This window comes from Cryptomeria japonica, chromosome 3 (genome assembly GCF_030272615.1).
Source record: "Cryptomeria japonica chromosome 3, Sugi_1.0, whole genome shotgun sequence".
Taxonomy (NCBI): Eukaryota; Viridiplantae; Streptophyta; class Pinopsida; order Cupressales; family Cupressaceae; genus Cryptomeria; species Cryptomeria japonica.
The window spans coordinates 626,965,328-627,542,043 of record NC_081407.1 but is presented as its reverse complement, the minus strand read 5'-3'; the positions used below and the strand labels follow the sequence as shown (position 1 = coordinate 627,542,043).

Sequence of the window (576,716 nt, the reverse complement as noted above, 5' to 3'; positions counted from 1 at the left end):
TATTGCCATCAATGCCAAAGGGGGAGAATGTTGGCATTGCATGAAAATTGCATTGAAGAAGTATAGTGTTGTCATTAATGTCAATAGCAACCGGTAATGAAGCAGTATAGCAACAAGTAATGAAGCAGTAAAGCAACCGGTAATGAAGCAACAAAGCAACCGGTAATGATGTAGTGAAGATCAACTAGTAACCCTAACCAGTTGAGAAGCAGAACCCTAATTGATGGAGTTTGGAGATCAGTTATGATGATCTATGACTGAATGATGATCAGTTATGAAATGGTTTTGGCACGTAAAGATAACCATTTATCTTGGGAATGATCAAATGCATAGTATGAAGTGAAAAACACATGTTGTGTTACAAGATTGAAAGTGCGACTATCTAGGAGTTGTTGTAGATGCCTAGAAGAATGTAAAGTTGATTCCATTTAATATAACAGTCAAGATTGAACCGATGTGTTTGTAATCTATATGAGATTTAACGGGTTTGTGTTGTGTTACCGACCTAATGTATTTGCTTATAAGGTTGATGATTTGATTCAACGAGTTGTTGGCAATTTGACTGTGTGAAAGAGATTGTTCCCGAACCAGGAGGTGTGTCTGCAGAATGATATGAAGGCAGATAGGAGTAGTAAGGGATCTGATTCAACAATGAAGTGCTATTTCCATATTAGTCAAAGAACTTGTTGTTCTCTAACCATTACAATAGTAAAATCCCTTAACCGGGTAAGTTTTAACAGGCTTGTTATTGAAATCCTCTAACCAAGTGATCCATTAGCTTGGATTTGAAATCCTCCATCGAGGTTACCTTTAACAGGGTATTTGTAGTCAATCCCTTAATCGGGTGGTCCTTAATCAAATCTATTCCTAACAAAACATTATTGTATAAGTTTCTAACCAAGATTGGCTCCTAATAGGGCAAACTTTAGAAGAGGTCAAAATACTTGTGGGTATTCATCCCCACCGTGGTTTTTCCCCTTTGCGTTTCCATGTGAAAAATCATCATGTCAAGTGGTGAATTATTTTGTGGATGTATTTTTGGTATGGTTGATATGAATGATTGGTAAATCTGCATAGATATATCTAAATAATTGGAAATGATCTGAAATGTGTTATTATTGGTATTAGTGAAATGGTTTAAGGTTTTGGTCAAAGGATATATAAGTTTCAGATCTGTTTCTTTATATCATTGAAGTATTAGGTCAACCGGTAAGGTTTAACAGAGTAGCTACAGATTTGTTTTAGTGACTAAATCAGTAAAATTCATTAGTTGTTTTTGAACTTTGGAAAGAAGTTTGGTGAAAGTTAAGTTAATTTTCTATCTACTGATTCACCCTGCCCTCTTAGTAGTTGACCGGATCTTTATAGTTTCATCATATTATCATCGTGATGATCAATGACAACACAACTCAACATAACTCATGTTTCTAATGTTCCACTCCAGTTCAATTGCTGCAATATCCTCATCTTTTTCCACATTCTCAGTTTCATCCATTGTTGCAACTTTTTCTTCACTTTTCTCCTCTATTGTCAACATTTTCAAGCCTTCACAAAGACTTTATTTTGTTGAATCTCTCTTGTTTTCTTAGGTTCAGCTTCAAAGAAGCTGTTGATTCTTGTAATCTCCTCTTTTAAGATGATTTCCCCACCTTCACCATTTTACTCATCAAAACATGGACCTTTAAAGTCCATCATCTCAGCCTCTATTGCAACCATATTGCTCTGGTTTTTTATGTCTTCTAATAGAAATACCTTATCTTTAGACTCATCTGATTCTTCATATTCATCCTTTTCTTGTGTCTCGATATCACATGAATGACACTCTCCTACATCTTATTTTGTTCATTCACTCAAAACATCAATAAAATAATAAAAACTTTTCATCACTTATTTTGTGATGAAGGGTTCTTCTTCTTTCCAACTCTTCTTCTCTTTCTTTCAACTGATTCCTCAAATTTATAAATTCTTCTCTCGTTCAATATCTTACTCTCTCTCTAATTTTCTCAAGTCTAGAAATCCTAAGAATCCATCCAATGACAAAATTCATTTTCCTCTTTCTCTTTTCCATACTCAAGACCTCACAAATCCTCAACACAAATCCTGTTAACTCTTTTAGTAACTGTTGTAAACTATGTCATATTCTATGCTTTCTTTACAAACTCAAGAATCTATGCTAAAAAAACCCTTTAAGTATCTCATCTTACAAGTTGCACATACATATATAGGCAATTACGATCTTTTGAATTAAATATGAAAATATAAACTAATTACAATAACTTAAGACAATTGGCTTGACATTCAGATATGCAAATGTGATTACAAACTCTCTAAAACCTACAAGAAGAGGCTATAATGACAAAATATGCTTCAAATATGATTTATCCTTATTCTTAGTTCCCACACACTTTAGCTACAAACCTATTACTTCATCAAGTGAAATTACCTCATGAAAATGCACAAATGAAATTAGATTTCATTTGGCTAAAATTAACCTCCCAAAAATTCTATGTCTGGCTTGGATTCCCTCTCATTTTTATATTGGAATTGAATCCAACATGTCCATTTATTTCCCTTACAACTTCCCTTGCACTATGCTCAAATTAGTTAACCTGTCATACCACAAACTCCACTAGTTGACTCTTGGAATGTAAAAGTTTGGATCTCCTTCTTGGGTGCCCAACTTTCTTTAAATGCTTTGACATAATTTTGAACTCTTGGATTCTTGTAATTTTACCTTATTTTAATCCACATGAGGTGTAAGTGGGTTCCCTCCAAATCCAACACCCAAGTTGGCCTAATTGAAATATTTTACATTGTAAGTGCCAACAAATGTATCCAAATTTACACAAAGTTTTAACATGAGGTGCTGACCAAAATATTTAATAAAATATTTTTCCTTTATAACAAAATTATTAGTCTACAATATTACTCACCTAAAATATGAAAATTAAAATAAAACATTTTTTTGGTTGATGATGATAGCCCCTACACCATGGATGCTCCTTCATCAGACACCCAGGCTAAGGAATTTTTTATGATATGGATTCACAAAATGGAGTTGACTGATAATATCCCTCTTTAGTATTATAGGTAATATTTAGAAAACTCCATTACTAAAATTGGTTTCTTAGGTCTATTCTTCTTTCTTCTCTTCTAGCACCTAGCTAGATCAAGCTTCCTTCTCCTTTGATAAATCTTCTTTGCACTCTTCTTTCTCATTATGGAATGAGCTCCACTAAATCTCAACCACCTCATCCAATTGAAGCTCTCACTCTCCTCTAATCTTGTGAGATTCAACACACAATATTCTAACTGCCTTCTCCAAGATGTAGTTGTATTGGATTCTGCAATAACATACAAATCCTCCATTTCATACCATTCATCACTAGCAATATCTATCTAAACATATCATTTTAATTCATAGACTCATCCATCTCAACATGAAAATAATCAATTAAAAATATTTTACCTTCTCATCGATTGTTGCAACTCCCCTTTATTCTCCACTTTTATTTCTTCAACGATAGATTTAGTTGTATCACCTTCTTATCCTGCAATTAGTGCATCCCACTTTGCTTCTACTACTACAATATCCTTCTCCATTTCCACATTCTTATCAAAACATTCATAGGAATTATATTTTATCTCATAATTATATAAAAATAATTTAGCTCAATCTCTTTCAATCTATTTTTGTAAATCATCTATCTTCACTAAAGGACTCTCAACAACTGTTGCAATTTCCTCTTTCTTTCCCTCAACCTTTGCAACTTCACCTTTTCTCTCTTCCTTCATGCTATTCTCAAACCATACTTCTATAATATTTTCTCCTTCTCATTCACTTGTATACACAAATATAACAAAATTCTTGCCTTTCCTCTTTGGCATTTCTTCCAACACTTGCCACACACTCTCAATCCACAATTCAATTATCCTCAACATAAACTTTGGAAGATGCTTTCTCTACCCACTCTCTCTCTTGATGAAGGAACTTTATACCTTCTACCCATCCTTATTTTTGATAAATAATAACCACCACAACCTTTTAGTTACAAGAATATTACCACAAACTCATACACACTCCACCCTTAGGTATTGTGCAAACTACCTCATGTTGAATGGTTTGTTTACACTCTTAGGATTTCCAACTCTAATACCATTGATGCAAAGGGTTACTCTTCATTCATCAAATATAATTTTACTATAATAAAATCATACAAATATGATGACAAAATATACAAGAAAATATGATCTTTTGAAATTAAATATGAAAATGTAAACTAATTATAATAACATAAGCCTATTTCCTTAACATTCATATATGCAAATCTGATTACAAACTCTAAAAAATTTGAAAGAAGAGGCTATAATAGAAAATTATGCTTCAAATATTAGTTTTCCTTCTCTTTAGCTCCCACACACTTTACCTGCAAAACTATTACTTCACCAAATGAAAGAACCCCATGAAAATGTAACTCCACAAACAAAATTATATTTCATTTGGCTAAAATTGGCCTCCTAGAAATGCTATGGCTAACTTGTATTCCCCCTCATTTTTTCTTTAAAATTGAATTCAACATGTTCATTTATTTCTCTTACAAATTCCCTTGAAATATGATCAAATTAGCTATCTGGTGATACCATTAACTCCACGGGTTGACTCCTAGAATAGAAAAAGTTTTGATCTCATCCTTGGGTACCCAACTTGCATTAAATTCTTTGTCATAACTTGTAACTCTCAAAATCCTATCATTTTTCCTTATTTGCATCCATGTGAGGTGTAAGTGGGTCACCTCCAAATCCAACACACAAGTTGGCCTATTTGAAATATTTAACATTGTAAATTTCAACAAATGCATCCAAATTTGCACAAAGTTTTAACATGAGGTGCTGACCAAAATATTTAATAGAATATTTGACCTTTATAAAACAAATATTTAGTCTACAACATTTATTGACTTAAGATATGGAAATTAATTTTTTTTTTTTTGGTTGATGAGGATAGCCCCTACACCATAGATAGAAGAATTAAGTGTTTGAGGTTTGATAGAGGAGAAGAATTTATTTATGATGAGTTTAGCAATTTCTACAAGAAACATGGAATTAGAAGAGAATTATCTGCCTCAAGGACACCACATCAAAATGGTGTAGTGGAAAGAATGAATAGAACTATACAAGAGATCAAAGGAGCGGGACTACCAAAATTTTACTCGAGAGAAGCTATACACACAATACTATACACACTTTATAGAATTCTATTTCAAAAAATATATGGGAAGACATCATATGAACTATGGCATGGAAGGATTACAAAAGTATTTCAAGGTATTTCAAGGTATTTGGAAGCAGATGTTGTATCTGGAGAGATGAGGATAATCTTGGAAAATTTGATGATAGAGAAGATGAAGGCATATTCCTAGGATACTCTACAAGGAGAAAGGCATACTAGTGTTACAACAAAAGACTAAACAAAATTGTTGAAAGTGCAAATGCGAAAGTTGATGAAGAGATTTCTAAAGACTTTGATAAATTATCAGGATATGAATCATATGAGTCCTTTGACAGAAGAAGGGAAGAGGAAAATAAAGAAGAATAAAAGAAAAATGAAACTCGGGATGCTTCGACAACTACATAAAAGACATCGATGTATGTACAAAGGAATCACTCTAAGGATCGGGTTATTGGAAACAAGACCAAAGAAATTATTACAAGTAAGGTGGATCAAGAACAAGTTTTGTTATGTTTACTTTCTGAGACTGAACCGAAGTCAGTATAAGAAACTTGCAATGATCAAAATTAGATAAAGGAAATGGGAGAAGAACTAGACCAAATTGAGAAAAATTAGACATGGGAACTTGAACACAGACCGACAGATAAAAATGTAATTAGAACAAAGTGGGTCTTCCACAACAAGCTAGATGAAGATAGAAAGGTTGTAAGAAAAAAATCAAGGTTGGTTTGCAAGGGTTACACTCAAGTTGAAGGCACTGACTTTGAGGAAAAAATTTGTCCAATTGCTCAAATGGAAGCTATTAGGATGTTCTTAGCCTTTGCAACTTTTAAAGATTTCAAACTTTATCAAATGGATGTAAAATCAACATTTTTGAATGGAGAACTGAAAGAAGAAGTTTATATTGAACAATCGAAAGGATTTAAGTTGAGAGATGGCCCAGATATTGTTTGTAGGTTGAAGAAGGCTTTGTATGGATTGATACAAGCTCTTAGAGCTTGGTATGGAAGGTTGGACATGTATTTGATTGGTCAAGGTTTTCAAAAGGGATCTGCTAATAGTAATCTTTATTGCAAAGTTGATTGAGGTAAAATCTTAATTGTTGTAGTGTAAGTTGATGACATAATATTTGGAGGAAATGTTGGTATATGTAAAAGGTTTTCTGGTGAGCTACAAAAGGGATTTAAGATGTCCATGATCAATGAGCTAAATTTCTTTATTGGATTGCAATTGAATCGGGATAGCAAATGAATTTTCATTTCTTAGTCTAAATATGTCAAAGAATTGTCAAAGAAGTTTGGGCTGTAGAATTCTAAACTGGTGTGTACACCTATGACAACTAGATGTAATTTAACAAAAGATGATAAATCTCCTAAGGATGATGCAAGTAAGTATAGATCAATAATTGGAGGACTGCTATATATGACTACAACCAACCTAGATATCATGTATGCTATTTTTTTAGTAGCTAGATTTCAGCAAGAACCAAAAGAATCACATGTTGTTGTAGTAAAAAGTTTTTTCAGATATTTGAAGGAAATATAAGAGTTTGGATTATGGTATCCCAAAGATTTTTATTTCACTTTGACAAATTATACAAATGTAGATTGGGAAAGAAGTGTTGATGACATAAAAAGTACAAGAGGTGGAGCATTTTTCCTTAGCTCCCAATTAGTTGCTTGGTCAAGTAAGAAGCATGATTTTGTGTCTCTATCCACTACTGAAGTTGAATATATTGCATCATCTTTATGTTGCACACAGGCACATTGGATGAAATAGACTTTGAAGAATATCAGTGTATTGTTTGATGAACCCATCTTAATTATGTGTGATAACACTAGTGCAATAAACATTTCTAAGAATTTGGTACAACATTCCAAAAGAAAGCATATATCTATTTGGTATCACTTCATGAGGGAAAAGGTGTTGGATAATGAAGTAAGGCTTGAGTATGTACCTATGAAAGAGAAAATTGTAGATATCTTCACAAAGGTGTTGTGTAAAGATACTTTTGAGTATCTCTATCAAAAGTTAGGGGTATTACTCCTTCCTAGTTTGAATTGATATACATTTGGATGTGCATTGATCTAGTAAATTGCATGAACATTCCTATCTAGACTAATGCATGGGGGCTTTGTTGGACATTGCTCTTACTAGGATATGTTGTTATCATTCATGTCAACATATTCTTGCTCCAGTGATTTCTGATTGGTTTGTTGTATGGAGAATTTCTTGTCTCATTATATTCTTTTGTATTGGTTTTGGTGATCCAAAAAGCTTAATTGATCATATCATATGATCTGGTTTGCAGTTTGTTTTTCTAATTGGTGCCTTGCAGAGTTTAGTATTTCCTCTGATATATTCTAGTGTGATCAGATAATGAGCTGAGATTTTGGGAGATTGTTTGGCCTTTCGAGTTGTTATATTTGAGCAGTGAGCTCTAGGTAGTGTGCCTGAATGCTGGTGCATTCCCCATTGTAATATTTTCACATACTACTGTTGAGTATCATCTTATTGTGGGTAGGTTCCCACTGTTGTTTTTCCCTTAACCAGGTTTTCCATGTCAAAACCTTGGTATTGTGTGTTGTGCTATCAATTTTCTTATCTTTGATGTTATTGCAGTTTATTAGATTTGTATTTGTGGTTAAGTTTGTAGATCCGAAAGAAAGCTGATTCACCCCCCCCCTCAGTTTTCTCTCATTGTTGTTGCCAATAATTGGTATTAGAGCTAGATCCTTTGAAAGAATCTTAACCACTTGAGGAGATCCAGGATGGAAATTGGAGGTGTTATCTTTAAGGAGAGTCTGAGATTTGATGGAAGTAACTATGCTATATGAAAGAACTAGATGGAGGTGTAGTTGAGATGTCTTGGAGAAGATTAGTGGAAGATTACAAATAATGCCTATTCTTTTCCTCCGAATTGACTATGTTACCCCATTATTTATTTTGAACAAAGTAATGTGTATTTAATTTTATTTCCCTCATCCAGTTTGATCTGTCTTTAATCATGCACCTTTTGTTACTTTATGTTTCATCTTTTTTGCTCCAATGAACCCATCGGTTGAACCTATGAAGAGGGACTTCAACCGGTGCCTTTGTGTGAGTCACGGCTTTGTTATGTTATTAAGCAAGCGAGCGTGAATGTGTTAAGTCAATCTTGAACTTGAACTTTAAACCATTTCTAAATCGGTTCAAGGTTCAAGGTTCAAAGTCTTCCTTTATGTTTATTAAGGGTCTTCGCTCATTCCTGGTGTTTTCGAGTTGCAAGTTCAGAGTTCTTTTGTTTTCTCTGGATTGAACTTGAACCATTGAACTCCTTGCGAGATGGTTCAAAGTTCAAAGGTTCATTCCAAGTTTGGCCCCAAGGACATTAACAACACTAAAGGCGGCACAACAAAAGGAATATTCTTGGCATCTTATAATTTAAAATTCTTAATTTGGAAAGAAATCAAGAAAATGTAAACCATTTGTGCAGAGTTGATTTGTAATTAAGAAAGTTGTCAGGTTCTCATCAAATAATTGGTTATCTCACACGTTCAGATAAATCATTATGAGGGGTGTGTAGAGGTTACTCAATATTTCCGCTTCTTAACATGTGAATTCTCAAATTGTGAAAGTAGTAGTTGTTATTGTTGAAGGAGCGAAAGAAGCTGAAGGTAATTTCAACTCCATACTTCTGAGGGTTTCATAGATTTCATGGTGGCAACAAGTAAGTTTTGATAAGTCAGTCAATATAGGAAAATTCTTTATTTTGGAATAGAATATGTCTTGTTTAGGAACTGTCTGATAAATGTAAAAGCAGCCATTATGAGGCTGAATCTTCTAAAGCTTGGTCACACTTCATGCCTAGTTAGTATACTTCTAGAGTTGGGTGACACTTGTTTGGCCCAAGCTGACTTAGGATATTTCTTAGAAATAGCTAAAAACCCTGGGGCAGATTTGATGATGGAAAGAATAGTTAGAAGTGGCCTAATAGAAGTTGTTGCTTTCCCAACCACCGCTTCTTGTCCAAATCTAGTAATATCATGTATGAACACATATGATGCTGATAATAGGTGTATTAGGATCAACAGTGGTGAACTATTAGTGGAAATTAACAAAGAAATGGTGATGGTTGCAATGGGAATCCCTCATAAAGAGTCATGCAAAGACTGGTCAATTAGAACCTCATATGCATTTTTCTCTAAGAAGAAAAGCACATACAAAAGTGTCATTGCAAGGAATTGGCTTCTAAAGGTTCAGAAAGAGAGGTTTCGGTTACCCAAGCCTTTCACCAGAGAGCATTTCATCACAGAGGTGCGATATATTGTAATTTTGCTAAACAGACTCAAAGGGAACTCACATTCTTTCTATTGGGAGGATTGGATGTACTTCTATATTCAGGTGTTGTTACCTGGTGATATATACCTTGACTAGGTGTAGGTTATTACTGAAAGAATCCATGAGGGCTTGAGCAACTTTGTTGGAATGTCTAGTTTTTACATGTCCTCATATTTATTTTATATATTGGCTTGTACCAGAGAATGGTTGGGGTTGCAAAATGAGCCTTCGGTGGATGGCATGAAGGTTTATGATTATTACCCTTACCTACAACAATAGAGACATGGAGAACATTTCACAAGGTGGATATAATGTCTTTATAGGAAAGCTTGCCTTTGAATTATAGGGAGACATAAATAAAAGAATGTCAATCGAGTCCATGGAGCTGATTAGCATATATGGAAGCTACTTTATCCAGTTTCCCAGGTTCTTACATTAGAGTAAGGGGCTTTGAAGGTGAACCATTCAAATTGCACAAGTATTTCTTTGACAATTATGTGCTTATTGAGGTTTGGAGGTGTATATGGTGAAAATGGATAACAATAATAACGATATTGAAAGGCTAAATGAATTCAACCACAAAACCCTATCCTAACAACAACAAAGATCCACCATAACATATGAAGATTACCTAAGACAATGCAAATCAAATGAAATCACAAAGATTATACCATCACATGTCCAATAGGGTTTTGATCTCCATTGATCTTGCTTGATATATTTGCTCTCAGATTTTATGTGCACATGAGCTCAACAAAGAATGGAATGTGGTTGCAAGTAGGATCGTATATGCCAAGTAGTCAAATTGATCAAGTAGTTAGGGTTTGATAATGAAGGAAGCATCTCCTTATATAGAAGACACTATATGAAATGGAGGGATAAGATTGAGAGGTGTAAAAGGAGGTCGGCTATGATTAGAGGGTAAGTAAAAGAAATAATAAAATAATGAAAGGGGTAGGTAGTGTATGAATTAAGAGATGAATGACATGTGTCATAGGTGGAAAAGGTTAATGAATTAATTAAATAGATAAAGATTTATTTAATTAATAGAAGAAGTGGGATCAATTAAATAAATAAGATATTTATTTAATTTAGGAAAAGGATAATTTAAATAAATAAATGTATTTATTTAAATGAGAAATAAGGCTAGAAGAGGATAAATGAATTAATTAAATAAATAAAGATTTATTTAATTAATAGATGAATTAGGCTAAAATAATTAAATAAATAAAAATATTTATTCAATTAGACTGGACAATTTTAGGTGTCTACAGGAGGTAGTTAGCCTACATTGACAAAAGGTTAGGGACAAAGGGTAAATCTGAGGTTGTCTTCCTGATTGAACTTGGTTACTATAGTTGTAAATCTGTATCTGATGCCTTGAACCTAGAATTAGAGTTCAAGAAAATGGATTTGCAACGCTACATTGCCAGACAAAAATTTGATAGCAGGAGATGTGTTGTAGAACATCTAAATGCTGATGACAATTTCTCCCATGAACCTCAATTAGAAGATTACTGAGAAAATTATTGTGATAAGTTTGAAGTAAGGAGGAGATTATGGTCAAGATTTACTCTACAGCAGGTTTCTACAATGGGGTTGTCCATTAATGTGTCTGGAGTACAAGAAGAGGAAGTGGAAGATGTATTGGATCCCGAATTCAATGAAAGGGTTCAAGGGATACATATTCTTGAAATTGACTAAGATAGAAGGGAAGAGGAAAACCCTTCAATGTCATAAGAAGAAGGGAGAATTGGTTAAGAGACCAGAAATTTAGAAAGTAGCTGATTGTCACTCCTCATGAATTAACAATTGGTCCACTTGCTACAACATAAATTACCACTTCCTCCTCTAACAAAATTGTTGATGTTGCAGGTGAAACAAGGTCTATTATTGGAGAGGTTCAATCCACAAGATCAAAGATGTCCCCACTGAGTTCTTCAACAATTTGAGTTACTCACTCAAGGAGCAAAAAGAAGAACAAAGAACCAATGGTGAGACAAATTGTGTTGGAATTGGATCTAGGCAAAGAAACACAAGTGATCATGGATAAACATGTGTTAAACAACCCTTCAGTGCAGGACATGGATTCAGGCAAAGAATCTGAAGAAGAGCCAAATCCAATGAGCACTATGACTGTTGTCAACCCACCTAATGCTAAGACACCTTTGCACTTAAAGAAACATCCAATACTTCTCGATGGCTTGGAGCTTCGATTGGAAAGAAACGTGACATTGTCCCTATTAAAATTCCCATCAAGGATATGGTAAGAAAGTGATGAATAATAAGAGGGGGGGTGAATTAGTATACCAAAAAATATTGTACTAAAACACTTTAATAGTTTAGCAGTAAACTGGTAAAACAGTTTCACAAACAAACCGGTTAACACATGCAAACCAAATAGCACATAAGGCATTCACCCACAGAAGCACAATCACCATAACACAAGAGATTTTGATGTGGAAACCCAAATGGAAAAAACCACGGTGAGATGAAACTCACAAGTAACTATCTGCAGAATAGTAACCAGACCGGTTACGATTAGACCAGTTAAGGTCAAACCGGTTAAGGTCATACAATGTTCTTTACCAGAACAGATCTTGTTAGGAATCTCAATCTCTGTTAGGAGATAAGTCCAATTAAAGACTACCTTGTGAGAGGATTTTAGATCCTCATATGTGAATCACCTTGTAAGAGGATTTACAAAGGATTTTCCAGGCCTACCCGGTTAAGGGTTTCAAACTTACCGAAGATGTGAGTAATCAACATGTGAGTGATCTAAATACTAGCACAATATGCTTGGTTAGATCCATGAAAGCTCATTGCTAATGCATTTCAGCATTACTTCAGTCTTCAGTCACTTCACACTCTGTTACAGCATACAGACTTGATCTTCTCAGTTAAGATCGCACATACAAGAACTCTTCAACCACCATAAACCCTAACATCTATACACATACATACTTACTAAAACCCTAGACATGATGTCCTTAAAAGGAATCTGATTTCATGCCGGTCCAATAGGATTACATTGCAAGTTCCTAGGTTCATTGTATCTAGACACATTTGGTAACACGACACAAAATCACTATCAAAGTGTCAGTGGATGGTAACTTATCACAAAAATATACTGGTTGGTAACTCATCACAAAGTATTACCGGTTTATACAACTTTACCAGTTACCGGTTGGTAACTCAGAGTAATACCAGTTTTACTATTAAACATATTACCGGTTTGACAAAAATGAAGACTAGGAAAATGATAACTGCTACTTCTAGTTCCTTTGTTATGTTTCTCTTGAGATCCTCAAACCACTTGAGGTCTTGATGTCGCTTGGGTCTTCATACCACTTGATATCAGTAAACACTTTTCTACATAACACCGATAGTCTCAAGACTACTACAAAATACCGGTTAGGGACAAATACCAATAGAGCATAGCTCATACATACAAAAAATGATCTCATAGCAAGTGTGTGTCCATCAATGATAATCACAACATAATCATCAAAAATACCAACAATCTCCCCCTTTGGCATTGATGGCAACACTTAGTAAAAATTTTGACATCTAAGTGTTTCACAAAATAAAATGCCATAATCAAAATACTCCCCTAAGCATATACACTATCCCTTTGCAGAAAATACAATGTATACTACTCCCTTACAGAGATAAACATGAAAGTATACATAGCATGCATCAAAATTTTGAATACCAAAATACTACTCCCCCTTTGCTAACAATGACAAAGTACAGCTGAATAACCCATGTTTCTATTAGCTAAATAAATGTTTATGACAATAAAGAGTGAAACTTGTCAAAAACATATTTAAAGTCTTGCATAAATTGCTTCATGGATAAGGACCATGACTCAAGTAATGAGGTAGCAACCTCATTCTCTGTTCGCATCCGATAGACCTATTCTTCCATGGCATCCAAGGTACTCATCTCTTGAGTGACCGTCAGGGCGTCTAGATTGAGATAGCATTTCTAAAGAATTTGCAGTCTTGGCAATAGGACTAGTTGAAGTTCTTGCAAATTTTGTGTCTGGATGCTTATCTCTACCTCTATCCTTGCAAACTGGATTTGAAACTGGTGAACAGTTTTCCCATAAGTGATGAAGGAATCACATGGTGACTTGAAGGTGCTTATGTATGACTGCAAGTCAGATTGTAGCTTTTCTTTCTATGCAAGTACATCATCACAGAAGAGATGGGGTTGGAATATCTTATTGAGTAGTAATTTACCCTCATCCATTGCATCTCTAATGTCCTTTTATGCCTTTTGTAAATCAAACTAGAGCTCAGTCAACTTTTTTACCAAGGTAGTGTCCAGAGCCTTTTGATGCTTCTTTTGGGCACTGGCTTCAACAACTTCTTCCAGGCTTTGCACCTGGTCTTCTACAACTGTGCATAGGAGCTTTAATTGGGCAAGAGAGGAATCGGTATTGGGGAGGTTGGTACCGAGTATCAAATTGGTGAGTGTTTCCATCACAATTTGAATCACATCCTCCTCCTTTTTCCTCCTTAGAGAAACCAATCTCTCTTGAGCAAGCTTAATGCTTTGCAGTAGCTCCGATTCATTTATAGACTAGAGGTCAATGGGACTGGTAATGTCAGCTTATTTGGATTGACTACCAGTTGCCTTTGGGGTCTCCACGTGTGTGCTCTGTGATGCTTCCTCCTTCTCTTCTTCCTTTCTCTTTTCTTCTTCCCGTCGTTTTGCTTCTTCTTTCTTTTCTTCTTCCTTCTTCTTCTTCTTCTTCTTCTCCTCTTCCTATTTCTTCTTCTCCTCTTCCTTTCTCTTCTCCGATTCCTTTTTCTTCTCCTATGCCTGTTTCTTCTTCTCCTCTTCCTTTCTCTTCTACTCTTCCTTTTTCTTTTCTTCCTCTTTTCTCTTCTCTTCTTCTTTTTGCTTCTTTTCCTCTTCTGCATGTTTTCTCTTTTCTTCCTCCTATTTCTCCTAACCTGATGTTTCTGTTGGTGCATCCAGAGTAACATTTTCACTGTTCAAGGCATCAACATCAATAGGGTCCAATTGAGTAGTGATCAGTTCTCCTTCACTGTCATAAACTTCATCCAATTGAGTGATTTCTGGTTCTTGCTCAGCCTTCTTGTTGGCTTCAACCACTTGATGCAACTTTAAAGCGGCTTGGGCATGAGAGTCGGTATCTTTTATCACTTCAGGAACTTTTCCTTCTAGCAACAAGAGTCTCTTTCTTCTCATGAAGAAGAGGCCTTTGTATTTTTCCATAAATTCATACAGTTCTAAATTTGACACATTAAGAAAATATTGTGCAAATATTTCCTCTCTTATTTCTTGTTCATTCTATATGGCAATGCACCATTCATTATCTAAAGAATTATATAAAGAATCTGGTGTCACCGATCTAATTTTTGATGGCGATCAGTCATTAACACATAAATATTGAATGACTTCCTATTCAACTTCCTCTTTCTCATTGTCATTGAAATCATCAAAATATTCTTGCAAATCACTAAGCAATTTTCTTCTAACATTCTTAATAGTTCTTTGACAATGTGTCAAAGGTTTATAAGAAGAGATATCAATATTTACCGGTGCAGATGTTGCTAGTTCATTCTTTGTCTGTCTTCTTCCTCGTTTGCCTAGTCTTCTTAGGCTGTTCATCAAACACAGTGTCCTCTGAGTCTAGTGTGGTGTCTTTTGTCTTTTGCTTTCTCCCAAAAAATTTGGCGGGTGCAACTTCCGGTTTCTTCTTTACTGGTGACCACTTGGTCACTTTGGGACTTGTTGTGGTAACTGGTGTCGATGATGAAGGCACTACCTTTCCCTTCTTTACTGAGGGTTCTTCAACCGGTGTAACCCTTTCTAAATAGGTGCTGGTTGTTTCTTTGATGCTCCATCTTTTGTTTCTTTGAGATCTCACCTACCTCATCTTCAGAGAAAACAAGTCCATGGGTATTCTTTACTGGTTTAGCTGATTCAAGCTTCTGCTCTAGCTTGACAGTGCTCTTATTGAATTTGGAAAGTATTTCCTTTGACTCAGTGAGTTCTTTGGAAATAGTAGCATTTGATTCCTTCAAGGTTGCATTCTCAAAAATAGCCATGTGTAGTTCACTTTGCATTTCTTCCTTTTCCATTTTATTTTCATGAAGATGAGCGGTAAGTGTACTGATCTCTTGCTTCAACTTGGAGATCTCGTGATCTTTGTCTTTTACTAGATCTTCATATTTCCTCCGGTTTTCAAGCTCTTGACACATTTTGATAGTTAGTCCTTCAAGTTCCCTTCTTAGGTTGGCATTGGACTCATTCAATTTTTCAAATTCTTGAACTAGGGCTTCCATGTCCGCTTCATCAGAAGAATTGTTTATAGTTAGCTCCATCAGTTTTTCAGCATGCTCTCTTCTTTTTGCCTGAGAGGCCTTATACTTAACTTTAAGTTCATCATAGGCTTGCTCAGTCTGAGTGAGCCGATGAGTAAGTTCCCTCACAATGTATTCCCCCATATCTCTTTCCAAGTGGTTAGACTTATAGAAAGGTTGGCTCTGATACCAATTGATGAATACTAAAGGGGGGGTGAATTAGTATACCAAAAAATACTGTACTTAAACACTTTAATAATCTAGCAATAAAATGATAAAATAGTTTCATAAACAAACTAGTTAACACACATGCAAACCAAATAGCACATAAGGCATTCACCCACAGAAGCACAATCACCATAACACAAGATATTTTGACATGGAAACCCAAATGGGAAAAACCACGGTGAGATGAAACTCACAAGTAACTATCTGTAGAATAGTAACCAGATCGGTTAAGGTCAAACCGATTAAGGTCATACAATGTTCTTTACCAGAACAGATCCTATTAGGAATCTCAATCTCTGTTAGGACATAAGTTTGATTAAAGAATACCTTGTGAGAGGATTTTAGATCCATGGATGTGAATCATCTTGTTAGAGGATTTACAAAGGCTTTGCCAGGACTACCTAGTTAAGGGTTTCATACTTGTCGAAGATGTGAGTAATCAACAAGTGAGTGATCTAAATACTAGCACAGTATGCTTGGTTAGATCCATGATAAATCATTGCTAATGCATTTCAACATTACTTCAATCTTCAATCACTTCACACTCTATTACAGCATACAGACTTGATCTTCTTAGTTAAGATCACACATACAAGAACTCTTCAACCACCATAAACCCTAACAACTACACACATACATACTTACTAAAACCCTAGACATGATGTCCTTAAAAGGAATCTGATTTCATGTCGGTCCAATAGGATTACATTGCAAGCTCCTAGGTTTGTTGTATCTAAACACATTTGGTAACACGACACAAAATCATCGTCAAAGTGTCGGTGGATGGTAACTCATCACAAAAATATACCGGTTGGTAACTCATCACAGAGTATTACTAGTTTATACAACTTTACCGGTTACCAGTTGGTAACTCAGAGTAATACCAGTTTAACTATTAAACAAATTATCGGTTTGACAAAAATGAAGACTAGGAAAATGATAACTACCACTTCTAGTTCCTTTGTTCTATTCCACTTGATATCCTCGAACCGCTTGAGGTCTTGATGTCGCTTGGGTCTTCATACCGCTTGAGATCGGTAAACACTTTTCTACATAACATCGATAGTCTCAAGACTACTGCAAAATACCGGTTAAGGACAAATACCGGTTGAGCATAGCTCATATATACAAAAAGTGATCTCATAGCAAGTGTGTATCCATCAATGACAATCACAACATAATCATCAAAAAATGCCAACAACAAGTGCCTTGGGAAAATATCTAAACCCAAGAAGCTCAAAACACAGGCAATGATGGAAGTTGATGATGAAATAGGTCACTGGGTAGCGGAAGTAGCTAAGCCCATCTTAGATAGAGATCCAAAAACAGCCACTGAGAATGATTTTACTATGGAGAAGATTGACCTGGGAGTTGCTTCAAGGGTTGTAGATGCCAAACATTTAGAATCCTCTACAAAGAGGATGATATCCATGACTTGGAAATATGAGAAGGACAAACGAGAGTTCAAACAAGTAGTTACCCTGATGACAGAGTATATTAACACCATACATCACTTGAATCCTTAGCCCCTGACACATATGACATTGTCCTTTGACCCCAAAATCACCAATGAATCAAAAACTGTTAGATCAAGTCTAGAGAAGCTGCATGAAGCTGAATTTTTTTATGACAGGCTTGATTCTATAGTGTAGTAGGGCACAAACTATATTGCTAGCTTGATTAAGGTATATGATAATGCCATAACTATGAGTAAAGAGCTAGAATTGGAAGCTACCATATGGGAAAAAGAAAGAACTAAATGGGTAGCAGTCTTGGCGCAAATGAATGATGTGGAAAAATTTGGCGTTATGAAATTTGTAACTAAGAAGTCAGTGGAAAACCTGGATGACAACGTGTTGTATGTTTCAAGAAAGAATGTTGAACAGAGAAATTATATCATTAAATAGGGTCATGAAGAATGTGTCAAGCTACTAAAAGGATTAAAAGAACTAATTGATATGATGCAAAAAGATCTAAAATGCATCAACATACAACTCTTGAAGGAGGATAGATAGACAATTGAACCAATGACGGATATGGTCAAAACTTTTAAAGAAAGGGTGTAGCTTGTTAAGGAGATGAAGTATCTAATTACAAATGACTTTCTAAAAGTGGAAAGGATAGAATCCATGTTAGCAACCTGCTTTGATCACTTGGAAACGCATAAAATGAAAGTTATGCAGGTGAACATGGACAAAGAAGTTTGGAAGTAGTGCATCCTACACATTGGACTTCCGCACTATCAAGTTATCTTGAATTTGTCAACAATGCATCTGGAGTGGTGAAATGTGTGTGGTGCTGCAACAAAAGAAGACAAATCAGCAGCCACTTCTTCCATGATGGAGTCATGACTAGTTTATGGATGAGTTGTCATCTTGTCTGAGGCCATTGTTCATTTAAGTTTTATCAAGTTCAAAGCGAACAGTTTCTTTTTAACTCTAGGGTAGAGTTTAAGAGTTTAGGGTTATTTTCAAATGAACTATTAGTCTGGAGGCTATAAATGTAATTAAGAAAGCTTTGTTTAAGGTCCAAAATACTTTGATTTGAAGGAGTAGACTTAATCTTCTTTGAATTCTAGTGCAAACATTTGATATATGAATGGAATGATATATTTTGTATGATCTTCAAATCTGTGCATTTGAATGATAGAGTAGTCTCTGTTGGGACGTATGCTTGTGTACAAAATATTTTACTTCATTATCATTTCTTCATAAGTCTATGAATTCATTATTTAAGAGAATTAGTGGTACATTGTTATTTAAATGAGTTTAAATGATTATTGTCCCCCTTGTCTGATGAGGCATGAGCGAGTATCAATCAACATTTATGCTACATTGAATATGCTTGATGAAATAGGTTTTACATTTAATTGAAATGCTCAAGGTTTAAATCTATGAGCTTTGCATTATTCTAATTATCTTGTAGAATTCTTATTGTGTTGATAATTGAATGTGAATGTCTTTCTCGCTTTTTGGTGAAAAGTGTGTCACTTTCTGTGTTAATTTCATAAAAATTCATTGAAAATCTTATGAGGAGATGCACTGTTATGCAAAGGGTAAACTGAAACTTGGTACACCCAATTGTTGGTTCATTTTATTTTTCATGAAGGATATGCATGAGTCATTATTTTAAAATATATAAATATTAAAGGAAAGGCAAATCTGTTAACCAACAGATTTTTGGCAACTTTGCTAGGGAGTTGAATAATAAGATTGGTCACATGGTTATAGGATATAAAGAATTGTCTTGTGAACCTTTAAGATTCTATCCATTTCTATCAAAATTTTGCATTGTTAACAGGTTGGAGCCAAGCAGGTATACTAGTTCTCAGAGGTGTGAAGGAGTAGTTGACTCTATCTTTTAGAAATTACAAAGCCTAAACTTTCAGCCATCCTTTTCACTTAAGAGACGAGCAAGAAGTAGACCTCCTTCTCCATCCCCTTCATTTCCTGTATCTCCAGTCTGTCAAGCCTTAACCTTGTATGGTGTTACCTTACCCATTGTAATCAACCCAACACCTCTTAATATCATTCTTCTCATGACAACCAACAATCCTTGGGGGGCCGCAGTAGGTCCATTGAACCTTGGTTTGAATTTGAATGCTTTACCTAAAGGAGCAAGGGATCATTTGCCTAAATTTAGTGGTGATGGGAAGGTCATGGTTGATGAACATTTGAACACATTTAATGTTGCATGTGGTATAATAGTTGTCCAGCATGAAGATGTTGCAATAAGGTTGTTTGTACAAACATTAACTGAAGCCAATGTAGATTGGTTTTATCATTTGCCAAATAGTGTAATAACAAATTGGAAAGACTTGAAAACTAGATTTGAAGCTAGGTTCAAAGTAGCAGAAGATGAGCATTCCCTTTTGGACTAGTTAGCTCATTTAAAAAAATAGATTCCTGAATCTATGAGAGATTTCGTGGCTAGGTTTGACAAAATTGTTCATAAAATTCCTATAAATCAGAAACCTTTAGATGATAATTTGAAATGTTTCTTTATCAACTCTATTCCCTCATAAATAAGTTTCTTGATTCATAGACAAAGAGTTGCAACTTTGAACAATGTTAAAACACTGGTTGAGTTAGAAGATGACTTGATTACTACGGGAAAATGGAAGAGAGAAGTGCAGGTGGCTAATTCTCAACCTTCTACCTCTTAAGACCCTATAATTCAAAGACTAATGAGTGATGTCATAACACTCAAAAGATAGTTACCCAAGGCTAGTACATCTTATTCATAGCCTTATCAAGACATACCAAGGAGGATTACAAATCAATCTATGGGAAGTGGGAATAAATCCTTACAATTGCCTCCGACTCAAAAAAGATTAGCTATTGAAGCTCCACCACATAAGGGGAATATGTGTGTCTTTCATCTCACTGATGATCATGATAGTAATTCTTGTCCAGAGATGGTGTGGTATGCACAAATGATAAATACAAGAGAGGCCATAAGTAAACTTGGTCCAGAAGAAGAAGTCCATAGGAAACCTGGCGACTCTGGAATACACTTCCTGGAGTATGAATCAAATTCAAACAGAGGAGGTGATATATTGGTAACACTTGGAGATCCTTCTTGTGACATCCTCATTAGAGGTCAGCATCAATCTAAAAATATAGGTACCACAACCTTTCCCAAAACTATAGCTAAAGGTAAAGAACCTTTGAACCAGAACTTAGAGAATGGTTCAAGAGTTCAAGAGGTTCAGATGTTGAAGCATGCTGACCCTAATTCTTCTTTTGATATTGTTTAATTTTGTAAGGCATCGAAAATTCATATTTCTACTTCTAAATATCTTAGGTTGAATCCTAAGGAGTTAGAAAAATTGATTAAATGTGTTCAGGGGGAAACTACTCAGTTGCAATACACCAACTCACCATTGATTAACCTTGAGTCTTCACAGGATGAAAAGGATACCAGGTCTATAGAGTTGTCTAGTACTATTTTAAATACATTAGCTAATAAACCAATTTAATCACCATTAGTACCTGACCAAAATCCCGAGCCATTTTATGTGTCCTTGTTTATCAATGGGTTTAAACTTAATAATTGCATTATTGATTTTGGGCCTCTAATAATAATATGCCTTCTATAGTTGCTAAAGCACTATGCCTTTCACTCACTAAAGAAATTGGTAAATGTTATTCAATGGATTCAAAGAAAATTCCTTTACTAGGTCAAATCAAGGATGCATAGGTTGCTCTGGCAGCACATCCTAACAAAAGAGTGAAGTTGACTATTCTAGTTGTTGATATTCTTGCAAGTTATGGAATGTTGTTAAAAAGGACCTTTTGTAAGGATTTGGGAGGAAAAATTAAAATGAATTGGTCTAAGGTAATAATTCCTATTGGTAAACAAAATTTTTATCTCCAACCTAAACCAAAGTCCAAGTACATTGTTTTTCCCTCTGATGACCTAAAATCACAAATATTGTATCATGAATGTGATTTTGGTAATTATTTTCTCTTCTCTGATGATAAAGAAAGTACACCAGATGTTGAAATGGACCTTACTGTAGGCTTGTGGGAGATGGAATCTGATGCTAGTTGTGCATTGGTTGGATATGGTGTTGGAGTGGTACTCATTTCCCCATGAGGTGAAAAGATTCCTTTTTCTTTCAAACTAGAATTTAAGAACACTAATAACACCACAGAATACAAGGCATTGTTGTTAGGAATAGAGAAAGATAAGAAAAGGGGAATCAAATTGTTGTGTTCCAAAGGTGATGTAGAATTGATTGTTAAACAGGTATGAGGTCTCTTCTCGATAAATAATGAAAGGCTCGGGCATTATAGAAACCAAGTTTGGAATGAGATTGAATATTTTGATGCTTTCTCAATTATAGCTATTCCTAGAAATCAAAATTCCTGGGAAGATTCTTTAGCAGTGTCAGCATCTATGTTGCTCCCACATCCTAACTTTGGTGCAGACATTTACAGGATTGAAGTTGGATATTGTCCTAATGTACTTGACAATTCAAATTTCTGGGAAGTGGTTGGAAATGATAAACACATAACCAATTCTTGTAAAATGCTGAAATGTTTGCCTCCTCTTTCTTTCAAGATTCTAAGAACAAGTGTAATGAATTTTGTCCAATTACAGGGGGAAGCCTAAAAAAGGAAGTTTTTCAATTGAAGGGAAATCGAATTCCAAAAGGCCTTGTATCCTTAGAATTCCTCTTTGATCGCAATGATAGGTATGCTAAAGAAGATGTTTCTCAAACTACTAACACATCAGGAGAATATGAAAAGATTAATTTAGGTGATTAAAACAACCCAAAGATGGTCAATTTAGGTAGGTGTTGCAGTCCTAAAGAAAGAAATTAGTTTGTTAAAATTCTATAGAAGTATTTAGATGTTTTTTCCTAGTCTTATGAGGATTTGAAAGACTTTAGAAATGGTCAGTTTCAACATCATATTCCCCTCAAGCCTAGAGTAGCTCCTTTTAGACCAAAATTAAGAAATTGCAATCCCAAGTTTGCAAATGCTATTTTCAAAGAAATAGATAAGATGCTTCAGGCGAAGATCATTTATCCTATTCATCATTCTACATGGGTGGCCAATAATGTTTCGATTCACAAGAAAAATAGATAAATAAGGATTTGTGTGGATTTTAGAACCTGAATCAGGCTAGTTTAAAAGATAATTATCCATTACCAGTGATGGATCATATTCTCCAAACTATTGCTAGATCAGAAATGATGTCAATGCTTGATGGTTTCTCTGGTTATAACCAGATAAGTGTAGCAAAAGAAGATAAACATAAAATGACCTTCACGATCCCTTGGGGAACTTTCACCTACAATCGAATGCCTTTCGACCTAATAAATCCAGGAGAGACTTTTCAAAGGGAAATGAACCTCTCATTCAGTCACCTCATTGGTAAGACTATAGTTATCTATCTTGATGATTTGAATGTTTTCTCTAAACAAAGAAAAAATCACCTACGAGACTTGGAGACTGTGTTACAAAGATGCAGAGACCACAGTATTTCTCTCAACCTGAAGAAGTTAGTTTTTTGTGTTACAGAGGGAAAGTTACTAGGACATATAGTTTCACAAGATGGTATCAAGAAAGATCCAGATCAGGTAAAATCTATTTAGCAGTTAAGTTTGCCATCATACAGAAGTGGTGTCAAGTCATTCTTTGGGCAAGTGAGTTTCCTCAGGAGGTTCGTGCCAGAGTTTGCTGAAATTACCAAACACATTGTAGGGATGATGAGTGAGAGGCAGATTTTGAAGTGGAAGGAAGAAGGAAAAAAAGCCTTTGAAGATGTAAAAGAAGCAATTTCTCATGCTCCGACATTAATAAATCTTGATTTTAAGAAAGATTTTATCACGTATTGTTATTCTTCCGAACACACAATGTCTGGTATTCTTCTACAAAGGAATGAACTGAATGAAGAAGTCCCTATTGTGTTCATGAGTATTCCACTCAAAAAGCATGAACTAAATTACTCATTGGTAGAAAAGCAGGCCTTTGCAGTTGTTAAAGTTGTAAAGCATTTCAGGTGTTATGTTCTGCATTCCCATTCAATTGTCTTTGTACCAAATCCTACTATGAAAAGTATCTTGACTCAGCAAGAGGTAGGAATGAATAATAGAGCATCTTGGGTTTCAAAGGTTCACGAGTTTGATCTAGATATCTTACCAACCAAATTAGTTCGGGGGAAAGGATTATGTCATTTGATAGCCAAAAGCAAGGAAGAGGAAGACAAACTCCCACTAACTTTATTTGTTATCTTGTAAGATGAATGGTTCACTGATTTGGCTCATTACTTGACTTATGGAGAATGTTGTGAGAATTTAACTACAAAAGAAAAGATAAATGTGAGATTGAAGGTGGCTAAATATGTGATTGCTGATGATATCCTATATAAAAAAGGTTTGGATGGGTTGTTCTTAAGGTGTGTTGACAAATAACAATAGGAGAAACTTTTACAAGTTTTTCATAATGAGGCATGCAGAGGACACTATTCATCCATTGTAACAACATTCAAAATCCTCGGGAGTTGTTACTACTGGCTAAAAATGTTTAAAGATTACTATAAATGGGTTGTAGGCTACCATAAATGCAAATTATTCTTAGGAAGACCTTAGTTAGCTACATTTCCATTAAGACCAGTAATCATAGATGAACCCTTCAAGCAATGGGGATTAGGTTTTGTAGGTCCATTGAATCCTTTGTCAAGTGTCAATCATACCCATATCCTCATAGAAATTGTTTGTACCTTATTGAAAGAAAATATCATGACTAGATTTGGAGTACCCTAGAAAATTGTGACTGATAGTGCCCCAAATTTATCTTCCAAAGAACTCAGCTTCTTTTGTTATGACCATGGCATTTACTTATCTCATTCTTCAGATTACTATCCGCAAGGAAATGGCTAGGATGAATCCAACAACAAGAATCTACTTTCTATAATGCTAAAGTTGGTCGCTGAGAATGCAAAGGATTGGCATAAAAGGTTATATGAAGCACTATGGGTAGACATGACCTCACCTAAAAGGGACATAGGTATGACAACATTTGAATTGGTATATGGAGTTGAAGCTCAGATGTCCTTGCCTCTGGAATTATCATCCTCTAGGTTGCAAAAAGTAATAGAAGATGATTTCTTTCAAAATACCATGGAAAAGAGAATTATTTACCTTTCAAAAATTGAAGAGGAGAGGAAAGAATTGGTAGATCACATCACTGCTCATCAAGCAAGGGTTAAGAAAAAATTTGATCATAGAGCCAGACCACGACAATTCATATTGGGAGATCAAGTTTTATTGTGGGACAAACACAGAGAGACGAAATGAGCTCATAAGAAATTTGATTCTCTCTGGAAAAGACCATTCATGATCACGTAGGTATTGGGTCCTAACTCATTCAAACTTGAATATCCTAATGGAGTTTCACTGCCTCTATCCTATAATGGGCAGGATTTGAAGTTGTATCAGTTGTAAGTAAATCTTTTTCTACTATGTACATAAGTTTTTGTTGTGTTGTTTGTTTTTCTTGTTGTGTGTTTTTTGCGTTCGGACCTTTGTCATTTCTTGCTTGCATGCAAATCAGAGGCTCTAAGTTCCATTCCTTGTCCTTTTTAGTCCCGGTCCCCAGTCAAAGCTGATGTTACCCCATTATTTGTTTTGAACAAAATAGTATGTATTTAATTTTGTTTCCCTCATTCGATTTGATCCATCTTTAATCATGCACCTTTTCTTCCTTTATGTTTCATCTTTTCTACTCCAATGAACCAGTCAGATGAACCTGTGGAGAGGTTCAAGGTTCAAGGTTCAACCGGTGCCTTTGTGTGAGTCACGACTTTGTTATGTTGTTATGCAAGCAAGTGTGAATGTGTTAAGTCGGTCTTGAACTTGAAATTTGAACCATTTCTAAATTAGTTCAAGGTTCAAGGTTCAAAGTCTTCCTTTATGTTTGCTAAGGGTCTTCGCTCATTCCCAGTGTTGTTGAGCAGCAAGTTCAGAGTTCTTTTCTTTTCTCTCGATTGAACTTGAACCATTGAACTCCTTGCGAGATGGTTCAAATTTCAAAGGTTCATTCCAAGCTTGGCCTCAAGGACATTAATAACACTAAAAGTGGCACGACAAAAGGAACATTCTTGGCATCTTATAATTTAAAATTTAAAATTTGGAAAGAAATCGTGAAAACGTAAACCATTTGTGTGGAGTTGATGTGTAATTAAGAAATTTGTCAAGTTCCCATCAAATAATTGGTTGTCTCACATGTGTGAATGAATCATTATGAGGCATGTGTAGAGGTTAATCAATTTTTCCACTTCTTAACAAGTGAATTATCAAATTGTGGAAGTAATATCTCTTATTGTTGAAAGAGAGAAAGATGCCAAAGGTAATTTCAAATCCATACTTCTGAGGGTTTCACAGATTTCATGGTGGAAACAGGTGAGTTTTGATAATTTCCCTCCCTTGTGTTACTAGCTCAGAAAGTCAGTCAGTGTAGGAAAATTCTTTATTTTGGAATAGAATTATGTCCTATTTAGGAACTGTTTGATAAATGTAAAAACGACCATTATCAGGCTGACTCTTCCAAATCTTGGTTGCACTTCATGCCTAGTTAGTATACTTCCAGAGCTGGGTGACACTTCTTTGGCCCAGACTAACTTAGGAGATCTATTAGAAATAGCTAAAAACCCTAGGGCAGATTTGATGATGGAAAGAATAGTTAGAAGTGGCTTGATAGAAGCTGTTGCTTTCCCAACTGTCGCTCCTTTTCTAGATCTAGTAACAGCATGTATGAACATATATGATGTTGATAATAGGTATATTAAGAATAGCAGTGGTGAACTATTAGTAGAAATTAATAGAGAAACAGTGATGGTTGCAATGGGAATCCCTCATAAAGAGTTGTACAAATACTAGTCAATTGGAACCTCATATGCACTTTTATTTGAGAAGAAAAGCACATAAAGAAGCGTCATTGCAAGGAATTGGCTTCTAAAGGTTCAAAAAGGGGGGCATCGATTACCCAAGCCTCTTACTAGAGAACATTTCATCACAGAGGTGCGGGATATTGTAATTTTGCTAAAAAAACTCAAAAGGAACTCACATTCTTTCTATTGGGAGGATTGGATGTACTTCTATATTCAAGTGTTGTTAGCTGGTGTGAAATACCTTGATTGGGCATAGGTTATTTCCAAAAGACTCCATGAGGGTTTGAGCAACTTTGTTGGAATGTCTAGTTTTTACATATCCTCATATTTATTTTATATATTGGCTTGTATTAGAGAATGGTCGAGGTTGCATAATGAGCCTTAGGTGGACGACATGAAGGTTTATTATTATTACCCTTACCTGCAACAACATAGACGTGTAGAAAATTTCATAAGGTGGAATGATGACTTTTTAGGAATGCTTGCCTTTGAATTACATGGAGACATAAATAAAAGAATGTCAGTCAAGGCCATGGAGCTGATTAGTATATATGGAAGCTACTTTATCCAGTTTCCCAGGTTTACTTACATTATAGTGGGGGGATTTGAAGGTGAACCATTCAAATTGCCCAGGTATGCCTTTGACAATTATATGCTTATTGAGGTTTACAAGCAATTAGCCTACATTGACAAAAGGTTAGGGTCAAAGGGTAAATTTGGGGCTATCTTCCTGATTGAGCTTGGTTACTACAATTGTAAATTTTTATCTGATGCCTTAAACCTAGAATTAGAGTTCAAGAAAATGAATTTGCAACCCTACATTGCCAGACAAAAATTTGGTAGTAGGGGATATGTTGTAGAACATCTTAATATTGATGACCATTTCTCCCATGAACCTCAATTAGAAGATTACTAGGAAAATTGTTGTGATGAATTTGAAGTAAGGAGGAGATTGTGGTCAAGATTTACTCCGCAACGGGTTGCTACAATGTGGTTTTCCATTAATGTGTCTGGAGTACAAGAAGAGGAAGGGGAAGATGTTTTGGATCCTGAATTCAATGAAAGGGTTCAAGGGAAACTTATTCTTGAAATTGATTGGGATAGAAGGGAAGAGGAAAATATTCAAGCCAAATCCTTCAATGTCATAAGAAGAACAAAGAAGTGGTTAAGAGACAGAAAATTAAGAAAGGAGTCGATTGTCACTCCTCATGAATTAACAGTTGGTCCACTTGCTACAACAAAAATTTCCACTTCCTCCTCTAACAAAATTGTTGATGTTGTAGGTGATACAAGGTTTATTATTGGAGAGGTTCAATCAAGAAGATCAAAGAGGTCCCCATTGAGTTCTTCAACAGTTCGAGTTACTCACTCAAGGAGCAAAATGAAGAATAGAGAACCAGTGGCAAATCAAATTGTTGTGGACTTGGATCTAGGTGAAGAAACCCAAGTGATCATGGATAAACAAGTGTTAAACAACCCTTCAGTGTAGGATACAGATGCAAGTAAAGAATCTGAAGAAGAGACAAATTTGATGAGCACTATGATTGTTGTCAACCCACCTGATACTTAGACACCTCTGCAACTAAAGAAACATCAAGTACTTGTCGATGGCTTGGAGATTCGATTGGAAAGAAATGCAACATTGTCCCTATTAAAATTACCATGGAGGATATAGTAAGCAAGTATCCCTGGAAAATATATAAACCCAAGAAGCTCAAAATGCAGGCAATGATGGAAGTTTATGATGAAACAGGTTACTGGGTAGCGAAAGTAGCTAAGCCCATCTCAAATAGAGATCTAGAAAAAGCCACTGAGAATGATTTTACTATGGAGAAGATTGACCTGGGTGTTTCTTCAAGGCCTTTAGATGCCAAACATTTAGAACCCTCTACAAAGAGGATGATATCCAGGACTTAGAAATATGAGAAGGACAAATGGGAGTTGAAAAAAGTTGTTACCTAGATGGCAAAGTATATTAACGCCATTTATCACCTGATTCCTCAGCCCCTGACACATATGACATTGTCCTTTGAACCCAAATCACCAATGAATGAAAAACTATTAGATCAAGTCCAGAGAAGCCACATGATAGCCAAAGTTTTTGATGGGTGGCTTGATTCTATAGTGCAGCAAGGCACAAACTATATTGCTATCATGATTAAGGTATATGATAATGCCATAACTATAAGTAAAGAGCTGGAATTGGAAGCTACCGCATGGGAAAAAGAAAGAACTAAATGGGTAGTAGTCTTGGTGTAGTTGAATGATATGCAGAAATTTGGCATTATGAAATTTATAACTGAGAAGCCAGTGGAAAACTTGGATGACAACATGCTATATGTTTCAAGAAAGAATTTTGAATGGAGAAATTCTATCATTAAACATGGTCATGAAGAATCTGTCAAGCTACTAAAAGGATTAAAAGAACTAATTGATAAGATGCAAAAAGATCTAAAATGCATCGACATACAACTCTTGAAGAAATATGGACAAACAATTGAACCATTAGAGGATATGGTCAAAAATTTTAAACAAAGAGTGAAACTTATTAAGGAGATGAAGTCTCTAACTACAAAGGACTTTTCCAAAGTGGCAAGGATAGAATCCATGTTAGCATTCCACTTCGATCACTTGGAAGCACATAAAATGAAAGTTATGCATGTGAAAATGGATAGAGAAGTTTGGAAGAAATGAATCCTACACATTAGACTACCACACTATCAAGTTATCTTGAATTTCTCAACAGTGCATCTAGAGTGGCAAAATGTGTGTGGTGCCGTGACAAAATAGTGTTGTCTTGATGATGATTTGGTGTAGGAGCACCTAGGAATTAGATTGTTTAGTCTTTTAAATTTTGGATTGTACTAAACCTAGCCAGGTTAGTGGTGAATAAGGACTCCATGAGGGTCCAAGAGTTATATTTTTGAGTCAATGTAGGCCTAGGTTGTGTTCATACTTCTTAGGTTTGCATTTTTGTGTAAATAGTGAGTTTGAGTAGGTAATTGACCTTTTTGATGGTCAAAAGTGTCAAAAATTGGTACAATAATTAGGGAGGGTTAAATTTGTATTAGGAAAGTTTTAAAATTCATTTGTGATGACTTGGAATAGGTCTTATAGGTTGGAAAGACCAAAAGTGCAAAAATTGCAAAGTTGCAAAAAGTTGTCATGACAACTTTTGTCCTGAAATGGTTAGCGATGGAGTTAGGGATTGTTAAATGCCCTAGGATGACTTAACACATGGGAAATATAAAATAACCCTCTCTTTCATGGTTACCAAGGTTGGTGAATGTGTTTTGCAAGCTTAACAATATGAAACTACTCATTTTTAGACTACTTGGCAACATTTTGGCTTGATTTTACTCATTTTGTATTCAAAGATGGATTAAATCCATAGATCCAAAAATGGATTGAGTTTCTCTTGTGTGTTACTATGTTTTTGGTTCAATTTAGAGCTTTATAGATACTATTCATTAGTGTTTTCTTGCTTTAGTTTGCTAGCAACTGTTTTTGGCTTGTATATAACAGTTTTCTTGTAAATATGGTTGCCCCATGAGTTCCACACATGTTGCCATCACGGCTAGTTGGGAAATGATGGGAAACCATCTTTATAGTTTACATATGTAGGTTAAAGTGCTAGAGAAGAGCTTTGATATGATTGTCACCTTATTCTAGGTGAGTCCTGGAGCAACCCAGCTAGAGGGAATAAGGTGAAAATGGAGTGCCAAGTGCAGGGGTGGATGTTTAATCACTTCCTAAGTTTTTGAAGGGGTCCAAGGAGTTTGGAAAGAGTTTCCAATGCAAGGAGGAGCCTTGAAGAGGTCATTTAATGCACAAACCCCAACTTGACTTGTCACTGCCACCTAGAAGGCCTAGAAACCCTCCAAAACCCTCATTTTGGGGTTAGCACATTGAATGGTGGAGCAAGAAGCTAAAAACAAAAAAATAAATTGAGGTTAGATGAACCATTGAATAAAATCCAATATTTTTTGGGGTTCTTTTGTACCATTTTCACTCAAGCCCTAAAAAACCGGTTTTAGGAGGCCTAATTGGGCTAATTCCTTGTAGCCCTTTTCTAGGCAAGATTTTGGAATCGGTAAGAAACCTATTGATGGAAAACCTAAAATGGACCCTAAATGCATCCAAAACATGAATGAAGACACCTCCACACCTTTGCATCATCTCACAATGGTAGGAGGTCACTTTGACAACCTGAATCCAAGAAGCCATAATTGAGTACATGAGAAGCATTGTGAATTGGTAGGGTTCCTAGAAAAAACACTTGAAGAAAACACCTTAGAGAGATCAAGAAAAAATCCCTAGAAGATATTAAGAAGGACTTGAAGATCTAGAGAGTAACTAGGCTTGGTGAGTTGGTGCAATTGAGCAACACCAGCTAGGTGAAGTGTTGAGCAAACTAGGTAAACCCCATCATGATTGTAATGTATTTCTTCATATGTTGTCATTGATGGAACATGTGTACAAACACATATGTTCACATTTTCTATCGATATTAATTCTAAAGCTACTTGTATTGCAACCGACATTGGAAGTTTAGTTTATGATGGTCTAGAGAGTGTCAAACTAGTACATGTAGACAATCGGTATATGCAGGAATAACTTGACACCAACCTGAAGATTCAATGGAGACCACCAAAAAAGAAAATGGAGGACAATCAGTTTACATGTTAAAATGGTTAACTCTAACCGGTATCAGTGTTCCAACTGGTATTCATTGATTGTGTGATGAGTTATCACCAGTCGTGATGAGTTACCCTAACCAAATTTTTTTTGTGGTAATTTGTGATGAGTTATGTTTGATTGTCTAGATACATTGCACCTAGGAAACTGTGATATAATTTCTAAAGCCAACACATAATCTAAATGTCTATATAATGACATTATGATGAGCTATTTTGAAGATATGATATGAGATGATATGATGCGAGATAGAAGTGTTAAGTTTTTGAAGGCATTGTAGAATATGTTGGTGATGTAGTTTTGAGTGCACAGAAGAGGATCTATTCAACAAAGTTGTGCTACTTCTAGATCACACCACCTGTTCTTCTCTAATCACTACAATAGTCAAATCCCCTAACCGGGCAAGCTATAACAAGATTCATTGTACAAATCCTTTAGCAAGGTGATCCATTAGCTTGGATTCTAAAATCCTGTATCGAGGTTACTCCTGACAGGGTACTACCTTTAATAGGGTATAGCTCCTAATAGAGCTTTGGGATCTTTAATAGGATTTTCTCCTAGCAGAGCACTTTTATAGACCTTAACCAGTCAGATACCTATTACTATACATAGTTAACTTGTGAGTCCCATCTCATCATGGTTTTTCCCATTTGGGTTTTCCATGTATAAACACTTGTGTTATGGTGGATGTTTTACTTATTGTGGATGCTTTAATATCATTTTGGATTGCATGCATAATGTTGAGTAGACTTATTAAGTATATCTTCTAGTCAATGTTTAAAGTAGTATTATTTTTTTTGTCACTAATTCACCTCCCCCTCTCAGTGCTTTATAAGTCTATCAATTGGTATTAGAGCCTAATTTCTTTATAGCTTGATTGCTTGGAAGGAAACCCAAAAACCACCATGGGGGATATGAGCTACTTTGAGATGGCTAGAAAGCTTGAAGCTACTAAGGATGAGCTTGAAACCCTAAGGGTCAGATTTAAAGCTTTACAGATCAAAAGGAGAGAGCTGATTGAACAACTATTGGAAATATCTTATAATAGTTCTTCAAATGAAGCTAATATTGATGCATTAGCTGAAGAAGTTGAAAAACTGAATGGTGAAAAGTTAAATATGAGAAGAGAGTTAGAAGCCCCAACTATCCGCATGAGTCAAGAGCTAGAATATAGGAGGGCAGTTGAAGATCTTGTCAAAGAGAGAGATCATGAGATTGCTAAGATCAAACAAGAGAATGTAACTTTTCATGAGCATTAGCATGCAAAAAAAGAAGAAAAAGAGGCTTTGCAACTAGATCTTGAAATGGCATAATCTCTAAGAGAGACTCTTACAAAACACAATGAAGATATTACCAAAGAGCTCACTGAAGATAATGGAAAGTTGGAAAAGTTCAATAAAAGTTATACCATGCTGGATGATAAGATACAATCACAAAGGATGAAACGTGATACATTTGGAATAGGCTTTAGGACATCTGAGAAAGGAGAGTCTTTCAGTACAAAGAGCAACACTCACAAGGACAAAACTGCTCCTAAGGCTAACAAGCCTACTTGTAAGAAATTTTTTAAACCTATTTTCTTTATCTATCATAAACCTGGACATACAACAAATGTGTGTAGAAACAAACCCAATGGGAATATAGACTGCAATGCAAATACTAGGTATGTATCTAAGAGATTTGAAGGCCATTGTTTTACATGAAAAATGTATGGATATAGATCAATTGAATACAAATATGGAGCAAATAATCCAGTTTCTCACATGAATCCAAAACCTAATGATAACCGGAGGAGAAGCTATGATAAGTGAGGTAACATGAATTGGCAGAGACCCTATGTCAACCGGTTTAGTCCATTTGAGATGGAAAAGGTAACTAATGTCATTTGCACCATTTGTAACAATTATGGTCATGTGGCTATGAATTATAGAAGAACTAGAAGAGGCAATGCAGGACCCTGGAGATCATTAGGAATGGTATGCTATCATTTTCATAAACCGAGACACATGGCAAAGTTATGTAGATCAAGAAAGAACAAACCGGTTAATCATTTTGAAGATCAAAAAGGTAAGCAGAAGGTAAATGTTGAGGAAACCAGAGCAGAAATGAACCAAATTAGGAAAAAGAAGAGTGATGATATACCTGCAGAAGAACCTAATCCTTCACCCAGTGTGGAGAATTCTACACCGGTGAATTGAGCCTTTTAACAGGGATAAGGGGACATAGTGGTAAATCTACTTTCGGACCCCTTGAAAGACGAGTGGTAAGAAAGCTTGCATTTTTGAGTTATTATGTGTGAAATATTGATATCTTTATCAACCCATTTTACACCTATTAATATTGTATGCATCATTAAGTAGCGTATTAGGGTTTATAACCCTAGCGATCTAGCATTTAATGCAGTAGGTAAAAAGGATAAAAGCAAGTTTTCCTATATTATTTTTACCCTAAATGAATCCGAAAGATAATTCTTGAGCACTTGCAGAGAGAAGAGAGTTTTTCTAGCTAGTCTTAGACGAATTTGTGTCGTGAGTTGCGTGATTGAAGCTAATTCAAAATTAGTGAAGGTGGAACTGGTGTGCATTTAATTAATCAACTGATAACTAAGGCGATGCATGAGAATTAAGGTATTTCTTTGTAAATCCCTTTTTGAATCAAGTTTATCTGAATGGCTTCATCATATAAGCAAGTAGAGAGGCTAATGATCACATCAGAACTTATGGAGGTTGTGGAATCAGAACGAATAGTGTCTTACAATGCTTTATCTCAAGTTCTTGATGGTGTAATTGTAAAAGGTGATTTGTCTAGTTGTATTGATTGTAAAATCAAAGATTTAGGATCACTATCAATTTATTCTCAATTGAAATCCCTTTGTGATAAGAGCGGAAAGATCCAACCCAAGTATATCAGGGTTTATGAGAAGGGTTTCCATAATGCAGCTTATTTTCTTGAGGATTTTGAATAGAAACACATAAAATCATTCTTAGTCATGTTCATGGTGAAAACATGTATCTGGAAAGGACACACACTATAATCAAGGAAGCTATCCAAGTTGTGATTATTTTTTGGTCAACCGGTGAAGTTCCCAAGCTGAGGTGAATTTCTAAAGAAACTATAACCACTTTAACCTCATCTACCTCTGATGGGCATGCATTTTATGCTAACAATATTAAGGACCTAATGGTTAAACTGGCTACTATGGTTATAGGCTACATGATATTCTATTCTAGTAGAATGAACAGTGTGCCATCTATAGCAGTGCATACAACCTATAAAATGACTGCCGAAGACGCAAATTATGACCTATGTGAGTCCATAAGGAGTCAATTGATGTTGAATCTACAGTCAATTAAGAAGAACAACAGTCTGAAGTTCAAATTTGGTCATTTATTGATTAGTTTATTCTTTTACTTTCAAAATTTCCTACTGAGAATTGGTGATATTGAATGGTCTAAAGACCTACTGATAACTGCTCAGATCAAGAACAACATTAAGGTTGTTAAGAACACTTTCTCTACTACAATGAACAAGTACTTCAATGAATTTAAGAAGAAAATGAGTATGAGGGTAAGGCTACCTGAGGATGTGGTGAATTTTTTTGCAAAGAACATCATTTTCACAGTCACCACTGATTTCTATCTGATGGAAGCTATTGAACCAAGAGAAGATGAAATGGAAGACATGAACTAAGAATTTAAAAATGACTTATTGATTGGCTATGCCAATAACCTATTGTCATCTCCAGTGGACAAGAAGAAGAAAAGACTGGATACTATTGAGGAGCAAAATGCAAAAGTTGAAACCAGTAGTGCTCAACCCAGTAATGTTAAAGGAAAGAAGAAGAAGGTTGAGAAAACACCATCAACATCTTCTATACTTGCTAATACAAGAGTGACATGAAGTGTCCAAGCCAAAAAGGAATAGGTACCCAAACTAACTGCTACGAAGCAAACTACAACAAAGAAGAGAGGTCGTCAACTGATTCTTCAAGCAGATTCTGATGATACTGACACTGAGGAGGAACCCAAGAAAATGAAAGCAACTAGTAAAGTAGCTAAACCAGTAAAAGAAGTGCCAAAGGCAAGTATTCCTATTAATGTCTTATCTTACAAGCATATGACTGATTTTAAGAAGACATTGAAAACATTAGGGAGGAATAGATTTGGTAATGTCAAGAAATGTTTTGATTCATTTGATGAAGATCAGAAGGAACAAATTGGTCAATAGGTAATCAACTATTTATGTCAATATAATCGATTACCTCCGGACCTTAAAGATGATATTTCTGATTCTTTGTACTCTATTCTTGCAAATAAGTGGAAAATTGTTGTTGACAAAGATCAAGAAATTATTGATAATTTATTTATTCAATATTTTTTGGAATTATCTAGAAATGACTTAGTTTCCTTGATAATTACAAAGGACAGTTTATCTCTAAGGCAAGAAGATTGAAGTTACTAAGTGGGAAAACTCAATATTTTGAAGTTGAGACTCATTAGATAGATCGAAACGTTCAACGGAGGCATAAGCATTCAAAGTCTTATGATGATGAGAAAACAGAGCCTGAAGTACGATTGGAAATGGTTGAGGAAGAAATAGTACAAGATGATATTGTCTATCATACCAAGAAGAAGAATGACACTACTTCCCAACTAGTGATCTTTGTTGATGAATTACAAGATACCATTGATCTATCTAGGAACATTATTGAACCAGTTATGCAGCCACCAGTAAATACTGATTCACAGGTTAATGCAGTGGATATATCGGCAACTCAACCAAATGTGAATATTCCACCCCCATTGGTAAAGGATCAACTAGTGAAATCACAACTCCCACCGGTTTCACAGGCTACCCAGGAGAAACCTACAGAAAGAATTGCTGAGAAGTCCTCTAAATAGGAAAAGGAGAAAGAACAAGATGTAGAGAAATTTGAGAAGGAGAAATTTGCTGAACCAGAAAATGCATTAGTCAAGCAGCAGAATGATGATGATGATGATGACTCATTTGGCATCAAAGGGCCTATAGATGTTAACAACATGAGTGCATCAGAATAATTGGAGTTTTCAACTATGATGCAATCTAGAGCACAAAAGAAGAGGCTTAAGGAACAGAAGAAAGAAGCAGAAACCATCCAAACTGCAGTAGAAATTTTGTCAAGTCTTCTACCGGAAACTGCTATAGGGAATTTGTCCACTCCTATTGGCAAGCTTGGCCAGTTGATTGCAGATGCTTCTGACCAACTCCAATCCCTTGAGGAAGTAGCTCAAACTATTGTTGAGAAAAACTATAGAAAGAAAAGAGGAGAAAAAATAATGAAAGATATTGATATAGGGAATATTTGCTTTATCCCTAAACAAAGATCTTTTGAGAAAAGCTATTGAGTCAGGAGGCAAAATTCTAGCCTACAGATCTAATGTTTCATTTTTTTATGTTGATATAGTTAAGAAGCAAACAAAGACAGAACTGGAACTGGCAAATATATGTAATGCCTACATACCTTTATAGGACTCGGTCTTAGCTTTTGGCAAATCCATGGATGATTTGCAAATCTGGTTAGATGTCTATGAATTTGAACAGGAAAAGAGACTCTGATTGCTGAACGAGTTAAAGAACTTATTGAGACGAAAGGTGGACATCTTGCAAGGAGTATACAAGGATGTAGAAACGGTTTTGGTGACTCCAGAGATGAGTAAAATTGATGGAATAGAAGAATTTTTTGCACAGATTATGACAACCATTGAGATTTCTGACACTTTACTAGAAACATGGGAAAATAATTTTTCTCAAATAAAGATTACTTTCAGTGACATTTTCTTGCAAATTGAAGTGACCACTCCTTAAGATAGATTTTTAAGTTTTGTATATGTAAACATTTGATGCAAATTTTGCTATATATATGTATTTTACTTTTCAATTTGGCATTGTTGTCAAAGGGGGAGTAGAAATATGTATGTGTTGTGAAAAGTTTGTATGTATTGTTAAGGGGGAGTAGGAGTAGAAATATGTTTGTATAAATTTTTGTAAGCACACTTAGTTGTAAAGTTGTAAAATTTTCTAAGTGTTGCCATCAATGCCAAAGGGGGAGATTGTTAGTTTGATGATGATTTTAATGTATGACTTCATATGTTATCATTGATGGAACATGTATACACACACATATATGTTCACATTGTCTATCAATATTACTTCTAAAGTTACTTGTATTGCAACCAGTATTGGAAGTTTAGTTTATGATGGTCTAGAGAGTGTCAAACTAGTACATGTAGACAACTGGTATATGCAGGAATAACTTGACACCAACCTGAAGATTCAACGGAGACCACCAAAAAAGAAAATGGAGGACAATCGGTTTACATATTGAAATGGTTAACTCTAACCGGTATCGGTGTTCCAACCGGTATTCATTGATTGTGTGATGAGTTATCACCGGTCATAATGAGTTACCCTAACCGAAAAATTTTGGTGGTAATTTGAATTGTGATATAATTTCTAAAGCTGACATGTAATCTAAATGTCTATATAATGACATTATGATGACCTATTTTGAAGATATGATATAAGATGATATGATGCGAGATAGAAGTATTAAGTTGTGGAAGGCATTGTAGAATATGTTGGTGATGTAGTTTTGAGTGCATAGAAGAGGATCTATTCAAGCAAGTTGTGCTACTTCTAGATCACACCACTTGTTGGTTTCTAATCACTACAATAGTCAAATCCCCTAACTGGGTAAGCTCTAACAAGCTTCATTGTACAAATCCTTTAACAAGGTGATCCATTAGTTTGGATTCTGAAATCCTCTACTGAGGTTACTCCTAATAAGGTACTACCTTTAACAAGGTATAGCTAGATATAGATTTGGGATCTTTAACAAGATTCACTCCTCGCAGAGCACTTTTGTAGACCTTAACCGGTCAGTTACCTATTACTGCATATAGTTAACTTGTGAGTCCCATCTCACCATGGTTTTTCCCATTTGGGTTTTCCACGTATAAACACTTGTGTTATGGTGGATGTTTTATTTATTGTGGATGCTTTAGTATCATTTTGGATTGCATGCTAGTGTTGAGTAAACTTATTAAGTATATTTACCGGTTAGTGTTTAAAGTAGTATTGTTTTTGTTGTCACTGATTCACCCCCCCCCCCCTCTCAGTGCTTTGTAAGTCTATCAAATAGGACAAATCTGCAACCACTTCTTCCACGATGGAGTCATGACCAGTTTATGGATGAGTTGTCATCCTTTCTATGGTCATTGTTCATTTATGTTTTATCTAGTTCAAAGTGAACAGTTTCTTTTTAACTCTAGGGTAGCGTTTAATAGTTTAGGGTTATTTTCAAACAAACTATTGGCCTGGAGGCTATTAATGTAATTAAGCAAGCTTTTTTTAAGGTCCAAAAAACTTTGATTTGAAGGAGCAAACTTAATCTTCTTTGAATTCTAGTGTAGACATTTGATATATGAATGGAATGATATATTTTGTATGATCTTCAAATCTATGTGTTTGAATGATAGAGCAATCTCTGTTGGGACATATGCTTGTGCACATAATATTTTACTTCATTATCAGTTCTTCATAAATCTGTGAATTCATTGTTTAAGATAATTAGTGGTACATTGTTATTTAAATGAATTTAAATGATTTTGGTCCCCCTTGTCTGGTGAGGCATGAGCGAGTATCAATCAGCATTTATGCTACGTTGAATGTGCTTTATGAAATAGGTTTTACACTGAATTGAAATGATGAAGGTTTGTATATGTGAGCTTTGCATTTATTCTAATTATCTTGTAGCATTCTTATTGTGTTGACAATTGAATATGAATGCCTTTCTCATTTTCTGGTGAAAAGTGTGTCACTTTTTGTGTTATTTGCATAAAATTTCATTCAAAATCTTACGAGGAGTTGCACTCTTATGCAGAGGGTAAACTGAAACATAGTTCACCCAACTGTTGGTTCATTTTATTTTTCATGAAGGGTATGCATGAGTCATTATTTTAAAATATATAAATATTAAAGGAAAGGCAAATCTATTAACCAACAGAACGGTTACTGCAGATGAGATTAAGGAAGCTGAAAATAATATTAGAACAAAGCAAGCATGAAGTAGATAAACAAGTCAAAGTTGCTAAGTTGTAGAGTTTGAAATCTGGGAGAATCTTTAGACTGTTTCAGAGATGACAAATGTAATGGGACTTTAGACTGTACATGAGATCTGGGAGAATCTTGAAACCTTGTATGAAGTAGATAAACAAGTCAAAGTTGCTAAGTTGTAGAGTTTGAAAGGGAAGTATGAGATGCTAAAGATGGGAGATGATGAGAACATAAATTCCTTTATGGATAAAGTAAATGAACTTGTCCTAGGTATCAGATGTGTCGATGGAACCCTTGAAGAAGATGTAATTATTGCTAAGGTGTTGATATCATTGCCTCCTGCTTACAAACATAAGGTAGTTGCTATTGATGAAATACATAGTGTGACTATTGTGACAAGATATATGCTGGTTGGAAAGATTGTTGTGTTTGAACTAAGAAACTTTGGTGGATCACATGGAAAGTTTGAGACAACATTTAGAGAATCCGTATTCAGAAATTAAAAGTATGATCCTAAAGAATGTAGAATATCTAGATATGAAAGAGAGAGAAGAGAGATGAAAGAACAAGATAGAGAATTAGAGGAGCTTGAAGTATTGATTTCCTGGAGATTACCTAAAGGAGACCGTAAGTATGATAGAAAATTGCCCTTGAAATGTTTCTCTTGCAATAAGGTAGGACATTTTTCTTCTAGATGCCCAGAGAGAATGTCTGAGTATGATAGGCATGAAAATTTTGATAAGCATGATAGGAATGATATATATGAGAAGCATGAGAAGTATGACAAGCCTTCCCAGCCTAATCGAAAGTATAAGCATCAAAAGAACTGTTATTATGCTACTGATGAAGGTGTTACAGATGAAGAATCAAAAGGAGATGAAGTTGTGTTTATTGCTATCAAAGAAGATGGATCGGTGCCTGTTGATTCCACAAGCTACACTATTAAGGAGAAAGTTTTAGCTACTAAAGTTGAAGAGAAAGATGAATGGTTGATTGATAGTGGTTGTTCACATCATATGACTGGTGATAAAATAAAATTTGTGAATATGGAAAGGTATTATGGTGGAATAGTAATATTTGGAGATGACAAAGCTTGTGTGATCCATGGTAGAGGTTGTATTTCCTTTGATGATAAACATAACACTGATGATGTCTTGTATGTTGAATTTTTGAAGCATAATCTTTTAAGTGTTGGATAGTTGGTTGACAAAGGTTATGATTTATAGTTCAAGAATGGAAAATGCAAGATCCTAAATGCCCCTAGTATAGAAATTGCATCTGGAAATAAGACTGAAGGCAATATCTTCCATTTGAATGCTAGTGAGAAAAGTTGTTTGATTGGTTAGTTTGATGAAAGTTGGTTGTGGCATAGGAGAATGTGTCATGTTAATTTTGATTCAATGATTAAGATCAGTTCTACATAAGTTGTTAGAGATTTGCCTAAAATTGTTAAGCCTGGTAATCCAGTATGTAAAGAATGTCAAATGGGTAATAAAACAATAATTTATTTCAAGAGCAAGCAGTATATATCTGATGGATTTCTAGATCTTGTGCATACTGACCTATGTGGACCTACAAATTTTAGAAGTCTGCAAGGTGACATATATTATATGCTACTAATTGATGATTATTCTAGGATGATGTGGGTTGTCTTTTTGAAGGAGAAATCAGAAGCATTGGACAAATTCAAGATATTCAAAGCAAAGGTTGAGACTGAGACATGATTGAAGGTGAAATGTCTGAGATTTGACAGAGGAGGATAATTTTGTTCTGGTGAGTTTGATTCATTTTGTGAGAAGCATGGGATTAGAAGACAATTATCTGCTCCTAGAACCCCACAACAAAATGGAGTTGTTGAAAGGAAGAACATGACTATTTTGGATGCTACAAGGACTATGTTCATTGAAGGGAATGTTCTGAGGATCTACTGGAGAGAAGCAATTAGCACTACTATTTACACATCCAATCGAGTTCATATAAAAGGTGATACCAGTAAGACTAATATGAGCTATGTTTTGGTCATGTTCCTACTGTGAGATATTTCAAAAATTTTGGTAGCAAATGTTATATCAAGAGAGATGAGGACATAGGAAAGTTTGATGCAATAAGTGATAAAGGAATTTTCTTGGGATATTCAACAAAGAGCAAATCCTACCAGTGCTACAATAAGAGACTGAGAAAGATAATAGAAAGTGCAAATGTGAAGGTTGATGAGAACTATGGAAAATAAATAAAAGTATATGGATATTATGATGGTCAACATATTGTTCTAACACCTATTTAGACTGAAGAATTGAAGCAGAATGATCTGGTAGAGACTGTTAACTTGGATATTGCTGCTACTGATGGAGAGATGCAGGAACCTGAAAATCAAAATAATCAGAAGACTCTGAGGTATGTAATATTGAATCATTCTGAAAATTAGATTATTGGTGATAAAAATAAAGGTGTGATGACTAGAAGAAGGCTAGTTGTTGAAGAGGTATGTTTGATTTCTAAAATTGAACTTAAGGATGTTGTTGAATCTTGCGAAGATGAAAATTGGATAAGGGCTATGGAAGAAGAATTGAATCAGATTGAAAAGAATAACACATGGGAACTTGTGCCTAGACCTAAAGATAAGAATATGATTGGTACTAAATGGGTATTCATGAACAAATTAAATGAAGTTGGTGAAGTTGTCAAAAATAAAGAAAGATTGGCATACAAAGGTTATTCACAGAAAGAAGGAATTGATTATGATGAGACTTTTGCTCCGGTAGCTAGACTTGAAGTTGTTAGATTGTTGCTTGCATATGATGCCTATAAGGATTTCAAGGTATATCAGATGGGTGTCAAGTTAGCTTTTCTGAATGGTGATCTTGAGGAAGAAGTCTATATTGAGCAACCTAATGGATTTTCATTATTAGATGATGGAGACATGGTATGCAAACTGAAGATAACTCTTTATGGATTGAAACAAGCCCCTAAAGCCTGGTATGCTAGATTGGATAAACATGCTGAAATTGAAATTCAATAAAGGTACTGCTTATAGTAATCTATATTTTAAGATTGAGAATGATAACATCTTGATTGTTGAAGTTTTTTGGAGGAGATGATAACTTGATCATGAAGTTTGTCAGTGATATGCAGAAAGAATTTGAGATGTCTATGATTGGAGAGATGAATTTTTCATAGGATTACAGATTTTACAAATTGGAAAAGGTATTTTTATATCTCAAACTAAATATGTGAAGGAATGATTGAATAAGTTTGGGTTGGATGACTTCAAACCACCTGGAACTCCTATGGTGACTAGTAGCAAATTATCTAAAAAATGATGAATCTCCAAAAGCTAATCAATCTTTGTATAGATCTATGGTTGGTGGATTGCTATATCTTACTTAGACTAGACCGGACATTATGCATGTTGTGTGAATGGCTTCTAGATATCAAGTTGATCCAAAAGAGAGTCATGTCACTGAGGTAAAGAGAATATTCAGATACTTGAAAGGAATTATGGATTATGGTTTGTGGTATCCAAGGAATGATGATTTCATGTTGTTTGCTTACATTGATGCTGATTGGGCTAGTGATGTTGACGACCAAAAGAGTACCTTCGGTGGTACTTTCTTTTTGGGGAAGAAATTGGTTTTATGGGATAGTAAGAAATAAGATTCAGTGTCCTTATCTACTACTAAAGTTGAGTATATTGATGCTACTAGTAACTGCAATCAGGTAGTTTGGATGAAGCAAATGTTGAAAGATATCAGAGTTATATATGATGAGCCTATTGTCATATATTGTGATAATTCCAGTGCTATTAATATGTCAAAGAATCATGTGCAACATTCAAAGACTAAACATGTATCAATCAAGTATCATTTTTTGAGAGAAAAATTCTGGTAAAGAAGAATTAAAGTTGGAATATGTATCTACAAAGGAACAAATTGTTGATATTTTCACTAAGCCTTTTCCTAGAAATACATTTGTCTATTTGAGAGACAAGTTAGGGGTATCTATCCCTCCTGATGAGAACTAGATGCGTTGAGTTACATCAATCTAGTGGACTCCACAGTCTTATCTTCTGTCTGAATTGATGAGTTGGTGTTGCTCCTCTGGTGGAGTAGTCTATTAGATTGTTTATCTATTTTTGAGGGAGAGTAAGTTTGGTTTTCTATTTTGAGAATCTTTGGCATTGTTATCAAAGGGGGACGAGAAGCATGTGAAAAATTTCTTTATCTGTCTAATCTTAGAGGGATTTTATTGGAGATGTTTTATTTCTTTGCATTGATGGTTTTTCACACTCATATGTTGCCATCAATGCCAAAGGGGGAGATTATTGGACATTGTTGCTACTAGGATATGTTGTTGTCATTGATGCCAACATATTCTTGCTCCAGTGATTGCAGATTGGTTTATGGGGATCATGGTTTTTTGTATGGAGTATTTCTAGTATTATTATATTCTTCTATATTGGTTTTGGTGATCGGAAAGCTTAATTGATCATATCATATGATTCGGTTTGTAGTTTGTTTTCCTGATCAATGTTTTGCATAGTTTAGTATTTCCTCCAGTATATTCTAGTGTGATCAGATTATGAGCTAAGATTTTGGGAGATTGTTTGGGATGGTCTTTTGTATCTTCAATTTAGATTGTTCATGATCTGGTACTTTGTAAGTTATCTTTCTCTATGATAGTTGTTGTTGCTTGTTTTTAGATGTTGATCGATGAAGATTTGATAAGTAGTGTTGGTACATCTGTTACTGATGATTCTAATGCACTTGTTGGTGTTTCCTAAGTATGTCTTATTTGTTTTGATGATCCACATTGATCGTTGTGTATGTTCTTGGTAATTTTTTTGAACTGATGATGTTCTCTGTGTTATGCGGTTTTCCTGGTGGTGTAGTGTGTTGCGGTTGATCTTGGAATGATTTTTGGTGGTGATGAGTGTTTGGGAATTTGATTTAGGTCCATGTTATGTCATGTATATCATTATATTGGTTTGGTTGTCGATCTTTGTATCATGTGATGTAATTTTGTAATTGTGAGTTGAGGGTTTATCCGACCTTGTTGTCAAGATTGATGAATTGTATAAATAGGTGATATAGTCATGTAATTTAGGTATTGAGATTGTGTATGCATTATCAGAGAGTGGTGTATGTGTGAAAAAGTGATTTATCCTTCGACATTGTGATTGAGCAGAGATTGGTATTGCAAAGAAAACAATTGTGCTTAATCGGAACTGTCATCAAGCATTTGACTATGCTATTCTTTTAGTTCATTCCTTTCAGATTGTAATCTGAATCTTGTTATAAGTTAGTGAGACTTCCCTAAGGGTTGTAGCCTTGTGGGTTATTATATTTAAGTAGTGAGCTCTCAGAAGTGTGCCTAAATGTTGGTGCATTCCCCATTGTAATATTTTCACATACTACTATAGAGAATCATCTTATTGTGGGTAGGTTCCCACCGTGGTTTTTCCCTTAACCAGGTTTTCCATGTCAAAATCTTAGTGTTGTGTATTGTGCTATCAATTTTATTATCTTTGATGTTGATGTAGTTTATCATATTTGTACTTGTGGTTGAGTTTTTAGATCCTGTAGAAAATTGATTCACCCCCCCCCTCCCCACCTCCCTCACCCCCCTCTTAGTTTTCTCTCATTGTTGTTGCCAACATGCTTCCTCTTAGGGGGAGCAGAGTAATGGTGATGCAAAGAGAGTTGTAGAGTTGTAGAAAGATATTTTTTAAGTTTGTTGTTGATAGATGTTGACATCAATGACAAAGGGGGAGATTGTTGCAAATGTTATGTTGATGGTGTTGTTATGGTTATCATTAATGTCAACATACTGAACTGGTATGGTATTTATTTTTTCTGGTATGGTGATTTGAAATATGTTTCTCAAATTGTTTGGTGCTCTAGAAGTTGTACTTCATATGGTCATTGATAGGGTTATTTGTGATTTGGAAGTTGTGCTCTGGATGGTAATTGATAGAGTTGTTTGTTATCTGGATTTCTTCATTTTCTAGATATGGTGTTGATTACTTCGATTCATGTTTATTGGTTCCATTCTTGTTTTGCTAAGTTGAGAAAGTGTTATTTTAGGTCCGATTTGATCTAAAATTGGAGATTGTGAACATAATTTGTGTAGTGTATGAATCTTGTTTTGGCTAGAGTATTTGTGAGGAATGTGTAACGTATTGATTTGGTCAATGATTTGGCTATAGTATTTGTTGAGAATGTTTAGTGCAGACCTATTTTAAAATTATGTTTTGGTCGACTTGGATGATTATGAAGTCAAGAGGGCACTATAAGTAAAGGATGACCATTAAATCCACGAGTTGACTCCTAGAATAGTAAAAGTTTCAATCTCCTTCTTGGGCGCCCAACTTGCATTAAAGTATTTGTCATAACTTGTAACTCTTAGAATCCTTTCATTTTTCCTTATTTGCATCCACATGAGGTGTAAGTGGGTCGGGTCCAAATCGAACACACAAGTTGGCCTATTTGAAATATTTAACATTGTAAATGTCAACAAATGCGTCCAAATTTTCACAAAGTTTTAACATGAGGTGTTGACCAAAATATTTAATAGAATATTTGACCTTTATAAAACAAATATTTAGTCTACAATATTTATTCACTTAAGCTATGGAAATTAAATTATTATTTTTTGGTTGATGAGGATAGCCCCTACACCATGGATGCTCCTACATCACAAGTAAAGATCACAATATATGTATATAACAACATTTGTAATAAATAACATTGTTGAAGCAACATTTTTTATGGCAATAGCAGTAGTAACTACCCTCCTACTAAGGTCATGAAAATGACAAATAGTTGCAAAATAAAATATTAGCCATTTGTTTTTAAATTTGATAGAAGTAAAGAAAAAATATTAGTTGCCTTGTATTTTATAGAGATTGAGGCAGTCACCTCATGATCAAGGATTTTTTATGTTACAATAGATTCTTAAGCACATAGCACTATAAATTTTTAAATTTATAGTTACATCATTGAGAAGAGGATCAGGCTACTAAGTACAAAAGGCTTGAAGAACTAGTGATATCTCTTGATTCAATAAAAGGGTAGGGGCGTTCTAGCTAGGGGCCTCTTATAAATGTTCTAGAGAAATATAACCTCATGGATATAGAACCAAATTTTGTTTAGATGATGTCAATGCACTCTTGAAAATGAATAAGGAATTTAGCATTAGTGATTGAATTTAGTATTGATTAGGGAAAAACATAAAACATGACATGCCCACAATCATCAAAGATGGACAAAGCATGATTGAATATATGATAAATCATGCATGAGTGGTCAATCCTATGATGATGGAGCTTCTTTTATCAACCATGACAAATATGTGAACATGAGAAAAGGGCTCATGAAGCAAGTGAAGACAAATTATCTTGACAATGCAAATGCTAAGAGACAACCAAAGAACATATGTTGGATGCCAAGGATTTAGGGCAGTGAAAATATAATATTCATCTTAGGGGGAGTTTTTGAGTTTTGCAGTGTATATTCATATTTGGTATTGATTTTGACACTTAGTCATTTTTCACTAAGTGTTGCCATCAATGCCAAAGGGGGAGATTCTTGGTAAGAGACATTGCATAAGTCATTCAATGTTGTCATTAATGGCAACCCAAGTCAGTGTACCCATCCACATTGTTGTATTAGATCATACCGGAAGTCAGATTGAAGATTTGTTCAAGTCTGACAAGCCTAGAATAGAGCATCTGACAATGTTCACTCTTTTGGCTAGTATTTCTTCTCAGATTAACATTTTGTGTTGTGGATCTAAAGGAAGGTTCATGGATGTCTGGAACATGTTATTCCATAGTTTTAGCCTCTGGTGATGAATGGTGTGTGAGTTAGAAGCTTATATGTATCAGTTTTTGGTTTGATAGTGTAGAATGGTCGACTTGCTTGGATAATCATTATGCAGATTATGTGGAATAATTTTGGAGAATTTTTTTGTGGTCCAAGTGTTTTATTTGATAGTTTTGGTAATATGTGAGCAATTTTTTTGGTCTGCATTTGTGTTTGTGCTCAAATTCAGCTGACTAGAGATGGATATGATTTCATGTTGTGGATATATATAATCGATGTTTTTAATCATTTCAAGTATGAAAAAGGTGCTGGTAATCAATTATACACAGTTTCATGTGTGTAGGTTAGAGATTTGTGCTTCAGATCTTAGAAGAGTAGTGAAACAAAGCAACATAAGGTAGAGTATGAAAAGTGTGCTTAATGTGCTTAACCATAACTACAATTAGGCATTTTGTAGATGCTATTATTTAGTTCAATTAATTTAGTAATATTTTGTAACTATTTTTAAGGCAGTGGGCCTCTCTTTTGAGTAGTGAACTCTAGGAAGTGTGCCCAAATGCATGTGCATTCTCATTGTAAAACTTCTAATTGAGTATACTCATATTGTGGGTTCATCCCCATCGTGGTTTTTCCCTTGACTGGGTTTCCACGTATAAAAATTTTAGTGTTATGGTGTTGTGGTTGTTTGTTTTGTGTTCTTGCATCTTTCTTTTGATTAAATGATTTAAGTGGTTGAAAAAAAAGATTAAACTCAAAGTTTGCAAAACACTGATTCACCCCCCCTCTCGGTGTTCCTTGATTCTAACAAAGGATACCAAGAAAAGGCTTACTACCACATACAACAATATGACAATACTCGGCCAAAGGACATAGAAATATAGTCCATTCAATGAAATGTATACATGGGTATAATGAAAAAAGAATAAAGATATAGTCACATTAATATGGAAAAGATATGACAAAATATTGAAGGCAGTTTACAACATCATGATAGTGCTTGTAAACTAGAGGAAAAGGGCCAACAAGTGAAAGGAATAGTGCCATTGATAAGGCTACAAGCCTTCCAATTTGATTATGATTTTGATGACATGATGTGGATAGTAACAATCCACAACAGATTTGTCATAAGAGTGATAGTACCATTGAGAATGGGTGGTAGTCAAAGGCTACGTATAAAGAGAAAATCCTGCATTATTAAAGACAATCACTACAATAGTTCATAGAGGGGACAATTATATCAAATGTACATTTGCATGAATGGTAAGATTGTTGAGATGATTAATGATCTCCATAACTCTATGAACTTGATCATGTAGTCAAAGGACAGTTGTGCAAGTTGCTTGCTAGATCAAACAAGGGTAGTGTATATAAAAATCATCGACTCTTAAAATATTAAATAAAGATAGACTTTCTACAAAGAAAGAACACAAGCAACAATGTATAATGAGGAGTCAAAAAGGAAACATTGATAAGAAGCCATGTATGAATGGACAGGGATCAAAATCTAGGAAACCACAACCAAACATTGTATGACAAACAAACAAAGAGAAACATGCCACGAGGCAAATAGGATAATTTTATCAACTAGTGACAATCCTATATGATTGTTAAATTAGGATATACATAAAAATGCCAAACCTTGTTAAATTTTGGAAGCCATACATAGTAGAATGAAAGGGAAATTTGTGACAAAGATGGACAAGAATCTTTATATTGACAAGTCAATATAGAAGCATGTATGAGACTGTCATACTATGGTCTATGAGCAAAAAAATGAATGAGCTGCCCTATAAAGAGTTTTGAAAGGACATTGGGTAGTAAGAAAGAGGACAACCAAATAGTACTATCATAATGATGATGCATGTGTGAAGAATTATGATAGTGGGATGAAAGAACAAAGACTTATGGTATCTTTCATGATCTAAAAGAGAAAAGCAATGGAAATATTGATAAGTCCAAGAAAACAAAATACCACCCAGTAAAAAATAATGGTTATTAGGTGTCTTTTTAGTTGCATAAAGACCTTTTGAAGATAGGAATTGTTAGAGTTATCATGTATTAGCTAATAATTATTTATTTAATTATTAGTCTATTATACTCTATGCTTAAGCTAAACTTAGGCATTTAATAATATTGTAGGCATTTAATAATTATTTTAATTATTAAATACACATTATCCTTTTAGGGTTTCTTTAGGGTTTCTAATATCCTTTTATAAGGATTCTCTCTTTGTAATTTCATAAAAACTGTAATTATTGAATTGCATTCTTGTTGCACAATTAATATGACTCCTTTTTTTTGGATCTTTGAATTTTGGCCTCCATAGCTTTTTTGTTTCTCTTCTTCTGTGACATGTTTGCATGCACGTGATCCTTGGGAGATGTAGAGTTGATTTTTCCTCAACTCCTATATGGTATCAGAGTTCTAGATTTGCATTCCCCTATTCTCTTCATGAGAGATTTTTGGCCTTGTTCTTCAGATCTATGTATTTGGGGGTCTATGCAAATGCTTTTTTCCACTTCTAGGGGTAGCTGGTTTTTTTGGTACCTTTTTGTACCAAAAGGACCTCACGGTTGGATTCAAGAGGCCAATTCCATGAATTTTGATATATAATTTGATATTTTTTGGTGAAGGTGTATTTAGAGGCAAACAAATTTTTTGTTTACTGGGTTGTACAACCCTCTATAGGGACGTAGGGCGGTATATATATATATATATATATATATATATATATATATATATATATATATATATATATATATATATATATATATATATATATATATATATACAGGCCTTTTTATGGCCTGCCTAGGCTGCTACCACAGAAGCCGCTGCACACAGCGGACCGCCAGCAACCCCGTCGACCTTCACCGCCAACGGCCCCCCTATGCTCCACCTCCACAGCCCTTGCCCCACTCCCACGCAGCCCAGGAGCCGCCAACCAATTTCTGACCCTCCCTTGTCTTTTCCGGCAATAGGATTTGTTTGCATGCACCGAAATTTTTTTCCAACGAGTTTTTTCTTAGCATACAATTTTTTTGCCTATGATGGACATACGACCATCAAATTTATGCTCGCAATCTACTGACGTCAGCACTGTGTAGGTAGTCTTCAGGCCCCTTTTGGACCCATCCGGAGCACCTTCAGTCTTTTGGCCATATCTTGGGCACACGGAGGCATTTTTTGACAAACCTTATATTGTCGAAAAACTCTTTTTGAGCTCTATCCAGATATGGAGGTTTAATTTTTTTCTTTTTCTTTTTTGATGGTTTTTTTCTGTCAAAGCTAGAGGTTCATTTTTGCACTCCGGGAGACATAACTTGAGCATCCGAAGTCTATTTTTCAAAAAATTTATATTGTTGGAAAGCTTGTTCTATGCACTTTCCATTCATATGAGTTTTCTTCCCAGATTCTACTCCAAGTATATTTTATTCATTTTTTTCCTTTTCAGTACTCTGGTAAATATCTTGGATGTTTCAAGTCCTGAGATCTCTTTCTTTGAGTAGGATGTGTCGTCTTTGGCTACTCTTTCTGTATTTCTAGCCTTATGTCTCTTTTGATCATTTTAGACATTTTTTTTGTAAGTATTTTCTTTATGCAAACACGCTGAGATAAAGTGCCACTATGCATTATATACTTGGGATCTTGCACATCTTGTGCCTTATTGTACATGCACTACATTATAAAGTGCCATGGGGGGTTTGATGTTTGAATTTTTTTGCCATCTACCTTTGTCACGTGAGTTTTCATTCCATGACATTAGCCTCATGATGTGTGTCAAGTGACTGTTCCTTCCATGACAATATGTACTTTCTTTACACCTTCGATGTTCTTGGTTCTTCATCATTCGGTTCTTGTTGGCCATCCTGTTCAGTGTAACTGTCCCTCGCCCTTGTCTGCATTATGGGGGGGGTTCTCTTATTGGTTGTTGGTTCTAATGCTTTATTGGTTCGTTGGAGTACACTCTTTCATTCCTATTTTGGAGGCAACCTTCCATCTTCGATTGATCAACTCTTCAGTCTTTGGTGTTTTATGCCATCTGTATCTTCGAGTTCAGTTGTTTGTCTTTGTTTGCCTCCTAATTCGAGTAGTGTCATTTGAGGGCACTCATGCAAATTATAGTCTTCTCTACCTAATCATCTTCTATTTCAGTGAAGATTCTTCATATTGATAGTTATTATTCGACAGTGTTTGCAGGTTCTTCATGCTTCAGTGATTCTTCTGCTCTTCTTTTGTTCCTAACTTTTGGAACATTCTTGTTTGGAGGCTTCTTCAATCCTTCCCTTGTATTCCATCTCTTTTTGGAGTAGAGTTTTTTTCCACGTGGTTTTCTCTATTTCTCCGGTTCATAGAGATTTGGTTGTGCTTGGGTACCTCATCAGGCTTTGTTGCCAGGACCCAAATTTTCCTTCATCATGCAGTTGTATTTTTCTTCATGCATTTAGTTTTTTAGCTACTCCCTAAGTTCATCTTAAGGGGGGGTGTTAGAGTTATCATGTATTAGCTAATAATTATTTAATTAATTATTAGTCTATTATACTCTATGCTTAAGCTAAACTTGGGCATTTAATAATATTGTAGGTATTTAATAATTATTCTAATTATTAAATATACATTATCCCTTTAGGGTTTCACACCTTTGGGGTTTCTAATATCCTTTTATAAGGATCGTCTCTTTGTAATTACATAACAATTGTAATTATTGAATTGCATTCTTGTTGCACAATTAATATGACTCATTTTTTTCTGGATCTTTGAATTGTGGCCTCCATAGCATTTTTGCTTCTCTTCTTCTATGACAGGTTTGCATGTAAGTGATCCTTGGGAGCTGCAGAGTTGATTTTTCCTCAACTCATATACAAATACATGTAAGGAGTTGTAGTTAAAGGGGTCTTTATTGACCTATTTCTTTTTCATCTAACCCTAAGCACTTGCAACCCAAGAAAGACAAAAAAATCATGTCCTATAACTTTGGGTAGTTGCTTGGTTAGATTGTGAAGATGAAACAACAAGTTAAGACGAAGTGAGCAAATATAAGGGGTAGTTTGGTGAATTTTGACCAAGTTTGAAATTTGTCCAAGGATTTCAAAGGTCATTCCAACATAATGCAAGAATCTAGAAACCAAAGTGTCAATTCCTCAAGTGGAAAAGTTCCAGCAAAGACAAGGCATTAAAGAAATCAAAAAGCATTCCTCCTAGGCACCCAAGTAGGTGGACTTAGTCATTTGGCTTTTATTTAATTTCATAGGTGTAGTCATATATTCTCTTAAATGTAAAGTAGAGATATAAGGAAGTTTAGGCTCAAGTTTGAGTTAGTTCTTACATTTTCTTAGCTAAGTATTATAACTTTTGAGATTTCTTTCTGGTAGAATATTGTACTCTAACATAATTTTTGCAGTCTAGAAGACTGAAATAGTATTACAAACCTTTGAAATAGATTCTCATATATCCGTACATGAACACTAGTTTGTTGCACCTTCTATATCAATAAACTCTTCTTTATACCTTCTATAAATGTTGTTTGTTATATTAAATAGTGTGTGAAAATAGTAGTAGTGCATGTCATAATATCATTTGGTGCATCACCATAGTAGTCATAGATTTCATTTCAAGTACTCCTTTCCCTTTTCCTAGCAAGTGGTAGTATAGGTGATAGCTCCATAGGAACCAACCTTTTTTGGAGATTCACTCCAACCTACAAGCAACCCATAGGGTTTGGAATGTTTCCATGTTTCACTAGATAGTTGAGTGGACAACTTTGTAAGGGTTCATATCCATGTGATAACAATACCTTCACATCATTATCTATCACAAATCTTCAAATACAAATATACCAAAAATGTAGATAACCAAAAAAATGATGTAATGCATTTATTACTTAATATAATAGACACTACCCCTTTTTGATAAGTTTGGGCTATTATCCACACAAAAAAGCATTGCTGCAAAGACACAAATCTTCATAACACAATTGTTTTTCCACATAATTTTTGCATTTTTATAGCATCAAGGAGGTGGATTAAGAGGATCAAACCAGTGAAAATCGTGTGAAAATCCATAGTGATATGCAAATTTTGATTTTCGTATGAATGACGTTTTTGTGTGGAGAATAAATATGTCCTTTTTGATAACATCTGATTGATTAAAAAAATAATTTAAATTAAAAAAACTTTAATTTAATTTTTAATTTTTGTATTTTTGTATTTTACATATTCTTATACATTCATTTTTTGTGTTTATATTATTATATGAAATCTATTTATTTAAGTTTGAGACATATATGTATGTATATGTTTGTCCCATATGATAGCAAAATTAATAATTGATTTATTAATATAGTCTCCAAGGTTCGATCAAATAATGTGATGCATTTTCAAAAGATTCTTTGGGTATCCACTTTTGGCATGTTTCCTAGTGTTCATGTACGGATAGATGAGTTTTGATTCTTTTGTTTGTAAATATTGTAAATACCTCTTTGAATTTTAGGAAACCAAATAAACATTTATATTCATAAAATAAAATTATTTTTAATCTTATAATTAAAAAAACATTTTTCCGATAGCTTTAGTTATATTAAAAAAGGTTTTTCGGAAACACTCAATAGCGAGGATTGAAGATTTGCACCAATAATTCTATAAAATGGAATTTTAAAATGATTAAATTTATAATTGAATAGGATACTAGACATACTTCAAAATAATATTATCAGTTGTTTAATTTTACTTAGCTTTCTAAGTTAAGGTATAGTTATGCTTGTCAAAAAGACAAAATTAACATAAAATATTTAGGGTACTATGTAATCTAATAATGGGAATCTAATTTAGATAAATGATTTATGATAGGTCCTTATTTAAGATAAGATAAAGAAAAATAAAAAAATTAACATATTTATTTATAAAAGTGAAGAACATTAATTCAAAGTTATTTTATTGATTTAAAAATTAATTATTTTTTTAAATAGAAGAATTATTTGATTTTATTTCTATTATTTATTTTGTTTTATTCAAAAGGTTATTTCATTTATTTAGTATTTATTTTATAGTTCTTTTTAATTTAAAAATTATTATTATTTATTTATTTAAGAGTTATTTTATAATTTTAATTTAAAAATATTATTTACATTTTAGTTTTTGTGTATACTTTTAGTTTAGAACTTTTTTATTTACTTAAAAACTATTTTATAGTTTTAGTTTTAAAAACAAATGTTCTATTGGTGCCTATTTACACCACCCTACCAATTTTTTTATGAAATTAGGACACCCTCTTTTGTGCCCTAGTGTTTTCATTTTCATAGCCTTGGTTCCATTGGGTGACCATACTTGATATCCAATCTGAGATTTTCTTCAAATGGTCCCCTTGATCAATTTAGTCTCAGTGTCATGCTTTGCTTCCCTCATGCTTTAACCATGTTCCCAAATTGAAAAGTCCTAAAATTATCAAAGTGTTCAATTGTTTGACTCAATTTTTGGCTTGGGGTGCATTTTTAAACTTTCCTTATTGGCATGCCTTCCTTCCATTCATTGAAACCTTATGCTTCCACAATTTATCATGCCAACATGTCTTAAGGTAAGAGGTAGCATGGATTCTTTTCTCTCAAATATTGATCTCAATTTGGGATGTTCTTGGTATATGCTAACATTTAAATTCCTAGCCTCCCACTAGTTAGCTTCTCATCTTTTTGAGTCTGAACCTTTGGGGATGTGTATATCTCTTTATTTTATAAAAATACATTCGCTAATCCTTGATGAAGCTTTACCTTCAAATTATTGATCACAAGATTATAGGATTTTTGGAGCAATTTTTCTTTATTTCCATTTCCAAAATTCCCAATTCTCTATTATTTTTCTTCCGTGTTCTAGTAGGCTTTCAAAGTTCATGGTCCTTCTTTAATTTCCCACCAAAAGATGAATAATTATCAAGTCATAATCACAACCATAGTTCAAGCCTTCAAGCTTTTCATTTCATTCTTGCTAAAACTTTATTGCATTGTAGATCCAAAACCTTCAAAAGGTAGGTTTCTTTCTCCCCATCCTTGGAATCGAGATTTCAATGATTTTGATCTCTCCCTACCTTTTTGATCCCTAGTTATCTCTTTGGTTCAATTTTTCAATACTCGTGATCCTTTCTTTCCTAAAAATCCTATTCTTTCCAAATTTCCATTCTTCCCTCCTAATACTCAATATCTTTCAACCCCGATTCCTACCATCTCAATTCTCCTTCCTTCTTGGTCCTATATAATTTCAGCTAATTTTATACCTTGGCACTAGGTATCAATGATGCTGAATCCTTACCAATGTATTAGACCTAGAAACTACTTTTTCTCCTAGCATAAGTTGATGATGAATTCTTTGGAATTTTGGCCTCTTTTGGAGTAGGATCTCAAGTGTACCTCTAGAATTTTCTATGCATATCACCTTGCTTCCCTTAGTATAATTTAACTATATTTTTAAATCCATACAATGTTTTGGCATTATAATACTTATACATTTTCCATTTTAATAAGACTTTCCACTACCTTTAGGTATATATCAAGATACCATTAATGCACTCATTATAGCTTGTTATGAAGATTAAAGATATTAAATACTTAAAAGTTATACATAACCCACAAATTCATGGATATAAGAGTTTAACATGGGTATTAAAAATGGATAATTTAGACAATCAAACCCCTGTCGGCATGATGTGGAAAACATAGTTGCCTTGTTTGAAAAGTAACCCTTATTGGCCAAGCCCAAAATGGATGAGAATGAAATGTAATGCAAAGAAAGATTAAAAGGAGAGAATAATAATTACATCAACTAGAAGGTGCATAAATTGTAAGAAATGTGATTAGGAAAGAGAAAAGTTTACTCCTGTGTGCATGATATCATGAGGAAGAACTTTTTGCATCTGAATCTCCCTAATTTATAAGCATAAAAATCATGTTAGGGATAGTTTTATTTACGATCATACTCTTTAACTAAATAAATATTTCTTATAAATGTAATGGGTTATTGTCTATGTATCTAATATGGTAATGTTTTCTTTCAATTATGTTCATTTACGAGTATGTTCAAGTGATTTATTTTTCCTTAGAATATTGCACAAGGTACCTGACATGTTGAGGCAAAATTGAAAATGATATACATTTTCAGCATTGTGTTTGTAGTGAATAATCCATGTGAAAATGTTTATTCTCATAGATCATAGACCTCTTCTTTTTCTATTTTTCTTCTTCTTCTCCTTCTTTCTTCCTTTCCTCTTTTCCCTTGATATTTATCTTTTCTTTATGAATTAGTTAGTGACATATCATATTAGATTTCCCATCAATTGAGCTTGACATTCCCATTCCTTTTGAATCCCTATTAGAACCCTTTCTATAGTAGAATATCATTTACCATTAAGTAATCATTAAAAATCCAAGACGTGGTAGTCTTTGTTAGGATTTGATGTTGTACACCATTGTATACTTTGATTTATTATAATGTTGCAATTAAATAATATTTAGTTGTGGTACATCTAGGAGACATGGTTAGCTACACTAGATAATTATTGGGGACCACTTGTTAAGTTGTACTGTAACGTTGGGTTAATTATTTTATGTGTATGAGAGATAGAATAATTAATTGGGGAGATGTATTTAATGCTTATATCAAAATTAAATGAGGGGTCAATTATTTTGTGTTCAAATGTTTTTATCTTAGCACTCAGTTGCATTTTTGTGGGTTTGAGTCTATAAAATCAAGCACATGTTTAGTGAATAAGGTCAATTGGGTGAGTGGGTTGTCATATCATTGAGTCATTTGAGGAGTGTATATATGAAGCATGGCATGAGATGTGTGGATTCATTCTTGTACAACTAGAGAATGTATTGGAGAGGTTTAATGTTTCAAAAGTATTCAATGTATCTCTATAAGCATATGCGTTATTTATTTTCTGAATAATAAATGGAGTATGGATGTTTTTTCAAGGCTATTTTTTTTATTTTTGAGGGTTTTATAGGGTATATCTTATGTTGTCTTGTGATGTTTCTATTTGATCTATGCATTGTGTTTATTATGCAAGATTGTATGCATGCTTTTATCTCATGTGGTTATTTATGTTGGGATTAAGGTGTCTCAACCTTTGAGAGTCCTAGAATTAATATTTGGATTATATTTGATGTATATTTCATGATATCCTAAGTCGGTAACTTAATAGGTTGGCATATCACTTTGTGGGACCCATATAGGAGGATTTTCCTACATGCTTTGTGAGGAGAGCTCAATGGAGATATAAGGGTTTCCATAGATCTCTCAAAGTCTAATCCAAAGTATGTGGGGACAATCGATGTTTGATACAACAAAAATAGTGTCATGATCAACATTAGAACAAATAAATACTATAACATGATCAGTGTGTTACAAATGTGATGTTGATGGTGTTGTTATGGTAGTCATTAATGATTGTAATTGATGTCAACTTACCGAATTGGTATGGTGATCTGGAATATGTTTCCCGAACTGTTTGGTGCTCTAGAAGTTGTGCTATGGATGGTAATGGATAGTGTTGATTGTGATCCGAACTTCTCTAGTTTTCTAGATATGGTGTTGATTGCTTGGATTCATGTTTTGCTAAGTTGAGAAAGTGTTATTTTGGGTCCGATCCAATCCAAAATTGGAGATTGTGCAATGAAATTTGTGTAGTGTTTGAATCTTGTTTTGGCTATAGTATTTGTGAGGGATGTGTAACATGTTGATCTGACCGATGAGGTGTGTTGTGGGGTGGTTCACTTCTCATTCCTTTCCACCACAAGAATGTTTAGTGCACAACCTATTTTAGAATTATGTTTTGGCCGACTTGGATGGTTATGAAGTCAAGAGGATAGTATAAGTAAAGGATGACCAAAATGAATAAGGCATGGAAGATATGCAAGATTGAAAAGATAAATTTGATTGATGATTGATGCGAGAAGTTATGCAAAGGTGTGTAGTGTGCTATTAGGTATCAGAGGCTATTCCAACATTATTATTTGTGGTATTTGTATCACAATGGTGGATTTTATTTTCTTTCATTCTCTTCCGGCAGTGAGCCTTTCTAGGCAGTGAGCCCTCCTGCAGTGAGCCACCTTTGTAAAAATCACCTTAACCGATGTCACCCTAACAAGTGTTATATATTGAGAACTAACATTCTCTGTGGTTTTTCCCTTCTTGGGTTTTCCACGTCATATCAGGTGTTCATTGTGTATGATTTCTTTGTGCATATTTATGCTTTCATGTTTACATTTGTTTTGTTAAGTAATTTATATGTTAGTTATTCTAAATTTGTGAAAGAATTAAAAATTTTAATTAACAACTAATTCACCCCCCCTCTTAGTTGTCTAGACATTCAATAAATTGGTATCAGAGCTTTGGATCCTTGAAAAAGAGCTTAACCACTTGAGGTAGATCTGATGACGCATAAACTAACTATTCCTATCTTTGAGGGATCCAACTATGGCTTCTGGAAAGTGAAGATGACATGTTACCTAATCTCCTTGGGTTACAACACTTGGAAAGAAATGGAGTCTGTATGTATTGCCGACAAATGGTCTTACTAATCCGGATGAGATTCAAGCTTATGAAGAAAATGAAAAAGCAAGGTATGCAATCTTAGTGCTTTATCAAAAACTAAATTAACATAGGTTATTTCAATAAATACTGCTTATGAAGTTTGGGAAAAGCTAAGGGAAATCTATGAAGGAAATGACTGAGTCAAATTATCAAAGAAGTTGTCTACTAAGTGTGGATATGAGAAATTGAGAATGGAAGGAGAGGATATAATAAGTTATTTTTAGAGGGTTGATAGTGCAGTAAACGAAATTAGAGAACTTGGAGGCACCTTAAATGATGAAGACATAATGGGGAAGATTTTGTTGACCCTACTGGAAACCTATAGTGACAAGATCTCTACTATTGAAGAGGTCTATGATCTGAATAAGTTCACTAGGGAAAAACTATAGGACACTTTGAATGCATTTGAGATAAGGAAGTTTCGAAAAGACAAAACTAAATCTAAGACAACCTTTAAAGCTACTAAGGAAGACTCTGATGATGAAAGATCTGATGAGATGGAAGAAAACTTTGTGAGGAAATTGAAGAAAGGCATTGGAAAATATAAAGGTATGTTTGTTACCCCTTAAATGTTTTAGATGTGGAAAGATTGGTCACATAGCTACTAGATGTACGTAAAAAGGAACAAGAAAGAAATTTAGAGAAAATAATGAGAAGTTTCATAAGAAAGCCTATTATGTTAAAGATGATGTTGGTATCTCAGATCATCAATCAGACTATTTGTTTTTGGTAGAAAAGGATGTACCTAAGACTGATGTTTCTGAGACTATTAAAACTATTGCTACTACTTTACATGCTAGAAGAGATAAAAATGAATGGTTGATTGATAGTGGATGTTCAAAAACATGATTGGTAGTAAGAGTGAGTTTGTTAAAATTGAGAAATATGATGGAGGTTCTGTTGGGTTCAGAGATGATCGACAAACACAAATTATGGGAATTGGCTCTATTACCTTTGTTGTAAAACACAATTCTAACAATTTTTACTATGTGAATGGTTTGCATCATAATCTCCTAAGTGTTGGACAAATGTGTGAAAATGGCTACAATGTTGTTTTTCAAGATGGTGGTTGTGAGATCTGGAATTGTTATTGCAGCAGGGAAAAGGATTGGTGGAAACATGTATCTATTAGAAGGAGCTATAAGTCACTGTTTGTTATCTCAGTTCAATGATAGCGAGCTCTAGAATAGGAGGATGTGTCACATCAACTTTGAAAATTTGTTAAAGATTAGTTCAACAAGTGCAATAAGAGATTTACCAAGGTCGACTAAACCAGATAACAATATTTGCAAAGAATGTTAAGAGGGAAAGCAGGCAAAAGGAACATTTAGAGGAAAGAAACAATCTTCTACCAAACTATTGGACTTGTTGCATATAGACTTATGTGGTCCCACTAGAACAACAAGTATACAAGATGAGAGGTATTTCATGCTCTTAATTGATGATCATTCTAGAATGACATGGGTTTCATTTTTAAAGGAGAAATTAGAAGCATTAGAAAAATTCAAAATATTCAAGGCAAGAGTTGAGAATGAGGTTGATAGAAGAATTAAGTGTTTGAGGTTTGATAGAGGAGGATAATTTATTTCTAATGAGTTTAACAATTTCTGTGAGAAACATGGAATTAGAAGAGAATTATCTACCTCAAGGACACCACATCAAAATGGTGTAGTGGAAAGAATGAAGGAATTTGAGATGTCAATGATCAATGACTTAAATTTATTTCTTGGATTGCAAGTGAATCGGGATAGCAAAGGAATTTTCATTTCTCAGTCTAAATATGTCAAAGAATTATTAAAGAAGTTTGGGTTGGAGAATTCTAAACTGGTGTACACACCTATGACAACTGGATGCAAGTTAAGAAAAGATGATAAATCTCCTAAGGATGATGCAAGTGAGTATACATCAATGATTGGAGGACTGTCATATCTGATTGCAACCAACCTAGATATCATGTATGCTATTTGTTTAGTAGCTCGATTTCAACAAGAACCAAAAGAATCACATGTTGTTGTAGTAAAAATGTTTTTCAGATATTTGAAGGACACATAAGAGTTTGGATTATGGTGTCTCGGATATTTTGATTTCGCTTTCACAGCTTATACAGATGCAGATTGGGCATGAAGTATTGATGACATAAAAAGTACAAGAGGTAGAGCATTTTTCCTTAGCTCCTGGTTAGTTGCTTGGTCAAGTAAGAAGCATGATTGTGTGTCTCTATCCACTGCTGAAGCTAAATATATTGCATCATCTTCATGTTGCACACAAGTACTTTGGATGAAATAGACTTTGAAGGATATCAGTGTATTATTTGATGAACCTATCTTAATTATGTGTGATAACACTAGTGCAATAAACATTTCAAATAATTCGATACAACATTCCAGAACAAAGCATATATCTATTTGGTATCACTTCTTGAGGGAAAAGGTGTTGGATAACGAAGTAAGGCTTGAGTATGTACCTATGAAAGAGCATATTGCAGATCTCTTCACAAAGGTGTTGTGTAAAGATACTTTTGAGTATCTCCAACAAAGTTAGGGGTATTACCCCTTCCTAGTTTGAACTGATATGTATTTAGATGTGCATTGATCTAGTGAATTGCATGAATATTCTTGTTTAGACTAATGCATGGGGGCTTCCTCCTAGGGGGAGTAGAGTAAGTATCATAGAGGGAGGTGTGCTCATCTTTTTCCTTGATGTCAAAGGGGGAGAGATGCAGAGAAATGGTGATGCAAAGAGAGTTGTAGAGTTGCAGAAAGAGACTTTTTTATTTTGTTGTTGATGGATGTTGCCATCAATGACAAAAGGGGAGATTGTTTCAAATGTTATGTTGATGCTATTGTTATGGTTGTCTTGAATGATTATCATTAATGTCAACATACTAAACTAGTATGGTACTGGTTTTTCTAGTATGGTGATTTGAAATATATTTCTCAAACTATTTGGTGCTTTGGAAGTTGTACTTCAAATGGTAATTAATAGTGTTGTTTTTGATTTGGAAGTTGTGCTCTGAACCTTAATTGATAGAGTTGTTTGTGATCTAGATTTCTCTATTTTCTAGATATGGTGTTGATTGTTTGGATTCATGTTTATCTTGGTTCTGTTCTTGTTTTGCTAAGTTGAGAAAGTGTTATTTTGGGTCTAATCTGATCCAAAATTGGAGATTGTGAATGTCATTTGTGTAGCGTATGAATCTTGTTTTGGCTATAGTATTTGTGAGGCATGTGTAACATGTTGATTTGATCGATGAAGTGTGTTGTGGCGTTGTCCAATTCTCATTCCTTTCCATCATAGGAATGTTTCTAGTGCAAACCTATTTTAAAATTATGTTTTGTCTAACTTGGATGGTTATGAAGTCAAGAGGGTAGTATAAGTAAAGGATGACCAAAATGAATAAGACATTGAAGATATGCGAGATTGAAAAGCTAAATCCGATTGATGATTGATGTGAGAAGTTGTGCGAAGGTGTGTAGTGTGTTGTTAGGTACTAGAGGCTATTATGGCATTGTTGTTTGTGGTAGTTGTATCACAATGGTGGATTTTCTTTTCTTTCTTTCTCTTTCAGTAGTGACCCTTTCTAGGCAATAAGCCCTCATGCAGTGAGTATTTTGGCAATGAGCCACCTTTGTAAAAATAACCTTAATCAATGTCACCCTAATAGGTGTTATATATTGAGAACTAACATTCTCCATGGTTTTTCCCTTCTTGGGTTTTCCATATCATATCCGGTGTTCATTGTGTATGATTTCTTTGTTTATATGTGTGCTTTCATGTTTACATCTATTCATGTTAAATAATTCATATGTTGTTTTTTTTTGGATTTGTGAAAGAATTAAAAAATTTAATTGACAATTGATTCACCTCCCCTCTCAATTGTCTGGATATTCAACACAATGATGTTACCGAATGCTAATCTTGGTTAAAGTATGAGTCCATAAGGTAAGGAAAAAGATAAAGCCACTTGAGATGTGTCAGGATGTCATTTTGAAAAGATTCATAATTATCCTTTTTCAAGATTACCATAGAAGGATAAATAGATATACTCATGACACCTCCTCAAATTAAAAAATAGAGAACAATAACCTCAATGCATATAAAATTATTCATGAAATAATCTCAATTTGAAAAAATAAATAAATTTAGGTTCTAAAATGTCCAAGAAATTGAATAGAATATGAAATAATAAAATAAATAAATATTACCTTGGGTAGATTCTAAAAAAGTGTCGATATATAGCTCGATGTTTGATATACCTTTCCAATTCTATAAGAGATGAAAATTAGAGAAATAGTCAAAATATTTTGAGCTCAAAAGTAGAAAATGATGATCTTGTAGACATCTAAAATTAATTAAATTACATATTTAATTAATTTAATCCCTTCTACATAATTAATTTGTTTAATTATGTTTATCATTATTTCTCTTAAAATTAATTAAATCAAATTCAATTATTTTTATCACTATAGTCCCATAATTAATTTATCAAATTAATTATTCCCCATAATTCTAAAGTCATCTCAATAATCAATCCTTCTAAATTCCTCTTAGTTAATTAATTAACTTAAGTCATGTGATTCCTACAAAGAACTTCTTCTAATCCCCACTTAGCCTAATTAATTCTTCTAGAAACTTGATTATCATTATTCCTCAATTTTATATTCCTCCACTCGTTCTCTCTCCTCATGTCACATTCTCCTAACTTTCCCACTTTCACTCTAATCACTTATTAAGCCACCTAATCAACCCCCTTAATCATTTGCACATCCCTAATCACCTTGATTAGGGATGGGTCAACTTTGATCCTTTCAGGGAAATTCAAATTCTTTGAATCTTCCCATGCATCCTCTTCCCAAGGAATTTTTAATTATTTTATCCATTTATTCTTCCTACATATCTCTTATTTTAGAATTTTTAATTCCTCTCCCCTTTCTCCAAGGAATTTTCAATTCCCTTTTCTCTTCCCAATGTACTTGGAAGCTCTTCCCCATGTACCTTGAGAGGTGTGGAGATAAGAAATGCCTTTATGGCATATCTCTTGAATCCCACACCTTGTCCTCTCAATCCATGTGCTCCCTCTCAAATCAATCTCAACCCTTCATTCCAAAATCAATCTTGGCCCTTCATTTTGGCCTCCTCCAATCTATAATTGGAGTCTCCTCTCCTCACAAATCATCAACTTTTCATCCAATCTTATGTTGTCCATTTGAGAATCAAAATCCTTCATCATGTCATCATAATGCCCAAATATTCCCTCATTTAAGCCAAATCCCTCTCATCCTTCATCATCATTCAAATTCAATCCAAATCCAATCCAAATTCATCTTGTTGTGTAATGGAGAGAAATCCACAATTCACCATCAAAGGAGAAAATCAAGTAGAGCAACAAGGGCGCCTCTACTTCATCAAGCTCAATCGAGTGAAGAAGTGAAGAACTAAGGTATAATGGTTTATTTGTGTATTTGAATGTATTATTTTATATTTTATTTTGTTTATATTCTAGCCATTAGGCTTTAAATTTTTCCATCTTCATTCTGGCACGCCCGGTGGGACCCACGTCCTTTTTTAAAAATATTTCTTGCAAGTTTCTTATGTTTTAAGCACACAGGTTACATTTTAGCACATCCAACTGTATTTCAACGTGCTCGACCCTCTGCTTTAGTATGTCCACACCGGATCAATGCATGTGATTTAAAATTTGAATTTTTGACCACCTTTTGTGCATATTTTCTGTCGATCAGCGCCTCCGCTTCAGTGTTTTGACACCTCCATTTGAAAAAATATTCCTCCCTAACTTTCTTTTCAAATTTTTCATAAAAAATTGTAAATCAACGTCTGTGCATGCAAATAAACACTTGTGAAGGCATCAAAACGCATGCGCTTAATGAAAAAATCTTCTTGCTTATCTTTTTCTTGATTTTTTCATTAAAAACTGTGAATCAACGCTTGCGCTTGTGCATCAGCATGTGCATTTTGATGCCTAATTTTTTTTCATAAAAATGACATAACTTTTTGCTCGAGTGTTAGAGTATCAAAATTTAAAATGTGTTGCAAAGAGGATTCAGAGATCTAAAATGGGTTGTCACTATATTTTCCATATAATATTTTTAAAATTATTCTAACACGTTCAAAGTCAAGATTTAGTTTTGAACTTTAAATGCACATAACTTTAGCATATGCAATAATTTTTCATTAAACTTTTTTTTGAAATTATCTAGAAAATCATAAGGAATCCTCATATTTGTATCTTTTTACTAATCATCTTGTCTTTGTAGCCTTTTCGTTGGTCCAATACAAAAAATACTCAAACTACTAATCATCTTTGGCAAGACATTTGTTGAAGGCTTTTGGTTTTCCACTAAAGTAGATTTCTTTCATGCATTATATTAGAAAACACATATTTTGGGGTTAAAAAGAACTTGTTTTTTCCATGTCCTATGCACTTGCACATGTGTAGGGTGGACCCACCATTACGTTTAGTATCCTCTCCCCTCGCTTTTGTGGATCTTGCATGTAAGAGAAAAATGATTAACAACACCCGTCTTTTTTTTTTTTGTAGTGAGGGGTATTCTTGATGGGGATTTGATAACCTCACAAGGGTATCTCAAATTGGGACACGTAGGGGATATCAACTCTCCCGATGTGATCTCAAGCAGGCTTTCTCGAGCCGCTATATAAATATGTCGGTCAGACGGCTAAGGTGCTAAGTGAATTCAATGTATGTGGGGGCCTTCCCTGCACCAATAAGCTCAGTTAGAGCCTTAAGTGTCTCTCTTAGAGAATCCATTGTTGGATTAGTGATCCCTCATAATTACACTAAGAACCTTGTTTAATAGCCCAAAATCCCACATTCGTAGTGCAGGGAATGTAGATTGTACCCTGAAGTTGCCTCTCGTGTACCCACTCAAGATGAGATAGAAATTCCCCATGTAATAGATCTCAGATCTCTAGGGTAAGAGAATCTGGTATGCCCGAGAAGTGAGTGTGTTGTAAGGGGGAGCCAGTGCTACTAGAATCTCTATTCATCTTCTTGTTTGAGGTATCGCTTGTGCAAGAGGCCTATTAAATGGTTTCCATCTTCTAACCTAAGTTGTATTTCTGATGCATGTCTTCATTTGTGCAAAAACCAATGAAATTTTGTTTGGGCTAATCTAGGCCCCCTTCACTTTCATGCTTGTCATAGAGCACTGCCTTGGCCAATGTGCTTGTCATTGTTTGATTTCTCTTGCCAAGAGTAGATAACATCCAAAACATTCCCTAATTTGACTAAACATTTGACCAAGCCCTTCAATCTCCACTTTGTCACTATCAAACCTCTATTTCATCTTGGTTTGAGCTAAACCCCCAATAATTTTTCATCCATCCAAATGATCATCAATCCCCAACCAATATCTTTATCTCATCATCAATCAATTCCTGGGTAGCCTTCCCCTTCTTCTTCCTTCCATCAATCCATAATCATTTTCTTCTCACCTTCGAGGACTTAGCACATCAACCTAATCAAATCTCCAAAATCCTAATTAATCAATCAATATTCCTTTAATCCAATCATCAATCATCAATCCTAACCTAAAGTCAACACTTTGTGAAAGTTTGATTTAGACCTTTATCTTTAATCAATCATGAATTGTCTTTTTGTGCTTGGGAAAGAATCTCCCCCAAGTACCTTTGCTTAATCATTTGGGTTGATCAAAACCCTAAATGCTTTGCCCTATTTTGCTTAGGCATGTAAGTCCACCCTAAGTAGAAGAAGGCTTAATCATTTGGATCATTTTGCCCTATTTTTCTTAGGCATGCAAGTCCACCCTAATTAGAAGAAGGCTTCATCATTTGGATCCGTTTGCCCTATTTTTCTTAGGCATGCAAGTCCACCCTAAGTAGAAGAAGGCTTAATCCAAAAGTCTGAATTTTAGCTAGCTTGGTTGTCACCTTGCTTTGTGGTCTGCATCATCAATTTCATGCCTCACTTAAGTCCTAATCCAATGGCTAAGGTTTCATTTTAATCCAAATAAATCTTGTCCTAACCCAAGGACCAATCCAATCTAATCAAATTCAACCTGATCCAAGCAAATCAAATCAATCCATCAATCCAATCTAAAGTTGCTAAGTCCTAGTCCTCATCTTCATCTAACATCATCTCATTAATATTTTTCGATCAAGTCTATCCAATCCAAACTTATCCCCCCATTCTCAATATTTTGAGGTTACATGGCTATCCAAAATCCACATCCAAACTTCAAAGCTTGGTATGAGAAAATGCTCATGGAAGTTAATGGATCACCCTATCAACCATCCACATCTAGCTCATACATGCCTCAAAATTATCCAAATTCCACCTATCCATGTCTCCCATCCCAACCCATTTACCAATTTAATCCCAATTCATCTCGCATCTCTTATCCTTCTTGCTCTATTATAGCATATATACTATCCACAAAACTAGATGCCTAAAACAAGTGTCATGTGTAGTCCCCCCATATTCTTGCACTCTACACTTGGGGGTAAGCTTAATCCATGCTATCCTAGCATCCACATTATCCATATCCATTATCCTATATCCACATCCTATCTAAGTCCATCCTCCTTTCCTATCTTTGGGCTCGACTATCCTACCCATATCCTCCATCTCATATCCCTCATCTTATCTAAATTCATCCCTCATTCCTACCTTTGGTCTTGATCATGCTAGAGAAAAAATATTGTGTACGCATGCTTTGGGAAAATGCAAGCCCAAATTCTTCCTCCATTCATATCCACCACACATTATCCTTCAATCTCACACATCTTTATTCACCATCCTTCTAGCTTTAATTGGGGCATTTACCTCCTTTGCAACATAGTTCTTGGATCCATATTCCACCTATCCTCCATCCTTTAGTCCTCCATATCCTATCACTATCCATCTACTTAATCCCTTCACCCCCTATCCAAGCAATCTCTCCATCCACCCATCCTCTTACCAAGCCTTGGTTCTCCCTTGTCATTGGTCCACCTCCACTTATCCTATATCATATCATATTCCCCATCCCATCCAATCCCATTCAATCATTTATCCCCCTCCCATTTTTTCCATTCCATTTATGACCCCCATCAAACTGATATTTTCTGATCTGTCTAAGCTTATACTGACTCACACGTAATCCAAACACCCATCCACAATATGTTAATCAAATCCAAGAAGAAATCCGCTCACCTAGAGATCCCACACACCATCTTGTGTCTTGCATCTATCAATCTATCCATACCCTGCCCATCGGGATGCATCCTTCACATGTGTTGCAATTTATCTAAATCCATCTTCCTGCCCATCGAGATGTATCCTTCCCGTATCCATAAGCCTAACCAAATCCATGTCCCACTTTTGGCAAGAGATGTCAGTTGGCCATGTGCAATTTTTTCACATGATTGATCTTTTCACTCTGATTTTTTATTTTGTGTCCTAGGACTATACCTATTCAGGGCTGCCCTGATCATCCTATATCTCGATATGTCTTGGTTGTTGTATAATGGGCCATTTTTTGATGGTACCTCTTGTATGATCCTATTTTCTCACATTTATATCATCATCAATGTTTGTGAGCCTGTGTACATAGAGATACCTATTGTTTGAGAGTCTAGTCCATGCCTCACATATTCACAACATCTTGATTCCTATAATCAGTGGTGTGGATAATCTATAGCAATATCAAAACTAGGTTTTCTCTCCACATCTGCACAACAATAAATCGCATCCACTCCATTTCATTCATTCATCCCATTTCATCTATTTATCTTGGAGAGTCCAATTTATTCATTCACTCCCCCTTCATCATCTTCATCTTTTCATTATCTAGTCCTCCTATCCATTTCGTGAGCACACCTGTGTTCTTAGAACCTACATGTCCTCTTGAGGGGGCATACTACTACCTCATCATCATCCTTCCTCATCTCACCTATGATTGGGGCATCATGCTATTAGTCCTTATCCTTTCCATCAACTATGTTTTATTCTTGTTTGATATAACATCACTTTATGATGCTTTATCAACGAGGGGCAAAATGTAGATGTCTAAAATTAATTTAATCCATTCTACATAATTAATTTGTTTAATTATGTTTATCATTATTTCTCTTAAAATTAATTAAATCAAATTCAATTAATTTTATCAATATAGTCCCATAATTAATTTATCAAATTAATTATTCCTCATTCTTCTAAAGTCATCTCAATCATCAATTCTTCTAAATTACTCTTAGTTATTTAATTTTAATTAATTAACTTAAGTGATGTGATTCCTACAAATCACTTCTTCTAATCCTCACTTACCCTAATTAATTCTTCTAGAATCCTAATTATCATTATTCCTTAATTTTATATTCATCCACTCATTTTCTCTCCTCATGTCAAATCCTCCTAACTTTCCCACTTGCACTCTAATCACTCATTAATCCACATAATCAATCCCCTTAATCATTTTCACATCCCCAATCAGCTTGATTAGGGATGGGTCAACTTTTATCCTTTCAAGGAAATTCAAATTCTTTGAATCTCCCCATGCATATTTTTCCCAAGGAATTTTTAATTCCTTTATCCATTTAGTCTTCCCACACATCTCTTATTTTGGAACTTTTAATTCATCTCCCCTTTCTCCAATGAAATTTTAATTCCTTTTTCTCTTCCCAATGTACTTGGGAGATCTTCCCCATGTACCTTGAGAGGTGTGAATATAATAAATACCTTTATGGCATATCTCTTGAATCTCACACCTTGTCCTCTCAATCCATGTGCTCCCTCTCAAATCGATCTCAATCCTTCATTCCAAAATCAATCTTGGCCCTTCATTTTGGCCACCTCCAATCTATAAATTGGAGTCTCCTCTCCTCACAAATCATCGCCTTTTCATCCAATCTTATGATGTCCATTTGAGAATCAAAATCCTTCATCATGTCATCATAATGCCCAAATATTCCCTCATCTAAGCCAAATCGCTCTCATCCTTCATTAGCATTCAAATCAAATCCAAATCCATCTTGTTGTATAGTGGAGAGCAATCCACAATCCACCATCAAAGGAGCAAATCAAGTAGAGCAACAAGGGCACCTCTACTTCATCAAGCTCAATCAAAGGAAGAAGTGACGAACTAAGGTACAATGGTTTTATTTTGTTTTTTATTTGGTTTATACACTAACCATTAGGATTTAGATTTTCCCCTCTTCATATCTAACTCTAATAAGTGATAAAATATGAAAAATATAATTATGATGCATACACCACTAGAAAGTACATGAAATCAAACTTTTGATGTTATCTTGTTCATGGAATCTAACTTTGAATGTTCAATTTTTAGGAAAAAAATCCCCATTTAGACATGCGTGAAGGGGATTTGTTGGCCCTATAATAGCTCAAGGGAGATAGTTTGATGATGATGGGTGGTGACTAGGGCATGAGATGGTGGCAACTAGTCCACTGACATCTAACAAATTTTGAGTTGAGTAGTGACATAGTGGAGGATTGACTATGGATCCTTTATGATTTGTGATAGGGTCGTTTCATACTATTGTTTGAGTAGCACAATTATGGAATGACCAGTCAACAATAGTATATGTGACATGAAATGGTGGCACCACTAATCCTTGAGTGATGTTAGCATTTTGAAAAATAGTGAGGGCTAATGGTTCAAGCCCTCAAACGCTAATAATACCAAGTACTTTAATCCACTCTAATATCAAAAAATAGTTGAAACATGATAATCAAAATGCATTAAAATTCCATAAAACCTACTGAAAAAACCAATGTAATAATATTGATAGATATTTCCACATGTATGGTACATCATTGTACTTTGCATGTTACACAATTTAATAAATTCATCATATTTTTTTAAAATTTTCCTCTTCAAGTGTATGAATCACATATTTTGTGTCCCATCCTATATTTTCATACAAAGAATCAATCTATCAAGTGTTGGTAGGTTGTGTGGATTATATGACAAGGTACAATTGTATGGATTCATATAGCTCTAAAAATATGTTTTAAATTTTTTTTTCCTTTTTTTCAACAACTTAAATTGTGATGATATAGCTCTAAGAAATATGTTTTAAATTTCTTTTTCCTTTTTTTTAAGCATTTTGGATCCAATGATGAAGTCCATTTTACTTTAAGATACACAATTTTAAAATGTCTAAATCTCTAAAGAATGGATAAGAAATCACATATTTCAATGCTCTAATACCATGTTTGAGTTTATTGTTGAACACTACAATTCCCAAAAATCACCTTCAACTAAAACACATATCACATGGAGAGATAAAAGAAAACCAATTTTCTATGTTAGCTTGAGAATTAAATTAAAACTAAAAGAAACATGATTGAATCTCTATATTAAATGAAAAATTAGATTTTGGATGCTTACAATAATTAATAATGAATCATTATATAAAGAAAAAGAAAAAAAAACCATAGATGAAGACTTAAGTGAGGATTAAATTAGATCATGACAAGTGTCCTCATCCTATTCTATAAGATATAAAAAAATATGGTCTAAAAATAGAAAAAACATTCCTAAGTTTAGATTGTAATGAATTTAAAAGGGGAAATAATTAATTAGTTGATGATTAACTAATTGATTAACTAGGTGATTTTCCTATTTAACTCTAATATAAACTACTTATAGTTATACATTAGTTACACTAATAAATCATGCTACCATAACAAAGCCTTACAACTACTCCTAAACTACTAAGGACATACAAATTATTTTAAATAAAATTCATTTGGTACTTCACCTCCTACAACAATGATTGCTTCATTAGAATATAGAGTCAAGATTATAAGGAGAATGGATAAATAACTATAAATTAGAAATGGAACAAAGTAGGAATATACATGCAAACCTAAATAATAAGAAATTTTTCAAGTGAACATTCTTGAAGTTATCATTCCTAGATCAATAGCACCCCACATATAATAAGAAAAGTGTGTGCAAATAATTGCAAGAAAATTGAACAAACTCAAAACAAATAAAAGATTGATCAATCACAATAACCACAAAGACTCAAAGGAGGATTTGAGAAGATTAAAATAACATAAATAACTCATAGGGGCTTCACTTAGTGAACTTGGTTTATATCATGTGCATTCATGGCATACTAAATAATCCCCCCATTTTCAAAAAATATTGCCCTAAACTCCTTTTTTGTCACCCCCTCCCAATACACAACCCAAAATTAAAAGCCCCCCCCTCCGCCCCCCCCCCCTCCCCATTTTCACCAAATATTGTATTTTTCCATAGCTTGGATTAAAAACCCCCTATTTTCACTAATAGGAAATATATTGTACCCTCATTTTTGGGATATTAACCCCCCAATATGAATGCATGTGATATAATATTGCCTAGCCAGTGAAGCCCCCGTGAAATAAGTCCATAAAAATTTATGTTCAACCTTCGAGGTTGTAAAAAAAAAAAGATTTTCTTCTTGATTTGTTGGAATGCTAGTGCTTAAAATGTCAACATTATTTTGCATTCAAATTCATTGACTTAAATGGTTTAGGATGGGTAGATTTTATAGGAGAATGGAATGGTTTTGATGGAGAGACATGTGGAAAATGGGTTTAACAACTTGGCCAACCCTTGAGGTTCCACTTGTCATGCCCATGCCAGACAAGTGATACATTCTTTAGATTTATTCTAATTAAAAATTAATTGGAATTTTACAATGAATTTCAAAGTTTTGAAAATTAGATAAGTTATAATATTTATTTAATATTTTTGAAAAGATGGTAAATATTAGGCAATGAATAATTATTAAATTATTTATTCAAATAGTTTTTAATGATGAACAAAATGAATGGTAATTAGGATTATTACTTAAATTTAATCAAAATATTATTTATTTATTATAGGAATTTAAAATATGGATATTGACAATTGATCAATTTTAGGTGTCTACACAAAGGCCAACACAAAACAATTTGTATGATGCAATATAGATACACATTAATCTAATCTAATTAACCAAAAAAAATAGCAAGTGAAATACAACAATTAAGTTCAAATCTCCTCTTGAGATACTATAGCCTATCATGGAGACATTAACTTGAAGGTAGACCTTATTAGTCTAACCCTTTGAACATAATTTATAAATGTGCTTCATCATTTACACATTTGGACCTTCATTATTGATACCCTAAAAATTTATTGTGATACTATATAGGTAGGAAACTGGAACTTTCTTGTGAAGTTATATAGGTATGAAATTGGAACTTTCTTGTGACACTATGTAGCTAGGAAATTAGTTCAATGACAAAATCTTATTATATATGTAGCGTCGTAAATTGTACGCACTTGCTAGGGTGGTACAATTTCACACCTAGTTTAGCACCTGCCTTAGTGCATTTTACATTTCGCATTGCATTTCTCCTTTAGCACTTAATTACTCAAATTAATTAGGTCTAAGGTCCTATTTCACCATTCTCCACGTCATAAAGTTGGGCCCTTTCGTTAAAGTGTGCCCTTTTCATTTTATTCCTCCAATACATCATTCAATCAAAAACCCTAATTAAGTCCTATTTTGAACTTGGGGTCTTGGTTTTAGGGGTCAAAACATCTCAAAATCACCTGTAACTTCGGGATTCTCTCTAAAATCATCATATCCGACGGCCCTGAAAATTTGGTGAAAAGTTGTCAGGACTGTGGTGCCCGGAGTGCACATGGTCCTGGACATTTTTCCTGAAATTTTAGGAGCACAATCCAATCATAAAATAAAGCTTAACCCCAAGAAATTGGCAAGAAATTCAATCTCTAGGTCGGCCAAAAGACGAAATTACGACCTAGGGTTTCATACATAAGAGCTCTCTTTCTTCATTTGAAGGGATCCGATTTTTGTTTTCAGGAACCTCATATGCAGCGAAAGAGAAGATCTTTGAAGACTTCAACAACATTCAACATCCCTCTATCAAGAATTTATCAATTTCATTCATCCATTTAGGGCTTGGAAGACATTGAAGAACAATAGGAGATTACCAACTGAAGATTGGCTTGTACCTCTCCCTTGGGGGTTGGGTATGATTTCATGTTGTTTTCATGTCTTTGCATAAGCTTCAAGATATCCTTTATTCATGCTTTAGATCACTTTGCATCTTGATTTAGAGCATTTACATTATCATTTACAAGCAATTAGGGTTTACTTTCTAGGTTGCTCTAGTTTGCTTGCTTGCATTTTAGGATCTTGCACACACACAAGGTCTGCACACACAATACATTTTACAATACAACTTGGCTATTCATGGAGGTGGAAATCACCGAAGCATGGGTTTGACTAAGGCAAAACCCTATATAGCTGCCCACACCCTTTTTAGATATAAGTGTAGGTTTCAGGACTCAGACGACGCCGCAAGTTACAGATCCGGGAAAAGCAGGTTGAGACAGCACTCCACACCAAATTGCAGAGCAAAAGACCTGGACAGGGGCATGGGGTGCCCTGGTCCTACCAGGATAGGGGTTCTAGGTGCCCTGTTCCCTGGGATAGAGGCGCCGGGCGCCCTGGTCCTCCTGACAGACAGCATTTCCGACAGTTTTCCAGAGTGCAAGACAGCAGTTTCAGGTGCAGTTTCCGGCACAGTATCAGGACAGTGGCGCCCGCACCCCCATCCTGAACATTTTCAATCAAATTTTGACTCCGGGTACGCATCTGCATTCTTATTTCGTCCTTGTATTTACAGCTGTTCATTCTTTAATCTCAATTCTGCAATCTTGTTATTAGTTTGTACATGCATTTTGGGATTAGGACTTGAACTTGTATCATTTTATCTTTCAATTACAACAAAGGAATAGAAATCCTAATAGGTAGCTCGTGGCTCTCTCTTTCACAAGAAGTAGCCAATTGTGTGATACCTCTAGGCTCTTTCATATTCCATAATGTGTGTCAAAAGGTAGGATTAGGGCATGTTAACCTAGTCTCACTTTTTCCCCTACACATTTTTGGTGAACCCGACGTGAACCTATCATTGCTTCCTCTTCCATTGCATTTGTTAGATCTAGATCTAGATTTAGTGTGTTTTCATTTCATTTTCATTAAAAAAAAGAAAAAAAAAAGAGAGTGTGTTTCTTTGCATTGTGTTTTTAAATTTTATGCAACCTTTATTTCAAAATGTCGGATTTTTATTTGCAAAATGTTCATGCTTATGATGATTATTATGAGTATAGCCAAGATGAATTAGATGAAGCTTTAGATGAGTTTTTGAACCCTAAAGATGCCAAACCTTCATTTTACCAAAAACTCATAAACCTTGTTACTATGCCATTTAGGTGTGATGAGAAAGATAAGTCGAATGGTTCCTCTCAAGGGTACATTCCTATCAGCTCTTCCACTAAATCTAGTAACATGGTTGTTTTCAACAATCCCCTCTATGAAGAGATATCTCCTTTTGAACCAAAAGATAAACCTTTTGATAGCTATGATCATACTTTGTTGGATGATGCTCTTGATGACTTTGTGGCTTTATCAAAATCTTTAAACAAGAACAAGACTTCTAAATTGGTTAACATGATAAACTTGAATGAGCATAATAAGCCTCTCTTTGAAGTCCAAGGTGCTTATCCTTCTCCCACCTTTCAAGTTCCTAAATCACCTCTCCTTACTGTCCAAGGAGGGTACGATAATGATTCCTTTCGTACTCTGAATAAACCAATCATCACTGTGCAAGGAAGAAAACCTATAAGTCCTTATAGTTATGCCAAGCAATTAACTAGAGAGAGTTATCATGCGGTTGCCCATACTTATCACACCAGAAATAATAGGCAGCCTAATCCTCCTCCTGTTATTCCAGTTTCTCTTCCTAATCCTCAACCAATTCTTCCACAAGCTCCCCATATTTTGCAAGTTATGGGTAAGGAATATGATCTCATAGAACAACTTAAAGCTACCCCTACTAAGATATCCCTCTGGGATTTGATTCAAACTTCTTCCGCTCATCATGGAATGTTACAAGATGCCTTGAAAGATTTGAATGTTCCTCCACCGAATACATCTAGTAATATAGCATCTTTGGTTAACTCTGTGATGAATCCTAAAGCTCAAATTGTGTTTACCCAAGATGAGTTGCCTACTAGTGAAATTCAACATCAATATGATCCCTTGATGATTGTGGTTATCATGAAAGACACTGCTATAAGACAAACACTAGTAGATAATGGCTTTGGCCTTAATGTGTGTAGCATTAATCTATTGCATAAAATGAATGTGGATACATCCCTCATTGAGCCTGACTCTCGTCCCATTCGAGGCTTTGACAATGTGGCTAAGACTTCATTAGGTATTATCACCTTACCTCTCACAGTGGGACCTATTACTTTGCCTACTCCTATCCATGTTATGTCGGGAAATTTAACATACAACTTGTTATTAGGGAGACCTTGGATTCATAGTATGCAAGCTGTCCCCTTTACATTGTATAGACAAGTTAAATTTATTTATAACAATAAGACATATACCTTGATAGGTGATACTAATTTCCAAGCTTGTCTACAAACATCTACTTCCAAAGGGGGTTCTCCTAAGCCATCCTCGTCTAGTGATGACTCTTTAAACAAGATACCTGTCGATGAATCCTCGCTCTTTGATGATCAAAATTCTTTGGACGAGTTTGGAGCTCCTGAGGAAGATTCTTCTCGACTTGAATCTACACATAAGAAGGATTTTGATCCTAAGAAGGTTCTCGCAGAAGACGATTGGGGATCTCTTGATTTCAATCCCACCTTTGTAGGTGAATATAAGGTTCCTTCTAGAGAGCTTAAAGTTGAAAAGAAGGAAGAAGCTAAAAATCAGTCAATCTTACCTGAACCTATGAGTAATAATTTTGTGGCCGCTTCTCAAACTTCTTCTCCTCACACCTCTAATTCTGAAGAGTTTGATTCATTGTCTTATGAAAAACCACCTTCTCTTTCTGAAATGGCTGATCATTATGGTCGTGGTTTTCGCATTTTTGCTAAGCATGGGTATCATGGAAATGGTTGTGGTTCTCACGAACAAGGGATAAAGGTTCCTCTAGAGAATAATTTTCACAATTATGCCTTTGGACTTGGCTATAATCCTTGCAAACGCACTAAAGCTTCTAAAAGACCATGCATTAGTGTTAATGCTATTTCTACATCTCTATCAATGCAACACCCCGAGTATATTGATGGGGATCCTTCATGTGCCTATGCTTTGGATGTCTTCCCTACCGATGATGCTTTAGCTGAATTCTTGGGAGCCTATGACACTCTTCCTCGTTATCATCACAATAGGGGACTTCCTTATTGTTTGAACACTGAAGCCTATTTTGGAAAAGAGATCGATAATGATGAGATTGTGAAAGAATTCCCTCAGTTAAAGGATACTCCTCAACAAAGTAATCTTCTTATAAGTGACACCACTGATGTTAAGATGGATCCTTGCAATAAAGAAAAAGTCATTAAAATTGGAAAATGTTTGGATGAAGAGGAACAAAAACAATATGAAGATTTATTGCATGAATTCCCTGAGATCTTTGCTTGGACATACTCTGACATGCCTGGTATAGATCCTAAGATTGTCACTCATAATATTGTCTTAGTTCCCGATGCTAAGCCCGTGAAACAAAAGATTCGAAAAATGAATCCTAAGGTGGCTCTGCTTGTTAAGGCTGAGATTGAAAAGTTATTGGAGGATGGATTTATCTGCCCTATTGACTATTCCCCATGGATTTCAAATATTGTCGCTGTGGCTAAACCAGATAATAAAATAAGAATGTGTACCGATTTTCGAGATTTAAATAGGGCTTCTTTAAAAGATGATTTCCCTCTTCCAAACATTGACATGATAGTTGATTCTACGGCAGGACATGCCTTGTTATCCTTCATGGATGGTTTTTCAGGATACAATCAAATTTTCATTAACCCTCAAGATCAATTCAAAACCGCTTTCACCACTCCTTGGGGTATGTTTTGTTGGATAATGATGCCTTTCGGACTTAAAAATGCCGGTGCAACTTATCAACAAGCCATGACCCTTATCTTTCATGATTATATGCATAAGATTTTAGAGGATTATGTTGATGATATTTTAGCCAAATCCATTCTTCGCATAGATCATATTAAAATCCTTCGTCAAATCTTTGAAAGAATTCGTAAATATCACATGCGCTTGAATCCCTGAAAATGTGTTTTCGGTGTGGATAGTGGAAAACTATTAGGATTCATAGTTTCGCATCGTGGGATTGAGGTGGACACTAAGAAAATAGATGCTATTGTCAACATGCCACCTCCTAGAAATGTGTCTCAACTTAAAAGCTTACAAGGAAAGATTCAAGTTATTCGTAGGTTCGTATCTCAACTTGCGGATCATACCTTTCCTTTTACTCAACTTCTCAAAAAGAATATCACTTTTCAATGGAACGAAGATTGTCAGCAAGCATTTGAAGATTTAAAAGTGTATTTGGCTAGTCCTCCTATTCTTCAACCTGCCGAACCTTCTAAACCCTTCCTTCTGTATATAGCTGCTTCCTCTCATGCTCTCGTAGCATTGTTGGCACAACATGATAAAGATGGTAAGGAATGTCCGGTTTATTACATAAGTCATACCTTACTCGATTATGAGACCCGATATTCTGCGATAGAAAGACAATGCTTGGCCTTGGTGTTTGCGACTCAGAAATTGAGACATTATCTTTTAAATTCAGAAGTCCACGTCATGGTAAAGTTTGATCCTTTGAAGCATCTTTTCTCTAAAACTGATTTATCAGGACGCCTAGCTAAGTGGGTTATGATGTTAACTGAATTTGACCTTAAATTTGTTTCACAAAAATCAATTAAAGGGCAAGCATTGACCGACCACTTAGTTGAGGCCCCTTCACCTTTCTCCTTCCCTAATTTTGAGTCTTTCCCTGATGACTTCATTTTTTCTATAGAAAAAGATGAAACTTGGGAATTATACTTTGATGGTTCTAAGTGTCGTACGGGATCGGGGGCAAGTGTTGTTATGATTTCTCCTACAAGGAAATCTATTCCCTTATCCTATCATCTAAATTTCCTGTGTACCAATAACATTGCTGAGTATGAGGCTCTTATAGCGGGAATAAAAGCAGCCTTAGCTCTAAATATAAAGCACATACATATTTATGGAGATTCTCAATTGATTATAAGACAAGTAACAGGACTGTATCAAGCAAAACAAGACAAATTATCACAATATAAAGATCTTGCTATCTCTTTATTACAAAAATTTGATTCTTATACCATGGAACCTGTTCCTTGAAAAGATAATCGACATGCGGACGCAATGGCATGTGTGGCTTCTCTTGTATCTTTAGAGCACCCTGTGGTTGATCTTAAATTTGTTATTCACAACCTTATCTCTCCAGCTATTGTAAACGATTCTAGCTTGGTAACATGTTGTGACTTTGTAGACTCAGATGAATGGTATTCGCATATCATAAGATATTTGACCGATGGTACCTTTCCTAATTCCGCCAATAGGAACACTAGGGCTAGAATCCGCAAGCTGTCTACTAGATATATTATTCTTTCTAATGTCCTTTACCGAAGGGGTTATGATGGTCTTCTCCTTCGCTGTCTTAACAAATCGAAAATCCCCGTTGCTCTTGAAGAGGCACATTCAGGTGCCTGTGGGGGGCATTTCGGAGGCAAATCCTTGGTTCAAAGATTGCTTCGTATGGGATACTATTGGCAAACTATGCAGAAGGATTCTTTTTCATTTGTTAAAAAATGTCATCAATGTCAACAACACAATAATCTGATTCATGCTCCTGCCCAAGAACTTCGTTCTCAAGTAGCTTCTTGGCCTTTCTCCGCATGGGGTTTGGATCTCATTGGTAAAATCTCTCCTCCTTCATCTCAAGGGCACACCTTCATTATAACTGCAACAGATTACTTTACGAAGTGGGTAGAAGCTATTCCCCTTCGCTCTACTACTGCTGAAGTGATTTGTCAATTTCTTTTAGAAAACATCATTTCTCGATTCGGGATACCTTCCACTATAATCTCAGATAATGGGACATCTTTTAAGAACAAGGACGTGAAGAAATTCCTCGAGAAGTATCATATCAAACATCGATTTTCTACACCATACTATCCTCAATCAAATGGTCAAGTCGAATCATCCAATAAGATAATTGAACAAATTCTTCGCAAAACTGTGAATAAGCATGGTAAGGATTGGAGTAATCAGCTAATCTATGCTCTTTGGGCCTACCAAACGAGTGTACGAATTGCTACAGGAACTACTCCTTATAATCTTGTTTATGGTGCTGACGCTATTATGCCTTTAGAGTTAGAGATTCCATCACTTAGGGTTTCTCTCAAAGGTATAGTAGATGATGACTCTTATAGAGAACAATGACTTCAACAGCTTGAGATGCTTGATGAATAGCGTATAAACGCTCTTGAGCATATTCAAGCGTATCACAAAACTCTACAACGAAGCTATAATGATAAGGTTATTCAACGTTCCTTCTCAGTAGGGGACTTAGTTCTCTATGAGAATCAGCGCAATGTGAATGCCTTACCTGCAGAAAAGGGAAAATTTAGTCCTAATTGGCTTGGACCATACATCGTTATTGAAGATTATGGATCAGGTGCTTACAAAATAGCGGATGTAGATGGTACGCCTCTTAAAGAACCTATCAATGCTATGCACTTGCGTAGATATTATGCTTAATTCTTCATTCCTTATTTATCTTCTTTTCAGTTCTTCAACATTGGGTAATATGTTAGTATCCCCTAATTATAGCAAAATAGAATTAAATGTCATGGTGTTTAATCTATATTGCTTCGTTCTTGACAAGTGTGTTTCTTTACTTTATAGTTTGTCTTGAATTCATTTATGTAAATTGTAAAAGATTTACATTTCCATTATGCTAGCATATTTCGCAATGTCTTATGCGTTAAGTAGAATCGTATCATGTTGTGTTTAAGTTCAAAATTAAATCACATTAGTTATATGGTTCTTAGACTTAATGTATATTTCTTCCCTATCATCAATGTAGTACTTGATTAAATATTTTAATTAAGTCACACATGTATCAATTTAATCATGGAGCATTGAGAAATCAATCACATGGAAATTAAATCCTAAATATACATGTACACCTACCAAATGTATTAGATTTAATCAAAGCAAAATATACATTGTTTTAAGCATTAAAGATAAAACATTTGCGACAAAAGAGAAGCATGTATATATATATATATATATATATGTGGATCGTATACAAATATAGGTCATTGTACATCCAAAATATGACCCATCCTACATCATAAAATCATCTCCTATCCCTAGGGCTGGTGGCTGGAGAGTGACAACTAGATGCTCCCTCCTGATCCGGTCGTGCAGGTGGACCCATAGGTGTGTAGTGCGATATAGACCGTGAGTGACTCCGAGAGGAACTCCTACGATCCGTATCCATAAGGATCGCACGATAGGAGGTAGCCTCGGCCTGAGCTGCTGCTAGATCTCGCTGTGCCCACTGAAGGTTCTCCGATAGAACTCTCTCTCTCTCCCTCCATATGTCTACCTGTACTCGGAATGGGGAAAACAAGTCCTCATGCCGACCCGCATTCCCTTGAGGCCTATAAGCAATCTAGGAGGAACTAGGGATCTGTGCCATCATGGAAATGTCTGTCACTGCTTGCTGAATCAGGGAATGCCACTCTTGCACATTAGCTGTAGTAGTAAAACAGATTTTTTTTGTATTAGTACCATTCTATATCATCAAAACATTAATCAATCAATATAAACCTACTATACCTGGATCTCCCTCACGCCAGTAGGGATCATGATATGGTAGCATCTGTGACTGGGAACTACTAGGCTTCCCTCGCTCGAATAATCTGTGCATGATGGGCGTAGGTTGGATGGTACTAGAAACAAGTCTCCGTATCACCTCATGTTCCCCCTTTTGGGGAATAAGAGGAGGATCCAGGGCTATGGTATCATCTCCTGAATGGTGGGGAGCTGCATCTGACCCCTCCTCATCATCTCTATCCTCCTCCTCCTCCTTGTCCTCCTCCTCCTCGTCATCCTTATCCTCATCCTCATCCTTGTCCGCATCCTCACCTGCTTCCTTGTTCTCCTCATCTCTATCTGTGTCCTCCTCATCCTCCTCCTCCGCGGCACTAGGCTGATCTCCTGTGGGTGGATCAGGATCTCCTGCCTCCTCATGACCCTCTCCCTCCTCTGGCTCCTCTGACCTGGATCCCTGGTCCTCATCTCGGTCTCCATGTCTCCATGGGCCTGGATGGCCTGTCGGGTGATCTGGTGGAAAGATAGGCCCTGGATATGATCTCATAAACCATGAGACATACCTGTGCTGTGCTCCAGGCTCTGCAGAGTAATCAGTGACTACATCCTGATCAGATCCCTCTATATCTGTAGTCTCGATGTCATCTATCGTCGGTCTCGCTACTGCTCTAGGTCTGAGAAGGACTCGTGAGTGTCGAGTATAGATGGGTACATCGGCTGGAACACACTGCTCTACCCCGAACTGCCTCCGTACTCGGTTGAAGTAGAATGGGACTATGATATGTGAATATCATCCCCGTAGTAGGTGGTTCCTCTGTAGGCATGCTAACTGTCTCTCCATCCCATCCCATCTGTGCATCCGCAGATAGGGTCTCCATACGGTCACCTCAGCTGTCAATCTATCAAAAATCACTCTCCAATATAGCAGATCTCCAAATCTCCACTCGCTGGTAAGTGGATAAGCAAACACCCTAGGTCGCTCACTAGCCGTACTCATCGAAAAGCTGATAGGCCTGGTGCATGTGAAGTGCTCAAATATCCACACCTGCAGAAGTGTGCATGTCATCAAGCTGCAGCCCTGTCCAAACACATACTCCTCAAGGTCGTGATAGAGATGTGCAAGCATACTCCGACCCCAAGCATATACTCTCTTGTGTCTCTCCATAGCTCTGATGCACCATGTGAGACCCCCATGCATGTGCGTGCCTCGCCCATTAGGGCAGACAGCTAGTGCTATGATGGCGATCATAAGACGTCTCATAAGGGGCACCTCTCCTGTAGGATGTAAGAGCCAGCTGACCATGATGCGACCTCTCGTCTCACTCGGCATGACTCTCCCTATGCAATATACCTGCTCCCTCTGATGGTCCTCCGCAGACTGATCGATCGCGTATTTCATAGTAGCTCCTCTGATAGAAAGACGAAGTATGCGGTACACAACCTCAAGTGTAACCGTCAGCTCCCCTACTGGAAGATGGAATGTGCATGTGTCAGGATCCCATCGCTCCATCAGTGCCATCAGCATCGCAGGATGGAACCGAATGGCTGGCATGAGGATCTCATACCATAAACCCACGATCGACAATGTGTCTCTCTCTGCCTGAGTCAGCCGCGGAATCTGATCTCGCAAACTGCGAAGAATCTGTCCCGCCGTATGCTCTCTCATGTATGGGAGACCCTGCAACACAAAAACATAACTATAATCAGTACTCAATCATCAAAATCATTCATGCAAATTGTCAAACATCGTATGCTAACCCTGATATCTCTCGCCAAGTCCTGAATGGGACCATGGCGCCTTGTCAAGGACCATGGCGCCCTGATTGGGACCATGGTGCCTTGTCAGAGACCATGGCGCCCTGAAGGGACCATGGCGCCTTGAAGGGACCATGGTGCCCCACAGGGACCATGGTGCCCTGGGTGGGACCCAGGGTCAAATTCCAGGGCCCGCAAACGATCATAGAAAGTCAAATGCAGAAAATCAAAAGTCAATGTTCAGTCAACTCACCTCATCCAGTGGCTCGTCGTCGATCACGGCCTGTCGCAGGATCTCAATCCTCATGGGACGCTCTGGTCGTCATGAAGGCATGATGATGGCTATGTGGGCTCCACTGCAATGAACAGTATTCTGAAATCAACAAAGTGACAAATGCAAGTGTCACTTTCAAGGTATATACTTTCATTCCTTTACCTTTACTTTCAAAACCCTAATTTTCCTCTATCACTCATTTCATCATAACTTGAGTTTGGGAGATGTGATTTTCGAGCCGTTTGTTGCGTATGAATCATATTTTCATTCCCCTACTCTCGGGATGTTCCAAAAAGTGCTCTGATGAAGCCTATTTAGTGAACATCCCTCATCAATACTCTCTTACATAATGTGTTGTAAGTAAGCATGCTACCCTGTTTCACCTCCCTAATAAGCAAGTCGAAACAAGGGGGGGCATATAGCTACTCACAAATTTCATCACTTTCCTTAGTAAGCATTAGGTGATTTTGTGATCTAACGTGTGTTTTGTAGGGTGCGGTTCCTAACTGTGTACTGTAGATACCGCTGGGGGCTTTGTCCGACAACTTATGGATATATCCTTTTTCAAATGATGTTTACTTTTCTGTACTTTAGCTTGCATATGCACATAGTACTCATATGACCGCTAAAGTGGGGGCTAAATTTAGCGTCGTAAATTGTATGCACTTGCTAGGGTGGTACAATTTCACACCTAGTTTAGCACCCGCCTTAGTGCATTTTACATTTTGCATTGCATTTCTCCTTTAGCACTTAATTAATCAAATTAATTAGGTCTAAGGTCCTATTTCACCATTCTCCACATCATAAAGTTGGGCCCTTTCGTTAAAGTGTGCCCTTTTCATTTTATTCCTCCAATACATCATTCAATCAAAAACCCTAATTAAGTCCTATTTTGAACTTGGGGGCTTGGTTTCGGGGGTCAAAACATCTCGAAATCACCTGTAACTTCAGGATTCTCTCTAAAATCATCATATCCAACGGCCCTGAAAATTTGGTGAAAAGTTGTCAGGACCGTGACGCCCGGAGTGCACACGGTCTCGGGCATTTTTCCCAAAATTTTAGGAGCACAATCCAATCATAAAATAAAGCTTAACCCCAAGAAATTGGCGGGAAATTCAATCTCTAGGTCGGTCGAAAAATGAAATTACGACCTAGGGTTTCATACATAAGAGCTCTCTTTCTTCATTTGAAGGGATCCGATTTTTGTTTTCAGGAACCTCATATGCAGTGAAAGAGCAGATCTTTGAAGACTTCAACAACATTCAACATCCCTCTATCAAGAATTTATCAATTTCATTCATCCATTTAGGGCTTGGAAGACATTGAAGAACAATAGGAGATTACCGACTGAAGATTGGGGGTTGGGTATGATTTCATGTTGTTTTCATGTCTTTGCATAAGCTTCAAGATATCCTTTATTCATGCTTTAGATCACTTTGCATCTTGATTTAGAACATTTACATTATCATTTACAAGCAATTAGGGTTTACTTTCTAGGTTGCTCTAGTTTGCTTGCTTGCATTTTAGGATCTTGCACACACACAAGGTCTGCACACACAATACATTTTACAATACAACTTGGCTATTCATGGAGGTGGAAATCACTGAAGTGGGGGTTTGACTAAGGCAAAACCCTATATAGCCGCCCACACCCTTTTCAGATATAAGTGCAGGTTTTGGGACTCGGACGATGCCACAGGTTACAGATCCGGGAAAAGCAGGTTGAGACAGCACTCCACACCAAATTGCAGAGCAAAAGACCTGGACAGGGGCATGGGGCACCCTGGTCCTACCAGGACAAGGGTGCTAGGCACCCTGGTCCCTAGGACAGAGGCGTTGGGCGCCTTGGTTCTCCTGACAGACAGCATTTCCGACAATTTTCCAGAGTGCAAGACAGCAGTTTCAGGTGCAGTTTCCGGCACAGTATCAGGACAGTGGCGCCCGCGCCCCCATCCCGAACATTTTCAATCATATTTTGACTCTGGGTACGCATCTGCATTCTTATTTCATCCTTGTATTTACAGTTGTTCATTGTTTAATCTCAATTCTGCAATCTTGTTATTAGTTTGTACATGCATTTTGGGATTAGGACTTGAACTTGTATCATTTTATCTTTCAATTACAACAAAGGAATAGAAATCCTAATAGGTAGCCCGTGGCTCTCTCTTTCACAAGAAGAAGTAGCCAATTGTGTGATACCTCTAGGCTCTTTCGTATTTCGTAATGTGTGTCAAAAGGTAGGATTAGGGCATGTTAACCTAGTCTCGCTTTTTCCCCTACACAATATATTTCATTCTTGTATTTATAGCTTTAAGTTATAATAAATTGTGTGTGTCTCATCAAGGTTCTCCAGCACTACACTCCTATCAAAGTATTAAATTCATCAACTCTCTCAACATAATAAAATATTCTATGGATATACCCTAGGGTAGAAAATTCATCCTTAGGCTATGCTTACATAATTAGCTCTATAATTTTTCACAAGTTGAGAAACACTAGAGTTTCATTTATGGTTTTTGAGCTATTCATATACATCCTTTCCATCTTCACATTACCTTACAATTGTATTGAACCTTAAAGAGTTAAAATATAATTTTGGTAGGATTTGTGTAGTTGAACAGCTCCTTTAGAATCAAACTGGGCTACTAATGTCTTTTCTAGTCATATGGTTTAAGTGTATGGATATTATTGCTCAAATGATGAGGTTTCACTAAAACTCATGCCAAAGGGAGTATATTGGAAGGAAACATTATGTAGGTTTGATGATATGGATTTAGAGATTTGAATTCTAAGAGGAATGCAAGATCACCAAATGGAATTGGGAATCTAGATTTGGGGCTAGGGGTATGGACAAATAAATTTTTATGTTCCTAGGAAAATGGAATAAAAGAGAAATGTAATATAGGAATTCAATATGCCACATGATTAAGTTTGTAAGAGTATGCTAGCACTAAATTTTTTGAAGGTTGGAAGTTAGGGTTTAGGAAATTGCATGCTAAAGGATGTTTGAGATGAAGAGGGGACCAAAGGATTGGGGGTTAGGGTACCTTGCCAATAATTCTAGAAGAGGTAGGAAGGCATGGAAAACTCTAAAGGTGTAAAAAGGAATGCATGATGAGGGAGTGAGGATTAGGAAAATGGGATATCTACTACCATGGGAGGAAGTACAAAGAGGGAAAGGAAAGTTTGTGGGCCTAAGGAGAAATAATATACATGATACTATGAATAGGGATTTAGGAATACCTAATGTATGAGATAAGGAAATTTAAAGGTTTGGGGAAGATAAGGGGATGTGAAAATTGGTGTTAGAGTTTTCGAATAGATGACACTAGAGTGGAGATAAAGGAAAAGGAATACCCAACACTAGAGGAATTGGAGGAAAGGAAAAATAGAAGTCCCATGGGGTGTTGGGGTTTGAGGTTCTAAGATCCCTTTTAGTGTAGTGGTAGGAAAAAGCATCTAGGATCTCACTATATAATAGAGATTAGGAAATGAGATATTTGATACTATGGGAAGTGGAGCAACCAATTCCTTCAAAAAATGTAAAAGAGGGAAATGGAACTTTAAAATCCCATAGGAAAGAAAGGTGAGGAGGAAAGGAATTAGGATACACACCTTCTAGGGGAAATTAATTGAAGAAAGTCATTTTGGCATGAGAAATTTAAAAAGTTTGGGATCCTCATCAAGGGAAATAGAAGCTTGAGGACTTAAGGGAAAATCATCCCAAGAGGGAAATCACAAAAGGGAAACGAACATTGAGGTTTAGAAATCAGGAAAATAGGGGCCTAAGGACTTGGAAGAAACAAAGATAGGTAACTAGAAATTCTTGGAAGTTTGTCTAGGAAACAAAAAGAGAAAAAACATGGAGGTGTGGGAATTGGGATTTTGAGGGAATATATGCCAACAAGAGTGAACTTAAACTCCAAGAAAAAAGGCAAAGAAAGGGTTCAAATAATGAGGAACAAAGGAAAATAATACTAAGGTAACAAAAAAAGTGAAAACTTGTCGAGGGCTAGAAATTGACTTAAGGACCATCAAAAAATTTTAACATTTTTGAAATTTAGACATATAACAAAGTGTAAGGAGAGACATAAAACACTACCTAAGCATATAATTCAATGAGAGGACCTATTAAAGGAAATGTTTGATTAGTTATTAATGATGAGAAAAGTAAGGACAGAGCAAGGAAGGGGGCACCTATCTTTTTTTTTTTTTTGCATTTTTGTGGAAAGTGTCAAGAGGTCAAAGTCTAATAATTTTGTTTTCACTTTATGAGAAAAATCAATATTGTGCATCATAAAATCTAATTTGTATTCGTAGGACAAATTCAAAGAAATTTTGTTCAATAAAAAATACCAAGCTTTTTAAATTAAAAAAAAACTTGTATAACAATAAAAGATTTAATCATCTATTCATGATTGGATTCCTACTCTACAAGTTTCAAATTTCAAACCCATGTTGTTCATGGTGGACTCTATTGGTGGGGATCTTCCCCCACCGCCTACTTACCCCACTTTGGACTTTGTGATGTTGACAATGTCTGTCACATCCCCTCCTAGTCCCACAATGGATTCTCCTTCCAGTCTGGTTGTGATTCAGCTTGACGGTTCTAATTCGAAGACCTCTCTGGTCATGTTCGTGGTTTCTGATCCTATACTCGACATGCCGGTTGTTCATGATAAGCAAAATATCACTAAACCTCATACTAATAACATGAATCTCAATGATGAAAAAATGTGTTGGTCGGAAACACTGAGACTGTGGACCCCAACATCATTCCCGTTTACTCACAAACTAAGGAGGGAATGTCTTTAGAGATCCCCTCACATTGTTCTTGACCACATTTTTCACAACATGGCTAATAATCTGGTGGGAAAATTATTCTCCTTGCGCCCCACAGTGGAGATGGTTATAAAATGGGTCAAGGACAAATGCAAACTGAAAGGGAGTGTTTCTGTTAGCGCCATGCCTAAAGCCCGATGTGGGGACGAACCTTAAAGCGGCCCGACCATCGTAGAGACTATCGAGATAGAAGGAAGAAGCAAGGGATATTGCCTATGGCAGGCAACAAACCTTGGAGATGTCCATAAAAGGTAAGAAATGAAGCTCCTCTCATGGAATATGAGGGGCCTCAACAACCCCCCAAAGCAATATGCTCTTAAGAATTGTATTTTTGAAAATAAAATTACAGTCCTTGTCCTCCAAGAAGTTATGATGTCTATGTCTTCCTTTTCTATTGTTGCTAGAAAAATTTGTCCTGGTGCTAAGTTCGTTATCAGTGATGCTACTGGAGCCTCTGGTGGCTTGGTTACCATGTGGGACCCTTCCCATTTCTCTGTCAACCTTCTCTCCTCCTCTTCCAACCTTTTGTTCTCTAAACTCTCTTCCCCAATGGACTCTTGCCTTCTCATTAATGTATAAGCCCCCAATGTCATATCAGGTAGACTGAATCTCTAGAATGACATAACTGCTCTAATACAAAATAATGCCAATACCCACTGGTTGATCGTAGGTAATTTTAACTCTCCTCTAATCCCCTCTGAGAAGTTGGGGGGCCTCCCAAAGTACTCTAACAACATGACTAATCTTGTCGACTTCATTGGTAGGAATGGGTTAATGGATGTGTAAATAACGGGGCAAACATTCACTTGGTGCAATCTTAGGAAGGGAAAAGATCTTATTCAAGTCAGACTTGATAGATTTCTCATCTCAAGAAATTGGGGAATTGGTCCCTCCTTGAAGCTCACTGCCCTCCCCAGAACGATCTTTGATCACAACCCCCTGCTCCTTTGGAATACCATGAATGATGTAAGGAAAATCATCCTTTTAGGTATGAAATTATGTGGAACTCTCATCTGGAGTTCAAGGACTACATTAAAAGATGGTGAAGCATCTACATCCCTGGCATACCTATGTTTTGGATTGCCTAGAAGCTTGATTTGGTCAAAAGAAATGTCTAGGGTTGGAATAAATATACCTTCAGGGACATCTTCAGGCAAAAAAAAGGAGCTCAATAGTAAACTAATAGCTATCCAAGAGCTCATTGATCAAGGTGACTCCCTTGAAGCTACCCATATGGAGAAGGCTTCTCTCCGTAGAAAATGGAAGGAGAACTCCCACAAAGAAGAACTCTACTAGAAACAGAAATATCGGGTTTAATGGCTCAAAGAGGGTGATAATAATACAACTTTCTTTCATATATCTTCTATTATCCACAAGCAAAGAAACCACATCTCCTCCATCTTGGATGATAACAATTAAGAGGTCAATGGTTTGTACAGACTGACTACTAACTATTTTGCCACTTTGTTTAGGGAGGATGATGACTATGGGGCCCCTACTGGGGAGGATCTTCTCAACTGCCTCCCGCCACCCCTCTCGTTGGAAGGAAACAACCTCATTTTGGCCCCTATTTTTGAGGAGGAAGTCAAGTCCATTGTTTTTGCTAGGTTCCTTCAAAGCCCAAGGTCTTGATGGATTCACCCTAGCTTTTTTCCAAGATTTTTTGGATGTGGTGGACCCTAATGTTGTTTTGGCCACTAGGGATTTTTTCAAATCTGGAAGGCTTCTCAACAAACTCAATTACACCTTCATTGCCCTTGTCCCTAAAGTTCAGGAGGCGTCCAATCTCAAAGACTTCTGCCCTATCAGTCTCTACAACACTATTTATAAAATCTTCAACAAAGTTCTTGTTAATAGGGTCAAACCTTTCCTAGATTCTCTGATTAGTCCTACCCATAAAGGTTTTGTCTTGACATCTCTAAGGCTTATGATAGAGTCAACTGGAACTTTCTCTTCAAAGTTCTGAAGACCATGGGATTTGGAGATAAACTCATTAAAATTATTGGGGAATTCATATCTATGGTCACCTACTCTGTGCTTCTCAATGGGAGCCCCTTGGAGAAGTTTAAGGCCTCCAGAGGTCCGCAAAAAGGGGATCCTCTCTCCCCTTACCTTTTCATCATCCTTTCTAAAGTGTTGGCTTCTAATTTGAACTCCATGGTTAGCAGGGGAGCTCTCCTGGGCATCAAACCTGCCTTTACGATGCCTCCTAATGTTCTCTATTAGTTTGTTGATGAAACTATTCTCTTTGGTATCTCCTCTGTGTGGGAAGCTAAGGCTTGGAAATCCTTTCTCAACTCTTATGCTCTGGCCTCTGGCCAACACATTAACTATGAGAAGAGAAATATTTACTTCTTTCACACTCATGTCCAACTCCAATATAAAGTCTGTTGAATCCTTGGTTTTCAAAGGGCCTCCCTCCCTGACACCTACCTTGGTCTCCCTTCTGGATCTCTATCCTCGAAAGAATGCATAAGAAGTTGGCTAGTTGGAAAGGTAGATTCCTCAATAGTACTAAGAAATTGCAGCTGCTCTCCTGCTCCCTTCAGAGGATCCCTGTGTACTTCCTCTCCCTTTTTAAGTTTTTTGTGGCTATGGCTGCTAAGCTGGAGAATATCCAAAAGACTTTCCTTTGGATGGGGATGGAAGAAAAGAAGAGGCTCACTTTGGTGGGCTGGGACAATGTTTGTCTCCCAAAGGCCATGGGCGGGTTGTGAACCTGCAAGATCTCTAGGTTCAATAAGGCCCTTATGACCAAAATTGCTTGGAAGATTTTGAATAAGGATGCGGATTGAAGCAGGATCATCAGGGCTAAATACCTAGGTAATGGGGATTTTTACTCTGTTTAGAAAGAGGAGGGCCTCCCCAGAGGTTCCAAAATTTGGAACAACATCTTGAGCTACAGGAACCCTTTATCCCATGGTATGAGGTGGCTTAATGGAAATGGAAGGAATATTCTCTTCTAGGAGGATTGTTGGTTGGGAGAGAAGCCCCTTTCTTCTTCCCCCTCCCTTAGAAGGCTCCAAGATGCTGCCAAAAGTTTCTTTGGAGAAAGGGTCAATGATTATTTCATTAACAACACTTGGAAGGATTTGGAGGAGTGTTGCTTTGATTATCCCTTCCTCCTCCCTACTGCTAGAGAGCTCCAGAAGCTTTTGGCTAGCACCTTGCTCCCCCTTTTTCCTAGGGAAGATAAATTCATTTGGAAGTGGGACCCTTTTGGGGTATTCTCTATTAGAACTACCTACACAAGCTTGCTTAGAGAACCCAATTACACCTCTATCTGGAAAGAGGTCTAGAATCCCCAACTCATCCCCAAGGTCAATTTCTTTTGGTGGACTGCTCTCCTCAACAACATTTTGACCCAAGACAATTTGGTCAAGTGGGGATTCCAATTTCCTAATAGATGCATCCTTTGCAAAAATGATGAGGAAAGTCTTGCTCATCTCTTCCTCCACTATGTCTTTTCTCGGGAGCTCTAGGGGATGGTCTACAACAAGCTCAATATCTATTGGATTATGAATGATAATTTGTTAATTTTGAAACAGGAGTTTCAGGGCCCCTCATCCAACCCCTATTATCCAACAACTGTGGAAAAAGATCCCCCCTCATGTGAGCTGGAGTATCTGAAACGAAAGGAATGACATGATATTCAGGAACAAAGAGGCCTCTATGGAAACTGTGTTTTCTCAAATCCTAAAGTTGATTCTTGAAAATATCTCTATTTCTAAAACTCGTCTGGCCTCCAAACCCCCCTCTATCTAGGACTAGGAAATTCCTAGATGTTGCAACATCCCCCCCTCATTCTCTCTTGTTGACCGCTTTAAGAGACTCCTAAGGCAAAGCACGATCTGGTCCCCTTTGGCTACACATTTCAAACTCAATTTTGATGGGGCTGCTAGGTGTGTCTAGCTCGTGGTGGAGGGGTTATCAGAATCCATTTGAGGGCCCTTGTTGCTACTTATGTGGGCAACCTGAATGGGCATTCCTATAATCAGGCTGAAGCAATGGCCTTAGCCTAGGGAATTTGTCTCGCCCTCACCATGGGAATCAGGATTATGGACATTGAGGGTGACTCCAAGCTCATCATTGATGTTGTCAAAGGGTGGAATAGGCTCAATTGGACCATTGAGGGAACCATTAGGGACACCTTGAGGTGCATCTTTGGGCTTGATTCATTTAAAATTATGCATGTATACAGGGAAGGCAACAGATTGGCGGATGCCCTGGCAGCCCTTGGCCTAAATCTTTCAGGTTTGAGATGTTGGAGGAGCCATAATTCCCTCCTAGACCATGTTAACTTCCTTCTTTAGGAAGATAAATCTAAAATTCCTACCAATGATTGAGTTGTTGCCAATGTTCTCCTTACTCTCCTCTCTTCCCTTGGGGTCATTCGGAGGTGTTGGTTTCATAATTCATATTACGAGACATGGTGGTGATTCGTTCGACCAGGTTGGCGGTGAAGGACGTGCTGCTTTGTTGGCAAATCCTTTGGTCTTACTGCGTTATGATGAGGTACGATTGGATTTGTAACGTGTTGGTTGTCACCGATATTTGTTGGCTCTTCATGCCTCGTAACTAGGAAATCATTTCCAAAAGTGATTTCAATTTTTACCATGTGCCCAACTTCATGTCTCACTTAATGATGTCGGGCTCGCACACTTCCCATTGTCTTTTCTTGGCTTGCTTCTCAAAGGGTCTCTGTAATTTTTTTTTCATGTCTAAAGAACTTCTGTTGGCGGAGGATATGGGGGGTGAAAGAGTTAGATACGAACGAGACAATCTGGATTATTTCAAGAATGACCCCTTGGTCTGGAATTTTTGCATTGAAGGAGGGGTTGCCGATTTTTTGGAATGTCTGCAAGGCCATGATGAGCAGCTCTCGGCTGCTTTTGCCTCCTCCTGGTCTAGGAGGCATGTTTTAGTGGGCGACATGTCTTTTGATGTCTCTGAGGAAACAATTTCCCTAGCCATGAAGTTGGCCCTTGACAAACAACAATGGAAACGCACCAGCCATGTTGCCAACAACGAAGGTCTAAAACGCTTCTTCCACAACCGTGAGGATCCTGTCAAACATCAGGGTGGGTTTTCTCGAGAAGAGCTTAAACACTCGTGGAATATGATTTTCCTTATGATCATGAAGTACTTCACTCTCGAGGGAAGGCACAAGGTATTTTACTACTATCATTTGCCCCTTCTGAATTAGTTTCGTAATAATGATTTGCTCTGTCTGCCCTTTTATTTACTGCATTCCATCGAAAGCTCCATTAAAGACACCATGGACCCCAAGCATGGGGATAAGCCACCCTACCTCCTTCACTAGGGCCTCATTTATAGGTTGTACAAATTTCATGAGGCCCTTTGCGCCCTCGGAACCTCTCGCTCTCTCAGCTCCCCATGCCTACTCCTCAACAACTTGTCGCCCTGTCTTTGGCCTTCCCCAAATTTTTCCAATATCTCCATGAAGGATTTGCTATGACCAACTTCTTTGTGTCTCTACTTGTGTATGCCTCTGTTATTTCTTTATTTTGTGGTCCGTCCCAGCTTGACTCTGTCCACCTCTTCCAACATTTCCCACTCCCTGTGCAAGGGTAAAGGCAAAACCCCTGTTAAACGCAAACGTATTATCTTTGATGAAAATTCATCCTCTGAGGATGTTGAGAATGACAACTCTTCCCCTGATTTTGAGGTTAAAAGGAGATCCTCCAGATTGGCTTCCAAAAGCTTGCACAAAAAGAAGACCCCTATGATAAAAAATATTGACTCGGAGGAGGACCCCATTGAGGACAAGGAGGGAGAGGACCCTAAAACCAATATGGGGGGCCCGTTGAGGATGTTGCAGAAGTGGATATGATTAGGGACCCCATGGATCTGAACACTATTGGTGTCATTGGCTTGGGCAATTCTGAGATGCAAGACCAAGACTCCATTGATGTTAAGGATAGGGCCCCTATGAACATAGGCATTGTGGGTGTCATGGGTGAGGAAAATTCTGATACCAAAGCCCTGGACTCTGGTGACTTGGACTTAGATTTAAAGGTGGTAGAACAAGTGATGAACTCTATTCCCTTGATGGGTCTGGGAAATGATATTGACTATTCCCTTGCTATAGATGTGGCCAAGGTGATGGAAAAGACTATGGATGACATGGCTACTATGAACCCCCAGGGTGTCCCTACTCTGGAGCAAATGGAAAAGTTGTGCATAGATGTGTTCGACATCTCACAGAGGATTGAGAGCTGGGTCTTGTGCTTGAATTATAGGCTATCATGGATGATGTCAATCAACGCAAGAGCAAGATGGGGGCCTGGGATGCCCAAATTGCGGGCCTTAACAAATTTCATCTGCAAATTTTACATAGCTCGTTGCTCACCCTCTCTCTGCTGAGGGAACATACTACGAACACAGAGGAGGATAAGAAGGAGGCTAAGGACCTGTATGAGTACCTATTTAATGAATGAAACAGTGTCATTGATGCCACTGGGGTGCAAAAGGCATCCCTATAGTTTGTTTTTGTGTTTTATGCTGTTGTTTTTTATTTTCTAAGACTTGGTTTCTTTTTGTTGTTAGTTGTTACTGTTAATGTTGTTATAGTGTTGTTTTTGCACTGTGGTCTCGTTAATAGTTTTGCTATGTAAAAGGTTAGTGCCCTCGTTCTCACTGCTTTTTTAATCAAAAACAATAAAAGATTTAATTTTTAAGTCCCACATCGTTCTCTCCTATTCTCTTAATCCATATTTGACAATTCTTGTATATCTTAATAGAAAAAACAACAATATATACCATGACATTCAATTCATCTATTTGATGCATTTTGAAAAGGGTTTTATTTACCGCACCATTCAATTCATCTTTACCCAACATTGAGTTCATCTTATTGATAGATCTTAATTTTTTTTTTTATTAAATTCAAAAAATAAAATATCTATAAAAACACCAAAAAGATTTTGTTTTGACATTCTACACATTCTCTTCTAATCCACCAATTCAAATTCAACAATTTTCTTTATCGAAAACACAATAATATAATCTATAATATCTCATAAGAAAAAAATGATATATTTGTAATTTTTTTTTTCATTCCAGCTTCCTCTCTCCGACTCCATTTGTAGAAAAAAAAGGCAGCTATCAAACAATTAATATTTATGTCAGTTGAAATCAAAGATTTGCAGCCCAATAAATCCATGCAAGCCCCCTCATTCAACGGCCGACAATACTGTATTATATTATATTATATTATATTATATTATATTATATTATATTATATTATATTAATGGCGGATTTCTATCAACCCTCAGATAAGTCAATTTAATGGTAGACAACCTTTGCTTTCAATACTTTAATACTTTGAATTTTGGGATTGCTTTTAAAACGAGCTTGTCTTATTCTTTAATGGCGGGTTGACTTACTTTAGGGTTATCTATCTTTCGTTTTCAGGACGTCGATTCCAAAATTTATTATCTGTATATTTAATACAATATAAAATACTTGAGAGGCGCACGCCTTCATATTTAATACAATACGTCAGAAGTTGACATTAAGGATTTTTGGATTCCTTCTATTATTAGCTGGTACACTAAGATTGATTCTTCTTTTGACAGTAGTTTCGCTATGGACTACAGGATTTTGTTTATTATAATTTATTATTGTTAATTGACTAATAACTGTCGTTTTTTATTTTCAATTGTGTTCTGTAAGTTCGTTATTTCCCATGAGCTGATAACTATCAGACTGTTGTTTTCGTTTTTCACTATATTCTATAAATTTGTCTCTGCCCATCATCTGATCACTGATATTCTCATTTTTAAATTTTATACTTTGTAAGTTTGTTAGTCATGTCTAATTCTCGTTTTCAATCTTTTTTCCATGGAGTCTTATGATTATAGTTAAGGGGGTGATAATTAAAAAAATGCTTGTTTTTCTTTAATAAATCAATTTTCTAGTTGTAAGAGATGGTTGGGAGATTCTAGGGCATGTTGACAAGTCTCATAAGAGTCCAAGTGTGTTTTGGAAATGTTTCTTCTTTAAAGGAAACATCTCCTCGTAAGTGGTGGTGTTGGAACTTGCTAAGAGAATATTTTTTATTTATTTTTATTACTCACCTTGCCTATATGTTTAATGCAATATTTTATCAGTTGACATTAAAGAAGCTTTGGTTTCTTTTTAATATTTTTCCTATGGATTTAAAAATAAGTTCTTTGAATTATTAGGTGTTTTTGATAAAGGTTAAAAACTGGGTTTTTGAAAGGGCCTGTAAATCTATTATGGCTTAATATTCTTTGTTTAAGAATCTCACTTGATCCACAAAGAAATCCTCTAGAATGTCCTCCTCGATAATAATGGTAGAAATTTTTTGAATTAGCATATGTTAAATACAATTTTTTATTCTATTAAAAATAATAAAAAATCTAATAGATAGGATGATGAAGAAGATAGAGTTTTTATTTGGAATTATTTTTATAAGAAATTCTATTGAATATTGTGATGGTAAAAATTTTATATCTATGATATTTCCCATCTAATTTTGTATCTATGAGGAAATGTTTATATATATATATATATAGAAAAATGACACAATTTGTGAGATGTTGGGTGCATTCCCCTAGATTTTTCTCATTCCCACACACTCAAATTCTTAGACACTTATCTTTCACTTTATCTAAGTACACACATTTTTTGATAATTCTACCTTATTTATGCATTTAGCACACTTACATGTACACCTACCTTGATATAATCATTGGCTGTCAAGATCTAATCATTTACTCTCTCAATGTCATTTTCACAATTGTGAACTTGACCATTTCCTTTTTAAAATATTATCATTTGCCTTTATTTATTCAATATAACTTAATGGTAATGGAATTTTCCTTTTAGGTATATTATTATTTAAATTTTAATTTCTTAATAGAACTTACATGGTATTGTATTATCCTTTTATTATTTATTTATTTATTAATTAATATATTTTCTTCTTCTTCTTCTTCTCGTATTTTATGGTAGTGGAATATTGTTCTACTACTTCTAACTTTACTGTTTCTTTATGTACATTATGGATAGCCATAGACATAGCGCAACCATTTTATGTGGTATTTCTCTTTTTTCTTATTTCTTCACATTCTTTTTCTCCTTTTCTTCCTTGTTTCCCAACTCTTTTTTGGTAGTTCCTCATTTAAAGTTTCATCCTCATAGTATTGAACAATATGTAGCTCCCTCTTAGTAATTTTTATTCTTTGTTTATATTTTTTTTTCACTTTCCTTTTTTGACCATTCTTTTTATAGTGTTGGAAATCTATTAATCCTTCTTGTTGTTATCATTTCCTTCTTATTTGGATATTTATTGTAGAGTGGTTTCCTTGATTGATTTGTCTTTATGTCTTGCTCACAAAATTTTAAGATTATGTATAAAAAATTTCTATCATCGCCAAATCTCTTGTTTTTCTATGATCTTTATACTTTAAATAACAAGAAAGAAGAATATTCCATTTCTCATGATGAACTTTAGTATTTTACCTAACTAAGGGTGGGTCCCTTGATTTATGTTTGTGACTATCTCACAAATTTGTAAGATTGTGTAGAAATATTCTTCTATCTTCACAAAATCTCTTAATTTTCTTTGATCTTCTAATTTTAGTTGTGAAGAAAGGGAAATGGGCTATTTCTCATGATGACTCTGAGTAACTTCTCTAATTATTTTCTCAATTATATGTTGTGTGCCACGTCAATGGTTTAAGTACTAAATTTTAAATATTTTCTCATGTCCCTTACTTTTTTTTCTTTTTTTCTTTACAAATTACCTTCTCAAATCCTTTGTTTTATTCTCTTTATAATTTTCCATAAGTGGCACTAGGAATACCATGAGATTAGGGAGGATCATTTCCTCCTGGGGCCTCTTGTTGAGAGGGATCATATCATTTGTGATTTCATTTTCTTTTTCTCTTCTAATCTTAATTGACTCTAGTTTTTACCTCTCTCTCTCTCTCTCTTCATTTTCTCTTTCCACTTTCATACCAAAAACTTATATGTCTAATACATATATTGTGTTTTCTCTTTTTAGGGTTTCTCCTAGGGATAACTTTAAGAAACCCCCCCTAGGTAAAGGTGTAAAATCTTATCGAATCTTTTATTATTTTGGGGGAAAATATAATTTTTTTTGGCGATTTTTTTTTAATAGGGAAAAAATATTAAATTCCGTTGGTGAATTTTTCTCCGTTGCATAAGAATTGTAGAAAAATTAAGACAAAATTTTCATTCTTTTTGGGAAAAAATTTTAATTTTATTGGCAAATCTTTTTCTATTGCATGAGATTTTTGAAAAATTAAGGCGAATATTTCATTATTTTGGGGGGGGAAATAATGATTACATTTGCAATTTTTTTCATATTGCATGAAAAATGTAGAAAAATTAAGGCAAATCATTCATTATTTTTGGGGGACAATAATAATTACATTGGCGAATGTTTTTCAATCACATAAATATTGTAGAATAATTAAGGTGAATCTTCCATTACTAATTGGAGAAAAATAATAATATAGCAAACACATCACATCTTAGCTATAAGTGTTTTGCATATCCATATGAAATCTTTTTGAAAGTTGCTTTTTGGCATGTATGAAATCTTGATCGAGGATTCTTTGTTATCCTTTTGCATAGAAAACACTGCACGTGTCAGAGGAAGAAAAATGTGTAGGATAGCATAGATTTAATATTCAATGAGAAGCAACTAGTATTAATCTGTGTTGAGGTCTATGAGTCATGTATAGGTGTTAGGGCTATTGGAATGAAATCTTTCTTGTGGAATGATAGAAAAGTACATCTCACATAGATTAATACAGTATGTGGAATAATCCAAAGTATAGACCTGTTTGTCAGTTGTCGCCACTTCACAAATCGATAAATAGGGTCATTATTTGCATGCTGCATTTCAGAATGTAGAAGATAGAAGTTATATAATTTGCATGTTGCATTTCAGATTGTAGAAGATAGACATATTTCTAAGATAAGTTTTTAGGAAGTGTTGTTGCCTTGCTTGCACAGGTTTTAAAATGAAGTGCATAAAAGGTGCAGCCGAATTCTGGCATAAGGAGATATGGTTGAAGGTTTGGAGATGCCATGAAGTAAAGTAGATTGATGACTTACCTTGTAGCCAAAGGGTTATTAAAATTGCCAAAGATAACCAAAGGGTTATTAAAAGGCCTGAGTGCAACTATAAGCTTCAGGTGCAGTTGCAAATAATTATAATCTCTTTGCCAACTTCCATTTCCACCTTATAATGGGTGGAATGCAGAGAGAAAGCTGGGTGAAGACACATGAGATGTGGTTTTGGAGTCAAGCATCCTTGCTTGATCAAAACTCTCAAATTTCTCCCCTATCGGGAAATGCAATGAGAATCTTGTATCCTGGTATCCTCTACATCAATAACCACGTGTGATAGTGGCATGGCTCATAAGGTAGTTGGCATTCATGGAAGCTTTCTATGTCTTGGCACCAAAGCTTTCATGTCTACTACCCTGGTGGTTTTATGACATCCTATACATGCAATACATGTTACACATTCTTGCAAATGACCGCTAACTTGTTGCATTCCTTATGATTATAAAAGAAATAGCAAGGTCATAAAGAAGGATTCTAAAATTTTGTTATCTCTGGGGAGAGTAGAAACAAGGATTTGTCTTGTCTATTTGTGTAAGGTGGTTTCATGGTGAAAGAAATTAGAATGTACACTTTCTCTCAGTATTTTTTTCAATTACTTAATGAATAAACTACTATATTGTTGCTAAGATTGTCTCCATTTGTACTTTCAGATGTTACATGAATAATGAATCATAATATTAAGGATATTTTGTTTTGTCTTGGCAATTTCCTTATCATTGTGTGATCCTTGTCAATGTGTTAACGTTAGGAATTAATGCTCGAGTGGTTCACTCATTTGAAATGATTTGCTTCTTGGGTTTACATTCTTGATCTCAAATTTGACTCTGTGCCCTTTACATAAGCACTAGTCTGTTGAAGCTATTCACTATTTTTTTGGAAAATAACCCATATAGAAAACATGCCATGGTCATTGTAACTTATATCAAAAATTTAAAAAATAATAAAAGAAGATACTATTAATATATACCATAGAAGGCAACTTATGGTAAGTGTGCATTTAATGAGATGTTTATGATCATTGATGAAGCCGATCGAATGCCTTTAAATTGGCCATTGGGGTATTACCATATTTCCACATTACATGTTCGAGTTGGAAACACAAAGGTGGGAGTGATGGATATGTCGATTATGCTTAGGGCAACGAAACAACAAATAACGTTTGTAGGTGAAGTCACTGATAAACAGTTAGGAGAGGTCCTGGTGAATGACCACCCGTGCATAATGCATGCAGTCAAGACTGTGTTGGGGTTGTATTTTTTGATGGCATATCATAGGCATAGGGTTAGTTCGGACATTCTGACTTCTTTCTTTCCATGGTGTTATATGTGAGGGTTTCCAAGGAGTGAGTGAAAAAACTCACCCAAATGCTATTTGAGCATGTATATTTTCATGACATTGATGCAGTGATCGATAATATGGATGAGAACCTCCTCATTACCCTCCCACAGAAATATTACATTAGGGGGTTTCTAAATTTCCAATCATGCAAACACAAGATGCCTAGTTGCTACAGGAGCGGAGGAGTGATATACTATGTACTATCAATTTCCTCCAATATGTAGCCAAAATCAAGGAACCTGAGGAGGACAATTTGTATTGGAACTACCTGACCACTGAAGGGTTGCTCGATGAAGCTGAAAATGATGAGGTTGATGCAGCTGAGATTGTAGGGGCACTGCAGCTAGGGAGCAGAGAGGAATGGATTAAGGATGATAGACATTATGTGGAGGAAATTGTAATAGGTGAAGCTCATGCTAACTGTGGATAGGACTGCCCGCTCATCTTACAAGCCAAGAGAGTCAAGAAGGATAGAATGAAGGAGGAACGTGAAGCAGCAAGGCGGGCTTGAAATGTCTCCTAGTCTTGAAGTATGGTGCAATTGCTTCGTTCTATTTTTAATTTTGTATTGTGGGTTACAGGTTGTTCAGTTTTTTTGTTAAGTTCCTGTGCCATATATTATGTCACTACTGGACATTCAATTGGAATATGTTGTCGGCTTCCATTTTACAGTTATCCAGCCCTATTCAACTTTAGTTGTTACAACAGACCAATCCAAAGAGCCCAGCACTGATCTATCTTGAGTGGAAAAAGGAGCAACAGTAGAGGGAGAAACAACCATCATAGGTACAAGACCCCTTCAACAGATAGGGTAGAAGAAGTGACAACACACGAAGGAGCAGCTAGCGAGGTTAGAGACAACAAACCATTTTCAATAGAAGAGACAACAACAACCTGTGTCCTAGCATTTTTAATCACCAAGCCACCTTAGTGGCATCCGAAGAATTTGCCATAACAGAGTTTGAACCAGCCATCGAAACCCCATCATCCAATGACTCAATAGAAGAGTCCAAAGATATCTTGACCATGTAATGTAGGTAAGAGGCCCCCAACCACCATGAAGCCGCAAGATTTTTCTTCTCCAGCCCATAATTTCCAGTCGCATGGTCGGTTTTGAAGTATTTGCGACACCTAAACGGGATACCTTCGTAATCCAAAGTTTGGACCCAACTGCCAAAATAGGAGTTAATGACAATCTCAGGTGGTAGTCCCTTAGACACATCTAGCTCCACTAGAATGCAAGAAAAAGTAGTGTGATAAAGCTCAAAGCATTCATAATCCACCTTAATGAAACTCCCAATAGCCCACAAGTGGATAGGAAGATTGTTGGCATTTGCATGAAGATTGCATTAATGATATGTTATTGTCATTGATGTTAATTGAACTGGTAATGATATTAATGATGTTGCTGGTATTATTGTTATTGTTGATATTGTCTTGTAACTAGTAGGAAGAGCTTTGTGAAGGTTATTGTAAACTGGTATGTAAGTTTGTGAGTTGAACCGGTAATTGGAGTAAAAGGTTAAACCCTTTCTATGTTATGTAATCGGTAAACCCTACGAGTTGTTTTTGTTAAACCCTAACCGATTAAGGTTTTTAAATTGGTTATATTGGTTTATGATTTGATGTTGAGCAGTAATGATGATGACACGTAAGGTCATTGTATGAAGACAAGTTCAAAATGTTTTGGCACGTTTGTTTGTCTAGGGAATGAACAAAATGTATTGCATCTAATGCAAAGTGCATGATGAGTTACTAAGCTCAAGGAAGCGGTAATCAAGGAGTGGTTGAGGCTTTCTTGATTGATGCGATGAGATTGCAATGAAATCCAACGATCATGCTTGTACCGACTTGTTTGTAATCTCGATGATGAGAGGATTAGATTTTTGTTGTGTTATTGACCTAATTGATTTGTATTTAAGGTCAATGAAGTTGTTTTGTTTAAGTGTTGGCAAGAGTTGGCAAAAATCAGTTGAGTGTGTGGTTGCCTAACCGGAGAATGAGTCTACAGTTAGAGTAAAGGCGAATAGAAGCTTAAATGGATCTGATCAAGCAAACGTAGTACTATTCAGACATATCAAGAAATTCCTGTTGTTTTCTAACAATTACAGCAGAATTGAAATCCCCTAACCGGGTAAGCTCTAATAAGATTGGTTACTTATTAAATCCTCTGACAAGGTGGTCCATTAGATTGGATTTTAAAATCCTCTACTGAGGTTACTCCTTACAGGGTATTTTCTTCTAACAAGGCATTTGTAGTCAATCCCTTAATCGGGTGATTCCTAACAGGATCAGTTCTTGACAGGACTTTTGTAAAAGCTTTAACAGGCTAGGATCCTAACAGAGCGAACTTTAGAAGAGTTCAAATATTTTCTTGTGAGTCTCATCTCACCGTGGTTTTTAACTTAATTGGGTTTTCCACATATAAATACTTGTGTCATGTGGTGAATGTTTTGTGGTTATGATTTTATAATTGATTATTTAAATATTTTTGATAAGGCATGATAACTGGATGTATTGAGAAGTGAAGCATTGGCATATAATGAAGCATTTGGATGTTTACAAGTTTGATGTTGTTTACTGTTAAGTTGCTATAACAGTTAACTGGTATTCTTATGAGTATTGATCTTGACAATGGTATTTCATTGATAAGTTTACTTTGTGAGTTTGAGTTTGAGTTTGGGAAGTTTGTATCAGTTTTTCTAGTTACTGATTCACCCCCCCTCTCAGTAATCTACCAGATACTTATTCTTTCATCATACCATCAATTGGTATCAAAGTATCTCAGGTCCTCTAAGACCTAAGCCTAACAACTTGAGGAAAATATCTGCTAGATCATGATGAAGAAGGAAGGTCTGAAGTTCAACAAAGATAACTATAGGATATGGAGCGACAGAATGAAGATCTACATTAAGAGTCTGGGAAGTCAGTATTGGGATCATGTAGAAACTCAGTATATTGCACCTATTGGAACTTTGACTGATGGGCAAAAGAAAGAATAGCAAGAAAATCATCAAGCACTGGAAGCTATTATTTGTTCCCTATCTAATGTTGAATATGTAGATGTTCATGGTCTTGAAACTGCATATGAAGTATAGAAAAAACTTGAAGATATTTATAGTGGTGATGAACATGTTATGATTGCTAAAGAGGAGAGTTTAGGAGGAAAGTTTGATGACATGAGGATGTCTGAAGGTGAAAATATCCAGTAGTATGGTCAAAGGATAAAAGAGATAGTCGATGAAATTAAGAGTGCAGGAGGGAAAGTGGAAGATGCCACAGTAATCAGTAAGGTACTGAGAACCCTGCTACCGGTCTATGCTATTCGAGTTGTAGCTATTCAAGAGCTGAAGTCCATTGACAAAACTAAGGTAACTCTTGACTCCATCATTGGCAAGCTTACTTCTTTTAAATTAAATGGTTATGATGGTAGTGTACATAAATCTGAGTCCGCATTTAGAGCTTTTGCTTCTAACCCATCTATGAGAAAAAGTAGAGATACTAGTCATGGTTATGAAACAAAGATGTTGATGATGAAGACATTTTAGTGGATCTTGAAGCATTGTTGGCAAAGCGGTTGCCCAGAGGCATTGCTAAATATATAGGTAAACTACCTTTAAAATGTTTTCCATGCAACAAGAATGGTCCCATAGCGGCTAATTGTCCTAATGGTGAAAATGAACACAAGAGAGACAAATTCAAGAAGTATAAGGGTAAAGGCAAGAGAGATTGTCTTATTGCTATTGATAATGGTATCACTGATGAAGAATCTGATGATGATGCTAGTGAAGATATTGTGTTTGTAGCTATTAAGGAAGAGATATTAGACCAGAAGGCATTAGCATCCAAGATGGATAACTCTGATGATTGGATCATTGATAGTGGCTATTCACATCATATGACTGGTGATCGGAGCAAATTTCTTTACTTGAAAGAATTTGATGGCGATGTAGTTAGATTTGACAATGACTCACCCTGCATGGTTAAAGGTAAAGGAGTTATTTCTCTTAATGGGAAGAGTAGTGCAGATGATGTCTATTGGGTTGAAGGACTAAAGCATAATCTTTTGAGTGGGGCACAACTTAATGATAAAGGATATCCACTAGAGTTTAAAAATGGTATGTGCAAAATCTTTGACAATGAAGATGAATTGATTGCAACTGGGAAACAAACTAAAGGTAACCTATTTCATCTCAATTTTAAAGTTAGCAACTATTTTAGTGCAAAAATAGATGATAGTTGGCTTTGGCATAGGAGATTTTGTCATATAAACTTTGATAACATTGTTAAAGTGAGTAAGTCCAAGACAGTGAGAGGTTTGCCTCAGTTAGACAAACCGGTTAATGCTATTTGCAAAGAATGTCAGATAGGAAAGATGACTTCTTCAACTTTCAAAAGAAAATCCTTCTCAATAGAGCACTTGTTAGATTTGGTTCATACAGATCTTTGTGGACCAATAAGAACAAAAAGAATTCAAGGTGATAGATATTTCATGATTCTCACTGATGATTTCTCAAGGATGATGTGGGTTACATTCTTGAAAGATAAGTCTGAATCTTTTGACAAGTTCAAGGCATTCAAGGCCTTAGCTGAGAAAGAGAGTGGTAAGAAGATAAAGTGTCTAAGGAAAAATCAAGGTGGTGAATTTACTTCTGAGGAATTTACTTGGTACTATGAAGAGAATGGTATCAAACAACAACTTTGTGCATCAAGGACACCACAACAGAATGGAATCGCAGAAAGAAACAACTGGTCAGTTGTTGAAGCTGCTAGGACAATGTTGATACAAGAAAATGTAGCAAAAACCTTTTGGAGAGAAGCTGTCAACACAACTATCTACACAATAAACCGGGTTCTGGTAAAGAGAGGTAAGGAAAACACTCCTTATGAATATTGGTATGGAAGATCACCTCATGTTAGCTATTTAAAGATATTTGGAAGCAAATGTTTTATTAAGAGAGGTAATTACATTAGTAAATTTGAGGCTAAGAGTGATGAAGGCATATTTCTTGGCTATTCTACCATGAGTAAGTCCTACAAATGTTTTAACAACCGAAAACAGAGAATTGTTGAGAGTGCTGATGTTCGAGTGAATGAATTTCCTGAAGTCTCAAAAGGAACCAGTTCAGAGAAAAAGGATGAAGATCCTTGCATTTTGTTTTTGGAACCAGAAACTATGAAATCTAAAACCGACAAAACAAATTCTGATTCAACAGTCCAACCAAAACAAATAAATTTAGAAGAAGATGAACCTGAAGATAATGATCATGCTATTCCTAGATAGGTGAAACTAAATCACAATCTTGAGAAAATTATTGGAGATAAGGATGTTGGAGTACTAACCAGAATAAAAATCAGAGAAAATTCTTGCATCATTTCCACCATTGAACCAAGAACTACTAAGGAGGCATTTGGTGATGATTATTGGGTTAAAGCTATGGAGGAGGAATTGGATCGAATTGAGAAGAAGAACACTTGGACCCTAGTACCTTGACCAGTAAATAAGAATGTTATGGGTACTAAATGGGTATACAGGAACAAATTGAATGAAGATGGTGTTGTAGTTGGCAACAAGGCAAGATTAGTGTGCAAGGGTTATGCTCAAGAGGAAGGAGAAGATTATGGTGAAACTTTTGTACCAATAGCAAGATTGGAAGGTGTCATAACTTTACTTGCATTTGCATCCCATTAGAAGTTCAAGGTATACCAAATGGATGTTAAGTCTACATTTTTGAATGGGATATTGGAAGAAGAGGTATACATAGAGCAGCGAGATGGTTATGCATTGACTGATGATAAAGACATGGTATGTAGATTGCATAAGGATTTATATGGATTAAAGCTGGCACCCAGAGCATGGTATGAAAGGCTTCATACACATCTAATGAAGATAGGTCTTCTGAGAACTTGTGATGATAGTAATATATATCTCAAGTCTGAAGGAGATGAAATACTGGTCAATGAAGTATTTGTTGATTATAGGTAATGATGTCACGAGCAACAATTTTGCAGATGAAATGAAAAATAAATTTGAAATTTCCTTAGTAGGGGAAATAAATTTTTTCATAGGCTTGCAGATACAACAAATGAAGAATGGTATTTTCATTACATAGTCCAAGTATGTGAAAGAGGTTTTGAAGACATTTGGCATGAGTGACTGTAAACCAGTTGGGACACCAATTGTTATAGGTTGTAAGTTGTCCAAAGAAGATGAATCTAAGTCTATTGATGAGAAGGAATACAGGTCAATGATTGGCAAGTTACACTATATTGTTCACAGCAAACCGAACATTGTCCATGCAGTTGGCATAGTTGCTAGATTCTAGAAGAATCCTAAAGAGACACACTTGATAGCAACCAAGGGAATCTTTAGATATGTGAAAGGTACTGTTGACTATGGATTATGGTATCAATATGGAGGAAACTTTGATTTGAAGGCATACACAGATGCTGATTGGGTAGGAAATGTTGATGACCGGAAAAGCACAACCGGTGGAGCATTTTTCTTAGAGGAAGACTTGTTTCATGGAGTAGTAAAAAGAAGAGTTGCACTTCACAATCTATTGCTGAAGCTGAGTATGTTGCAGCTTATATGAATTGCACACAAGCTATTTGGATGAGGCACATTTTGGAAGGTTTTAAGATGAAGATTTCAGAACCTATAAAGATCTTATGTGATAACACAAGTGCCATAAATATCTCTAAGAATCTTGTTTTGCATGCACGAACCAAGCACATTGAATTGAAGTATCATTTCTTGAGGGAAAAAGTTCAAAGTAAAGATGTTATCTTAGAGCATGTTTCTACCAAGGAACAACTTGCAGATATTTTTAGCAAACCTCTGCCTAAGACTACTTTTGAGTATCTTAGAAGTCAGTTAGGGGTTGTCCCTCTTCATGAAGTCAGTTGAACTTGATCTTGATTGCGTCAGTCCCTGAAACACTTGCAAAATTTTACAAGGGTTGATGTAGAAGTGGATGTATTCCACAGGGGGAGCATCAAGTTGTAGTATGTTGTTGATGCACAGTGAAATTTTGATATTACATGCTTTACTTTCTGTAGACGTATAAAAATGACCACATTCCTAAATGAATATTTCATGTTCATTTTATTCTCATTCATCTATTTAGTTAAATCTAATTTAATTAAATCACTCACATTCTTCTATTTTGATTAAATAAATTATTCAATTTATTTATGTAAATTCACCTAAGCCTTTCACATAATTTAATTGAATAAATCATTTTATTTAATTAAATCCCTTCTCTCTACTTTTAATTAAATTTACATTTAATTAAATTGTTCACTCTAAATAAATAAATCTAATTTATTTAAAATCCTCCCCTTGCAACTACAATTGAAATAAATTAATTTTATTTTAATTAAATTCTATTTTCCCTACCCACTTGTATTTTCCTACATCTCCCACTTGCCTCCTAAACCCCCTTTCTAAATTCTTCTAGAACCTATCTAATCCTAATAAATTAAGCCTAAACCATTCAATTATCCCCTTTCTATAAATTTGAGGATGTCACTTCTCAAATTTGGAGTAAAGTCTTCCAAAAGCATTAAAGCCTTTATGCCTTCAACAAGCTAACTTGTTGAATACCCCCAAATTTGGAAGGACTCTTACAAATTTGTCCCCAAAGTATTCCAAACCATTAATGGTTAACTAACCCTTTGTGGCATGGTTAGAGACTTTTTCCCTAACCCAACCCTCATCCAACCCAAGGGTCTCATCAAGCATTCATTGCTTTGACCATGGTTATCCCTTTAACCCTTGCACAAGAGTTTATCCTTTGGGAAAACCTTTATCTAATGGGTAATCTTAACCTAACCTTAACCCTTACCTCCTAAGGTAACCATGAGGTCTTCTCAAACATTTAATGCTTCTTACATCCCCTCTCAAGCAGTCTTATGTTGACAATTGTCACCATTTCATTGGTGAGAATTTTAAACATGGATTGATAACTTTCAATCCTGACCCTTGATAAGCTCATCCAATCTTGACCATCCATTGCCATATTTTCCCTATAAATAGAGCCCTCATTCCCTCATTCTCAGAATACAAGTCTGTAGCATCTCACTTATACTTATTTTTAACAAAGCATTTAATCTCTCTTTGAAATAGAAATAAATCTAATAGTCATTTTAGAAGCATTTCTATCATCTTAGTTAATCATATAAACTAGTATATCATGTTAGGATAGTATTTCACTAATCTTTTCATCTTATCATCACTGGTTTGGTTCATTTGTTAAAACATGCATAGATAGGATGCATTCATACTAAGATTGATTAAAAGCATCCCTCATTATCATGATTGTCATCCCTAAGTCACTTTGCTTAGTGATCTGAGAGAAAAGGCATTGGCTTGAGGGGTCTTGTGAGATAGAGAATAATGGAACACCCCTTGGGAAGTTGAGCTATTCCACATAGCTCCATAACTTGCACCAAGAGTCCCATTGGTGTGTGGGCAAGTCTTTGAATTTTATAATTTCCATTTCATTGCACTGCTTTTCCCGCATACACTTTCAATTTGGCATTGTTGTCAAAGGGGAAGAAGAATTATGTGATTATGAGAAGGAAGACCAGTAACAGACTAAAGACAGAGAGAGAATGTGAATACTTGGAAATGTAAACCAGGATTCCTATTCACATTCACAGCAGCAAAGCAATGGTATTGATATTTTGTATTGCCATCAATGCCAAAGGGGGAGATTGTTGGCATTTGAATGAAGATTGCATTAATGATATGTTATTGTCATTGATGTCAATTGAACTGGTAATGATATTAATGATGTTGCTGATATTGTTGTTATTGTTGCTATTGTCTTGTAACCGATAGTAAGAGCTTTGTGAAGGTTATTGTAAACCAGTATGTAAGTTTGTGAGTTGAACCGATAATCAGAGAAAAAAGTTAAACCCTTTCTATGTTATGTAATCGATAAACCCTACCAATTATTTTTGTTAAACCCTAACCGATTAAGGTTGTTAATTGTTTATGTTGGTTTGTGATTTGATGTTGAGCAGTAATGATGATGACACGTAAGGTCATTGTATGAAGACAAGTTCAAAATGTTTTGGCACGTTTGTTTGTATAGGGAATGAACAAAATGTATTGCATCTAATGCAAAGTGCGTGATGAGTTACTGAGCTCGAGGAAGCTGTAATCAAGAAGTGGTTGAGGTTTTCTTGATTGATGTGATGAGATTGCTATGAAATCCAATGGTCATGCTTGTACTGACTTGTTTGTAATCTTGATGATGAGAGAATTAGATTTATGTTGTGTTACTGACCTAATTGATTTGTATTTAAGGTTGATGAAGTTGTTTTGTTTAAGTGTTGGCAAGAGTTGGCAGAAATTAGTTAAGTGTGTGGTTACCTAACTAGAGAATGAGTCTGTAGTTATAGTAAAGGTAGATAGAAGCTTAAATGGATTTGATCAAGAAAATGTAGTTTTATTCAGACAGATCAAGAAACTACTATTATTTTCTAACAATTACAGTAGAATTGAAATCCCCTAACCGGGTAACCTCTAACAAGCTTGGTTACTTATTAAATCCTCTAACAAGGTGGTCCATTAGATTGGATTTTCAAATCCTCTACTGAGGTTACTCCTTACAGGGTATTTGCTTCTAACAAGGCATTTGTAGTCAATCCCTTAACCGAGTGATTCCTAACAGGATCAATTCTTGACAGGACTTTTGTGAAAGCTTTAACAAGCTAGGCTCCTAACAGGGCAAACTTCAGAAGAGTTCAAATATTTTTCTTGTGAGTCTCAACTCACTGTGGTTTTTAACCTATTTGGGTTTTCCACGTATAAATACTTATGTCATGTGGTGAATGTTTTGTGGTTATGATTTTATGATTGATTTGATTAATTATTTCTGATAAGGCATGATAACCAGATGTATTGAGAAGTGAAGCATTGGCATATAATGAAGCATTTGGATGTTTACAAGTTTGATGTTCTTTATGTTAAGTTGCTATAACAGTCAACCGGTATTCTTATGAGTATTGATCTTGACAGTGGTATTTCATTGATAAGTTTACTTTGTGAGTTTGAGTTTGAGTTTGGGAAGTTTGTATCAGTTTTTCTAGTTACTAATTCACCCCCCCACCCCTCTCAGTAATCTACCAGATACTTATTCTTTCATCATACCATCAAAGATAAGGAAGCTGAACCCAAACTAGAATTTTGTTGAACTTCTCAGAAAGGGGGTTAAAATTGGAGTGCCAGGGTTGATCTCTTGATAGTTGTATTAGACTTCTTAACTTGATTGATCTATATTTGTTAGCAGATCTTGCCAAAGTTTGTGAGGGGAAAAGGGAGTTACATTTATATGCAAATAACACCTTCTCAAAATAACTATTCGAAACAAGGTCAACAACAAGGTCATGTCCATTAATAGCCTAAGGCTAATATTTAAATCTCAAATCTTGGCAAATTTTTCTCAGGACACTAGCATTGGGTGCTAAAGTCTTAGAAAAACTTGCAGTTCAAAGGGCCAGGCAATATAGGATTTGGCCAAGTTTTCCAAAAAAATGTGATTCACACACACTCACACATAGTCAACCACATGTGCTAAAATGAGTGCTAAACCTAATGTAAAATTTTAAATGACTAAAATTTAAGAGGTTGAAATTGTTTTTCCTAAACTTGACAAATAATTATTATATAGCACATGGGTGCATAATGTAGTAACATGTTACAATGGTTTGGGTAGCTTATTATTATGTTTGAGTCCCAATGGGTAAGGGATGGAATTGAGGTCCCTTTTTAATGCACAAGATTTATTCAATAAAAATAAAATGATATATTTATTTAGGTAGTAAGAAATTTACTTGGGACATATCTTCTTCTTTCATTTTTTTGTTCATGTCTCTTTTTTTTTTTTAAACCCCACATTAATATTAGATATTTGCATTAGTAGAGAAGTTTAAAGGCCTATTTAATAATATCCAATTGGCATTGTTTGTAAATCTTAAAATAAGCTTTGTTCAATCAAAGAAAATATGACAGACTTGTATAGGTGATAAGAGATTTATTTTTGAAATTCCACCTTCATGTCTCCTAACTTGTTGGCTCAAATCTTACAATTTTCATAGCATGTTATTATTAAATTAGTGATGTGCACCATAGTATTTAATTTTCATTGTTGAAAAAAATTAAAGAGAGTTTTGTTTAATAAAAAATGATATCTATTAATGGGTGGTAAGAGATTTGATTTTGGTTTCCTACCATCCTCTCTCCTATTCTATTGGTTCCAAGTGTAAAACAATTGTTTAAAAACACATTAATATTAGGTATATACATTAAATCAAAGATTTGGAGCAGAACATCCAATATGCATTGTAAAATGTGTTTTGTTTATTAATAAGGGAAATACTATATTTGTAGAAGTGGTAAGAGATTTGCTTTTGAAGTGTCACCTTCCTCTCTCCTAATACATTGCTTCACATCTAACAATTTGTTTACATGTCACTAACAAAGTAGATAGTGTACACCATAAAATTCAATTCATGTTGTTGCACCAAATTATCTTAAAGTTTGTTCAATAAAAATATAATGATATATTTATATAATTGATAAGAGATTTGCTTAAATTGACTTCTCACCCTTCTCTCTCCTACTCTAACAAATTTATTCAAAAATGCATTAACATAAGATATCGACTTTAGTGAAAAACTAAATTTTTGGACCATAACATTCAAATCACATTGTTGGTGCATCTTAAAGTGAAAACTTTGTCCAATAAAAATAATAATATGTTTATACAAAAATAAAAGATTTACTTTTAAATTCTCTCCTTTATCTCTCGTACTCAATGATTCAAATCTAACACAACCTTTTACCATTAATATAATATTAAAAATAAAAATAAAAAATAGTTTTCACATTCCATCTTGTTTTGATTTGTGAATTGTAATTTTTATAATAATATATATTATAACATCCAATTCATTTTGCTGGTACATCTAACTTTTATAATTCAAAGAGAAAAAGCTTTACTACCCATATCCCACCTTCCTCTCTCCTACTCCATTGATAGGGAAAAAGACAGCATTCATTAAAAGTGTGAGGGCCCTCATTCATACTATTTTATATTGCATTTGACGCCCTCCACATTGGAACTTGCTTTTGAAAACGATTTGTCTGATTTTTTGCCACTTTCTTATTGGCTTTCTGAAATAAATCACTTTAGGGTTAGACATCTTTCGTTTTCACAAATTTTTGGATTATTTGAAAGTATTTAATAGTATTCTTAAATGTATTGCATGATTTGAATTCATATTCAATGATTTTATTTTTTTATAGAATTATTTTTTCTTATTTTAATGATCTATTATAAAATATATTTTCTATAAGTAATGTAAAAAGTGTATATAATCATATTTTTAATTAGAAAGTTGCTTTCTCTTCATTTCAATAATAGATCATAAAGTGTAATATAAAATATTGACACAAAAATTCTTACATAATCATATTTAAAGGCATTGTCGAATATTATATAAACCATCATATTTAAAGGCATTGTCGAATATTATATAAACCATTAAAATACTATTTATATGATATATTATGTATACAACTTTTTATTGAACAAAATATCTAATGCATTAGATGGTGAGGTAGAAGATAGATCTTTTATTTGGAACAATAATTGTAAGAGAGGTCTTTTGTAATTGAAATGTAACATGATTGATAATAACGACATGAAAATTGCAATTAGAGTGGTAAATATATAATCATACAATTTAAATAGATTTAATATAATATGTTGTTGAATTTTGGGTGGAAAAATAATTTTAAAGATATTGAAAATTAATTGATAATTTTATTAAAATTTTAAGGTTTGGTCAAATAAATGTCTCAAAATTTTAAGGAATTGAACTTGAGTCTTCACAGTGAGAACCTAGTGTTTTAACCAATTAAGCTCAACCAGTTGGACAGCACCAATTTGAACTTATAGAAGAAAATTGATTTTTGTTAAAATCTAATAATAATAATTCATTTGCTTTTATGTCCCTGAGGTAAATTTAGAAAATAGCATTTGCAAACACCTTTGAGAACTTTCTAAGAACAATATGTATATTTCATTTTGTATTTATGTTTTAGATGGCTTATCTGACTTCTATATTTAATGTAATACTTCAAAAATTGACATTAAAGAATATTTAAATTTATTTTAATATTTTTTCTTTTTTCTTTTTACTTTTAAAACTAATTTTTTGAATTAAAATAGATAAAAAATAAAAATGAGAAACACTAAATTAACTTGTATTAAAAAGGAGATTTGTTGGTCTTTGAGTTTCACAACCCTTTTATGATGGTTTGTCATGGGATGTGTTGTAGTCTTTGCTTCCAATTTTCATTGTTGGGACAAATTAAAAAGAGATTTGTTTAATAAAAAATGATATATTTTTATAGGTGGTAAGTGATTTGGTTTTAGTTTTCTACTCTACTTTATCTTATTCCATTGCTTTCAAATCTAACGAGTTTCTTTGAAAACACACATTAACATAAGGTATTTACATTGAATCAAATATTTGTAGTGTAACATCTAATTCACATTGTGAATGCTATAATTGTATGTTGGTAAAAGATTTTATTTTGAAGTGCCACTTTCTTCTCTCATAATACATTAGTCCAAATCTAACAATTTTCTTTGTGGGTCACTAGAAAATCAATTGTGTACATCATAACATCCAATTCATTTTGTTGGGGCAAATTAAAGAAATTTTGTTCAATTGAAATAAAATGATATATTTGTATAGGTAGAAAAAGATTTGCTTTTGACTTTCCACTCTACTCTAAAAATTCATATCCCACTAGTCCAAGTCTACCAGATCTATTTAAAAAATGCATTAACATGAAGTACTCACCTTCATGAAAAAACTAAAGATTTACACCATAACATCCAAATCACATTATTAGTGCCTCTTAAAAGCGAGCTTTGTAAATAATAATATGTACCATTATACTTGATTTACCTTATTAACACATTATGCATGTATGTATGAAAGCTATCCTTTTTTTCTACCATGGAAATAGGAGAGAGGAAGGTAGAATGTCTACAGCAAATCTATTTCTATTGAAATAAAAAACTTCATATGTGCCAACAAGATAAATTGGATGTTACGACATAAATTGTTTAAAAAGAAAAAAAGAAAATAGTTTGCACTAAAAATTTACTTTCCATATTCTATCTACCTTTCCCATCTAAGAATTTTTTTAATAATGTACATCATAACATCCAATTCAATAATGTACATCATACATCCAATTCAACTGGCTAGTACATCTGAATATTTTATTCAAACAGAAAAGGGTACATTTCACATCCTCTCTCCCACTCCATTGATAGGAGAAAAGGCTGCTTTCAGGATGAACGAGTAAACTGTTGCCTAGTCTTGCACTCCCATCAATCTTTTCTCTAGTCGATATGTTGGAATGGAGTTGAGGTTTTGGGCCTACCATACTATATTATATTGCCTGTGACGCCCTCTCTATACGAGTTTCCCATTTGAAAATGATTTGTCTGATTATATAATGCCGATTTTTTATTGACTCTACGAAATCATTGGTTTTAGGGTTAGACATCTTCCGCTATATATTTAATAAAATACGTTAGGAATTGCACTAAAAAAATACGCCCACGAGGTGCACGTCTTCCCCTATATATTTAATAAAATACGTTAGGAATTGCACTAAAAAAATTTCGGATTCTTTCTACTATTGGCTTGTACTGTAATCTTGGTTCTTCTTTTGATCTGTAATAATTATTTACAGTTGTTTGGTTATGGGAATGGAATTACATGAAGTTTTTAAAATTCTTGAATTTCTGAATTTAATTTTAGATTTTGAGCCATGTTCTACTTCTCATTTTAACGATGTATAATAGAACATGATCCCTTGATAGAAAAAATCAACACCCTCAAATCCAAAAATTCATCTGGCAATATTTTGTTTATTATAATTGTTAATAGACTAAAAGGGCCTGTTTTTTAAATTAGTATATGTTGTATATTGTTAATATTATTAGTACTTGTTCCTAGGCTAGTATTATTGCAATAGGGACCGAATTTTCATTAATGTGTTATTATTCAATTGCTTTTCCATCAATTATATCTATGAATTTTTTGTTTTGATTTTTTTTTTTTTAAATTTAATAGTTAAGATACATGATTTTTAAGTTTCTCCGATCCACTTTTTACATGAGTTTTTCTAGGAAAATTCATATATGCATAGTTAAAATATTAGTATTTGTTTGTTGGAGTTAAATTTAGCATTGTAAATTCATATATGCATAGTTAAAATATTAGTATTTGTTTGTTGGAGTTAAATTTAGCATTGTAAATTCTGTTATCAAAAAAGAAACTGAACACTAAATAGATTATGGGGATATGTTATAGTTGTCTTTTATCAAATTTAAATTTATGTAATAGCATTTTAAATGTAGATATATGTTTTTTTATTTAATTTCTATAATAGTTTAAAATTATGTAATAGTATTTTAAATGTAGATATATGTTTTTTTATTTGATTTTTATAATATCTTTATTTTTTTAATTTTTTATTATTATTTATTAAATAGTTATGTTATCTTTAAATTACAAGTGAATAATTAGTCATTTTATTTTTTATTTAAAATATTTTATTGAATAATTATTTTATTTTGTAATAGTAATATAGTAAATATTTTTCTTACATCTAGATTCAACCCAATATTTATTAAGTTAGGATTAATATTTTAATTTAAACCCTATTCATAACTCTATATCAAATCATAACCTTAATATTGAAAAAAAACTCAATTTGAACCATAATCCTAATTGAACATAAAACCAAATTAAACACCAAAATGAATCCTTACCTGACTTTAAAAAAATGTAATTCTAACCCTTAAAACAAATTATTAATTATCCTAAAACTAACACTAAAATAAATTAAATCCTATTCCAAATATTGAATGCTAACCCCAAACTAGATTAAACCCTAATCCTAAACCTAATTGAATATTCTACCAAATTAAATTGTAAAATATCATAATAAGTATAACTTTTTATACCTTAAATTAAACTAAATCAAATTATTAATATACTTTTTATAATAACTTAAATTTAAACAAATCAAATTAATTAAATAATATAATTTAACAACTTAATAAATAAATTAAATAAATTAAATTAAATTAAATTAAACTAAATTAATTAACTTAAATTACATTAATTAAAACATTTTAATACTATAATATTATATAAATAGTAAACTTAATTTAGTATTTTATTCTAAATCAAATTGAATGCTAAACCTTAACCAAATTTAAGACTAAAACAAACTAAACACTAACAAAAATCCAAATTGAGCCATAAACAAACCCATAATAAAAATTTTAACCACAACTCTAACCTTGCACCAAATTGAACCTAACCATTAACCTAATAGTTTATCTTTAATTTTGACAATTTGACTCTAATAATTTATCTTAAATTTTTGACAGTTTGACTCTAAACCAAATTGTACCATAATATTGACACCGTGCCAATTAAATCCTAACCATAAACCAAATTTAAACCTAACCCTAAAAATAACCTTAACCATGATAACAATAAACTCAATTCAATTGTAAAGAAATCCTACCCTAAACCAAACTCAAGCTTCAACCTATACAAAATTGGCCCTAAACCCTAAATCAAATCTAACTATTAACCAAATTAAATCTTAACCCTTATCCTAATTAAACACTAAAGTAGATTGAACCCTAATCTTAAATAAACACTAAACCAGAGCAAACCCTAATCCTATATGAACACTAAACTAGATTGAACTGTAACACTAAATGAAATTGTACCCTAAACTTAATACTAAATCAAATTGAACACTAACCTTGAACCCTCACATCAAAGTTATATTACAATTAGGGTTATAGTTTAACAATAGCTACTATTATATTAGCACTAAAGTTTTGGTAAAATTACGATTAAAATTTAATAATGGCTACATTTCAATTTTTATTTTTATTTAACTTAATTCTTTATATATATTAAGATAATTTTATTAAAGTATTAATATCTCAATTATAAAATAATTTATTTTTAAAAAATTTATTTAAATAATTAATTAGAAATAAATTATTAAAATTATAAATATAAGTTTATTTATTTAAATTCTTTTATTTTATTTTTTTATTAGGGTAAACAGGTTTTGAGGGGACCCGAAACCCCATACAATAGGTTTTGAAGGGACCCGAAACCCTCAGATTTTACCAGAATCTGGAACCTAGAACAGATAGCTGCTAAAAATACATCAAATACAACCAGCAACCTAACACCAGCCAATTAGCAAAGATATGACAATGAAACTTAGTTGAAAGAAGAGAAGGCCTACGTCTTTCACTAACACAAGGGTTTTATCAAGGATCTCTTAACCTTCAATAGAAAACAAGGTTTTTTCTCGGCACCCATAACTAGATTAATAGATTTTACAAGGCTTCCACAACCTGAACTAAAAAGGATCACCCAGGCTTCCATAACCTAAAATAGCTTCTCCAAACCACAACAAAAGCCTGGCCCTAACCAAAAACAAGAATTGGTTAAACTGGGCCCTTGAAAACTTTTAGCATCCAATCCATCCTAAGCAAAAACAAAAGACATGGGGTTTTGGTAGGCTCCCCCAACCTTGATGAGTTTTGAATGGCTCCCACAACCAGAAGTGGGTTTTACACAGGTCCCACAAACAAATAGAACCCGGATCACAACAATACATCCTGAAGGAACAAACTGGGAAACCAGGTTTTGGGAAAGCACCCGAAACCTACTACAAAAGAAGTCAAGAGGGTTTAAATAGGCTCCCTCAACCCACAAGACTAGTAGCATGAACAAAAGCAACCAAAATGATCCCTCACCCAAACTCTCCACCTCAATAGGAGACAGGGCCCCCTCAATAGGCCAAGGAGGGTAGCATAAAAGTCGTGAGCAACACCACCCAGAACACTCCCTCATACCTAGTCTCCACCTCAATAGAAGACAAGTCCACCTCCATATGACAGGAAGGAGAGTCGATAGAGTGCCCCAACAATCCTTTCTCAACCAAAAACATCCTCTCCATCTTCATAAGAGAGAAAACTCTCATCAGGAAAGAACCAAGAGAATAGGGGGATTGAGCAGAAGAAACCCTCACCAAAGATAAAACAGGAAAAGACCAAAGGGTCTTCTCACCTCCAAGATAACAAATCCCCTCCAAAACAGCCACAGTCTACCATGACCAAGCAAAGCCCTGCTTCCTGAAATCCACGAAAACAGAGAGGAATAGGGGATCCCCCCTCACGGGAAAGAAAAGGAAAAGGCAACACGGAACAATTTGCAACCCGCCATGGAAGGTCAAACCCACACCACCAAAAGAAGAGGACCAAGAAAAGAGAGACAGAAAAAAGACACCGCCCTTCCCAGAGAGGACCCCATAGTCTGGCATGACACAGGTCTCCAAACCTAAAAAGATGCCACACGAGCTCTTGAAAACCTAGTGGTCTTCAGCACCTATATGTAACGAGCCGCAAACAACCAGAGACATGACATCCCCTCCACTCAGAAAGACACTAAAAAAATGACATGAAAAAGGGAGGAGATCCAAAGAGATGAATTTTGAAATGAACTAAGGATAATTATTGGAGAATAAAATGAATAAGGAATAGAGGATGAACAAATGGAGTAGAAATAATGAGATATCAAAAACAAATTAGAGGAGGAAAATTAAAAAGGAATGAGGTAGTTAGAAATTTTTTTGGGATATCACTAGTTGGTAGTATCATTGAGGCCATAGTGCAATGACCCATAAAATATAAAGAAATATTTGAGGATTGGCTTAAAGCACATTAAGATGGGTGCAGGAGGAAAAGTTAAAGTGCATTAGAGGGGTTATGGCTAAACGGAAGTAGAGAAAAGGAAAGTTTCTTAGAATTGATGGATCATGAGGAAAGTATGGAGGAACCCTAAAGAGAGGAAACACCTTATATATTAGGAATATGAGTTTTTGGTATGAAAGTGGAAAGAGAAAATGAAATAAGAGTCGGAGAGAGAAAAAATTAAATAAAGGAAAAAGTACAGTAATAGAGTCAATTAAGATTAGAAGAAAAAAGGAAAATAAAATCTCAAAGGATATGATCCCTCTCATCAAGTGACCCCAATAGAAAATAATCCTTCCTAATTGCATGGTATTCCTAGTGCCACTTATGGAAAATTATAAAGAGAAGAAACCAAAGGATTTGAGAAGATAATTTGTAAAGAAAAAAGAAAGATAAAAGGGACATGAGAAAATATTCAAAAATTAGTACTAAAGCTACTGATGTTGCACCACAACATTCAATTGGTCAAAATCATTATAGAAGCTACTAAGATTCATTATGAGAAATGACCTATTCTCCTTTCTTGGTAATTAAAACAAGAAAATCAAACAAATTTAAGATTTGGTGAAGATAGAAGAATATTTATACACAATATTACAACTTTGTGAGATAGTTACAAACATAAATCTATTAAGGGACTCACCCTTAATTAGGAAAGATATTAAGGTTCATCATGAGAAATGACATATTCTTCTTTCTTGTTATTTAAAATAAGAAGATTAAACAAAAACAAGATCTTCAATGAAGATAGAATAATATTTCTATATAATCTTAAAATTTTGTGAGTAGGATAGAGATAAATCAATCAAGGGAACCACTCTCCAATACATATCTCCAAATAAGTAGGAAATAAGAAGAAAAAGAAGGGTTAATAGACTTTCAGAGCTACAAAAGCATGGTAACAAAAAAGGAAAGCAATCAAGGAACTTAAATGAAAAATAAAAAATACCTAAGAGGGAGCTACATATTGTTCAATATTATGCCCGGATCAAGTTCTTCACATGAGGAATTACCAAAAAGAGTTGAAAAATAGGGTAGAAAGGGAGAAAAAGAAAGTGAAGAAAGAAGAAAAAGAGAACAAGCACATGAAATGGTTGCACTAGGCCCATGGCTATCCATAATGTACATAAAGAAATAGTAAAGTCTAAAGCTTGATAGAACAAAATTCCACCACTATAAAAGTAAGAGAGGAGAAAGAAGAAAGGTTATTGATTAAAAAATATATAAATTATAAAAGGATAAAATACCATGTAAGATCTATTAAAAAAATAAAATTAAAGAAGAATATATCTTGAAGGAAAATGTCATTACCATTAAGTTATATTCAATAAATAAACATAAATGAGAATATTCTTATAATGACAAGACCAAGTAAATATAAGAAATCATTAAAGTAAGACAAACATGCCTACAAAGATAATACCACATCAAATAATATTCATAGAGAATATCAAGTTAAAGCTAAAGATACTTCCATTAATTTGGAAGTAGAATAGGTAGTTGAATAAAATGGTTCCATAAAATATACCCACATAATAAAGAATGAGAGATAAACAAAAATAAAATAGAAACATGTCATAAAAACAAAGAAGTGTATTGCAAATTTCCACTTTCATAGATGAACCATGGTAAGAAAGAAAATCATGATTAAATCTTAAAGGTTACAAGTGATTTCACTAGGTTGTTTTGAGGAGAAGATAATTTTTCAAACTTGGAGAGAATATTAAAAATATATAGATAGTTGTGAGTACCACATATAATTTGAATCATTTCTAGACATGTATATCTATTATATATGACTCGTACAATCCTAAATCATCTCTAATATTCCTAAACAAGCTATAAAAGTGTGAAATATCATAAAGGAAAATCTAAATTCATGAGAATAAGATAATTTTAAGTGTTCTTATGAAAGGATATGATGGAAATACTTTATGAAAAGGCATTTATAAGTTATATTAAAAAGTGAAAAGTTGGAGATAAGAGAATGAATTGTACAAATAAAATATATGTGAGAATTCAAAGAAGATGATCTAACGAAGATTAAAGCATTAGGAATTAATTATAAGACATGTATAGGTCATTAAAGTATACTAATATACGATTTTATGGTTGTATATATATGAATGCATATAATTTATTAGAATTTGATTTATACTTATTGCATATATTTCTTCACACCAAGGTTTACTACATATAACCAAATATTAAATCTTGGAATTCAATAAAGGTTTTACTATTAATAATAACCTTTGTCTACTTTTCTCTTTCATGATATCTTAGGGTTACTAGTATCTAAAAATATCTAAAAAGGGTTATCATTATGTTGCAAGGAGATGTGCACTCATAGGTCAACCCCTAGAAATATGTGTAAATATTCAAAGAAAACAAGAAAGGGCCCTAGAATAATGCATGAAAATTTGTTTCTCTATTCAACATACCAAATCTTTATGTTCTTCTATTGATTCATCCTTCAATGCTCTAAAATTAGAGAGGGTGTTTGGATGTGTATGATGATAAAATGAATGTTAGTGAATGTCTTTAAGTAGGAGTACATAACATCAAATTTGGCAAAAAGTATACTTAGTCAACTCAAAGTAAGAAAATAAAGGGAACCAAAAAACAATAAATTACATTATATTTTAGAAAGGAGATGGTTAGATCTAGGTAGCTAATGACTATATCAAGGTAGGTGTACAGTTAGGTGCACATGGTAAATGCATAAATAAGGTGTATGTATCAAAATATGTGTGTGTACTTGGATAAAGTGAGAGATAAGTGTCTTAGAATATGTGTGTGTAGGAATGGGAAAAAGTTAGGGGAATGCACCCAACTTCTCATAATATTGTGTCATTTTTCTATATGTATATGTATCAAATCATTTCTTCAAGTAGATACAAAATTAAATGGGAAATATCATAGATATACAAACTTTACCATTACAATATGCAATGGAATTTCTTCTAAATATTATTAAGAATAATAATCTATCATCTTCCCCATCACCCTACCTATTATATATTTTTGTTATTCTTAATGGAGTAAGAAGTTGTATTTAACATATGCTAATTCAATTTGTTTCTACCATTGTTATTTAGGAGGACACTTTGAAGGTTTTCTTTGTGGACCAAATAAACTTCTTAAACAAAGTAGGGTAAACCACCTTCGACTTGCAAAAAACCCATTATTTATGTCCTCTAAAAGCATCTTGTCTCCAGATGGTTTATGGGGGCATGTCCTCTAAAATCTTCTTGTCTCTACATGGTATACTCTTGATGTGGGGATTCTACGAAAACACCCCCTTGTTATTCCACATCCCTAGGACTCTTGTCAACATCCCTCCAAATGCCCTAGAATCTTCCACCATCTCTTTGCTTCAAACAACTTGAAAATTGACTTATTAAAGAAAATCAAGCATTTTTTAATTGTCATGGCACTAACCGTAATCCATGGAAAATAGGTTGAAAACGAGAATTATGGACATTAACAAAGTTACATAGTATAATAAAAAATGAGAACATCAGTCATCCGACGACAAATTTTATAAAATGTAATTAAAAATGAAAACAACAGTCTATATAATTGAAAATAAAAACATCAGTTAGTAATCTATTAACAATAATAAACAAAATGATGTAGCCAAATCCAAACTACTATAAACAATAATTACAGATAAAAAAACCAAAGAACCAGCCAATAGTAGAAAACATCTGAAAATTCGTTATTGTCAACTTGTGAAGTGGTAATACGTAATGAAATATGGGATCGACGTCTTGAAAGCGAAAGATAGATAACCCAACACTCACTTATTTCAGAAAGTCAATAAACCCACCATTAAAAAATATGACAAAATCGTTTTCAAAACAATCAAAAAACTCAAGTATAGAAGTATTGAAAGCAAAGGTTGTCTACCATTAAATTGAAAGCAAGTATAGAAATCTGCCATTAATAAAATATAGTATTCTCATGGCTCTTGAATGAGGCTGTTTGCATGAATTATAGTTTTTACATTGTGGGTCTTTTGCATGGTTGGGTCGATGGCTTAAATCACATATACTAAGCTTTGACGTTTAGGTTTAAAAGTTTTGGCTTTGACTTAATATGTTGCTTAATGTGTGTGATTTAAGACTGGTCATAAACCTCCAACTCCATTTCAATATGTCAACTATTTAGAAAAGATTGATGATGGGTGTAGACACCTATTTTTGTCCATCTGATTAAATGAATTTTATATTTATTTAATTATCCTCCATCTAGCTATTAATTAATTTTATATTTAATTAATTTATCATCTATTTTTCAATTATTAATTAAATTAATATTTAATTAATTCACCTATTTCTTCTATTAATTAAATAAATTATTCTATTTATTTGATTTAATTCATCTAGCCAAATTCAGACTATTAATTAAATAAATCATATTTATTTGATTAAATTCTCTTTCCACATTTAATTACATCACTCTCTCATTTAAATAAATCAATATTTATTTAAATATCTATCCAAAAGTCAAGTTGCGCCATTATTTTAAATAAATGAATTATTTATTTAAATTCCTACAAAGCCCACTTGCACTTTCTAGAAAATACAAGTTGCAAGTTAATCCTTAAAGTCTTCAAGCCTCTAATGGCTTCCTTCTAGAATCTTCTAAAGCCATTAATGGTTTCCCTCATAGTCTTCAAGCATTTAATGCTTTATCCTCATTTTTCTCATTTAAATAAACTAAGATTTATTTAAATAAAATCCAAAATTCACATTCACATTCACATTTAAATAAATTAATATTTATTTAAATATCTATTCAAATGCAAGTTTCACAATAAATTGAAATAAATTAATTTTATTTCAATGAAATCCTAAAATTCCCTCCCACTTGCGTTTTCCTACAAAACTCACTTGCACACTAACCATCTTCTAGATTCTTCTAATCCCTTCTAATTAGCCTAATCCCCTCCTAAGCATTTGCACATTCCTTAAGAAAAAGGTCACTTCTCAAAAAACCCCAAAGTCTTCAATAACCATTAAAGGCTTTATGTCTTCAAATAGTTAACCTCTAAAGTCTTCCAAACCATTAAAGACTCTTACATAACCATTTATGGTTAACTCAAACTCAACCCTCGGTTAGAGACTTTCTCTCTAACTTAACCATCCTTTAACTCATGGGTTTCTTCAAGCATTCATTGCTTTGACCATGGTTATTCATTTAACCCTTGCACAAGAGTTTATCCTTTGGATAAAAGCTTTATCCACTAACTCAACCCTAACCAAACCCTCCTAAGGTGACCCTCATGCCTTCTCGGGCATTTAATGCCTCTTCCCTCTCCTCTTAAGCCATCTCCTATTGACAATTGTCACCATTTCATTGATGAAAATTGTGAGCATGGATTGAGGATCATTCAATCCTAGCCCTTGTTAAGATAACTGAATCTTAACCATCCAATTGCCCATTTCTTCTATAAATAGGCCTCATTTCTCTCATTATCCATCATCCAAGTTTTTATGCACCCAAATTATAGTCCATTTCATCAAGTGTTTGCCTCTCTTTGTTACAATTCATAATCTTTAACATTGAGATACATTTCATATCATTAGCATTGATAAACTTATAAGGCTTAATGAGAGGGGGGGTGAATCACTGCAAGCAAAAACCTTAAGAATCTGATTACACCTCTTAACAAATTTAAAATCGATAAGCATGAAAGGAAAATAATCACATAAGAAAACACTACATAAAACATGTCAACCATAACACAATGATTTATACGTGGAACCCAAAAGGTAAAAACCACGGTGGGAGTTAGTACCCACAAGATTCACTATCTGCAAAATAGAAATCTCTGACTGGTTATGGTCTTACAAATATGTCATGTTAGGAGAAGACCCTATTAGGAGTCACCCGGTTAAGGGATTGCTATGATTAGCCCTGTTAGGAGCAACCTCGCAAGAGGATTTAAACTCAAATGTTGAGCTACCCTGTTAGGGGATTTACAGATTAAGCAATGTCAGGACCTACCCGGTTAAGGGATTTTGTTGTTGCAAATGTTAGGATAACAACAGTTCAATGATCCTCATATAACACTTATGTGTCTGATAAGATCCACTTCAGTTCCTCCAAAACTTCAACAACACATCAATACAGAGCTTCACTAATCACCACATAATCAAATTTGCGTCCTTCGCTAATGATCTCACTTCACACACATATTTATCTCATAACTCATCACATTTTTTATAGACATCAACTTAGTCGGCTCATAACCTTGGAACAATTTCCTAGGTTCAATGAATCTAGACAAACTTACATTACACGCCTTACTTATGTCGATCATCAACATAACAAACCAAAAATAAAATAAAAATTGTATCGGTTTACCGATCTTAGTGACTTTATCACTACCGGTTAAGTGTTCTTCCAGATAGCCTGCTCTGTACATCAAATCTCAATCATAATGTTGAATCTACTAATGCGGTCATGAATATAGCACCAAATACATGTCTCCATCACTCCTGTAAAACTGCATCATCCAACTCTTCATCAATCACATGTACCATTTGCTTGAATGCAACTTTATTCATGTTTACCAGTTGAAGTTCTATTGTCGGTTCACTGGTAAATTGTCATCTCTACTAGTTATGCTTTATCAGTTAGTTACAAGACATATGTGACTATAAAAGCATAGTTGCCATCAATAACAACATAAAACAAGTTACCAATCAACTTTTTACAACAAAGCATCATCATCAAGCCAACAAGCATAGCATATTCATGTAGTATATCATGTTAGTATAGCTTAATATCCATATCATAGCATAGTTAGTTTCATTATCATAGCATAATCCTCATCTTAATAAGTTTATCATATAGATCATAGTTGCATATTGCATATAGTTCATTTTTATCCATTATCACTCGTTCTTGGAGTTGTCATTCCAAAGGCCAATTGCTCAATTATCTGAGAGCAACCATTCACTTGAGGAATCCTATGAGATAGAGAAAAATGAGACTCTTTTGAAGGATTTTCTTGTTTAAACTAATTTACCAAGTTACTCTTTATGTCTAATATTTCATTGGTATGCTAGTTCCTTGTCTTTCTGATTAATCAATTGACACCACTATTCTAATAGGAAACAACACACTCAACAACAACATCAACAACAAGAATCTGCAAGGCGACAATGACAACATCAAGATCGATAAAACACAATACGATGGATGATCTATTATGAATCATGATTTGATTACTTTAGCATGCAGTTTGAGTGGTTGTATCTAATTTTTTTGTTATCATATCTCTTGAGAAACTCAAGGATGTATCGAACTAGATAAGAAAGGAAAGGGTCTGATATTTTTTGTGTCTGCTATCTGTGAGTGAATCCTTTATACTATGCAAATTTATTGCAAGACGTAATCATTAGCGCATCATCGAGGACATTTCAGATTTGCACAAAATGAAGGTTAACTCTTGCTTATTTTATGCAAGAAATGCTCAGGTCATCTTGGTTCAATTATACCTTGATGCTTGTGTCATCTTGCAATATCAAAATCCATGTAAGTTATACTCAGGTCATCATGGTTCAATTATACCATTGATGTTTGTATTAACTTTCAACATTTTTGAAAATTCAATGATGATAAAAGGGGCATAATAATTTGATCAACAAAATGACTATCTCTGCAACATTGCATTTAGTTGCATATCATTTTAAATCGTCATATATTGGTACATTTAGTTGCATATCATATAGATTGCATTTAATTGCATTTGTCATAATCATTTACATCATCATACGTCTATACATTCCATCCAATCATATAAGCTTTCATCCATGTGTAAATACATCCCATCATATAAGCATTAACCACATACATATAAAACATCTATCCATGGTATCATAGAACATTATCATATACATATCCATATGCATCATCATCATTCATAAATAATCATTCAGCATCATCATGAAATCATTCTTCACTTTAATATCTTCATCATTCATCCAATGATCATCTATCTTTGTCTTATACAAGATGTGTCCTTCTTGAAAATAGACACTGTCATCTATCTTTATCTTATACAGTATGTATCTTTCCTGAAATAAGACGTTTTGATCATCTTTGTCTTATACAAGATGTGTCCTTCCTGAAATCAGAATTTATCTAAATCCCGACAATCAATCAATCTTATCAAATCATCAAAATTGGAGTTTTTGTCATACTCTTATCAATCAGGTGGTCAATCAAACCTAATATTATTATTGATGCAATCATGCACTCAACAAATTTGAAGTTTCTATCATAAACTCTTATCAATCAGAAGGTTAATCTAACCTAACCTATCAGTGGCAAAATCACATGATCAATCAACCTCAAACCTATCTTATCAGTGGTGCAATCATGAAATCATCAAAATTGGAGTTTCTATCATAAAATCTTGTCAATCAAAGGTTCATCAAACCTATCCCATCAGTGGAATAGTCACGAAATCATCAAAATTGGAGTTTCTATCATAAACTCTTATCAATCAGGAGGTCAATCAAACCTAACCTATCAGTGACTCTCATCAATCATGAGGTCATACAATCAATCAAACCTATCAAATTATGAGTTTATATCATTAACACTCATCGATCATGAGGGAAATCAAACTTAAGCAATCATCTAACTAAGCAAACACATCAACGCAATCAATAAATAGACACTTTACTGGGAGATCATATCAAGTTAATCATCAGCATCAAGTATTTAATCGGGAAATGAATCAATCATCCAAAATCTTGAAAATGCATAAATCTATCTGATTCATCTCTCAAGGGGGCATCATTATCACATCATTAGCCAACCATCAGCATCTAGGGCAAATCAAAATTTATATCAGCATTATCAAACAAATTTTCTTTGAATCAACGTGTGGTCACACATCACTTCAAAGAGGGGCAAAATGTAGACACCTATTTTTGTCCACTTGATTAAATGAATTTTATATTTGTTTAATTATCATTTATCCAACTATTAATTAAATTCACATTTAATTAATCATTTCCCTTTTTCCAACTATTAATTAAATTAATATTTAATTAATTCACCACAACTCTCTTCTCCTATTAATTAAATAAATAATTCAATTTATTCGATTTAATTCACTTAACCAAATTTGGACCATTAATTAAATAAATAAATCATATTTGTTTAATTAAATCTTCTTACACATTTAAATAAATTAATATTTATTTAAATCCCCAAAATCTCATCTCTCACATTTAAATAAATTAATATCTATTGAAATCTCTAAAATCTCTCCCTCACATTTAAATAAATTACCATTTATTTAAATCCCTTTTATCCTTCACCCACTTGCATTTTCCTACAAATGCAAGTTGCGCCACTATTTTAAATAAATAAATTATTTATTCAAAATCCTATTTATCCTCACCCACTTGAAACCTTTAATGGCATCCCTTAAAGTCTTCAAGCCTTTAATGGCTTCCTTCTAGAGTCTTCTCAAGTCTTTAATGATTTCTCTTAAAGTTTTTTAAGCCTTTAATAGCTTCCTTCCAGAGTCTTCTTAAGCCTTTAATGGTTTCCCTCAAAGTCTTCAAGAATTTAATTCTTTATCCCTATTTTTCTCATTTAAATTAAAAATCTCAAAATTCCTCCCACTTGCATTCTCCTACAAAATCCACTTGCACACTAATAATTCTTCTAGAATCTCCTAATCCTTCTCAATTAGCCAAATCATATCCTAATCATTGTCACATTCCTAAATAAAAGGAAGTCACTTCTCAAAAACCTTCAAAGTCTTCAATAACCATTAAAGGCTTTATGTCTTCAAATGGTTAACCTCTAAAGTCGTCCAAACCATTAAAGACTCTTACATAACCATTAATGGTTAACTCACTTTTGATTTTTGGTTAGAGACTTTCCTCTATCTTAACCATCCTTTTAACTCATGGGTCTCTTCAAAGCATTTATTGCTTCAACTAAGGTAACCATTTAATCCTTGTAGATTCATTTATCCCTTGGATAAAAGGAATATCCATTAACCTAACCCTAACCCAACCCCTAGGGTAACCATCATGTCCCCTCAAGCATTTAATGATCCTTATCTCTCATCTCAAGCCTCCTCATGGTGACACTTGTCAACATGGGATTGGGTTGAAAGTCTCACATGGATTGATTATCCTTCAATCCTAACCCTTGTTAAGATTATTCAATCTTAACCATCCAATTGTCCATTTCTTCTATAAATAGGCCTCATTTCTTCATTATCATCATCCTAGGTTTTTTGCATCCAGGTTATGTTATTTTCTTGTGTGCAGGTTATCAAGGAGTCTCATTTGCTTCTCTTTGCAAGTTTGATCACTTAGGGGCATTTTAGTGTTGAAAATCATCATGTTACCATAGCATATCATGTTAGCATAATCTTCATTTTAATATCATCATCTTGATCATATCATAGATCTTTGTTGCACTTGCATTTAAATCTTTATTAATTCATCCCTTATTCTTTAGGTAGTCATTCTAAAAGATCAAGTGCTCAAGTAATCTGAGAACAACCTTGATTTGAAGAATCCTTGGAAATAGAGAACAATGGAACAACTTTAGGAGACTAATAATTTAACTTGTTTTGTTCATTTGATCTCTTTCATGTAATGTTTCATTGGTATGCAGGTTTTTTGTGCTCTTGATTGACTAACCCTTCTTTCCCACATACAATGGGTGTGAAGAATAGGGAATAGTTTACTACTCCATCCTGAATTGGATTTATTATGTTGTAGATCTTTGACTGGGAGAGGGGAAGGTTGAATGTGGAAAGCAAAACTTTTATTGCATTTTTACAAAGATATCGTTTTGGATTATTGCATTAATGATGTGACTTAGATATTATAGTGTATATTATTGTTTTTTAATTATTATTATGCAAAGAAAATTGTTAGATTTGGATTGGTGGATTAGAAGAGAACATGGTAGATGGTGGAAAAGAAATTTTTTAGTGTCTTTATAAATATATTATTTTTTTTAGAATTAATAGAACTTTTTTTAAGATGTACTAACAAGATGGATTAAAGAAAAACTATATATATATACACCACATTATATTCATCAATTACTTTACAATAGTAATCGACTTCTTAACATATTAAACCAAAGGGTGTTGAAGTCAATGTGTTGTGACTGTCGAAGTCTAACCCGACAGACATGACTCTTACGAATGCATTGTAACCGTTGTTAGTATATAACTAATGGCAACCCTTACGAAGAGTCTTGTTCACGTAGAGACATGACTCTACGTGGCATAAGCCACGTAGAATTCATGCCTCTACGAGGACATGACTCCTCGCGGTTCTATATATGCCTGACATCGATGCTTGCTGGGGATAGAGATCAATAACAAGGGAAATCTCATGATCCAACAAGCAATCAATAAATTTAATAATAATAGAACAAAATTGATTCATATAAAAGATTAGAGAGTAATACTGTAGAAGACTATTGTTTCTCTATCTGAGATTTATATTCCTTAACATGGTATCAGATCCAGGTCCAGGCTAGGAGCCCCAAGCACATGAGAGGTGTGGCTTAAGGGGGGGTGTTTGTGTTGGAAATAAGCCACACCTGGACTCTACAACAGCATATGGAAGGTCCTAGGTTCATGTCCTAGATGGTCCATGTATCAACATGGTGTTGGTATTGGAAATAAGCCACACCCAGACTCTCCAGCAGTGTATGGAAGGTCCTAGGTTTGTGTCCTAGCTGGTCCATGTCTTAACATGGTATCAGAGCCAAGTTGGTAGAGAAAATAAAAAGATAGTGACAAAAGAAGAACAAACAATCATGGTGAACAATGTTAGAGTGGAGGAGAGACTCGAAGGCGCATCAAACTTTGTCTCAAGGAGAATTCGAATAACAACAATTCTTCAAGAACTCGAATTAGATGCATACATAGAAGAAGACACTAAGATGCCTAAAGATGAGCTAGAGAAAACAACCTAGAAAAGACACAACAACAAGGCTAATAAAATCATAATTCATGTTGTTAAAGATCACATTCTCCCAACCATCTCAAAACTTACTACAACTTATGATATGTTCAAGACCATTCAAAATTCATATGAAATAAATAATGCAAGTAGATTGCTCACCTTAAAAGCAGCAATTAATGCATATCTACATGAACAAAGGAGAATCAATTACATCCTACTTCATGAGGATCTCTGAGTTGAAAGACCAATTATCAACTATTGGAAATAATGTAGATGATATGGAGCTATCTCTAATAGCACTTAAGGGATTGTCATCCAATTGGGAATCCTTTATTCAAGGCATTAGTGCTCGTTTGACACTACTAAAATTTGATCAACTCAAGAATGATTGCACTCAAGAAGAATCTCGACTAATCACAAGAGGGTTGAGTCCAAACAAAGAGGGAGAAATTCAAGCACTGCATACTAACACAAGCAACAAAGGGAAGAAAAGGAAATTCAAACGGAAGAGTGGAAATAACCATAAAAGTAGAGACTTCTCCAAGATTCAATGCTACAAGTGTGATAAATTTGGTTACACTCACAGATTCTGTCCAGAACGGAAGAAAGCTCAAGCAACCATAGCTGAAGTCAAGGAAGTAGAAAATCCTCTATTTTTCTTATCCTTATCAAGTGAACTAAACTCAAACAAACATATGTGGATAATCGACAATGGAGAATCTTGACACAACCAAATTTAGAGATCAATTCAAAACCTTTGAAGGCCACTCAACTGAAGAAGTTACAATAGCAGACAATTCCACTTACCCAGTGAAAGGAATTGGGACCTGTGCAATTCAATTAAGAACAGGAGTCACACTACAATTGAAAGATGTTCTTTGTGTACCAGGCATCAAAAGGAATTTGGTCTCTATTTTAGGACTAGCTAATCAAGGATATCGTGCCACCTTATATGAAGATAAAGTTCTACTCTGGCCTAAAAATTCTAATATAAAGAATGCTATTCCTATAGGATCTAGAGATGGTAGTTTATACAAATTATGTAATATTCAAAAACAAGCTCTAAATCATGAAGTATCAAACTCTAATGAAATTTGGCATAGAAGATTAGGACATCTTCAATTCAGTGCCCTACCTTCTATAGGAAAGATTACCACAGGATTACCCAATCTAAAATTTGATCATGTTGGAACTTGTAAAGGATACGCTCTAGGGAAGAACTCAAAAGGGCCCTTTCCCTCAAGTGAACACAAATCAAAAGTTGTACTATAACTTGTCCACACTGATTTGTGTGGTCCAATGTCATTACCATCACTAGGGGGTTTCTTGTATTATATGATATTTGTGGATGACTACTATAGGAAAATTTGGATCTATTTCATAAAACTCAAGGAATCAAATGAAGTGCTAACAAAATTCAAAGCATTTAAAGCCCTAGTGGAAAATCAAACTGGGAAGAAAATAAAGACTCTAAGATCAGATAATGGGGGTGAATACATCTCTGAAAATTTTAAAGAATTCTGCATTTTTGTTGGGATTAAGAGGGAGTGTACTGTACCTTATAATCCTCAACAGAATGGAGTCGTAGAAAGGAAAAATAGAACCATCATCAAAGCCGCTAAAGCCATGATGCATGATCAAAATCTACATATATTCAAAATAGATGCCCTCATTCAATTCTAGAGAATATAACACCTGAAGAAGCCTTTACAGGAAATAAACCAGACTTAAGACATCTAAGAATCTTTGGTTTCCACGTGTATATTCATGTTCCTAAAAAAAAGAGAACCAAACTAGAACCCTCCGGGAAGAAAGGCATATTTGTTGGCTACAGTGAAACCACTAAAGGATATAGAGTCTACATTCTAGGGCGAAGATCTATTGAAATCAGTAGAGATGTCAAATTTGAAGAAGATGTTGCGTATAAATTCTCCCTAAGTGCAGAAGATGATCAAACCACAAAATCAGATGAAAATATCATAGTTGATAATCAGAGGGACAATAGCATAGAAAATAATGAGCTTCAATCACCTAATTTTGAGAATGCGGAAAATCCTAACAACAACAAAAAGACCACTATGGGAAAGAAAGATGATTGAAGAAAACAATGTGGAACCTGATGAAATCTTCAAAGAGAATAAGAAAACTAGAAGTCAATCATGCTATGTTGCACTCATGACCAAACTTACAAAATCTGAACCATCAAATGTTGAAGAAGCCTTAACATGTCAAGCTTGGAAAGATGCAATGTTTGAGGAATACCAATCTATATTAAAGAATGATGTCTGGGATATTGTATCTAGACCAAAAACCAAATCAGTTGTCTCTTCAAAGTGCTTATTCAAAATCAAATATGCACTAAATGGTAGTATTGAAAAACACAAAGCCAGATTCGTTGCCAGTAGGTTTTCTCAAAATGTTGGAATTGACTACGAATAGACATTTGCTCTAGTTGCCCAATATACTTCCGTAAGAACCATTATTGCCATTGCAGTGCCTAAAGGGTGGAAGGTACATCTAATGCACGTAAACAGGGAAAACTTTAAGAAAACCCTCCCTTGGACAAGGTGTAAAAACCTGGTGAAAGTTGTATAATTTCGAAGAAAATTTTAATTTTATTGGCGAATTTTTGCAGTTTATGGAGAAAAATAATAATCTCCATTGGCGAATTAGCCATGATCGCTCAAAGTTTGTGAAAAATCCTGGTGAATTGTACTGTTTTTAAAACCCAAAAAATAATTGCATGGGCAAATTGTAATGTTTTTAAAACCAGAAAAATATTTGCATTGGTGATTTCAACCTATTTTCAAATCATAAAAATAAAATATTGGCGATTTCAAGCTATTTTCAAACCATAAAAAAAAAATATTGGCAATTTCAAGCTATTTTCAAACCATAAAAAAAAAAATATTGGCAATTTCAAGATATTAACTTTAAGTAATTAAAACACATGGCACACAGTCATCAACTCTCTGCCTGGAGGACTGCCCATTAGAAAATCTCGCGACCTAGTGACAAGCCCTTACGACTCTCTCTATCTCCAACTCACAAGCCGAAAATGGTAAGCCTTCGTAACCTCAAGATCTAGCGACTGAGGGAAACTGAACTGGCACTCGCCAATTCTTGACCACAAATGTTAAGTCCTCATCACCGCAGTGACTTGGAGATAGTGGTAACTTTAACCCTTGTTGTGTACTCGCCAACATAAAATTGTTTATCTCTTAACCGCTAGCACTTCACTCGCAAGCTCGCGGCTTGATCAAGTCTTCAGACATTTAACTTTGTGAGCTGGTGATAACCATTAAACCTAACCACAAACGGTCTAGTCACTAGCTCGTGACCTAAAAGTGCTAACATTAAACAAACATGAGAGCTAGCAAAACTGTATGAAATGAGTTACTCGCTAACTCTTGCGGCTATAATGTATGACATCAGACCAACTCGAGACCTCGCGACCAAAGCAATTTCACTAACAATCTTCAGCTCGGTAACATAAAACGCTAACCCCCAAAAAGCTAGAGACCTCGCGATGTAAACCCAAACCAACTTGTCACCAGCTCGCAGCTTGATCACACGTCTTCAGACATTTTACCTCGCGAGCTAGCGATAACCATAAAACTTAACCACAAACTGTCTGGTCGCTAGCTCGCAACCTAAATTTTTTAAGGCTTGGATGTTGACTCATTCTTGAGGGACTAGTTTGAAGGTTTCTCTTGAGTCGAGGTTGATTAGACAAGCGAGGACGACGGTTTTAGAGGCATAAAAGGATTTGATAACTTCTGAGTTAGAGATGGGAGATCACGGATTTCTCTGAGAAATAAGAGCTCAGGTTGCTTGTTGTCAGGGATTCTGAAGCAGAATTTGTCCAATCAAGGAGGAATAAAATCAGAACAAAATCATTCACAATAGATGAGCCTTAGCAGGATGCAGTTGATTTGATAGGCATGACTTCTAGAGTCTACAATCATGTTGAAAAACACCAAAATAATGATTTTTCACGTGAATGAGCATCACCAAATGAAGTGTGAAAATATTATAAATATAATAGAGTGGTAACTTAATTGGTAGAAGAGAAACTCAGAAAAGAAACCTTGTTCATTTTCTAAGAGTGGTTTTTTCCTCAAAAAAGAAGATGATGTTTGAGCAGGATCGTGCATGGAGTTGTTGTGTGCTTTGTGATACTGGATGGGTGTTTTTTTGTTTTCTTCTGTGTGAGTTTGTTTATTGTCAGAGGGGTTGTGAAAGTGAGAAGGATTGCCAGAGGGGGTGTGAAAGTCTTTTCTTGTCAAGAAGGGCCAAGCATGGCACATCCTCTGCTTTTACTCTACCATAGAATGGCAAGGGTTTTGAAGAAGGAGCCCGCAGAGGAATGAAAGAAGGATTTGTTTGGGTGGGGAGTGGCAGCCAGTCATCTTTGTGATGACATGGAAGCTGCGACCCCTCCCCAACAAATTACATTTACCCTAAAGCTCTCGTTTCCACTTTCCCTGATCGTGGGCATGAAGGCTCAAGTTCCTCTTTCCATTTTCTCTGTTCCTAGGCATGAAGGCTTCCTCCTCAATTTGGAAATGATCTGTTAGACTTGGACAGAACGTAACATCTCACATTCCATCGAAAATGAGGGCATCAGGGTGATAATGGCATGGCTCAAGCAGTTTTGCAAGTTGTATAGTCATTAGGGTTCCTTTTCTGGTTCCAGTAGTGATTCTAGACTCTAGGTGAAGGGAGCAAGTTGTATATTGTATAGTCATTTACAGAGAAAATGAAAAGCATTTAGTGTCAATCTTTGTCTATATATAAATTTATTTTATGTATAATTCTATCTCTTTCAAATGATCAGAATCATGAGATTTAATTTTTTTCATTTGTTGCCTTGTTATGGTGTATGTAATTTTTCATTTAATGCTTCCTAATCCTATTATGCCCAGGAATGAAAAATTTATGTTAGTCTGGAATCATATTAAATAATTAAGGATTCACCTCATTGTAATTGGTGGGCGGATAATAGAGTCATAGACAGTCATAAAACACCTCCATATATATTACATAAACATCAATAGCATATAAAATCATAAGAGTATTAAGAATGAAAGTATTAAACACCACAATAGATTATTAGATAGGAATACAATTATACAACATAATTAGTAAAACATCAAGACAACAAACTAGTGCCTTATCCTAGGGCATAGAGTCACTTACAATTCAAGAAAACCTGATAATAAACTTCAATAAGATTCATTTGCAGATAAATAGGAATGAAATTATGAATAATGCCATTACATACAGTTACACAACCTAGATTCATATGTAAACTGAAAAACCCTTGACCATTCAATTCACAGTGAAAACATTAATTCAACACAAAGACAATTATGTGAAGATCACATTGCTCAAACTGCAAATGATATTGATATTATATTCATAATGATATCAGAAAGTAAATTCACAATGCGATTCAACTATGCACTTATCAAATTCTTGAACAGTTGAGCTATTATAACTATATTAATATAAGAGTTTTCAAGTTCAACATCATTGATCAATAAAAGTGGCAACCTCAACCTAAGGATTCAACAAGCTTAGGATTACTGTGAGGAATCTTGGGTAGCAACCTCAACCTAAGATTTCTTCTTTGGCTTTAGCATGGCTTGCCACCTGTCCACCTCTTTGTCTATTGGCCAGCTGAATGCCTTTACCTCTTCCAACTTTGCAACTGAATCTGCCCATCTGGCATCTATAACTACCCTGGACTCAACAATAAACTTTGCATGGTCAACCTCAACCTTGAACAGTGAATCAAGCAGACCGTTAAGGAAATTAGCATCAACCTGTTCATTTACATGCTTGATTATTTCTTCTTGCTCCAGAATCAAATCAAATTCGTTGGTCCAATCAAAACTGATTTCAAATCTCCATTACTACCATAAATTGAAGGCACCAATTTATTATAGCCTTCCCCAAATGTCTGCAATTTTTCATTTATAAGCACATCCTTCCCTGTGAAAAATGCATAAGCTGCATTCATTACCTCCACCATGTCTTTAGTGTCACTGATCTTGGGAGGGAACTCATCACTATACATCATTGCAGTATCTAGCTTATCCATTAATCTGCTTCTTCCTGACCAAACATTGAACAAAGGTCCAAGAAAAGCAACAGCCTCAGAGGATGTTTTGCTTGCCACTTTCAAAGAAATGTGCATATCATGCACAACCATCAATTTTTCTTTCAATACACTAATCATGTGTTTCAGAATTCCTGACACAACAGAGATAGCCTTGACATTTTGTTCCTTTTCCAGCTTTTCAATTTTCCCTGCGTATTCCTCCATTTTTGTTGTCACATCAACTGGTATTTCTTGTACTTGTTCTATAATTTGTATTGGAGGGGGCTCATTTGCAATTTTTTCTTTCAACTCCACTAACTCTTCCTCCAGAGCACCCTTCTTCATCAGTGTCTCTTCATATTTTTTAGACAATGCAATCAATTTGGTATATGTTTATGTGTATCTTCTTGACAAATCCTCTATTTTTGATAAATTCATGAAAGAAACTTGAGTCAAAAATGAGGCAATCTTTGTGTCACTTGTGTTCTACAAGTTCCAAATCATTCTATCAGCTTTCTTTTCTACTTGGATATTTAGAAGGTGGGCCTTTTGAGTGGAAGGGGCCAAAGACCAAGCAGCAAGTGTCTTTGACTTAGGATTAAATTCGGATCCTCTTATTACATCTCCAATTTCAAATTTAGTTCTAAACATTGGGTCCTCTTGCTTCCTAATCTGATCAATAATAAAAATAGACTGGATAACCCAGTCAGGCATCATAATCATACCAGTACTCTTTATCAATTGTCTTGCCTGTTCCACAGATATTTCCTCCCTATCAGGATCATATTCCTGCAGTGCCTTGATGATCTCCTCTTTCTTTTCTTCATTTGCTTCCTCTATGATCATATTTTGTTTTAATTGATTTTGTTTCAACCTTGTCAAAAAACTTTTAAATTCATTTGACTTAATAAATTCATCATCTTTCATGAAATCATTTGACAACATCACACACTCATCAAATCCTTGAGCAAGGGCTTCATTTGTTTCTCCATGTTCTTCATTCTACCCTGCTTCTCTAAGATGTGTCCTTATTTGATGAAAGTAGTGTCCTTGTTTTATAACAATTGCTCTAGCAGGGTCTCTGCTCACAATTGTGCCAACCTCAGTGGTTTTTTGTTTCTTTGCAGCTGGCACTTAGGTAGATTGAACTTCATCCCCACTCTCTACATCATCAAAAAACACACTAAGTGGCCTCTTACCATGTGAAGAATGTCCATCTTGGGAGTCTTGCTGTTGAGCAGTCACTTTTGGAATTTGAGGCATTTGTTCCTGGTGCAGGAGCACCTGAGCACCTGAATGCTCAAATCCTAGCAGGTATAGCTTTTTGTTGCAAATTAAGCATGTGTGTTTATTTTATGCTTCTAGTAGGTTTAATAGGTTTGTTTTGTGGTGTAATAAGGTTTGGAACTCATTTTGTTTAAGAGTTTCCAGGATTTTTGTTTTTTTGTTCAGTGGGCCAAAAACTGTCAATTTTGGATCCAAATGAGCATTTTTGAATTTTTGATGTTGTAAAGCCTTGAAAGACATTGGAGAATGTTTATTTATTGTTTCTAATGATGTTGAGTCATTTGTTTGAGTGCCAAGTCACCGGGAGTCAAAATGCAACTTTTTGAGCAACAAAAGTTGTCAAAAAGTGCAAAAAAGTGATTGTTGGTGGTTTTGGTTAGTTCCAGCCTGTACCTGTCTATACAAAGGCTTCAATAAGTTGGCACATGTATAAAAACCATGTTCCCATCATTGTATGTGTGGTTCATGTTGGAAAAGTAAAAGAAATACTTGTTTTGCTCTTGTTTTTTGTGAGTTTTAACTAGTTTCTTGCACTTTGGAGAGTACAGTCTGTACCATGGCTTCATGAGTCCGTACTACTCTTGTTTTTAATTGGTGTGATCTCCTTGAATGTTTGAGTAGTGATTTGGAACAATTTTTGTTTGAAGTGCTCTTGAGAAAGGCACTGTTTTGTGGTTCCAATGGAAGGTCTTTCATGGTCCAACTAGTTTCTTCAAAGTCTATTCATCCATGGCTTTGAGGAAATGTGTTGGACCCCTTGTACATACTATATCATACATCTATTTTCCTTTTCTAGCAATTGAAAAGTGTTTGTAAACCCATGGCAAGTATGTGAAGTGATCAACTTGGCTTGGGTATTCTTAAAGTTGTTTGAATGGTACTTTGTTGTTCATAGCACTGTACTTTGAAATGTTGAAGGAGAATTAAGTTGGAAAGAGTTATTATTACATTTTACCATCCTTGTCTCTCTCATGACTTGGTTGGATGCAAGAAGCAAAGGTGTAATCAGACTATAAAACAGTGTGTCACTGTTTCATTGTTAAGACCTCATTGCCAACCTTCCTAATGGACAGTATGGAATGATGGATTCCTCTTTTATGCATCATGGAATGTATTTACAAATGTTTTTAATGCTAAGAAGACAAGATGCACAAGTTGGTTGTAAAGGACCTAAATAAGGATCCTAGAAAAATGTATTCTCTATCACAGTCTTATATGGCTGTCATGCTTTGTGACATCTTTTAAGTGCTCAAACTTACAAGGTTTTTTGAAGAGGCTATATGTATTGTGTTACCTTTCTATTAACACCTTCTTGCAGACCAGGGACAGAGTGAAGAAGCAAATCAAACCAAAGAAAGAAAGTTGTATCAGTTTTAAGACTGTCAAAGTGCAGTGATGGTGGGTGACTGAATAGCAGTTATAAAAATCCTTTCCTTATTTGCTTTGCAGGTTGTTCCAACTCATGTCAAGTCATTGTTGCATCTATATTTGATAGAATTTCATTGTATTTGGTTTATCAATGTTGAAAATGTATGCAAAACCTTAAAAACATTGTTGTCTCAGTCCTCTAGACTGTTATTTCTGTGTAAAAGCAGCAGTATGGCATTTGTTTGACACAATGACAGCATTCTAAGATAGGGTTTGAATCCTTGGAAGTGTTTGGCATGTGTCATAGCAAGGTTTGAAACATTTAAATTGGGTCTAGTATCATGGAGAAGACCTTTAAATTGCAAACCCTCACTAAAACCCTCAAAAACCCTTGAAAAGTGCCTATTTTGTGGGACAGTCCTCAAACAGTCTGTACAGTACTTGCCATAGAAAAAATCCTTGAGCTTTCATCATCAATTGACCACATCTCCAAGGGTTTTCCATGAAGTTTAGCAGATTGAGCAGGGTGAACAATTTTCACTAAAAACTAGGGCTAATCCTAGTAGCCTTTTTGGAGCAAATTTGACAATTTCATGAAATCGGTAAGGAAGGAGAAGTAAATGATTGCTCCAAATCATCAAAATTGATGAGTTGAGACCTGAGACACCCTAATACAAGCTCCACAACATTGCATTAAGTCATTTGATCAAGATGACCTTTTGAACCTAGAAGTTGCCTTGAGTAGAACAACGCTCTTTGCATCCAACTTGGATATTTTCACTCTTGGAAGGTGAGGGACAGTCATCAAACTTTTCAGACCTTTCTAGATTCTCAGTCAACACATTAATGTGATTTAAATCCTTAAATGTGCAAACAAGGTTAGGTAAACCATGGTTCTCCAACAGCTGCCCATTCTTGGAAGAGAGGAGATTCAGCCAGTTGGACAACCAAACTTGTTCATTTTTAGTGACACACAAGAGGACCTCATTTCAGATTTGAATGCCTTAGCATGGAAGGTAAGGAGGAGTGATGTACAATACAATAGGGTGCAAGTAGTGTTGAATAGAGAGGAGGAGATAGGAGAAAGGTTTAGAAGAATCCCATTTGTGCCTAGGGATTGATTTGGGAAGCACATCGAGAACAAAAGCCCACCAACCTCAAAAGAAGACCAACTTCTATTCTACCTCCTCATCAATTCCATCAGAGTTTCATATAAACTCAACATTTTGTTAATCCTCTCTAAGTACGGGCAATTAGGGCAAAAACCTGAGAAACTAGGGTCAGTAGCCAACAATTCTGCTTCAACGCTCATCAAATTTTTCCATTTTCTTCTCCTTTCTTATACTTCATCTTTTCTCAGCAAATTTCTAACCACGTCTTCATCATCCAATGGTTCATGGTCCTTTATTGTGGTCGAAGGTGTCATTTTTGGCATTGCAACTTTAATAAATTATTCTGGATCACAGAATCTAGACACAACATTAACCAGCCTATAATGTTTAAGGAAATTGTTTACTTTATCAAAGGAACTCCTACCAATGGTAAAATCAGACGCAATGCATGTATCTAGGAAGAAAATTACCCTTCCTGTGTTTATCAAGGTATTCTTTTTCAACTAGGGTCAATTGCCAGATAAACTCCATAAAAGCAATCCTAATTGGAACAAATTTTGGTAAAATATAGGGAGGCCGAGGACACCCATAGACTCTCATCATAGTAAAGTTATCAAAAAAATAAAAGTCCCCCCAGTTATGTGAAATAGGCCAGTTTGGAACATACTGGTAAGGTCTCAAAACTCTCCTAACATTAATTGACAATCGTTCCCTATTTATTCCTAGCATTTCCATAATTGGTGAAACAATCCAATTTTCAAAGAAAAGGAAAGAAGAATGGGGAGAACTACTGTCCCAAACCTGGGTCCATCTTTGTATTGGCACTAAGACACCGAATTCTTCTTTGAAAATCTCCAATTCTTTATCCACAAACTCAACATTATAGAACAAGATTAAATGCATCAGCAATGAATAATGCTTGAATGTAGGGCTGGGTGCACCACTCTGAATTTCAACTAGAGCATTATGAATGTGTTCAACCACATAGCCCACATAATCATAATCTTTGTTAACATCTGGGTGTTGAATGTCCATAGCCATCATCAGTAATTCAGTTGACACTGTTGAATCTCCATCAAAACCCAACACTCTGCATAATCCATAGATTGTACAATGCATATAATGGTGGAAAGGTGTGATGTCAAATGGTGGTTCGATACTCTCTGGAATTATAACCGGCTTCCTTTTCACCCTAGGCATGTATCTAGGCATTGCATGCTTCTTGATAACACCTTTGTATTTGTCATAATCCTCTGCAATCCGCTCCAAATCTATATTTGTACATGCAGCACCAGTAATCTGGAAAGCTTCAACAAAGCTAGCTCTGTTAATTGAAACTAGGGCAGACTGGTTCTTTCTTCTGATTACCCTAGATATTGGGCAATAGCATTTTCCCAACTCTTTGATCAAATCCACATCAACATACACATCTGGCACAATTAAATTTGCCATATTTAAATCCCAAGGGTTTGACATTGAGACACCCTTAACACTATGTTTCTAGAAATAATGAAACAGAGCAGAACCAGTTATATTAAGCATGGTAGGGTTTATGCATTGGCTCCATAAATCTCTCCATGCCAAATGATTTGTATTCAAAGCAACGGAAGTCCCTGGCATCAAATCTACAAATTCATCTTTGTATTTCTTAACCATCGTTTCCTCAGTGGCACTAGCATTGGCCTTGGAACCTCAAGGTCCACCTGCTCCACTTGTCGTGGCCTTGGGCTTGGGCTTGGAACCTCCAGCACCACTCATCGCCTGGCTCATTTTAGCTGCAGGAGAAAAACTTAACCAATTACCTGAAATTTTCTCACACCCAACACTCTGAATTCTCCAACGTTGTTGCAGAGCTCAATTCACTAGAATACCTCGAAGATAGAATGCATTAATGCAATTATATAAAACCTCGGCTCGATCATGCAATTTATAGTATTTACGATTTGAATTTTGGGCGTCGTCACTTCTCTCAAGTCTCAAGTCTCATTAATTGCCACACTTGCATGAACTAGCTAGTAGCTACTGTGGCATAATGACATTAATTCAAACTTCAAACTAAAGTACTCGAGCAAAATTTTAATTCATGCCCTTCTATTTGATTGGCGATTGGCATTCAAAACTTTTACAGAATCCGACAAACAAGTCCATGTGTTAGCGAGTTAGCAACAATGCTACTAAATCCTCTTAATCGCAACCTTGCAACCCCTTTTACGAATCCTCAAATAATCTCGCGAGTGAGCAACAGCCGTTGATCTAACAAAACAACTTATTTCATCGCAAGCTCGCAACTAGAAACTTAACTTGACTTAAACCCTTGCTATCCCGCAACAACAAGACACTTAACTGCCTTCGCATGCTCGCAACACTTTTTGACTTAAGACTTACAAACCCACGAGCATGCGATGACCACAAAATCAGACCAAAACTTACCTGTCGCCAGATCACAACTTAAAATGCTAAACAACTTCAAAACCTGCGAGCAAGCGACTTAACCGCATCGCATGATCGCAAATTAAAATGACATAACTGCGAACACCTCGCGACATTGCGATAACATAAAATCACACCCAGTCGCAACCTCGCAACATAAAATGGTATTTGGGCACTGTCACTTCTCTCAAGTGACCAAGTCTCATTAACTGTCACACTTGCATGAACTAGCTAGTGTGGCATTAATTCAATTAAACTGATAGAATGCATTAATGCAATTGTACAAATGTCAAAATCTCAGCTCGATCGTGTCAAAACTTTTATAGAACCCGACAAACAAGTCCACGTGTCAATCCCCATCTTTAATCTCACACTCTCAACCGGTTATAACAATCAGGAAAGGAATCAACGAGTTAGCGAAAATGCTACCAAATCTACTTAATCGCAAGCTCGCAACCCCTTTTACGAATCCTCATAGAATCTCGCGAGTGAGCAACAGCCGTTGATCTAACAAAATAACTTATTTCATCACAAGCTTGCAACTCGAAACTTGACTTAAACCCTTGCGATCCCGCAATAACAAGGCACTTAACCACCATCGCATGCTCGCAACACTTTTTGACTTAAGACTTACAAACCCGCGAGCATGTGATGACCACAAAATCAGACCAAAACTTACCTATCGCCAGTTCGCAACTTAAAATGCTAAACAACTTCAAAACCTACGAGCAAGCGGTGAAACCAACTAAGCTATGATACCAACTACATCGCATGATCGCAAATTAAAATGACTTAACCACAAACACCTCGCAACCGTGCGACAACATAAAATGGTCAAGTGCAAAACATCTTGCGAGCTAGTGACAACTAAAATCTCCCAGTAGTTGCAAGCTCGCGACTTAAACTGACTTGATGATAGAGGACCTGCGAGCTAGCGATAACCATTAAAAATGTCTGACCAACCGTTTGACCACACTTGACGTTGACATGGACAAATAAATAGAGGACAACTTAGATTTTCAACGCGTGACAACTTCGGTTTACTAGCCAACTAAGACAAAAAACAAACACAAAACTATAATCACCATGAACATCATTTTAAGCATTTAATGTAGAACAGTAGAAAGGTAACAAAGGTTCTAGCAATAACAATTATGCAATATGAATAATTTTATGGATCTTGTGACACAAATTTGTTGCATTTCATGTTCAACATGTTACATAATGTGGAACCAAATACCAATTTACTAATAATTCAATTGTTTAGTAATAATTCAAATTCACAATTAAAAATATGAAATAAGTATCCGTTCTACTTCTAATTGACAAATTCAAGGAATACAATGACAACTATAGTATTGCAATTTTGCAAATTGAAATTGTAATATGACTCAAGAATTGTAGTATAATTATAAATACCTATAAACTAACTGCTAATTCACTTCAGTGATTCAGTCCGACTGTCTGAGGCTTCTATATCCCAAATGGACTCAAGATCTGGAAACTGACTAGTACTAATAGGTTTATCTTCATTCTGAGTCGGGTATTCAAAAATGTCTTCGTCTTCATGTTGACTCTGAGTCTACGATCCATCATATTCATTTGTCTCAGCACTAGCACTAGCAGTAGCACCACCAGCTTTTAAAGTGTTGCACACCCCTCCTCTATCATGCATGGAATTCCAGATTGCCAGTGCCCTATCATATGGAAAATCTCTAAAATTATACTGGGTTACAAACAACCTCAAGCAAGTTTCCAAATTCTTGTCTAATTTTTTTCTGATCTTTGATTTCAAAAGCCCTAATGCACTGAAAACTCTCTCATCTTCCACCGACCCCAATATCATTGTTTGACATAAATCAACAAGTTTCAAATATTCTGGTATTGCAATATGCAATGCTTCACTTTGATCTATCCTTTTCCAAAGCCTTGTGATTGATCCAGGTTCAAATGGATTCTCCAAGTTAACCAACTGTTGTTTCATAACCAATGCAATATGTTTACATTGTTTTCTAAGATGATCTGAATTTAAAATTCCTTCTATTGGCTGTCCATTGCAATATGCATCTTTTGAAAATATCAATATCAATTCCTCTAGTTTTTTATGATACATCTTTGCGTTATTTGGATTATCTCCAATTGAATGCCAAAATTGAGGATACACACAACCCATGGCTTCAAGTATTTCTTCTCGAGGGAATCTTTCTTGAATCTCAGTTAAAAGTTCATATGCAATAGACTTCAAATTATCACTAACAGATTTAACAATCCTATCAAAATCTTCCTTTTTAACTAGTAGTGCTCTGCCTTGCTTTCCCATCTTAGATTGGTGCATTGGTATCTGAAATCCTTTTACAAAGACACATAACTCATTTTTTTTATTTAAATGTAAAAAAAATTCAGCATGATTCAGATCTGTAATTATCTGCCACCTAAAAAAATTTGGGCTTCGCCCTGTTAGATCTGAATATAGACCATCCAGGCTCAAGCATGTCATTTTACGTAGAGTGCTATACTAATTGATATACATAGTTTTGTCTTGGTCTTTCTTAACAAGTTTGTTCGTTGAATCCAGCATGGGGAGAAGACTAGCTAAAGTTAACAGAGTCTCTATATCACTTAACTTATGTAAGAGATCAAGAGCTTTGTCTACTGTGAGGCGTTGCTCATACATTAGTCCGATCAAGGATTGGTATTCTGTTAGAACTCATTCCGTTGGTCCATGCAAGGAGATCCATCTAGTCTCAACATCCTTGAGAAGCTTGTTTCCTCCTGTTACTCCCTCAGCAAAAATCTGAAATTCTGCAAAATGTTTAGGACTTCGACAGAAGTATGAGTGGAGCTCGTGGACCAGATCTTCAACTTTTGACACTATAGGGAAATTGCTTACAATTCTATATGCTAAATTCATTCGATGGGCCATGCAGTGAATGCCAACCATGTATGGTGCAATACTAGTTTGTAATCTTGTGCAAAGGCCGGTCCTTTGACCTTGCATTACTGCAGCTCCATCAGCTCCAACACACACCAACTTCTTGGCAATTGTCAAGTCATCCATACCAGCAATTTCATTCAAAGCTTTCTTAACTTCCAAATATAAATTTTTTGTTGTTGAATTGCCCCTCATTTTACGAACACAAAGTAGATGAGCTTGGCGGACGTGTTCTTTTACGGTATACACATGCATACAAACCCAAGCAGTGTCATCTACCGCAATAACTTCATCTATGGATAATGAAATGAAATTTGACTCTTTTACACTCTCTTGTAAATTTTCCTTTTCCACCTCAGCGAGACATTTTTCCATTTCCCATCCAAAGTTTATTGACCAATGTGACATAGGATAGTGAGGAACATTCAAAAAAGATAATAAATTACTAAATTCTAGGAAATCTTTCATAGGACGCCCTCTCGACATAATATGAAAAACAACACTCATCTGAACAGTCTTTGCTAGGTTTGCATCTTTCGCTGCATGTTCAAGCCCAGCCTTGATTGTATTTCCAAATCCACTATTATGAATCAGTATCATTTTGTGGTTATGCTCTTCATATTCTGTGACATACTTAACATGAAGACATTCTTCCTTTGATTTCCATCTTACTACTCGTGTTTCCTTTCCACCTATGATCTATTTTTCATAAACCTTACCAATATGCTTTTCTATGGTGTCAAGCTTTAGCTGCATCTTCTTCTCTCTTTTAGTTTTCCAGCTACAAATCTTACACCTGCATTTTGTTGGTTGTTCATCATTTTTTGGGACCGGTTCAATGAATGGGTACTTTGCTATGCAATCAATCTTAAAACTCCTTGTCATCTCCCACTCTCGCCCTAGTTTTACTTTCCTTTTTCTTTTCTTCCTACCAACATCATCTTCAGTACTAGCATTTGCATTCGCCAATGGTATCTCATTGTGTGTATCCCTTAGAACATCTTCTATCGTGTCGGTATTGTCATCCTCATTTGATGCATTTAACTCAATGGCAATCCCACCTTGTGGTACTGGTGGTGGTGAGCTACTGTGAATGGGTTCTGCAACTACAGAGGTTGATGGACCAGAAAATTTGCCAATTCCAAAAAAAGACTTTATGGTACTATCTTTAAGTTTAAGTTTTGGGCATTTTGATGGCCTCCCAATCCCTTCAGTTTCACTACCCTGAGGAGTCTTACCCTTGTCTGACATCCCAATCCCTTCACCACCCTGAGGAGTCTCACCCATGTCTAACTATGACATCTTGAGTCTTGACCTCTCACTACGAATTAAAAGTTAAAACTAATACTATCAAGTATGAAGAAATGATTACTCACCTTTATGCCTTCTCAATTCTCTAAATCAGGAATCAGGAATGAATGCTTGGGCCTGTGTTGCAGGATTGTAACTCTGGCCCTCTGCCCTACAATGAACTTCGACTTTCCAACTCAATTTGTGGAATGTGAATCGAGACTCGAGACTCCAAGAGCTCCCAATTCACTAATTAGACACGAACAAATTGTAAGAAAGAGTGTAAGAAATAGTGTATTTATAGCAATCCATGATTGCATTTTTGACGAATTGCACGGGGCCCGGGGGTCGCAATTGCCAATAAACATTTAATTTAATTGCATTTTTGGCGAATTGCATGGGCGTGCAATGAACATTCAATTTAAGCGGAGCGAAATGGGTCCTCGAATGCTTATAATGTTTTATTTGATATTGGCGAATTTGGCCGACGCATGCAATGAACATGTAATTTACCATTGGTGAATTAGGTCCTGGGTACATGGTCATTTTACTATTGCTAGCGAATAACGAAGGTGATCTAATACCCACGTCCGAGTGATTCCAAGCGAATATTACGGGCATGCACGTCAATGGTGTGTGGTCAATGGCGAAGCCAGATTCTACAGTGCACCGTTAACCCCAAAATTCTGGGCGATTTGACAACGATTTTGCCCTCGACTATTTATGTGGAATTCGCCAATTAGTTAAGATTCACCACTTAAAAACCATAGCTAAAGTCAAGGAAGTAGAAAATCCTCTATTTTTCTTAGCCTTATCAAGTGAACTAAACTCAAACAAACATATGTGGATAATCAACAGTGGAGAATCTTGACACAACCTATCAAGTGAACTAAACTCAAACAAACATATGTGGATAATCAACAGTGGAGAATCTTGACACAACCAAAGTTAGAGATCAATTCAAAACCTTTGAAGGCCACTCAACTGAAGAAGTTACAATAGGAGACAATTCCACCTATCTAGTGAAAGGAATTGGGACCTGTGTAATTCAATTAAGAGCAGGAGTCACACTACAATTGAAAGATGTTCTTTTTGTACCAGGCATCAAAAGGAATTTGGTCTCTATTTTAGGACTAGCTAATCAAGGATATCGTGTCACCTTCTATGAAGATAAAGTTCTACTCTGGCCTAAAAATTCTAATATAAAGAATGCTATTCCTATAGGATCTAGAGATGGTAGTTTATACAAATTAGGACATAGAAGATTAGGACATCTTCAATTCAGTGCCCTACCTTCTATAGGAAAGATTACCACAGGATTACCCAATCTAAAATCTGATCATGTTGGAACTTGTAAAGGATGCACTCTAGGGAAGAACTCAAAAGGGCCCTTTCCCTCAAGTGAACACAAATCAAAAGTTGTACTATAACTTGTCCACACTGATTTGTGTGGTCCAATGTCATTACCATCACTAGGGGGTTTCTTGTATTATATGATATTTGTTGATGACTACTATAGGAAAATTTGGATCTATTTCATAAAACTCAAGGAATCAAATGAAGTGCTATCAAAATTCAAAGCATTTAAAGCCCTAGTGGAAAATCAAACTGGGAAGAAAATAAAGACTCTAAGATCAGATAATGGGGGTGAATACATCTCTGAAAATTTTAAAGAATTCTGCATTTTTGTTGGGATTAAGAGGGAGTGTACTGTACCTTATAATCCTCAATAGAATGGAGTCGTAGAAAGGAAAAATAGAACCATCATCGAAGCTGCTAAAGCCATGATGCATTATCAAAATCTACATATGATCAAAACAGATGCCCTCATTCAATTCTAGAGAATATAACTGTGTGGGGGAAAAAGCGAGACTAGGTTAATCATACCCTAATCCTACCTTTTGACACACATTACGGAATACGAAAGAGCCTAGAGATATCGCACAATTGGCTACTTCTTTTTGTGAAAGAGAGAGCCACGGGATATCTATTAGGATTTCTATTCCCTTGTTGAAATTGTAAGATCAAGTAATGCAAGTTCAAACCTTAATCCCAAAATGCAAGTATGAACTAATAACAAGATTGCAGAATTGAGATTAAACAATGAATAGTTGTAAATACAAGGATGAAATAAGAATGCAGATGTGTACCCGGAGTCAAAATCAGACTGAAAATTTTCGGGACGGGGGCACGGGCGCCACTGTCCTGAAAATTGCACCTGGAACTGTTGTTCTGCACTCTGGAACACTGTCAGAAAGCTGTCTGCAAGCTATCTGTCCGGAGGACCAGGGCGCCTAGCGCCTCTGTCCCAGGGACCAGGGCGCCCAGCGCCCCTGTCCCAGTCTTCTGCTCTGCAATTTGATACAGAGTGTTGTCTCGACCTTCTCTCTCCGGATCTGTATCCCGCAGCGTCATCTGAATCCCGAAACCTGCAATGATATCTGAAAAAGGGTGTATGGGCGGCTATATAGGGTTTTGCCTTAGTCAAACCCCCGCTTCAGTGATTTCCACCTCCACAAATAGCCAAGTTTTTTTGTAAAATGTATTGTGTGTGCAGACCTAGTGTGTGTACAAGGTCCTAAAATGCAAGAAAGCAAACTAGAGCAACCTAGAAAGTAAACCCTAATTGCATGTAAATGATAATGTAAATGCTCTAAATCAAGATGCAATGTGATCTAAAGCATGAATAAATGATGTATTGAAGCTTATGTAAAGACATGAAAACAACATGAAATCATACCCAACCCTCAAGGGAGGAGTACAAGCCAATCTTCAGTTGGTAATCTCCTATTGTTCTTCAATGTCTTCCAAGCCCTAAGTGGATGAATAAATTTGATAGATGCTTGATAGAAGGATGTTGTAAGATGTTGAAGTCTTCAAAGATCTACTCTTTCGCTGCATATGAAGTTCCTCCAAACAAAATTCGAATCCCTTCAAATGAAGAAAGAGAGCTCTTATGTATGAAACCCTAGGTCGCAATTTCATTTTTTGGCCGACCTAGAGATTGAATATCCCGCCAATTTCTTGGGGTTAAGCTTTATTTTATGATTGGATCGCGCTCCTAAAATTTTGGGAAAAATGTCCGAGACCATGTTGCACTCCGGGCACCATGGTCCCGACAACTTTTCACCAAATTTTCAGGGCCGTTGGATATGATGATTTTAGAGAGAATCCCGAAGTTACAGGTGATTTCGAGATGTTTTGACCCCGAAACCAAGCCCCCAAGTTTGAAATAGGACTTAATTAGGGTTTTTGATTGAGTGATGTATTGGAGGAATAAAATGCTTAGTGAAAGGGCCCAACTTTATGATGTAGAGAATGATGAAATAGGTCCTTAGACCTAATTAATTTGATTAATTAAGTGCTAAAGGAGAAATGTCATGCAGAATGTAAAATGCACTAAGGCGGGTGCTAAACTAGGTGTGAAATTGTACCACCCTAGCGAGTGCGTACAATTTACGACGCTACATTTAGCCCCCACTTTAGTGGTCATATGAGTACTACGTGCATATGCAAGCTAAAGTACAGAAAGTAAACATTATTTGAAAAAGGATATATCCATAAGTTGTCGGACGAAGCCCCCAGCGGCATCTGCAGTACACAGTTAGGAACCGCACCCTACAAAACACACGTTAGATCACAAAAATCACCTAATTCTTACTAAGGAAAGTGATGAAATCTGTGAGTAGCTATATGCCCCCCCCTGTTTCGACTTGCTTATTAGGGAGGTGAAACAGGGTAGCATGTTTACTTGCAACAAATTGTGTAAGGTAGTATTGATGAGGGGTGTTCAATAAATAGGCTTCATCAGAGCACTTTTTGGAACATCCCAAGAGTAGGGGAAGGAAAATACGATTCCAACGCAACAAACGGCTCAAAAATCGCATCACCCAAACCCAAGTTATGATAAAATGAATGGTAGAGGAAAATTAGGGTTTCAAAAAGTAAGAATAAACAAACGAGAGTATATACCTCGAAAGTGACACTTGTATTCATCACTTTGTCAATTTCAGAATACTATTCAGTGCAGCGGAGCCCACATAGCCATCATCATGTCTTCACGACGACCGGAGCGTCCCACGAGGATCGAGATCCTGTGCCAGGTCGTGGTCGACGATGAGCCACTGGATGAGGTGAGTTGACTGAACGTTTGACTTTTGATTTTTTGCATGTTGACTTTTCTGTGATCGTATGCGGCCTTGAAGGCTGACCGGGGCCCACCCAGGGTGCCATGGTCCCTGTGGGGCGCCCTGGTCCCCCCAGGGCGCCATGGTCCCTGACAGGGGCACCATGGTCCCTTCAGGGCGCCATGGTCCCTGACAGGGCGCCATGGTCCCCTCAGGGCGCCATGGTCCCTGACAGGGCACCATGGTCCCTGACAGGACACTATGGTCCCCAATCAGGGCTTGGCGAGAGGTTTTAGGACTAGCACACGATGTTCGACAGTAAGCATTAGCGATTTTGATGATCGAGTACTGATTATGGTTATGTTTTTGTGTTGCAGGGCCTTCCGTACATGAGAGAGCATACAGCGGGACATATTCTTCGCAGTTTGTGAGATCAGATTCTGTGGCTTACTCAGTCAGAGAGAGACACACTGTCGATAGTAGGATTATGGTATGTGATCCTCATGCCGGCCATTCGGTTCCATCCTGCGATGCTGATGGCATTGATGGAGCGATGGGATCCTGACACATGCACTTTTCACCTTCCAGTAGGAGAGCTGACGGTCACACTCGAGGATGTGTACCGTATACTTCACCTTCCTATCAGAGGAGCGACAGTTACATACGCGATCGATCGGTCAGCGGAGGATCATCAGAGAGAGCAGGTGTATTGCATAGGGAGAGTCATGCCGAGTGAGACAAGAGGTCGCATCATGGTCAGCTGGCTCTTACATCCTACAGGGGAGGTACCCCTTCTGAGACGCCTTATGATAGCCATCATAGCACTAGTCGTCTGCCCTAATGGGCGAGGGACACACATGCATGGGGGTCTCACATGGTGTATCAGAGCGATGGAGAGACACAGGAGAGTGTATGCTTGGGGTCGGAGTATGCTTGCACATCTCTATCACGACCTTGAGGAGTATGTATTCGGATAGGGTTGCAGTTTGATGACATGCACACTTCTGCAGGTGTGGATTTTAGAGCACTTCACATGCACCAGGCCTGTCGGCTTTCCGCTGAGTACAGCGAGCGAGCGACCTAGGGTGTTCACTTATCCACTTACCAGCGAGTGGAGATTTGGAGATTTATTATATTGGAGAGTGATTTTTGACAGACTGACAACCGAGGTGACAGTGTGGAGACCTTACCTACGGATGCACAGATGGGATGGGATGGAGAGACAGTTAGCATACCTACAGAGGAACCGCCTACTGCGGGGACGATATGCACACATCATAGTCCCTTTCTACTTCGACCGAGTACGGAGGCAGTTCAGGCTAGAGCAATGTGTTCCAGCCGATGTGCCCATCTATACTCGACACTCGCGGGTCCTTCCCAGACCTAGAGCAGTAGCGAGATCGACAATAGATGACATTGAGACTACAGACTTAGAGGGATCTGATCAGGATGTAGTCACTGATTATTCTGCAGAGCCTGGAGCACAGAGGCGGTACATCTCATGGTTTATGAGATCATATCCAGGTCCTATCTTTCCACTAGATCATCCGACAGGCTATCCAGGCCCATGGAGACATGGAGACCAAGACGAGGACCAGGGATCCAGGTCAGAGGAGCCAGAGGAGGGAGAGGAGGCGGGAGATCCTGATCCACCTACGGGCGATCAGCCCAGTGCCGAGGAGGAGGAGGAGGATACAGATAGAGAGGAGGACGAGGGAGACGTAGGTGATGATGCGGATGAGGACGAGGATGAGGATGATGAGGAGGACGAGGAGGAGGAGGATAGAGATGATGAGGAGGAGTCGGATGCAGCTCCCCACCATTCAGGAGACGATACCATAGCACTAGATCCACCTCGTATTCCCCAACAGGGGGAACATGAGGCGATACGGAGGCCTGTCCCTAGTACCGTCCAGCCTACACCCATCGTGGATAGATTATTCGAGCGAGGGGAGCCTAGCGGTTCCCAGGCATAGATACTACCATATCATGATCCCTACTGGCGCGAGGGAGATCCAGGTATAGTAGTTTTATATTGATTGATTAATGTTTTGATGATATAGAATGGTACTAACAAAAATCTGTTCTACTACCACAGCTAATGTGCAGGAATGGCGTTCCCTGATTCAGCAGGCAATGACAGATATTTCCATGATAGCACAGATCCCCAGTTCCTCACAGATTGCCTATAGGCCTCAGGGGAACGCGGGTCGGCATGAGGATTTGTTTTTCCCATTCCGAGTACAGGTAGATATATGGAGGGAGAGAGAGAGAGAGTTCTATCAGAGGACCTCCAGCAGGCGCGATAGAGAGAGAGAGTCCTATCAGAGGACCTCCAGCAGGCGCGGTGAGATCTAGCAGCGGCTCAGACCGAGGCTACCACCTATCGTGCGATCCTTATGGATAGGGATCGCAGGAGTTCCTCTCAGAGTCACTCACGATCTGTATCGCGCTACACACCCATGGGTCCACCTTCGCGGCCAGATCAGGAGGGAGCGTCCAGTCGACATTCTCTAGCCACTAGCCCTAGGGATAGGAGATGATTTTATGATGTAGGAGAGGTCACATTTTGGATATACAGTGACCTATATTTATATACGATCCACACATATATATATATGTATATATACATGCTTCTCTTTTGTCTCAAATGTGTTATCTTTAATGCTTAAAACAATGTATATTTTGTTTTGATTAAATCTAATACATCTGGTAAATGTACATGTATGTTCAGAATTTAATTTCCATGTGATTGATTTCTCAATGCTCCATGATTAAATTGATACATGCGTGACTTAATTAAATATTTAATCAAGTACAACATTGATGATAAGGAAGAAATATGCATTAAGTCTAAGAATCATATAACTAATGTGATTTAATTTTGAACTTAAACACAACATGATATGATTCTACTTAACACATAACGACACTGTATAATATGCTAGCATAATGGAATGTAAATCTTTCACAATTTACATAAATGAATTCAAGACAAACTATAAAGTAAGAAGACACGCTTGTCAGGTACGCAGCAATATAGATTAAACAACATAACATTTAATTCTATTTTGCTTTAATTAAGAGATACTAACATATTATCCAATGTTGAAGAATTGAAAAGAAGATAGATGAAGAATGAAGAATTAAGCATAATATCTACGCAAGTGCATAGCATTGATAGGTTCTTTAAGAGGCATACCATCTACATCCGCTATTTTGTAAGCACCTGATCCATAATCCTCAATAACGATATATGGTCCAAGCCAATTAGGACTGAATTTTCCCTTTTCTGCAAGTAAGGCATTCACATTGCGCTGATTCTCATAGAGGACTAAGTCACCTATTGAGAAGGAACGTTGAATAACCTTATCATTATAGCTTCGTTGTAGAGTTTTGTGATATGCTTGAATATGCTCAAGAGCGTTTATACGCTGTTCATCAAGCATCTCAAGCTGTTGAAGTCATTGTTCTCTATAAGAGTCATCATCTACTATACCTTTGAGAGAAACCCTAAGTGATGGAATCTCTAATTCTAAGGGCATAATAGCGTCAGCACCATAAACAAGATTATAAGGAGTAGTTCCCGTAGCAATTCGTACACTCGTTCAGTAGGCCCAAAGAGCATAGATTAGCTGGTTACTCCAATCCTTACCATGCTTACTCACGGTTTTGCGAAGAATTTGTTCAATTATCTTATTGGATGATTCGGCTTGACCATTTGACTGAGGATAGTATGGTGTAGAAAATCGATGTTTGATATGATACTTCTCGAGGAATTTCTTCACGTCCTTGTTCTTAAATGATGTCCCATTATCTGAGATAATAGTAGAAGGTATCCCGAATCGAGAAATGATGTTTTCTAGAAGAAATTGACAAATCACTTCAGCAGTGGTAGAGCGAAGGGGAATAGCTTCTACCCACTTCGTAAAGTAATATGTTGTGGTTATAATGAAGGTGTGTCCTTGAGATGAAGGAGGGGAGATTTTTCCAATAAGATCCAAACCCCATGCGGAAAAAGGCCAAGAAGCTACTTGAGAACGAAGTTCTTGGGCAGGAGCATGAATCAAATTATTGTGTTGTTGACATTGATAACATTTTTTAACAAATGAAAAGGAATCCTTCTGCATAGTTTGCCAATAGTATCCCATACGAAGCAATCTATGAACCAAGGATTTGCCCCCAAAATGCCCCCCACAGGCACCTGAATGTGCCTCTTCAAGAGCAATAGGGATTTCCGACTTGTTAAGACAACGAAGGAGAAGACCATCATAACCTCTTCGGTAAAGGACATTAGAAAGAATGATATACCTAGCAGACAGCTTGCGGATTCTAGCCCTAGTGTTTCTATTAGCGGAATCAGGAAAGGTACCATCCGTCAAATATCGTACGATATGCGAGTACCATTCATCTGAGTCTATAAAATCACAACATGTTACCAAGCTAGAATCATCTACAATAGCTGGAGAAATAAGGTTGTGAATAACAAATTTAAGATCAACCACAGGGTCCTCTAAAGATACAAGAGAAGCCACACATGCCATTGCATCCGCATGTCGATTATCTTTTTGAGGAACAGGTTCCATATTATAAGAATCAAAATTTTGTAATAAAGAGATAGCAAGGTCTTTATATTGTGATAATTTGTCTTGTTTTGCTTGATATATTCCTGTTACTTGTCTTATAATCAATTGTGAATCTCCATAGATATGTATGTGTTTTATGTTCAGAGCTAAGGCTGCTTTTATTCCCGCTATAAGAGCCTCATACTCAGCAATGTTATTGGTACACAGGAAGTTTAGACGATAGGATAAGGGAATGGGTTTCTTTGTAGGAGAAACCAGAACAACACCTGCCCCCGATCCCATACGACACTTAGAGCCATCAAAGTATAACTCCCAAGTTTCATCTTTCTCTATAGAAAGAATGAAGTCGTCAGGAAAGGACTCAGGGTTAGGGAAGGAGAAAGGTGAAGGGGCCTCAACTAAGTGATCGATCAACGCTTGTCCTTTAATTGCTCTTTGTGAAACAAATTTAAGGTCAAATTCAGTTAACATCATAACCCACTTAGCTAGACGTCCTGATAAATCAGTTTTAGAGAAAAGATGCTTCAAAGGATCAAACTTTACCATGACATGGACTTCTGAATTTAAAAGATAATGTCTCAATTTCTGAGTCGCAAATACCAAGGCCAAGCATTGTCTTTCTATCGCAGAATATCAGGTCTCATAATCGAGTAAGGTACGACTTATATAATAAACCGGACACTCCTTACCATCTTTATCATGTTGTGCCAACAATGCTGCGAGAGCATGAGAGGAAGCAGCTGTATACAGAAGGAAGGGTTTAGAAGGTTCGGCAGGTTGAAGAATAGGAGGACTAGCCAAATATACTTTTAAATCTTCAAATGCTTGCTGACAATCCTCATTCCATTGAAAAGTGATATCCTTTTTAAGAAGTTGAGTAAAAGGAAAGGTACGGTCCGCAAGCTGAGACACAAACCTACGAATAGCTTGAATCTTTCCTTGTAAGCTTTTAAGTTGAGACACATTTCTAGGAGGTGGCATGTTGACAATAGCATCTATTTTCTTAGTATCCACCTCAATCCCACGATGCGAAACTATGAACCCTAATAGTTTTCCACTATCCACACCAAAAACACATTTGCGGGGATTCAAGCGCATGTGATATTTATGAATTCTTTCAAAGATTTGACGAAGGATTTTAACATGATCTATGCGAAGAAAGGATTTGGCCAAAATATCATCAACATAATCCTCTAAAATCTTATGCATATAATCATGAAAGATAAGGGTCATCGCTCGTTGATAAGTTGCACCGGCGTTTTTAAGTCCAAAAGGCATCATTATCCAACAAAACGTACCCCAAGGAGTGGTGAAAGCAGTTTTGAATTGATCTTGAGGGTTAATAAAAATTTGATTGTAGCCTGAAAAACCATCCATGAAGGATAACAAGGCATGTCCTGCCGTAGAATCAACTATCATGTCAATGTTTGGAAGAGGGAAATCATCTTTTAAAGAAGCCTTATTTAGATCCCGAAAGTCAGTACACATTCTTATTTTGTTGTCTGGTTTAGCCATAGCGACAATATTTGAAATCCATGGGGAATAGTCAATAGGGCGGATAAATCCAGCCTCCAATAATTTTTCAATCTCAGCCTTAACAAGCAGAGCCACCTTAGGATTCATTTTTTGAATCTTTTGTTTCATGGGCTTAGCATCAGGAACTAAGACAATATTATGAGTAACGATCTTAGGATCTATACCAGGCATGTCAGAATATGCCCAAGCAAAGATCTCAGGGAATTCATGCAATAGTTCTTCATATTGTTTCTGTTCCTCTTCATCCAAACATTTCCCAATTTTAATGACTTTTTCTTTATTACAAGGGTCCATCTTAACATCAGTGGTGTCACTTATGAGAAGATTACTTTGTTGAGGAGTATCCTTTAACTGAGGGAATTCTTTCACAATCTCGTCATTATCAATCTCTTTTCCAAAATAGGCTTCAGTGTTCAAACAATAAGGGAGTCCCCTATTGTGATGATAACGAGGAAGAGTGTCATAAGCTCCCAAGAACTCAGCTAAAGCATCGTCGGTAGGGAAGACATCCAAAGCACAGGTAGACGAAGGATCTCCATCAATATACTCAGGATGTTGTATTGATAAAGATGTAGAGATAGCATTAACACTAATGCATGGTCTTTTAGAAGCTTTCATACGTTTGCAGGGATTAAAGCCAAGTCCAAAGGCATAATTGTGAAAATTAGTCTCTAAAGGAACTCTTATCCCTTGTTCATGAGCACCACAACCTTTTCCATGATACCCATGCTTAGCAAAAATGCGAAAACCATGACCATAACGATCAGCCATTTCAGGAACAGAAGGTGGTTTTTCATAAGACAAAGAATCAAACTCTTCATAATTAGAGACGTGAGGAGAAGAAGTTTGAGAGGCGGCCACAAAATTATTACTCATAGATTCAAGTAAGGTTAATTGATTTTTAGTTTCTTCTTTCTTTTCAACTTTATGATTTTCAGCTTCTTCCTTCTTTTCAACTTTAATTTCTCTAGAAGGAACCTTATATTCACCCATAAAGGTAGGATTAAAATCAAGGGATCCCCAATTGTCGTCTTCGAGGATCTTCCCAGGATCAAAATCCTTCTTATGTGTAGTTTCAAGTCGAGAAGAATCTTCTCCAAGAGCTCCAGACTCATCCAAAGAATTTTGATCATCGGAGAGCGAGGATTCACCGATAGGTATCTTATTTAAAGAGTCATCACTAGATGAGGACGGCTTAGAAGAACCCCCCTTAGAAGTGGATGTTTGCAAACAAGCTTGAAAATTAGTATCACCTATCAAGGTATATGTCTTATTGTTATAAATAAATTTAACTTGTCTATGCAATGTAGAAGGGACAGCTTGCATACTGTGAATCCAAGGTCTCCCCAGTAGCAAGTTGTACGTTAGATTTCCCGACATAACATGGATAGGTGTAGGCAAAGTAACAGGCCCCACTGTGATGGGTAAGGTGATAGTACCTAATGAAGTTTTAGCCACATTATCAAAGCCTCGAATAGGATGAGAGTCCGGTTCAATTAAGGATGTATCCACATTCATCTTATGCAAAAGATTAATGCTACACACATTAAGACCAGAGCCATTATCCACTAGTGTTCATCTTATAGTCGTGTCTTTCATGATAACCACAATCATCAAGGGATCATGTTGATGTTGGATTTCACTAGTAGGCAACTCATCTTGGGTAAACACAATTTGAGCTTTAGGATTCATCACAGAGTTAACCAAAGATGCTATATTACTAGATGTATTCAGTGGAGGAACATTCAAATCTTTCAAGGCATCTTGTAACATTCCATGATGAGCGGAAGAAGTTTGAATCAAATCCCAAAGGGATATCTTAGCAGGGGTAGCTTTAAGTTGTTCTATGAGATCATATTCCTTGCTAAGAACTTGCGAAATACGGGGAGCTTGTGGAAGAACCGGTTGAGGATTCGGAAGAGAAACTGGGATAACAGGAGGAGGACTAGGTTGCCTATTATTTCTGGTATGATAAGTATGGGCAACCGCATGATAACTCTCTCTAGTTATTTGCTTGGCATAATTATAAGGACTTACAGGTTTTCTTCCTTGCACAGTGATGATTGGTTTATTCGGAGTACGAAAGGAATCATGATCATACCCTCCTTGGACAGTAAGGAGAGGTGACTTAGAAACTTGAAAGGTGGGAGAAGGATAAGCTCCTTGGACTTCAAAGAGAGGCTTTTTATGCTCATTCAAGTTTATCATGTTAACCAATTTAGAAGTCTTGTTCTTGTTTAAAGATTTCGATAAAGCCACAAAGTCATCAAGAGCATCATCCAACAAAGCATGATCATATCTATTAAAAGGTTTATCTTTTGATTCAAAAGGAGACATCTCCTCATAGAGGGGATTGTTGAAAACAACCATGTTACTAGATTCAGTGGAAGAGTTGATAGGAATGTACCCTTGAGAGGACTCATTCAACTTATCTTTCTCATCACACCTAAATGGCATAGTAACAAGGTTTATGAGTTTTTGGTAAAATGAAGGTTTGGCATCTTTAGGGTTTAAAAACTCATCTAAAGCTTCATCTAATTCGTCTTGGCTATACTCATAATAATCATCGAAAGCATGAACATTTTGCAAATAAAAATCTGACATTTTGAAAAAATTACACAAAACTTAAACACCCAATGCAAAGAAACACACTTTTTTTTTTTCTTCTTTTTCTCTTTAATGAAAATGAAATGAAAACACACTAAATCTAGATCTAGATCTAACAAATGCAATGCAAGAGGAAGCAATGATAGATTCACGTCGGGTTCACCAAAATGTGTGGGGGAAAAAGCGAGACTAGGTTAATCATGCCCTAATCCTACCTTTTGACACACATTACGGAATACGAAAGATCCTAGAGATATCGCACAATTGGCTACTTCTTTTTGTGAAAGAGAGAGCCACGGGATATCTATTAGGATTTCTATTCCCTTGTTGAAATTGTAAGATCAAGTAATGCAAGTTCAAACCCTAATCCCAAAATGCAAGTATGAACTAATAACAAGATTGCAGAATTGAGATTAAACAATGAACAACTATAAATACAAGGATGAAATAAGAATGCAGATGTGTACCCGGAGTCAAAATCAGACTGAAAATGTTCGGGACAGGGGCGCGGGCGCCACTATCCTGAAAACTGCACCAGAAACTGCTGTTCTGCACTCTGGAACACTGTCAGAAAGCTGCCTGCAAGCTGTCTGTCCGGAGGACCAGGGCGCCCAGCGCCTCTGTCCCAGGGACCAGGGCACCCAGCGCCCCTGTCCTGGCAGGACCAGGGCGCCCAGCACCCCTATCCCAGTCTTCTGCTCTGCAATTTGATACAGAGTGCTGTCTCGACCTTCTCTCTCTGGATCTGTATCCCGCAGCATCGTCTGAATCCCGAAACCTGCAATGATATCTGAAAAAGGGTGTATGGGTGGCTATATAGGGTTTTGCCTTAGTCAAACCCCCGCTTCGGTGATTTCCACCTCCACGAATAGCCAAGTTGTTTTGTAAAATGTATTGTGTGTGCAAACCTAGTGTGTGTGCAAGGTCCTAAAATGCAAGAAAGCAAACTAGAGCAACCTAGAAAGTAAACCCTAATTGCTTGTAAATGATAATGTAAATGCTCTAAATCAAGATGAAATGTGATCTAAAGCATGAATAAATGATGTATTGAAGCTTATGTAAAGACATGAAAACAACATGAAATCATACCCAACCCTCAAGGGAGGAGTACAAGCCAATCTTCAATCGGTAATCTCCTATTGTTCTTCAATGTCTTCCAAGCCCTAAGTGGATGAATAAATTTGATAGATGCTTGATAGAAGGATGTTGTAAGATGTTGAAGTCTTCAAAGATCTTCTCTTTCGCTGCATATGAAGTTCCTCCAAACAAAATTCGGATCCCTTCAAATGAAGAAAGAGAGCTCTTATATATGAAACCCTAGGTCGCAATTTCGTCTTTTGGCCGACCTAGAGATTGAATATCCCTCCAATTTCTTGGGGTTAAGCTTTATTTTATGATTGGATCGCGCTCCTAAAATTTCGGGAAAAATGTCCGGGACCATGTTGCACTCCGGGCGCCATGGTCCCGACAACTTTTCACCAAATTTTCAGGGCCGTCGGATATGATGATTTTAGAGAGAATCCTGAAGTTACAGGTGATTTCGAGATGTTTTGACCCCGAAACCAAGCCCCCAAGTTTGAAATAGGACTTAATTAGGGTTTTTGATTGAGTGATGTATTGGAGGAATAAAATGCGAAGGGCGCGCTTTAGTGAAAGGGCCCAACTTTATGATGTAGAGAATGATGAAATAGGTCCTTAGACCTAATTAATTTGATTAATTAAGTGCTAAAGGAGAAATGCCATGCAGAATGTAAAATGCACTAAGGCGGGTGCTAAACTAGGTGTGAAATTGTACCACCCTAGCGAGTGCGTACAATTTATGACGCTACAATAACACCTGAAGAAGCCTTTACAGGAAATAAACCAAACTTAAGACATCTAAGAATCTTTGGTTTCCACATGTATATTCATGTTCCTAAAGAAAAGAGAACCAAACTAGAAACCTCTGGGAAGAAAGGTATATTTGTTGGCTACAGTGAAACCACTAAAGGATATAGAGTCTACATTCTAGGGTGAAGATCTATTGAAATCAGTAGAGATGTCAAATTTGAAGAAGATGTTGCGTATAAATTCTCCCTAAGTGCAGAAGATGATCAAACCACAAAATCAGATGAAAATATCATAGTTGAGAATCAAAGGGAGAATAGCATAGAAAATAATGAGCTTCAATCACCTAATTTCGAGAATGCGGAAAATCCTAACAACAACAAAAAGACCACTATGGGAAAGAAAGATGATTGAAGAAAACAGTGTGGAACATGATGAAATCTTCAAAGAGAATAAGAAAACTAGAAGTCAATCATGCTATGTTGCACTCATGACCAAACTTACAAAATCTGAACCATCAAATGTTGAAGAAGCCTTAACATGTCAAGCTTGGAAAGATGCAATGTTTGAGGAATACCAATCTATATTAAAGAATGATGTCTGGGATATTGTATCTAGACCAAAAAACAAATCAGTTATCTCTTCAAAGTGCTTATTCAAAATCAAATATGCACTAAATGGTAGTATTGAAAAACACAAAGCCAGATTCGTTGCCAGTGGGTTTTCTCAAAATGCTGGAATTGACTACGAATAGACATTTTCTCTAGTTGCCTGATATACTTCCGTAAGAACCATTATTGCCATTGCAGCGCCTAAAGGGTGGAAGGTACATCTAATGCACGTAAAAATCGCATTTTTAAATGGTGTAATTGAGGAAAAGTTTATATAGAACAAACTGAAGGATTTTCTACACACGATAGAAATCTCTATGTGTGCAGACTAAGAAAAGCTCTCTACAGCCTTAAGCAAGCTCCCAGGGTATGGTACAAAAGGATAGATAGTTATCTCTCCAAACTAGGATATTCCAAAAATGAAGCAGATTCTAACATATACTTCAAAATATCGAATGGTGACATGTTAATACTTGTTCTCTATGTTGACAACTTACTGATAACAGGAGAAGATCATCTCATTACAAAATGCAAACAAGATCTTGTGGCTAAATTCGATATGAAGGATCTAGGTCTACTACACTATTTTTTGGGTCTAGAAGTATGGCAAAAGGATAATTATATTTTCCTAAATCAAGGAAAATACACCACTGATATCCTGACCAAATTTGGTATGATAAATTGTAAACCTCTATCTATTCCAATGGAAACCAATCTTCATAAGCTCAAAAGTGAAGTCGTAGATTCAGAGTCCATAGATCCCACATACTACAGACAAATTATTGGATCACTTATGTACCTGGTAAACACTCGCCCTGATATTTGCTATGCTACTAATGTATTAAGTCAATTCATGTGCAAACCTAAGAAGATTCACCTAATGGTTGCTAACAATATTCTGAGATACTTGCGTGGTACTATTGGATTCAGCCTAAAGTATAAAATATTGAGATACAACTCCAAGGATACTCTTATTCCGATTGGGTAGGTAGTTCCATTGATCGAAAAAGTACAACAAGGTGTTGTTTTAGCCTTGGATGAGCTATGATATCCTGGTTTAGTAGAAAATAGTCAGCAATAGCCTAGAGTTCCATTGAAGTTGAATATATGGTTGCCTCCATGGGAGCTCGTGAAGCAGTTTGGTTAAGGAAATTACAAGTTGGACTATTTGGGAAGCCCCTGAACCCCACTGTAATTCACTGTGATAATCAAAGCTGCATCAAACTTTCTATAAATCCAATTTTTCACAATTGATCCAAGCATATAGAAATCCCTTACCATTACATACAAGATATGGTAGAAAGAGATGTCATCAAATTGATCTACATCAGCATTGAAGAGAAAAGTGTCAACATATTTACCAAACCTCTTGCAAAGTTGAAAGTGGAGTACTTTAGAGGTAGACTTCGTATGACTAAATTATAAATTGATTTATAATTATATATAATTTGATATATTCATGAATATCTTGTATGCAATATTGCATGTATGTGTTATGTCATGTAAGGTGATGATCTTTCATGAGATGTATGTGTTAGATCACTATTGTAAGGTGCCAACCTTCACAATGGCTTGATCTATTATCAAGATTGACTACATTAAGTTGTTGTCCCAGAATGTGCCAGAAATCTTGATACTAAATTACTATGTTGAGTTAGTGATTTGTTATCATTAAGTGTTGTTCTGAAATGTGCTAGAAATTATGATAATAGTCATATCATGATTGACTACATTAATTGTTGTCCCGGAATGTGTCGGATATCATGATACAAAAATTATTGCATCTATGATAATGACAATTTTATAGTTGTCACTAGGATCAAGGATGTTATCTGATAAGACTTCATGTAGTTGTTGTCCCAGAGTGTTGGATATCAGATAATTCATATCTCTCTAAGATATGAAGAATTTCACTAGTAAACATTACTGATTAAATGTATATGATCATGCCAAGTGAATATATGTGTGTGTGTGTATGTATATTTACCATATTATATACATTGATTAATTTACAATAGTAATCGACTGCTTAACATATTAAACCAAAGGATGTCGAAGTCTAACCCGACAGACATGACTCTTACGAATGCATTGTAACCACTATTAGTATATAACTAATAGCGACTCTTACAAAGAGTCATGTTCACGTAGAGACGTGACTTTATGTGACATAAGCCACGTAGAGGTCATGCCTCTATGGGGACATGACTCCTCACGGTTCTATATATGGTCGAGATTGATGCTTGCTGGGGATCGAGATCAATAACAAGGGAAATCTCATGATCCAGCAAGCAATCAATATATTTAATAATAACATAACAGAATTGATTCATATAAAAGATTAGACAGTAATACTCTAGAAGACTATTGTTTCTCTATCTGAGATTTATATTCCTTAACAAATAGAACTCTTTTTAAGATGCACCAATAAGATGAATTGGATGTTGTGGTGCATATTGTTGTTATTCCATTACCGTATAGAAAAAAATATTAAATATTGATTAATAGAATAGGAGAGAAGAAGGTGGGACTTAAAAAGATAAATATCTTATGGCCATGCAAATATATTATTTCAATTTTATTTAAAAAAATTATTTTGAGATGCACCAACAATGTGAAGTGGATGTTATGGTGTAAATCTTTGATTGTTTTCCTTTCAATACTACAAATATTTAATATTAGAGTGTTTTCTTAGATAATTTTTTTAAACTTGGACAAATGGAGTAGGAGCAAGGAGGGAACAAAGTCAAAAGAAAATCTCTACCACCTATACAAATATATCATCTAGTTTTTATTGAACAACATTTCTTTTAATTTTTCATAGCAATACAAATTAGCATTATGGTGTAAAATTATATTTAAGATAAATTGAGATAAATTATGGTGCAAAATTAACTGTATTGAGATAAATTAGCATTATGGTGCAAAATTAATTGTATTGAGATAAATTGATTTGTTACAATAGGCTTTCTTATATAGGCAAGTGAGGAGGGAGTAGTTACAACTACCTTGTTTCAAAATTAAATTTAAGATGCTAACTCATCTTTATCTCGAATGAAACCGAAGATACCTAACATGAATGATATTAAATGATTGTATCATGTGACAACTACGCTATCCTAAGTAAACTTAACATGTTTGAATAGGTTCTAACCAATAACTAGTTAGGATATAACCTTATTCACACTAACACCCCCCCTTAATTGCAAATTAAGGAAAAAAATTATTATTAAAGACTAATTATGAAGATCAACATATGGGTCCCAGCAACTAAGCCATGTTAAGTACCTATGCACAACTAATCATGCAACTAATCTCTTATAAAATGAGAAAAGGAAAAAACCTCATGGGACAAAACTCCTCTTCAAAAAAGAGATAATGGAAATCATGTATATGTGATAGATGAAGTGATTGTATGGAGGTCTCAACATCAATACCCACCAAGAACTATATCTATTATGAGAATCCAAATGATAGTCCACCCATAGGAGGGAATATGAGAGACTCTACATAGTCCCTTCATAGTGGCTCCAAAAAATTTGATAATAATATATGCAGTATGAATATCGCAGGGAATTGATGATGTCGGCCCACAAAAAAACTAGAAAAATACTAATGCAATTAACCAAGAGTGAAATATGGGATAGATTGGGTGGTGTCAAATGAAATGGCTGAAATATATATCACCAATCTAAAGACTCTAATGATCTTAACAAGGCTAGTGAAGGATCTCACCTGGGAAGACATACAAATTGAAAGGGTCTAGTACCATGTTGGAGTTTTCAACCTCCAAAGCCTAGGATCACGACTACAAACAACTTTCACATAAAGAGAGAGAAATATTGTTCACCAATAAATAAGTTGTATTTAAATAAATTGATAAGTTACAATGAGCTTGCTTAAATAGGCAAGTGAGGAAAGAGTAGTTACAACTATCATGTGACAAAATTAAATGCAATATTATGACTCATATTTATCTAGAATGATGCCTAAGATAACTAACATGAACAATATTAAATGATTGTGTCATGTGACAACTAAGCTATCCTAATTAAACTTAACATTTGTGAATAGGTGATAACCAATAACTAGCTAGGATATAATCTTACTCACACTAACATTTTCTACTAAAGTGCAAAGAAAATTATTAAATTTGGACCTCCTAACACTTGCCCTAAAAGTTAAAAAAAATATAGGTGCCCCATTCCTTCTTTTGTCCTTACTTTGCTCATCATTGACAATTGATCAAATATTTCCTTCAATAGGTCCTCTTAATGATTGATATGCTTAGGTCTAGTGTGTTATGTCTCTCCTAACACTTTGTTTTATGTCTAAATTTCAAAATTGTCAAAAAAATGTAAAATGAACCTTAAGTCAATTTCTAGCCTTCAACAAGTTTTCAAGTTTTTTTTTACCTTGGTATTATTTCCTTATGTTCCGGACTCAAACCCTTGCTTTGCCTTCTTTCTCAAATTTTTAAGTTCCCTCTTTTTGACATATATTCCCTTAAACCCAAATTCACCACATCTCCATCTTTTTTCCTTTTTTCACTTCCTAAAAGCTTCCAAGAAATTCCTTACCTATCTTTTCTTCCTCCAAGTCCTCATTCCATTATTTGCATAGCTCATGTTACATCCCTCTTCCTTGAATTTGGAAAAAATCTTATTATTCTTTTGTGTTGAGCTAATCAATGATATTTTTTTTGCTTTTACTATGAATGAAAGTTCTTATTGAATGGAAAATGAATGATGAAGTTATTCTATTATCAAATTTAATGAAATTCGTTAATATGGTTATATGTGACTAACTAATTTTTCATATAACCAAGTGGATGTAGGAGGCACAGCAATCTCAGGAGGGAGTGGCAGTATCATCAAGGAGAGGATCACAAACTTTGGAAAGAACAATTGACATTGAGCCTTGAGCTCAGGAAATAGGATGTATTCCTAAGAGTGTCACCTCCTTGGTTGAGTAGTGTCTGTCCCATCCTTCTTATTGATATCAATCAGTGTTTACCTTGTCACCTTGTGTGTCACTTGAGCGGTTAAGTATCTTTGTATTGAGCCATTTTTCCCTATCGTTAAATTTTCCTTATCGTAAGTGTGTGAATATGTATATGATCCACAGGAAATAATAATAAGACACTCAAAGGAAGGAGCTCATATGAACATATGATACACACACACACACACACACACACACACATGTATATATATGTATGTATATACATATATATAAATATATATGTATATATGTATATATATACATAACACCTATATACACACATATATATACATATGTATGTATTTGTATACATATATGTGTATATATATTACATACATACATATATATGTATGTATATATACATATAAATGTGTGTGTATATATGTACACACACATATATATGTTGGCATTTGCATGAAGATTGCATTAATGATATGTTTTTTATATTAAAAGTAGCCAAAAAACAAGGGGGTTGGCCCATTGGAACAACAAGGAAAATAGTGGCAGAACCATTGTTAGCACAATAACAACAGAGTTACAGCCCTTTACCTCTATCAAAAACTATGATCATTCTATGTAAGTTTAGCAGATATAATGTAGTATTAGACAAAGTTTTAGACATATGCCATGTAGGGAAATAAACATAAAAGTTCAAATAAAAACATAGACTAACGCTATCCGCCCGCAGGCTGCTAAGAGTAGACAAAAAACTAGCCTTCCACAACATAGAGACAAATCATTTCTTTTTCTTGTGGCTCCTCTTGGGGAGGAGTTTTCTTGCCCATTCCTTTGTGAGGAATTTGAACATGGCCTTGTAGTCCTCATCGTCCTTGCCTTTACCTTTGGAAGCACTTTCCTACATAAGGCACAGAGTGGTAGTTGAACAATGCATCACATTCAACACAAATTTAGCAACATCATGCATTTTGGTTTCCACATCCTCCAGTCTGTTGGTGATATCCTGCACATTACCAAATAGGACCTCCACTTTTATCCCCAATTCTGCCAGGTTGTTGTTGTCCTCCTCTTTTATTCTACTCACCTCCTCCACAACTATCAATTTTTCAAACCTAAGAGTCGGGGAGGGGGAATTTGTAGGCTCTGGACTCTTAGAAATTATGGGGCTTTTAGAGGAATGGGTGGAATTGATAGAGTGGGGGGTCAGGTTAGGGTGGAACAAAACCACATTATCGGTTGGGCTTGAGTTCCCAATGTCATGCGAGGAGGAGGGGTCTCTCAGAGGTTTTTTCGAGGGTTTAGAGGCCAGTCTGCTTGATCGGTGGGGGGTGTTGGCCTCGTCAGTGATTTCCATGTTTGAATCAATCTCCTGGATTATGACTTTCTTGGGGGTTCTGACCTCTTTAGGTGAGTGCTTTTTATTTTTCTTGCTGCAAGAGCCAATTTCTAGGAGCCGAGGGGGGCTAGCATTATGTTTAGCAGTAGGGTGGGCCGAAGGACTAGTATTAGTCACATTTTGGATGGAGATAGAATGCGGTGGGCAGAGGGTGAGGTTGAAGTTGTAAAGGCGTGGGATGAGGCCTTGGTGAAGGATGGGGAAATCTTTACCCTTTTTCTTGGCCTTGGCAATATCCTTGACATTAGCATCCAGAGAATGTAGCAAGAAAAATGGAATAGAAATATAGTCCTTATTTCTCAGATGGTTAAGGAAAGGGAGATGGTAGTAATAGAAGATTCCATACCTTCCCTCCAACGTGAAGTATTTCATCACAATGTAACAGACCTCATCCCACGGAGAAGGGAGCTCCTCCCGGTTGAAGTCACCTACCCTCTTCATCAGGTTTTTGCCTTCATGGAAGAACTGACTCAGGCTGGTGGTATCCACAATACGAATTTGCTTTTTCCATTTTCTCCCCTCCATAGATAGACCTGTCACCTTGCAATAAATTATTCATTAATTTTGAAAGAGATACCCCCCATGGTAACTCTTCTATCCTCCTAGGAATTCACAAATTGCTTGTAAAGTCTCTCATCATTCCCCTTCATGCTCTCCATGAATTTATCAATTCCACCTTCCGAACAGATGAACCACACCACCAGCTTAGCTTTAAAATCATCAACTTTATTAGGTTCCAGTCTGACCCTATCCCCCCCCCCAATTTTTTTGTTTCTTCCAGTTTAACAGAGTAAATGTGAGACTTGCTAGCAAAATCATAGAGCTGAAACGGGGCCAAAGCAAGGTTGTAATAAAATCTATGCCAAACTTGAGATAAAAGCATGCAATAAACAATGTGATTATTATCTCTTATGTCCAAGTAGATATCAAAATTAGGAAATCTACTAGAAACATGCAGACCTTCAATCTAGCCAGTATGATTTGGCCTATCCCTTATATCGCCTTTATTGCCGCCAGTTGGCTCCGTCTGGGTAATAGTTAGGAAATAATCATTCCCGATATCAGTACTCTCATCATAAACACATCCCTTGTGAGGGTGGTGACAATGTGCATCGTGGCTACGTGGCAACCTGGGCCCATGATGGGAGGGATTTCCTTCCCAATTTAAAATTTGAAAATTGGCTCTCTTCATCTAAAAAAGGTTATACAAATTCCTCATTGGACTTGGGTTTTTTCCCTCTCCAAGATCACCTTGGTGGTTATTGGCAGCAGAATGGGGTCCCTCCAACATCGTAAGTCATTTTGCAACCTTCCCACCACCGCCATGGAGTTTGCAGCCGCATTCCCTTCTCTAAAAAAATGTCAGATGGTGAAGCCATCAAGATTAGCTAGAAGGATCCTGACATCCCTCAAAATGGAATCAACTCTCCGTCCAGCAGTAGATCTCCCCCTCACCATTTCCACAATAATCTACGAGTCTCCTTTAATTTCTAGTTGTTTAATTCCTATGGAATTTGCAAATTTCAGACCCCATAGGAGGGCCATTCCCTTCGCTTGTGTGACAGTATTGTTCTTTAGGTTACCCGCATAGGCTACCACAGTGTTCCCCAAGTGGTCGCGGATGATTCCACCACCCACCTAGCAGGTATTTTGGGCAGATCCATCAAAGTTCAGTTTAAACTAATGGAGTTTTGGGGTTAATCATTTGGTCAATCTCCTTTTGTTTTTGGCACTATTGTTGAATATTTCAAACTCTGGGGGGAGCTTCCAACTTTCAGCATTTTTTTCTCCATCCAACTAGGAGGATTTGGGGGGGTTTCCACTTTGTCACCGATATATTTTCTGAAATCATCTTGAAGAAATTGTGTAAGACACTTTCAGGGGGGGTTTCAGTATCTCTGAAGATTCTATTATTTCTCTCTTTCCATAACGCCCAGCAGATGTGCGGTGGTATTTGCCTCCATAATTGGAGGATGAGGGGGTAGTGGGAGGGGATATTCCATCCATAAACAAACTGCTTAATGTCATTTTGGAAGACCCATTGAAGACCAAATTTCTCAAGGGTTTTATTCCACATATGTTTAGCAAAGGGGCAGAGGACGAACAGGTGATCAATAGTTTCCTCATCAGCTTTACATAGAATGCATCTATTGGGGAGTTGGAAGCCCCTCTTTTTTAGGTTGTCTAGGGTTAGGGTTTTTTCATGTATTAGAGACCAACAAAAGAAGTTGATTTTGGGATTCAGTTGAGAGTTCCATATCTTCTTCTAGCACTTGACATCAGCAGGGGGTATCAGGAGTTGTTTGTAAGCAGATTTGACTGAGAAGGTTCCCGAGTGGGTCTCTTTCCAAATGAATATGTCTTCATGAGGGGCCATGGGGATTCTAATCTCCAGCATAATATTTTGTAGTTATTGAGTCATGGGTAGTAGGTTGGGCCTATTGAGGAAGACCTGGACAATTTTTTTCCATCCTCTCCTTCCTGGTTTCATATAATCAGCAATATAATCCCCTAGGAATTCCTTTAGGTGGTACATAATTTGGTGGAAGCGAGTGTTAGTCAGGGGCCTATCCTCCACCCAAAATTCTTCCTAGAATCTAACCTTCCTACCATTTTCAATTTTCCATTTCAGACCTTCTCTTATTATCAGTCTACTTTTCAAGATGTTATTCCATAGCTTAGATCCCTGGGGTAGGTCTCTTGTACTCAACTTGTAATAGAATTGCTCCCGATCTAGGTACTTTGCCCTGATAAAATTACTCCAGTCCACCCCACCTTTAGCCAAGGTCCAGCCAATTTTTGCCATTAATGCCTTATTTAGGGTATTTATCTTTCTCATACCCAGACCACCCATGGACTTGGGTAAGCACACATTGTCCCAACTGACCAGAGCAAGGCTTTTTTTCTCCTCCAATCTCATCCATAGGAAGGTTCTTTGGATTTTCTCAAGTTTTTCCCCCATGACCCTAGATATTTTGAATATGGACAAGAAGTACATTGGCATTCCCTGGAGGGAAGCCGCAAGGAGTTGGAACTTGCCCGCTCTACTAAGGAAATTTCTTTTCCAACCAGCAAGTTTCTTTTGCATCCGCTCAAGGATAGTGTTCCAGAAAGTGGGTGTGACCTCTTTGACCGTGAGGGCGAGACCAAGGTAAGTCCTCTTAAGAGTAGCAGTCTTGCATCTTAGAATCGAAAGAATTCTGAGTTGTAGGTCATTAGGGGTGTTGAAAAAGAAGAGAGTACTCTTCTCATAATTGATACATTGCCCTGAAGCCTTGGCATAATCAGCCAATAAGTTTTGCCATTTTTTAGCCTCCTTGATGGATGACTTACCAAATAGAAAGGTGTCATTGACAAATTGTTGGATATTAGAGGGGGGGAGCATGGAAGCATCTTTAAATCCTTGAAGTATGTCATTGGTTACTAGATCAACCACATTTCTACTCAAGACTTCAACAATCATGATGAAAAGATAAGGTGACAGAGGGTCACCTTGCCGGATACCTTTTTCAGCTTTAAAACATCCCCTAGGAGTCCCATTGATCAAGACCAAGAATTGAACCGTGGCAACACACTCTTGTATCATATCCACAACCTTCTGGTTGAAGCCAAGTTTTAAGAGAGTTTTGAATTAAAAACACCAGTTAACTTTGTCATATGCTTTTGAAATATCCAATTTGAAAGCCATACCTGGGATTCTGCTCCTATCCATGGAGTGAATTATTTCATGAGTGACAATGGCAGCATCCAAAATTTGACAACCCGGGACAAAACCTTTCTGGGAAGGGCTGATAAACTTCACTAAGAGGGGTTTTATTCTATTCATGAGGACCTTGGAAATTATCTTGTATATGGTATTGCATAGACTTATCGGTCGGAAATCCTTCAGAGCTTTTGTAACATAATATTTAACAATGTCCCAATACTCCTGAAAGAACGTCGAGGAGAATCCATCCAAGCCCAGGGTCTTATAAGCACCCATAGCAAATACAACCAAATGGACTTCTTCTGAGGAGATAGGAGCAACCAGCTAATAGTTATCTTCCTCCTCAATGGCATTCGGAAGCTTGCTCAAAAGGCTATCTTGAAGAGACACATCATTCCTCTCGAACTCCGTGTATAATCCTATAAAAAAGTCAGTGGCACTTTGTCTGATTAAGGAGTCACCAGTGATGTCCTGATCAGAGTCATCCCTTAGACTCTTGATGAAGTTCCTTCTCTTGTGGATGCAGGTCGATCAGTGGAAGAAGGCAAAAATTTTGTCCCCTTCCTTCAGCCACTGAATTCTGGATCTTTGCTTCTAGTAAATTTCCTCCATAGAGAATATATCATTCCAACTCTTGCAACACTCCTCTTCCTCCATCAAAATAGGATCAGGGGGTTACCAATATCCATAATGCTCTGGATTTGTTCCATTCTGGAGCCAAGAACCTTCTTTTTCTTGAAGATGTCTCCAAAAGTAGTCTTATTCCAACCTTTGACTTCCCTGTTGATGAGTTTTAATTTCTCCACAATTATGAACATAGCAGTCCCTTGAACCAGAGTAGCCCACCAGTTCCTATCGAGGTCTCTTAAATCTAGGTGAGAAGCCCACATAATCTCATAGCAAAAAGGGGGGGACCCTAGTAGGGTCTATCCTTCCAATGGAGTAGAATGGGATTATGATCAGAAGCAGTCCTTGGGAGCATTTTAAGGAAGGAGTTATGGCTAATGTCCCAGTTGGTGGAGACAAGGAATCTATCCACTCTAACTTGAATTAGGTGCTTGCCTTTCCTATTATTCAACTAGGTGTAGGGGGCACCGTGGAGGTCAATATCAACAAGGCTAGAAAAATTAATGAGGTTGGCAAGATCTCCCATACAATTAGTAAAATAGACAAGACCTCCATACTTCTTAGAGGGGTAGAGGGGAGAATTAAAATCTTCCACCAGCATGTACTGAGCCTTCTAGTTTGCCAAGATGAGTTCAAAAATTTCCTCTCACACCAGTCGTCTTCCCACCTTGGAGTTGGGGGCATATATGTTAAACAACTGCCAGCAATGCTCACCTTGCTCAAAAGTAGCCGCTAAGAAGTTATGGGTGCTATCATAGAGCTTGCCTTGAATATTGATGGGGTCCCAGAGGGTAGCAATACCCCCATAAGCCAGAAAAGAATCCACATACAGAAAAGCCGCCCCTGGTCAGAGTGTACCAATAGTAGTAGCAAAAGTTTGGTAGGACATTTTGACTTCCTAAAGAATACAAATATCAATTTTTATTTTTAAAATGTATTGTTTTATAGAACATTGCTTCTAGGGACTGTTAAGACCCCTTCTATTTTAGGAGAGGAACTTCATTTCTTATTTTTGTTGATTCAATCAAGGGTTAGTTGTCTACCCCTTTCAATGTCCCTAGCCATAACTTTATGTCTCAGCACCCTTTCCGAGGGTCTTTTGACTTTATTTTCGGTACCCCCCACATCTGCTTTCTTGGCCTTGGGTTTCTTCTTCTGGGTTATCCATTCTTCATTATTCACCCGAGGAGATCCAGGAGGTGATAGCTTCAAAAGAGGGGACGTTGTCAGGGAGTTTCCTGTTAGAACAGACCTTTCCTCCATACTAGGGTAAAAAGGGGGGGTTGTGATTAACAAATTATTCTTAGTAGTGGGAGACATAGCTTCATCTGAGATGGAAGCTTGATGAGTTGGGTGGATAGGAATAGTAGAGGACATGGGGGATTTGTTCTCTGAAGGCAAGCCAAGGGGTGGCGAGGGCTTTGGGGAAAGGCGTAGATTCATCAATGGTGGGATCGCACCTTCTTCTAGGGGAATAGTTGGGTTAACAATCTTTTCAGTAACCATCAGGGATTTTAAGATTTCAAGGATCTTGTCTGTGTGGGGGTAGTCATCAGGGATTTCATTTACATTGGGCAGCCCCATGGGAGTAGATGATGAGGGTGCACTTGAGCTGATGGGTTCAACCAAGATGGCCTTTTCTTTAAGCTTGGGTTCTACAGACACTGGGGTCTTACACTTAGTGTAAGTATGGCCTTGTTTATTACATTTCTAACAAAAGAGGGTAGCATTTTCATAAACAATAGCCTGGGACCATTTTCCCCACTTTGACTTTAGAGAAACAAAGTTGGGGAGAGCCTTATTAATTGCAACATTGACACAAAAGCTTACATAAACCAACCTAGATTTATTGAGAGTGACCGAATCCGCTGCAACATAGTTGTCGAATGAGTTCCTGATCCAGTGGAAAATTTGTTCATCCCAGAATTCCAGTGGAAGGTCAGGTAGTCTAACCCAGACATGGGCCATGCAGTTGAGTTCAGCTGAGGGGTCAAAGCCAGGCTTTCATTTAGCTAGAGTTAGGAAATGGTTCCCATAAGCCCACGACCCTGATAGGATAAAGATTAGGTCTTCCTCAACATTGAACTTAAACAGGAAGAGACCCCCAAGCATTGTCGAGATGTCAACACTACCTTTTAGTTTCCATCAAGATTTTGCCCATTTCTTGATCATGTCAATAGATAGTCGGAAGGAGAATAAATGACCAACAATCGCCAGGTGAAGGGATGAGAGAATTTTCTCCATGAGATTGTCCAAGAGCTTGATCTTCATTCCCTCTTTCATTTGGGTAAATTTGGCCAAAGCCACTTCTAAGGTCATATTAGTGGACCCAAGGAGGGTGTTCTTCCAGCTAGACTTGGAATCCTTCTTACCATTCTCCATATTCCCATGTCCGGTAGTAGTTTCAGGTCCGAGATGGGGTATATTCTTCCCTTCATCACCAAGGCCAGAGTCAGTTAGAACTGGCATGGAGGAAGGAGTGTCAAACTTGGCAGTTTCTTTTGTATGACCCATAGACCGTGGCGTCCCAATAGCAGAAACAACAACATGTGAACTGTAGGTGGTATCTGGTTGGGGGTCCAGTTGCAGGGAGGGAGGGACCTCCCCAAAGGGGGCAGTCATTCAGTGAGATCAGATTCAAATAGTAGAAAGGTGGGAGAGTTGCAGAGCGAAAGGTTGCCCTTTCATTAATGATATGTTATGTTGTCATTGATGTCAATTAACCGGTAATGATATTGTTGATATTGTTATAATATTGTTACTGTAACCGGTAGGAAGAATTTATGGAGTGAACCGGCAATCAATGTAAAACTTATCTATTTATGTAACCGGTAAACCCTACCTATTATTTTTGATAAACCCTAACCGATTAAGTTTGGTGGATTGGTTATATTGGTTTATGATTTGATGATGAGCGGTAATGATTATGACACGTATGATTATTGTATGAAGACAATTTCAAGAGATTTTGGCAAGTTATTGTAATAGGGAATGAGCAAATGTATTGCATCTAATGCAAAGTGTGTGATGAGTTACTAAGTTCAACGAAGCGGTGATCAAGGAGCGATCAAGGTTTTCTTGATTGATGTGCAGAGATTGCTATGTCATCCAATGGTCATACTTGAACCGATTTGTTTGTAATCTCTATAAGAACTAGGTTTTTGTTGTGTTACCGACCTGATTGATTTGTTTATAAGGTCGATGAAAATGTTTACTTTAATATGTTGGCAAAGAGTTGGCACAGATCAATTGAGTGTGTGGTTACCGAACCGGATGATGTATCTGCAGTTTGAGTAAAGGCAGATAGGAGCATTAAATGGAACTGATCAAGCAAGTGTAGTGCTATTCAGACAGATCATCAAACTCTTGTTGTTTTCCAACAATTATAGCATAATTGAAATCCCCTAACCGAGTAAGCTCTAACAAGCTTGGTGTTATTCAAATCCTCTAACAAGGTGATCCATGAGATTGGATTTTCAAATCCTCTACCGATGTTACTCCTTATAGGGTATTACTTCTAACAAGGCATTTGTAGTCAATCCCTTAACTGAGTGATTCCTAATAGGATCAGCTCTTAACAGGACTTTTTGTAAAGCTTTAAAAGGCTAGGCTCCTAATAGGGCGAACTTCAGAAGAGTTCAGATAGTTCAGGTTTTTACCTATTTTGGTTTCCACGTCAAAAATATTTGTGTCAAGTGGTGAATGTTTTTGTGGTTATGTTTTCATGGTTGATTTACTTAACTACTTAGCTATTTTGATAAGTCATGATAACCGGAAGCATTGATAAATGAAGAAGTTGTTTACTGTTAATTTGTTGTAACAGTCAACCGATTTATCCTATGAGTTTTTATCTTGACAGAGGTATTACATTGTTAGTTCAAAGTTTACTTTGAGAGATTAATTTTTGAGATTGGTGAAGTTTGTATTAGTTTTTCTATCTACTGATTCACCCCCCCTCTCAGTATTTGATAGGATACTTATTCTTTCATCATACAATCAATTGGTATCAAAGCAAATTAGGTCCTCTAAGGTCTAAGCCTAACAGCTTGAGGTAAAGATCTTGCAGATCATGATGAAGAAGGAAGTTTCGAAGTTTAATAGAGAAAACTATAGGATATGAAGTGACAGAATTAAAATTTATATCAAGAGTTTGGGAAGCCAGTATTGGGAACATGCCGATACTAACTATGTTGCACCTACTCGGATGTTGACTGATAATCAAAAGAAAGATCAACAAGAAAATCATCAAGCATTGGAGGCTATTAACAATTATTTGTCTGATGCAGAGTATGTAGATGTTCATGGTCTTGAAACTGCATATGAGGTATGGAAAAAACTTGAAGAGATTTATAGCGGTGATGAACATTTTAAGATTGCTAAAGAAGAGAGTCTAAGAGGAAAGTTTGATGACATGTGGATGGCTGAAGGTGAGAATATCTAGCTGTATGGTCAATGGATAAAAGAGATAGTCAATGAAATTAAGAGTGCGGGAGGTAAAGTGGAAGATTCCACAATGATCAGTAAGGTACTGAGAATGCTGCTACAAGTTTACGCTATCCAAGTTACAGTTATTCAGGAGCTGAAGTCCATTGACAAAACTAAGGTAACTCTTGACTCCATGATTGGCAAGCTTACTACTTTTGAATTAAATGGTTATAATGGTAGTGTACAGAAATATGAGTCTGCATTTAGAGCTTTTGTTTCTAACCCATCTGTGAGGAAAAGTGGAGATGCCAGACACAGTTATGAATCCAGATCCAGCAGAGAAGTTGATGATGGAGATAGTTTAGTTGAGCTTGAAGTATTGTTGGCCAAGCGGTTGCCTAGAGGTATAGGTAAATATAGAGGCAAATTACCTTTGAAATGTTTTGCATGCAACAAGATTGGACACATTGCTACTAACTGTCCTAATAGTGATAATGAGCACAAATGAGAGAAATTTAAGAAGTACAAGGGTAAAGGCAAAAGAGATTGTCTTATTGTTGTTGATGGTGGTATCACTGATGAGGAATCTGATGGTGATGCTAATGAAGACATTGTGTTTTTAGCCATTAAAGAAGAGATGTTAGACTAAAAGGCATCAGTATCCAGGATGGATAACTTTGATGATTGGATCATTGATAGTGGTTGTTCACATCACATGATCGGTAATCGGAGCAAATTTCTTTCTCTGAAGGAATTTGATGGCGAACTTGTAAGATTTGGTAATGACTCACCCTGCATGGTTAAAGGTAAGGAAACTATTTATCTTAATGGAAAGAGTAGTGCATATGATGTCTACTAGGTTGAAGGTTTAAAGCACAATATTTTGAGTGTGGCACAACTCAATGACAGAGGATACCTATTGGAGTTTAAAAATGGTATGTGCAAAATCTATGATAGCAAAGGTGAACTGATTGCAACTGGGAAGAAAACTAAAGTTAACTTGTTTCACCTTAATCCTAAAGTCAGCAACTATTTAATTGTAAAGATAGATGATAGTTGGCTTTGGCATAGGACATTTTGTCATATAAACTTTGATAACATTGTTAAAGTGAGTAAGTCCAAGACAGTGAGAGGTTTGCTTAGTTAGACAAACCGGTTAATGTTATGTGAAATGAATGTCAGTTGGGAAAGATGGCATCCTCAACTTTCAAGAGAAAATCCTTTCCAGCGGAACATTTGTTAGATTTGGTTCACACGGATCTTTGTGAACCAATAAGAACAAAAAGTATTCAAGGTGACATATATTTTATGATCTTCACTGATGATTGCTCGAGGATGATGTGGGTCACATTCTTGAAGGATAAGATTGAAGCTTTTGGTAAGTTCAAGGCATTCAAGGCCTTAGCTGAGAAGGAGAGTTGTAAGAAGATAAAGTGTCTGAGGACAGATCAAGGTGGTGAATTTACTTATGAGGAATTCACTAGGTATTGTGAAGAAAATGGTATCAAATGACAACTTTCTGCACCAAGGAAACCACAACAAAATGGTAGCGTAGAGAGAAATAATCGGTCATTTGTTGAAGCTGCTAGGACGATGTTAATACAAGGAGGTGTAGCGAAAATTTTTTGGAGAGAAGTTGTCAACACGGCTATCTACACTATGAACCGGATTCTGATAAAGAAAGGTAAGGACAAGACTCCTTATGAATATTGGTATGGTAGATCACCTGATGATAGTTATTTCAGAATATTTGAAAGCAAATGTTTTATTAAGAGAGGTGATTATATTAGCAAATTTAAGGCTAAAAGTGATGAAGGTATATTTCTTGGCTATTCCACCAAGAGTAAGGCCTACAAGTGTTTTAACAACTGGACACAAAGAATTATTGAGAGTGTTGATGTTCGAGTGGATGAAAATCCTGAAGTCTCAGAGGAAACCAGTTCAGAGAAAAAGGATGAAGATCCTTGCATTTTATTTTTAGAACCAGAAACTATGAAATCTGAAACTAGCAAAGCTTATATTGGTGTACTAGTTCAACCAGAATAGATAAATTCAGAAGAAGATGATGATAATGAAGAAGCTAAACCTAAAGATTATGATCATGTTATTCCAAGATATGTGAGACCGAATCACAATCCTGGACATATTATTGGGGATAAGGATGCTAGAGTACTAACCAAAAGAAGAATTAGAGAGAATTCTTGCATGATCTCCACTATTGAACCAAGAACTGCTAAGGAAGAATTTGATGATGATCATTGGGTTAAAGCTATAGAGGAGGAATTAGATCAAATTGAGAAGAACAACACATGGACCCTAGTACCCTGACCAGTAAATAAAAATGTGATAGGTACTAAGTGGGTATTCAAGAACAAGTTGAACGAAGATGGTGTTGTAGTTCACAACAAAGCTAGGTTGGGTTGCAAAGGTTATGCACAAGAGGAAGGAGAAGACTATGGTGAGAATTTTGCACCAGTGGCAAGACTGGAAGGTGTCGTAACTTTACTTGCATTTGCAACACACAAGAAATTCAAGGTATACCACATGGATGTTAAGTCAACATTTTTGAATGGGATATTAGAAGAAGAAGTATACATTGATCAACCAGATAGTTATGCTCTGACTAATAAGAAAGACATGGTATGCAGATTGCATAAAGCTTTATATGAATTAAAGAAGGCACCAAGAGAATGATATGAAAGGCTTCACACATATCTGATGAAGATAGGTTTTCTTAGAACTAGTGATGATAGTAACATTTATCTCAAATCCGAAGGAGATAAAATACTAGTCAGCAAAGTATTTGTTGATGATATCATATTTGGAGGTAACGATGACATGGGCAAGAGTTTTGTAGATGAAATAAAAAATGAGTTTGAAATTGTTACCCCTATATTTTTTCTCGTGCCTAAAGCCTCATAATCGGCTAAAAACCAGCTATTGCTAATGTTTTGATGTTGAAAGTGTTGGTCACCTTTGTTCAAAATTTCAAGGACCCTTATGGACATCCCCTACTTGCCAGTCACAAAGAAATCATTATTTTTCAAATTATGTGAAAGATGACACAAAATCCTTTTGTAGAGATAATTTTAACATCCTTTTCTCCAAAATGACCAGTTTTTATGGTCAAACTCCATGTCAGCTAGGAGATTTTAATTCTTTTATTTTTGGGTTACCCATATGCCTAAACAATTAAATCTTAATTCTTATGTGTCTTATGCCAAAATGATTTATGGGCTATGCTCTACTTAGCTTATTTATTTTACAGTTAAAATTTCACAAGAAACAGAGCCCTCTGTAAAAAGTTATGCAGATTTTTCTATGGCAACCCAAAGGAACAATTGTCATTAAACTTGAACTATAGAACCTTTTCAAAAAGTTCAAAGTTTGGGTTCAAGTTCAAAGTTTGAGTTCAACCGGAGTAGGCTGTATCGTAGCTTTAGTTTTAATGAGTGTAAAGTATTTGTAATTTTTGGTCATTGAACTTAAACTTTGAACCTTCTTTGGTTCAAGTTTCAAGGTTCAAAGGTTCAACACACAGCCAAATATGAAGACAAGGTGATAAATGAAGCATATTGTGGGCAAAGTCTGTAATTTTGAGCCTCCTGATTGAACCTCGCAGGTTCAAGGTTCAAGGTTCAAGGTTCAAAGTACAGGTTCAAGTTTCAAAGTTCAAAGTTCAGGTTCGTGGGTTCAATTTCAGAGGTTCGAATTTAGAGTTCAGAGATTCAGCAGATGAAGGTTTAGAGTCTGTGGGTTCAAAATTTAGAAAGTTCAATAATCCAATAACATTGGCATGTATATTGTTTATAGTTTTTCAATGCAACTTGTAACCACAAATTTTCTGAGTCTTTATTCTGAGACAAAAAAATCAGTCTCGGTGCGGGGGGCATAACTATTAATTAAACTGTTGGATCGCACTTAATTATTAATATGTTTTAGAAAACCTAGTTTTCTAAATCCTCAGTAGAGAGATTTGAAAAATGTTCAAAATTTATTAATCTCTGAGTATGGGTCTATAAACAATTCTGAGATAAAAGATTTGAAGCTAAAAAAAAAAGTTGTCGAGAAGAAGATAAAAGATAAAAGAAAAGATTAATTAATAATCTTTTCAAGAATCAGTTATTGATAACTAAAAATCTCTTTAGAAAAAAGAGGTTATATATGTAATGAAGGAAAAGAGCAAGGGTTCTTTCTTTCTTCTTTTGGCAATAAAAAAAGAAGGGGCAGCATTGTTTTCTGGACTACACAGTTTTATTTTTCAGAAAAATTGAGTCTGTGAGCTCACATTTTGGCATTGATAGAATGAAGAAGATTTTGTTGATTTATGGATTTGTCAATATTTTCTTTTGATTACAATGAACTTTGTTTCTCTTGTGATTACCTTTCATTTCATTTTCTGTTACATTAAACTGTTTATGCATTTAATTCTAAAACTTTGATTTCATAAATAATTTGTATGTTGGAAAGAAATGTGTTGTTAGTTCTTTGTCTGGGTATTCTGATCCCCCTTGTCCTTTGAGGCATGAGAGAGACTCGATCAGAGTCCAAAGAATTTTGATCTATTGGAAAGGGCATTTTCTTGGGTGTGGGTAATTAAACTATTTTTTACTTATCTTCATTCACTTCATTGTAAATTTGTTATTCATATCTATGTCATGGCTATGAGCAGACGTCTGTTGCCTTTATTGCTTTCTAGTTAAAAGCATATTCAGAAAATATATATTTTTATCCAACGAAGGGATATGTACCTTCATATCAAAATTCAGAGAGCACTTGCACTCACCATTGCAAGTGACTCAACTATTGGTTCTTGTTTTTGTCTTTCAATTTGGACATTTGGGAGTCATTTTTAAAAGGTATTTAAGAAGGACAAATCTGTTAACCAACATAAATGTCTTTAGTGGGAGAAATAAAAAATTTCATAGGCTTGCAAATATAGCAAATGAAGAATGGTATTTTCATCACACAATATAAGTATGTGAAAGAAGTCTTGAAGACATTTGGCATGAGTGACTATAAACCAGTTGGGACACCTATGGTTACAGGTTGTAAGTTGTCTAAGGAAGATGAGTCCAAATCTGTTGATGAGAAGGAATACAGGTCAATGATTAGGAAATTGCACTATGTTGTTCACGGCAGACTGGACATAGCTCATGCAGTTGGCATAGTTGCTAGATTCAAGAAGAATCCTAAGGAAACACATCTAATAGCAACCAAAAAAAAAATTAGATACTTGAAAGGTACTATTGATTATGGATTATGGTATCCATAGGAGCAAACTTTGACTTGAAGGTGTACATAGATGCAGATTGGGCAGGAAATGTTGATGACTAGAAAAGCACAACCGGTGGAGCATTTTTTCTTGGAGGAAGACTTGTTTCATGGAGTAGTAAGAAGCAGAGTTGTACTTCACAATCTACTATTGAAGCTAAGTAGGTTGCAACTTACATGAATTGTACATAGGCTATATGGATGAGGCACATTTTGGAAGGTTTTAAGATGAATATTTCAGAACCTATAAAGATTTTATGTGATAATACAAGTGCCATAAATATTTCCAAGAACCCTATTTTTTACGCATGAACCAAGCATATTGAATTGAAGTATCATTTCTGAGGGAAAAAGTACAGAGTAAAGATGTGATCTTGGAGCATGTTTCTACCAAGGAGAATCTTGTAGATATTTTTACTAAACCTTTGCCTAAGAGTACTTTTGAGTATCTTAGAAGTCAGTTAGGGGTTGTCCCTCTTCATGAAGTCAGTTGAGTATGATGTAGATTACATCAGTCCTGAAGCTACTTGCAAAATTTTACAGAAGGATTGGTGTAGAAGTGGATTTATTCCACAGGGGGAGCATCAAGTTGCAGATTATTGATGATGCACAATGAAATTTGACATTACATGTTTTACTTTCAATTTGGCATTGTTGTCAAAGGGGGAGAAAAATTATGTGATTATGGGAAGGAGAACTAGCGACAAGCTGAAGACATGGAGAGCATGGTGAATACTTGGTAATGTAAACCAAGATTCCTATTCACAATCACGCAACAATCAATGGTATTGATATTTGTATTGCCATCAATGCCAAAGGGGGAGATTGTTGGCATTTGCATGAAGATTGCATTAATGATATGTTATGTTGTCATTGATGTCAATTAACCAGTAATGATATTGTTGATATTGTTGTGATATTGTTACTGTAACCGGTAGGAAAAATTTGTGGAGTGAACCGGTAACTGGTGTAAACCTTATTTATTGATGTAATCGGTAAACCCTGCCTATTTTTTTGATAAACCCTAACTGATTAAGTTTGGTGAATTGATTATATTGGTTTATGATCTAATGATGAGTGGTAATGATTATGACGCATATGATTATTGTATGATTATTGGTGAGTTGTTGTAACAGTTTTTGTCTAGGGAATCAGCAAATGTATTACATCTAATGAAAAGCGCATGATGAGTTACTAAGTTCAATGAAGCGGTGAGAAAGGAGCAATCAAAGTTTTCTTGATTGATGTGAAGAGATTCCTATCTAATCCAACGGTCATACTTGAACCGATTTGTTTGTAATCTCTATTAGAATCCGGTTTTTGTTGGGTTACCGACCTGATTGATTTGTTTATAAGGTCGATGAAGTTGTTTAGTTTAATGAGTTGGCAAAGAGTTGGCATAGATCAGTTGAGTGTGTGGTTGCCCATCTGGATGATGTATCTGCAGTTTGAGTAAAGGTAGATAGGAGCATGAAATGGATCTAATCAAGCAAGTGTAGTGTTATTCAGACAAATTAGCAAACTCCTATTGTTTTCTAACAATTACAGCAGAATTGAAATCCCCTAACCGGGTAAGCTCTAACAAGCTTGGTGTTTTTCAAATCCTCTAACAAGGTGATCCATTAGATTGGATTTTCAAATCCTCTACCAAAGTTACTCCTTATAGGGTATTTCTTCTAACAAGGCATTTGTAGTCAATCCCTTAACCGGGTGATTCCTAACAGGATCAGTTCTTAACGGGACTTTTTGTAAAGCTTTAACAGGCTAGGCTCCTAACAGGGTGAACTTCAGAAGAGTTCAGATAGTTATCTTGTGAGTCTCATCTCACCATGGTTTTTACTTATTTTGGTTTCCACGTCAAAAATATTTGTGTCAAGTGGTGAATTTTTTTGTGGTTATGTTTTCATGGTTGATTTACTTAACTACTTAACTATTTTGATAAGTCATGATAACCGGAAGCATTGAGAAATGAAGAAGTTGTTTACTGTTAATTTGTTGTAACAGTCAACCAATTTATCCTATGAGTTTTTATCTTGACAGAGGTATTACAATTTTAGTTCTAAGTTTACTTTGAGAGATTGATTTTTGAGATTGGTGAAGTTTGTATCAGTTTTTCTATCTGCTGATTCACCCCCTCCCCCCCTCTTAGTAGTTGACCAGATACTTATTCTTTCATCATACCATCAATACATACATATATATGTGTATATATGTATGTATATACATACATATATATGTGTGTATATATGTATGTATATACATGCATACATACATACATACATACATATATGTGTGTGTATGTATGTATGTATATATATACATACATATACATATGCATATGCATACACACACACACACACACATATATATATACATATATATACATATATATATATACATAGACATACATATACACATAAATATACATATACGGATATATATACATATATATTTACATACATACATACATACACATATGTATGTATGTATGTATACATCTTTATATATGTATACACACACACACATATGTATGTATATATATTCATATGAGCATATACATATTCACACACGTACAAAGATGGGTGTACATCTATGAATATATATATATATATGCTCCATTTTTCATATTATTATTGCATATGATTGTGCAGGCAATGCCTTGGTGGCAGATTCCATTTTAATCATCACCAACAAATCATGTCGAGAGAGGTCATATTCTTTGTGGCTTATGTTTTCTTGGTAATGTTGGATATTACCACCTTGCACTTGCATCAATTTTATTTGGCTTGTGTTTCCCTTGAGCGAGTCACCCCTTGCATGGATTATTTAATTGCCAACCCTTGGCCAAATGCGGGGTTGATGTTTTTATTTTGGAAAAAAGCCTTCTCTATTTTATCTTCCCAAGTACTTATTTGAGTGTTTGTGGTTATTGTTGTTGATTTTAATGCCCGCCAAAATACCCTAGATAAATGACCTAAAAACTACTAACAATTTTTTTTTTTAAAACGTCCATTACATTATTCCAAAATTAACATATATCGAAACAACATTATTCAATTGCAATAACACATGAACATTGAATAGAAACATCATAAATTCATTCTACACAAGCGGATTAAACCTTCTTACATAATCATATTTCAAATAAACTCTTGTAACACAATTATTCCCTAGGGTATCTTTACGTCACTACCTAGCAACATTCTATCATAACATCCATTTATCAAGAAGATCAAATTCCTAAATACTCAAGTAAAGCTTTAATGCAATTTTTCTATTCTTTCCATCTATCATTCTAAGGCATAACATAACTCAAACCCCAAGCATGAATATAAATACAACCCAAAATCATATGTCTATTCCATTTCACAAACACGTAGATTCCATAGGAACTTTTACATATTCATCATTCTATACATTAAGGAGACATCAAAGCATTCTTCCTAACCTCTACTGCATTTATATATAGAAACCTAACACCAAGAATGCATAATCTCTTACCTAATCAAATCATAATTATTATCTTATACAAAGTCCCAAACACATAATATGATATATTAGAGAATTATACAAATCATTTAACCTTAAGGGTCCATGATCATCTAGTTACTCAAATAAAGATCAATGCTAACCATTTCACTTATCTAACAATCATTCCATAGTTTATTATAATATCATCCACCACATGAATGTAATACAACTCAACTAAAATAAACTAATCCATTCCCATAATTATTTAAACTCATAATAATCACCCTTTTACATCATGAAATAACCATAGGTCTTTACCTAAATCTAACATCAAGTCCTCATATAATTTTCTTCTCAAATACATGATAGTAAAACATAATATTACATCATTTCTTCACATACAAATTACATCATGATACAATGTCTTCTTTTCACAAACATAGGAATCCAATAGCGCAATCTCATGAAGAATCCAATCCACACACACATCACCAAGGAGAGTATCCCAATGGAAGAAGGCAATAAACCACCTGACCATGTCAAACCAATGAAGGAAACACCCCTGTACTAGGAGATGAAAAGGTTCCAACTCACACTCAAGACCTAAGCTGACACCTATCAATCAAAGGATACAACATGACTCCATGAGATCCAAACACAAGGATACAATACCAAAGTACAACAAGTGGCTAAATCAATGCAATCATCCTCTAGAGAAAAATTAATAAAATAAGGCATATGGAAAATGGATACATGTGGGGTAGAGTGTCATCACATTTTAACCTCATGTGGCATCCATCTCCACCTTGGAGTAACTCAAGGGAGATCTGGTATACCGCTCCAACGGTCTTCCCCATCTAGGATCCAAAAACATCTCCTTGGGTTTGTCTAATTTGGGAATACAAAATCATATTATTTATCTTGATTAGATTTATTTCTAATACCCAACCCTCTAATCAATTATTATTATGTTATTACTTGCAATTATATCACCAACTCTTCATGTGGTGTCCTAGGTTTAGACCCCCCCCCTCCTAGAGGTCTAGTACTCACAACCTAGAACCGACACATGCAAGAGCTCATTCCCCCATCCATGAACCAAGGTCATAGGGTAAAGATACAAATCAAATGAATAAATAACACCATCATGAAATCTCAAGAAGGTACAATAGCCACAATAGGAACTAAATACAAACTGAGCAACAAGGACTCAAGGGTCAACTCAAAGGAGGAGACCTTCACAAATGCAACATCAACATAAGCCAATTATGGATGCAAAACATAAAAGAGGTCCAACTAACATCAAATCCTCAACAGTGAGACATAGAACATCTCACTGGATTCATAAAAGCAATCCCTCAACAATGAGGCATTCTCCCTCTCGTCAGAGCGTCAAATTGCATAGGAATCACCTTATTGGTAAGGCATGAACCTTCTTACCGGAGAACATGAAACAACATAAGGGATCAAAAAACATTATAATCAACTCTGAAAAAATCAATACATACTGCACAAGCCTCTAGAGTACTCACACAGACCAAAGATGCACTCAAACAAGCTAAAAATGGACTTGCCTAACAACAAACATTTTGGACATACTAGGTGGTACGATGGTAGATAGGTACAGTACTAGATGGTAGGATAGTGTGGTAATAGTAAGGTTGACTAGTATGGTACTAGTACAGTAGACTAGTACGATACTAGTACGGTAGACTAGTATGGTACTACTACAGTACCAGATGGTGGTAAACGAAAAAACTTGTGACAAGGCTAGAAAATCACAGAGACCACTAGTGATGTTGGAAACACCACGATTAGATATGCAACAACAACTCGAAGCAAAAGGGCTAGAAAATAATGAGAGTAAACTCTTCGCAATGGGTCATATCCAAATAACACAAAGAGTTGGAAAAGGCTCCCGACAAGCTCCAAGAAGCCCAAAACTCACAATAGGCATACTAAGACAAAGGAGATACAAAGGGCTCAATAAAAGGAAGCCATAAAACTCCAAAACATAAATATCATCATCTCTATTCACAGGAAAAATAAAACAGACATTCACAAGGATGAACAACAAAACATATCTGGCAGATTATCATTCCAAAACTTGCAAATAGTGATCTGCATTTCCCCTTTTCCCAAATTCATTATCAAACCAATTAAAAATATACCAACACAATTAAAATTAATCATTTCAATCCCAAAACATCATCCAGGAATCCAAATTGCACAGTTACAGGGAAGATAATCTTTCTGAAAAATAAAACTTCAAAGAGAGAAATCCACCAACCTACAATCGCAATCCAAAATGGTGTAGAAATCTGAAGTAGAATAATCTTCAAACAATCCAAAATTCTCAAGACAAATCTTCAATTGAATTCCTTGAAAACTACTTCTAGAACCTGTCAGATGATTAACCCAACAACAGTCCAGGAAGCCTAATAAATACAAAAAAAAATTAAACTCATAAACTATGGTTCAACTAACCAATAGAAAAATTCCAAAAAACATATATCTTACTTACCTTTACAAAGTTCGAAGAAGGCATAACATAAATATATATTTCTTAAATACTTAGTCATGCCAACCAATCAAAAATAAAGGTAGGTAGAAATAAATCAAATTCAATTACTTTAGCACAAATATGACAATTAATTGGGAAATACAAATATTTCCTCAAAATTGGACGGTAGGTAAAAAAATAATATTATTTGTAAATAATATTCCATATTTTAATTAAATAATTTCCCACATTATGATTTATAATTAATTATCATTATTAATATCAAAACCAATAAATAAATAAATAAAATAAAACAAATAGATCTCAAATAAATAATTAAATTAAAAACAAATGAAAGTCATCTTCAACAATAAATAAAACAAATTAAATAACTAAACAATAAATAAAGCTCAATTAAATCTCAATAAATTAAATTAAATAGATTAATTACTTAATTAGATACTTAATTAAAATAAATAATCCAATCATGCAATAAAGCCAATAATCAAGCCACGACTGATCAAAATAAGAAGCCAGAGATATTTGACCTCAAGACCTATGAAACAAGGTGGAAAAGACTTAACCAATATACCACATCTCTTAGTTGACCCTAAAAGAAGATCAACCAAGAAATAACATCAAGATAAGCTAACAAGGTATACATCTTAGACCAAGAGTGTGTGAGAGAAACTATGTCATCTCCGACAACTTGTCATTGGTATAGAGACATACTCAGACCTGTGGAGCCAGGTGGAGTCAATGTCTGGTACTTGCAAACCTACATCAAAAGCCAACACAACATATACAATGCATATACCTTAAAATAAACAGACAAGTGATAGAGAACCACGATGACATATCCCACTTGCAATGAGTGATATGACATCGTCTCTACTCACGAAGACAATCATGCAATATAATATCAAAACAACGCATAGAATCATCACCATGAAGTAGGGTTAGTATCATCATCGATATCATAATCCTTATAAGCAATAACCATATGTAAATCCATGAGTCATAAATCCATCCATCTAGGAGATACCAAATCAACATCCCTAAGAATCAAATATCATATAATATGTCTCGCATCATCAATCATAAAAGTATCCAATCAGAAACAGTCATAGCAAATACCATGAATCCACATAAGATCCTAGTATCACAGATACCGGCTCTAAATAACAGAAGAATCATAAACAACCATCCAAATAACCATCATAAGTCTATCAGTATGCAAATCAAAATGCAATTCTATGAGGGACACTACATTGATCAAGCTTTTTTTTTTTTAAAATAAATGCCCTGTAAACTTTTTAACATGACTGGTGATGCTGGCCTGACACGCCCTCCACCTCCACATGAAACACTTTTGACCCAGAGCTATGAACTGGTGAGGCCACAATTGGGGGACCTCATCCCCACACTTTACTTGTTCAAACCTGCGAGCACAATGGCCCAGTAGGGGTTTGAACCATGGTGGTCGCTTTGAAGTGTTTTAACCGCGACACTACATGTCTAAAGACTACATTGATCAATCTTTTATTTGTTTTAATTTTTTTCAATTTTTTTCGCAATTACTTGCACACAATTTTCTTATTACTTGTGGGTGTTATTGACCCAAGATTGATAACTTTAACACCGTTCAATTAAAAAAATTCTTATTCTTAAGGTTTCCACGTGTATTCCCGCTTTGTTCCATTTCTAATTTATAGGTATTTATCCATTCTCCTTATAATTCTAACTCTATTTCCTAATAGAGAAAGCATTGGTGTAGGAGGTAAAGTACCAAATGTATTTTTTTAAATCATTTCTATGTCCTTGGTATTTTAGCAGTAGTTGTAACGTTTTGTCATGGTAGCATGATTGAGTAGTGTAACTAGTGTCTAATCACAAATAGTTTATATTAGATTTAAATGGGAAAATAAAATAATTAATTAATTAATCATCAATTGATTAATTATTTTCCCTTTTTTAATTCATTACAAGCTAAGCTTATGAATGTTTTTTCTCTATTTTTAGACCATTTTTTTATGTCTCATAGTATAGGATAAGGACACTTGTCATGATCTAATTTAATCCTCGCCTAAGCCTTCATCTAGGGTTTCTTTTTTCCTTTTTATTTTTATAAGGATTCATTATTTATTATTGTATTTATCCAAGATCTAATTGTCCATACAATATAGAAGCCCAATCATGTTTCTTTTTGTGTTTAATTTAATTCTCAAGCTCACATAGTAAATTGGTTGCTTTCATTCCTCCATTTGATAAGTTTTTTGGTTGAAGGTGATTTTTGGGAGTTGTGGGCTTCAACAATTAACTCCAACATGGTATTAGAGCACTAAATATGTGATTTCCTATCTATTTTTTAAAGATTTAGCCTTGAAAAAATGGTGTATCTTTGAGTAAAATAGACTTCACCTTTGGATCTAAAATATCCAAAAAATCTAAGATTTATCAAATCATCACTATTTGTGTAGTTGAAAAAAAAGGCAAAACAAATTTAAGGCATTTTTTTTATAGCTATATGGATCCATACAATTGAACCATGTCATAGGATCCATACAGCCTACCTACATAATAGATCAATTCTTTGCATGTAAATCTAGGATGTGGCATAAAAATATAGCGAGTCATACACTTGTAGAGGAATTTTTTTTTAAATTTCATTTCATTAAATTTGGTAACATACAAAGGAAAAAATTGTACCATACATTTGCAAATAATAATGATTTCATTGGTATTTTCACTAGGTTTTATGGAATTTTGATACATTTTGATTATCATGTATGTGTAGCAACTACTTATTGGAATTAGAATGCACAAGAAGTATGAAATGTAGAAAAGCATATGGGAGGGGCATTACATCCTCCCCCTAGGGCTAGGATTACTACTGGAAGCCTACAAATCAAGATAAAAGCACCATTAGTACACAATCTGACAAACACATCAAGCATACAAGAACAACCATTTAACTCACTCACGAGTCTAGGTCACAACACAAAAATTTCTCTTATCAAACACACTAACATGGAGAACTAGATCTACTATGAGGTCAAAAGAGCATGAACACTCACAAAAAACCACAACCATCCATAATCGGGTGCTAGGAAATCCTTCCAGCCACCAACTCTAATATAAACAACACAACCTATAGCATATTTACCCCATCATGAGGTAACAAAGCACAAAACAAAGCCTTCCATGATCTCTCCTTAGGCCAAGGTATGAAATTTTTAGGGCTACTACCCATATTAAGAGAAAAAAGATCATCCAACGAGATTCAAAGCTTCAATACAAGGGTACTCAAGGGCATGAACACTAGTGAATCACCTCTCATGACTAGGAGCACCCACAAAATGGAGGTTCAACAACCCCCAAAAATTTACATGAAGGGTTATACAATCATCATTAAATATAGGGTCTAAGAGCAAGAAGGATTTTCCCGTTGTCGATCGTTCAACTATAGTTGCAAAAGGGATTACTCAACCCATCCTGATCATGATTTCAGAATCAACAAGGTGACAATGTGTCCTTCACTAGAGTCACCACCTTGCACTCATAACCACAACCATCATCAGGATAGCCAATTCTACTCAATAAAATTGCATCCTCCTCCAGCCATATGCTATGAACAATATGATCCACTAAGGACAACTCCTCAACTCACGCCAACTACCGATAAGGAGTCTCACAAAAAGGACTAATACATATAAATATAATAAGTATATATATAATCATTAGGTGCCAAGGCACTAGCTAAGGGTACTTTCTATCCCTACACTATGTTAGCCATAATGACATGATGAGTACCCACAATCAATAAAATAGAAAGGTCAATGGTGCATGAAGCACCTCTACAAACACACCATGAGCACCAAGCACTAGATATAACACGATCTCAATCATTAAAAAAAGAATAAGCATCAAGGTGAACTACAAACATTCAATACACACCTCATCCAAAATATGACATAGGCATCCATACTTAACCATATTACACAAGGCAAGCATAAACATTCATTGAAGACAATGAATCTACAATTTACCATAATCTAATTGTTTATGCATTAAACAATTTGCATATGATCGGGTGCATATCTCTTCGCAATTTCATATAATTTATGAAGTTACATTCACATGTTATAATGGAAAACATCTTTTAATTTTTCTATTTAACCACAATTCTAACTAATCAACAATCATGTATAGTACATTCTTTGTGGTGTCCTCCCTTGTACATACTATCAGAGGTTCATAATGACCATGATACAAACAACACGTAACATGTGATAGGGCCAACAATATTAAAAATTTGGAATAGCCATCGTAAGATTTAGAAAGAGAAAACCCAAGTGGGGGAATTATCAAGTTCAACATTAAATCACAAAACATCGACAATTTCAGCAATAAACCAAGTGTGACAAGAATCACAAAATAGATAGAGAGAGAAGTTTGGTGACCAATCCAAGCATAAGAAAGTTCAAAAATTAATTGCTATCTCATACAACATGTGGAAAAATTCATCAATAAACACAATAAATCATCAACCAAGAAACAAATTTGCATAATGGAGTGACTATTATCAGCCACATATAAGGGAGTAACCACTACCCAACACCCAAGGATATGATATCCAAGATGCTTTAGAGAATGTACTCAAATACAATAGACAATTGAATCATTGTACACTTTATTCTTAAGAAAAAAAAATTATGCAACAAGTTGTGCAATCATAATTTCTACTTACTTGCAATCATTTGTTGTTTTAATGCAATCCTTTCCTTAAGCAAGAAGGCTTATGTACTTATTTATTTATGCAAGTATACATATGCAAGGCAAAAAATATGGTGCCTCACACACAAGGAATACACTTAATGCATGACCAAGTTTCACTTGAGATGTCACATTCACGACATAATCAAATTTACAAGGGTCTAAAATAGAATCCATCTTAATAACATATTCACAACAAGGTCCATCATGATCTTCCACACAAGGTATTTACACCAAGAAATACACAATGGTGACTCACATAGGTCTTATAGGATTTTCATAAAAAGATCATGGATATCATGGCAAATGGTACCAATTTCTCAATATAAACTCTTTATGGTACACTGCACAAGGTAAGCACAACATAATACCATGGTTCACAATGCATGATAAACAAGATGCAAATGATTTTCATGATGCCCTAGGGAAATTAAGTCACTTATACACTCATACACATGCAACAGACATGCAAATTGGGGACATAGGTCCTTAACCCAATTGATATACTATGATGATTCACAATCTTTCCCTTATATTCATTGATCTCACATATGAAATGATGCATTCCAATGCAAACATAATAATCCCAACTTTTCATAAACGTGATTAATCAACACTCTTATGCAAGCAGTAAGAAATGCTCAATTACTTGAACCAAGCATTAATATCCAAATCTAATCTACAAGTAACCAATCATGCCATCCCTTTAGGGGAAAAATCAATAGGGGCACTCAAGGGCCACCATACACCCAAGAAAAATAAGAATTAATCATCGAGGAGACCATCAGTCTATAGGAAGTCCTCGGCACACAAGATGGTCATATAAAACCTAAACAACACAACCATTGTCACCATGAGCATCAACGCACACAAACCACACAATGACCAAACAAGAGCTCACTCTCACGAAGCTACACTCCTACAACCAATCCTTACCCCACTCAAGGACTTTCACACAAGGGTATCTATCCCTCCTAGAGAGATACAAAAGGTCCAAGATCTACTCTTCCTCCACCAGAAGCTACTTGGTTTGTCGCATCCTGAACTCTAAAAAATTCTACTCAAGGCACCCAAACAACAAGCTAATGATTAGCTCACAATGGAACACTCACGCATCTATGCACCAACATCATAAACTTCATGGTCAACAATATAACCAAAGATCCATGTACTGCAAAATGGCCTCTAATACTAGATGTAACAACTCACCAAGGAACCCTAGAGGATAAGAATAAATATATAATAAATGCATGCAAATATATATTTATAAAGTAATTAAGTGTCAACATGCACTAAATATATCAAGAATAGAGAAGCATAAGAGATCATACTTTATGTCTAACCCAACACTAGTGTGTGTAAAGAAATGCCAATGTACATATTAAATAACAACTATCACATCAATATCCAATAGGAGTGTTCAATACATACATTATCGATGATATATTACATATTCCTATATACAAATGATTACATTTTACAAGAGAGAGAAAATGGGAAGAATCTGATGTTGAGGAAGGAGGTAAAATTCATCGAGCCAGTCATGAACCAAGTCCTTCAATCCTCGACAGTGGTTTGCAATCCCACCAACCATGTGTTACTCTCAGGTCCACCCCACTGTGCTTGTGGAGATAGTCACACAATTAAAATAGTCATACAAGTATACAAGGGAGAGAAATGAGCCACATAAGAGCTAAACATGGAGCAATTTCTCAATATAAACATAACACCCAACAAGAATCATAAAGCTACATCAAGATGATACAGATGTATGCATCACTCACATTAAAGAGAAACAATCAAGTAAGAGAACATGCATGACCAACAACAAGTAAAATACCAAAATAATGAGGAAGTGTCCTTAATCGGAAACAATAATGTCAAGAAGTCACCTAGAAGAGCAACACCAAATTACCATACAAAATATATCACATTGAGCTAACCAAAATATAAAGCAAAAGTAAATCCGTAGGGTACTACTCAAATTTCAGGACCTAGATATTAGACTGTTAAGTGCATGGATGTTGAACACAACCGGATGTTGAGAAGGGGGTGTGAATCAGCTTTTACTTAAAACTTGATCAGATTTATCTCCTTTTCTTAGAATTCCTTCCATCTACCATATGCAAATTATTAAATTATTGATATCTCAAAAGAAAACACACATAACACCAAGATTTTTATGTAGAGAGCCCAAAAAGGGAAAAACTATAGTGAGAATTACAATTACAATATTTAATAAATTGTTTACAATGTTTAGGCTCACTGACAAGGAGATCACTACTCCAAAGATGACTTGTAAGACTAAGCCACAAAACCTTAGGGCAAGATACAAGGACTTGCATAGCTAAAGATCACTTCTTTAGGGAAAGTTAAATAAAATTATTTAGATATAATAATGTAAAATAATTGAATTGCCAGAATACGACATCTTCCAATATGTGGATCACAATTCATAGTTAATAGTCATATGAAACATCCTTCATCACCATTCTATAATACTTTTGAACCTTTAAATTACTTCACATTATCATTGCATATCATACACATCTTTTTCATATATCTACACATTGAGTCAGTCATATATATATATATATATATATATATATATATATCAACCGCAACACCTAGAATATCCATTAGGTCAACCAAAATAAATGTAGCATGTGTAAGCATAATTGTCAGGCTCAAAAAATATCCAATGCAAATACAAAAGGCAAATAAAACATGTGAAGATTCGAACCCTATTGGCACTCCTTCCTTATATCTCCAAAATAGTTCTACACCATCCACACATAACTGCTTGGACCAAAAAATACATAGGTCATCTCCAATGGATAAAATAGTTAACTCATTCTGAAATACTTAAATTTAATCTTTAATCCACATCAAAACCAAAACTTATGAACAACCACAGAAGCATCTTAAACCACTAGGTAACTAAAAATGACCATTTACTCTAATATTTTGCCTACTAACAATCTAAGGAATGCAACACATTCCTCCATACTACTTCTCAAGATTGTACTAACTAGAACATAGATAGAAATATCTTCAACTATAGATCACTTAGTATTCTAAGAGAATTAAATATAATGAGAATTTACATCCAAGAATACTATTCCAAAACCGCATAGCCATCTGATGTATATCTTCCATGTACTATACCAAAATATATGACAGATTGTTCAACAAAATAGTCAGACATAATTGAAACACTATGCAACATCAATTAGAGCTCTGAAAAACATCATAAAAATTCATCCATTGTAATAAAAAACATCTATAAATATCTCCCATGTAATCCCACACATATTTGTACTAAAAACAATGACATTATTAATCTGATATATACCTTCCATGGTCTAAACCTAGACACCAAACAGAGATACCATAACATATCATATTTTTGTTGGAACATTGTTAGATGTAGAGAGGGGATTGAATCAACATATACTAAAACTTGATTGAATCAAAATTGATAAAACCATGATATCTATTCAAACCAAAGTGCATGAAGGAAAAAAATTGTCATAGCAAAAGCATTCACACAAGGACACCAAGATTTTTACATGAAAAACTCAAACTAGGGAAAACCATGGTGAGAATCATACTCATAATATATATTAATTGTTTACAATATTTGAGGCCACTGGCCAAAGAACATGCTACTCTGGACTTGTAGACTAAAGTTAACAACCTTAGGAAAGATACAAAATAGATACTTGCTCAACTAAAGATCACTTCTCTAAGGAAAGATACATACAACCATCTAGATAAAATATGAGAAATAGATTGAACTATATAAGAAATAGCATCTAATAGAATGAGGATAATAGTTCATAGCTTCATATTCATTCATTTGCACTACAATACTTTTGAACCTTTAATTTAGTTCAACGTTGCATCACATTCACACTTTCATATCCATGTTATTCATGCACACTCTGTTTAGCCTCAAATGCAATTGATCTACCCACTATATATCAATTGGATCAATAATATTATCTACTAGGTCTTGTAGAAACAGAATGTAACATGTACATAATAACAACCCAAAATATATCATCTGAAAGGTAAAATAGGAATGTGATTATTCACACCAAGTTAGCACACCTTCCAAATATCACCAAGAGACTTTACACACAATTGATTAGACCAAAATGCATAAACTGATAATAACATATCTACAAACTCCAAGGCATCTTAACCCAAACCCAAAAACAAAATAAGCAGTCCACCACAAATGAAGCACAACATCTTAGGAATAATAATGATTGACCTATAACATTCTTGAAACAATATCAGGATGAGGAAAGCAACATATTCCTCCACACTCCTACAATCAACACCAGAGTTGATAGACAACGGTGTTTCTCATGAACCAACCAACCAAACAACTGAAAAATTGAATTCAAGCTGAAAGATCATTTTTCAATAGTAAACATGACCATCGAAGACATATACAGTGTAGAAACATATTCTAGACAATAGTATTGTTCATCAAAATAGTCATGAGAGAAAACATCAGATCTTCTAGACCAAACGAAGAACATTAAACTTCTAGAACCACTTCAAAACCACTTTATATCATCATCCTAAATCAGAAGACACGCCATCAATCTGCCAATATGTTTGTAGTATATAGTTAATCAAATAGGCATCTAGACCAACAATCAAATGCAATCAAGAACATGCACTAGCACAACAATATGTTGGCATGATTGGCATAATTGATGCAGATGAAGAATGATGACTGAATCGGTAAAGGACTATTTGTGATGACATTGTGATGAAGAGATTGAGATTGCATGATTGGATGAATTTGATCAGTTATTTGTGTTGTCATTGATGGCAACTAATGTTTACTATGTTGTATTTTTTCATCTAAGTCTTTTTGGTCTACCAGAAATGCCTTACCGGTATTGAGGACAATGAACTAGGAATTAGGACCTTAACCGGTATACGAGGAAATATTTTGATTAGATCTGGTGATTGGTGATGATTGAAGTGTTGCAGTTTGGAATGTGATTTTGTATCATTGTAATGTGTATATGACTAGAACCACATCATGGTTTGATGAACGGAAGTCATGTTTATGATTTTCTGCTATATTTTTGCTAGGGTTTAAGAAGGGTTTAAGGACCAGGAAAGAATTCTCTTAACCGGTAATGATTTCTGGTTTGGCGGTGATCTACATCAAGTCTAAATGGTTGTGATGACGTAGCTAGAGCCACATGAAGTGTGTGAATGATGTTTTGGCATGATCAAAGAGATAATTTCTTGGGAATGTGCAAGTGCTTAGCAGAATGAGCTAAGGGTTTGAAAGACTATCAGATCGAGGTGCGGTGATTATTCAACGGTTGTAATTGATTGTAATGATATGTAATAAGTCGTAAAGATCTATGATGATCTATGTTGTAAGTCTTAGATTTTTGTAACCGACTAAGTTGTAAAGGTTATTTAGGTTAGTACAGTTGATGTTTATTGTGTTGGTGGTTTTGAGAAGAGCATGAAGCCAAACCAAAGTGTGAGAGATCTACAAGAGTATTAGTGTTGGCAATTGACACTCAATTGGTTGGTTTCACTATGTTATCATTGATGGCAACCTAGTATTGTGTTTCAGCTTCATGTTTTTGGTTCAGTTGTGTATCGGTAGGCACTTCACAGACACTACACTAACACTGGCACCAACACTAGCAGGATAGAAGGATTTCTTTGGTTACCATCAATGCAAGACGACATGGTTTAGAATATGGTTATCGATATTGGAGGTCGACATCTCTTGGATCTGACATCGATAAGTATTCTTCATGTTTATGCATTCTAGCCGACATGTAATTTGATATTGTATATATCTTTGTAAGCCGACATAAGGCATGATAAGTTGTATAGGGTATATAGGTCAATTGGATTATATCATTTTTGTGATAATAGATTATGGATATGTGAATGTAATACAATGTGAAATATATCAGAGAGATTATGTATGTGAGGATATTTATGTAAGGGTTTAGGGTTTTAGACCGGAACAGGCAAAGCTTAAACCGAAACTGTATTCTGGCATAAAACATGTTATCTTAGTAGTTCAACACTTCTCCGGATTGTAGTTTGGATTTATATGTAGTTAGTGAGGCTCTTTTTTGTGATTCCGAAATCCATGGATATGGGTTTGGAGAAGCAAATTGAGATGGCACTTGAAGATTATGATGTTGAAATATTGAAAAACATAAAGCTTCAAGATTAATTGAATTCTGCTAAGGAATTCATTATTGTCCTACAAGAGAGGCTATCATCTGTTCAAACTAGGAGGAAGGAACTTTTGCAAAGTCAGGATGATGAAGAGAAAGATGCACTTAAGGAAAAATGTCAGAAATTGAGTCAGGAGAACATGGTTATGAAAAATTAAGAGCAAGTTATCACTATGAGAATGTCTAAAGAGATTGAGGATCAAAAGAAAAAGCAAGAAAATCTTGTTGTATCCCTCAAGAACAAACTTGAAGAATGTGGTAGGTTGTTTCATGAGAATGATATGTTGAGAACTGATTTAGTACAATCCCAGAGTAATGAACAAGATCTTGAGAGGCAAATAATAATTCTAAGAGAAGATCTAACTACTACAAGTGAGTATAAAGAAAAATTCAAGATTATCTCAACACAGCTAGATGAGTTATTGAAGAGACAAGGGCAGATTGGAGATTCCAGTGAACTTGGATTTGAGCAAGGACAGAGTTACGGTACCGCTAATGAAGATCAAAACCACAAGGCACTAGTAAGGCAATTTAATGCTTATAAATTTAGTGGTAGATGTTTTGTTTGCAATAGATTTGGTCACATGGCTAAATAATGTAGAAACAGAGAAAATAAGAACCCTAATTCTACTCCCGGTAAATGTTCTAAATGCAATAAGTATGGTCATAAGATAGAAGATTGCAGAATGAATATTAAATGCTATGCATGTGGAAAGTTTGGACATATGGCTAATCAGTGCAAGTCAAGCAATTTCGTCAGTTTTAGCAAAGCAATTCAAAGGAACCATGTTACATGTTATGCATGTAATGAGGTTGAACATATTGCTTAATTCTATAGAAGCAAAAATCCACCAGTTGTAATGGAGGATCAAATGAGAAAGGGAAAGAGAAAGTGAGTGAAATCTGGCAAGATCATAGTCAGAGATGGGTTAGGAAGACTGAAGAACAATCATCAGATGGAAATGCACTGGTTACGTATCCTACAAAGGAGATTACTCCGGTACCGGCAGGCAACTCATCTGGTAACTAAGGCAGATGCCTTAGGGGTAGGCAAAATTCATGAAGATGTTGCTTATTCCCCGGGAAGAGGCTCTGGAAGATGTTCCAGACATTGGAGATGCTGCTCCGACATGGATATGTTATGTTTGAGATCTGATATCTTTCACGGGTAGTCATTTAAGTCAATGAAAGATTAGGGTTTTTCTCAGAGGTTAAAAGGTCGAATTCACTTCATTATTGATCACCTTGCATTCAAAGCAATTTCAAAGTGATTAAGAGTGACTAAGAGAGATAAAAGGCATTTTAAAGAAATCAGATTTCTTCTTGAGCGATTTCACCGGCATCTGGAGGAATTTGTTGAGGGTTTTCACCGAAAGCGATCAACAGGCATTTATCTTTAAACATGGAAGCGAGATCATCATCTATTCCTATTTTTGTTGCAAACCTGACTATAGTAGAGGTCAAGGACCACCCCAAGCCAATTTTAAAGCGGTATTCGCATGTGGCTACCCTAGAAGATTTGGTTGGAAAGTTTTCTCGTGTTCTCGAAGGAGTTGTTTATGTTGAAGATGTTAGGGCATACATACACTGTCACATAGAGGACTTGGGAACATCTGAAATAAAGGGCATGTATATGAGCGAGTTGGTGGGAGAATCTGGAAAGATCAAACTGACATATAAGCACATTGAAGACTTAGGGTTTACCGGCATTCTGGACATTCCAGAATTTGAAGATGAGATAATTAGGTATGTTTTGAGCAGAGTACATGGGGAATTTATATGGTTAGATAAACCTTACAAGATCACCAAGGAAGTCATTCAGGCAACCACTGGTTTACCATCGGTTGGGCAACATCCAAATAAGAAGGTTTTGAATGATTTCATGAACAAAATCACTAGTGCGACATTTGATAGGAGATCTATGAGACTAAGCACTATTACCAACATGGACATCAGATTCGGTAGCATGATCATCAGGTATAAGGTAACTCAGTCAAACTGACTGAATTCTGTTTCCAGTTCCTGCATTCTAGATGCATACAAAATGATGAGAGAAAATGTGAAATTGGATTTATGCGGTTGGATGTTAGATGAGTTGTTAATAAACCTAGGAAAGATTAAGGGAGAAAAGAAGGGAACCTTCCACTATGGCAACTTGATAGTCTGCTTGATGTTATTTTTCATGAATGATACACCCGGTTTTGGTAAGAGGCAATGGGCATTTGACATCCCGGTAAGGAGACAATTGAAACAGTCAATTGCTTCTTTAGGAAGTCAGAGAGATGATAAAGTATGGGGTTATTTTAAGGGATTCCAAAAATCTATGAAGTCTAGGGTAAGGGTGCCTAAGCATATTGTAGAAAAATATTCAACTGACATATGCTTCATGATGAAGAAGGATGAAACACTTATGGAAGCGATTAAGCCCCAAAAGATTTGGATTGAGGAAATGGGCTATGAGGTGGATGCACAGATTCTTGATGCTTATGCAAAAATGTTGATTGTTGCACCTATTGATGAGGCAAAGAAGCCCTATGGTACTGCACAACAGAAACACATGAGGTTGAAATAGAGTTAAACCGGAAGAAGAGAGAGAAGCAAGAAGGAAAAGCAAGCAAATTTTTTGAGAAGGTCTCACGGGACATTACACCATTAATTGATGTTGTCTCAGAGAAAGGTAGGAAGAGGAAGAATCTAGAAGTACACATTGAGCCTGTTATAGCGGAGTCTGAATATGAGGATGACACACCGTTGGCATTCAAGAGGGTTGTAAGAAAGAAAACAGAGGAAGCAAAAGTAGAAGCTAAAAAGCAACCGGTTAGGAAGGTTACATTCAAAATACCGGCATAGAAGCAAGCACCAAAAGTAACCACTTCAGCTACATCCGATATTGCCAAGAGGAAGAAGAAGAATGACACTGATACATCTATTCAATCTGGTAAGGTTCCACCTAAAACTTGTGCATAATTAGTAGATGAAATCACTAAGGATGGCATGCTAAAGAATGTACAGTTTTATTATGATCATTTAGAGGATGATGAACAAAGAGAGGTAGAGGAAGTAGTCTTATTATACTTGGATATTTATAAAAAATTCATAATAGAAATTGAAAAATCAAATACCAGCTAAATTGTATAATATGTTAGATGTTAGAAGATTGTCAGCTATGCAAGAAGATAAGCATATTTAAATTCAAGATTTATTATATGTTTGTGTTACTATTGCCCCAGAAGAAATGGAAAGGACACTTGAGGTGGCAAATAGAAAATTTTTTAATAGCAAACATAGAATAACCAGTCTGATGCTAGGAATGGTAAATGAAATAATAAAGGAGACTCAAAAAGCATGGGTTAAGTTCTTTGGAGAGAATAGATGATTCTTTACTTCACCGGAATCTAAGGCAAACATTGTAGATACTCCAGTTCAAGGAAACGGAAAAGGGATTATGGGTACTTCACCCTCAATTTTGAAAAATATTAAGATAGTGGAAATCAAGCCCCTGGTTGATACAAATGTACAGACAAATATTGAGAAATTGATTAATACAGAGAGTGAAAAAGTTAATGATGTACATGATACTAATATTGAGGATAACAATCCTCTAGATACAAATGTACAGGTTGAGGTTACAGTTCCTAGAGAGGAATCGACAATTACAGAGACTGCACCAAGTGGCAAAGCTATCGGTGCAAGTGAGGAAGCTATAAAGGATAAATCATCAGAAAAGAAGAAAGGGGAAACTAGCAGAGAACCGGTAGTTGGTCCATCATTGTTGTCAATTGACACCTCACAAGTTGAAAAGAAAAACATAATAGAGATGAGTCCTACTGAACTCATGATGATGGCAATACAAAAACTAATAAAGGAGGGATCTACAGATAAAGGGATTATTGATCAATCAATCACTGTTTTACACAGACTAGTCTCGGAGTACAAGATTGACAATGAAGTGAGCCCATCTAACAAGATTAAGACAATTAATAAGCATATTTCAATCCTTACAGTAGATTTCAAATCGGAAAGCATTGGAGAGGTTCACTCAAGCTAAGAGAGTTGCATTTGATCAGGTGATTGAATCTGAGAAGAAGAAGATTGAAGAAAAGATGAAACTGAAAGAAAATTATTTGAAGCAGTGTACAAATATTTATAGGGTATGTTGTAACACTGATATACTTAAAATTAATGTGGATAAAAAGATAAAAGAATTTCAGGAGAAAATTGCAAATATAGCTAACTCTTTTGACAAATCAACTTCATTGACTACATCCATTGATGTTCAAATTTTTCTTTTGGAAAACCAATTTTTTGTTCTTGAGAAGGAAAGAGGAAAAATTATAAGAAGGGCCAGAAGTCTGAGAGGCTTGGTGAGTCCCCATTTGGATTCACTCAGAGTACATAAGAAATAATGTATGGATATGGTGGGAAAGCCCACACCAACAGACGTAAATGAGAAAGAGTCATTTGCACATATATTAACTGGACTTGTAACTATTTCTGGCACATTCAAAACTGGTTGGGATACCTATCTTGAGCTACTGGAGAAGACTTATCCAAAAATTTTGAAATTGCTTAAGCTCCAGTAAGATATTTTTGGGATATTCATTGTACAGATTTTTGGATCTTTAACATTCTTATTAGGATTTTTGATGGCATTGATGTCAAAGGGGGAGTGATATAGATGTGAAAAAAAATAGGAGTTGTAGACATTAGGGGGAGTTATAGTTATGGAGATATGGAGATGTGGAGTATTTTGTATTAATGAATATTTAGCTCAGGGGGAGTAGTTAGGATGAAACTAGCAGATGAAACCTTGACCATGTTTCACATGAGTGTTGCTATCAATGCCAAAGGGGGAGATTGTTGGCAATTGACACTCAATTGGTTGGTTTCACTATGTTTTCATTGATGGCAACATGGTATTGGGTTTCGGCTTCATGTTTTTGGTTCAATTATGTACCAGCAGAGACTTCACAGACACTACATAGACACCGGCATCAGCACCAGCACGACATAAGGATTTCTTTGGTTACCGGTAATGCAGGCCGACATGGTTTAGAATATGGTTATCGGTATTGGAGGTCGACATCTCTTGGATCTGGCATCAACAATTGTTCTTCATGTTTATGCATTCTAGCCGACATGTAATTTGATATTGTATATATCTTTGTAAGCTGACATAAGGCATGATATGTTGTATAGGGTATATAGGTCAGTTGGATTGGATCATTTTTGAGATAAGAGATTATGGATATGCAAATATGATACAATGCGAAATATATCAGAGAGATTATGTATGTCAGGATATTTATGTAAGGGTTATTCTGGTAAAGGGTTTAGGGTTTCAAACTAGAATAGATATAGCTTAAACTAGAACTATATTCTAGCATAAAATATGCTATCTTAGCAGTTCAACACTTCTCTGGATTGTAGTTTGGATTTATATGTAGTCAGTGAGGCTCTTTTTTTGTGATTGAGCAGTGTGCTCTAGGTTGTAAGCTTTCCTACAAGTGCAAGCCTCTCATATTTTGTAATATCTCTTCATATGGCCAGTGGATTGATATTGTGGGTCATAAATCCCACCGTGGTTTTTCCTCTTTGAGGCTTTCCATGTATAATTTTTTGTGTTATGATTCTCATTTATGTGATTGGCTTATTGGTTGCTTTACTTCTTTCAATTCTATATGTATCGGTATACCAGTTGGTATATGCATGTTTTAATAAGGTTAAAATTGATCATTTTGATATAACATTGATTCACCCCCCCTCTCAGTGTTATTGGATTCCAACAGTTAGTAGATTTGGAGAAGAATTGGATCTAATCAAGCAAGCAATTAAGTGCTATACCCAGATCATTCGTTATTGTTCCTTAATAGTTGCAGCAGTCAAAATCCCTTAACCGAGTAGGTCCTAATAGACATGAGATTGTAAATCCCTTAATCGGGTGACTCCTAACAAGGCATCTTTGTAAGCTCCTAATCGGGCTAGGCTCCTAACAGGACGCATTCCGAAAGAGTGCACTATTTTTGTGGGTACCAATTCCCACCGTGGTTTTTCCCTATTTGGGTTTCCATGTGAAAAACATGGTGTTCATATGGTGAATGTTTTTATGTGTTGTTATGTTTTATTTTTTAGTTAATGCATGGTTAATGAACACTTAATGGGAAGTTCTGATAAATCAAATTACCAGATGATTATCAGTAGATACTAGTACTAGTAAATGGCTTTGTTGATGGTTATTGTTTGATTTGGTGAAAGTTTTATAAGATTGAGTTTCAGATTTAAATTTATTGTTAATACTGATTCACCCCCCCCCCCCTCTTAGTATTAATTGGATCCTCTAAGATTAAAAATTGGTATCAGAGAATTGGTCCTATGTGTGTAGAAAGCTTAATAGCTTGAGGGAAAGATCCTAAAGAAAGATGATGAAGAAGGAGGGTCCCAAGTTTACCAAGGACAACTACCGGATATGGAAATACCAAATGAAGATATACATTAAAGGATTCGGTGCTCAGTATTGGAATCATGTGGTAAACAAGTATGGTGTTCCTACTACCAACCCCTTGACACCGGATGAGCTTAAAGAAAAACAAGAAAACATTCAAGCCTTGGAAGCAATTGTAAGTACTTTATCTGATTTTGAGTATATAGATGTTCATGGATTAGAAACTGTATTTGAGGTATGCGAGAAATTAGACTTGATTTATGGAGGAGATGAACATGTACAAAGAGAAAAAGAAGAATGTTTAAGAGGCAAATTTGATGACATGAAAATGGTTGATGGTGAGAACATTACACAATGTGGTCAAAGGATTAAAGAAGTTGTAGGTGGTATTAAGAGTGTTGGAGGTAAGATTGATGATGATGTTGTTGTTAGTAAAATGTTGAGAACTCTCCTACCACAATATTCTATTAGAGTTTCTACAATTCAAGAATTGAGATCTATTTCTAAAGATAAAGTCACTGTTGATTCTCTTATTGGAAAGTTGATTGCATTTGAGTTAAACAACTTTGATAATAGTGTTTCAAAATCATCTAAATCTTCTTTTAAAGCTTCTATAACTGGTACATCTGTGAGGAAAGGAAAGGATATTTATCATAATAATGACTACAGGTCTACTCATGGCAGTAGCATAAATGAGAATGATAATGAAGATCATTTGATGGAACTTGAGGCACTATTGGCTAAAATATTTCCTAGAGGCATTGGTAAGTATAAAGATAAATGACCCTTGAAGTGTTCCTCCTGCAATAAGATTGGACACATTGCGGAAAATCATCCTAATTGTGATAAAAAGGAAAAGGACAGAAACATTGCTATGTTGCAGTGGATGAAGGTATGACAGATGAAGAATCAAAAGAAGATGACAATGAGGAGATAGTGTTTGTTGTTGTGAAGGAAGATCTACCTGGTGAAAAGGCATTGGTGTCTCACATGGATAGCAGTGATGAATGGATAATAGATAGTGGTTGCTCACACCACATGACCGGTGATAGAAACAAGTTCTTATCTCTTGAAGAATTTGATGGCGGTGTGGTTAGGTTTGGTAACAACTCACCCTGCATGGTTAAAGGTTAAGGATCTATTTCACTAAATGGAAAAAGAAATACAGATGATGTCTTTTGGGTTGGATTAAAACATAAACTTTTGAGTGTTGGTCAGTTAAATGATAAGCGATATCTTCTAAAAATTAAAATTGGAGTGTGCAGATTCTTGGAAGTAATGGAGAATTGATTGCTACTGGAAAGAAGACAAGAGGTAATCTTTATCATCTGAATACTAATGTGAATAGTTATTTGGTGGCAAAGATTGAAGACAACTGGTTATGGCACAAGAGGTTTTATCATGTGAATTTTGACAATTTGATAAAGGTTAGTAAATCAAGTATTGTGAGAGGTTTGCCCCAGCTTGTTAAACTAGATAATGTATTATGCAAGGATCGTCAGATGGGTAAGATGACTTCTATATCTTTTAAGAGTAAGTATTTCTCTTCAAAAAATATTATAGATTTGGTTCATACTGATCTTTGTGGTCCTATGAAGACTAAGAGCTATTATGGTGATAGATATTTCATGATTTTTATTGATGATTTTTCCACGATGATGTGGGCAACTTTTCTAAGAGAAAGGTACGAGGCATTCAGTAAATTCAAAGCATTCAAAGCTTTAGTTGAGAAAGAAACCAGGAAGAATTTGAAATGTTTGAGATCTGATCAGGGAGGAGAATTTACTTCTGATGAGTTTGTGAAGTTTTGTGATGAACATGGAATCAAGAGGCTGATGCTAGCTCCTAGAACTCCACAATAGAATGCAATAGTAGAGAGAATGAATAGAACAATTGTTGAAGCTGCTAGAGCCATGTTGATTCGTGAAGTACTAATTTTTTTTTGGAGAGAAGCAGTTAGCATTGTTGTTTACACTTTGAACCGGGTACTTGTCAAGAGAGGTAACAACAAAACACCTTATGAATTATGGCATGTCAAAACTCCTATTGTAAGTTACTTTAAAATTATTGGGAGTAAATGTTTCATTAAACGTGATGATTTCACTGGAAAGTTTGATGCAAAGTGTGATGAAGGTATTTTTCTTGGTTACTCTACAAAGAGTAAAGCATTCAAGTGTTACAACAAGAGAACTATGAAGATAGTTGAAAGTGTAAATGTTAAGGTTGATGAATTCTCTGAGAAACCTTATGAGACCAACAGATTTGAGCCTAAAAATGAAGGAGAAAACCTTGTGTTTATTGAATCAAAAGTACAATTTAGAATGATGAGCAGGAAGATGCAGAAATAGGTGCTTAACCAGTAAATGAAGAAAGAGAAGAAGAACATGAAGCAGAAGGCACAACACTAGAACCGATAATACCAGGATATGTCAGACTCAATCATTCAGAAAACCAAATTATTAGAGAAAAAAATGATGGTGTACAAACAAGAAGGAAAATCAAAGACAACTCCTATCTAATTTCAACTATTGAGCCTAAAAAAGTAAGAGAGGCATTGAAGGATGATGATTGGATTAATGATATGAATGAGGAATTGGATCAAATAGAGAAGAACAAGACATGGAAACTTATTCCAAGACCAAAAGACAAGAATGTGATTGGCACTAAATGGGTTTTTAGAAAAAAGTTAAATGAAGATGGCAAGGTTGTAAGGAATAAAGCAAGACTTGTATGAAAAGGCTATGCACAAGAAGGAGAAGACTATGGTGAAACTTTTGCACCGGTGGCAAGATTGGAAGGAGTAAGAATTTTACTTTCTTATGTTGCATTTAAAGGCTTTAAGGTCTACTAGATTGATGTTAAAACTGCTTTTCTTAATGGCATCCTTGAGGAAGAAGTGGACATAGAACAACCAGATGGATTTTCTTTGTCTGAGGATAAAGATATGGTTTGCAAGTTACATAAGTCATTGTATGGATTGAAGAAAGCACTGAGAGCATGGTATGAAAGATTGCATGCACACTTGATCAAGAGAGGATTCCAATGTACCAGTTAGGACAGTAACATATATCTTAAGACTGATGGAGATGAAATGCTAATAAACAAAGTTTTTGTTGATGATATAATTTTTGGAGGTGATAATGATTTATATATGGCTTTTCCTGAGGAGATGAATAAAAAAATTGAGATTTCTCTTATTGGTGAGATTAAGTTTTTCATTGGGTTGCAGGTCCAACAATTGGATGGTGGAATATTTATCTATCAGAGTAAGTATGTAAGGAAGTGTTGAAAACATTTGGCATGGAGGATTGTAAACCAGCTGGTACTCCGATGGTGACAGGTTGTATATTATCTAAACAGGATGATTCACCCTCTGTTGATGAAAAAGAATACAGGTCCATGATTAGTAAGTTGCATTATGTTGTTCATAGTAGACCTGATATTGTACATGTTGTTGGTTTGGTTTCTAGATTTCAGAAGGATCCCAAGGAGACTCACTTGGTAGTGGTGATAAGGATATTTTGGTACTTGAAAGGCACAATAGATTATGGTTTATGGTATCTGTATAAAGGTGATTTTTCTTTGAATGTGTTTACTGATGTAGATTGGGCAGGCAATATTGGTGACCAGAAAAGCACTACCGGTGGAGATTTTCTTCTTGGAGGTAGATTGGTTGCTTGGACAAGTAAGAAGAAAACTTGAGTTTCATAGTCAACAACAGGGGCAGAGTATGTTGCAACATCTATGAATTTCACACATGCAATCTAGATGAGACATGTGTTGGAAGGTTTTAAGCAAGATATGTCTGAACCGGTGATTATTTATTGTGACAATATTAGTGCTATTAATATTTCAAAAAATCCTATGTTACAGGCAAGGACAAAGCACGTAGAATTGAAATATCACTTTCTGAGGGAGATATTACAGGAAAAACAAGTCAGAATGGAGTATGTGACAAGCAAAGAGCAGTTAGCAGACATCTTTACTAAACCTTTGCCGAAGACAACCTTTGAGTACCTCAGAAATAAATTAGGGGTCAAACTCCTACATAAGACCAACTAGGATGCAGGAGATGCATCAATCCAGTGGGCTTCATGAATATTTTTCACCACGGATTAATGAAATGTTGGCTACTTTGCAGGGGGAGCAACTTAGATGAAGTTTGTAGAGATGTTGAAGACAACAACAGCAGATTTGATTATCAGCGATGCATATGCACCTTTGGCATTGTTGTCAAAGGGGAGGAATAAATATATTAGCCTAAGGAGGAGAAGATGTGTAACAAAAAGGTGGAGAAGAGAAGAACCGACAGAAGAGTGAAGTGAAACAAAGAAGTTCCAGAACTAAGAAACATGATTTTAGTTGAATATGTTGGTGTTTATGTTGATGTTTCCATCAATGCCAAAGGGTGAGAATGTTGGCATGATTGGCATAACTGATGTAGATGAAGAATGATGACTGAACCGGTAAAGGACTGTTTGTGATGACATTGTGATGAAGAGATTGAGATTGCATGATTGGATGACTTTGATCGGTTATTTATGTTGTCATTGATGGCAACTAATGTTTACTATGTTGTATTTTGTCATCTAAGTCTTTTTGGTCTACTAGAAATGTCTTAGGTTGGTATTGAGGACAGTGAACTGGGAATTAGGACCTTAACCGGTATACGAGGAAATGCTTTGATTAGATTTGGCGATTGGTGATGATTGAAGTGTTGCGGTTTGGATTGTGAGTTTGTATCATTGTAATATGTATCTGACCATAACTGCATCGTGCTTTGATGACCGAAAGTCATGTTTATGATTTCTGTTGTATTTTTGCTAGGGTTTAAAAAGGGTTTAAGGATCGATAAAGAATTCTCTTAACCGATAATGATTTTTGGTTTGGCGGTGATCTACATCAAGTTCAAATGTTGGTGATGTTGTGGCTAGAACCATGTGAAGTGTTTGAATGATGTTTTGGCATGATCAAAGAGTGAATTTCTTAGGAAAATTGCAAGTGTTTAGCGGAATGAGCTAAGGGTTTGAAAGTGTATTAGATCGAGATGTGGTGATCTTTCAACGGGTGTAATTGATTTATAATTGATTGTAGTGATCCATCTGATGGTTTGTAATGAGTTGTAAAGATCTGTGATGATCTATGTTGTAAGTCTTAGGGTTTTGTAACCGACTAAGTTGTAAAGGTTATTTAGGTTGATACAGTTGATGTTTGTTGTGTCGGTGGTTTTGAGAAGACTGTGAAGCCGAACCAGAGTGTGAGAGATCTATAAGAGTGTTTGCAGATTTGGAGCAGAATTGGATAAGATCAAGTAAGCAATTAAGTGCTATACCTAGATCATTTGTTGTTATTCCCTAACAGTTGTAGCAGTCAAAATCCCTTAACCGGGTAGGTCCTAACATACCTTACATTATAAATCCCTTAACTAAGTGACTCCTAACAGGGTCTGCTCCTAACAGGACATCTTTGTAAGCTCCTAACCGGGCTAGGCTCCTAACAGGGCGCATTCCAAAAGAGTGCACTTTTGTGGGTACCAATTCCCACCATGGTTTTTCCCTATTTGGGTTTCCACGTGAAAAACATGTTGTTCATATGGTGAATGTTTTTATGTGTTGTTATGTTTTATTTTCAGTTAATGCAAGGTTAATGAACACTTAATGGGCAGTTCTGATAAATCAAATTAGAATATGATTATCAATAGATACTGGTACTAGTAAATGGCTTTTTTTATGATTATTGTTTGATTTGGTGAAATTTTTATGAGGTTGAGTTTCAGATTTGAATTTGTTGTTAATATTGATTCACCCCCCCTCTCTATATTAACCAGATCCTCTAAGATTAACACAATATATTGGGACCAACAACAACTTTGGCATCAATGAAAACAAAGACTGATAAACGTGCAACAATCTCCACCTTTGTCATTGATGGAAAAAATAAAACTTTCTCTTCAAAACAACAAAATCTCTCCCCCTTTAACATCAAAGACAAAGGATAACTTTACTTGCCAAAATAAAATGATCAAAAACTGCATTTACCCTATCAAAAAATCTTCAAAACAAAAATGTATGTATGTATACATATATATATATATATGGTGTGTGTGAGATCATGGGGGTCAAATCTAGGCCCTTAAGTGGTAATCAAAATTCAAAAAAATCAAGGTTAGGTGCAGCTTGACATAAAAATTTGAATAGGTTATTAATGTAATTTAAAAAATATGTAAGAACAATTTTTTTAGCAAATTGAAACTAGTTTCTAAGCTACTACTTGTTTTTTGGAAAAATTTAAATCTATTTGGTGAAAAGTTGAAATTTCAATGTAGTAGTACTAAAATTTTAGGGAAAAATAAAAAGCAGGTGTATATCTACGGAACCTAAGTACAAACAAAACATAATATTTTTTTGTGAAAATTTTAATATAAGTAGAGGACACATGTCTAGACGTACCACATTTTTTTTATAATTTTTTGAAAAGTAAATAATTAATTATGATTTTTTTATTAGAACTTTTTAAAAATAAATTAAGCATGTATGTTTATAGGCCATAACTTGGTAAAAAATCCATGAAATTCAATTTATTTTTTTAATCCTATAGTAGACAAAGCATAGAATGTGCAACATTTTTTTCGTATTTGAATTTTTTTTAACCATGTTAAAGTTATAGATGTTTTTCAATCAGCACTTTAGACATAATGTATGTAAAAAATCAGTAATAATTATTTATTAAATTCAAAATAAGACAAAATTTATACTGGTGGAAAGCTGACAATTTCTTTGAAAAATCTTTTTGAGTTAAAAAAAATGTCATCAACCACATGGGCAAAATCTAGAAAACCAAGGAAAACTTCTAAACATATTTTTTGTGTTGACTTTCCAAGTTTGGCACATCCAAGCCAAATCCCAAAGCAATCCCTATGGAAGTCCCAAGGCTGCAGTTTTTTGTAGAAAAATGGATATCTGTTTAGTGTACTTCTTATTAAATTTTCTTTTTAATAACTAATTTGTTATGTCAACTAAATATTTTGATAATTATTTTGTTAGTCTATAATATAATAGAGTATAATATCATGTATAATAAATGATAATAATATATAATATATATTAAATATCATGTATATGCTTGATATAACATTCTATTTTATAAATATCTCCTTATCTCTAAACTTCTCTCCCTCAAGCAGTCTCTTTCTTTGGTCTTTCTATCCCTCCCCCTGTCTCTATTAGGTCTTTATCTCTCTTTATTCTCTCCCTCTCTCTATCCCTCCCATCCTAGACCTCTCTCTCTCTGGCTCCTCCTCCCTCCCTCTAGGTCTCTCTATTGAACACTACTAGATGTTGAGAAGGGGGTGAAACAACATATACCAAAACTTGAATAGATTAAACACTTAAACCATAATCTCCATTCAACAAATGTGCTTGAAATTAAATAACCAAATGTAATGTGGTGAAAAAGGGTGATGGAGAAGTCAAGAGGAAAGCTTTTCTCTTCTCAAGAAAAGGAGTGAAATTTTTGCAAAATATTCTCTTCAACCTCTCACACACATTACATTTAAAAGAGGGGGGATAATTTACTAGATCCAATCTCAAGAGATTGAATGCTAAGTGAATTGATAATGAATTTAGAAAGTGAAAGTAAACCCTCTTTTAGAATGCAATAAGTTGAATTATGTGATTTAAGACTAAGTGTAAAAGCAACAAAGAAATGATTATAAGTTGAGATAGAAATGCAGGATGAAGTTGTGCACCTGGAATTAACAGTAAAATGTCGAGACGAAGCTCCCTTGCAAATTTGGACAAAAATTGTCGAGACCGTGTTGAAAGTGCACGCAGTCCTCTGAAAAATCTGCACGCCGAAAAGGGTTCCCCCCCTCTGAGAATGGAATCCAAATCTACAAATACAGCTGCGAACCTACAACCTGCACACAAAAAAGAGAGGAAATGTTGTTGGGATTGGGGGTTTTCCTTCAGGTCAAACCTCGGTTTTGGAATCAACCAAATGATGAAAAGTACTTGCAAGTAATGCAAATAAATGACTGAAATAGAATTAACCTCAAGAGAGGATACAATTGAAATATTGATAGAGTTGTTTGAAGGATATGTAGAATTGAATGTCAAAAGGGATCTCCACTTCAATGGTTGAATCCTTGACTTGAATGCAACACCTAGCCTTGAAAGGACACTTGAGAATGTTCAATGCTTGAAAGGAATGCTTGAATTCTTGAATGCTTGAATGCTTGATTTCACTTAGGATCGCAATTTCTATTTCATGTACATATGTTCTCTTATTATCACTTATGCAAATAGGAGGGAGAATGTGTCTTATATATTCGTCAATTAGGGTTAATTGACTGATTTTCGTTATAGGCCACCATAGGGAAACTTTTCCCGCTTTCCAAATGCAAAGCCCAATACAAAGTTTGAGTGGAGGGGGCCCAAAATAGGGCAAGGAAAGGGGCACCACACCCCTATCCTACCTTAATTCAGGATAGGAAGCAGCAAAGGAGAGTGCAGGGTGAGAGAAAATGCAAGCTTTGGGCTATTGGTAAATAGATTTGTCTCTCATAATTTATTTAATCTTTATACTATATAGCTCAAGAAATGAAAGACAAGCTTTCACCAAATAGTTGGAAAATCACTATATTGATTAACCTATGAATTAAGGTACAGCTCCCTTTAATAGATATTCAATTGGCTCCAAATTACACACAACCAATATTATACTTTTCACCAGAAAGCACAAAAAGGTAATTGCATTCACCAGTCAACACCAAATGAACGCAAGCATTGTTTCATATATAACTCTTTATATAAAGCCGACAGACTTCACATGTACACTAAAACAAAATGAAAAGCTTAAAAGATGAATTTCACTGGTAATTTTCTGTGTACATAGAAAGTTATAACAGATCTTTTCTTGAAATAGATTCTCACAGAAACCAAATTTCAAACATCAAACACACAGATTTGAAGTCAAAGATAACTGTCATTTAGATTTTCATTCATAGATGATCATCCACCTTCTACATACACAAAGTCATTCAGCAAAATTAAAGAGATAGTTTTTCAAAAACTTAGTGAACCCAAATAAAGTCATTACAAAACATATAAATAGGTCGCCAGATCAATAGTTTGAACCAAAGGTAAAATTAACTCCAAGGAGTTAATGAGAAACTACCCTAACTGCATAACTAAAACTAAAAAAAAATGACTAGACTTGTTGGCAAACAACTGCCAACAATGCTAGTCATGTTGTCAATCTCGTCTCAATCAGATTGCCCGGGTTATTATTTTGGACAGACACCATAACTGCCTTTGCCGCACTCCACTCTCGATGCACCTTCGAGAACTCTTGAATTACTGTTACATGTGGTAGGCTGATGTGTATTACCCTTTGCTTCCAGAGTTCTTTCTTCCTCTTCACCATCTGTACTTTGTCCCTGTGTGAATCCAAGTGATCCAGACAAACTGTGGGCATTGATTCCACTTTGGAAATCCTCATAAAATCTTCCACAGCCAAGGATTTCTCCACTTTAATTTGTTTAATGTTGCTGCTGAATTGATTGATCATCTCTGTAGTATCTTCCAAAGTCTGGTTATCTTCCTTAAGCAATTGGACATCTACACAGCGCAAATCCTTTTGTATGGTCATCCTCAAGGTTGTTAGTTCGCCTCATAGACTGGCTGATTCACTATGACCCTATTCAATGATTTGGTTGTGCCACTCTATGCTTTCTTTGCATATAAATATTATATCCTCGTTTAACCCTAGCACTTGTCTTTTGGCAAGAAAATTCATCAAGCCATAATGTTGAATGTCGCGCATTTGCTTTGAAATCACTGCCCATTTAGTCTTTTCTTTTTGCCATGAAATTAAGTCAGAATCCAACTCCTTGGTAACTTCATTATCATCTTTGAAAAGTTGGACTAAGTCTGATATGTAATTGGTTCCTTGATGCACGATCGAGGTGAGCCATTCAGAGAAAATCTCTGCAATCATCTTGTTTCGTTGAACCTCATCAAAGAACTTCTGCTTACCTGGGGATTTTGAACTAAAGGGCACCGAGCTTTGAGACAATGGCAATGGACTGTTCTACAGAGCATGAATATATTGGGCCATTTGCATTAAATTCTACTTCAACTCATCCTTGGCCTTCTAATCCTTCCAAGTGCAGGAGATAATCCATTTGGTCGAAGTTTCCAAATGTTTCACATCAACTGCTCTAGTTTCGACCCCCAAATCAACTCACTCAATGGTATAATCTGCCTCTGAAGTAGTGGCAGCATCCTTATCAGATGTAGGTTTGGCAATGTCTACAGTTCAATGCTTTGTGTCTTCATCAAAACCAATCATAGTCTCCATTTTTAGCCGCTTAGGCTTCATGGATCTTCCCAAGCATTTACTCACAGCATTCTCCATCAACACCAAAATAGGCATCACATTTCTTTTCCTGGTAACTGAGTCATTTAGGACCCAGAGTGAGTTCGTTAGATTGCATAGGGGAAGGCCCTCCTGAAGGCGGCAGTGTGGCATTGTCTACATTAGACTAGATATCAAGCACTTGTGAATCCTGGGAAGTAGCATCTGAATTAGTTAATACCTTGTCAACATCAGAAACAAGGGGTTGCCATATCACATTGTCCCTCCTCGGCATCCAAATAAAGAATGAGATGAGTGACGAGTGGTTGAAAGTTCTTCTTGTACCTTGACCTGGTAACCCAACCACCAATGGAATATGCAGCTTCAGTGTCAAGTTTTTCTTCTTTAATCTTTGTCTGCCTTTTTCCTACAATAGAAACAAGGATGTTAGTTAAAACAAAAGTTTTGCTTGTGATCTTCCTCTTTCCATTTTTGTTTCTTGAGCTGGTTGCTCTATCCGATTGAAATCGGCAACTCCTAAGCCAATTTTTTGTTCTGTGAATTATGCTGAAAGTGCATGCCTGTATGCTATCTTCCATCTTTTTACTCCAGTCAACTTCTGGGAGAGGTTCATTATGTACCCATTTCATAAACTCTGGATCTAGTACATCTTCATTATCGGTAGTGACACCTGAGGTATCCATTGGAAATTTCATGTCATGAATCTATTGCAGAGTTAACCTAGACCAACTCCTCTTTCTCACTTCAAACTCATCTAGGCAATCCTCCCAATAATCCTCCAACTGGGGCACATGTTGATCAGGCACTATCTTTTTCACATATTGGGCAATAAAACCTTTACTATAAAAGTTATCCCTTTTCACAAAGGTTTTCAAATGAAATCTCTTGAACTCTAACTCAAGATTTAGTACATCAGAGACAGACCTACAACTGTAATGGTCTAAATTGATAGGAAAAAATCCACTTGTGCCAGAGTCTTCACCATAATCCTTTGCAACATAGGCTAGTTGCCTGGAAACTTCAATCAAAATACAAGAGTTTGAAACATATCTAGGTAGCCTAAAGGGTTCACCTTTAAAACCTCCAACCCGTATGTAAGTGAAATGATTAAATTGTGTAAAGAAACTACCATAGATATTTACTAGTTCAATCACTTCTGTAGACATTCTCCTATGCAAGTTATCTTGTAATTCAAAGGTTAATCTCCCAGCAAAAATGTCATTCCAGCGAAGGTAATTATCAACATGTCCTTTTAAAGTCAAATGGGGGTGATACTCATAAATTTTAATACCTTGAACCCATTTAGCATGGAATAATCCAGGCCGCTCCCTCACACAAGCTAGCATATATAACAGGTATGAAGACATATAGAAATTCGGCATCCCAAGATAATTGCTCAAGCCCTCATGCAATCTTTCTGCAATAACAGTTCACCAATCAATGAACTAATTTTTGTCTAAAGTGACCTGGATAAAGAAATACATCCAGTCTTCCCAATAGAAGGAGTGTGAATTTCCCTTAACTCTGCTCAACAATATTACCAAATCTCTGATTCCAGGAATCAAATGCTCTCGAGTTAAGGGTCTTGGCAACCTTGAGCCCCCTTTTTGAAACCTCAAAAGCTAATTTCACGCAATAACAGTTCTGTAATACTGCTTTTTCTCAGAATAAATTCCATAAGATTTTCCAATAGTCCAATCTTCATAGGGTTCCCAATGTGGGATACCCATGACAACCATTACTGTCTGTCTATCAATGGACAACAAAACCACACCATTATTTTTCCTTATGCATATGTTATCTTTTTCATAGTGGTTCATACATTCTAAAACCAATTCAAGACAAGGGGCAGCTATGGGAAATGCAATTGCTTCCAATAAAAAGCTTTGTGCAATATCTCTCATCATAGAATCTGTCGTTGGGTTCCGTATTCTTTCTAAGAAATCATCTAAATCTAATTGAACTAAAGTTGTAGCACCCAGCTCTGGTAAGGAACTTACAAGGGAAGAAGAGTTCATTAATTTAGGCAGAGTGGGCCTCATGCTTAACGCGTGATTTTTCCCCAATCTACTCAAACAAAGAAGAAAAGGCAAAACGGAAACAAACCGCTAAACAAAATACCCAGATCTTTTCTAAAAACTACAACAATTAGAAAAGTTGTTGAACATACCTTCCTCTGTCATCTGCAAAACCCTTGTCACAGTCTATTTCTTCCCACTCCAAAAACTCTTCTTAAAACTAAATTCACAAAATGACAATCTCGACAAGATAACTACTCAATCTAAAAAGCCGAGAAAATCTTACCCATGATTACCATAAATTGTCATCATTACACTTCATTCATGTGACACCACTCTAAAATGATCACAATTGAGCATGCATTTAATAACAAGTCACTTCATATCTAAAAATATAGATCTCCATGCCATACTTGCCATAAATGACAAATTTCAAATCGTTAAACAAAGAATATATCTCTTCTATGTCGTCATTAATCATATCTTAAAATCTGCGCCGCCACCTCATGAAAATTCACATGATCTCCAAGAAGTCAAAACATCGAACTTTGAATCTTGAGGAACAATCGCGACACAAAAACATAAACATGACAAAGCTTGAACTTTGAACCTTGAACCCAAAAGGTTCAAGTTCAAAGTTCAAACAATGCTAAATGCCAACGAGAACTAAAGAAGACTCAAAGCCGTGCGGGAGAAAAACTTTTAATACGACGCCCACTGAACTTTGAACCTTGAACCAAAAAAGTTCAAGTTCAAGGTTCAAGTTCAACACAGTGAAACTTAAAGGAAACAACAAAGACTGGATTACATGGGATATTCAAAGCACATGACTTGACCAAAGGACCAGATGGGGACATGACTCAATTAGGTGACATATAGAATGGAAATTTTTATATGTGCCACCAACACAGGTAGTGTGAGCATATCTTGAGTCTCTAATCAGGGTTAGGGAATCATTTCGCCAATGTGAAGACCCAAATGTGGTTGAAAATTCCAAGGTCGCAATTTTATGACGCTACATTTAGCCCCCATTTTAGCGGGAGTATAAGCATACACCAATACTACTAGTAAATTAGAAGGAAACAAGATTGAAAGACTTTCACCATGTCAATGAGGCAAGATACACTAAGCCCCCAATGGACTAAGGATCTTATGACATCGATTGGAAAAGTAAAAGGGAATATCAAGAGGGAAGGACCACGACTACATGTAGCAAGGTTTCCCTCACTATGAGTCATGAAAAGCAAGGATACCAAAAATTATAAAGTGAAGCCAAGTTCACTAAGTAACTTTGAGTATCAAGAAGGAAAATATGAGCGGAGTGTATGCCCCCACATTAAAGTGATCGTGCATGCCTTATCGGGAGCAATTTCTTTAAAGTAGGATACACCCAAGAGAGAAAGAGAGAGAGAGTACGTTATCGCAAGGATTTAGCCCCCAATTGAGGAATAAACCCAAGGATAATGAACACAAACACAAATCATGAGGTAGTTTCGCTTTCCTTGGGGTCAATATGTTGTATGATAACTCATGTATATCATATATATATGTGCATAGAATAGTCATCATTCCCCAAAGAAGGGAAACTACCTTAGAAAAAAGGGAATAGAAGGTGTCTTTTGAGTCAACATAAAAGAGACCAAAAGAGATCTCAATGCTTTACATCATCCTCAAGTAGACATTACTAGGGAACATAGAATAACAAGGATACACATAGAGGAATGGTCATAAAAGAGCAAGAAAAGAGAGAGAGGTAGAGGATCTATGGTGCTAATGAAGCTAATCTAGCATGTCATCCACCTCCCAATCTTGTTGATCACTATTTCAGGAAGGCGGGCCAGAGGAGCAACATTGAGCACAATAGATGGAGCTATCACAATATCCAAACAAGGACTATGCTCACATGCTAAGTCACTTTGTTCATTTCTAGGAGCTAGGATTAAGGCTTTTGAAAACTCTACAAATAAACGTTTGTCCACATTAACATATTTATAGTCACTATCAGAAGTATTAGGATTTGTATTTCCATCATGAATAATATTTTCACCTATTTTCATCAAGATTTATAGAAAGAAGAGCGCGAACACGAATGAGAGTAAAATCATCATAAGTTTTTTGCAAATTATGATTTGGAGATGTAGGTTCAAATCTTGTTTAGGAGAAAATGGAATCATGTCAATTGTTGGTTTTTGGGGAGATTGAATATTTTGAGGCACAACTTTACAAGCTCGAGCACGACGCTTTTGTCGGTGGTCTCTTGCACAACAATTCTGTCAAGTCTTAGCGGAAGACTGAGGAGGAGGAATATTTGTTGAAGGAAGAATATTCTCATCTCTGATAGTTGAAGGTTTAGGTTGAGGTGTTTTAGGTTGAACAAGAGGAGAGGTAGGTCTCTTCTCTCTATAAGAGCAAGGAGGTGGAACTGCACCATATAAAGGAGGAATGTTTGGTGTAGGAAGGAGACCAAGTCCATCATGAGGAGGAGGTACATGTCTAACCTTAGGAGGAATATTATAATTCTTCTTAGGAGAATGCATCGTTTCATCCATTGGAATAGGTTGGGAATATTCCTTAGGAGGAAGGTTAGTTCTATCTGTCAAGGGAAGAACTTCATCTTCAATAAGGATGGGAATATCAAGCTTTGGAGTTATAGGTTGGCTTAAGGATAGGATCAAATCTTTCTTCCACTTTTGATAAGATTGAAAGAGAGCATCGCTTCTCGATGGAAGAGATTGAAATTGTTTAGGCCAAAACACATCAATAGGAACACCTAGGCTTCTTTCAGCTAGTTGAAATAAGCTATGGTTAATAGTTGTAATTTCTCCATTATGGGGAAATTTCAAACATTAATGGATTGGAGAAGAAATAGCCTTCATGGAAGATACACAAGGATAGCCCAACTTCACACGGAATTTCTCAAAGGAAGGAATGATAAAAAAGTTGACATCCATAGATTTAGTGTGAACCTCAATAAAGAGTGTGATAGAACCAATGGTAGGACAAGAGAATCCATCAAATAACTTAAAGACCACATTAGTGTCATCATATATTTGTTTATGCAAATGTAAAGTGAAAATATACTCCTCAGTGATGACATTAACCATGTAAGAGGGATCAATAAGCACACCACAACAAGGCATTTCTTGAATCTTTGTAACTTTGTATAAAGGCCCATCAGGTGCTCTAATGGTCTCACTAGGATCAAATGTGATACATAAGTCCTTAGGTTTTCCTTTTTTCTCTACTATATTCACCAAATTTTGAATTGTAGTAGTCACATTAGAAGGAGAGAAAGAGGTATGTTCAATCTCAATCACGTTTGAGGTATGAGAAGGTAAAGGATCGGTAAAAATCTTAAGATTTTGATTAGTTGATTTGTTTCCCTTATCACTCACACCTGCCACATATATAGTATTATTATCAATCAAATCTTGAATCTTACTTTTTAATGCAAAACACTTCTCAGTGTCATGACCAGGTTGACGATGAAATTGACAAAAAGAATTATTATCAAAGTAAGGTGAGGCTACCTTAGAAGGGTCAACTGGTTTTATTGGAGGAAGTTTGATAACATTTCTTTGTAACAACTGATACATAATTCTATGCAAAGATTCATTCAAAGGAGTAAATTGTCTTTCTCTTTTGAAAAATTTAGAAATAGGAGGCACACCTATTGTAGCATTCACATTGTTGTTGTTGTTGTTGTTGTTGTTGTTGTTGTTGTTGTCATTGAATTTGATGAATCCTTTGCTTGGTTTGAACTTAACAAACAGTTGTTGTGCATTGTCACCCTTATCACTTGAAGCCATAGGAGTGGACTACTCTAGTTGACTCACAATCAATTGATAATTGTGAAGTGTTGCGCACAACTGCGAAAAGGAAGTAAACTCGGAAAGGAGAAGTTTTTCTCTAACATCTTTTTGCAAATTAGAAATGAAAATTCTTTGAATATCATTATTAGACACTTGAAAAGAAATTTGAGAACACAAATGCTTATATCTACCAATAAAATCAGTCACTTTTTCTTTAACACCTTGTTTACGATGCATTAAATCAGTCAAAGTGATCTTACAACCTATGTTGTTTTGAAATTGTTGAATAAAAGCATTTGCTAATTGTTGAAAAGAAATAATAGAATAAGAAGGCAAAGAGAAATACCATTGTAAAGCCTTATCTCTTAATGTTCTAGTAAACAATTTTGCAAGCAATCTTTGATCATAAGCAAAGTCAGTTCACAAAGTTTGGAATGTCTTGACATGTGTTAAAGGATCACCTTTTTCATTATAGAGTTCCAATTGAGGGACTTCAACATGTTTAAGAGGTACAACTCTAACAATATCAAGAGAAAGTGGGCTCGCAACATCAAATGTGGGAACACTAAACTTGGATTGACTCATGGAAGCGATTTTTTGTTACAATGATGACACGGTTTGAGCAAGATTATTAATGGTTGCTTCAATTGAAGAATTCATGTTAGACATCTTTTATTGAGAAGGTGGTGTGATGATGTTGAAAGAAGGCATTGATTGAGAATAAGGTGGAGGAACACTATGGTAAGTAGGCATAGGAGATGATTGAGTAGGAAATGGGACACTAAAAGGAGGAATAGAATGATTGGATGAATTTCCCCTTTGCATCACATTGATTGGGTGAGAGACAAGGGGAATACTTATTGAAGGCATGGGTAAGGATGGAGGGCTTATTTAAGAAGAGGGGTTGCCCCCATGACTAATGGTTGTAGGTATGACATGTTGAGTTGATGTAGCCATGATGTTTGAAGTGAAAGTAGGAATACTAGTCATCAGAGTGGTCAGAGGAATAGAATGATTGATTTGTGTAGAAGGTTGTGAATAACCTAAGTTCTCAGCACAACTCTTTATAGGCATGAAATTAGAATCAACAATATGAGTAAAGCCACACAATATATCAATTCCATTCTTATCACTTTGAATCATGTGCTTTAGGCCTTTAATTAATGGAAGAGCTTCACTATTAGGGTATTCTTGGGACATCCATTGTTGAAAGTTGTCAAATTGATTATCCAATTTTGAAAGTTGATCTATGGAAACTCTATTCAAATTTTCTTCTTCATCAGTAGAATCATCAATTGGGTAAATAGAGATGTTATTGAGATGAGAAGAGTTAGCATTGTCCTCATTGAAAAAGTCACCCAAATTAGGCTCCATCTCCTTGGTAATTAAACCTTGGGAAGCCTTAATTCTAATGCTTTGTCTAATGGGGATAGTGTAGGTAGGACTAATAGTGGTAAAACTCATGCACTAGAGGGAAAATTTGAATTTGGAATTTGAATTTTAAATTTTAGGAACAAAGTTTGCAAAATTGAATAATGCAAAATTCAAGGAAATTATGATTACACAATTTGAACTTTGTTGAAAGGAGAAATGACACAATTTCTAAAATAATTTAATAAATTGAGATTTAAAATTAAGGCCAATTGAATACCACAATTTTAAAATTAATTTTTTTAAAATTTAAATTTTTAAAATCAGGGCAGATTATAATTAACCACTTAATTTCAATTTTTTCCTTGAAAGATGTGATATTGAAATTGGGAAGTATTTTTTATTTTAGAGAGAGCAAAATTCAAGAAAATTAGCCAATTTTCTAGATTTAAGCAATTAAATACAGTCATGACAGTCTCCCAAAATTTTGGGAAAAAAGCCAGGGACCGTATTGAAAGTGCACACGGTCCTCCCAACTTTTTCGGAAATTTTTAGGGATGAAAGTTACGATTATTTTAAAGCTAACCCCAAAATATTGGTTGATTTTATGAAGTTTAGATAGGAAAAATTGAGGTTTGAATGTGAAAATGGGACTTTATTAGGGTTTTGAAAAATATAAGAAATTGAATTGTAAATTTGAAAAAGGTCAAACCTAGGCCACCTTGAAGAATGTTTACAAAATTGAAATTGACTGAAATTGATTGAAATTTGTACAAAATCTAATTAATTTTAAAAATTGGGGTTTTAGGACCTAACCACTGAATTTTAAAATTTTAAATTTTGAAAAAGGGAGGGAAATTGAAAATTTGAATTTTAAACAAGAAGACAAATCTGAAAATAGTCCTAAATCGGAAAATTAAATGTGAATTCAATTTTTGCACAAGTTCAAGTTGATTTTTTAAAATTAGGGTTTTGACAATTAACCACTTAATTTTGCAAATTTGATTTGCAATTTGAAAAAGACACTGATGAAATTGAATTTTACAGGCAAAGGAATTTTCAGCTCTAAAATAATAGATAGCAATTTTTACACGACACAAGTTCAATTCCAATTTTTGAAACTTAGGGTTTTGATTGAATTAACCACTAAGTTTTATAATTTTGAAAGAAAATTAAACATGTAAATGAAAAATATGCAATTATTTGAAATGTCAAGCATGTAAGAGGCTGGGTTCACCAAAATGTAATGTGGTGAAAAAGGGTGATGGAGAAGTCAAGAGGAAAGCTTTTCTCTCCTCAAGGAAAGGAGTGAAAGTTTCACAAAAAATTCTCTTCAACTTCTCACACACATTACATTTAAAAGATGGGGGAGAATTCACTAGATCCAATCTCAAGAGATTGAATGCTAAGTGAATTGATAATGAATTTAGAAAGTGAAAGTAACACCTCTTTTAGAATGCAATAAGTTGAATTATGCGATTTTAGACTAAGTGTAAAAATAACAAAGAAATGATTATAAGTTGAGATAGAAATGTAGGATGAAGTTGTGCACCTAAAATTAGTAGTAAAATGTCAAGATGAAGCTCCCCTACAAATTTGGGCAAAATTTGTTGGGACCATGTTGAAAGTGCACATGGTCCTCCAAAAAATCCGTGCGTCGAAAAGGGTTTTTTTGCCTCTGAGAATGGAATCCAAATCTGCAAATGCAGCTACGCACTTGCAACCTACACAAAAATAAATAGAGGAAATGTTGTTGGGATTGGGGGTTTGCCTTCAAGTCAAACCCCGGTTATGGAATTAACTAAATGATGAAAAGTACTTGCAAGTAATGAAAGTAAATGATTGAAATAGAATTCACCTCAAGAGAGGATGCAATTGAAATTTTGATAGAATTGTTTGAAGGATATGTAGAATTGAATGTCAAAAGGGATCTCCACTTCAATGGTTGAATCCTTGACTTGAATGCAACACCTAGCCTTGAAAGGAGACTTGAGAATGCTCAATGCTTGAAAGGAACTCTTGAATGATTGAATGCTTAATTTCGCTTAGGATCACAATTTCCACTTCATGTGCGTATGTTCTCTTATTATCACTTATGAAAATAGGAGGGAGAATGCATCTTATATATTTGTCAATTAGGGTTAATTGACTAATTTTTCGTTATAGGCCAACATAGGGAAACTTTTCCCGCTTTCCAAATACAAATCCCAATGAAAAGTTTGAGTGGAGGGGGCCCAAAATAGGGCAATGACAGGGGCGCCACGCCCCTGTCCTTTCCTAATTCAGGACAGGAAGCAGTAGAGGAGAGTGTGGGGTGCGAGGAAATGCAAGCTTTGAGTAGTGTGAGCATGTCTCAGATCTCCAATCATGCTTATGGATTTGTTTCGCCAATGTGAAGACCTAAATGTGGTTGAAAATTGCAAGGTCACAATTTTATGATGCTACACCAAAACAACAAATGCATCCACATAAAAATACTAGGAGTTTTACATGGAAAACCCAAACTAGGAAAAACCACGGTGAGATTCTAACTCACAATATATATAACAATTGTTTAAAATGATTTAGGCCACAAGAGAAGGAGCTCATTTCTCAAGACTTATAGATTAAGGTACACAAATTTAGGCAAGATACAAAAGAGGGACTTGCACAACTGAAGAGCACTTCTTCAAGGCAAGATACAAAACAACTATCTAGATATAATAGGAATAAGAAATTTGAACTATAGAAGGAATAAAATCTACCGACATGCAGATAATAGTTCACAATTTAATACTCATCTAATACATCTCTGCTGTGGAATACATCCAGACCACACATCACATTCACATCATATATCTTACTACTTCATCTCCATACTTGTGATCATCATATATCCATACCATTTTTCTTTTTCACATATCTTAACATAATTGATTTTTCCTTTATATACCAATCATAACATCAATAACTTCTATCAGGTCAGCTTAAAAGATGTAATGTGTATATGCATTATCAACCCAAAACATTACATGTTGAAGGAAAAGAAGACATGTGAAGATTCACACCAAGTCGACACACCTTCCAATTATCCTCATAAAGGTTCTACACACAACCGCATGGACCAAAATTCATAAACCTATTCATACCAAAAATATCTTAATCTAGACCCAAAAACAAAATATGTGATCCACTACAAAAGAAGAATGACACATTAGGTACAATATCAAATGATCCACAATAACCTCAAGGAAATAGAAAGATGAGGAAATAAATGTGTTCCTCTGCACACTCCTAAAATTGTGTCAATATTGATCCAAGACATTAAGTCACTCATCGATAAACACCCACTCAATTGCAAAAATAAGACCAAACTGCCATAATCACTCTACTTCAATCCACATGGCCATCTAATACATTTCTAATGCAAACATATATTTTGGATAAAGATATTGTTCACCAGAACAATCAACGGAGATAGAAACACATTTTTCAGACCAAATAAAAGACATTAATCTTTTGAAAATACATATTATCACCAATGTTAGCCATCCAAAAATCTTATAGATATTTAGCATAGAATATTCACCTATTCTTGAAAATGCCACATCAATCTTCATATAATTTTATATCATGTTACCAATAGATAGACATTCAAACCATAGCCAGACCAACAACTAGATACAACCAATCATTAGGGACTTATCCTTAACCAGAGTAAACTTCTAAAATACACACTTCACCATATACTTCTGCATTACATCACTTCCAAACCAACAACACTAACATCCCAAGCCACAACAATAGATTTTACATCAATGACAACAAAGACTCATATGTCCAATAATCTCCCCCTTTGTCAATGATGGGAAAGAAAAAATATATTTCTTCTAATACTTCTACCCATTGAACACTTCTCCCCCTTTGACATCAATGAAAAAGGGAAACTATACTTGCCAAAAACAAATTGAACCAATCATAACAATAACTCCCCCTATCAAAAATCTTCAAAAATAGAAAAGGAACAAATTGAGCACAAATACCTTCTGTCATACATTCCCAAGACAAATATCCTTGAACCGTTTCTTCAAACCCACAATATAAGAGTTCCATGCACAAATAGTAGTAAAAATAATTTTATTTTGACTCTCACATTCAATATACAAAGTTATTGCAATATCAAAAATATCTGCATCTATCACACTTTCTTCTACTTTTTTAGCATTTGTTGGCAATGTTCATTAGGTTCATTATGCTTATGTAGAGATCTACATTTGTGTGGATTATTAAGCTTAAGAAGATTCTATTAAATTGCATTTTTTTTGGTTAAGAAACTTAGTTTTTGTCATGGCTTCAGAATGCGGGGGTTAGGAAAATCATGGCAAAATTTAATTCAACTACTAAATCAAAGAAGTGAGGTCGTTCTTTTGGTTGGAGACTCTAAGGAATGGAAGGTACAATGCATTATTAATAATAAAATCTTAATGGTTCATTAGGGGTTTTCCTAGGTTCATTAGTAAGTCCCTATTTTTATTTCAAAGAATGATCATAAAACTATGTTGTTCACATTGCTTATGCAGGTCTTGATTTATATGTAGGCATTTCTCTAGACACAAGCTTGGAGTAGGACACGAGGATATTAGAGCCACATGTATTAGTTTCATATCTAGGATAGTTTCATTGATACATACTTGTACTTGATGATATTGATGTAGTTGTATTGATGATATACGATGTATTTGTACATGAGTACAGTGATGTAGTTGTATTGATGATATATACAATGTATTTGCACGTGAGTACACTTATGTAGTTGTATTGATGATATATACAATGTATTTGCACGTGAGTACAATGATGTAGTTGTAGTGATGATATACACAATGTATTTGTACATGAGTACAATGATGTAGTTGTATTGATCATATACACAATGTATTTTTACATGAGTACATTGATGTAGTTGTATTGATAATATTATGGCTTAATATGGGCTTGTTAGTCTATATTTATCATTTGCATCCTCACTAACATTTTGTTACATACTTTCCCTATGTTCATTAGGGTTGTCTTAGGTTTATCAGGGTTTTTGTAGGTTCATTAGAACTGATGGTTAGGTTCCACAATGAATAGAACAAAAACTAGGATACCTTGCAATTTTGCATTGCATGCATCTGACGATTTTTAGATCAACAAAAAAATTGTTCTCCTAGGAAAATAGTTTCAAGTCTTTAAAGATAGGTTATTTTAGAGGATCCTCATGTGACCCTATAGGTTCAAACAGTTTGTTTGTATGCACCCCGGATTTTGAGAAATAGCCCATCAAAGTTTGACAATTTTTTGAACTTAGGGAGCACCGCTATAGTATGGTCTTGAATGTTCAAGCAAGTTTGAAAGAAAAATAGGAGCATGCCTAGCATAAACCCACCTACCTAGACTTGTTTGTGCTGATGCTTCATGCCCACAACAAAAAAACTAAAAATTAGGCTACCTTGAAACTTTGCATTGCATGCATCTAATGATTTCTACATCAACGAAAAAATTGCTGCCCTAGAAAAAATGGTTTCAAGTATTAAAAATTTGAGATAGGTTATTGTAGAGGGTCCTCACGTGACCCTATAGGTTCAAACAGATCATTTGTATGTGCCCTATATTCTAAAAAACAACCTGTCAAAGTTTGACAAGTTTTTGAACTTACAATGCTACTACAGTATGACTGTAAACGTTCAAGCGAGTTTGGAAGAAAAATAAGAGAATGCAAGCATAAACCCACCTACCTATACTTATTCGCACTGATAGTTCATGTCCATGATGAACAAAAAAAATTAGGCTACCTTGCAACTTTGCATTGCATGCATTTTGCATCAACAAAAAAGTTGTTGCCCTATAAAAATGGTTTCAAATATTGAAAATATGATATAGATTATTAAAGAGGTTCCTTATATGACCCCATAGTTTTAAATAAATCATTTGTATGTGCCTCAGATTTCGAGAAACAATTCATCAAATTTTTATAATTTTTTAACATAAAGCACTTAAGAGATAGTGTTGCTATAGTATGGCTCTGAATGTTTGAGTGAGTTCAAAAGAAAATTAGGAGCATTCCTAGCATAAGCCCGCCTACCTGAACTTGTTCATGGTGATAGTTCATGCCCATGACAAACAAAACAAAAACTAGGCTACCTTGCAACTTTGTATCACATGTATCTAACAATTTTTGCATCCCTAGGAGAATGGTTTCAAGTCTTGAAAATATGAGATAGGTTATTGTAGAGGGTCTTCACATGACCTTGTAGATTCAAATTGATCATTTGTATGTGTCTTAGATTTCAAGAAACAACCTGTCAATGTTTAACATTTTTTGAACTTAAGGAACTTAAGAGATGGCGCTACTACAACATGGCTCTCAATGTTCGAGCATGTTGGGAAGAAAAATAGGAGCCCGCCTAGCATGAACCTGCCTACCCGAACATGTTCATGCTGATGGTTCATTTCCACAACACTTTTTACAACTTTTTGTGCACTCTCTATGCATCACTATTTGGCAAATTTTGGTGAACCCTCCATGAATATTCTCAATATGTTCTTTTCATTCAACTTTTTTGATGCATGGCACAATTTCATGATGTTATGGGCTCATAATTTCCAGGTATTACAATCCTATTGGCTAAGGTATCACTTGTCTCCATGGTGCCACCTATGTGTAAAGGTAAAACCATAAGTTGTTTATGTCTTATCACACCCATGCATGTTCAATAGTTAGGTGATCATAGACATCAGAGGCAACATCATGAAAATTTAGAAAGAGTAAAGGAATTAGAACATGAAATTGAATCCAATTTTGATTAATTATTATCCTTCATTACTAATGATTGATAACATTAGAAATATAGTCATAAAATTTGATGAAGTTTCTCAAGGCAACCAAATTTAACACTTAGAATACTTAGATGGATTACCAATTGTAATTCATAAGTTGTATTGAAACAAAATATCATTAAAATTTTATACAATGTTATTGTTCATAACTAAGCCATTCTAAACTGATTATACATTCAAAATATAAGTTTCAAAGTAGGAAGATTTGCACACGAGGAAAAAATTAGATCGAATATCAACTTTTGTATATCAAAATGTATAATAATTGAGCATGTACACATACAAAAATGGCATATATATTCCAACTCAATAAAAATACAAAATGTGGCATATTCCATGTAGATATCTAAATACAAAATGTGGCATATGCCATATAGATCAAAAAGTCATACCATACATCTGTAGAAAATCCTAAATTGTTGGTGGATCATGAGCCTCTTTAAAGTACTTCATGCTTCTAGAGATGATTGTGCAATAATAATGAAAACCACACATTAGATTAATTATGCACTAGTTAATTTATAATTGAGCCAAATTAACATCAAAATCAATATGTATGCCAACTTATAATTTCTCTAAAATTGAATTTTGATTGCCTCATATGTCAGTCTTTTCCTGAAAGATTATCCACATATGGTGCTCCCCTATGACGATCAAGAATCTGAATATATACTATTAGCAGATGCTCCACGACACTGTCAACTCAGGTAAAAGACTATAATATGAAAAAAAAAAAATTGATAAAAATTAGTATATAATTTAACTAACAATGAATCTTTTAAACTAGACATATATATATACTTCTATATAAACATATCAAGAATGTAAAATAAACGCATACCTTTTGCATTGTAAAGTCAATTGTGTCAAGAGAATTCACTATTGATGTGTTGTATGAAAATGACAAGAATGTGAGACAAGCAATCTATGCACATGTATAATCATTTAACACAATTGGAAAGTTAACATATAAATTGGATTCTATAATAATGATGTAAATTATATGTGAGCTCTTGAAACTAATAATTCAACAAAAGTTGTGTTCAATTACCTTTCTTTGGTTAGTAGTTGTGGTGTCAGAGGCTAAGAAACATGGCACCTCACCCACACTAGGTGTGTCATAACCCTCTTTTTTGGACTTTGATATGACTTGCTATTACTACTACTACTACTACTATAATATTATTTTTATGAGTAATGTTAGAAAGAAAATATAAATTGAAATGAGGTTGAAGTTTTTAAATAAAAAAGAATTTAATTGATGACACACACATGAGGTCATAATTTATTTGAAAATTGCTTATTTTCTCAATATCCTAATTGAGCACATGGTGTAGGAGAAATAAGAAGATTCTAGAAAAGAAATTTAAAATTTAAAATATTAAAGAATAAATATTATATTTAGCAATAATATGACATGGGAGTTACAAAATTATTCTATGACAAAAATAATTCTATTCATGGCATTTTTATAACAAAGGAGTTACAAAATACATTTTTGGAGGAGAATTCAAATTTGAATTTTGAATGCATGGTCAAATGTAACCCCCACTATGACAACAATCATTTTTGCATGAAACTAATTTAGAAATTGTTTATTTTCTCAATATGCTATTTAACACATGTTGTAGGAGGAAATGAGAAGGTTCTAGAAGAGAATTTTAAAATCAATTTTTGCATATAACCCCCACTATGACAATTAATCATTTTGCATAAAATTATTTTGGGAAAAGAATATGGAAATCAATTAATTTCTTTTCTAGTGGGAAAATGACTCTCTTTTCTATATATTGAGTTCTAAATTTTCAAAGTAAGGGGAGTTCATTGTTTTTGGATGATAAAGAAGTCTTGAAATTCTTATGAATTTATTTTCAATACCATGTTAGTTGTAGGAGAAATTTTGTAGATGTGTTGCCAAATTTTGGAGAAGATCATTACCAAGCTTCAAGGAGGAATTGAAAGAGGTCAACAAGGTTCTTCATTCAAATCCAGGTTCCCCTCTTGCACATTCATTGCTTGCTTTTTCTTTTCAAAGAAAATCTACTTCTCGTCTCTTTCAGAATTTTGCACATAAGAAAGTTTATATTTTTTTTTTATTTTTTTTAAAGAAATCTCTTTTATCCATTTCAGATTTTTGCAAGGAAATCTTTTTCAGTTTTTGTTAATTGATTTAATCAAATACATGTAATAAATTGCTTTTATATCCAAAAAAAAAGAAAAGAAAAATCTTCTTTTTATTCTGCATGTAGGAAATAGATTGGTTAATAGATCTCTTTCAAAATATGCATATACAAATTCGAATATTGTTTAATCTGAAATCTTTTCCTCAATCAACTTTCTTTATTTTACAAAAAATTAGATTTTTTTAGAATGGAATATATATATATATATATATATATATATATATATATATATATATATATATATATATATATATATATTAGAATAACTTGAACAAAAATAAATCTATTGCCAAAGTAATATAAAATCAGAACAAAGAAAACAAAAATAGAAATATATTCATCTCTGTGTATGTTAGATAAACACCCATCTCTGTGGATTTTAGGAAAACATTCATCTTTGTGGGAAAAAAAATAAAAATCATCTATGTACTTTTAGAAACATATTCATCTCTTTGGATTTTTTAGGAAAAAAAAAATATTATTCCCTGTGCATGTATGGAATTTTTTTTTTTTTTAAAGTAAATCTTGCCTTGATTAATAAATTAGTAAATTTCCCTTCAAATATTTATTATATAAACATATATATCAAATTTATTTAAAATCATATTAAATTTATGTTCTAAATTTGTTAATAGATTTAAGCTAATTTTTTAAAAATTTTAGTTTATTTATTTAAGATTAAATAAATATAATTATTATATTAATAAAATATTTTGAGTTAATTACCAATCATGTAATATATATATATATATATATAGGAATCGTTTTATTAAAATTGAATTATACTTTAGAGTTGTAATTAAATTTTATGAAAAATTTATATCCTAATTTGTTTAAATAATTGAAATTTATTTGTATCATTAAAATTGGTAGTTCAAATTTATTTTTATTTTATTCTTTTATTTTAATTTAAAATTAAAAATGTTTTTGAATATTGAAAGTTATTTTGAATGATTAAAATTAATAAGTTCTTTGAAATTTAATTATGCACTTGGTGATTAAAAAAAACATTTAGGATTAGTTTATAATTATAAATTTTAATAGTTGAAAATTAATCGAATTTAGTGAGAAACTGATTTATTTATTGAGGTCTAATTAATGAAAAATAGTTTTATTGATTGATATCTATTTAAAAAGGATTAATGAGACCTATTTATAATCTAACCTTATTAAAATTAATGGAAATGTGTTTAAAATATCATCTCTAGTTTTAGGAATTAGATTATTAAAGGAAAATTTAAGCGAAAAGGGTCTAACCCATATTAATGGATACCTTATTGGAGTTTTAATTATGAAAAAATTAAGTTGCAAATTTGAACTCTTTTTAAATTCTAAAGAGTTAGTATCTCCTCAATGATGGGAAAAGAGTCCCTTGGGTTTTGAAAAGATAAATATTGCATAAGGCAAAAGGGTCAATTAACACTTGAGAATTTCAATAGATAATCGAGCATGAAGAGATCTATCATCTTGAATTAATCCTTCTTATGATGTAGATATAATAGTAAAATATCCTTATTAAATAAATTAGTTTGACTTAGGAAAAACAAAGCAAAGGAAAATGTTATTGCGCCAATGATACACTTATTCCATAGTTTTGGATCTTTTCATCAAATAAATAAAACCTAATAGTAAGTAGGTTCCCTCAAGACATTCAATACATTTCAAATATTTAAGTTCTTTAATTATTGGATTTCAAAACTAACTTTTGTATATTTCAATTAGTACAAGTATCAAATATTAAAGGAATTTACCTAACAAGTAGATGTGTTTAGATTCATAGTAACCCTTTTAGGTATTTCAGCAATATGAGTTAATGTTAGACAAAGTTTTGCCTCAATTTGAAAGGTTGATTATTTGATTTGTTTCTTTATTAGATTCCAAGATATGAGTATATAAGGCATTGCAAATAGTCACTTCTTTTAATAGTTAAAATCATTTACCTTCTAGCTAAAAGAAACATAAGACTAGTAAAAAGGAAAAAGTTACACTTAATAATACAAGTAATTAGTAAGGATAAATTTAATTAGCCTTAAAATTAGAGGTAAATTGCATAGTTAAATATTCATATGGTAATAGTATTAATTAGGATGCAAAGAGAGTTTATTCAAAACCGAAATTGTTTTAGCAAATGAGTTTCAAGAAACATATTTTGTGATCACTTAGAAAATTAAATAACAATTCTAATTGAGGGCAATTTAAGGAGCAAACATTAGCTCCCTTTGAAGTATTTGAAATTGATAAAGATATTATTTGTAGAATGTATCCAACAATAAAGTTAACGTTACTTCAAGTGGAAGGAGTAATTAGTCATCACTTTATAATCTTGCAAAGGTATTAGTTCAAAAGCAACTAGAAGTTTATTGATTAGAATTGTTTATTAGGAGACTTAGTATTATTTACTTGGTTAACTAGCAAGTGTTTATACTCTTGTCTAATCTCTTTTTCAAACAATTAGTAACTAAGAATAATGTGGTTAGTTTGAAGCTTATTGTTGAATAGTTGTTTCCTTTTCCCTTCAACAAGTGAGTATTAAATTCATTTCCAAAGTATAATTATTTCATAATTTAAATTCTATTTCAACCAATTTAGTACCTTTCAAGTATTAGGATTCACATTTAAAGTAGTGTTATCATTTGTAGATGAAATTTGTATTACTTCATATGGAAGAATTAGTTAGGATTATTATTAAGTACTTTTCACTTCAAACAAGTAGGTGTTAAAATTCATTTCCAAATTCTTGCTATTCAATCATTTAATTTTCTTTCAAGCAAATCAGTACTAGGATTCATACTTATTATGTAATGGTTTGTCCCAAAACAATTATATCTTGCAAGTAATTCAAATCATTTTCATAAGTTATCTTTGGAAGTATCATGGTTTACAAGCAATTAGTAATTTCATGTATTTAGTTCAAGTTTTTGAATTTTTAATTATCATAACTTTCCTTAGGAGAAAATACTATTCCAAGTAGTTGATTTGTTTATGTTCCTTTCAATTACGTGAAATTCATACTATAGTTTTTAAATTCAAATGATAATTCCTTGTATATAATAGTTTCTTTTTCATAATTGTATTGGTATATTGCTTCATTTAAGATTCATGAGTTCAAAGTTAAATTCCTAGTTAGATAACTAAACAAGAGGAGTTGAAACCAAAAATTAGCGGCATTCGGTATCTATGATGCCTCTAGGTCACACTTACGGGTAATGTTGTCGTGTTGAACTACTGCACTTAACGCCTAATAAAGTTGCAATAAAGGCATCTATGGCATTGTCCCTCTAAATCGTCGGGGAGAAATAAGGGTCATTTGAAAGTTAAAATCCAAGGGGCAGGTAATCCCCCTTGGATCGATAATCTAAAAAGATTAATTTTTAAATGAATTTACATCCGATCAGTTAAACTTTAGATAACCCCATTAGGGTTTGGATGTGTGTGAAGATCTTGGAAATTTATTTTATCTTGATACAATTCAACAGATGATAACGGATTAAGGGTGACGTATTTAATAGAATATAGGACTTAGTTGTTTTAGGACACAAGCAGAAGGCCACCTTAAGCCTTTTTACTATAGAGCTACCATCGTGGGTAGCAACTATAGAGAAACTGTCTAGGACATTGACCCTAGAAAGGGTTGCATACCCACCAAACAGTATACATTAAACCATAGTTAGAAACTAGAACTACATACTTTACGCCTTGGTCTCGTGCCGAAACGGGTATGTAGGTAGTCTAGGGATGAAGTTGTCCCTTGTACTCAGGCGTTCAGGGATGGGGATTAGGATTTGGTTATGGGTGAGTAGTTCGTTCTTGAAGCTCCTTGGTCTTTTAATCAAATGATGAAAATAATAATTGAAAGGTTAAAATTAATTCAATGCATACTCAGAAGGAATCTTGTATGGATTCGCTTGACTTCCCGAGGCTTTAGATCGAATTTTGAGGTGGAACTCAATCTTGTTTATGTAAATATTCTTATACTCTTAAGGACGATGACCTCAGTGCACTCCTAGTAGGGGAGTGTAGTCTTTAGAGAGTGGCTCAGGACCCGGATGGTCCCGATGAGTCTAAAGTCTATGGCCAGAGCATATCCTATTCTTATGAATAGATGCCTACCTGGTTTGGGTAAATGCCTATCCCAGATTGGATAGATGAAACCTCTTGTCCCATATGGATAGATGCCTAACTCGTATGGTTAGATGCTTAACCCGTAAGGTTAGATGCCTAGTCCCGTATGGATAGATGCCCATCCCGGTTGGATGGATGCCTATCTCGTTTGGATAGATGTACCTGAGTATGTGATTGAATCAAAAATAAATAAGAATAAGTAAGAATAAGAAATCAATATTTTTATATATTATAAAAAAAAATAAAAAAATAAAAATAAAAAATTAGTTGAGTTTTTGGATTAATAGTAAGTGGGTTATTACAAGGTGTTTCCTTCAAGAGTAAAATGAGATCAAGACCGATATAAATTAATATATAGTTTATTTAATGACAATTTAGATGAAATATGCATATACAATCTAAAATATATAAACATGTATGTGCAAAAAAAATACCATATAACTCTCTAGGCCAAATGAAATGGACGATATGGTGCCCTGATGGACCTATCTCAAATCATCCTCAAACATCAACTGTTAAATCCCACATAAATATGCATGTTAGTACTAATATCTCTTATAAATATTAATGTTTAATATAATTTAATATACTATGAAATTACAAATCTTACCACTGCTTCATCTCTAGCGCTCGATGACTCTCCAATATATGCTCTCACCCCTATCGTCTCATCTCCTACATGTGACATGTGATGGACCTCTTACTTGTTTGTGTCGATGGGAGGCTCAATAGGATTTCCAAGTGGGCCCAAACATGTGTGCTTGTGCATACTGCAAGTATGTGGCACATGAATATGTGGAGATGATGAGGGTACAACTCCATCAACTGATCCACCTAGTGTATCAAGGTCAACTAGCTAAGCTAATTGAGAGCACTGGGTGATCAAATTGTGGGTCGAAGAGTGTATGGTCATGATGTTCTCTAAAGTTGCATCGCCAATAATGCACATATGTTGTATAGGAGGCAGGGGAGGAATAAAAAGGGGAACATATGAACCTTGTACAACTCAAATTGTCCTAGGTCTATTATGAGGCATAACTCCACCCACACCTTGGAAACTCCTCGTGTCAAAGTAGTTGACATGCTTACCCAAGATAAATCTAGCATATAGTTTCTTTAGAAAATATTGGGGGATGTCAAGATTGTTGTTGGGTGGTTTATCAAAAGTCATCCACCAATGATCCCAAAAATTATCTTTCGATATGTACACCATTTAATTGAATATTTGGGCTTTTGCACATCACATGGTTGTCCAATTTGGGGATTCCTAAAAAGTGCAGCTAATTCAGCTTTTGAAATTTTCCAGTCCTTAACTTGGTCATATGATAAGCCATTAGCATATAATTTCCTCATGGTATCTCGCTACTGTAGAAATGCACCATGTTGGGATGTGAGGGTTTCTACAATAGAAATGATGGCATCTAAGACATTTATCATTGGAGAAAAATGAGGGTTCCTACGGTAAATCTAAGAAATATCTCTCAATTTTTAGTCAATTTTTCATTAATAAGGTCTTGAATTGAAGAAGGATGTGTTTTGGTGGTGCAAGAGGATTTGGTGGGGCAAGTTTTTGTTTATCATCTATTGGTAAACCTAATTGAAGTAGAAAATTGAAAAAAAAGAAGAAAATTTCAATTAAAAACTATAATATATATAAAAAACCCAATTTAAAAGCCAAAAACCAAAAAACGAAGCAAAAACCCAAAAAAGCTATTAAAGGTATGATTTCAACATACGTTTGTTGAATTTGGCAATGAAATTGGGTTTCCAAGAATGGATATTCGAAATGATTTGCACTCTCCTCCGCCCATTTCACAGCTCATTTTGGTGAAATGAAGGCTCACGCATCTGTTTTTTTTGGTCATAGGTAATGGATATCCATTTATAACAAATATCCGTTTAGAACAAATATCCATTCCAAACAGATATCTGTTATTTGATGATTTTTGTTTTCTATTATATGATTCATATTATAATTTATATAACATATAACATATAATATAATATATTATATTATATTATATTATATATCACAATAAATAATATATATTATATATTATATATTGTATATTATGATATATTATATATCATAATATATATTATATATAAATCACCCAGAGAACAACTACTATGGACAATCAATACGAATTATCTTATCGAGATATCAATAGATGAATAAATCTAAAACTCATATTTACATTTAACCCCGATAAGTTTTTGAATACTGGAAAGGTTTTATGGGTTATAACCTTCCCATTTCATTGTTACTCACTTCATGAAATATACTACTAATAAAAAATGGAATACTATCTCATTGTTTAGTAGGATCAGTATAAAAAGGAAGAGAGATCTCTCAATTTATTATCATAGTTCTTTCAAATTATTGAGAAGCTTGGTCATGAAGTCTCAAAAACAGGCATAAACCATAGCTCATATTTTCTTGAATATATTATATACCACATGCTTCAGATATTATAATATTATTTTTTAAATATAATTTAATAATTTTAATATATTATAATTTTTTATTTTTTAAAAAATGATCTACAAAATGGATATTGTTACCCATTTAGCCTTGGGTTTTACCATGACAACATGTACATTTTTCCAACTCAAGTAAAAAGTCAAAGTGGATTTTTGCTTTTTTGGATAAAAGAAAAATACATTTTTTTCACATGCACATACCCTATACTTATAACATAAATGTTATTGAATATCTTTATAAAGGTCAATTGTCTCAAAAGATTATAATATTGAATCTATAATCTTTTGAAACATGATATGAACAAAATTCTCTATAATAATAATACAATACCCTCATATGACAAAAACTTCCCTGTACACTAATATAAGAAAATAACTTCTTCTCCTAGAAATATCTAAATATAGCATCCCTAATATAAGAAAATAACTTCTTTTCCTATAAATATCTAAATATAGCATCCCTGGAAAAGCTATCTTTTAATTAACTTGCAAAATTATTTATAACCTTTTTAAAGAATTTTAAATTAATTATACTAGTTGCAAAAAAGACTAATATTTTATTTTCACTTATTAGAATTAGTTGTGTACATGGGAGATATAAATTAAAATATTATTTCTATTATCACTAAATTACTTTCTTTCACTTTTGTTTATCTCTAGTTTGTAAAAATAATAATAACTCAATTAACTTAGTGACGTTACTTTACTAATCTAGTTATTTACCTCTTTTCTTTACTTAACAATAATTCTTGTTCTCAGAGTAAGATGCAGTGATGAATAAATATATTACCTAAAATTAATAAGTTTTAAATCTCTTAGTGAATGCTCATTTATTTAGTTAAGTAAATTCACAAATAAGATATAATGGTAAATGTAAATTTAAATCTTAGTTTATTATTTCCTACATTCCATGTAAATTAAATATCCATTAGTTTAATTTTAGTTAAATTATTATTGTTAGAAGGCTTTCCTAGTTTTTTATTATGGGAAAAGCAAGTTTTGAAGGGATCCTGAAACCCTTTACAAAAGATCCTTAAAAGATAATAGCATTAAGCAACATGAAAAGACAAACTGCCATAAAACCAACACAGTTATGGGCAAAAATCAGCAAAAAAGCCCAACAAAACCAACCACAACCAACCATAACATAAAGAGGATAGAAAACAAATTACTTAATGTTTTTAGGGCATTAGCCAAATTTCCACTAATCCCTTGCAAATCTTTAATATTGTCCCTAAGCTTAGGGATATACTCGGAAGAGGCCACAACAACTTTTTGTTAGGCCCAATATGGAAAGCTAATGTACTGAGAGGGGAGGGGTGAATCAATACTCCAAAACTTTTCTTGAATAATAACCTTACTATTATGCATAAACAAAATAGTGCAGTAACATAAAATAAAGTTAAAACAAATAGATAACAATCATACATGATTCACTCCATAACACATATATTTTGGTTACACAGAAACTCTTGGTTAGAGAGAAAAACTACGGTGGGGATGGCACCCACAACTTCACTACTGCAATAATTAAGAATGCTCGATTAGAGCTACATTTAGCTATTTCTGATAGCTTACCCTGTTAGGAGTAACAAGATCTGTTAGATCTACCTTGCTAAAGGATTTTACAACATTTATTCTGAATGTTGCACCTGGTTAGAGGCTTTACAATTTATAGAGTTGATTAGAGTCTTTTACCCTGTTAAAGGTTTCTCTTTCAACTTCACAATATTACAATAAAATCATTACAAATATCTGCAACTTTACATCTGAAATGTTATAGTAGATTCTATGTGCTCAGAATAGATTACCTTGCTTATAGCATACCTCAATAACCCATATAGTAACTCAGTAAACCTTTCTGTTTACTCTGTTCTTCGACTGTTCTCTGAGAACCTTCTCGGTGACCTTTGTGTCTCTATAACAGTCTTCTTTCATGCATACATACACTTCACTCATGATTTATAAATAGATCTCTTAAAACGGTGATCCAATTCATTGCTTCAATCTTACAAACAAGATTCCTCGAATGAATAACTAAACAAAATATTTCATTGGTTAGATTGTCCTTGTAATCATACACAATCTTCTGGTGCAATTTCCAATGTAATAATGGTTAGATGTGCCTCGATCTTGTAACACGTTTTCATATGCATGTCCAGGTTCAATGTATCTGGTAACACATTTCACTCGGTGTATGTCAACTCGATGTGTTATCTTTGCTGCTCGGTAGTCTCAAAAAGATACTTGGTAGACAGCTCGGTGTATATTGCGTTCTGTGACTGCTTTCCTCTATAACCAACTAGACTGTGCATATCGACTTGACTATGTGTACCGACTACATGATTCGGTAGTGTTAACCAACTAGAATATATAGTATGACTTTGAATACAAAAACTAATGGCAATTTGATAAGTAGTAACACTTTTTTCATGCTTGCCCTTGTTCTTTTTGCCGCACCACCAGGAGCACTTTCCACTATCCCTGCCTCGATAGCATCCTCATCAATATATAGATCCACGACATGTTTGGAGGTGCTGGAACCATCAAGGAACTTGGCAATTTCCTCTAAATTCTTAGTCACAGAGGTAAGGTTATCATTTATTAGTTAGATTTTGGAACTTAACCTTAGTCAAAATGTACTTTCTTTGAGTAGACCTACTCTTTCATTTTGGGGTTGGCATCATGAACTTATACCAATAAATCACTTCAATTATTTATTTAGCCTATTTAATAAGTGTTGTGAAGTTTTCTTTTTTTGATATTTGTATTTTTATTTTATTAGTTGGGTTAGGGGTGTTACATCATTTCCATCCAGGAATCATTGAAACTAGACTTTTGCATTACTGCTCTTTGGAAAAGCTTAGTCCACCCTATCATATACCTTGTTGACATCTAATTTTATCGACATACATTTTAATCTCTCTAGAGCCATGGTATGAACGATCCCATTGGTTACAATTTTATACTTGATTATCTCCTTGCCTGGTGTGAACCCATTTTGTTCCTTTGAGATTATCTAGCATAGGGTTTTCTTTGAATGATTAGCCATCAACTTGGCTATTATTTTGTATATCAATTTGTAAAGCGATATTGGTATGTATTCATCAAAGAAATTACAAACAATTTTCTTTGGTATGAGTGTTATTGTCGTATTATTGATGTCCTTCACATGCCTCTTCTTAACCTTGATGTCCCCTACCACCTTCTAAACATCTAACACAATGTTCAGTGCCAATATTTTTAATAAAAAAAGTGCAGAGAATCCATTCAAGCCTGGTAATTTATCTGGGTGGAGTTTGAAGGTCGCCTTCTAAACTTCTTCTAAGGTGACTAGTACATTGAGAATTTTGTTATCTACCTCCATAATACATTTAGGGATGCATGGAAGGAAAGGATTACTTACATTAAAATCTTATGGAGGTTTTTCCCTGAGTAGCAAAAAAGTCAATTGCTTCCTTTTCAATCTCTTCTCTATCCTTGACCACTAATCCATCTGTCTTCACTATCTCCTCAATTCTATTTTGAGCCCTCCTCACCTTCATGGATGCATGAATTGTTTTTTCATATTAGAGTCACCTGATTTAAGCTATATATTCCCCTTGCCTTGTCATACTAGTATATATATTTATGTGAAAGCATTTACTTATGCTCTTGCTTTAATTGTTGTTCCTTTTCAAACTCTTCCCTAAACATTCCAAACTTGATGACTCTTTCATTTAGATTTTTCAATTCACTTTTAATTCTTTCCTTTTCTTGAAAGGTATTCCAAACTTTCAATTTAAATGTGTATCTAAATGTACCCTATACAAATTCATTCCATCACTCCTTGTAATAACCCACTATACTTAACCTAACAAAATTTTGACCCTATTTATTTTATTTAATCATTTGTTGTAGATTTAATCGCATACTCTGGGCATCTATCCATTTGGATTAGGAATTCATCCATCCAGGATGAGCATCTAACCATACGGGTTAGGCATCTGTCCATACGGGACAAGAGGTTTCATCTATCCAATACAAGATAGGCATCTACCCATATGGGGTAGGCATCTATCAAACTTGGGATAGGAGGTGCTCTGGCCAGATACTTAGACTCATCGGGACCATTCGGGTCCTGAGTCACTCACTAAGAACTACACTCCTTTAATAGGTGTGCACCGAGGTCATTGTCCTTAGGAGCAAGTAAAATAATATATTGCAAGCTTGAATTCTGCCTCAGAATTTGGCCTAAAGCCTCGAGAAGTCAAGCAAATCCATACGGGATTCCTTCTGAGTATACGTTGAATTACTTTTTCTTTTATTACACTTATCTTTCAAATTAGGATTCTTCGCAATCCTTCTTCTTACCAAATCCTAGACCCCATCCATGAACGCCTGAGTACTAGGGACAACTTTGTCCCTAGACTACCTACAGACCCGTTTCGGCACGAGATCAAGGCGTAAAGTATGTAGTTTTATTTTCTAATCTATGGTTTAATGTAACTGTTTGGTGGGCACGCAACCCTTTCTAGGGTCAATGTCCCAGACAGTTTCTCTGTGATTGCTACCCACGATGGTAGCATTTAAGCAAAGGCTCAAGGTGGCCTATTGCTTGTGGCCTAAAACCACTAGGTCCTAATACCTATCATAAGCGTCACCCTTGACCCAATTGTCAATCGTCAACAACTCTTTGAGATTAAGCCAAGTTTATAAAAGCATTTCACTCAATCAAACCCTAAAGGGGTTTACTATGGTTTAACTAGTGGATGTAAAATCATTTAAAGATTATCTTATTAGATTATCGATCCAAGGAGGATTACCCGCCCCTTGGATTTTAACTTCCAAGTGCCCCTTATTACTCCCTGATGATTTATAGGGACGATTCCATAGACATCGTTGATGCAACTTTATTAAACGTTAGGTGCAGTAGTTCAACACAATGACATTACCCGTAAGCGTGACCCAAAGACACCATATATACCGAACACTGCTAAGTTTTTTTGTTTCCAACTCCTCTTGTTTAGATTTTTAAAAAAAAAAGAGGTCCAACTATTATACTCTGGAATATTAAAATAAACATTACTATAGAGTAATTTAAAGTTGAGACTATTTTGCAAGAATTAAATAATTAAAAGAAAATAACTCATGAATTTAATTCTACATATAAAGGAAAGAGATTTACTTAAAACGTAACAACTTAATGCTACTAGGTGGTTAATATTCAAAAGAGAGAGTTATCATCGAGTTCTCGTAAATTGTAATAACACAACTAGTGAAGTAATAATGGCTATAATGTGTAATTGTATGAAGCGATTAAATGTATAAAAGGTGTACATTGTCTAGCAACCAACTAAAGGTGTACATTGTCTAGCAACCAACAAAAAAATTGCCTCCATCAAGAATTACACTTCGTGTTAGCATATCGAATATTATAATAATCAATACAATTTATATTCAAGTTCAACTACCTATATAAATCAAAGTTTTTTTAAAAAAAAATGTTAAAATTACAATCAATTAATTCCAATTAACTTTGATAATTTAGTAATGCATTAAAACAATTACCATATAATTAGCTTGTAAAGGTAATTTACTACTGATAATTCCAACTAAAAATAAATAACATGTAAAACTAATTTATTAATGTTAATTCCAATTAAGATTGATAATTTACTAGTACATAAAAATAAATACCATAATTAACATGTAAAAATAACCCACTTAGTTTATGTATTACTAATTAAATTTATTATTATTATTGTTCTTTGTAAAAAGTTATGGTACCACTTATAACCATAACTTATTGTTTACTTTAACTTTCTAATTAGTTAGGCAAAACAAATTTCATAGCAAACACCAAAATAGGCAGTTACTTTATTAAACCGCATGGTGATGTAATTAGAAAATGAGTGGGGAGTGGGCCCATGGCCCCCCTAACTTCCTGCATAAAAAGGCTTTCCAATGTAAAAGGATTCTTTTAAAATGGAAACAACATGCCTTTTCTTTCTTTCTTTGTTTTGTAGAAAAAAAAGGAAAAAAAGAAACATTTATATCAACAAATAACTCCCAATTAAAATTTATAATGTATTTCAATATGCATGATATTATTAACATATTCCTAAAATATATATATATATATATATATATATATATATATATATATATATATATATATATATATATATATATATATATATATATATATATATATATATATAATCTTATTTTTATTAATATTCATTGATAGACTTTAATAAATAAACAATATGGATAACAAATTTAATTTTTCCTAGATTGTAGATAAATAAATAATCAAAGATGTCAATTTAGTTTTCACATGGAGATTTAAATGAATAAAAATAATCATAGATAACAAATAGTCAAGAGACTTAAATAAATAAATAAACATTGATGTCAATTAAGTTTTACAGAGAGATTTTAATGAACAAATAATCACAGGTAACAATTATTTAGTCACAGGAGACCTAAGATTCAGAAAACCAAAACAGATAGTGAAAGTAAAATTACATAAAGATTTATCCAATTCACAGAGAAGAACAAGTGTTTATCATAGATGCATTTTTTTATTTTTTTATTTTTATGAACAATTTCATACTCTCAAAGGAAGGGTATTGTTCGTAGGGAAAAAATATGGTAAAATTATTCCCAAGTTGAACAATGAGAAAAGTATTATTCACAGAGAAGTAATATGGTAATTTTTTATTTTTTTTTTACAGAGAAATAAACTGATGAGTTTGTTCCCAGAAGAAGAAAATAAAATAAATAGAACAGAGAAATAATCTGATGAGTTTGTTCCCAGAAAAAAGAAAAGAAAATAAATAGAACAGAGAATGAGTTTGTTCCCAAAAAAGAAAATAAATAAATAGAATGGTTATATTTGCAAGAGATATGAAAATGTATTCACAAAAAAAACAATTCATTGACATTGAAAGGAAATTATGTTCACAAATGTACTCTTCTCAGATAATCTTCACAGGGGCAGAAAACACTCAGAGAAATCACACAAAAAGATTTTCAGCAAGAAGATTTGAACAATAATAAATTTTGCTCTGAGTACAACAAGCCATAAAATCAATAGTCAAGGGAGAAATTTTCTTTGACAAGATTTTTATCTAGATTTACAAGAAAGCAAAAGCAAGGATCTAATTTTTTTTGTTTTCTTTCTTCTTCTTTTTTTTCTAACTCAAAAAAACTGATTATTCCTCCTAACAATTTAAGCTGAGTAAATTTCTTTTATAAATGAAGAATCAATAGATGGATAAAAACTATATATTTTTTGAAAAATACAAATTTTTACTCATATAAGAAAATGTAGAGAGAGGAGAACCTGGATCGTTGAAGCTTGACGTTGAATCCTCTCCAACCATCTAGCTATCCTTTCTAAATCTTCCTTGCAACTTGATGAAAATCCTCAAGAACCAACTTAACAATCCTACCAAAAGATTGAAACTACAAAAGAAATCCTACATCTATCAAATGAAAAACTTAAGAACAATTTCTTCACAATAAAAATCATGAACTCCTTTTTCGAAGGGTTGCATACATTATATAGAAAAGATCCCTCAATTCCACTATCAAGAAAATTAATTGAAAGAAATGATTCTTTTCCAATATTGGATCCATGCAAAATTGATTAATATCTTAGTGGGGGGAGTTACATGCAAGTAAATTAAAGAATGAAGATTCCTCTAGAAGCTTTTAATTTCTCCTACAACATGTGCCTATTTGAAAATGGGAAATTAAATAATGCCTATTTAAATTATATTCTCTAAGTGTGTATATGGGTCCATTTTTTAACCTTTTATGATAATTATTCAACCATATTCAATAGCTCAACCACAAAAAGATATAATAGTAATTGTAATGCCCCGCCAGGAAACCCCAAAGGGATAAGCCAAAAAACAAGATTAGAGTGCAATATTTTTTTTAAAAAAAGTTACACCACATTAAGATACAACAAGATATCAAAGATTCAGATTACATAGCGGAAGACGTCAACTAACACCTAAAGAGTTTCCCAACGAGATTACTTAAATTTCGCAATTCACTTAACTCACACAATTAATCCAATAAGCTAATTATCTTAATAACGAGATAATTCTTAATCAGGATAATTTCTTTCAGAAGATGGAAATATAAATCACAACCAAAGATTCATCCATTAAGATCTATTCATAATCTTCATTCAAGTTTTTTATTAAAAATAGAAGCCAAACATCTACTACTCTAACACACTAGAATTTCATCATAAACATATGAGATCTTTTCAAGCATACTTAATTTCCTTAACAACAACTGAATATATTCCATTACTCTAAGTTACATTCTTTCATATTCCAATTTAATACATTTTAAAAGATGATTGCATACATGCATCTACAATAAATCTCATCTAAACCACTTATGCATTCGATCAAAATGGCATTCAAGAAAGAACCGCATATAAACATTTAAAGTTAATTCCATCTTATCCACTTATACATTCTAACGTAAGCAAATCATACATGATAAAGCTGAATAAAGGAACATAAGAGAATAACATCACATAACACCATAATGATCTCAGAGTTCACCCCTAAAGGCTACATCTCCGAGTCTGCTCAACTGCAAGACCCCTCTGATAAATAATAAAGTTAAGAATACAAGAGGTTACACCATTTACAATCCTGCCATCAAGGCGAAATATAAACAATATACAAATGACCACATCGGTCAATTAATACATAAACGATCCCTGAAAAGAACAGGATCCAGCTGAACATAATCAAAGCTAAAACAAAGGTCCAGGAGAGCGTCCACAAAACTGAGTCATCACCACCCAAGGTCTAACATGAAACCAAGTACTCACAAGGCCATAGACAAAAGGACGACCCACAAAGGTACTCCTAACAGGACAAACGACAACACACTAGCGAACATAGGGACAAGTGTCATCACACAACTTGGTACGGTTACCATGGCAGGTCTTCATAGGTTCCGGCCCCATGCACTGGGTTACCCTGGCAACCTAATCCGAGCCTCCGGCCCATCCAAGCCTCATATGCACCCACACATCCTCTCGTGAAGACAAGGATGATGGTTTGCCATTTCAGGCCTTCTCACAACATGTCGGGTTTGTGTTAGCACTCGTCCCATGTGTGAGGCACATTATCTTACTTAGAGATTACATTCTAATCTACTGAAAGGTTATCACTTATTAGACTCACTTTCGACGGGTTACCCAGCAGCCACTTTGGGCGCGGCCCCCAATCGAAAGCCACTTTCCCATACGACACTAGACTAAACTCAGACAATCTCAAAAACCAAGGAATAGACATGGTCAGACGAACGGAGTTCAAGGAGGAAACATCCCTCATTTGGTCAAACATGAATCAACATTCGACACCTACACAAAGGATAAGACCAAATACGACACCACCACAAAACAACAGTCAACTCGGGACCGAGGACTGATACAGGTACCCCAAATCATTCCATACGACAGGGATCTAGCAAACAAAGCACGACTTGCCATTTCATAATCAAAAGCGAATACAGAAAATAAACTCGCATAGGCAATAATCGGAAAAGACAATATTTTCTCAAATTGATTTAAGCATTAACAGTTGATCCAATTCTCTGATTGATCTAAGTTTTCAAAATGCACTAATGGAAAATCACCGTTACCAAGTGAGTACAATACCACAATGAGCCATAGTACCATTGTCTATTTCCCAAACAGAGGAAAAATATAAATTAACCATTCATTTTACTAAATGAGAATATCAGTAACTAACAATTTTCCCAAATGGTACTTAATTAAATTTCCAAAAGCACATCGTTTAAATGATCAAAATATCCTACGATAAAAATATTTCACTTACTTCTCAATTACTCAAATGATATGTTCTTGAATAATATTTAACATTATCAATTAGTAAATATGTCATATTTCAACAATTTTCCAACAACATAATATTCTATTTTATTTTTAAACAATACTTCCTCAATCAGACAAATACCCAAATGAGCTATTAATTAACGTATGTATCTATTACTCCAAGATTAATCAAAATATAACCTAATAGTATATAATTGCGAAAATTGGCAACTCTAGAATTTAATTTGAAACAGTACATTAATCATACAATGAAATCGAATATTAATTTAACGTAAATATTCCCTCATACCATTGCTTAATATCCAATTAATCATTATTTATAAACTCATGCCACATGAATCGTAATTAAAACTCAATAAAATTTAACATTTGATAATATTAAAATATTATATTTTTTTTTTTGAACAATAAAAAAAAATACATTAAAAAAAAACATTTTAAAAAAAAACTAATTAAAAACAAGCGTTTTATATGGGGCGGCGACGGTCGGGCCCACCTCCCAACTCGGGGGTTGGGCGTCCAAAACCCTAACCGCAGGGATGTCCCACGCGGGCGGCGCCACTGTGGTGCCCGCAGGTTCCGCGGCGCCCTGCGGCCACCGCAGTGCGCCTGCGATCGCCGTGGGCAGCATACAAGCACGTGGGGGGGGGGGGGGGAACAAGGAAAAGGGGGAGGAGGAGGCGGGAGGAGCTCCGCTCCCCGCCCTCCAAACCCCAAACCAACGTTTCTTTCACACGCACAGCGAAATAAATAAAAAAATGCCACTCCCAAAATTTATTTAAAAATTTCGATTCAATAAGATCAGGTTACAATGAGGTATGTTTTGGTATCAAATTTTCTTTGATGGTATTCATTCTCTCCAAATACAAATGGTTTTCAAACACCCAAAAAGAATTGAGGGATAACAAAACCTCAAATTAAATTTATTTTTATTTAACAAAAAACCAGACATGGCAAAAAGACCCATATTAACACAATGATTCAACCATGTAATTTTCTTGAAGAACACAAGCTAAAAGCATGGATCTAAACCCACAAATCCAAATTTAAATCTGATAACAATTTAAAAAGATTGGATTTTTTAACACAAGCATTTTCATTCAACCAATAGACCATTTCCATGGCCACAAGGGAGACAAAGCAAGTAATTCCTACCTCCATACGCATTCCTGGAAGAACTTGAAGGAAAGCCCAATCCTGCCAAATCCAGAAGAATTTTTTTTCCAAAACCCCCAAATCCCCTCCCAAAATCTTCCTTCTCCTTCCAAAACCCCCAAATCTCCTCCCAAAATCTTCCTTCTCCTTCCAAAACCCCCCCAAACTTCATCCCCAAAAATATTTTCCAACAACCATTTTTCCCAAAAACCTCCATCCTCTAAATTTTCCCAAAAATATAGGTTATAAGGAAGAGTTGACCAAAATTCCATATTTGGAATTAAAATTTTTATTTAAAAATAATTCTCAAAAATAATTCTTTTCTAACTATATCAACAAATTAAATTGTTTTTCAATTCCAAATTGATTTTCTCACTCAACTGAAATTTAACCTTTCTATTTCAATTAAATTCAAATCTTTCTTTTTCAACAGCATATACAAAATGCATTTAATATTCAAAATCAACCATTTAATTGAACTTACTCCCAATTTAGGACGAACAATCCAATATCAACGAAAATCGCATAACGAAAACCTGATTAATCTAGTCCATTAATCTTCAATGCACAAACACATATATAATCAAAATAGTTACTAAGGACTAATTAATCAATTTAACCATACACACCAAGCACGCAAATCGAGAAGGTCAACCAAACAGACGACTCGCAAACCCGAACAAAAAGGGATTACTGACGACGACTGACGATGCTCACCTGAGCATGACTAAGGTCAACTAGGGTCTTACGACCACCTAATCCAACTCTAAGGATTAAAGAGGTACACTCAAACCTGCAAATTCAGGTGAAGACGAACCTCGCACTCATGCGGCGTTGTACCTGAAATCCCCTGCAACCAAGAGTCATACATGCATACATATATAAACTTAATGAAAGCGTTATCCCGATATTAATACCACGAAATAGGAACACTGAAAACTTGCATACAACTAGCGTGAAAACCACATCAACAGCTGTGCATTAAATCAAACATCTGACTATAACATAATATAAGATAAACTAACCAAGATTAAACCGAGATTAGAGATTGATTAGGGCAGGGGTATTACAGTAATTGTATCAAATCAAAAGTGATAAAGGAGGGTTATGACATCCTTCCCCCCTTAAATTATGCATCATCTTGATGGACTTATTCAATGTATCCATAAAAGAGTCTATAGTTCATGATCAGTCTAAAACAAAAAAGGAAACAATTGTTGCATTTCCCTAGTATCTTCCCATGTGGCATTCTTTTCATCATACTGATTCCGTTGTACTTTGCATTGATCAACCTCTTTGTTGTGCAATTGGTACTGGCGCCTCTCCAACATTCTAAATGGCTCTATCATTATTCCCCCCATTTCTTGGACCTGTAAAGCATCCCAATTCAAGATATGTTTCTCATCAGGTACATACTTTTTAAGAAGAGATACATGGAAGACATCATGGATTCAACTCGACTGGGGAGGTAAGGCCAACTGGTATGCAACTGGATTAATCCTTTCCAATATCTCAAAAGGCCCAACATAACGAGGTGCCAGCTTAGTCTTTTTCCCAAACCTTATGGAACTCTTGTGTGGCCTAACCCTTAGGAAGACTTTCTCTCCCACCTCAAACTCCCTTGGTGTCCTGTTCTTGTCTGCATAACTTTTCTGCCTATCTGAGGCTTCCTTCAATGTTTGCCTAATCTCCTTAGTTTTCCTTTCCATTTCCTTCAACATATCTAGTCCAATAATTACTCTATCTTCAAGACTATCCCAAATCAAAGGTGTTCGACATGGCCTACCATACAATGCTTCAAAAGGTGCCATTCCCAAAGATGTTTGATATGTATTATTATAAGCAAACTCTACCAGAGATAGGTAATCTTCCCATTTCTTTTGTTGATTCATGCAGTACATGCGAAGTAGGTCTTCTAAAATCTGATTTGTCCTTTCTATTTGACCGTCAGTTTCAGGATGGTATGCAGTACTAAAATTTAGTTGAGTTCCCAGAGTCGATTGAAGAGTTGTCCAAAACCTTGAAGTGAATCTAGCATCTCCATCTGATATGATTTTCTCTGGCATTCCATGCAACCTAAATATTTCCTTAACAAAGCGCCTTGCCAAGGTAGGTGCATCATCTGTCGGATTCCCTAGTATAAAGTGTGCCACCTTAGTGAGTTTTTCGATTACCACCATTATTGTATCATGCCTATAAGGTGATATGGGCAACCCTTGCACAAAATCCATGCTAATAACTTACCACTTGTGTTGAGGTACATCATGTAATTGTAATAATCTAGCTGGAAGTCTATGCTCTGCCTTTACCCTTTGACACTCCAAACATTTAGCCACATACTTAACTATGTCATTCTTCATCCCTTGCCAAAAGTATAGCTTCTTTAGATCTGCATAAAGTTTATTAACCCCCGGGTGCCCTAAGTAAGGGGTATTATGAACCTCCGATAAGACTACCTTCCTTAAGTCTCCTGAACTAGGAATATAGATTCTATTATTGCAACCCATCTTCATCTAATGTATACCCTTCAACCTTAGGATCTGTTGGATCATATCCTAAAGTCAATTTGACTTTCTCATACCATGGGTCATGTCCTTGCTCATCTATTACTTGCCTTTTGAAAGTAGTTTTGAATGTTGCTATAGTCATCAAGTGCCTCCTCCTACTTAAAGCATCTGCCACCCTATTTTCCTTCCCCTTAATATATTCAATTTCAAAATCATATTCACTTAAAAATTCTAACCACCTTCTTTTTCTAGCATTTAAGTGGGTTTGAGTGAAAATGTACTTTAGTCCTTGATTATCATATTTTAACTCAAAGGGCTTCCCCAGTAAGAAGTGTCTCCATTTTTGTAGGGCATGCACAATTACTGCTAACTCTAAGTCATGGGGTGCATAATTAACTTCATGAGTCTTCAGCTTCCTGGATTCGTAAGCTACTACCCCTTCATCTTGGATAAGTACTCCTCCTAAACCTTCCATAGAAGTGTCAGTTGTGACTGTGAAGTGTCCATTCAGATCTGGTACCTTTAAAATGGGTGCTAAAGTTAGTTTTCCCTTCAAAATTTGAAATGCCTTATCACTTTGCTTTGTCCACACAAACTTTTTACCCTTCCTCTGCAATGAGGTGATGGGGTTTGCTATGTTAGAGAATCCTTCCACAAACCTCCTATAGTACCCTGCTAGCCCCATAAAGCTTCTTACCTCTGAAACATTTTTAGGGATCGACCATTCTACTATTGCCTTTATCTTATCTAGATCAACTACTATTCCTTCCTTTGATATTATATGCCCAAGGTAGTGAATCTCTTCCTCGAAGAAGGCACATTTTGACAGTTTCCCATATAACTTATGTTCCCTCAACCTTTGCAAGACCATTTGTAGGTGTACTAAATGTTCCTCCTCATTCCTGGAGTAAACCAAGATGTCATCTAGAAATACCAAAACAAATTTGTCCAAGTAGTCATGGAGTACACTATTCATTAGGTTCATAAATGCAGTTGGGGCATTGGTTACACCAAAAGGTACTACTGTGAATTCATAATGCCCATATCTAGTCCTGAAAGTTGTCTTTGGAATATCCTCCTCTTTAATTCTGAGTTGATGATATCTTGATCGGAGGTCTATCTTCGAGAAAAATGCTGCTCCTTTCATTTGGTCAAAAAGATCCTCTATTCGACGTAAGGGATACCTATTCTTTATTGTGACCTTGTTCAACATCCTATAGGTGATACATAGTCTTAAGGTTCCATCCTTCTTCTTAACGAATAAGATTGGTGCTCCCCATGGTGATACACTTGGCCTTATTAATCCCTTAGCTAAGAGTTCCTCTAATTGCATTTTGAGTTCTTGTAATTCAGTTGTGTTCATTTGGTAAGGTGCCCTTGATATTGGTTCAGCTCTCGGTAGTAAGTCGATAGAAAAGTCAAACTTCCTTTTAGGAGGTAAGCCTGGTAATTCTTCTAGAAATACATCCTTGAATTCTCTTAAGAAAGGGGTATTTTCAAAGGTTGGGGTATTTTCAAAGGCTGGGGTATTTTCCTCTTCTCCTTCATCAATTCCAACCATATAGATTAGGCCTCCTCTACTTCTTTCCTTCTTTAATTGCATGGTTGATATGGTTTCTATGTTAATGGGGTTAAACTTTCCTTGGATTTTGACCATTTTTCCCCCATCATCCAAACATTCAACAACTTTTTTATAGCAATCTACATTAGCTTCATGATCTGTTAACCAACTCATTCCAATAATTACATCATATAATCCTAGGGGTGCCACATAGAGATCTACCCTTGTTTCAAACTCAGGAAATTGTACCCTTGCCCTTGACAAACACTTAGTTACTCCCTTAGTTGCCTTATCCCCATATTGAACCGTCCATGATGACTCCATTTGATTAACTTTTAATGCATATTTGCTTACTAATTCAGGTGAGATGAAACATTCGGATGACCCAGTGTCAATTAAAATTGAAATTGGTTGTTCAAATAGTGTACCTATAGTTTCCACGGGAACATTCTGGAATCTTGTTCTTCCTTTGTTGAGGCCCTTGTTGTGGTTGATTGGCCCTAATCTGACCTTGCATCCTGGGAATTCTCTAGCAAAATGGTTTCCCCCACACATAAAACATCCACCTAGAGGTCCCCTCCTGCCTTGATTCCTAGGGGGATCGTTCCTTGTTTCATTGGCCCTGGGTGGATAAGTTATCCTGTTGTGCTAGTCATTTCTATTATAATTGCCCCCGTTATTATTATTATTATCATTATTTCCATTTCTCTGATATTGATTAGGGGGTGGCCTTCTTTCGGAAGAATTATTCCTTTGACTTTTGTTGAAGTTAGTGTTCCCCTTGAATTCCTACTTCCTTTTAAATGAGTGGTTCCCATTATAGTTCTGCCTTGCTATTTTTAGGGCTTGAATCTTTCTCTTTTGCCTTAGGGACTTTTCAAGTACTTCGTTCATGTTTTTGGGTCCATGCATGTCAACCTCTGCCCCTATGTTGGTATTCAATCCCAAAATGAACTTCCTCGCTTGACCTTCTTCATCTTTGGTACATAGGTACGTACTTAAGCAATTTGGCAAACTTATCCCAATATTGTTGGACTGAGAGGGGCCCTTATCGTAGATTATGGAACTTTGTCACCTTCTCATCAAAGAACAATTGTGCTAGCCACCTTTTACGGAAATGGTGAACAAATTGATCCCATGTGACCGTATCCCTGCTATACCCATTTTGCTCCTTTGTGTTGGTCCACCAACTACCTGCCTCCCCTGTGAGTTGATAGGAACCCCATAAGGCCTTGGTTGTTTCGCTAAAATCCCTTAGTTCAAAATACTTTTCCATTTCATTTAACCAATTTGCTTCCCATCGAACTTATCGGGGTGATTTTCTTCAAATCCTTAGAGAGTTCCAACATGTTATTTTCTCTTCTATTGTCCATCACATTCCCTTGATTTCTACCAGGGTTCCCATTTTCAATTCCACTTCGATTTTCAATGTCATTCTACCTTGCCCTAAGGTCCTACATTGATTGCTCCAAGAAGTTGATCTTATCCCTTTGTTCGGTTAGCAGGTTGATTATAGCCTCAACCCCATCTTCGTTATTCCCTTGGTTTTGTTGATTCCCTTCATGGTTTTCCTCATGGTTTTCTTCATGATTTTCCTCATGGTTAGCTTCCCTTTGTCTCCTAGTGGTAGCACGTCTTCCATTTCCCCTTCCTCTTCCTCTTCCTCTTCCCCTTCTTCTAGCCATCTAGGGTTTTACTTGAAAATTAAATTATATAGTTAGTTCTTGATTTAAGATTTTATAATTTAATCTCTACCATTGCAAGACACTCCCTTATTTGTGTAAGTTGAAGTGAGCACAAGGCCTAGATTTGAACCTTTTCTCTGATACCACATGTAGTAACCCACTATACTTAACCCAACAAAATTTTGACCTTTTTTATTTTATTTAATCATTTGTGTTAGATTCATCCATCTGGGATGAGCATCTAACCATACGGGTTAGGCATCTATCCATACGAGACAAGAGGTTTCATCTATCCAATATGGGATAGGCATCTACCCATACGGGGTAGGCATCTATCCAACTTGGGATAGGAGGTGCTATGGCTAGATACTTAGACTCATTGGGACCATTCAAGTCCTGAGTCACTCACTAAGAACTACAGTCCTTTAATAGGTATGCACCGAGGTCGATGTCCTTAGGAGCAAGTAAAATAATATATTGCAAGCTTGAATTCCACCTTGGAATTTGGCCTAAAGCCTCGGGAAGTCAAGCAAATCCATACGGGATTCCTTCCGAGTATGTGTTGAATTACTTTTTCTTTTATTACACTTATCTTTCAAATTAGGATTCTTCGCAATCCATCTTCTTACCAAATCATAGACCCCATCCACAAACGCCTAAGTACTAGGGACAACTTTGTCCCTAGACTACCTACATATCCATTTTGGCACGAGATCAAGGCATAAAGTATGTAGTTCTATTTTCTAATCTATGGTTTAATGTAACTGTTTGGTGGGTACACAACCCTTTCTAGGGTCAATGTCCCAGACAATTTCTCTGCACTTGCTACCCACAATGGTAGCATTTAAGCAAAGGCTCAAGGTGGCCTATTGCTTGTGGCCTAAAACAACTAGGTCCTAATACCTATCATAAGCGTCACCCTTGACCCAATTGTCAATCGTCAACAACTCTTTGAGATTAAGCCAAGTTTATAAAAGCATTTCACTCAATCAACCCTAAAGGGGTTTACTATGGTTTAACTAGCGGATGTAAAATCATTTAAAGATTATCTTATTAGATTATCGATCCAAGGAGGATTACTCGTCCCTTGGACTTTAACTTCCAAGTGCTCCTTATTACTCCTCGACGATTTATAGGGACGATGCCACAGACGTCGTTGATGCAACTTTATTAGGCGTTAGGTGTAGTAGTTCAACACGACGATATTACCCGTAAGCGTGACCCAGAGACACCATATATACCGAACACTGCTAAGTTTTTTTGTTTCCAACTCCTCTTGTTTAGATTTTTTTTTTTAAAAGAGGTCCAACTATTATACTCTGGAAGATTAAAATAAACATCACTCTAGAGTAATTTAAAGTTGAGACTATTTTGCAAGAATTAAATAATTAAAAGAAAATAACTCGTGAATTTAATTCTACATATAAAGAAAAGAGATTTACTTAAAACGTAACAACTTAATACTACTAGGTGGTTAATATTCAAAAGAGAGAGTTATCATTGAGTTCTCGTAAATTTTAATAACACAACTAGTGAAGTAATAATGGCTATAATGTGTAATTGTATGAAGCGATTAAATGTATAAAAGGTGTACATTGTCTAGCAACCAACTAAAGGTGTACATTGTCTAGCAACCAACAAAAAAATTGCCTGCATCAAGAATTACACTTCGTGTTAGCATATCGACTATTATAATAATCAATACAATTTATATTCAAGTTCAACTACCTATACAAATCAAAGTTTTAAAAAAAAAAATGTTAAAACTACAATCAATTAATTCCAATTAACTTTGATAATTTACTAATGCATTAAAACAATTACCGTATAATTAGCTTGTAAAGGTAATTTACTACTGATAATTCCAACTAAAAATAAATAACATGTAAAACTAATTTATTAATGTTTTTTTTTTTGATAAAAGTGGACAAACCACTAAACTATATTTTATTAATTTTGAAATTTGAAAATACAAACGGGTTCAAAGGGCATACCGGTAGGAAAGAACCTGCAAGAAAACCTCCGGTTGTGGTCCAAAAAGTAAATTTAAAACCCCATAAACCCAATTACATATCTGATTATGATCCCTCTCCCATTACATAGCTTTCTAAAGATATACATATCAATATCCAAAAGAAACCCCCATATACCCAATTACATGTTTGAAATTGATCACCCACCCATTACATGGCTTATCGAAGATATACATATCATTATCCAAAAAATTATGAGTAATCTGTAGAGTAAGCTTGCCATGAAGATATATCAACCGATCAGAACCCTGCATCAAAAAAAGACAACAACATATCTGCACACAAAATTAGTTTTGAAACCAAGAGCTTGAGCTCTCAACAGGGGGCTCTCTATCCATGACCAAAGGAGTAATGCTCTGCAAGGGAGATTCGAACCGCGGAGGGGCTAAAGCCAAAAAAACAAAAGAGAGCAGAGAATGCAAACCCGTGAGCACCACTAAGGCTTTATCCAAAAGTTGTGAGGGAACCGATCCTAGCAAGGATTCAAAAGCATGTAGTGTGTCCCCCAATCTATCACATAATAACCCCATTCTCAACTCGAACAATAAAACTCCACAGTTCCCATTGTCCAGCAGATCAGAGCAAGGAAGAAAACCCCCATAATAAAAAGAGCCCAGCTCAAAATGATAATTGTCTAATGCAGAATTAACAAGCTCCCAAGAGCAAATGGAGGGAGAGATAAATGTATGAACCAAGAGGTGGATTAAATCCTTATCAAGTAAAATATCATAGCAAACAGTAAGAAATTGAGACAAAATCTCAGAGCCAGAAAAGGAAAGACTAGATTGCAACCAGAGAGATCCTAGCAACCTATGAACCTCAAAATCCACCTAAGGAGTAGGCAAACATAACACTTCCCCAAGCAATTCAGAATTATTATCGGGAACCTCATTTTCCCTCTTAATCGGGCATTCAACAATGACCCTATATCTTGCAAGAGAAAAAATGCTCGACATATGAAACAGAGCTCGAGAGAGAAAAATCCAAGCATTCACTGTTGAATTGAGAATGAAATCAACTTTTAAAGACCAGTCGCCCCCAAAAACTTGAACCGAGATAATATGGTACTTCAAAAATATAAATAAAGCATTGAAGCCAGATTAAAGCTCATACAAGATAAGCCATAAATAATGGACTTCGCATGAGGGTGGCGGCTAAAACAAGTACTCTATATCCCAACCGATGCTACATAACAAGCAACACACTCCTTACCATAATAGCTTCATAAAAGCCGTTGATGATTACCAAAACACATTCCCTTCGTACATCATGAAACAATAAAGTTTTTAAAAAAAACACACGAGTGAGGATAAAGCAGATCCAAAAATACCAAAACATGACCATGAAACCAACCTGCTAACAGGGCGTCATCTTAATACCATAACAGGCACCACCCTTGCTGCTTATGACAGATCATAAGCATACTCAATAGCCACCTAGGAAATGCCTACTAAGCATGCTTACCACCTGCGCATAAACCCCAAACATGCTACCTACTTAAGGCATAAGGGCACTAAAGGACAATATATGAGAACATACTTTAAGAAAAACCAATAAAATTTAATGCAAATGTTTCAGAAGGGAAGGTGGGAGCTCATACATACTTATATCCTACAAGTTTGCATTAGTGTCAATAGCTAAATCTGCCAAAAAATCTGCTATTATATTAATTTCTTTGAAGCAATGGGTGATCAAAAAGGAATCAAAGAAAGCCAACTGTTATAAAATTAACTCCAGAACATATTGTATTTCCCAACAATTAGATTTCTTCTTCATAACACTTTGGATGGTTACCATCGAGTCCCCTTCAATTACCAAATCCTTGATACCCAAGGATATAGCCATGTCCAAACCCAATGACAGGGCCTTAAATTCTGCGAAATTATTGGACTTATACCCAATAGCATGGCATCTAGCCTGGACAATATTCACATGATGATAAAAAATCACCATACCTACCCCTGCCAAACTAGGATTTCCACGAGAAACACCGTCAAAATTTAATTTAAAATGCGTATTAGGAGGAGGTTTCCAAATAGATAAATGTCTTTTGGTTAGAGCATTGCTCTTTCTCAAAATGGAATCATGAGAAGGCAAGATAAATAATAGCTTCCAAACCCTAGTCACCCTGTTATCCCAGTGTGAAAAAGAAGAGAGATTTTCGAGGTTCTTAAAGATATAAGACAAGACAACTTCTGAAATAGAAGATTCAATTTTGAGTAAAACCTCCTCAAGAGAAGAGCTATGCTTTTTAAAGATCCTATTATTCCTTTCTAGCCAAATGTTCCATATTAATATGGAAGGGGAAGCAATCCAAAGACAAGCATAGAAAGATGAAGCAAACAAGAGAGGCCAAGCTTTGAAATGTGAAATAAGCTCTTTCCCTATTACAAAAGATAGGTTTAATTTGCCAAAAAGCCACTGCCAACATTGAAATGCAAAATCACAGTGAAGGAAGAGATGAGAGGAGGTTTCTAGATTTTTTTTGCATAACACACAAGAAAAACATTAGTGATACCAAGTCTATCCAAGCGCATGCCTGTAAGAATTCTATCCTGGACTGCTAACCAGGCGAAAGCACCCACTTTCGGAAGACAGGCCGAATGCCAAAAAAGCTTGTGTGGCCAAGAGGAAGAGTTATTGGCCGACACAAGAGAGTTATATCCATCCTTAACCGTGTATTTGCCCGAGATGTTCCTAGTCCATATCAGTTCATCATCAGAGTCAGTTAGGATAATCATTCTTTCTTCCAAAACCTTTGCAAAGTGCAGCTTGAGATCATTCTCAACATCCAAGAATTCAATGGATTTCCATTTTGCCAATTTCAGATCACCATTATGAATTACCTTGAAGTAATCTACCACAAAAACCCCCCAAAGGGAAGAAAGGATAGATATCAAAGGGGACCAGTCCCTTATATTCTGCAAGGGAGTATGACCATTCCACATTTCATCCCAAAATCTAACCTTTTTCCCATTATGAACAATCCAAGAAAGATGTGGCAAGATAACATTCCGACATTTGCAAATAAAATTCCACATAGCCAAACCTAAAGGTAGATTAGATATCTGAAAGACATACTCCCTAGGTCCATTATTCAAATATTTTGCAAACATTATTTGTGCCCAAAAAGAATCAGGTTTCTCATATAACTTCCAGACCAATTTAGCCCCTAGAGCCAGATTCTGTTTATTCAAATTTCTAATACCTGTACCTCCTTGTTCCTTGGGCAAACAGACTCTATCCCAAGCTACTAAGGGCAGTTTATGCTTCCCATCTTTATTGTTGTTCCAAAGAAAAGACCTAAGAGTGTCCTGCAGACTTACTAACACCAATTTTGGGGTGCTTACTACTGACATAAGATAAATAGGGACCGAATTCAACACAAATTTAATCAATACAAGTTTTCCTGCAAGGCTTAACCATTTATGGCTCTAGGATAAAATCCTCTTTGAGATACCCAAATGAGCTTTTCCCAAAAGGATAGATTATTATTTTTAATGAAAAAAGGTATACCTAGATACTTACAAGGAAGAATACTAGGATCAAAACCCCAAAAGGTCTGCAATCTCTGCTGGACTAATTGAGAAGTGTTAAGGAAGAATATTTTTGACTTCTCAATGTTGACTTTTTGGCCTGAAAAAGTCGCATATTGTTGGATAACCCCAATTATAGTATTAGCCTCCTTTAAGGGAGCTTGACCAAAAAGCAGAGTGTCATCGACAAATAAACAATGTGAACTATGAAAAGGAACCCCATGAATCGCAATCCCCCTCCAAAGACCTTTTGATTTTGCAGCCTTAATTGCCCAGCTAAAAGACTGTGCTAAAAGGATAAATAGGAAAGGGGACAAAGGATCCCCTTGCCTCAAACCTCTTGAGGAGGAGAAAAAACCACAAGGAGACCCATTAATTAAAACTGAGAATCTGGCAGTGGAAATAGCAACCTTAATCCATTTGACCCAAGCCTTAGAGAAACCTAATTTGAGAAGAACACAAACTAAAGCCTCCCACTCAACCCTATCATAGGCCTTCATCATATCTAGTTTGAGAATCATAGATGGGACCTTCTGAGAGTGGATAGAATGTAGCACTTTGTGAGCCACAATGGCTCCCTCTGGAGTTTCCCTACCAGGAACAAAACCACCCTGCTCTAAGGAGATGATTTTGGTAAGAAGTCTTGCCAATCGAAGGGAAATTGCCTTAGTAAATATTTTATACAGAGTATTGCATAAATTAATTGAACGAAAGTCAGCAAAGGTCTTAGTTACATCTTTGTTTGGGATAAGGGCAATCAAAGTAGAATTAAGTTCTTTTAACATTGACCTATTTCTCCTAGCCTCTTCAAGAGCCAAAAGGACATCTTTACCCACAAAGTCCCAACACTTTTGGAAGAATAAAGTGGTAAACCCATCAGGCCCTAGAGCCTTGTCAGGATTCATATCAAAAATCACACATTTAACCTCTTCCAAAGAGAAAGGAGACATCAACATCTTATTATCATCCAAGGACACTAAATGGGGAATATCTGAAAGAAAACTATTCAATCCACAACCATCCTCCGAAGTCAATAATGATTTAAAGAAATTAATCACTTCTGAAGCAATGCCTTCTGATTCAGTAAGTAGCTTCCCATTAGGATCCTCTATACAATAAATCCTATTTCTACTCCTTTTTAGCTTGGTGGAAGAGTGAAAAAACTTTGTGTTTTTGTCCCCATCAGAAAACCACACTTCCCTGGATTTTTGTCTCCAATAGGATTCTTCCCTAGCTAATACTTCCTCTAATTCTGATTTTAAGGTTTTTAATTCATCAAACACATGAGAAGCCATACCATGAGAAAGCACATGCGTATTTAAACATTCAATCATATCTTGAATTCTTTGCTTTTCATGAAAAATATTCTTAAAATGTGAAGAATTCCATTCTCTGATATTTTTCTTCAAAAAACTAAGTTTTTTAGCAATCTAAAACATAAGAGACCCTAGACAAAAGGGGGTAGAATCCCACCATACCCTCAAAAGGGGTAAAAATGAGGGGTCCCTGAACCACATAGGTTCAAATTTAAAAGAAGATTTAAAATTAGGAGTATCCTCCAAAATAGTTAATGAGATCGGAAAATGATCAGAACCTAACAAAGGCAAAATAGAGGGAAAAAACTCAAAATCTGATTGTAACCATGATACTGATAGCAAGAAATGGTCTAACCTCTCTGCTATTTGAGAAAAGTCTCTCCTCATATTTGTCCAATTGAAAACCCCATTTTGAAACTTACAATCAAAGAGGTCCATGTCAAAAATAAAATTCCCAAAATCAACCATTGTTTTCTTAGCCGAAAGAATGCCTCCTTTCTTTTCACTAGAATCTATGATTGCATTAAAATTTCCTCCAAATATGACTAAAGATCCCTACCCTAATGGAGAAGCAATCCTTTTTAAATCACCCCATAGCTTACATTTTGCCTGGACTGTAGAAGGAGCATAAACATTAAATAACCAAACCTTAACCTTAGAAACCTTGCTAAGAATCAAAAACAGCATCCAGTTTGCAGCCGAAGTTACTAACTGGACATCTATATTAAAGTCATTCCACAATATTGCTAGGCCTTCAGAAGCCCCAGTAGCTGGGTGAGAAACAAAATTCCACCTTTTCCAAGATGAAAAAAGCACATTAGCAGAATCCTGAGATAATTTACTCTCTCGCAACATAATTAAATCACACTTAATTAAATCCATCTGGGATTTAATCAAGCGGTTCTTGTTAGGGGCATTTAAGCCCCTAACATTCCAGGAAATAATCGTCATTGTCCTCGAGGGGAGGCCGAAGCTCCCCTCTTCTCAAAAACCAGAGCTTTGGTGTTATTACCAAAACAACTCTGCAAATTTCTTTTAATAGCCCCTGATCTAGTCACAGGAGGACTAGTCAGCAAAAGATTCCCCTTTTTCTTTTTCCCCTTTAAGGGAGTCAAGGTAGATATTGTAGGTCTTCCTAAGGAAAGTGCCTTACTCCCCTGACCCATGCCAGGAGAGAGGGACAAAGTTTTTTGTACCCCAACATCAATCTCTATTTGAGTCTGAGCTTTCTTAGGGGGTCTACCTCTTCTAGGCGAACCAATTGGTGGAGTTAAAAGTAAAGAGATTTGAACAATTGGTAAAGGCTTACCTGATTTTGGAGAAGCTAAGACATCTGCCATAACAGACCCCGAATCCTTAGAAGTCAGGAGCTCAAAAGGATTAGGTGTTAAATTAATAGGAAGGGAAGAATGAATCCTACCTAAATCAGTGTCAATTGAATCAATAACTTTATCAGCAACATCCCCTCCAGATTGAGGGGCATACTTAATAAACAAATCATTCACCTGTTCAACCAATTCTGTATTAGGCACAACCACTTCCGACATCATAGGACAATCCAAATTTGCTTCCTTACTACCAACATTGTGCCCCTGATGGGCAGGAGAGGAAACCATATTCTGAATTTCAGATATTAGGATCGAATCCTGAGGAGTTACAACATTTGGAACCTTAGGACTGAGTGGAACACCTATATCCTTCCTGGGAGGATCCAAAGGCCTGGCTTTTGAAGGTAAAATATTATCCTAATTTAGATTTAGGTGCAAGCCTAATTCATTAACAAATTTTTGAGGATGGAACAAAATCTCAGGATCCCCTATGGTGGGGCTATGTGAGATTTTTAACTGATCAGGAACCCTAGGGAAAGCTCTAACATCAAGATTATTCTAAGGTATATTCAATGCATCCACACCCAAATGATCTGAATGCAATGAAGAAAAAGTATTGGAAATAGAATCAGCTGGGGAACAATGTTTCTTAAAATCCATAAACAATGGTGCATCTAGAAAAAGAGGGGATGAAAGAAGTTCATTATCCAACCGTTCAATATTCTGACGCCAGATACCTTCCTGAGATTTGATATTACATGTACGGGGATACACACAACCAATTTTAACCAAAACACATATTTTTACCAGAACCTCCCCCTCCAAAAGGTCCATTTGAGAGGTTATAAAAGAGCCAAACAAATTCCCAATTTGTTGCAAAACATCAGGATCCATAAATTCAAAGGGGATCTTTGGTAATCCAAACCAGAATGGAATAAACTTTTTTTTCGAGCAAGTAGGCACAAAGAAAGGCTTCCATTTTGACATAGACACAAGGTGATTTCCAAACCAATGATGCCCTAATCCCAAAACCTCAGCGCAAATTGATGGTGAATCAAAGATAATAACAAAAGACGCTGAAATTAACTGAAAATAATGCAAATTTTTCCACCGTTTTTGCAATTTCAAATAAAGCTTAGACAATCCCAGTTGATCCCCCCAAACTTCCCCCAACACAACATTTGAATGTAGGCAATGCACTTTTTTGTCAACAAGGGTGCCTACTAAATCAATGCAAGGTATCGACATCCAAACAGAAGGAGATTTAATGGGTTCGAGAGGGATGCTTACTGATTCCACAACTTTAGGGTTAGAGATTACCGAATTCTTCAAATGTGCAGAATGTAAAGGACCCGAATGTAAAGAACCCGACATGGAAACCCTATTTCCTGAATTCACAATCATTTCCTTCCCTGGAGAAACAATTTTAGGGTTTAAATTTACCGTATTCTTTGCAGAATGTGAAGTTCCTGAATGCACAACCTAAACAGAAGAACCACCATGAAGTCGAGATCTTTTAGTTTTCGAGATAAATTGTTGTCGAGGTTGTAATCCTTGAGTGTACAAACGACGGGAAGACGATGAAGGAAACTGACGTCGAGAGGAAAAACCCTGTCTGTGAAAAAAGCTCTAAAAGTAATGCGAAACCGAACGATACAGACCCTTCTGCCCTGCCTTGGTAATGTGCCAAGCTTTGTCCTCCCAACGTCCATTAGTGAAAACCCACTGCGGGGTGTGTGGAGGATCCTCCCAATTGACATCTGCCCACGAACCCAAGCGACGACTGTCCTCCATACCCGCGAAAAATTGGTCTTTCAATTTTATTATTTGTGCATTGATAATTCCAATTAAGATTGATAATTTATTAATGTTAATTCCAATTAAGATTGATAATTTACTAGTACATAAAAATAAATACCATAATTAACATGTAAAAATAACCCACTTAGTTTATGTATTACTAATTAAATTTATTATTGTTATTATTCTTTGTAAAAACTTATGGTACCACTTATAACCATAACTTATATTGTTTACTTTAACTTTCTAATCAGTTAGGCAAAATGAATTTCATAGCAAACACCAAATAGGCAGTTACTTTATTAAACGACATGGTGATGTAATTATAAAATGAGTGGGGAGTGGGCCCATGGCCCCCCTAACTTCCCACATAAAAAGGTTTTCCAATATAAAATGATTCTTTTAAAATAGAAACAACATGCCCCTTCTTTCTTTTGTAGAAAAAAAAAAGAAACATTTATATCAATAACTCCCAATTAAAATTTATAATGTATTTCAATATGCATGATATTATTAACATATTCCTAAAATCTCTCTCTCTCTCTCTCTCTCTCTCTCTCTCTCTCTCTATTAATAAATAAACAATATGGATAACAAATCTAATTTTTCTAAGATTGTAGATAAATAAATAATCAAAGATGTCAATTTAGTTTTCAAAGGGATATTTAAATGAATAAAAATAATCATAGATAACAAATAGTCAAGAGACTTAAATAAATAAATAAATATTGATGTCAATTAATTTTTATAGAGAGATTTTAATGAACAAATAATCATAGGTAATGAACAAATAATCACAGGTAACAATTATTTAGTCACAGGAGACCTAAGATTCAGAAAACCAAAATAGATAGTGAAAGTAAAATTACATAAAGATTTATTCAATTCACAGAGAAGAACAAGTGTTTATCATAGATGCATTTTTTTTTAATTTTTTTTAATTTTTATGAAGAATTTCATACTCTCAAATGAAGGGTATTGTTTGCAGGGAAAAAATATGGTAAAATTATTCCCCAATTGAACAATGAGAAATGTATTATTCACAGAGAAGTAATATGGTAATATTTGTTTTTTTTTAGAGAGAAATAGTACAGAGAAATAATCTGATGAGTTTGTTTCGAGAAAAAGAAAAGAAAGTAAATAGAACAGAGAAATAATCTGATGAGTTTGTTCCTAGAAAAAGAAAAGAAAATAAATAGAACGGTTATATTTGCAAGAGATATGAAAATGTATTCACAAAAAAATAATTCATTGACATGGAAAGGAAATTATGTTCACAAATGTACTCTTCTTAGATAATCTTCACAGGGGCAGAAAACACTCAGAGAAATCACACAGAAAGATTTTCAGCAAGAAGATTTGAACAATAATAAATTTTGCTCTAAGTACAAGAAGTCATAAAATCAATATTCAAGGGAGAAATTTTCTTTGAAAAGATTTTTATCTAGATTTACAAGAAAGCAAAAGCAAGGATCTGATTTTTTTTGTTTTCTTTCTTCTTCTCCTTCTTCTTCTTTTTTTTTAACTCAAAAAAACTAATTATTCCTCCTGACAATTTAAGTTGAGTAAATTTCTTTTATAAATGAAGAATCAATAGATGGATAAAAACTATATATTTTTTTGAAAAAATACAAATTTTTACTCATATAAGAAAATTTAGAGAGAGGAGATCCTGGATCGTTGAAGCTTGATGCTAAATCCTCTCCAACCTTCTAGCTATCCTTTCTAAATCTTCCTTTCAACTTGATGAAAATCCTCAAGAACCAACTTAGCAATCCTACCAAAAGATTGAAACTACAAAAGAAATCCTACATCTATCAAATGAAAAACTTAAGAACAATTTCTTCACAATAAAAACTATGAACTCCTTTTTCGAAGGCTTGCATACATTATATAGAAAAGATCCCTCAATTCCACTATCAAGAGAATTAATTGAAAGAAATGATTCTTTTCCAATATTGGATCCATGCAAAATTGATTAATATCTTAGTGGGGGGAGTTACATGCAAGGAAATTAAAGAATGATGATTCCTCTAGAAGCTTCTAATTTCTCCTACAACATGTGCCTATTTGAAGATGGGAAATTAAATAATGCCTATTTAAATTATATTCTCTAAGTGTGTGTGTGGGTCCATTTTTTAACCTTTTATAATAATTATTCAACCATATTCAATAGCTCAACCACAAAAAGATATTATAGTAATTTTATCAAATCAAAAGTGATAAAGGAGGGTTATGACACTCCTCTAGTGACATCACCAAACTACCCTCCCTCCAACACATGCTTTCAAATTTGAAGGAGCATGTAGCAATTTTTTCTCCCATTTTAATCTCCAAGTTAATCAGAAAGTAATTGAAAAATAGAGATTGGAAGTATCTTTGCCTCGATTATAATTGCTCCATCATGCCAATCTAGGGATAATAGGAATTTATCGAGTCTTTTTGATATATTTGTGAACCTAATCTATCTATTGGTCCATGTGTAAATTCCATTACTCATAGCATAGTTGATAACCTCAAGAATTTTGAATTGTCCTATTCACCTTATTAAGCCCTCTACTTTTTTCACTCAGATCAAGGATCACATTGAAGTCACTTCCCATTATAAAGTGTCAACAAATCGAAGCCTTTATCTTTGTGCTTATTGTTGTCCAAGTTTCTTGATTTTTTTTTGATTTGATTGGTCCACATATAATAAACAATTTAAATTCCAATTTAGAATGTTGACTTCGCATGTAACTGACCATCCAATTTGGATGTGACTCCACCAATCCTATTACAACACTATTTTTTTTTCACAATACACCGATTCCTCCTACCAAACCATTCACATTATGAAACAAAATTGACTATATCTTACAATACTAAGGTAAAATTATCTACTTCCCTAGAGAAAACCTTAGTTTCTTGCAACATTACTATGTTTACTGTCAACTTTTCTAGATGAAACAATCAAACGTTGCTTGTCAAGGCCATTTAAGCCCCTGACGTTCCATGATATGATATTTATTGCCCTTCAAGGGAGGGGTTTCCTCTTTTGGGTCTTGTCATGTATTTATTGATGCTTGTTAATCCCTTCTCTATTGCTTCCTCCTTCCTCTTGTTTTCTTGATTTCCTACCTCTACCTTTGCCCTTTTTTGTTTTACCAAGATCCTGGGAGGTAGATTGGCTTATGCACCTTTGGTCAACTATTCTCAGATTATTAGGACTAGAATCACCATCTAAGTCCGAATCATTCAAGTCGATGTCACCTTCGGTAGATCAACCATCCACATCGTCCACTTATGTGTCTACTTCTTCCAACTCTTTCCTTATTTCTTCTCAATCGTTTTGTCCTATGTAAACTTGTGTTATTTCCATTCCCAATCCCACCAAACTTTCTTTGTCTTTTTTCCAAGGATCTCCACAACCTGTTCTGGTTGATGCATTTTTGTCCTTTGTTTCCAAAGACACTTGTAGCCTTACTCCACTATCTTGATTTCTGGAAGTGTGAATCCAATCAATTGTAGGATCCAATATTACCTTTTTGGATCTTTCCTTTTAGACACATTTTTAGTTGGTGGCTTAGGGAAATTAGCTTCTATATGGTGCTTATACAAGAGATCTCAAACAATAAAAAAAATTCTTCTATTTCGACTGCTTGTTCCCATATCCTAGTTGAGGCAATCAATCTAATAGTTTTGGGGATAGGGTGAATAAAGATTAGTTTGACCCTAACATATAAAGCAAAAACGTCATTGCCCATATCAACTCCAAGCACTTGCCCTAGATTTGATCCTATCATCCTTATGTACATTACCCAAATCAGTACTCAAATGGTAAATTATATATTTTGATCCAATATGCTCTTTCATTTGGAGCCATTGATCTAGTGTTAAAGTTTTTAATCCATTTTTGTGTATATACTAGGGATTCACCACACCACCATGGGGTCACATCCAAAACATCATCTCTCTCCTTATCTATTTTAAAATTGATCATGAAAAATTGTTTGGGAAGGAAATGGATAGTGGCTTTAATCATCTTTGCATCCAACCATTCTTAAAATTCCTCTTGGCTCAAGAATTGTCTAATGATCATTGCAATAATGACATCCTCTCAAAGGCACCAACCACCTTATCAACAATGGAAGACACATCAATTTCACACGAGGGAGCACTGAGTGTAGAATTCTTAAATATGTCTGCAATTGATTCATATCTAGAGTTGCACAAATCCCAGTTGTCCTTTATTTTTAGCCCTTCCGTTCTCTTTGCTTTACGCCATAATATATAGTTTGTCTACACCATAGACATATTAAAAATTGAATAATTGACAAAATTATATATATATATATATATATATGAGTTGACTTTTTTTCTAAAATATATAGATCTTTTATTTATTTGTATCATATTAAATTAATTAACATTTAACTTGTCTATATCATAGATTTATAAAAAATCAAATACTTAAAAAAAGATTGTAATTGTTTCCTATAATATATGAATTGACTCTTTTTTTCTAAAAATATATGATTTTTTAATTATTATATTAATTTGAATGAAATTTAATATGTCTACATCATAGACTTAAAAAAATATTTTTTAAAAATATATAAATGAAGTTTTAAAGTTTAGTGTATTAAATTGGATAAAAATTAACTTGTCTACATCATGCACTTCAAAATATATGGCTTTCTCTTCCTAAAATATGTGTTTTGTTAAATTTTTATCGTATTAAATTGGATGAGTCTAAAACTGCCAACTTTTATTTATTTATTTATTATTTATTTACAAAACTGCCACCTTGTTTCTCATTACTGAGGTATAAGAGCTGCCTCTTCGCATGGGTGGGGTGATTAGTCAACCAATCACAAAAGCAACAAGCAAATGTTCCACAAAACACTCTTCAAATTCGAAACGAGGAAACCTAAACCTGAGCAAAATTAAAGGAGTAAAAAATTAAAGGTAGAGAGGGTTTGTAAAGTGATCTCAAGGGATTGCAAAGAGGCGGTCCATGGAGAGTGGCGTAACAGTGTAAGTTTTCCTTCCCATGGGCTGCGGACAGAGTTTGTTACAATTCTTTGGACGTGACTCGAACGTTCCAAGATCGAATCACTTGATGGCCAAGCCGAAAGTACACACTGTGAGCAAAAGGCTGAAGCTGGGTGTTGGCTATGAAGATCCAGCCATTCTTGCTGCCCAGACCACCTGTAAGCTTCCGTGCATCTACCTTGCCTTAATTTCTGTAGCACCTCCCGTTACCTTGTCTAAATTGCCAAATTTTTTAAAAAATTGTAGAATTCCCAGCACTTTTTACGTATTTAATCCCGCTGCTTTGTTATCGAAGCTTAAATGCTTAATTAATCGAGTTATTTTTTTTTCGGAACTTTGGGCTTAGGTGTCACAACCGAGGAGCATCTCCATGGTCAAAGTTTCCTTTGCACTTCATATTATACACCAGCCAGGCTGCGTTTTGCCACTTGAATGTAGTGTTTTTAATTTTGTACAATTTACAATACTTTTTAACATCTTTAATGCCATTGCGTTGTTATCAAATCTTGAATGCTTTATTAATTGAGCCAATTCTCTTTTTATGTTTGGAACCCTGAGCTTAGATGTCACAACCTTGAGGCATCTCTATGGTCAAAGTTTACCTTGTTTTGTGCATCGGTTTGGCTGGATTTAGTCACTTGAATGTAGTATTTTTGATTTTATATAATTCACAGCACATTTTTACATCTTTAGTGCCACTGCTTCGTTATCAAAGCTTGAATGCTTTAATAGTCGAGCCGATTCCCTTTGAATGTTGTAAACTCAAAGTTTACCCTAGATACCATCAAAGTCATCTGACCGAAACCTGGCCTATGTTAAATGTGAAATTTAGCCAATTTCTATAACTCAAATTCTAGCAGTTTATGGTGTCTCATGGAATCTGAACCTGGGGCTCAGTCATGCAAGCTCCAGTGCTTTACTGCTTGAGCTCTTCCACTTTGATGTCACATGGTCAAGCTTTGCAGCAGATTCTGTCATATTTAGGCTATGCTATGACCAGCAAGTATGTCTTTTGTCAAAGTAGGACTTATACATCAAGATTGAACATTGCTTTAGCAATATGCTTTTTGCATACAAATTTAAATCTTTTAAACTCTTAGTTACTCTGCAACCAACAATCTGCTCACAGTCCCCATCCATCCCAATCTGTTCCTGCTTATATCCATGAACATATCCTGCATTTGCAACCATATAGAAACCAGTTTTAAATTCCCAACAAATCATGTCACAATCAGTTTCACATTCAAATTATGTATATTGTGTGAATAAGAGATGTTGATCTTTTTTTTTTTTTTAGATCGGTAAGAGGCCGAGGCCAAGAATTTTATTAATTATTTTGAAGTTTACATTACTCCACTCGTGCGGGCGCCGGTAGAAAAGAGTGGAGGCGAGAAAACCTCCGGCCTTGCCCGGGACCATAGTCTAGCTAGTCCTGACTTAATATACAATAATTCCAGATTTTAATACATCAACACCCCGGGCCAGGGTGATCAGGAGGGGGTGTTTCTATTTTACCCCTCCCTTACAAGCCCTAATTTACAAGTTTCAAAAATCATTTGTTCCTTAACTTCCACCTGCATGGCTTTGAAGTTGTTCTTTGGTAGTATATAGTATCCCTTAATTGCTCGGGGTATACTTGTTTGGCCTGCATGGTTAGTTGCTCAAACACTAGGCAAATTTGTTAGTATCGATTAGTCCATTATCATAAATGAAATTTTATCTGTAAAGCTAGAGAGATACCTTAATAAACTATCTTGTGAAACTTGTCCTCACAAATTGTAAATAAGAGATAAAACTTAAAACTGAGTCGGGTTTCCAAATTCGTTTATCTTAGGCCCAATCATGATCAACCCAAAACCCAACTAGATAAGGAATCTCCAACTTACCAACTCTTGTTAATGCTCCTGGATGCGATCCTTGAGAAGGATGAGATCCAGGCTACAATAACAAGAGTATGTAAATGGGATTCGGTTAGTCCTACCTCCCTTTCCTTATAAATTTATAGCAGAGAGGATGATAGAGTATGATTATGCCTGATTGGATATAAATTTCTGTCCAGACCTTGAATTTTGTATGTTAGCCATCTTTAAACCATAGTCTTAAGATATGACAGGCGGATAGCAAAATATAGAACTTCAACAAGTGGCACTAGAGTTACTATCATTGATTCGTATTCTAAAATATATATCATCCGTGTAAGTAAATACCAGTTAATGCATGCGTTTAGATGCTTGCTAATATCTAAAGTAAAATTCGAATTATTGGGTATCCAGAGCAGAATGCTAAAATATGTCTACATAAACATTTGTTTTTAGGATTCGATACACATTACTATTTAACCCCAATCACTGTTAACTATAGATAAAACCCTTTTTACTAGATTTAGTAATCTACTTTGAATTACCAATATGATTAAACAATTAGTGGCGAGAATATCTCCTGCAAAAAAGACCCTGTTTTGCTATCAAGAGTTATACCCTATTAAAATTGAAGGTAAGAAAATAAGATTGCGAGGTGGGAGAGGAATGAAGTAAGCATCGGGGACTGAATATTTAGAAGAAGGCAGGAGCAAGAAAAAATGAACAATTTTACCTTACTTTATGTAAATATAGTTATATAGGTTAATGCTTATAAATATTCTTGAAAGATAACAGAGAATATATATATGTATATATATATGTATATATGAATATATATATGTATATATATGTATATATGAATATATATATCTATATATATATGTATGTATATATATATCTATATATATATATATGTATGTATATGTATATATGTATTTATAAATATCTGTAGAACAAAATTGTACTCATGAAGGGCTTGGGATGACTACTGGTGATTGAGACTACCAATAAAAGGAGATGTATTAGAGCGAAAACCCTTATAATCGAAGCCTCAAAGCTTAATTAACACTTCCCCCCATATTTATGCCTAAAACATGAGAAAGACCCAGGAAAGCAGATTTCTTCAAGGAAAACAGAGATTGAAAGATCCACACTATACCTTTATATAATCATAATCACATATCTATATATTACTTATGGAAATATAGCTTCATGTCTTCATGAATCAAAAAACAACAAAGAGGCAAAACCATCTCAAGTCCATTGGGAAAGTATTGAAAGATCATCTATGCGACATTCCTATTCAAAAGATTAAAAGGCTGTAAAGCATCTTGCTTCTGAGTATTCTATAACTGCTAAAACAAAAAGGATTATTTCTAATAATGTAACCTCGGCCTCGAAGAATGCCATTCCACAGGGCCTTCATCCTTTCTTGCTCAGCTTGTGGGGGTAGCGAGGCCTGGAGCTCTTTGTGCATCTGCTGAAAGGACAACAGGGGAATGAGGGAGAGGCACATGACCGGGGATGATCGTGATATTCTCCGCCTCCAGATAATTCTGCAGCCACTTCTCACGTGGGGGTTTCTTAACTTGGAGAATTCAAGAGAGAAATAGGATATTCCTGCTTCTGATAGAGCGCAGAGCTTCGAAAGCCACTGGGTCTTCAATCACCAGAATAGGGGAGCGAGGAACTGGGATATTATTTCTGATAAGGATATCATAGTCTCGCGGTTTGGGAGCTGTGAGTTCTTCATCTATATTGACTATAACCCGTTCTAATTCACCGAGAATGTCTTTAATGAAGACCTTGCATAATTTCGCCACTGTGTCCCTCTCAAAATGCATTGCCAGGGCTAAAAACATGGCTGCAATATCCGAGTTTGCTCTGGTTCAGTCCTCGTTCATAATGAAATCCTTCCCTAGAAATTTCATTACCGCTCCAGTGATCAAAGGGTTCTGTTGGACAAGAATACCTCTCAGCCACTCATCCTTAATCTCACCAACGAAGGCCATCTGACGTTTTAGCCCCAAAAGCCTGAGCGTCGTATCCATTGTAGCTTAACAGAAAGAAAACTTAGCATTCTAAAATAGGACTCGCACTCTTAAAGCTGCATAATGAGCAACTACTAAAGAGTAAATACAAAGCATGGAGTGCAAATTTCAAGGCGCAAGATCATTATTCCTAACACCTACAGCCATCAAGCGAAGGGTACCTCAACTGTCCCATCACTGCAGGGACATAAACTCGACTCTGCAAAGAGCCGCCAAAAGGCCTTGATCGAGAAAGGAAGCTGACGTATGATGTCTGGCAATAATATTTCATACGGCAACTGAAGCTCTCCAGCTATAGGGGTTCGGGAGATGAAAATTATTGAGGTAGATAACTAGGTAGGCTTAAGTCTTAGAGGAAGGCCACCTTTACATCAATAATATTAGCTTTATATCCATGCCGCATACTTAGATAAAATATGAAATCATGTTTCTAAACCTAAACTTATTGATGTATGGTTTAGTCTCCTACTAGTCCTCAAGCTTATCTAGACAGGGCAGCGGGACAATATAAGGCTACATTTAGGTGTAGCCAAGTATGAAGGGGAAAATGAGGTCAGATAAATCACAAAGTATCTGTATGAATCTTTAAAACCTATCTGAATGAAGGTGAGAGGTAAGAGGGGATATTCCTAGAAGGTTAAATAAATAATTGAATATTTAAACAAAGGCTCTGAGAATATATGGATAAGCAGCTTACAGGATTTGAGCAAATAGAAATGACTCTCAATCTAAAGATAAGCCTACAAGGATCCGAACCTGCCCATATATATATATGCTTGAAAATATATGTATATATATATATAAATCTATATCTAAATATATATATATATATATATATATATATGTGGATATATATATATATATATAAATATATCTATCTCAAGGATATATATATATATATATATATATATGTCTGAAGAGATATATATGTGAATATATGTATATACATGCGTTCATACATACATACATCCATACATACCTACATATGATTGTATATATATATGTGTATGTCTGTATATGTGTATGTATGTGTTTGTGTATGTGTATATATACACACACACATATATATCCATCCAAATATATTTACACCCATATATATACATACACCCATATATATATATTAGAGGAAGTTTGAGATCGCACCAAATCTCCTTATAGATATATATATATGGATATGTAAACTATATAGATATATATATATAAGATTAATGATTATCTGATAGGAGACTGATAATATGAGCATCTGTGGAGGGGGAGCTATTCTGTCCCAGATAGTTCTACAAAGGCTCTAGGTTGCAGGAGTGGGAGATTTGTTTGTGTATGTAGATATAAATATATGCCTATAGCATGATTGGATGGAAGGCTAGCTCGAGGAGGATCTAGATGACAGTAACCAAATACGGGTATAGGGGTGTTTAAAAGAGGGGTCTCTTCGCGATCTTTAAGGTGGGATACTAATTGGATGGAAAGGAAAGATTAAGATGAAATAAGGGGGTTAAGCCTCGCTGCCTAAGCTGAAGTGTGGGATAGCACGAATTTGAAAATACTTCTATGAGTATATGATTGAATGAACTGCAGGGTTCAAGGGAAGGTTAAAATAGGGAGCTAATCCGAGGTAGCTAAGATCCAGGCAAGTGAGATGTGAGGGGAGGGAAGGCATGAGGACGGATATTGGGGCAATGAAGAGGACTTGGTCTTAGGTTGGCATAGAAAGGAGCTTGATGCCATCAGCTCCCAAGTTGGCTAGCTCATCCACCCTTTTATTGCCTTCCCTATAGATATGATTAACTATAAACCTATCAAAACCTTTGCATAAGTCTATAGCCTTTGACAGCAAGGTATTAAGTTTCCAATTAGGCATGCTCCCTTCCCTTAGAGCATTGACAATTATAACCAAATCTCCCTCAATATCTAAGAATTTAACTTCAAGTTTCTTGCAAAAGAGCAAGCCTTCCACCAGGGCCATCAGTTCCGCCCAGTTGTTTGTGTTGATGCCAACCAGAGAGGCGAGTGATGCTATTTCTTTGCCTTCCCAGTTATGAACAACGCATCCAATCCCGGCTTGCCCTGGGTTGCCTCGGGCAGCCCCATCAAAGTTGAGCTTCAACCACCCTTCACCAGGGGGCTGCCATCTGCATGTCGCCCTTGATCGGAGGCTGGCCATAGGGCCTTCTCCTACAAAGGGAGGAAAGGACAAGCCCTTCCATCATTTTTTCATCTTTTCATCCCAATAAGATATAGAGGCATTTTTAAGTGAGCCTGAGGTAAGTCTATTGTTCACAAGCTCAGTGACAACTGACTCTATCTTATTGATGATTCTTAGGACATCTAGTTTTTCATTCTTAAAGAGACGCCTATTTCTCTCTTTCCAAAGTTCCCACATTATGGATGATGGAAGAGCTCTTCATAAACCTTCAAAGAGACAACCACGCCTAAGGAGAGGCCAGGCCAAGAGCATCCCTAAGATAGTGTTGGGAAAGGCTGCAGACCATTCAAGTTTATTGGTGAACCAAATCCAACATTGATGAGAAAAGGGACAGTTAAGGAGTATATGATTGGTGTCCTCCTCATCTGCTTCGCAAAGAGGACATCTACTAGGACCCTCATATCCCATACACCTGAATTTGTCTGCAGTGAGGAGTTTGCTTTGGATCGCCAGCCAGGAGAAAATACCTGCCTTAGGCAGACAATTTCTATCCCAGCAAAGATTCAATGGAAGCTCTGACTTAGGTCTTAAAAATGCTTTGGATATGTGAGAATACCCATCCCTAGTATTGTATTCCCTTCTTAAGGAGCCCTCCCATACGAGCTTGTCCTCGTCATGACTTAAGACAAAGTTCCTAGAATTGAGAATTGACATAAGTTTATGCTTATCCCTCTCCGGGATGGCTTCATCATCCCTTTCAATCCACTGCCAACCAGCCCTTTCTTTTGAAGGGGAGATATAACTATTTAGCAAGGGTCCTCTATGTGATTCAAGAAGGGCTCGGGTGACCCTGAAGTCATGGATGTTTTCAATGGCTTTATACCCGCCCCACGAATCTGACCAGAAGAGGGCTTTGTCCCGGACCCCAGGTTCCAGGTTAGCCTATCAGAGATAATCTTCCTGCAGTTGAGCATAAAATTCCAAAGGCAGGAACCTCTGGGAGGGTTGGACTCCCTGAAGATTTGGATTGGATCATCTCCATTAAGGTATTTGAGGTTTAGTAATCTCGCCCATTTGAGGTGAGGAGATCTGATCAATCTCCAAACCAGCTTGGCCCCCAAGGCTCTACCTTGATCCCGTAGGTTTTTGATGCCAACATCACCATCCTCTTTGGGTGTACATATCTTATCCCAAGAAATGAGTGAGATTTTGTGGTTGCTATTAGCACCTTGCCAAAAGAAAGTTCTGAGATGCTTGTTGATCTCAGCAAGTTTGGAAGAAGACAGCCGTTGGGGGGAGAGTTGGAAAATGGGCATAGCTGATAAGACTGATCTAACCAAAGTAGCCTTGCCGGCCGAAGAGAGCCATTTCCCCTTCCAAGTACTAATCCTAGACTTGATCTTGTCCACCAAGTTGTCCCATAAATTTGAGGATTTCCTGCCCCTGTCAAGGGGAATGCCTAGATATGTGCAAGGAAGGGATCCTTGACTAATTTCCAAGACATTGCAGATTTCCTTTCCTAAAAAGGGGTCTGTGTTGAACAAAAAAATTGCAGATTTAGCTAGATTAACCTCTTGACCCGAGGCCATTATGTAGGAATTAAGGATGTCTTTGAAGGCACGAGCCTCCCTTGTGCAGCCTTGCCCTAAAAGCATTGTGTCGTCAACAAATTGCTGGTGGGTGAAGGGGGGGAGGCCACTGGTGATGGGAATACCTTGGATCCTCCCCTTCTCTTTGGTCACAGAAATGGATCTACCTAGGGCTTCAGCCATGATGATGAAAAGGAAGGGGGACATAGGATCACCTTGCCTGAGCCCTCTCGAGCTACTAAAGAAACCTTCTGGGGAGCCATTAACCAGAACCGAGAATCTAGGGGTGGATATGCATTCGAAGATAAGGTTGATCCAAGTTTTGGAAAAGCCAAAGGCCTCCAAGCATTTGCATAGGAAGCGCCAATCAACTTTGTCATAAGCTTTACTTATGTCCAATTTAATTAGCATGCTCAAAGATTTGTTGAGTTGAACCGAATGAATGGCCTCCTGGGCAATAATAACCCCGTCATAGATTGATCTGTCCATAACGAAGCTGGTTTGTTCTTCGCTAATGATTAAGGGGAGGAGATTTTGGAGTCTAGCTGCTAAGGTTTTAGTTAAGAGTTTATACAAAGTGTTGCAGAGAGCAATTGGTCTGAAGTCATTAAAGTTATCCGGGTCTTCATTTTTTGGAATGAGGGCAAGGAAGGTATTGTTGACTTCCTTAAGAATCTTACCCGAATTCCTTACCCCCTCTAAGGCATCCGTGATTTCTGTTCCCATAAAACCCCAGCATTTTTGGAAAAAGCTGGTGGGGAAGCCATCCGGGCCCGGAGCCTTATCCAGATTCATCTTGAAGAGGGCAGATTTAACCTCTTCCACTGAGAATTTCTTTAATAGGGCTTGGTTGTGGTCATCGGTAATGAGTTTTGGGAGATTCTCAATAATATTGAGTTGGCCCCTAAGGTTGGAGCCTTCAAGATTGTTTAAGATATTCTCATAGAACTTAACTGCCTTAGAGGCAACCTTATCCGGTTCAGATAGGATGGATCCTTGGCCGGTCGTGATCCTAGAGATTCGATTGACCCCTCTCCTTTGCTTGGTACTATTGTGGAAGAACTTGGTGTTCCGGTCCCCATCACTTAGCCAAGTCTCCCTAGATTTTTGTTTCCAGAAGATCTCTTCGAAAGATAATATCTTTTCATACTTAGAGAGTAGGTCCTTTTCCTTAAGGAAGAGATGTTCATCCATCCCCTTCTCAAGTACCTCGATGTTAACCTTATTGAGATCATTTTCTATTAGGGTTTTTTTGTCAAAGATGTTACCAAAATTGGTCCTATTCCACTCTAAGAGCTTCCTTTTTATAAGCTTTAACTTACTAGCAACAATAAACATCTTCGAGCCTGAGAAAATGGAGCTACTCCACCACTTCTCAAGTAAGTTTAGAAAGTTGTCATCTCTAAACCACATATTCTCAAATTTGAAGGGGCATTTTTTAGGGGCATGGCCAGATAATAAGTTTAATTGGAGTGGGAAATGGTCCGATCCTGATAAAGGGAGAGGCTCTGCCTTCAGGGAGTAATTTAGCTTTGAGAGCCCACCGTAGATAAAGAACCTATCAAGTTTCTCTGCAATATTACAAAAACCAGATCTTCTATTGTTCCAGGTGAAGGCATTCACTGCCGTCTGGATTTCCAGCAGGGAATTCCTATTGATCCAAAAATTGAAAACTACAGTTGAAGGAGGAAGCTTGCTGCTTCCTCCTCTCTTGTCTGATACCTTGGTGATGGCATTGAAATCTCCGCCAATGATACTTAGGTCGTTCGGGAAACTTCTTAGAAAGGACTCAAGTTCCTTCCATACCTTCACCTTATCCTTATTCTGGATGGGGCCATACACGTTAATTAGTTTGAATCTAAGGTTATATTTATAACTTCCTACATCTCCTCCTATCCAATTTTGCTTAATCTCTAAAGGTGTGAACGAAAGGGTTCTAGAATCCCAAATGATGGCTAAACCCCCTGAGGTGCCTGTGGCCGGGGAGTGTTTTAGTTGTCTAGCCCCTAATTTTTGCTCAAAAAGGGAAATCTCAGATGCGTTCATTTTTGTTTCTTGAATTAACATTAAGTCAGGTTTAGAATCAGAAATACAACGCTTTAAGATGCGTTGTTTGTTAGGGGCATTCAGACCCCTAACATTCCATGTTATGATTTTCATGGCTCTGTGGGGAGGAACTTCCCCTCCCCTACATTAAAAAGAGTAGATATTTTGGACTGACCTTTAGCTTCTCCATCCTTTAATCTCAGTTCAGCGAGGGATCTCCTGCCCCTTCTTTTATTGAATCTAGCACAGTCCGGAGATTCTTTGCTTTTATCAGAGCAGAGAATGCCTAGGGTGTTAGGTTGCTGATTTTCCAAGTTCTCTGATGCTATAAAGAGTTCATCTGTTTCTAAGTTAACTCTAGTAATATTTACTAGATTATTAACAAGGAGATCCCTTTGTCTTTCCAATTCCTCATCATCACAGATTTCATCAACCAATTGATCCATAAGGTCGTTTACTACTTCTTCCCCTATAAAATTGGCAATGATGTTAACTTCCTTAGACACATGATCACTCTTAGATACTACAGTTGTAACAGGGTCAACCCTTAGCGAAGAAGGGCGAGCTCCTTCCCCCAGAGGGGCCTTCAAACTTGAGACTGGGCAGAATGGTTGATTTTGTCGGGAAGCCCTTGCTGGGTCCTGAGGAGGATTATCTTTCTCTATTGATAGCGTTGGGATGGTGAGATTTCGTAGAGGGGAGGGTCTTGAGGAGCTCTCTCTCTCTAGTGGGGTAAGAGAGCAAGATGATAACATATTTGTCATACCAGGCTATTCTTTTTGAAGGAGCCACTCACTAATTTCCCCCTCTTCCAAGTCACGGTCCCTAACAGAAGGGTCACCTATAGGGGGTTTGACAGAAGACAGTGGTTGGGGAGGAGAACATAAGGTCTTAACGGGGGATCTCTGATGACACAGATCCGTGGTAGGGTGATTAGTGCTAATATTATTAAAACCCTCAATGGAGAAACCCCCTCCTTCCACAAATTTGATTGGAACGATTCTCGATTTGGAAATTGATTTAGGAAAAGCATTTTTAAAGGGGGTCTTCCTTGGCATATTAACTTCGAAAGTACCATTATAGAAGGGTAATTCAAGGGTTAGACATAGATTATCACATTTTAGTATTACGGGTTCTATAGTTTTAATGTTAATATCCATGTTAACAATCAGAAGATGGTTAAAGAAGCTTAGGGCTGATTTTTTAACTTCTACAAATTTACCTATTTTGTTCCCTAAAATTCTTAAAAAATCATTGTTTCATAATTCTACAGGAAATTTTTCGAGTGAAATAGCTCTATTGACCATGCATGAATTTAATTGAGAAGGATGAAAGAGGGTTTGCCATCCCCAGCAGTCAAACCCTAAGCCCATGAACTTTGATAAGCCCTCGTTTAGCAAGGAATTTCTCAAATTTTGATTACCGCATTCAATAGCTAAGAAATGATCAGGAAGGATGTCAATTTTTACCTGGTTATTGAGAGAAGACTTTACCCAGTTAGCGATTTGTTCAGTCGGGATCCCCCAACCTTTCCATCGTGCAAAAAACATTCTGTCGTTGCAGTGCATTTGATACTTATCCAGTGTTTGGGTATCAATATCAATGATCATCCCGCTGGGACTAGCTTTTGGTGGTTTGCCCAAGGACTTTCGGGGAAAGAGAACGGAAGCCGGGGGCCTGTTTGACTGGTTAGGTTTTACAAAACCTTCCTTTCAACCATGGATGGGATTTCGCATGAGACAATTTGATTGCCCTACTGCCTTATTATTTCTGCGCCTTACCAACTGCTAGTTTCGATCCCAGCCTTTGAGCGAAGGAAGGGGAGCCCTAGTTGAATCAACTAGAGAATGCTTTGTTTTTGCAAAGAAAGCTTCTTGCTCGATGGTTCGAGATTTTACCCTGCTAAGTTCATTTGACCCAGTGTGACTAGCCAGAACAGCGAACCGATTTCCATAGCCTTGGTGAATACCACATAGTGAATAAGGATGCTCGCAAAGAAATGGTGATGTCTTGTATCTGCTTTTCGCATGCAGAGCCATGTTTTTACTTTTTTCGGCTTTGATGTATGATAAGAGATGTTGATCTTAGTATCTACAAATCATCTCTGATGTTTTCATGTTCAATAGCATTATACCCTAATTTGATTTTAATTTTAGATTTTGATCTAACTTCCAGTCTTCATTTATTCAGAGGTTTGGTTCAATAATCAGATTGCTCTTATAGTCTATTAAGGGATTACACAAGCATCCTAGTATTTTAAAGCATGTTTCAATTTCAAAGCATTAGAGCAATTCACAGTGTTTTCAAGATGCTTTCCAAAATTCATTGTCTTATTAAAATTTACGTAGAGCTCAAAAATGGAGTCATTATCATAGTATATAAATTTGTTGAGTGCTTGACAAGTTATCGAGTACTTGTGGTTTTTTTCTCTAGGTGAGTACTCTTAATGTTGACTTGTAGTCTATGGAGGCTGAGTTTTCGGCGAGCCAAAGGGTAGAAAAGTGGCAAGTACTCGGAGAAACTTGATGAGGTTGTGCTGACTACTTGGCCACATGCAATAGACATGGAAACACACTTGGGATACTGAAAAAAATGGAGAAAAAATGCAATTTTCACACCCAAAAAACACAGTTTTTTTGCCTTGTAAAAATTTATGAAAATGGGAGCACCGACCACCAAACCCAAATGAAGGTCTATGTGGTCTCAAAAGCCTTCATTTGTGCTTGGTGGGAGGGCTCCTATTTTCATTATTTTTAAAGACAAAGATAGTGTGAAAATCACTTCTTCTTCTTTTTTTTTTGTGTCGCAAGCATGCTTTGATGTCTGTTGTGTGTGGCCGAGTTGTTAGTAGTATTACGGACTCGTCAAGTTTCTACAAGTACTATCATTTTTCTACCCCATGACTTGTCGAAAATTCAGCCTCCAGAGGTTGTGATTTAACATCAAGAGTGCTCACCCAGGGAAAATTCTGCGAGTAGTCGGTGAATTTGTGTACTATGCCTCAGATAATCAAATATTGTACTGAATTAATAATGAATGAAAATGAGGGATTACATTAGCACTTTACACGTCTCATGGAGTTTTGAACTTATGAAAGCTCTAACGTTTTATCTCTTAAAATCATCCCATTCAACTTTATATAGTGCAAACTTGCTATTAATACTATCATCTTTTAACTAGAAGTAAAATATTGGCCTTGTACCTGGCCTTGTTAGTTGTGATATGTTGCATCAAGTGAGTCCTTTTGGTGTGTTACCTAATTTCAGTGCTTGATCATTTGCCATGATTGTTTGCATGTTGTGTTGCATTATGAAACCCTCATGTATCACTACTTGAGCTCATCCCATTTGGTTTCAATGGCCAAAAATTTCTGTAAATGTTAAATTTTTACTATATTTTAAGCAATGGCTTTGCACCTAGCCTTGCATATTGGCAGACATTGGACTCAATGAATAGGATTTAGTATTTTTATCCATTTTCAACACTTTATCACATTTTTCATTAATTTAAATCTAATTTACTGATTCAGGTATGGGTACGGGTATGGGCGCGAGTACGGATTCATGGTTATGACAAATTTTTTCCTTGGGTATCTGTACGTCCATACATATTTATACATATACATAAATTATATATATGTTCAAACATCAAAATTGTAAAATTTAAACTGTCACTCCCATTATTACAATCTATACAATGTAACTTTCCCATACATAAATCCATAACTGCCAATAATATTCATAATATTGTAATATCATATTCATAATTTGCAAAAATTATAATATTGAACTTTCAAGTCTCAAATTGTCATGACACAATGCAAATTCAAATTACAAGCCATATGGGATTTATTCTCCATATTCATTTTAATCAAAAGCATCAAGCCCAAGGTCATCATTTGGTTCAAATTCAACATCATTTGAACCACAATCCATCGGATTGCCACTTCCACTAGCTATATCTCTGTCAAGTTCCAGAGCTGCCTCATCTATAGAGACTTGGGCAAGCTGTGCAATTGTAGCATCTAAATCAGCACACTCAGGGGCTAGATCCCAATTCCTTGTCGCACCCGCTTTATATTCAGATTTCTTATGTGACAATATATGAAGGTTGGAGTGTACGTAGACCAAATCTTTTTCTTTTTTTGCACCCAAACAATTGTGCTTGACCGAGTGGATGAAGGGGTATGTACTCAAATTCCGCTCAACTGAAGAAGAACTTGCAACCTGTTTAGTTTGCATACATTTAGTTAAAAACTTAAAAGTTACAACATAATTATAAATTATAAAATAAAAATATTTAATATGATAGCATTGAATGGAAAATGATTAAAAAAAAAGATACATACTTGGGAGAGAATTTTAATTGCAAGAGGTTGCAAGAAAATGGAGCCTTGACCATGTACATACCACCACTCATCAACATCCATCCCATATCTGGCTTGAAGAGCTACAATATCATTATATTTTGTAGATACGAATTAACCAAACTCCCTCAAGATAATATTTTTAGTTTTCTCATCTGAATATATGTTTTTAAATGCAGCCCTATAGCTAGTAGCAACCTCTGCATCTCTATATGGTGGCACCCTCCTTGGCAATGCAAGCATATCTGCGCTATAAAACTTTGGTGTCAAAGCAAATGCTAAGAGATGTAAGGGAATGGTCATCTCATTCCAATAGTCAACAACAATTTGTTGCACAATTTTGAAAAATGTTTTGTTGGGTCATGTTCCTTGGCCTCTATTATTGCTCTTGTTTTCTCCACCATGCAATCCATGCCATCATAAATTTTAACCAAACATGGGCGATCAGTCTCAACATACCTAATCATGCTCATGATCGGATCGGTGAAACTCAAAACATATTCCACACAATCCCACCAATCATCATCAAGGATCAATACTCTTACTTTTTGGGCTCTTTCTATGTTTGGCTACTTTCATACACTCCACAAGGTGTTGATGACCATAGCACTCGAGGCCTCTCGCACCTTCGCAAGTTGTCTTAAGACAAGTGTGTGAGATGCAAATTGTGTTTCAGAAACCTAACATGGCATAAATATACACGTCATATATCAACTATAAAAAATAAAAATTAAAAAATTAAAAAATAAAAGCTAAATTACCTTCAACAACTCCAACTTGGAGAAGGTCTTGAATATGGCTTGTGACATGTGATGATTAGTCGCAAACATTTGAATTTCCTTGCCCTTCGTGTAAACTTGTTTGACCCAATCAGTTTGTGTGCCAATCTTTTGCATGATTAAATTGAGTGAGGGGACTACACATGGTGTCCAAAAAATGTGACCATATTTAACTTACATTAAAGACCCAATTGCCCTAAAATTTTTAGCATTATCCATTATGACTTGAACAACATTTTGAGGCCTCACCATGTCAATGGATTCTATGAGGCTATTGGAACAATGAAACTTGCATCTTTCACTTGGCCCTCACAATCCACTGCTTTCAAAAACATTGGCCCTTTAGGGGACACTGCTATAACATTGATCAATGACCTATTTTTGCAATCTTTCCATCCATTAGAAATGATGGACACACCTATTTTTGGCCATGCATCTTTGATGACTCTCAATTGTGTCTCTACAGAAGCTTTCTCCTTTGCCAAGAAGGTGGTTTACACCCTTTCATACCTGGGAGTCTGGGACAAACATAATCAAGAGGTGTATTGCAAAGGGTGTGCACCATGTCCCCAAAATAAGGTGATCTAACAATGTTGAAAGGAATCCCATTGCCATAAATGCAACGAGCAATGCTCTGATCTACAACCTCTTTGATTTCATTTTTGAAGGCACTATTTGTTGATGTGTTTTTTAGGACACCTTAAACAAAGAATAAAATACTAAACATTCTCTCGTCTTGAACAAAGAAACCTCATATGCTAAATAATATGATCAAATGAGATAACTCCAAGGTTTACAATGCGAACAATCGACTTAATGTTCAAGATAGACTCAGTGAATATAATGTGACATTTGCTGGTATCACAAGGGGACTTACGTTTATGAAAACTGTTGGAACGTGAAATCTTACTCTACTCGCTTGAAAAATAAAGACAAAAGGGACAAAGGGTTTAGGGATCTAATCTAATTCTAAGAACAATGATGATAAAGGATGATGCTTTGATAGACGGATTCCATAATCAAGCCTCGCTTCGCCATGCCAAAACAATTACACAAAACTGATGCAATCTCCAAAGGATGATGAAGAATTTTCATATTATAAATATTCATTCAAATACCCAATACTGGCACAATTCAAGTGACTATCCACAATAAAACTAGTTCTTAATAAGGTTTAGGCTAACCATGCACTTCAACTTACAATCAACAAACCACAAAAAGTATGAATTGGAATTCCATCACATATCATTACACTTCTCCATTATAATCAATGAACTTTATCTAAAGTAGAGAAGTAACAAGAAACCATGCAACATGTAGACATTACACATAGAAGTCCACCATGCTTCAATGAAAATCATGTATTAACTCCAAGAAGTCTTAGCAACAACTTATGGCTTCCTCCTCCTGCTCTTGCCACTTCTTTTGCTAACTATTCACTATTAACTATTAACATTTACAAATGAGAGAGTTGAGCCTTATGTAGAGGTCTCATTACAATTCAAAGGCTTTGATTGATTACAAATCAATGGCTGAGATTTAACAATAAAAACCTGATTAGGGTTAGTTATAACTAACTCCCTCTTGGCCAATGAGACAATTACAATGAATTGGACACATGTTATTCTTTGATTTCTAACCAATAGGAAGTGAGGTTAGGTATGCTGAACAATTTCCAATGCAATGCCATGTATCACTTGCTCCCTCCATGAATGAGTATGATACATTGAACCTAGACGTGTTGACTTGGAAGAATCTAATTGGGTTGATGATGACTAGACGTCACCCCTACTTATATCAAGTAGATCATCACAAAAGTGTTCATGATTGAACAATATCTCTTGATACTCAACATTATCCAAGCCCGATGTGATAAAGATGGGGCATATTCCCAAATTGTATCATCTTTGTATGATCAAGTATCTAACTTTGTTGAACTCTTTTGGAACTATCTCTGCTTGATCACGTTTGCATTTTCATCTTCAAACTTGGGAATTCGCCTCCATCATTGACGATGTTTGATCCTGATATGTGGAACATGTCCTTAAAGTAATACATGCTTGATGATGTTTATGCTTGATCCTTGCCTTGGACTTGGAACACTTCCTTAGACATTCCTTATGATGCTTGGAATTCCTTATAATACCTTGCCTTTCATCCTTATGTCAGAGAATTCTCCTTGCGTTGCCCCTATTTCTCCCTCGTGTTCATCATGTCATGAACTTATCGTCCTTTGGTGTAGTTCTTGAATGTGGAATGTTCCCTTGATGTGATTGATTTCCTTAAAGTTGTAGTGCATGTTGCCCAATTTCACGGACCTTGATTCCTGGATTTCCGAAGGAAATTCAAGATTGTTGCATCTTCCACCTGCAATGTTCTTCTTTATTCGCATAGTTGAGATGTCCCACTTTGGAATTATCTTGCATCCTTCTTCTTGAACTTGAAAATCTTTTCTCGAAGCATGGATAATGATGTGCAAGTCCATCACAATGTTGATTCACCCTCTTGATATGCCTTCTGGTTGAAATGTGAACATTGCCTTGATTTAATGTCCTTGAGATTCCTTGTCTTTTCTTTGAGTGTGCTGATGTCGAATTCCTTCATCCGGTTCCTTGGATAACTTGATCTTCCTTCATTTCTCGTCATTTTGTCCCTTTGAAATGTGAGTGCCTTTTTTGATCATGAACTAGTTCTCCTACACGTTCACCATCATTCCATGCCTCTTCCCTCCCGTTAATCCTGAAAAAAGAAAACCAAACTGAATCGTAATGATTTAATAATAACAAAATTAACTCAAACATCAATTCATCATTAATCAAATATTCAAAACCCCCATAAATCTGGAAATGAATTTTGAGCCTAGAAATGATGATATCGACTATGAAAATGATGGAGATTTCCTCCAATCAGGTCTGATCTGAAAATCAGATCCTGGTCCGATCAATTTGCACTAGGGCTTGAACAACTTCGCCCCCAATCAGGTCTGGTCCATTCTCTAGGTCTGGCCTCAAATCTGCCTTAAAGACAGGTGCAAATTCCCCTAAACTCACCCAATATCTGATGAAATTTGCCTAAAAGCCCGCCCTTCTTATTATCTGCTGTGAATTAGACTTGAATTTATTGTTTGAATGGATGGATTTGACCTAGTTTTATATGGTTCCATACCCCTTAATTCATTTTAAACCCATTAGGTTGGCTGGCATGCTTAAAAATTATTTGAAATTAATCTACTTGTTCATTTAGGTAGGTTGGCACAGGAATATCTAATTTTGCCCTTTGAATTTGTTTCCCAAGGTGGCCAACTTAGGCATTACCTACCTCAAGCCGGGTTTTAGAATGGTGTAAGGACATGTTTGAGCGCAGCACTGATTGCATGTTCATTAGGACAAAGGGGCTAGTTGGCTAGAATTAATTCATTTATTTCTTCTTTTTGCAAATTAAGCTGGCTAGGGTTTGATTCACTCTTGAAAGGGTAGAAATAGGAGGTCCAGCACTGATACTTCAGAACACAACTCATCCTTCTCCTTCAAATTAAATTAGGTTTGCTCTGCACAAGCAAATCAGGTCTTATTTTGATTTTTTTTCCTGATCTGCAGGTCTGATCTTAGGATCCCATGGCTGAGCGCATATGAAGGGCATCCAAGGACAAAGAAGGTGGGTTTTAGTAGTATGTGTGGGATTTTGCCAAGATCAAGGGCACAATGAAAAGTATAAAATAGAGACAAAAGAATGACAAGAACAAACTGTATTCTCATCAATATGCAAATGATCAACTGGATTCACCAATACAATGAATTTAGGCCTGCTTATATAGGCAAGGCCATATGGATGTACGAGCACACAATCATGACATGTGGCTCAATGAGAAACAAGGATAGGTAAGAAATACTAGGGGTAGGTAGGACAAATAATATAATATTCCACAAGAGGTGGATGACCCACCGAATGTGGAGTGTAACAGTAAAATAAGACCACAAAAGGTGGAATTTCTCCTACAAGCTCTATCCCTATGTGCACACTTCCCTAAGTGTCTCAAATCTAAACTACGAAGAGATGCATTATCCTAAGTTAACTTAAGAAAAGTGTAATAATATCCATAATGAATAATTTCTCCTACAAGCTCTATCCCTATGTGCACACTTCCCTAAGTGTCTCAAATCTAAACTACGAAGAGATGCATTATCCTAAGTTAACTTAAGAAAAGTGTAATAATATCCATAATGAATATTTATTTACACCAACACCCCCCCTTAAGTGCAACTTAGGGGAATGAAGACTCAAGTCAACAATGCAAGATGGGTCCCGGCTACTAGGCCATGGTAGGTACCCATGTACAAAGTGCAAATGCAAGCAAAACTATGCAATGCAATCTCTCACAAACGGAGAAAGGGAGAAAACCCAATGGGAAAAAACTCCCCCCCAAAAGAGAGATGAATGTACAAAAGACTCTCAAAGAAGAAGGCCAAAACCTCAAAGAGGAAAAAGCCCCCCCTATAAGAGAGGAAGGAGAAGTCAGCTGACCCCCCCTAATGACACATCCCGCATCCCCAAGAGAGATCGCAATTGCTGGAACTTACTCTCGGTGAAAGGTTTGGTGAATATGTCTGCAACCTGCTTTGCTGTAGGACAATACCGCAAATCAATGACCTGCTCCTGAATGAACTCTCGAATATAGTGCATATGAATCTCGATGTGTTTGGTCCTCTGGTGCTGGACTGGGTTCTTCGAGATAGCAATAACACTCTGACTGTCGCAATGTAGAATTGTCTACCGTGGAGTGGTGAACCCAAACTCTGTGAGAATCTGTTGAAGCCAAATGGTCTCAGTCACTGCATTAACAGCGCCTCGATACTCAGCCTTAGTCGAAGAGAGAGCAATAGCATGTTGCTTCTTGCTCTGCCAACAAATGGGGCCTGAACCAAGGTGAAAACTGTAACCTGAAGTAGACTTACGATCATCAAGATCTCCAGCCCAATCGGAGTCTGTGTAACCAACCAAGCGAAGTCCTGTGCCTGCTGCATAGTGAATCCCATAGTGATGTGTACCCTGGATGTAATGAAGGATGCGTTTGGCGGCTTTCCAATGAAGCTCATGTGGTTCCTGCATGAAGCAGGAAACCATGTCAACTGCAAATGAAATATCAGAGCGTGTATGGGTCAAGTAGATGAGACTACCCACAAGCTGACGATACAAAGTGGCATCAACTGGTGGAGAAGAACAATGAGCCTCAAGCTTGACTCCTGAAAGAAAGGGAGTTGGTGCAGGCTTACAATCAACCATATGAAAGCGTGCAAGTAGATCAAGAGCATACTTGGGCTGTGATAGTATAATCCCGGAAGGTGATTGTGAAATCTCTATCTCGAGAAAGTAGTGCAAAAGACCCAAGTCAGTCATAGCAAATCTGTCATGCAAAGCAGATTTGACCCTGCTAATGATGGATGCGGTACTCCCTGTAATGATCAAATCATCAACATAGAGCACAAGTATCAAGTGAGAGTCATCCTATCGCAAAATGTAGACATTCGGATCGGAATGACACTTGGTGAACCCTGCTGAGAGAAGAAAGGAATCCATCTTGGCATACCAAGCCCTTGGGGCCTGCTTAAGGCCATAGAGAGATTTCCTTAGTTTGCAAACCAAGGAAGTATCCTGGATGAAACCCTGTGGCTGCTCCATATAAATCTCCTCATCAAGATCACCATGAAGAAAAGCACTCTTCACATCCATCTGATGTACAACCCAACCATGAGTTGCAGCAATAGCAAGTGTCAAGCGATTGGAGTTCATCTTGGCTATGGGCGCAAAGGTCTCAGTATAGTCAACACCTGCAACCTGAGAGAAACCTTTTGCAACAAGCCGAGCCTTATACTTATCCACACTACCATCCGCAACATACTTGGTCCAATAGATCCACTTACATCGAACCATCTTTCTCCCCTTAGGGATATGGACTAAATCCCATGTGTTGTTCCTCATCAAGGAACTATACTCTTCCTCCATAGCTTGGTCCCACTCAGGAACCCCTGATGCTTCCCTAAATGTCTGTGGATCGGAAGCGGTAGCAATGAATGAATGTGGAAGATCCTGATGTTGTGATCGAGTTCTCCGTGTATCTGAAGGATCCCCAACAAGAGAACTCGTGGACTCAGGTGCTGTCGAGCCCAACAAGGTCTAGGGGGAGGTGGAGAACGAGGCTCCTCAACTACAAGTGGACCCTGCAAGTCGGAGTTGGAGGAGTCTCATCATCTGGATCACTAGCATCACTATCCACAATGGAGAGAGGTGGAGGAGGTAGAGAGGCTAAGCTAGGAGAGCTTTCCTCAAAGTGAACACTCCTCTCAATGAACACCTCATGTGTCTCAGGATCCATCAATCTGTATGCCTTAACACCCTTAGGATATCCAACAAATATACAAGGCCGACTTTGTGGTTCCAATGCCTTGCATTTTTGCGGAGGTATGCGAGCCCATGCTGGACACCCAAAGACTCTGAAATGTCTCACAATCGGTTTCCTACCAGCCCAAGCTTCAAAAGGAGTAATACCTTGCAAAGCTTTGTGAGGAACCCGATTCTGGATGTGTGTGACACAACTGATAGCCTCTGCCCAAAAGGCAAGATCAAGAGATCGTGCATGAATCATATAGCTAGCCATTTCTTTGAGAGTTCTATTCTTGCATTCTGCAACTCCGTTCTGTTGTGAAGTGTATGCAACAAAATGCTGAAGATCAATCCCCTCAAATGTACAAAAATCCTCAAGTCTTTTGTTCACATATTCCCTTCCATTATCTGTACGAAGAATCTTGACCACTTTTCCGGATTGCTTCTCCACACGAGTCTTGAAGTTTTGAAATCTGTCAAATACTTCACTCTTATGAATGAGAAAGTAGACCCAAGTGAAGCGGGAGTAGTCATCAATGAAGGTGAGGACATAGTAGGCCTTGCTAAATGAAGGTGCTAGAAATGGACCTGCTACATCGCTGTGAACAAGTTGAAGAACTTCCAAAGCTCTCCAAGCTTTCCCCTTATCAAACTTCTCCTCAGGATGCTTGCCCATGGAACAACCTAAACATACACCCTCTGAAAAACTGATTCGAGTTAGACTTGTGACCATGCCTTTAGTGCCGAGCTACTGAAGATAGCAGTAGTTGAGGTGACCAAACCGCTCATGCCATAGCTTACTTTCGGAATTTGAATGAGTAAGCAAGGCCCTAGAAGGTGAACATGGCACAAAGTGGGAGAATGAATAAAAGCCTTGAGTTGTCATTGACTTGTCCCACTGCTACCAAGGCATCATCATCAAGTTCCTTTATCACAATTGAATCTGGTGTAAACTCAACCTTTTTCCCATTCCCATAGTGAGTGATTTGGTAGATAGGGAGAAGGTTAGTAGACAAGTTAGGAACATAGAGAACATTTTCAAAAGTTCCATCATCCATGTCAACTGAACATTTCCCTTCAACTTCTACTTGTGTATCATCACCTATGTAAATGTGAGGTACCGTAGATGGCTCCAATGAAGAAAATTGCTCTTTTGTAGAACCCATTTGATATGAGGCACCCGAGTCAAGTATCCATTGCTGTGAAGAACCTATTGTAGCCACAAATGCTTGCCCTTTTCCCTTAGATTGTGAGGAAGAGGGAGGAGATGAATCCTTCTTTGTGCAGGCGGATGGCAAGTTGATGTTGTTTTTCTTAAGAAGATTAGTTAACTCATCAACTTGCTTTGTGTGGCATCGATGCTCATCATGACCATACTTCTTGCAATATGCACAAGTTGGTTTATCCTTCTTAGGTGGTGTCCCCTTCTTGGAAGAGGATGAAAAATCGCCTTGTGATGGAGAGGATGATTGTCCTTTTTCCTGTTGTGGCTTTGACTTAGATTGCTTCTTCTTCTTGTTGGAATCTTTGCCTTGACTTCCTTGATTCCCTTGATTAGCCACCAAAGCCCGGGACTTTGAAGACTTGAGAAGCCCCATGTTCAACAACTTAGATTGTTCCAATATCAACATTTCTGTGAAAGCATCAAATGAAGGCATAACATAGGAACTCCCCACTGTCAAACGATGAGTTTGGAAGCTAGACACAAATGCTACATATTCTGGTGCAAGCTTGTCCAACAAGTTGAATATCAACTGAGCATCCTTTTTGTCAATTCCACAATCCTTAAGCTTTGCTCTTAGCTCATTTGCTTTGGTGACATAATCTTGGATTGTATCAAAACTCTTGGGATCCAAGTTGGTGAGCTCATTGTCAATCTTATAACCTCTGATTTCATCAACTTGACCATACAATTTCTGAAACATATCCCAAGCATCTTTGATTGTAGTACACTTCTCAATATGAAAGATGAGGTCATTTGATACATACTTGTGCAAAGTTCCAAGAGCCATGCAATTCTTAGTGAGCCATTCTAACTGAGCATTAGGATCAGCCTTAGGATCAGGTGGTGTTGCTATTGTTCCATCTATGTAATGCGTGAGACCTTTTTCCATTAATTTGCTCCATACTTTAATTTTCCATGATGCATAATTATGTGGAGTTAAAGGTGGAAATTTATGAGGACTCATTGCAACAAAAATGAAAGAGCACAAGGAAAGAGAGGCACAATCACACAAGACACCCCCCCAAATTCACTCAATCAAAGAACCCCCCCCCAAAAAAGTGATGATTTGACACTTTATACTTAGTGTGTGTACGATGGGCCACTTGCAAAAAATGACAAAGTGGACTTTTGATTTCAATTTTACAATTGCCTCAATAAGGCCAAAAGAGACTCGAACTAATAGTGCAAGAGATCTAAACTAAGATTCAAGCAATTTACAAGTACCAAATAGGCCAAATAAGACCAATATCTGAAAGTACAATTTCCACTTAAAATCTCTGAAATCTGATCATAGATTATGAAAGTAGATGAAAAAACATGCATTTTAAAAAAAAACGGCACCTAAAAAGGAGGTCGTATGAGCTCAAACGAGGCTTTTGAAGTTGCAGAATTGAGGATTGGACAGGTACAGCTGAGAGAATCTGAAAATTCCGAAAGACCTGTGCACCAAAACCAGAAAATAACCACACCACTGCAAAGAGTACAAAAAATTAGCCTAAATAAAAAAAAATTGCACCCAAAAAGGAGCAAAATTGAGCAAGTTATGGGCCTCCAAAGTTGACCCAAAAATCCAAACTGCTCAGTGGAGAGGGGTCTAAAAATTTCCAAAGAAAATGTTGACTGGGCAGAAGGTATGGATCCCAAAAACAATTTTCAATTTTTTTTTTTTTTTTTCAACAAAAATCTTTTCAAATTGGAAAATAATTTTTAGAAAAAATAAATTTTTTTTTGAAAAAAAATCCGAAAATTCCGTACCATACTGCTTGAATTGGGCAGAAAATTTCCTCCACACCTAAAAATCATTTTTCGCCAAAATAGGTCGAATTTATACTCGATTTTTATGGAAACGGCCTCTCGGACGCAATGGTGAGGTCGAAAACGCTCTTAAGATGCCTCCAAAAAACTTAGTTCCTTAGATCCGAAAATAGAAGCCTTCCACGATGTCTCCAAAAACCAATCAATGAAGCCCCAATGGCTTTGATACCATGTGAGATTTTGCCAAGATCAAGGGCACAATGAAAAGTATAAAATAGAGACAAAAGAATGACAAGAACAAACTGTATTCTCATCAATATGCAAATGATCAACTGGATTCACCAATACAATGAATATAGGCCTGTTTATATAGGCAAGGCCATATGGATGTACGAGCACACAATCATGACATGTGGCTCAATGAAAAACAAGGGTAGGTAAGAAGTACTAGGGGTAGGTAGAAGAAATAATATAATATTCCGCAAGAGGTGGATGACCTACCGAATGTGGAGTGTAACAGTAAAATAAGACCACAAAAGGTGGAATTTCTCCTACAAGCTCTATCCCTATGTGCACACTTCCCTAAGTGTCTCAAATCCAAACTACGAATAGATGCATTATCCTAGTTAACTTAAGTAAAGTGTAATAATATCCATAATGAATATTTATTTACACCAACAGTATGCAGGGACAAAGTCTTGATGTGTTGAGCAGGGTTTCATGGGGTGAAAGACGAATTTCCTTGGTGATCAAAGGCAAATTTAGGGTGTGCATTCCCATGATGTTCAAGGACAAGTGCAAAGCGGGATTAGCATGCTTGGAGGGATAGAATCCTAGGCACATTTGGTAGTGAGGGACAAATCAGATGCTGAGCACATCTGGAAACCCCTTAGGGATGGATTTTGGGTTAATGCTAAGGACTAAATCCTAAGGTGGGATTAAGGTTTTCTCAAGGACAAAAACAAGAAGTTGGGTGCAAATCCTTGTGTCCTGAGGACAATCATCAAGTGCAAGGTGTGAAAGGATTAATGCTGGGTGTCAAATGAGGTGTCCTAGGGAATGTAGAGTGTCGATTCATGTACTCCAAGGATTCAAGGGTGCAAATGAGACACCCTTAAGGACAAAATTTGATGCATGTTCAAGTTGCCTAAGGATAATGTGGCGTCAATGTAAGATATACAAGGACAAATCAAGGTGGCCTTCTAGACAATGCAAGGAGGAGAATTCCCCATCTCAAGGACAAGCATAGACATAGCAAAAGCTAGTTAAGGACAAAACATCCTCCATACTTCAACCTAGGATTGAATTCCAACTTTAGAAGTTCCTATACATAGACAAAGATTTTCATCGTTTTCTTCTCACTTAATCCTGTCAAGGTTGGAAAATCTGACCTTGACAAGGAATTTTCCTCGTCAAGATGTTGAATCCTCAAATATTCATCGTTGCCCAATACCTAGCAATCTCAGATCCACTTGACAATTTTGCAACATTGACATCATTTTGCAATATTTACAATTTTTGACAAGTTTTTTGCACATTCTCACAATTCCACCATTAACCCTCTGTTTTGAGGCCTATACATGAATCTCAAACCCAAATCATGACTTACCCCAATGACAAGACAAACATCCCTCTCATAAACAAAGGTTAAAGACCACGATCATTGCCAAGCTAGGACAAACCTAAAACACCTAAGACTGAAAGCAAAAAGTGGGGGTCCCCATTTGCAATGGGGCGATGTGTGAAAATGTCACAACACTAATCCAATGGGCCTCTTTTTTGTGTAACCACAACAATCTCTGGTTCAAAAGGTGGTGGCATTGGCATGAAAGGATGTGGTCCAGCCAATCTTGTGGACCACTAGGAGGCCTCTTCGAGCTTGCCTTGGCAAGAGGATGGTCAGTCTTTGTTTTCTTGCTTTTCCTGTTGTCTTCCTCTTCTTCTCTAATATATACTAGAATTAGAGCTTTTGGAAGCCCTTTGCCATCTGACCTCTAACAAAATTTTTTTGCATCTAGGGATAGTGCAAAAGTGACTTTTCACTCGATAGTATGAGATGGTATAATCTATATGCCACAATTGTTACACCGCTAAAGAAAACTCTCACCACCACACATTTACTTGATCATTGTTGTATAATTCCAAAGTGGCAAATTGACATCAATTTTAAAAGCGCTCTCTTGAATTCGGGATTGGCTAATTGAACTCGAGCTTCCACTTGCACTTTCAGCCATTATGTATGAATAATGAACCTAAAATAAAAAATGGAAAACTCAACATTATTGAAAAAAATTGAATTTTTTTGACATTATAACCCCCTATGATGCATACAAAGTGTAAAAAAAATTCAAAACTTATTAAATTTTTAAAAAAAAAACTTTAATTTTTTTTTTTAAAACTTGAAAAATCTTGAAAACTTAAAAAAAAAGAAGATTCACTCACCTTTGATGGCTAAATATTCTTTCTCCAATGATTGCTATGCCTTTGATGCATGTCTCACACCTTTGTAGCTTTCACCTTCGAAGAAAAATGCAATCACCTTCAGAACAAGCTTGGAGAGAATTTTTTTTGAAAAATGCAAGTATAATGATGAAGAATGAGTGAAAAGAGCAGAAAGAGGCATCTTTAGAGCAAAATTAGGGTTTTACAAATTTTAAAATGTTAAAAAATGTGTTTTTTAAACTCGTGGGCTCCATTTTTGGGCACCCACAGGTGTGGGTTCTCTCGGGTACATCTAGGTTTGCCCTTGGGTTCATCTCGGGTGCACGTTGGGTGCTTGAGATGCACTCGGGACAAGCGTAGGGGGGAACCCGACTCGTACCCATCTCGTAGCCGACTTTGATTTTGGGCCTAACTTATAGAACCCGCTAATTGAGATTTAAATCTAAAAGCTTGATGCTTTTTTGGTTGAGTTCATTCCATTGAGCCTTGCATGATCAAAATTTGATGCAGTTTCTATCATACTATTGCTAGAGCAAAAACAATGGCTTATTTTAGGTTACATATTCCTTGCAAAAGTCATTGTTATCCTTTTGCTTATGTTAAATATAAGAAGTGAACTTTTGTTTGTCATTCTAGACATCCTTGTTTTATTTAATTAGTTAAAGTCAAGTAGGTTATTGAAATTTAAATTCATCGTGGAACAATTTAATGAAAAGTCCATCGTTTCATTAAAGATTCATCCTCTCTTGAAAAATAGGAAATTAATCAAGTGGAGTGGCTAGCAAGCACCATTTTAGTAGTGTACTTGGACATCATTTCGTAATAAGCTCTAGAACCCTATATAGGGGATAAGTTGATTATTTACGTGGATTATAATATTGCCTAATTCTTGATCAAATTTTAGTAGGTTAAGCCTACAAACATAAAAGTGGCCTTGTTAAGCATACAATGGTAGCCATGGATGCTTTGGGGCCTTATCATTGGTGATCTAGAGAAGTTGACTAGGAGTTCTTTAGGAAGAGTGGCTAGTTAGAAAAGCTCTTTGAGAAGGGGATAACTTACATGGAATTCATCAAGGTATGCTTTCTTGGTTGCCTCACACTTAGAATTGAGCTCAAGTACATGGAAATCAAGATTTTAATGACTCACAAATTGTTGGAAATTTATTGTCAAGGTTTTAAATTTTTTATGCACCATTTTTATGACAATTTTTGTGCTTAACAATGTTCTTGGTCTAGATAGCTATAAAAAGTTGTCTAAGAGCTATAAAAAAGAAAAGAAAAATAAAACATATTTAAAGGGGTGTGGGGTCCCACAAGCTGTCCGACATCCGCTATGTAAATGGAAAAAGCATTGTAGGTTCTTTTGAAAATACAAGTGGTCTAACAAACACTTTTGCAAGCCCATCAACCATTCTCAATAAATACTCAAAAGGTTTATTCAGACCCATGAAACATTTTCTTGCAATATGTCTCCATTTCAGACGATAATAAGTCAAAAAAGGAGGGAGGTAAACATTGGCCATGTCACATATGTAAATTGATTTTCATGGGAATTATAATAGGGTTTGGCACCATTCATTAGGTGTGATTGGATATGCACTTAAGGTGTGTGATCTTCACAAGAATCCTCTGAGTGTTTGTGTTCTTTTATGGATGCTAACTGACCAAGAGCAAATTTCTCACTTGTGCATTTAACAAGTGATGTGTAAAATTCCCTTATGGATTTTACTCCAACTTCCACTATATCTAATTGGAATATTTGTCAAACAGTTTGCATCCTCATATTTTATCAAATATTCTATGAATTTATTAGGTGCATTCTACTTCATGATTGATACAAAGACATTGACAATACCATTTTGAAGACAAAAATATTATTAACATTACTATCTTTAATGAACTGGTCATAATTCTGGAATCTACAAGATAGATAATTACATTCATCTATTTCTGACCAGAATCAATATTATTCCCTAAATCAAAACCTCTTTTTTTCGGACAGTAATATAAATTCAACAAGTGGCATCTAAATAAGCATTATGAATGACCTCTCATTCTAGAAAAGCATGTTGTAGCACATAGCAAGAGCACAACAATAAATATGATAGTATCATTCTTCAGCTTCATGTTTAGTCCAGCGTACATAGCACCAAGATGTGGATAGCACTAATTGAATTGCTTGAGGAACATAACTCCTGTCTATTACTTAATTCCTTTGTTTTCTTTCTGGCACAAATGTATCGGCTTCTCACAGTTACCAAAAGGTTTCACCAATATCCAGCAAGATAACCAAGTCTATTCCTTGCAACCAACAATAGATGCGATTTCTTCACCAAACTTAAAATGATCTTCGTAGAACAACTCCGTTGTACAGGAGAACAATGGATATCAAATGAAGATTCACATTTATATGAAGCAATGATAATGCAAATAACTCCCGTGATTGACTATAGCCGTTACCTCTCTGAGCACATCGATTTGCAATGTTCTGTGACTCTTCTTGTTAATCTATGGTGTTCTTATGCCTCGCACAGATTGAATATACCTTGCTGTAATAGTTTGAATATAAACCTTCTGTAGATTGATAGATCAGGCACCAATTGGAAATAATTTAAGGATGAACCCATATAACGTTTATTGCCAATTATATTTCACTCTAATTCAATTAATGAATTATGTTCTTCCTTTTAATTCCGTCAATAATATATATGATTAAATCAATATCCTTTGGAGTGTTAAAATCCATCAAACGTGGAACTTATAAATTAATCGCACAATTTACTTGGCATATGGTCACACCAAATAAGAGTATGCATAATTTTATCAACTGCTTTCTCTGTTATAGTTGAGCTCCACTTAGCAATAATATATACCATCGATTCTCCAAATAAATATTGACATCTCACGCCAAAGGATTTATAAAATATTATATGTTTCCATTAAAATATATTATTTCTGTCTTATTCATTTTGTGAAACAATTTACTCGCCAATCATCTATTTAATTTTGAAAACTGCACAAGGACTTGTATTTCCTCTCTGCAAATATCGTTGAAGCCCACATGTGAATTCCGTCATGAACTCATCCATTCATGGAGATTGGGTTTTCTTCCAATCTGCCAGACTTGAGGGTTTCCGTCCTCAGACCCGTGAAAGCAAAACTGCTCTCCAATAATTTTTCAAAAGATATCCTCTCCTCTCAAAAGCCTTCCTTTTATAAAATCATTTGAGCAACCACTCACTGGTAGTTGAAAAACTTCCAATAATAATTATCAAATTATATAGTGACTTTATTGATATATTAATTATTAACTCCAAAAATCACTTTCTAATAATTAATTAAATATTAATTGTCTTAACATAACTTTAGACAAAATAATAATCTAGTTAATTTTATGTTGGTAAAAATGGGACATTACAAGTCCTCCCACCCCGAGATTGCTTTCCCTCAAGCAATTGGCACCTGTTTCTGAAGCTGTCATCTGCACTTGTTTATCAAACCAACTACCATCTTCATCTATATGTAATGTCCCTACTTTGAAATATAATTTAATAACAAATAATAAAAAAATTAAAATACAAAAGAATAAATATAAAAATTAAAATGAAAATATAAAAGAATATAATTAAATATAATTAAAATTTGATTAAAGCTAATGAAAGGTCAAAAGGCATGAAATGATAAGATGTGACTACCTCAAATGTGAGATATAAAAGGGAGAAGAGAAACTCATTTGAGGGGGGAGGAATTTGGAAATAAGAAGTGCACATCTGATTCAAATAAGAAGTGCAGACCTGATTATGAAAGGTTATGTCCCTTTCAAAGGGTAGAAATAATTAAGAGTTGCACTCTTTCAAAAGGTGCTAATGGTGAAAGGGTGTGTCTTTTTCCAAAGGGCATGCATGTAGAAGAGGTGTGACCTCTCCCTCACATTGAGAGATATAAAGGAAAGGAATCAAAGCATCCAGCAACATCACCATGTATTGGATCAGATCAGAACTAGTATTAAGTTACAGGCAGTAGCATCTTTGTTCTTGGTGGTATGCATGGGGATGTGTTGAATATGTATGCTTAATATACGAAGCCTGATAATGTTGCTATGCAGAATTTAATAGTAATACTAATATAGACTGTAATATGTACGACAGTCATACTTAATTTCATATATATTTTATTATACATGAGAAGTTAGTATACTTATAGTTTCATTCATGTTATTACTGCCAGTATTTAAGAAGATGGGGATGAGATGTTCCAAAGAGGGGCAGTCTAAATCCAAGCAATAGGTTAAGTCCCAAGATAGGGTGGGGATCAGCGACCCATAAGCCTTGAGGGTATAGACCCAAGATAGGTAAGGGCTTGGATCTGTAAACTTTGAGGGAACCTATTGTATTTGGTCTCTAAGCGCTTTGGTAACATAGATAGACCCTTCTCCCTTAAAACTGAAGTAGTAGCAGGATCCAATATCTATATTAAGAACCATGAATAATGAAATTAATCATTTAATGAGGAAAATGAATAAGAACTTGTTAATAACTAATTGAAGAATATCAATCAATTTTAGTATATTGAAATAGATCAAGTAGGGGACATTACACTATATGTCAAAACAATACCAGGATCCCAAACCAATCGTGGGGGTTGGCATGAATACCTGCTAAAAGCTCTATGCTGCACCATGACTGCAAGTACTACCTCCTTAACTCTCTTGGATGCAAGCTGAAAAATCCTCTGAATGAAATCAGCAAACTTACCAATACACTCCGCTGTGCTACTCTAATATAAACATCACTATGGCTAGAGTTGTGAAGCAACTCATCATGATCCCACTGAAGTAATGCACCAAACATGCCAATGCCAGGATCCCAAATCATTCCGCTCTCACATCCATCAAATATGAGGAGATAGAAGTATTTTAAAAAGATATTAACATCAAACAACTCTCCAATTCTGGATGATCTCACATTATGTGCAAAATGAACATCCCAAATGCATAATTAGTCATGCACCAAATAAAGTCTCTTATATCCTGAGCTTCATAAACCAATGTCAACTGAAATGGCTTGAAGTTGACCTTATACTTATCTATCCAATCTTGAGTGTCCTCAATGCAAGGTTCAGATTTAGGTTCATGTGATGACAACAAACTACTGATCAAACTCAGAAAAACACATTATGTTCATACCTCTTCAAAGTGTCTTCGTTGTTCTCTATTGCATCTTCTTCCAAGGTAAGTTGCTCCTCCATAAGTGTTGGTCTATAAAGTATGTTCAGCTGAAAATCGCATGTTCTCCTAGCTACCTTAGCTGTCATAAAACTGATCCATACCTTTACCTCTTTAGCTGTTATGTTCTTTGCTTCCAATCAGCTCAATGGTGTCTTCTCCTTGACAAACCAAATATTATCAAGTTGTAGGATCTTCTTGCTAGGCAATCCCTTAGTCTCTAGTGACTCTTTACAATCAACTCTCCAATACAATGTGTCTCATACGATCTTAACAAGCGTTCCTCCAATGTAGTCATGTGTATGAAACAAGGAATATCAATCTCACTACGGGTTGTCATACCTTGCATGTGGCTAGAGACTATGAACTCACTTTCATGTACCTTCTCAGTGGCTGATCCAAAACATGCAGGCTCAATCTTATCTTGTTCCACCATGGTTTGAGTCTTCATTAGACTTTTCAAATGACATGTCTCATCAATGTTATGCCCAAAATCATTATCACAATTTCATGTCTACACAATTCTGATTGCTCTCTATGTGTGGCTGTCATAAGAGACTTATTCATTGTATGTTCAGCCTCTATAGTATCTTCCCTTTGGTGTCTTGCACGATCCATGTGGTTGACTTGTTCTTTGATTTTTTGAAGGTGCTGTCTTGCATGGCAGCCAACAACATAGCCTCCTTAGCTCTTTTCATCCACCCATTACATATATCTTGTGTCTTCTTAACATCCTCCATGGTATGATGTACAAAACAGAACCTTTGTGGCTTGAATCCACAATACATTCCTCATGCTTAATGCACCAAACTTGAGCTGCATTAAGTCTTTCATTCTTGTTTTGTGATGTAAAAGTGGATTGTCTTGATAGAGAGTTATTATACTGATGCAAGCTATGAGCTATCCATTGTTGTTGATACGTAAGAACTCTTTCCATCTGTTTGTGTTTCCGGTCAAGGTCTTCCATAATCTTTTCCACACTACACATCTTTGCACTAATCAATTGATTTTCTGCCCAAACAAGTGATACACAATAGTAATCTTCTTTAACACTTGTTCAACACCCTCAGGCTGGCAGGTTCACCAGCTCTGATACCACTATAAAATTCACCTATAGATTTTACTCCAACTTCCACTATATCCAATTGGAATATTTGTCAAACAGTTTGCATCCTCATATTTTTTCAAATATTTTCTGATTTTATTAGGTGCGTTGTACTTCATGATTGATACAAAGACATTGACAATACCAATTGAACAATTGAAGACAAAAATATTTATAACATTAGTGTCTTTAACAAACTGATCATTAATTCTGGAATCCACAAGATAGATAATTACATTCATCTATTTCTGACCAAAATCAATATTATTCCCTGAATCAAAACTTATCTCTTCTGACAGTAATATAAATTCAACAATTGACGTCTATATAAGCATTATGACTGACCTCTCATTCTAGAAAAGCATGATGCACCACACAGCAAGAGCACAACAATAAATATGATAATATCATTCTTCAGCTTCAGGTTTAGTCCCGTGTACATAGCACCTGTTTTCCCCGTAGGGTGTCAGGTTAAGACATTGCATAAATGACAGAAGTACACAGAATATATGGAACTCACAAGTGTTCTATTGATTCATGGTAAGCCAGTACATACAATGATAGCCATATGTTCGACTACAATAGCCTGTCCAAAGACTGGGAACAGATACAATATGAAGGAGTTTGTTCAGTTACTCGGTACCAACTGCCGACAACCGACGGGTTAATTGTCGACGCTAACACAATTTACCTTAATGCTTAATTATCCGACAACATTATCCCCCCCCAAAAAGAAACATTGTCTCCGGACGACAGACAACCAAAATGGGAATGATGTAGAAGCAAAACTGAAACCCCAAAACAACAAATTACTGGGATTGGGGTAGAGATGGCGTCCCTGATAGTCCCGTGGATTAGGAAGAGGCCAACTGCTCCGGGAGCTGCAACACCTGCTCTGTGCGGTGGCGAAGATACCTCTCAGCCACCAGCTGGCGCTCCCGAGACCGTTGCACTCTGAATACGACCTCCATCAGTTCGGTATGCTTCTTATCCAACTCTACCCTCATACTACTCAGACTGGCCTCCAACAAAGCTCTATCTGCCACCCGTGCGGCTGAGGCTGCTGCTAACTTGGCGCGGACACGAGCCAACTCCTCCTCCATACTCCTTGTCCAGGCTCTCTGCTGAGCCAACTCCAACTCCAGTGTCTCCCTAGTGATATCTGCCTCCTGCTGAGCACGACGATGCACCAAATGACTATCTCGTATGGCCTGCTCGATCCTCCTGAGTAGGTTTTGCACCTAACTCTCTCCAGTCTGTCCAGGGTGCTGCCATTCCTCCAACATCACAGGAAGATCCACTTGAGGCCATCCTTTGTCAACAAAGCACCGCTGAAACGCCTCAGCAACTCCTCCGGTAGCAAATGCCAGGAGACCCTCCAACGCTGGCTGCCCTAGGGTCCCTTCCTCCGTCAAGGCCAAAAGTCTGCGTGCCTCACTCTCTACTGCTGCCAAAAACTGAGTCAAGGCAGTGGGCTGGTTCTCTGTAGAACCAGGCATTGGAATGTCTACCTGTGGCACCGTATCCTCCGTACCACCCATGTACTGGAGTAGGTCCGTAGGTTCCCACTGTGCACGCATCTCATGAGGAGAGTCACTGCCATCTAAATCAACCACCTCCTGACGGTGAGGTGTGGCAGGCGGGGGTCCTACTGCGGCTTTCAGTTGCGCTGAGTATTGCTCCAACCATGAGTCTGTATCATCTCCTTCAACGTCACCCCTGTCTAACCTGATCTCTCCACCTCCATCCACTGGCTCTGTCCCTCGGTTGAACTACACTGCTGCTAGGGACCTGTGAAATCTGCCCGAGGGAGTGACGAGGATGCAGTTGGCCAAACCCCGGCACAGGGATTGCTGATATGGCTCCCACTGTCACTCCTGCTACTGGTAATGGTGTCACGGTCCCATCTGTAGTCAACACAGCGGGTGCATATACTAGCTTCCCTGTCTGAACACCTGTAGGTCGGACCACTCTTCCTCCTGGCAGTCCCCACGTCCCCTTCGGTATCTGGCCGAGGGCAACCGTACCACCTGCGCCTTCTTTCGTACCCAACTCTGGATACGGTACCTCTGTGTGTGAGAGGCGAAATCTGGTATCACCACCTGAACATCGAGAAGATGTCTCCTTCAACTCTACCCTTGAACTACTCTCGGTGGCCGTATCCGACTCGCTAGTAGAGACTACCTGAATCTGGGGCTTCCGCTTCCTGCTGGGTGGTGCATCCCCTGTGTGTGTATCCAAATGAGTCCAGTAAAAAATGGAGGGCGCGGTAGGGTCAATGCTGTCCCGCGGCTGCCACCCTCGCCTTTCTTCCGACACCTGTATATGGACTGCGTCCAAGAATAACCCAATGGCGTGGTGGGGCATATAGAATGCCTTGTGCTTTAGTGTGAGGAACTCATGAATGCGGTCTGACAACACAGTAGCCCAGTTGTACACCATCCCATTCCGGAGCCCGTTCATCAATGCAATCATCGGCACGGTTGTGTCGGAGGCCCTACTGGCTCCTGTGAGACAGCTCTTCATCAATTCGAGCAAGCACTGCCATGCACCAGGTACTATGTAAGATTTTTTCAGTCCTCGCCCGTTGGGTGTCGTAATTCTGTCCCACTCTGCTCTGGTCAGGTTATCCCGACATATTTGTTGTAGTAGCTGATTTTTCCTCTCGGTGGACATCTTCATCGCATGCTTGTCCACCTTCTTCCCTTCATCAGGAATGCCAAAAACCCTGGCAAAGTCATCCGGAGCAAAAGACACGGTAACGTCTGTGTGCTGGTACTTGAACGAGGAGGTGCGCAACTCATCATTGTACGATTTTATCATCATGCGCAGGCAAGGCTCAAAATCCCGAATGGCGAATATCGGCATCTGAATGGCCCAATGCACCCGTGCCTTTCCTAACTATGTTTTCACCAAAATGTCATCTGGGGACTGCGCCTCCAACCACCATTGCCTGCACACATTGCCCTTCAACCCCTCGAAAGTGATTGTGTCCGCTGTGTGACTTTCGGCTGCCTTTCTTTCTTGCCTGTATCCGGTACAACAACCTTCCCTTTATCCATGGGACAGTCTGTAGACGGTTTCCTAGTTGTCTTCTTTGAACCTATAGTCTCCTCCTCCAGTCCAGTTTTTTCAACTGCCTGGCGCTAGACGCCATCAAATGATTTTTTTTTTCAAACTTATATCTTTCCTCTCTTGGGCACCTTCACATGTTCTTTCTTCTGATTGCGATCTCTTAATTCCCTTGTCTTAATGGTACTTTTAGTTTGCTTCCGTGGTCCGTACGACCAGTATTTTACTTCTCGGAAAATTGTTTTCCTCTGGCACCCCTGAATCCGTACAGACTTTTTCTTGACTCTGGCAGCCCCTTGGTTCATACGGAATTTGTAAGCCAAATCCGGTTACTGGTGAAGGTCGTACAGACTTTGCGTCTGAATTCCGTACGGAATTTCGGTTCTCCACTTTTCGTACAGAAATCTTTGGCATTGTCGCCAAAAAATTCCGTACGGTTTTGTTCCTCTCCTTGCCACTTTAATTTCGTGCGGACTTTTCCCTTCATTGTTTTTTATTTCCATACGGAAGGTTTGTCTCCCTGGCGTACCAAATTCCGTACGGAAGGTTTGTCTTCCTGGCGTACCAAATTCCGTACGGAATTCGCTTTTCCTTGATACGTATGGGCCTCTGCCTATAAAACGTACGAATTCTTTCCTTTGTTGGCACTCCTTCCCGTACTCTAATTTCCGTACGGATTTTTCTTTTGAGATCCGTGGAGTGTTATTTATTGGCCGTATGATATTTCCTTTACTTGTGGATGTCTTTCAGTTTTGTACGGACTTACTATGAACGAGTCCCCCAGGACCCCACGAGGGGCGCTGCCCCTCGACCTCGCAAGGGGCGCTTCCCCTTGACCCCGCTGGGGTGTTGGCATCAAACCTCCGTTTGATTTGTTAGGTACACTGCAAGTTGGCCGGCTTTTTTTTTTATTTTTTTATTTTTTAAAATTTATTGTTTCTTACTTGTGTCGCTGGCTGGGTCCTTCTCGCTCATGGTACACCTTCAATTTAGAGCCATTCACTGTGTCCTGCACCTCTTGCCCGTCGACTGTCCATAGCTTGATCGCCCTGTTCGCGTCGACCTCGCAAACTTTGAAAGGGCCCAACCACTTTACCTTGAATTTTCCGGGCTTGATCTCGTTGCGCCCATTAAACTTTAATACAAGTTGCCTTGGGGTAAACCGCATTCTTCGCAAATGCTTGTCGTGCCAACTCTTCCGCCTTTGTTGTGTTGTCTCTGTCGCCTACTGAGCCATCATCCGTCGCTCATCCAATTTGTTCAAAGCATACAGTCTCTCTTAGGCTTTCCATGTCGCCAAGTCGATTATCGATGGCTATTCAGAGACTCGGCACCATGAATTCAACTGGCACCACGGCTTCTTGTCCATACATTAGTTGGAAGGGAGTCTGTCCTGTAGTTACCTTATAAGTTGTTCGGTATGCCCAAAGTACCGACGGTAGGCACTCCTCCCAATCATCCTTCTCCACTCCGCAAGACTTATAAATCACCGACACGATTATTTTATTGGTCGCCTCGGCTTGCCCGTTCGCCTGTGGATAGTAGGGGCTTGATAAGGAGTGAAAGATTTTGAACTCCGTTGTTAGCAACCGGATTATATGATTTACAAAATGTCCTCCTTTGTCACTTGTCAGTTGGATTGGAATCCCATACCGCGTAATGATTTGTTCATAGATAAATTTTGTTGTATTGATCGTCAAGTTGTCCGGCAAAGCTCGTGCCTCGACCCACTTGGTCAAGTATTCTGTTGCCACTACAATGTATCTGCACCGTCGGGCTCTACTTGGTTTTAATGGTCCGATGAAATCCAATCCCCATCTCTCAAACAGTTCCTGGGCATTGGATGGGTTGAGGGGCATAAAATCCCTCTTCAATGGCCGTCCGACCTGTTGGCATGTATCACAGCTCGTCACCCACTCTCTGGCGTCATTATGTAGTGTCGGCCACCACAATCCTACCAACAGAACTTTCCTGGCCGTGGTGTCGGGTCCCATGTGTCCAGTTGCGGGCCCTTCATGTGCTTCCGTTATGACACCCTGAATTTACTCTTCCAGGACGCATCGTCGTGGGACCTGGTTGGGTCCCATTTTGTACAAGAGGCCATTAATGAGTTGGAATGTCCAGCTCCTCAGTACCAGTTTCCTTCTTTCTCCTGGTGGCATCTCCCTTGGAAACTGTGATGTCGACAAGTATTCGCCCATGCTTGTGTACCAGGCAGGGAGAACGACAATGCAAAATAAGTGAGCGTATGGAAAATCTTCATTCACTCTTTCGGCTGGTTCTCCTAATTGGATTCTCGATAGCTGGTCAGCTATAACATGGTTCTTCCTGGGTCTTACAATAATGTTGAATGTAAACTTCTGAAGCAGTAGCAGCCATCGGCTGATTTGTCCTTGGATAATTGGCTTGTTTACCAGGTACATCAACATCTGGTGGTCCACATAAAATGTGAACGGGGTGGCCAGTAAGTAATGTCGAAATTTTTGGACGGAGTACACCATCCCAAGAGCTTCCCCCTCTGTGGTGCTATAATTTTTCTCTGCCTTCGACAGGAGTTTGCTTGCAAAGTAGGCCGGGTGATCTAGCCCGTGATCGCCAACCTATGCCAGTGTGGCCCCTATGGTGAAATTGGATGCGTCAACGTGTACGTGGAACTCTTTGTCCCAATCAGGATATGTCAGGATTGGCGCACCCACCAACCGTGACTTCAATTCTTGGAAGGCCTCTTCTTGAGCTGTCCCCCATGCGTACCGTTCACCTCTCCTCGTCAGCTTGTCCAGAGGGCAAAATACTTGAGCAAAATTTTTGATAAACCGCCTGTAATACCCTATGTGTCCTAGGAAGGATTTGACTCCCGTGACATTTGCCAGTGCCTCCATTTCCACTATCACCCGAATCTTGTCTGGGTCAGTCTTGAGTCCAGCCTTACACACTATGTGTCCTAACAACTTCCCTTGAGGCACCATGAATCTGCATTTTTTGGGATTGAGTGCTAGGCGGGCTCGCCTGCATCTCTCCATGCATTCGCCAAGTGCGGCCAGATGTGCATCCCGGTTACTGTAGATGGACCAGTCGTCAAGGAACGCCCTAAAGTTCCCTACCGACATCTTGTCAAATATGTGAAGGATTATCTGTTGGAATGTCGCTGGCACGTTGCATAAACCGAATGACATTCGGTTACACGCGTACACGCCATCTTCCACTATGAAGGTCGTTTTTAATTTGTCCTCTTCGGCAATGGATATCTGGTTATACCCAGAAAATCCATCCATAAATGAATAAATTTCATGACCGGCCACTTCCTCCAAGATGCTATCCATAAATGGTATTGGAAACGGGGCCTTTATGGTGACCGCGTTAAGGCATCTGAAATCCACGTAGATTCGGATCTAGTTTTCCTCCTTTTTATGGGATATCACTATGGGCGATACCCACTCGCTGGTCTGCACTTTCAAAATAATCCCGGCTTCGAGCATACGCTCGATTTCATCATTCACTCTCGTAGCATAGTTTTTATTCATTTTGTAAGGCCTCTTCCGTACAGGTACGGCCCCAGATACGAGTGAAATTTGATGTACGCACAGTTCTGGCGGCACCCCTTTGAGGTTCTTGTACGTCTAGGCGAATACATCCTTGTATTCCATGAATATTTTAAACACGGCGGCTTTTAGGACTGGATTCCAGTCGTCGCCAACCAGGATGTTCCTTGGCTTTGCTTCCATGCCGAGGTTTGTAGGTTTTACGGACTCTTCGTACCAGATTGGTTTCGTCATGTCAAACCTATGTGCTTGTGTCTCATTGACAGGAGCATCCCCTTCCGTGTATTCCCCGTACGCTGGCGGAAATTCATTTTCGTCTGGCTCCTCGTCAACCTCCAACATGTTGCACCCATATAGCAGCTCGTAGTCTTCCATTTACCAGTGGAAGAGCCCATTAAGGGAATCGGTCTCATCTTCCGAACATCCTTGGATTCCCAGGATGCCTTCCTCATTCGGTTCCCTTCCGTACTTTCCTTCGTCAACTCCGCCCTCACCGTCCGATTCCGATTCTGACCCAAGTTCTTCACTCATGAGTTGTGTTTTCAGGTCGATAATAAATTTTCGCCCGACTTTCTCCATGGACAGCGTGTTACGCTTCCAGTTGTGATTCGCTCTGGCCGCTATCAACCACCCTCTACCAAGAATGGTGTCGTATCCTTTCTTGGCGAGCGGAATCAGCACGAAGTCAAGGACAAATGGTTGTGTCTCGATGTCACTTGTTGCACCATGAGCGTTCCAAGAGGTTTGATACCTTGTTGATCCGCTCCCAGTAAGTTGAAGGTTGACAGCCATAGTGTCGGCTTGCCAAGCTTCTTCCAGGTTTCTTCCGGAAGCACATTCACTCCCCACCCGCCGTCGACAATGGTGTCAGTCAAAATGGTGCCAAGTATTCCCATTTCTACCACCGCTGGGTGCCGACCACTGTATAGTGTCAGCACCAATGGGTCTGTTGGTGTTTCGCCAGGAACATCCGTATTCCGGGTCACCCGACTCTGTGGGGTTACTTGCACCGTACGTAGGAGTGTCGTACGTAATTGCGGCATCGTTTCCAGGAGGTCCTTCATCTTCACAGGTACTTCAATCTGCAGCATTTGATTCAGGATATTTTCCTCAGCGTTAGAGCGGGAAGTACTTGTCGCTTCCTGAGTGTTCCCTTGTGCCAACATTTCCTTCGCCACTTCAGCCTTCGCCTCGAGCACCCGCTGCTTCTCTGTGCGGGGTCCGGGTATGTGGCCTTCTTTGCTTGTGACCGTGTGATTGCCAATACCCGTTCCTCCGTCCTGTCAATGTTGAGTAGGTTCACTCTCGACTTTGGGCAAGTTCCATCATCGTGGTCTCTAGGCCCACACCATTTGCATAGTTTTTGTGGGGTTTCTTCTGAGGTGCATTCTTTGGGAAAGTGGCCCCATTGATTGTAGGCTCGGCACTGGATCATTGGTCGTCCCTTCGCATCATATTGGATTCGGCCCCTATTATTATTGTTATTATTGGTCTTCCCCCCTCGCTGGTTGTTCTGGTATCCGCCAGATGATGCATTATTGTTGGCGGTTTGCGAAGTTCCAGCGGCTGGCTGCTCTTGCGTGAAGAGAACTTGTTGGCTCCTGCTTTTCATATTGTAGGGACATTCCTTTGTCAAATGTTCGGCAATCTGACAAATGTCGCAAAAAGCCTTCTTGGGGCAGAACCCCTTGGTGTGTCGGTCACTCCTACAGTTCGTACACCACACGTCGTTTTCTTCAATCTTACTTGTACTCCCCTTCATGGCTTTGAATTCTTTCAACATTCGTTCCATGTCCTTTTGGAGCGTGTGCACCTTTTTGCTCGATTCGCCACTGTTGTTGCTTTCCCTGTCAGAGTCTTCATCATCGTCGGATGAGTATTTATTACTTTTCTTCTTCTTTGACGTTTTGTGTTCCCTCTCGAGGTCCATTGCCCTATTATAGGCATCGTCATATGACGTCGGGGGTACGATTTTCATCTTCTTCCGTAGGGAGGATTTCAACCCTTCAACGAACCATCTTTTCTTCAACCCATCTGCGGGTTGGCTTTCCATTTTACCCAGTAGTTCTTTCAGCCTCCGGTTGTATGCCCGTACTGTCTCCTTGGAACCTTGTTTGGTACTGTATATCTCGGCTACGATTTCATTGTCATCATGGAGCAACTGAAACTCTTCCTTGAATTCCTTCTGTAGATTGGCTCATGTGGCCACTTTTTGCTTGTCAACATTGGAGTACCAATCTATGGCAACTCCGTGTAATGTGGCTGGGAACTCCTGTACCCACTCATCTTGGTCCGTCATTCCGTTGGCGGACCAAATAGTTTCACATGTACGGCAGTGCCGTACGGGGTCATCGTTGCCACATCCGTTGAATTTGGGCAACTTTTGTTTGCCCGCCATCGATGGGGGGTCGTCTCCCCGAAGGTGGCTGTGGTTGTGTCTGTGCCCCTGCGCTGCTCCCTCCGGCGCCGGTGGTGTGTCGTGCGTGGGTGACTGGGGGTACGGTGTTTTGCCTGTCGTGTGTCGCACCTACAGCCGTACGGTTGTCCTCCCCTTCATTCTCACCCGCGCCCACTCCTGACTCCCTTTGGTGATCCTCACTTCGTGGCGTAAGGGATAAGTTTCTGAACTGATCCCGGGTCTCTTCGACTAGATTCCTCCGTAACCTTGTTTCCTTCAGAAACTCTTCGTGGCTTCTCACCCTACGGTGTTTTGGCGACGCGTAGAAATCTCCCTCGGCTTCTGCACCCTTCGTGACACCTCCTTGGTTCCCTTCGAGCAACCCCTCGGCAGGTCGTCCTTCGGCAAGTCGCCTCAGCCTCCGTCTACGTTCTACTCGTTGTTCCAGAATCAAGGCCCTCTGTGCGGCCTCCCACTTGTCCGTTTCTACTTTCTTATTTCTATCTTTGTTTAATAGGTTGGGCATTAATTCCCGTACATTTCCATAAATAACAACACATAAAACTAGAACACTCCTTTATTAATTCATTTCATCAGATACAACTTGTGTCAATATTATGACACCTTTATTTGAATATAGAATGTTCCTTTATCTCTATGGGATTCAGGGTTCAATTCCTTCTTGGCCTCGTGCCATCTTGCTCCGCTTTCCGACGGCTGCTTTCTTCGTACTGTTGGAGGATTTGTTGGCATCGCTCTTCCCGGGCAATCTCCTCCGGGCGAGTTTGTTGTGCCAGTGATGCCTGTGCAAGCAACCGGGGGAGGTGGTTCATCAACCGATTTATTGCTGGGCTAACTTCCAGTGCTGTCCACATGACACTTGGTGGGATTTCAGCCTCCGTGGCCTCTCTTCGGACGTAGGTCTCGATGGCTACCTAGAGCAGGATTGAAAATTCCCTCGTCGCAGTGTCTTCTCCGTTGTAGAGCTCTGTTTGTGCGTCGTCGGCCTCTGGGTTTATCTCACCAATGGGTAGGCCCATCGTGTCGGTGTGCCATCCGCTCCTTCCTTTCCCGAGTACGTCTAGGCAACGACGCCAAATGTTTTCCCCGTAGGGTGTCAGGTTAAGACATTGCATAAATGACAGAAGTACACAGAATATATGGAACTCACAAGTGTTCTATTGATTCATGGTAAGCCAGTACATACAATGATAGCCATATGCTCGACTACAATAGCCTGTCCAAAGACTGGGAACAGATACAATATAAAGGAGTCTGGTCAGTTACCCGGTGCCAACTGCCGACAACCGACGGGTTAACTGTCGACGCTAACCCAATTTACCTTAATGCTTAATTACCCGACAACATCACCAAGATGTGTATAGCACTAACCAAATTGCTTGAGGAATATAACTCTCGTCAATTACTTAATTCCTTTGTTTTCTTTTTGGCACAAATGTATAGGCTTCTGGTTTCACCAATACCCAGCAAGATAACCAAATCTATATTAAAATATTGTAAGGTTTCTTTAACGGTCATCTTAGTTCCCTTTAGGAAGTTTCCTTTTTTGTCTTCAATTCATGATTGTTTCATTTAAAAACATTGTCTTTGTAAATCTATTTAAGGAGCCTTCGTCTAAATCTATTTAAGGAGCCTTCGTCTCCTTTGTTTAATACATCGATTTACGATAACATGGTATCGGAGCGGGTTGATGGGGTTTCATAAAATTTGGCGAATTTTTTAATACAAAACTTTGTAGCCTCTTCTTATTTGGATTTTTTCTAGAAATTTGTTTTTTGATTTTTTAGGAAAATAAAAATCGTTGGAGGTTTTGTTGAAATCATTGGAGAATTCATTGGTTTCTGTGAGTAAATTCTCAGGTGTCTTCTTTTTTTCCATCAAGGGTTTTACAGACCCATTGATGTTTTCTATTCACATTTTTGAGAGTTCATGGGTTTTTTGTGATCGGGGAGCTCGTGGGTTTTCTGTGTGAATCTTGTAGAGTTTGTGGTTCTCAAAATCACGACGTCTTTTCTTTGTGCCCGTGCATGATATCTTTTTCGCATTTGTTGTCCTCTACATGTGATCTACGTTCTTGCCTATTTTTTCGAGGTTCTCTCAACACGTGGTTAGCCCTAGTTCTTTCGTCCAGCTTGCACGGCCTCTGTGTTCATGTCTCTATTGACGATGACTAATAGGTTTTTGTTACACGTTTTCGTTAAGTAGAGCTGCAACCTCGACTTCCATGGTCATGTTTTTTTGTTCTCTTGAGACAATATTTTCAGAATTTGCGCAATCCTTTGCTTGAGCGATTTTGCAGTTCGTGGCCATTTTGTGATCTAGCATCAAGGGTTTTCTGAATTTTTTTGCTAGGAAAAATCATGGGAGGGTTTTTTTAATTTTTGTCCTAAAAAAATTATTTTGGGTTTTGTACGATTTTTTCCACAAAAATCATTTTGTACAAGGGTTTTACCATTTTTCCTTAAAAACGAGGTTATGCATCATGATCCATGTCTCAGATTTTGTGCCAGCTACTCGCTGATGTTTCACTATTTGGGTTTTCACGATTTTTTCCCCACAAATTGTTTGTGGGTTTTGATATATTTTTTTCCTCAAAAATCGTGTTTGGTTTTGATTAATTTTCTCCTAAAAAATCGTGTTTGGTTTCTTGCAGCCATTTGGGATCACACCTAGAGTTGCTAGGGCAACGGTTTGCACAAGGGTTTGCCGATTCAGGTTTGGCAATTTTCTCTTCAAAATCGTGGTTTCAGTTTGAGAAGTTGTTCTCTATATCTCTAGCTATAGGGAGGGACAATTTTGTTGGACAAATCTCAGTTTGTTTTGGTTTTCTCATTTCTTGAATTTTTTGTAGAATCAAGGAGGGTCTCAGTAACAAGCTCATTTTGCAGAATGTTCTGAAGAGAATGGGGCAGCTTTCTCTATGCATTCGTGACCAGAAGGGGCAACCTTCTATGCCTTTGTGACCAAAAGACCTGCAAATTATGTCTTTTGTAGGGTAGTTAGAATGATGACCATTAAGGGAGGGTATTAAAATATTGTAGTGTTTCTTTAATGGTCATCTTAGTTGCTTTAGGAAGTTTCCTTTTCTATCTTCAATTCACGATTGTTTCATTTAGAAACATCGTCTTTGTAAATCTATTTAAGGAGCCTCATTTGTTTAATACATAAATTTACCATAACAGTCTATTCCTCACAACCAACAATAGATATGATTTCTTCACTAAACTTACATTGATCTTCATAGAACTACTCCTCGGTATAGGAGAACGATGGATATCAAATGAAGATATGCATTTATATGAAGTGATAATGCGAATAACTCCCACAATTGGCTATAGCCATTACCTCTGTGAGCACATCAATTTGCAATGTTCTGTGACTCTTCCTGTTAATGTAATGTCCCCATTTTAGCAGACATGGTTTTTTGGTGATTAGCCTATCATTCTGATCCTCTTAGGCTAATGAGTATGGATAGAGGGTCTCCCGAGGCTGTATCAGCTCCAGAGTTCAATGTGTTTCGATCTGGCTTTCGTTTGGTATCATTTGGACTTCATTTGCTATACTTACTATTTATAGTAAGTTTGAGATGTTAGAGATGGACCCCTTCTATTTTTAGTAAAGGGGTATGGTCATATGCAGCTTGATCATGTCAGCTTCCAGCTCAGACGGTGTTTAAAAATGTTGAGCATTAATGGAGGTATTAATGTTTATTTAGTTTAAATAAACATTAATGTTTTGAGCTTATATTATTAAGTTATAATATAATTTTATATTATAACTTAAAGAAGGGTCCAAGTATCATTAAAGGGGACCATTTAATTAATTAATTGTGGCTCTTTTACCAAGGTGAAATATTAAATGACAAAGTGAAAATATTATATCATTAAATGTCATTTAATATCATTAATTGATTTAATGCCTTATTGGAGAAAATCGAACCTTCATGGGAAATATATATAAGGCTTTTGAAAAGAAGAGAAGGGGGATTGATCATTGTTATTTTTGATGAGAAGACTTGTCTCTTGGCTTTGGAGAAGAAGCTGGGGTTTCTACAGCTTGTCCAGAGTATCGACATTGGAGAACGTGAAGACTTCATTGCATCAGCAATCTGAGGGTGTGAGATATTCATCTGAAGTTGCTCCTAGGGTTGGCTTCATCTAGAAGTTGACATTGTGCTGATTGGGGATTTATTTTCAGATTTATTGGCATAGCTGAGGGCATATGTATATGGCAGATTGAGAACATCATATAGAGGGTTTATTTGCTGCTACAGTGTCATGAACAGTGCGCGTGAATAGTGTGCATGAACAGTGCGCTACAGTACCTGTGAATAGTAAACACTACAGTACCGCGTTACAGTAATCGCTACAGTATATTGCATCTTAGTTGAGTCTATTCAAGGGTTCTTCAAGGGTTTTAATTGCTGCTCATTTCCAGATTAGTTGCTGCTGTCATGACATTGAAATTTGGGCAGAATTTATAATTGTTGGAGGCCGTACTATAGCAGCAGCAGCCACACATGTTGCTTCACAATTTACATGGTATTTGAGTTGCTACATTACCCACAACGTAGGCACTTCATTGGATCAAGTTCTCTTGCATTTAATTTCAATATTTAATAGACATTCGAAGTTGGTTGTATGCTGCCATTGTACTCAGACCTGGGTATTTGTTTCATATCATATTCAGCTGTAAGCCAAGAGTCTTGGCCCTTTCATATCTGTGGTAATTGGGACATCAATAAAAAGGAGTTGCATATGATATATTTGTAGTATTTATTTCAGTTTGCAAGATAACTGTTTGTCTTAATGTCCCTAGCTAAAAGTCAACATTTCATAATAGGAATTGCATGGCAAATGTTCGATAAAATGCTTATGGCTGTAGCTCTCATTTCCATACTCTAGTTTGCATGCCAATTGTATGACGAAATGTCACTTGGTTGTAGGTGATTAGTTTGCATATAGAAGTTATATATGTGCATTGTAAAAGTTCAAGATGAGTCATTCTTGCATTTAGATTATAGTTTAGTCATTGTAGCATTGATTTATAAGTCTTTGGAACATTTTATCATAATCTTCAAGCCAATATATCAGACTGAAACCACAGATCAGTAATTTAAAAGTTTACATCAGAATTTTTTGACAATATTCCTGAAGTCCTTAATCAACAATTTGAGGGCAGAACTAGGAAGGTTCCCTACAGTTAATCTATGGTGTTCTTACACATTGTGTAGATTGAATATGCATTGTCATGATAATTTGAATATAAACCTTCTACAGATTGATAGTTTGAAACCCAATATTGGGCAGACCAATTGCAAATAATTTGAGGATGAACCTGTATAATGTTTATTGCCATTTATATTTCACTCCAACTCAATTAATGAATTCAGTTCTTCCTTTTAATCCCATCAATAATATATGATTATATCAATATCCTTTGTAGTGTAGAAAATCATCAAACACGAAACTTATAAATTAATCGCACAATTTACTTAGCATACAGTCACACCAAATAAGAGTATGCATATTTTAATCAATTACTTTCTCTGTTATAGTCAGGCTCCACTTAGCAATAACATATACCATCGAGTCTCCGAATAAATATCGACATCTCACGCTAAAGGATTTATGAAATATTATATGTTTCCATTAAAATATATTATTTCTGTATTATTCATTCTGGGAAACAATTTACTCGCCAATCATCTATTTAATTCTGAAAACTACACAAGTACTTGTATTTCCTCTTTGCAAATATCGTTGAAGCCCACATGTGAATTCTGGGAAACAATTTACTCGCCAATCATCTATTTAATTCTGAAAACTACACAAGTACCTGTATTTCCTCTTTGCAAATATCATTGAAGCCCACATGTGAATTCCATCACGAACTCCCCCATTCATGGAGATTGGGTTTTCATTCAATCTGTCGGAATTGACGATTTCCATCCTCAGTCTTGTGAAAGAAAAACTGCTCTCCAATAATTTTCCAAAAGATATCCTTTCCTCTCAAAAGCCTTCCATTTGTAAAATCATTTGAGCAACCACTCGCTGGTAGTTGAAAAACTTCCAATAATAATTATCATTTGAATCATAAAGTGACTTTATTGATATATTAATTGTCAACTCCAAAAATCACTTTCTAATAATTGATTAAATATTAATTGTGTTGTCCTCATTTTTGTTTTAAAAAATGAAGGACCATTACATGAAATTTTTGTCAAAAATTGAATTTTTTTCTCTATGGCATGCTTCCCGAGGCATAATTTTGCCTAATCCTTGAACTGGCTTAATTCTCTATCCATCCTCAAACCACGTTTTGAATTTCATCGCATTCTGGGTTCGTTTGCTATGTCTTTCCTTCAATTTCGGGGTTTTTCTCCCTGAATGCAGGTGGGAAATTTTCCTTGTATTGCAAGTTTTTTATGTTTTCCTTTGTTTTAGTCTTTGTAGGGAAATTTTTGGCTAATTACAAGTGCATTTTATTGAAAAAAGAACTTGTAACTTACCTTTTATTTCCCCCTTGATGCCTTTTGGCTTTTTAAGTTATAATAGGGATTTTTTGGATAAGTTACAAGTTAATTTTAAATTGCATATTTATTTATAACTTGTAATTCTTTTCTAAAACCCCTATTTTAATGTCTTTTGCTTGTAATAGAGATTTTAAACCCCTATTACATGTGTTAAGTTCTGATTAATTAAGAACAACAGGTTTTCAGGACCCAAAACCTTTAACATAGGTAATTAAGATAAGTCATCAAAAAGTCCAGAGCATAAAAACCGCTTACAAAACTAGCAATAAAGCCAGCAAACCAAAAAGACAACAAAGGAAAGAAACAACAGAGAAACTAGGAAGGCACTATACAGTTATAGTCTTCAGAAGGTCCTCCGCCTTTTTCACCAACTGGTCGTAGGTGGCCGCAACAGCTTTGAGATCATCTAGATCCTTATTAGGCTTCTTTTCTTTCTTTTTACCTCTGGTTCTAGTTCTGGGTCCTTGAGCATCTCCTGTGCCTTCAGTGTTAGGGTCAATATCCTGGGTATCCTTCTCCTCGTCCAGTTTGCTGATGAGAGTTTTAGTATTGCCAGCAGGAACCTTCAGGATGTCTAAACTTTGCTCTGCAATATGCTTGAGGCAATCCTCAATTTTGCTGACTTTATTGACATTATCCGATATAGTTTGATTCATAGCGTCAGCAAGAGTTTTCCTCTCCAGCAGGTCTTTCTCTATTTTCAGCTTTTGCAATAGTATTTTTCAGGTCTTCAATATAATCAACCATAGTCTTCCCTTCCCCAGTGTTGATAGTTTCCAAAATCTGAATTCTGTGGCTAAGCTTTTTGTTGTCATCCACAACTTTCTTGCAACTAGTTATTAACCACTCCATGGTGTCCATAAAGCCTTTCATACCCTCAAGAAGAGGGTTCGGGGGAAGATCAATCTTACTGGAGTTGTCCTGTTCCTTTTTTGGAATGTCACCAATAGTAGCTGTGTTGTCGACCCTATGCACCTCTCCAATGATCACCTTCTCTAGATTCTGTTCAGCTTCCAACATGTTTTCCTGCTTATGAGCCTCTAGCTCCTTCACATTCTCCTCCTTTCTCTTATGCTTGTTTCTAGTTTGAGTTTGGACTTTAGTTTTCTTTTTCAGAGAACCCTGGGGTTTCTCCTTCTCTGAGTCTTCAAAGACCTCCTCCTCCTCCGAGGAGCTAATCTGGAGGATTTTGCCTTTAGGTTTTTTTCCCTTTGAGGAAGAAGGTCTGGTTTTCATATATTTCCTCTTCTTACCATTTTCAAATTCCGAGTCATCCAAGCTCTCCTCAGAGTCACTCGTTGGGTTACTGTCGGAACCCTCATCCACAAAAAAAACAGAGTCCGTCCCATCCTCCTCAGACTCAATAGAGGGTTGCGGGCGGGCAATCCGATTAGCCTTGAGATGGTCATAAATAAGGACCATTAAGCCTTGATGCATGGCAGTGCCCCCCATTGGGTTCTCTTTATAGGCCTTAATGGTGGCGTTCACAGAGCATAACAGAAAATAAGAAAAGTTAACCTTCTCATCATGCCTAAAATGATTCAACAAAACAAAATGGTAGCCGTATACTTTAGTAAATCTACCATCCAATGTAATATAGCGCATTATAACAAAGAGGACCTCCCGCCAAGGTTTAACAAAAGCCCTAGGGGGATAGTAAGTTTTACTTAGCTTCACCAAGCGTTTTTCTCTTTGTCGGTTTCAGGATATCTGTCAATGGACTCCTTACTCACTTTTCTGTCTCTATAGAAGTTGCTGCCTTCCCTTTGGAGACCTGTGGCTTGGGCGATAAGATCTTCATCTATGACAACAGATTGGTCTCCCATTTTCAAAGTGCCCTTTTTTCAGTTTTTGCAGAAGAAACTGGTAACCGTGCCATCTTGTCCATGGAGTCTCTCCATAAATTTAGAAAACCCGCACTTCTGCAAAATATTCCAAACCTCCTCCTTCTGCTTCCATTCCTTGTAGCTGCTAGGTTCGTATCGACGTCTTTTTCCGCCCATGTTTTCGTTGTTCAGAGCAAAAAAATGAAACTTGTAGAGAGTTTTAGACAGAAAGTTTCTCGGAGCTACCAAATTTACCCAGAAAGCATGGGAAGTGATAGAATGAGTGTTATAATAAATGGTGCTGACAATATTATAATAACTCGGAGTACTCCAATTAGTACGTTTCATTATTGTCTTGTCCATCAAAGATCTTTGGAGTGCTACTATATCTGTCATTAAAAATGATTAGTCTGACATCCTCAAGGAGTCCTTGTTCTCCCGTCCACGTAATCATTTCTTCTTTATTGACCGCCGTGTTGGCTACCCAGTCAGCAGACCCGTTGGCTTCTCGATAGATATGAGATATATAACTTTTTTCTAAAATGCTATTAAGGTCTCTAGCGGCTTTTATAATATTATTGATAGACCATGAGGGCTTAGAGGTCCCCTTGAGACATTTAATGATGTTGTTTGAATCCCCTTCAATCTATATGAAGGGGCAATTCCATCTTTTAGCAAGGAGAATTCCTTGGAGAGCTGCCATTGCTTCTGCTTTGTGATTTGTTTGACTCCCTATTGGGACAACAATCATTTCCTTGCATATTCCTTTATTATCTCTAAGAATAGCTCCACAACCCGTAGGGCCCGGATTACCTTTTGCAGCACCATCAAAGTTAACTTTGAACCAACCATGAGGGGGAGTTTGCCATCTTGCTTCAAGTCTTTTGTTTTGCTTGGGGTTAGAGCTTCCAGCATTCTTCAAATTCCAGGAACTTAAGATGTTAGATTCTAGGGGGTTGGTCGAAAAACATAGACCCCCAATGATCCCAATATTTTCCACAATCGCCCATTGTATTTTCTGGAACACAATATCTTGATTGAGGGAGGTGTCCTTGAAGATACGATTGTTTCTTTCTTTCCATAATCCCCACAGAATGTGAGGAAGTGATAGCTGCCACAAAGATCTCAAAAAGGAGTTAGACCAATGGATATTCTAGGAGTAGAACAAATCACTGATAGTTACATGTGTTAAGTTATTAAAATTTGTTGTAGGGATTTTATTTTCCCTTTACAAGTAATTTGTAACTTGCACATCTCTCTCCAAAACCCGATTTTGCCTAGAAATGAAATAAAGTGACATTTTAAACTTGCTATTTTGCCCAAAAAACCCGATTTTCTCCATAAAGTGCAAATTGGGGAATTTTAAACTTGTAATTGCATTTCCAAAACCCGATTTTGCCTTGTTGAGAGAAAAGTAACATTTTAAATTTGCTATATGGGAAATAAAACCCGATTTTCTCTATTGCATGAAAAATAAAACTTGCATTCCTTTACCAAAAACTCGACCAACTTAAGGAAGGCGATTTTGTTGGAAATTTGAAGCATTTTTTGTGGAGATTTTTTGGGAGATAGAAGGCGTTTGGGATTCTTCCCTATTCTCATGCATTTGCAAACATCTTTCACGCCATTTGGGGTTCTTGTTTGCTGATTTTCTGCTAAAACACCTTCCACATGATTCCTAAGACCCATGTTTTGGTGAATCTAAACTCCACAAAGCAGCAATCTCCTAAATCATTTTGCCTTCGTTCACCTAGGCATTGAAGTCGGAGGAAGATTTGACCACTTTTTGTGGCATTGGATTTGCATTTGGTGCCACGTTTTTCTGCCCAAGGCGTTTTTGTAAAACATGGCAAGGGTTTAGAATACGGTTTATTCTCTATTTAAGAGTTCTTCTTCCTTCTTTCAAAGATTGATCATCTTTTGAAGAGGCATTTTCAGTTTGAAGCAAGGTATGATTTCTCTTCTTTTCAGGTTTCATTTTCTTGGTTTCTTGTTTTCTTGTTTTTCCTTTCTAGTTGTAAATTTGTGTATATATTTATTTTTCCCCAAAAATCGGTTTTGTGAGAGAGATTTTCCCCTTTGTAAAGCAATTTATGAATTGCATTGTTCTTCCCCATTTTTCCTCTTTACTTTTATTCGGGATTTTAAATCCCTATTGCAAGTTGGATGAAAATCATTGTTCTTCCCTTATGGTTAAAAGAATTTAACCATCTTTTATTGAAATTCCAAGTTGCAAAGATGAAAAATACCCATCTTTCCAAAATCGGGTCTTTAGAACTAGATTGCATGTCTAAAGTTCTTCCCATTTTCTTGGAAGTGACATTCCCAAAATCTTCCCATATTTATCCATCCATATCGCCTATATCCGTACTTTCTGTTCACGTCATTTCCCGCAAGTCTAATTCTCTTTTTTCACTCATTTTTCCATTTTCCGTTTTACAAGTATACTTGCATTCGGGTTTTAAAAATCCGATTGCATGTGCACTCTTCCCAACTTGTATACTTGTAAAATTTTCCCCAAGATCCGAAATTGGTCAAAGTCAAGATTTCCACCATTCCCATTTATTTCCCATCTTTCTCTCACAAAATCGTGAAGTGCAAAGGTTGGAGTTCTTCCCATCTGAAGAAGGAAAAGTGTTAGTTGCAGCAGATTATGATGTTGCCTTAACACTTTTAATTCTTCATCGCAGTATACCAGGTTGTCCTTCAATGTCAGATTTACCATCCTCTCCAATTCCAAAGAAAAAGAAGTATAAATATGACAAGTACCAGAATGAAGTTTCACCTTCACTAGTTTCCTCTCCTTCAGATCGCATAAAAGATATGGAGATAGGGCATGTGGACATGTCAGAATTTGTCAAGAGAGTGGAGGATCCACATGATAGTAATATGCAATGGTTGTTGGATAGCCACATCCATCACGCATCTTCTTTTCCAATGGCTGCCCTAGAACCTGAATTTGTTCTGGCTTGTGCCCATCGCTTTGACAAAGAGACGAGAACCATTAAAAATGATGATGGTGAAGCAATAATCCACCTTGATGCAGATTCAATTGAGAAAGTCTTTAGAATACCACTAGCAGTTGTGTATATGGAAATTTCAAAGGATAGTGCAGCCGAGTACTATGTCAAGAGGGAAAAGGATTGCAAACGTCATATTAACAGGGGGATCATGAGCCACGAGCTGCCTTCTCAAGGTGGGCTAAGTTGTACCGTTGTGACTTTAAGTGGGAAATTGGAGACATCATAACTCTCCTCAGCAGGATGATGGGTCTTGAACACTCCAATGTTTTTGAACCCTGGATGTATCTGTTTACCATGTTCATAAGGCAATCCCATCATATATCATGGGGAGAGATTATCAACGATGCTTTGTGCGAGCAACTTGTAGCAGTCCCTACCACCATGACTTTGAACATGAATTCATACTTAGTGTATTTAGCAGCGTCACTTAGACATTTCCCTAGTCTTTCTACCAAGGGTGACTGCTCTCTTATACCTATATAGGAATATTATGATCAGCTGCTTTTGAGACCCAGGAGATTGCATTTCAGAAGAGTTCAAGATGCATTCTTTGGCTACTTCATGTGCTAGTTTGACAAGACTCTAAAGAACAGAAAGGTGTCAGATGAGGCATGGGAAAGAATGAATGAGTATGGGTGCTTGTTTCTTCAATTCCTGACCTTTACCTATACGATAGTCAGATGCTATAGTGGGCAACCATACATGCTCCCTAGATACCTGACTGATAAGATCATACTTATGTAGTTGGGAAGACAAATCATGGCTATGCACGCTCATTGGTCTGTCAGACATAAGGTCAGAATGGGGATTTCTACAACAAACCCATTGAAAATTGGTCGGTATTCTCTTGTCACATCCGTCAAAGCCAAAGCTATGGAGATTGAGATGCAAGAGATTAAACTCAAAAGGTTTAAGTCTAGGGCAGATTTTGATTACCGGGGTATGAAGGAAAAAATCAAGAAATCCTTCATACACGTGCATCGTATTGAGGATATCTGGGTAGATCTCCATACAGAAGTGGAGGTTCTCAATATGGATTACTGCAGGCTTACTGTTGAGCAGGTTATTGATTTGAACTTGGTGGATATTCCACAAGGGATGATTGATGATGGGCATGTACTTGATCCTTAATATATTTCACGAAGGGTTGAGGAAGCTCCATTTCCTTTAATCCAATGGTCGCATAAAGAATGCACGTCCATTCTTGAAAGATTTCAACCTATCTTGTCTAACACCAATACTTGGCTCAAAGGTAATGGTGTTAGACTCATCAAGATCAAGGTTGGGAAAGAAGATGACTCTACGGGGCCTTTTGGACGTAAGTCTGAGATTCAAATTGACAACAAGGAAGGTGCATCATCTTCTGACACCAGGATCAAATTGTGGGTTAGTTGGGCAGTAGTGCTTCCTCCAGAGGAGGCGACAGTTTGTGTAAAGGAAAAGTCTCGGTTTCATGTTCATGTGATCGATTATGATAATCCAGAAGAAGGACAAAAATCTGATGATGCTCCTAAGTCTCTAACTTCGGATTCACCTCATGCGATTCCTTCCTCAGTTTCCATTGAGACGCCTCTTTCTCCTCCTGACATAATGGTGGAAGAGTCTCCTCAGAATGTCGTTCCTATTTCAACATTTGAGCCGCCTCCTGATCATCAACAAGAGGGTGTGCTGGAAATTCCTGAGGATACTCTTACATGTATCCAGTTGTCAGAGATTGATACCTCCACTTCTGGCTTTGAAGAATTTATGAGACAATCTTCATGCCCATTGGTTACTAAGAAAACCATGGTCGCCATCCAAACAGATACTCCTCCCAGGGTGACCGCAGCTATTCAAACAGAAAGTGCTTCTCCTTCGCTTTCAACAGCTACTCAAGGAGAACTAGTTGCTTTACCTCCATGGCTTAGTTCTTTTACCCCAAAGAGGAAGAAGCAGGAAATCTCTCTTGATGTCTTTGACTATCAACAACTCAAATAGCCTAGGCCCAAGGTTGCTAAAAAGGCCAAGATAATCTCAAGAGTGACTGTTGATAGCAATAAGATGAAAGTGGCAGAAATTGTTGAGCCCCTTGCAGATAAGCCACGTGAGGAAATGCAAGCTGCTGATTACAAGGTTACAAGGATAGAATTGGGCAAACAAATGCATGAAGTGGTCAAACACGATGCCCAACAATCTATAGCCTCACTAATGCAGTGATATGACAAACTTCTGGCAAAGAAAGACAAGCTAGAAGAGGAGAACCGACAACTTGTTGTAGCTGTTCATAAAATTACAAAACTTGCTGGTGAAGGGAGTAATCCTACAAGATCTTCCGGTTCCCAAGAACCGATTCGGGGAGTTGAAAGAGCTGCTCAAAAAGTACAAGCATTGGATTCTTGGGTGGATCAACTTCATGATCTATGTGCACAAGTACTGAAAGACATTTTCCAAATGATGTCTAAGTTGGAGGCCATTGAAGAGAAATTGAATCATACCTCCGACACTTTCAAACAAAATCTGGAAAGGGTTGAAGATAGTTTGACAATTTGGCGGACCATGCCCCAACAACAGTCGAGCGTTCTTCAGGAGCATGCCATTATTTCTTCCAGGGTCATGTACTTGGACTTTGAAGAACTTCTGGAGAATAAAGCCCTTGTTCTCAAATCCCTCATTGAGGAGATTGATGATGCAATAAGATTGCAGGGTGAAGTATTTCAAGGTATTGTTTCCCATTGTGAGAAGGTTTCTTGCAACATAATGAGTCAGAATGGAGAGCTGGCACCAGAAGAAATTTCTTGCAGATCTACAGATGAGGATTCATAATGAATGGAGGAGCGAACAATTCTCATTTGCTTCAATTTAGGCTCTGATGAAACATTAAACCTTTTTGCACGAAATCCAGTCCATCTTGGAGAAGAACAACTCCATGCTTCTTTGATGTCATGATACCATTGTGAAGACCATGGTTGTTGCCAAGAACACCCACAAAGCGAATCCCATCGAGCTACGAATGATCATCCAGAAGTTTGAAGGATTCATGTGTTGACATGCTGCAACTTAAGTGTTTTTCAACACTTAGTTGCGTTTTTCTAGAATTGTAATCTCTTAGTTGTAGTTTTTCTTTTGACAAGTTACATGTAAAAACTTTTTTGTAAATTGCAAGATAAGTCATTACTTGCACTTTTGTAATTACATGTAAGGCAACTACAGGTTGTTTTCAGTTAGGATTGTAGTTGGAATAAGTCATAGTTAGTTATTGAATAAGTCTTGGTGGTTGAGAGAATTTCCCAAGTTAGTTGGGATCCTCCCACCTTTTTCTCATGACTCCTCTTCTATAAATACTTGAGGGGTCTATTGTAATCTTTATCTTTTTGAAAGCAAGCAAAAACTCTGCCAAATTTGCAGCAAATAAGTCGTTGAGCTTTTATGTGTAAATTGAAGAATTGAAAGGAATAAAAGAAAATTGCTGAAGCTTTAAGTCTTTGTGCTACATTCTTGAGTTTGTGTTCCATATTACCTTTCTTGCAAGTGTTTCTTTGCGAACTTAATCAAATCTGATTTGCAGACTTTGAGTTGCAAGTATTGGAGATTAATTTAGTTAAAGTAGAAGTTCTATTGGGAAAAAGCTGTAAGACTTTGTGCTTACACTTGTTCTTATCAGAGTTAAGAAGTAAGTAGATTTTATGAGAAATAGCTGTGAGTCTTTGAGCTCACACTTGTTCTTGCTGTCTTGCGTAGAAAGAATAAGATATTTCAGTCTTTGTGCTGTTATAATTTGTTCTTATTAAAATTAGTATAGAAAAGGGTAGATAGGACTTCACATAATCAAAACTTTGAGCTTGATATTTTTGTCCCGTCTCGAAAGAAGTGACGGAAGTCTTTGAGCTTTTAGGAAACTTCATTTCCTTTCTCTCATTTTATTTCGAAATTTGTTACTGCTTTTTCATATCAAATCGCTATCACTTTTCTGTGAAGAGAAAAGGATATTGCCTTTCTTGAAAGAAGAAGAAAGACTGTTGTTCCATCCTATTTTATTTTCAAAGTTGTAGTTAGATAGGGGGAGCCTTCCCTTAATTAGGAGAGTTTTACTCACACGCTGTGGTTGAAATCACAATTTTGTATATTTCCCCAAGTGTACAAAATTTTTAACCAACAAATTGTCTTAACATAACTTAAGAAAAAATAATAATTTAATTTTATGTTGGCTCTGTAAAAGTATTGTAATTTCCAATTTACTGGACAAGTTATATGCAGGATGGTGTCTTTTTTTTATATTATTATGACTATGACGCTAATATTGTTATCTTTCTTTTACTGCAGGTAAGGAGGATGAACATGTATCGATTTCAATGTCATCTCCTTTAATTTGAATGATGTATAAATAGTAAGATGGCCACGATCAAGTGGCACCTTGATTGGACATGTCTTTTAGACATGTCCGATCAAGATGTCACTTGGTCGTGACTCTTACAACCATCAACCGATCCATAACTAATTGATGTTATAAACATACCCGATAATGAATCGGTATCATTGTTAATGCTAACAGTGCTTATAAACATACCCGATAATGAATCGGTGTCATTGTTAATTGTAACAGATCTAAAACATACTCGATAATGAATTGGTATCAAAGCATATGATAATGGATTAATATAAAGTAAACAATAACAATAACTGTTAGCATTATATGCTATCGGGTTAATACCCCGATAGCATATTAATGCCGATATGAATCAACATTAATATGCTATCGAGTTAATAGCCCGATAGCATTTAGATTGACGCTTAACATAGTTAAGTAGGTCGTCAATCTAATCCATCATTATCCAATATCAATATCATAATTATGATCAATGTTATAGTCTGATAAACATAAAGCATGAATGAGTAAACTAATAACAAAATAGAGGAGATTAATGAGTTAGGAGAGTCTTATCTTGCAGAAGCTACTAATGCATTAACACTCCCTCTTAGCTTTTGAAAGATAAAGTAACCTGCATCACATTTCTTTTCCAAAATGTCAGTCTCCAAGAATATATATCATCTATACATATGATATGAAGTACCATCAGGACATAGGATACAAATATAAAACATTACTCTAAGTATGTGACATAGAGTATCACCCAACCATGTGATATAAAAGATTCATCATTTTATTATGACAAGATATCACCTAAACACGTGATATCAATATTGCCTAAACATGCAATACTGAGGATAAACATATGAGGATGGTTAAATTCTCATCTTATCTAGATTGTGATATATGCACAAACATTTTATTCAAATGTTTTATCACAACAACATCATGGCACATCCATGACATACCAGAGATCCAACATGATAACTGGTTTGAGAATCATAAAATCGTCACCTTATGATGTCTACATACAAGTGTTCATAATCTGAGAGATCGTCACCTCTTAGATATGAACACAGGGGGTAAAAACCCAAAATGTCTCAACATGACAAAAGAAGTTTACATTTTCAACATCTTATTTACAAAGCAGATTACCTTTCTATCATACCTAAACCCTTTTTGAAGTGATCAACCTTCACTCTGGAAAGTGGTTTGGTCAGAATATCTGCAGTCTGATCTCCCGTACTAACATATTCTAATTTGATCACATTTTTGTCTACCATGTGTCGTACATAATGGTATGGGATCTCAATATGTTTGGATCTATCATGGAACACTGGATTCATTGAAAGTTTTATGCAACTTTGATTGTCGCAATGGATGATAGTAGGTTTCATCGGATTACCAAACAATCCCACAAGCAACTTTCTAAGCCACATCGCTTCTCGGGCAGCCATGGAGGCTGCAATGTATTCGGCCTCAATGGAACTTTGTGCTACAAAAGACTGCTTTCTGCTGATCCAGGATATCATGGCTGATCCTAAACTGAAGCATCACCCAGAGGTGCTTTTCTGGTCAGTCACACTTCTAGCCCAATCTGAATCTGTGAATCCGTGTAGATTAAGATCAATTTTCTCATACTTGATACCAAGATTTAAGGTGCCTTGTAAATATCTCATAATGTGTTTTACTGCTACCAGGTGTATCTCCTTTGGCTCACACATAAACTGACTCAAGGCATTTACTGCATAGCAGATATCTGGTCTTGTATTTACCAGATACATAAGAGACCCAATCATTTGCCTGCATAGAGTGGGGTCAGTAGAAGGTGATTTTGCTGCTGCTTCTTTAAGTTTATGAAGATTGGTTTCCATTGGAGCGATCATAGGTCTGCAGTTTAGCATTCCAAATCTCTTCAGGATGTCAAATGTATACTTGCCTTGGTTTAGAACAATGTTATCAAAATTCTGCCATACTTCCAACCCTAGGAAATAATGCAGGAATCCCAAGTCCATGTCAAATTCTTTTGATAGCTCTTTCTTGCATTGATCTATAAGGTGATCTTCTCCTATGATTAATAAGTCATCAACATATAAAATCATTATTAGCATATCACCTTTATTCTGTTTGTAGTAGAGATTAGGATCTGCATCATTTTTAGAGAAGCCTAGTTTTGATAGATATGTGTCAATTCTTTCATACTAGGCCCTGGGAGCCTGTTTGAGCCTATATAGAGCTTTTTTAAGTTTGCACACATGAGATTCTGCATGATGGATCTCAAACCGTTCAGCTTGCTCTAGGTATACTTCTTCAGATATCTCTCCATTAAGAAAAGCTGTCTTTATATCCATTTGATGTACCTTCCATCCCTTTGCTGCTGCAATGGCTAGTGTAGTCCTTACTGAGGTATATTTGGCTACAGGAGCAAATGTTTCTTCATAGTCTATTCCTTCCTTTTGAGAAAATCCTCTGGCCACAAATCTTGCCTTATATTTTTCAATGCTGCCATCTGCTGCATGTTTGATCTTGAAAAGCCATTTAGAAGAAACAACAGATTTCTTAGTTGGCCTAGGAACGATTTTCCATACATCATTTTTCATTATGGATTGATACTCTTCAGACATAGCATCCTTCCATACTTGATGTTTAAGGGCATCTGTTACATTGTCAGGTTCGTTTTTAGATAGATCATTCATAAGAGCAACATAGCTAGTAAATTATTAGGTCTTTTGCTTTCTCTGAAGGTTCCAGAAGGAGCAGCAAACCTCTGAGCTTCTTCTACTGTTTTGGTGGCCCATAGTGGTCTTTTCTTGAGATTTCTAGGTGAGTGTTCATTTTCATTTTCATTTTCATCTAGATTCTCCCTCTGAAACTCAGGGGCAGGATTTTCATCTAAGTTAAAGGTAGGTACATAGATTTCAGGTTCTATGAAGTTTTGAGCTCTTTTGAAAGCTAGGTCTTCTTCAAAGATTACATCCCTACTTAGTTCAATATTTCTTTGACCAGGTACATAGATTCTGTAGGCTTTGGAGGTTTCACTATATCCTACAAGCAATCCTCTTTTTCCAAAAGGCTCTAGTTTTAATCTCTTTTCTTTAGGTATATGGATATAGACAGGACATCCAAATATCCTAAGGTGGCTAATATCAGGATTAGTCTTAGTGAATACTTCCTCAGGAGTTTTGTCCTCAAGATGGGAGTGAGGGCATCTGTTTTGTATATATACAACGGTGCTGGATGCTTTAGCCCAGAGATTTGCGTTAAGGTTTTGTTCTAGGATCATGGCCTTGGCAGCTTCAACTATAGTCCTATTTTTCCTTTCCGCTACCCTATTTTGTTGGGGGTTATAAGGTATAGTGAGCTCCCTCTTAATCCCATTATCTCTACAAAATTCTTTAAATGAATCTGATGTGTATTCACCCCCATTGTCAGTTCTTAGGGTTTTAACTTTGTTTCCTGAGTGGTTTTCAGTTAGTGATTTAAATTCTTTAAACCTAGAGAGGATCTCTTTTGATTCTTTACTTTTCAGAAAGTAGATCCAAGTCTTCCTAGAGTAGTCATCAACAACTATTACATAATACAAGAATCCCCCTAGAGAGGATACAGTCATAGGTCCGCATACATCAGAATGAACTAATTCTAGAATTTTACTAGTTTTCCTAGTACTATTTTGGAATGCACCTTTGGTATTTTTACCTAGGGCACATCCTTTGCATGCTCCTAAATGATTTTGCTTTAACTTGGGTAGACCTGTGACAAGGTTTCCCATTGAATATAAAGCCCTCAAATTCAGATGGCCTAATCTTCTATGCCAAACTTTATTTGCATTAGTGGCTTCATGGATTAGGGCTAGATTGGGTTCCGTGCATAGCTCATACAAATAGCCCCGTCTCTGTCCAATGGTCTTTGCCTTCTTGATGGAGGAGTTCCTTGGCCAAGCCAATACTCTGTTGTCCATGAATGTCACTCTATATCCGTTATCTTCTAGTGCCGATATAGAGACTAGATTTCTTTTGATGCCGGGGACATATAGTACTCCTTCAAGCCGCAAGGTTATGCCTGTCTTCAATTTGATGGTGCAAGTTCCTACTCTTCTGACTGGATGTGTGGAGTCATCTCCGATGGTTACGTCCTCATCACTCTCCTCTGTCATGGAATCCAATACTTCTTTAAACCCAGTGATGTGCCTGGATGAACCACTGTCAATCACCCATGAGTTGATTTTGTTAGAAGCTTGACTTGTGAGTGTTGAGTAGAATACGTATTTCCCGGAGTCATCTTCCCCTTTAGTCTTTCCTGCTTTGACAAATGTAGCATGTTTCTTGGTTCTTTCTGGGCATTTTGCAACAAAGTGTCCAAAATGATCACACCTGTAACAATGAATGTGAGATAAGTCCTTCTTTGAAGTATTCTTGCCTTGACGACCTTTTCTCTTTCTAAATTGCCTTTTCTTGTTTTGCTTGGTGGAGTTGGTGTTTAGAACTTGTAGGTCTTCATCTATATTCTTGTGTTTCATTCCCATCTTGTTCAATCTTGATTCTTCTTGGAGACAATCATCCCTTAATCTTTCAAACTTGGGATATTTGGACCTTGCACTGAAGCCTTGGACGAATGTGCTCCATCCACTGGGCAACCCATCTAAAGCAATGAGTGTTAACTCTTTGCTTTGGATCTCGTAGTCTAGAGTTGCAAGTTCATCTTTTAGAACTGATATCCACATAAAGTAGGCGTTGATTGTCTCCCCTTTGTTCATGGTGATATGATTTATTTCTCGTTTTAATGCTAGAGTTCGACTTGCATTTGATATCTCAAATGTACTTTCAAGAGCTTTGAACATTTTATAGGCTGTCTGATGTTTTCTTATGATGTGCATTATGTTGTTTCTCACCCCATCAACTATTATTTTTATTGCCTTTTCATTTCCCTCAATCCATGTTGTTTTGTCAGGCTCATTTTCGGGTTGATCATTTTTAGTTTGAACAAACGAATCCACTTTGTTCTCCTTTAGGATCATTTGAATTCTGAATTTCCAGGCTGAAAAATCATCGCCACCTCCGAGTCTGTCTTCGAATTTGATAGCACTGGCCATTTGAAGAAATGTGATGTAGTATAAACTTGTTCTTAAATTTGTTTCACGAAATTAAATAGCCTCAAGTTCGATCAACTTGGCTCTGATACCATGTAAAAGTATTGTAATTTCCAATTTAATGGACAAGTTATATGCAGGATGGTGTCTTCTTCTTTTATTATTATGACTATGACACTAATATTGTTATCTTTCTTTTACTGCAGGTAAGGAGGATGAACAAGTATCGATTTCAATGTCATCTCCTTTAATTTGAATGATGTATAACTAGTAAGATGGCCACGATCAAGTGGCACCTTGATCGGACATGTCTTTTAGACATGTCCGACCAAGATGTCACTTGGTCGTGACTCTTACAACCATCAACCGATCCATAACTAATCGATGCTATAAACATACTTGATAATGAATCGGTATCATTGTTAATGGTAAGAGTGCTTATAAACATACCCGATAATGAATCTATATCATTGTTAATTGTAACAGATCTAAAACATACCCGATAATGAATCGGTATCAAAGCATATGATAATGGATTAATATAAAGTAAACAATAACAATAACTTTTAGCATTATATGCTATCGGGTTAATACCCCGATAGCATATTAATGCCGATATGAATCGACATTAATATGCAGATTGACGCTTAACATAGTTAAGTAGGTCGTCAATCTAATCCATCATTATCCAATATCAATATCATAATTATGATCAATATTATAGTCTGATAAACATAAAGCATGAATGAGTAAACTAATAACAGAATAGAGGAGATTAATGAGTTAGGAGAGTCTTATCTTGCAGAAGCTACTAATGCATTAACAGGCTCAAATGGGACATTACATGATGGTTTCTCCTTGACTTCATTAAGATTATTCTCTTGCTAATCTGCAAACTCAAAAGTCAATAAGATAACTTTCTTGCTTTAAATTCCATACCTTTCATTTGCATGGGGGATTCCTCCAAGGTTTTGCTTCATTTCATTTTTTTGCAGATTTGAATTTTCTTCTTTGTCATGCTATGCTATTACAATTTCTAGTTTCTCTATCTTCTTTTTTGATTGTCTATTTGACGTCAATTTCACTTGTCCTTTGCTTAGATAAGCATGGCTTGGTTCTTAGTGTTTTTTTCATGAGAAGCAACGCTTTTATCTTCTAAGCTCATTTTTACTACCATCATTCTTTCTTGCAATAGAAGAGTTTTTATCTATTGATCATTTGAAGTAAGTCTCTCAATTGTCAAATATGATTACAACTTTTCTTCGTATTGATTAACAACATTTTAGTGAGTGCATATGCAGCTAGTGAGACTTCTTGATCATCCTTTTGTCACAATAGACAAAAAAATTGATAGGAGAGGCTAGGGAATATCGTCACTTTCATTCAAAATCGAAGACCTAATTATCTCCATTGAGGTTACAATATTTTCTACACGATTCTCATTGGCAGTAGCAAAGAAATGTTAAAATTTTAAAAAAATAAGATCATCACATTCAATATCTAGCATCGCAACACATTATCTAACCTTTGTGATAGTTTTTAGATTCCTAATCCTTCTAGCAATAGGACTTCTGACATCATCCAAACCTTGAAAACTTTCCACAATCAACTGAAACATCTCCCTCATGATATTGATGTTGTATGGAATTTTAGGAGCTATTATTCTTGTAATCTCACTGATACAAGTGATAACTACAAGTCTTACATATTTATTTGGGTGTCTCAAAAAATTGGACTTGACGACCAAATAAGCCATTGATGGATTCACTGCCTATTGCATAGTCTCAGAATATGACTGATTTACCACGGATAAACAAATTTCCACTTCCTCTAGATTGCTAAGTAGAACATTTTTCGAGTGATGGAGCTGCTTAAGTTTCTTCCCTACTTTATGAATCCTTTTTCCCAAATTAAATGACCTGATTCACAGGTTGGAAGAAACAAAGGTTCTTATAAATTCTATTTTTTTGTTACTGTTGAATAAGTGGCAAACTCTACAATGAATAGTCATCTTTTTGAATAGGATGGCAAGATATCTAGCTCTAATACCTTTGTAATTTCCCTGGTAGGACTGTTCAAATCCACCAAAATTTCACAATCAACACAAACCCAAGCTCTTTCTGATTGCTAGGATCTCAATGTGGGCAATGTGAGAACATATGGAAGTTGGGATGTGGACAAGAAAGTAAACAATGCTATTAGTTGGCAGCAAGATGCACATATAGAATCAATGTCTAGTAAGTAGATAAAAACTATAGATTGGAGCAATGTGAAAATGGCAAATAACAAGCATATTCGGATCAACACTAAATTGGTAGATACTAATATGCAAATAGTTAAATGATAGGATCTGGAGGTAAACCTTCCAAGATCCTCTACAATATCATAGTTTGAAACTTTGACTACAATCTAGTGGTAAACTTTCCAAGATACTCCACAATTTCACACATCAACTACATTTTGGCAGTAAACCACACAAATGAATACAATATGGAATGATAAGAGATTAATACTTTCAATACTCAAATCCAGGCATTATATCAAACAGTTATCTAATATTATGAAAGTAGACATCATTTCGTCAAACAGTTGGAATGTAAATTGAGAATATATAAAATAATTATGTGGTATCTAAAGCAAGCCAATGAAATGGTGTAGGTAATATTGAGCTTCAAAACTGATGATAGATGTCCTTTTATGACAAGCAAGATTCACTATAATGATGGAGTTTAAAAATGATATGACTTGCAAAACATTAACAAGAAAATTAACACATGAATAAACTAACTCTTGTCACAACACTTCTATTGAATGAATTGCCCAAATAGATAGAAGGCTCAACAAAGTGCAGAATCCATAGCCAAAGACTAAGTTGGAGCAATCTCATTCAACAATTGCAACTAGTACATTTTAAATGGTGTAGCCAAACCAAGTTCATAGATTCAACAACTTGTGAATAATAATCTCCAAAGAATTTTGAGTCGATTAAGGTGCCCAAGAAGAACTTATGATAGCCATTGCTAGTCGCAACAACTAAAGAATGAAATGCTTTTGGCATAATTAGTTCGTAAATTGATGCAACTTCATATAGAATTTTACCATGATACAAAACCTTGGAATATTTGCACAACTCCTGAAATAAAATAACTATTTCTCCTGAATGTTGTGAATACCAAAACTTATTATTATGGCTGGTTCTGCAGTCCAAAGAGAAGATCAGCTAGTTATTACACATGTTAGAACCTTGGTTCACAACACTCAGTATTGTGATTGGAAATTGGATATAATTTTAAACATTATTGACTCCAGCTGCAGATAAACATGTTAGAGTTGGTGTCATTTGGCGCATTGCACTTTCAGACGAAACCCTCAAATAACCTATGGTGTTGAGAAATAATAGGTATGACACCATAAATATTAAATCAAACTCTTCAATTAGGTTGCGATTGGCTTAGCATTGTGATTGGATTAATATTTAAGCCTTTAAACCATTTGACCCTTCCAAGAAAATTATAACGACATTTGAGTAGTAAAAAATAATAAAAGCGCATTGGTCTTCACACCCTCCTTATAATGAAAGTATTTGATGGGCTTGGGAAGCTATGAAGCCTGAACTTCTCTAGAATGGCACTAGTTTTGATAATGAGCTTTCTTTTAATCAACAAACTATTTGGTGGTTTTGTATTATGTAGTGTCAAAATCATTCTCTTGCTAAGACCCCTTGGGTTTGTGCTTTAAGGTTTCTAAAGAGGGGCCTAAAACCCTCCCTAATCTCTTTTGAAAAGTTACTAGGAATCTTTCATCTTGGAATGAAGCCAAGGCTAAATTTCATCTTGGAATGAAGCCAAGGCTAAATTTCATCTTTCCAATTAGGATCATGAAACCTTTGATACTATAATTGAAGCAATCCTTGCTGATATAATTAACAAAATTGGTGTTTGGTCTTGCAAACCTTGGTGGAAGAATTGGAAGTGTTATCTTGATACAAAATTTTGGAATTATATGCCTCGCAAAGGCTTTTCTTGGCTTTCACCTCATTTGCTTGTGTTGCCTACTTTGAATCAAAGATGGCTTCTGCAACCCTCATTAGTTTGGTAGAGTAGATTTTACAACATTTGGTCAGCTATGCTTGAACTAAAGCTTGCTCACTTTTCTTGGTGTATTTGTTTCCAAGGCCTCCCCATTGGTTCTGGGTTAGCCCACTTGGGGATTTTAGATCCTCAAGGTCCTTTTCTATGGTCACGTTGATGTGTTTTTTATGCACATGCGAACACAGAATAAAATACCAAGGTATCTTATCCTCTCTTGAACAAAGTTATTCGAATGTTGAAGATTTGCCCAAGGATCAATCAAAATAATTCCAAGGTTCTTATATGTAGGGTCTCTACGTGTGGATAAGTTCTGTTGGTGTGATGTGATTATGCTGGAATCACAAGGGGGACTTACATTAGAATGCCTGAGCATTTAATCTGCTGGAACTTAAGTCCTATCTACTCACTGGGAAATAAAGAAATAGTAGAAGATTGAGGGTTCAGGAAATCTATTTTAGGACCTAGAATGTAAGAAGATAGATGAACAAATAGGTGGAGTCCTACTGGGCTAGGTCTCACCATCAAACTGAACAATTCAACACCAGCTCAGTGCTATCTTCTAGGGTAGTTTTGAAGATGTTCAAATCATCACCATCAAACACTGATCACCATTCAAGTTAATGCATGAACAATAGACGCATAACAGTTCGAGATTAAGCTCATTCAATGCTAGTTGACCACACAAGGCGCCCTTACAATCAGCAAGAGGCTAGTGGTTTGGACTAGGTGAATTCCACGCGAGTGCATTTAGTAACTTCATTCATTCAATCTAATCATTTACCATCTAAAATGAAGATTCAACAAGAAACCATGCATATTGCAAAGAAACAAAACACTTCACCATAACTTCAATGAAAATAGAGTTCATTTACAATTTAGGCAACAATTTCTTGCCTTCTCTTCCTAATCTACTCTAATTTCTATTCTATTTGCTATTCTATTTTACTGACTATTAGCTATTCTAACCTCTATTAACCAATTATTCCTATTAACCCTTACAAATGAAGAGCCAAAGCTTTATATAGAGAGCTCTTTACATTTCAATGGCTCAGATTGATTTACAATGAATGGCTAAGATTACAAGATGAAAACCCTAATTAAGGTTTGTTACAACAAACTCCTTTAGCCAATGAGAAAATTACATTTCATGAGTGTGGACCGATAGATGTCAGGGGTAGGTGCCTCGAAGTTTGTGCCATCACTGGTGAGTTAGGTACATTGAATCTGGACATGCTGATGTGGACCTATTTGACTGGAGGAACAGTGACTGGGATGCCACCTTGTCTTGCGTTTGTGCTTGGTCAAGGAACGTTGAGCAATATCTCTTGATACTCAATGTGATGACGATGAGAAGAGGACTTTGATTAACTCTTTTGAAACTATCTTGTTCTTCAACGTACCCTTGCACTGACCTTGGTTGATCCTCCTCTGTCTTTGATGCGCTTGATGAATGATGTACCTCTCCTTGAATCTCATGTGTTTGATGAAGCCTCCTTCTTGATTTTGCATTATGGTGATAGGAAGTCATGATCAAGTCACCTTCTTTAGTAGCTCACTTTGTATTGAAGTGTTTGTAAGATCCTTCTTTTGACATCCCGTGGCTTCTCCATGTGGTAGATTGAGGTCCTTGAGGGTATCTTGGTCTATTACGTGCAACTCTTTGAACACTTGAAGTCCAACTTGGAAGCACCTTGAGTCTTCCCTCACGCATTTGAAGAGTCCTTGATGATGATGGAACTTGAATGGGTCCTCCTTGTCCTGGCCTGATCTTCCTCCATCTTGATTTTGTTGATGTGCAAAACAAACAAAAGATGATTAAGTACACATGATATATTGATTCTAACATGGCATTTCTTACCTTAAATCATCAACAAGAAGGCATTAAGATTAATTTCGCTCTAGATCCTCTCCAAGGACAGGACCTATAATAAAATGCGCTCTGGATCCTCTCCAAGGTACAGGACCTATAATGAGATTTTCACTCTGGACCCTCTGGAAGGGTCAGGAGCGAATTTTGCACTTTGCACAAATTCTTCACTTTCTCATCATTTTTCTTTACTTTAATTGTCTCCAAGGCATGATAACGTCCTAGTTGAGGTTCCAAGGCATGAAATTAGTTCATATTTGAAGCAAAAAGGAGGGTCTTAGGAAAATTCGCTTTGGACCCTTTGGAAGGGTCAGGAGCGATTTTTGTCATTTAGCCTTAAATTCATCATTCTCTTTGCTTCAATTCACTTCTCAAGGCAAGTATACATCAATCCTCCCTCAATCATGTCTTAGGAACAAAAACTTTGATTTGAACAAGGAGGAAATATGTGTTTTTAGGAGAATTCGCTCTGGACCCTTTGGAAGGGTCAGGAGCAAAATTCTTCCTAGGCTCAATTTATCATTCATTCATCCTTTCTTTGCCTTGAATTTAACTTATTACACCTCCTCTTATCACCATCAAGTCAATTTGCTATCAAAACAAGGCTCCTTTAGTGCACTAGGTGAAACTGAGAGTCCATCTAAAGATTTCGCTTTGGACCCTTTGAGAGGGTTAGGAGTGAAATTTGCATTTTTAGGCTCAATTCACATTCAATTTGCCTTGGATTTAACTTTTCCACCCCTACCTTATCATACTCAAGCCAACTTGCTCTCAAAGTGGTGTCTACTCGATACTTTTGGTGAGGAAATAAGTCTTTCTAAGAATTTTGCTCTGGACCCTTTGGAAGGGTCAGGAGTGAAATTGATGTTTTAGGCCCAAATTTTCCATTATTGACTTCATTTTCAACCTTTCCTCATCAAAAACAAGTGTTTTTCCTTCAAAAATGCTTGGGAATGAGTTAGTTCAAAGGTTTGATCAAGGTATAATGCTTTATGAAGAAATTCGCTTTGGACCCTTTGGAAGGGTCAGGAGCTTAGACAAATTTCGCTCTGGACCCTTTGGAAGGGTTGAGAGCGAAATTTGGAAAATAGGCAGTGTTCCACGGAAACGCGTTTCCCCCTCCCAGGCCCAAGTCCCCCCGTCCCCAAAACCCGTCCCTGAAACTTTTTCCCTTTGTCCCCCTGTCGCCGAAGCCCGTCCCTGCGTCCCCGCGTCTCCCCGTCCCCAATGACTGTGGAACACTGAAAATAGGGCTTGTCCTTGATAAATTTTTCTCTTAGCTTGCTTGATTAGCTTCAAACCATCTTAGGAAAATACCTTGAGGTCAATTTGCTTTAAAATTGTGAGGAAAATACATGTTTTTGAGAAATTCGCTCTGGACCCTCTGGAAGGGTCAGGAGCGAAATTCTTCCTCTAGACCCAATTCTTCCTTCTTTTCACTCATTTGGCTTTAGACTTGTCTTTTTGAATCCTTTCATTGCCATGTATGTCCACCATTTGATGTCCCTAGTGAAGAAATAAGTCTTTTGGAGGATTTCGCTCTGGACCCTTTGGAAGGGTCAGGAGTGAAATTTGCAGTTATGCTCAAATCCTTTACTTTCCATCACTTCTCTTTGTTTCACATATCAATGCTCTCTCAATCACACCATAGGGATAAGGTTTATGAGGCAAATTAGGACCAAGAAGGGAGATATAAGGAAATTCACTCTGGACCCTTTGGAAGGGTCAGGAGCGAATTTGAGGAATTAGTCTTAGACACCATCCAAACACTCAAACTTCACACTCTATCACATTGTTCTCACCTTAGGACATGCCAACAAATCACCTTAAGGAAGTGCCTAGTCAAAATGTTGAATGAAAAGTGCATCTTAACAATTTCCCTTAGGTACCTTTGGAAGGACAAGACCTATCTAGGAATTTTGCTTTGGACCCTTTGGAAGGGTCAGGAGCGAAATTTCTCTTTTTGCACAAATTCCTCATAGAACTTCACCTCACTTGGTTGCAACTTACTCACAAGGCTTGCATGAATCAATCTTGCCTCAATCACGCCAAAGATTCTGTCCTAAACAAGGAGATCAAAGAAAATTCGCTCTGGACCCTTTGGAAGGGTCAGGAGCGAAATTTGTCTTTTTGGTCAAATTCCTAACATTTTCATCATCCAATCTTGTTTGAATATGCTCACAAGGCATAAATAGGTCATTCCTCATTTAGTCAAGGCGTAGGAGCAAGGATTTGAAGTCTTAACTGGGGGCAAGAGAGGAGTCTAAGGAAATTCGCTCTAGACCCTTTGGAAGTGTCAAGAGCGAATTTTGCAAAAATGCTCAAATTCTTGACCTTTCTCCAAATTTTCAAGTCTAGGCTTGGTCGTTAGGCATTTCTAAGGGCAAAATAGGTCAATTTTATACCAATCAATGCCTAGAGGACAAGAACTCATCCATTGACTTGACCAACTCAAACCTTCAAAGGGAAAATCCTTGATGATACTCACTCACAAACCTTCATTCACTTCCTTAACTCAAAGACATAGGTCTCAAAAGGCAAGACTCCTAGCAGGATATAAGGACTTCCTCAAACTCAATCAAGACTTAACCTAGAAACAAGAGCAAGGCCTGACCTAGAGAAGGCTTTCAAAGAGACCCTAACTTGGACCACCTACTGACCCACCTCAACTCAAGCAGACTCTGCTATCCTAATGATATCTCTGGCAACTCTCCAATGCAAAGATTAATAGCCAAGAACCTAAAAGACCAAGAAAACTAACCCTAGAAAGCAAAAAGCAGGGGTCCCCATTTGCAATGGGACGATGTGTGAATACGTCACAACAGGTCATCAAGAGTCTGTCAATTTGGAACCCCGAGGTTCTGAAATTCCTTCCCTCTTTGCCTTTTCTCTCTAGTTCCTTGGAACTTTGGAACCCTGAGGTTCTGAAGTTCCCTGCTGCATATCTTTCCTCTTCCCCGAAACTTCGGAACCCTGAGGAGGTTCCGAAGTTCTTTTCTTGTCTTCCCCACTTCGAGAACTCGAGTTTCTGAAGTCCTCGGACTTCCTTCTGGCTTGCAACACTTCCGGATGGTGTGATCAACACTCAAAGCTTTAAATTCTCCGACGACTTTTGTGACTTGTGCACCTTCTTTTGTTGAGCTATAGGGGTGCATTTAATGATTTCGACAAGATTTCCATCAAGAGAGGTATAGGGCCATGCTTGTTGTGGTAACTTATGTCATGTCTGCATGCTTTGACTTTGGAATGTCAGTCAATCTATCCTTCTCAGGGTTGCATTTTCAGGGTATGGCTAGGTTGCTTGCATGTACAAAAAGTCAGGTGCATGCACTTCCCGGCACTCCCAGACTGACATTTCCTTGCACACACAAGGGTCATGATCACTCTTGTAACCGATTTTCTATATAAAGGTTGTTAAGCCTCATTGTAAAGGGTTCTCTCCCTATTGGCTTGAGCTATTCTATGTTCTTTCACTTCTCTTGTATTTATCTTGCATTTCTGCAACTGTAAGTTTGGCCATTGGCCTTTGAATGAATTGAAATTGCTATTCTTGCCTGCCTTCAACTTATGTATGCTGTGTATGTTTCCTTACCTTCATCATAGGTGTATGTTTTGTGGCTCTTCTCTCATATATGCTGTATTAATTTATTTCTGAGTGTGACTTGTGGGAATCCTTTCCCCTCTTGACATCCAACGAATTCTAACCTCCATACATGCATTGGGGTCACTCATACAACTGAAGTTTGTGTATCTCCTGGGTATTTCATTTGATTCTTTGTGTCATTTCGTTTAGGGAGAGAAACAATCTCTTATCTTGGTGCATCACCTGCTTTCATTTTAAGCATTTCCATCTTCCCTTTTCCTCTGCAAGTTGTTAGGATAGGCTTAGGAGTAAGTTTTGAAGTGTTAAGTTTGTTCAACACCTGCACCTGGATTGAGAAGGAAGCCAACCTTCTCCGGAGATTCAACCCCCTTGCGCAAGGTCCCACACTTCGGGGTTGTTTCCATGTTTCACAAGGTTGCTGAGTTGATAGCTCAGCAAGGGTGCAAGCTTTTGTGATAACAATTCCCTTGGCTGGATCTTGGTATTTTTCATTTTTCATGTTGCTAATCAAGTAAATCAAGATGATAATGTTAAAGATGATAATGATGGATGCCCATGGACACTTTGAATTTCGTTGATGTTTGGGGAAAACTGGATGATTGGGAGCCTCCTCCCCCCTCTACTTTGGGTTGTAGCCCCATTTGGACTTTAGGGTTTTGACTATTTCCTCCCACCCTTTTTGTTGAATATGTACTAATTTTATAAATGGTAATATAGACAGTAGACACTATTGATTAAAAAATATAACTTAGGAATTATAATATTTTTCCTAGAGTTAATTGCAAAATAGAAACTTTTACAATGCTAAGCTTCACACTATAATTTTTTTTGGAAAATCTTTGATCTTCAGCAAACTTTGGAAATATTCAATAAGCTCTTGAAATAATCTTTCCTTGCAAATGCAATCTGTAATATCCCCTGCTCATAAATGACTGTATAGGCAAGGAATATCGTCAAACAAATAGCTGACAACCTGCTGATCTAAGACTTAGTCTGTATAACCTGCGTGTTATGCGGTTTCTGCAGGATAACTTGTGTGTTATGCTGTTTGACTGTTTCAGAATTTTGATTTCTTTTTCTGTGATTGTTTTGAATGCTGGTGAAATGTAGGTTTGCTTGTTTGATCATATAGGTGTAATGCAGTGAGCAAAAAAAACAGATTGACTAGTGAGACAATTAAGAAAGCTCACAATTTATCATCCACAATAGTTTGTCATTTCGTCAAACACATGGCAGGTATCTTCAGATTGAAAACTAAATTGTATATCAGCATATATATAGTTCAGAACTCACTCCTTGATTAGAGGTATAAACCAATACAACCAAGCTTAAAGCTTGGTAAATAGATGCACAGACTCCTTACAACAGACAATGATATATAGCTGTCAATGATAGTTATAGCAGTAACTTTATTTGAAATACAATCATCTACAAGTAGTGAAGAGAACCTGTGTGAAGTTCGCTCAATTCTGATAGAAGAAGCAAGCAATATCTGAACAATGGAGCCCTCCTTTTGCCCAAAATCGAACCTTGTCCAATTCGCCCCTGTGCCAGTAATAGTTCAGTCTGAAACAAATTATCAGCAGCAGTTATAGCTCCACCTTAGCTCCAAAATTCATCGGTATGTTCTCAGAGAGAGAGGGCGCTCCAATTGGGTAGTGAATCGTTGCAAGTATTGTGCTCAAGGCTCAAAATCGTAGATCTCTTAGGTGCTGTCTGGACTGCTGCAGACTTATGGCAAATAACCCCAGCGTGGAAGTCACTTTCTGAACATACATTTGCGTTGTTGGATTCCCCAAAGTGAGCGATTCAGTCCCTTGATGAGTTTCGATACTCATCAAGGTATCATAAGCAAATTGTGGAACTTGAAGGGTCTGGGCGGAATTATCTCAGACCTGTTATATAATCCGCAACCTCCACAATTCACCTCCAATCTGCTCCTAATGGAATCACCTTGTCTCCTCAATGCAAGCGCTTCTTTCAAAAAGAGGTCTTGATACTACAAGAAGAAGGAAACGGCAAAATCGTGGAAATGAAGGAGAGTATCCAATTTGTCTCAGATCTGCCGTATAACCAGTTATCTCCCAATTTCTCCCTTCCAATCAGTCTTCAAGGAAATCGCCTTTCTTTCCCCAAAGTGCAGATGCCAATGTAGGTCAAAGGGGAGGCAAATCGTGGCTCTTCCTCAATCTGTAGTAAATCTGAAAATTACTAAGAGGGGCACCAATCCTAATCTGATATAAAGCTGAGAAATGACTGAGATAACTCAGGGAATGGAAGAGCAAATCAGCTCCAAATAGCAGAACTGTTGAAGACACTTGATGCCGGAAATGTCTCCAATATGAGCCCAAATGAAACTGGCCTTTGGCCACCAATGAAGTCCAAGTGAGATGACTGAAATATCACCTCCTCAACGCAACCCCTCGAGAGATCTTTCACTCCCTCAATTATGCCATCTATGGGAGTTTTCGTTCCCAAAGACAATCTTCTGCAGACACTTCTTGGCTCCACAAAACCCAAATCAATATCCAAATTAATAACCAAGCTGCTTGAAGCTTCATCTTGATCTCCTTTAATACTTTTTTCACCCCAACATCCAGAAGCTTCTAGAAGTGACTTTATGAAATAATATTTAATTAGTCACTTTATTAGATTAATTAAATATAAATTCATCTTAAAATTAAATTTATTTGATAACTTTATAAATAATTAACTTAATATTATTAATTAAAATAATTAATTAAGCTATCCATGAAAAATAATATTAATTTGGATAACTTAACTAATTAAGTTAATTAATTAATTCTTCTCCAAAAATGGGGACATTACACAATCCTTAGATGGAATTGCCTCTCTGGGATAAGAGGGTTTTCTTTCATTGAATGCAATCTAGAAACAAAGAGGGATTTCAAACTCTAATTTTGATGCCAAGAGGGTTTTCATCATCTGGCCAAAAGATGAACGTGAGATGCTCAATCTTCAAGAAAGGGGCTTGTTCACAAACAATGGATGATTCCTAAGCTTAGTGCCTTATTTTATAATCACTTGTTTACTATTTTTAGCTTCCTTGAGAAGTTTCTAGAGTTTCTTTTTCATTTAATTTAATATTTCAATTTGTCCCCTTGTCCCAACAACATCAATTTAGGCCCTCTTTAAAAATACACTTTATAATGTCACTTTTAGTTACTTTATAATTTAATAATAATGTAAAAGTTGCCTTTTTATAGCATTAAATTTACTTTTCAGGCAACTTAAATTAAATTATTAAATTATTTTCTTCATTCAAAAACCGGTACATGACAATGTAATTAATTTTGAGTAAAAATATTATAATGTTATGACTTTTTTATGTGTGCAGACATCCCATTAAGGATCTTTGAAAATCTTCTTTTGAAATTGATTAAAATATGATCTGTTATGTGCCATTTATTTGTTTTCCTATATTGTTGTTTAAATTCAGTATTTCATTATGAATGATGTGTTTGCTTTGCGAGTTGCATGGTCTAAGGCATCCCTTCATTGACGCCCCTAACCATGATTGCATCATTTAATATTAGAGTAGGGTTCCAATCTATGAGTGAGAATTCTATTTTCCACATTTGTGAGTGTGGATTGAAAGTAGTCAAGGCATCTTCCAACACAGATGTTGGTTGCTATAAAGTGTATTGAGTGTAGTTGTTGCATAAGTTTTTTGAGAAAACGAATGGATTCCTCTTAGAGAGGAGGAAGAAGTTGAACTCCAAGAATGGTTTGTTTGACAAATTCAATGCATGACCTCCAAGCAAGGTTGGAAGTTACGGAGAATTCATGGTAAAGAGAAGTCAATGCTGATTCATGCGATGATGAGGCACTTGAAGTGCACAATGATGCATTTAATCAATACGCAACAAAGGGTAGGTTGTTGAGAGCCATTCTAGAATAGATGGCAAACTATGCATGGACATCCCAAACTACTCATGGTGTTTATGCCTAGAATATTTGATTGACTGGATTGCAGAATTGGGAAAGTACTTTAAGGACGAATCCATAGAAGACTCAAAGAAAGCAAAATTTGTGTGTACCAAATTGAAGGGGATTGCGTCATCGTGGTGGGATCATATTTTAAGGTATGTGGAAAGATAGGGAAAGTAGAAGATTCACACTTGAGATAAAATGTTTTTTGAGTTGAAAGAAATAATTTTTTTTGTAGATTATGAGATGAATTTTTTTTACAAATTTGTAGAACCTATAGAATCCTATTAGTTGACCATTTGTGTTGGTTATGTAGAAGATGGTGCAAAAAAGTTCTCTAGGCATATGAATGGTTTTTGCATTTTTTAAAATCTAGGATGCGTTCAGTATGATCAATCAGAAATTTCTTGATGAAGCCTGTAAGTGTATGTTGAAGGTAGATGAGAGGTTGTCTGGAAGGCAAAAGCATGCAATGTGAGGAAAAGGAAATTTCGCATGTGGAAGAGGAGGTGCAATGTAGCAAGCCTAAGGGTATGGTGGAGAAATAGATACATCACATGGTTAAGAGCATGCACAAAAAGAAAGAGGGTGATTTCAAGGAAGAGGATGCAAAGTTATAGCAAAGTTACAAGACTCGCGCCCAAACTCGGCGAGTCCTGAGATGGGTCACCTCTACCGAATCCGGAGGACCCTGGACTCAGACTTGGCCGAGTCTGGCCGGGTCTGCGTAGATTCCCTGAGTCTGTCAGACTCAGTAGACTCGCCGAGTCTTGAGTCCAAGACTCTGCCGCCCAACAAGAATAAAAAAAAACCAAAAAAAATAAAAAAGTGTTTGTTTTAAGTGAAACAAAAGGTGAATATATTTTCACTCTTACCCTAAAAAGTCATTTGCAAACATAAGGAGGAGAGAAAAAGAGGGTTTTGAGCAAAAAAATAGAGGCACTGAAGAGAAGACCAGCAGATAGATTGAATAGGAGATCGCAATTGTTGATTGTTTGTGTAAGTTAGTAGCTTCTATTTGATGAGATTATTGTGTCTTTGAAGTTTATTTATTAAAAAATACATGAAACAAGTTTAAAATCGTTAAAAATCTTTGAATTTCTTGGGTTTTTCAATTTGCCGAGTCTTGGTCAAAAGAATATATTTAAGTTAATGAATAGTCAAAAGACATGGAAGGAAAAGTTGTGACTCCCCCAACAATGGGATATAAAAGGGAGAAGAGAACCTCATTTGAGAGGGGGACAATTTGAAAATCGGAAGTGCAGATCTGATTTAAATAAGAAGTGTAGATCTGATTATGAAAGGTTGTGTCCCTCTCAAAAGGCAGAAATAATGAAGAGTTGCACTCTTTCGAAGGGTGCTAATGGTGAAAGGGTGTGTCTCTTGCCCAAAGAACATACATGATGAAGAGGTGTGACCTCTCCCTCACATTGAGAGATGTAAAGGAAAGGAATCAAAAGGATCTAGGAGATCACCATAGATCAGATCAGATCAGAACTGTTATTAAGTTACAAGCAGTAACATCTTTGTTCTTGGTGGTATGCATGGGAATGTGTTTAATAAGAATGCTTAATATATGAAGCCCAATAATGTTCTTATGCAGAATTAATAGTAATATTAATATGGACTACAATATGTATGACAGTCATACTTAATTTCATATATATTCATAATACGTAAGAAATTAGTATAATTATAGTCTAAATCATGTTATTACTGTCAGTATTTAAGAAGATGGGAATGAGATGTTCCAAAGAAGGGCAGTCTAAATCCAAGCAATAGGTTAAGTCCCAAGATAGGGGGGGGATCAGCGACCCATAAGCCTTGAGGGTATAGACTCAAGAGAGGTAAGGGTTTGGATCTGTAAACTTTGAGGGAACCTATTGTATTTGGTCTCTAAGCGCTTTGGTAACATACATAAACCCTTCTCCCTTAAAACTGAAGTAGTAGTGGGGTCTGATAACTGAACTATGAATAATGAAATTAATCATCTAATGAAGAAAATAAATAAGAACTTGTTAATAACTAATTGAAGAATAACAATCAATTTTTGTATATTGAAATAGATCAATTAGGGGACATTACAAGCTTAAGTATGTCTCCTTATTATTCTCCATGAATATCTCCGCAAAAACTCAATAAGCTCCAATGTGAAGGACTGAAATATCCCTCACTCTCAATTGAAACCCTTCGGAGGATCTTTCACCACATTAGTTATGCCAATCAAAGAGAGTTATCGTTCTCTAAGACTGAAAATGAACTGCAGAAACCCTTGTCTCCACAAGCTACCAAGCAAAGAAGATGTCAAAACGTTCGATGAGCCTACCCCTCAATTTATTCTTTTTCTCCAAGAGGTCGGCCACCTTCTAGAAGATTCCCTTTTAATAAATAATATTTAATTGCACTTTTAAATAATATTAAAATATCGTTATAATATAAAGTGCAAATAACATCATATGTGAAAGTACATATCCAACATCATATAAAAATCAAATGTGAAGATGCAAGCACTTCCTAAGTGACCCTCTTATCAACTCCTTGGCCTATGAGGGTCAAGTAATAGGCCAAACTCCATCAATGTCTGAGTACTAGAGAGAAGGGGACATTACAATACAAACAAAGCACAAATGTGAAAAGAAGAGATCTGGAATTTCAGGTTGGTGACATGGTCTTGCTGCATCTACATAAGGAGACTTTACCAAATGGAATGTACAATTTGAAATGGAAGAAAAATGGGCCATGTAAAGTCTTGTGGAAATTTGCAAAGAATGCATATGGGATAGAGTTGCCTAAATTAATTGATATATTGCCTATCTTCGATGGTGCAGACTTGTATCCTTATGCTAGGGACAACTTGACAAAGACGGTGACAAGTTGACAGCACAAATTTTGGAGAGGTGGATTGGAGATGAGAATTGTTTAAGTGCAAGAGGAGATTGAGCAGGTTATTGACACTAGAGTCAAGAAGATGTGTAGAACAAATACAAAGAATATCTAGTCAAATGGAAGGGTTGTGGATTTGAAAATGTTCAGATGACCCCTTGGCCATCCTTGGGATGTTAGGGCATTCACGGATATTCCCCAGAGGGGAGACATTCCCACTTTGTGAAGCCATCCTTGGGATGACCCTTTATTGGGAATCAGTGCCAGGGATGGTGGGAAGACATTTTTTTCCCTATCTCACTTTTTGAGGGATGAGATGCCAAGGTGCTAGGCTTAGGGTTGGGGATGTGTCTCCATGGACCCTTGATACATTACCGTTGCTAATCAATTCATTGAGTAATACTGATTGCTATATTGTGGATGAGAGAAGTAGGTTCTGACTCATCATGTTTTTGGTGATACATCCCAATTTAGGTTAGAACAATTTATCTGCAATTATCTTTAATTACATCTTGCACCCACTTGTCTGGATTTCCTTCCTTAGCTTTGTAAATGTTTAAATGAAACAACCTTCAATGCTGTAATCCTGAGTGAAAACCTTGAAGGACTGATCATTATCATTTTTCCTTTCAATACTTGCAAGGGTTTGGGATTGTCTAAATGGTTGGCCTTTATTCACTTGTGTTACACTGGTACCGATAAATAGAAACAGAAGGCAATCCATCAAGATTTTAACACAGCTACAGTAAAGAACTGTTAAATGCAAGTATTCTCATGGAAGATTCCTCCATCATGCAGATAAAATAAATCTGCTTTATATAAGAATTACATGTCTGTGCCTCCTGTAAGCACTCCTACTTCTAATCTAAATCTGAAATTGAATGTTTGTTTTAACTTGATAGAGAATTTAAGTAATAAAGCAATTTTTTATTTTATTCTTTCATCTATTCTGATAAGATTTAAATTACTTTGAACAAAAGTAGCTGTTGCCCCACCTGAAACTTAGGTTTTTCTAAGAAACTATATTTAAATATTCTTATTTAATATTGAGTTAGGATCTGCTAAATTCATTCTGTAGAATTCCCTACTTAATGGGGTGTAGCTAATTGAGACATCCTTTACTATCTTGATACTCTTAGCCAAAAGGGAGAGATTACAGATGAGGCTTTGTATAATAAATTACTTATGCTAATAGATTTTTGCAATCTGACTTTTCTGGCAGTCAAAGCAACTGAGGTGGAGGATTTGTACAATCTATTTAAGAAACTAAGTAGCTCTTTGATTGATGATGGTGTAATTCACAAGGTGTGTTTTTTCATTCTCTCTTCAGTTTAAATGGCTGATAACTTCCCATGCCCATAATGTAATGATTGAAATAAAAATTTATAGAGAGAATGTCTGATGAAAAGTTTGATAAAAAGTCATAAATTTCATTTTCTTATTTTGTTACTGGAAGATTTTTTTGGTTTCTCTTTTATTATTTTTATCTACCAACTATAGCTTAAAGGATTGAAATTGTACTTTGCAGTTTGCACCTCTAAGTGTTCCTCATTATCATATAATCTTTACAAATACTATTTCATTTCCAAGCTCATCTTTTTTAATTGAACACTCTTAGATGGGTTTTTAGTGCTATTTATGTCTGAATATCATTTTACACTAGAAGAGGTGCAAGTTTATGAATTCACTCAAAAAATAATGTATTTAACAACATAAATTTGTTAATATCCTTCAATTGTGTAGAATTTTTTCTTTCTTTTCCATGTTTATTAGTTCTAATGGGAATTCTTATCTTGGTTTTCGAGTATCAGGAAGAGTTCCAGTTAGCACTTTTCAGAACTCAAGTGCCTGAAAATTTCTTTTCTAATCGGGTAAGCTACAGTGTTTTAGTTTTAGTATTTTTAATTGCACATAATGTTTGAAGTGAATTATCTTGACTCCATGGTCAAAATTGTAGCAATCAAATAAGGAAATTATTGTGATGCTTCAGGTTGGTTAACTTAGTAGTGAGCACTAAGTTTGGGAAACATTGAGTTTATGACTTTTATCATGTCCAAAAAGGAGTCCTGAATAGGTAATATTATTTACATCATAGTAGAGAACAAGTCACAAATGAATTAAATTTTTTAAATGAAGCTATTGCGGTAACTCACAAAATGGAGAACTCAAAGCAAACCTAGAAGTCGTTCTTCCCCCCAAAAAATACCATGATAAGAAAGAGAACAACCGAGGAAAACATTAAAACAATCAAAGAACAGAAATAGAGTATCTAGTGCAAATTTGAAGAATTACAATAGATTTCACTCGGGAAGATCTTGGAGGAAAAAGACAAGAAAATCAAAATACAACTCATCCACAAAAAAGAAATGAAAATAAAGATGCAGTCTACATCTTGAATAAAACTCGAGTAGGAAGCCCCTAAATAGTTTTAGAAAACCATTTGAAAAGTTTAACTCTACTGGAACTTATTCTTCTTGGGAAAACTAAATGACAAAGAAGTTCAGAGCCTTGTCGTTCCAGGATGGACACTTCATTTTTAATGATTTTACATAAAAGCCTAATTTATTGATATTGTGAAGGGTGTTTTCTTACTGTTATTGTTCACCCTAACAAAGTTGAAAGTCTTAGTTTTCTGAATGTGTTGCTCGGCTTCTATTCTCCTTGAGCAGGTCATATAAATCAACAGCTTTGGTTTTTTTATTCTTCACTGAATACAGGTCTTCTATTTCACATGAAAATGTTTTTCTTATATTTAGAGGAATTCTAAACATTTGCTGCCCTTCTTATTTTTATAACAAGGTGCTTTTTGTCTTCTACTTTATTCGCTTTCTACTTCAACTTTTTAGAGGAAAGCTAAATTTCCTAAACTTTGCAGTCCATTGAGATGGGTGTTTGTAAAGCCTAAAAGCTTCTCTTATTTTATAAAAAGAGACCTAAGGCACATAACTTAGGGCAGAACAGAAAAGATAGAGTGAGAACAATTTTGAGTGCAATGTACTTTATTTCAGTTTAATACAGGATAGATTTGTTCAAGTGTTTGCTGTTTATATTTTCAGCAGTGTGTGTGCAGGCTATCGTAGTCAGGTCTGTTGTTTTGATTGAAGTTTTAGTTTACAATTAGGGTTAATTTTCTAAGTGGAGAATCTACTTACCATGGTCTGAAAATTTAACAGAAAGCATAATAAAAGTGTTATTACTTTCTACAATATGATGTACAGATGTTTTAATTTATTCTTGAGCAATGAGGATAGTTCTTTTGGGGAGTGTTAGGGTCCACTTTGCACCTAGTCTCATGTTTTTTATTTCAGTTAGCTATTCGTAGACAATTCAAGACAACCACTCCAGGATCTCCACTAGTGTCTATTGTCAGATCACACTATGTTAGTTTGGTCTACTTTGAAGGCCATTTACATTTGTGTTTATGTACAAAGAAGACATTCTATTTCCATATTACTTTTGTTCTTATATGTTGTGATGATGATTATGACAGACAAAAGGTAGTTACTTGTTTTTGATTAAGGGTCAAACAGGTTTTGAGGGGTCCCAAAACCCCTTACAACAGGTTTTGAAGGGACCTGAAACCCACAGATTTTGCATGGATCCGGAATCCAAAGAGGAATGCTGCAATAAGATACAACATAGGCAACCAGCAGCCTGAACACAGCCTAACAAAAACTAGACATTGAAGAACCAACTGTAAAAGAAGAAGGCCGAAGCCAAGTACTAGAAATCTCAAATAAACATAAGCATAGGGTTTTTCCAGGCTTCCTCAATGGGTTTTAGCAAGGCTCCCATAACCTTTACCTTGAGAGTGAACAACACTAAGTTCACCATGCCCTTCAAGATCTCCACCTCAGAAGGAGAGAGAAAAAAAGTTAGAAGATAGAGCAGTAACAACTGCCTTACAGCCAAGAAACAGGGTGCCATCAGCCCCCCAACAACACCTCCCATCAGCTCCAACAACATCCATCTCCACCTCAATAGAAGATAGAACATCTCTAGCCACATCCAACTCCACCTCAATAGAAGCAAGGTCCACCTCAATAGGACAAACTAGAGAAAGACAAAGATGCAGAAATTGAAGCCAAAAGGACAAAGATGAAGACACAAGAAGGGGGAAGACAACAAAACCCCCAATGGGGAGTGACCAAGGAGTCAAAAGGTATAAGCATAGAGAAGCATACCCCTTCACCACATAAATCTCAAACCAAAAAGATTTATAAGAAACCCCCAACAAACCGAAGGTCATCCAACAATATGAGCCTTGCAAAAATCAAGGGGAACCAACAATAAAAGGCATCCACCACACAATAGGGCAGAAACAGAGCACAAACCCTATCCAACCCCACACATCAACAAAAGTCTTAAAGAGAAGGACCATAAAGAACACCCTCACTTGGCGCAGTCTTGAGCTTATACTCAATAATAGCTACATCCTTTTCACACTTGCGGAAAATCTTTTCCAATCCTGACATTGCCTCCTGGGTTTTGCGCATGATGCCCGAAAATATGGAAATACTCTCTAAATCATCCTCTGAGAAGGATTCCATGAAAAAGAATCCCTCTAGCTTGTTTCTCAAATTATCTGCTGTCATCTCCTCATTAGTTGGTCTCTTTGCGAGCAATGCTTCAATTGTATTGAGGATTCCTTCCTGAATGTTCTTAATTGCTTTCCTCAATCGAGCTGATTCTTCGTTTGACCTTTCAAAGAATTCCTTCTCAGTGGTCACTGCACAATACCACTGAGGGAAGTCATATGCTTCTTTTTCTCTTATGACTTCACCATCTATCAATGCTTGCCTAGGGATTTCAATCAATGCTTCTAGGCGTGGTATGGTCTTATCCTGGTAGATGTGTGTGTCTTGCCATGCTTGTCAATTTTCTCTATTTTGCCAAGGATAGCTAGGACTTTCCAGTACATTTGAGCCAAGTCCTCAATGAACTTACATGTAATAGTGTGAACGTTCTTCACCCATTTCTTAATGCCTTGGGTGATCTTCCTGATTTCTTCAAGACCATCAATTGATTCTTTCGAAAGAGTTGGAGGAGGAACAAAAGCTTGATCTTCCTGCCTAAATGGATGCATTAGGCATTGCACATACCCACACAGACCTTTGTTCTCGCTTTTCAATTTCTGGTATTTCTATTCCATCTTCTTCATTTGTTCTTTCAGTGCCTAAGAGAAATCATCAAAATCCTCCATTACCTGTGCCTTGGTAGCACGTCCTCGATCAACTGTTGTTACATCATATTCTTTTGGAATGATTTCATCCCTATCCTTGTTAGTTCTTGGCACTGCCACATGTAGAATTCTGGATCCTGATTCATTCTTGGTGACTTTGGAGAATTTCTTTGCCTTCTTCTCTATTGGCTTACTTATTCGGCTTAGAAATTCTTCCAACTCAACTGTAGGATCAATCTCTTCTATGGGATCTTTTCTCATCCTTTCCCTTAGCCATTTTGGAGCGTTTGTTTGTTGATCATGTTGCATCTTATGTTTGTGCCTCACGACAACCACCATTTTTATCTTATCATATGGATCAATATCCGATCTCGCTATGTGAAATGTAAGATGGTAGAACTGCAGTTCTTCTACTAACTTTTCTGATGCAGTCAATGATGGGCATACTTCATCGGAATCTCCCATGATGATTGGGAACTCGATTCCACCTTTATTCCTTTTTTTCTGGATCTTGTCATAAGCTGTCAATTGCCTTGTCACCTCAAGCAGTACCATCTTATCAGTTGGGTACCTCAGGAGCTTGTAAGGATAGGAAGAGAATCCTTGAAGCTAGATGTAGGTGAATCTTGGAAACTGGATGAACCATGCTCCATACTTTTTAATCAATTTACTTGCTTCTTGTGATAGCCTCATGTAAATGCCTCCTTGTAGAGACTGGGCAATATGCATGGTGAAGGCACTATTAGCTCTCTTGAAATAGGCAATGCTATACAAGTGTAACTGAGGGTAGCACTTGTACACTTTGAATTGTCCAGGACCACATCCTATGGGTCATTTTCTCAATTATCCATTGAATCTGGCCATCCTTGCTAGCATATAAACAATGTGTGACCCCATGTAAAAGGATCGTGAATGCATCAAATTCTTTAGTTGCTCATCCAAGTTGTCACTGATTATCCTTGCTCAATCCATGACCTTTATTGCATCCATCACTTCCTTAATGAAGTAAACATCCATGGCTCAAATGTTAATGCCTGCGGGCATCCCATGACTCGACTCATCAACATCACAAGGTCACTATACTCTTGCATGAAGTCCATCCCAGTAAGTTGCTTGGGCATTTTGGATTGATGGGGCTTTGGCTTTTGCATCCATTTATAGTTGACGATACCAACACATCCATTCACTCTAGAATCATAGAGCCTTGCTACACATGGAGTGATATGTGGGAATTCCAAAAGCTTCGGCAATTGCTTCGGCTATGAGATTCGCCAAGAGCTTGCCATTAGGAGATACAATTGATCTTTGCTCGGAGTTATAATATTTTGCACATTCAATGATCATCTCCAAGCATTGTATGGCAGGAGGGAAACCAGCCGCTGCCACAATTCCACTCCGAGTTATTTTCTTGGCTACAGCTATTGGAGGATGTCCATCATGACCAAACATTCTCCTCTTGAATTCATCCAACTTGAGAGTTCCCAGGTTGGTCTCGCTAACTTCCTTCCACTTTGATATGCCATGATTTCAGGAGAAATCCTTTGAGTTCATACTTGATTTGTGTCTGCCTGGACGTGCTTGGCACCTTCAACTTTGCCATCTAACTTCTTGCAAAATAAAATAATCACATTAAAATCATGTCAACAAAATTTATAATTCATTATGAGAGGAATTCCACATTTCATATTCCAGACTTGGAATAAATTAAAAACTTCGAGGAAAGGATTCGTGGATGAAAAACCCATGCTTTAGCTACTTTGCACACCTTTCTCTTGCTTGAACTTCAAAATACAATGTGAAAAATGAGACTTCATGTCCTCTTTAAATAGGGAATTCGGTCGCCATGCTACCAAGTTGGCACTGGGATATTTTTAGCAATCCATTAATTCTTTCCAAAACACATTTTGTGTTTCTATTGTTGAGAGAGCTGACTTGTCATTCCAGTGGACCCTGCTCGTCATACCTTGTTCAAAATAGCAAGTGCCATTATGTCTTGTGCGTCATGCCTCATTAATGAAAATATTCTCTTTTGGGCATTGGATATTTATCCTTAATGCTATCCTTGTCTTGGGTGCATATTAGATAGGGAGGAGGATTCTCCATGCTTGGGCGCCAATTCTCCATGGTGTAGGATTCTCCATGCTTGGGCGCCAATTCTCCATGGTGTAGGATTCTTCAATTTGGGCGCACACGAGATAGGCAGAAAATTTTTCTCCTTGCCTTAGTCAAATTTCAACAGGGTCTACACCTTGAATCCTTGTTGCAATTGAGAGGTGGTGAAGGATTTTTCAAACACTTAGTGAAATTTCATTCATTCCATGACTTTATGCAATTGGGTGCATTCTAGAGGAATAGGAGGAATTTTGAATGCCTTAGCCAAATTTTATTCATTCCATGCCTACATGAATGCTTGAGTGCACTTGGAGGGAGGAGGAGGAATTTTGAAACACTTAGTCAAATTTTTGAGGTTTTCATGCTTCATAAATGCTTGGGTGCATATTGGGCCTGGAGGAGGAATTTTGAGCAAAAGGATGAATCCTCCATGCCTTGGGATTTGTGCCCAAGGAGACCTTCCTAGCACACTTAGAGCTTAGAGGAGGATTTTCGACTTGAGGATGATTCCTCCTCTTGAGATTTGCGCCCAAGGAGAGTTCTTTAGTGTGCTAGTCCTTGAAGCAAGATTTCCAGATAGCCAAAATTTGATCATCTTTTTGCTTCATTCATCTTTTTGGATTTTGAACTGGATACCTTGGTCATTTGTCTTGTAGTTAGTGCTCATCTGTTGCCAAAATAGACTTACTGAAAATATTAAGTTTGTCCAAACTCAAAATTAGGGCAAATGGGGACATAGTAAAACTTACTAAAAATAGATTTTGCTAAAAATAATAAGTTTGTTCAAACTCAAAATTAGGCCAATTGAGGCCACATTGAAACTTACTAAAAATAGTAAGTTCATGAAAAACACCCAAACTTCATTGGTAGGCCCTTTGAAAGATTTTCTTTTCTACACTTAGCCAAATTTCACTATGCTCTAGATTACAGACTTCCTTTTCGAATCTGCAGGATAGATACCCTAAAAACAGACAATGCTTGCTTCCAGACTTAGCACAAATCATCAAAATTCATCCTAATACTTAGGAACTCGAGGAAATCATTGCCAGACTACCCAAAACCATAGAAACGAGACTTGAACTTGGCAAGGCTGACCCGACTCAGGACTCGGCAGGACTCTGCAAAAACTCAGCAGGACTCAGCAAAAAGACCAATTTCTAGTGACTTTTGCCTAGAGCGAGTCCTGGAGAGTCATGAGTCCCTGAGACTCGGCTAGGGTCACTCGGCTCGGGACTTGCCAGGACTCAGACTGGAACTATGGCCAAAACTCACAAGCAAAAGACCAAGTGGACAAAAAATGTAGGGGGTCCCCATTTGGAATGGGATGATGTGTGAAAAGGTCACAACACTATGCACACCAACGTTATGAACGATGAGAATACAATGATTGAAATTAAGTTCTAATTAAGTTCACTTTGACCACACAGTTCAATTTGCAATCAACAAACTTCAATTGGTATGAACATAGGCTTCACCATCAATTATCAGCAATATTGTTGGTTGAAAATTTTGTACACTCGTGAAAGAAAACAAAATTGTGGCTTCAACCACAGTGTGTGAGTATGAAACTCTCCTAATTAAGGGAAGGCTCCCCCTATCTATCTAAAACTGAAATAAAAACAGGATGGGACAGCAATCTTCCTTCTTTCTTCAAAGAAGCCTATATCCTTTTCTCTCCTTAGAAAAGTGATAGCAAGAAAATGTATAATAATGGTAACAACTTCAAATGAAAACGAGAGAAAGGAAATGAAGTTTCCTGAAAGCGCAAAGACTTCCGTCACTTCCTTCGGGACGGGACAGCAATATCAAGCTCAAAGACTTGAATATGTGAAGTCCTATCTACCCTTTGCTATACTAAAATTTACAACGAATAAAAGATAACAACTCAAAGACTGGAATAATCTATTCTTTCAACACAAGACAAGAACTAATGCAAGCTCAAAGACTTGCTGCTATTTCTTATCAAACAGTAATTTTTCCTCAAGAATAGACACAAGCTCAAAGACTTGCTGCTCCTTCTAGAGATTTTCCTATTTTAATTAATCTTCTCTACTTGCAGCTCAAAGACTTCAAATCAGATTGGACTAAGCTCCTTTACAAACACTTTGCATAGAAGAAATAAAAAGATTCAAACCCAAACATGTAGCTCAAAGACTCAAAACTTGAGTAATCCTTCTTTATTATTCTTCAAAACCTTCAATTCACATACATAAGCTCAAAGACTTCTTGCTGTAAATTTGGCAGAGTTTTTGCTTGCTTTCCAAAAGATAAAAATTACAATAGACTCCTCCAGTATTTATAGAAGAGGAGCCTTGAGAAAAAGGTGGTAGGATCCTAACTAACTTGAGAGATTCTCTCAACCACCAAGACTCATTCAATAACTAACTGAGACTTCAATAACTAACTAAGACTTATTCCAACTACAGTCCTAATTGGACACAACTTGTAGTTGCCTTACATGTAATTACAAAAGTGCAAGTAATGTGTAACTTGCATTTTACAAAAAATACTTTTACATGTAACTTGTCAAAACAAAATTACAAATGCATAACTAAAACTATTCCATGTGTCTAAAGACACGACTCTAACTGCATCATCTTTTGTCTGTGATGATCTTCATGTCGCTTCAGGATGCTAGAACCTTAAGTATTCTGGATTGGTAAAGACATCTTGAACTGGAACGGGAACTTGCATCCTTGTCTTCTTGCTTGGGGTAGTACTAGCTTTTCAAGAGGGAAAGGGCTGCCTTCCTCTTTTCATGTCATGACCATCTTTGTCTTGAAAGCATTTTATGCTCTCAACCATGAATTGTTGTTGTATTTCTTCTTTGTATCATCCTTCATTCTTGAAATTTTCTTGCAAAATTAGGCCCATGCCTTAATCCATTGATTTGGTAGATCGTGTGTGCAAACCGGACTGACAAGGGAACAGAGAAATTGATGCAAAAATGGGCTCACAAGTGAATTTCGGGTTTTGGAAGTTGCATTACATGTGTGGGGAAAACAAGAGCATTAACTTGCAATTGCGGGGAACAAACATGCAACTTCATATGCGTAATGGGTAACTACAAATTTGCACTTGTAATTGGACCTTTAGAACTCATTTTCAAGTGTTTTTTGAGTGCATTTTGGACCAATTTCGGGTTCTGGATGGCTGACCGTAGGTAGACTTTAAATGGGGAAAATGAATGAAGGTGTGAAATGAATGGATGAAATGGTATGTACGGATGATGGAAATGAATATGAAAAGATTTTGGGAAGATCATCTTCAAGAAAATGGGAAGAAATTTTCAACATGTAATCCGGTTCCAAAAACCCGATTTTGAAAGGATCGGTATTTCTCATCTTTGCAACTTCATATTTAAACAAAAGATGGTTAAATCTTTTATCCGTAAGGGAAGAACAATGATTTTCATCCAACTTGTAATCGGGATTTAAAATCTCGAATACAAGTAAAGAGGGAAAATGGCGAAGAACAATGCAATTCTAAAATTGCTTTACAAAGGGGAAAATCTCTCTCACAAAATCTGATTTTTGGGGAAGAACCAACATATTTGAAAACAAGAAAAATGAAACAAGAAGAAAAGAAATCTTACCTTGCTCCAAACTGAAAATGTCTTCTTCAAAAAATGATTAATCTTTGAAATAAAGAATAATATATCTTAAAAAGAAATTAACCGTATTCCAAAACCCTAGCCACGTTTTTGAAAAAATGCCCAAAACTGAAAAACGTGGCAGCAAATGCATGAGAAATGGCATGGAAAATGGCCAAAACTCTTTCTAACCTCAACACCTTAGCATACCAAGCCAAAACGATTCATAACATTGCTGATTTGTGGCATTCCAAATTGCAAAAAAACGTGGCTGCTGTTATAAAGCTAAAAACCAGCAATCTTAACCTCCATGTGGCGTGAAAGGTGTTTGAAAATGCATAAAAATAGGGAGGAATCCAAAACGCCTTCTATCTCCCAAAAAATCTCCACAAAAATTTGCCTAAAATCCTCAAAAAAACGTTTTTCCTTGCAATTCGGGTTTTTTGGAACCAATAACAAGTTCAAAATGCATTGAAACAATGAAAATCGGGTTTTTTAGAAGATATAACAAGTTTAAAATTTCATTTTTTCAACATGTTGGGCAAAATCGGGATTTTTTGGCCAAATAGCAAGTTTAAAATGTCAAAAATGCACTTTACGAGCAAAATCGGGTTTTTTTAGACCAAAGTGCAAGTTTTAAATTGTCACTTTTTCACTTTATAAGCAAAATCGGGTTTTTTAGACCAAACTGCAAGTTTAAAATTGTCAAAAATGCACTTGCAAGGCAAAATCGGGTTTTTTGGAGAGAAATGCAAGTTTTAAATACTTGTAAATGGGAAATAAAATCCCTACAACAAGTTATATTTGCTTGCACATATGTAATGGGGATTGAAAATCCCTATTAAATGTAAAAACCATTAAAGTAGGGGTTTTTAGAGAGAACTACAAGCTTACTTGTAACTTAACCAAAAAATCCCTATTTTAACTAAAAAAGCCAAAAAACAATAAAAATAATAAAAACAATAAAGGAGAAATTTAAAACAAATGACAAGTATTCATCTTTTAATAAAAATGCACATGTAATAATCTAAAAATTTCCCTACAAAGACCAAAACAATGGACATCATTAAAACTTGCAGTTTGAAGAAAATTCTCCACCTGCAGTCGGGATTTTAAAACCCGAAATTGAAGGAAAGACATAGCAAACGAACCCAGAATTTGACGAAATTCGAAACTTAGTTCAAGGATGGACTGAGGATTAAGCCAGTCCAAGGATTAGTCAAAATTCTGCCTCGAGAAGCATGCCACAGAGTAAAATTTTTCATTTTCTTCACAAAAATTTCATGTAATGGTCCTTCATTTTTGAAAACAAAAATGAGGACAACAAATATCTTCCATGCAACTATGAAACTTTTACTTAAACAAATCTACTTTACCTTGAGAACTAAAGAACCATACAAATACTCCAAAACATCAAATAGAATCACTCAAGTTCAATTATTTATTTCAATTTTGGCAACATCAAAGTAACAATTCTCCAAATCTCTCCTATTAGGTACATATGAAATGACTTGAGCTTATGTTGAGCTCCTATTACAAATGAAAGGTTAAGATTGATCTAAAATTAGTGGCCAAGATCAAAACACCTAAGCCCTAATTAGGGTTTACAACAAAATCATCACATGCAATGCAAAGTGGAACATTATCCTCATCACCAACTACGAGGAGTAAGAGCCAATGAGGCAACTATTGTCAATCATCTTAGCAAACTATCTTCTATAATCTGGTTGCCTTTATCCCTTTCTTTGATGGCATATTCAATGAATCTGGACATCACCAATTCAAGCTCCTCCATTGTGACACTTGGCAAGGCATCCAGCTAAAACTCTATCACATCCAAGCTTTTTGTACAAGCATCAAAGATGTTTTCCCAAACAGCTTCTTGCTTTTGAAAATTGTTGATGTAGATCATGTGGGAAAGAAGATCATCCAACTGATTTCTTTTGATGGATTCTATCTCTCAAAAGTAAACAACTTTCAGTTTTTCTTTCAATTCTTCAAGTCCAAACCACTTGTGGTAGTAACTTCTTGACCCAATAATTCCTCAACTGATGTAAGGACCCTTGATTGTATTTGCCTAATCGATCCTTCCATCTCAATACAATCTTCCTTAGCTCTATCAAATGCTGATTTCTTCATCACCAAAGAACAATACCAATGATCAAAATCATATATATCTCCTTCCTCAATTACTTTCTCTTGAATCAAGGTTATCATAGGAATCTTCTTCAATATCTTAAGATGTGGAATTGTCTTATCTTGGACCATTTGAAAATCTTCCCACTCTCCATCCAAACTCTATATTATGTCCTTAGATATTATTGTCTTATTATATACTTGGATGAGTCTAGCTAGGAATTCCTTTGCTTGCTTTGAAATACCATCAATCCATTGCTTCACTTCCCGATTTGTACTCTTCATTGCCTCATAACTATCAAATGACTCTTGAGGAATATATATTGGTGGAACAAATGTAGGATCCTCTTGCCTCATTGGGTTCATCAAATGTTCTATGAACTCTTTCAACCTCATATTTTCCAATTCCAACCTTTCCTTTCTCTCTTTAACTTTGTCAAACCTTGCCTCAATTGCCCTAGTGGTATCATGGATTTTATGAAGTCTTGTTTCTTTGTTGATGGCCCAAGGTCAAGTGTCTTGATCTCAAAGTCCATAGGAGTGCTTTATCCCCTTGACTTATCAACCATGGGGACTGCCACCTGTAAGATGTGTGATCTTGTACTGTCTCTAGTAATTTGAAAGAATTTTTTAGCTTTCTTTTACTTCTTAGTTTTGCCAATTTTGAGCTAGGAAATCATCTATATCTTCAATTGGTTGAATTTCCTTCATCATTTTCTTCTTCAAGCTATCTTTCAGCCAATCAGGAACTGTGGATAGTTCCATTCCTTCTTCAAGTTGATTATCCTCATTGAGCCCTCTCAAAGCTGAAATTTTCTAAATGACGTCTAGTTGGAGAAGCCAGACCTTGTCCCTGATTTTCTTGATGCACTAATGGTGATGATATATGTTCATCATGACTCCTCTGAGGTAGCATCTTTGTTTTTGATTCCCGTATTGATCCACTTCCTATATCAATATCCCTAATAGGTGAAGTGCTCATGGTAGATTGGAGAGTATTAGACTTTTGCTTCGTATGCCTTGATTCTTGACTAGGAACCTTTTTGTCTTTCACTTGTGAGTTTTTGGTCATGTCCTTCCTCTTTCTAGATACTTAAATTTCTTCCTCGCTATTTACCTCTTCATTGATTTTCATCATTTCATCTTCATCGGAGGAAGATTCATCATCTTCCATCTTTCCATATGTTAAAGGAGTATCCTGTTTCCTTAGCTTGTTGATTTGCTGGTCTATCCATTCTTTTAAGTAACCAATTACTTCTCTCATCAATGTATTTAAGTCTGTCATTTCCTATTGTGACCAACTAGGTGCTGGGATAGCTTTGCCCTTCTCTTGCTCATATTGAGGATGTATATGATTCCCATCATCCTTCACTTGACCGGGAATTGGAAAGAGACTGCATTACCTCATGAAGTCCATGAACATTCTTGACCACATCTTCCTTCTAACTCCAAATTCATCAGTGAGGTTCGCCCAATAGTCCTCTAGATCAATTCCATGCTTGTATTTCTTTCCTTCAGCTGTAAGGATCTTATGAAAAGGATCAAAATGAGTCCTAGACTTGTATGTTCAAAGTTGATAAAATTTCAACTTGGTATTAGCTATTTCCACCACCAGAGCTATAGGGCATATCTTTGACATTTTCCCAAGTGTGATAGGAAAGTTAACACTGGTTCTATGCTTCTCTTTCTGAATGAAGTCAAACCTAGAGAATTGTCTCACTACCTCAAGCAATACCAATTTTTCTATCGGATACCTCAGGAGGTTATAAGGATTATTTGAGCATCCTTGAATCCTTATGTAGGTGAAGGTCGGGAATTGGATGAACCATTATCCATATTTCTCTATCAATGCCATTGCCTACTTGGATAATCTTCTATGTAATCTACCTTGTAACAAACGAGTGAGATACATTGAGAACGTATCATTCACTCTTCTATATTGTCCTTTCTCATGTAATTGCAGTTGAGAATAGCAATTGAATACCTTGAGTTGACCTCTCTTACTTCCCACTTCACCTTTGCATATCAGCCCACTATACTTTATATGCCTAGCGCCAACGTATATACTTTGATCTTTCCAAGTTCCTTAGCTGAATATCCAAGTTGTCACATATTATCTTTGCCCAACTTATCATTGCCAATCCGGCTGCAATCTTCTCTATGAAGTGGAACATCCATGTTTCAAATAGCATGTCTTGAGGAGCCCCCATGATCCTATTCAATAAGAATATCATGTCACCATACTCTTCCTTGACATCTAAACTTATGAGTTTCTTCGGTAGCTTGGAATGATGTCTCCTTGGTTCGCTGACCCATTCATTGTTGATGAGAGTCATACATGCATCCAGTATCTTCTTGAACATTGTTTGAGATTCCTCCTTAGTCCAAAATATCATTCCTTGATGAGGAATCCCAAACATTTCCCTTATTGAATCTTCATTGAGGAATGCAAATACTGTTCCTCTAGGTGTCTTTATAGTCCTTGATTGCAGATCATAATGCCTAGCACACTCTTTGCACTGCTGGTGGAAAACCTGCTGCTTGGTATATCCCGTTCCTCATCATGTTGGCTGCCAAAGAGGATGGCATTTGATCCTTCGTCCCATACATCCTTTGCTTGATCTTAACCATGTTTTGTTGTTCAAAGTTGGTATCCCCAACTTTCTTCCACTTGGATGACATTTGGGATTCCGGATAGAATCCTTCCAACACCTTCTTCATTTGAGTCTTCCTAGCAGCTACCCCAGATTTTGACCCCAACATGTTCTTGTATGAAGCTCGAAGTCAAAATTTTTGAAGAACAATTAAAATGTTAAAAATAATTAATCAATTCTAAAATTCCCTAAGCTCTGATTTTTAGTTGTGAATTCAATATTCAATCCTAAGATCAAAATTCAACATTTTGAATGGCATTTCAATGAAGGAAACATGCTTGACAATGTCTGAAAATGAAAATTCTCACAAGTCTCCCTTAGAAATTTTCTCATATTAACTCAGAATGCTGAATGTTTGTCCCAGAATATTAATTCCTCTTCCTTGGTATAGGATGATATGGGCTTTGATCTTTGATCAGCCTTCTTGAATCTATTCTTGCAATGATTTATCTCAATTCGTTATGCTGATGGTGATCTATCTTCTTCCATTTGTATGTGAATTTGCTTACTTCTTCTTCAGCGAACTTGGATCAATTCACTTAAAGCGAATTTGTTTCTATTCCCCCTCGCTACGATTCTGAAATAATCTTTCTGATTTGGATTGCTGAATCTTTCTTTCCTTTATGCGAATTTGAAACAATTCTTTGTGCTACGAATTTGCTGAGTCTTCCTTTCTTTAATGCGAATTTGGGAGAGCAGATTCAAATTGGATTTGAATTTGTTTTTTTTCAGAAATGCTTCTCCTTCATCATATATATGCCTTATTTCCAATGATCGCACCTCTTCATCTTCAAACACAGATGAGTTGAATCTTAAAACATTTTATGTTTGCTTTATTGAAATTTGAATTCGTTTTTTGCAATCAATATCTTAGTCAGCATTTTTCCTTCCAGTGATTTTCCAATAATCATTAATGTAAAGTGCTTGGTTTAGAGTTGTAATTGCAAGGTGGAAAATCAAAATGAATATGGACTGATTTAGTCCCTTAAGAATTCTCTCTCCTTACTCCACCGAATGGAATGGTGGAGAATTGATACTCATAGGGACAAGTTATTCCCTAAAGAAAATTCGCATTACCTATAGCATTATTTGTCTTTGGGAAATCCGATCTGGATAGGGACAAAATTAGTCCCTATAAAATTCGCTTTGTCCTTGTGAATTTTGTTCACACTTTAGCAACCCTTTACCTTTAAGTTAAAAATTGACCTTAGTAGGGACAATTCAGTCCCTATAAAATTCATGATACCTTAGCACATTTAATCCCCAAGTGGAGATTCAATAGGGATAGGGACTGATTTTGTCCCTATGAATTTCGTTTGATGTTTGCAAAATTATGTTTCAAGTGGAAATTCGACTTCTATAGGGACTATTTAGTCCTTAAGAAAATTCATTTTGTCCTATGAAATTCGTGATACCTTTGTAAGTTTGCTTCCTCATGGGGAATTCAATAGGTATAAGGACAAACTTATTCCTCATGAAAATTCATCTTTCTTTAGCACATTCACTCTTTCAAGTGGAAATTCGATGGTAGTAGGGACTAGTTGATTGATCCCTATAACTTTGTCCAAATTTTGCAAGTTTATCCCTTAAGTGGAGATTTGACCTCCATAGGCACAAACTGTCTTAACTCTCGATGTAACACCCCATAGGTAAGTTGATTTTCATGCTTGGAGTGGAGAATTGAATCTCATAGGGAATTTTTGATCCCTATTTTTGTCCTTAATTTGGTCCTTATGGAAATTTCATTTGGATCTGGTTTATATCAAGGTGGAGGATCGATCTCAAAAGGGACAAGTTAGTCCCTATGAATTTGCTCATAGTGAAGTTTTAATTTCATAAGGACTTTTTGATCCATGACCTTCCTTATACTTGTTTCTTCTCCTTCTTCCACTTGGAGTGGAAATTCAAATTCCATTTAGATAAAATTGATCTTTGATCCAATTGCTCATGAATTTCCTTCCTTCAAATTTGCATTGCTTGTTCAAATCACTCATTCAATCTCCCAAGTGGAAAATCGATCTCCATGGGGACTTATTGCATACTTATTGGATACTTATTGGATTTTCATCATCATTTTCTTCAATTGAAACCCCTAGGCATGGAAAAATGACCTCCATAGGGACAAATCATCTGTCACCACAAAATTCACATGATCTTGCAACCATTTCATCATTTTTGCTCAAATCCAAAGGAAGAATGGAAATGTGATTCTCATGAATACTTTTTGCATTTTGAAGTTGCAACCTGTTGTGACGTTTTCACACATCGCCCCATTGCAAATGGGGACCCATGTTTTTTTGCTTTTTAGGGTTTGTTCTTTAGGTTTTTTAGGGTTTTGTTAGCTAGCCTTTGCATTTTGAACGTCGCCCAGGGGATCACATGGATAAGTAAGTCCGGCTTGAGTAAGGTCCTGATCCTGAAATTTGGCTAAGTCTGGAATGTCCTGATCCTGAATTTGACTAAGTCTGGAAACTGAAAAAACCTCCAAAAACTAGATTTTGCAATATAACTCCTGGAGGTCTGAAACCACTCTCAAACATCCTGAAAGTATATATGGAATATAACTTAAAGTAATTTCCTTCTATGTTTCTTCTTTCTTATACTTAAATGTTATATTCCATAAAATTTATCCTGATAGAGAGTTCGAAAAGTCAAATTTCGCTCGTGTCCTTCTCCAAGGGTCCAGAGCGAAAAGCGCTCCTGTCCCTCTCCAAGGGACCAAGGCGAATCGCTCGTGTCCCTCACCAAGGGTCCAGAGCGAAAATGCTTAGTTGAGCCATTCCTGACCTTGTTTGGACGAATCGAGACATCAAAGGCATGGTGAAGGACGAAATGAGCATGATAGAGCATCCAAATTTGATCAAAAACAATGAAATGATGAAGTTTTTGCTTAGAGGGTCAAATTCGCTCCTGTCCCTCACTGAAGGACCAGAGCGAAATTCTTCATAAGGTACGATCTGGGCAAAGATCAAGTCAAGTTTATGTTTGAAGGCAAGGAAGGAGGTGAAATGAACTCATTGAAGATAAATTGAAGATTACCAAATGCCATCAAAGGACCAAAATGCTTAAGTTCGCTCCTGTCCCTCAGGAAGGGACCAGAGCGATTTTTGTTATAGATGATTTTCTCGCCAAGTTACGACCGATCTCAAGGCATGAATGAATGAAATGAAGTATGGCGAGACCATTGAAGATAAATTTTGAAGGTGATAAAGTAAAATGAAGCCCACAAGAGCAGGATCGCTCCTATCCCTCTCCAAGGGACCAGGGCGATATAATGGCTATATTGTCGTTCCTCCAAATTCAAGGCACTCCAAGACGAAGAACAAGGTGGTGAAGACATTTTAAGACATCTCCATCAAGCGCAAAGCATAAAAAATTGCCAAAGATGAAGGATTTGCACCAAGACATCTAATTCGCTCCTGTCCCTCAGGAAGGGACCAGAGCGATATTTCCATAAAGGCATAGATTTCAAAAGTTGAGCAAGTGTCAAGCGACCAAGGGGATCAAAAAGACTACGTTTTACACGATGAGAACAAGGGCTCGTTGAAGAAGCAAATAATTCCAGATGAATTAATTAAAGCAAGCTTTTCAACAACATCAAGTTGAATATTTACCAAAGTTACAAGTGTCAGATGAGGTGGCATCCTAGTCATCACGTCTCCAATCAGTGAGGTCCACCTCAGCATGTCCAGATTCAATGTACTTAACTCATGGAAGGTGGCACAAACTCCGATGTACCTACCCCGGCTATCCATTGGTCGATTTTTCTAGAAGGGACATGTGTCCAAGCAATACAATTTTATCATTGGTCAAGCATTAAATGTTATGTAATGGTTGTAACAAACCCTAATTAGGGTTTTCATTGTTGAATCTTGGCCATTGATCTTGAATTGATCTAAGCCATCAAATTGTATTGTGGGCACTATATAAGCCCAGGCATTTCATTTGTAAAGGGGAATTAGCAATAAGTTAGAGATAGTATGTAAATAGTTGGAAGAGTTAGAATATAGTTGATAGAATAGTAATTAGAGTAGAATAGGAGGACAAGGCAAGAAATTGTTGCCATTGATTGTAAACAAACTCCATTTTCATTGAAGTAATGGTGAAGTGTGTCGTTTCTTGCAATTTGCATGGTTTCTTGTTGAGTCTTCAATCTTAGATGGTAGATGATTAGATGAATGGAGGAAATGTGATTGATTGATGGTGGAATTCGTATATCCATACTACTAGCAGTTTGTTGATTGCAGACTTGCCTTGTGTAGTCAACTGGAATTGTTCAGCTTAAGCTCAATTTCAATTTTTTGCCTCTTCATTGATATGCATCAACTTGGATGGTATCTATGCCTGCGGTGATGATTTGAACATCATAAAGCTTCCCTTAGAAGATCGCACTAGTCTTGTGTAGATGTTCCATTGATGTCAAAACAAGATCTAGTTAGAGTTTCATCAAAAATCAATCATTGCTCCTACATTCTTAGTATTAGGATTAGATCCTCTCTTCGCCCTTATCCTTTTTCATTTTTTCAAATCTAAGTTAGTAAGAGCCTGTGTCCAGCAAAGCAGATCGGAAGTTCAATCATCACATGTAAGTCCCCTTGTGATCCCAGCAAATCACATCATACCACTGGAGCTTGTCCACACATAGAGACCCTACATTAAAGAACCTTGGAGTCTACCTAACTGATCCTTTACGCGAATCTTCAGCAGTTAGAGACTATTTTCTCAAGAGAGGATAAGATGCCTTTAGGTATTTTATTCTGTGTATGATGGTGTACAAAATACACGTCAACACAACCCTACAAACCCTAAGACCTATTTACATTTGTAATGTAAAATTCCTTAACTAAGATCTGATTGCAGATAGATATATAACCGGGATATAACGGAAACTTATTTGTTCAACACAGCCGATGGTGGATTATTTGAATACAAATGAACATCATTATACAACATTTTATTTGGAGTCTTCCCTAATTGTTTAATGCAGAGTGTCTAAATTCTATTTTCATATTTACTGATAAACCCAACGTTTGCCAACAGAAAACTGAACAATCATTATTCAAGGAAGTTGATATCAATTGATTAAATATTCCACTAGGAAATGGGTTAAAGAATTTCTTTTCATGGTGCCCCTGATAGATACGCTGTGACCGCCGGTTGTAAATTCATGTTGATCCCAAACTTGTTGCAGAATGCTACCAAAGAGTCTTCATATATTCTTCGATAGACAAGGCAGAAGGAGACACCCACAGTAGCAAATAGTTCATCCCGAACTTAATTCCACTGGAAAAATCATTGTGCACGAACAAGTTTGGAACATGAGACCTTCACGGTATGCATCACGTTGGGAAACACTTCCAATTCCTCCACGCAATGACTGCAGCCTCCCACCTCGGCAATATCAAACAATACGCTACACACCCGATATCGGGTTACAGGGGCACGGGAGAAGGAGTGCGTTGAGTGTCGTGTTTCATTCACCTAGCTTCCGGTGGTCTTATTCCAGTCTCGTGTGTAAGGAAACACACACGTCCGCATCACACACAAAGAAATCATTCCATTAAGACACTCCGCTGCTTCGGTAAAACACGATTCTACTCTAGGATCTTGTGTCCAATAGGCCAGTCAAAAACTGACGAAAGGCAATTTAATTCGAAATGTGTATCCTATCACATAGATATCCAATCTTTCATTCCCCCCATTCCCAAATCTCTTCCTCCTTAAATCAATTCTGGAGGTAGTTCCCGAACTGAATCGAACTAATTCCCATTATTTAGAACTAATGATAAACTATCGAATAGTTTAAGCATTTATTAATTAATTTATATTAACAAATGGGTGATTAATATAAAAAAATTAATATTACAATAATCATTTATTAATTAATTAATTTATATTAGTGAATTGGAAACTAATATAAGAGAATTAATGTGACTTAGACGTAGGATACGCTCATTTTCCCATGTAGCATCATCTAAGGGCAAATTCTTCCATTTAATTAGATATTCTCGGATGGTCCTGTTCCGCAATTCCCTGTCCCGGAACTCTAAAATCACTTCAGGAATCATTTCCAATTTCACTTCATCATTCATGGGGGATAGTTCCTCTGACACGGTCATTTGCTGTCCCAAAGCCTTTTTGAAACAAGATACATGGAACACATTGTGTATCTTGCTAGCTGTTGGTAAATCAAGTTCATAAGCTTCTGTGCCAACTTTCCGAACAACCGGATATGGTCCATAAAACCGAGGCTTTAATTTTTCAGCACCACTACGCTTAAGAGATGATTGCCGGTAGGGCTGTAACCTTAGAAATACCAAATCACCAACTTCAATATGTCGCTCGACTCGCTTTTTATCAGCATAAATTTTCTGTTGATTCTGTGCACATTGCAAATTCTCCTTTGTTTTCAAAATATCCTGGCAATCCTGAAGCAAATCACGGGATTTGGGAACGTTAGTTTGATCAAAAGAAAGATTAAGGAAGGAGAGTGCATCATATCCATATAATGCCCTGAAAGGAGTCATACCAATTGACATATGAAATGTAATATTATAGCAATATTCACCCAAATACAACCAACGAACCAAGCTTTCTGATGTCTTGCTACATGTTGTGCGTATTGCACATACACCCCGTCAGTTGATAGGGGATCCCCCCTAAATTTTGTCTGCCTATGCGGGAGGAATAAGACCAAGTCTTGTGAAATTCGCCAGTAATGGGTTGACAGGGGATCCCCCCTAAATTTTGTCTGCCTATGCGGGAGGAATAAGACCAAGTCTTGTGAAATTCGCCAGTAATGCGTAATTTGCAAAGTTTTTTTTAAAGGTTTGCAAATTGGCTAAAAGGTCCGAAATTGGCAAAACACCTAAAAGGTTTGAAATTGGCAAAAGGCCTAAAAGGTCCGAAATTAGCAAAAGGCCTAAAAAGTCCGAAATTGGCAAAACCCCTAAAAGGTCCGAAATTGGCAAAAGCCCTAAAAGGTCTGAAATTGGCAAAAGGCCTAAAAAGTCCGAAATTGGCAAAAGGCCTAAAAGGTTTGAAATTGGCAAAACACCTAAAAGTTCTGAAATTGGCAAAAGGCCTAAAAAGTCCGAAATTGGCAAAATACCTAATAGGTCAGAAATTGGCAAAAGGCCTAAAAATCCCGAAGTTTGCAAAACACTCCAAAATCCCAAAGTTTGCAAAAGTGCCCAAAATCCTGAAATTCACCATAAAGGGGTGAAAATGTCAGTTTTAAAAACCTTGCAATTGCTCTGAAACCCCCCCGAAAATGTGAAAATAAAATAGTAAGGCGTTGACTTAAAGTTTGCGAAAGTGCCATTTAGGCCGAATTTCGAAAACGTCTAAGTATGAACTTTTAAAAAAAACTTTTCGAATGCCCCTCTTGCCCGAAATTGCTAGGAACAACTAAATTCGCAGAAGGAGTAAAAGCGTTAAAACTTGGGAAATTTTCAAATGACCCTCCAGGCGTAAAATTTTAATATTTGTTAAATTAAATTAATTAATTTTTCAAATTGATTTATTGAAATGAAATTGATCATTCGCAAGTCGCAGGACGTCATTAGAGAACCAGGAGAAAGACCTAAAACGCAAATGGAAGAAGGATCGCAATCAAGGCTAGGCACTGAAGACTAGAAAAGAAAAAAGATGTGGGAACGTGTTGCAGGAGCGCGAGAGCAACCAAACATTGGGAACCGTGCCGCTGAACAAAGATGAAGTCCACCACTGGGACCAAAGACCAAAGAACACTCTGAATGTTGCAAGTTTATGCCTTCTCGAGAAAAAGAAGACAATTGGATTTAATTCCAGGAATTCAATTTCTAAAAAGCTGAAATTGTTTTATTGTAAAACTGCTTGTAGGCCCCACTCAGATATTTTGAAAGAAAGGGGAAACAGGTCAGTTGTGGATAGTTATGTCCAACTACCGGATAGACTCAAATTGAAGCCAAATAGTGGCAGGTAGTTGAAATTGTGGTTGAATGGATGAGTGAGAATTTAATGGGCATGGGTTAAGGCTGCTAGTTTCTGGAAGGCAGATCAGGACCCTTGGATGCAGTCCATCCTAGCTTTCGATTCAATATTGTAAATTCTATAAAAGGCAGAGGCCTTTCTTTTGTAAGGGGTTAGATGGTTAGAGATTTTTGTTAGATAGTCAGACAGTTGGTTAGAATTTTGTAGTTAGATTTTAGAAGGTAGAATAGGTTAGATCTTAGCAGTAGCATAGAGATGTTGTAGAAATTGTTGTAATAGGCAGCTGAAATCAATATATAAACATTGATTTGGTGTTTATTGTCTTGTTTTCATCCTATTTGCATGGTTTCTTTCAGCATTTTAGATAGATCTTTCTGTTTTGGGTGTGCAGGTATTTGATAGATTCATTCTCATACCATTGAGGATATACTGATTGTGTATCCTTTTGTATGGTTAACCCGAGCCTTCGTGTAATGTCCGTACTAGTTAGAGATCATTAACCTGCAAAATAGATTGTTAGAATACATCAAACATATATATATAGAAGTAATCTAAGTTGCAATCTAACTTTAAAATACTTAGTTAACATAATCACAACTTTTATCTAATGAAAAGGAGACGATTGCCATACGAAAGTATGTCCTTAGGCGGCTGTGAAGCTCGCCTTCTTGGAACCCATCTTGGTTCCAAGCCCTCTAGGAAGTCGAAGGTGAATTCGACTCCTATCTTGAATGTAATTTCTTACATCCAAGCTCTCCAGGAAATTGAAGGTTAATTTGACTTCTGTCTTGAATGTAATTTCTTACATCCAAGCCCTCCAGGAAATCGAAGGTTAATTCGAATCCTGTCTTGAATATAATTTCTTACATCCAAGCCCTCCAGGAAATCGAAGGTTAGTTTGATTCCTGTCTTGGGTGTAACCTCTTACACCCAAGCCATCCAAGGAAGACCCTATGTCAATTCCTTGCCTTGGATGATGCATCCCATCATCCAAGTCCTCAGAGGGGACCGACCAGATCTGTCTCTTCTTGGATGAACTTAGTCAACAAAGCCATATATATGCATATAGATATTCAGTATATACTGCCCTCCAGGGATTATCATAATCCCTCCATTAGGCTAAGGGAATTTCTTCCCTATAACCTTCATCATATAATCACATTAATATTACATTTTATAATTCATTACTGTTTTCCATTCCATAATTTACGTCTTCACTTACATATTCCTTAATCTTTCTAATGATCCTAAATATACATACATATTCTACATAGATTCCTATCTTTATTGCTACATTCATATAAGTAATCATTAGAGATATATGTATTCATAAAAATGTATGTGTGTCTGTGTGGCACACACATCCACACACATATATACCTTAAGACTTCTTAACCCCTCTTACCTGTACGCAGATTGTAGCCTGCGGTTGGAGTTCGCACTGTAGATGTCGCCTGCAAATTGGGAGGCATACCATAAAGAACACAAATGTTACTTCCTGTAACTTGATAATAATTCTGATCTAATCTTATCAATGGTGATCTCACTAGATGCTTTTGATTCCTTCCCTTTATATCTCTCAATTTGAGGGAGAGGTCACACCTCTTCATCATGTATGCCCTTTGGCAAGAGACATACCCTTTCACCATTAGCACCCTTTGAAAGAGTGTAACTCTTCATTATTTCTACCATTTGAAAGGGACACAACCTTTCATAATCAGATCTACACTTATTATTTAAATCAAATCAGCACTTCTCATCCACAAATTTATCTCCCCTCTCAAATGAGGTTTTCTTCTCCCTTTTATATATCATTGTTGAGGGAGTCACAACTTTTCCTTTCATGTCTTTTGACTTTTCATTAACTTAATTAATTTTTTATTAATCATATTTAATTATATCATTTTATATTTTAATTTTATTATTATCATTTATTATTAAATTCTATTTCAAAGTGGGGATATTATTATCATTTATTATTAAATTCTATTTCAAAGTGGGGATATTACACTTCGATTGTGCTTAGTTCAATTGCAGGTGTCCGTCTGAGCTGCGCCAGAATTGGGTGCTTAGTCGTGCATTTGCAGTCTGAAAATCTTCCAAGTCCCCTAGAAGATTGCACCATTCCTGCAAGGTTGTGAGCTATTCTGGCCAAGCAGGAATTGGTTATGTTGAACCTGTCAATCCGCATACCCGTGTTGTTAGTTTTAGATCTCCTATCCCTTCCCTTTTGATTTTATTTCATAGTCGAAGAATCAGAGCAGACCAACTTGTTGCAATCGTAAGTCCCCTTGTGCTCTCAACAAATCACATCGACCACTGAGTAGTCTCGTAGTCAAGACCTGACAAACGAAACCTTGAGGTCGTCCCCTATGATCAAACGTGAGAAACAACATTAGGGATTTCCCTATCTCAAGAGAGGATAGGATACTCAGTGAGTACATTCTATTCTGCGTTGGCCGTATGGAGTTTGCAGCAATGCGACTTTAGACACGTCAATAGAATTGGCGCTAGAAGGAGGGCAGTATGATGAATGTCTAAATAGCTAAATCCGCATCATATCAGTCTATATTTGTGAACAGTAACCTTATAGCTTTTTTTTTACCCTCCTCCGCAGGCAACAGAATTGGTGCTAGAAGGGGGGCAGTATGATGAATGTCTAAATAGCTAAATCCGCATCATATCAGTCTATATTTGTGATGATTAACCTTATAGCTTTTTTTTTTACCCTCCTCCGCAGGCAACAGAATTGGTGCTAGAAGGGGGGCAGTATGATGAATGTCTAAATAGCTAAATCTGCATCATATCAGTCTATATTTGTGATGATTAACCTTATAGATTTTTTTTTTACCCTCCTCCGCGCGCAACAGAATTGGCGCTAGAAGGAGGGCCCTCATAATGCAGTATGGTATTGCTGCATGAATTCCCACTCGACCTTCCCCTTGAACAGCCTGGTCAAGGACTGAATCAGTCATACATTGCAGATCAGTTACGAACACTTGCTTGGAAATCAGAAGCAAATCACCCTCTTTTCAGACAAGTAAGTCGCACTATTAATCAATAATGTAATGGACACCCCGGAATGCCCAAAAACCATACCAACTGCTGCTAGGAATTTTATCAAACAGTTTGCATCCAACTCCTTATTTCTCTGTTTAATGTTTTAAATTCCCTTATGGCTCAGGAAATGAAATGTTGGTTTGTTTTACATGGAATTGAAATCACAGAATATGAACAAGAATGAAACTACAATAATATGCAACTTGAAATTGAACTACTGCTGATATGATATTATTTTCAGAATTAATCAAATACATAGCAGATTTTTCAACTCACTAAATACTCCAGCAATAATGCTCCATCAAATGTTTTCCAATCTTGCTGCTACAATGACATGAATAGTGCTGCGTGAATAGTGTTGCGTGAATAGTGCTCGTGTGAATAGTACCACGTGAATAGTGCCCGCGTGAATAGTATTGCGGCCTGTAGCTGGAAATACACCCAAATAGTGTTGTTGCCTGTACCTGGAAATGCACCCAGAATGCACCCAATTTGCCTGTTAATGAAGTTGAAAGCAATGGATTCCAAAGGCCAAACCCCAATGGAATGACGTCTAGAATGTCACACGAGAGGATAGACGTCCTCTAATGCCAAGAAAGGATCTGCAACTCACACATCAATTTCTTCTCAAATTCAACATGCTGAATGATGCCACAAAAGCTTCCTTTTATTCTTTCTCCAAGGGTCGACCCAACTCACTTAAGCAATGTGGGATAAAACATGTGCAATATAAAACATATTAAAATATTCACTTATGTCTCCCTTGGATGCCCCTTTGATTTGCACACATCCCCATAAAATAAATATTAAAGTAACACTTTAATATTTTACAATTAAATTAAATGTTACTTTAATAACACTTCAAGCATTAAAATATACTAGCAATCGGACTCCGAATAGCACGACTGATAACTCATCGGAAAGCTCTTGCCAAGGAGTATTGAATCCAATCACCAGAACTAGCCTCCGTTGTGTCTTGTTGACTTACTAAAAATAGTAAGTATGCCTGAAACTAAGTAAATCAACGCCGTTTTGGCCTGAACTGGAAATGACTAGGCTAAAACACTGCAGGATCCCTTTAAACCCTTCGTTAGCCCTCGGGACCATGTAGAGCTAGGCTAACGCATATATGCTTGGTCAACTGCTAAAGTGGGGACATTACAGTCCGCCCCCCTTGAAATTGCTTGTCCTCAAGCAATCTCAGTCCAGCCTTCTGTATCACTTGCTCATTCTCCCATGTAGCATCTTCCTCCGGTAGGTCTCTCCATCTAACCAAATACTCCTTCACTATCCTGTTTCTGAGTTTCCTCTCTCTGGTATCCAAAATAGCCTCAGGTATTAACACGAGCTTCCCCTCCTCATCCAAAGGGGGTAAATCTGCAGAAGGTACTACACTCTGACCAATAGCTTTCTTAAGCCTAGACACATGAAATACATTGTGTACCCGACTTCCCTCTGGAAGCTCAAGCTCATAGGCGACTTCGCCCACTCTGCGAATCACCCTGTAGGGACCATAAAATCTAGGCTTCAGCTTCTCTGCTCCGCTCCTCTTGAGCGATGACTGCCTATATGGTTGTAGCCTCAAGTACACCATATCCCCTACCTCAAAACTGCGTTCTACCCTGTGCTAATTAGCATACAACTTTTGCTGATTCTGAGCCTGCTGTATGTTCTCCTTGAGCGCTCTCAGGATATCCTGACTATCTTGCAATAAGTCTTTGGCTTTGGGCACCCTGCTGTCCCCCAAAACCAAATCCATGAAGCTTGGTGCTTCATAACCATAAAGTGCTATGAAGGGTGTCATCCTGATGGACATATGATATGTAGTATTGTAACAGTACTCTCCCATATGCAACCATCTAACCCAAGCCCTCTGCTATGTAGTCACATAGTTCCTCAAATATCCCTCCACCCATTTATTCACAATCTCTATCTGCCCATATGTCTGTAGATGATAACTAGTGCTGGGTGTAAGATCTGTGCCACACAACCTAAACAACTCTTGCCAGAAAATACTCATAAATTTACTATCTCGATCATTGACAATGAATCTAGGCAGCCCATGTAACCTGAATATCTCTCTGAAGAAAAGATCTGCCACCTGTGCTGCTGTGTAAGTGGACGGAATAGCAAAGAAGTGAGCGAACTTCGTTAAGCGGTCTACCACCACATAGATGTAATCTCTCCCTTGCACTCGTGGTAACCCAGTGATAAAGTCCATTGAAATACTTTCCCATTTCCTGTCCGGAATGGGCAAGGGCTGTAGTAAACCTGCAGGGAACATGTGCTCTCCCTTATTCTGCTGACAAACTACACACCCCCTGACATACCTTTGAACATCATCCTTGAGCCCTCTCCATGAGAACCATTCTCGGATCTGCCTGTAGGTCTTGAAGACCCCTGGATGCCCAGCTGTAGGTGCATCATGAAATACCCTCAGTATTGCCTCTTTCAACTGTGATGACGGAATCAAATAAACCCTGTCCTGAAATCTGATCAATCCATCTATCACCTCATAGCGATCATCTCGTATAGTACCTGAAATCAAACCTGAAGCCCAAGTATCTCTGTAATGTCCCCAATTGATAATTCCCTTAATTTAATCCCGAGACAACCATTCGAACCTAGAGTGAGAATTGGAATATAAAATTGACCCAGTTTACCGAAACTCAGTCCATTCACCCTTGGGGCTTTTAATTGAAGTGGTTTTACTCTGCCCTTCCCTAGTAGCACCCATCTCCCTTGGAGAATAGAAAATACAGAACTGGTTATGGTTTAGGACTGTTTTAAGACATTCTGTTTTCGTTTAAAAAAATTATCAATTATTTATTTATCCTGTTACCTATTTATTTATGAACCTCTGATTTGTCTCTTTGATTAATTCTTATTTGATATACTTAAGTTAATTGGTAGTCGTGTTCTTTGATAAATTTATTTATTTATATTTGATGCATTTAGTATCAATGTAAATCTGGTTAAGTACTCTCTACTTATAATCTTCAATGGATTACTAATTATTTTCTGTGTATATATTCATGTAATTTCTCTCTCTCTCTCTATATAGTTTACTTATTTTTTCCTTGATTTACCATATCATATTATTATTCTTTCTGCTATTAAATTAGGATGTGAATTCCTTATATTATATTAATTTCTGCTGTCACTGTTAATTGTTAATAATTAATCATTCATATTATTATTATATTATTTACTGCTGTTATTGTAATTTCCCAGCATATATTTAGTGTAGCTTATGTCCTTCTAACCATGTTACCTTAATTATTATTAAGAAAGGAATTTTCATATTATAAATAATGTAAGTTTATTTTCACGTACCACTGAGAAACTGTTTACCAGTTCGATAACCCAGCAACTGCCAGCATCCGATATTCGTCCCCCCGTCTCCTCCATTTATGAGCAAAGACTATATTTAATTATTTCTCATCTATTCCATGATCGCAGATGATATCCTTATATGATTATATGGTTATATTAGGTGTATCCTCAAGCCATTTCTCTTCCCGTATTCTTATAGACTTCTTTTCTTGCTGGGAGGTCGTGTCCTTCAAGTAGACCCTTTTCCTTGAAAGGTGGCGTCTTCTCCTGAGCCTTAACTACTGTCTTTCCCTTTGCTTTAATGAATCGTTTGGATGACTAGTCCATTGACTTAATGGATTATACTCTATGTTGTATCCTTAACACGTTATTGGCACTCACGTAATCGTTGTTAAAAGCGAACCATGTTTGTAAGTGGCTAAAATGAGGAGAGTCGGCTTTCTTCAGCAGTTGTAATGCTCATGGTCGCTTAGGGAATTTCCGACACATTATTGTTATGTAATAAATTGAAATATATTGTTATTACGGATTATTTCTTTGTCTTTCATAAATATATATAAATTATATATTTATTGTTTTAAATATATAATTTGTGTTTACAATTAAGAATATGTAAATTGTGTTTATAATTTATCATGTATAGATTATGTTTATAATAATATAATATTAATTGGTTTTATTTTCAAGAATATTATTAGTAATAAATATTGATTAAATAATAATGTTTAATAAATAAATTTTAAATACTCATTTATTGGTAATTAATTATAATTATTAATAATAATCGCTTCATTTGAGATATATATAATGATCAAGGAGGGGACATGACAAGTCTTATTATAATATTAATATTATTTTTATATTAATGAATGATTAATATTACTATTAATATTATTAATTACATAATAAATGATAATTTATTATTATGATGAAGAATCACAAAATCTATTATTGATTACATCACCAGGATGTGGGGTTATGACAAACCTCTCACTTAGAGGAAAATTGTGAAGTCTCATAAATGAGACGATTTTCCCATATTATTAAATGTTAATTAATAAATGTTTTAATTATCGTATTTATTTAATCACAATAATCCAAAGTCCAAAGAGGGGTTATGACAATCTCTGACATACTCTGCTATAATCTTATCCCTCCAATCTCCTGTAATCTCTGCAAGAGCACAAATGTGAGGTCTTCTGGATAAGGCATCAGCTACTACATTCTTCTTCCCTTTGACAAACTCAATGTCAAAGTCATAAGCCTGCAATTTAGTGACCCACTTTTGCTGCCTGTCATTCAAGTCTCACTGGCTCATGAAATACTTTATGCTGTTGTGATCCGTCTTGATCACAAACTTCCCTCCAACCAAGTAGGATCAGAATTTGGCCAGGGCGTGCATGATGGCCAACATCTCACGATCATAAATAGAATAGCTCCTCTCCACACCTCGGAGCTTCCTACTCTCAAAAGCGATGGGTTGCTTCTCCTGCATCAATACTGCTCCAATCCCATCACCTGATGCATCACAATGAAGCTCAAAAGGCTTCGTGAAGTTTGGTAGAGCTAGAATTGGACATGAAGACATCACCTGCTTGAAATGCTCAAAACACCTCTGTGCCGCCTCTGTCCACATGAAGGCCCCCTTCTTAGTAAGATCTGTCAAGGGAGCAGTTGTCTGAGAAAACCCCTTAACAAACCTCCTATAAAAACCACATAAGCCAAAGAACCCCTTAAGTTGAGTAAGGTTCGTAGGCGTGGGCCAATCAACAATAGCTCTAATCTTTTCAGGGTCCACCCGAACTCCCTTTGCACTGATAATATGACCAAGGTACAAAAGCTCTGTCATCCTGAACTCACACTTAGACTCCTTGGCATACAGGGACTCTCTCTCCAAAATAGATAGTACCTCCTCAAGATGCTGCAAATGCTCCCCCCATGATTTGCTAAAGATCAAAATATCGTCAAAGAAAATCAAAACGTATCTCCTCAATTGCCCCCCTAACACTTGGTTCATGCAACTCTGAAAAGTAGTAGGAGCATTGGTTAGCCCAAATGGCATAACCAGAAACTCGAAATGACCATAGTGACACCGAAAAGCTGTCTTCTCAATGTCCTCTACCCTCATATTGATCTGATGATACCCTGATCTCAAATCTATCTTTGTGAAGACACATGCCCCATGTAGCTCATCTATCCTTAGAATGGGGTACCTGTTCTTAATGGTTTTCTTGTTCAAGGCCCTGTAGTCAATGCACATGCGCATTGTTCCATCCTTCTGCTTAACCAAAACAACTGCTGAAGCAAAAGGGCTTTTGCTTGGCCTAATGTGCCCCATCTCCAACAACTCCTTGATGGCTTTCTCTATCTCATCCTTGTGTTTCTTTGGATGACGATAGGGTGTAATCATAATGGGCTTAGCCCCCTCTTCTAATTCAATGACATGCTCTATTCCCCTATTTGGAGGAACGCCATGTGGAATACTGCTAAATACCTTGGTATGTCTATCAAGGATGTCCTGCATATCAGGCGGATGACTCTTAACTTGTGGTTCTAGTGATGCTGGCATAAACTTCGCTGCCCACTCAACATCATCATGTCTGAACAACCTCTCCATCCTCCTCAAAGAAACTACCCTACAACTGCCATCTGATAATCCTCTGAGTAACACGGTCCTGCCCTCATGCTGGAACCTCATCTCTACTCTCTCCATGTTGAGAGTAAACTCTCTCAACGATGCCATCCAAGTCATCCCTAAGATAACGTCATAATCACCCATGTCCACAACATAGAATTCATCCTGGAGCTCATAACCATCTCCCAATCTGATGCGAAGATTTGTAATCTTTTGTGTGCATAGTAACTTGTGACCACTAGCTACCATGACTCGAAATCCTGAATGTTCTTCAGTTTGCCACCCTCTCCTAGCCACTAACTGTGAATCTATGAAATTATGTGTGGCCCCAGTGTCCAGCAAAGCAACCACCTTCTGTCCTTGTATGGTACCACGCACCTTAAAAGTAATTGCCTTTTGAGCACCTGTCAATCTAGCTAGGGACTTCTCAATCTCTGAACCCTCCTCAGTGGCACTGCTCTCACCATCAGACTCTGACTGCTGCTCCTCATCCTCTGACTGTGACTCCTTAGCAGAGAAGTACTCCATCTGGTTGGCCTTAGCCTTCAGAGGACACTTGTGAGATAAATCCCACGGTTCCCTACACTGAAAACATAGTTTTTTCCGCCTCAACTCGTTCAGTGTCTCATTGTCTAACCTCTTTGATTCCTTTTTCTGAGGCTGAGAATCCCTATGTAGAGGTTTATTATCCTTATCCTTCTTGAAGTGTGGATCCTTAGGAGTGAACTTCCTCCTAGAAGCGGAAGGTGCAAGATCTCTTGCCTTCCGAATGGCATCCTGCAATGTGAGGGGATCATGTCCCTTCACCCAACCACGAAGAGGCTCTGACAATCCATCCACAAACAGTACAATCAACCTCCTCTCCGAAATGTCTGTAACCAACACTAATAGTCTCTGGAAATCTGAGATGTAACTGTCAATAGGACCCCACTGTCTCAACTGAGCTAACTCCTTGAAATGGAGTTCTGGATCCTTCGTATCAAACCTGTCAATCAACCTCTCAGTGAACTCTGCGTATGTGTCTATCTAATTATGGCCCAATGTGACCATACCATGGTGCCACCACTCGTGTGCACTCCCATCCAAGTGCAATGTAGCATACTTAATCGCATCCTCCTCAAGCATGGGATTAAGCTGAAAATAAGTATCTAATTTCTGGACCCATGTCCGTACTGAAGCCCTCCCTGTACCATCATAGTATGGAATAGACAACTTTCCCAACTTGTTCCTCATCTCATAATTTTGTTGTCGGTTTCCTCTCATGGGCATATTCTTGAGTCTAACATCCATATATTCCCTGAATGTCATCTCAGCCTGTAACTCAGGGCTAGAGTCCCTCCAATCATCCATAATCATATCTTGAATCTCTTGCTGTGTAGGACCGACATTATTCTGGTCATTCTGTCTCGGAGGAAACTGGGGCATGAGTGGTCTCGTAGTAGAAGAACCTGCTCTAGCATATGTCCTAGTTCCCTTGTTAACCGATGCATCTCCATTACCTCCATTACCCTGTCCACCTCCTTGATTAGCATTATTACCTTGATTGGTATTATTACCTTGGTTGCCATTATTACCTCGGTTGGCATTATTGCCTTGATCTGCTCTCGTCAAATGTTGTGTAAATGCTATAGCCATCTGCTGCAATGTAGCCTGGAGCTCCCTCTGACCCCTAGCAAGATCACTGAGCATCTCCCTAGTGCTAGGTTCTCCCCTTTCCCCATCTCTGTCACCCATGGCTGGTGCTGAAAAAAGGTCACCCTCTTCTTCAATCTCTGGTGAATTCTGTAGGTTTGTGTTTGACTTGTTTCTCCTCAAGTAATACTGATGTGCTGGATGCATGAAACCCTCACAGTATGGCAGGAAAAACAAGCTCTAATACCACTGTAATGGACACCTTGGAATGCCCAAAAACCATACCAACTGCTGCTAGGAATTTTATCGAACAGTTTGCATCCAACTCCTTATTTCTCCGTTTAATGTTTTAAATTCCCTTATGGCTCCGGAAATGAAATGTTGGTTTGTTTTAAATGGAATTGAAATCACATAATATGAACAAGAATGAAACTACAATAATATGCAACTGGAAATTGAACTACTGCTGATATGATATTATTTTCAGAATTAATCAAATACATAGCAGATTTTTCAACTCACTAAATACTCCAGCAATAATGCTCCATCAAATGTTTTCCAATCTTGCTGCTACAATGACATGAATAGTGCTTCATGAATAGTGTCACGTGAATAGTGCTGCATGAATAGTGCTCGTGTGAATAGTGCCCACGTGAATAGTATTGCGGCCTGTAGTTGGAAATACACCCAAATAGTGTTGCTGCCTGTAGCTAGAAATGCACCTAGAATGCACCCAATCTGCTTGTTAATGAAGCTGAAAGCAATGGATTCCAAAGGCCAAACCCCAAGGGAATGACGTCGAGAATGTCACACGAGAGGATAGCCGTCCTCTAATGCCAAGAAAGGATCTGCAACTCACACATCAATTTCTTCTCAAATTCAACATGCTGAATGATGCCACAAAAGCTTCCTTTTATTCTTTCTCCAAGGGTCGACCCAACTCACTTAAGCAATGTGGGATAAAACATGTGCAATATAAAACATATTAAAATATTCACTTATGTCTCCCTTGGATGCCCCTTTGATTTGCACACATCCCCATAAAATAAATATTAAAGTAACACTTTAATATTTTACAATTAAATTAAATGTTACTTTAATAACACTTCAGGCATTAAAATATACTAGCAATCAGACTCCGAATAGCGCGACTGATAACTCGTCGGAAAGCTCTCGCCAAGGAGTATCGAATCCAATCACCAGAACTAGCCTCCGTTGTGTCCTGTTGACTTACTAAAAATAGTAAGTATACCTGAAACTAAGTAAATCAACTCCGTTTTGGCCTGAACTGGAAATGACTAGGCTAAAACACTCCAGGATCCCTTTAAACCTTTCGTTAGCCCTCAGGACCATGTAGAGCTAGGCTAACGCACATATGCTTGGTCAACTCCTAAAGTGGGGACATTACAAAGAAGAAAAGGGTCGGCGAATAGAGATTGTGATCAGGAAAAATCTAGATAGACAAAAGATTGATGCCCTTCGCAAGCAAGTTCTTAAAGAAATCTGATAGTTTTCTTTCCAGTCTGCTAATATGGTAAGTGATGGGTCTACCCATTAATCCTCCTCAGCCAGGAAGAGATCCTGAACCAGTGATACAGCCAGATTTGAATTTCAGCGACGAACAAGAGAACCTCATCACAAAGTTATACAGGTTAGCCTGGTCCATAAAAATAAATTACCCCAACTAGTCTCGAATGCGTTTTATCCTTGAAGAGGAACAGAAGATCGTTGATCGCATCGACGCACAGAATCAGAGATATCAGGAAGAAGTTAATTTAGCTCTTGCACTGGCTCCCGCATTGTATCAACAAAATTGACAATGGAAATAACTCACACTGGAACGAATTGGATCTTTCTCTTCGGAGAGATTCGAAAGAGTCCTCAAGTCTAGCCCCGAGCGGGAAAGATTTTCTAGATTTCACTTTTACAGGCGCAAAAGTTATCGCCAGGTCGCAGACCCCAGTGAGCCCAGTTCTTCAAACCAACAGTTTGCTGTCCCAGCAAGTGCAGTTTTCACAGCTCCGGCTGTTGTAACTCTAGTTCCCATTGTAAATATTAGAAATCAGCCACAGATGGCACACAACCCACCTGCTCCAAACGGTGCAACTTGGTTGGTAGACAATTCATCACCCATCATTTTCCCAGCTTACCATGATATGCCCAAGAGCCCGGATAGGTTCTGTTCTATTTTTCATGTAAATGATCCAAACAGAAAAGCAGAGGAGCATATTAAGATATTTGAAGATGTGTTACGCAATAGACAAATTGAGTATGCAGACGTTGCATGTAGACTTTTCCCTTATTCATTAGGGGAAGACACATTTTACTGGTTTATCCACTTACCGGTATCTTCTATTGACTCTTGGGAGAAGCTGAAGACAGCTTTTACGGGAAAGTTTGGTATCCCTATAACCCCTACAGAGCTTTACCGACAGTTTGTAGAAGTCAAAAGACAGGGACATGAGCCAATCAATTCCTTCAACAATAGGTTCCATGAAGCCTTCACCCGATTGCAAGACCCGTATGTGTTAAATGATGCTTCAGCAAGGGAAATCTACTATTCAGCTCTAGACTATCTGACAGCCATGTTTGTCCGATAGTCACAACCCGCACCGACCATGTTAACTAAAGCCTATGTTAAGGCTATGCAGATCAGCAAGGGACTAGGCCAAAACATTGCCGGACCATTGATGCAACTAGGACCTCCCGCCATGCCTAGCCAAATTCAAGAAATTAGTCAGGCTTTGGCTCACCAAACGCCTATTATGAATCCAATTCCACAATTGGCATATCAGTCTCAGCAACCTACAAATCAATTGGTGCTCCACCCAGGTCTGCCTATATCTCAAATCCCTCACACACAACCCGTATATCTGCAAAATACTATAGTATCGTCTAGAACTCAAGAAGAGAAGGATGAGATGCGGGAGTTGATTGACCAAATGAAGAAACTTTCCTCTGAAGTCACTTATCTGCGAAATTAGAATAATCAACTGCAGAGTAATCAGAGAAATCAACAGCAAGGTCAGCACCAAAGTCAGTATCAAAACCAAGGATATCAACGGCCCACAAGGACATGGAACACTCGTCCTAACAACAAAGAAGTCCTCACTCCACTAGATAACCCACCAGTATCAGAAAACAGGCCAACAGATAGGGTATTTTTGGCAGAGACAGCTCTTTCTAATTGGTGCAGGTTACATAATACCAACCAGCACTCAGAGCTGCAATACGATGAGTTTCAGGTGGCAACAAGTATATTCCAGCGAGAAGTTGAGAATACAATACCTGAACCAGTGCTTCCTTCCATTGAGTTTGAGTTAGTCCCATCACCAAGGTATGATACAACGCTTGTCTTAGAGACCTATATTCCCCCGTTTTTCTTCCCTAATCAGGATGAAAATGAGGTGGCAGACCCAAACCAGCCCGCTGATGTGAATGCATTTCAGCAGTACCAACGTGGCAATCGGGGGTATTACAACAACAATAGTGGCCCTTATACTACTTCCACGCCTCCCAAAGATATTCAAGTTCCTCCAGATCAGAATGCGAATAACAACCCAAGTTATCCTAAGGCACCGCAGTAGCATGCGAGCCAAAGTCAGCCGCAAAAGATGCAAGCCACTCCAAAAGCACTTATTTCTCAAAGTCAGCCGATTGCTGCCACAAATCAGGGCTCCAATGATAAAAACATCTAGCAATATAGAAATTACTAAACTAGGCCAGTTGGTAGCAGATGAATTCAAGAAGATTCAAATCAGTTTATCCCTTGCTGAACTGATGAAAGTTTCCGAGGTCAGGGATATGGTCTTGGGCAGCCATAAGGAACCCTCACCTGTTCAGTCCAAAGGAACCGATGAGAACTCCGGACAGAAAATGCCGCCAGAGCAGCCCCAGAAGCTCAGCAATGAGGTAAGATGACCAACGAATCCTAGGGGTGCAACAGTAAATTATGCTGCACCGCTTGAGTTCTCAAATGATCAGCCCATGGAAACTAGTTTTGGAGTGCGTGCACGAGGAAGAACTCAAGATATCTCAATCATGAACAATGACACCCTCCCATCCGAGCCTACTATCAATTTGTTTACTGAGAAGCTAGAACCCCCACCTTTCCTATTAACTCTTAGAATCTTTGGTAAGAACTTGCACAATTGTCTAATAGATTCAGGAGCTTCAGCTAATGTTATGTCTCTATCGATATGCACTGCTCTAGGCCTAACCCCCACCAAGACTAACCGAAAAGTTACTCAATTAGATAAGTCTGAAGTGACCATGGTGGGAGAGTTAAATAATATCCACATGAAATTGACAGCAGATCCGCATATCGAGATGTATATTGACATTCAGGTAGTAGACATCCCAGGAGCATATGGTATGTTGCTTAGCCGAGACTGGACCCGCATCCTTAACGACTGGCTGCATTCCAGTTTCACCCATATGTGGCTACCATGGAAAGGTGTGGCAAATCAAATCCGGATTGAGTCTGAGCCTAGGCTCAGATTGATGATTACCGAATATAACCAGGCCAATGAGACCTTGTTTCTAGAATCCGATATGGGCACTTACAGGGCTAACATAGGCTCAACAAATGAAGTTTTGTTGGTACAATGTTCGAATCCAGTACAGAATCTAGGAGGAATTGCGGAAAATTATGATAAAATGATGCCATCCCAAGGAGAAAATGAGTTGTTCAGCAGTTTTAAGGACTTTTTCTGCAAATACACAGAATAGATGCAACATCTAGACTGCCAAGAGTCTATTAAGGATTTACTTTTAACCGGCTGGTGCAGAGTTCATAATGCCGCCCATTCAGAAATAACATGTTCATTATGTAGAACAACATTGAATCAAGTATGGAAGAGACATTCAGAGGTGCTAGAAGCCCATACTCTTAGGCAAGAGGACACCGCTTTCCCCGAGATTCCTTAAAGGAGACAACCTGAGCAAGAAAAGAATGAAGTAGCGAGCCCAACAATCGCAACCAGTAAGGTTGTCGGCCTAAATCAAACTTGGACTTTAAGGTTTGATGGCTCGAAATCCAAGAGAGGAGCCGGAGCCGGGGTAGAGCTTATAAGTCCTACCGGCGAAACCTATTTGGCCTCCTACGAACTACAGTTTCATTGTACTAACAACATAGTAGAGTATGAATCTTTGATTCATGGTTTGCTGCTAGCCATCAAGAAGGGAGCTCAGATCCTACACTGTTTCGGACATTCAGAGGTTGTAGTTCGGCAAGTTCGAAAGCAATACACATGCCATGATAAAAGACTTAGCGTTTATCGCAACTGTGTGTGGGATATAATTGAGAGTTTTGACGCTTTTAACATCAAGGCCATCTTCCGATCACAGAATATGGTTGCTGATTCATTGGCGTAGGCCGCAAGTTCACTCGAGCCTCTGTCAATGCAAAGTTTAAAAAAATTTACAGTGGAGTTGACATCAGTCCCATCTGTTCTAGACAATGTCACTAATTTTCAGGTGTTCAATGATGATAAGCACATCATTGATTTCATTACAAGCTCAGATGTGTTTGCAACACAGATTATTGATGAAGAGGAACCTCAAGAGGCCGAGATCGACATTGAAGGAGTCTTAAATCTTAAGACAAACACCATTCCTAGAGGTATGGTGTAGTTCGAAAGGATCTTCGACTGGGACTAGCTCAAATCTTGCAAGGAAGGTACTTCCGAAGGAGGCGCTTGCGATAAGAACAACATTGGCACACAAGAAAATCAAAAGAACGTGCTGATTGGCAAGGTATGTACATCTCAGGAAAGAGACGGGATTCTCAAGAACATGAGAGAATTCCCAGATATCATCGCTTGGGGGTATGAGGATCTCAAGACTTATGACACTTCAATGATAACTCATACTATACCCCTGAAGCCAGACTCAAAACCTTTCAGATAGAGGCAGCGGCCAGTGAATGCTCTCCTTGAACCTCTGATATATCAAGAAGTAAAAAAATTACTGGCTGCTCGCATCATCTTTCCAGTATGACATTCTACCTAGATCGCTAACCTAGTTCCTGTGAGGAAAAAGAGCGGTGAAATCAGGTTGTGTGTTGACTTCCGCAATTTAAATAGAGCATCAGAAAAGGATAACTACCCGCTACCTTCACTTGATGAAGTCTTGCAAATGGTCAATGGATCCTAGATGATGTCTTTCCTAGACGGTTATTCTGGGTACAACCAGGTAATGGTCGAGTATGAAGATCGGTTGAAGACCGCATTCACCACCAAGTGGGGAGTGTTTGCTTATAGAAGGATGCCTTTTGGTTTGGTCAACGCAGGAGCCACATTTCAACGCACCATGGACATTGCTTTTAAGGACCTTGTAGGCCGGTGCATCATTATTTATATGGATGACTTGATAGTTTTTTCCAAGCAAAGAGCAAACCATGTGAATGATCTGCGGAAAAATTTTCAGCGCTGCCGCCAGTTCGGGATATCTCTAAATCCCAAGAAGTGTATGTTTGGCGTGATCGAAGGTCAGGTTCTCGGTCATGTGATTTCAGAAAGGGGCATTTCAATCGACCCCGATAGAATAAAAGCCATATTGCAAATCAATCTCCCTGCAAGCAAAAAAGAACTTAAGTCATACTTTGGGAAGATAAATTTTGTCAGAAAATTTATAACTGGATTTGTTGAAATAGTTCGCTCGTTCAATGATATGCTCAAGAAAAATGCTAAGATAGAGTGGACCTCGATAACTAAAAAGGCATTTGAGGAGATCAAACAAGCTATTGTCCAGGCGCCGGTTCTGGTAAGCCCAGACTATCTAAGGCCATTCTACATATATTCTTTCGCTTCTGAACACCCCTGTGCAGCAATTTCGACTCAGTGAAAGGAAGAGGAGGGAGAGCACTCGATAGCATTCATGAGCACTCCGCTAAAAGAGGCTGAATTGAGATATCCGAATATTGAGAAGCAAGCTTATGCACTAGTCAAAGCTATTAGGAAATTCCGGCATTATATGCTAAGGAGTAAGATATATGCCATAGTACCGGATGTTGCAGTAAAGACATTATTGATGCAGAATGAGCTAGGTGAAAGGAGAGGAAAATGGGTGACCATTATCCAAGAGTATGACATTGAAATCCAGCCCATGAAACTAGTACGAGGTCAAGCTTTGACACAGACTCTTGCATCTGAGTGCTCAGGAATCGTGCATCAGCAGTACCTGATCGAACAAGTCTTGCCAGACGAGTGGTATGATGACATAACCTTCTATCTTCTTAATCAAAAATGTCCATCACACCTTAATCCATTGCAAAAGAGGGCTTTGAGAATGAAGAGCAGTCGTTTCATGTTGCAAGGTGTTGTCTTGTATCAAAGAAACCATGAAGGCATGTTCCTAAGATGCGTAAATTGAGATGAAGCGCGCCAAATTATAGAGCAGTTCCATACTAAGTTTGGGACATGGGTCAGGCTTAGCAACAGCTCACCAAATCCTTAGGGCAGGCTATTATTGGCCTACCTTATTCAGGGACACCCATGAACATGTGAAGACCTGCCATGTTTGCCAAGTAGCCGCAACTAAGGAGCGAACCCCAGCCATGCCACTCTGACTAGTCATAGAGGTAAAACCATTCGGCCAGTGGGCTCTCAACTTCATAGGTATGATCAACCCGCCCTCCTTTGCGCAACACAGGTACATTCTAACCGCTTCTGATTATTGTACGAGGTGGTCTGAAGCTCAATCCTTAAAGCAATGCAATGCTGATGCTATTATTAAATTTTTAGAAGAAAACATTATTACACGCTTTGGTTGTCCTCATGCTTTAGTTTGTGATAACGGTTCTGCATTTGCATCATTAAAATTTTCTATTTGGGCCTTTGATTATGGGATAACGCTAAAGTTTTCATCTAACTATAATCCCCAAGGTAACGGTTTGGCGGAATCCACTAACAAAAACCTGCTGCAAGTAATTAAAAAACTTTTGGACAAGAATCCGAAAGATTGGTACACCCAACTCTGATTTGCCCTTTGGGCAGACCGCACTAGATGTAAGTCTGCCATCAGAACTTCACCATACCATTTTCTATATGGCCTGAACCCCATCTTTCCCATACAATTGAGAATACCAACCTTGCAATTCATGAAGGAATATCCGAGAATCGACAACGCTGTAGAGGCCAGGTTGTCCCAACTGCTATATTTGGAAGAAAAGAGAGGCAACGCCATAGATAATTTTGCTAAACACCAAGAAGTGGTCAAGCGTTGGTTCGACAGAAGGGCAAAAGTGAAAGCCTTCCACATTTCTGACCTTGTCCTATGTTGGGACAAAGCCCATGGGCGAAAAGGAGAGCACAAGTTTGATAATCTGTGGCTCGGTCCTTTCCAGATTTCTGAAATTTTGGGAGGAAATGCATTTCGACTCAAGACCCTAAAAGGTGAGGACGTCCCCTTGCCTGTAAACGGTCAATTCCTCAAGCATTATTTCCAGCCTTAGGTTTCTCTGAAGCCTTTCCCCTTGTATATAATAGTTTAGTTTTCTGTTTTTCTTGTTTTTAGTTAGTTTCCCGTTTTCCTGTTTTGCTTTGGAACCCCCGTCATTTTGAAAGGAAGCCTATGCTGTGTACAACTTTGGCACGATGCTAGATTTCTGTAACCTTCTGCTTCTAGGATCCAAGTTCGGGGAGGACTCTTGATTGATGGAGCGCCCCATGATGAGGTCGGATTGATCTAGAATCCCTTTCTCTTCAAGATCTTGTTTGTGTCAAAACCTATCCCCGACATCGTGATTACTGCACAAACACATTTTAAAAGATTGCATACAATTAGTTGTTAATCAAAGGGACACTACATTGATGATAATGTCCGAGGCTATGCTTTAGCGACCACTGTTACGCTCAATCCCGCATGGGCTTCACTGCCTACTATGCCAAAAAAGAAAAAAAGAAAAAGAAGAGAATCAAGAGTAAACGCGCTTTGAAATCAATTTGACGTCAAGCATAAAATTGGCAAATGGGAATGCAGGCATCTCTGCCGCTACAAAGAAAAAGTAAAACTTTCTTACCGGAAATAGAGCAATCTCTGTGAGCTAACAGGCGATAACTCCGTCGGAGCTATGAACGCTTGCTGGCAGTGGGGCTCTATCCAGGTTGCTTTTGAAGTATCAGCCCGCTGGACATCTTGACACTGTGAAACATTGATGCCTCAACTTTTTCTAAGCTGGAATGAACTCCACTTGCACACACTAGTTAATCCGATTTTCATGTGATTCGATTTGACCCTTGACATTATCTCATTTTGAAAGGCCTTTTCTCCTTTTTTCGTCTGAATTGTGGTGGTTAACCAGAGATTTTGGGTTCGATCCGAGCCTACATCCTCGAAATGACTAGGAGCATTTCTCCAGTAGAGTCGCAATTTGTTGTGCGTTGCACATGCTCCTTGTCGTTGACAGGGTCCCCTTTCCTTTGAGGGCCTTTTCCGTCTTCGCCCTATTGAGTTGCACGCAGAGTGTCTTGCATCCTTTCGAGCGAGCCCGCGATCAGTTCGTAAGATGATGATGTTGAGCGTAGGAGCCTGTGATTCCATGAGGTCAGTTGAGCCCTCGGGCACGAATTCCAAGAGATTGTCTAAACTTGTAGGATCGCCTTTGGTAGGCGTGTGATGATAGAGGCTGGCAAAATCCTCCAAGTAAAGGATAAAGCATCTGAGGGTCGCATGAGGACCCAAAGATGCTGATTTTCGCATAAGAATAATGAGAGAGATGGCATGATGTTTTTACAAGTTTGCAGGATTTGCATGAATGTCGATTTTCGCAGCTGAAAGTAAAAATTGGCAAAATGCCTCAAAGGGCCGAAATTCGGACCTTTAAGCCAAAATGTTAGAAAAAGTGAAAAGTTGGCAAAATGCCCCAAAGGTCTGAAATTTTCAAGAAGCACTTAAATTGCGAAATTTTAAACACCTGAAATCGCCGAAGTTGACAAAGGGTGTAAAAGGTCCGAACTTTGTAAAAATCCCAAAAGCACCGAAAATCGTGTGAAGAGGTAAAATGCGTGGAAAATGAAAAGTTGGCAAAAAGGCTAAAAGTGCCGAAGTTCGCACTTTCTGCTAAAAATGCAAGAAGTCCAAAATTGACAAAGGCCACCAAAGGTCCGAAGTTTGACAAACTGCGCCCAATCACAAAAATCGCGATTTGGGCGAAAATCGCGATTTCTTCAGAAGTTTAAAATTGGCAAAAGAGGCCAAAGTGCTGCACTTTCCAAACACACTAAAAGCTTCGAAATTCGCCATACAAGGGTGAAGTGCATGGAAGGGAAAAGTTTAAAAAACCTCTTCAAATTGCCAAGGGCGCATTTTGAAGAGAGGTGCGTGGAAAGTGAAGCTCGCAAAACCCTCCAAAGCTCCGAAATTCGCACAGTAAGGGATAAACATCAAAATCCAAAGTTTGCAAATTGCCTTAAGAACCCGAAGTTAGGGTAAGGTGCGTAAAAGGTGAAATTTGCAAACTCCTCCCAATCGCCGAAAATTGCAATTTCTTCAGAAGTTCGGAAGGGCAGCTTGAAAAACCTGAAGTTTGCATTGAAGGTGAAGACCGCGTTTTTTTCACAAACCCCCGAAATCGGCAAAACTCCCGAAAATCGTGACCCAGACAGATAAGTGAAGAGTGTTTGGAGTTCGCAGAGACTCCCTAGATCACGCGGTAAAAATTTGAAAACCCCCTCCGTCTGCTATAGTTCGCATAAGGTAAAATCGCCCAAGTTTGAAGCCGAAAAGTGAAAACGCACAAGATAAAATCACGCTAAAATAAATCGCCCAAGTCACCAAGGTAATCAAATTGCTAAGTCTGAATGAAAACTGCAAGTTCTTTTCAAACCATGGGCGCGCAAATTTGAATAGGAAGTTAACCATTAAAATTCAAAAATTTGCAAAACTCTTCCATACAAATTTGCAAGCTGTGCGACTGCGGATTCGCGTCATTCATTTTCGCCAGGTAAGTGTACTTCACCTCTCTCGATCGTTTGAAATATTTGCAAATTGGATAGATGTGTGTGCCAAAAAATTGATTAAAATGATTAAGTCTTGAAAAATGCATCTTTTTCCGTATGTAAGACGTCATGCAAGGCAATTGAAAACAAAGTCTCGGAATTAACTAGAAAATGCATTTTCAGACTTAGGAAAATTTCTCAAGTTTTGTTCATTTTGAAATTAATGCCTAAGTATAAATCCGCAATCAAAAAGCTTCATAAATATTTATGTTTAAATCAATCAAGCTTTTAGCTAGCGATATCATGTTGTTCTTTCAATTCGGTTTTTGAATTGATCCTTGTATGCTGGCATATTCTTTATCTAACCCGCTTTACTTCCCCTATATTGCCTCGTAATCTGTGTCCAACTATATAGGATAAATCCCTAAATCAGCGGTAGAATCATCAAAGACGCCTGCAACAGTCGAGACATCGCAAGCATCCAAATCAGATATCCCTTGCAAAGTCGAAAGGATGAAGTATCAATATCAAAGAGGGCGACTGAGGGAGTCAAAAGTTCAGAGTGTCTGGGACAGTGTCGGTGATACTGACCTGGGCCATATTGATATCCAAGATTTCAGGAACCGAGTCTTCTCCCCTAATGCCTATGGCAAGCCTAGGCAGATGATAGAAAGTGTTATCGCCCAAGCGACAGGATTTCCCTCGGTGGTGCAAAACCATGAGTTAGTAGTAGAGGCTGCCTGACATTACCAGCCAGGTTCCAGATTGGTGCTCCTCAAGGACATGGTCCTCACCAACTTCACTCCTGAGGCCATTGGCGACGCATTTGACAGTCCCTTCCCAAACAACCCTATAGAAACGACTATGAACGAAGCGCAAGGGGTGTATGATATGAATCCCGCCAGGTGCAGAACACTAATGAATGAAGAGTGGTGCAAGGAGAGAAGACCTCCAAGCGTCAGGATTGGGAAGAGGACCCCTAGAAGCGACTTTCACAACGAGCATGGGGACATGGTCACATTGCTCAGCAGGATTATGGGACTTCCCCAATCCAACTACTTTGAAGAGTGGATGTTTTACTTCACAGAACAGGTCTTTGCTGGGAAGTCCAAGTTTGACTGGGCCTAGATCATAAGCGACAACATCCACACTCAGCTGATCGAACTTGAGACAAATAAGTACTTCACTATGACCTCCTATTTGGTCTACATGTTCGCCAGGAACTAGCCACCGCCAGGCTTGATAATGAAGGGTGAAATTGGGAATGGACCTGATCAGGTAAAAGTATATGATTGTTACCCACAGCTACACTATCAGGATATAGCTCAAAGAGAAAAGAACAACCCGACCTATGCAATTGGTCAATATGAGTGTGTTAATGACGCCTCCACAATGCGCCTGGTCAGGCTAATGCAGGGAGGATTACACATAAGGCTCTCAGAGCAAGCTACTATTCTGGTATAGAGATATGGTGCCTGGTTCATCCAGTTCCCAAGGTTCTCCTATATCCGGATAGCTGGCTTTGATGGTGCCCCTCTCCGACTTCCACGGTACCCAATCGACAAGATAGTTCTTATGGAGGTCACAAGGCAGTCACATCTGGTGGGCAGCTTACTTAGGGACAGGAAGAAGGCTGGATTCGCATTCCCCATGATTATAGGCAATCAGGATGTCCATCTAAAGACCCCATCTCAGGCGGAGGAATCCTTTGCAGAGCTAGCCTCCTATGGCCTACAGGAGCATTTTCCAAGGAAATGCTTTGATCACGACAATATGGCAAAGAGAGCCTATGGAAGGCGATACATAGCAAAATAATCTGTTGAAGATTATTGGAAGAACTGCTCTGATGACTATGAGGTCCGTAGGCGCGAATATTCAAGACTGAGTGTGCAGCAGATGTGACTCTTCGAATACCGCCGGGTCCTAGATCAACTTACAGATTTAGGAAATTGTTTGCAAGTCCGAGAATTTGAGGTAGTGAGGCATCTTTTACTAGGTGTTGATTGGTCCCAGGACCCGATCACGGATTTTGAGGCAGTCATGGCAGCCCCAAGAAGATATACAAACCAATGGTTGCATCAGCAGATTGAGCGACTAATTCATGAAAGAGTCCAGTTCACTTACCAATTAATGCGTAGCCTTGATTCTCAGTCCTCCGAAGATGAGGGAACTTCCAGTGCACCTAAGGAAGAGATTTAAAAGCTTGAGAAAAGGAAGAAGGCTAAGGCCAGCAGAGGAACTCGGACATTTTCCTGTTAGGATCAACATTTTCTTCATTATCACTATCTGGCATAACCTCAATGTAGTGAATTTTTCCCTTACCTAGACATCTATGTGCTGGCTGCCATGATTCTCTACAGCTGAAACATAGTTTTTTCCTTCTGAGTTCTTCCCTTTCTTCTTTATCTAACCTGTTATTAGGGAAATTTTCCTTATTAAAGGGTTGTTTGCCTTTATCAAGCTTAAGTGGCGGTCCTTTATTAAAAGTTTTCCCTTTTGAAGAAGGTTCCAATTCCCTTGCTCTTTTAATAGTTGTCTGTAAAGTAGAAGGATTTAAGGATTTAACCCATCCCTTGAGTGAATCAGACAATCCATCTATGAATATAACAATTTTGTGTCTTTCTGAAATTTCAGTTACTAAAACTGCCAATTTTTCAAATTCAGAAATGTATTGCTCAACAGTTCTAGATTGCTTAAGCTGGGTTAAATCTTTTAGATGAAGTTTAGGATCTTTAGAATCAAATTTGTCAATAAGTTTCTCAGTGAATTCGACATATGTAATAATCTGATTATGACCCAAAGTTACTTGCGCATGGTGCCACCATTCGTGTGCTACACCATCAAGATGTAATGCTGTATATTTGATTGCTTCATCTTCCAACATAGGATTTAATTGAAAGTAAGTGTCAAGTTTTTGCACCCAAGCCCTAGCTGGGGTTTTCCCTGACCCATCAAAGTAAGGAATAGACATCTTACCGATTTTCCTCTGTAATTCACTGTTATTCCCTCGCTGTCCTCTTGGCCTATGTTTCATTCTAACATCCAAGTACTCTCTAAATGTCATTGTTGACCTAAAATCATCCCCTGATAATAACCAATCATGGTGTATCTCATCCTGTAATTCTCTAATTGTCGGTTTGTTTTCTGGTTGCACATTACTAACAGTGAAAGTTGGCATAAAGGGTTTGGCTGTTCCTGTTCTTTCCAACTGATTATTATTGACAAAATGCTCATCTCTACCTGTTGTGACCATTTCACACATTGCCCCATTAGAATGGGGACCCCCTCTTTTCGCTTTTGTTTTGCCTGTTCTTCTCTTTGCTTTTAGGGTTTTGAGTGAGTGGTCTATCTGGGCTAGGGCTAAACCTTAGGAGTTTCTTTTGGACATTATTCAAGCCGAGTCCAGACAAATTTTGGAATTTGTTAAGCATCCTCCCGAAGATTGAGATTGTTGAATTGAGGTGTGCCTGTCAGGAAAGTCAGATAGGTCCCAGGTTAGGTCTAGTCAGGGTTTTTTTGGGTAAAATCCAAATTTTGTCTAAGTGTTAGCATTTTGAAGGTGAAACTATGTATTCTTGCCTAGGTAAATTTTGATTAAATTTTTGAGGTAAGATGATGCCTGAAACAGAGAAATCGCTCCTGTCCTTCACTGGAGGCCCAGGGCGAATTTCATTCTAAGTGCAATTTCTTATTTTGCAAGGGCTTGCTAACTGGTTCCTGGCCTTGAAAATGACCTGACTCTGCCTTATGAAATGATCGGAGACTTAAATTTTGAATATTTTAGCCAGAAAGGACAAAATCGCTCCTGTCCCTCACTCAGGGACCAGGGCGAAAATGTTATTTAATGCATATTTGTCACTGACTTTTCTATTTTGTTTTTGTGCAGGGTCTCCAGGAAAGATGATTGAACGTGACTTGATGCTTTTGAAGATTTCGAAGGCACGAAAATGGTGAATTTTGAAGATTTAGAGAAAATCGCTCCTGTCCCTCTCCAAGGGACCAGGGCGAAAAGACTTAGCAGAGTCATTCCTGACCTTGTTTGGTCAAATTGAAACATCAAAGGCTTGGTGGATGGCGAAATGAACGTGATAGAGCATCCAGATTTGATTAAAGACAATGAAATGATGGAGTTTTTGTCTAGAAGGGTAAATTCGCTCCTGTCCCTCACCAAGGGTCCAGGGCGAAATTCTTTATATGCACAATTTTAGACCTTTCTTGGACTTGAACTCTTATTCATAGTGTCAAGTAAGATGAAATCTTCCCTAGCAAAGGAATTTCGAGATGAAAAATGAGACAATTTGATCATGGTGACAAAGTTCGCTCCTGTCCCTCACTGAAGGACCGGAGCTTGATTTTCAAATTTGCACTGTTCTTGCAGGATCAGGACAATTTTATGATTTGAAGAGATCAAGGAAAGCATGTTTTGTCCATTGAATATAATTTGGGTGGTCCACAAAGGAGGAAATCAACCCAAGTGACAATAGGCGCTCCTGTCCCTCACTGAAGGACCATGGCGTTTTTTCAAGATTGTCCTCTTCCTTTGAGATTTTGAGGCAAAACCTGACTTGGATGGGAGGGAAAAATGATGTTTTATGCCTTAGATGCGATTGAAGGTTTAAAGAACAAGGAAATATACCTAGAAGGCAAAAGGCGCTCCTGTCCCTCTCCAAGGGTCTAGAGCGATTTTCCAAAAGTGCAAATTTCTTGCAAAAGACAAGGCAAGTTTGTGATTGAAACGAATGGAATAAGGCATGTTTAGCCCGTTGAAGATAATTTGGAAGGCTAGCAAAGGACGGATAAGTTTGAAATTGCAAAATCGCTCCTGTCCCTCTCGAAGGGACCAGGGCGAAAAACCTAATATATAGCCTTTCTCTCCAAGTTTGGACAAATCTAAATCAAGGCGCAAGTTTGAAAGAGTGTTTAAAATGCCTTGAAGTGGAATTGAGATACAAGATTTGCAAATTTTGATGACAATAAAGAAAAGCGCTCCTGTCCCTCTCCAAGGGACTAGGGCGAAATTTCCAAGTATGCCCATTTACCTTACATTTCAAGATGCTATTTTGTTCCCAAGACTCAAGAGGGAGTGATGTGTGATGTTCTTCGCCTGGAGGGTAATTTGAAGATTGATGTGATTAAGAATTTGTGCAATGGACTAAAAGGCGCTCCTATCCCTCACTGAAGGACCAGGGCGATTTTTATAAAATCAACAATTTCCCTCCAAGATTACGCTAAGGAAAGATTGTGCAAGATAGGAAAGGTCTTCTAAGGCATGGTGAACAAAGGTTTGACTCCAAAACTTGACAATCCTGGGCTAAAATGCAAAAGTCGCTCCTGTCCCTCTCTAAGAGACCAGGGCGAAAATCTCTGGAGAATCAATTTTGCCCTGCAAAAACGAGTTAGGCATGCATGAAATGAATGAAAGGGATCATTGCTTACCCCACAACGTGAATTGACAAATTTAAGGTGAAGGATTGAGGACAAAAGTGAAAAATTGCTCCTGTCCCTCTCCAAGGGTCCAGGGCAAAAATGTCCTAATACACTTCCCTTCTTAAAATCAAGCGAATTAAACTCAAGACTCCAGTTGAAAATGCCACTTTAGATGCCTAGATGAAGTTTTGGCAATTAAAAATGAAGAATGCAAGGTTTAAATTGCAAGTTCGCTCCTGTTCCTCTCCAAGGGACCAAGGCGAGGTTATTGGCATTCTTTATTTTTACCTTATTTCAACGTTGATCGCATTAGATGCCAAAATTGCCAACTTCGAAATATTGGAAAAATTTAAATTAAATTGGCATTTAATAAAAGGTGCATTGGTATTTAATAAATTAATTTTGAGCCTTAGAAAATCGAATTTTTATTATAAAGGCATTTAAAATTAATTTTTGTGAAATTAAAATTAAAAATGGAACGCTTGGAGGCTTATTTTCATTTATTTTATCAAGTCGGCCTCTTCTTTTTGCAATTTTATTTATTTTTTAGGCCTATTTCGCCAAGTTGGCCTATGGGAGGCAAAGTGGTGAGCGCCCTATATAATAGGGGTGTTTTGATCAAGTTTAATTAATCATTCACTCCTTACTTTAAGTGCGAATTTGGAGATCAAGAGGAAGGTGCGAAAGCTGGTCTAGTTGGAGCGAATTTATCTTAAGTATTGAAGACTAGAGGTGGTGGAGTTGATGCTTGTGAAGACTAAAGGAGGCGCATTTTCCTAAAGGGAGTTTTGGTCCACATTTTGCCTAGCGAATTCTCCTATTTTTGCATCATTTCTTAGAGTTAATTCTCAAGAGGAGGTATGGCGAAATTACCTTGAGACCATTATTCAAGATTTGAATTTTGAACTCTAAGTTTTGAAAATTGCATAGTTAATTAGGAAATGATAACTCAAGATTTATCATGAAGTTTCCTAATTAATATCTTTTATCTTCCTTTTGAATCTTCCTATCTACTCTATATTTCTACGCTTCAAAATATATTACTCATTATGAAATGTTGTGTAGGTGTCAAGATGGCGACTCCAAAGGCAGGAGCATCTACTAGTCGTCCAGCTCTCATGAAGGAAGATCAGAGGAATGAAGAGTTGGAGACCAAGATCGTGTCAAAGTGGAGCAATATTGGAGATACCAACTTGGGAAACTTCAATGTCAAGAAGTTTCGAGAGGTCCCTTACATTGGCAAGCCATCACCTGCCGCAAAGAGAATAATTGAAAGTGGCATCATCAAGGCGGCTGGTTTCCCTCCAGCAGTCCAATGCCATGAGCTGATGATCGAGTGTGCCCGCATTATGACCCACAATCAAGATCAATCGTATCCAAGGAAGGGAACACTTTGGCGTACCTTTCGGAGGAGGCTATAAGCGAAGCTCTCCATCTTCCAGAGCATAAAGATATGATTTACAAAAGCTTAGAGGGAGCCAGGTCAATGTATGAAGATGATCCAGACACTTGCTTGAGCATCATCAATAAGAATTGGTTACTCAAAAGTTGTCCTCGCCTGAGCAAGATTCCCAACACACCACATAGGATCGACTTCTAGGAGGAGTACAGAGATTCGATAACTTTGCTCAATCGAGTTACAGGGGCGCCTCAAGCCTTCTACTTTGAGAAGTGGATGTTCTACTTCATCCAAGTGATAGTTCAAGGGAAAGGAACAATTCATTGGGCTAGAATTATTAGCCATTGCCTGGATGTGCAGTTAAGAAGACTAAAGCCTACCAAGTCATTCCACATGAGCTCATACGTCATATATGCCTTGATCAGGAGTTTCGAATATGCAGGACTACCTCACAGAGGAGTGATTGGAAGAGGACCCGGAGAGGTGAGAGTTTGTGACTCTTATGTTCATTTGCATCATCCACCTGGAAGTGACTACAAGTTAGTCAATGATACCTTCACGATTAACATCACTAGGATATTGCAAGGCGAGATTCACAATCGACTATCTCCGGATGCACAAGAACTTGTAAAGAGGTATGGTGCTTGGTTCATCTAGTTTCAAAAGTTTACTTATATCAGAGTTCATGGGTGTCTTCACCTCCCTATATGTTGCCAAGGTATCCGACAGACAGGATAGTGCTACTTGAGGTGACTAGGCAGTTGGCAGCTTATGCGAAGGCATTCAGACACAGGCATGGAAATAGAATTCCCGTGCCCATCATATTGGGGAATTCAGTTGAGGTATGCCCTAATGCTCTAGCCTTGGATGATGCAGAGAGGGAGTTGGCATTATATTCATTCACGTTCTTTGCCTTGAGGGAGAATTTTGATCCTTATGGGTATATGGAAGAGACAGCTGGTAGGAAGTACAAGCACGAATTTCAGGTAGAGGACTTTTGGATGAATCTCTCAAATGATTTAGAAGTGAAAAGAAAGATGCATTCCAGATTACCTTTAGATTTCATCAGGAAATGCAAAGTTTACAAAGTGGCCGATCAAGCTCAGTACAGTGGCAGATATCTCCAGTCATCCTATGACAAAGAAGACAAAGCAGTGAAGATAGATTGGAATGAGCCTGAGATTTCAGACTTGAGAGCTTTGATGGCCCCAGTTTTGTCATGTACTCGCAGATGGGTGGATGTACAACATCAAAAGTTAAGAGAACAGAACGTACCAATGACTTTTACTTTGGAGGAAAAACCAGAAGGAGGAGCAAGCACAAGTGAAGACAATTCTCATCGTAGAGGCGCGAAGAGGAAAGATAAACTTGAAAAAGGGAGGGCACCTCAGCATTCGTCAAGTCAATCTCCCCAAGTCAATGAGCTACATGAAGACAAGAATAATGATGAAGTGACATGTCCTCTCCGAGAAGACGAACCATTGCCTAAAGAAATACAAGTTAGAGAGACGAGATCCGCCATTCCAGATTGGTTGAAAGAGAGACTGATGAGGGTGATTGTGATTGAAGATGAGGATGATGTAATTGACTTAGAGAGCCTTATAGGAAATTCTCAAGAGGCAACGAAGAGGAGGAAGGCCACCAAGATGTCCAAGATGATCAGAGATGAGACAGGATCTAGGAAATTGCAGATAGCTACACCAGTAGTGGACAAGTATGAAGGTGAAATTCTTGCAGAAGAATATGATGTAGAGACATTTGAACTTGGTCCACTCACTGCTGAGCAGGCACTAGATGAGGCAACCGATTCATTTGAAGCACTTAAGGACAAGCTTAAGGAAGAAATGGAAAAGAATAGAAAGCTTGAGAGAGAGGTCGGTGCTTGGAGAGGCTACTTTAGTCATCTCAATCAACCCTTGGGACGTCAGGATCTAGCAGTGTCTCCTGTGCAAGCACTTCCCCTTGAATCAGTTGGCGAGGCAGAAAGAGTCAAGAGCTTGGTTCAGCTTATGAGCTCTTGGATTGACAAATCTCACACAATAGCCGTTGAATTTACAACAAGAATGATGCAGACAATCCACCGAGCTATCCAGGTCCTTGAGATCGTCCACAACCTGATGATAACGGTAGCCGCTTTCGCTCACACTAGAGATGTTATCATTCCTGTTCTGCAAGTAATCAGGCAAACACCAAGGAAGATCCTAGCACAAGAAAAGATAATGGATGGAGGAGCTCATAATTTACTCCAGTGGTCAACTCTACTTCAGATGAAGGAGGTTCTTTTCGAGGACATCAACACCAAATGCAATCAAGTTGAGGGCATCATTCATCCAATTCAGGATAAGGTGTTTGAAGTGTTATGTACCATTCTTGGCAGGAGGATCGGAGTTGAGATAGATGTGGACCTTCAAGAGTTGGAAGAGAGAGTCAAGGTCATCTTTTGCAAAGATGAGAATGTCATCACAGATGGAGAACGGGATCTGATGTTCACTACTATGCTCCTGATTGAGAAGATTAAAGAACTCGAACCTGGATGGGATATGGCTCTCCTCAAAGCCTTTGATCAGGTTATTCATTTAGAGGAACGAATGAGGAATCTTCCTGAGATTACTATTGCTGAGATTGAAGGAATTGTGTCCAGATTCGTTGCATATGCTAAGAAAGAACATTGGAAGGGGAATAAGGTTCTAGAAGAGAGGTTCTTATAAAATGATGTGGCATCTTAATTATCATTGGTCTATGTTCCCTCGATTTTTGTGCCAATTAAATATTTGGCTATGCATTTAATAATGTTCAACTAAAAAGGGAACTTTTTGTAACAAACCCTAATTAGGGTTTAGGTGTCAAAATCTCAGCTGTTGATCTTCTTTTGATCTGGGCCGTTCATTGTAATTGAGGATGCTATATATACCCTCACTCATTTTCATTTTGTCATAAGTAATTAGAAATTAGAAGATTAGAGCTTTTGGAGAGAAGAAAGTTATTTTGTAGCTAGATTGAGCATTGAAGAAAGGATTTCAAACAATTGTTGTTTATTTTGGCTTTGAGATCAATAAAATATTGAAGTTATGGTGTTTTATTGCAATTCTTGTGGCTATCTTCATGGTTGTTTCCTTTCTTGAATCATTCTCAGTCGAAGTAGTATTTAAGTTTGAAGGACTAAGTGTTGGGCCTAATCTTTGGTGAGATTCACGTTCCAAACCACTAGCTTCTTACTGATTGTAAGGACGCCTTGTGTGGTCAACTGGAGATATTTGGATTGCTTGAACCTTCAATCATTATTGAACTATTGATATGTATCTTTATGGTAGTATCTATAATTCTTGATGATTTGAAAAATCACTAATCACCTTAGAAGATTGCATCAATTCCAATAGAGTTGTAATTCCTTGGCAATACTGAAATTGGTAGAATCTTACCAAGTCTAGCCTACATTGAGTCATTCTTAGGATTAGATTAGAATTCATCCCTTGCAAACCCTATCTTTTGATCTTTTTTGAGAACCTGTTAGTTTTAGGAAGATCCTTTTCCTACAACTCGAAAACGTAAGGCCCCTTGAAGAAACAACATTCACAACGACCACTGGTGCTTATCCACACGTAGAGATCCTACAACGAAGAACCTTGAAGTCACCCTGATTGATCCTTTCTCGCGATATCTTCAGCATTCAGAGGCTTTACTCAAGAGAGGATAAGGTACCCTTGGGTATTTTATTTTGTGTTATATAGTGTACAAAATACATGTCAACACTACCCCCATTATTTACCCCAACATTATGATGTTGATTATTTCCATTATTTTGATGCTGAACAATAAATTGGGTCATTAAATTAGTCATTTTGTTGACATTGTCCTGCATATCTTGTTGACTTCTGATTAAAGCTGCTATGAGATCCCTATTGTTTTCAGGTTCTCCCATACTGTTTGTTTCAAAAATAATCTCTTCATCAGTCGCCGTATGGCTGTCCTCAATTTCAAACTGAATAGAAAAGCTACTTTGTGTTAAAGGCAAGTTTTGATCTCTGTTTTGTCGGACCCTAGTATTCCGAAAGTTATAATTTCCTTGGTGCATACTCAGCTACACATAGAGCTTTCAACTCAAAACACCCTATATAGGCTGGCAAGATTCAAAAGCTCTGATACCATTGTAAAATTCCTTAACTAAGATCTAATTGCAGATAGATATATAACCAGGATATTATGGAAACTTATTTGTTCAACACAACCGATGGTGGATTATTGGAATACAAATGAACATCATTATACAGTATTTTATTTGGAGTCTTCCCTAATTGTTTAATGCACAGTGTCTCAATTCTATTTTCATATTTACTGATAAACATAGCATTTGCCAACAAAAAACTGAACAATCATTATTCAAGGAAGTTGATATCAATTGATTAAATATTTCACCAGGAAATGGGTTAAAGAATTTCTTTTCATGGTGCACCTGATAGATACACTGTGACCGCTGGTTGTAAATTCATGTTGATGCCAATCTTGTTGCAGAATGCTACCAAAGAGTCTTCATATATTCTTCAATAGATAGGGCACAAGGAGACACCCACAGTAGCAAACAGTTCACCCCGAACTTAATTCCACTGGAAAAATCATTGTACACGAACAAGTCTGGAACACGAAACCTTCACGGTATGCATCACGTTGGGAAACACTTCCAATTCCTCCATGTGATGACTGCAGCCTCCCACTGCGGCAATATCAAACCATACGCTACACACCCGATATTGGGTTACAGGGGCACGAGAGAAGGAGTGCATTGAGCGCCGTGTTTCATTCACCTAGCTTCCGGTGGTCTTATTCCAGTTTTGCGTGTAAGGAAACACACACGTCCGCATCACACACAAAGAAATCATTCCATTAAGACACTCCGCTGCTTTGGTAAAACACGATTCTACTCCAGGATCTTGCGTCCAATAGGCCAGTCAAAAACTGACGAAAGGCAATTTAATTCGAAATGTGTATCCTATTACATAGATATCCAATCTTTCATTCCCCCCATTCCCAAATCTCTTCCTCCTTAAATCAATTACGGAGGTAGTTCCCAAACTGAATCGAACCAATTCCCATTATTTAGAACTAATGATAAACTATCGAATAGTTTAAGCATTTATTAATGAATTTATATTAATAAATGGGTGATTAATATAAAATAATTAATATTACAATAATCATTTATTAATTAATTAATTTATATTAGTGAATTGGAAACTAATATAAAAGAATTAATGTGACTTAGACTTAGAATTTATTAGGGGATATTACATGTAACTTTGAAACTTGGAGATTTATCATACCCTAAGGGCAAAATTCACTTTTGGAGCTGAAAACTGAAACTCACCACCCTAACCCTAGGAACTAACACGACCAAAAAGCAGAAAAGAGGGATCCTCATTTGCAATTGGGCAATGTGTGAAAAGGTCACAATAGGGTAATTAGAAAAGAATGTGTTGGAGCTCATTTTGGATATGGTTGGATTAGTTCTTCTATTTGGTAATTTGGAGGGCTTGTTGAAGCTAAAACCCTAGGACAAAAATCCTAAGGGATACTAGATTGGATAGTGAGACTATCTGCCCTAGCTAGCTATTGGAGAGGTTATTCGGATTTCTCACAGAGTTTAATGAAGAATGATTATTGGAAATCTGTGAAGTTTTCATAGAAGAGAATTTTTTGTTGTTTTAAAGATTTATAAGTTGCTTGAGCTTGCACACTATTATTAGTCTTCCTATGCTAGACGTTGAAGGAGATAAAGGTCATTTAGAAAAGGAGACACCATGGACAGAGGAAGGATGTTGATTGCTGGGCGACTAATATGGTGAAAAAAGATTGGTGGTGTAAGGATTTATGCTCCATTCTGGCATGAATCTTTGGGAACCAAGTTCAAACTGGAAACTTGGTATATCTTGGTGTGGAATATCTCCAAACCTTGGCGCTGAGGTATCCATTACCTTATGCTGGATATGGAACTGTTATTGACTGGTGAAGCTTGGCATGACCTGTCCAAGGAAGTCATGAGGGTAGATAGTGGTGTGGACCTTAGAAAGGGCTGCTGCAGCAGCTGAACTTCTGAGCAGTGGGTTTGAGTTTGGAGGTGCGCCATCATTCTTGGAATAGGCACGCCCTGTGTTTGAAGTGGACAGCAATTCATCCATCACTTGGGCATGGAGGTTCCTCCTGAACTAAGCCATCTCTGTGCTATTGTTGCTGATGTATGTTTTCTGCTAAACATTTCTTTTATCATTGCTAATACTGGGGACATTGCACCAGCATGATGTACCTCAGATCTGTGCGATATTATCACTTTTATTTAAAAGGTCAGACTTTGAATATTTTCAGTTATGTTATTACATATCTTCTGCTCATACATTTGGTATTTCAGTTAATGTTATTAGTTTATTTGGTTACACATATTTCATGCGATCAAGACGAATTCATTAAACAATATACAAATCAGAATATGCCTAATTAACAGCCATACACCAGTGAACAGTAAGAAGTTGGGAAAATTTGAGTACCGGATTTTACAAAGATTATTTGAAGAGAGATTTCTGTGTTGATGACATCTTCACACCCTGAGCAATTATTTTAACAAACAAAGATCTTGGCAATTGTGGGTTCTCATTCTCTACTAAGATAATTGTCTCATATTTCTTGCTTGCTTGAATCTGGTCATTGCTCATACTGAATTAGAGTAGAATATTTTCAATCTTTTGTGAATTATTATGTTATCTATGATTGGTAAAATATTGATGATTTCATTACGATCATGAGTTTCTAAGTTTCTATTATTAATTTATTTCAGGTTTTTGATCTATTTGATTTGAAAAAGAATGGTGTGATTGAGTTTGGAGAATTTATTAGATCTTTAAGTGTTTTTCATCCCAATGCACCATTTGAAGACAAAATTGATTGTAAGTACTTGATATCATTTTCCTTGTTCACATTATAATTATTTTGGTGATGTGTTTGTATATTGTGAATCATTGTACCCACCATCTATAGTAGGCATGTAAATAATGGTTAGAATACAAATACATATTTGGTAAGATGAACAAATCACCCTTTTTACTATAATTAAAACTCAGTTATTTTCTGATTGCAATAGAAATTGTAAGGATGATAAATCAAATTGCAATGAGTTATTGTATGGAGCACTTGAGCTTTCCAGAGGATTACTTAAAAGTTAAAGCTGATTGGATATCATTGCCATCTACGCTAATTGTAGATCTAAATATTAGTTATTGCTATCAATCATTGGATTTACTATATTGAGTTGGTGCGTGATTATTAAAATAGAGTAAAATGCTTGTTTGTAACGTGAAAACTTCACTATTTCTATCAGAAACCCTCTACCTTTTTCTATTGAAGATTGTAGAACGGTAGAACCAATATGAATATGAAAACCTATCATCATGATCTATGTAGGAGGCAATGGAACACACATAAGGTCTATTCAAATTGTTTGAAGATAATTCTCATCCATATGCCATATTTATATTGTTAACTCTAGTTTATCATACCTTCTGAAAGTCGGTTATTTCTGGTGAAGAAGTTTACATGAGTGTTTTTTTTATATTGGGTAGAAGTATACAAATATGGCTCATATGAGTAGCCAAATTGCAAATCTTAACAAACTATAGCTCCCAAAGAGAATGTGTCAATAAGAAAAATAGCTCACAAGGGGCATAAGGTACCAACTACAACCTAGAACTGATAATACAAAAACCAAATATAAAATTTCACACCATGATATTTTACCCTTCTCTTTTCCTTTAGTAGCTTCTTATCCATCCATAGTCTCTCAGGATTGGTTGACCTAATTCTTAACACCCTTATACCTAAAATCCACACTCAATCTGCCACCATTCCGGATAAGTGAATTGATAGAATCTTCAAATTTCTAAGGAGGTTCAGGTTCAGTAGCACATTCTTGCACTTGCCAACCATCAACACCATACTAAACGACTTGAATCCCTGTATTACCTGACCACTTTTGAGCAACTACCTCTTTTCCCTTGAGCCCAGAAGAGAATGAGCAACCTTCAACTGCAAAATTTTTGACCTTGTGGAGGCTCTTACCAATCTGAAGGCTAGCCTAAAAGGAAATCAATGAAATTGTGACTTCTTTGGAGAAGCCAATGAGATTCCTCTATTCATCTTGGAAAAGATTTTATTTCTTGTAAGCCATAAGATCCAAAGAATTTTAAATGAGAAGATCAAACATAATTTTGCTAATTTAACATCACATGGAACTGAACAAAATAAAAATATTGCATCAACTAATGGTGGTTTTCTTAGAACAACTCCTCCAAGTGGGAAGAAAACAATTCCATGCTAGTTCAGAAAGAGGTTAATCAAAGAATAAATGAGAGAGAGATTCCATAGCACCACATATCAAACAATTACTAGCATGAGAAAACTTACAATTAGAACCAAATATACAGACTACAATGTAACCAGTGCAAAATGGATTCCAAGATCCCTAATCATCTTTGACGGACAACTCCACATCCACCCCTTATCAACAATCCACGTAGGAGGGGAATCCCATTAATTCAAAATAGAGGATTTATAGAAGTCAATCTTAGAGCTAGAGGCAAGGCAAGGCAATTGTCAGTATTACTATTTTTAGATTTGTTGGTGGATGGAATTATTGTTGATATCTCGATATTTGATATAGTCCACTACTTTTAAATTGAATAATGATTAAGTTATAAAAATATAAATTAAACTTAAATATCGTTCTTTGATTTATTTAATTATTGCCTATATGGGGCACTCAAAGTGATAAATTCAAGTGCAAATATTAAATAAAGCGAATATTGGGATGAGTGCCACTTTAAGGGAGACAAGGATTTTAAATAAAATTAAGAAGTATCCCTACATGGGCATGTGTTTTGAAGGGGATATAAAAGAGAGATTTTGAGCTTATTTTCTTATGCTTGGATTTGATATTTTGGAGATTTCTCGTTTTGGTTGAACTTGTTCATCTTGTGGCTTTGAGCCTTTGTGAGGATGAAAACCCTTGCAAGGAGAATCTTCTATGTTGGTGAAAGATGCAATCTATATGATTTATTTGGTGGTTTCATACAAAGTGTTGGAAAAACCTTAATCTCTTTACTCTGAAAATTCAATCCATCTACAACAGCAAAACAAACTCCAAAAACCAAATTATTCTAAAATCATTCTGATCATGGTTCTACAATTTGCATCTGCAAAGAAAATCAACATCGGAACACTGAAATTTCTCTCCCTTTGACATCAATGACAAAGGGTCAGAGACAACAAATTTTGACATTACAATGCTCCCCCTAAGTAGATGCAGTCCTTTCAAAAAATTTAGAGAGAAGATAAAATCTCAGACTTCCATCTGTGCCAAAACCAACTATTATCAACCCGCCCAAACAAATAGTGTGCACCTTGTACATCCCTAAAATCATAGACATTACCTTCTGTTCTTGTCCCTTCTGCAACCAACCTGCTTGAACCAACTTTTTTGATTTCACACCTGTGAGCATTAATGTAATCTTCCCTTGCCAATGTACGCAATATGGAGAGCATGCGGGTGTGACTGTACGGTGAAGGTGAGGACGTACATTCGAGGAATGACGTACGGTGGGAGGTAAGGCATACGGTGCAAGAATGGCGTACGGTGGGAGGTAAGATGTATGGTGGGGCCTAGTACGGTGGGGTGTACGGTGGAGGAATGGCATACGGTGGAGGTATGGCGTACGGTGGGTGTGTACGTTGGAATAACCGTACAGTGTGCTCCAGTGAATGTGCAGTGAAGGGTTGATCTTCCTTAAGAAATAAATTCTGAATGTATCGGATTAACAGATATGCAACTAGAGTGATAAACAATGATGAGATTCAAGATTTGCCAGTCCCGGAATGAGTACAAATAAATAGAATAGGGTGAGGGGTGAATCTCACCGAAACTACAAATGCCAAATAGGGAGGGTCTTTCACCTCCGAAATGGCGGATACCAGAAGTCCAACAGGAATTCGCACAGGAGAGAACAAAATATCAAAATTCGCATACCTACGACAATGACTAACATGGCCATATATATGGGCTCCGGGAAACTTCCCGAAGGGTTACAAATGGACTGACACGACCAACCAAGACGTGCCTAAACTAATTAAATAAAAGGGCTTGAAAGATTTGTTTATTAAATTTGGGCCCTTACAATAAAGTAATTAGATTTATTATTTAACTATATCGGGGACATCACAGTCCTCCCGAGCCAAAAATTGTTTGCCCTCAAGCAATTGCAAACTTGGATGCCCCAGAATGTGCTCGCCCTCCCAGATGGCATCCTCGATGGGTAGATTCTTCCAGCGTACAAGGAACTCCTTGACTGTGCGTGTTCTCAACCTCTTTTCTCTGACATCAATGATCTCTGCCGGCTCCAGAATTAGTTTCCCTTCTTTGTCGATGGGTGGCAAATCCTTGGACACTGTGACGCGCTGCCCGACGGCCTTCTTCAGACATGACACGTGGAAAAATTTGTGAATCCGACTCCCCTCAGGAAGCTCTAACTCGTAGGCCACTTCACCCACTCTTCGAACCACCCTGTAGGGTCCATAGAAATTCGACTTCAGCTTCTCCTTACCACTTGTCTTCAAGGAGAATTGTCTGTTCAGTTGAAGTCGGAGGTAAACAAGATCACCAACCTCAAAATTCCGCTCAATCCGGTGTCGGTCAACATACATCTTTTGCTGGTTCTGAGCCCTTTGCAAGTTGTCTTTGAGAGATGTCAGGATGTCTAAACTCTCCTGAAGCCAATCTTTGGCCATCAGTGCACGATTGTCTCCCAATGCCAGGTCAACAAATGAAGAAGGTTCATAATCGTACAGTGCTTTGAAAGGTGGTATGCCTATCGACATGTGATAAGTAGTGTTGTAGCAGTGTTCACCCGAATGTAACCAGCGAACCCAAGCCTTCTGTTGAGCTAAGACGTAGTTCCTGAGATAACCCTCTAGCCATTTGTTCACAATCTCGGTCTGTTCGTCTGTCTGTGGATGGTAGCTCGTGCTGGGCGACAACTCGGTTCCTGCCAACCAAAATAACTCCATCCAGAAGGTACTCAGAAAATGGCTATCCCTGTCACTGACTATGTTTCGTGGTAAGCCATGTAGGTGGAACACCTCACGGAAGAACAACTTGGCTACTTGAACTGCTTGATATCCTTTGGGGATGGCAAAAAAATGTGCATATTTGGTCAGTCGGTCAACTATGACAAAAATGCAATCCTTTCCTTGCACTCTGGGGAGTCTAGTAATGAAATCCATTGAGATGTTATCCCATTTCTGGTCGGGAATTGGCAGAGGTTGCAGCAATCCGGCCGATAGGTTATCCTCAGATTTGTTCTGTTGATAGGTGGAGCATTCCTGCACATACTACAGGACGTCGTTCTTAAGCCCCTTCTAGGAAAACCTTTCAAGGATCTGTCTGTAGGTTTTCAAGTATCCCGAGTGTCCAACGAAGGGAGAATCGTGCAATTCCTTGAGAATCTTTTCCTTCATCTTGGATTTGGGTACCAGATAAATTCTTTTCGTGTAATAAATGATGTCATCAACCACCTTGTATCGGTCATCCTGCACTTGACCATCCATCAGTTCGCAGGCAAAAGTGTTCTTGGAGTATTCAACCAATAAGTATTCCTTCCAGTCCGTCGAAATCTTAGATAAAGAACATAGGGCAGGCCTTCTTGACAGGGCATCAACGCCCATGTTATTCTTTGCCTACACATATTCAATGTCGAAATCGAACGCCTGGACTTTGCTCACCCATTTTGTTGTCGTTCATTTAGATCCCTCTGCTCCAAGAAGTATCGCAAGCTATTGTGATCTGTCCGCACAACAAACTTTGCTCTGACAAGGTACTGCCGAAACTTTGTCAGTGTGTGTACGATGGCAAGCATCTCCTTGTCGTAGATGGAATACAACCGCCCAACTCTCGAGAGCTTCCAACTCTTGAACGCAAAAGGGTGACGGTCTTACATCAATACCGCTCCAATGCCTTCCCCCGAGGCATCGCACTCCAGGATGAAAGGGCGAGTGAAGTCTGGTAGTGCCAGAAGCGGACACGTTCTCATAACTTATTTTAATTTGTCGAAGGTCTGTTGCGCTTGCGCATTCCAACGGAAGGATCCTTTCTTTGTCAGTGGTGCCCCTAGTTGTGAGAGTCCTTTTACAAACCTTCTATAATAACTGCACAAACCAAAAAATCCACGCAGCTCCGAGAGAGTCTTGGGTGGAGGCCAATCCAAAATGGCCTGAATCTTCTCTTGGTGAACTTACATCCAAGACTCTCTCGGAGAAGATTCAGGCCAGTTTGGATTGGCCTCCACCCAAGACTCTCTCGGAGTTGCATGGATTTTTTGGTTTGTGCAGTTATTATAGAAGGGTTGTAAAAGGATTCTCACAGCTAGGGGCACCACTGACAGATCTGACAAAGAAAGGATCCTTGCGTTGGAATGCGCAAGCGCAACAAACCTTCGACAAATTAAAAGAAATTATGAGTACATGTTCGGTTCTGGCACTACCAGGCTTCACTTGCCCTTTCATCCTTGAGTGCGATGCCTCGGGGGAAGCCATTGGAGCGGTACTGATGCAAGACCGTCACCCCATTGCGTTCGAGAGTCGGAAGCTCTCGAGAGTTGAGCGGTTGTATTCCATCTACGACAAGGAGATGCTCGCCATCCTACACGCACTAACGAAGTTTTGGCAGTACCTTGTCGGGGCAAAGTTTGTTGTGCGGACAGACCACAACAGCTTGCGATACTTCTTGGAGCAAAGGGATTTGAATGGACGACAACAAAAATGGGTGAGCAAAGTCCAGGCGTTTGATTTCGACATTGAATATGTGAAGGGGAAAAATAACGTGGACGTTGATGCCCTGTCAAGAAGGCCTGCCATATGTTCTTTATCTCAGATTTTGGCAGACTGGAAGGAATACCTGTTGGTTGAATACTCCAAGAACACTTTTGCCTACGAATTGATGGATGGTCAAGTGCAGGATGACAGATACAAGGTGGTTGACGACATCATTTATTACAAGGACAAAATTTATCTGGTACTCGAATCCAAGATGAAGGAAATGATTCTGAAGGAATTGCACGATTCTCCCTTGGCTGGACACCCGGGATACTTGAAAACCTACAGACAGATCCGTGAAAGGTTTTCCTGGAAGGGGCTTAAGAATGATGTCTTGCAGTATGTACGGGAATGCTCCACCTATCAGCAGAACAAATTTGAGGATAACCTACTGGCCGGATTGCTGTAACCTCTGCCAATTCCCGACCAGAAATGAGATAGCATCTCAATGGATTTCATTACTGGACTCTCCGGAGTGCAAGGAAAGGATTGCATTTTTGTCATAGTTGACTGATTGACCAAATATGAACATTTTTTTGCCATCCCCATAGGATATCTAGCAGTTCAAGTAGCTGAGTTGTTCTTCTGTGCGGTGTTCCACCTACGTTATTTACCGCGAAACATAGTCAGTGACAGGGATAGCCATTTTTTGAGTACCTTTTGGATGGAGTTATTTCGGTTGGCAGGAACCAAGTTGTCGCCCAGCACGAGTTACCATCCGCAGACAGACGGACAGATCGAGATTGTGAACAAATGGCTGGAGGGTTATCTCAGGAACTACGTCTTAGCTCAACAGAAGGCTTGGGTTCACTGGTTACATTTGGGTGAACACTGCTACAACACCACTTATCACATGTCGATAGGCATGCCACCTTTCAAAGCACTGTTCCCTTCTTCATTTGTTGACCTGGCATTGGGAGATAGTCGTGCACCGATGGCCAAAGATTGGCTTTAGGAGAATTTAGACATCCTGACATCTCTCAAAGACAACTTGCAAAGGGCTCAGAACCAGCAAAAGATGTATGCTGACCGGCACTGGATTGAGCGGAATTTTGAGGTTGGTGATCTTGTTTACCTCCGACTTCAACCGCACAGGCAATCCTCCTTGAAGACAAGTGGTAAGGAGAAGCTGAAGTTGCGTTTCTATGGACCCTACAGGGTGGTTCGGAGAGTGGGTGAAGTGGCCTACGAGTTGGAGCTTCCTGAGGGGAGTCGGATTCACAATGTTTTCCATGTGTCATGTCTGAAGAAGGCCGTCGGGCAGCGCGTCACAGTGTGGAAGGATCTGCCACCCATCGATGAAGAAGGGAAACTAATTTTGGAGTCGGCAGAGATCATCGATGTCAGAGAAAAGAGGTTGAGAACACGCACAGTCAAGGAATTGCTTGTACGCTGGAAGAATCTACCCATCAAGGATGCCACCTGGGACGGTGTTGACGTGTATTTTGTACACAATCATACACAGAATAAAATACCCAAGGGTACCTTATCCTCTCTTGAATAAAGTCTCTGATTGCTGAAGATGTCGCAAAAAAGGATCAATCAGGGTGACTCCAATGTTCTTTTATGTAGGGTCTCTACGTGTGGATAAGCACCAGTGGTCGTTGTGATTGTTGTTTCATCAAGGGGACTTACGTATCCGAATTGCAGGAACAAGATTTCCTAATACTAATGAATTCCCAAAAAAGATCAAAAGGGTAGGGTTTGCAAGAGATAAACTCTAATCTAATCCTAAGAATGACTCAATGCGGGCAGGACTTGGTAAGATTCTACCAACTTCAATATTGCCATGAAATAACAACTCAACTGAAATTGATGTGATCTTCTAAGGTAACAAATGATCTTTCAATTCATCAAGGATCATGAATACTACCACGAAGGCACATATCCAAAGCTCAATGACGATTGAAGGTTTAAGTAATTCAAGTCTATCCAGTTGACCACACAAGGCGTTCCTACAATCAGTAAGAAGCTAGTGGTTTGGAATGTGAATCTCACCAAAGATCAAGCCCAACACTTAGTCCTTCAAACTTAAATACTACTTTGACTGAGAATGATTCAAGAAAGTAAACAACCATGAAGATAACCACAAGAATTGCAATAAAACACCATAACTTCAATATTTCATTGATCTCAAAGCCATCATAAACAACAATTGTTTGAAATTCCTTCTTCAAAGCTCAATCTTGCTACAAAATAACTTGCTTTTCTAAAAAACTCTAAACTCTAACTATTTCTTATTGCTCTCTCTTAATTCTATATCTATATCTCAAAATGAAAATGAATGAGGGTATAAATAGCATCCTCAATTACAATGAACGGTCCAGATCAAAAGAAGATCAATGGCCAAGATTATGACACCTAAACCCTAATTAGGGTTTATTACAAATAGCCCCCCTTTTTATTGAACAATATTAAATGCATAGCCAAATATTAAATTTGGCACAAAAACCTAGGAGACATAGACCAATGATAATTAAGGTGCCACATCATCTATAACAACCTTTCTTCTAGAATCTTATTCCCTTTCCAATGCTCTTTTTTAGCATATGCAATGAATCTAGACAAGATTCCTTCGATCTCAGCAATTGGAATCTCGGGAAGATTCCTCATTCGTTCCTCCAAGTGGATGACCTGATTGAAAGCCTTGAGAAGAGCAGTGTCCCATCCAGGTTCAAGTTCTTTGATTTTCTCAATCAAGAGCATGGTAGCAAACATCTGATCCCGTTGCTCATCTGTAATAACATTCTCATCTTTGCAGAAGATGACCTTGACTCTTTCTTCTAATTCTTGCAAATCCACATCTGTCTCAACTGCAATCCTCCTGCCAAGAATAGTACATAATACTTCAAACACTTTGTCTTGGATCGGATGGATAATCTCTTCAACTTGATTGCATTTGTTACTGATGTCCTCAAAAAGAACTTCCTTCATCTGGAGTAAAGTTGACCATTGGAGTAAACTATGAGGTCCTCCATCCATTATCTTTTCTTGTGCTAGGACCTTCCTTGATGTTTGTCTGATTACTTGCAGGACAGGAATGATAACATCCTTAGTATGAGCAAAAGCAGCTACAATTATCATTAGGTTGTGGATGATCTCAAGAACCTGAATAGCTCGATGAATGGTCTGCATCATCCTTGTTGCAAATTCAATAGCAACTGTATGGGATTTGTCAATCCAAGAGCTCATAAGCTGGACCAAACTCCTTACTCTCTCTGCCTCACCAACTAATTCAAAGGGAAGTGCCTGCGCAGGAGATACTGCTGGATCCTGACGCCTCAAAGGCTGATTGAGATGGCTAAAGTAGCCTCTCCAAGCACTGACCTCTCGCTCAAGCTTTCTATTCTTTTCCATTTCTTCTCTAAGCTTGTCCTTAAGTGCCTCAAATGAATCAGTGGCCTCATCCAATGTCTGCTCGGCTGTGAGTGGACCAAGCTCAAATGTCTCTACATCATACTCCTCTGCAAGGATTTCACCTTCATACTTGTCCACTGCTGGTGTAGCTATCTGTAATTTCCTGGATCCTGTCTCATCTCTGATCATCTTGGACATCTTAGTGGCTTTCCTCTTTTCTGTCACTTCCTGAGAATTCCCAACAAGGCTCTCTAAATCAATCACATTATCTTCGTCCTCTATCACAATCACCCTTGTTAGTCTCTCTTTTAACCAATCTGGAATGGCAGATCTTGTTTCTCTAACCTGTATCTCCTTAGGCAATGTTTCTTCTTCTCTGAGAGGAGATGTCACTTCGTCATCGTTCTTGTCTTCATGTAGCTCATTGACTTGGAGAGATCGGCTTGATGAACGTTGAGGTGCCTGTCCTTCTTCATGTTTATCGTTCTGTACCATTGATTCCATAGATTCCTCCATTTCAAGTGTCTTCTTCTCTTGTCGAGAAGATGTGCCGGATGAACGATCTCGATTGGCCTCTTGCTTCTTCTTGGAGGATTCTCTTTTCTCAGGTCTCTCCTTTCTCTTTGAGCCTCTAGGATGAGGATTACCCTCACTTACGCTTCGAAGGTTGCCTTCGCTTGTGCTTCTGGGATTAGGATTACCTTCACTTACACTTGTTCCTCCTTCTCCTGGCCTGTCCTCCAAAGTAAAAGTCATAGATATGCCCTACTCTCTCAACTTTTGATGTTGCACATCAACCCATCTGCGAGTACAAGACAAAATTGGAGCCATCAATGCATCTAGATCCAAAATTTCAGGTTCATTCCAATCTAGCCTCACTGCTTTGCTTTCTCGGTCATAAGATGATTGGAGATGTTTGCCACTGTCCTGAGCTTGGTCGGCCACTCTGTAAATTTTGCATTTCCTGATGAAGTCTAAAGGCAATCTGGAATGCATCTTTCTTTTTACTTCAAAATCATCTGAGAGATTCATCACAAAGTCCTCTACCTGAGGTTCATGCTTGTATTTTCTTCCGACTATCTCTTCTATATATCCATAAGGATCAAAACTCTCTCTCAAGGCAAAGAATGAAAATGAATATAAAGCTAACTCCTTTTCTGCATCATCCATGGCTAGAGCATTAGGACATACCTCAACTGAATTTCCTAGTATGATAGGCACAGGAACTCCATTTCCATGCCTGTGTCTGAATGCCTTCGCATAAGCTGCCAACTGTCTAGTTACCTCAAGTAACACTATTCTATCTGTCGGATATCTCGGCAACATGTAGGGAGGTGAAGGACATCCATGAACTCTAATATATGTAAACTTCTGAAATTGGATGAACCAAGCACCGTACCTCTTTACAAGCTCTTGTGCATCTTGAGATAGCCGATTGTGAATCCCGCCTTGCAATGTCCTGGTGATGTTCATCTTGAAGGTATCATTGACTAACTTGTAGTCACTTCCTGGAGGATGATGCAAATGAACATAGGAATCACAAACTCTGACTTCCCCGGGCCCTCTTCCGATCACTCCTCTGTGAGGTAGTCTTGCATATTCAAAACTCCTGATCAAGGCATATATGATGTATGAACTCATGTGGAAGGACTTGGTAGCCTTCAGTCTTCTTAACTGCACGTCCAAGCAATGGCTAATCATTGTAGCCCAATGAATTGTTCCTTTTCCTTGAACTATCACTTGGATGAAGTAGAACATCCACTTCTCAAAATAGAAGGCTTGAGGAGCCCCTGTAACTTGGTTGAGTAATGTTATCAAATCTCTATACTCCTCCTGGAAGTCGATCCTATGTGGTGTGCTCGGAATCTTGCTCAGGCGAGAACGACTCTTGAGTAATCAATTCTTGTTGATGATGCTCAAGCAAGTGTCTGGATCATCTTCGTACATGGACCTGGCTCCTTCTAAGCTTTTATAAATCATATCTTTATGTTCTGGCAGGTGAAGAGCTTCACTGATAGCCTCCTCTGAAAGATAAGCCAAAGTGTTTCCTTCTTTGGACACGATCGATCTGGACTGTGGATCATAATGGCGAGCACACTCGATCATCAACTCATGGCACTGGATTGCTGGAGGGAAGCCGGCTGCCTTGATAATGCCACTTTCAATTATTCTCCTTGCGACAGGTGATGGCTTGCCAATGTAAGGGACCTCTCGAAACTTCTTCGTACTGAAGTTTCCCAAGTTGGTATCTCCAATGTTGCTCCACTTCGACACGATCTTGGTCTCCATTTCTTCATTCTTTTGATCTTCCTTCATGAGGGCTGGACGACTGGTAGATGCTCCTGCCTTTGGGGTCGCCATCGTGATACCTACACAACATTTCATAATGAGTAACAGATTTTGCAATATAGAAATATAGACTAGATTAAAGATTGAATTTTAGGAAACTTCATGATAAATCCTTGAATTATCATTTCCTAAATATAACGATGCAATTTTGGAATTCAAGATTCAAAATTCAAAATTCAAAATTGAGGCTAGGATGATTCGAAATTCAAAATTTGGACAAGGGAGATCTTGCCATACCTTTCTTGAGAACTAACTCTAAAAAGATGCAAAATTAGGAAATTCGCCTAGGCAAAATGAAGATTGGAGTCTTCAACGTGAGCTTCTCCTAGCAACTGCGCCTCCTTTATCAACTTCACCACCCTTGGGGTCTTCAACGCCTTAAAGGAAAATCCGCTCCACCTCTAACCACAAACAAAGTTCGCACTCTTCCTTGGATGGAAATTTCGCTCCTCTCCTTGGATCAAAATTCGCTCCCTTAATTGCTTCTCCAAAATCGCATGTAACAATGATTGAATGATGTTTTAAAATGCTTCAAAGTACCCCTCTTATATAGGCGCTCATCTCCTTATTCTCACATAGGCCGACTTTTGGAAATAAGGCAAATAATAAACAAAATTTAAATAAAAAGGGGGCCGACTATTGTAAAAATATAAAAAATAAAACCCCAAGCGCTCTCCCTTTTTATTTAATTTAATAATTAATTAATTTAAATGCCTTTGTAATTAATAATTTCGATTTTTTAAAAGGCTAAATTAATTATTAAATGCCTTATGTGCTATTTTTAAATGCCAATTTAATTAAATATTTCAAAGTTTTTATCGAATTTAGCATTTAATGCACTTCAAAAAATGTTGGCGCCTAAACATGGGAGGAATTTGGGACATTAATCAATATCGCTTTGGTCCCTGGGAGAGGGACAGGAGCGCCCATGCATTTTGGATTGATTTTCACGTTCAAAGTCACTTCCTTTACGTCCAAAATGGGGTCATCATTCGTAGCTTGGAGTTTGATCTATTCAATTTTTTTAATGAATGCCTTTTAAACCATTTTCGCCCTGGTCCCTTGGTGAGGGACAGGAGCGATTTTTGCTTTAACTCCTTGGTCCTTGTTTTTTAAATCGTCAAATCAACTTGCGAGGTAGGTAATGATCATCCTTGTTTGTTCTACGCATGCCAATCTTGTCCTTTGCAAAGCAAACTTGATATTCTGGAGATTTTCGCCCTGGTCCCTTGGTGAGGGACAGGAGCGAACTTTACATTTTAGCCAAAATTTGTCGAGTCTTGGGGTCAATTCCTTGTTTATCATCTTCCTAAAGACATTTGGGATCTTGCTTGACCTTGCCTTGACGTAGTTTTTGAAGGGAACGATTGACTTTATTGAAATCGCTTTGGTCCTTGACTGAAGGATAGGAGCGCCATTTTGTTCTTTGTGCGAACCCTTGATCATATCAACTTCCAATTGCCATCAAAGTGAAAAACGTTGTTTCTTATTCCTTCTTGAGTTTTGCAAACGATAGTAGTACTCCAAAATACTAGGCAATAAGGCAAATTTGAGGATTTCGCTCTGGTCCCTGGGAGAGGGACAGGAGCGCCGTGGGCAATTCCATCAAGTTCTCGGGTTATTTACAACTTCGTTCTTCTTTGAGGCATTCCAAACATCTTTACCATCATGTGCCTTGGCCTGGACTCAACCAAATTCGGAAGGGAATGCTAGATAACCAAGATTTCGCCCTGGTCCCTTGGAGAGGGACAGGAGCGAACTTGCATTTATAAGCTTATTTGTGTTTCGCCAACTTTCAAAATCATCTTTGACGGATTGGTTGGGTTGCCTTTCCTTCATCTCAAGCTTGAAATTCGCCTTTCCTTGGTCCAAAACTTGTCCTTTGAGAAAATCGCTCTGGTCCCTTGGAGAGGGACAAGAGTTTCATTTGGAAATCGCCCTGGTCCCTGGGAGAGGGACAGGAGCGATTTTGTACCTTGGGTTGATTTTCTCCTTCGTGGTCCATTCAAGTTATATTCAATGAGCAAAACGTACTTTACTTGATCTCTTCCAAATCGCGAAATCATTTAATCTGGCAAGAATAAGGTAAACTTGGTGTTCAAGCTCCGGTCCTTCAGTGAGGGACAGGAGCGATTTTGTCATCTTAGCATATTTCCTTGTTTGCAAATTACTTCAAATTATATTCAATGGACAAAACATGCCCTCCTTGATCTCTTCCAATCCAAAAATTGTCTTGGCCCTGCAAGGACAGTGCAACTTTGAGAAACAAGCTCCGGTCCTTCAGTGAGGGACAGGAGCGATTTTTGTCCTTAAGGTCAAATGTTCAACTTTTCATTGCAAACGACTAAGTCTGGGTGCTCCGTTATGTTGATTTCATCCCTTATTGCGTTCTTGATGCTCCAGTTTGATCAACTAAGGCCAAAAATGATCTAAGTAAACCATTTCGCCCTGGTCCCTGGGAGAGGGATAGGAGCGATTTGGCCTTAAACCTTAAAAACTTGCCATTTTAAGTCTCAAAAAATCTTCCAAATCTTCAATCCACGATCGATTGTATCTCCTGGCAACCTGCACAAGACAAATGAAACAAGTCAATAACCAAGATGCATAAAATACCAATTTCGCCCTGGTCCCTGGGAGAGGGACAGGAGCGATTTTGCCTCTATAGGCCAAAATATCAAGAATTTAGGCTTTCAGTCACTTCACAAGGCATAATTAGGTCATCTCTAAGGCCAGGGGTCAATTATCAAACTTTCCAAAATTTGGTCAAAATTCACCCGGACAAAATTGCAAAATTCCATCATTAACACTTAGGTAAAATTTGAACTTGCTTTCAAAATTCCGACTGGACCTAGACAGACACACCTGACATCCTGACAGACTTATCCTATTTCAAAATTGCAATCCACGCGAGGATGCTCAATAATCCTTCAAAATTTGACTGGACTTCGGCTTGAAAATATCAAAAAGGAAACCCTAAGGCTTAACCCTAGTCCAGACGACTCACTCACTTACCCAAAACCCTAAAAGCAGAGAGAAGAACAGGCAAAACCGGGCAAAAAAGAGGGGGTCCCCATTTTAATGGGGAGATGTGTGAAATGGTCACAACAGACGGCGAGCACATTCTGGGGCATCCAAGTCTGCAATTGCTTGAGGGCAAGCAATTTTTGGCCCGGGAGGACTATGATGTCCCCGATATAATTAAATAATAAATCTAATTACTTTATTGTAAGGCCCCAAATTTAATAAACAAATCTTTCGGGCCCTTTTATTTAATTTGTTTAGGCAAGTCTTGGTTGGTCATGTCGGCCTATTTGTAACCCTTCGGGAAGTTTCCTGGAGCCCGTATATATGGCCGTGTTAGTCATTGTTGTAGGTATGCGAATTTTGATATTTTGTTCTCTCCTGTTGGAGTTCTGGTATCTGCCATTTCGGAGGTGAAAGACTCTCCCTATTTGGTATTTGCAGTTTCGGTGAGATTCACCCCTCACCCTATCTTGTTTATTTGTACTCGTTTTGGAATTGGCAAATCTTGAATCTCGTCATTGTTTATCACTCCAGTTGCATATCTGTTAATCCGATACATTCAGAATTTATTGCTTACGGAAGATCAACCCTTCACCTCACATTCACTGGAGCACACCGTACGGTTATTCCAACGTACACACCCACTGTACGCCATACCTCCACCGTACGCCATTCCTCCACCGTACGTCCCACCGTACGCCATTCCTCCACACTACACCCCACCGTACGCCTTACCTCCCACCATACGTCATTCCTCCACCGTACGCCCTCACCTTCACCATATGGTCACACCCGCACGCTCTTCATATTGCCGTACATTGGCAAGGGAACATTACAGTATTCCATGTAAATCATCAATAGGAAGAGTTTTAAGATCCCCAGCTTCTTCTATAGCAGAAATCTTAGCATTATACCTTGATAGTAATGACCTTAATACCTTCTGCACAACTGCTTTGTCGTCCACTTTTTCTCCAAGGCCTTTAATAGCATTCACTATCTTGTCCACTCTTAACAAATGCTCTGCTATTTGTTCTTCTTCTTTCATCTTCACTCTTCAAACTTGGCTTTGTATGTCTGCAATTTTGCCTACTTTACCTTATCATATCCTTCATAGATGCTTTTCAACTTGTTCCATAACTCCTTGGTTGTCTGACAATGCATAACCTTCTCAAACTCAATATTAGACAATCCACAGAGAATAGAATTCTTTGTCCTCGCATTGTTTTCATAGTCTCAATAGGATCAATTGTAGTATGAGTTGGCATATTATATCCATCTACTATTGACATCCAAATATAAAATCCTAGAGAAGATAAGTAACTCTCCATTCTTATGCTCCAAAAAGCGTAATTGGTGCCATCAAATAGTGGTGCCTTGTTAGAAGTTGAACCTTCTTGACAAGCCATGTGTTCTAATACCAGAATCTACTTAGACTGATTAGGTCTTTACACAAGCACTGGCTCTAATGCCAATTGTAGAACACAGGTTTATTACTGAGAAGGGGGGTGAATCTTAAAACTTTTTAATCAATTAAATCATTTTGTAAAATTGCTTTTAAATAGAAACTGAATTAACAATTCTAAGCAATCACACATGGAACAACTGCACAAGATTTGACATGGAAACCCAAGATGGGAAAAACCATGGTGAGTAATGCTGCTAGGATCTACTGTCCTAATCCAGCCTCACAGTTAAAATCAATTATAATCTTTAAGGGCACCAACCCTAAGGTGTCACCAAACCCCTATCTTAAGAGCACCAACTCAAGATCCTTATGGCACCAATCAAAAGAATGTTACAAATATTACTTATTATCTCTGATTTTGAATCTGCAAACCAAGATATTACAATTTTGAAGATACACAAAGTCTACAGTGTGTCACTAATGTTTGTTGAGTCAACTATAATTTCACCAAATTCTTAACAAAAGACAGCAAAATATCAGATTGTTATGAACTGATTGTTTGACCTTTTGCACATACTGTATGAAGATCCACTTCTTTATACTGACAACCTCAAATGCTTTCTCTGAATATTACCAGAATCAATATACAGACATTCGAACAAATCTGAAACTGTTTGCAGACATATTATATAAACACTTTAGAAGTATATACTGTCAAAATAATAATATATGAAATTGTTCTCAAATCTGAAGATTTTCTCTGATCTGAATATCATCACCAATCAAACTGAATTAGCAGTTCAATATTCATATAACTAGCCACACAATCTGAATCACAAAATCTCCAGGTTCTTCAACAAATCAATGAAAACAACAAAAAATATATTATATCTGACTCAAGCCTCTGCACTTTCTGTCTTCATACTGAACCAAACTTCTATATCCTTCACTAATGAAGCATACTCAGAAATGTCCTTTCTTCAATATCACTACTTTATAAACATTATAAACATTATAAACAACAAGAGACTCTTTTCAGATTACAGACGTGTTGATGGTGTTTTTACACACTAAACAACATAGAATAAAATACCAAAGGTACTCTATCCTCTCTTGAATAAAGACTCTCAAATGCTGAAGATTTTCAAAGGATCACTTGAGATGACTCCAAGGTTCTCGATGTTAGGTCTTAATGTGTTGGATAGCTTCAATGGTATAATGTGATTTGCTGTACCTGTGAGGGGACTTACGTAGTATCTTGATTCAATCTCAATGGTTATGACATTCTTCAAATGATGTTGCAATATTGCTCTTTCTACTTCTACCAATTGTTGATAAAAAAAGTGAAAAAAGGAATAGGGTTTAGGAATTCTATTCTAAACTAGGAATGCATGATAATGGACAATCTCAAGTGAGCTCAACTAAGCTTTGCTTTGACATCTTATGAACATCTCCACAACGCTAGTGCAATCTTCTAAGAGTAGCTCAATGATTTTCAAATCACTAACTCAAGCATAGACACCTTCAAAATGAAGCCTATCGATGATGAATAGTAATTGAAGTTAAGCTTAAGCTGAATGATTCCAGTTCACCACGCAAGGCGAGTATGCAATCAACAAACTGCTAGTCGTATGGATAATGGAGCTTCACTATCAATCATACACATGCATTTTTCACTCATCTAAATGCTCAAAAGCAAATTCTATTCTAATTTTTTTTGTTTTTAAATATAAGCTCCCACAAAAGGGAATGAAGAAACAAGCAAATGCTCAAAAACTCAATAAGTCAAACAATACTTCAATGATTTTATTAATTTCTGAAACATTAAGCAACAATTCTTCAAAGTCTTCTAATTGATTTTCTCTCTAATTTCTGCTTCTACTCTCTAATTTCTCATCTATTATGATAGAAATGAAATGAGCTGAGCTTATACAGAGCTCTCAATTACAATGGATGGCCAAGATTAAATCAACATCAAGGGCCTAGATTTTGCCACCTGAACCCTAATTAGGATTTTTTATTACAAAATACCTAACTTATTGCAAAGCATTATATGACAGCCAATGAAAATATGACATCCATTTGGCACAAAATACGAGGAAAACCCTCCAATAGGAAAATTCAATGCCACATAGGATCGTAACAAACTTTCTTCTAGAATCTTTTTGCTCTTATCCTTTTCTCTTTTTGTAAATTCAACGAATCTGGATGTCATAGATTCTATCTCGGTTATTGGGATTGCAGGCAGGTTCTTCAATTGTTCTTCCAAGTAACTGACTCATCCAAGCTCGAAGTGAAAGTTGTCTCCCAATCTGGCCCAAAGTCTCTTGTCTTGCTGGCAAGTACGGTGAATGAGTGGATATCATCTAGCTGTTTTTCGGAAGCTGCTCCATTTGGTTCAAAGAAGATAATCTTCACTTTCTCCATCAATTCTTCGGCAACAATGTCAATTCCTTCATTCCTTCTTTTCTCAAGAAAAATCTCAGCCACTTCTAAGATCTTATCATGTATTGAATTGATTGCTTGATCAACTTGTGTGCACCCACCATTGATGTCTTCAAATATGAGCCTCCTCATGCAAAGCATGTTACTCCACTGCTGAAATTCAGGTGACTATCCATCTTTTATTATCCCTTCGCTTATCAATGTTTGCCTTGTAGCATCCTGTCGGTTTGGTAGTGTACAATGGGCCTTGAAACTTGTTCATGTCAATCTGGCCTAGGTTGATATTGCCTACATTGCCCCAAAATGATGTGATTTTGGATTCCACAATGATGTTCTTTAAATCTTCCTTGATGAGGGCCTGCCTTGCTCCAGCCATCCTGCGCCTGTGAGAGTTGTCTAAGTTAGTTTTGTGAAATAATAATTGATTTACAAACAAAACTTAACTGCCTAAACTGGGATGCATAACCCTAAGATGGATAACATAAATTCAAACCCTAGCTGCATCTTTAACTCTTCACCAAATATGATATGATCATCCTAAATGATAATAATCAGTCCCTTGACTCTTAAAGATGATCAAAATGCACTAAATAAATACAGCTAAGATGGAAATCGATAAATGACAAAGAACAGCAGCATTAGAATAAGGTCTGATATGACATAACTAATCTGTCTCAGACCTGCAAACAAATCTAAAATGGGCTGGTAATTGATTCCCATACAATATTGTCTTCTTTCAATGCTGATGTAAAGGCAAATCGCCTTATTGACAAAGTAATTTGCTGCGACTGGTGAACGAACAACCAATCTGAATCAAATCACTAGCTTCATAAGCAGGTCGAATTGGCATGTAGAACCCTTAATCGCTATGAAACAAAATCGTCTTATGCTGATAGAGTGATTCGCTGTGTCAAATGAATCTATTGTAAATGTGATCTGATACAGTCACTTCTGGTGTTGACAAGGATCGCTGATCAAAATTGTTGGTGTTGGAAATAACCCACACCCGGACCAACGATGGACTGGTCCAAGAGGGGCCAGTAGCTCAGTGGTAGAGCACTCCAGTAGTGTATGGAAGGTCCTAGGTTCGAGTCCTAGCTGGTCCATGTCTCAACATTTAATCAGAGCCAGGTCCAGGCTAGGAGCCCCAAGCACACGAGAGGTGTGGCTTAAGGGGGAGTGTTGGTGTTGGAAATAAGCCACACCTGGACCGACGATGGACTGGTCGAAGAGGGGCCAGTAGCTCAGTGGTAGAGCACTCCAGCAGCGTATGGAAGGTCCTAGGTTTGAGTCCTAGCTGGTCCATGTCTCAACAAAAATGAAGGACAAATTTGCCTCCTCAAGATGGCATCAAACTCAAATGATCATCTTGAATGAAGTTGCCAATTTGTAGAAATGGATTTGCTGCCTTTGGGATGCAATCGCTGTATGTGAAAGATGAATTTGCTAGCTTTAGGATGTAATCGTTGAGAAGTCCTGGTGCATTCGCTGCAGAGATAAATTATCTAAGCTGTGACATCACTGATCAAAAGAGGATCGCTGTGTGCTAATTCATTGTCAAACCACATCGCTGGTCAAAAGTGAGAATCGCTTTTCATGAATTCATCAAAATCGCATCGCTGTCTCTCACTACCCAGTTCGCTGATGAAGTTGAGTTGCTGATAATCAGACAGAAAGTTGAATCGCAAATGTAAATGCAATGTCGATTTTGAATTGATCAAATGAAATGATCAATTCAAGCTTATAATTGTTTAGAGAGGTCGATACCTCATCACAAATTGTTGGCAACCCTCATTTAATGTTTTTGCAATTAAAACAATAAGGTGATCTGATCAAAATTATTTAATGTGGCAGATCTGAATGAGAACACCATATTTATAAAATCGTGACTTTCATGTGAATCGCCACCTAGATCAATGCGTGGGATACATCAATTAATACGGATTGCAATCTATGCTCATGAAGGACCTCGATTTTTGCAACTTGAGTTACTTGGTGTAATTACCTTTGCATCATTAAATGCAATACCTTGCATTGATCAAATTAACTCAAAATTATAGATTTCAAATGCATTGTCATCCATTCATAGAGTGCACCTCGTTCATTAAATATGGCTCAATCAGTCTTGCCAAAGAAATCTCGAGTTTTGCATCTCAATTCATAATTGTCATTCATTGCCATGCTCACAACTCTTAAACATTTGATCTTCGATTATGAATCAACTGGCTACATCAAATTTAATTATCCATATTGACCTTCATGACATCACGGGTATCAACTTTAAATTTCTTTCTCCTATGCAATAACTCTCATCAAATGCCTTGCATTCATCGTTTGAATTCATTCTTGAAACTCACATCGAATATGGTATACAAATTTCATTGTGGAAACTCGATTTTTTGAGGTGGTGTTATTAAATGCTTATACCTCACATGCACTAGAGTTGTCATTGCTCTTTGTTCATCGCATTTATTAAATGACTTGCATCGTGGAAAGTCAAGGCGTTGTCCTCCTTTCTTCATCCCAAATTGAACTTGACTTGCTAAGAAAGATTGTGCTACTCATAGATCATCATGGTCAAAGAATGAAGCGTTTTGGTCAAAGGACAAGGTGTTCTAGCCTAGAACAGATGGTGTTCTAGTCTAGAATGAATAGCTTCCTAGCTTAGAACGTCTAGTGTTCTAGCCTAGAGTGTCTGGATAATGCAATTGGGTAAATGTTCTAAGTCAAAAGATGAGACGGTTCTAGACTTGAACAAGTAGTGATCTAGCTTGGAATGATTGATGTTCTAGTCTAGAATGGATGGTGTTCTAGCTTAGAACGGGTAGTGTTCTAGCCTAGAATGACAAACTCACTTTCATGCCTTAGCCAAATTTTTTGATTTTTTGATTTTTGAAGGTGAATCGCTCTAGCTCACTTCATGATGGGTTATCTCAAAAGAGACTTTGACACTTTATTCTAAATTATGACAAATAAAAGAGGGGTCCCCATTTGTGATGGGGCGATGTGTGATTTGGTCACAACAAGACGTTATTCACATCTCTCAGGTTTGAACATAAAACATTTCACTGCCCTTTTCTTTTACCAGTATTACATAAATCATTACAAACAATCGAACTCCAAATCATATATATATATATATATATATAGAGTGAATGTAGTTTGAAGAAGTTAGAACCAATCATAACAATCATAACCTTCACAAATTGGTAGCCAGTTATAACTGTCCCATTAACAAATGTCTAAAACACAAATCATTTAATCTCATCGACAAGAAGTTATAACTGCTTTAGTTATACCCAACCATAACACTTTGAGACTTATTTTAAGTCGAATCCGTTCTCCCAAAAACTTTACATGCATACCTTAACTCATACACAAACCATACAATTCAACAAAAACTTCAATCAGGTATCATTGTGGATTAACATGTTCTTGCTGAGCAGAAAATGTCTCTTGCCTGCGCGATAAAAAGGCTTTCATTAAACATCCAAAATGTCTCTTGCTTGTGCAATTCTATTTCTTTTCGCGATTTTTCACACGATGGCATCACGTTAGTGTCTACGACTTGTGTTTATTCGCCTGTGTTGGCTACGTCTGCAATTATCTGCCTAGGGTTTTCCAGAACCCGCGTTTTGGAGCGATGTAAATTCTTCTGCAACGACGAGATGTCTTGTGACGAAAAGGTTCAAAAATCTGCCACAAGATTGACGGGTTTTCTGCATTGCGCCTAAGAAATATCTGTTCTTTGCAATCATTAGAGAATTTTCTGCCATTTTTTGTGCTTCCTCTGTGTGTTTCGGTAGATCTTTTGGGTGTACTAGATCTGACCTAGGGTTTTGCTCAAAATCCTCAATTCTTTGGTCAGAATAAACTTTAACTAACAGATTTCTTGTGGGTTTTGGCCATTTTTTTTTGGGTTGTCAGAATTTTCTACGTCTGCAAACATTTGTACCTTGGGATTTGTGCCATTCGTACTTCATACTTTTCGAAGTCTGTACTTGATCCTACCTCTTTTTTTGCATTGAGATCTGTGCCTCAAATTTTGTATTCAATTTTTCGCCTTTTCAAAATTTCTCATTTTTTCGTGCCTCAGAAAGCGTACAAAATGGCGTCATTGACCAACATCATGTTGGAAGGCAGTTAGCTATTCAATGACAAAAATTATAACACATGGAAGCAGCAGATGATGACCATCTTCGAATACTGCCACCTTGATGGTCTTGTTTTGGGTAAAGAGACTCGTCCTACTATAGCTAGACAAGATCAAGATAAGTTTGATGAGCGCAACCGGGAAGCAATCATTCTTATCAAGCTTTCAATTACTTATGATCAGCTGCCACAAGTGCCATCCTGCAAGACAACTGCAAAGATCTGGACCATTACGAAGGATCTCCATGAGACATTAGATAAGAGTTGTGCGTTCTTCCTGAAGAACCAACTAATTTCTATCATGATAAATGAGCGTATGTCCTTACAGGAGCATCTGACAAAGATTAAGGACATTCGGGATCAGCTGGAAGCAATCGGCAGAAAAATGGAGGAAGAGGATATGGTAGTTATAATCTTGAAGAGTCTACCTAAATCCTATGAGCACTTCATAGAAACTCTCAACATTTTTTCAACAAATGTTGATTTGAAATTTCCAAAGTTGTGCACCAAACTTCTGCAGCAAGACCATTGGAAACAACATTTTGGTAGCAGTGCCACTTTGTCCTCCACCGAGCAAGCCTTCGCAACCAAATCCTTTCACAAGGATAAGGGCAAATCTCAATCATCTCAGGAAAAAGGCCCCACTCAGTCTCAGGATAGCTCGAAGAAGAAAGTGCAGTGTAACTATTGTCACAAATATGGCCACTTGATAAAAGATTGTCGGAATTGGATAGCTTCTGAACAGCGGAAGCAGGGAGGGTCTCAACTTAAGGTCAATGTCATAGAGCACGCTGAGCAAAAAGAATCTACATTTTACGCTTTCATGGTGAAGCGTCCTACAAATCATGTGAAATCTTTTGCTTAGTACATAGACTCCAGTGCCTCTCGACATTTCACTCATAGGTGTGATTGGTTCATAGACTACTCACCTTTCATCGATTCAGTCATTTTTGGAGGTAAAGAGCATACGGTTGTCGGCAAGGGCAACGCTTAGATTCAGTCTGGTGGGAGGAATCTCATTTTCCTCAATGTATACTACGTTCTTGGCATGGAACTGAACCTTCTCTCAGTGAGCCAGATTATGCGGCACTCTCCTTAGCTTGATGTGATATTCAGTTCACACAAGTGTTCGATTGTTGATCGTGCGACTTGCACTACTGTGGCTGTTGGCATCGAGGATCATGGTCTTTATAGACTTGTGGATACAAGTGATTCTCTTGAGCATTCCTTTGCAGCTAAATCATCTTCTATCAACGGTCTCTGGCATCAACGGTATGGTCACCTGAACATTCATTACCTTCCTTAGCTTGTTCGGGAGGATCTTGCTCTTGCCTTACCTAAGATTCAAACTCAGAATCATCGAGTTTGTGGAGCTTGTCAGGCTGGGAAGCAACACAGGACACCATTCAAGGATGGTGACTCATGGCAAGCCTCAAAAGTATTGTAGTTGGCTCATGCTGATGTATGTGGTCCAATGAATACACCTTCTGTTACTGGCTCCAGGTATTTCTTGCTTTTTTTTATGATTTTAGTTGTAAAATGTGGGTGTACTTAGACAAAAATTAGATGTGTTTACTGTATTTCAAAAGTTTAAGGCCTTAGTAGAGAAAGATTCTGGCTGTCCCATAGTCACTCTTAGGTCAGATAATGGGGGGAGTTTTGTTCTACTGCTTTCTCCAACTTCTGTGATACTCATAGCATCCAACGCCAGTTAACCACACCTTACACTAAGCAAAATGACGTTGTAGAGTGTCACAACCGCACTATAACTGAAATGGCTAGGTCAATGTTGGAACACAAGAATGTTCCTAAGAAATATTGGACAGAAGCAGTATACACCACAGTCTATCTGTTGAATCGGTCTCCCACACAGGCTGTTAAGGGGAAGACACCTAAGGAAGCCTAGACTAGTCGCAAACCCAGGATCGATCATCTGAAAGTCTTTGGCTCTTTAGCATATGTTTGGAATCCAGATGCCAAGCACTCAAGTTGGATTCCAAGAATCAGAAACTTATGTTTATAGGGTACAGTGACAACCATAAGGCTTACCGACTGATTGATGTAGACATTGATCATCTCGTCTTCAATCGTGATGTTGACTTTGATGAAGAATGAGGACCCTTTCACCTTTCCTCATCTAACCAAAATTTCGAGGAACAATTCTTTGAAGGCTACTGATATTGGTGTTTGTCTTCCATTTGGTTCACCTGATGGAAGGGATGATGCAGATTCTGAATTTGATGATGCAATACTTGAATTTCCTCCGGATGATGCTAATCTTCCACCTGTTCAACATGTTTTTGTTACCTATTTTTCGCTCCTGGCTGAAAAATAGGTTAAGAAATGCTAGCATAAACAAAAGAAAGCTAGTGTGTACCAATTCTCTATTTTTGTGTTTCCAACTGTACTAAGGAGTGATTTAAAGATGGTATTTCTGAGTACTTCTAGTTTGTAACAACAAAGAGAGAAACATCTCATTCAAAAGGAAAAGTATTTTATTCATATTCAAACATGCGTCCCACACAAAGAGCCGTGAGACTAGCTACGTGCATCCAGTGCAGAAAGGAAATATACATATATGTATGCACAAGTACAAAGGAAAAAATGAGGAAAGGCATGTCGAGAATGGAACCAGTCATTGCCTGAATGACTGGAACAGTTGAGGTACGCTCGATGTCGCCTTTGTCTTGCTGCTCCACCCTGGTCCGTTGATGCTTTCCTTCTGATATCTGCAAAAAAGGTTGAAACAAGCAATGCGTTAGAACATTTTGTTCTAAGCAATGGCTGACTGCATTTCCAACATGTGTACTAATGCACGCATATATATATATGATCCCTACATGCATCAAATGCATATAACTCGCATCACAAAGGAATCTCGAAAGGCAAAAAATCAGATCAAAGGAAAATCACCATACATATGCATTTTTTGCTAACAGGTTCGTTTCATGTGCAGGAAAAGGAAAAAGGACAGCTTGCTGGTCATGAAATTCACAAAGATGAGTGGAGATGAATGCGGCTCCCACAAGGGTTGAGCCCAGCTCATGTGAAGAATGGCAAGGTTTCATACAATCAAATCATGTCAGAGCTGGTGATAAAAGGAAGAAGAGTAACAAAAACGCAAGTATGCAATCACATTATCAGCCAATAAGCATGATGAGACTTCTTTTTTAGAATGTGAATAAGATGTGCAAATATCTACAAATGATCAACAAGACGACATTTTATGGATCAAGCCTAAAAGATTTTTTATGATAAACTGGAAAAGGCGTGATTGATCAGACATTTCAACAAATTCAAGACAGCTGCGTCCTTGGAAATAATATTCAGATTTTAAGAGAATAATGTTAAAATGGCAGCTACAATTTTCATAAAATATCTATTTTTAATGCACAGCATTAAGTGGCAGATGACAAAGGGAGGGTTTTTGATGTTGTTTTTCACCATTTTCAGTCCAAACAGTCATTCAGAGATGCACACAGCAGTGAAGTTATCAAAGGAGTACACAATGGTCATGATCAGACAAGTCTTGTTGACCCATTTTGTTTTGTTCCAGATGGAGAGCTAGATGCAGGAACAGAAATTAATGTCAACCTTAATTATCAATTGTTTTATCATTTCTTGGATACGGAGCAATCTGAAGATATTTTATGTTGGAAAGATCCAGAAGATCCCGAGTGGTTAGTTGGGGCCGATGTATCTGAGGATGGAAAGTATATTCTTTTATATATTACAGAGGGTTGTGATCCTGTGAATAGGCTCTATTATTGTGATCTCGATACCCTTCCTCAAGGTATTGAGAGTTTCAAAGGCAAGGAGGAGATGCTTCCATTCCAGAAGCTCATTGATAATTTTGAAGCAGAATATGCCCTTGTTGCAAATGATGATACTGAGTTCACATCCCGGACAAATAAAAATGCTCCAAGGTATAAATTGGTCCGAGTGGACTTGAGGTACCCAGAATCTTGGAGTGATGTTGTTCCAGAATCAGACAAGGATGTACTTGAATCAGCTGTGAGTGTCAATGGCAATCAGCTTTTAGAATGGTGAGATAACCAAAATGGGGGCACATTAAAGATCTACATAGAGCTATTAAACCTTGTGAACCAGCTATGATAAGCTCAGAGCATGAATATCGCTATCTTGGACCTGGTTTAGAGGCACACCTTTACTACACAGACTCAGGAACATGTTCAGCATTCATTGCCAATACCGATAAGACAAAAGATTTAACTACAACATTTAATGGAAACACTTATAGCTTGCCTGCGTGGTCTGTGAGCATCCTTCCGGATTGTAAAAATGTTGTCTTCAATACAACAAAAGACACCACTGATTATTTGTGGTACACAACAAGTCTGCAGGTTGATGAAAAGGAACCAATTTTTTTTAGTAATGGGTTGCTGCCAGTGCTAATAGTTGAGTCAAGGGGACATGCAATGCACCTCTTCATCAATAATGAATTTATAGGAAGTGCATCAGGGAATGGGGATGATATCACATTCAAGTATGAAAAAGCTATTCATTTAAGGGCAGGAAAAAAATGACATTGTTTTCTTGAGCATGACGGTGGGTTTACAGAATGGTGGACCACATTATGATTTTGCGGGAGCAGGCATTTCCAAGGTCAAATTAGAAGGCTTTCGAGATGGATCAATAGACTTGTCCACAAATGATTGGACATATCAAATTGGATTGCAAGGAGTATACCTTCACATTGAAGCACCAAGCTGGAAAGTCCAATTGTTTTGCAGATGCTATAAGCAGAAGGGTCACATTGCTTGCCACAAAATTGATCAGGTTCACTAATTCGCAAGTCTGAAGTAACTATATGAAGATGACAGACTTTAAAGGATCATGAAAGGTTTGTAAATTTCCAGCAGCATTTAATAGGACTTCATATCTGGATCTTCTTCATCCTGACATTTTTCTGTGTGAGACGAAACAATTGTGCATACCAGTAAGCTTATTGAGGTAGCAGTTGGTTAGGAAGCTGCATAGTAGGAGATTGGAAGGCCGTTTTAGTCAAGACAAAAAATTAGCTGCAGAGGAGCAATATTATGCTTATCTTAAGGAGAGCTGTCAGCAGAATTGTGGAAAGATGCAGGATTGGCCAGATTGCAAAAGGGAGAAGTCAAAATAGGGGTGTAAACTCCATTACCTTTGCCTAATGGACCATAGGAGAATATTTCAATGAATTTTATTTTTAGACCACCCAAAACATAGTGATATTTAGAATCTGTATTCATTGTTGTTTTGTAGATATTATTGAATGGCCCATTTTATGCCTTGTGGGAAGACTAATGGTGCTTCACAGGTTGATGATTCATTCTTCAAAGAGATAATGAGAATCTATGGTCCACCAAAAAGCAATAATATGGACAGGAATATGAAGTTTTGTAGCTACTCTTGGAAGACTCTTCCAAAAAAAGATGAATACATAGTTGCCATTCAGTTTTGCATGCCACCCACAAACAGATGGACAGACAAAAGTCATTTATAGGTTACATAAGAACCTACTGAGATGTCTAGCTGAAGACAAGCCAAAACAGTGGACCCAGGGTTTACCTCAGGCAGAGTTTGCATGCAACAATTCACCATGGTCTATGCCATTTCATGTAGCATACAAGAAACAATTTCAAAGGAATTACAGATTTGATAAACCCACCAAAATAAGGAATAAATAGTGATGATGCAGAAGAATATGCATAACAAATGCAGCAATTGCATGTGAATGTGAAAAGACATTGGGAACAGAGTACTCTGAAGCATAAAACAGACACTGATTGATATAAAAGGCAGAAGGAAATTAAATTAGGAGACCTAGTCATCGTGTGAATTAGAAAGTGTTTCCTAAAGGGGCTTTAAATAGATTGAAGTTCAAGAAGGTTGGACCATGTATTATCCTGAGGAAGTTTGGGGACGATTATATCAACTTGAATTTGTCGAAGGAGTTGGCATATCTCCTATATTCAGTGTTGCATACTAATATAAATAAGGATACGAGGATGATGTCCGATATGTTATTTCATGTTTTCAGGAAATTCTCTTATGCTCAGAAACAAGCAGCAATATTGCATGAGAGAGTCAGAATTAGCCTATTAGAACATGTCACACCATACAACAAAGCCTGTGGGAAGAAATTGAAAAGCATGGAGCTACACTTTCACAACTATGTGATTGTTTTGTAACAAGGAAATAAAACCCATACTCATTGAAATCTTTCTGTTTCAGTGTTATAAGTTCTTAAAAAAATAAATAAAAATATGTGGCCCTCCGAAAAGAAGAGAATCAGTAAAGGATAGCGAACCTGTGAAGAATGAAGGAAGCAAGGAAACCAAGTTCGAATGCCCAGAAAATGCTCAGAAACGCAAGAGATTTCCATGGCGGCTCCCTAAACTGGGCCCGAAACTAGCAAAAAACGCAGACAAAGAGCAAGCCGTAAGCAAAAAACGGAGGCCCAGCACTCATTTCGGCGTCCAGAACTGAAGGATGTGTGATTTTTTCCTCCCTTTGTGCCCAGTTCGAACCCTAGCGGCGCCCAGAAGGATGCAGAGCGAAGTTTCCAGAAGTGTCGAACATCAAAAGTGAAGAGGCAAATGAAACTTTTAGGGTTATGTTTCCCCTAAAATATCTTCATAAAAAATCATCTCTATTTCCTTCGCATTCTTTTCCCTTCTTTTCTATGCCACGCAAGATGAATGGAGGCCACATGGTAGAGTTCGCCATGTTTTCTAAGTGATTTTAGATCACTTTAAAATTTTGTAAACTCTTTCTTGTTTCCTAAGTGATCTTATATCACTTAATGTCCCCACTTGCAAATTACTTAGCAAGTAATTTTAAAACTCAAAAATATGCCCTCCAATTAATGTAAGCAAATGTTTTAATAAGGTTTTCTTTTTTTATTATTTATCAGTATCTGATCAAACATAGGTTTTATTTTATTTTTATTTTATATTTAAAAATTAATAAAATATAATAAAATTTTTTATTTATTAAAGTGTAAATCAAACACTTTTATTAAATATATTTTTTATTACATTTTATTATTTAATAAATAAAAATAATAAAATTATCTTATTAAGGTGATTTACTTATCACTTTAGATAAAAATAATTCTATTATTTTTATATTATTAAAACCTTTAAATATAAATGAAAATAAAATCAAACAAATGTTTGACCAGATAATAATAAATTTTTAAAAGAATCACTTTATTAGATATTTTGTTTGGAGATCAGGGAGGGATTATTTTTGCATTTATGAGGGCTTGCAGGCCTGTCAGAGACATTTCAGGGTCATTTATGATGCATTTATGAGGTTTTATGGTTGCAGAATGGATGACTTGACCTTTTGGCTCAGGTTTATCCCTTTTCAGATATTTTTGAGGCCCAAAAAGTAGGTTTTTTGAGAGTTTGCTCGACCTAAAATGAGGAGGTGGAGTCTTCTTAATAACTTTGGAAAAAGGCATATATACTGGAAGCCTTCATTTTGGTAAGTTTTCTGATTCATTCATCTTGGAGCAGACTGTAATTTTTTAGTTCTCTCTGCAGGAAGGGATGTCTTTGTAACACATTTTCAGGAGTTATAAAGCTTGGTGATACCTGTTTGGCAAGGATAATAGCTTGGTTTACTTCTCTACTTCTCATCTTTCTCTATTATTGCATCTTTAGGGTTAGTCAGTTCTTTGGTGGTTGGCTTTTGCCCCCCTTAAAATTTACATTTCCTTTTGATGCCTTATGCAGAAATATATATACTACTTGCAGGTCATAAGCTGTGTTTTAGTGATTAATAGTCTTAGGTTGTGAAAAGGATTTTCCTCTTAGGACTGTGATTATCCAGTCTTCTTATGAAGCATTGATGCAAAGATCATGGGTTGTTGGTTAGTGTAAAAGAGGTTTATTATCACTTTTGTACTGTGTGTCTTTTGCTTAGTTAGATTTCAAAAAATACCATCTGGTGCAATCACCTTAGATTTAATTTTTAGTTTTACATGTTCTCCTCCTCACTCTTTTCCCTGAAGAAATTGTTAGTTTAGGTGCAGAATCTGAAAAGAACCAGCTTACTTTGGAGGTTCACTCCATTTTTTAGGCAACCCACAGGCCTAGGAGGGTTCCCATGTGTCACAAGCCTGCTGAGTTGATAGCTTAGCAAACAGGGGTGCAGGTTCAAGTGATAACAGTTCCAGATCTTGTTCTAGTTATTCCTCCTGCACCTAATGTTGGCTCTTCTACTCTTTGACCTAAATGGTGGGCTAAGACCACAAGTGATCTTCGTCTTGATGAGCTCATCGAGGGTAGATCTTCCAGAAATAAGAACAAGCAACAAAATACAGTCAACTCTGCTCTCATGGCCAACATTCATAGTGTTTTTAAGCCCCAAACATATTTTTAAGCTAAAGGGATTCCTGATTGAGAAAAGGCTATGGAAGTTGAACACCATAGTCTTCTGAAGAATAACACTTCGGTCCTTTCTGATCTTCCTCTGGGGAAGAAGCCCATTAGTTAAAAATGGGTGTATAAGGTTAAGCACAAAGCTGACAGAACCCTTGACAAGTACAAATCTCGTCTCGTTGCTAGGGTGTTCTCATAGAAGGAAGGCATTGACTATGAGGAGACTTTTGCTCCTACAACTAAAATGAGTACCATACGGCTTGTCCTTGCCTTAGCAGCTTAGTTTTGTTGGAAAGTCTATCAGATGGATGTTAAGAGTGCATTCCTCAACGGTGAGTTGCAGGATGAGGTCTACATGATGTAGCCTCTAGGGTTTAAAGTTGCTAGAAAAGAACATCAGGTATGCAAACTGGTGAAAGAACTCTATGGCCTGAAACAGGCTCCTCAGGCTTGGTACATCAAAATTGACAAGTACCTCACAGATCATGGCTTTCAGAGGAGTCCATCGGATTCGAATCTGTATGTCAAAAACACTAGTGATGATATTCTTATTCTTGTTGTCTATGTTGATGATCTCATTATCACTGGTAGTTTGGCACTTTTGATCAATCAAATCAAACAGAGTTTGTGCCAGTCCTTTGACATGACAGACTTGGGACTTTTGCACTATTGCTTAGGTGTTGAAGTTTGGCAGACTGAAGGTAGTATCTTCATCTCTCAGTCAAAGTATGCTTGCAGTCTACTGGACAAGTTTCGGATGCAGGACTGCAAACCTGCATCCACACCTATGGAGAAAGGGCTGAAGCTGACAACCAAATCAAATTCACTTGTGGTGAATGGATCGACTTTCAGGCAACTGGTGGGCAGTCTCATCTACCCTACTGCTATTAGTCTTGATCTTAGTTTTGCAGTGAGCTACATTTCACGCTTCATGATAGCTCCTAAGGCTGGTCATTGGGTAGCAGAGAAGCGTGTTGCGTTATGTGAAGGGCACTTTTGATTTTGGATTTCTCTATAGAAAAAGTCACAATCCTAGACTCTTTGGTCATACAAACTCGAATTGGGTAGTTTTCGTTGATGACAAAAAATGAACTTTTAGGTATGTTTTCAGTTTGGGATCTAGTGCAGTCACATGGATTAGCAAGAAGTAGTAGGTAGTGGCTCTTTCCTCGACAGAAGCAGAGTATCGAGGAACAGTTAAGGCAGATTGTGAGGCAGTTTGGCTTCGACAGATGCCCTCAAACATGCAAATGTCTCGAGCAGCTCCTACTCCCCTTTACTGTGACAATCAAGGGGTGCTCAAACTGGCCAAGAATCTGGTCTTCCACAAGAGAACCAAGCATGTTTAACTTCATTGTCACTTCATTCAAAAGCTCGTTGAAGACAGATCAGTTCAGTTGCTATATGTTTCAACGACAAATCAGACAACATATATCCTCACCAAGTCTTTGAGCTTGGACAAGTTTGTAAAATTTAGCGGGCTACTTGGTGTAGTTGATAGATTGACCATTAAGGGACGGTATTAGAATAATATCATTAATATTTATTATTAATGGTCACTTATGTAATTTATTGTAAATATTAGTTAGTTTCTATTTTATGATTGTTTCTTTTTAGAAACATTCATTTTGTAACTCTTTAAATGATCTTTCGATCATTTATTTAATTCATTCAATATTTTACCAATTACTTGCGTAATAAGAAGTAAGTTTTTTTTCATTTTATTTTGTTTTTGTTTAGTTTTTTATAAATTTTTTCATTTCTCTTTGATTCATAATTGTCCAAAAGATCTACCTATTTTTCTATCCTTTCTCTTGTTTTTATTTTGAATGTGTATAAAATTTCTTCCCATAGGAATACAATGGCATCTACCTCTTCCTCCATAGGCAATGCCAATAATGAACCACAACCAAATTCGGATTCTCCTTTGTGGAAGTATGTTGATATCATAAGACCCCTTCCATGAGGTGGGGGATTTCATTGGAAATGTCGGGGTTGTGATAAAGAAAGGAATAGTTCACATTTTAGGGTGGCAGGCCATTTGTGTGGAATACTTGGTCGAGGAATCAAGAAATGCTCCTATACCATATGAGACAGTATTAAAATATATCACAGAGCATGAAGAGGCAGAAGAGAGAGAAGCACGTAGACAAAATATGCCCATTAAAAAAAATCAAAGGGAATGCAGCCCCTATCTTCGAATATTGTGATAGAAGACCACCCCTTTTACATTACTATAATTGAGCCTGACACTGAAACTCAAGCACCCATTCCACGCAAAAGAAAGGTACCTTTGGAAACTTCATTTCAAAATGAGAGTCGGAACATTGCCGACCAAGATATAGCGAGATGCATTTATGCAAATGGGTTGCCTTTTAGTGTTGTTCACTCCCCATACTGGAAGAAGATGCTAAAAAGTGTCAATGAAGCTCCAAAATGATATAAGGGCCCCGGTTATGAGAAGATACGCAACACCTTGTTGGAAAGAGAGTTCAAGGGGGTTGAGGATGCATTGAAGCCTATAAGGGATTCATGGATTAAGACAGAGGTATCCATTGTTTCAGATGGGTGGAAAGATTCAAGAAACCATCCCTTGATCAATGTCATAGCGGCATCCCCTAAAGGGGCAGTATTTTTGAAATCCATTGATTGTGAGGGGCAAGTAAAAGATGGGCAATTTATTGCTGATATTCTCATCGCTGCCATTGAGATAGTGGGACCTAGAAACATTGTTCAATTCATAACAAACAATGCAAATAATTGTAGAATTGCTGGTTTGTTGGTTGAAGAGCGATATCAACATATCTTTTGGACACCTTGTGCGGTCCACTCACTCCATCTTATGCTACAAAAAATTGGGAATAAAATTCCTTGGATCAAAGATGTGTATGTAGAGGCTGAGAACATCCAAATGTTCATCATGAACCACCACATGTGTCAAGGAATTTCTCGATTATTCTCAAATATGGAGCTATTGAAGGTAAATGAACTTGAAGTAGTAATTTAGTAAAAAATAAATAAAATTAGTATTTTACATTTTCTGATTTTCATAACTTGATTGTGCAATGTATATTCTTTTTACATGTTTGTCTCTATTTAATTGTATTTTTTTGCTTTAATTTCTATTAAATGTTGTTGAGACCCGTTTTGCATCTAACTTAATTGTCTTCAGATGACTTGTAAAAGTGAAAGGGGCACTTTGCAATATGGTGATCAACAATAATTGGTCTATATGGAAGCAAAGCAGCACTGAGAGGGCAGCAAAAATTAGGCTAAGGATATTGGATGACTCATGGTGGGAAAATGTGGAGTATCTCCTTCGCTTCACCGAGCCCATTATGAGCTTGCTTCACTACACTGACATCAATAGGCCTTGCATTGGAGAGGTGTATGATGGCATTAACTCAATACTTGAGAAGATGAAGAAAATCATAAATTACAAATAGAAAGACCCTCAATAGACCCTCTTCAAACAATTGCAAGCAATTGTTGTAGAATGATGGAACAAGATGACCACTCCTTTGCATCTTCTTGCCTGTGCATTGACACCAAAATATTATAGCAACCAATTTCTTGATATGTTGGGAAGGCTTCCACCATATAGAGATTTAGAAGTGTCCGATGGGTCAAAGGCAGCATTCCTGACACTCTTTCTTGATGATGATATGCGAGATTTGATTTCAGATGAGTTCATAGAGTTTGTGAATGCAATAGGTCTAAGTATTGATGCTCTTTGTCATCGATTTAAGGAGGATGCCCATAGTTGGTGGTACCTCCATGGCCAACTATTCCAATTGTTGTGGCCCCTTGCAATCAAAATTATATCACAAGTAAGTTTCTTTTATAATTTTAATTTACTTTGTCTTCATAGGTTGCTAGAAATTTTGTAACTTCAATAATTTAGTTTTTGTAAATGATGTTCAATTTACATTCAATATGCAAGTTATATTCTAATATCTAATTTTGTTGTATTTATTATTGCCTTATTGTATATATCTAACTATCTTCTTGCTTGTGGCAGATGAGAGGAGCATTTAATATTTCCTATGTCCTATCTCACGAATGCCACTCACTATAAGTATATAACAAATGGGGCACAGTCAAGCAATGCCTTAATTGGTCATGACCGATCAAGACATTACTTGATCGTGCCTTTTTGTTTATACTAACAAATGCATGTTTTACCGTAAATGCCAATCAATGTGGAGTAGGATTATAACCGTAGTCTATCGGTGTTTGCCCAACGCTAACAGGCGACAGTTATCTGTGTGTTAGCCTTGACAACCGATAACTATCGGTGTAGACTAATACACCGATAACTATTGGTGACCTTTATATTGCCACCCGATATGCATCCCAATATATTATATGCAACCTGATATGTTATATGCAGCCCGATATAATATATGCAATCCAATATATATTAATCGGTGTCATCATTATTTATGTTAATCGATATACATCTAAATACAGATTTATTAGATCGATGAACATGAGCAAAATACATAGTATGATTATCAATAGGTTGTTTATATGCAAATGTAGAATGGCTATCAAGGATGAATTAATTGCTTGATGGTTTTTATCATAGTTATTGATATGATAAATGATTGAATGAGAGACTTCATTTATCTCTCATTCAATCATTTATCTTACCGAAGGTATCATGCATTAACACTCCCTCTTAGCTAGATAAGATGAATGTAGACAATATATTCAAGCATCACAATTCAATTAATAGTAATCATTTTAGTCATTCATGGGAAATCATACCACCTAATCATTTGGTATGAAGTATCACCTAAACACGTGATACTAAAGTTCATCACATCAATCTTGTGATTGACAGGATATCACCTAAGCATGTGATATCAGTATTGCCTACACACACAATACTTAAGGACAATCATATGAGAAAGATTAATTTCTCACCTTATCCTAGTTGTGATAAGTGCACTAACACTTTATATAAATGTTTTATCACAACACAATCATGGCACATCCATGACATAATAGAGATCCAACATGATAACTGGTTTGGACATATTATAAGATCGTCACCTTATAATGTCCCCATACAAGTTTTCACTATCTTGAGAGATCGTCACCTCTTAGATGTGAACTCAGGGGATAGAATCCAAAATTGTCCTAACATGACAAAGAGGTTTACACATTAAACATCTTATAGATATGCAAATATAGATTACAAAGCAAATTACCTTTCTGTCATACCTAAGCCTTTTCTGAAGTGATCAACCTTCACTCTAGAAAGGGGTTTGGTCAGAATGTCTGCAGTTTGATCTCCTGTACAAACATATTCCAATGGGATTGCATTCCTATCTACCATATCTCGCACATAGTGGTATGGAATCTCAATATGCTTGGATCTGTCATGAAACACTAGGTTTATTGAAAGTTTTATGCAACTCTAGTTGTCACAGTGTATAATAGTGGGTTTCATAGGTTCTCCAAACAATCCCACAAGCAACTTCCTAAGCCATACTGCCTCTCGGGCAGCCATAGAAGCTGCAATGCATTCTGCCTCGGTGGAACTTTGAGCTATAGAAGACTACTTCCTGCTGATCCAATATATCATAGCTGAACCTAGACTAAAGCAACACCCTGAGGTGCTTTTCCTGTTTGTTACACTTCCAGCCCAATCTGAATCTGTAAATCCATGTAAGTCTATCTCAACCTTCTTGTATTTGAGACCAAGGTTTAGAGTACCTTGTAGGTACCTCATAATGTGCTTCACTGCAACCAGGTGTATCTCCTTCGGTTCACACATAAACTGACTTAGAGCATTAACTGCATAACAAATATCTGGTCTTGTATTTACCAGGTACATTAGGGACCCAATCATCTGTCTGTATTGAGTAGAATCAGTGGGTTGTGACTCTGCTGCTGCTTCTTTAAGTTTATGTAAGTTGGTTTCCATAGGAGAGGTCATGGGTCTACAATTTAGCATTCCAAATCTCTTCAAAATATCCAAGGTGTACTTTCCTTGGTTTAGTATAATGTCGTCAGAATTTTGCCATACTTCCAATCCTAGGAAGTAATGAAGGAGTCCTAAGTCCTTCATAGCAAATTCTTTGGATAGATCATTCTTGCATTGTTTTATAAGTTGATCATTTCCTGTGATTAATAAGTCATCAACATATAAAATCAATATTAGCATATCACCTTTATTTCTTTTGTAGTAGAGATTAGGGTCTGCATCATTTTTGGAGAAGCCTAGTCCTGAGAGATAGGTGTCTATTCTTTCATACCATGCCCTGGGAACCTATTTGAGCCCATAGAGAGCTTTCTTGAGTCTACACACATGAGACTCTGTGTCATGAATTTCAAAACCTTCAAGTTGCTCTAGGTAGATTTCTTTTGAGTCCCACCATTTTAAAAAGCAGTCTTAACGTCCATTTGGTGTACCTTCCATCCCTTTGCTGCTGCAATGGCTAATACAGCTCTTACTGATGTATACCTGGCAATAGGTGCAAAGGTCTCTTCATAATCTATTCCCTCCCTTTGTGAGAAGCCTCTGGCTACGAATCTGGCCTTTTGTTTTTCAATACTGTCGTCTGCAGCATGTTTGATTTTGAACAACCATTTAGATGAAACCACAGATTTCTTGGTTGGCCTAGGAACAATCTCCCAAACATTGTTTTTCATAATGGATTGATACTCTTCAGACATGGCATCCTTCCATACTTGATGTTGAAGTGCATCTGATACATTGTTTGGTTCAGCTTTAGAGAGGTCATTTAGAAGGGCAACATAGCTAGTGAATTTATTAGGCCTTTTGCTTTCTTTGAAGGTTCCTAAGGGAGAAACAAACTTCTGAGCTTCTTCTACAGTTTTGGATGCCCATAGTGGTCTTTTCTTGAGATTTTCTCTAGGTGGACTTGAAGTTTCACTCATAGTTTCCTCAGGATTCTCCCTCTGAAGCTCAAGATTAGGATCTCTATCTAAGCTGGGGTTGGGAATATGGACTTTAGGATCTAGAGAGCTTTGGGCTCTTTTGAAGGCCAAGTTTTCTTCAAAGATCACATCCCTACTTAGTTCAATATTCTTTTGACGGGGTATATAGTTCAATATTCTTTTGACGGGGTACATATATCCTGTAGGCTTTGGAGGTTTCACTGTATCTTACAAAGATTCCCCTTTTTCCAGAGGGCTCTAATTTTAATCTTTTCTCCTTAGGTACATGAATATAGACAGGGCATCCAAAAATCCTAAGGTGGCTTATATCTGGTTTTGATTTAGTAAAGACTTCCTCAGGGGTCTTGTCTTCAAGATGAGAGTGAGGACATTTGTTTTGAATGTATACTGTAGTGCTAGTTGCTTTTGCCTGAAGATTGATATTTAGATTCTGATCAAGAATCATAGCTTTGGCAGCTTCAACGATTGTCCTATTTTTCCTTTCTGCTATCCCATTTTGTTGAGGGTTGTAAGGTATTGTTAACTCCCTCTTAATCCCTGAATTTTTACAAAACTCTTTAAATAATTCTGATGTGTATTCCCCTCCATTATCAGTTCTTAGGGTTTTAATTTTGTTTCTTGAGTAGTTCTTTGTTAATGATTTGAATTCTTTAAACCTATTAAGGATCTCTTCTGATTCTTTACATTTCAGAAAGTAGATCCAGGTTTTCCTAGAGTAGTCATCAACAAATATTACATAATACAAAAATCCCCCCAATGAATTTACAGACATAGGTCCACATACATCAAAATGAACTAACTCTAAAATTTTACTTGTTTTCCTAGTACTACTATAAAAAACACCCTTAGTATTTTTCCTAGGGCACATCCTGTGCATGCTCTTGAATGATATTGCTTTAGCTTAGGTAGACCTGTGACAAGGTCTCCCATTGATGATAAAGCTCTAAAATTTAGGTGGCCTAGTCTTCTATGCTAGATTTCATTGGCATCTATAGTTTCATGAATTAGGGCTAAGTTGGGCTCTGTGCATAGCTCATATAGGTAACCTTGTCTTTGACCAATTGTATTAGCTTTCTTGATGGATGAGCTCTTTGACCAAGCCAACACTTTGTTGTCCATGAAGGTCACTCTGTATCCATTGTCATCCAGTGTTGATATGGAGACAAGATTCCTCTTAATGCTTGGAACATATAGCACTCCTCTAAGTTGTAATGATACACCTGACTATAGTTTGATGGTGCAGTTTCCAACTCCTTTGACAGGGTGTGTAGAGTCATCTCCGATGGTTACCTCTTCATCATTTTCCTCTCTCATGAAGTCTAGTACTTCTTTGAATCCTGTGATGTGTTTGGATGAGCCACTGTCGATCACCCAGGAGCTCACTTTGTTTGATGTTTGATGTGTGAGTGCTGAATAGAGTACATACTTCTCGGAGTCCTCTTCCCTTTTCGATTTTCCTGATTTGGCAAATGTGGCTTGTTTTGCTCTTTCTGGACATTTGGCAACATAGTGCCCAAATTTGTTACATCTGTAACACTGAATTTGAGAGAGGTCCTTTTTGAAAGAGTTCTTGCTATGATGACCTTTTCTCTTCTTGAATTGCTTCTTCTTGCCCTTTCTGTCTAAGTTCGTAGTTAGAACTTGAAGATCTTCATCTATATTCTTTTGTTTGATTCCTTTCTTATTTTGCCTTGATTCCTCTTGGAGACAGTCAGCCTTTAGTCTATCGAATTTTGGAAAGTTATCCCTTGCACTGATGCCTTGGACGAACGTTTCCCAGATACTAAGCAACCCATCTAAGGCAATGAGAGTTAATTCTTTGCTTTGGATCTCATATCCAAGGGTTGCTAGTTCATCCCTTAAGGTAGATATTCGCATGAAGTAGGCATTGACTGATTCTCCTTTTATCATGGTTATATGATTTATCTCTCTTTTTAGAGGCAAGGTTCTACTGGCATTGGATATCTCAAAAGCGTCTTCAAGTGCTTTGAACATGTTGAAGGCTGATTCGTGTTTCTTTATGATGGGCATAATATTGTTCCTTACCCCATCAACTATTATTTTGATAGCCTTATCATTTCCTTCTCTCCAAATTGCTTGATTAGGTTCAGTCTCAGGTTCTTTACATTCAGTCTTTACAAATGATTCAACTTTGTTATCTTTTAGTATCATTTGAATTCTGAATTTCCATGCGGAGAAGTCGTCACCTCCTGCAAGTCTGTCTTCAAATCTGATAGCGCTAGCCATTGATAGGATTGTGATGTTGAATATATACTTGATTTGAATTTTATGTAAAATTGAAAAGCCTCAAGTTCGATTTAACTATAGCTTTGATACCATGTAAATGATGTTCAATTTACATTCAATATGCAATTTATATTCTAATATCTAATTTTGTTGTATTTATTATTGCCTTATTGTATATATCTAACTATTTTCTTGCTTGTGGCAGATGAGAGGAGCATTTAATATTTCTTATGTCCTATCTCACGAATGCCACTCACTATAAGTATATAACAAATGGGGCACGGTCAAGCAATGCCTTGATCGGTCATGACGGATCAAGACATTACTTGATCGTGCCTTTTTGTTTATACTAACAAATGCATGTTTTACCGTAAATGCCAATCGCTGTGGAGTAGGATTATAACCGAAGTCTATCGGTGTTTGCCCAACGCTAACAACCGATAGTAATCGATGTGTTAGCCTTGACAACCGATAACTATTGGTGTAGACTAACACACCGATAACTATCGGTGACCTTTATAGTGCCACCCGATATGCCCCCGATATATTATATTGCCACCCGATATTCCCCCCATATATTATATGCAACCCGATATGTTATATGCAGCCCGATATAATATATGCAATCCGATATATATTAATTGGTGTCACCATTATTTATGTTAATCGATATACATCTAAATACAAGATTTATTAGATCGATGAACATGAGCAAAATACATAGTATGATTATCAATAGGTTGTTTATATGCAAATGTAGAATGGCTATCAAGGATGAATTAATTGCTTGACGGTTTTTATCATAGTTATTGATATGATAAATGATTGAATTAGAGACTTCATTTATCTCTCATTCAATCATTTATCTTACCGAAGCTATCATGCATTAATAGTTTTAATTGTTTACTTTGCCTTGTCTTCATAGGTTGCTAGTTCATCTGCATTAGAAAGAAATGGGAGCACATATTCTTTCATCCACTCAGTAAAGCGCAATAGGTTGCAATCAAAAAGAGCGGAGAACTTAGTATATGTGCATTCCAACTTGCGTCTCCTTTCACACATGCAGAATGAATACAAAGAAGGGGAGTCAAAGATGTGAGATATGAATGCAGAGCATACGGACTTGGATCCTTCCACTTCTCAGCTTGTAGTTGCTGCATTGGAGGACTTGGACAGAGAGAATGTTATTGGTGCAGCTGATGCCATTGGCCTTGGCAATATTGGTGAATGACAAAGATGAAAAACTCTTACTCGGTAGTAACTCTTTTGGCCCAAAAATTTCGAAAACTCAGGACTTGGCAAAAAATCGAGAAAGAATCAGCAAAAACTCGGCAAATTTATTGAACATTTGAAAATATATAATTCTTAAAATATTCTTGAAAAACACACATGTACACTGATTTTGTAGAACATATTACTAATTTCCATCATATATAAATCAAAGTTTGAGTTAAATACATATCATATACCAAAAAATAAGTGCAACCTCTAAATATATTTGAGTTCAATAATATTATAGAGGATTTGCATTCCTTGAATCTCCTCTCTGTAGAATTAAAATTCTCCTCTACTTCATATCTTCCATAAAATAAATACTTTGTTCAATAGTGGGCATTGGCATGTGCACACAAAGCCTTTCAAATTTTCAGCTCATCTCATACACACTGATGAACTTTGTCAACCTTCACAAAATACCTTCAACTTCAAGAACATAGTTCAAGAAGCAAGAGACTTCCACATGAAACTACCATATCATGCAAAAACACCACACTGAAGTTTTCCTCACATATACACCCAAAGGATTCACATTCTTCCCACAGAGATGCCACATCCCTTGAAGGCATCTATTTTTAATTAATTGATTCGCAAATGGTAGGTGCAAGGTTATGTAATCAATAGCATGATAGTATTCAGTAAAAGAATACCTGACAAATCATTACTGCAGATTTATTTGAGTTTTTCTCCTGATTTTTTGTGATTTTTTCCAATAAATCGACCCGATTTTTTCAAAAAAGTCATCCAAGGGCTTTTTGCAGATTAAATCATTTCCATAAATGGCTCACAATAAATCGGCAGTTAAATGACTTTTTGCAGATTTTTTCATCTATGGGTGAATCAACTAATGCCGTTGAAGAAGAAGAAGAAGAAGATTAGATGATTTAAACAATTTGTATTAAACTTAGTATGAAGTTCCAATTGTTGCAAGTTGAATTTTGAAACAATGATACTTGAACTTGATATTATCATTTTAATAATTTGATGTTGAACTTGAAGTATATGATGCTATGATGGTATGATCATGATGCTATGATTACAAGTTTATGGTGTTTTTGTTGTTTATATGATATTATGTGACATTCTAATCTTAATTCATGCTTATAGGCTGCATATATATATATATATTTTACATTTTTTTGTACTAACAAACCCAAACTGCATTTCAAAATTTCGCCATACCAGCGAACTGGTTCTTCGAACCAGAACTTGAACCTGAACGCAATTCAGCAACCTAGGCTATAAGCAGTTAAGTCACATATGAAGACAACAATTTTTTTTTTCTTGAAATCTATGTACTGTTTAGGATCTTGGGGTGCGCAAAGTTAGCTATAATGGCTACCAGTGCTCTTCCCCTATGCTCTTGTCGTTTGGCATTAAAAATTGATTCCTTAGATGTGTGAGAAGGATTTGGGGCCACGTGGGTACCTCTGCTGGTGCAAATAGAACTTTTGGAGCCGTTTCATCATTCTATGGTACATGAGGAAGTATTGTATTGTGGAGTCATAGAGATTCTATCTCTGCTGCTATACTCATCTTCTTTTGGTGTGGTGATTTGGATATCTTGGCTGCTCAATTTTCCTACTTTGGCATGTAATTTTGCTTCATATCTTGCAAGTTGAAGTATTTCTATTCATGGCGCGAGCATATATACTTGGGTGGATGTTATCACTCTATGACATGATCTTCATATGCAATGTTGGAATTATTTCTCTTGGCTTGAGTATCCTTATCAAGGTGTGAACTACAGAGAAGGAAATGTGATCTTTTCTGTGACAATTTCACACTGTGAGCTTCCTAGCTGAGATGCATGTGAATTGCTTTGTCTGAGCGCCAACTTCTGCTTCCTAATACAAGTCTTCGTGCTGGTAAAACTTCCTTTGGTTGGTTTGTGGCCCCTATACTTAGCTTGTAGAGATACATCGCTCAGAATGTATGCAGAAAGAATATGTATTTGCTATGTATGTAAATGCTAGAACCTTACAATGCTAAGCATGGGAGATATTGCTGTATGATAGAATTGAATATCGATTTTTTTCTCTTTCAATGCTGCAGTGTATGAGGTTAGCATTTATCAGCTCTCTTTTATGAAATGTTAAATTATCAGAGCAAGTTTGGTATTATTTGTTTATGAAATATCTGTCATATTTGCATATTATGCTTGTGTAATATTTCTCTGTTAATGCTATCAGATTTCCACAATCCATGCTATAATTCTTATAATGCTTCTGGATTCTTATAAATCTTGCACACAATCGAATCCAGAAGCATTATAAGAATTAATATTTCTCTGTTCAAACATTGAAACTCCAGTAAACCATCATCATGCAAACATGAAAACTCCAACAGCAGAATAGAGGGTTTATGAATACTCCAAGTGAAAAAATTGGGTTAAAATAATTGGTAGGGATCTTACATAGTACTACTGTCATCAAATCATGATGGCGTAAGAGCATACTCTTCTTTAGAATATCAGTCATCTTCAACTGCGACCACATTGGCTTGCTGCTCTTGCTTTTTCTTTTGAGAACGGGCATATTGCCTGTTTTGACAAACCTCCTTTATATGCCCAATTTTGTGACAATAGTAACATTTCGCCTGATATTTGAAAGTTGATTCTTTAGGATGACACTTCCACTTCCATTTTTGATTATGCAGAAAAATTACTCTCGGGTTGTTGTCATAACCCCTCCTTGGACATTGGATTATTGTGATTAAATAAATGCAATAATTAAAACATTTATTAATTAACATTTAATAATATTGGAAAATCGTCTCATTTATGAGACTTCACGATTTTCTTCTAAAGTGAGAGGGTTGTCATAACCCCACATCCTGGTAATGTAATTAATACTAGTTTTTGTGATTCTCCATCATAATAATAAATTATCATTTATTATGTAATTAATTATTGATGGTAATAGTAGTATTAATCATTCATTAATATAAAAATAAAATTAATTCTCACTTGGCTCAAAGCAACGATTGTATTGAAACCTTTGCTTGTTACACAAGGTAAACAACATCGAGTAAGATTATTAAATGCTAATATTTAAATAGTGACCAGGTACAAAGTATCATAAGACAGGCCTTAGCATCTAATAATAAAGATAATACTCAATGATATCTCCGTTACTGATCAAAGATATAAGAAGGCCATTTGATCACACTCTCGGAGGGGAAGGGGAGATGTCCCCATCTAGACAATCAAAACACGATGATGCCACTCTAGAATAGAATTTAAAAATTAAATAATAATACAATTAAGATATGAAATATTTATTTAACCAACAGACAAGATTTAATATATAATTTATATTTATTAAATGTTAATATTAATTTCATATTTATTAAATAATAATAATAAAAGTAATATAAATAAATGAATAGTAATAAAATAAATATCTAATGAGAACATTCGAGTAAAGACTTGGCCAATATCGATGTATGAACAGCCAGTGCTCAAACTAATATCCATGACTGGCCACGAGATAATTATAGTCAGCATCAATGAGGAATATGTTTTTTGGTCGAATATAATAATATTATCAATGGAATATCTCATCCCGAATAATCAATATAATCCAACATGATTACATCTATAGGTAGCAATGAAATAGAGACTATCGTATGGCTAGCAATTCATTAACAAATAATCATCAATAAATCGAGGATATGCAAACTACTAGTGGAGAGACATGATTAGGAAGAGACCTGTCTCTCCGATAACCAAGCGATACAACCATTCCATCGTGCAAGATACATAAGGGAAGAGTATCAGCGATGAAAAAAAAGAAGAAAAAAAACACAAAAATAAAAGGGGAGTGAGTGCCAGCCAAAAGTCATCCAAATTAATCAAGGGAAGGCGCACCTCAGGTATGGTTTCCGTCACTCATAAGAATGATAATGTCTATTGTTTTATATTACAATGTAATACGTATACATTCAGTAAAACAGAAATAACCACCGCATGACAGAACTGTTATTAAGTTACAGGCAGTAACATCCTTGTTTTGAGTGGTATGCATAGGGGATGTTTTTAATAAGTAGGCTTAATATATGCAGCCCGATAATGTGTGTATGCAGAAATTAATAAAAATACTAACATAGATTGCAATATGTATAATACTAATATTTAATTCATAACAGTGGCAGACCAGAACTGTTATGCGTCAGATCTGTCTGCCTTTCACCAGCCACTATATATACTAATAACCAATGTGTTAAGCAGTGGTAGTATCAAAAATGTATATAATAGGTAATTAACAAATACATCAATAATTGGTTATATTATTTTAATTAATTTATTTTTGTGTATATATATATATATATATTAAGGATGAAATATCAATAAGGTTATACACACATACATATATATATATATATAGACATATAATGTCTTAATCAGATAAATAACAATATGAGATTGTAAATCAAAAGGGGCCCATAAGATAAAAGACGGTAAGGAGGATATGTCTATATGTCCTTGTTACTACTGTCAGTGTTTAAGAACTTGGGAAGGAGATGTTTTTATGTTGGGGACATCAAATTTGGTTAGACACTCGCATTAAGGATTATGGATGTGGGATAGATGAACAATTTATTAATAATTTGGGCAGTGGAATATCACTGATTAGATTCAGGTTAAGGTGGAAATATCTCCTAATTTATTTAGTTTGCGTCATAAGTATATTGAAATAGATTGATTATGGTTAAAACATGTCTAAGCCTAGTAAAGGACAGTTATAATATCAGACCCTCCTTGATAGAGAATTCCAATCACTTATTAATCTCGCTATTTCTATTGAGATCTAGATATGTGTTCAAATGTCAAACCATTACTAAAAGACTTATTTCTTTGAGCATACTGGAAGTGATTTCCCTGTATCTGCAAGCTTTAGTATTGCCCAATCTAGGAATATTAACCAGGGGACATTACAGTTGTCTGGAAATGGACTAATGTGTTCGTGTCTATCTCTGTTCTTTTCATAGCAAGTAGAAACTAACTTGATTAAAAGTATATCAGCGCACTGTTCACTGCACTGTTCACGGCACTGTAGCGCACTGTAGCAGCAAGTAAACCCTCTGTATGATGTTCTCAGTCTGCCATATACATATGCTCTCAGCTATGCCAATAAATCTGAAAATAAATCTCCAATCAGCACAATATTGACTTATGAATGAAGCCAACTCTCACAAGCATAATCAGATGATATTGCACACCCTCTATGTGCTGTTACAATGAAGAAGCCATGCTCTCCAATGCCGACAAGCCTTGAATCCTGCAGAAACCCTTGGTATTCTACACTTCAATGCTCCAGAGAAACTTCAATCAAAAACTCCAATCACATAATGAAGTTCGATTCCTTTTGCACACTTATATTTCCTCAAGAAGTTCGAACTTCTTCAAAAAGCTCTTAATTAACATTAAAATGTTATAATATTTCATTGGCATCAATAATGTAATTAAACCTTGGGTTATGTGCTCATAAATTATTAATAAACTTGGCCCCCTTCTCATGATGAATAGACCCTCATTTAAGTGCTTTATAATATAAAGTCATTTTATAACTTAATAATATAATCTCCAAATAATTAATGTTTAATTGAGCCAATTAAACATTAATATCTCCATGAATACTTTGTATTTTCAAACGTCATCTGAACTGGGAGCTAACATGAGGAGACTGCATATGACCATACCCCCTTTACTAAAAATAGCAGGGGTACATCTCTAACATCCCAAGACTTACTAAAAATAGGAAGTAGAGCAAATAATATCCGAATGATGCCAAACGAAGACCAAACTGAAGCACTTTGAACACTGGAGATGATACCAATCCTCAAAAGGCCCTCTATCCAACACATTAGCCTGCGAGGGTCAGGATAATAGGCTAATCTCACAAAATCCAAGTCTGCTAAAATGGGGACATTACAGTCCGCCCCTCCTGAAATTGCTTGTCCCCAAGCAATATCGACTGCAAAGAAACTCCTCCACTTGGATCCCAAATGAAGACCTGTGTAATGTCCTTGGTATTACCAACCAACTCCTGTAATGCCCACACCAAGGGCACAACTAACAAGACCTGCCAAACTAAATCAACCTCAACAGCAGGTGTCACAAGAACATGAACATCAAGTGGAAGCAACTTTGAAAACTGACAATGTTTGCTTCCCAAAACTGTGCAAGATAAGTTGCCAAGCATATCATGTAACACATGCGCAACTGAACTATGCATCTGAGACAAATCATGTAAATGAGAACCTAAAATGAGACTACCAACGGTGCACACCATGTACATGCAATGAAACCTATCAAGGAACATTAACCGGAACTCAGATGCACACAAAGGATCCCTCAACATACTCGCTAGTGTCCCACATTGTATACCTGGATTCCAAATCCAGGGTAGAAATCTGCCATGTAAACCTCCCTCAGACTTTCGCTGCTCAACACTGATCGCCACTTCACCATGCGAGATGTGGTGAAGCCAACCCATGAGACCTATCCAAACTGCAACACTAACTCTGTCATCACCTGGATCCCAGTGCAATCTATACACACATCCATCTCTACTGTGAAGATAGGAGTACCTGGAAACATCTGCTACGCAACATCTCTCCACAACCTCTGCTAAACCCTCATGGATGTGATATCCAACTAAACCATCACGCCCATTGTCACCATAGTCTCTCTGAAGCCATGTATCCAAAGATAGCCTCTGTGTCATAGGAGTAACAATCTCCATCGGATACACATCAACATGATGGGAAACTGAACACTGCTCGAGCAAGTAGCCACCAACAATCAACTGAGTCGGGTACTTGCAACTGCTAGTTCCATCTACTGAAAATGGTAACGCTCCATCCCACAATGGATGGTATAATCTTGAAGCCAATCCACATCGATCATCATCAAGTCCTCCACGTGTGGATCAAAAGAAAAGTGATGAGCACTCCTCACTGTGTAGTTGCGATAAAATGCTCCAACCTCGGTCGAGGGCTCATCTCTAACAATACTGGAATCATGAGATGGCTCCAATCTCTGACCCTGAACAATTGATTGGGTAGGGGCTCTAGTAACCCTCTCTGCAAACCCAATCACAAAATCTCTATTAGGAAGCATTGTAGTCAGAGTATCAATAATTACTCCCACACCACGCCTAATGGTGAGAGAACCTCGGATGAGAGTATCCTTGGTGGCTCCAAACGGACCTTCTCGAAACTCAGGACTCTCAAGAAGGTACTCAATAAATGAATCTATGCAGTAAAAACAATATAAGGCTGAGTCAACCTTATCCTCTAAGACCTGCAGCTGATAACTCTGACTCTGAGAAACAACAAGCTGGCGTCCAAAATCAGCTGCATGGGATGAAGTAACAGATTTGCTTCCAGGAGAGGGAAACAAATCTACATGAGAGCCATACTCCCAACCAGATGACACTATGCGAGTTCCATGTGAAGTGGATGGAGTAACATCGCGTACTAACACACAACTCTCTAGAGAGTCCACCACTGCCACACAAGAGCTATCAACAATCTGACCTGTATCATCTGTCATAGCACTAACCTCGGGAGAACCTGATGCAACAAGTGGTTCTCTGCTGCTCTCAACCCAAATACTTATCCCAGCTAAGTCACCTGTACCTGCATTAGTGACGGATGTAACCACATCCTCAACACACTCATCACTACAACCCGTGGGTGTAAACTCATCACCAAGTGATGCTATAGGAAACTCAACTATATCCACAGATGGTGAAGACTGTGCTAAACTCAATGCCACGGTAAGTTCCTCAACCTGTGACTGTGACTCACGAAGGGCTGACTGAGCGCTCTCCAACGAGTCCATAGTCACCTCAAGCTCATGGGTGAGCTCATCAACCTCCTCCTCCTTTCCCTTTAGTGCATCGTAGCAAGTGCAATCCCACTCGAGAAGATAATCCCTATCAGCAAGTACCTACAAGTAATTCTGTTTCATTATCCCAATAGCTGCTCGGAGTGCATGGAACTCTGCTAGGGAAAGGCTACTATCATTGTGCTCATATGTCTCAGGAGTACTCCAACCAAAGGTCGCCAACATTTGTCGAGCGACATCAAAATGCTCCAAAGCTGTAGCAATCATATCATCATTAACCTTCAACTGCCCAGCCAGATGATGATACCCCTGTGACTCATTCTTTCCACCCAAATCTGCACTAGGGTATGAAACTTAATCAACATCACTCACCTCGTGATCAACAACATCATGCGTGCAATCAATTGTGCACACATCAATATCTAAGGTACTGCTGCTATGTACCTCGTAGGATGGCTCAACTGGCAAGGTAGAAGTTGTTGTTATGACAATATCTTCACACGCTTCCACTTCCAATGTAACTACATGGCCATCCAACTCATGATTCTGGGATCCTATGCCAAAGCATGAATCTTCAAACTTGTTTTCTAAGGTCTGATCTGAAAAATCAGACTCTAAATGACATGAATCCACATCACACATTACCCCATTAGTACCAAAATCTCGAGTACCTTCATGCGGCAACTTAATAGAAGCATCTTGCACATGTGTAGTCACTGCTCTCTCATGTTGATGCAAAATTTCATCACTGCTGTCATGTAGATTAGAACTCTTATGAGCCAAAATTCCCATGCAATCCTCATTCTTGACACTTGTATCACGAGTGCCAATACTCAAGGTCACTCCCACAACACTTTCTAAACTTTCCATGACTTTCAAATCATCATTACGCTCAAGTGCAAGGCTGTTGTCATGAAAATCAGACTTGTTATCATGATTGTTAACAACTTCTTGAGTGCTAATAATCACCACATTCTCTTCAAGTTTCTCCTTTTTATCCTTAAAAATAGATGTCATATACCGAGCAATTCTATCAAGTTTTGCAGGGTGTGAAATCAATTCATCCAGCGTCTTCTGGTTTTGTTTTAACTTTTCCAATGAGGAATACACTTGCTTCCTATTCTAGTCCAACTGATTCTGGGTACTTGAAGTAACTATGATTAACTAGCTGAATCAATCTACCCAACAGGTTGGCAGGAAACCGCTCTGATACCACTGTAATATCCCTTGGCTAATCTGACCCTGTTTTGCTTATTTGAACCCCAAGGAATATTGTCAAACACTTGGCATACAGTGTTTTAAGCCGCTGTTATGGATTTTTTATTTGTCTTCTTTGGGTTTGTAGGCTGCAAATGAAGTTATGGAAAGCTTCTAACAATGCAAAGTTGTTATAGAAATGATATACTAGCTGTTTTAGACCTTTACACACACATGTAATGACTGAAATTAACTAGTACAGCTAGTTGACATTAAGACAAACACTTGTCATGCATCCCATTGTATACCTACAGCCATTAGGCATTTAAGCAAACAATTGGCACGAAAGCTAAGTGGCTGATCAATGTTGAATGTTACCATGAATGTGGAATATGCAACTTTTATCTCCATTAAACATATGCAACCTCCAAGTATTTCATGATATAATCATAATAGAAAATGATGCAATGAAGTAATGATTTTCTAATACAATGACCATAGATAGAAAACCTGGAATTTCAATGGCTGCCTTGATATATTGGTTTGATTCTCCTCATACGCAAAGCCCTTGTCAAATATATATAGCTGTTCACCTTTCTAAATCCCCTTCTATAGAATTCAAACTACTGTAGCGCACTGTTCATGTGCACTGTTCGCGGCACTCTAGCGCACTGTTCATCCACACTGTAGCGCACTGTTCGTCCGCACTGTTCATGGCACTGTAGTCTCTTTCAATCTGCAAACAAACTCTTAAATAAACCCTCCAATCAGCTCAATATTGACTTCTGAATGAAGCCAACTCTCACAAGCATAATCAAATGATATTGCACACCCTCTATATGCTGTTACAATGAAGAAGCCACGCTCTCCAATGCCGACAAGCCTTGAATCCTGCAGAAACCCTTGGTATTCTACACTTCAATGCTCCAGAGAAAACTTCAATCAAAAACTCCAATCACATAATGAAATTCGATTCCTTTTGCACACTTATATTTCCTCAAGAAGTTCGAACTTCTTCAAAAAACTCTTAATTAACATTAAAATGTTATAATATTTCATTGGCATCAATAATGTAATTAAACCTTGAGTTATGTGCTCATAAATTATTAATAAACTTGGCCCCCTTCTCATGATAAATAGACCCTCATTTAAGTGCTTTATAATATAAAGTCATTTTATAACTTAATAATATAATCTCCAAATAATTAATGTTTAATTGAGCCAATTAAACATTAATATCTCCATGAATACTTTGTATTTTCAAACATCGTCTGAATTGGGAGCTAACATGAGGAGACTGCATATGACCATACCCCCTTTACTAAAAATAGCAGGGGTCCATCTCTAACATCCCAAGACTTACTAAAAATAGGAAGTAGAGCAAATAATGTCCGAATGATGCCAAACGAAGACCAAACTGAAGCACTCTGAACACTGGAGATGATACCAATCCTCAAAAGACCCTCTATCCAACACATTAGCCTACGAGGGTCAGGATAATAGGCTAATTTCACAAAATCCAAGTCTGCTAAAATGCGGACATTACAGATCTCCTCTCTTCTCTCTCTCAGTTTGCAGGTCTATATGTCCTCTATTGCCTTTGCTGCAATGCCCATACTTTGCTAAGAGTTCCCTCAAAATGAGAGCCCTTTCAAGCACCGATAACTCTGATACCAATGTTATAAGATGTAAACAGAGAAGGAATGAAGAGAAATTAGAATGCACACTGTGAGATTTATGTATCCATTATTTTATAATTCTAGGAGTTACAATATAGTTGAGACAGTTCATAATCAACTGCAAGCTACGAAACTACCAATTAGCATTCAAGTCTATATATTCAATATTTTCATGTAACTAATATGAAATGTTGTAAAGTATCTTCTTTGGTGACACATGTACTTTGAATAAACTCACTGAAGAAAGATAAAAAATAAACGAAAATGTATCAAAGTCAAAAAATTGTTACATGCTTCTCTAAATCTCTTGTAGAAATCCTTGCTTTAAAGACTAGAGCTCAACATCCTCTCCATAGGGAGCAGATCTTATTGAGGCAGGACAATGTGTCCATGAATAAAACAAAAGTAGTTTAGGCACAAACTCTCAATTGTTTGGGAAAAAGACAACCTACCACGTCCATCATCTATAATTGTGACTACCTTCAAACTTTGGTGAGTATATCCATGGTAGAGGGATCATTTGTGGCTCAAACAAAATCTAGGATACTTTGTCTTTGTGGTTGGAGAAAAATTACTTAAATATCCTTTTAGATTTAGCAGCAATTGTTCTCAGCGTCTCATGGGTAGCATAAATTAAAAAAAACTGTGGGACACAGTTGATTCAGACCATGCCTTAAGTGCAATGTTGAATGTAGTATACCAGATTGCTCTATGAACAGTTGTCTCCTCATCCTTGAAAATTTTTCATTTGAAATGTGCATTTCTAAATTTAATATGTTTTCTTGTTTAGTTTATAGGTCTGTGTTGTATAGTGTCTTAATTATATTCCATCTTGGTAGGCTAGTATTATTTTCTTTAAACTCTTTTTTGAAGCATTGGTGTTGCATTTTCCTGCAGTTGCTTTTAGGTTCTATGACCTAAGACAAACTGGATATATTGAACGAGAGGATGTAAGTTGGTTCTTTCAAAAATTGTTATGATTGAATTGACAAACATCTTTTATTGCTGTAGACCTAATAATTAGTACTCTCATTAAATTAGTAAGAATATTCCATGCTTAATCATGATTCTATGTTTAGTTCATTCCTAGGATTTACTCATAGTAAATCAGCCTGATATTATAAATATACATTTAAAGAGGCTTGTGCTATTGTATGAAGATACTAATGCTTATATTTTGAAGTGGTAATACTCTTGTTGCATTTTGTAGTACTTTTCTGTTGGAATCTATTTACAAGTTTCCAAAAATGTATATGGAATTTTGTTCATGGTAGGAGAGGTATTGAAGCAATTAATTGCTGTTCAGGTCAAAAAGATGTTATCAAATTTACTGGAAGAATCAGAGTTACACCTTACAGATGATGTTGTAGAGTCTATACTCGATGAGGTTTGTGAAGAATGTTTTCACCTTTCTTAAAGAATAATGAGTTCCAAAATGCATTCTTGACATCTTACATTTTAAGACATGGATTTCACTCAAGAGTGACAAAAATTTGTCATAATTTGTGAAGCTGGAAATTTCAGTTTACATTTCTATTGTACAGACATTCTCTAATGGAAGCAAAAGAATCAGCAGAGAAGAGTGGGAGAATCTTGTGAAGTCAAGTCCTTTCCTGATGCAGTATATGACTCTTCCTTATTTACAGTAAGGTTTCTTAATGTGAAAACATTTCTCTTCTGTTTTGGAAATTTGTTACAAGTATAGTTTTGAGTTTGAGAGACCACGTTGCTCAAATACTTAATACAAACAGCCCTTAAAATCTAGAGTGCATAATGTCATATTAGATAAGATAAAAAGATTCCAATTTTAGATACTATCAGATTTTAGTTGGAAAAGAAAAACTATTATTAGGGGTAATATATAAAAGATATTCATATGAAGGTTTGTATACATGACCTTTAGGTAGCTAGGAATTAGAAGGGTCATCACAAAAAGTATTTAAGATTTGATAACTTGTGTTAGATTTAAATATAAATTATAATTATATAAAAATTAAAAAGCTAAAGTGGATCTTATTATAACGAGTATGTGAATTACAATCAATCTCAATATTGCCTCGGGACACGTGAAACTTAGAAAGGCACTTTGTGAGTGATCACCCAGAAGACTCTAAATTGCTGGTTAATACAAGCGGACTTGAAAGTCTAGCTGAAATGTAACCTAGTTTCTTGGGTGCTTCTAGCCGGTGCTGTCCTTGCATGTGTTTTAACTTTATCTTTATAAAGGAGATAATGTCTTATATAAGTACCTTCAGTGAGATCAAATTGCACACTAGCTTTTTTATTATTTTTCTTAATTAATAATATCTCTTGAATGGTATTAGTTTTATGGCATGTTTATCTAAATGAAGAAATAGTGTCATATAGAGAGCCCGATCTAGTTCCAATAACAATTTCACAATGCTACTAACTACATATTAGTGTTATGGGTGGAAATGTTTAATTCCTGACACCTTTACCAGCCAACATGTGGCCTCTAAAGGTCCTGGTTTATCCTCAGTTGTGATTACAATTTTTAGGGGTAACACTAAGTCATCATCATAACTTCTTAGGTCTCTGTTTTTGTCATTCATATTGTTGTGCTATCTTACCACTGTTATTGTACATTGCAAATCATTCTGTCTTGAGTTAGTGGAATTGCGCTTATTGATTAGTTTTTAGCACTTCTAGCCTTCATAAATCCCTTGTATACATATTATTTCATTTTATGGTAGAGCTTGTCTATTTTGATCCTCATATGGCTTATCAATAGTTTTCCCCATGGTATTCGAGATTAATTGTAATAATTCCTTGCCCTAACACATTCATGGATCTGCTCATGTGTGCAAATATCTTCTTTCAGCTTTCTCACAAATTTGTATAGATATTCTTGTTTCTAGTAGCAGCTTTCATGGAGGTTATCTTCATTTTAATGCTACATTGTATGTCTTTGAGGTCAAGCTTCTTCATTTGTATTGAAGAGGTGATTTCATGACCAGTTCACTTGTTTCCTATGATCAATAGATTGCTTCCTATTGGATACTGTTACCGTTTATAATCTACTTGCATAAGAATTTCAGTCTTTTGGCTAATCCATTCTGTATGTACCTTTGCGTCTCCCTATGAAAACAAATTGTAATAATTTTATTAATTGGACCATTTTAGAAACTCCATCTCTGCATATCTACTAAGGAAGAATTGAGGGCAGGTCATGTTGTGACCTTTTGACACATTGCCCCATTGCAAATAGGGACCCCCTCTTTCCTAATCTCTGCTTTTTGTTAGTTTAGGGTTTTTTGGCAGCTAGGTGGCAATTTTGAGCTTTCATGCTTGAGTCTCATTTTTAATATGCTCAGAGGTCTTCAATGTGTGAGTAATGTTAAATTTTTGAGTTTTGAAGTCAATAGGATCAAATTGTTTAGAAATTGTTAAAATGTCAAGATGATCTTAAGTTTTCTAAATGTTTGAGGCTGCAACTAGCCTTTAGAATGCGAACGAAATGTGTTTTAAATGTTGCAAATTGGTGTGAATTTTGTGCTAAAGTGTCAAAAGTCTCTATAGGAGTTGTTTTTTCACTCCTAGGAGGTAATATATGTCAAATATGTAGAAAGTCCCGATGGACTCTTGTTTTCCACCCCTCAAATCCAGTAAAATGTTAAAAGTCCCGATGGAAATAGAATTTCCACTGCACGAAATGATAAAATTTGATAAGTTTGGGCTTTATAGTGTGAAAATCATCAAAGTCCCGATGGAAGACATTTTCCCCCCATGAAAGTAAGGCGTAAAAGTCAGTTGTCCCGATGGGAGGCATTTTTCCATTGAGCAATAAAGGTGAAAATGGACTTTGTCCCGATGGAGCATGATTTTCCACTCCTTTTTTGAGCAAAAATATTTTAATGATGAAAATGATCTCAGTCCTGATGAGGTACGTTTTTCCCCCCATGGACTGAATTTGCAAGTGTTTTTGGGGAAAGTCCCAATGCATCAGGAATCTCCACTGAGGTTGTCCCGATGGAGGTCGTTTTTCCACTAGGCCTACAAAAGCAAAATGTATGAAGTATATGTGTCTTGATGAGGTTCAATTTTCAACTAGAGGAAAAATGATTAAAACAAAGTGAAATGTGGATGAATTTATGTGTCCTGATGGAGGTTGATTCTCCACTGGGGACAAAATCATGGAAAATGACAAGTTTAATGTGTCTTGATGGGGTTCAATTTTCCCTTGGAAGGCATTTTGATTAATTTTGATAATTTTGATGGAAAGTTGAGTCCTAATGAAGAGCGAATTTCCAGCAAGGGGTATTTTACATGAAAATGATCAAATTTGTGTGTCCAGATAGCTATCGATTTTGCCCTGGAGTGGATTTGTGTGGCAAAATGAGTTAAGTGATGGACATGAGGGTCGATTTTCCCCTCAAGGTTGTAATTTGCAAAGTGGGATGAATTTAAGTGAAAATAATGTGTCCCAATGAGGTTCGATTTTCCCCAGCTGGCTAGAGATTGAATTCAAGTGGAATTTTTTTTTTTAAGTAAATGTGTCCCAATTGATATCGATTTTCCCACCATGTGCATTTAATGATTGAGAAAGGTAAAAATATTGCTAAGTGTTGAAATCCCAACGCATATTGATTTTCCTATGTGCTGGTAAGAGTAAATTTTTATCCCATATTGGCTATGTGGTGACTTGATAAGGTAAAAACATACAGTCCAGCGCCTTCTATTATATTATTTTGTGACTGATTTGACAGTTGGAGAGCTGGAAGGGCTGATTTGAGGTGCGTCATTGCTAAGTAGAGGGTGCGATTTTATTTGAGGCATCCATTGCCTCTACATTGGAGCCGCTAGAGCTGAGAGGAGACGCTCCATGGCTGGTTAAAGTCTGAAATGCTTTATTTCTAGCCACCATTCACTTGCACAATATTGTTACCAGCTCTTACTTGCAGACTAAGGTGATTGTTCCAGCCATTGTGTATGCCCAAAATGCATTGATTTTGAGCTAATTGGGGCAAAATCGCATTATGTGGGAATGTTGCGCCACGATTGAGGGTGTTCCCAGCCATTGAAGTTGCAGTTGTAGAGGTGTTTCAGACCTTCAAACTCAGAAAATCAGACCTGGAATAATGTTTTTGACATCGAAATCTTTCATTTTCTGAGTTTGCAAGGGTGTTTTCAGACTTAAGTGATCAAATCAGACTTGTTTTAAGTCTGAAATTCAGTTTTTTTAGAGGAAGATATGCCTCATTTGATCAAAGTTCATTCATTTTTCAGAATTTGCATTACACATTGTCTAAATTTCTGATTTTTAAGCTCTCAAATTCAAAAATTTTGAGAAATCAGAACTTAGGGTAGTTCTGAAAATGAATTGTTATTATTACTTTATCATGTTATTGACTTCTAGCTTCGTATAAGTGCCATGTCTAAAGCGGGGATATCAGTGAGGAAGACTCAGCTGAAGGTTGTACAAGAAGGTTACTATCTGAAGTCACATATAACATCTCGATGGAAGAAGGTTAGAGATACCAACATGGAGTACCTGGATATGAAGAGGATGAGACAAATAATGTTTGGAACAAAAAATCACCTTCCATCATCCTTGTCAGCAAATATTGTTTACCCTCTGGGTGAACAGTTTAGAACATACAGATAGAATACTCAATGCAAGACAATAATGCCATCAGTACCAGATAAGATCAAGCAAATATAAGAGATACTATTCCATTCATAATCATGTGTGACTTTACAAGTTACCTTCCAAGGTATATAAAGGTACCGAGGGGTAACCGTCGCACCCGTAACTATCATCCCTTGGTTACCGAACTAACAAGGACAAATACTACTTAATTAACTAGTTTTATTCTCGTACAATATTGCTGCCAACATCATCCTCCCAAAAAACTTACAAACAAAATGGGGAATACATTGCTACAACAAAACCCAAAATCAAAAACTAAGGGGGTGCAAAGGGCATCTCTGATGAAGAAGGTGCCGGTGGTGGTGTAGTGGTGGAAGCCAATCGCCCACGCAACTCGTATACCTGCTTAGTCTTCCTCTTCAGATCTCGTTTTGCCACCATCTGCCTCTCCATTGCAATCTTAACCATATAGGCTGCCTCCAACACCTCCTTATCCTTCTTGTCGATGCTCTCCAGTGCACTGACCAATCGAGTCTCTAATAGAGCGCTGGATGCTCTCTCCTCTTCCAGCTGCATAACCAAGGAAGACTTATCTGCTACCAGAATGTCCATTGTTGTCCGAGTCTGTGCCAATGTAGCCTCAACCTCCTGAAACCTTGCAGCCAGCTCCTCCCGAGCCGTCACTGCTGCTACGCGCAAGGCCTCAGTAGTGGATGCCATATGCTGTGTCCTCCGGAGCTCAAGATAGCCTTCTCAGGAGGCCTGCTCCACCTCTCTCAATAAGGACTGCATCCGGGTCTCGCCAACCCCCTCAATGAGGCGCCAAGCCTCCAGCATCCCCAGGTTCTCCGTCTCAGGCCACCTCACAAACTCAAAACACCTCACAAACTCTTCTCTGCATCCGGCGCGGACAAACGTTAACAACCTCTCCATCCGCTCGACCACGACAGCATCCTCATGGAGTCTCGCAGAGGTCAAAAGCCACTGAGCTCCTAGAGTCATCTCGGCGATGAACTGCTCAAACTCTCCCAAACCTTGCTGAACTCCCACAGTCACCCCCTCCTCTCTGTAAGGATTGGCTACTACATCCGTCGGTGGTGAAGCAGCCCTCTGAAGCTCCCTACTACCGGGAGAGCTCCCTTCGTCGAGATCAATGATATCTAGAGAATGCATCTCCCTGCGTGGAGATAGAACGGCCTCGCCTATAGGTGTCACGAGTGTGAGTTGGTAGTGGCTCAACCAGGCACTGAGGTCATCCTGGAGAGCGCCTGCTTCCATCATTACCTCCTGCATATAACTTGGCACACCCGACACATCCTGCTCCATGGAGGCCCCCGCACCCGCCAAGATACCTGGCCCATCTTGCTGAACTGAGGCCACCCCAAAGTTGATCCCTGTTGTGGTCTTGACCTCAGTGGTGTCATAGCGATCGCCACCCGAGGCTGCCCAAAGCCAAGTACTGGCACCGTGGTGACTATGCTGACTGTCTCGAATGACCGTGGCACCGCCAACTGACAAGTCTCCGGTAGGCGTGCTGGTGTAAACTGGACCCGAGCTGGGTGTGATGCTAGAGTAGTACTGGTTGGTGCAGACCCTTTGACGCCCACCGACTCCATTACCTCCTCTTTGGGCAATGGTCACCCCCTCTACCTACCAACCGAAAACTCCCTCCGCTCACCGGGGAGGTGTCTGCAGATTCTCCCTACCGCTATCAGCATCCTCCTCTGCGTCAAACTCCGTTTCTGACATGGTGGGCTTCTTTCTTTTAGTGCCCAAACGCGCCTCAGTGCCATGTGCCAAGACATCCAAATGCGACTAGTAAAATATAGGCGGTTGGTCCGGTGCAACGCGACCATGTGGCTCCAATGGCTGTGAGCTTGGGGTAATCTGCGTGCGAACTGCATCAATAAATAACCCAATGGCGTGATGTGGCATGTAAAATTTCTTATACTGGAGGGTCATGAATTTGTCCATCCTATTTGCCAACAGTGATGCCCAATCATACACCACTCCATTGTGTAGCCCATTCATCAACACAATTTGTGCGATAGCTATATCAGACGCGCGACTCTATCTGTATGTTCTAAACTGTTCACCCGGAGGGTAAACATGTGGTGTTGTTGTCGAAATTTATCCAGAGCACGGGAGTATACTACATGGCACACGGATAATGGGACAACCATTGGCAGAAGGGACAAGCAGTAACCCGGACGAAGAACCTGAAGAACTGTTCGAGGGAGAACTAGCACTCATGAAAGATTTCTCTTGCATCCTCTAGGTGGCGATTGAAACACGCATACGAAGAGAAGCCACCACCGAAGATGTTCCAGAGGATGCTATGTGGAGTGCGCTTTGTGTAAGTCCGACGGTAAATCGGTTGATGAGCAATCTGCCCAACCTTCTGGCACAGGCACTTTTGGCTCTCCAAAACCGCAGGGAAGACACCTATCGGGAGAACCGACACCAGCAAATCCTACGGGAGTTTCACGAGCTCCAAGAAAAGCGCAATGAAACTAACCGAGGGATGAATAATCCCTGAATGTGTACGGGCGAAGGAGTATAAACAAGAACACCTCCACTCCAATGACATACATTGTATACTAGGGATGAATTAATAATAGTGTTCTTTTCAATATGATGTCTTGTTCTATTGCATAAGAAGAATTTAGAATTAATGCCCAATCTCCTAAATAAGGACAAAAATAAGGAGGAATACCTTGGGATTTGAAGCCGCCCAACGAGCATTAATTCTCGAACAACAAGTAGAACGAAGAAGAAGATTTAAGAGGATTGTCGAGGAAGGAAGCGGCGGAAATGGCAACAATGGCTCTGGCAAGGGCTAGGTTTCCACACTAATAGAAACCACCAGGAAACGGTTGGGGGACCTTTCCCTAACATTGGAGGAGATTGGTGACGGGAGTACGGTAGAGACGTACGTGCCATACAGAGGCGCCGAGACCAGGATGGAAGACGAGACATAGACCGAGGACAGAGAGGTCGAGGATACCGGTGCGACCGAAGGTGTCGGGAGGACACAAGGTCACGGTAGTAGAAGCAATCTGTTTGGGGCAGGCTCATCAAACCCTGGTAGTCAGAGCAACTTGGTGGGACCCAACGGACCAAATCTCGGTGGAGTACCTTCAGGAGGGCCAGTGCCTGGAGTTCCTGGAGGGTTAAATTCGAGTTCCGGAGGGCAGACTAGGCCACTGCCAAGAAACGTAATGGCGAATCGGCAAAAATTACCGAAGTTCACCGGAGATGGAAAAGAAGACCCCGTACGGCACTATCGTACATGCGACACAATTTGGTCGAGCAATGGCGTGATCGATAGGGCAGAATGGGTGGTACAATTTCCTGCCATCCTAGGAGGAGTAGCCATTGATTAGTACTTGGATGCTGACAAAACCCAACTGACAACTTGGAATGCATTGCACAAAGCCTCCGAAAAGGAGTTTCGACTCCTCAGAGATGATAATGATATTGTAGCAGAAATCCTGAGCACCAAGCATGGGAAAAGTGAGACCATCCGCGCATATAGCCGACGCCTCAAGGAATTGTTGGGGAGAATGGATAACCAGCCTGACAATGGGTTAAAGAAAAGGTGGTTTGTGGAGGGCTTAAAATCGTCTCAGAGAAGGAAAATGAAAATTATACCCCCCACATCTTACGACGATACCTCTAACCGAGCAATGGACCTAGAGAGTGAAGGGAAGACATCCAGGAAAAAGAAGGATAGATCCTCTAGAGAGAAGGACTCCTCCGACGGAAGTAGCAGCGACGAGGGGTCGAGTAAAAAGTTGCAAGCCCTTCAAAAGGATATGCACCGCATGATGAAGGAATTCAAGAGTATGAAGGGAAGCACCAGGAAAAATGAAGAAGTATGGTGCACAGAATGTAAGGAGGAAGGTCACACAAAAGGCTCTTGTCCAAAAAAGGCCTTCTGCGATATTTGCCAAGTGTTGGGACATTCTACCAAAGAATGTCCCTACAAAATGAAGACACGTGGGAACCAAGTGCTCCTCACCCAAGAGCAGCCGTCAGCGACAACAGGCACATTGCAGCTCCAAGCCAACACCACGGCATCATCTGGCGGTTACAAAGGTAACCGAAGGGGAGGAAGAGGCAACATTAATAATAGCAATAATTGGAGTCGAATGCAGTATGATGCCAAGGGGCGACCAATGATTCAGTGTCGGGCATGCAACCAGTGGGGACACTTTGCGCGGGATTGCCAGAAAGAGGAGGCATTGCAACACTTGTGCAGATGGTGTGGTCCGGGAGACCACGATGACACAAATTGCCCCAAGCCAGGGGTTAACCTCCTCAACATTGAGAAGACTGGTTAGCAAGAAGTACTGGCAATCGCCCGCGCTCAGACTAAAAAGGTCACTTATCCCAACCCCCATACGGAGGAGAGCTTACGAGAGGCAAAACCCAATATCGAGTGTGAGATGACGGCCAAACGACGGAACAAAGAGGTGGTGAGTACATCATCCCGTACGAAAGCGGAAAATAACATAATTGGGCAAGTACTGCAGATGGAAGTGCCTATAAGGGTGAAGGACCTTCTAGAGACAATACCACAGTTGAGAACCGCCATTTTTAGTTCCATACAAACCACTGCGCAGGCACCTTCGGGTGTGATACGGGCAGAAGTTCCGGTCAGCCCCTCAGTTGACCCAATGTTGTTGGACTTAAATAGTGGTCAGCATCCTGTGGTCGTAGAGATGGGAATTCTTGGGGCTATCCTCAAAGACACCATCGTAGACGGAGGTTCGGGGGTGAATGTGCTGCTGGAAGATACGTGGAAGAAGCTCAGGAAGCTAACACTATGGCAACCCACATTCAACTTAGGTGCAGACCAACACGACATCAAGCCACTCGGCACCCTGATGGCTCAGTCGGTGACCATTGGCACACAACCCTTCCTACTAGATTTTGTGGTAATCCCACTCAAGAAGAAGGGGTATGACGCCATCTTAGGGAGAGTGTGGCTGGTGACAACAAAGGTGAACCACGATTGGAAGAAGAACACCCTTTCCATAGAGAAAGGGGGGCAGAAGTACACCATTGATCTAAGGACCCAGGTTGTTGGCAAGGAACTTGCGTCATCTGAACCGGATTCGGAGGATTCAAATAGATGGGAGTGGGCCTCCTATGAAGGTAAAGACGAGAGGGAACCAAATGAGCAAGGAGTGCTTGAACTCGGTGGATGCTCAGAAGATGACACTTCCTCATTGAATGGACTCTTCCACTGGCAAATGGAAGACTATGAAGTGTTTTACCCTGCTTGTCACATGCTATAGATTGAGGACGAGCCAGGTGAGGAGTTTCCGCCAGAATACACGGAGTATAAGGAGTGAGACGCCAAAGTAAATGATGTCTCGGTGTACGAATTTTCAAAGGATAGACCAATGCAGTACGAAGACCCCACTGTGAAGGAGACAAACTTAGGAGACACTGCCAATCCCCGAAATATCTGGTAGGCGACGATTGGAGCTTGGTGCTGAAGGCCGCAGCATTCAAAATCTTCCTGACATACAAGGACATATTCGCGTGGTCCTACAAGGATTTGAAGGGGGTCCCGCCAGAAATGTGTGTCCATCGGATACCATTGGTCCTGGGAGCCCAACCGGTATGAAAGAGGCCATACTGAATGAATAGAAACTATGCTGCCAAAGTGAACAAAGAGATCGAATGGATGCTGGAGGCCGACATCATATTTCGGGTGGAGACAAGTGAGTGGGTCTTGCCGATTGTGATCTCACTCAAGGAGGAGGCCAACCAGATCCGCATCTGTGTGGATTTTTGGTGCCTCAACGCAGTCACCATCAAGGACCCGTTTCCTATACCCTTCACAGACAGTATCCTACAAGACATGGCTGGGCATGAAATGTACTCATTTCTCAACAGCTTTTTCAGGATACAACCAGATTTCGATAGCTGAGGAGGACAAGTTGAAGACCACCTTTGTGGTGGAGGATGGAGTCTATGCGTACAACTGGATGCCATTCGGGTTGTGCAATGCTCCTGCAACCTTCCAGAGGATAGTCCTTCACGTCTTTGACAACATTTCGGTGGGAAGTTTTAAAGCCTTTTTGGATGACTGATCGATTTTTCAGTAGTGAAGACGCTCACTTGGTAGTGCTGAGAGAGTGCATGGAGCGATGTCGAAGGGCCAGACTCGCCTTGAATCCACGGAAATGCCGATTTATGGTACCACAAGGGAAGTTGCTGGGCCATATTGTTTGTAAAGCTGGACTGAAAATTGACCCGAATAAGGTACGGGTAATTTTGGAAATGGAGTCGCCCATTGATGTGACGGGAGTCAAGTCCTTTTTGGGGCACATTGGATATTACCGGAAGTTCATCAAGAACTTTGCCCAACTTTCATTTCCACTGGACAAACTAACTAGAAAGGACGAACCATACATATGGGAATCGGCACAGGGGGAAGTATTCGAGGAACTCAAGACGAGACTGGTGGCAGCACCCATTCTGGCCTATCCAAACTGGAACCGAGAATTCCACGTACACGTGGACGCCTTGAACTATGCCATTGGGGCTACATTGGCTCAAGAAGGGGCACACGGGTTGGATCACGCCATCTATTTTGCGAGTCGGTTGATGTCGAAAGTCGAGAAGAACTACAGTACCATCGAGAGGGAGGCCCTCGGAATGGTCTATGTCATACAGAAATTTTGACACTACTTGCTAGCGACACCCTTCACCTTCTATGTGGACCATCATGCCTTAATGTACCTAGTAAACAAACCCATCATCCAAGGCAGGATAAGAAGGTGGCTACTGCTACTTCAGGAGTTCACGTTCACAATAATTGTACGACCAGGCAAGAGCCATGTCATTGCTAACCAATTGTCCCGGATCAGGTCCGGAGAGCCACTAGAAGAGGTGAATGACGACTTCCTAGATGCCCACCTATTCAAGATCGTAGTACTACCACCATGGTATACTGCCATCGGGGAATATCTCTCCACCTCCGTATTCCCCCAAGGCATGCCACCGGGAGAACGAAGAAAACTCGTGTTGGGGAGCCACACGTTCCAATTGATTAATGGGTTAGTGTATAAAATGGGACCCGACCAGGTGTTACGTCAGTGTGTGATGGAGGAAGAGGTGCCAAGCGTCTCGAGGGAGGCACATGAGGGGCCCGCAGGAAGCCATATGGGACCAGACACTACAGCAAGAAAAGTGTTGGTAGCAGGCCTGTGGTGGCCCACATTGTATAATGACGCGAGAGAATGGGTAGTAGGTTGTGATACGTGTCAGAGAGCGGGGAGGCCGCTGAAAAGGGACTTCGTGCCCCTCAACCCTTCGCAGGCTCAAGAATTATTCGAGCGTTGGGGGCTGGATTTTATTGGGCCACTCAAGGCCAGTCGCGCTAGGAGGTGTCGCTACATTGTGGTAGCCACAGAATATCTAAACAAGTGGGTTGAAGCGTAGGCCCTACCTGACAACTCGGCCATAAGTACAACAAGATTCATCTATGAGCAAGTTATTACACGGTATGGGATCCCTATGCAGTTGACCAATGACAGGGGTGGACACTTTGTGAACCACATTATCAAACTCCTCACTACTAAATTTAAGATTTTCCATTCACTGTCTAGCTCATATTACCCGCGAGCCAATGGGCAGGCCGAGGCTGCTAACAATATTCTCATGGGGGTAATCTATAAGTCTTGTGGTGTCGAGGGAGAAGACTGGGAAGAAAAATTACCTTCGGTCTTGTGGGCCTACCGCACAACCTACAAGGTGACCACCGACCAGACTCCGTTCCAACTCATGTACGGGCAGGAAGCTGTTGTGCCAGCGGAATTCATGGTGCCAAGCCTTCGCATTGCAGTGGAATAGACTCGGGGATATGGAGAGCTTGAGGGAGAGATTGTATGCCTTGAGCAAGCTGGACGAGAAAAGGATGATGGCACAATGGGCCACAAAGGCAGCCCAACAAAGACGGAAGGTCTGGCACGACAAGCATCTTAGGCGAATGAAGTTTACTTCAGGGCAATTAGTGTTGAAACTCAATGGGAGGAACGAAATCAAACTCGGAAAATTTAAAGTACGATGGCTAGGCCCCTTCAAGGTACGCGAGGTCAATACCAACGGGGTGATTAAGTTGTGGACACTCGACGGGAAGGAGGTGCCAGATGCTGTCAATGGGTCGAAATTAAAATAATATCACGAACAAAGGCAGGCGACCGATCTCGAATCCTCTCGAAGAAATAATCATTAAAAAAAATTTAAAAACCGTACGGTCGTACGACAGGTGACCGTACGGGCCCACAAAAAAAAGTGTGCCGTACGGTGGAGGGGCCGTGTCACCGTACGGTGGCACTCACCGAACGGTGGGTCCCATGTGTCCACCGTGCGGTAGAGCACGTGCCCCCGCACAAACTTTATATACCCCGTGCGCACACACCAGCATATCACAAAACCGTACGACGTGTAGACCAAGGAGGAAAGGAAGGAAGGATGAAGGATAGCAAAAGATCGCCATAACAGGCCGTACACCGTACACCTACAAGTCATACATAGTACGGCGAGAGCTGAAAAAGGAAACGTTGGCATTTGGAAGGAGAAAGTGGCACGTGCAAGAAGGTTAAAAAGTTATAAAAGAAGATTAAAGGAATTAATCAGGAATCAATGGACATGAACAGGAATAAGGCGGATTGGAGAAAACGGTTGCAGCCGTTAGAAGACAAGTTACAGGGAGGGCGAAGAACTTCGGAATCGAGTGGGGACATAGGCAAGCGAGTTTTGCCATCTGGTGTGTGTATTGCAGGCAGCCTTGGGATGAGTGGCACTTAGAAAAGAAAGAAACATCGTCCAAAAACCCAATCGACAAAGGACAAGGAAGAGGTAACAGTGGACAACATTGTGTTTGAGGGTCTTAATGGAATAGACTGCAGCAATTGGTGGGCAAAGACACCTCACGACGACCCAATAAAGAAAAATCTTCGCCAGGCATAGGTACATTGGGCTGTCCAAATGCTAGTTTTTTGCATAAAAGATTTTGACGTAGTTTTGCATGCCATGATTTGCACCTATGATAGACACCGCCACCAGTTTGTATTTGACTACTAGCACCAGCGGATAACTGTTTCCTTCACGGGAAGCAAGTTCAGAAGGGTGTTTGGCATACCTAGGATGAAAGGAAAAAAAAAATGATACTTCGCAAAAAATCACTCCAGACAACTGTGCCACCTTGCTACAGTCGCACCCTCCGTTACCGAACTAACAAGGACAAATACTACTTAATTAACTAGTTTTATTCTCGTACAATATTGCTGCCAACAAATATCATGAAGAGTGGAATTTACCATGCGGCTGATTTTTCACCATCTATTCAGTGCAATGAACCCATAGTTGAGTGTGCGACGCATTATGACCCACAAACCAGGATGATCAAATCTCCTAAGGGATTGGTGCTGACATACCTAGCTGAAGAGTCTATTGGGGAGGCATTTGGAATCCCTAGATATCAAGACATGCAAGAGAGAAGCAAGGAAGAGGACCAAGCTAAATTTGAAAGAAGATCGAAGTCATGTTTGACAGTTATCAATAACGAGTGGGTCCTTGAGACAAGGCGTCACCACTCTAGATTACTATTGATGTACGTTTTATCATTCAACGAACATTAGAATAAAATGTCAAGGACATTCTACCCTCTCTTGATCAAAATCACTACGTATGCCAAGATTGCACACGCGGCGACTTTATGTTGGGTAGCTTCCTTGGTCATGTATGCTGAAATACAAGGGGGACTTATGCTAAAAAATATCATTCACAAGCTAGGACTCAAACGAATTTAACAGTAGCTGCTCTCTCTCTCTTTCTTTTTTTTTATTTTTTTTATTTTCAGATTTAGACTTCCTCCAAAAAAGGGATAAAAGGGATATGGGTTTGGAGTTTCTACTCTACTCCTAGGAAATTCAAGAGACGGTGTTGATTAAGAAAAAGTAAACCTGACTTTGGTTCACCAAATGAAACAAATAGACAAAGCAGGGTGCAATCTTCAAAGTTTTGTGTTTGTTATTTTCACATCTGAAGTAAATACCATCAATCTGAACATTATATACTTAGATAGAAGTTAAGTGCCCACATAAACAAGCTCAGGCTAACTTTGCACGATGAATGAAAATCATCCACTCATCAAAAGTATGAGCAAATAGCTTTATCTTGGATCAACACTTATCAAATCTCGCATTTCATTTAACAACTTTAAGCAAATTCTAATCTATTGTGTTGAATAAAATGTAAACCATGCCAATCACTTAGACAATAGATATTTGCAAAGCCTAGAAGCACACAAGCAATTTTATTATCAAAGTGACCTCTTGCAACAATTTATCAAAAACCTCTCACTCTCCAAATGAGAGGAGGAAACCTTATATAGGCACCAAAAAGTTTTGAACGACCAAGATCAAACAATGATCAAGGGCCCAGATTGAAGAATCAAAACCCTAATTAGGGTTTCCCAAAACTCAACTAGTAAAAACAAAAGAGAACAAGACATGTGTCAAGTTGCATTTTTCAAGGAAGTGTGCATCCACTTTCCTTTTCAGAAGTTGTAAATTCAATGAATCTGGATGTGAGTGATTGTACCTCCTCCATGGTGACATGTGGCAAACTGCTAATCTGGTAATCAATCATATCCATGTCATTGGTACATGTGGCAAAGGTGCCCTCCCAATCAACGGCTTGTGTTAAGAAGTTTTCATCAATGACCAAAAAGCTCGAGACTCTTGTAAGATCATCTCTGAGAATTGGCCCAATAGAATTGAAGAAATTCCCTTGAATTTTGGCCTTCAAGTACTCTGCCCGTAGATCCTTTTCATGCACCTCATCTTTCCTTAGTACCTTAGCTGCCACAAGGAAGACCTTGTCTTGAATTCCTCGGATGATTTTCTCTATTTCTACACACTCGGACTCTATTTTCTTTAGAGATTCAACTCTGGTAGTCAAGGCAAAATACCAAGTGTTGAAATCATATATGTCACCTGCCTTGATCACCCCTCCATTAACTAAACCCTTCTTAGTAAGCCGGTTGCTGGTTTTCAAGCACAAAAATATCCTGCTCTGAATGTCTTCAAGATCCTCCCAAGTTCTAGATACATCCTGGATTTTGCTCAAGAAAGAAGAGGTGGAGTCATATGTTGATACCATAGTTGGACTACTCGCGACTCGACTCGACTCGCCAAGCCCCTAGGAAAAAACCCGGCAAAAACTCGGCAACTTAAAAACACACTTCAATTTAATAAAAAATGCATTTTTTTTGCAAAATTTAAAGAGAAGATGCATCCAATGAGTCAATAAATGATAACACAAAAGAAACAAGCTGATTCTAGATATATTTAAATGCAAAGTGTCTACAAAATTGCATCCTCATGAGGAATGTTGATGGTTGAAAGCCTGAAAGCAATATAGTAAATAGTTTTTGTAAAGCCAAAAGTAAATACATCATTACAAATTACAATTACAACTTCCTCTTCCCAGCTCTAGCAAAAACTCAGGGAGAGGTAGAACTAGAGGGTCTAGTCCTAGAATTCTACAGTGGGCATGACTGTGCCTCCTCGCTCGGTATGGTTGGCTCATCCTCCATCTTGGATGAAGCTATGTCTCCACCTACTTCTAGCACCGGCAATGAATCTTCATCCTCTTCCACTTCCTCATCAATGTCATCCAGACCAAATCCACCCCCCTCCTCCTCCATAGCCTGCATCTCCAAATCAATGATGTCAGTGTCGGAAAACAATGGAGGCTGCTCCTGTGATGTCCAATCACTATAAGGATCTATGTCATCCAAGTCAACTGGACCACCTTCTACTTCCTCTACCTTCCTTACGCGCAATCGAAGATTATATTGCATGAAGACGAGGTCACTGAGGCGTTTCTGCACTAACTTTCTCCTCTTCTTCGTGTGGATTGCTTCAAACAAGATCCAATTGCGCTCACAATTGGATGAAATGCAAGGTTGACATAAGACTCTGAGGGCAATTTTTTTGAGATGTGGGGTGTTTCCACCCCAATTTTGCCACCAAGCATCTGCAAAATAAATAAAATGGAAAAGTTAGAAAGCAAAAAGAAAAGAGAAAACATAATTTATCAATCATTTTAGATCCCAAAATCCAAATAGAAAATGTTATACTTGGGGTTTGAGTGGTTCTTCCTCTCCTAGCCAGCTGTAAAGAGAATAGCTTACCCCTTACTCTCTCATAATTTTGGAGCTCACTCACAATGAGGTCTCTCTCCTCAACATCGGGTACCATCCTCTCAATGCATGTACTGAGGCCCTCCATGACCTCTCCATTCGGTTCTGAGTAAGAACCCTCGAACTTGAAACAAGGGTTGAGGAAGTACCCTGCTGCATGAATGGGTTGGTGGAGCTGATTGTTCAACCTCCTATCAACAATTTCCCAAATGGGATGAAATTTGAGTCTATATCCCCCTTGTAGTAATTTTTGCTAGACTCCTGGCCCTATCCATGGCCTCATAAAGATATCCTATTGGGGTTTTATCCTCATCCACCAAGCGGAGAACTCGAACCAAGGGCTCTGACACCTACAATTTAAAAATACAAATTACAAAAACATTAATTAATGAAGTTACAAATTAGTAATGAGAGACTTGAATCAAGAATAATTAAAAATTAAAGTTTTGAAGTTACCTTCACAATCTCTGCAGCCCTTTGTGCAAATTGGCTTTCAAAGACTATGCATGTGACAACCTCTCCTTCAGGCTTCTTTGAATAAGGTGAGTTAAGCCACTCTCCACTCACAAATGTTTGTTTCAAAGAAGTCAATGTAGCAAGAAGGCTTTGCAACATCAAGAAAATCGTTGCAAACCTTGTTACACCAACTCTCACCAAATCTTTCTCTTGGGTGTGCTGTCTCATCAAATTTAGGACCCAAGGGTGATTGTAAATATATTTGGTGATCCTCCTTGCATCTTCAGTCACCCACTCAAGCTTTCCTATGTCCTCCAAAAGAAGGTCAAGGACATGTGTTGCACAAGGTGTCCAAAAAAGAGTGGGGTGCCTCTCTTGGAGGATTCTTCCTACAAAAGAAGTTATTCTTAAGAAATATGCAACCAAGTAAAACCAAGCCACAACAAATGAAAATATTACTAATGCCTAAAGGTGATAATTCAAAAGGATTCTACCTGCTAACACATATGCTGCTGCATTATCTGTGATGATTTGCACCACATTCTCTACCCCCACCTCCATGACAACATGCTCCAACATTCCAGCTAATGTTTCTGCATTTTTCACCTTGCTGGAGGCATCAACAGATTTCAAGAACACTACATTGTCCTTGAAAGCAACCAAAAAATTGATGATGGTGCGGTTCTTGCCATCTGTCAACCCATCACAAAGAATGGTGGAGCCATAATTTGCCCATTCAATTTTTTGTTCCGCCATCACTTCTCTTGCCTTAGCAATTGCATTTATGAGCAACCTGCAAGAGCAAAGTGAAATTAGGTCTTAGTACACAATTTTGATTTAATAAACAAGAAATCTAAAAAATAATTAAAAATGAAATCAAGTGGACTATGTAGTAATTTACTAACCTCCCACTCAAATCCTTGCGAGAAGGGGCCTTGTACCCCTTTCCTACAACTGTCATAGCGGTCACCAAATTCAACCAATAAGGATTGTCCACCACATTGAATGGAACGTTGTTGAAATACCAAAAATCAGCTGCTGCAATGTCGGTTTTCTCATGTGCCTCCCTATTCCATCGAGTGGCCTCTAATGATGGTTGTGCTCCAAGTGTGTTCCTGGGCACAAAATAATCACCGATGGACCCTGATCGTGATGATGCAACAACACCATGTAGTCTACTAGAGGAAGCAAAAGCGATGGGCAAGGTGGTGGTGGTTTGCAGATAAGTGGGCCACGCCGAGAGCCCACTATGCCCTCAAGTGCTTCTTGGTCCTCTTCAATGTCAATAGAAACAGCTTGAGATTCAGCTATGGCTAATCTCATGGCTAGCTTTTCCCTCTCTCTTTGCAATTTCTTCTCTTCCCCAGCTGCAAGTAGGGCATTCATTTGTCTTTTTATTTCTTCATTGGTCCCAGGGCATGCTCTAGCATCATGCCCATCTATTCTCGCAAGGTGGTATTTGAGGCGGTTGATGCTTCCATGAAGTATTTTCTCTCACTTTATGCATATAACTGACCCAAGATCGAGTCCCTCATAGGAATACCTCCATGCCCCATCTAAAGCACCTTTAGGACGGCTGCCTATATATCCAGATGGGCATGGATCTAGTGGCTATTCCTCCCTTGCCATGATTAATGCTTACTTAACCTACACATACAAAGTGAAAAAAAGAATTTAACTTTCTAGTTAAACAATTTAGCAAACTATCTACATTAGTTTAAATAAATTTAGACTTCATTCAAAGTTTTAAAAGAAAAATATTAGGGTTTGAATTTTTTTTTGAAAACTAGAGATTCCTCAAAAACATTGTGAAAAATTCAACAAAACTTGTCAAATCTAGTGTTAAATCTTGTGCAAATAACTTAGAAAGGATTTAGACTACTTATGAATGATTTCTAATTCATCTAAATGCAACAAAAAATAAACAAATTGTTTTAAAAAAGCATAGAAAAAAACAAAAAAACTAACCTGGGAATCTGATTTTCTTTGAAAAATCACCTCAAATCCCCTTCAAATCCACTTGAAATGAGAAAGAATAGCTTGAAATCTCCTTGCTGGTCACTCTTCCCCCTTCTCACCAAAAAACCCAGCTCAAAAAATGAAATGGCATGAACTTTTGACGTTTTTTTCTTTTGTGCTGGCGTGACTGAGTTTTTGGTTCGGACTCGCCAATTTTTTGCCAAAACCTCGGCGAGTTTTTGGGGCGAGTAGAAGTGGTAAATACTCGTCTGGCCCAAAAACCCAATGAGTTTTTAGTAGAAACGGGACTCGCTTGGACTCGCCTAAACTCGGCGAGTCCGAGTCTGAGTCATGCTCGCCAAGTCTCTGGGACTCAGACTCGGACTCGTCCAAGTCTGGCGAGTTTGGCTCAAACTCGCCAAACTCGGCGAGTCCTGAGCCCCAAATTTGGCTACTAGCTGGGTTAGTAAAATGACAAAAAAAATACATTTTAAAAAGTTTTTTTTTGAATGAATGGTATTGTCTTTGTTCACTACAACCTTCGCCTGAGAATGAGAAAAATTAGGGTTACAACATGTCAGCCAATAGAAAAATAACACCCGACACCTTTATTAAATAATAAGTTTTTTTGGCCTCGCGGGGCGCTGCCCCTCGACCCCACCCTGTATCGCGACAGGGAGCGCACAAGGGGCGTTGCCCCCAAACCCTCGTAAAAAAATATGGGGGGAAACTGCGTCAATAGAAGTAGGGAAAATTTAAGCTCCGAATCTGACATTGATTGGATCGACCGGGTAGATATAGAGGCTGAGACTGTAGCCATGGCAGAGGAGGAGCAGAGAGCACAAGCACAGACAGGAGATTCAGAGGCAGATAGTGACACGGATGTTCTTGGTGTTGGTGAGCATGGCATGGTGTCACGGGGAGTGGCTATGGCTGTCGAATCATCCAGGACCTACCTTAGATGCCTTCGCAGGGGGCCAGGGTGGGAGGGTGCAGGCTCCTTTGAGCCATAGGCTTGTAGTTGTATTTACCTTTGGTATTTGTATGAAACATTTGATGATGATCATATGATGACATGGATTTTTTATTCCATGAGTTTTGTAATATTGTATATATTTGACAATATTTATATATCTATGTTTGTTATTTCCTTCAGCTACAATTTGCATTTATGCTTATGTGATTGATGTATACTTGTGTATGTAATCAAATGAGACGAGTTTGATGATGTTATTGTGTCTTTAAGATGTATTCAATAAAGGGTGCCTGAAACAAGTTTTAAATCTTTAAAAATCTCTAAATTTCTTGAGTTTTTCACTTTCTCGAGTCTAGCCGAGTCTGGAGCCGAGTTTGACGCCGAGTCCCGAGTCCGAGTCCGAGACCCGTTTCTTTGGTTTTTACTACTCGCCGAGTTTTCGGTGAGTAGTCCATCTTTGGCTGATACTAAATTTTTAACCATTATATCAACATGTTCTGTGGCATCCGAGGTACATCCTTTAGCCTCTTTGAAATTTGTTCTCATATCTTCATAGTCCTTCATGAATTTTTGTGGAACAGGCAAGGGTTGAGCATTTGCTACCTCCTTTCGATCAATGGGGTTTGTCAAATGCTGGACATACCTCTTCCATTGCTCATTTTCAGCTTCCAGCTTCTTTCTCTTTTCAACTTCCTTGTTCAACCTCTCCTTGAGAGTATTGCAAAAGTCATCAAATTCTTGGACTTCCTGAAGTTTGGTAGTCTAACCCAAACTTACGGTGGTTATTTCATATTCTTTAGGAGTGATATCATCCTGAGCTTTATCAACTTTGGGTACTGCCACCTAGACTGATCTGAACCTCGCAGTGCTCCTTTGAATCAAAGAAAACCTCTTTGCTGGTTTGGATAGCTTCTTTTCATTTGGCTTATTCAATTCAGCCAAGAGTGTTGTTGTATTATCCTCCCGATGAACTATTTCAGTTTCTTTGACCTTCATTCTCTCTTTTAACCAATTAGGGATGGTTGATTGCTCCATGCCGTTGTCGTCAAAATCATCATCTATTCATTTTAGTGCAGAGATTATGCCATCTAGGAATCCTCCCTCAGGTTCAAGGTTCTCCTTTCCTACAACTTTGGGGTGAATTGGTTCTTGATTTGGCTCGTCAATGATAGGAGAAGGAAACTCCATCCCATTGCCTACCATTTCACTATTTATCTCTTGTTCAATTAAAATTCTGACTAGAGCTGTAGATGAAGCATTGATAGTTGAGTGGCCTTCATTAGACTTTTGCAGCCTACTTACATCCTCTTCACTAGCAACTTTCTTTCCTTTCACTTTTATTGAATTCTCTGTTGGCTCCTTTCTCTTCCTCAAACCTACACTTTTGGGTCCTTTGGGATTTGTAGACGTCCTACCATGATTTGAAGACAAGGACTCATCAGTACCCATGAGATCATAAGTGAAGGAGACATTCTTCGCTCTTAGCTCTTTTTGTTTTCTGAGCCACCCACCATTTTGAATATTCAATCACGGGTCTCATTAGATCACCCAAGTTGGCTCTATCAGAATCTGACCAATCTACTAAGGCAAGAGGTTCATTCTTCAAGTTAGCATAGTGCAATTGTTCATACTCATTATCTTCCTCAATTTGATCTACTACACAGAAAACTTCAGAAGATCCAATCAAACTGAGTGGGATTCTGGACCAAAGTCTCCTTCTTACTTCAAAGTTGTTGGCCCAATAGTCTTCAAGGTTCGGCCTGTGCTCAAATTTTACTCCATTCACTATTCCCATTTGGTGGAAGGGATCAAAATAGCTCCTTGACTGATCCTGTAGGAATGGATACCACTAAAATTCCTTGTCTGCATGTGTAGCAGCCTGAGCAGATGGACAAGACTCCAACCCATTTCCAATATTGAGGGGAAAAGATGCTCCTATCTTCTGCTTACCCCTTTGTACAATCATGAAAGTTTCTAGCTATCTTACCACTTCGAGCAAAATCATCTTATTCGTAGGATACATAGGGAGTCTATATGGAGCACCGACGAATCCTTGAATTTGTAAATATGTAAATCTGGGATATTGGATATACCAATATTCGAATCTGCTAATCAAATCCTTTGACTCTTGAGAAAGTCTCTGATGTAAGCCTCCCTGAAGGGTCCTTGTGATGTGCATGAGAAAGGTGTCATTGACCCTTTTGAAGTGATACTTCTCTTCCAGGTGCAATTGTGGGTAGCAATCATATACACTAAACTGATTCTCCTTGTTACCCACCATCCCTCTGCAAACTTGGCCTTTGTATCTGTAACTTCTTGCCAATGAATATATTAGGTAGGAACTCATGTAGAAGGTCCTATTCTTCTCCAAATTTCTAAGTTGATCATCAAGATTGTCATTGATGATCTTAGCCCAGTTAATCAGTTTTACACCTGTTGTAATCTCGTGGATAAAGTAGTACATCCATAGTTCAAATGAAGCACCCTGCGGCTTGCCCATGACTCTATTCAACAAAACAATAAGATCACCATAGTCTTCTTTGAAGTAGGGTCCGAGAAGGGTCTCGGGCATCTTTGACACACTTTTCCCTGGCTTCTCCAACCATGAATGGTTGATATTGGCTTCGTACTCTTCAATGTTGTCCTCATATAATTTAGTCGCCTCCTCTCTTGTTTTATAGACTATGTTGTGGTATTCAGGAATACCGAAGGCTTCTCTTATTGCTACTTCTCCCAGATAGGCCAACACTCTCCCATCCGGAGCTACAATCTCTCTCTCCAAGGGGTTGTAGTGTTTGAAACACTCAGCAATGAGCTCATTACATTGGACTGCCGGAAGGAATCCAGCAGCCTGTACTATCCCATTTCTCATCATTTTTCGAGCAATCAGAGTGGATAATTGCCTGTCTGTGCCATGCATTCTTTTCTTGAACACTCGAAGGTTGATATGTTCAAGGTTGGTGTCCCCAACCTTCTTCCATTTTGAATTCATCTTGGATTCTGGAGGAGAATCCTTGTCTACTTGGAATTTTATCTGGACTTTTCTTGATGATCAGGCTTCCAAGGTCATCCAAAACCTGCAAAATTAGAGGTTTTGGTAGCTAAGTGAAGTCTGATTTTTCAATTCTTTCAACACTTAGTGTCTTTGGACAGGTTTTTAACACTTAGATTTTCTGAAAATTCTTGTGAAAACCTCAAAATGCGGATTACCTTGAAAGCTTCGGGACTGATTTTAATCAAAATCAGACCTGAAAACGAAAATATAAGTCCCAAATTCCACTAAGTATGCTTTAAAATTAGATTCAAAGGGCAGAAAAATGAGAGAGAAGGAGATTGTAACAAATTAATTCTCTCTCTAAAAAACTTTGAAAAATCAGGTCAAGAAACCTGATAATCTGCCTTAGAAGCCCAATTCACCTTCAAAAATAAGACAAGAAAGAGGAAAGAAGGTGCTGTTTGTCTTATCTGTGATTGCACTTGAAATATTGTTGAAATACTCTTCAAAACCTTCAAAATCCACTTCAAATCTGTGTGAAACTCTTAAAAACTTGTTGAAAACTTTAAAACCTGCCAAGAAAAACCTCTCAAGAGCTCTCTCAAGTTCGAACTTCATTATGAATAAAATGAAAGAATGAGAGGCTATTTGTATATAACCTCAAGAAGTTCGAATTTTTAATTAGAAACATAGTAAATCATTCCCAATTCGAACTTGTTTTGTTTCCAAATTTGCTTCAGTCTTTGAAATAGAAAAGAAAGTTGCTATTTTCATTTTCAGTTGAGTCCGAATCCTTTGGGAAAGTTCTGATTTCAATTTTCAGTTCCATCAGAAAGTTTCTAATTCGAGTTTGAGTTCATGAATTGAACTCTATCTTTGATTTCTTTCAATTTTGAAACTTTCTAAAAAACTCTTTCCTAGTTCGAACTTGATCAAATCTCTTTGACAGCAAGGCATATTTTATTCAAATTTCTTTCCTTCTTGTTTCCTTGGGCCGACTTGGTAAGATTCTTTCCATGTTGCAATTGATTCTCTTCTTTATGAGGGTGGACTTTGCAAGGTTCTTTCCCAAGTAGGAGGGCGGACTTGATGTGACTTGCACCCCTTTACTTACTATTTCCACACACTTCTAGGTGGATTTCATATGAGCTGTTCACCTCCAACTTGCTATTTTATTAACCTCTAGGCGGACTTCATCACACCTTTGCACCTCTTGTTAAGTTTTATGATCAGATTAGATAACACAATAATTCACACAAATGCACAGATATTACCCTGAGAAAACCTTCCTCTTGAAGGTGAAAAACCCAGCAATGAAATATGTCTTTATTATCTCAATTATATTAAGAGACTTTACAAAGAATTTGCTTCACTCTTGAAGCTATATATGAACGACAACAATTCAATATAGAGAATATACGATCTCTTATAGAGAATATACGATCTGCAATAAGGAATTGGAACTCCTTAGTTGATGCTCAACTTGCTCTAGATAGTCTTCTATCTGCTGTAGAATATCAACGAACTGCTAAAGAATACTTTCGAACTGCAAGTAGGGAGAACACGATCTGCTTGAATGTCTTAATCGATGCCTTCAAAGAGAGAGAGAGTCGAACTATATATACCCGTTCATGAATGATGCCAATCAACACGATTCCTCCAAGGGTGGCAATCATGTCTCTTCATTGGAGATTAGTTGTACTTTAATCAACACGTGTTTAAGTTAACCATAGGCCACGTCTTCTAATCCAATGAGTGGCTGATTACACTTAAACATTTTTATAACCACAAATATCGGTGAGCCCATAAGACGATGCAATTATAAATTGATCCACAAAAATGTCTAAGGCCGAAATTGGATTTGCACAGTCAGTTTAAGGAAGAATCTGACCGATGCTATAAACATTAACACTCCCTCTTAGCTAGGGAGGATTTCTTCTCAATGTAAGAGTCACGTAGTGACATCCATCATGGTTACTTCCAGAGGGTGAATAAACATGAATGCTTCGTCATGGAGTCTCTCACATGACATCCACCATACCTACTCGCAGAGGGTGGATCCACCATACCTACATGCAGAGGGTGGAACAAGGGCTGGAACCTCAAACTTCTCTCATACAGAAGAATGCACAACAAGGGCTAATACCTCAAATTTCTCTCACAGAGAAGAAAGCATAACAAGGGTTGATACCTCAAACTTCTCTCATAGAGAAGAATGCATAACAAGGGCTTGCACCTCAAACTTCTCTCACAGAGAAGAATGCATTATAATACAAATGAGGTAATTACTGATGTTGAGACTCCCTCTCGGCAAGAGCTTCATTTTCCACAATTCCAAGCTTGTCTCGAAAATCCACAAATTTCACTTTCGCAAGAGGCTTGGTGAAAATGTCAGCCGTCTGTTCCTCAGTACAAATGTATCTCAACTGAACAACATTCCTTTGTACCATATCTCTGATATAGTGGTACTAAATCTCTACATGCTTCGTTCTGTCATGAAATACTGGATTGACTAAAAGCTTCACACAGCTTTGGTTATCACAATGTATGATGGTAGGCTCCAATGATTGACCAAACATTCTTGCAAGGAGCTTACGAAGCCACACTGCTTCGTGAGTTGCTACACATGTTGCAATGTATTTTGCCTCTGCAGTGCTCAGAGCTACTGAAGACTGCTTCCTGCTACACCAGGAAATCATAGCAGATCCCAAACTGAAGCAACAACTAGAAGTGCTCTTCCGATCAGTAACACTCCCTGCCCAATCAGAATCAGAATATCCTTCAAGAATCAGGTCCATACTGGAAGAGTATTTCAAGCCATATCCAACTGTATCACACAAGTATCTCAAGATATGCTTGACTGCAACTAGATGTATCTATCTAGATTCACTCATGAATTGACTAAGTGCACTCATTGCATAACAAATATTTGGTCTAGTGTTAACTAGATACATCAGGGACCCAATCAATTCCCTGTACATAGTAGGGTCCTCAGGATCTGAACTAGTTGCAGTTTCCCTTAATTTCTTTAAGTTAGTTTCCATGGGTGTGGACATAGATTTACAATTTGTCATTCCAAATCTCTTCAAGATATCGATGGTGTATTTTCCTTGGCTTAGGATAATCCCATTGGGCCTCTGCCACACCTCCAACCCTAGAAAGAAGTGCATAAGTCCTAAGTCCTTCATCTCAAATTTGGAAGTCAACTCCTTAACTCTATCAATGAGATGATCTTCTCCGGTAACAAATAGGTCATCAACATAAAGTACCAAGATCAACATATCACCATTGAATACCTTGAAGTAAAGGTTTGGATCAGCATCATTCTTGCAGAAACCCAAACCCACTAAGTATATGTCAATTCTTTCATACCAAGCCCAAGGAGCCTGTTTAAGACCATATAAGGCTTTCTTCAATTTACACACATGAGACTCTTTCCCATGAATCACGAACCCCTCAGGTTGCTCGATGTAGACTTCTTCTTCAATCACGCCATTGAGAAAAGCAATCTTCACATCCATCTGATGCAACTTCCATCCCTTAGCTGCTGCAATAGCAATGATGGTTCTAATGGAAGTATAGCGAGCAATAGGGGCAAATGTTTCTTCGTAGTCTATTCCCTCTTGTTGTGAGAAACCACGAGCCACAAATCTAGCCTTGTACTTTTCAATGTTGCCATCAGCTGCATGTTTTATCTTGTACAACCACTTGGAAGATACAATGGACTTCCCTTTTGATCTAGGCACAATATCCCACACATTGTTCTTGAGAAGGGATTCATACTCCTCATCCATTGCATCTTTCCAAACTTGTTGTTTTGCGGCTTCCTCTACACTAGAAGGTTCAGACTCAATAAGATTACAAATTAATGCAACATAACTAGAAAATCTTTGTGGTCTTTTGCTTTCTCTGAATGTTCCTCTAGGAGCGACAAACTGTTCTGCTTCCTGCATAGTGTTTCGCGCTCAAAGAGGTCTCTCTCGAGACACAACAATATCTCTGGGCCCATTAGTGGGATCCAAGGGTTCAATTGGATCATTACTCACATCAGGTTCTGTAGTCTCCCTCTCAATCTCAGGAACATGATCAACATCCATGTCTCGAGGAGTTTCATCATCTATCTCCATGCATGAGCCCTTTGATTTCCTAAATGCAACATCTTCCTCAAATGTGACGTCCCTGCTAACCTCTATTTGCTTCTGTCCAGGAATGTAAATACAGTAGGCTTTGGAGGTTTCACTGTAGCCTACAAATATTCCTCTCTTGCCAGAAGGCTCCAACTTGGTTCTCTTATCCTTGGGAATATGAACATACACAGGACAACCAAATATTCTCAGGTGGCTGATATCAGGCTTGATACCTAAGAAGACTTCTTCAAGAGTCATATTTTGTAATATCCGATGAGGACATCTATTTTGAACATACACTGTTGTTCTAGAGGCTTCTGCCCATAGAAAAATCTGAAGGTCTTGATCATCAATCATAGCTTTTGGAGCTTCAACTATAGATCTGTTTTTTCTTTCAGCAACCCCATTTTGTTGAGGGTTGTAAGGAACACAAAACTCCCTCTTGATTCCTGCCTCAATACAGAAATCACGAAAGCTACGCGAGGTGTATTCACCTCCATTATCAGACCTTAAAGTTTTAATTTTCTTTCCAGATATATTTTCTACAAGAACTTTAAACTCTTTAAACCTACCTAGAACTTCATCAGACTCTTTAGACCTTAAGAAATAAATCCAAGTCTTCCTAGAGTAGTCATCTATAGAAGTTACATAATATAAACATCCGCTTAGGTATGGAATTGACATTGGACCACATAAATCTGAATGTACAAGATCTAGTATTTCTTTAGACCTACTTTCACTGCTATGAAAAAGACTCTTAACATTTTTACCCATAGCACAACCTTTACAAGTACCATCATTTACATGAATAAGTTTAGGAATACCTTTTACCATCTTTTCCAAAGATGGAAGTGCCTTGAAGGGAAGATGTCCAAGTCTTTTGTGTCAGAGTTCGTTGGAACTGGAGGAATCATGAATAAGAGCTTGAACTGGGAGAGTGGAGAGTTTGTATAAACTCTCATGACGATTTCCGATCGTACGAGCAGTTTTGATACCGGAGTTCTTAGGCCAAGCAAGAACTCTTCCTTCAGAAAATGCAATTTGATAACCCTTATCCTCGAAGGCTGAAATAGACACAAGGTTCCTTTTGATCCCTGGTACGAACAATACGTCACTTAGGTGTAGAGAAACTCTAGATTCAAGTTTTAGAGATGTAGCACCAACTCCTCTTACAGCATAGCGAGCATCATCCCCAATAATGACTTGAAGATGTGATTCCTTTTCCACTAGATCAAAAAGGTGCTCCCGATGACCGGTGATATGTCGAGAGGCTCCACTATCAATTAACCATGTATCACTATCTGTATGACCATTGCTTGATAATTCTGATATGAAAAGAAAACCATTGGAGTTATCTTCATTCTCCTTCTGAGATGATACTTCATTGATGTTTGCTCCTTGATGATTAGGTCTTGTCAAACAATCCTTTGCAAAGTGACCAAACTTGTCACACCTAAAACACTAGATGTGAGAGAGATCTTTCTTCCTCTTCCTAGAATGAGGTGCAGAATCTGATTTGAAATCTTGTTCTTTTTGAAGTTGCCCTTCTTCCAATACTTTCATTTCTTGGTAGATTGAGTGGCAAGAACATGTGTATCTTAATTTTGAGAACTCTTGACGATTCCTCTGGCAGTCAATCTTGATTCTTCTTGAATACTATCTGCACAGATTCGATCAAACTTAGGTAATTTTGACCTTCCACTTATGCTTTGGATAAATGGCTCCCATGATTGAGGTAGACCATTCAAGGCTAGCATAACAAGGTCTTTATCTAGTACTTGATCCCCAATTGCGCATAGTTGATCTCTCAATTCTGAAATTTTCATGAAGTAGGTGATGATTGAATCTCCTTTCGCCATCTTCACTTGGTGGAGTTGCTGCCTCAAGGCAAGAGCCCTACTTACGTTGTTAATCTCATATAAATCCTCCAAGGTCTTGAACATATCTCTTGCAGTTGTCATCTTGGAGATGAGAGGCACCAAGTGATCCCTCACGGAGTCGATGAATATCTTCTTTGCCTTGATTGCATTCTTCTTGAATTGTGGTTTCTCCTCATGATCTTCTGGTTCAGATAAATCTTTTTCCTCTATGAATTGAAGAAGATCATTCTCTTCAAGTGCAATGAGCACTCTAAACTTCCATGAGGTGAAGTTAGATGCGCCTTCAAGTCTATCTTCGACTTTAAGACCGTTTGACCATTTTTCGAGAGAATACTTAGAAGTTATTTAGAATCTGATCATGATCTTCTTTCACCGTGGCTATGATTCCATGTTAAGTTTTATGATCAGATTAGATAACACAATAATTCACACAAATGCATAGATATTATCCTGGGAAAACCTTCCTCTTGAAGGTGAAAAACCCAGCAATGAAATATGTCTTTATTATCTCAATTATGTTAAGAGACTTTACAAAGAATTTGCTTCACTCTTGAAGCTATTTATGAACGACAACAATTCAATATAGAGAATAAACAATCTCATATAGAGAATATGTGATCCGCAATAAGGAATCAGAATTCCTTAGTTGATGCTCAACTTGCTGTAGATAGTCTTCTATCTGCTGTAGAATATCAACGAACTGCTGAAGAATGCTTTCGAACTGCAAGTAGGGAGAACATGATCTGCTTGAATGTCTTAATCGATGCCTTCAAAGAGAGAGAGTCGAACTATATATACCCGTTCATGAATGATGCCAATCAACACAATTCCTCCAAGGGTCGGCAATCATGTCTCTTCATTGGAGATTAGTTATACTTTAATCAACACGTGTTTAAGTTAACCATAGGTCACGTCTTAATAGCCACGTCTTATAATCCAATGGGTGGCTGATTACACTTAAACATTTTTATAACCACAAATATCGGCAAGCCCATAAGACGATGCAATTATAAATTGATCCACAAAAATGTCTAAGGCTGAAATTGGATTTGCATAGTCTGTTTAAGGAATAATCTGACCGATGCTATAAACATTAACACCTCTTACATAGCGGACTTCGTGAAAGTTGTGCACCATGTTCAATCTTCTTCAAGGCGGACTTCATGACCACTTTTCTATTTTGCAAACTAGTCCTAGGCGGAGTTTGTGAGGCTTGTTCCCCATGAAGGGCGGACTTCAACAAGACCATGACCATGTGATTATCAAGAACATCCTTGTTGGGCGGACTCGGAAGAACATCCTCCCCATGATAGCCAGATTTGTAACCTTTCATATCTCATCCAATTTTACTCCAATCATCTTGAAATTTTCAAATCACACATCATCATGCTTTTAAATCCTTTCAAGCTCCACAATTTTAGGAACTTGACTTTTTTGAACAAAATTTGAATTTTGGAGGACATTCTTGATCATTTTCACTAAAACTTTGAGCCATAAGTGCAAACCCTAGATCTCCTTTCCAAAAATAGAAAAAAAGAAATATTCCCTAAAAAATAGGAAAAACTTTCTAAAAATAGCCATTTCAGGGATTGTGCTTAAAGTGCCAAAACGAAACTTCCTAAAAAATAGGAAAAAGCGAAAAAGCAAAACTTTCCAAAAATAGAAAGTTGTCCAAATTGACCCAAATCAATTGCAATCTTCGTCTTTCAGACTTTCTAGGCACACTAAGGGTGTCAATACTTTGTTCTGACCATGGTTTGCTCAAACTGACTTATGACTTCCCAAAACTTAGACCCTTCGAAACTGGCAAAATTGGGGTCGGGAGGTTGCAAGGCTCTAACAAAACCCTAAAAAGCGAAAACAAGGAGGGTCCCCATTCTCAATGGGGTGATGTGTGAAAAAGGTCACAATAGTTACCCAAGAGACTCTTATGCTCAGACTTTAAGGAGTACTGTGATTTGATATTTCTACTAAACTGTCATGGGAGCACCTCAAGGGGCACTATTTGAGACATGAATGTATTATTTTATTGAAGAGATAGCAAGAGGACAGTGATGATCAACTAGGCGAAGATTATAAGTGACAACTTAGACATCCAGTTGAGGAGTTTGGAGAGAACAAGGACATTCTAAATGACTTCCTACCTGGTCTACATGCTTGCAAGACATAGTTTACAAATGATTGATATGCAAGGGCAAAGTTGGGAATGGGCCTAGACAATATAGAGTGTATGAGTGCTACCCACAACTCCATCTGCATGAGATTGAACATTATAGGAGGGTGAACGATGCTTTCACCATGCACATCACAAGGTTGCTGCAAGGCGAAATACATAAACAATTGTCTAAAGAGGCAACGATGCTCATTGAGAAGTACAGATCATGGTATATCCAATTTCCTACTTTCACATACGCAAGGATTTAGGAATTCACGTCAGAACCATACAATCTTCCTAGGTATCCGATAGATAAATGGTGTTACTTGAGGTAGTGAGGCAACTCTTAGAGTATGATTTCATCCAGAAGGTGAAGCACAGGAAGGAGATTACTTTTCCTATCATGATTGGGAAGATGATGCAGGTATGCCCCACCGCAGCAGCAGTAGAGACAATTAATGAAGAATTGGAATTCTTTCATCTTGGAATCTATAGAGGCAAGGATCGATTCTATCCATTTCAGAGAAATGTAATGATTAAGGGAGGGAATTTTCTACACATGATTGACATCGAAGACTATTGGGATAATCTCATGGATGAGTTCGTAGTTAGAAGGAAGATGTGGTCATGGATGTCAGTGGACTTCATGAGGAAGTGTAACTTCTTCTCTATTCTAGATCAGGTGTAAGATGATGGGGATCACATCCATCCACAGTATGCAAAGGAGAAAGACAAACCTATCATGTTGCCTAGTTGGTCGCAACCTAAGTTGATAGATTTGAATATTTTGATGAGAGATGTAAATGATTACTTAAGGGAATGGATAGACAAGTACATTAATGAGTTGAGAAAACTAAAGGTCACCCTCACTGATGAGAAGATGAGAAATGAGGAGTCCTCTCTCAATGATGATGAAACGACAATAAGCAATGTTAAAACACACAATGATGAGGAGAGTCAAGCTCCCTAAAGAAGGAAAGGTATGCCTGGAGGATCACAAACAAAAGGTAAGGAGATTGTTAGCCAGGAGTCAAGGCAAAATAAGCATAAGTCTAACACTCCTCAATCTACCATGAGTTCCTCATCTGTGAAGGAGAATGATATGACAGAGAAGGACAATGAGTCCGAATAGGGGCCTGACATGGAAATCCCACTAGAGAATGATCAAGACATGCATGCATCAACACAATCGACACCACATGAAGATGATGAAGAGCAGCCAGGTCTCCCACAATTCAACTTGAGGTTCATTTGGGCAATGATGTGGTGGATTTGACTAAGGAGAAGGAACGGAAGATGAGTTTATTTCAGCCTTGAGAGGACTTGATGAAGATCAACAACGCAAAGATGGGATGGAATTCTCTATAGTTCCCGATTGGTTGTTGAGTAGCATGGAGAATAAGAAAGTGATAGAGGCATAGCCCGCATAATATATTGATGACTTCCTAGCCAAGATTGGTAAGGAAAAAGAGAAGAAGAAAGCCAAGATGTTCTCTAGAATTACTAGAGATGATATAGGAGCATGCATTGCACAAGTGGTTGTACCGATAGGTGATAACACTAGAGATGCCGTCACTCCCATGGATTATCAATTTACCACAATTGACCTTGGACCTATTACAAAGAAGCAAGAGTTTCAAGAGCTCGATGATACCATCAAGGCAATTGAAGCAGACAAAGCTATAGAAAAGAAAGATGTTGGAGATTGAGAATAGGAGATTCAAGGAGTACATTGAAGGGATGAATTCCCTAAGGCGTAAGGATCCTACCTTTGTCTCACCCATTTCTATTGCCCATGGATCCCCTTTTGATCATGAGGCAATGAGGAATACATATTAGGAAGTTAGAAAATGGATAGATGTTTCAAGGCAAGCGGATGATTTTCTAGCTCAATTCATCCAAGCATATGATAAGACAACCATGCTCATATTTAGGATGCAATACTTGGAGGGAGTATGGGAAGATTTCCAACCAGTGCAAGAAAAGACTATTCCTTGCCTCAAGGTGTTGAAGTGGATTCCTATTTCTACATTGATCCAGGAGGGAGTTGTTCAGGAAGGTAATGTGTATGATTTCCATGGTTGGTATTGTTCTTTGGCCATGAGGAAATCAGTGCTTGATCATGCAAAGCAGGAGTGCATGGAGATGGAGGGATCAATTCAAGAGATACTGTAGAGGCCCCTTTGTCCTCTATGCCAATTATTCTTAAATATTGAATGCAATTGTAAATTTTTTTTTGGTTTTGGTTTACTGATTTTTTCGCTTTTTCATGAGGATTTTGACATATAAAGTAAATGCAACATATACAAATGCTCATCAAATTGAAAATCAACTGAGTTACATTCAGCTTGCAAGAATTACGAAGATATAGCCTTGAATCAAGAGTTTGGAGACTTTTATTGAATTTGAAACCAAAAAAGCAACTATAACAATCATAAAGAACCTGATCTATATAGGCGATCTGCTGCAATAATCTCTTATTTTGCTCCCCAAATTGCAGCGCTGGCCTTCCAACGATGAGATGCCTCCCTTATTGATTGGTGTGGAATTTATTAACCCTTGCAAAAATCGCTGCCTACACATGGAGCGCCCAGCTTGCAGCTGTAGGTATTCAATGTAGCTGTACGGCTGCCTTGGATTTGCTGCCAATAACCTTTCAAATGCTGCTCAGAAGTATTTCTTCAATCTGGTTCAGAAAACTAATTAAAACTTTGTGAAATGATTCCCAATCTGCACAATATTGACCTCTGGATGAAGACAATCCAATGAGCAAGCTTCAGTTGGTATTGCACAACCTCAGTATGCAAAACAATGAAGAATGATCATTCTCCAAAGTCTGAAAACTCTGACAATCTGCAGAAACCCTCGTTTTCCACAAACTCCAAAGCTCACATGAAGACAAGAGAGAAATTCTCAAATCATTATGAATCGATTTTCTCTTGCAAACCTTATATCTCCCTCATGAAGTTCGATTTCCTCTAAAAAGCATTTTAACATTTGAACTAAGGAAATCATTTTAATAATTCATTAAATGGAGCATTTGATATTAACTACTCAACTGTTCCCCTTTCATGATGAATAGACCCTCAACATTAAGTTAAATTATAAAGTTAGATTATAACTTTATAATAAGCCTTTTAAATGTCTTAATATTAATTTGGTCACCAAAATATTAATAACTCCCAAAATACTTAACATTTTGCTATGCCGTCTGAAATTGGGAGTCCACCCTGCTATTCCCCATGTGACCATATGTTCCTACTAAAAATAGAAAGGGTCCGTCTTGATCAACCGAATACTTACTATAAATAGTAAGTATAGCAAAACAAGTCCAAATGATGCCAAACGAAAACCAAACCGAACCATATTGAATCCTGAATGAAGATGCCAATTGAAGAAGACCCTCTATCCACACTCATTAGCCTACGAGGGTCAAAATGATAGGCTAATCTACCCTGATGTCTGATGTCAACTAGAAGGAGACATCACAGATACAGTCTAATATCCTCACTTCTATTGAAGAATTATTGGGACATGATGTCCATGCTCCCTGCAGTTTGAATTTGGAAGAGTTAAGGGAGAAGATGAAGTTTATATACTTCAAACAATTGGAATCCATAAGGAAGAATCAGCTAGATGACTTGGTTGATCTCATGATTCACATCAACAACTTGCAGAAGCTTATGCCGGATTGGGAGAGCATTTTCGATGATTTCTTTGATGCCTTGGATGTGATTGATTTGTAGCAAGAATGTCTACCCAGTGTTACGATGGAGGAACTCAACTCAGTCTTAGCTAGATTCATTGAGTATGTAGCTAGAGAGAGGGATGCGGGCCAAAATCTTGTAGAAAATTCCCTACTTGATGACTAGGTGCCATCCCATTAGATCTCCTTTTTTTATTCCACTTTTTGATGTAAACTATAATTAGGGCAATGTTGGCATGATTTCGGCCCTTGATTCTAAATGAATCTCGGCCATTCATTTCAATTGGAGACTCTATATAAACCCATTTGCCTCTCATTTGTAAGGGGGAGATTTTGGAGAATTGTCCACTATATGGTGCAAGTTTGAATTTAATCATTGAAGTTTGGTGATTTTATGAGATTTTGAAGCATTGTGTGGTTGTCATGCCTCCAACATTTAGATTAGAATTTGTTTTAAGTATTTTTAGTTGAATGAAAGAAACTGTTGAATGCATTTGAATGAAATTCGTTTATCCATACCACTAGCTTCTTACTAATTGTGAGTTTGCCTTGTGTGGTAAACTGAAATTTGAAATCGAACTTAACTTCAATTTGTGCTTGCACGTTGATAGGGATCCAATTGATGGTGTTGATGTTGCTTAGTATGAATTTGAACATCTATAAAATTACCTTAGATGATTGCACGAAGCTTGTGTAGAGTTGTTCTTTGATGACAATACCTAGCCTAGTTGAATTTCATTGAATCATTCACTATCTCTTGTATTCTAGGTTAGATAGGATTAGATTACAGTTTCCAAACCCCTCATTGTTGACGTGTCTGAAATCGCATTGCTGCAAACTCCATACGGCCAACGCAGAATAGAATAACCAACTGATTATCCTACTCTCTCTTGAGATAAGGAAGTCTCTAATGCTGTTTTCTAAGTTTGATCAAAGGAGACAACCTCAAGGTTTCTTTTGTCAGGTCTTGATTGCGGGATTTTTCAGTGGCTTGATGTGTTCATGCTAGAAACACAAAGGGGACTTACGTGGAATGGGTAATTTATAGATAAGTTCCCTAGAACTTTTATAATCTTTCTATCAAATGATTTCGGTTAATTTGATATTGTTTTAACGAGACTGCAGATTTTCTAGATAAAAAAGGGGAAAAAGGAGGGAAGGAGAGAGAGAGAGAGAGAGAGAGAGAGAGAGAGAGAGAGAGAGAGAGAGAGAGAGAGAGAGAGAGAGAAATGTAAATTTTAACTAAGATAGCAAATTCAGTCAAGCAGACAGACACCTCCGAGAAACTAGATTAAACATCACCAGTTGCTTAAGCACAATGTTTGCATAAACCTAGTGCAATCTTCAAAGGAAAAACAAGATTTTCATGTTATCAAGTATAACATGAGAATTTTTACATTCATAGTATGTGTTTGATAACCGAACTAAGCATGAAAGGTCCAAATTAACCATGCAGAAAGAAAGGCAATCAGTCGTTCCCTAATGGTGTGGACTACAAGGATTCTATCAGATGCTTTCTTGAAAATGCTATGTAAAAGAAATAAACATAATTGAAAGATTTCTAAATTAAGTGAAGAAGAAGACCATGCACTCACAAGGAAACTTGAAAATAGTCTTAATCTTTTGCATTAATTCCTGTAAAATTTCGCCAGAGCTTTGCAACAATCCAAGAACTTCTTACAAAAATGAGGGAAAACCAGTCCCTTAAATAGACTTCAAAAAGGATGAATGGCCTAGATTTAATCTATAAAGCATGGCTGCCCATACCCATAAATGGGATGCAAATATCAACAACCACCCCAAAATGGGCAATAACTACCCAAAAAGGGATAATTATAGCAATTTGAAATAATCCCAAAAGGTGCATCAATAAAGTTTTACATTTGTTGACCAAAAGTCAAATGTCACTTTTTGGTGCAAAAGTGCACTTTTAAGATTTAGAGGGAAAAAAGCACTTTTGAGAAATTACTTTCTCTATTTCAGTCTCACACTCCTTTTCTAGAAATTGATCTTTGCCATGCAAATATTCCCGCCATAAATCATGACCTGCTGCCCGTTCCTCGCGAACGTATTCCTGGAACCTGATACATAACTGGAAGAGCAGATTGAATGGAGGCATGGGAGGATGGCGAATTTTGTATTGCATGCCTTCGAGATACTGGTCCACGTGCTTTAAACCGTCCTTCCAGCTGGAGCGATTACGCTCAAAGCATAATATGTCTGAATGGAACTGACCAGCAAAACTCAAGTCTTTAGTGAAATAGGTAATCCTATCCGTTCCCAATCTTTCTTCCCAGTCCGGCTGGATTGCATTATCGGATAAGTTGTTTATCCATCCCGAAACCATTGATCTGAGGATGGTCTTACCTAGTTCTTGCATGTTTCCCAGAATCACTTCACATGCGTCACTCTCCTTCTCAATAATTTCTTTGGTGTCGTTCTTCATGGTGATAGTCCAGTACCATTCCTTAAGAACACCGATGCTATGAGGATCTAGGATGGCGGACAATGTAGGAATCTGCACGTGTTCAAAAAAGAGCTCTCATGAGGGGAAGGGTAGTGGCAGCCACTTCATGCACGTGAAGGGATTCCCTCTTTACCTCTAATAACTTGACTAGAGTGAGCTCTCGATGGAGGGCCATTTCTTTTACTTCTTTAAGGATTCGCTCTCCCCTTTTCTTGATGTCCTGTATCCATTCCCTGACGGCCTTTGCAGTGTCCCAGACTCCTTCAAATTCTGTTGTGGTCCTTTGCGCCAATGCCATCGGGGGAATATGGGATTCGGAGGCATTGTGTAGTGGCCTTAGGAGTTGATCGATGTATTCCTCGGCTTGCTTAGCACGAGCCCGATACATGTCCTTTTCAGCTGTTATCTCTTCGAGCTGCCTGAGTATATTTTGCATTGAATCCTTAAATTCTTCTTTTTCTTGCTCTTTAGTGGCTCGTCCGATGGGGACAGTTGTGATGCTATAATCTGCCAGTGTAATCTGATCTGCTGGCTTGTCTACAGGCGGGGTGGCAATGTGGAGAGTGCGGTTTGTTTGCTCGTCTTTGGTCACTTTGGAATATGCCTTGGGCTTTTTCTTCTCCTTAGCTTTTGCTTGGTCCATGCGCAAGAAGATATCCTCTAGATCAATAGGTGGTTTGGTGGTGGCCTTACGTCGAGCTCTGGCAATCAACCATTCTTGAGGCACTATCTGGGTTGATAATAAGGTTAAGTCTGCATTCTATTCTCTGACGTTCTCAGCCAACTCACCACAGATTCGCAGCTACTCTGCTACTAGAGGAGTGAAAGAGGTCTGAAGCTTTTTGCTTGCAGTTGAATTCTCCCCTGTTTCGCTGAACAACTGCCTGACATCTTTATGTGATGGTCGTTCTTCAGTTTTTTCGAGCTCATGAGTCTCATCTATCCTTTGCTCTCCTTCGACGGTGGAGTCATCTTTGGCTGTATTGTGGAGCAGCAACTCATGACAACTCTGTTGAGTAGGTTCATGCACTTTGACCCCCTGGGTTTATGGAATCTGTCCTTCCTCTATTTGGTTGCCCAGTTCGGTCAATTCGAGGGCTCTTAGTTCAGTGTCTAGCACATCGGGCGCAGGAGGATCATTGGTTTCAAATGCATCGATGTCGCTCTGGGAAGGCAGAGCAGGTATACAATCCAATTCTACTACATCGTTGGACGAACTGGGGTCCTTTGAAGATGAAGTGACCTCTGGTCTCTTTATAGGAATCTTTTCCCTTCTTGTTCTTTTGGACGTCTGAGTCCCTCTGCAAGCCTTAGCCTTCTTTCTTTTCTCTGGTTTCTCAATTTCTTCCCGGGGTGCACTAGACGTTCCTTCATCTTCTGAAGACTGAGAATCGAGGCTGCCCATTAAGTGGTAAGTGAACTGGAGTCCCTCATGGATTAGCCTTTCAATCTGCTAATGTAACCATTGATTTGTGTACCTTGCTGGGGCTGCCATGACTGCCTCAAAATCAGTGATTGGGTCCTGGGACCAATCGACGCCTAGCAAGAGATGCCTTACTGCTTCAAATTCCCAGACCTGGAGGCAATTCCCTGAATTTGTGAGCTGATCTGGGACCCGACGGTATTCAAAGAGTCGCATTTGCTGCACACTTAGTCTAGAATATTCCCACCTCCTAACATCGTAGTCATCAGAGCAATTCTTCCAATAGTCTTCAACTGATTCCTTTGCTCTGTACCGCCTACCATAGGCTCTCTTCGCCAGATTATCATGATCGAAATATTTTCTTGGAAAATGGTCCTGTAGGCCATAAGAGGCCAACTCTGCAAGGGACTCCTCTGCTAGGGTAGGGGTCTTCAAGTGGACATCATGGTTGCCTATGATCATGGGGAATGTGAATCCAGCCTGCTTGCTTTCTCGGAGTAAGATGCCGGCCGGGCGTGACTGCCTTGCAACCTCCATAAGAATTACTTTGTTGGTTGGGTACCGTGGAAGTCGGAGAGGGGCACCATCAAAGCCAGCTATTCGGATGTAGGAGAATCTTGGGAACTGAATGAACCAGGCTCCATACCTTTGTACTAGAGTAGTAGCTTTCTCTGAGAGCCTTATGTGTAATCCTCCTTGCATTAGCCTGACCAGGCGCATTGTGAAGGCGTCATTGACGCGTTCATACTGGCCAACTGCATAAGCTGGGCTGCTCTTTTCCCTCTGAGCTATATCTTGGTAGTGCAGTTGCGGGTAACAATCATAGACCTTCACCTGACTAGGCCCATTCTCGATTTCACCTTTCATTATCAACCCTAGCAGTGGCTGGTTCTTAGCGAACATATAGACCAAATAAGAGGTCATGGTGAAGTACTTCTTCGTTTCGAGCTCAATCAACTGAGTGTGGATGTTGTCGCTTATGATCTGAGTCCAATCAAACTTAGACTTCCCAGCGAAGACCTGCTTTGTAAAATAGAACATCCACTCTTCAAAGGAGTTGGACTTAGGAAGTCCCATGACTCGGCTAAGTAATGTGATCATATCCCCATGCTCATTATGAAAATCACTTCGTGGGGTCTTCTTCCCAATTCTGGCACTCGAAAGCCTCTTCTCTTTGAACCATTCTTCGTTGATCAGTGCTTTGCATCGGGCCGGATTCATATCATATCCCCCTTGTGCTTCATCTATGGTTGTAGTTGTGGGATTGTTTGGAAAGGGGATGTCAAATGCATCGCCAATGGCCTCGGGAGTGAAGTTGGCAATGGTCATGTTTTCAAGGAGCACCAATCTGGAATTTGGCTGATAATGTCGGGCAGCCTCTACCACTAATTCATAGTTCTGTACCGCTGGAGGGAATCCCACTGCTTGGGCAATGCCACTTTCCACCATCTGCCTAGGCTTGCCATATGCGTTAGGTGAGAAGACCCGATTCCTGAAGTCTTGAATGTCAATATGGCCAAAGTCGGTATCACTGACATTGTCCCAGACGCTCCGCACTTTTGACTCCCTCAATCCTCCCCTCTGATATTGATACTTCATCCTTTCTACCTTGCGCGGGATATCTGATTTGGATGCTCGCGATGTCTCGGCTGCAGTGGGCATTTTTGATGATTCTACTGCCGATTTAGGCATTTATCCTGCACAGTCGGACGCGGATTACGAGGTGATACAAAAGAAGTAAGGCGGGTTAGATAGAGAATACCCCAGCATTCAAAGGATTAATTCAAAATTCAGATTGGGCATGGAGCGACATTTCTAGCTAAAAGGGCTTGATCAATTTTAAACCAAAGTATTCATGAAGATTTTGATCGCGCATTTATACTTAACGCTTTCTGGATTTTGAATTAATTTTCAATAGAGACAAGGCATGAAAAGTTCTTCTAAGTTTGAAAATGCAATTTTTGGTTAAACCTTAGGAGTGAATTCTAAATTTTGACTGCTTTGAACAACGTTTTACAAGCGAAAGAGATGCAGATTTCGAAAAATTCACGCATTTTGATCAAATTTCATGCATTTGTCTATTTGATTTATAAGCATTTCAGATGATCATACGAGACAAAGCGTACTTACCTGATGAGAGTGGATGGCGAGAGATTGCCCGACTTTGCCGCGTGAAGACGAATGGACGATTCTGCAAAGTTTTGAATTCCAACGGTTATCTCCTTGATTTAAATTTTTCGTGGTTGTTGGACGAAGGAGAATTTATCATTCTAAATGGTTTGTTTTTACCCTGGGTAATTGGCAATCTGAATTTGAATGATCTGGAAAAGTTAATGCAGCGTTTTACCTTGAATGCGATTTACGCGAAATTGGCTCTGTCTCCCTTTCAAATCTGACGTGGTCTCCTTTGCATGAAATGGAGCAGCATGGAGGGGGTTTTACAATTTTGAATTCCCAAATCTGGGCCTATGCGCAGCGATTTCGGAGAAGTGGAGGACTTTAAAATTTCAAATGATTTCACCTTTCAACTTCGGACCTTTTGGCGAATGCAGAGGCCTTTCGAAATTTAATTTTGGCTTTTATTCAATCCCAAGGGCAAACTTCGGAGTCAATAACATCTCTTGCAAATTTCGCGTTTCTGCGTTTTGGCAAACTGGAGGGATTTTCGGACCATGCATCGCCCTTAGCGTTTCGCGTTTTTTCAGGCTTCTGGCGAATTTCGGAGCACTTGGGTTCTTGGCAAACTGAAGATTTTCGGAGCACTCACACCATATGTAAGTAAAAACCTTGGACCTTTAACGCTATTTTGCAACCTAAATAAACATCTTTGAAGCTTAAGCACGCTTTACAAATTTCGGAGTTTTTCGGATGTTTTGCAACCTTGGAGATTTTTAGGACTTTAACGATTTCGTAAAAACTTTGGACTAAAATGCGCTTTTACAAACTCGCACCAACTTCGGACCTGAACGCGTTTTTTGGCAAATTTGATATGTTTTGAAATTTCGGAGCTAGGGTCCGAAAATGGGCGTCTAAAACGAATTTCGGACCTGGAGGAGCTTTTTGCAAGATTTTGCCCTTTTCAAATTTTCTAATTTTCGCCCCATGGTCCGAAAATGGGCGTTTAAGTGTTTTTCGGACCTTGGCCCACTTTTTGCAAGATTTCGCACTTTCACATTTTCTAATTTTCGCCCCATGGTCCGAAAATGGAAATTTTAAGTGTTTTTCGGACCTGGAGCCACCTTTTGCAACATTTAAAAGCATTTTACATTCTCCAGTTTTCGCTCCAAGGTTTGAATTTGAGCATTTCAAGTGAATTTTGCACCAAATAGTAGATTTTGAATTTCAAAATTTTCGCCCCAGGGTCCAAAAATGGGCCCCCTGGGCGATTTTAGCAACCTTTTAAACCTTGTGAAATTTTAACCTTTGGCCTCTGGGTCCGAAATTTGGTCCATAAGGCGATTTTGGGAACTTAAGCAAAATTTCAGACTCCAGACCAGTTTTCGCCAGGTCTACAAACTTGGATTTCGGAGGTTTCAAAATTTCAAGGCATTCGGGCAAGTTTCGCAGCCTTGGCATTTTGGTCAGGAAATTCGATTCTTCATCAGCAGGCGAAAATCATCCTTAATTCAAATCCTACAAACATTCGCGGGGATAAACCTTATGCAATCTGCTTCGTAGCTCTTGTGCAAAAAACAGCGACTTTGGTCCTCGTGTGACCTTTAGACGCACTGCTCTTGCTTGGTGGGCCTCGCCAATTTCTACCACCTTATGCCTATCCAAGGCGATTTTCAAAACTTCGAACAAACTCTTGGCACTGTGCTCGAGGGCTAGACTAGCTGGATGGATTCATCGGCTCTTTTCCTTGACATCATCACTTTACGGACCAGTCGCAGACTCACTCGAAATGACGCGAGACACTCTACGCGAAACTCAGCAGGGTAAAGACGAAAGGCTCAAAACGGGAAGGGGGACCCTGTCGGCGACAGGGAGCGTGTGCAACGCACAACACTCATCCTTTTGCGTTTTATTTAAAATCTTTGTTAGAATAGATTGAGAGCTCAAATTGCAAAATCATAAGTCATTGGCAAGCCTATTCCCATTCATGATAAGTTTGAAGTTTTAGAACAATTGTGTAAGTCCCTGTGTGAAAACAACAATTCACATCAAACCATTGAGTTACCCACATGTCAAGAACTAACCATAGGAACCTTGGAATCGTCTTAGTTGATTAGATATTTAGCATCTGAGGTGATTTTGTTTAAGAGGGGGTAAAATACTTTGGTATTTTATTTTGTGTTAGAGGTGCCTATAAAACACATCAACAGGTCACAATATTTGTTTGTTGCTAGTTTGCCTCCTACATAACTTTAGAATTTGTGGAAAGCTATTGATGTATTCTGGTTTCAGTAGTTTTGTAAAATTTTGGATTCATGTTCATGTCACTTAAAATGGACATTATTACTTTTTTTTTTATAGAGCAGGTTGTACTTCTGTAGGCAAATCCACACATAGAAGTGAGTTCGAGGATAAATACATCACCATGCATCTCTTATGAGTCCAACATTGAACAACCATTGGCTGTTTTCATAAGGTGCTGTAAACATTTATTGTGTGTGAAGTGTTAGGAGAATATTTTCCTTTAAGAAGCAATGCATTATCTGTCAGCAGATTTTCAGCAGAGTATAATAACAACAATATACTAAAGATACGGTTCCATGAGGGGAGCATCAAGATCTATTTTAAAGGAGTAGTGATGCAAGGCCATCGACCTTCTATTTTCCTTTTTAATTTTAATTTTAATTTTTGTCTAGTTTTTGGTTTGGTGAGAGTTTTACGAGTCAAAATCTGCTCTCTCTCTCTCATCCAGTCGACATTTCCCAATGCCTGTTGGCATGTTCTCTAGTCTTCTTGAAAATTCATCTTCTACATTCTGTTATTCTTGACCAATCAGTTTTCCAATCCATTTTCTAGTTGCATTGTTTGATGGTTACTCTTGACCAATCAGATTTGTGGTTGCACAGTTCTGGATGGTAGTTGGAGGGTGTTAGTGTTTGTAGCTTAGCGAGATATTTTCTCCTAAGTTAATATAATAAATAATCATTAAGGCAAGTTGGCCTTATTACAAAATCATATTTAATATTCTTCTAAAGGAGGTCGATCTAAGTGAGGAGTCACCTTGTTTGGTATATATACAAGGAGGAGTTCATTCGATTAACACATAAAGACAAGTTTGCATTCAAGGAAGGAGTTCAATATCTTCAGTAGATTGGCATATTGCTTCAGATCGATATCTTGAGAGTAGATATTATTTTCATTGGTAATTTACACCCAATGAGGTGCCTATAATTCATCTTTGATTCGGCCTTGAGAGTGGCCAAATTGTAAAGACAAATTTTACAATTATTCAATAATATAAGTGATATTATTGGCTGGGTTTTTCTCCCTCAAGAAGGAGGTTTTTTCCCAGGATATTTGTTGTGTTAAAGTGTTCATTATTTTGCATTTCTGCTTAAATGAATTTCTGATCTTAAATTTAACATGTTATCAGAGTGGGCCTAAGCAAAGATTTGATCAAATTGCTTAAGCAGTCAGGCAGTATATCTAAGATCTGAAGATGGTGAACGGAGCAAATAATATCAATATTACTGTGGGATCGTTTGAGGCTCCATTTCTTTGTGGAAGCGGTTGGAGATTCAAGCATAGGTCTTTCTCAATCTGTCTAGGCGATTTTTCTAGGATCTTTCACCAGCTATTAATTCTGAAGGAGATTGATTTGTTTGTGGTCTCATCCTTATCAATAATTCCCAGCGATTCTTACTAGGGCGAATTTATATTCAGGTGCAGTTGAAGACACCATTCTAGGTCAATTGTGGAAGAAATTAAATAATACTTGAAGACTGGAGAATACGTTTTCCCTGAGCGCACCCTTGCAATAACTGGAAATTCGTTTTTGGTGACGAATTTGTTGTAATATTAACAGCTTGGGTGACATCACTTACAGGGAGTAATAAGCGACTTTTGAATCAGAATCTATTGAGTTTGAGGAATGGTCAACTGTTATTATAAGAGAGATTAAGTGCAATTAAAATCGATTTTGGAGCATCTTGAATAGATTCAATTTATGGCATCAATTTGGATGAAGAATAATCACTGTCTTATTCCAGGTTGGTTGCTTCACCTTGAAGAGCCGTTTGTCTATGGAGGTAGAATCAGTATCCTATAGACAAGAGTTGTGGATAAGAATCATCAGAATTCAAATTCAAGGAGGAAAATGAATCAGTGATTTAAAACTAGGTTGTGTGATCAATATCGTGACAATCTTTCAGGCATGGTAAAGGAATTGTTGAGCGTTTTTTCGAGAACTTGAATGGGTCATTTGGAAGTTGATGTGGACCCTTTAAAGGAAGTCAAAAGTTTTGTTTTTTTGCATACGGCTAACCTCTAATTGAGTTTGTGAGCACTAATGTTCAATGCACCTTCTATGTGTGACAGAGGTGACACAGAAGGTGCTAGCTTGCTTGAAGGATTGCTATCAATATTGTGCTGGCAGACTATCTGGAGACTTGCTTGTAGCCGTCCTATTCTCCTATTCAAAGGATTCTGAAATCAGGAGTTGGCAGTGATTGCAATGTTGCGTCTTTGAATTCTACAGAGGGATGGTCTAAAGGAGTCTACAATGGAAATTCGTGAAAGCCTAAAGACATATCTAGCACGGGACTTCTCCACAGGAGACATGCGAGAAGGAACTGTTGTTTCCATAGAATGTACTAAGAAGAGCCAGCATTCAGGAGCAGAATTCAATGCTCATGTGAGCAGATCTAAGGGTTTAAGTATAGCATTTAATAAAATTTGAATCTTTAAGTGCAAAGAACAAGAAAGAACAATTGGTGAATTGTGAGGAAGATTAATCAATAAAGAGGATGGACCAAGAAACAATAAGAGACTGCATTCAAGGAAGGAAGAACTTGATGTTTGCAGCCATGAGACTGAGTTGGTGACTAGAGACATCTCTCAAAGAGGAAGAACCTTATTGTCATTGCGATCAGTTTCTTCGAAGAGAAGGAAATAACATTTAGAGGAGTCTGACAAACCACAGAGTAAGCTTGGACAAGGAGGTCAGGAGGTTGATGCAACAACTTGGAGCTTCAGAGGGAGCCACATCATCATGAAGATTTGTTATAATGTATATTTCTCTGAGACGAAGAAGTATGAGGTGAAAGCCCTTGTTAGTGTATATTTCTCTGTGACGGAGAAGTATGAGGTGAAAGCCCTTGTCTTTCCACCCTCTGGGAGTAGCCATGGTGGACGTCATGTTGAGAGACTCCATGACAACATCACATTGAGAGACTCTGTGATGAATTCTTTGTACTCGTGTTTTTTCCACTCATGGGAGTAGCCATGGTGGATGTCATGTTGAGAGACTCCATGACGACATCACGTTGAGAGACTCCGTGATGGGCACTTGTACATGTGTTTCTTTCCACACATGGGAGAAACCATGGTTGACGTCACGTTGAGAGACTCCATGATGACATCACATTGACACTCTGTGATGAACCTTTGAACTTTCCACAAATGGTTGTAGCCATTGTGGGCATCATGTTGAGAGATTCCATGACAAAGATATCTGGAAAATACCTACCTAGCTAAGAGGGAGTGTTAGTGTTTGTAGCCTAGGGAGATATTTTCTCCTAAGTTAATATAATAAATAATCATTAAGGCAAGTTGGCCTTATTAAAAAATCATATTTTATATTCTTCTAAAGGAGGCTATTGGCGGTAATATTGTACGGGAATAAAACAGTAATTAACTAGGTAGTACTTTACTTTGTTAGTAATGTAACCGAGGGATGGTAGTTACGAGTGCGGCGGTTGTCCCTCGCACCCCCTCGGTATCTTTATATACCATGGAAGGTAACTTGTAAAAGATCAAGATTATGAATGGAAATAGTATCTCTCATATTTGCTTGATCTTATCATTTGGTATCTATGGCATTATTGGTTCTCGTTAAGCATTCTATCTGTATGTTTTAAACTGTTCACCTAGAGGGTAAACATCTGGCGCCGTTGCCGAATTGAACTTGGCATGACGGGAACCCACTACATGGCATGACGATAATGGGGCAACTAGTGAGTGAGGTAACCAGCAGCAATCCCGAGGAAGAGCCGACGGAGTTGTTCGAAGGAGAGGGAGCATTAACAAGGGATTTCACCTACATTCTCCATGCATCCATCGAAACGTATGTACAAAGGGAGGCCATGACCGAGGACGTCCCTGAGAGTGCAGTGTGGAGTGCCCTTGGCGTAAGTCCCACCGTAAATCGGTTGATGAACAAATTGCCAAACTTGTTGGCACAAGTGTTACTTGCTCTCCAAACTCGCCGAGAAGAAACCTACCGCAAGACCTGTCGACAGCAATTTGAAGAAAGGAATCATCGAGAGGAGGAACGTGACGAAAGCCATCGACGAACCTTCAACCCCAATGGAAAGAAGGAATTGATGCCCGTGACGCTAAATAAGGATAGAAACTGTGTGCCAAGGGAGGAAGAAGACGCGCACGAGGCAGAAACAAGGACGTTGAGGTTGGAACAAGCAGAACGTCAGCAACGACTGAAGAAACTTGCCGAAGAAAACACAACTGGCAATGGCTCGAGTGCTGAGGGCCAAGTTTCCGTACTAATAGAAACCACCAGGAAACGGTCGGGGGACCTTTCCCTAACATTGGAAGAGATTGGTGACGGGAGTATGGTAGAGCCGTACACACCATACAAAGGTGCTGAGATGAGGAGGGAAGAGGAGACAGAGATCGAGAACAGAGAGGAGGAGGATACCTGAAAGATCCCTGATGGATCCCCTTGCTGATCTGCTGTAGTTTTTAAATTAATAAACTATATTTTCCTGTGTTTCCTTTGATGGTTTTAGAGAATAGACAGAAGTTGCAAAAGGTTTGTTTATTTTTGTGTTATTGATAGTTTTTCAGCAAGTAATAATTGAAGAACAAGTACATGAAAAGAGTACTGGAAATAAATGTTCATACACAGCCAAATCAGAATCGTACCAAGCAGATTTCTGATTTATTTAAATCAAATAATTGTCCAGATAGTGATTCCAAACAATTCCAGGAAGATTACAATAAGCAATGAGTCCAATCTGAATGAAGAGTGAATACTAAAATCAAGAAGGAAGCTGCGGCAAACATCCAAAGCTCTTACATAGCTCCACGTGGGAAGAGAAATGGCTGCAAAGTACAGCCGTACGGCTATTAGGTGATGCCAAGCTAGAAACCCCAATCTCCACGCTAAACCCCAACTCTGTTCACTGAATCCTCCAAAAAAGATGTTGTACCAACTCTAAGGCACTGAAAACTGAATGCAAGAACCAAATAACCACTGTGCTAGGGGCCACATCCCACACAGGCAAGACCTTGGGGTTTTCGTCCCAGATGCTGAATCGCTCTCCAGAGCAAATTTTCCAAATCAAAGATGAAATGTGTAAAAGATACTTGATAATTAGGTTACCATCTCCTTATAACTCCTTCCCTCTAGCTCGAACCCTAAAAGTGTATGAAAAGTGCGCTTAGGCTTATAAAGTCTTATTTCTCATTTTTAGTCGCCAAGTATAGAGAAAACGCCACTTTTTTAATATAAAAGAATTCCGTTCATCAAAAGGGTCCCTGACAAATGGGAAACATTTAGAAAAGTTCAAGACCTTTCCAATGAGCTATAACACATGGGCATATGCATCCAGATGAAGCCAAAAACCCCTTATTACTCCAAAATGGCTATAAACATAGCCTTATTTAGTTAATTAAATGCCAACTTAGGAAATATTTAAATATATTAAAAATATAACCCAAATACTACAGAAGGCTCAAATGACTCCAAAAGTCTGAAACGAAACCTGTCACCTGTCTGTGACTGATGTCGGAAATCATGAATCAACTGGTAGTCTCATCCCTAAAATCTAGGGATGCTCCTAGAAACTAGGAAACACACCAAAATCTCCTAAAACTGAAACGAAGGAATGGTCTCATGGAACCCCAACCTTGGACGCTATCACAACCTCCTAAAAAGTAGGAACTGCCTCCTAAAATGTAGGAACTGCCTCCTAAAATCAAGGAACTGCTCCAAACTGATCTACTACTGCCAGAAACAACAAATCCAAACACTGAATATCCTGACTGAGTCTCTATCGACCATTGCCAACCTACAAGACTCCATAATAGGCTAACTCACATGTCTCTGCTAGACAGAGCTAAAGAGGGGACATGACAATACCGGTGCAACCGAAGGTGTCGAGAGGACACAAGGTCACGGTAGTAGAAGCAATCTGTTCGGTGCAGGCTCATCACACCTTCTTAGTTAGAGCAACTTGGTGGGACCCAACGGACCAAATCTCGGTGGAGTACCTTCGGGAGGACCAGTGCTTGGAGGAGGAGTTCTTGGAGGGTCAAGTCCAAGTTCTGAAGGGCAGAATGGGCTGTCGCCAAGGAACATGATGGCAAATCAGCAAAAATTGTCAAAGTTCACCGGAGATGGGAAATAAGACCCTGTACGACATTGTCGTACATGTGAGATAATCTGGTCGGCCAATGGCGTGGCCGATAGGGCGGAATGGGTGGTGCAATTCCCCGCCACCATACAAGGAGTAGCCATCGATTGGTACTCGAATGTTGATAAAACCAAACTCACAAGTTGGGATGAATTACACAAAGCCTTCGAAACAGAGTGTCGACTCCTCAGAGACGATAATGAAATCGTAGCAGATTTCCTAAGCACCAAGCAAGGGAAAAGTGAGACCATCCGAGCATATAGCCGACGCCTAAAGGAATTGCTGGGAAGAATGGACAACCAGCCTGACGATGGGTTGAAGAAAAGGTGGTTTGTGGAGGGTTTAAAGTCGTCACTCAGATGGAAAATGAAAATTGTACCCCCCACATCCTACGAAGATGCCTATAACCGGGCAATGGACCTGGAGAGTGAAGGGAAGACATCCAGGAAAAAGAAAGATAGATCCTCTGGAGAGGAGGACTCCTCCGATGGAAGTAGCAGCGACGAGGGGTCGAGTAAAAAGGTGCAAGCCCTTCAGAAGGATATGCATCACATAATGAAGGAATTTAAAAGCATGAAGGGAAGCACAAGCCAAAATGAGGAAGTGTGGTGCATGGAATGTAAGGAGGAAGGTCACACAAAAGGCTTCTGTCCAAAAAAGGCCTTCTACGATATTTGCCAAGTGTTTGGACACTCCACCAAAGAATGTCCCTACAACATGAAGACATGGGGAAACCAAGTGCTCTTCATCCAGGAGCAGCTGTCAGCGAAAGCAAGCACATCGTAGCCTCAAGCCAACACCACGGCATCACCTGGCGGTTACAAAGGTAACTGAAGGGGAGGAAGAGGCAACAATAATAATAGCAATAATCGGAGTCGAATGCAGTATGATGCCAAGGGGCAACCGATGATTCAGTGTCGGGCACGCAACCAGTGGGGACACTTTGTGCGAGATTGCGAGAAAGAGGAGACACCGCAACACGTGCAGATGGTGTGGTCTTGGAGACCACGATGAGACAAATTGCCCCAAGCCAGGGGTTAATCTTCTCAATATCGAGAAGACTGGTGATAAAGAAGTACTGACAATCACCCGTGCTCAGACCAAAAAAGCCACTTATCTCGACCCCTGTACGGAGGAGAGATTACGGGAGACAAAAGCCAACATTGAGTGCAATATGATGGCAGAACAACGGAACAATGCAGAGGTGGTGAGTACATCATCCCGTACTGAAGCCGAAAATAACATAGTTGGGAAAGTCGTGCAGATGGAGGTGCCGATAAGGGTGAAGGACCTTCTAGACACAATGCCACAGCTGAGAACAACCATTTTCAGTTCTGTACAAACCATTGCACACACACCTTCGGGTGCAACCCAGGTAGAAGTTTCGATCAGCCCCTCGACTGACCCAATGTTGTTGGCCTTAAATAGTGGTCGACATCCTACAGTAGTGGAGATGGGAATTCTCGGAGCTATCCTCAAAGACACCATCATGGACAGAGATTCGGGATAGAATGTGCTGCTGGAGGATACATGGAAGAAGCTCGGGAAGCCAACACTATGGCCACCCACATTCAACTTGGTGGGAGCAGACCAACACGACATCAAGCCACTCGGCACCCTGATGGCCCAGTCGGTAACTATTGGCACACAACCCTTTCTACTGGATTTTGTGGTAATCCCACTTAAGAAGGGGTATGACGCCATCTTAGGGAGAGGGTGGCTGGTAACAGCAAAGGTGAACCACAATTGGAAGAAGAACACCCTTTCCATGGAGAAAGGGGGGCGGAAGTACATCATTGATCTAAGGACCCAGGTTTTTGGCGAGGAGCTTGCATCATCTAACTCGGATTTAGAGGACTCAAACAGATGGGAGTGGGATTCCTATGAAGGTAAAGACGAGAGGGAACCAAATGATGAAGGAGTGCTTGAACTCGATGGTTGCTCATAAGATGACATTTGCTCATTGAATGGACTCTTCCACTAGCAAATGGAAGACTATGAAGTGTTTCACCCTACTTGTCACATACTGCAAATTGAGGATGAGCCAAGCGAGAAGGAGGAGTTCCCGCCAAAATACACGGAATATAAGGAGGGAGACGCCAAAGTAAATGATGTTCCGACGTACGAATTTTCAGACCAATGTGGTACAAAGACCCCACCGTGAAGGAGACGAACTTAGGAGACACTGCCACCCCTCGAAATATCTGGGTAGGCGACGATTGGAGCCCGGTGCTGAAGGTTGCAGCATTCAAAATCTTCATGGAATACAAGGACGTATTCGCTTGGTCCTACAAGGATCTAAAGGGGGTCCTGCCAGAATTGTGCGTCCATCGGATACCATTGGTCCCGGGACCCCCAATGGTACGGAAGAGGTTGTACCGAATGAATAAGAACTATGTTGCCAAGGTGAACGAAGAGATTAAACAGATGCTGGGGGCCGACATCATATTTCGGGTGGAGACAAGTGAGTGGGTCTCGCCGATTGTGATCTCACTGAAGGAGGCGGCCAACCAGATCCGCATCTGCGTGGATTTTCGGTGCCTCAACGTAGTCACCATCAAGGATTCGTTCCCTATACCTTTCACAGACAACATCTTGGAGGAGGTGGCTGGCCGTGAAATGTACTCATTTCTGGACGGTTTTTCTGGATACAATCAGATTTCGATAGCTGAGGAGGACAAGTTGAAGACCACCTTTGTGGTGGAGGACGGAGTCTATGCGTACAATCGGATGCCATTCGGGTTGTGCAATGCTCCCGCAACATTCCAGAGGATAGTCCTGCACATCTTCGATAAGATGTTTGTGGGAAATTTTAAAGCCTTTTTGGATGAATGTTCAATTTTCAGTAGCGAAGATGCTCACTTGGTGGCGCTAAGAGAGTGCATGGAAAGATGCCGAAGGGCCAGGCTTGCCTTGAATCCGCGGAAATGCAGATTTATGGTACCACAAGGAAAGTTGCTGGGCCATATCATTTGCAAAGCTGGACTGAAAACTAACCCAGATAAGGTACGAGTAATTGTAGAAATGGAGTCGCCCATTGATTTGACGGGAGTCAACTCCTTCTTGGGACATATAGGATACTACCGGAAGTTCATCAAGAACTTTGCCCAACTTTCATTCCCACTGGACAAATTGACAAGAAAGGGCGAACCGTACATATGGGAACCAACACAAGGGGAAGCATTCGAGGAACTCAAGAGGAGTCAGGTGGCAGCACCCATTCTGGCCTATCCAAACTGGGACCGAGAATTCCACGTACACGTGGATTCCTCGAACTATGCCATTGAGGCTACACTGGCACAAGAAGGGGGACATGGGTTGGATCATCCCATCTATTTTTCCAGTCGGTTGATGTCGAAAGCCGAGAAGAACTATAGTACCACCGAGAGGGAAGCCCTCGGAATGGTCTATTCCGTACAGAAATTTGGGCGCTACTTGCTGGCGACACCTTTCACTTTCTATGTGGATCATCAGGCATTGATGTACCTGGTAAATAAACCCATTATCCAAGGTAGGATAAGTAGGTGGCTACTGCTCCTTCAGGAGTTCACATTCACAATAATTGTACCGCGAGGCAAGAGCCTTGTCATTGTTGATCAATTGTCCCAGATTAGTTCGGGAGAGCCGCAAGAGGGGGTGAATGATAAATTTCCAGATGCTCGCCTATTCAAGATCGCAGTACTGCCATCATGGTATACTACCATCGGAGAATATCTCCCCACCTCCGTGTTCCCGCAAGGTATGCCACCGGGAGAACGGAGGAAACTCGTGTTGAGAAGCCGCACATTTCAGTTGATCAATGGATTATTGTATAAAATGGGACCTGACCAGGTGTTGCATCGGTGTGTGATGGAGGAAGAGGTACCAAGCATACTAAGGGAGGCACATGAGGGGCCCGCGGGAGGCCATATGGGACTAGACACTATGGCAGGAAAGGTGTTGCTAGTGAGCCTATGGTGGCCCACATTGTATAATGACGCCAGAGAATGGGTAGTAGGTTGTGATACGTGCCAAAGAGTGGGGAAGCCGCTGAAGAGGGATTTCATGCCCCTCAACCCTTCGCATGCTCAGGAACTATTCGAGCACTGGGGGCTGGATTTTATTGGGCCACTTAAGGCCAGTCGTGCCAGGAGGTGCCGCTATATTGTGGTAGCCACATAATATTTAACCAAATGGGTTAAGCGCGGGCCCTGCTTGATAACTCGGCCGTAAGTATAGCAAGATTCATTTATGAGCAGATCATTACACGGTATGGTGTCCCTATGCAATTGACCAGCGACAGGGGTGGACACTTTGTGAACCATGTCATCAAGCTCCTCACTACTGAATTCAAAATTTTTCATTCATTGTCCAACTCCTATTACTCGCGATCCAATGGGCAGGCAGAGGCTACCAACAAGATTCTCGTGGGAGTGATTTACAAGTCTTGCGATGTCGAGGCAGAAGACTGGGAAGAAAAATTACCTTTGGTCTTATGGGCCTACCCGACAACCTACTAAGTGACCACAAGCCAGACCCCATTCCAACTGATGTACGGGCAAGAAGCTGTTGTGCCGACTGAGTTCATGGTGCCATGCCTTCGCATTGCAACCAAGAACAGATTGGGGGATATGGAGAGCCCGAGGGAGAGGTTGTCTGTCTTGAACAAGTTGGATGAGAAAAGAATGATGGCCCAGTGGGCTACCGAGGCAGCCCAACAAAGGAGGAAGTTGTGGCACGACAAGCACTTAAAATGAATGAGGTTTGCTATAGGACAACTGGTACTAAAATATACTGGATGTAATGAGATTAAACCAAGCAGATTCAAGGTAAGATGGTTAGGACCATATAAAGTCCGGGAGGTGGCGAAGAACGAGGCAGTGAAGCTGTGGACACTAGATGGACAGGAGGTTGCAAGTAGCATCAATGGGTTGAAATTAAAAGTATATCATGAGCAGAGGCGATCGACTGACCCTGAATCCTCCCGAAGAAATACATATAAATAAATCGTACGGTGAGAACTGTACAATTTTTTTTTTAAAAATTAGAAAAAAAAAACTGTACAAGAGAAATACCGTACAGAAGTTTTTTTTTTTTTTTTTTAAGTTCACCGTACGGTAGAGGCATGTGCTCCCGTGCGGTGGAGTCTGCATGCTCACCGTTCGGTAGAGCCGCGTGCTCCTGTGCGGTGGAGCCCGCGTGCTCACCGTGCGGTGGAGCGCGTGTTCCCGCACGGTGGAGCCGAGGTGTCTCCCATGCGGTGGAGCCACTTCCGTGTGGTGAGTGGAATAAACACCGCCGAGAATAAAGACACCATTGTATTTTCGAAATGAGGAAGGAAGGGTGAAGCGCTTGAGTGTGTGGCCTGGTCCAGGATTTCTCTCGAGCGGTAGGGGAGAGATTGACGTTGCCAACATAAATAAACAACGCGCCAAGGAATAAAAGCCTTACACATGCCACGGTAAAATACCAATGGAGAGATTGACCGTACGGCAGAATAACATCCACGCACTGAGAGTGAAAGAATCTAAAAGGCAGCCAGGCAAACATGTATTGTATAGTCAGTATCGCTGTCGAAGCGTCCCACGTTTGGAGGAGAATAGGCACGTGCAAAATCTTGTTACCCTAACCCTATTTTTTAATATTAAAAGGGCACAAAAGACAAAAGAAAAATCATTTAATGGACCCCAGAGGTGGAAAGAATTGGCAAAAGCAGTTGCGGCAGTTACCTGCTACAGTGCCGTCAACCTCTGCAAACAAGAAAGCTTTTCGGATTCTGCCTTCAGGTGTGAAAGTCAAGGGCGGCATGGTTGACAACAACAAAAGCAAAGGTAAAAAAGTGCAACCCAAAGTGCAGCAGCAGATGGCAACGAAGAATTATGTGACCATGGACACCATTACCTTCGAGGGTTTGAGTGGAGCAGATTGTAGGAAATGGTGGAACGAGACCCCGCATGATGATCCTATGAAGACACAGCTACGACTTGCACAGGTACAATGGGCCATCCAGATGCCCATCTTTTGCATTAAGGATTTTGAGGTTGTGTTGTGGGCCATGATTGGTGCCTATGACCCACACAAGCGACAGTGGGTATTTGATTACAAGCACCACCAGGTTACGGTGTCGTTCGCTTCCACAGAATTTACGAGAGTTTTTGGTATTCCAGGAGCGTAGGGAAAGAAATTGGACAAAGGGCAGAAAATATCCCCAGATTTAAAACACAAACTCCTCAAATTGATGTGCCGCGACGACCTCACACAAGTCGAACTGGATAGTCTCCAGCATGCCAACAAAGGAAGAGGTCTGAAGAAGTCGTTCCTGAGAGACAGGATATGGCAATGCCTTTTGGATGTGTTGAAGAGTCGCTTGATGGGAGCAAGTAGGGCTTCAAACATTGCCATGGCACAAGTGGTGTTGGTGAATGACATCCGCAATGGCGTGGCATACGACTGGGCATCAGTACTGGCAGATAGGATGGAGGAATTCATGACCCTCTAGCACAAGACCTTCTACATGCCCTACCATGTGATTGGACTCTTTCTGGATGCGGTACGCCTTTAGGGCTCACCAAACACAACACTTGGCACCACAAGGCCGTATATACCTGGGGCAACCACCTATATTTTATTAGGCTCACTTGGATATCATGGTACCAAGCGGAGATACACAATCAAGCAAGAAACGGAAGCGACGGATGGTGGTGTCTGAGTCGGAGTTTGCGACTAGTTACCCGAGTGAGGAGGCCAATGCAAAGGACTCCGGTGATGCATCATAGGCCACCGAGAGTAGTTTCAAAATGGTGGGTAGAGGCGAACAACAGGTGGAGGAGGAGACAGGGGTAACATCTTCTGCAGTTGTGCAGACAACCACACCTCCACCTCTTGTAGTTGAGCCAGCAGCAGCCACACGACCCTCGGGTGAGTTATCCTAGCAGATGGTCTCAGCTTGTGCCACTTAGACTCTTCCTGGAGCGACGGTATTGGCAGTGTCGGTTCCTGGTTTTGGGTAGGGTTGGGGACCAGTGATTATGGTTCCTCCACACATGGCCGCGACATTGGTAGCCTTACCAGAGCCTCAGGTGGTCAACGATGGGATTCCCACGACAACAGTCGAGGGTGGGGCCAGTGGCAAGACAGTTGGTAGGGAAGTTGAGGTACCAGCAGAGCGTCTTGGAGGGAGTGGTACGCCTTCTCAAACGGATATGAGTGTGTGTGCTGAGTCCGAGGCAAGAGGAGGAGTTGATCCAGAGCCCTCCTCATGACGAGCCTTTGGAGAGCCCTCACGAGGATGCCCAGGAGCATGGTGTCCTAGCATCTCGGAGAGTGGAGGGCAATAGGGAATTGGAGCAGTTTCTTGCAGATATGTCTGTCAGAGCCCGACGGATGGTAGCCTCTGCGAGGTCTCAGGGAGTTGCCCGGACAGATGAAGAGTTGGAGCAGCTACTCGAGTTTATGAGGGGCAGGTGCACAACACACTTTGCGCAGTGTTTTGAGTGTGGTGGATGGCCTACTACGGAGACCTTACAAATGTTGGAGAATTGGGGCCTTCGCGAGCAGGTTGGCGAGACTAGCAGACAGTCATTGTTGCGGAGGATAGAGCAGGTTTTTCGAGAGACCTACTATGAGTTACGGAGGATGCAGTATATTGCTGAGAGTACCGAGACCCAGCGCCAGGAGGCTGTGTTGGCACGGGAAGAGTTGGTTGCTCGACTCCAGCAGATGGAGGAGTCGCACAGAGAGCAATTGGCTCGAGAGAAGGCCTCAAGGGATGCAGAACGTGCTACATTGGACACAATGTTAGCCGAGGAGAGGTCGGCGAAGGATGCCTTGGAAGCATGGTTGGAGGAAGCCTGCAAGGACAGGGCTATGTTGGAGAGCCGCCTGGGTAGTGCCTTAGAGATGGTGGAGCAGAAAGATAAAGAGGTCTTGGAGGCAGCAATGATGGTGAAAAGAACGATGGAGTGCCAGATGGTTGCGGAGCGGGACCTCAAGCTGAGGACTGAGTAGGTCTATGAGTTACGCACTCGCTTGATAGCCGCACCTCGCGCATCGGCACCCCCCTCACCAGGTATGCTTCCTCTACCCCATTCTCAATCCTAAATTCTATGTTGTTAATCGTCCCATTTTGTTTTTCAGTTGTCAGGAGATGACCTTGTTTTTTGGGGGGGATGATGTTGGCAGTAATATTGTATGGGAATAAAATAGTAATTAATTAGGTAGTACTTTACTTTGTTAGTAATGTAACCGAGGGATGGTAGTTACGGGTGCGACAGTTGTCCCTTGCACCCCCTTAGTACCTTTATATACCATGGAAGATAACTTGTAAAAGAACAGGATTATGAATGGAAATAGTATCTCTCATATTTGCTTGATCTTATCATCTGGTATCTATGGCATTATTGGTTCTCGCTAAGCATTCTATTTGTATGTTTTAAACTGTTCACCTAGAGGGTAAACAGAGGCCAATCTAAGTGAAGAGTCACCTTGTTTGGTATATATACAAGGAGGAGTTCATTCTATACCAAAGTTCCCAGACTCAAACTCAGCTCTGACTCGGCAAGGTTGACTCGGCTCGGACTCGGCAATGACTCGGCAAAATAAGAAAACCCTTGAAATTTAGAGATTTTTAACGATTTAAAACTTGTTTCATACACCCATTATTGAATTAAGCTTAAAGACACTATAACATCATCAAATAGAAGCTAATTTGATCACATCCATCACATGCGTAGAAATGTAAATTGTAGCTGAAGGAATTAGAAAACATAGATATATAGAGTTATAAATGTTGTCCAATGTATATAAAATCCATGACTTCAAATGTTCCCAAACATATATGTAACTGTAAAGTGTAAACAATAACAAGTCTCAGGCTCAGGCTTAGGCTCAGCCTCATCTATTTGCCTCCTGGAAAGGCGTCTAAGGTAGGTCCTAGATGACTGAGTAGCCATAGTCTCTGCCTGTGATGTGCCAGTCTGAGTAGCCATAGGTGTTGGGCCTGATTATGCTCTATCCTCCTCCTCTGCCATAGCCACAGCCTCAGCCTCTCTGTCTGCCTGGTCAACCCATTCAAGTTCCTCATCAGTGAAGACTGGATTGGTGGACTCGATGAGCCAATCGGACTCGGCATCGACTTCCTCTAGAGTGATTGGAGAGGAGTGAGCGTCCAAAATCTGTTTGGTCCTGAGACGGAAATGGTAAAAAAATCATTAAAAATGTTATGTTTTTTTTGTTTTTTTGACTGCACTTTTTTAAGTGACATCGGTCGGGTCACAACCCTCGGACTCGGCGATTCAGGGAGTGACTCGCTGACTCGGCGAGTCAAGTGAGTCACGCCCCTTGACTCGTCTGAGCCCGAGTCAGGGTCACCCAGCCCGCTGACTCACCGCGAGTCACGGAAATCTGCAATTAACACATAAAGACAAGTTTGCATTCAAGGAAGGAGTTCGATATCTTCAACAGATTGGCATATTGCTTCAGATTGATATCTTGAGAGTAGATATTATTTTCACTGGTAAATTCACACCCAATGAGTTGCCTATAATTCATCTTTGATTCGGCCTTGAGAGTGGCCAAATTGTAAAGACAGATTTTACAATTATTCAATAATATAAGTGATATTATTGGCTGGGTTTTTCTCCCTCAAGAAGGAGGGTTTTTCCCAAGATACTTGTTGTGTTCAAGTGTTCATTATTTTGCATTTCTACTTAAATTAATTTATGATCTTAAATTTAACAAAGGGAACCGATTAGGGGAAAGTAGAGGATAGAAAATGGGGAGAAAGAGATGCTTTTGGTGATTAGTGGGAAGAGGGAAAGAGAGCAATCAAAGTCGCCAAGAAAGAGATCTCTCACATCTTTACAATTTGGGCAAAGAAAATGTGTCTTACAAAGGACAACAGGTGAAGATTCTGACCGACGAAGCTAATAAGATTGAAGCTAATTCTCTGTAGCCATCGCCTCTTGTATTGCAGAGATAAAATTTCGAAGAATTTAATTTTGGTTCGTCGATTAATTTCATGCATCATTTAAACATATTTTATGTTGACTGTCTATCTTCCTAAAGCTTTTATTGCTTGAGTGCTTACCATTTCTTTTTACTTCTGCTTTATAGATAGGTATTGTTTGCATTTTGTTGCCATCCTAGATTGGTATCTATCATATTTGGTATCAAAGAAGCAACTGATTGGGGAGAATATGGTGTGGGAAGAATGCCATCAAGAAGATTGAGAAGAGGAGGTGGTCGAAGCAACCATGATGAAGGAATCTATGAAATTTTGCAGAACTTGGTACCAAGAATGGAGGTTGTTGAACAGACACAAAGGAGAGGTTTGGTACCTGATGATGGTAGTGACGTGGAAGAAGAATCCCAAGCTATTGATGATGTTCGGGCAGAACTAGAAAGTATTGAAGAAAGATCGTTAAAAGCAATTGCAGGTGTTGGAGCCAAACCTAAAATAGAGGTTCCTACTTATTCTAGAAGTCTTAATGGAGAAGAACTCATCGATTGGATCAACGATCTTGATAAGTATTTTGAGTATGAAGGAGTGCCAAAGGAGAAAAGAGTGAAGTTTGCATGTACAAGGCTAAAATGCCACATTGCTATGTGGTGGGATTATATTAAGACTTAAAGACGAAAGAACAAGGAGAATATAACTTCTTGGGACAGAATGGTTGCCAAATTGAAGGCTAAGTTTCTTCCAGCCGATTACCAAACCAATCTATTCAAAAGATTGCAAAGTCTTAAGCAGAAAGATATGTCAATAAAAGAATATACTGACCAGTTTTACAAGTTGGTGATTAGATTAGGCCATAGTGAAGAGGATTTGGAGAAGGTAGCAAGATACCTTAATGGTTTGAGACATAGTCTGCAGGATGAATCAAGTTTAGTGCCCCCTAGATCACTTGAGGAATCCTATTAACTTTCCATTGAAGTGGAAGAGAAGCTTATGAGGAATCCAACCAGCAAGGGAAAGTTAGAGGAAGAGGACGAAAGGCTGAATGGGGACAACAACACCATCAAGATGAAGGGTTGGTCTTTCAAGTGGGCCAGTCTATCAAGAAAGAGGAGGCTATCAAAACAAAGGAGGTAGATCATATGGTAGAGGTGGTTTCCAAGGAAAAGAAAGAGGTTTTTCTAGTAAATGTTTCAAATGTAACCAGTATGTTGGTCACAAGCGTGTGTCATGTCCCCTTTCTAGAGTGGACATCGGAGACGGAGGAGTTGGCCTATAATTGGAGTCTCGTAGGCTAGCAGAGGTTGATTGGGACTCATTCAGTGCATATAGTGATTGGATTTTGGCTTTACAGGCAGTTTGGAGCCAGTTTGGAGCAGTTCCTAGATTTTAGGGGGTATCCCTAAATTTTAGGAGGTCGTGACAGTTGCCAGTCGTGAGGTTATTCATGACCTTTTAGATGGTTTCAGTTTCAAAGAGATTGGGCTTGTTTCCTAAATTTTAGGAACATCCCTAGATTTTAGGGATGAGACTACCAGTGAATCCTTGATTTCCGACTTCAGTCACAGACAGGTGACAGGATGATTTTAGGGTTTGTAATGTCAGTTGGGCATTTTGTGGCTATTTGGGTTATATTTTTAATATTTCCTAAGTTAGCGTTTAATAATTAAATAAGGCTAAGTTGTTAGCCATTTTGGAGTAATAAGGGGATTTTTGGTCTCATCTGGATGCGCATCCTATTGTGTGATAGCTCGTTGGAAAGATCTTGAAATTCTTTAAATCTTTCTCTTTGGTCTCAGGGCAATTCAGTGAGCGGATTTCTGTCTATGGGGAAAAAGGTCATTTTCTAGTAACATGACCACTTTAAAATAAGAAATTATAACATTTCCACTAGACCACGCCACTTGGAGACAATTAGGGTTCGATTTGCAATTGAGAGGGGTTATAAGGGGATAGGAGCTTCATTCTATGATTATCTTTTACACATTTTACATCTTGGATTTGAGATTTGGCTCTGGAAGAGCTTTTCAGCATCTGGGACGCCAACCCCAATGCCTTGCCTGTTTGGGACGTAGCCCCCAATACAGTGGTTTGGATTTGTTTGCAGCTATTAGCATCTTGGAGATTGTACGGCATTCTTTCTGGAGGTTCAGCAATTCTGACAGAGTTCAGCGTGGGGTTTGGGGTTTCTAACCAGTTGGGTGTACTTGGCAGCCGTACGGCTGTACCTGGCAGCCACTTTCCTTCCCACGTGCAGCACTTGGAGGGCTGGAATCTTGCCACAACTTCATTCCTAGTTATGTTACTCTTTCAGCATCCAGGTTGGAATTATTCCTGATTGTAATCTTCCTGAAATTATTGGAAATCTTCATCTGGTCAAATATTTGATTTTATATTCAGAAATCTGCCTTGAATCGAATTTGTTTTCGCTATATATGAACTTCATTTTCAGTACTTTGTTCATGTACTTGTACTTCATTATTTACTTGTTGAAAAATCATCAAAATACAAAAAGAATTCAACCCTTCTGCAACTTCTGTCTATTTCTGAAAGAAAATATTAATAAGCAGGAAAAATCAATTTAAATAAATAAAAATTACAGCAGATTGGTAAAAGAAATCCATCAGGGATCTTTCAGTGGTATCAGAGCTTTGATCTTGCCAGCCTGTTGGGTGAAGATCAAGAGTTCTAATTCAGATTTGAGTTTAGTTTGGTTGAAAATCAAATTGAACATCATGACAGGGTTGTTTAGAAATAAACAAGCAGGGAAAGAATTTGAACAAACACCTTCAAGGAGTTCCAGACAGTCTAAGGGTACAACTCCTTCAACAAGTACAAGGAGAAGGTCTCCTGCCAAGACATTCAATGATATAGTTATGAACAACTATGATAAGTATTGCTCTCTTCCTAAAAAGATACGTGACCACCTTTCCTTCACACAATTCATGGGTGTACCAGTTGAAGATGACTTGATGTTTTCAAGTCCACGTCATCAACCAAGAACAAAACAAGAGTCAATTGAGAGCAAGGGAAGCAAAGGAAGAGGAGCAGATATGATGTTTACCAGTGAGATTGGTAGGAAACTATTTGAAGATTTTGAGAGACATGTAGATCCAATTGGTGCCTCTTTGGTTGGTTACAACGCTGTCCCATCATTTTTGGTGGAAGATGTGAAGGAAGAGTTTGTAACTTCAAGCAATACACAAGACATTCATGAGAGGTTTGATGAGTTTTCAGATTGCCCAAAGACTGATTTTGAATCAGCAATTGATGAAGAACATGAGGTTGAAATGGACAGCATAAGTTTGGATTCATTTGTCACACTACTTCCTCTTCTCAATTGGGAAGACCATGAGGAAAGTCGAAATTTAATGGTGTGTAGTGAATCCAAAGATTTGTCACCACAGTATGATCATAATTCTGAAGTCCATAACAGCAGTGACATAACTTATCTCCCTCAAGATATGACAGCCTTTGGTCATGAAGAGAATAGAGATTTGCATTCTACATTTGCGGGTGCTTATGGTACAAGCATGGGTTATGCTAATGCAAATTATACAACTCACCATAAGTCTGATTTTGTGTACTTTGGGGCTGCTGATATAAAACATTGCCAAAAGTTGAACGAAGATTGGTTACATAGAGCTGCCCAAGCAAAAACGCTTGCTGCCCAAGCAAGACACCACCTCCAAAGAGTCAAAGAGCGTCACAATCGGTTAGATGACGCAAGGATACAAAGAGAATCATCCATTAGATCTTTATTTCTTCCAAGGGAAGAAAAGGACAGCGAAGATATATTGAATGGAAATAGAAATCAGTTTGATTTTCTGAGTTTGATCAGCAATTTTCCTTCATCTAATGAGTCAAATTTGAAACCTTGCATTGAGAACATTCAAGTTGGGAAGACTAGGTGTGAAGTTTATGAGTTGTTAGGTGGCATTCATAGTGGACCAGCCACTGAAGGTTTATCCATGTTGCAGAACAAAAACATCTACTATTCATTTGTGGACTTGTCACTTCTTTCATATGATAGGGCAGCGATGTACTTATTAATTGGTGACTCAGTTTTCTTAGATGTGATAGTGGGCTATGAAGATCAGCGTGTAAGAGACTATATTTGGTGCATGGCTAAACAATATATTTATTTGGCATCCTCCAATGAAGACATACTAACTTGTGGAGAAATTGGGCAAGTTGCAGCCGCTGATAAAAGGTTTTGGAGAGGTTTCCATCACACTTTGCTTGTTGGAAATTGTCTTATTGATGGGTCCATTTCAACATTGAAGATTGGTGGTATTTATGGTTTCACAGTGGCTATAGAGAGACATGGTATCGACGATGCCTCTTACTATCATTGTCTCTTCATGACAGATGGATGTGGATTTAGTTTTATTTGGGATCCAGGTGTTGATTCATTTGATACAGCGTCTTATAGGGATTATAGTATGTTGCTCCAGATATTAAGATTATATGGCACTTATATCAGAGGAGAGCAGCAGGAGCAGTTTATGTCCTACAGGTGGTTTGTGTGGGATCATGGTATAGACATGTGTAGTACCTTCCTTTCGTGGATCCTACATGGGTTGCTTCACTTCAGATGTATAGATGTAGTCGTGGGTGTACAATGGTTGTTGACACTTGGACGGTATGTTCGGAATATCACGAGGATGGAGCTGGAGTTTACCCACTATCCATCTCAGTTTTTCGAGCAGAGTGGGACGACAGTTGATCCACAGGTTGATTGTCATCAGATAGCTGGCGTGGATGAGTTATGTGATGTTACTCCTAGTGAGTACTTTGAGCCAGTTGATGTGGCAATTTCACCTGACTCTCTAGACAGGGTGATTGTTTCATTGCTAGTTGGTGATTACATATTTTTAGATGCCAGCTTGGACAGTGATGATTTTAGTCAGTATTATATATTGTCTAGTGAGTTGGCATTAGATCTTCCGGCACATCAGCAGCAGTGTGTGGCAGTTGTGTGTCACTTGTGTCAGATGGGGTCAGATCACAGAGGGTCTTCCATGGATTGGCATTCATTGGATATTATGACGGATGTTATGCATGTTGGTGATCATAGACACACTAGTGGTCTTGGCATTTATGGATATTTGATCTATGGAGATGATATAGTTTTCCATTGCTCACTTGAGGTATTCAACGGGAGCTATGCTTCGCTTTGGGACCCAGGCAGTGTTGATTTGACAGCACAGGTGCTTCAGCGTTTTGAGGAGCCATTCCAGACCGGGTTATTGCATGTTGTTTATATCAGAGATGAGCAGCAGTTACATGCAATGAATTGTTTACGTCTTATTTGGGATGGTGGAGGATTGGTGTTTCAATTGCTTGTGGGCAAGCAACTCCGAGAGGGGAGGCTTGTCATGTCCCCTTTCTAGAGTGGACATCGGAGACGGAGGAGTTGGCCTATAATTGGAGTCTCGTAGGCTAGCAGAGGTTGATTGGGACTCATTCAGTGCATATAGTGATTGGATTTTGGCTTTACAGGCAGTTTGGAGCCAGTTTGGAGCAGTTCCTAGATTTTAGGGGGTATCCCTAAATTTTAGGAGGTCGTGACAGTTGCCAGTCGTGAGGTTATTCATGACCTTTTAGATGGTTTCAGTTTCAAAGAGATTGGGCTTGTTTCCTAAATTTTAGGAACATCCCTAGATTTTAGGGATGAGACTACCAGTGAATCCTTGATTTCCGACTTCAGTCACAGACAGGTGACAGGATGATTTTAGGGTTTGTAATGTCAGTTGGGCATTTTGTGGCTATTTGGGTTATATTTTTAATATTTCCTAAGTTAGCGTTTAATAATTAAATAAGGCTAAGTTGTTAGCCATTTTGGAGTAATAAGGGGATTTTTGGTCTCATCTGGATGCGCATCCTATTGTGTGATAGCTCGTTGGAAAGATCTTGAAATTCTTTAAATCTTTCTCTTTGGTCTCAGGGCAATTCAGTGAGCGGATTTCTGTCTATGGGGAAAAAGGTCATTTTCTAGTAACATGACCACTTTAAAATAAGAAATTATAACATTTCCACTAGACCACGCCACTTGGAGACAATTAGGGTTCGATTTGCAATTGAGAGGGGTTATAAGGGGATAGGAGCTTCATTCTATGATTATCTTTTACACATTTTACATCTTGGATTTGAGATTTGGCTCTGGAAGAGCTTTTCAGCATCTGGGACGCCAACCCCAATGCCTTGCCTGTTTGGGACGTAGCCCCCAATACAGTGGTTTGGATTTGTTTGCAGCTATTAGCATCTTGGAGATTGTACGGCATTCTTTTTGGAGGTTCAGCAATTCTGACAGAGTTCAGCGTGGGGTTTGGGGTTTCTAACCAGTTGGGTGTACTTGGCAGCCGTACGGCTGTACCTGGCAGCCACTTTCCTTCCCACGTGCAGCACTTGGAGGGCTGGAATCTTGCCACAACTTCATTCCTAGTTATGTTACTCTTTCAGCATCCAGGTTGGAATTATTCCTGATTGTAATCTTCCTGAAATTATTGGAAATCTTCATCTGGTCAAATATTTGATTTTATATTCAGAAATCTGCCTTGAATCGAATTTGTTTTCGCTGTATATGAACTTCATTTTCAGTACTTTGTTCATGTACTTGTACTTCATTATTTACTTGTTGAAAAATCATCAAAATACAAAAAAGAATTCAACCCTTCTGCAACTTCTGTCTATTTCTGAAAGAAAATATTAATAAGCAGGAAAAATCAATTTAAATAAATAAAAATTACAGCAGATTGGTAAAAGAAATCCATCAGGGATCTTTCAGAGTGTGTCTTGAGTTGTCACAATGTCATACAAAGTCTGAAAGAAGCAATCAAATTGTACAAGCAGACAAAAAAAGTGTATGATCACCTGTACATCACAATGAGGAACTTGAGTCTGAAGAGTCATTGCTGTTCAAAAGAGTGGTGTTGAAGCAACCAAACGAGAGTCAAGTACCAATGAAATGAAGAGCTTTATTCAAAACAAAATGCAAGGCAAAAGGTAAGTGCTGTAAATTAATTATTTTTAGTGGCAGTACTAATAATCTTGTAGCTATCGACATGGTGGAGAAACTAGGCCTTAAAAGAATTAGCATCCTTCTGATAAAGTTTCTTGGCTACAATAAGGGCATCAATTGTTAGTAGATGAACATGCCTTATTAGAATTTCAAATTAGTTGTTATAAGGATAGCATCATGTGTTATATCATGCCCATGGATGTGTGTTATGTGTTGCTTGATAGACCTTGGCAATTTGATCAGAAAGCTATGCATGATGGGAGGAGTAACACTTATACTTTGGAGAAGAATGGTGTCAAGCATACCTTGATACCTTTGCAAGAACAAGCCTTTGCAAGAACAAGAAGAGCACAGTAGTAATAGCAGCAGTAGCAAGGAAATGATGATGAGTAGAAAAGAGTTTCTACATGCTATGAAAGATGAAGTGGGATATGCTTTGATACTCAAGCCCAAAACCATTTGTACCTCTACAAAATTAGTTGATTTACCCGAGGAGATATGGAGTGTAATGTCCCCATTTTTGGAGAGGAATTAATTAATTAATTTAATTAGTTAGGTTGTCCAAATTATTATTATTTTTCATGGATAGCTTAATTAATTATTTTAATTAATAATATTATGTTAATTATTTATAAAGATCAAATAAATTAAAAATTAAAAGATGACTTTATATTTAATTAATTTAATAAAGTGACTTAATTAAAAATTATATCATAAAGTCACTTAAGTGAAATAATATTATTTCTAAAAGCTTCTGGATGATGGACTAAAAAGTATTAAAGGGGATCTAGCTCAGCTTCTCATCAGCTTTGGATTGGGTTTTGATATTGAATTCAGTTTTGTAGAACCACGGGGTGTCTGCAGACTATTGTCTTTGGGAACGAAAACTGTAATGTCCCCATTTTGCGAGCATCAGAGTTTGTAAGAATTAGCCTATCATTTGACCCTCGTAGGCTAACAATTATTGATAGAGGGCCTCGTGTGGCAATTACTTGGTGATTAGAGATATTACTCTTCAGCTGGATTCAGGTTTTGGCCTTTGCACAGGTTTTTTTGACTCTGATTGGCACACTTACTATTTATAGTAAGTTACTATTTTGGGAGAGTCAGGGTTCCTATTAATAGAAAGACACCTGAGCAGAGCTTATTGGCAGTGTCGACCTTGATTGGGCCTTTGCAGCTATTTCTAGACTGAGTTCCACATACTTACTATTTATAGTAAGTCACTATTCAAGGTTTCTATTTTTAGACAGGCATCCAATCACATGGAGAACAGGGAGAGTCGACTCCTGGCTCAGACGGCTTAGCAATCAGACAAGTACATCAAGAGATATTAAAGTTTAAGTGACTTAAGTGATTTATTTAATATTTTAATATTATTATAAAGTTCTAAAGTAACTTTATAATAATAAAGTCACTTTAATATAATAAAGTGCGTTAAGTGAATAATTTAATGTGGGAATAAATCTTTTATCCCACATTGGCCAGGAAGGTGTTTGAGCTCTCTTAAGGAAAGAATAAAAGGAAAGGCAAGAGTTCATTCTCAGCATCCAGTTGATGAATAGTATTTTGATTGATTTTTATTGTGGAGCCTAGGGCTTTCGCAATTTTCTTCTTTGATCATAAGAAACGAAAACTTCCTATTGATAGCAATTTTGAAGGTGTGAAATAACACCTGAATTATTGCAGTTGTGGGAAAGAATACTTCAGTTCTTTCATTTGTGCAAATTGGTGAAGTTTTCTACAAGGGTTTGAAGTTTATTGTTGAAGAACATTTATAGTTGGTTGCAAATCATCCTTATTTGGCAACAAATTATTCAAGGTTTTAAGAGCAGATTGCAAGTTTGTTCTTGCTGCTACAGTGCGCATGAACAGTGCGCGTGAACAGTGCCGTGAACAGTGCGATACAGTGCCGTGAACAGTGCGCATGAACAGTGCCGTGAATAGTGCGCTACAGTGCCGTGAACAGTGCGCTACAGTAGTTGGAGTTCTATAGAAGGGGATTTAGAGAGGTTGAACAGCTATATATATGTGACAAGGGATTTGCATATGAGGAGAATCAAACCAATATATCAAGGCAGCCATTGAAATACCAGGTTTTCTATCTATGGGCATTGTATTAGAAAATCATTACTTCATTGCATCATTTTCTATTATGATTATATCATGAAATATTTGGAGGTTGCATATGTTTAATGGAGATATAATTTGCATATTCCACATTCAACATTGATCAGCCATTTAGCTTTCATGCCAATTGTTTGCTTAAATGCCTAATGGCTGTAGGTGTACTTTGGGATGCATGACAAGTGTTTGTCTTAATGTCAACTAGCTGTACTAGTTAATTTCAGTCATTACATATGTGTGGAAAGGTCTAAAACAGCTAGTATATCATTTCTATAACAACTTTGCATTGTTAGAAGCTTTCCATAACTTCATTTGCAGCCTACAAACCCAAAGAAGACAAAGAAAGAATTCACTACAGCGGCTTCAAACATTGTATGCCAAATGTTTGACAATATTCCTTGGTGTTCAAATAAGCAAAAACAGGGTCAGATTAGCCAAGGGATATTACAAAAACTCCCATTGATAGCATAACTGAGGGAGTGAAAGACCTTCCGGGGGGTTGCAGTTGAGAGTTGGAGATAACTCAGTCTTCCATATTGTGCTTAATGAGTTTGTGCATCTACATGGTGTCTTCAGCAAATCATATTGGGTCTCCTTAATGCATCGATTCTTATTGGAGGAGATAGGCGATTTATGTGAAGATCAATTGACGGTGGAAAATTACGAGGTGGCTGCCCTAATTGTAGGTCTGAGGGAAAATCAGGTTCATCATCCATACCCACAACTTTGCTAATATTTCCTTGTTGAAGCATCATAACAAGCAGTGAAGGACAGGGTTAGCCTTGGAAGCATAAGGCGATTCTATTAGGAGTATTTGGGAGGTGCAATAAGGAGAATTTGGTTGACAAATCAGTTCTAAAAACAAATTGTATCAGTCAACCATATTCCATGATTTTGTTACTATTTATCCATTGAAGCATCAAATCATACATTACAGGACAGCGCTGGCATAAGAAGTGAAGGGTGATACCATTAGGAGCATTAGAAGGGAATAATAAGAAGAATTCAATATCTATATCAGATCTGAAGATAAGTCGAATCAGACTGTTAGCCCCCACGATTTTGCTCCTAGACATTCTTTCATGCATCAGAGATGGCATTTGGCAAGGGCGATTTGATTGAGGGAAGGAGGTGATCATTTTTTGAGAAGAGACTGAAGATTAGCAGCTGATTATTATTAATTATCAGACCATCAATATTGCAGTAGGGGTGAATCTTGGACAAGTTCGATTTGGCAGGTTGAAGGCTTCATAATCCATGAAATTGCTTGCCTCTTCATCTATCCAGATGGGCGATTCCAAATCAGGTTCATTTGTCATCATTCTATGTACCTTTTTCAGACAGTTGTAATATCCATGGCTACCGTGTGTTCTCAGAAATTCTGAGTAATGAATGTCAAGAGTTTTGGTCATTAGTATCTTTTGAAATGAATGGGAAATAAGGTTGCAATCTCAGTTGAATGTTGTCTAAGGATTTATGCCAATTGTTCGATGAAATGTCAGCTACCTGAATGTATATGTCTCTGTGTCCAAATGAATGCAATGACATCTTGCATTAGTTCATAATCATCCTAGGTGATCATTCTATCATATGTATGGTTTATATCTTTTGAATAAGTCTGAAAACTCTGAGACAGCAGAACAGCATAACACGCAGTTGGACAGGCATTGTTAGCAAATATTCCTTGCATTTTCAGTCAAGCTACTGCAGGGGATATTTCAAGGAGCATATGGATATTTAGCAGCAGATTTACCTAATGAATTGCCTCTGATGAGAAGTGTTAGTCATCACATGGATTTGATTCTTGGAGCTAGCCTTCCAAACAAGACTGCATATTGATTGACTCCTAAGGAGAATGAGGAGATTAGGAAGCAAGTTGAAAAATTGCTTGAGAAAGGGTCGATAAGAGAAATTCTTAGTCCCTGTGCTGTTCCTACAGTCCTAGTACCTAAGAAAGGAGGTGAGTGGAGAATGTGCATGGACTCCAGAGCCATCAATAAGATTACAATCAGATATAGGTTTCCAATTCCAAGAATGGATAACTTGATGGATTGTTTAAATGGTTTTGTTTGTTTGTGTATCTTGATGATATTTTGGTTTTCAGAAGGTCTAAGGAAGAACACCTACAACATTTGAGGATGGTTATGACAAGGTTGCATGAGGAGAATTTGCTGATAAATCTGAAAAAGTGTGTTTATGCAGACTGAATTGATTTATTTGGGTTTTGTAGTATCCGGGGATCGATTGAAGATGGACAAGGAGAAGGTTCAAGCCATTATTGATTGGCCTACACTTAAGAGTGCATTTGAGAATTTTTCATGGACTTGCTAGTTTCTATATAAAATTTATCAAGAATTTCAGTCACATAATTGCTCCTATACTTGAGACACTAAATGGTACTAGAAAGCAGTTTGAATGGACTCAAGACGCTGAAAAGAGTTTCCAATTGCTCAAACAAAAGGTAACTGAACAACCTATACTTGCATTGCTTGATTTCAAAAAAGTATTTCAAGTTGAATGTGATGCTAGTACCTTGGCAATAGGGACCTTTCTTAGTCAAGAAGAAAAATCAGTGGCTTATTTTAGTAAAAAACTAAATGATGCTAAGAAGAAATATGCAGCCTATGACCTTGAATTTTATGTATTGGTTCAATCTCTAAAGAAGTGGAGGCATTACTCACTTCCTAAGGAGTTTATTGTCTATACCAATAACCATGCATTACAATTCATTGACAACCAACATAAATTAAATCGAAGGCATGCAAAATGGGTGGAATATCTTCTTCAGTTTCAATTTTGTGATAAAGCATAAGAGTGGACAAAAAAATAAGGTTGGTGATGCATCAAGTAGAAGAAACTTGTTGCTACATGAAATTCAGGCTAACATTGTTGGATTTGATAGTTTAAAGGAGTTGTATGTGGATGATCCAGATTTCTAAGAAGCATATGAAGTTTGTAACAGTCCTGTCAGCATAGATAGAGGCCCTTGGATTGAATTTATGCTACAGGATGGTTTTATGTTCAAATGCAATCGTTTGTGCATACCTAGAGAGTCCATAAGAGAGAATCTCTTGAAGGAGAAGCATTGTGGCAGCCTAGCAAAACATTTTGGAGAAGATAAAACATATATACAGCCAAGTACACATTATTATTGGCCAAGAATATAGGCTGATGTGAAGAAGTATGTGGAAGGATGTAGAGTTTGTCAACATGCAAAGGGAAGAAGTCAAAACATTGGTTTGTACCAACCATTGCATGTTCCATCCAGACCATGGGATTCTGTAAGTATGGATTTCCTAGGACTCAAAGAGGCAATGATTCTATATTTGTAGTCGTGGATAGATTCTCTAAAATGGTCCATTTCATTCCATGCAAGAGGACTAGTGATGCAACCAATATTGCTAATTTGTTTTTCAAAGAAGTGGTCACATGGCATTCCACGAAATATAGTATCAAATAGAGATACAAAGTTTGTAGGGCATTTTTGGAGGACCCTTTGGAAGAAGTTAGGTAAACATCTTAGTTTCAATTCAGCTTGTCACCCTGAAACCGATGGTCAAACTAAGGTTGTTAATAGAAGTCTTGATAATATGTTGAAGTATCTTGTTGGAACCACACTAGGAAGTTGGGATATAGCCTTAGCATAGGCTGATTTTGCCTGTAATGGTTCACCAAACAGAAGTACAGGTTTCAACCCTTTCTATATTGTCTATGGCATGCATCCTAGGGGTGTATTTGAACTAAGAAATCTTGGTGATATGGAGAGAAGTGTAGATGGAGAATACTTTGCAAAAGTCAAAAATAACCTTCATGAGGATTTTAAGTTGAACAGTGAAGGAAGCAATCAGCAATACAAATAGTATGCTGATAAGAAGTGGCAAAAGCCATTCATGACCTTCATGAGGAGGTTAAGTTGAACATTGAAGGAAGCAATCAGCAATACAAACAGCATGTTGATAAGTAAAGAGAAGTTCATTTTCAAGTGGGTGATCTTGTTTTGGCTCATCTTAGGAAAGAAAGGTTTCCTATAGGTGCATATAATAAATTGAGAATGAAGAAAATAGGCCCTTGTAAGATTCTCTGGAAGTTTTCAGTTAGTGCCTATGAGATTGACTTTCCTCTAGGCATGGTTATTTCACCTATCTTGAATGTAGCTGATTTATATCCATACAAAGGTACTGCAAATGAAGAAACAATAGAGTTTGAGTTGAAAACACCTGAGGGCCAGGAAATGACCCAATCAACTCTATTGGAAATTGAATGAATTTTGGATAAGCAACTATTGAGAAATACCTGAGATAAGGAGAATTTTAGATACTTGGTGAAATGGCAGAATCATCCTTTGGAGGATGCCTCTTGGTTAACCACACCTAAGATTTCCAAATATGGTCGTTCTATTGATGATCTAATGAGTTGGAGCTCGTGATTCTCTTTATTCCAAGGGAGGGCACTGATGCAGGGGCATCAACCTTCCATCTTGTTTTGATTCTTGTCTAATTTTTGGTTTGTTGAGAGTTTTAAGAGTCAAAATCTTCTCTCTCTCTCACCCAGTGGTCATTTCCCAACACCTGTCAGCATGTTCTCTAGTCTTGTTGAAAATTCATCATTGGTTACTCTTGACCAACTAATTTTCCAATCCGTTTTCTGGTTGCACAGTTTGATGGTTACTCTCGACCAATCAATTTCATGGTTGCACGATTTTGGACGGTTTCCTCTAGATGGTAGTTGGAGGGGACCGATTAGGGGAAGGCACAGGACAAAATATGAGGAGAAAGAGATGCTTTTGGTGATTGGTGGGAAGGGGGAAAGAGAGTGATTAGAGTCGCCAGGAAAGAGATCTCTCACATCTTTGCAGAATGGGCAGAGAAAATGTGTCTTACAATGGACAATGAATGAAGATTTTGACTGGCAAAGCTAGTAAGATTGAAACCAATACTCTATAGCCATCACCTCTTGTATTGCAGAGATAAAATAAGACATTGGAAGAATATGGTTTTGGTTTGTCAATTAATTTCATACATCATTTAAACATATTTTGAGTTGACTGTTTGGCTTACTGTTACCAGATTTTCACCTATAGGCTCAATCAGGTAGAGCCACTAAGTTTTTGAGCAAGTGGTATTTAATGGCCTCTCTATGTTGCATTTCATTACAAATGAAATAACCTCAAAAGACTGCAAAAAGCAAAGATTGCAAAGTAAAAGCATTTCATTGATATAAATGTACGAAGCATAGAAATATTAGGAAAAGTCTTTCGGAAAGAATGTAATCTTTATTAAAATGATAGAATGCATGTCTCACACAATAAGCCGTGAGACTGACCATGTTCATTCAATATGCATGATGCACATGAAAGCTAAATTATACATGAATGAGTAAATGCTAAAATGCATGTCTAGAGGGTGACCAGTCATTGCCTGAATGGCTGGCGCTTGTTGGCTGATCCATAAATCTGTTGGTGTCGTCCTGCTCCTCCTTGCTTCCCAGGTCCTCAGTGCTCCTTTTTCCTGCATGATTCAATAGGCAATAGGTTAGAACTGTGTTCTAAGCAATGAAAGGTCATACACTATACATGAGCATTCACTTATACATGTATAAGTTAGTCTTGATGTGCAAAGAAAGGAGATGCATATTTTAGGTGTCCAAGGGAAATCAAGAAAGTCATCATACATAGGCATATTATTTCTAACATGTTTATTTCATGTGCAGCTACAAATCTGATCATGTTCATTTTCAGCATGTGGGGTGAAATGGGCTCCCACAAGGGTTGAGCCCGGCATGCTAAGTTATAGATAACACTGTTACAGTACCATCAAAGAAAGGCATATAGTCCCTAACAAAAGATGTAGTCATGATGCATTTGAAGAACAACCATAAAAGGAGGAATTGTCATGATGGAGAGCCTATAAAGATGCAATGACAGTCCAATTATTGAAAGTCACAGAGAGCATGCATGGAAGAAGCAAATCAGTCTTACTGTCTGTTGACGTGTATTTTGTACACTATCAAACACAGAATAAAATACCCAAGGGTACCTTATCCTCTCTTGAATAAAGCCTCTGAATGCTGAAGATATCGCGAGAAAGGATCAATCAGGGTGACTTCAAGGTTCTTCGATGTAGGGTCTCTACATGTGGATAAGCACCAGTGGTCGTTGTGAATGCTGTTTCTTCAAGGGGCCTTATGTTTCCGAATTGCAGGAACAGAATTTTCCTAAAACTAACAAATTCTCAAAAAAGATCAAAAGGTAGGGTTTGCAAGAGATGAATTCTAATCTAATCCTAAGAATGACTCAATGTAGGCTAGAGTTGGTAAGATTCTACCGATTTCAGTATCGCCAAGGAATTACAACTCTACTGGAATTGATGCGATCTTCTAAGGTGATTAGTGATGAATCATCGAGAATTATAGACACTACCATAAAGGTACATATCAATAGTTCAATAATGATTGAAGGTTCAAGCAATCCATATATCTTCAGTTGACCACACAAGGCGTCCTTACAATCAGTAAGAAGCTAGTGGTTTGGAACGTGAATCTCACCAAAGATCAAGCCCAACACTTAGTCTTTCAAATTTAAATACAACTTCGACTGAGAATGATTCAAGAAAGTAAACAACCATGAAAATAGCCACAAAAATTGCAATAAAACACCATAACTTCAATATTTTATTGATCTTAAAGCCAAAATAGACAACAATTGCTTGAAATTCTTTCTTCAATGCTCAATCTTGCTACAAAATAACTTTCTCCTCTCTAATATCTAATTGTTAATTATCTGACTATATCAAAATGAAAATGAGTGAGGGTATATATAGCATCCTCAATTACAATGAATGGCCCAGATCAAAAGAAGATCAACGGCTGAGATTCTGACACCTAAACCCTAATTAGGGTTTGTTACAAAAAGTTCCCCTTTTAGTTGAACATTATTAAATGCATAGCCAAATATTTAATTGGCACAAAAATCTAGGAAACATAGACCAATGATAATTAAGGCGCCACATCATCTACAACAACCTCTCTTCTAGAACCTTATTCCCTTTCCAATGTTCCTTCTTAGCATATGCAATGAATCTGGACACAATTCCCTCAATCTCAGCAATAGGAATCTCAGGAAGATTCCTCATTCGTTCCTACAAGTGGATAACCTGATCAAAGGCCTTGAGAAGAGCCGCATCCCATCCATGTTCGAGTTCTTTGATCTTCTCAGTCAGGAGCATAGTAGCGAACATTTGATCCCGTTGTTCATCTGTGATGACATTCTCATCTTTGCAAAAGATGACCTTGACTCTTTCTTCCAATTCTTGAAGGTCCACATCTCTCTCAACTTCGATCCTCCTGCCAAGAATGGTACATAACACCTCAAACACCTTGTCCTGAATTGGATGGATGACGCCTTCAACTTGATTGCATTTGGTGTTGATGTCCTCAAAAATAACCTCCTTCATCTGGAGTAGAGTTGACCACTGGAGTAAATTATGAGCTCCTCCATCCATTATCTTTTCTTGTGCCAGGATCTTCCTTGGTGTTTGCCTGATCACTTGCAGAACAGGAATGATAACATCTCTAGTGTGAGCGAAAGCGGCTACCGTTATCATTAGGTTGTGGATGATCTCAAGGACCTGGATAGCTCAGTGGATTGTCTGCATCATTCTTGTTGCAAATTCAATGGCAACTGTGTGGGATTTGTCAATCCAAGAGCTCATAAGTTGAACCAAGCTCTTGACCCTCTTTGCCTCGCCAACTGATTCAAGGGGAAGTGCTTGCACAGGAGACACTGCTGGATCCTGACGTCCCAAGGGCTGATTGAGGTGGCTAAAGTAGCCTCTCCAAGCACCTCTCTCTCCCTCAAGCTTTCTATTCTTTTCCATTTCTTCCTTAAGCTTGTCTTTAAGTACTTCGAATGAATCGGTTGCCTCATCCAGTGCCTGCTCAGCAGTGAGTGGACCAAGCTCAAATGTTTCTACATCATACTCTTCTGCGAGAATTTCACCTTCATACTTGTCCACTGCCGGTGTAGCTATCTGCAACTTCCTGGATCCTGTGTCATCTCTGATCATCTTGGACATCTTGGTGGCCTTCTTCTTCTCCGTTACTTCTTGAGAATTTCCTACAAGGCTCTCTAAGTCAATTACATTATCTTCATCCTCGATCACAATCACCCTTGTCAGTCTCTCCTTCAACCAATCTGGAATGGCGGATCTCGTCTCTCTAACTTGTATTTCTTTAGGCAATGGTTCGTCTTCTCGGAGAGGAGATGTCACTTCATCATCATTCTTGTCTTCATGTAGCTCATTGGCTTGGGGAGATCGACTTGACGAATGCTAAGGTGCCTTCCCCTTTTCAGGTTTTTCTTTCCTCTTCGCGCCTCTAGGATGAGAATTATCTTCACTTGCGCTTGCTCCTCCTGTCATAAGATGATTGGAGATGTCTGCCACTATCCTGAGCTTGATCGGCCACTCTGTAGACTTTAAATTTCCTGATAAAATCTAAAGGTAATCTGGAATGCATCTTTCTTTTCACTTCTAAATCACTTGAGAGATTCATCCAAAAGTCTTCTACCTGAAATTCGTGCTTGTACTTCCTACCATATGTCTCCTCTATATACCCATAAGGATCAACATTCTCCCTCAAGGCAAAGAACGTGAATGAATATGAGGCCAACTCCCTCTCTGCATCATCCAAGGCTAGAGCATTAGGACATACCTCAATTGAATTCCCCAATATGATGGGCACGGGAACTCCATTTCTATGCCTGTGTCTGAATGCCTTTGCATAGTCTGCCAACTGCCTAGTCACCTCGAGTAGCACTATCTTGTCTGTCGGATACCTCAGCAACATGTAGGGAGGTGAAGGACACCCATGAACTCTGATATAAGTAAACTTTTGAAACTGGATGAACCAAGCACCATACCTCTTTATAAGTTCTTGGGCATCTAGAGATAGTCGGTTGTGAATCCCGCCTTGCAATATCTTCGTGATGTTCATCGTGAAGGTATCATTGACTAACTTGTAGTCACTTCTTGGTGGATGATGCAAATGAACATAAGAGTCACAAACTCTCACCTCTCCGGGTCCTCTTCCGATCAGTCCTCTGTGAGGTAGTCCTGCATATTCAAAACTCCTGATCAAGGCATATATGACGTATGAGCTCATGTGGAATGACTTGGTAGGCTTTAGTCTTCTTAATTGCACATCCAAGCAATGGCTAATAATTCTAGCCCAATGAATTGTTCCTTTTCCTTGAACTATCACTTGGATGAAGTAAAACATCCACTTCTCAAAATAGAAGGCCTGAGGAGCCCCTGTAACTCGATTGAGCAAAGTTATCAAATCTTTGTACTCCTCCTGGAAGTCGATCCTATGTGGTGTGTTGGGAATCTTGCTCAGGCGAGGACGACTTTTGAGTAACCAATTCTTATTGATGATGCTCAAGCAAGTGTCTGGATCATCTTCATACATCGACCTGGCTCCTTCTAGGCTCTTGTAAATCATATCTTTATGCTCTGGAAGATGGAGAGCTTCACTTATAGCCTCCTCTGAAAGGTAAGCCAAAGTGTTCCCTTCCTTGGACACGATTGATCTTGATTGTGGGTCATAATGGCGAGCACACTCGGTCATCAGCTCATGGCACTGGATTGCTGGAGGGAAACCGGCCGCCTTGATGATGCCACTTTCAATTATTCTCTTTGCGACGGGTGATGGCTTTCCAATGTAAGGGACCTCTCGAAACTTCTTCACACTGAAATTTCCCAAGTTGGTATCTCCAATGTTGCTCCACTTTGATACGATCTTGGTCTCCAATTCTTCATTCCTCTAATCTCCCTTCATGAGAGCTGGACGACTAGTGGATGCTCCTGCCTTTGGGGTCGCCATCTTGACACCTACACAACATTTCATAATGAGTAACATATTTTGAAGCGAATAGCAATGAAGGTTCAAAAGGAAGACAAAAGATATTAATTAGGAAACTTCATGATAAATCTTGAGTTATCATTTCCTAATTAACTACGCAATTTTCAAAAACTTAAAGTTCAAAATTCAAAACTTCAACATTGGGACTAGGATGATCTCGGCATACCTCCACTTGAGAATTAATTCTAAAAAATGATGCAAAAAATAAGGTGAATTTTGGCTAGGCAAAAATGTAGATCGAAGTCCTCCTTTTTAGCAAAAGGCGCCTCCTTTAGTCTTCACAAGCATCAACTCCACCACCTTTAGTCTTCAATACTTAGGATAATTCACTCCAAATATACTAGCTTTCGCACCTTCCTCTTGCTCTCCAAAATCGCACTTGAAGTAATGAATGAATGATTGATTAAATTGCTCAAAACACCCCTATTATATAGGGCGCTCACCACTTCACCTCCCCATAGGCCGACTTGGCAAAATAGGCCAAAAAGTAAATAAATTTGCAAAAAAAGAGGGGCCGACTTAATAAAATAGATAAAAATGATACCTCAAGCGCTCTATTTTAATTTTAATTTCACAAAAATTAATTTTAAATGCCTTTCTAATAGGAATTCGATTTTTGAGGCTTAAAATTAATTTATTAAATGCCATGCGCCTTTATTAAATGCCAATTTAATTTAATTTTTTCCCAAATATTTTGAAATTGGCGATTTTGGCATTTCATGCGATTTGGAGGGTATCAACGTTGGGGTATGGCAAAAAATAATGAATGCCAATGACTTCGCTCTGGTCCCTTGGAGAGGGACAAGAGCGCTTTTCTCAATCTAGGCCTTGCATTCCTCATTTTTACGTTCAAAACTTCATCTAGGCATTTTAAAATGGCATTCTTGATTGGAATCTTGAGTTTAATTCACTTGATCTTTAGGAGGAACGTGACTTTAGGACATTTTCGCCCTGGACCTTGGGTGAGGGACAAGAGCACTTTTTCATTTTTAGGCTAGGATTCTCAATTTTTCAAGTCAAACCTTTATTCATCATGCTTTAGAAGATCCTTCCCATCTCGCCCAACCTTGCCTTAGCATAATCTCGGAGGGAAATTGTTGATTTTATAAAAATCGCCCTGGTCCTTAAGTGAGGGACAGGAGCACTTTTGAGTCCTTGTGCAAATTCTTGATCACATTAATCTTCAAATTACCCTCAAGGCGTAGAACATCATTCCCCACTTCTTCTTGAGTCCTGGAAACAAAAATATTATTTCAAAATGCAAGGTAAATGGGCATACTTAGAAATTTCGCCTTGGTCCCTTAGAGAGGAACAGGAGCACTTTTGCCAATTGTCATCAAAATTCGCAAGTCTTGCATCTCAATTCCACCTCGAAGCATTTTAAACATCATTTCAAACTTGTGCCTTGGCCTCAATTTGTCCAAAATTGGCGAGAAAGGCAAGATAATATGTTTTTCACCTTGGTCCCTTGGTGAGGGACAGGAGCACTTTTGCAATTTCAAGCCTATCCATCCTTTGCTAGCTTTCCAAATTATCTTCTATGGGCTAATCATGTCTTCTTCCATTCATTTCAATCACAAACTTGCCTTGGCTTTGCAAGAAATTTGCACTTTTTGGAAAATCACTCTGGACCCTTGGAGAGGGATAGGAGCACTTTTTGGAAAATCGCTCTGGACCCTTGGAGAGGGACAGGAGCACTTTTTACATCTTGGCATACTTCTTTGTTCTTTAAACCTCTCAATTGCGTCTAAGGCATAAAACATCATTCGTCCTTCCCATCCAAGTCAAGTTTTGCCATAAAATATCAAACAAAGAGGAGAAACTTGAAAAAGCGCCATGGTCCTTCAGTGAGGGACATGAGCACTTTTTGTCATTTGGGTTGATTTACTCCTTTGTGAACCGCTTAAATTATATTCAATGGACAAAACATGCTTCCCTTGACTTCTTCAAATCGTAAAATCACTTTAATCTTGCAAAAATAATGCAATTTTGAAATTCAAGCTCCGGTCCTTCAGTGAGGGACAGGAGCACTTTTTGCCTTCTAAGCCAAATTGTCTCACTTTTCACCTCGAAATTCCTTTGCTAGGGAAGATTTCATCTTACTTCATGCTATGAATAAGAGTTAATGTCCAAGATAGGTCTAAAATTGTGCATATAAAGAAAATCGCTCTAGTCCTTCAGTGAGGGACAGGAGCACTTTTGACCTTCTAGTCGAAAACTTCATCATTTCATTATTTTTAATCAAGTCTGGATGTTCTATCATGTTCATTTTGCCGTCCACCATGCCTTTGATGTTTCAATTTGACTAAACAAGGTCAGGAATGACTCAAATAAGTCCTTTTCGCCCTGGTCCCTTAGTGAGGGACAGGAACACTTTTGATGATTCAAACAAAATCCTTCACTTTTCCAAGCTAAAACCTCTTCAGGCGGGTGGAGAAAATCACTTGTTTTCCATTCATATCCAACACTTGGCCTATTTTCACTGCAAGATGAGGGAATCCAAAATTTCGCCCTGGTCCCTTGGTGAGGGACAGGAGCACTTTTTCCTTTAACCTTCAAAATTCACCATTTTTGTGCCTTCAAAATCTTCAAAAGTATCAAGTCACGTCCAATTATCATTTCGGAAGACCCTGCACAAAACAAAATAGAAAAGTCAGTGACAAATATGCATTAAATAACATTTGCGCCCTGGTCCCTTGGAGAGGAACAGGAGCACTTTTGTCCTTTCTGGCTAATCCATTCAAAATTTAAGTCTCCAAACATTTCACAAGGTAGAGTTAGGTCATCCTCAAGGCCAGGAATCAGTTAGCAAGCTCTTGCAAAATAAGAAATTGCACTTAGAATGAAATTTGCCCTGGGCCTCCAGTGAAGGACAGGAGCACTTTCTCTGTTTCAGGCATCATCTTGCCTCCGAAATTTGATCAAAATTTACCTAGGCAAGAATACACAATTTCATCTTCAAAATGCTAACACTTAGGCAAAATTTGAATTTTACCCCAAAAAACCTTGACTAGACCTAACCTGAGACTTATCTGACCTTCCTAACAGACTCACCTTACTTCAATAATCAATCCTCGGAAGGATGCTTAATAGCTTTCAAAATTTGACTAGACTCAGCTTGAAAAATATCCAAAAGAAACCCCTTAAGGCTTAGCCCTAGCCCAGACAGACAACTCACTCACTCAAAACCCTAAAAGCAGAGAGAAAAACGGGCAAAACAAAAGCAAAAAGAGGGGGTCCCCATTTTAATGGGGCGATGTGTGAAATGGTCACAACACTGTCTTGGACAAAAATCAAAGCCTAAGGTATCAATTATTCCATTCATTTTATCAGAATTTTGTAGCAACATTCTAAAAATGTCTTATCCTCTCAAATCCAAGATGCAGTCTTTTTCTAAGAGCTAGCACAATTAAAAGGTCACGTCGACTATCAAGGTAATGGTGCCCTTGAGCTGTTATGGAAAGAAAAAATACAGTGTTGATTTTAAAAGATTAGCAGGGATGCTCGTGGTGTCCTGTTTACTTCTCAGAGGGGACTTCACAACTTTAATCACTATGAAGATGCCAATACACAGATAAAATACAGTAACATATCCATGGACTAGATTACTGTCAAGATGAATACGGTTTGAGAGCTCAGAAAAATAATGGAATAGCAGCCTAAAGATGACAACTCAGCAGTTATAACAGTCAGGGCAGTAAATTTGCAACAACATTCAAATCAAGACATGCAATGTTACGCAATCCAAGCCCTTAAAGAGAAGATTTAATGGCAAAATAGAGAAAAATCAACTTTCAGAATTAAGAAAAAATATGCACCTGAAACAGCCATTAATGGTGGAAATCTGCAGAAAATAGTGCCCAGAATCAAAGGGTTTCGCCCAGCACTTGAATCGGCAGGGAGATACATAAGAGCATTCGAAGTTCGTGACCTTGGAGACCCAATTTCGAGTTTCACTAATAAATAGAGGTCGTTTTATCAGGTTCAAGGAATGAAGGCAGCCTCCATGCATATCAAGCAGAAAATATAGTCATGGCGGCCCCCTGTATATGCATGGAGATCTCAGAAAAAAACGTCAAATATGCCCTTCGTTTTTTTTGCAATTAATCATTTCCAGCGGATTCTTCCAAGACACCCCAAAAAATCAACCATGGCGGCACATATGGAAGCTCAGAATTGATAAATTTGCGGATCATCAAGCAGAAAACCCTCATGGCGGCTACCTCACGATAGCAAAAGAATAATTTTTTATCGAATGCCAAAGTCAAGGATGAAATAAGCTCTTAGGGTTTGCTTTCTCCCTAAATATGTATCGAAAGGTTAAGACATTTTTGTTTTGCTAATATTTCTTTTCCCTTCATGCTTTTTCCTCATAATTTTGCCAAGGGATCGATAGGAATATTAGTATTTATATTGTTAATACTTATTAAGTGATTCATTAATATCACTTAATATTTTATTTCAATATAAATATTTTATTAAGTGATATTAATGAATCACTTAATAAGTATGTCTTTTATAAAGACTTCTATATAAGCATAATTAAAATTCAATACATTTTAATTAAAGTGATTTTCTAAAATTTTATTATATTAATTAAATAATTTATTTTACTTTATGTTTATAATTAAAATCAAAATAATAACAAATAAAATAATAATAAAATGTTATTAAAGTGAAATTGGTCACTTTGTTAATATTTTTATCATTATTTCATTTATTAGCGTTTTGCCTTTAAAACATAACCATAAAATAAAACAAAATATTTAATTAAATAATAAATTTCAAAAAGTCACTTTATGAGATGTATTTTTATTTTTTAAGAGGTCAAAGAGATATTTTTGCAATTATGAAGGCTTGCAGGCCTGTTGGTGATATTTGAGGCCATTTATGGTGCTTTTAAGAGCTTTTATGGTTGCAATATGGGTTGGCTTAACTTTTGGCCCAGGTTTCTCCCTTTCAGACCTGTTTCAGATCTTTTAAAGGTGGTTTTTTGTTTCTGCTCACCCATGAGGAGGTAGAATATATTATTCATTATCTGCTTTTTGGAAAGCATATATACAACCTTCCTTCTTGATTGTAAGGGTTCTCACTTGTTCATCTTTTTGGCAGATTGTAATTTCAGAGTTCTTCCTACAAAAGAGGATGATTTTGTAACCAGTTTTCAGAACAGTTTTGATAAGCTTTGTAACAGTTTTTGACAGTAATGCATATTTTGCCTTGTCAGATTTCTTGTTTTTGTGTGCTTAGTCCTAATGCAGTTTCAAGTGATATCTTTCATCCTTGTGATTGTGTTGCTGTTAGCACCTTTATGCAAGAGTTTTTCTAATTATTTGCAGGTCATAGGTTGTGTCAGTTGTATGAGTAACTTCAGTTTGTGAGAAAACATCTTTTCTCCTGCTGAGATTATTATTTTTACATCCTTCTTATGAAGTGTTGATGCAGAGGTTATGAATTTTCTGATTTGTGCAAGGTTTCCTTTTATTACTGGTTATTTCGTGTGTTAATCAGTTTGTCCAAGTTTTCTGGTATCCTTTTTGGTGTATCACCTGTTAGTTAGTAAGTTTCATTTTATGTTCTCCTTCTTCTCTTTTCTCAATAAATCGTTAGGTTTAGGTGAATGCCAGTTAGAAAGAACTAGCTTGCTCTGGAGGTCCACTTCAGTTTTAGGTTACCCGCAGCCTTGAAGTGTGCCAATGTTTCAATAGGCAGCTGAAGTTCGCAGCTTTAGCAAGGGTGTAGGCTTCATTGATAACACTTACTAAAGCTTCTGTCGTTTGAGTGCTTACTATCTCTTTTTATTTCTGAGTTCTTATTGCTCTATAGATAGGTATTGTTTGCATTTTGTTGCTGTCCCAAATTGGTATCTATCAAGTAGAGTGTCCCATGAAGCAAAAAAAAAAAGATACAACTGTATTAAATTGAACCTTTTCCTCAACAATAGAAGTCCCTACTTTTTAGTCGAAAATTTAAGTGGATGCAATTGGGGTGGTGCAATTTGGAGCTAGAAATTGCCCCACCAAGCTTAGCATTTGTTTTCTACCACTTGTCAATCATATGGAGTTTTTAAATTTCCATCGATGAATTTTTTTATTATTTAATATTTATTTACTTAATTAAAATTCATGAGACCACCAGCTTCCTTAAATTTAGGAGATTAGTTCTTAAGCTTAAACTACATTACAAAATTTATGAAACCGCTCGCTGAATTTTTTTAGGAAGACCCTGTCCATGGGACCATATCTTAAGACATCTGTGGTCTGCACCAATAACTATGACTGTTGATTCAAGAGTTACATCACAAATGTTAGTGGAACCAAACGCTATGGTGTTTCTTGGTACATCTTCAAAACTAGTGATATCTCTAAATTACATCATTAATAGTAAAAGTTCATTTTTTATGGCACCAATATGCACTATTAAGTAAAACATATTATAAATTATATGCTTATAATATACAAAATGCACCAGTACCTTATTGCTGACTGCACTACCCTCCGACACTATAGACCTCCCCCTCAAAATCAATAATCAGTCTCCTAACTGACTGTCTCGCTCTGCTGCTTGGGTGCAGGTGTGTTGATACTCATCAGCAAAACTGGCACAACAGCAACTCCAACATTGGATTTAATTATTCTAGAAGCTTGTCTACATGATGTCTTTGCTCGGGCTGGATATGGGGCTTTAATAGGTGTTGTGTGAATTAGAAATGCATAACTTTTACTTAGTCTTTGTTGGATGTTGTATGCTAATAAGAACCACCTATGGCTTGGGAATGTGTTGATGTGATGGCCTCCAGCATGTATTCCAAATGTTGTTGATGTAGCATTTGAATAATATCCAGTACTGGAAAAGGCATGTAAAAATTATTGCCAGCAGGTGGTTGAGTTCTCAACTTATTTAACTCCTTTATGACTGATATCTACTGGTTTATAACTAATACCTGCTGGGAAACCATTGAAACACTTTTCAAATTTTGGGCACCAAATCCAAATTGGCACTGTTCTTTGCAAAGGCCTAGTGGGAATCAGCAGGCTATTTAGTACTTCTTTTTGAACAATTTCATCATCCAAGTCTAATTTTTTTTTTTTCAGGCTATTTTGACCGTAGCCTCAAAGGCCTAGTGGGAATTAGCAGGCTATTTAGTACTTCTTTTTGAACAATTTCATCATCCAAGTCTAATTTTTTTTTTTTCAGGCTATTTTGACCGTAGCCTCCAACTGAAGCTGGTTTCTTACATTGCGATTACATATATTGTTGATAATGTCACGTCTTCAAATCATTGTTATAAGACTTGGACTTGGCTCAGAATTGAACTCCACTAACCTATTACTCTCCAATCTATAGACCATAAATTTTAAGGTTCTTTGCTGCATTCTTTGTCTTGTTTTAATTCAATCATCATACGGAGCAAATCTCTCCATAATGCTTGATCTAATCGTAGTTTTCTATCACCACTTGCATCTAAGTCACCATCTTCATCAGTTTTCTTTTAGAGTGTGAAGACATCTTGTCCTCGCTTTCTATATCAATAGCTCTGTTGTACATTTCTACATATGATGAAAATGGTGTTACTTTCTTTTTTCCTATAACAAAGGAATGAGATCTTTTTTTCAATTTGTAACTAGTTCTTTGTCCAATTTTAGTATTTTTACCAATAATTGCTTGAGCCTACAAATGTAAGCTCTCATAGTCTCATGCTTTTCATCATCATCCCGAAGAAATCTAAATTCCTCCTTGAAGGTCTTAACCAAAGTTTTAAAACTTAGACTCGCCACGAACTTGGTAAACCAAAAAATCGGACTCGAACTCAGACTCAGACTCACGAAAGGCTCGGCAAAAAAAAAACGTAGTTTTACAAAAAAACTTAAAGAAATTAATGCATTTAGAGAACATAAGAGCCATAATTGAAACATTGCACATGTCATATGATCTCCAAACACTCAATATTTGAAATTTCATCATTCATACTCATAGTTTCAAACTTTAAAATGCATAATAGCAGCAAAGTTTATAAATGTTTACAAAATTACATATAATGATTGGTCTAGATCTTGGGGGAGAGAGGAGAGACTGAGATAGAGAGTGGTAGAGAGAGGGGATAGAGGAAGAGAGATAGGGAGATAGATAGGTCTAAAATTGGGGGCAGATAAAGTGAGTGTGATAGAGAGGGCGAGAGAATGCTAATAGGAGCCTATAAAATTTGATTGTTTGAAAATTTAAAAGATCTTCTAAAACCTAGAATTTGCATTATAATTCCTAGAGATCTGAAACCACTCTCAAACATCTTGCCAATATATACATGAAATATAACTTAAAGTATATACTTAAATGTTATATTTCATGTATATATTCTGATGAAGAGAATGAGACTGACTTGAAAAAAAAAGATTTAGATAATTTTTTGACGTGTTGTCTGGGTTGCACGAGTCTAGTCAAAAGACTCGGTAGGACTGGCCTCGCGAGTCTGTGGCGAGTCGACTCGTGGCACCACTGGACTCGCAAGTCTGTGGTGAGTCCACGAATTTTTAAACTATGGTCTTAACTTCTATATACTTCAACTAGTTCAATCAATCTTTGTGAACAAATCAATTACCAGTCCTTCGAGGGTGGATGGGAATGTTTTCTTTTTTGGGCAAAAGTGGCAAGCCACTAATATATATTAATATAGATATAAGAAATTACAAAAACTTGTTCAAAGAGCATACCGACAGGAAAGAACTAGCAAGAAAACCTCCGGTTATAGCTCAAAATATAGAAAGAGTCTTTCATACCGAACCTGAGAATTCCTATGAAATTTACAACTACTGATCCTAAATAAAAACTAAGTATTTCCTTTGTACAGTATCCATATTGGCTCATTTGACCATGGCCATGCAAAAATTTAAAAGGTATTACATATCAAAATGCTTATGCCCTTCGAATACTTAGGCACGAGTATCTTTGGCCTAATATCTGCAAGTTAGCTGACCTATAGAATCTAACAAAGACAAAGTCGAGGAGAAAAAACCAGATTATCTTTACCGTAGTACCAAAATGTATGAACTATGCCCAAAAAGGATTTCATTACAACTATTTCAAAAATCATCCTCGTTTTTCCCTTGCTTCTCTTAACAGTTTGAGGGCACTGTAACCGGCTCATGTTCTGCTACTACAAGAGGCTGTGTTGGACGCACATGTTGGGGTGGCATGTGTGATGCACTTTGTGGCAAGTGTTTATCACACCCTGCATCCTTTGTGTTATCGGGTCATCACTCCTCATTGGAAGTGTTATCACTAAGTCTTTTTTATCAACAAGCTTCATTGTGCCCGATCTTCGACTGTGGTCCCCAAGCTTGCTTTTGTGGCAAGTGTTTATCACACCTTGCATCCTTTGTGTTATCGAGTCATTGCTCCTCATTGGAAGTGTTACCACTAAGTCTTTTTTGTCGACAAGCTTCGTTTTGCCCAATCCCTTGATCTCCAACAATGGTCCCCATGCTTGCTTTTGTGGCAAGTGTTTATCATACCCTGCATCCTTTGTGTTATCAAGTCATCGCTCCTCATTGGAAGTGTTACTACTAAGTTTTTTTTTTCAACAAGCTTCGTTTTGCCCGATCCCCCGATATCTGACAGTGGTCCCCACACTTGCTTTTGTGGCAAGTGTTTATCATACCCTGCATCCTTTGTTGTATCGAGTCATCACTCCTCATTGGAAGTGTTACCACTAAGTCTTTTTTGTCGACAAGCTTCGTTTTGCCCGATCCCTCGATCTCCGACAGTGGTCCCCACGCTTGCTTCTTTGACTTGAAGTCTGTCGCCCCCTTTGTATTATTGCTTGACCACATTTGATTGGAAATGTTGCCGATAGCCTTTGTGTTCCATCAAGCTTGAGTTCCAATCGCTCTCCAATCCTCGATAGTCCTCTGCCAGCAAGCCCCACCATCAAGCTGCCTAAGTCTTAAGGCTCCTTTTTATTATCGCACTATTGTGCTCTGTTGGAAGTTTAGCCACAAGCCTCTTTGGAGTTCTTGTCTTCCGAATATCCTCGATCTCCCAACTCTCCGATGGAAGACTATTGTGTGCTGGCGATTAATGCATTCCCCGACCCAGGGATTCTTGTTGCAATAAACTGGCGATAATATGAAAGCTTTTAATTTGGGGATCATCATTAAATAATTCCAGTTTTGTTTTATCACAACCCAAGTTTGCTAACTCATCCGCTATACGATTGCCTTCCCTGAAGATATGGGACAATTGAAATGATTCGCAATTGTCTAATAATGCCCAAACTTTATGCAAAATATACTTGATATGCCAGTTAACACATTTTCGGTTCCTGCAGGCATTGATAATGAGAAGCGAATCACCCTCGATGTGAATTTTTTTATACCTATTCACTTAGCCAAAACCAGACCATGAAAAAGGGCTAAAGATTATGCCATATTATTTGTGTCGGGAGGAAGAGAGATAGATTTCAGAGCTATATGTTTCCCTTCATGGTTTCTAATACAAATTCCTGCTCCAGAGACACCTGGATTGCCTTGTGATGCTCCATCAAAATTCAGTTTGTGGAAATCAAAGGGAGGAGGCAACCAGACAACTTCTCCTCTATTCTGTCTTTTAACAACAATATGTTGAACATTACCTGTAAAAGGCACTATTAAACCTTCCCAAGCTTTCAGAATACTATTATCCCATATGGTGAATAAGGAAGAACAATTATTATTTTTCTAAACATAAGAATTAAATGAATCTGCAATCGAATTTTCAATGATTTTAATGACTTGTGTGTTATTTGTGTTTTTCCTAAAAATTCTTTTATTGCGTTCCCACCAAATTGACCAAAGTACTAAAGATGGAATAACATGCTAGATACTTACAAAGAAAGAGGTTTTGTATAAAACTGGCCAAGACTGGAAGAGATCCCAGATGTTATTGGGCAGAAGAGCAGAATAATCTAATTTGGACATCAAATCTTGCCAACAATTTTGAGCAAAAACATATTGAATGAATAAATGGTCAATTGTCTCAACTTCCCTCTCACAAAGAACACATTTGAAAGGTTGTGAAATTTACAATTTTGCCAATCTGTCACTTGTAAGGACTTTTTTGCGGAGAACTAACCAAGCAAAGCTTCCTGCTTTTGGAAGAACATAACTAGACCAACAAAAGGAATAAGCTCTTTGTAAGTGATTTTGAGCTTCTCTATTTTGTTGAGTTACTAGGTTCGGCCCCCTAGACCCCTAGTACTGGTCCGGCACGGTCCTGGTTCGGGGTTCGGGTCCGGTTCACCTGTGGTTCAGACAAGGTTCGTGGTTCACAGGCCTGGTTCGAACCAGGGTGAACCCAAGAGGATCCAGGGTCGAACCCAAGAGGACCCAAGTTGAATCCAAAGGATTTTTTTTTTGCAAAATTTAATTTTTTTTGAATTCCACCTCATAAAAAATTAAAATGACCCTAAAAGTGAGTTTTAAAACATTAACTTGGCTCATTTCACACAAGCAAGATGACTACAAGCAAGGGGAAATGAAGATGTGGGATATGGAGCCAAAACATACTGATTAGGATAAATTCACTTCTCAACTTGTTGCATTTGATGACTCAAATAGCGAGCAAACTTAAAGTGCAAGTGCAAGTGTCATTGGCATTGGCATTGATTCATCTAATGTCAATGTCAATGTAAATGTCAATGATGAGGAGGAGGAGAATGAGGATGACGAATTAGAGAATCCATTTGATGATCAAACTTTAAATTGTTGAAAGTTGAAACAATGATACTTGAATATTTTATCATTTTGATATTAAACTTGATGTATATGATGCTGTTATGGTATGATCATGATGCTATGATTACAAGTTTATGTTGGTTTTTTTGTTTATATGATGCTATGTGACATGCTAATCTTAATTCATGCTTATAGGCTGCATATATATATAATTTACATGTTTTTGTACTAACGAACCCAAACCCCTTTTCAAAATTTTGCCGTACCGGCGTACCGGTTCTTCGAACCGGAACCGGCAACCTATCTATTTTGTAATGCTTTGTAGCCTTGTTTGACTGAATATAATCCATCTTTGGATGCAGCCCCGATCACTGAGTCCTTCTTGTTAGAGAGGTAGATCACTCTCTGCCCCTAGATTTGATGGAATAGATCTTTTTGATCCCGTGAAATTGGAATAAGGAAACAATCTTTCCATGTAGCTTTACCTGAAGAAATATCAACTGAATCAATGTATTCATCTAGTTTGTCACCCCAAAGTTGAAAAAGGATTGGAATAATTGGTTGAAGTTGTTCATTATCCTTAAGAGGTGGGTAACCGTTCCAAGAGTCATTCCAAAATAGAACATCTTCTCCCTTATTGACAAGCCAGGAAGTATATGAGGAAACCACATGTCAGCAAGACTTCAAAAAATTCCACATTGCTGAGCCATCTGGAGGATTGGAAATGGTAAGAATTCTCAATGCTTAAGTAGAATCTAGGTACTTTGTGTTGTAGCCAATAAGATTTATCATTCTGCTCATCTGTTGCTCACATGGTTTCAAAATCTTTGTAGTGCCTCATTGGATCTTTAGATCCATCTCCTATGAACTTAGGTAGCTTCTGCCTTTCTACACTCAGGCTAGCTAGTGCAGTCACTATTGCTTGTTCTTGATGCAAATTTAATACTAGAACCTTCTCCTTAGGAAACTCTGATTCGGATGTCTGAATACTTAGAAAGCTCTGATTTGGATGTCTTGATACTTAGGAAGCTCTAATGTGAATACAACGACTAGAATCCTCAACCCTTCTAGAGACTTTGGTGGTCCATAAAGTAGTATCACCCTCGGGGTTCATTTTCCACACTCCAATCCTTAGCTTTGGTGTTTTTGACTCAGTTTTCTTCTTTGATCAGCAATTTTTTGATACCACGAAGATTGCTTCTGTATATTTCCCTCAATCTATCTATCAATAAGTCCTTTGAGTTTCCTTGTATGGAAGAAGCTGTATTGGTCCCTCCAACTAAACTTGGTTTGTGAGATCAATGCATCTTTCTTTAGGAAAGAGATGTATGACAACCTCAACCCATTCTTCTACTGTATGTTACAGGACATTATTGTCGATTGAAAATGTCTAGAGATATGAAAAGCTTTCATGAGATTGTAATCATGTTCTTTTCATATAGTAGATAGATAGCAAATTCGATATGATCTGACATGTGTTGGTTTATGGAATTCGTATTCATAAACAATCCCATCATCAAGTTCAATTTGGAAGTTACAGAAGTTGAATCTGACCGTCAGTATCCACTTCCTGAGAAGTAGATGCTCTCATTTGAAAATAAATGAAGCCGGAAGATGGTTGGATCAAAACTATATGTAGACATATAGGCACCTTAAATGCTTCATGTTGAAGTTGCAATAATTTTAGATCCATCGTTTAGAATAGATGCTAGATATTTAGTTGGCCTGGTAATAAGCATTCGTGATATGGTTTCTGATGGGATTTTTAATCCCTTGGAACTGATTTTTCACTCATTCTTTTTGCAGGTCGAGGTTCCTTAATCCTAGATACATCTTTAGCATTAAAAAATAGAGAATTGAATTGAGTCACTTCTCTTGATGAAGATGATTCTCAATATTGCTAGATGCACATTTTTTTCATTTTTCCAAGTACCTCATTGTGGGCGTGATGGTGAAGACGTGCACCTCAGACAGGAGGCAAACGTTTGAATCTGTATTGGGATAGGGTATTTAGAATTTTAGACCTCATTAAACTATATATATGATAAATGCAAACACAATCCCCTTATGGAATTTTAAAGGGAGGTCTTTCTTGGGTTGATGGAACTACCTTGTTTTTGTTTAGTGGAACAAGTTTTGGGTTTGCAAATTTTAGTTATTGACATACTAATTATTCACATTCTTAAATCTCTATAGTTCTTATCAGATCAATTTTCTATTAATCTTAAAATTGAATTGAGCAAACTTTTCTAAATTTCAGACGATGGCTGATTTGGTCATATACGTTATGTCTTGTAGGGATATAACAACTACGTTTCCAAGCTTTAGATACAATACAATTGATGATGTCCATGAAGATACTGGTGCAGGACAGTAACACTAATTGTTTTTTATATTATCATGTACCTTTGTTTTGTTTAATTTCATAAATTTCAAAATACGTTATTTTCGTATGTTGTAATTGCCTCTTAAGGAGGGAAATATATCTCCTCTTTAATCTGGAAGGCTTAAAATGACACAGAGCTGAGCTATTACAATGATTGATCCTTAGAACTATGTTAATTGCTTTTGTGGTGACAAATAATGTTCTTGAAAACATCGATTTGATAAATTGGTTATTGGTTTAAAGAATTGACCAATACTAAATATATTCTATAATTGAAAGAAAATTTTTAAATATTAATATATAATCACACCCTTTAGATAATTGAAGTTAAAAAGAGAATTTTAATTCTTTCGTCTTTCATTGTTGAGCCTAAATTGCTTGCCTGTAGAAATGTTAATTTGTGTATGCTGACTTGTGAATTTCGCCCTTTTTTTATTAAAATAGTTTTTCTTTGTAAGAATTTCAATTGTTTCTATATAAAAAATATTTAATATAAAATAAATTTTTTTTTAAATTTCAATTATTTCTATTTAACAAATATTTAATATAAAATATTTTTATTAATTCATATTTATTATTTGTACTTTTTATAATAATAAATTTAGGAGTTAATTTAGATCATGTATCTATATATTCTGAGTTATGAAAATCATTGCATTTGAAAAGTATTTTTAATGTGTTAGTTTTTATCTATTAGATCATAGAAAAATGTTTCTTATATTTAATTTAAAATTTAATGAAAAGAATCTTGATGGACATCCAAATATTAGATTAGATAGTAGAAAATCACATTAAAACAATTATAATAGTATTGTTTTCCATTTATATTTCTGATTTTGTTCTCTTTGAATTTTATTTGGACATAGCTTCTCAAGATCTCAATTAAAGCTTTTCTCATATTGTTTAAAACCATTTGTTTGATGGTTTGTTTATTGATAATTTGTAGAGAATTATTTTAATGGAAATAATTTTTGTATGCTTGTTAAGGTCTTTTTTAGATAATATAATGTTGCATTATGATTTATTGGGATTGAACTAGATAGTTTCAAATCAATCTGCTAACAAAACATATATAAAGGATTAACTTATCAAGAATGAAAAGTGAACATTTCACATTTATGGTAATATCCACTCCATTCCTTCAATTATTTAATCATATAATTAATGTACTACAAAGTAAATTATTTAATCATACAATTAATGTATTACAAAGTAAAAGGGTGTGCAACCACTCTCTCAACCACCAAATAATCATCCATTAACCAATACCATTAGGGTGTGATTAATTAGATCTAAGGATAAGCATATGAATAGAAAATAAGTCAAAGTGTAAGCATATCCAATATTTTAATTGACCCATATTATATTAGGAGTGATTTGCCAGAATCGTTAGCATGTAGTAATTATTCTAATGTTTATTAGAAGAACTATAGTTGAACATAATATTTTCATTTGAAAGACGTTTGCTGAAGTTTTTTATCTTTAATTGGACAATAAGGACTTTTTTTTCCCTTGAATTTCATTCTTGGAATTCAATTATTTGTAGGGATTTTGCTTGCATTATAAGCTTTAGCATTGGATTATATGAATAGCCTTTAATTTATTGGAATTTGTTTTAATTTCAATGCTAGATTACCAAAAAAACAAAGAATTTTAAAAAAAAATGTTTATGATTACATAGAATCAAGAAAGTACTAAACTTAAAAGACACTCACAAATGTTGGATAAACGTGTCTTTGTGGTTTCACTTGTGGAAGGAAATTAGGTTAAAATATCTTAAGTTTCATTTAGCCTTGTTATGTTACAAACATGTGATAGACAATGCCAAAATTCACCTTTTAAAAAAAAAAATCTTTTAAATTTGATCATTTATGGTTTATCTTTTAGTGTTGTATTGTACAAAATTGTTTCATTAATTTTTTAATTTTTAATTTTTTAATTTTTTAATTTTTAATTTTTATTATGGACCCTAAAAATGAAAGACTTTAAAAAATGTTGGATAAAAAGGTATCCTACATAACCAAATAATTTTTTTTTAAAAAAAATTCTTTAAAATATTGAATAGATATATAGTCAATTTTTAAGAATTTTGAAGTTAGTTGTGTTAAAAAAAAATCATTAATGATGTTTTATCTTTCAAAATAAATTAAAAAAGAATTATTTTGAAATGAGCCTAATAAACTTTTAAATTAATTTGCAAAAGAGTAAATATAGTTTAAATGTTTATACTAGAAAATTGAACATCAAAGGCACATAGATATTCATGTTTTGGGAGTCAAATTGTTTAGATGTTATAAAGCAAAAAGTATAGTATGATATATTGAATGTCGCAAAACAAAATATAGAGTTGCATATTTGTGACAACGATATAAAAAAAACGCTCAAAAAATGTTTTAAGGATAATCTTTTTGAGGTGGAAAAAGGGTCGTGGCTAAATCTTAAAGAATGTCTTTGTGTGATTTTTCAATTTATTTTTTCCTCATTCCATACAAACATAATCTAAGTAATAGATAATTATGGCACAAAATTATAATGATTGGGTGTGTGGATAATATAATGTTTAATGATCCATAGAATGTGTTACTTATGTTGTACATTTAATCAAGTGCTTATTTTCATTATCATCTTCATAGTTTATATCCACTCACTAAAAAAGAAAAAACATGAAAATTTCGAACGATGGTATATACACAACCATAGCCATAAAGATTTTAAGTCTCAATAAAAGTAAAATAATTGAATATATTTAATAGCTTAAATGATGGTAAAAAGAACATGATATTTTAAGAACTTTTGATTATCCTAATTCTTTTAGCATTTTCTAAAGATTTTGTAACCAACTAAAAAAGGTACTTTTTATTTTAATCTAGAGTTACTAATATTGTACATGGTCAATTATAGTAAAGAGTAGTAAAAAGAAGTGAGGAGAAAATGAAACAATTTGGTTCTATCTTTAAAATACCATCGTCATCGAGCAAAACATTTGAAGCTTCTAACTTATGGGTAAATGAATGAATGTGATTCTCAAAGTATCACATCTCTAATGCCAGAAGTTTTGATTTAAGATGTTTGAAAGCAAATAAAACAAATGTGCTTGAGGTTATTGTTGGAAAAATGGTGTCTCAAACTTGCAATAACATGAGGTTACTATTTATAGTAAGTTTTCGTTTGAGCACGAAATGGTAAGAAATTCCCTCCAAAGCATCAGAGTGGCTAGATAAGCATGCTAACAAATGTTCATTGCAAGATCATAGCTAGTTTTGAAGATATTGAAGTTTTTCGTTTTTGAAGGGTGTGATGAAAGGTTTAAATTTAATTTTGAGGACTTTAGATATTCCAAACTGCCCTAATAAGTGGGCATAACTGGCATAGCAAGTTATGAGGTCATAGAGAACTTCATGAGCTTTCTAGTGCATCAAACAATTTGTCAATCAAACACCCGATTCACAAGTTATGGCTTTCAGAAGTTTGGATTCCTAAAATAAGAAAATATAAAATGCATCGGACACATAAATGAGTTATAAAATGGAGGAACACTTGTTGATGTGTGTTTTGACATGTCATGGGGCATCTAGAATGGAGATAAGGTCGGCTCTACTTTATTAGGTGGTTTTCGCCCATGGTTTTGTAATACGGTTTGACGATTTCTTAGATTGTATCTCCTATATATGATGTGTGTGAGATAGAGGTTGTGTGTAAGAGTCTTATGGCTATTGAGTTACCTTTAAGTCTCTGATTAGTGGTACTCCTATGAAGAGATTTCTCTGCAAGTATATTATAATTTGTTATTGATTGTTAAATAATATATTTAGCTACTTTTGGAGTGTGGGGTTTTTCTCCCAAAAGGGTTTTCTTCACGTAAATAATTGTGTTGTTGTGTTGTAACTTATACATGATATTATGTTTATTTTTGTTAAATTTTTGTAACTATTGTAATGATCTATAAAGTTTTTGCATTACCCTCATCTCAATGTTAGTGTAGGAAGTTGTTCTGCTACTTAACTTCCTTACAAGTGGTATCAAAGCCTGATTACTTTTGGTTTCAGTTGTGGGTTGTTAGGTTTTTTGAACTAATTCATATTTGAGTAGGAGCTTGTGCAAAAGATACTTTTTTATCTTATTGCAAGAATTTTCAGATGGCAAGTTTGTCAGGGAGAATAGAGGTGGAGAAATTTAATGAAAGTAATTTTGAGTTGTGGAAGTTGAAGATGGAAGATCTGCTAATAGATCAAGATTTGGGGGATGTTGATGCGAATGTCTCAAGACCTGCAAATCCTAATGTGGCTGCTTCGTATGATATTATGGACCGTAAAGCCAAGGGTCTAATTAGATTGTGTCTTGCAGACTCCGTTATAATCAATGTCCATGAAGAGAACTCTACAAAGAAACTATGGACTAAGCTTGGTGAAATGTATCAAGCGAAAACTTTAATGAATCAGATTTTCTTGAAGAACAAATTGTATTCATTAAGAATGGAAGAGGGTCAACGAATTACAAACCACCTAGAAGCATTTAATATGTTGGTGGCTCAATTGGTATCTATTGGTGTTAAGATGGACGAAGAGGAGAAATGTCAGATTTTGCTTTGTACTTTTCGTGATTCGTGGGATTCTCTTGTTATGGCTATCGGTAGTACTTTTGTAGTTTTGAAGTCTGAAAATGTGGTGGGTGCCCTACTTGGTGAAGAGATGAAGAGGAAGGTATCTATCAATTCAAAGGAAACCCTAAGGAAAAAGGCAAGAAGAATGAGAAGCGCAATAAGACCAAATCTATAGGGAGATCAAAATCTCCTGGAAAGTCCAAAGTCATTTACTAGAATTGCAGTAATTCGGGTCACATCCGTAAGGATTGTAAAGAAGAAAAGAAGAAGAAAAAAAAATTTGATTCTGGTTTTGAGTTTGAGAGAGAAGATGGTGATGCATTCATTACAACTTTGGCTACTCATGCAGGTAATGATGCATAGTTAATTGACTCAGGTGCATCTTTTCATATGAATTCCAATAGAGATTGATTTTCTAAATATGAAAAATTTAATGGAGCTAAGGTGTGTTAGACAGTTCAAATATTCAGAAGACAATTGAGAGGGGGGTGGGGTGAATCAATTGTCTCAAATTACCAGAATATTTTGCAATTAAAACTTTAATATCGGAACCCAAAACATTAATACGGGAATGCTTAAACCAAATACCAGAATAGCAATTAAACCAATTAAGCATAAACAATAATCATAGAATAAATACCATCCACATGACACCAAGATTTATACGTGGAAAACTCGGTAAAGGGAAAAACTACGGTGGGAAGCCTACCCATAGTCAGATAATACTTCTGTAGTAAGTATGTGAATTACAATTGAGGGGCCTACACTTGCAGGAAGGCCAACAGTCTAGAGCACACTGCTCATCACAAAAGGAGTCTCACTAACTACATAGAAATCCAAACAACAATCCAGAAGAAGTGTTTGAACTACAAAGATAGCATCTCCTATGCCTGAGTACAGTTTCAGTTAAGCTCAATATCGGAGGACTAAATCCTCTTACATAAACCCAATTCAATCTTCAATGATTGACCAAATCTTTTGCTTGAATGATATTACATTATTCGCACATTACATAGCCATATCAATTCCCTAACCTATACTTGATGATTTACAATGAGAGCTTACATCATATATAAACAAACCCTTGACCATAAACAATCAGGTCGGCCACTAGACAATAAAATAATTACAAAACATGTCGGTCTTAGACTAAACAAGTAATATCCAACACATAAAACATCCGGGAAACACATCAAGATGTCCAATCCACACATTACATTAGGTCGATCCATAACCTAGATCATCTGGGACCCAATATAGGTCCACACGCTAAAGCAATGATCTCAATCAACCAAGTCTCGAACATGATCACCAATAGCATCCTGAATCTCCACCAAAAGATGCACCAACACCACTTATGCATATCATCAAAGATCTTCATCAAAAGATATGTCGGTGAAACCCTCGCCGGAACCACAAGCCAAGCTTCAAAGCAAGCAGGATAGCATTCGGTCACCAGACCAAAACCAACTTACTGAATATGAACATGAGTATCATGAATAAGCCAATTTCATAACCAAACCATACTGGAGCCTACCGGATTATGTCAGATCCAAACCAACTAGAAACCACTCAACCTACCGGGACCAAAAGGGTGTCGATAAAGAATCCAAACAACTAGTGTTGACATCAATGACAAAACATCGATGCAACACATAATCAATTCCACCAAATTGCCAACAATTTTACCCTTTGGCATTGATGGCAACACGAGATGTGAAAAACATCTAAGTACCAAGAAATGTCAAACAAGTCTCCTCCAATGGAAGACAACCAACAATCTCCCACATACAAATGTAGTAATGAAGTTCTTAAACAAATACCAAACTCCCCCTGTGAATGATATCTATGTAAAGCTCTGAATTATACATATATCTCTCCCCCTAATGTATACAACTCCTTAAGTTTTTCTTTTTCACATCAATATCTCTCCCTCTTTAACATCAATGCCAGAAATCTAACAAAAATATCAAAGAAAAAACATAAACCATTGAATCACAAAGTTGACTACTCCCCCTGAGTAGTAGCATCCCCACATCAATGCCGGAATGAAAAATGTCTTTGATGATGCATACCGAACTGATGCCAAACCGCATCAATCAAGTCTCTACCAGAGGAGTAGAAACTCTGAATCTATCTCTGAAGTACTCAAATGATTCCTTAGGCAAAGGTTTAGTGAAGATATCTGCAATTTGCTCTTTAGTGTTCACATAAACTGGTCTAACTTCATTTGCTTCCACATTTTCCTTAAAAAAGTTGTACTTGATAGATATGTGGTTTGTCTTAGATTGAAATACCAAATTCTTTGATATATCAATAGCAACAGAGTTATCACAGTGAATAACTACTGGTTTATTACAATCCACCTTTATATCCTTCAACATTTTCTTCATCCATAGAATTTGTGTACAGTTAGTAGCAGCAACAACATACTCAGCTTCAACAATAGATAAAGAGGTACAAGATTGCTTCTTGTTGATCCATGACACATGTTTCTTTCCAAGAAAGAAAGCTCCACCGGATGTACTTTTTTTATTATCAACATCTCCAACCCAATATGCATCTATATATGCACATAATGTAAAGTCCTCATTTTTAGGGTACCATAAACCATATTCAGTTGTTTCTTACAAATACCTGAAAAATCCTCTTCACCGCACTCACATGATTTTCTTTAGGATCACTCTAAAATCTTGATACAATACAAACAACATACATTATGTCGGGCCTAGTCTGAGTCAAATAAAGAAGACCTCCAATCATAGATTTGTATCTTGTAGGATTTACTGGTGCAAAAACATCTTTTCTTGTCAATTTCTCACTTGTAACTATAGGAGTACTTACCGGTTTAGAATCTCCCATACCAAATTTCTTCAACAATTCCCTAGCATACTTAGTTTGACAGATGAAAATACCTTTATCAGTTTGAGTAATCTGCAAACCTAAGAAAAAATTCATCTCCCCAATCATAGACATCTCAAATTCATTCTTCATATTGTTAGCAAATTCCTTACACAACTTATCTTCACCTCCAAAAATGATGTCATCAACAAATACTTCAATAATCAATATATCATCATCACTGATCTTATAATATAAATTATTGTCAGCATTACCTTTAGTGAATCCAAGCTTCAAAAGATATTTATCCAACCTTGCATACCAAGCTCTAGGTGCTTGTTTCAATCCATAAAAAGCTTTCCTTAACCCGCAAACCATGTTTGTATCATCTGATAGTGAAAAACCATCAGGTTGCTCAATATAAACTTCCTCATCAAGATCCTCATTAAAAAATGCACATTTAACATCCATTTGATAAACCTTGTAGTTTTTGTGGGCAGCATAGGCAAGAAATAATCTTATAGTTTCAATCATAGCTACAAGTGCAAAAGTCTCTCCATAATCAATTCCTTTCTTCTAAGAATATCCTTTACAAACCAATCTAGCCTTATTCTTTACAACTTGACCATCCTCATTCAATTTCTTCCGAAAAACCCATTTAATTCCAATAACACTCTTATTTTTTAGGCCAGGGAACCAAAGTCCATGTGTTATTTTTCTCAATCTGATTTAATTCTTCTTCCATAGCTTTCAACCAATATTCATCTTTACATGCATCAATTACTGATACTGGTTCAACTTGAGAAATTAAACATACCTCATTAGTTGTCATTCTTCTTCTTGTCATTACTCCATTGTGCTTATCCCCAATGATCAGATATTCCGAATGATTCAATCTCACATACCTAGGAGTCTTTTGACTCTCTGTTCCTCTTCCCAGTTCTTTAGTTACTGTAGAATTTTCCAATACTATCGGAGTAATTGGTTCAACACTTCGTTCCGATAAAGGTGTTGTCGGTTCAGATATAATCATTTCCACCGCCGGTTCCTTCGCATAAACTCTAATTTGACCTCTATTGAACTCATCCACTTTGACATTATCACTTTCCACAATTCTCTACAATCACTTGTTATAACATCTATGTGCCTTGCTTTCATTAGAATAACCAAGAAATATGCCTTCATCACATTTAAGATCAAATTTTCCAATGATATCATCTCTCTTGATATAACATTTACTACCAAAGATTCTAAAATACTTAACTATTGGTGTATTGCCAAACCATAATTCATAAGGTGTCTTACCGGTTTCTCCTTTGATATGTACTCTATTTAATGTATAAATCATTGTTCTCACTACTTCTCTCCAGTAGATATGAGGTAGACTAGCTTCCATCATCATTGTTCTAGAAGCATCCAGGATAGTTATGTTCTTCCTTTCCACAACTCCATTCTGTTGAGGTGTTTAGGGAGCAGAAAATTGCCTTCTTATACCATGCTTCTCACAAAAGTTATTAAACTCGCCGGATGTGAATTCTCCACTATGATCCGACCTCAAACATTTAATCTTCAATCATGTCTCAGTTTCCACTTTAGCCTTAAAGATTTTAAACTTTTCAAATGCTTCAGATTTTTCCCGTAGAAAAGTAACCCACATCATTCTAGAATAATCATCAATGATTAGTATGAAATATCTATCAACTTGAAAACTTTTAACTCTAGCAAGGCCACACAAATCAGTATAAATAAGATCAAGAACATTATTAGATTTATCTTGTATACTCCTAAAAGAGGTTTTGACCTGTTTACCCATTTGACATTTTTTACATACCGAATTATAGGGCTTCACAATCATAGGTGTATCTCTAACTGTCTTAGTTGAACTGATCTTCACAATGCAATCAAAATTCACATGACACAGTCTTTTATGCCATAGCCAACTCTCATCAATTTGTGCAATCAAACATGTCTTCTCACCGGAATTCAAATGAAATATATTACCTTTTGTTTGTGTACTGGTTGCAATCTCCAAACCAAATCTGTTAATGATTTTGCATTTTCCATCCTTGAACTGTAATTGAAATCCCTTATCCACCAATTGTCCTACATTCAAAATATTATACCTTAAACTTTCAACATAATAAACATTGTCAGTATTGTTCTTACCATCCAATGATATAGTTCATTTTCCTTTAATCATACATGCTTTGTCATCTCCAAATCTAACCACACCACCATCAAACTCTTGCAAAGATAGAAACTTCTCTTTATCTCCAATCATATGATGTGAACAACTACTGTCAATTACCCATTCATCCTTGTCTTCAAATTTAGCAGCAAGTGCCTTCTCTTCAGGTGCATTCTCTTCCAGTGTCGGAACATCTTCCTTGATAGCCGGGAACACCCATTCCTTCCCGTTGCCGGAACCACTGGCAAATTCTTCTGCCAGTTCATCATCAAAATCAATAATGCCTTCCTCATCCATTATGTAGCATGATTTGTCTCTATTTTTCCTATACTTATACTTGTTCTATCATCCAAGGTTAGGCTTAAAAGATCTTCTAACTCTTTCTTCAAATCTTGAATTCCTTTCAGGACATCTAGATGCAAAATGACCAATCTTATTTATGCAAAACATTTAAAAGGTGTTTCTCCTTCATACTTACTTCCTACCGGTCCTTTAGGTACTCTTCTAGCAAATAGTGCTTCAAGTTGCTCAAACTCATCATCTTCTCTCTTCATATCATCCAATTCCTTTGCATATAAATCTTTCCAATTTTGCTTACCGGTTGCTGATGTAGATGCATGAAAAGCAGGGTCAGTCTTCACAACTCCAGAAGTTCCAAATTCTTCAAGCTCAAAAGAAGATAATTTCCCAACCAAGGTATCTTTGTTGATAGATGTATTAGCCATTGTTCTCAACTCATTAATAGCACTAACCTTCATCTTGTAAGCCGGCGGTAGGGCTCTCAAAACTTTAGAAATAATTTCATCTTCACTCAAAGTTCCACTACAACATTGAATTCTCATAACAATCTCATTTACCCTTTCCATGAATGCATTAATCCTTTCATCTTCTTCCATCTTCAAGTTTTCATATCTCACCTGGTAACCATCAAGTTTAACAATCTTCACTGTAGGGTCACCTTCATTAAGAGTCTCCAACTTATCCCATATAGCCATTCTAGATGATTTGTCAGTCAATCTCATTATTTATTAATTGGAAAGTGCACACAAGAGGGCTTCTCTTTCTCTATAATCATTCTCAAGCTCCTTATCTAGGTTTTCCAGAGGAGGATTTCTAGATGCCAGATTATGAGGTCTAACACCATTCTGTGTGATCTCCCAATTCTCCTTGCCAAGACATCTCAGATGAGTCTCCATCTGAATCTTCCATACTGTGTAATTTTTTCCATCATTCCTAGGGATATCTCTTTGAAAGATAGCTCCAGATGAACTGGATGAACTTGAACTGTTAGTCGTCATAGGATCTTCCTCAAGTGGTTAAGCTTTCTGCAGAGAAGACCAAAGCTCTGATACCAATTGTTAGACAGTTCAAATAATCGGAAGACAACTGAGAGAGGGGAGGGGGTGAATTAGTTGTCTTAGGTTACCAGAATATTTAAGATATTAAAACTTTAATACGAGAACCCAAAATTTTAATACCGGAATGCTTAAACCAAATACCGGAATAGCAGTTAAACCAATTAAGCATAAACAATAATCACAGAATAAATACTATCTACATGACACCAATATTTATACGTGGAAAACCCAGTAAAGAGAAAAAACATGGTGGGAAGCCTACCCACAATCAGATAATACTTTTGCAGTAAGTATGTGAATTAAAATTGAGAGGCTTGCACTTGCAAGAAGGACAATGGCCTAGAGTGCATTGCTCATCACAAAAGGAGTCTCACTGACTACATAGAAATCCATACTACAATCCAGAAGAAGTGTTTGAATTGCAAAGATAGCATCTCTTATGCCTGAGTATAGTTTTGGTTAAGCTCAATACCAGAGGACTAAATCCTCTTACATAAACCCAATTCGATCTCCAATGATCGACCAAATCCTTTGCTTGAATGATATTACATTATTCGCACGTTACATATCCATATCCATTCCAAGACCTATACCTGATGATTTACAATGAGATCTTACATCATAGATATACAAACCCTTGACCATAAAAAATCAGGTCGGCCATCGGACAATAAACCAATTACACAATTACAAAACATGTCGGCCTTCGACCAAACAAATAATATTCAACACATAAGACATCTCAGAAACACATCGAGAGGTCCAATCCACACGTTATATTAAGTCGGTCCATAACCTAGATCAATCGAGACCCAATATAGGTCCACATGTTAAAGCAGTGATCTCAATCAACCAAGTCTCGAACATGATCACCAACAGCATCCTAAATCGCCACCAGAAGATGCACCAACACCACTTATGCATATCATCAAATATCTTCATCAAAAGCTCTGTCGGTGAAACCCTCACCGCAACCATAAGCCAAGCTTCCAAGAAAGAAAGATAGCATCCGATCATCAGACCAAAACCAACTTAATGAATATGAACATGAGTATCATGAATAACCCAATTCCATAATCAAACCATACTGAAGCCTACCGGATTATGCCGCATCCAAACCAACCAAAAACCACTCAACCTGTCGGGACCAGATGGGTGTCGGTAAAGCATCCAAACATCTAGTGTTGACATCAATGACAAAACATCAATGGAACACATAATCAATTCCACCAAATTGCCAACAAGATGTACTCGGGTGATGATTCATATTTAGATATTGTTGGTCGTGGTAAAGTTATGATCAGGTTTCTTGATAGAAAAATAAAAAAGGATTAGTGGTGTGCTACATATCCTTGGTGTAAAACAAAATTTATTATCTATGAGAAAATTGATAAATGCAAGCATGCAAGTAGTCTTTTTTGATGTAGAATGTAAGATGATTAAGGGTGCTATGGTGATTGTGAGAGCTGTCAAGTTCAAAACTTTGTATAAGCTAGAGGCATACACTATTGAGTGTAATAACACTTTTGTAAAAAGTAAATTTGTTGATACTTTTTCAAAATATTTGAGGGTTTCACCTTCAATGGATGGACATGGTTTTTGGATACCTAAGGGCGCTCTTTCTTTTGAAGCAAAGTTGCCTGCAAAGAAGACTATGTTATGGCATCAAAGGCTTGGCCACATTGGAGAAAGGGGTCTAAGGACCTTGAAAAATAAAAAACCTTGTTGAAGGTTTGAATGATTGTAATATTAACAGACATAAGACAACTCCATATTATCCATAGTAGAATGGAGTTGTAGAAACAATGAACATGACACTGATGAAGAAGGCTAGGAGTATACTGAGTGGTGTTGGTCTAGAACAAAAGTTTTGGGTTGAAGTTGTTGCCACTGCTTGCTACTTGATTAACAGGTATTCTACATTAGCTTTTGTTGATAAAACACATATGGAATCATGGTTAAGTCACAAGCCTTCATTGAGACAACTTAAAGTTTATGTTTATGAGGCATATGCACATGTGCCAAAAGAGAAGTGAACAAAATTGGAGAACAAGGTTGTAAAATTTATCTTCATTGGATATAGTTATAGTGTAAAAGGATACAAGCTTTGGGACCCTATTGTACAAAAGGTAATTCATAGTAGAAGTGTTATTTTTAGAGAAATTAAATCTCCTTATGTTACATTGCAGCCAAAATAGACTAAACAGGAAGATGTTATTCAACTCCCCTTTATGCCTGAAAGAGTTGAATCGAAGCCACTTGATAGGCAAGAAGTTGAGAAGATCTTATCTAGCTCTAAATCTTCAAAAGAGGAGGAAGAACCTCTAGCTCAGCTTGTTTGAAGGTTTACAAGACATAGAAAACCAACTGAAAGATATTCACTCAATGATTGGAGATGTATTTTTGCTTTGAATACTAATGTGGATTAACCTAGATCTATAGAAGAGGCATTAGGTATGAATGATGCAGAATCCTGGAAGATTGCTATGGAAGAAGAAATGACAGCTTTAAAAATAATGATACATGGGATCTTGTACCATTTCCTAAAGGACGGAAATCTGTTGGTTGTAAATGGGAGTTCAAGAAAAACATTGGTTCAAATGGAGGCATTAAGAAGTATAAAGCAAGATTGGTTGCAAAAGGTCATTCTCAAGTTGAGGGTGTTGATTATGGTGAGATATTTTCTCCTGTTGCAAACATGTCATGCATTAGATTTTTGCTTTCTATTGTTGTTGCTAATGATTTAGAGGTTGAGAAAATGGATGTGAAAACTGTTTTTCTTCATGGTGATTAGGAGGAAAATATTTATATGACATAGCCAAAGCACTATGTGGTGAAAGGTAAAAGTAATTTAGTTTGTAAATTAAAGAAATCTTTGTATGACCTTAAACAGAGTCCTAGGATGTGGCACCAGAAATTTGACACATATGTGTTGAGTTTGAGATTTGAATGTTCTAAATTAGTTCACTGCATTTATTATAAATCTAATGGTGATCATTTCTTGTACATTGCATTATATGTTGATGATATGTTATTCATTGGTAAAGAGAAATGTATGATTTTAGAACTAAAGTCTCAGTTTGCTACTAAATTTGAAATGATAGATCTTTGTGCAATGAAACACATTCTCAAGATGGAAATTAGAAGAGATAGAGTGAACAAAAAGCTATGGCTATGTAGAACATAATACCTCACTAAGAGGGGCGTGAATCAGTGATTTCAAACAAACTTCGGTAGTTTGTGTGTGTGACCTGTAACAATCAGAACACTAACAATCAATCATACACAAAGACACACCACATAACACTGGTTATACGAGGAAAACCCAATGTGGGAAAAACCTCAGTGAGAAAAGCTACTGGAGTCTACTACTCTAATCCAACCTCACAATGAAACAATAATATTACAATGATTTAGGGCACCAACCCAAGGAGCACCAACCCCTACTGATTTAGGGCACCAACCCCTAACTATTTATGGGCACCAACTCAAAGGAGCACCAACTCCTACACCAAACACCAAATCAATGATATACAATGAAATACAAACTTATTACAATGAAAGAACCTTGTTACAAATGAGTTTTGTAACACCTATTCAACTTTTCTCTACCGGTTCAACTCTCCTTTACCGGTTCAACCCTTCTCTGCCAGATTTCAAACCTCCCTGTCTGATTTCTCTTTCGCTTTGCTTCTTCCTTGTTAGATCTCCTCTATCACTCACATTGCACTGCCTCAATCTTTGTTGCCTCGTTACCGGTACAAGCACTACCAGCTCACACCACTGTTATACTCAATAACAGTTTACTAGTTTTCTTAACATTACTGGTTAAACCCTTGTTAAACCTCTTACCGGTTATACCTTTCTTGTCAGTTCTCCTTCAGAGTCTCAGTTAGTTCACTCTTCTCAATCTGATTAACTCTCTATTTGCACAATCTCACTCTTCTCATGCAACTGACATCAATCTCTTATGCAACATCATCTATTTTGATCTTCAATCTTCATATTTATACATCAGCTTTCAAGCCATAATGAATTTCAAACTTTCTACAGTTAGGGTTTTATTCTACCTACCATAGACCGTATCAGATCACATCAGATATCCTCTCCAAGATTGACAACCTACAACAAATCAAGCTTCACCACCATTTCCATTCCTTCCAGAAGATGTTTTCTTTATTTAGCAGCCACGACTCTGATTTTTGTCAATCATCATAAATGATGTAGCAGTTTTCTTCTCCAAGTTGACAAGATGATTAGATATCTTGCATCGATCAACACACCAAGGGTCGTCCTTCAATCTACTTAGAGCTGCAATCCTTTGCAACACATCTGTGATTTTCACAGTCGACAATTAATGTCGACCTACTCATCACCAACCTTGCCAAAACACACTTCACTGACTACTTGTACATTTTCTACATGGAGTCCATGTGTCTTCTTTGTCGACATCCACCTCATCTCACCATGTCGGTTAAGGATTAGTCACCGACCACAAACATCCTACTAGTATTTGCCTTATACTACCGGTCTTCTTGACCTACTAGTTATTGTTCATACTATGTGGATTTTTGTTCTGCCAATTGGATCACATTAGCTCGGTCATCAAACTTGCCTACCCACAGCAGGTATCCAAGGTGATTCATTGTTTCCCTCTTCGGCACTTTGTTGCATATTGGTAGCCCTGTTTACTGGTTGACACTGCTTCTGCCTACATACTGGTAGTCTATAATCTTCAACTGTCTCTAGCTTTTATACATCAATCTCCTCATGCATCCTGGTTGACATACATATCAGTTAACTACACATGTCCTTGCATATTGATGATCATGTTCCTTTCTATTGTTCCTTGCTTGCTTATCGATAGATAATACTTTTGTCTTCATACCGGTAACATACCTTACTTACCTGCCTGCATACCGGTTGACCATATCGGTTGACATCAATGACAATACAATGTGAACAATCTCCCCCTTTGGTATTGATGTCAACACACTCTCAATTTCTTCTTCAACCGGTTCATTCTCCCCCTTCGACAACAATGACAAAAGGGCTAGGTCATTTCTTCATCTAGTTCAGTTCTGCATATGATTCATTCTCCCCGGCTAGACTGTGTATTCTCCCCCTTTGCGTTTTCAACCGGTTCATTTTCCACTATCAAGATAATCTCAATCACTGCCATACCGGTTCCTCTACATATACTCAATCGAGATAATCTCCCCCTATGATATAGTAGGGTTATCAATAAGACAACTTTTCTTTTCAACCAGCACCCCAATTGTGATTTTAATTAAGTACAAATTGGGTATACATTGAAAGAACTCACAAACAAGGACCAATGAGTACTTCCCAAAGTCTCAAGCACATCGATATTGCAGCATAAACACTTGATCTCCCCCTGTGTCCAACATATGGTCCAAGAGACGAGATATGGCAATGAACTCCTCCTGAACCATAAATCTTCATACAAACTTAAGTGCATGAAGTTGGTGACACAACTCCTAACTTGTGTCTCGGATACTCAAATGTGCTTACCGGTAAAGGTTCAGTGAACATATCAGCCACTTGCTCACCTGAAGGGACATATTCCACCTTAACTTCCTTCTCTTCAACCTTCTCCTTGAGAAAATGATATTTTATGGCAATGTGCTTTGTCCTTGAGTGCATAACCGGGTTCTTTGATATGTTAATTACACTTGAATTGTCACACTGGATAAAAATAGGATCAGTCATCTCTACCTGAATATCCTTGAGGGTCTACTTCATCCATAGCAATTGAGAGCAGTATGTAGCAGCTGCAATATATTCTGCTTCAGCAGTAGATAGGGAGATTGAATCCTGCTTCTTGTTGTGCCATGAAACCATCTAGTTACCTAAGAAGAATACACCAACATTTTGCTCTTCCGGTCATCAACGTATCCTACCCAATTAGCATCAGTATAGACTTGCAAGGTGAATTCTCCTTGCTTAGGGTACCATTTCATAATTGAGTGTTCATTGCAGGTACCTAAAGATCCTTCTAACTGCATTCATAAGAGACCGTTTAGGTCCTTCTTGAAATCTTGCCACCATGCACACTGATTGCACTATATATGGTCTGGAAGCAGTAAGATATAGAAAACTACCAATCATGGACTTGTATAAAGTCTGATCCACTACCGGTGACTCATCATCCTTTCTCAACTTGCATTTGGTCACCATGGGTGTACTTACCATTTTGTTGTTTTCCATATGAAACCTCTTCAACATATCTTTGGAATACTTGGTTTGAGAGCTAAATATTCCCTTGTCATGTTGTGAAATCTACAAACCAAGAAAGTATGTCAGCTCTCCAAGCATTGACTTCTCAAACTCTGACTGCATTTTATTAGCAAATTCTATTCACAGAGTGTCCTTGTTGCCTCCAAAAATGATGTCATCCACATATACAACCACAATAATCATGTGGTTTCCATATGCTTTAATGTACAAATTGTTGTCTCCACTTCCCTTTCCGAAACCCTGCTTCTTTAGATACTTGTCTAACCTTGAGTACCATACTCTTGGAGCCTGCTTTAAACCATACAAAGCTTTCTTCAATCGGCACACAAAGGTTTCATCATCATGCAGTAGAAAGCCTTATGGTTGTTCCATGCATACATCTTCTAAATTTCCATTTGGGAAAGCAGATTTTACATCCATTTGATAGACTTTGTATCCCTTGTAGGCTAAAAAGGCTAGAAACATCCTAATGGCCTCAAGTCTAGCAACCAGTGCAAATGTTTCTTCAAAATCTATTCCCTCTACTTGGGAGTATCATTTGCACATTAACCTTGCCTTATGCCTAACAATCTTGCCTTCTTCATTCATCTTGTTCCGGTAGACCCACTTTGTGCCAATGACATTCTTATATGCCGGTCTAGAAACTAACTCCCAAGTCTTATCTTCTCAATCTATTGCAATTCCTTTTCCATTGTAGCCATCCATTTCTCACTCTTGTTGGCTTAATTAAATGTCTTAGGTTCCATTTCAGTCATTAGGCAAAGATTGACTTGTTCATTATCCCAGGAAAGTCTTCTTCTGGTTTGCACACCATCATTCTTATTGCCTAAAATCTGATCTTCTGGGTGATTTTTCTGCACATACTAGCTAGGGGACTTGTTGGATGCTTCTTCAAGTTTACTATCTGACTAAACTTATTCTTCATCACGGGTGTCACCATAATAGTTTACTCTTGCTTGTCTTCCTTTAAGCATATCTTCATCAACTCTGACATGTATACTCTCAATGACTCTTCTCAGCCTTTTGTTGTAGCATTTGTAGGGCTTGCTATGAGTTGAGTAACCCAAGAATATACCTTCATCACTCCTGGAATAAAAGATACCTAAGCCATCCACATCTCTCTTGATGAAGCATTTACTCCCAAACACTTTGAAATACTTGACTGATGGCTTCTGGTCATACCACAATTCATAAGGCGTCATCTTGTTGTTTATTTTCAATTGAACCCAGTTCAAGGTATATACAACAGTATGAACTACTTCCTTCCAATATATATCTGGTATGTTTGCTTTATTTAACATGGTTCTTTCCATCTTCTTGAATGTCCTCTTTTTCTTTTCTACCATGCCATTTTGTTGTGGTGTCCTTGGAGCTAAATACTGTCTTCTGATTCCATGTCTCTCACAGTAGTCTTCAAACTCATTTGATGTGAACTCTCCTCCCCGGTTTGATCTTAGGCATTTCAGCTTGCATCCACTTTCCCTCTCAACCATCTTCCGGAAGATCTTGAATCTTTCATATGCTTGAGACTTGTCATGGAGGAAAGTGACCCATGTCATTCTTGAGAAATCATCAATGAAAAGAATGAAATATCTCTCACCATCTAAAGCTCTTATCTTGGTTGGACCGCATAGATCATTATGCACAAGTTCAAGTGGCCTTGAAGTATTATGTTCATTAGTCTTGAAGGTCACCTTAGTCTACTTTCCTTTTACATGTTCACCACAAAAAGTGCTTACTAGTTTGATGATCTCCAATATGTGTCTCACATAGCCTTTCTTGCTTACTTTGACCAAATTATCAAAGTTTACGTGTCCTAATATTTTTTTCATAGCCATCTCTCATCCACTTATCCCATCATGCATTGGGAATTAATGCATTCTTTTAGATTGTACACATTTCCATATGTCCTTTTTCCTTCTGCTACAATCTTACCAGTACTCTCTTTTCTTATCTGGTAACGGGTAGAGTAAAAAGTGAATTTATATCCTTTATCACACATCTGACTCACACTTAGTAAATTTGTTCTTTAGACCTTCTACATAGTATACATCACGTGCCTTCAATTTTTCATCTATATTCAGGGTATGTTTTCCTTTTATCTTGATAGAAGAGTTGTCTCCAAATCTTACTAAGCCTCCATTCCAATCTTCAAGCTTAATGAATTTCTTTTTGTCATCGGTCATGTGATTGGAACATCCACTGTCTACAACCCACAAATTCCTTCTTTCTACATGTAGAGCAGTCTACACAATCAGACTTGATTTTGCTTTGTTCTTGTCCTTCTCAACCCAAACCGGTTTAGCTTCTTTCTTCTTGTCTACTACAACTTGATGGTCCAATTTTGTCACCGGTTTTTGATCAAGTACTGACTTCTTTTGCTTGGTTGTTTTGAGTTTGTAGTGTTTTGCAATGTGCCCAAACTTTTGACAATTATAACCCTTCACATTGATATTAAATGATGAACTTAAAAACCTATTGTAGGACACTGGTATACTTCTCCTACATTCATAACTCTTATGGCCTAAAACATTACATTTATAACACACAACATTCATCTCCTGGAGTGCAACAAAATAATTTCTACTCTCAAAACTAACAGGGGGCTTGTTCATCAATCTACAATCAACAATTTTGTGTCCAAGCTTATTACACCAGTAACAATAACCATGGAAGTTGGGTACATACTAGTCTTGTTGCTTTGGACCAGCAAACCTTTGTCTTACCAGATGTCTTCCTCTCTTACTGTTGATTCTAGTGAATCCTTTATTATCCACCTTGGCCTTGGCTTTATGATTTGCATACTGGTATGATGTGTGACCCTTCTGGTTCTGAGCATTCTAATTAACAGGCTGATTTCTTGTAGCCT

General features: G+C 37.3%; 1 protein-coding gene and 1 non-coding gene across 4 annotated transcripts; both read left to right on the top strand.

The window, feature by feature from the left end:
- The first annotated feature begins 272,260 nt into the window (after positions 1–272,260).
- Positions 272,261–556,920, top strand: LOC131033038 (calcineurin B-like protein 1). Of its 3 annotated transcripts, none has more exons than XM_057964154.2 (8): positions 272,261–272,616; positions 352,889–352,971; positions 353,478–353,537; positions 410,566–410,674; positions 463,860–463,912; positions 464,269–464,349; positions 464,507–464,607; positions 549,080–549,403. In XM_057964154.2, exons 1-8 carry the CDS (start codon positions 272,457–272,459, stop codon positions 549,159–549,161), a joined length of 729 nt encoding a protein of 242 aa, XP_057820137.2. In that variant the 5' UTR covers positions 272,261–272,456; the 3' UTR covers positions 549,162–549,403. The 3 variants fall into 3 exon arrangements, with proteins under 3 accessions (XP_057820137.2, XP_057820139.2, XP_057820138.2); XM_057964155.2 differs by lacking the exon at positions 549,080–549,403 and adding an exon at positions 556,512–556,920 and having other exon boundaries at positions 272,264–272,616; XM_057964156.2 differs by lacking the exons at positions 464,507–464,607; positions 549,080–549,403 and adding an exon at positions 556,512–556,920 and having other exon boundaries at positions 272,262–272,616.
- Positions 430,260–430,331, top strand: TRNAT-AGU (transfer RNA threonine (anticodon AGU)). The gene has a single exon. It is a non-coding gene; the product is annotated as a tRNA-Thr (tRNA).
- Positions 556,921–576,716: the final 19,796 nt, after the last annotated feature.

What these genes read in the sequence shown, in the direction of transcription:
- LOC131033038 (XM_057964154.2), top strand. Translation starts at nt 272,457, where the DNA reads ATGGGCTGCGGACAGAGTTTGTTACAATTCTTTGGACGTGACTCGAAC. An exon ending in AAAATTTCTTTTCTAATCGG is followed by an intron (nt 353,538 to 410,565) that starts GTAAGCTACAGT and finishes AATTTATTTCAG; the next exon opens with GTTTTTGATCTATTTGATTT. An exon ending in TAGAGTCTATACTCGATGAG is followed by an intron (nt 464,350 to 464,506) that starts GTTTGTGAAGAA and finishes TCTATTGTACAG; the next exon opens with ACATTCTCTAATGGAAGCAA.